Genomic DNA, 442,558 nt, shown 5'->3' with positions numbered 1-442,558 from the left:
TGAAATTAGTTTTAAAAAATTTAAAACTTAAGATTATTTAAAAAGTATAAAGTTTAATTTATAAGTGTAATAATAAAAAAAATCGATAATATTTTTAATATAATAATAATTAAATTATAATAGCCTTAAATCCACCCATAAATTAAGCCTTAAACTAAGTTATAAATTAAACCTTAAATTAAATCGTAAATTAAATCTTAAACTAAGTTAATCACCGATATTAATACTATTAATAATTACATTTATTATTTCATTAAAAATAACCTTAAAAATTATTTTAACACTTAATATTACGTTGAAAATTACCTTAAAAGTTACTTTAACTTTAACCTATATATTAATTTAAATACTTAAAAAGGTTATACCTATTATAATTTTTAAAGAGTTTTTAAAAGCATAATTTAAAATAAAATTAAAAATTAAAATAAAAATAACAACTTTTAAAATATAATATAAAACATAATTAAAAATGAGTTTTGTTATGTGCATTACTTATTTTTATTATTAGGGCTTTAAGTGCATTATTATCAAGTATTATATATTTTATAAGTCTTTTAAAACTTTAAATCCGGAGCTGCCTTAGGCTTTCCAGCTTTTTAATCTTAAATAATTTTTTAACCATATGTTATATCATAATATAATTGGATTTAATTAAAAGGGAATTTAATTCTTAATTAATTAATATAGGTTTTGGATTAAGGTAATATGTGGTTGCGAAGTTATTTAAGTAAATAAGATAGTAAGTTAAGGTTATGTAATTATTTTTAAGGTTATATTAGGAGTTTTTAGGCTATGTTAAGAACCTTTAAGCCATTTAAAGCTAAACCTTATTTAATAATTTTAATTTTAAATAGTTTCATAAAATATATAGCTATAAACATATAATTAGATTTAATTAAAAAAAAATTTAATTATTAATTAATTAATACTAGTTGTAATTTGAGGCGATACGTAATAGAAAAGTTATGTTAATATTTATTTCGAAAATAATCATATAATATTTACTAATGTGGCCTTAAGCAGCTCTAAAGTTCTTTAACAGCTTTAAAGGCTTTTAATGTGGCTTTAAAGGTTTTTAATGTAGCTTTAAAAGCTTTTAATATGGCTTTAAAGGTAATTATATGCTTTTTAAGCCACCACTTATTTACTTAAATAATTTTACAACCACATATCGCCTTAATCTAAGACTTATATTAATTAATTAAAAATTAAATTCTTTTTTAATTAAATTTAATTACATTATGATACGATATATAATTAAAAAATTATATAAATTAAATTAATGTTAGTAATTAAAGGCGTTAAATTAAGGCTAAATTTTAAAATTTAAAACATATATTAATACTTAAGGTAGTACACCTAAGGCCTTAATAGTAAAAATAGGTAATGCATATAACAAACCTTTTAAAAATAATAATATAAATAAAAATTTAATCTTAAATATAATAGTGGTTTAAGTTAACCTTAATCTTAATAAAAATCACAAAAATTAAAAAAAAATCTCTTAAAAAGGTTAAAATTTAAAAGAAAAACTTAATAAAAAAGATAATAAAATTAAATAAATTAAAGAAAATTAAGAAAATAAAGAAAAAAATATTAATTTTAACGATTATAGAAATTTAATTAACGAAGAAAAGGATAAAAAGGAAGAAAATAAAAAAAATTAATTATAATAGTAAATAAAAAATATATATATTATTAAATAAATTTAGTCTTTTTTTTAATTTTTCGTTTAATTTTCTTAATTTTTTTAACCTTTTTAATTAATATAAGCTTAACAATTATTTTAACTATTATTTTAATTTTTAGAATTTCCATAATTAAAATAATCTTTTAAAGAAAAAAAAGCTCCGATATTTTATAATAAATTAAACTTTATAAAAGGAAAAGGAAAGTTTTTTTTTGCGTTAATAAAGCTTAAAGTTTATTACCGTTATAAAAGTTAAATTAAGAAAGATTTGCTAGCTTACACCTTAATAAATATTAAAATTAAATAAATTATAACTTCATTATTAGTTAAATTACTTAAATAAATTAAAAATAATTTAAAGATATAGAAATAATAAAAATTAGCTTTTAATAAATAATTTAATAATTTTATAAAATAAAAAATCTTTAAATTAATTAATTTTCCTTTAAAAAAGAAATTATTATTAATTAAATAAGTTTTAAATTAAAAGTTTAACGAGAAAAATAAATTTATACGTAATCGAGTAAAATTAATTATATATGGTAATTTTAAGATTAATAATTCCTAAGTAATTTAAAACGTTTATATTATAATTATAAACTTAATTATAATTAAAATCTTTTTTACCTTAATAATAACTTTTAACCTTAAATATTTATAATTTAATATTGTTATTGCGTTTTTAAATAATATAATTTTAAAAAAAACCAAAATTTATATTAGATAAATAGCTGGTTATAAAGATGAAATAAATTAAGTGTGGAAACTTAAGTAAACATTTTATAACTTAAAACAAACTTTGATTTAATGTGATGGGACTCAAGAGGTTAAACAATTAGTTAATAGAGAATGTAGAAGAGAAGAAGAGAGCTAAGCTCCCAGCGTTTCAGGCTAGTTATATATATATAGATAAGGTTTAGCTAGCTATGGCAGCAGCAACCATAAGGATGTCCATATAGTAGTAGCTATGGTGGCCATCTATGTCTATGGCTATGTCCTAACATCACCCCCCTTTTAATGGAAAGGATAATGTTTATGTTATCTAAATCTAATAACTTATATACATATATGTGTGTTGATCCCTGATATAAATCTCTAAGCAGACCTGTGTTGCTTCAATAATTAAAATAACTTTAGATAATCCTCCTAGTGGGATATATGTGGTCTTAGTTGTCGGGTGGTGTTGGGTTACCTTGAGGTTTTGTTGATGGCCTGTGCGTTAAGGTTTTTGTGGCTTTGTTGATATATAGGGATAAGGATATAAGGGGATAAGTATTTCCAAGATAATTATGTTAAATAATTATGTTGGAGGGTTTTGTTGGTTAAAGTGATCGAGAATTGAAGGTTAATCTTGTCGGTTGGGGGGATCGAGAGTTAAATATCTTAGCCATGTGTTTCCTGGCCAGGGAGAGATGTTGCGTTTGGTGGGTGTCAGACTGGCGCCGGATATGCTGAAATAGATTGATATATCTATGGGGGTTGGTTGGATTGAAGAGAGGTAGTTGGACAGTAATGGATAAATGATATAAAAGTTGTCCCAAGGGCGTAGGTATCCATATAGCAATGGATAAGAGATATGGTTAATTAATAAGGATGTGGTCAATGAGTAAGAATAGGATATGAATAGGGATATGGTCAATGAATAAGGATGGGCAAATAGGGATATGGTCAATGAATAAGGATGGGGTTATGGTTGGTCTATGATTAAAGATGTGGTCAATGGATAAGGATGGGGTCCATGGTTGATCAATGAATAAGGATGGGGTCCATGGATGGGCAATCAATAACGATATGGGCAATGGATGAGGATGGGATCTATGGTTGATCAATGAATAAGGATGGGGTCCATGGATGAATAACGATATGGGCAATGGATAAGGATGGGGTTGTTGATTAACCCTTCAATAACCAAAAGGTCTGAGGATTTTCTAGATGAGCATATTACTCACCTTTTGGATGAACCGGGATAATATAGGGGTTGGAGGTCTTCCAACCATAACAAGAGGTGTTATTAGATGATGGGACTTAGGAGGTTAAATAATTAGTTAATAGAGAATGTAGAAGAGAAGAAGAGAGTTAAGCTTTTAGTGTCTTAGGTTAGTTATATATATATAGATAAGATTCAGCTAGTTGTGGCAGCAATAACCATGGGGATGCCTACATGGCAATAGCTATGGTGGCCATCTACGTCTATGGCCATGTCCTAATATAATGGTTTAAAAATATATTAAAAATGAGTTTTGCTATATGCATTACTTATTTTTACTATTAAGGCCTTAAATATATTACCATTAAATATTATATATCTTATAAATCTTTTAAAACTTTAAATTTAAAGCCGCTTTAAGTTTTTTAACCTTTTAATCTTAAATAACTTTTTAATTATATGTTATATTATAATGTAATTAGATTTAATTAAAAGGGAATTTAATTCTTAATTAATTAATATAGATTTTAAATTAAGGCAATATGTGGTTATAAAGTTATTTAAATAAATAAAATAGTAAATTAAGGTTATATAATTACCCTTAAAGCTATATTAAAAGCTTTTAAGCTATGTTAAAAGCTTTTAAGCCATTTGAAGTTAAACTTTATTTAATAATTTTAATCTTAAATAGCTTTATAAAATATATGATTATAAGTTTATAACTGGATTTAATTAAAAAAGAATTTAATTATTAATTAATTAATATTAGCTGTAATTTAAGGCGATATATAATAAAAAAGTTATGTTAATATTTATTTTAAAAATAGTTATATGATATTTATTAGTATGGTTTTAGGTGGTTTTAGGGTTTTTTAACGGTTTTAAAGGTTTTTAATATGGCTTTAAAGGTTTTTAATGTGGCCTTAAAAGTTTTTAATGTGGCTTTAAGGGTGATTATATGTTTTTTAAGTTATTACTTATTTACTTAAATAATTTTGCGATTATATATTGTTTTAATCTAAGATTTATATTAATTAATTAGGAATTAAATTCCTTTTTAATTAAATTTAATTATATTATGGTGTGATATATGGTTAAAAAGTTATATAAATTAAATTAATGTTAGTAATTAAGGGTGTTAAATTAAGGCTGGATTTTAAAATTTAGGGTATATATTGGTATTTAAGGTAATGTATTTAAGGCCTTAATAGCAAAAATAGGTAATGCATATAGCAAACCTCTTAAAAATAATAAAAAAAATAAAGTTTAAAAATATATTTATAAAATATTATTTATTTAAGAATGAAGAATTAGGAGTTTTTATATTAATATATATTAATAACTTATTAATTATAAATAACACATTTAAAATTATTAAGAAAATAAAGATTAATTTAAACGATATTTTTAAGTTTAATAAAATGGGTAAAATGGCTAAATTTGTTAGATTTAAAATTAAATAAAATAAGGAATTATGTTAAATATTCCTTAATTAATCTAAATTTATTAGAAAAATTCTTTTAAAGTATAATATTAAAATATTAAAAAGAATAAAGTCGTTATAAAGATTTAATATTATAATCTTATTAATATAAGAGAAGATTATTAAATTTAAATGTGTTAAATATATTAAAGAAATAGGATTTTTAAATTAATTATTTATTAAGATTTGCTTAGATATAATTAAAATGGTATTAGCCTTTATAAAAGTTAATATAAGATTTAATAAGATTTATTTTAAATTAAAAAAACACTTATAAAAATATATTAATATTATATAAGATTTTAGAATAACGCTAGGTAATAAATATAATTTTAGGAATTTAAAGTTAATAATTTAGGTAAATGTTATTTTTATAAACTATTTAAGATTAAGAAAATTAACGGGAGTTTATTTAATAACTTTAATAAAAAACCTTATACATTAAAATTTAAAAAAATAATTATTAGTTATATTAAATAATATAAAAATAAAATTTATTAATTTATCTCTAATAAAACTATTAAAAATATAAATATTAAAACTTTTTTAAGAATTAAGATATCTTTAATTAAAGCCTTTACTATTTTTTTTAGATTTAATTAATATAATTATTATAACTTTTAATTCCTGTTAATTTTAATATAAGTATTATAAGATTAAATTAAAAAAACTTATATTAAAAAAATTAATTAAGATTTAAAGATTTTAATTATTTATTTATATATTTATTACTTTTAATAGAAGGAGCGTTTAAGGGCATATAATAAGTAATTTTATTATTACCCCCGCGTTTTTTTTTTTTTTATTTTTTTTATTTTTTTTTTTTTTTATTTACCCGTAACTAAAAATTATCACGATTTAATTAAAACTATCGATCTAAGTATTTATTTAATTTACTTAACCTTTCTTAGCCTCCCCCACCTTTTTTTAACGATGTGGATTATTTTTTAATTGGTTTATTAGCTATTTAAAAAAACCACGGTAAGGGTATTAATATTATGCGTAAGGGTTAATTTATCGATTAAATTTAATTCCTTAATTAGTTTTAACTTGTTAAGGGTGAGTTGGTAATTCTTATTAAACTCCTCGATAAGTTATATGATATTTTATATTAAAAGTAATTTTAAATATCATTTATTAAATTTTAAATTGTAGTTTTTTTAAGATATTAAATATTTTAATATAAAACGCCTTTTAACGTAGTTAACTTAACGTTTTTTAAGTTTTTTAATTTTATATAAAATTAAATTATTATTATTTTTGTTAATAAAAACTTAACCCGGCTTTAACTAACGCCTTAATTAAGGGTTTGCATTAATAAGTATAAAAATAAAATAAATAATTAAAATAATGCGGTGAATTTATTAATGTTGTGAAAAATTTAGTTTATAAGTTAAATCTTTAATCTTTTTTATAATTGTAAAAAAATTTACGCGTTATTTAAACTATTTTTATTTTAGTTTCTTAAGTAAATAATAGCTTTTATAAAATCTAAGGAAAACCTTTTCTTTAACGTTAAATTATTAGGGATTTCGTTTAATATTATAGCGGATTTTAATATTAATTACGGCATAATTAATAATAATTTAAATTTTTTATTAATATATATTTTTTTAAATTTCAAAGTTTATTATGCCGGTGTTTACTTTTAAAATAAATAGTGGGGTATAAGGCTTAAAGTTTAATACGATTTCGTTCGGCGATTTCTTAAGTATTAAATGGTAAAAGTTATTAAGGTTATGTTAAAAAATGTTTAATATTTTATCCTAGGGAATGTTAAAAAAGGTAACGTATTAAAATTTTATTGCGATTTTAACGTTTTAATTATACCTTTTATTTACGCCGTTTATTTAAATATAATAGCTTATTATTATAACGGTTTTAATATTATTATAACGTTAAAACATTTACTATATTTTATTAGTAAACTTCCGGTCCTTATTTATAATTATTTTTGCTAAAAAACCTTAGTTTATTACGATAAGTATTTTATGAAATACCTTAGCTTAATTTTTAGCGGTGTATATTAAATGTTCAAGAATTAATAAGGTTTTTTTATTAAATTTATTAATAATTATTATAAAAGAATTATAATAATTATAATTTAATATATGCCATATGGTTTTTTTAGCGTCGATTTTAAGTAAGTTGATTATAAAGTTTATATAAATCGTATGGTAAGGGATATTAAGCTTTATAATTAATTTTAGTTTTTTTAAAACCTTTTAATAATTTATTTAATTAAGTTAATAATACGGATAATAAGCGAGGTATTAATATAATTTCTTTATTAAATATTAAACGTTAAAGCCGTTTAAGTTATATGTTATATGATATAATTTAAAATGGTGTTTTTTATTATAAACCGTTTTAAAAAATATTTATATTTAGTTTTTAGGAATGTATAATTTTTAACGGTTATTTTATCTTTTTATTTAAAGAAAGTTATTATTTTTAAATATATATGTAAAATTTTAAGCTAAATGTTACGCTTATTTTTAAACTTTTAATTTAATAATAATTTTAATAAAATAAAAGTCGTTAACGTATTTAACCGTTATAGCTTACTTTTTAACATTATTTATTTAAATGTATATTTTTATTATATAATTAAAATTTAGCGGTAAGGGCGAGGAATATTTGTTATAATTATTATTTTTTATATTAAAATTATAACCATATTATCTAACGTTATTAGGTATTAAGCGGGAAGGTATAAGAGGTTTTAAATTAAAGATAAAAGGTGTGTGGTGTTAAAAAATATAATTAAAATTATCGATAATATTGTTTAAAACGTTTTTAGTTTCTTTAATAATTTCTTTTTTGTTATTAAGGCTGGGTAATATCGGTAAATAAGATAAAGCGTTTAACATTAAATTTAATTAATTAAGGATATATTAAATGTTTAAGGAAAATTAAGATAAATATATTAAAGTTAATATAAGTTATATATTTAATTTAATTAAATCGATAAAACGTATAATTAAATCGATAAAACGTAAAAAACTTTAATTTATTATGTTATAAATAAACTTATAATCCGTTAAAACTATTACGAAATATTTACACGATTAAACTTATATTTGAAAATACCGGTAAATTTATACTAGGTAAAATACTTTTAATTTTATAACTTAATAATTAGTCTCCGCTTTAATAAGTATTTTACTTAAGAATTAAATTAGATATATATTATCCACGTTAAGTGTATTACCGTTTTATTTATCCTTATAATAAAAAACTATAACGTTATAACCTTATTTTAAAAAAACATTTATTTTAAAAAATATAATCACGTTATAATTCTAATACATTAAATAAATTAAATTTATAAATTAAACTTAAAAAAGGTAAAAAACTTCCCTTTTTATTACCGTAAGTTTAAATATAACATTCTTCGCCCATCATTTTTTAATTATCGATATTTTCAAAACGCCTTTAACATTATTTCGGTAATTAATAATTAATTTCGTCTTCCGCTTTTACAACGGTTCGGCTTTTTAATTATATCAAATAATATAACGTTTTAAAAATTTGGTTATTTTAATATACGTTTTTAAATTATAAAAATTTATAAGTTAGGCAATTTTTCGTAAAACGTTTATCTAGCCTTACGTTAAGCTTATGCTAATGTTGTTAATTATAAACTTAAATAATTAAATAATCGGATATTTAATAAAAGATTTTGCCGTAATTAATTATAAATTTAAATTTTAAAAACGGATAAATAACTTATTTAAATATTTTAAATAAATATTTGCAAAAATAAAACTAATCGTAATATCGTTTATATATATATAAACGAAGTCTTAAAACGTTTATAATTTTTAATTTATAAATTTTTACGTAAAAAATATATTATTACGAAAACCTATAAAAATAACTTTTAATATTTTTAACTTCTTTAATAATATAATTATTATTTGGTTTTAATATAAAGGTTAAACCTAAAATTGGTAAAAAAATTTTAATCCGTTAATAATAATAATATATTTTTTACCGCGTATTTTATTTATTATTTCGTTTTAAGAAAATAATAAGTAAAAATTTAATATTATAACTTTATTTAAAACTTTAAAATCCACCATTATATAGCTTTTATATTATCCGTTAATATTTTTCCATAAAATAAAAATAAAATAATTAAACGATATAAAATCCTTTATTTAGTTAATTTTTTTGTTTTAATATATATCGTTAAAAACTTTATCGATTATTTTTTTATCCTTAATATTAAATAAATAAACTTTCGTAATTAAATTAATTTGGTTTTATTAACTTTCGATAAAAAAAACTTTTATTATTTCGTTTTTTTATATATTAACGTAATTAAATTAATCCTAAATATTGTAGCGTTTAATTAACTTTTTAATTTTTTTAATAAACTTAATATTTAAATCTTTTTTGTATATAAAAACCTTTTATTTAATTTTAATAAATAATAAATCGAGTCGTTAGGTTTTAAAAAAAAGGATTATAAAAACCTCCTTAACTTTAAACACGGCTTAAACGTCTTAAAAAATGGTTTATTAAGCAATAAAAATATACGTTAATTTATTAAAAATAATTATATCGACGTTAAATTATAAACCGATATAATAAGCGTTGTATTTGTTTTTCTTAATTAACGTTATAACTATTTAAGTAAAAAAAACTTTTTCTTAAAAAGTTTAAATTATGCCATTATTAATATAATCGTATAAATGTCTTAAAAAAATACGTTTAAATATGAGGTTTGTTATGTGTACTATTTATTTTTATTATTAAGGCTTTAAGTGTATTACTTTAAGTATTAATATATGCCTTAAATTTTAAAATCCGGCCTTAATTTAATGCCTTTAACTGCTAATATTAATTTAATTCATATAACTTTTTAACCATATATTATATTATAATGTAATTAAATTTAATTAAAAGGGAATTTAATTCTTAATTAATTAATATAAGTTTTAAATTAAAACGATATATAGTTACGAAGTTATTTAAATAAATAAATAATAGCCTAAAAGACATATAATCACCCTTAAAACTATATTAAAAACTTTTAAAGCTATATTAAAAACCCTTAAGGCTATATTAAAAATCTTTAAAACTATTAAAAAACCTTAAAGCTGCTTAAAGCCACGCTAATAAATATCATGTAATTATTTTTAAAATAAATATTAATATAACTTTTCTACCACATATCGCCTTAAATTACAGTTAATATTAATTAATTAATAATTAAATTCTTTTTTAATTAAATCTAGTTATAAGCTTATAACCATATATTTCATAAAATTATTTAAAATTAAAATTGTTAAATAAGGTTTGGTTTTAAATGGCTTAAAAGCTTTTAACATAGCTTAAAAACTCTTAATATAGCCTTAAGGGTAGTTATATAACCTTAACTTACCATCTTATTTATTTAAATAACTTTATAACTATATATTACCTTAATTTAAAACTTATATTAATTAATTAAGAATTAAATTCTTTTTTAATTAAATCTAATTACATTATAATATAATATATGGTTAAAAAGTTATTTAAGATTAAAGGGTTAAAAAGCTTAAAACAACTTTAGATTTAAAGTTTTAAAAAACTTATAAGATGTATAATACCTGATAATAATATACCTAAGGCCCTAATAACAAAAATAAGTAATACACATAGTAAAATTCTTAAATATTATTATAATATTATTTATTATATTTAAATAAGAAATAACTTTAATAATATTTATATTAATAAATACGTTAATTGTTTCGTTATATATCCTTATAAAAACATAATCTTAAATAAAATTAAAATTATTTAAAAATAATAATTTAGCATATAACATAAAAATTTATATAAGCGTTTTAAGCGGGACAATTATTTTCGCGGCGTTTAATACCTTTTTACGTATGGAATTTTATTTATAAAATATTATAATAAGTATTATAATATTAACGTAAGAAGCGAAAGTTATAATAAGTTTAAAATAATTTATATTAACTTTATAAAAATATAAAAAAGATATTTTTAAAAGGAAATTTAGTTTTAACGGATTAAAGTTAATTTATATATTAACGATAAAAATCCTTTATTTATTTTTGTTATCGCATAAACCATTAATTATAAAATTAAAAATAGCTTTTTTTATTATTTTAATTATGTTATTAATTTTTTTAACGCTAATTAATAATATTATAATAATTTATACGCTAAGCATATAAATAATAAGTTAATTTTTAAATATTATCACACTTAAATAACCGATATTAACATATATTATCGTTTCTTTAAAATCCTTAAAAATTATAAGAAATTACATATATATATACGGTATTAATTTATTATCGATATTTAAATACCCGTTTAATAATTAAGTTATAATTATATTAAAAAAGTCATTTATTATAAATATATTTTTATTATTAATATAAATTTAAGGATTAACGGCTTACGAAATTAGATAATTTTTATAAATATAACCGATAATATGTATAAAAAAACTAATAACGTTTTAAAATATTTTAAAACAAATATTATATACATAAAAGGCTACGTTTTTAATAAAAAAATTACTTTTATAACTTAAGTAAACGTTAATAATTTCCTTAATTTCGTTATTAAGTTTTATATATACCTTTTCGTAATCTTTTTTTTACTCTTTTTTAAATATAATATATTTAGCTTTTTATAATTTATATTTGGTTACCTTCGTATTTAAATTATTAACTTCGATTTAAACTTTATTTTAAATTTTAATGTATTTATTAATGTATTTAATAAAATAAATTTAACGTTAAAAACGTTAAATTTATAGTTTTTAACCACGATAAAAACTATATTTAAAACGAGAATTAAATTTTTAATCGTAATCGTAAAAACCTTTTTAAATATTAACCAATCGATTGCCGCAATTTTAAGATTTAATTAAATAATTAAAACTTAAAAAATAAATTAAACGATAATAATTATTTTATAAGATAAAATTATTATAATAGCCTCGGCTAATATAACCTTATATAATATAATTATATTTATAATTAATACGTCCGCATTAATTATTTAAAAAATAAAATCTTATGTTTTAATTAGCGTTTTTTTCGTTAAAGGCAGCGTTAATAATGATTAACTTTTAACCGGTTTTAATAACGAAAGTTATAAGGATAATAAGAAAATTAAAAACTTAATAATATAGTTTAATTAATATAACCTTATTTTAATAAAAACGTTACTTTTTTTAAATATATCGTAAATAATTATTTAAAATAACTTTGTTTTTTAATTTATTAATAAATTTATAAAAATCGATTATTAAAGAATTATATATTTAAACGGCTTATTAATCGGCAATAATAAACCTATAATTTTTAATATATCTTATAAATTTTATAACTTAAAATATTATATCTGCATTTTAAATAAGTTTTATTTTATTATATATTATTACTTATATTTTCTTAAAAACGTCGATAAAATTAAACTTATAAGCTTAAATAATCTTAATTAAAATAAACTTAAAATTATTACGGTAAAAAACTTACTTATTTAGCGTAAAACAAGCTTAAAATTAAATAAATACGTCACCTTAAAATAATTAAATAAAATTAATAAAAATAATGTTAGTTTTAATTAAATAAAAAAAATAATTACGATATATATTATAAAATAAATTAACGTTATACCAGTGCATATTAAATCTAATAATCACGTAATTTCTAACGCTAATAAATATAAAAACGTTAAAATAAAAATACTTTACGTGTTATAACTTTTAATCGTAAAGATTTTTACCTTTCTTAAAAATAGCGTTTATAACGGTGTTAATGTTCCTTAAAATCTCTTAGATAATATTATTTTAGAGGATGATTTTAATTATAGCAACTAGCTTTATAACATGCCTTTATTAATTTTTGTTTATTATAAATTTAGAAAGTTTTTATGCGTTAATATAAATAATATTCGTTTTTAATAGAAAAAAATAAGATGGCTCTTTAGGCGATAATAAAGGTAATGGACGTAGGGGTTAATAAGATAATAAAAAAGATTTTATCGATAAAAATAATGTTATTAAAAAAGCTATTAATCGTGGTTGTAATTATAATATAAAAGGGGTTATTAATAATAATAATAATTAAGGTGGTATTAAGGGGGTTGTTATAGGTAATTACGGTAATAATATTATTAATAATATTAATAATAATAATTAAAATAATATAAAAAAAGCTATTAATAATAATTATAATAATAATATTATTAATAACATTATTAATAATAATAATTAAGGTAATATAAAAAAAGCTGTTAATAATGGCTACAATAATAATATTATTAGTAATATTGTTAATAATAATAATAACGATAGTAATAAATAAGATAAAAGTAATAAATAAATATGTAATAATAAAGGTAAGAATAATAATTATGGTTTAAGGGAGTTTAAAAATAATAATTTAATGTTTTATAAAATTCCATAAATAATTATCGTAAAGCCAAACGTAAATAACCTTAAAAACTTATTAAAAAATTTAATAGAAAAAGGAAAAAATAAAATTAAATTAAGAAATTAAGAAAGTAATAAATTTAATAAGCTTTATTATAAATAGCTCGGCTTTTTAGAAAAATAAACATACCTTTTATTCTTTTTCTTAAAATTAAAATTTATATCGAAAAAGTTAAAAATATTAATGTTCGTTTTAATAAAAGTATTATTTAAATTTAATAAATTATTAAAAAAGTTTTGTAAGTTATAATTATTAAAAAAGGAAAGTGTAATTACTTAATTATCTCTTAAATTATATTAAAAAATACGTTAAAATAATCGTAACTTAATAAACCAGAAAATTGCCTTTAATTATAATATAAGGATTTTAATGCTAAAAAACGACGCGTTTTCTAAAATTTATAATGCGATTTTCAAAATTTACAAAATTTGTAAAATTCTTACCGTTATTAAAGATATAAGCTTTATAAATTTATATTTAAAACGCTTAAATCTGGGGGATAAAGGGGTTTTTTAAAAGGATTCTTATCATATTAATGTTAAAAACCTTAAACGGTTAAATCGGGTAACGCTAAAAACTAACTTATTAACGTAAATAATTATTTATTTAATTTTAAACTAATTAACGCGCCATTTATTAGGGAATAATAATGCGTTTATACTTTAATTTTAAATAATATAATATTAAGAAAGTAAAGACGCTTAGAACTTTTATTTAATATAAAGTAGTAAGTTAATAACCTTAAAAAGTATGTAATTTATAATTTCTAAGTTTAATTAATACACTTATAATAAGTCCTTATTTTTAACGATAAAGGTTACGGCTTAACAAAGGTTTTAATAATTTAAGATCGTTATAAAAGAAAATAGTAATAATAAAATAAGTAATAATAATAATAAATTAAGAAACCCCTTTTCGGCATATAACCGGTAAAGCGAAATCTTAGTAAAAGAAAAGTAAGTGGGTAAGAAAAATAATAAAATAGGAAAAGGTTATAAGCTTTTTAAGGAATTTATTAACTTTTTTACGACGATTAAAGTTATCGGCAAGGTAAAAATAAATTTAAAAAAAATAAAATAAAGTTATTAAATATTAGTTTTAATATAAGTATCGTAAGATTAAATTAAAAAAACTTATATTAAAAAAATTAATTAAGATTTAAAAATCTTAATTATTTATTTATATATTTAATTACTTCTAATAAAAGGAACGTTTAAAGGCATATAATAAATGGCTTTATTAATTTCTTAAATATAATAAAAACCCGTTATATCGATACTTAATATAAATAAATTATTAATAAAATTTAACGTGGAAATATTAAAATTTAACACATTAAAACTAAAGAAATAATAATAAATAAATTAACTAAATTATTAATAAAGAAGAAATATAAGGCTTTTATTTAATTAATAAGTTTAAGAAAATGCAAATAAAAAAAATAAACTTACGGATATTACTTCAAAAAATTAAAAAAAAAAACGATTATTATTTTAAAAAAAAATAGAAAATTATACTTTAATTATTTGACTATATAACTTCAAAACCATTTACCGATAGTAAATGTGGCAATAGTTGTATAACTTTATGCTAATAAAAATATGTTACAAATGTTTTAGGCATTTTTAGCCATATGGCCCTTATAGCCATATATTGGCACTCCGCCATCCGTAATTTAAGAATAAAACAAACTTTCTTCCTTTCCTTTTTCTTCTTCTTGGTTGCAATTATACTGCAATAACAAATAACCTTGGAATGATTCCAATTTCACCAGCTTACGTAACAGGTATCTACCCCATACCGATGATGTCTGCACCGCCCGGGCGGTCTACTAAAAGATGACAGTCTGGTAGACGGCCAATAGGGTGACCGAGGATATGAATGCATTACGCAGGCACCCTACCTGGGCCGGCAGCAATCATCTTGCGTGGCTTACTTACCTAACCTAACTAACGTAGGTAGTACACATGAATGGCTTGATGGATTTTACTAGCATGGGCACCTACGTACGAGACGGTGAGTTACATAGGCCGCTGTCACGCAGGACGACGACCAACCTACCAGTGTCCAATATCCCGCAACCGAGCCAGTGTGAGGTCTGTCGAGGCCTTCACGAATCCTTTTGCTTAACCCACGTCGCGACGAGGCTTCTGACGTGGGCCTTGGCCACTCTATGTGCGAAAGGTCTCTCTGCGGCCTAGCTAAGGGGTAGCTAGAGCAAAGAGGGTTACATGTATAGAAAGCTTCCGCAGGCTCCGAGCAGATCTTAGGCAGGTTGGGGACTTGCCGCGCGATAACAATGCTGTTGTGCGTCTTCTAGGCTACGCCTCGTGGGCCTAACATATCGTACAGCCCTGTGTGAGGCCTCTCATGTCGAGAAAACATTATTGGGGAATCAGCCATCTGGCCAAAGACCAAGCGATATAACGTACATGACAGCCAGGGAGCTTGACGATATGACTAACAACGGCTAGGGCGTTAGGCTGGTGATAGGAAAGGGGAAAGCAGCCATATTAAGCGTACCAATTATGCGCAGTAGGAACACGATAGTGCAATTGGTCTTGCTGCCTGCCTAGTGTGCCTAATATCCAGGTACAATCAGCCGCCTCGGGCCGACAGTTTCGGTTTCGGTTCTGGGAAAGCAACCTAATGGCGATGGGAACATCCCGTAGACTTCCAGTCATGAGATATTTTCAATACGTTGTATCTACTCAGTTGGTAACCTTAGATACTGTGGTGTTGGTTGGAGTGTCTTTTAGGGGCACGCAGGCCGCGCCGTCCATCTGTACTGTTAGGTCGAGAGTCCCATGTCCTTACTCAGGGGTTACTTTCATGAAAGAAGTAGACCTACCATATTTCGCTCTGTTTCGGAAGTTAGCGTTGTTAGATTAAAGAGAGGCTGTAAGGAACGATGAAAATGATGAGTTGGTGCAGTGTGAATCATAAGGGGGTCACGTGACCTCACCCAGCTAACATATCAAGTTTCCACCTAAGGTACCTATTATACACACTCACCGAACTCAGGGTTTCCAACCATTTAGATTACCTAGATTTCACGGCCACGGCCACACAAGAGATGATTGGAATATGCAGGGCTAGGGAAGCTGTAAGGCCATAGCCTTATGTAGCGGCTTTTCCCATCCTTCCCCTGAAGCAAGCGCACGACTTGAGCTCGCGCCCCAACACAGGTCTAAAAAGCATGTTGTACGACATTATCGGTGAGTCTCGGCCAGCTCAGATCTTGGATACTTAAAATAGAACCCTGGAAGATACCAACGGTGGGTAAACGCCTTTCCCCAAAATATGCTGCCTGGTACTGGCCATGATCTCACATGAGGGGGGGAATATGAAGAAATGAAGTATCATAGTATTTCCACTCAACGTTGTACATCTATATATGATCTTTAGGAGGATGTACATAACATTTACAAAATATAAACCTTAGATAGTGTAAGGTGCCGTATGCTTATATGGACGTACGCAGCAACTTCGACTTTGTAATATCATGTAAGGAGATCGGTAGGACTTTGCCGGGCTACATATCATGACAAATGGCTTCGCACTAGGTAGTACAGCGTTAGTTATTGTTTGTCAATCTCAATATACACCTAAGGAGGCGCACTAAGAATAATAGAATATCACGGCCCGTGTCTGTCGGCATGAATTTCGCGGGATTAAGAATACCTTAATTTAGATGTTTATATTCTGAGGGCAATATAAATGTAGTAGCCAATCACTGCCTAATTTTCCAACAAGGCTTCATTAAACGCTAAGTTTAGGTCGTGAAAGGGGGTTTGGATGCAGGTAGGTATCCTCAAATCATGGGCATTGCTATCTTCCTGGAAAGGTTCGACATAAGTAACTCTGGTGATCACCCCTATCTAGTTTCAAAAGGAGGCCGTCTATACATATTACCTATCTAATATCTATGTATGACTTCGCGCGATCAAGCTCACCTCGTTTCTGCCTACTAGTAGGTAGGTACCTAGTAGTGACATAGGCATCATACGTCCAAAAATACAGGACTACGCATTTTCAATCAGATGCTTCCTGATAGATTGAAGATGGCAGTAGAAAAATGAAACCTATAGGCACCTAGGTAGTAGGCATGTATTGCAAGACCCCCTTTATAAGGCTATGTAGGAACCTACCATAGCGGGACCCCTTACTCGCAAGAATCATTCTAAACTTCATCCAATGAATCCATCCATCCAAATGATAGTAAATGAGAGAAATTATTCCAACTTGGAGAATTATTGCGAGATCAAAAAATGATTTCACTAGGTACGTAGGACCTAGGTAGACAATATATCCATTTACCTACCAATAGATATGACAGGATGGACCCGTTATACCTACCCTACCCAATTTATAGTACCGACTCGAATTTACCTGGTAGACTCGACCGACCACAGCTTCTCCAACCTGACCTAGGAATATCGTTTACCTAGGTACCTATCTATTTCGTAACCTTGAATGCGCCCTCTTTTTACTCAGAGATCGAGGTCTACCTACCTAGTAAGCTAGTATTGTACCTAGTTAAAAACTCAGAAAACAGTCAGGTTCAAAGTTGACCCCTGAGATCACGATGTCAACCAATGCCAGACTGAGGAGTGATATATTTATTATCTGCAGTTCCAAATGTAATCGGCCCTTCTTGCAGCAGTTGTGTGCGGTGAGAAGGTATTGAAATCTTAGAATGTTCTTGGCTCTATATATACGCACGATGAGCACCCCTTTACTTATGTGTTATGTAACAACCACCCAGGCCGACTGCCGTTTTCCATTCCCCATAGGACCACTACAACTCTCACGATACACGCACGACACCGTCATCCCTCATATCCATCCTGTCATATGGCCACGCAGACTCGCTTGGCATTCGGAGTGTAGGGTTATCGTCCCGGCTAACAGGTACCTAACCTACCTCCAACCCAGTGACAATCCTCATGCGCCCCGGATTCCCCAGACATGCCAGAACCCTCCCACAACAACCTTCCCCATACCCAGTTCTCTACTCCTGGGATTTCCCAGTTGCGGAACCCTTGCCATTTACAGCATCCGCATTTACTCTCAGCCAATCAGGCCGAGCCTCGATATGAAATTCTGGCTTTTACCGGCTATATTACCTTTACCCCAGAAAACCCACCGGAGCCCGCTACCTGCCTGCAGCCCGTCTAATATGTGTGTTTGACTACCTAGTAGCGATCAAGTCTGTTCCGAGAGCTTTTCCGTGCTGCGGGCTACTGAGGACTCTGCGTATCACGTATGTAGAAGTGGGAGGGCTGCTAGTATCGGCCGCCCCTGCCTCTACTCTATCCTGTTCGGCACATTGAGAGGTGTGAAAAGTGCATAGGTCATACCACATGCGATGGTATCTAGGTAGGTATATATATATGCGTGTGTATGCGTTCGCGCAGTGGTACTCTAGCAACATGAGTTTTTGACTTGCCACCTCGAGCCACTTTCAAAAACTCGTTACATTATATCAAGTCTGCAGGCCACCTAGACACGATGAAGTTCTCTTTGCTTGCGACCGCGGCATTTGCCTTGTCGGCCGAGGCCCACTGCATCTTCCAGGTAAGGCTCGCCGAGATACACACCTCATGAGGGCCAATAGCCTCCCCCCCCCTTTTTTTTTAATACCTTTTCTAACACACGGCCTACCTAGGAACTCTCCGTCAACGGGCAAAAGCAAGGCTCGCTAGTCGGTCTCCGGGCCCCGAGCGACAACAACCCCGTCTACGACGTGACCTCGCAGGGTAAGACTCAGCCTCATATTAAAAAGCCTCGATCCTTTTGTTGAAGCTGGCGCGAGTTGGCATATAGGTTAGGTACCTAGTAGCTTGCTAACACCAACCCCACCCACCGCTAGACATAATCTGCCAAAAGCAAGGCACGACCTCCTCCAAAGTGATCGACGTCCCCGCCGGCGCCAAACTCGGCGCCTACTTCGGGCACGTGATCGGCGGCGCGCAATTCGCCAACGACCCGGACAACCCGATCGCGAAGTCGCACAAGGGGCCCGTGACCGCGTGGCTCGCCAAAGTCGACAGCGCCGCCTCCGCGAGCAAGACTGGTCTGAAGTGGTTCAAAGTCTGGGAGGACACGTTCGACGCGGCGAGCAAACAGTGGGGGGTCGACCACATGATCGCGAACCAGGGGTGGGTCAACTTCGAGCTGCCGGCGTGCGTGGCGCCGGGGGAGTACCTGCTGCGCGTCGAGATCCTCGCCCTGCACAGCGCCAAGGCCGCCAACGGCGCGCAGTTCTACATGTCCTGCGCCCAGATCAAGGTCTCCGGCTCCGGAACCTTTACGCCGTCGCAGACGGTTAGCTTTCCCGGCGCGTACCAGAAGAGCGACCCGAGTATCGTGGTCAATATCTACGGCCTTACTGGTCAGCCTGACAACGGCGGCAAGGCGTATAGTGCGCCTGGTAATGTTCCGGTTATCCAGTGCTAGATGAGATAATCAGCATACCTAGATACCTAGATACCTAGACAATAGGCAGAGAAGGAGGTAAGAGAAGCCGGTAAACATTCAGTTGCTAGCTTCGGCGCTTCGATGGGGAGCATATACGGAAATGAAGTTGGTGTTTGCATTTGTATTGTATTCGCCCAACCTTAGCGCTGTATATATGATATATGGTATAGTCTCGCAAGTTTGCAATAAGCTGAACTTGCCCATATCACTGCCTACCTTATGTAACACGACTATAAATATCTCAATGCATAATTGCGGTTACTAGAAAAAAAATCCAGAATTCTTTCTATATTCGGCCGTTTGCAAGCTTAAGCTACGATGCTATTGGTCCCAATCATAATTGTGTTGGTACGCTGTACTACTTCGGTGGCTGAATATGAAGTCGCACAGCATATCCATTGAGGTTCAAGTAGCACTCAACTCGACGATGTGAAGGTGGCTAGTAGCTAACTACCAACAGTCAGCCAACCCGGTAAGATATGTAACTGGGTGGATTTTTTTTGGGAATCCATGCTGCCGCTTAGCCGCATTCCCGAGTTCAGGGATGAGTTACCAACAGCGTTTCATCGACAAATCCCCTTCTGACTTTGACTGTTTCCTTTTTCTTACCTTTTTAAACTACACTAATGCCACTTTGCGGGTAGGATCCTTTCAGGAACAGGAAAAGGAACAGGGACAGGCTTGCGGCGTGGCTGCCTGGCAAAGGAACAATTGTCTGCGAGAGATGATTGATGGGGATGGCAAGACTAAACCTCCTACTAGGTAGGATAGGTAGGCACCTACAATCGGAGACTCCACGAGGGAAGAATGCGCCATCGGGGCATTGATTCTGGATACCTAGGGCATAATATGTGTTGGACTTGTTAGGCGCCTTTCGTTGCCCCCCTGACTGACCCATACGCAAGTGGTACCGTGGGGTAGAATCCTCTGTTTAGGACCGACAGGGGGCCTTGCGCAAAACTGTGGTCCCTCATGCCAATCATCGTCACTATTCCTGTGTGGGCTATCTGACTAGTGGCTTGCGTACAACCGGATTCCATCGCTCGAATTGGACGAGCTGAGAGCTGAGCTGCATTTATGGGTATTCCGTGGTTCCCTAAAGAGCCGCTTGAAGGGCCAGATTTCTTTCCTTAAAGAGCACATAAAGGACGAGGTAGAGTTAAAAGAGAAGTGGAAAAAAAGTAGAGAAAATAGAAACTGGAGACAGAAGAAATATGACGCTTGGCCTTACGCCTTGCTTGAACCCTCACCATTGTATGAGATACACTTGATTAGTATATATACCTATCTATTAGGCATTACATGTGAAAATGGCGCCTCCAGCGCTGCAATCGTCGGCCAGTGTGTTGAGCACAAGCTCCACAGCCGAGAAGGCGGCGGATCTGTCCGAGCAAAGGGAAATCGACGCAATCTGGAAAGAAGTTAACAGCAAAGTCATCGAGCTGGCCGGTGGCGACCCCAGCAAAGTCGAGAAGGGCCTCGACATCAACACCGTGCTCAAGTACATCGACAACATACAAGAGTCCGACAAAAAGAAGTCGGAGAAGCTCGGCACCTTCAAACACATCGTAAGCAGGACATTACAATGCATCAACACCGTAGGCGGAATAGTCGCTGCCGGCGCCTCGGAGGTAAGTGTTCAACTCATCAAACGTTTTACTGTTTGTTATTCACGGCTCACTAAAAAACAAATTTACAGGTTTTCGCTCCGGCAGGTATGTGTTACAATGCGCTGACCTTTGTCATACAAGCCTGGCAGGGCTACGATGGGATGTTTGAGAACCTCTCCGAGCTGCTCGAGAAATGCACCGAGTTCCTCGAGCGCCTCGAGTCCTACGATGGACGGATGGACTCCAGGCTCAAGCGCGTGGCGGTCCAGAATCTCCGGCTATTCGTCGAGATATGTGACCGCACGATTCGACTGCGCAAGAAGCACACCAGGTTCCTCGCCTTCACGAAGCAGCTGTTCCTGAACGACAATGGCATCCAGGACCTTCTCGGCATGATGGAACGGCTCAATGCCAAAGAGTCGCTTCTGGTAAACGCCCAAACGTATAAGCTAGTGAGTGATAGCGCCGGAGATATCAAATTGATACTTGACAGCCAGAGAGAGTCGAAGAAAGAAGACGAAGCGAAGAAGTGGCGCAGGACCATTGCCAAAGCGTTGGGTTTCCCCGGCACGACTCTTGACGGAGACGGGGAGCCCATTCCAACTTGGCAAAAAGCTTTCGATGCTCGCAAGAACACGTTAGTTGATGAGACTGGCAAGTGGATTCTAGAAAACAAAGTCTTCTTAGAATGGACGAAGTCGACCTCCCCGATGAAACCTGTCGTGGTATTGGGAGGCAAAAACGGCTCAGGCAAGACATCTATGCTAGCCAACACCTTAAGACACCTCAGGAAGATGAGTCGAGCTGGCCCAACTTCACGTGCTGTTACGGCCTATTTCTTCATGGAGGGCGAAAAAAGGAAGCCTGACGGCGAAGATGCCAACACCACGCTGGAATTGGTTACGCGGACGCTGCTCTGGCAGATAGCGACCTCGTATGAAGCGATGACCAAGGCGGTCTTCCAAATCGTTGAGCGAACACCGTACTTCGACGGATCTCTTGATCTCTGGCAGCAACTATTCATAAATAACAAGGAGCGCCTGAACCTGGATACTACCTTCTTCCTATTCATTGATGGCCTGGATATGGATATTGTGCAGCTGGTTCAGAAGTTAACTTCAGTTCATGACAACAAGAAAGCTCGCATTCTTTTGAGCGCCCGGCCGCAGATGGTCTCAGATTGGCTCGATCAAGAAGACGGAGTTTTGTACGACACTATTCCGATTTCTGATTACAATGGCGATGACATTGACAAATACATCACGTACCGGATGGATAATATGCCGATTCTCAAAGATCCTCAGCGCACAGGAATTTCCGAATGGAGAAAAAGGATCTTGGAAACGCTGCGGGTCAAGTGTGCCGGCGATTACTTCAAGCTAAACACCAGTCTCAATGCCCTAGCCAAGGTCGATCTCGTGGACGATATCAACGAAGTGCTTGCAGATGCGGATAAGACTCGGACAGACCAGATCGATGCCGAAATTCGGCGGCTCAACAATGTGCGTACTCTCAAGGAAATCCGAGAGATAAATGAGATTATTATCTGGATTGAGACCGGTAGACGCTGGCTCTCTATCGAGATGATGGAGGCCATTTTATCCGTGAAGCATTGGGGCAACCCCGTCGCCCCTGTTCCAACCCAGGATGTCGCACTCCCAAGGCGTAAGACTGGCTCTCCCCGTCTCGGGAGTTCCCCCCCGAAAGAGACACCACCGGCGTCTCTAACTATATCATTGCTGCCCTTTACTCAAAAGCTAGCGGATAAGTACCCTATTTTCACCGTGACAGATTCGGGGGCCGTGGACTGGCGATCCCCGGAAATTATAGATCGAATTCCCTCCAAGGGCTTCGATCAGGAGGCTATGTTCAACGCTGCCCTCTCTGGCCCACAGATTATCCAGGAGTCCGAGATCTCCATCGTTCGTCATTTTCTTAACAATGTGTGCCCGCCTGAGCTATTCCAACGATTCGAATTCGAGCAATTCTTTGACGCGAAGCTTGGCGCCAGACAGAAGGAGTACATTAGCCTTGACCCCGACAACGCAAGCATCAAGATAGTGCGGACCTGTCTGGTCATTCTCACCGAAGTCGAGCTCAGAAACAATGAGAATCTACGCTATTATGCCATGTACTGGCTCCTGGATCACCTGCAGGAAGTCGACCTCTCGGCTGCCGGCAGAGACTTGAAGGCCCAAGTTGGCCCGCTTCTTATCAAGCTATTTACGGAGGAGTGCGGGATCGACTCCATGTTCTGGCCATTCGACATGAACGTTAGCTTAAAAACTTGGGATCAAGGCGAGTACACTTACTTGCACGCAACTAGGATTGATTGGCTCTACTCTACCGCGGGCGTCAAAGAGATATCCAGGTGGTTTCATGACTCCTCAGTTACCAAGTATATAACTAGCGAGCCAGGCGCCTCTATTGTCGCAGCTGCGAAATCATCGTCGGCAAATCTACACGAAGTAGTGTTTTCATTCGCAGCGAGAGTTATGGCCGATCATCTATTCCGCCGTGTAGAATTCACCCCTCGCCACTTTTGGTGCGCATGCTGGTTTATTCGGGGATACTTAGCACGGGTGAGTTTTAGATCTGTTATAGCTGCTTTATGATAGTGAGGTTTTACTGACGAATTCATCTAGCTCGACCCAGAAAAGTCGGCCCAAATGACAAATGACCCAGATCCGTATTACGTCGAAGGGACACCTGAGCAGGAGCAATTTGAAAATAGGAAATTCAAATTGGAGGAGATACGGGAGATCGAGGCGTGGGCAGCAGAGGTGCTTAAAAAGGCCGATGATTCGCCAATCCAGACTTCGAGTTGGGAAATCCATGGAGCGCTTATCACATTTCAGCTGTGTGCTTCTGAGGAGGGCGCGCTTGATATTTATCAAGGACGTGCACGGAAGGCGATTGAGCTTAACCCGAAGAACTGGCATGCTTGCCATTTCATTGCTAAGCAATCGAACACTAGGAACGAGGAGTCTGTCGAGCTTCTCTCCCGAGCTAAGCAGGCCGTCGACGAGCTGCGGCACGGCAATAAAGCGTGGATGAAAGACCACGCGAACACGTCATTGCTTGCACGTATCACGCTGGACTTGGGTGACCGTCTATGGGATCTCGGCCAGGACTATCAACTAGCAGCTCGTACCCACCGGGAGAGTCTGAAATACGACTATGTCCACTTTGTGAATTACACTGATGTCCTTAATCGGTACCAAAAACGCGAGGCCTGGGCCGAGTTTATCGCATTCATCGAGACGTTGAACGACACCAGCGAGACGTGGGTGGCTTATTTCGATGAGCTGGTCAACCAGTTCGTCGTCAATATTATAACTGTCCGCGGTTCCGACATGTTCGCTCAAGCTGCGATTGCGACTAATCGCTGGGACGTGATCGAGGCCTTTTTCACACTTGCTATCAACATCGGGATCCAGAAAGAGACCCACGATCTAATCTTTCTCCTACGAGACAACTTCGCAAAGACTCTGGCGTATAGTAATAGCGAAGAATTTGAGGACAGGGTTATCGCTATCCAGGAGACAGCGCTTGAACATGTTAAACTTCATCGTACTGATAGCCTGTCCCGTCCTATGATAGACGCCATGGCGAACTCTCTTGCCCAGACCTATCTCGACAAAGCATTCCAACCAAATGTATCCCTTGAAAAAGTCGACCAGTACGGAACTCTCATCGCGAATCTACTACCGGATATTGGTGACTTGGATATTAGTATGAACAACGGTGCAATATGTTCCCTTATACGCTATCACCACAAACGTCAGAGTAACTCGGACCTAGCGAAAGAGTGTGTACAGATAATAGTACGAACGGGACTAGAGCTCCTCTCTGATGCAGACGAAGAAAACGATAATTTTGCCTATCTGCTACTCGCTAGGCTATTGACGGTAGTCGGCGATGTGAAGAACACGCGAATTACCTGGACCCTCCGTAACATGGCGCAGTATGTTGCGCAACTAAAATGGCAGAATTGGATGACCGCTGGCCAGATCTCCGCCAATGGAGAGACTAGCGCAAACGGAAACACGAACGGTTCTATCAACGGGGCTGTAGACGATAGCAAAGCGAAGCCCATATCTCGATCCACAACGACTGATACAACCTCCAGTAGCGACGAGCCCGTAAAGCCGGACCCGATGGTCATCTGTGACGGCTGCGACAAGGAATGGACGTTCACAGACGTGCCTCTATACACGTGCTCTGACTGCCTCGGCCAAGTGCAGCTCTGCAAGGAGTGCTATGGGCTCCTAACGCGGGGCGAGCTAAAGAAGACAGGGCTCGCGTGCAAGCAGGCACATGAAAAGGCCTTCATAGAGGTGCCTAGCTGGGACCCAAGCTTGACGGAGGGCATGCCAAGAGCGTACGTGCCCCTGCCGGACAGCAAGGAAAAGACGGGGAGATGGATATCGTTGGATCAGTGGAAGGGGGAATTGAGGAAGCTGTATCTTGATGGGGAAGCTGGAGGAGCAGTAGCCCAAACATCGTGATCTTGGACTCTGGCGAGGAGAACAGGCAAGGTACCTTGCCTACTAGGTAAGCTGGTACTAGGTACCTAGGTACACATTATGGATAGAACTTGAAGTACATAAACTAAGAAACTTCAGATGTCGCCGTGTAGACTATGAAATACATCCCCTATTTTGATCATGCTGCGTTACACCTCGGGAGCTTGCTTCGTGAACATTGAAAACTCTCAAATGATGATATTGCCACTTTGCAATAATTCAATGGTGCCCAATGGTCAAATTGCTTCCGGTAACATTTCAGGAGATGCGACGGTCCATGAGAACAGCATCAAGCAGACTAGATGCACAGCCAAATGGAATGAAGGGCCACCCAAAGGAGGTTTCCCCTTGATCGGCGCGTCCATATTGTAGCGAATACGAGCATAGGCTCTATAGCAGGGCCAGATGTGGTATGAACCCAGGGCGGCGGCGAACAGACGGGTCCTGTTAGTGAAGCCAGGCTCGATCAGAATTCCAAGGCAAACTAAATTCGTCGACAGCAATAAGCCACCATACTGTCGTAAGATGAGCTTTGCTGCCTCGTTGCATCCGGGGAGCTGCTTATCCGGATTGAGGATGAATGAGAAAGCTGCAGCTGTCTCGATGAGGGCATGTATGGCAAACGGTAACTTGATTAAGGTCATTGTGCCCGAAACAATTGTCAAAGTTACTACTACTAGTATGTATGTAGTATTTCCAGAAAGAATTCAAAGTTAGGACCAGGTAGTTACATGTAGTTACGCTAAGGCAAAGAAATCAGACGAAATCCCACCAAAGTTTAATAAGTTAGATTGGAAGAATACACGTACAGAATATGCAGATAAGCACATGTCAAACAGTCAGCCCTTGCATAAACCCATGTAGCGTACCAAGTACTACCAACCTAACCATTTGCGCTAAAACCTTCCTATGATTTCGGATTGAAGCTATGCCGGGTTCTACTACGTAGTAGAGTAGCTGTAGTAATGAATCATGAGTTTACATTGGTGGGATTTAAAACAAAGTTGGTAGACGTAGGGCTGTGCAAAACAGCCCTGGGGGGCTTAACACTTCACTATTAGTAGGTAATATCTACACGATTGACAGAAGTTAAACGTTAGAACTAACTTGAAATCTACGGGCTAAAGCTGTACATACTTAAATAACGATTGAATTAATTGGATGACTTTGAACACTACCTAGTACCTAGTACTAACCTTAGGTAGGTACTACATAAGGTACATGATATGGGTACCTATTATATGACCTTCCGAGGTTCAAAATCTGGAACCTGCACCACAAACCTGCATGTGGCCAAGTAGCTAACCATACATACATCTATCCATTGGATGAATTGCAAGTATTGTATACATGTAGTTATAAGTACTCATTACTATCAACTGTTAGGTATTTTAGTTGTGTCATGATCGTTTCAAACTCTCGGGCGTCATACCTTGATCTCTTAACCAGGAACCCTGATCAACGAGCTGATTACCTCCATTATCATAGGCTTCTTATGTAACACTGGACCCACGAAACACCAACCGCCTTCCTTAACTTGGAGATTGTCGGTGCAAGGTGCCGGGAACGTTTGGCGTCCTCTCTCTTTCTCAACATTTTACCTTTTACTTTTTTTTATGTACAGCGCGGTACGGTGACGTTGTTGATTAATTCTTCTCTTTGCATTTTGCATTTTGCACTTACACAATAATACCAAGTCTTACCAAACAAGGTTATACATCGAAACCTTTAAGCTTCTAATCAAATCCCTTAACCTCCAGTCGACCTACACACCTACTTGAGTAGGTATCAAATACGATGGCATCTCAAGACTCATTTGGGGAGCTAGGCCTCTCTATTGTCGGCTTAGGAGCACAGTATCCTCCAAATTCTCTAAAGCCAGATGAAGTAAATAAGCTGGCCACCAAATATTATCCCGACTCCCCTGCGTAGGTATCCATCTCCTGGAAAGGTATGAGTATCACGTTGCTGATATATCTTGTAGTATGCAAAAGGTGCTTTCAATAAACAAGTTCACTGGTATCGACACTCGTTCATCTATTGGCACTTCAGATCATCCCGTGGTGAATCTGCCAGATGCGCCTTCAATAGCGGATCTTCACAAAGTCTTTATATCTGATGGCGTTCCGCTTGCTGTCGAGGCTTCTAGGAAAGCAATTGCAGAAGCCGGCATTGATCTATCTCAGATCACTCACATAGTTTCCACGACATGCACCGATAGCGCTAACCCCGGATTTGATCATTATGTTGCAAAGGGGTTAGGTATCACGCAGCAAGTAGAAAAGGTTTTGTTGCATGGGGTCGGCTGTGCAGGTGGATTAGCGACGCTACGCACAGCGGCCAATTTAGCACTCGGTCACTCCATGAGGCGGAAACCCGCAAGGGTCTTATGTGTTACCCTCGAAGTGAGCACAACGATGGTCCGCAGCGAGCTAAACAGCATCAATGAGCTACAAGAAACCCGTATCGGGGCTTGCTTGTTTTCAGATTGTGCTTCCGCCTTGGTCCTCAGCAACGGGATTGGAGAGCCAACAGCTGAGCCAGTTTATGAATTGCTTGGGTGGGAGCACAAGATCATTCCCGACACCGAAGGCGATCTTGGCTTCGACGTGGATCCGGTCGGTTGGAAGGTGGTGCTCTCGCCAAGAGTACCGAAGCTAGCAACTGAAATATTGAGGCCAAGTTTTGTTGAGCTGCTCGAAGGTGTTTCGAGAGTGCCGGTTGAATGTCGAGAGGCGCATCACTTTGATTGGGCAATGCACCCCGGTGGCTTGACCATTTTGACGGGCGCCGAAAAAGCGTTGAGCATTTCTTCAGAGCATATGCGTGCTAGTTACGACCGATATATGAATCACGGAAACTCGAGTTCGGCGACGATTTTCAGTGTCATGGATCGCTTACGAAGGAAAGAAATGGACGCAATAGCTCCTGGTGGCCGACCCCGGGAATACGTTGTCGGATGCGCGTTTGGGCCTGGAATCGCTATTGAGATGTGCATTTTGAAACGCAACATGGGACATCGTGGAATTCAAACACCCCCTGAGACCGATAGCGAAGCTAGCAGAAGCGATATTGATGAGGAGGTGGATTGGGCCAGCGTCGAGTCTCGAGAATCGATCCCCGGCACGCCTGGGTCAGCAAATCCCCAAAATGAAGGCAAACTAGCCATCGTCAATGACTTGTTCATTAGCGAAGCGCTTGCTAATGTTGAATTGGACTAAGCGGGAATAAGAAATTTACACCATATCTATATCTTTGAAAAAATATACCCAAGTCGCATTCTGATTGTTGGATAGAGATGAGGTTCTCATTGCTTACCTATTGCTTACCTATTATAAAATAGTGCTTACACTGGTTACACTGGCGACGTAATAATTATTTTCCCGAGACCATTCCAGGTTTTCAATTAATGAAGCTCAATAGGCTCGATCGATAGCGGTCTCGGACACTAAACCCAAACCAACCTCGGAAGAGAAAGCAATTCAATGGGATGACCGTCAACAATCATTGAACAATGAGGTAAATTATGTTTATTGGTACCTCGGTTAATTAAAGCAGATGAAATCCGAATCTACTCATAAGATATTCAAATTTTATTCTGATTCTTGTAGGGCTGTGTCATACATAACACAATTGTATAACAGTAGGTTAGGTACTACTAGTAGTACTGCGTATAACAGAGTCAAGATAAAGAGGTCTCATCAAGGCTTTTAAATTGGTTGCGGGGCAAGAAACTCGGGGGCTTTTTATTTACAGCTGCCCAGGAAAGTTAGCGAGTAGTACTCTTTACCAACAAATGATAACGAATTGGTGAAAGCTTGGCTATTTGCAACATTGATATCAACTTCAGTATACATATTAGTAATTAGTTATCTACCTACCTATTAGGTACTAGGTATGCTAAACGGTATGCTCCAATGTCAATAACCTCCGGTCCTAAGGGGACTGCGTCACTCGCAAAGCCTCGATATCTTCTCCCCTTAGTCTTCTTTGCCATTGTTACTATGGCGTATCTGCGTGGCTTCACATTGACGTATCCCTTGCTCTGGCTGACAACATCAACTATCACAAGATGCGCAGCTGATACCGGTAATTCACCGGGTTTGCCGATGGTCATAAACACATGGGGCGGTCCCTTTACTGCAGCGACAGACGCAGCATACCTAGCTCTGCTAGAGTCCGAGACATCGGCGCTCGATGCTGTTGAGATCGGCTGTTCTACGTGTGAAGCCAATCAATGCGATGGTAGCGTCGGATACGGAGGCTCTCCCGACGAAAACTGTGAGGTGAGACACCAACACCAATATCCCCACCCCCCTTTTCTCCTCCAAGCCCCATTTTATCGCAAGCCACCTACCAAGTACCTACCTAAGTTCTAATAATAAACCAAACAGACAACTCTCGACGCCATGATCATGGACGGGACCACCATGAAATCCGGTGCCGTCGCCGCTCTCCGGCGCATCAAAGACGCCATCTCGGTGGCGCGCGCCGTGCTAGAGCACACGACGCACACCCTACTCGCGGGCGACTTCGCGACGGACTTCGCCATCGCCAACGGCTTCGTCGCGCAAAACCTGACCACCGAAGCCTCAGCCGCGTCGTGCGCGCAGTGGAAGGCCGGCGGGTGTCAGCCGAACTACCGCATCAACGTCACGCCTGACCCTGCTCAGTCTTGCGGCCCTTACGCGCCGACGAGCTTAAACTCGAGCTCGAGCTCCGCAGCAGCAGCTTACCAGTCGCGGGGCAGCCCAGAAGGCCACGACACCATCTCCATGATCGCCCTGCACTCCTCCGGCGTCATGGCAGCCGGCACCTCGACCAACGGCGCCGGGCGCAAGGTTCCCGGGCGCGTGGGCGACGGCCCCATCACGGGCAGCGGATCCTACGTCGACGGCGACGTCGGCGGGTGCGGCGCCACCGGTGATGGAGACATCATGATGCGCTTCCTCCCCTGCTACCAGGCGGTCGAGAACCTGCGGCTTGGCATGAGTCCCCAAAGTGCGGCCGAGGACGCGGTGCGCCGGATGCTGAGGAAGTACCCCGATGTGCAGAGCGGGATTGTGGTGGTGGATAATGAGGGAGCGCATGGTGGCGCGGGGAGTGGCTGGACGTTCACGTATGCGTATCGGGGTGGGGGGATGGGGGAGACGGTTGTGGTGAGTGTGCCGCCGATCGCGGGTTAGATGGCATCTGTTGGTAGGTACTGAAAACGGGCCGCAGCAGTGTTAGAGGTATGTTTGCAACCAGGGGGCCTACGGCTTAATAAACATTGTAATCACATCTGGCAACAATTTTAAGACCATACAAACGTATTCAATCGTTTCTTTTATTCTTGTGCCCGTGGAGGGATATTTTTGGGAGAGATCTGTACGGCTTTCACCCCTATTCGATAGTATTGTGTCCCCCTCCTATTCGCTCATTGCTTGAATTTTCCAACTCGCTATTGTAAACCACAAACCATCACAATCATGCGCTAATGCTCAGTAAAGCCACATCCGATCATCAATCCCAACATGAGAACGGATGATACTAATGAGTCCCATTGGTTCCATTGGTCCCATTAGTCTTCCCTTCCCTCTCCTTCAGAACCCCCCGCACCTTGGGTAGGATATAACGCCCGTAGTCGATGGCATCGTTCAAGTTATCATACCCACGGATCGAGATCAGCTCGGCCCCGAGATCAACGTAGTCCAGCAGCGAATCGACGATGGTCTGGTGGGAGCCGACCAGCGCCGTGGACGCGCCGCGCGCGCCCGTAGCCGTGACAGTGGGGTACCACAGCGCGCGGTCCTGGACCTCGCCGCGCTTGGCGATCTCCAGCAGGCGCTGGGAGCCGACGTTCTGCGGGGGCGGGGCGCCGGCGGGGACGCGGCTCTTGCCCTCGGCGCGGTTCTCCTTCAGCAGGTCGAGGTAGCGGTGGGCCTTGGCCCAGGCGAGGTCGTCGGTCTCGGCGACGATGGGGCGGAAGGTGACCCAGATGCGGGGCCTGTCCTGGCGGCCGGCCTTCTCGGCCTCGGCGTAGATGCGGTCGATCTGCTCCTTGGTCTCCTTCAAGGGCTCGCCCCAGAGCCCGAAGATGTCGGCGAGGCTGCCGCCGACCCGGTACGCCTCGGCGGAGGACCCGCCCACCGACACCGGTATGTGCGTCCCGTTCACGGGCCGCACCAGGTTCCGGAACTGCTTGAACTGGTAGTACTTGCCGTCCCAGTCGAAGGGCTCGGGCGAGGCCCAGGCGCGCTTCAGGATCCGGATGTACTCCTCCAGCCGCGCGTACCGCTCCTCCTTGTTGAGGAAGTCGCCCTCCCGCGCCTGCTCGACGTCGCTGCCGCCCGCGATGAAGTGCACGACGGCGCGCCCGCGGCTGAGCTGGTCCAGCGTCGCGAGCGCCTTGGCGGCCACGGTGGGGTACAGCGTGTTGGGGCGCAGGGCGATGATGATCTTGAGGTTCTGGGTCGCGGCGGCGATGGTGGCGCCGATGGTGAACGGGTCGTAGGACGAGGAGTCGTACGGCACGAGCGTGTAGTTGAAGTCATAATCGTCCAGGTTCCGGGCATACCGCTTCAGGAAGTCCGGGTCGATGGAGGCGTTGGGGATCGGGTCGATCTCCGTGGAGGGGTTGGGAAACGTGAGGCTGATGAATTCTGTAGGCATCTTCTTGGCAGGGGCGGCTTACCTCGAGGTAAAGCACGTTCGAGGACTATTAAGGGGGGGGTGGGTTATGAGATCAGAGGTCTGCTTCTTTCGGGGGACAGTTCATGCGGTGGTGCTTTATACGGGGTGTGGTAGGTAGTATGACGACGCTGATGGCGACAGCTGCCCGCGAATCACGCAATACTCACTGGGCCGGTTCCGGCCGGGACTTCTCCTCACTTCATCCCCGACTTCATAGTAAATTGGTGTAACTATCTTCCCGTTGCCTGGTATTGATTTATAAGCTGATTGCCAGATTGACGTAAATTAACGTAGTTTGGTTAGTGATACATATCTTAAGGGGGGCTTTATAAGGACATCTACCTACGCAATGAGCAAACTAACGAAATACTTAGCCTACAAAACGACAGCGATATCGTCTGAGTATCATTCGATAGGTGCCTACATACCGAGTAACTACTCTATCTATTTTATTCCTTCCAAGGTTAACCATTACTACATGATAAATACCAAGGTAGTTTACCTAATTGTCGTTACTTTAGAAACGTAACGGGCAAGAAATAATAGGAGACACCTAAGGCTAACTCCCATTAGTTTACGTAGTACCAGCAATCCTTTTTTTTCTTTCTTTTTGTTTTATTTTTGAGAATATAGAAAATGAATGTGCATTTGTATGTAGGTACCTGTTTACCTATACGAGAAGCTACCTGGTAAACAAAATCAACAAAATCAACAAAATCAACAAAACATAGATATTTATGAGATTCCTTCTTCCAAGCCAGCATTGCCCAAAAGTACTATCAACCCTTCCTCTCCTCCAAGTTTCCTCTTCTTAGCTGCTCCGATATTTGATCGTGGTTCAAACCGCAGGATATCCGCCCCCCGTCCCGAACATAGGAGTTATGGGAGTCACGGGACTCCAGGCCATTCCTTGATTTCCTTGATAAGGGAACGAGGCTGCATTTTCTGGCTGCGCAGTAAAAGTGTTGAACGTCCCACTCATTGGATGGTTCATGGACGGGCCCATATTGTCTGGCTGCGCAGTAAAAGTACCGAACATTCCAGTCATTGGATAGTTCATGGACGGGCTCATATTCTCTGGCTGCGCAGTAAAAGTGCCGAACATTCCAGTCATTGGATAGTTCATGGACGGGCCTGCATTCTGTGGCTCAGCGGTAGAATGGTTGAATATCCCAGCCCTTTCTTGGTCCGTGGTGTTGGTCTCTTTTTGGGTTGGGATTTTCGCTATAAGCTCTAGCAGTTTTATAGCATTTGTAAAAGTTGCATCCTTTGGGTGCAAGGTCAACCCCCTGAGCTTATTTATAGCGACTCTGATAGTCTCAGCCGCTTGTCCGTCTGAGCGCGAGGCTACATTATGTAGCAGCTCTATGGCGGCGTTAACAGCCCCATATTTCTCCTGGGGACCTGAAAGAAGCTGTTCAACCTTAGCTTCACATGTAAGGGGTTGATAGTCATCCGAAAACGACATCATGCAGAGCCAAAACAGACCAAGGTCTGCAGTGAACTCTTTTTTTTCATACGGAGACATTGGGATGGGCATGATCTCCACGTCCATCGTATTCGCTTTTTCGGACTTTATGAAGTGGCATACGACCAATTGTGCTTCTGTTTGAATGTACCCATACGTAATGTCTACAGCAGCACACACGTGTGCAAGCTGCGCAAGAATATGTACACAGTTTTGTTGCAATTTCCTCCTCTGCGAATTTGGACTTAGAAGTTGATTTGCCTGGAATCTCCTATTCGGCCTCCCAATGCCAGCCACCAGGGCCCGCCGCGAGCCATCGGAGTCAAGCGCAATGATGTGATCCAGTAGGGAATCTTCCACACCTGGGATGTTGAATACGGTCGTATGATAACCATCTTGCCATGTGTTCCAAAGTCTTTTCCCTGCTGAGCCTTTGTGATGGCTTATGACAGTAGTGAGAGCTTGTTCCATCAACGCAGCATTCTGGGCTATAAGAGGCTGATTATAAAAATAGGCTGTGTCAGGACTGTTGTCATCATCGTCTTGTTGATTCGTAATGTGACTTTCTTTCTGATGGGGTATTTCGTAGTCGAGGATGAGGGAGAGGTCGCTATTCTTAAGATAGTCCATGTTGAAAGCGTTCCACAGGCGGACATCATTGATAGTTGGAAAATTCTCATCATATGAATCGTAGCTAGGACGTCTTACATAATTTTCAAAAACCGGCTTCTGTTGGGTGAGTAAGTCTCGTAGTGTCTTGTTTGAATTCATTGTGGCTATGATTGGCGTGAAAAGACCTGAGGGGCCTGGAATGATGATTCAAATTCAAGTAATAATTCTCTTTGGTCTCAAGGCCCTTGGTTTTCTCCTTGTTGAAGAGGGAAAACGTTATCGTATTTATGCTAAATCTACCTAATGTAGGTATCTTATGTATAGGTAGGTATGTACTGGTATGTATGTCCTTCTGGCATCAGTCGTCTTTTCTTCTTCTTAACAGCGTTAATACAGTTTATCTTGACCGTCAGGCCTACGGCCATCTTATAAAAACCAACGTGTTTTGGCATTGAGTTTTGTGTTAACGTCGTTCTTGATCTAAAGCATGCAGCTTCCATCGTTGGGACGTTAAAGTGAATGCTTGAATTATTTTATTCGTCGGGCCCTCAAACACTTTCTGACCCTCATGTCTTCAATTCATGTTACCATCGTAAAGTCCTAGGTTAGGGCGGAGCCTCAGTGCGAACAGGGGCCGGAAGGCGCTTACTAACTGGGTATGTATGGCCCCAACGAGCGGTACTCGATTCCGGTTGAAGTTATTTATTGGCACAGGCCTTTCAACTTTGCGTGGCGGCGCAATTTATTGAAGTTGGGAGTGTACTACATAAGATCGCTGTGACCTTGGAGCAGTATTGTACACCGAAGCCAACTTTAGTGCCAGGCTCTGTTTCGTGATAAGAGGTGTTGCATTGGGTGATAGAAAGTCTACGGCAGCAACTTAGTAGCTACCTCTAGGTGTGTAGGATTTAGGGGTTATGTTGGAAATATGAACTACCTATGTTAATGCCCACTTGCAACATTCGCCGTGGGCTTCGCTACCCAACAGTTAGGCTAAGGTGAAGGCCAGCTCTACCTAGGTACCTAGTAGTTTGTTGGAAAACTACCTGCCAAGTCTAAATGTGTTTAAGAAGGACATAACCATACCTACCTAGGTAACTAATACATGCTTTGTACTCCAGGGCTGTGTGAAAACTCATGTGCTCTTAAGGGCATCACGTGATGCTGTGATTGATATCGCCAACCCTACTACCACCCATCAAACTATGGCCGCCTAATAGCATTACAAAGCAATACCTAGGTAGGTAGGTAGGCTGAATATAATAACTTTGAAAACATTAAACCATAGGTTATTTCCATAGCCTCAAAATATGAACTGCGAACTCATTCTTATATCATCCAAAGCAATCAAGTTGTATAGGATATGTATTTGTATATAATATAACTAGGTAGTATTAATGCTAAGCTACTTATTTAGGTAATTCACCTTCCATATGGGCTCGTATCTGACGATACCCCCTTTTCTCCAATATAAGTATGTATCGTTTTGTCATCCAATTGTTATAGTTATAGAGAAAATCGTCCGGCACGGTCAGTTCATCGACGTCAATGCCACCACAACTAAGATACCACCTAGGTGGTTTGCGCTATATGCGGAACCGTCCTCCTCTCTCCGCCTTCCGTGGATCAACGTATGTGTAAAACGTATTAGGCATTCTGCTCCTTAACTTATATTTGGCGTGACAACCGAGAGCCGTCTGGGCAGGAAATTCACGGACTGTGACTTTGCGTTCGTTTTCACTATTCCAATCGTCTACCACCGTGTCGAAACACCAGTAGTCATAGGTAGATAAACAGAAAATTTGATACAAAATGCTGGCCTGGTGGGTAATATCAAGATATGGGTTCAGCTCTGGATTTGCTGAATACTACTAAGGTTAGGTAGGTAGGTACATGTAGGTAGGTAGCAATTCTTGTTGGACATCTGTTGGATACTGGATATTTTACTATCAAGCCAGCTGCCAGACATCCATCTATGTACCTAGGTTAGATATGTTATCTGATTGGTTTCTGAGGCTTCCATTGCCCCCCAGCACCGTTCAGTACCTACATGTATGTAACCTCCAGCGCTTTTTAGGCCCTCTGTTAGGTCCATAAATAGCTCCATGTAAATACATAAGTACTAGGTACTTTCACCTCACCAACATTACCACTGCGCATTTGTATATATACCTAACCTACATAAGTAGTAGGTATGGATCTAACCGACGTTACCATTCTACACAACTACCCTAACCTAGGTAGATACCTGCCTATGTATTTTCAGGTAGGTGCATTTTTCATCGTGTATATCAATACATGTAGGCAGCCTTGGAGGTATTATTTACATACCTGCATGTGGCTTCTTGAAGTTACGGTGGCTACCTAATGCACACAGGTACCTACATACCGTATATGTACCTAGGTATGCATCTTTCAAGTACTGTACAAAGATTACATAATACATACCTATGGTAGTACTAAGTAGATAGTAGATACTCTTTTTAACCTACCTAACGGTCCTAACCTAGTAAATTGTAATGCTGCCAGCCTACCCGCTTCCTTTATCTATTTTTCTGACAATCAAAATATTTGAAGCTCTCAAAAAAAGGATAGCATTCCATAGGTAGTTCTCGGAGTACAAATGCTGAAATGACACCATGTCATAAAATAGCCCTTATTCAGCTTTATCCTCAGGTCCGTTGCACATTCAAATTCAAATTCAATCCTCCACTACCTAGGTTAGAGTCCGAGGTTGAGTCCCAGGCTGAATCCACGGCAGCATGGCTTTCTTTCTTTCTTTCTTCCTTTTTTCACAGCACATCTCGCCGGGCCGTCGGAAAATTGTTGAGCTTAACTAGGTACCTAGTAGGCTTCGATGTTTTCTATGACGCGGTGCTTCTTAACAGTGTCTAGAGCGTGTGGTGACTTACTACTCTATAGCCTCTCTCAGCCGCTGAGAATTTTGCCAAAGCCGAATCTTTCATCAAAGAAGCTGCCCGCGAGGGATGCCACCTGGCTGTTCTGCCCGAATATCACCTTACCTCATGGGTTCCAGATGAACCAACTTTCAAGGAGTCATGTGCGGAGTCAGCTTCTTACCTGAAAAGGTACCAGGAGCTAGCCAAGGAATTTCGCATTTGCATTGTACCTGGCACGATCGTCGAGGTAGTGGACAATTTCTTGCACAATATCGCATATTTCATATCCTCGGACGGCGAAGTGCTAGGTCGATATCAGAAGAAGAATCTCTGGCACCCAGAGCGGCGGCATCTGGTGTCATCAGCTCAAGAGCCACATAAAGCCTTCGATACGCCGTTAGGGCGGGTGGGGCTGCTGATATGTTGGGACATGGCCTTCCCCGAGGCATTCCGGGAGCTCATCTCCGATGGCGCACAGATAATATGCGTCCCTACTTTCTGGAGCATGAAGGATGTGTCCGACGAAGGCTACGCCCTTAACCCGGACGGCGAGGCGTTGTTCTTGAATAGCACTGTCATCAGTCGCGCATTCGAAAACACATGCGCCATCGTGTTTGTCAACGCGGGCGGCCCGCCGGGAAAGGGAGAGAAGACGAATTTTGCGGGGTTAAGCCAAATTGGTGTGCCACATGTGGGTGCGCTTGGGAAGATGGGACGTTCTGAAGGTATGTCTATTGTGGAATTGGATATGAATGTGCTGAAGATTGCGGAAGACAACTATAAGGTTAGGAAGGATATGAAGAATGAAGGATGGCATTATGCTTATACTCGGATGAGGGATGAAGTACCTAAGCTGTAGTTCCATCAATTGATACTATTGACGTATGCACCTAGGGTATTAGGTAGGTACCTACATAGTACTTGCATCAATGATAGGTACTAGGTAGTCAAGTATGCACATAACCTGGAATTTAAAAAGAAACCCGACTGCTGTCCCGCCGGCCAACGCGGTTCTAAGTGACGTGCTTAATTGATTATGCGGCCTCTAGCCTTATTTAGGGTGTTTCGGGACCCGGTCGCGGCATTTTAGTGGTGCAATCTAGCATATATCTTACGCTAAGCCTATTACATGTTAGTGGTAGATTGCGTGATCGGCTTTCTAGAAGACGAATAACGCATTTTTCCCTTTTCAAACGCGATTTTTGAATCCTTTCACGCCATCCTTTTCCTTCGACACCCGCCTTTTCGCCGTCCGGTTCAACCACCGAGAACCGCCAGTGTAGGCGAAGACGGGGAAAATGGACTCCCGGACAGTATGGAGCGTATTTGGCGTAGAGGTAGGTCTATCATGGTTTTTTAACGCCCTTTTTTTCCTTTTTTTTCTTCCTACTCTCCTTCAAGGGGCAAAATAAAAATAAAAACCGTGCAGCTGGTCTTCTTTCTGTTAGAGTTGCCTCCTTTTCGCGCTGCTCGAGAAGTATATTGATACCTACCTACGACCCGGTATCTCGTATATCTTCTTACTCTTCGTTAAAGAGGCCAGGCTGTGTTGGTCTTCAATCTGTAATCAGTCCTCGGTATTGTCCGTTTCGAAGTCAACCCTCCTATATCAACTTGGAGGTATCTTAGTTATAAGTCGAATTACCATTAAGCCCGATTGAATCTACCACAAATTTTATTCATATTATCTGGAGGGTTTCGTAAATTCTTACTTCCTTTAGTTTAGGCTTCCAGAGAGCCCGACTAAAGAGGCTAGGATGCAATTGAAGCAAGACGAGAGTGGCGGTGGCTCGCTTGCCGATCAAGTAACGATGCCGGAATCTAAGACCTCTCGCGCCGAATTTACCAAGAGGTCGTCGACGCTACCCTTCGGCCAGCCAGTTTCCCTACCTTCGATATCCGGACCTACCTATGTTACCGGTCAACTGCTCGTTCAGCAAATCGCCTATATCTTGTCCGACAAAATATTTTCCTACTCGCCCGAGACATTCGACCTCGACGTCGCCGCGAAGGAATGGGCCAAGGATGGAGAGAAAAACATTCACGGATATGCTACTTCGCTTTTGCCCCTCCAAACTCGGTCTGGTGCCGGCGCGTTTGCCCTCGGATACATCTTCTCGAAAGATTTTGACCTAAGCAAAAGGCATGTTCCTCAGACTTTGCTGGCACCGTCACTTAGCTTGCGCCATCTTCGCTCTGCCTTGGACCAATTAGCTCTCCTATATGGCGTTGCTAGTCCTTTCGTCGCTCACGTAGCCGCTACTGATTACACAGCCGATGCTGGCCTTGTCGCGGAGTATGGTACTGCTTTACAACTGTCCGAAGAACTTGGGTTGGGTCTTGTGTCGAGTGCTTCTCCTTACGAGGCTCAGCACATCTCTCTCTTCGCCACACTTATGGCCAAGGTTTTACCAACCGTTCATATTTATGACGGTGTTCGCACGTCCCGTGAGACCTTGAGAGTCATCGATGTTTTAAGCCAAGTCGGCGTCGCCGACATCTTTAACAAGGTCTCTAAGACAGCAGAAACCTTGAATCAGCGACTCGATAACGCTGGGAAAGTCCTCGAGCTCCTCCAGACTTTCAATGATGAACTTGGGACTGATTATGAACCCTTTGAGTATTTTGGCCACGATACTGCTGAGACTGTTTATGTGGTCTTCGGCAGTGTGGAGGCTCAGCTTGCTAAGCAAGTTGTATCGAAACTGGCGCGCGATGGCGCGAAAGTTGGGGCTGTGAATGTGAGAATATATCGACCTTTCATTGAGGAAGCCTTCATCAAGTCCTTACCTGCCTCTGTTCAAAACGTTGCAGTCATTGGTCAGGTTGCCAATGAGTCTGCGGTGTTGGATGCCTCAGTACAATCTGTCTTATACTCGGACGTTTTGACTGCGGTGTCATTTTCTAGCAAGTGGACCTCAATCCCTGCAGTCACCGACATCAAGTATCCAGTTTCGCAAGCATTCACTCCATCAGCCTTTGCCGCTGTTATTACTCAGGCTACCGGAAAAGCAACAACTTCTCGCATCCAACTTCCTCATCTTGAGTCGGCGCAGCAGTACATACTGTGGGACACTGATGATTCTGTCGCCCTCTTTGCTCCTACTGTTGTTGGTGAAGTGCTATCTCAAGATTCCACTAGCAATGTGTACCTGAATGAGTCTCATGACAACCAGACGCAGGGGGGCGTCATCCGATCTGACTTGAGGACATGCAAAAAGACACTCGATGCCCCTTACATAATCGAGGAAGCCGACGTTGTCCTAGTTGGGGAAGAGAAACTTCTGAAAGAAGTGGCTGCTTCTCAGAGTGTAAAGAATAATGGGAAGTTGGTTTTGAAATTGCCGAATTTTAAGGACGAGGACGTGGAAAAGCGGATACCTGCCGCAATCCGCAGAGACGTGCAAGAGAGGAACATTGCACTCTACATTCTAGACTCAGCTCAGTCTCCGGCATTTGAAACCGACCCCAGTACTGCTCGACTGCTTGTCGAGCTTGCTTTCCTTAAGATTGCTCAGCCAGACATCGAGCATGATATTCTAGAGAGGTTAGCTGTACTAGAAGCCAATATCCCAACCTTAGAAGAATGCATTGACGCATTGGGCAAGTGTCTCAAACAGCTTGAGGTTCCCGAATCTTGGGTTGACGCTGCCGAGGAAATATCTCGAAGTCTTCCCCAGGCACTGAAAACAAACAGCTTTGCGCCGTTCGAGAAGCAAGAAACAGAGCAGGAGCTTCAACTCAGTGATTGGGAATCTGCTGCCAAGGGTCTTGTTTTCAAGGAGGCATATGATACTGGCATTAACCTACGCCCTGATCTGACAGTTGAGACTTACACGATTCGTGTAAAGGAGAACCGAAGACTCACGCCTGCGACCTATGACCGAAACATATTCCACATTGAATTCGATCTCGGCAATTCAGGCTTGACATACAAGATAGGAGAAGCTCTCGGAATTCATGCTGATAACGATGAGTGCTGGGTTCGCGAATTCATTGCATCCTATGGCTTAGATGCGGATGATCTTGTCCAGGTGCCATCCAGGGAGGACCCAAACATTTTAGAAACAAGAACTGTTTACCAATCACTGGTACAGAACATCGACATATTTGGAAAACCTCCGAAGCGGTTCTACGAGTCTTTGGCCGAATTTGCTACCAATGACTTTGAAAAGAAGAAGCTTGCTTCCCTGGGCACCCCGGAAGGAGCTGAGGATTTCAAGCGGCGCGCAGAGGTTGACATGGTCACCTTCGCCGATGTGTTGGAAGAATTCAAGTCTGCTCACCCTAGCTTTCCAGAGCTTATTCGCCTCATTGGACCTCTGAAGCGTCGGGAGTACTCGATTGCCTCGGCTCAAGCCGTGACTCCCAATGCCGTCGCCCTCATGATTGTTGTCGTGGACTGGGTCGACTCTAAGGGACGCACACGCTATGGTCAGGCAACTCGATATCTCAGTCGTCTCCCGGTCGGGGCCACGGTTACTGCCTCCGTTAAACCGTCGGTAATGAAGTTGCCAACGCGTGACGATGCACCCCTCATCATGGCCGGCCTCGGAACTGGACTGGCCCCCTTTAGAGCTTTTATTCAATACCGAGCCATGCAGAAGGCACAGGGCAAGGATATTGGTGCTATTCTTCTGTATCTTGGTTCCCGTCATAAACGTGAGGAGTACCTGTATGGCGAGGAATGGGAGGCATACGTTGATGCGGGCGTTATCACACTTCTTGGCGCTGCTTTCTCCCGAGACCAGCCCCAGAAGATCTATATCCAGGACCGTATGCGGCAGACCATGGGCGATATCGTCAAAGCATACATCGAGCAGGAAGGTTCCTTCTATCTCTGCGGTCCTACTTGGCCCGTGCCTGATGTGACGGACGTTCTCAAGGAAGCCATCACTTTTGAGGCAAAGACGAATGGGAAAAAGGTGGACGCAAAGAAGGAGATCGACCGTCTCAAGGAGAATGGCCGATATGTGTTGGAGGTCTATTAGCGTATCCCCCAGCTAGATTTGCTTTGTTCCAAAGCGATTTAGATTATATCTCATGATTTGAATATTAGATCCCTATCCATATAAATCATGATAAGATCAATTTGCATTTAGTAAAGTCTGTATCGTGTGTCAAAGAGTGAAATAACGTAGCACCTTTGCCATATGTCGATTTAACCATAATACAGGAACTTGAGAAGTGTGTAGGGTCAGTTGGCTTTACGCTTGCCAAGGAAGCGCACATGGGCGAGATTTCTGATAGAACATGGGCAAATAACAGCAGAAGAAAGAAGAGTAACTAAAAAGTAAAATATAAAAGAAATGCACATGCACAAAAAGAAACATCGCTGGCGGTACTGGGAATCGAACCCAGGTTTACACGGTATTAGTATAGTCCATACATCCACAACGTGTTGTACTATCCACTATACTATACCACCATTCTCATTGGTTTAAATTTTTCAGCTGTTAAGTTGGGTGATATGATTCCCTTAGTTGCTAGAGAGGTTTGCTAGTCGAATAGATTCGGGGAGAGGAAAAAAAATGAAAATTTAAAAAAAGAAAAGATGAAAAAAGGAAAGAAACAAATTAGCAATCGGTTATGTAGGTACCTACTCCACCTAGGCCTAAATCATCACGCAAGCCAAAAATAGTAAAAAAGAAACACAAAAAGTTATTGAGCTGATGGCGGTACTGGGAATCGAACCCAGGTCTACACGGTACAAGTAAGTGTGACTAACCACAACGTGTTGTACTATCCACTATACTATACCACCTCTTCTTTTGGATAAGACCGCCAGCTGTTGGTGACATTAGTGCTGCTGATTGTAGTACATATACTATACTGTGATGTGCCCGGATACCCCGCAGCACTGGGGGCCGATGTTTAGCCGGTGTGGTTTGGACTCGGAGCTTGTTGAGCACGTGATGTGATGTATGTAGCTGTATCTCATAAGCAGCTTAGGTCAGCTGCACCGGCTTTCTATTTTTATTCTTTTCATACATATATTTAAGAGTCGATAGGAATTTTTATGTCTTTGATCATCATGCCTTCGGGAGTTTTTCGTGTTTTTTCCCCCTAATCCTGTGGTTTTCACGTGAACCTGACAGGTTAAATGGCTGACTTGAGGTCGACTTTTTGACGCTTCCAGGCTGCACCCTCGAAATGGAGTTGCGGCTAATATGCGGCCTCTGTCACATGTCCAAGTCAACAGCTTCGAAACAGCGAGGTGTCTGCCTGTGTACCTATTAGACGCCTGCTCCGGTCTTATCTGGCTCGGAAGCACCACCCAGCAAGCCAAATCTACCTAGTTGACATCGAGAATGTTCTTCAGTGTCTCTCTAATGACGATGTCTCCGATGCTGGAAGCATTTCGCTGCATGGAAGGGTGTGTGCCATGTAAAATGGTGGTCCGTTTAAGTGGGCCATGCTTCCCCAGGCCATCAGGAACAAGATTGCCAAGAAAAGAAATAATCCTCCAGTATGCGGAGATGCTAGAGGATGCTTTCCAAGAGCGATGGGAGACCCCTTGAGAGTATCCTGCGCTGTTAAGGCTTGCGTTGGTTCCTCTGCGTGTGGACCGTGGAGGAACTCAAACGGGAGCATGCAGTTGAGGGGAGTGGCGGTGATGTATTAATGGCTCCCCAAAAGAGGAAAGGGGTAAAAGGGCCACATGGCTCGGTAGGTACCCGAGACACTTGATGTAGATGGGCAGATCACTACATCTAATGCGTTGGGAGCGGAACGTAGCCAGGTCTCGGAGAGTACCTTGATGATATTTGTCGTTAGGCGGCCAACGTTAGGTATGTATGCTACCAGCGGCAAGGGATCAGTTCTATGATGATGCAACGGGTTTGCCAGGAGGCGGGCCGGTATGGGCGAACGGCGTATGTGCTTTCAACATACAGAGGAAGAGGGCTCAGTTATGCACCATGTAAAGATTGGCTTCCAAATTGTCAGTCATGTTCGGACCCCTCATGCCGCGATTACAAGCATTATCATTTTACATGATCACAGAATAACCTACAGTGTTCATTTCATCGACGATTATATCCGCTAATGGCCTCATCTTTCTCGAGTTGAACAGACTAATGAACATGCATAGCCCGTAAGGCTTGTATCATCGTGTCACAACAGCTCTGAACTGCGGCAGTACCAACAACCTATAGAAGGATAGCACCAGCGACATGTAACTTCCCGAGCCTGGCAGTGTATATGTATCTAACCTAGGGACCTAGGTACCTTTCAGAACATTTCATGGCGTTACTGCAACATCCTTACATTATAGGTATTGGAATCGAGCGCATTCATGTGGGGGTTTTACGATCTGCTTGCCCACATAGGTACATAGGTAGGTACCTAGGCGAGGTACTTTACCTACTAGGTAGTACATATGTAGTTCCCTAGGAACAAATCATCCAACTCTTACTTGCCTGTTGGTTTTTGGTGCCTACCTAGGTAGGTGCCTTTCCTTTTCTGCCCAAATATTTCCTCCGTTACCAAAAACCAACCCTCTCTTTCTTTTCTCAATACATACCAAGAACAGTCAATAATTTAGCAGTAACTTTCGGAAGGGGCAAGGCCCTTCAAACCCCAACACATCATGTCGCAAGAAAACGACAACGATGACCTCGGTGAATTACACTTGGAAGACCCCGGCTCGGTAATTATGTGGTTTGGACGACACCAAGGAATGCGACTTGATGAACTTGATGACAATTATCGATGGACTATCGTCCGAATGGCCCGAGAGAACCCGTCTGACAATGTAAGTACGAATACCCACCCAATAAACAGAGAAGCACCCTTGGTATCGATAATAGTCGCTCACTTTCACTCAGGGGGACATGTTCAAGATACTGCATGATGCCTATTGCAGATGGTTGGACGAGAGACAAGATCCATTCTCCACCAAGGTATGGTTTGGAATTTCCAAAGGCCTAGAGATACGAGTTCTATATACTAGATCGCGGAGATGGACCTGGTTGGTAAACAACACGGTATGGGGTCCCGAACTCAAGGACCTTGAGCGGCGGCATCGAGCCTACCGAAGACGGGCGCTCACTCGCCAGGCTCGTCCGGTAATCATGAATCCAGTGGGGATGAGGCTTGGCTGGCGCGATGACCTACCCGCATTAGACAACGATGAGGACTATGACCCAGATGACGGCTTCGTGATGCAAAGTGACGATGAGATTGAATACGACGACGGTTACGAGGGCCCGGAAGAGCCACTGTCTAGTGAAGAGGAGGAAACGGGCGAGGCAATTAAAGACAACATATCGGCCAACCGTTCTCAAGATCACGATGATCCTGAGGCCAACGACTCAGACAGTTCATTGCCGTCTCTAGACGAGATCATACGATCTGTGAAATCTACACAAAGACGCAACGATAGCCTACTCAGCCCCAAAACGCCGTTGGCTACACCCTCTCGAGCCCCCCGAGCTTCTCGAGCTTTCCTCACGACCCCCGTCAGCAATCCCCGATCCGCCAAGCGTGGGCATGTCACCGACAGCTCAGACGAAGACGAACCAGACTCCCCGTCCATCAAGAGAACTAAATCCACTCCTCGGCGTACTTCCAAGGCTCGTGGCACTAATAGCCGGCAATCGCTGTTTGAAAGATCTTCCAGCGGCAAAGGGGTGGCCCCCATGACTCCAACTCAATTTCAGATCATCACAGTTTCATCTGATTCAGACGATCATCAAGTCAATGAGGCTCGTGCAAAGACCCCCCAGTCCTGTCTTGCCAGAATGCGAATAATCGACCCTGACGACGGACCTCTGGTTCCTAAGATACGAGCCGATATGAGCGCAAAGCGCTCGCTAACCTGAAGGTGTTAGAATACACATTTGGGAGAGAATTGGTGTGTCAAAGCTGCCATCGCGGACCTAGCGATACACGTGCGCACAAACACCACTGGATTCTACAATCTCCAGCGCAACCAACAGGGGGTGAAAGATGCAACTCGGGATGAATAATGGTAGCTCAGCTTACCCATGTGCCAAACCTGACGACTGCGTGTGATGTCTAATTTGACGATGGTTTCGTGTGTGAGCCCCGTGGCCTCAGCCACCTGCTCATCTAATGTCCGCCATTTCAATAATTGAAGAAAAGCTAACGCACGAATGAATGATTTGGGGACGAACAGTTGCCTCGTTGATGTGATGATTGCTTGCCTAGGTAGTTTAATGGGTTTAGTGCAGTGGTCGACGACCACTACAACATAGCCACGACATCGTTCAGTGACCATGGTACTAGGTAGTTTGATTCAATGCAATACAATGACTGTATCCCAACATAGCTACTTGCATAGTAGATATCCTTTCGTGTGACCGAATTATCTTCCTGTATATCTTGATTTTATACCGTAGTAGTATTCTATATCTCCCCACCCTTCTTAGGTATAGTAATTACACCCGTACCTACCGAAACTTATTATATACCGCCCCTTATTCTTATGGGAGCTTCTTACCCCGCGTCGTCCTTCCTGAGAAGGTCCTTCACACCAACAAGTACCTTACCAAGATCACATTAGACATGTAAGGAAGTGCGGCGTCGAAAACTAGCTTCAAGGATAGAACTACAGTCACATGTCAGATATCATGCAGGAAATAGAAGGAGGTTTAAGAGGGGAAGGGGGAGGGGGTTGATACCATTGGCTAGCCCCAGGGTTATCACGTGATCACCCCTGAGTACTCGAGTGGACTCGCAAGAATTCAATGTTACCCCGAGTTCGAAAGATTGCTCGTTTGTTGTTAGTGATTGTTTCTGAATGTTTTGAGACCTATGCATAACCAAATTCTCCAGACGGGAAGGGAAGCAGGAAGAAGACGTCACAAAGACTGATTCGATGTGTACCCAGGTACTTAACAGAGACCCAGACCTGTATCATATGTGGTCATCGAATCAATGGCCGTATTCCTGGATCTCGCTATTTAATATTGGGAGTTTAGTACCTACATAGCACATTCGGACATGGCCTGAGTCGCGAGACCACGCGCACCAGCAATAGATGAAGTTGGCTACTAGATCGATGTCGTTCCACGGCAGCAACGAGACCGCATCTAACCCCAACAGAGCATCTTCCAATGGAAAAGGAAAAATTCAAATGCTCAGTAGGAAACATCACGGTTTGGTCTCTGTACAGGTTGACGTGTCACTTTTCGCCAATAGGTGAGGCGGACGATAGATAGCAACTGGTCAATAAAGGGGTCATCATATATGAATGAAGGCTACGTGCAGGATGCATAGAAAGCCATAACTCAGCTTTTGGAGAAAAGTATCCCTACAAACGTGTCAATGTTTTCTGCCTTTTAATGGAGACAGGGGATTCATTGAAATGCATGCTCTCTCACTCATCACAAAAAAGACAGAAAAAAAAAAAGAAGTATCATCTTGACAATTTCATTCATCAGATCAACTACATATTTTGAAGTCCACACGTCTGAACATATCACAGCATGGGAAGTATGGCATCGTCTCATTTCTAGCGTTTATTTTGGTTGTCATCACTGTCTTTCTAGTCACCCAACTTACCATCTTCTTACCTAGTCCCAAGGCGGAAAATGCCTGGCATTTTCTTCGGACATAAAGGGCTCCCAGGACAGTCATCCTATACGTACCCATCACTCCATCCGGCGGTCGTAAAGGCGGCGCCCAACGAGATCACGGACACATGGTTCAAGCGCAAAGACGACGGCTGCGCCATCGAGACATACGCGACCCACGTCATGGGCGATTTCCAGTGCCGCAACATCGGCTGTCTGAGCCAAGGCTGGTCCAGCAAGATGGTGGCCATCGAGATAAGGTGGTACTCCGGGAACGGGTACAACGCTACCGTGTTTGGCCAGCGCTGCCGGGCGTGCAATGAGTTCGGCGGCTTTGACCTGAACACGGACTCGTACGCCGAGCGAGTTTCCTACCGGCTTAAGAAGTGGAAAGGGATCAAGTGTGAGAAGCCGCCGTACAACGAAAAGCAAGGCAAGCCGCATCTGCGCGAGTTCTGTGAGGGCTGCAGACTCGGCATCTGTCGAGAAGGGGATTAGGGAGATAGACCTAGTCTGTAGGGATATTTGTGTTATTATTTATCGGGATTCGTTTATGTTGTAGCTAATGCGGCAACTAAGAAGAAGAGGAAAGGAAGAAAGCTTGCTTGATTCCTAACTACAGTGGCGGAGTGCCAACATATGGCCATATGGGCCATATGGCTCTAGTGGAGCCTATGGTGCCTGAGGCACCTGCAACAGTTTACTGCTACCTAGGTAGGGACTAGATTAAGGTCCATCTTGACATTGGGGTCCTGGATGCCAACCTATATAGGAGGCAGGCTAGGTACTTGGGCTTTGTATTTCGTATTGGTATCAATGCTTAGGTATCTCTACTATTTCTATAACTATCTATTTGGTATGTTTCTCAGGGAAAATAGCTTGGTGCTCATGAACGTCAAAAGTGTGAGTACTACTATCTTCCTAGGTTAACAAGGTTGTATGCCCACACTTAGCGTGAATAGTGGCTATAATGAATGGTATAGGAGGGACTCCGTCACCAACGACATGCACAATAGGTACAAAGCAAGTTACTTGAAGGATTTATTGAAATGGTGATATCTCAAATACCTAACTAGGGATGAGATTATTAATTGCCATGCTTGTTCTTCGGGGTCCTATATAATACCTAGCCACCTCCAATTGGCAGAAATATTCTAGGCTACTTCGTATCTACCAAGCGAGTGTTTCCTTTTCGAGTATAGGTAGAGACGACTGAGTAAGACCTAAAACACCAGGCCGCGAAAAGAATGTAAGCGGGTGAATAGCCCAATATGGGCTTCATCGAATATAAGAACCATCGAATAAGAAGACGGATAGATCGTGTTTAAATCCCCTTGCTGACGTCGTTACTTGTGGGGAGACCTTGTTGGCCCAATTGAGAACCCGGCAGGCCAAATGTATAATAAGAACCACACCGCTGACCACAGCTGCTGACAGACAAGGGGGAGAAAGCCAACATACATATCATTAATCTCAACATTCTTATCTCCGTCTGTTTCCTCTCGCTTCGTCTAATTTGCGTTTTTATGAACCGCCGCTCTCTTGAAATCGATCCTCACAACTCACCTACTTACTAGTCACTTACTAGTTTAAGGGGCACTGGCCAAAATCCAGAAAATAAAAAGGAAAACATAATGGAATGCCCGATCCTGATGCGCGTGCCAGCCGAGGTGCGGATGCTAATCTACACCTACCTCTTCGACGACAACGGGCACAAGCAGCTGCACATCGAGAGCGCCTGGGCCGGGAAACTGCCCAAGTCTGACTCCAGGATCCGGAGTCGGTACTACGTGATCGAGCGGTCGTTCCACCGGCGCTGCTACGAGACGACGTACTGCCTCGCCATGCCGGACGTCCGCTTCTGGCCCGCCATCATGCGCGTCAACAGGCGGATCTACGAGGAGACGGCGTACCTGGTCTACGGCGGCCACACGTTCGACTTCGGCAGCCACATCGAGGCCGTCGAGCCGTTCCTCTCGGACCTGACGCCGCAGAGCCGGATGCTCGTGCAGGAGCTCTCGCTGTACAAGCGGGGCCCTGTGCCGCCGTACGACCACGACCGCAGCGAGTGGCGCAGCGTGTGTCGCTTCCTGGGGGGCCACGGGTCTGTCAGGAAGCTGCGGCTGGTGGTCGAGGGCGGGATCCCGAGCTCCGCGTGGGAGGGGCCGAAGGAGTTCACGGCTGCGGACCTGAAGCTGCTGTACGATATCAAGCACGAGAGTCTGGACTGGGTTGGGGACTTGGCGCGGATTAAGGGGATCGAGGAGCTCGAGATCATACCGGATGTCCATCATTGCCCGCCGCCGGCGTCGACGAATATGATTGTGTTTGCGGCTATTTCGGCCTCGATTGAGAAGGGGTTGACGCAGTTTCTTAGGATGCAGCTGTGCTTGCCGTAATAGGGGAAAGGGGGCGGAGTTTAATACGGGAATTATCTTCCATCATGTACAACATATTAAGTACTAAGTGCTTAATATTCATTACGTGTTACTTACTAGGTATATTTAGGAAACTATTGTATTAGAGGCTTCACATAGGTCAAATGGATAGTGTAAGAATGTATTAATTGCGTTACGAAGTGGGAAGTTATCCTCCTCTAAAGAAATAATTTACATGAGAATAGCCACAGATGTCCCTCAGCTTCTCCGACTCTATGCCTCCTAGTAAGCTGCTACCTGATCTATTTATCATAACCCCGTTGCTTCTCGATCCCCGCGCTGTCCTATTCTTACCGATAGCCTTCCTACAAAGGCTTCATCTGATTATCCTCGGCCAAGACGTGTTTCGCAGCCTCCGCGATCATTTCCGCAGTACGTGGAATCAGTCGTCTGCCTTTCTGCTTCCAGCGGCCCTCGCTCCAGAACGAGCTCAAGACATACTTAGAGGTAGCGCGGTGCTTGATTTCTTCGGCAATATCACTCTTGGGGTCGCCGTAACGTAGCAAATCGAAAAGCCAGCATGCCAGAGGACCGAGGTCGAAGTCGTCGTACTTCGCGAGGATATGCATGACATCCAGAGCATGGACCGTGGAACCATCCCCCTTGGATAGCTTAATAAGCCATATGTCCTTGTATTCGTCCAGGATGCCGTCAAGGGCCGGTCGGACGGATCTCCAGCAGGCTGGGGGTAGAACACTTGGCTGGGTTGGAAAGTATCGCAGGACCTTTGCGAGAGCATCCGTCGACTTGGGGGTTTTGTGATTCTCATCGACGCTTTCGGGGATTCCTGGCTTAAGACACTCTAGACCTCCCTGAAGCGCAAGAACTTCCGCAACACGGTCTCTGTCCTCTGGGCTCGCAGCACGTAGGGACTCCGCAGTGTTCGATCTGGAAACGTGTATAAGTTCCCACAGTCCTAATCGGGGTTAGTTATGTAGGAATTTACTTTTTAAGGAAATAGGGGAGAGTATCTCAGCTTTCAAAATACGTACCATTCCTGGCAAAGTCCTTTAGCACCGACTGCATTTCAACATAGCCCAGGAACTCCCAAGGTGCAAAGCAAGACCAGAAAGCCTTCCAGTCTCCAGATCGATCAGGCGACTTAGGGTGAGCGTATTCGACGGGAATTAGAATGCTGACAATCTCCGTTACATACAACATCTTACCCAGACGACTCTTCTCAACCTCATAAAAGTCGTGTCGGGACCAAGGATAAGCGGGCATCTCTGCTTGCCAGTTGGTACTCGCGTTATCGTACTTGTCCTCTATATAGGCAAGGAAGCCATCGACGAACTTCAAAACCGTGTTGTGGAAAGACCACAGCTCAGCCGCTGTCTCGAGAGTGAAGTAACTGGTAAGTACGCTTAATTCGGTTCCTTGCTTGCTGAGATGGGCGTCGCAGAAATCCTCAACATTGAATTTGTGAGATGCTGCGTTGCGATCCGCCTTGGTGGACAAGGGCTTTCGCGGCTTCCACTTCGCTTTGGCTGCTTCGTGTCGCGCAACGGCAATTGGCAGATTGTGGCCGATATGCTTGATGAGTATTTTCTGGCAGACAGCTCCTTGATCGGCCTGGAAGACACGAAGAGCGTCGGGAGAGGCCTTAACAAAACTCTTCAGGCTCTCCAAGTCTGGAAGATTCACCATGATCTCCATAATCGCGTTGTTCGGGAGCCCGGGAGCGGGCTTGCGTACTTTTTCATCATCCAGGGGGCTTGGGTTCGGGTCGGAGACCGTGGGCCGAACGTCTGAGCCCGGCAAGGGCTTACGGCTCGGCGAAGGCTTATGGCTTGGCAGAGGCTTACGGGCCGGCATGCCCTTGTGTTTCTCCCAGAAATGCTGCATTGTATCCTGAGGTAGGACTAATAATAGCGTAGTTGGATTGTGTTAAGGTTGTCGTGTTAATGGCTGTCTATGGTAGTAATAGTTGTACCTTTGCGTAAATCGCTTGGTGTAAGACAAGACAGTTGCGCTGAGGCGTAAGAAGAGTGTCCAAAAAAGGGGACTCGTAGCCCTTCTTCATATATTATTTCGAAGATGGGGACATGCTGGCTCTGGTACTTTCTCAATAACGAAGCATGGGTGATTAGATTACGATTATGAAGGGCATTTTCAGCATATTTATCTGACTCACTGATAGTAAACTCACCACTTGCAGAAATCTCTCTAGACATTCCCATTTGAATAGTCTTGTCACTTGATTAGGCTTCTCTGCTGAGATGGGATGAAAATTCGGAATGCATCTACTACCTAGCAGAGACAAAAGCTATGACTACCTAGTAGGGACCTAAAGTATGAGACCAATTAATCGACAATCACTCATAAGATCAACAAGAAATGTTCAAATAATCTCTTAAGTATACTGATTATAGTTGAATTCGTGTATTGTCGCGCAATTAACTTACTCTTGATCTGGGATCTCGAGATGAATCCTCGACTTGGAGCGTAAAAAGGGGCGATCACGTGACCCCCTCAGTTCAGCACAATTTGCCATGATCTCGGGCTAGAAGGGGGTTATGAATATCGCATACAAGATACGAATATTGTCTTACCCCCTTACTACAAATTCTTTTTGTGGCATGAGCAGCTCAGTCTCACCAACGATAAGCCATTCGCTACATACCATTGGATTGCTTTGATGATGCAGGTAGCTTTTTGGCTTCGCTCACCTCATATGATTCCACCGCAAGACATGCATGAGCTGCAATGATACTTGCAGCCGCCACAGCGCTTTCGATCTCGATTACGACGATTTTCAATGCACTCCTATTTAAATAGCCTGCATAAGGATCAAGATGTACCTGGAAATCTTTTTTTCCTTCGGAGAATCGGCCAGTCTGCAGTATTATCACTGCCGCCCCGGCCGCTAATATGGTAGGATTAACTCAAATCCACCTCAGCCCTAATACGACTACAATAAACTACACCTGTGCACTAAACAAGGTTGACCTTTTCCTGCCTGGAAACTGCCTAGAACAACAGAAACGCAGAGATCTTGCCTACTAGGTACATTGTGATTCTCCAAGCAAAGCCAAGGTCGAGTATGCCCAGATTAACCGTGTTTGGTTTAATCTGTTCATTCACTCTGGTTATAATTGATAAGTAGTGGCTGTGTTGCACTTCTGTCTATGAACCAAGCCGACTACGGAGTAGGGATGCCAACAAGCTCCTGGGCGTCTGCGTGAACCTACATCAAAAGCCACTTCATGATCTAGGCACCTACATACTCCCCTCTTCCCAAAACGCCTTCTTCGAAGTTGGCTTGATTTTTATCACACACCACAACTTCGAGCTTCGCAGGCCACTGAATGAATATAGATCTTGGACACATGCTGGGGGTTCATACCTATATTCATTTGTCGCGTGGAGTAACAGATACGCACTGTTCAGTTCCCTGATAACATTCAATCTGCTTCGATATCATTCCAACAACCCCAGACAAGTGTTCGCGGGGTCGGGAGCCAAACCGCAGCCCAACTCTTTTCAGCTCTGGCGTTCGTTATCAAATGGAACGCCCAATAGACGCGCCGGCCTAAGCGCACCTGCATGGAGCTAGCCCTAACCGTGCCCCCCTGACAGCCAGCTGAAGATTCAACCTGCAGCTTGGGTGATGGCATATAGATGGGCGATCAGCAAGGCAGAATGTGTGCCACTCATGATGTATAGGTAGTTACGAATATGGGAAGGGGAATATGTGGCAAGAGTTACAAACGAGAAGGAAAACGGCAATATGTATATTAAGAGGAGGTTTGTCGTTTGTACTACCTATATACCTATCCAATGTATACCGTAAGCATCCGTCAGCTCATGACTTACATACGCGTACTCACTCAACCCCTGAATATTTGATCCATACTTGCAGACGCACAGAAGCCCTTTAATCATAATTACCTACCTACCTACCTACCTAACCTAGGTATCTAGTATCTAGTCATCATTGACGTCTACTCCCGAGTTTGCGCTCGGTTGCTTGCAGTTTTAAAACCAGAAACCATCCCCATAGCTTGGGGGAATCCGCGGATCTCCCCCCTCCCCTCCCCCCCTCCTCCTTATTATAAGATGTAAGTCGTCTGAACGTTCTATTTATCTATAACCATGCCGTGCATTATCTCGATAAAGGCCCTCATCCGCAAACTTCGCAGGGCCACCATCATCGTACGCGTCGAGACGAAAGTGAAACGGGAGCGTGAGGTTATCGACCTGACAACGCCGTACGCATCTCCCACGCCGCAGACCAAGCCCGCCACGGCCCCGGTTCCGGCTAGGGTCAAAAGCGACCGCCGTAGCGAGCGAGAGCTTTCGAGGACTATGAGTGCTTCGTCAAGAGAGGCGACGCCCGGGCCTAATAGTCCGGGATCGCCGGCCACCACGCGGAAAGAGAAGGGCAAGGAGCCGTGCCGGCCACCATATCCGGCCGATATGCCAAAAACCCGGCCCGAAGCTAGCACCGCCAGATCATCCCGGGAAACGATGACGGCGGAAGCAAGTAGTACCAGCAGTAGTGCCCGAAGCGCCAATGCTACCAGACAGCAGCAGGAGCAGCGTTCCGCAGCCCCAGAACGCAGCCTAAGTGCCACCGCCGCTGCAGAACCCGACCCGTCGTCTCGCAAGCGAAGCCTAAGCATCACCGCAACTGCCGAACCCGCGCCATCATCTCGTAAGCGAAGCTCAGACACTCAGCACACCATCGAGATCAAAGACGAGCCGGAGGACGACGACGACGACGACAACTACGACTACCCCAACAACCACAGGCACCTCCACAACTCCCTGCCTCACCCCCCCAAAAAGGAAGAAGACCCTGATTCCGACGATAATGACGACGATGACGACGAACCAGAGATATCCCCCTTCAAGCGCCAGCGAACCTCCACGTACACCGACCTCTCCGCGATTCCGCTCGCCCCCCTATCCTCATCAGCACAAGCACAAACACGAGCACGCTCGCCATCCCTCTCCCCATCCATCAAGCTCTCCCCCTCCCCCTCCCCCTCGCGCTCCCCCTCCCCATCTCCCTCCGCCCCCACAACCCACATCCCCGTGCCCTCCACCTTCCCCTCCCCCTTCGTGCACCCCTCCTTCCCCTCGCGGCCCCCCCTCAGATGCCCGCAGCGCAACCGCTCGCACACGACCATCAGCACCGCGCAGTCCTCCTCCGCGCGGAACCACGACCGGGTGTACTTCCGGTGCGGGGAGTGCGCCGCCGGCTTCGGGAACTTCATCTGCTGGGCCGACGCCCTGCGCGTGCGCGCCGACAACCCGCGCTGCGACTGCGGGCACCCGGCGCGGGAGGACATCACGGGGGACGCCGCGACCGTGAGCGACGTGCTGTTCTACAAGTGCGCCACGAACGCGTGCGCGTTTCGGAGGTTCGAGTGGGATGACCCGCTGAGTGCGGAGGAGGTGAATCGGTTTTGTGGGAGGCGGGTGTATATGCTTTGATGCGTTTGATGGGCATGTGTCGGGCTGTGTGTGCTGCGTTGTTTGTTATGGGGGGGGCGTGGTTGGAGGGAGGGAGGAAAAGGGGGGTGGGTGAACCTGACAGTCGGATGGGCTCATATTCTTCAAGATTTCCTTTCTTTTTACTTCTGAACATCCTATACTCTTAAGATACCTACCCATGTACTCATAAAAATGCTGCTTGTATGTACCTAACTTAGGTAATTATGATTAGTGAATGAAGGATTGAATAGACGGCCTGCCTCGGGAACTTCTTCTATGTGCCATAAATTCTAGAAAATGAGCAATATAAGTCTTCATACAGCACTTTACAAATAAATAAACTCATACTTGAACAAGATCTCTTTCATTCCTTATGTCCGAGTGCCTGACCCTAGGTACCTAAGCTACGTGATGATACCCTGAAATACTATAGAGTGAAAGGGTACAGGAGTCAACCATCAACCATCTATAGGTATAATACAACAACATGGTCCCTGAAATCCGATGACGCCGAGCAATGCATTCATATGTAATCCGCAAAACTTCTTTAAAAGCTCAGACGCTGCCCCTGAGCACTCCATTATTGCAGCAACCCATGGGCGGCTTTCTTTATGATATCAGCGGTTTTGTCGATAAGCTTTTGGGTCAAGGGCCAGTCTTCTGCATCGATGGCATCCCGGATACCTGGAAAATTGGCCTCATTTGAGCTAGACCATAGCTGAGGGCCAAAGACGACATGTTTAAATTGTGTTCGGTTGGGTATCTGTTTTAGCGTATTAGTACAAGATCAAGGCATGCATATGTCGAAGAAAAAGAAAGCCAGACTTACTCCACCACCGAACTCCAGGTCTAATAACCCGGTTTCGAAATTCGCCATGCGATTGTTATAGTCACACCTCTTTTGGCCTAAACCGACAGGTTCCCAACCGCCTGAGGACACGACAGTTTGCTCCCAGCTAATCTCCCATTTTTCAAACTCCAAGATTGACTTCTCGGCTTCATTGATGGCATCCTTGATGGGGTCGAGGTTATACCGATCATTGACACCTTTATCTTGGCCCAGTTGCCATAGGTTTCCTAGATAGCGGCCAAGGGACAGCGCATAGTTGCCCATGTCAAAAGGCAAAACAGGTCGATCAGCTAGCTCTAGAATGAGAAGAGCAAGAACTTGGCCGAGGAGGGTGTGATAAACGAAGCCAGGGTCTCCAACATGATACATCCAATCGAAGTTATCATATGCAGAATGATAAGGATGCGCTGCCCCATCAAAGCGAATATCAATGGAGCTGGTGCCAGCCATGTCTAGGAAGCCGACGTAATCGCTGCCACCACCCAATCCTTCAAGCTCTGCTTTGCGGTCTTCCCATAGCATTCGCAACGAAGTGTTGAAATTGGGGTCGATGACTCTATCAAGTACCTTGTAGAGGACTTTACGGAACATCGGGGATGCGGCAGCGTGGAATTCCTGACCGGACACAGGGACATCAAGATTAATGTATGCAAAAGCATTCTTCTGTAAGACCTCCAGGTTGTTTTCAACGAATTCGGTGCTGCCAATTGCGTTATACTCTTCGGCATCCCAACTCATGAATTCGATGGTGCGGAGTGGTCGCCAGCCCCTGGATACCAGGTCACCAAAAATGCGCGAGACTTCCAACATAATGGCTGTCCCCACACCGGGATCACTTGCGCCAAAAGACCAGGAATCCCGGTGGTTGCCGATGATGATGGATTTTTCACTCTGTTCGATGCCGATAATCTTTCCGTAAACATTCCAGATTTCCTGGCGTTCATTTTCATCTTGTTCATTCTTCAGTCGTACGATGGGCGATGAGGAGTTACCCGACCACCACTCCACGTCAGGCACACCACCGTGCCAATCCGAAGGGCAAGGCTCACCAAACCCTTGAATATGTTGGAGAAGCACTTGGGCATCCCGCCAGGAGACTGGTATACTTGGGATCTTGACCAAGCCTGAGGTTTGTTCTTTCGTCATCCGAGGTTGACCTTCTTTGCTTTCCCAGCCAGGCGTCAGTACGTCACCAACAACCCAGTTCATTAAGCCAACAGATCCTCTTTGTACACCATCTGCGGGCATGAATCGTCCATTCGGTGCCGTATCTCCCCTTAGGAAGCCGTCGTCTGCCGGATCGCTGTATATGATACAACCAGCGAATCCCGCCAACTCTGCCGCCTTCACCTTGAGACCCCTATTGCTTTGTGTGCCATAATAGCGCACAAGTGCGATCGCGCCCTTCGTATCGATTCCCTTGCTGGCGATTCTCTTAAAGTCCTCTCTCGATCCATAATTAACATAAATCAACGGCCCCTTCACGTCACCTGCCTTCGAGAGGCCGTGGAACGCAAAGGTCTGGTGACCTGCTGTTGCTCCACCAATTTCCTTCTCCTCGAGTGCCGCCGTCCACTTGGCTTTTTTCCCATCCTCGGACATGATCTGCACGGCTCTACCGTCTTCTTTCGGATAGTTCAGGTACACAAAGTATTCGTCCACCGTAACGTCCTCCAAGCCATACTTTATGAAATCATTCCGTACATCCATCGCCAGCGCATAGTCGCCTTCTGACCCTGCGAGATGCGCATAGTTCGTAACGTGCCGTAGCGTTTTCCTCATTCTACCTGCATCGACGTGGTCTTGTACGTATTGTCGCACGGCCTCGGGGTCGAACATTTGGCCACCAATGCGCCTCGTCATATTGGTGAAAAGATCGCTCATGAATAGTAGGTATAGGAAACCGAGGATAAGGAAAACTGCGAGTAGTCTGCCAACGAGCAGTATGGCAGCAGCACTGTTGAAATTCGGCAACTTCCATCTCCTCCTGATCTCCCTTGAATCATCAGTATCGGGGCTTGCCGCGTCACTTTGGCGAGGTAGTCGAACAGTGATTCTAGGTAGCCGCAATCGCCACTTCCACTTCCACTGGGGTAACGAGGAGGCAATTCGTTTCCTCCACGATGATGATGATGATCGTGAACTCGATTCGTCTAAGGGGTCTTCCACTTCCAGCTCCTCCATATCACGTCGCACCCGCGCATGTCCTCCATCATTGCTGTCATCATCGTCATCTTCTAGCGTCCATTGCGACCCTTCGTCGTCTGATTCCACGTACGGGGGTCGGTAACCGTCGGGCGCATGCCTGGAAGAGTCCGGCTGTCTAGAGCGTGAGAAAAGGAGTGACTGCGCTTCGGTTTCGTGATCGGGTCTCGTGTCTATGGGTGAATGAGGAGGGGGCCAGTCTTGTCGGGAATTTGAGGAGTTGCCACCGGTGGCTTCATCGTAGGTAGGTATAGGTGGTGGTGGTATATACTGAGACTTTTCGGAGGGCATCTTGGCTGTACAACGGCATTGATATTTAAAAGGGATAGTATAAAAAGTTGGGTCAAGATTGTTAATGAAATTCACTATATGGAGAAAAGGTGAGGTAGGTGCATTTGATTATTAGTGGTTTGGTTAAGTGGGTTTTAAACGAGTGATTACTATTTGAGGCCACGATAAAGGAGTGCAAAGCAGAGGCAGAGATGATTCGAAGAAGGAAGTATTGTTAATTAAGGGAATGAGGTACGCATCAGTCCAACTACCACATGAGTCGTCATGGGAAGGACAAAAGACACGAGTTATGAGTTAGGTAAGTAGTTAAGTAGTTAAGTTAAGAAAATTGAGTGAATATGTAGGGTATCATCAAACGACATGGAGCTTTTGTGAAAAAAGAAAACTAAAGTTAAACAGACATCCAGGTTATGGTTGTGAGGGTAAGTGTGAGGTTTGTTTCAATAATTTCGATGATTTCGATGGTCCAGATTCCCATCTCAAGATGTTGGTACTGCGTAGTTGCGGAGCATGCGGGCCAACTGGGAATTGCCTTTTCTTAGTCATCACGGATTCTTAACACTGCCACAATCAGGGGTGCTACATAAAAGTATATCGCACCTTACGCTAAGGTCAGTAGTACTAGTACTTAGTACAATCAACAAGCAAGGATTGTCAGCCCCCCCTAACCCCTGAATACGCCAAGCTGCCAAGGGGGCATAGGATTCAACTTGTCAAATTGGCAACTGATTGGACGATAACGAATATATGTATTTATATAGTATAGTACTACTAACTATGTAGTAGTATTTACCTACCAACATACGAAGGTTGTGGCCAAAAGTTTAGACCAAGATATACCTCAGCCCTACAGTTCCTTTACTTTTCTATTACTGTAAGAAATATTATCGCTAACATATTTACTTATTTATAAAGCCTTATAAATTTATTTAATAAATATTAAATATGTTATTACGTTATTTAATTAATGTATTTAATAATAGAAATTTCTGTAATTTTTTTTCTTTATTATATTAATGTAAATATTTATATAATAATCTAAGGTTGTTTAGGATTAAAGGCTTTAAGTTTATAGCATATTATAGTGTTTAAGTGTGCTTTAAGGTGCTATACTTTTAAGGGTTGTGGGGGATTTGACGTTAAATGTATATCTATTATTGGTAGAGGCCTAAAAAAGAGTAGCGCACTGTGGGGCGGAGGTATATCTTGGTCTAAACTTTTGGCCACAACCTTTGTACTGTAGTAAGGTTAGGTAACACCTACATGATAGGATCTATTAATGAATACAAGTAACGTAAACCATCTAAAATAATACTAGAGAATTAATGCAAATACTCTCAAAGAAACAGACAAGTCTTCATTCGGAAATTCGACTAGGCAGGTAACTTGAGAATTCGTACAAGGGCCCAATGGCAACTAACTAAAGGTAACTAGTAACTGCAGCTCTTCAAAAGACGCCTAGACTCCTTAGTCGGAAGCCCAACGCATCGTCTTAAACCACCAAGAATATACATATGTACACGATAAATCTCCAACTCACTCAACTCATCAGTCGTTGCGGTGTTCTCGTCCTAAGTAAGGGCATCATTATTTAGCCTTGGTGCAAGCCCTTAATTCCTCCATCTCGTGCGCGTCGTTGAGTAAATGTGTTGGTACTGACTACATGACTTCTCTAACCTACCACATTACTATGCTTTGATATGTGTCCTCATCACTTTTGCGGGTATAGAACAATCCCTTCATATTGCCTCGATGCAATGTTATCCAAAGTGTGTTGGAAGTGTCGCTTGCTACTCTCCACACTTGCCGAGTCTTGCTGGTTCGTTGCGAGGTTTGAGTGAATAAGTTCGATGAGCCCATTGATGTATTTGGTAGTGACCTAGACAAGTAAGCTTTAGTAACGTACATGTCGAAACTAATATTGGGATATTTCTTACCGATTCGTTTTGCTGATCAAAGTAATATACATAGCGATCAAGGATTTCAACAAACAACTCGATTGAGGTTGCCTGTTCCATGCAGGAGTCGGCAACACGCAGGGCTCGCTGCAGGCATTCCAGCACACGCTTTCCATCTCGGTAGAGCTGTGGCAAAGATATTAGCTAACATATAAGTAAGTACAGCAGTTGATATAAAACTTACACCTTCATCTGACTCTTCAATGGCCGCGATTGGCATGGCCCACCATAGATGGCTCGCCAAGTACACTGCTCGGCACTGGTCCGGCTTCCGTAGGAGCTTACTACCATGTAGAGCACACTTCGTAATCAGGGTATCGTAGTTCTCCTTACCGAAATGTCTTGTTTGATGTAGTGCATTGGCAATGATACATACGGCTTGAAATTGAGCTTTTGAGTCAGAAATTGCCTCTTCGTATACGGTGAAAGCTTGCGCAAAAAATTCGTATGCGACCTCTTCAAAGCTCGTCATGTCGGCGCTCTGTCCACAGGCACAAAACAACCGCAGCGAGAGTTCGGCAGCACCAGAGCCATTGACCCTGGTATATATGCCGGATATTGCGGAGTGCATAAACTTATATAGGGCACTCAATTGCGTTTCCCAGTTATCCTCGTAGTGCTCTCTAGCCTTGAACCGGCGTGCGAGCTTCATGCCGGCCGTGATTAGAGGAGGGGTCGTCGTGCGAATCCTCTCATTTCCTTCGGCGAACGCCTTTCGCACCATTTGGAGTAGGCTAAATTGTGTATCGTTATCTACGCCGTCGAGCAAGTGAACGATCCGTGCTAACCAGCCTTGCTCCTCCATCGTTTCGTCGGTTTCCAAGGCTCTTCGTTGTGGGCCACCGGGATAGCCAGCAGGGGGCTGCGAGCCCTCTTTAATTAACACTTTTAGAATTTCAAGAACGTTCTCAAGTTGAATAGTAGTTGATATCTTAGTTTCATTGCGTAAGAGGGTTCTGACAACTTCTCCAGCTACGGCCCGTCTTGTTGGATAGGTTTGGGATTGGAAAAGAGGCACATAGGTGGGAAGGGATAGGGCCGTAAAAATGGAAATGTATCGCTTGAGGGGAGCTTGTAGTAATGCCAGTAAACTCTGCTGTGCTGGAGTGGAGTGAAGATCAGCACTATTGGCATGCTCCTTGACTTTGCGATTCGCATAGTCCAGAATCTGATCGACATAGTCGAGTCGACCGGGATATATATTCAAAGCAAGATTAGTAAGAGAAACTAGCAACGCAATCGTGTCCTGGATGGGGAGGTGTTGCGCGTTGACGAGATTGTTGACTTGGTCAAAGAAGACTTCATAGAGTTTAATATTAGGAGGAATCCCACGCTGTTTCTTGGTCGTTTGAGATGATTCGTCCGAATCGTTTTCATTTGCCGTCGTCTCAGCATCTGTGGCTGGTGTGTCTGGCAAATTCGATTCTGATTCTGCCGAAGTGCTTCCTTCTGCATGCTCGGCAGGTTCGGCATTAGCATGGTCTCCATTAGGCTCAGTGGACGCTTCATCTGGAGTTGGCTTCGCTTCTTGCTGGTCCTTGGTCAAACGGACCTTCTCAAGAAGAGTAGCCAAAGCGTCTTCCTCAAGTTTTGCTCTGTCGTCCGACACTTCCTCTTGGGATTCCCGTTCAGCATAGGCCGACAACCTGTCCATCAAACCAATAACAATAGCCTTGACATTGACGTGAGGGTTGAGCCGTGATACAGCAGCGAGGAACTGGTCCAGGGTATGCAAATGAAACTCGTCCGGGAAAACTTGCGTAATGATCTCCAGGAGATACTCTTGAGCTAGAACATCACGACACTGAACTACTTGCTCGAGTAGCGGGCCCAAGATACCGTTCTTGTACGTTTCGAGATCTACTAACTGGCTCAACCGCACGATGTTGCTGCCGACCAGAAGCTGTAGCTCCTTGCGCTCCTTGGTTCTCTGTTCCCTCTCCCTCGAATGACCTTGGTGTTGTAGTCGCACCCAGAGCTTGTTCATCTCGACAAAATTCGTCAGGATGAAGTTAATGGAGTCCTGGAGATTCCCTTCGGGGCCATCGCCGTCGCCAGTAGGTAGATAGTCTCTGGCTTGGCCAGATAAGTAGTAACGTAGGAACAGACCCCGAATGGGATGCTGGACACCACGGCTCATATCCATCATGTCCTTCATCAGCTCTTTTACGGGTGCTTCGGGTATGGACATGTATGCCGTTCCCACGGTTATCATGAGATATAGACGGGGCACAATGTTACCGGCATACTGGACAAGTTCGTAGAGATCGGCAAGGTGATTGTGGGGGTGGTTCTCTCGTAGATGCATGGAAAGGTAGCGCAAGGCGTCGAATATGGCCATGTATAGCTCATAGTATTGCTTTGGTCCCAGACTACTTGTCCGCAGCTCGGCGACCAGAGTAGAGCTATGTGATATGGGTTAGCTACGAGGGAGGCAGGCAGATAGATAGCTACTAGATAGCAAGTCAACAAGTAATTGAACTTGATGGAAACTTACCAGCACTTAAGAGCATCCATAAGCTTGCCAGGGGTATCAAGACATTTGCGCATAAGCGCGGTCTGCTGGCGCACAGCTACCAAGGCATCTTCCAGCAACCTGGCCTGGTCCTCGGGTGGTACAGGTGTTGTTGACATGATGGGCGTTGCGTAGACGGGTAGGAAGGGAGGGTATTATGGGAGATTAACGCCGTAGGAAAGGTCAATGATACATATGTATGTCGTTCAAGTCATTGGGTCGACGTGGAGGTTCGTGAAATAGGATGACCAGCTGCAGTTACAGGAAGAGCCTGCGGCAAACCAAGAGTGACCAGCTTTTAAGAGAGCTTTAAGAAATCGGAGTTGTCTTGCGCAAGTTGTATGGTTTAGTTTAGCGGGTCAATGAGCCAGAGCAGCAAACATTTGATCCATAAGATTTGAGTTGCATCCCAGATTTCGGCTAAGCCTTGGAAGTTACATAGTACATACGTACCTAGATCCACCCGTCACTGGGCCTGGGTTCTATGCATTAGCCACATTTCCAACCTCCAAGACAAGCCACATCTTTCTCACTGTATATGCTGTGATGTCATAATCTTTTGAACCACTTTTACTGTACATATGTAGCTTCAAATGTTTGAACTTGTATCAGATGTATCATGTCCTAACTTCTGAAGTATGGAATTTATACATCAGCTGTATGCATATATCCAGTAAATCGCCGTGCTGTCCTAGGCCTTTTCTTACATCTCGAAGAAATAGCTATGAAGTTCAGCTATACAACCTATCCCGCTACGCAGTTGAGTGCAGACACAACTAATACGAGCTTCATCACTCTGACTTATCATCGTGGCCCTCCTGAGCAAGGTCCTTTACTCAAGAAACACAACCAGCTATATATATCGCCTGTTTCAGAAGATTCTTACCAAACCATTACTGCCGACACGAGTTACGCAGAACAAAGCACTTATCCCACATAAGATTCAATATTCGTGTAGTTTTTCATCATTCATCATTGGCATATCCCATTTTCTTCTCAGAGGATCATAGTCTCTATCTACTAGTATAGGCACCTAATCCATCCCCTGTCACGTTTCCCTTTTCACCCAACCAAATCCGAGCCGTAAATCTCAGTATTCATCCCAGCTTCATTCCATGATATGGTTCATGTTCATGGCCGCAGTGACCCATAGGCTAGTGGATGCCATGTGCACGTCCCTTGGCTGCGACTGATAGTTCGGGTTTCCGAATCCCTGGACGAAGTCGGCGAGGTCATAATCCGCGAGAACAGTGTTTACTGTGTTCCTATCCCACTCATACGTGCGGGTGCCAGCGAGGCCGTTCGGGTCGCCGTTGGGACATCCGTGCTCGTAGAGAAAGCGGTAGCTGAGCTGTTCCTGGTTCGGGTGCTCGGCGCTGTACACCTCCTTGAGATTAGCCCATCCTCGCGGGCCGCCGCACTCCTCGGCAACGCAGTGGCCGAGGCCGTCGATGCACGCGAACTTTTCTGTCGCCTCTCCGCGTCCCAGGATTGTCATGTGGTGGTCCCACTTATCGTGAAAGTCGTAGGTATAAGTGAATTGCTTGCCTGGTAGATGGTTTCTATAGTTAGTACATACCTTGCTATGAAGGGCATACCTATCCACAGATTGGAGTGTAAGAAAGAAAGGATTTCAGCTATAAAAATATTTACTTACCTCGATACTCAGGATCCTCAAAGACCTCACACAACTCCACCTCATCCGCGCCGCTCTCCAGCGTTCTAGGATGTCCTCTCAGTCCCTCACACAGACGATCCGCGCGTCGATAAAACGCATCACTCGTAGGATCCACCAAGCGCAGCAAAAAGCGCCTCGACGCCCCCTCCTCTCGCTCCGGGAACGGCGGCAGCGGCTCTCCATCCGGCGTATTCTGCGCCGCGTGAATGAGCCACGCGGCCGCGTTCTCGTCCTCTACCGGAGTGTAGTCCACGAACGTAGGGTCCACGACCCCGAAATCGTAAAGGTGGGTTCCGGTCCACTCGAAGGCTACTTGGAGCGCCAGGTGTAGCGAGGCGAAGGTCGCGTGGGCGGGGCACGAGAGCGTGCGGTAGATGCGCGGGAGGGCGATGTGGCCCGGGGCCAGGTCGAACTTGATCATGTAGTTTGGCGGCTTGCTGTCGCGCTCGGGCATGCGGTAGGGGGGTGAGTATGTTAGCTGGCACTCTTTCGGGCCGTGGTGGACGGGCTTGTGGCAGTCGTCGGGCTCTTGGATAATCTTCATCTTGGAAAACTGGTCGCAAAGGAGGTCCATGCTCATTTGTTCTTGCTCGACTAGATCCATGGTTTTGGCCGACTTTGTGGCGTTGATTGACTTCATGGCGGCGACTAACTTCGTCGTGTTAACTAGCTCAGCGGTGTTGACTGGCTCGGCAGTGTCGACTGTCTCGGAGGTGCTGGCTAGCTTCATAGCGTTGGCTTTCTCGACGGTGACGGTTGACTCCATGATGTCGAGTTGTTTCATAGCTTTCAATAAAATATCAGCCGTCTTAAAGGGAGACATCTTGAGAGCGTGTTGAGTAGCTGTGCAAAGTGATGCTGGTGTTTCAAGGCAAGACATGGTTAAAGCAAGTACACCATTTGCAGTGTGTGGGTGAGCAGTAGAGGAGGTAGGTAGAGGAAGGGAAGGAAGGAAAAGAAAAAAAAAGTAGAAGTAAACATATAATTATTCTGTCTAGCTACCTGCAGTCGAAAGTCGATATCTACCTACCTAGGTACCTACATACTTCGAAACGGAGAAGGGAGCACAGTAGGTTGTCTCCATAGGTAGGCATAGGCATATATCTACGAGCTCGAAAGACCGAAACAATCGACTCTCTGCTGTTAGGGATGTCACCTGCCTATGAGCCTAAAGCAGCATATCTACCTACCTAGGTAGATACCTAGTCAAGGCACTACCATGTTCTCCAGTTCCTAGAGTCGTGAACAGTTACAAAGACGTATTGGAACTAGAGGGCTGAGAATAAACACGAAGGTCAAGATATTTGACTATCGTAAGTATTGTGCTTGGGCGTGCTGGGTCGGCTCATTCACGGTGAGGAGAATCATGAAAAGCTCCTTGTTAGATGGCCTAGTCAAAAAGATTCATTATAATGCTTGAATCTGTATTTGTGCATCTGGGAAGTACTAATGGATGCTTGGAATAGCACTGTTGATGGATCTTGTTGAGCATGGTGGCAGAGCCCAAACGGATACCCCTTTTCAATGACATGTGGATTGATCATATACATAGTAGATGATAGTCTCTATGCAATCTCTACCATGTGATTTTGTCACACCCAAGACGAACTGCTTCTAAACATACTAATAATCTAAATGGATTTAATCAACTACATATAACCTATATATTGACCAGCACTACCTGTCACAGAGCAAGCAAGTGAGCAGTATTACGCTGTATTGTTTGCCCAACTTCCCCCTATTTACGTCGTAGCCAATTCGAACACAATCAGGTACCACCACTGCCTTTACTTCTACCTCTACCCCTGCCATCAAGCTTTGTCTTCGGGCCCTAGCATTACTTGATTATCTATGTATAAACAACTCCAACCACACCGTCTTTGTGCAAGTGCTCTCAACCTTCTGTATGCATATACGATAAATGGCGCTTACTGACCAAGCAGCTCCAGGGCGAGCTTGCTCTTCTCATCTTCAGTTAACTCTTGGCCCTTGACCTTGTCAGCTTTGGCAGCATCATAACGCCATAGGCCGCCCGTCTTATCCGCATCGCCATTCGTGTTTAGACCGACATTGGGAGCTAGACTCTGGAGTGTTGCGTCTGTCTCCGATTCCGGGAGAGCAACAAAGTATCTCCTCTCCCACTTGCGGCCTTCATCTTGCTCCTTCTTCCGCATCGTCCGCTGCGCCTGCTCAATCTTGGTCTTCTCCTTGCCGACGTAATCCATGTCACCCTTGGCAATACCCGCCGCGACGTTAGCCCATGCGCGTCGAGACTCAAGTGGGTGCTGCTTCTCGATAGGCGCAACGATTAACTCCGAAATAGGGACGTTGGTAGGATCCCAGTTCTCGATAAGGGTCTTGGTAGAGTTTTGCTTTGCGGGGCCGGTGTGGATCTCAAAGGCCTTGGTCCATTGTCCGGAGCAATTATAAACAACTTCCTTCTCCTTGCCCGTGGGATATAGACTAGCCGTGAACGAATTCTTCTTGCCGCCTATCCATCCCTTCCCGCTATAATCAATCTTGGCTGTGTATCCTGACGACGAAGTGATGTAAGATGCGCCGTCCAGCTCAATAAATGGCGCACCAAAAATCAACCCTTCCACGTGGAGTGATGGTAGCGTGATCAAGAAAGTGTCCTTCTCTCCCGGCTTGGAGGGATCCGGGACTGAGAGTACAGCATGTCCAATCTGCTTGATGTTGATCGTTTTGGAGAAACTGGCCTTCTGAGCATTGTATCCCTGAAGATGAACACCGCTCGATTGGTTGATGATACTGTATGCAGTTGCAGGTGGGTGGTGGCTGGGTCGTTTGTCAGCCATGACTTTTTCAATATCAATAAAATCACTTTCACCTGACTTACTTCACTTGTTCGCTGACCAAATCGGTTATACCCGCCTCGTCTTCCCATTTACCCAGGAATAACTCGCCAAGGAAGGGATTCAGCGGCTTCTTCTCATTGCCATATTGCTCGCTTCGGCTCGCGTACTGCTGCTTTAATGTAGTCAAGAACCACTTTAGAACAAGTAGAGCTCTCTTCGCCGGATCGGGCTCTTTTGCTGGCGCAGCAAAAACGGTAGGATGTTCAGCCCAATACGAGCTAAACTCGGTGAGACTCGTGGAGGAGAGGATAAAGGGCGGGGCTGTTAGGGAGGAAAGATCGCCGTTGAATGAAGCAATAGACTAGTCCCAAGTTCGTCAGCGGGGTATAGAACAGGAGGGGATGACATGTTAACTAACCTTGAGGAAGGCGGTCCAACTAGAACCAGAAGCCTGGGCGTTAGGTGTAGTAGCCTCTGCCATTATTGTAACACTGTACAATGATCGCCTACAGGTTTATACTCCACGAAACTTAGGGGGTGCGTTATATGAATAGCCAAAATCAAGTCCAAAAGCTGGTTTCGAGTCCGTAAAGGAGTAACGGGACCGAGGGAAGGTTACTGGGCAGATTGGCGGGGATCAGGTTCCGTAGAGGACTCGGAGCTAAGGTTACGTGATACGGGATGCGGTATACGGTATGCGGAATACGGGATATTCGATGGACTCGGTCGGATTTAGATCTTATCGCCTGCAGTTTCAGGATAGAAGCTGAAGCAGAAGTCGAAGAAGTTCTTTGTTTTCTTTTTCGGAAAACACGGGGGGAATGGTTGGTGTTAGAACAAAAAGCGGATTGTGATCTTTCTTTATGCGGAGGTTTGGCTTTGTATTTAGTATGAATTGTTTTTAGTGAGTTTTGATGTATCAATACAATACCCTTTTTAAGTTTAATAGAGGGGCGAACACCACATGCAGAGTCCAGAATTTTGACGTCAAAACCTGGGAAAATACAGAAAGTCCCAAGGTCCCAAAGTTTCCCCACACGTCATCGACCCTACTAAGCTTGTCTTGGTGGAGATTAGCGGCAAGCTCAGCGCTTTGAGGTAGGAGCATGGACCGCCTGCCCAAACATTGAATCGCGTGCCCAACTCCCCAAGGACCCCAATTCTAGATAACTTATCAGTAGGTATCTAAACCTTTACTCCTTTTCCTATGTACTTGGCACCTACTATGTAGTAGGTACTGTATGTCGGCGTGCGGCGGCTGGCAATCTTGCAGCGTCACACTGCATTATAACGTGCATTTGATTAGGTTAGAAGTGTTTACTGGATTAGACGGCTACATACGGGATATGGAGGGGGATAAGGATTTGCTCACTCAGCAGCATCATTACCAAATACCGGTATATCCAAAGTTAGGTAGTCTAAAAATGTTCTTGAGTCCAATTAGGATTAATGTATGTTCATCTAGGATTCATTACAGATTATAGCCCACCCGGGTATCATTCCAATTCATACTCCTCTTGTCTCCCTTTCCTCTTGACAATTCTATAACACTATCCACCCGGATAGTACATGCGTGAGGCCCGTAATTTGCTTCATCCCAATCCATATAATATATACATAGAAGAAGCTCAGAAAGAAAAAGAAAAAAAAACGGAAGAAGTTGCTCTATCGTGGTGAATGACACGAGGTTTCTAACTTCTGACCAAGCTGTCCATTCACGCCCGAAAACCTCCCCTCAACGTGATCTCCAACGATCGCCCATCGCGCAAAATGGCATTTTTCACGTCCAAGATCGAAAGTCCAGGCCAGGCAATCGTTTGGATGCTCGTGGCAAATTTTGACGCACGCGTCTACTTCTTTGACTTCATCGACAGTCGTGCTGTATTCGTCGAGTCGCCCAACAAAGTCAATATTACTTCGGATCGGCTCGGCAATAAACGACTTGAAATCAGGTGCACCGTAAATCTTCCCCAATTGCCCCCAGAATACAGGTTCTGTCATATCCTTGAATGTCTCGCCAACATGGAGCATAGTGTCGCCACTTCCTAGGCTGTGGAATGAAAGTAATGGGAGACAGAACCGGTCGATCCACATCCGGGTCATCCATGGGGGCTCACCGTTAAAGAAGCGTCGGTAGCTCTCATCAAGGTAGATACCAACTTTCATGAACGTCGTAGAAAGCAGTTTGTCGCCCCAGATCGCCGTTGGTGACTCCTGATGACCTTCGGCTACAACCTCGGGGTGTTGATCGAATAGTTTGCTGAGAGCGGCGCCGGACATGGCCACGGATGACCCACCATGTGGGAAACGGCCTTTGTAATCTCCGACCGGGTTCCCGATGAAGTGTGGCTTTCCGTAATTTAGATGCCCTAATAAAAGGAGCAGGGAGGATTTGATGATGTAGGTGTCATCATCTGCCATAATATACCACTTCTTCTTTGGTAGGTTCTGCCAGACATACTCGAGGCTGGGAAGAAACTAAGTCCAAGTTAGCTGATTTATGCTTGGTCGAGATGTATATTTTCCAATTCAAACCTTCATTGCATCAATTTCCCAACCCATGTTTTTCCCCAGCCCATCCGCGAGCATCCATTCTTCGCCCTCGATGGCCTCGCAAAGAGTTGAATATTTCATTATCCGTTCATCATGCTCATGGCCCTTCAATGCGCCTCGCTCTAGGTTCCACCTAATAATATCAACAACCGGCACCTTTTTGCCATTTGCCAATGTCAAATTCGTCTGGTCGGGGAGTAGTGGAAAGTCCTGGACGACAACGGTATCGGCAAAGAAGGACTCGTTGCCCAACGCTTGCAACGCCTTTGAAACTCGATTTCTGGTACCAAACCCAGTTTTTATAATTATGGCGACATCGTTAATTGGGTCGACCGGGTAAGGCTGCGGCTTAAAGAGCCAAGAATCGCTCGGGTGGTTATTCTGGTAATAATCTTGGATAACGTTATGTTGGAACCGAAAAAATGATCTTAGCGGACTATCGGATGGAGTCAAACTATAGAATATGAATAGAAAGGCGAAAACAGCGAGTATTGTTTTCTGTGGGCGAGTTGGCCGTGTAATACAGGAGCGAAGGGACCTCCGCTCAGCTATCCCCATTGTCACGGTTGTTTGCCGATTTTTGTTGTGGGTTTGCGGTTGTGCAACAGGACCTAACAACCGAAAGGAAACCGGTAAACGGGACGCGAAACATGCGAATAGTAAAACGAACGTAGAGTAAGAGGGATGGCAAATGTTTGTATTATGGTCTGACAGCGTAAAGCTGTGCTGTTACTTTTCTTAAGGGGGAGAATTAGAAAAGGGGAGGGAGATCCGGTCTCTCGGATAGGAACTCCAAAGTAGGAAAATGAAAACGAAAAAGACGAGAAGTTTTGTGCTTTATTTTTTCAAAATCAAGTTATTTAGAAGTAAAAGCGAGGTAATTGAGCTCACAAGCTTGGAACATGCGGGGGTTAGCAGATTTTACTTGATGGTGAGCTAAATTTGGCTACTGATCTCACCAAGGAAATCCATTCGCGGTATATGATGGGCGCTATCGAGAGTGAAAAGCCGTTTAGAACCAATCAAATAGAAAGTATGGGTCTTATATGCAGCCACGTCCCGCTGTAGTCTTTGCACTGCAACCGGCTCTTATGCACAGATTATGATAGTCAAAGCTTTAGTGAAAGATTACGCGTACCTAAAAAATGTGATACGTATGTACTTAACTACATATGTAGCTATCTTTGCAATTATGTAAACGAAAAAAGGGGGGATTTCAAGTTACATACACACATGTACATGTACCTAGTAGTACTTACCTTCACTCACCTATTGCAACATTGAATGTTGTATGAAAAGACTCATTCAATAGTTACACATAATTAGGGAATTGGTTCAATTTGATAGACAATAATCAGCAAATAAAATGTTCTGAAGATTCTCGACGTCATGAACACCTCAGTAGCATTGATACTGGAGCATTCGCACTAGGCCTAACTACCTATGGATACTAATAAGTAGAAATAACTACCTGCCTCATATGCACATGTGGTAGAGAAATAGCCTCTCAGCCTCAAAATCCATGGGCTCATCTAGATTCACACATGTTAGTTACATAGCTTGACACAAGGGAGAGGATATGAAGGGAGGGCCACAATTTTAAATCAGTGCCATATGTACTCACCTGAAACTTCACTTAAGCAAACGACTTCATAAGTTACGACTCTAGCCTACAGCTGTGAGTTTAAGTATCTTATAGGAAATGTGATCTATTTATATATGCCGATATTTGCCCACTCGTCCTACTTATTAATAGTTGAAATACATACACTACCTAGCATTCTCACCCTTGTCCCTCTTTACTTTCCTCCCCTAAGCCCCTCTCCCTTTTCCAACTCATGGTTACCTAATCCATTAAGAAGGACTAACTGAACCCTACATCCGTAGATTTCGATAATTTCTCTGGGAAAGAACTTCAGACTGTCCATTGTTAGTAACTATGATACCTATTATGTGCAAGTTAGCGAGTTGGGCACATTTCCAACGTCTTTGATTACATGGAAATCGCTGCGCCAAAGTTGTACCGCAAAGAGTATGTAAAGGAGACTCCTATCATCCCATTTTTCTTGTGATATGAGATTAGGTAGCACTAGGCTGTCTCCATGTTTCTCATGGTTCGTTTCTGCCATTTGCTCAAGTTGCTTATTGCGCAAGCTTGACTCTGACACTTTCCAATAACCAGCGACTTGACTTGGGGCAACTTGGCATGGTAAGTGCCTCCGAGCTTTCCAGTGGGGGTTATACATATGCCTGGGGCCTCATGGGGTGCCTTCTGGTCTTCTTTCCTAGGTTAGCAGTGAAACGTAATCACCTTTACAATACAAGGTAATGCCAATGATGATGAGCAAGCAAATACATCTACATCCATAGGTATATTCATGAAGTAATTCCTCAATAGAAACACACATCTTTCCTCGGTAGATATTGGTTGCGCTCCTCATTCCTTAATAAAAATCCCCCTTTTCGCCTCCATTAAATTCCAACAGTGATAAATGACCAAGAACCACACATTACAGAGGAAACGTGACGTGACTGAAATCCAGCAGATCACACCATGACGCCAATTTTCGTTAACTCGGAGGCCGCATCATGAGGTGGGTGGGTAGGTAGGTAGGTAGGTAATTTGCGGATTCGTGTACCTGTTCCACCTTCAAGTCCCGTTGATGCGGTAAGCGAGCAGAGCAGACCTGGCTTTGCTACCTCGACCGTTACACCTCCTCTTTACGATTCTGCCCTTCGCAATGGGACTATATGGCATCGCCTGCTTCGCCATATTTTCCCTCCACTCCTCGATACTTTCGCTGTAACCCTCGAACAAGCCTGTCGTATCCAGTCCCCACCTCGTCATTAACTCGATGACGACAATGACGGCGCACTCTGGGTCGATTTGGAGAAGCTCTGCTCTAGATGCGCGCCAGTCCTCTAAGAATTGAACAAAGAGATCGTCTTGCTGCGTACAGGCGCAAGAAAACTCGTTGTGTTCGATGCGACAATGAGCGGGTAGGCCTATATCATCAAGTTCCATGAAGCATCCCCAAGGAAAGTAGAAAACATTCGGGATAAGTCTGCAGTACATCATCCTTGCAGTATCGTTCTTTATCTAGGTAATCAGTGCACTGCTAGAGATCACTCACTCACCTAGATAGGCTAACAATCATGTTATTCTTCAAAAAATAATTTTTATTGAACTCATGGAAACAAGAGAAGATACAGGGGTAACTGCGCGATTGAGCAGTTAATTAATACCCCGATTTGCACATTGTTCCTAGGAGTCAGTATTGTTCTTACGCTGGGTCTTGTTTCATGGCTATGCAGTTGAAAGGACAATACCATTGATTGTAAGATGCCCTGAAAGAACTGATACGTACATATGTAGGTATGAAAGAGGAACGATGCTATAATTATCCTAGGTTGGGTATGGATAATGGAGGCATAGAAAGAGGTTAAAGGGGAGGGCAAAAAGAAAAAAAGAATAAGGTTATTAATTTGTGGGGGAACCAAAAGTATGGACGGGCAGGGGATCGAACCCTGGACTTCTCGCATGTGAGTTAATCACGCTAGGTGCAAAGCGAGCACTCTACCACTGAGTTACGCGCCCTGTGAAATAGTCCTGTGTCAGAACTGTTCGATGAATTTTGCCGTCGTATGATAGTATATATTCCATTCCCACATTCGTGGTAGTACAACATTGCAGATTGTTCTACAAAAATTAATTATTTTCGTGCATCTCTTCTTACTCCTTTTCATTTTAATATGTCATTCCTATTCACGATCTATCAACCGTAATTTTATTTCTCTCCCTACATTCTTCGTTTTATTAATATGTACTCAAGTCGCATTGTACTACATTTCCAATAAGTACATAGTAGCACTTGCCTTATCGCATCACTTTCGATGTCGTGTATTCTTTGTAGGTGTATTTGGGGAAGCTCCTTCCATCGAATCCAGATAGATCCCTATCATCGGGATGGGGGTCAGGGTTGATGTCTCTAACCTCTAAAATTAGCGCTTAAATCTGGGTACTAGCCTAGCATCCATGGATACATAGGTTACCTTTTCAATGTTATCTCTGGGAAGGAGCCAGTGAGAGGGACTCGGTACCAAATCAGATCTTGTCCGATAGGCTCGATGGGCACTGGGAATCTTTAAGTTCCAGGTTCTATTAGGCTTTCCCTCCATGCCTCACCTCCAGACCTCACACACGTCTACTCTCTCATGAGGCTCTATAGTCTTGTATATTTGCCATAAGCTAGCATTGCATAGTGAAGACTGATCTTCAAGATATATTCTCATTTCTATACGTCACCTTGATCACTATGGCCCCCCACAATATTCAAGACGAGGGCCCGGCAGACCTCGAGAATGAGCCGGCAGGCACTGAGGTCAGGCCGCCCACACCACCGCCTATGTCCGCAAGACCACCTCGAGTTCTCATCATTGGCGCTGGATCTCGCGGCCGTGTCTATGGTCGTTGCACCATCCAGTCCAGCAACGGTATCGTCACCACTGTCTGCGAGCCTGACCCCTATAAGCGTGACGAGTTCGTCCGCACCTTCATCTGGCATGACAAAGCACAGCATGCGCCCGAGGGCTCTAGCTTTGCTGGCTGGCGTGACTTCGTTGAGTGGGAACTCCGACGCCGCGAGCGAGAAGCTGCTGGCGAAAAGGATGTACCTGAGGGTGTCGATGCTGCTTTCGTGTGCGTTCGCGATGAGATGCACCATGGCGTTGTCATGGCTCTCGCCCCGCTCAATCTACATATTATGTGCGAGAAGCCTCTCGCCACTACTCTCGACGACTGCGTCAGCATGTATCGAGCCATGGCACCTTTGCAAAGCACCAAGGTCTTTTCTGTCGGCCATGTCCTACGATACTCTCCGCATAACATAATGCTACGGAAGCTATTGCTCGAGGACCAAGCCATCGGCGAAATTCTCAGTATTGTACACACTGAGCCTGTTGGTTTTTGGCACTTCGCTCACTCCTACGTACGTGGAAACTGGCGCAAGGAGTCCAGCACCGCACCTTCCCTCCTGACTAAAAGCTGTCATGACATGGATATCATCATGTGGCTACTTTGCTCACCGGCCGACCCCGGATCTGATGAACCCCCGCATATCCCTTCTGAAATCGCCTCTACGGGATCATTACAGTTTTTTCGACGGAGCCGGAAGCCTAAAGCTGCCGGTTCTGCTACCAATTGTCTGAGTTGTCCTATTGAGCCCGAGTGCATGTACTCGAGCAAACGTGTGTATGAGAGTGCACGGCACCAAGGCCTTGAAACGGGGAATACGCGGTGGCCGATGAGTGTCGTGTTACCGGACATCGAAAGTTTCGGAGGTGACATTGAGCAAGCGCGGCCGGAATTACTACGACGCTTAGCCGAGGACTACAATGAGTCGACAACACAAGAAGAAATTGATTCGCAAAATTGGTTTGGGCGGTGCGTCTTCGAGTCCGACAACGATGTGTGCGATGAGCAAGTCGTCACGATACGCTGGGACGAAGACCCGCTCCCACCCTCACAACGGCAAAGCGCATATAAAGACGAAGTAGGTAACCGCGGTGCCAAGCAAGCAACTTTCCACATGATTGCGCAGACAAAGCGGCAATGCCATCGCTTTACGTACGTGTACGGGACGTGGGGCGAGATATATGCCGACTCACGGACGATAACCATAGAAGACTTCCGAGACGGCACGCAGCGGTCGTACCGCCCTAAGCTTGAGAGTCTAGGCCATGGTGGCGGCGACCATGGTATTACCCAACAGTTTATACTGGCGGTTGACCGCGTCAAGAACCATGGGTGGCCTGCCCCGCGCGCCCAGCGTGAATTCATCGGATGTAGCCTTGAGGAGATTATTCGAAGCCATGCCATGGTGTTCGCGGCCGAGGAGGCGCGCACGGGTCGGAAGATCGTTGATTGGAAGAGCTGGTGGGAGGAGAAAGTTGGTTCAATATCGAGCTAGTGGACCTATACACTCGCTCACTATATTTTCGGAATTTTTCAAATGTTTTCCATGGCAAGTGGTTCCATTCCAACGACATAATAGTATTGATGAGCGCTGGAGAACGATGGGCGTCTTGGCGCTCGGGGTTGTCGCATCTCAACAGTAGGTCGGGCGGTTAAGGACAGCGACACCCCCTGGCAGATTATGATAACGATTTTGTTCTTAGAAATGAAAGTTAATGACCTGCTTATAGTGTTTGCGCGGATATCCTACATATCGATCTCGAGAATTCGTCTTGACATATTGCGTGTTGTGTGGATTCGTGACTACCCGGGCACCTAATCATACAGCAGTCAGGGGCAATTCGATATATCAGGGGTAGAGGCATGCATGATTCACGGCAAGTCAGGAAAAATTTGAAAGGGCCCGTGAGCTTCCGTTATCTAAAAGGTGGCTTATACACGTAATTAGGAATCATTGCGAATTCGGAGTTCCGGATATGTCTGCTCCGGCACCTTGCTGCAACATGTCAAAATAATCTCGCAACCCCTTCTCTCTCCTACGCCGAACCGCGAGCTCCTGCGCCGTATCCCCCGCCTCTCGATGCCAAGCTTCCAACGTCTGCATGTTCTCAAAGATTTGCGACTCGCGGAACCCGCGTCGGCTTTCCGCGGCGTCGATGGCCATTCTTAAGGCATAGCGCGCGAGCGCGTGTCGCGGATTGTTGTCCTTGACATCCCCGCACCGGCTCCTGTGGAAGTACGCGATCACGCGCCACGAAACCCAGTACGTCCAGTCGTACCGGTTTGATACTTCGTCGACTAGCTGTAGTGAGGCGTAGGCTAGTCGAGCGGAGTGTTCGTCCGTGGGCCCATTCTGCCAAAGATACGCGGCTGGCTCGATTAGCCTCATTATGTCTGGCGCGCGGCCACTTCGGCCACTTCTACTGTCTTGTGAGGATGATAGGGTCGAGGAAGTGGAAGCCACCGCTTTGCGAAGCGATGGGAGATTGGTTCTGGTGGAGCCAAAGAGGATCAAGCCGCCTAGCAGGAAAATGCCAAGGCACGGCGCGATGGTCTTCGAAAACTCATTCGTCTCGAGTAGCATCCCGAGGATGCTCTCCATGCAGCTGAAGACGAAGTCAACCGCCGTTGCTAGCGTGTTGGCACGAAATACTTCGTCCAGCGCCTTGAACAGTCGGTGCAAGGTACTCGACGCCCCAATGGTTGCCTCCGCGTAGCCCGCCAAGTATTTCCACAGTTCCTTGGCGAGGCCATGGTCCGGGGATATCACGCTGGCTATTAACAAGTCGAATAAACCGAGCGCGGATGGCTTTTTTATTAGAAGGTGTAGAGAGGAGAAGGCGCGTTGGCTGAGCAAAGCACCGAGGGGGTTGTGGCCTCGGGAGAAGAACCAGCATGCTCTGCTGAAGTCCCGTGTGGCCTCGCATAGTTCACCATCAAAATAGACGTCAAAATCGGCCTCAAAAGACGTGGATATAGAAGACGCTATCGAATCTCGCCAACTTAGTGTCAGGTCCTTGAAACACGAAACGAGCACTTCCTGCGCGTGGAGGTGCGAGGGCAAAGTCATGTACTGAGGATGAGCCGACGGTGGCGGCGTCAGCACGCGAAGGTAGCCCGGCAGGTTGTTGGTGGCGTCGACTGCAGGCGCGGCAACGAGGTCAAGGCTCGAGACACCCTTGCGCTTCATGTAGGTTTCGATGTCCACGGACCTTCCGTGGCGGTGGAAGGCCGTGGGCTTGCCGACGGCGCCTCGTTGGCGTTGCAGTCGAAGCATCATGGCTACGTCCTTCTTTTTGTTGTTCTTCACGAAGCCCCATTGCGAGAACTTGGCTTTATACATCCGAGGGCTGTTGATAAATTAGCGCGCGGCTTTCCTCGTGTTATACACCAATAGAGGATAGATGGGTGATAACTCACGTCGCCGTGAAACCCTTTTTTTGCATCGCCTCTACCACCTCGTTCAACGACATGTTTCGCTCGATGTAGAGTTCTTGTATCTTCTCCTTGTGATGCTCCCATGCTCCCGGCAGCAAACGGGTTGGGCTTGGGGAATATTGCGCTTGTTCGGAAGACTGGCCGAGATGGGCTGATGAACCTGATACATAGTGATGTTCATCGTGTCTTCTATGTCTCTGCTCACGTTCTGGTGCAGTGAGGTATCTAGGTATACGGCAACGCTGCTGAATCTGGGCTTTGGCTATGAATGAATGAGGCTTGTTGGCTCGTCCCGGTAGTATAACTCTCTGGTGAAGTTGACGGGCCGCCGGTCATGGGGTCGTACTGGCCTAGACTAGTACTAGGACTTAGACTCTCGATCTTCACGCTAGGGCCCAGGCGAGGATCATGGGCAACGATCTTATCATCGCCCACATTTTCGGAAGTCTCGTGGAAGTCATCATGGTCCGTCCTGTGTTCCAAAGTCATCCCCCTTGTTTGGGAATAGGTGTATGTCTCCATGTATAGCACATCAAGGCGAGGTAATTAGTTGATCACAGCACGTCGATAGGGTACCTACATGTCGGGACCTACGTTTCGGAGTTTTTATGAGCACCAGTACTTATACCTATTGTGAGTCGATGCGTACTAGCGAGTTCGTGGGGCGAAATTCGGGTCGGCAGTTCAGGAGATCGATGAATCTAACTGTTGGGCTTAAACGACGATATAAGATAGGTACCTACCTATCTATCTAGGATAGTCTGGTCGGGCAGCGCTTGGCAGATGTATGAATGGAGAGTGTCCTAGCGTTGTCCTCAACGCCGGTAAGATGTCCTACCCATCCATGATCCTTACCTGGCAAATGTCAGCCAAGCAGGTTTTGGTTCTAGCTGGGCTGTCCGAGGCTCTGGGTGGCTGTTTAGTTTGGCTGATTATGAACCTCCCTTGTGGTCTAGTTGGTAACAGACACAGGGCTTAGCGGCTGCTTAGATCTTGTTGATTGATAGAAGTCTAGATCAATGCTGTAGGCCGGCAGGCACTTGGCCTAGCCCAGTACGATGGTGAGCCAATAGTATTTCATAGCAGCCCAACAACCCCCACGAGATTCGTACACAAACGCACATGGAATAATTACATGCCTACCTAGGTAGGTATGTACTTATGCTGTAACTATATGCCGGGTAGGTTTATTATTATTATAGCTGTAAAGCTGAAACTTAACGTCAGGGAGCGGATACCTATCCTTTCTCATTCAGCTTCCCCTGGATGCTACCGTACCCAAGCCTAATGCCACATGGCAAAGGAGTTTCCCCTCAGCCGCATCCGGAAAATGCGTAGATCAATGGCTTTTTCTTTCTAGATCTATGGTTGAAATAACATGCCAAAATAATCCTTATCCTTGATGGGGAAGAGATTCGCAATGTATGGTAAGCAGAGCGTCGCATCCCCGCGGCGTTATGTGTTATGCATGGCAATCTGACTCAGATAAGTTATTTATTGATTTCCTTTTCTTCGAGAATCTTGCCGAAATGGATCATAGCGCTCTTCTGTTGAATTATCAGGATAATCAGACGCGAGTCCTCATTTTTCCTTTTTTTCTTTTTTCTGAATAAGACATCCAACCCCTTTAATTCAAGAGGCAGCCATCCGGACTGCCGGAAATGCAGCTCAGTGGCATGGGCTACACGTGCTTACGTAGGCGTATGGTATAGTAGGCAACTCCGATATTGTCAAAAAAAAAAAAAGAAAAAAGTGCATTAGTAGTGGGTAATCAATCAGGATCAAGCCATTACAGATCCTCGGAGCAAAAGTTAGATTTGAAAATGACCAAGGCTATGGTTCTAGCGGTTCGTTAGACATGGGAATCACTCTCGCGGACAGATCAGGCTTATCGAATTCGCGGTCAAACGGCCACATCGGACGACCGATCCGCTTATGACCAAGTCTCTGCAAGTCCTGGTCAACTCCGCCGGGCGTAAGACCAAGCATCCAGTCTGAGGCCATGTCGTACAGCTCCGGCTCCAGGTAACCAATTTTCACAATCACTATGTCAGCTGACCGGGGCGCAAGATCGAGTTCTGTGAAGTCGCTCTCGCGGTGGTAAGGCTTACGCAGCTTCGTCAAGATGGCGAAGACGCTGCCGACTTGCAGCACCACTTCGATCTCGGCGTATTGATCGCCGTGTTTGATGGAGTGGACCTTGCCCGTCATGGTGATCGGTCCCGCGTGAATATCGTCCACTTCTGCTCCAGCCGTTACAGTGATAGTTGCCCCAATACCTGCATCAACGGCCCTTTGGACCGCTTCAGGTCCAGGAACACTGGCGTAGATGACCTTGGGACCAGATTCCGATTTGAACTCCGGACGCGCAAGTAGCTGCGTGAGACCCCAGGTCACGTCTCCCGACCCTCCCGCCGTAGGATTATCCCCCGAGTCCGAGATGAAGTACGGCCGCTTATCAGACGCCAGCGCCGTATCGAGACATTCTCGAAACGAACCGGTCGGCGCAACGAACTTGAAATCCTTACGCGCGTCCCAGAACAAGCGCGCCAGCTTCTCGGCACCCCGCACAGCAACGTCCTTGTCCCATCCGGTCACCACGACCACGGCGTGGTTCCGAGGCTCGTCGGCCCACGCATATCCGACCCATATCGCTGCATCGAGAACCCCCTCTTCCGCCTCAACCTCGGGAACAGCGGCGTATATATGCGCCGCCGGCTCATCCCGCGTAGACGTCTGCTCGCCGGGAAGCAGAATCGGGATCGGCACCCACGCCTTAAACGGCCTGCCCCCCGCCTCATCATCACCTGCCCGCCGCCGTTGCAGGGCCTCCACCAGATTCCGACACGCGCGCTCCCTCGTCTCGACGACATCCACGTGCGGCGCCGTGCGGTAGCACGTGATCAAATCCAGCTGGTGCGCCAGCGCGCGCGACACATTGCCGTGCAGGTCCATCGATGCCGATACTAGTACCTCTGGCCCCACGACGTCGCGGCACCGCCGCAGCAGCTCGGACTCGGCGTCGTCGAGGCCGGCGACGCACATGGCGCCGTGGATGTCGAACCAGAGGCCGTCGATTTTTTCCTTTCCCGTTGTGGCGAGGCGCGACATGATCTCGGCGGAGAGGGATTCGAAGGCGTCGAGGGTTACGATGCCGCCCGGCAGGGCGTGTCCGATCAGGGCGCCGTGCCAGGAGGCGGCGGAGCCGAGGGGGGTGGAGGGGTGCAGGAAGGGGTGCTTGGCGAGGATTTCGGAGGTGCCCCGCTGTGGGTGGAAGGCGGGGGCGAGGGTGCGGGAGGGGGTGAAGGTGGAGGTCTCGATGGCGAGGCCGGCTATGGCGATTATGGGACGGTTGGGCATGGTGTACTACATTAACTGCTCGGAGGGTTGTTTTGTTGTAGGTATGTCGCGAGCTCCGACAGACTTCCCAGGCGCATTCATCTATGATAAGGAATCGGCAGGCCCACCTATTTATCTCCCCTATCCACGAATGGGAGGGAGTATTGTCCCCGCTTCCCACTCCCCCTCTCCCGGTAATCTAATGTACCCCCTTATATGCCTAATACAAGTTATAATCCTTTCATCTTGAACTTATCATTTTCTTCGTTGCGGTTACATTCAACTTTAGCAGTTATTTGACGTTTGCCAAGGCAGCGAATCTACGTGCGGTTTCCCGAGGGCAAGTAATAATTCTAAATAGATAGTTGGATTCTTAGGAGAGCGTCCCGAGCATGTAATCTAGAAGTCATAGCAAGCCTTAACAAGTAGCCTTAAAAATACACATTATCTAGGTCCCTATCTGCAATGTTCAGAAAATATTGTCTCGCTCTTAATTCCAGAAGTAGGTACCTAGTACTCATAACTTCGCCTGAAGTTGCAGCTGTTCCCGGGCCGCAGCATTCAGTCTCCTCCACATATTCTTCCTCCTTTCATGGCCGCTCATGAACGTCTCATACCACTTTTTATCAAACGGTGGCAACTGCCTGCCCTTACCCTTCTCACCCACCCCCGCAAGCTTGCGCACTGTTTCGAAGTACTCCTCGAACTCGGGGAAGATAAGCGTGAACTTCGGCCCGTCCCCTCGCTCCGTAATCCTTTCCTCCTCCCACTTCCTCTGCTCCGCCACCGGCGGTAGCGTCGCCCTGCCCGCGAGAAGCCGCGCGGCCAACACGGCCTGCCACTCGAAGATCTTGAACGTCAGCCCGGCGCCCACCGCGCCCACAAATAGCAAACTCGGGTCCTCGACCCACGCGACGTGCTGGTACAAGCCCGGCACGCGGTTGTTGCGGACCTTGACGCTGGGCAGGAACGGCAGCGTCCACGTGTACCCCGTGCCGAAGATGATGCCGTCGACGCTGGCCACCGAGCTGCCGTCGACGAAGTGCACGGTTCCCGTTGCGGCGTCGACTCGCGATATGGATGGGCGCTGGGTGATGAGCGGGTGGTTGAAGGCCTCGACGCCGAAGTAGCCGTTCGCGGTGTGCCCGAGCATGACGGCGTCCACGGGGGTTTGAGTGTTTTGCGCGAGGTCGAAGGCGATGTCGGCGGCTGAGACTGAGGCTCCGACGGTTACTACGCGCTAGAAGTAGAGAAGTTAGTAGAGGCCCTGATAGGTAAGGATGTGATGCTAGGTGGTGGTGCTGGATGTGTAGATATATATACCTTGCCCTTAAACGTTTCTCTGCCCCTGTACTGCTTACTATGGATCACGCTTCCCGGCCTCCTCCTCTCGAACTCTTCCAATCCCTCTATCTGCGGTATATACGGTACGTAGTAATGCCCACTCGCCACCACAACAGCGTCGAACCACTCCACCCACCAGTAGTCTGTCTTCTCGCCCTCTCTCCGCAGCACCACCTTCCACTCCTTGCCAACCTTCTCCACCAGCTCCACCGTAGTGTTATACGACACGAGGTCCTGGTAGCCTTGACGGTTGACAAGGCCCTCGACGTACCGTCGCAGTACGTGCCAGTGCCGGAACGGCGTCTCCGGACCGTGGACGGCGATGGACGCCTCGCTGCGCTCGACCGGGATGGGCTCTTGGGAAAATTGCATGGGCAGCGCGTCGACGTTGGTCTCGAGGTACGGGTATACTGACGAGTCCGTATACCGCGGCTGTGATGGCTTGGGAGCGTAGGCAGGGAGGGTGCGCGGGATTGGTACCGGCTGGTCAGCCGACCGCGCTGCGAGGGAGGTGAACTCGGAGAGGTGCGGAGGTGGAGTTTTGTCGCCGATCCTCAGCACGGGGGTCAGTTCTTCTGCTTAAAGCGAGACAGAAAGCCTTTAAAAAAAAGCTTACCAAGTTCCTCCTGGGCCTTCTCGGCGCTCAAACACCCGTGTGACGTCAAATGCCTTCTCTTGCGCCAGAGCATCTATCGTGATGGCGCCAGCGGGGCCAGCGCCGATAACAGCAACGCGCTTCACGGGTGCCATTGTGGATTCCGCAAACAACAAACAATCTGATCCAATTCACCTCGGCGCACTCAAGAATTACCAAGATGACGAGCTTCCTTTTAGACGCCTGACACTTTCTCTCACGAAGCTCTAGACTCTAGGCAGCTGTGTTTTAATCGTTTCGCGAGCCGTCGGTAAGCAGTGCACAAATGCCGAGGACGTTACTTCGGGGTTTGGAGAGAGGATCGCTGGCCCAATTAAAGATAATCATGTACGGTGTAATGGATGGAAAAAAAAAAACATGCCATCCATCGCATCGAGCCGAAAAAAAGAAAACAAAGCACCACCCCACCTCCCAAGAGGGCGGAAGCGAGACTGGGATAGATAAACCTCTCTGGGGTCCCCTACATACTATTCTACCTGCATTTTACCAAGTGAGCCAATGGGTGGTTTTCCGATAGGGAAGGGAGCCTCAGGGGTTCGTCGGTCTAGGGATGCACGATGAAGTGCTTAGCGTGAATGGCATCATTTGACGCCATCGCAGGTTGCAACTGGAACCTCGCTATCTAACCCTACCTAGTAGTAGATAGGTGACAATTGACCGGCCTTGGATGTTACGATGTAGTTAGTATGTTCGAATGGATGGGATTAAGTCGGGCTTGGGATGGAATGACGAATTAATTGGTTTGCCCAGCTATAAGCGTTATGTGTAAGTTATATGGTCATATATGGTTACCTAGATAGATGCATGGTAGATCGGGGGGCTATTAGTAGGGAATCTATATCACGGTGTTAGACCTTGGCGAAGAGTTCGTGACATCTGCATTTCGTCTTAGGTATTTCGTTCCAGCGCGCGCCACAGTATCAGAAACAACAACATCATGAGCGACAGCAAAGAAGACGAGAAGGCCGGGTTTGGAGATGTATCTCCTGACCAGGGGGTGTCAAGTTTCAATTCAGATGCTCCATGGACACGGCAAGAGGAATTACAGGCACGACACAAGTAAGACGGACATGCAATGCGATGGCTTCTTTCTTTTTCTTTAAAAAAAATGTTCAAGAAGAGTGAAGAAGAGAGAAAACCTCTGCTAACATTATATCTTCAAGGGTTGACTCGTCGGTCCTTCCATTACTCTTCCTCGGCTTGCTGGTCTTCCAACTCGACCGTATGAACCTCGCGAGCGCGCTGACGGGTGGCTTTGCAACCGATATCCGGGTCAACCAAGACACCATCAACCTCGGCAACCAGCTCATGTTCCTGGGGATCGTCGTGCTGGAGATTCCGTCGAATATGCTGTTACAGAAGGTGCTTCCATCTTTTATCAATAAAAACTTGTGCTCACGAGCTTGGGCTAACATCGAGTAGATTGGTCCGCGGAAATGGATCTCCGCTCAAGTATTCGTGTTCGGCCTCATCGCGGTCATGCAGGTGTTTATCAAAGATCGAAAGGGGTTTCTGGCCTCTCGCATGTTCCTGGGGCTTGCCGAGGCAGGAGTAGGTCAACTCTCCCCCGTGCTATCTATTCGTTGAGGCTGTTTTCAAGAAAGGAATTTACCTTCACGGCGACCTCATAGAGAGATGCGGTTCACGTTTATGATTGCTGTCGAGGAATACTGATAAGCGAACACCTATATAGTATATTCCGGGTGCAAACTACACCCTTTCAACATGGTACACGAAACGTGAATTATCCAAGAGGGTGGCAATACTGTTCTTCGGCATGTTTGGCGGCAATGCTCTAAGCCCCTTACTCGCATCGGGAATATTGAAGCTGGATGGCAAGCAGGGAATCAAGGGGTGGCAATGGCTCTTTCTACGTGCGTATCCGAATACATAGTCCTTAACACCCGCTTTTCACTTACTGATGCCATTATAGTGGAAGGCCTTTTCACTATGGTAGTCTCCATCATGCTCTTCCTTCTCCTCCCTGGCTCGCCAGACGTACCCAAGCCCCTCGGAAGCAAAGGCTTCATCCGCTTCTCAGAGAGTGAGCAGGAGGTCCTCCAGAAACGGCTCGAGCTCGATGACAAGGAGAGGCGCCCGGGAGCTCAAGGTATGCATATCCCGCTCAGTGTTGTGTGGAAGACCGTTCGCCATTACCGCCGCTGGCCGCACTATGTATCGACGTTTGCGGTCTTCTCCACCTGGAGTCCGCTAACAACCTATACGCCATCCATTATCATGTAGGTCATTTCCCCTTAGATTATCACCGATTATATGATGTGTACGACCAGATAGCGACTTACAATACCCAGGGCCCTAGGATTCGACCGCATTACAGCCAATGCGCTAGCCGCCGTGGGTGCCTCGCTAGCCTGTGTCGTGGTATTCCTCTTCGCGTATTTCAGCGACTGGACGAACAAGCGCGGCCTGTCGGTGATTTCTGCCCACGCATGCTACCTGATCACCCTCATCGTCGCGCGATCCCTTCATCCGCACGTTGGGAAGTGGTCTCGCTGGGGCCTGTGGACGGCTGTTAACAGCTTCGCTGTCGGTTACCACCCAGTGGCCCTCTCTTGGGTGCAGCTGAACTGTCGGGATCCGCGTGAGAAAAGCATCGCTATTGCGTGAGTACCTACCTAACAGTTATGGAATGCCTCCCCGATGAATGTAGAGGACTCCAGTAACCAATCCATACTAACATGCGTCGTGACAGAATGTGGGTAATGTCTGCGATTACCGGCCTCATGGTAGGGACGCAATACTACCGCGGAGATGATACGCCATTGTACGTTCCTTTGTCCCACATTTAGAAGCTGTTAACCTAAACTAACACGATAAAAAGCTATAGTAACGGGCTACGAACGCAGACTATCGCGGTAGGGATTGGAATGGTATTCGCAATCTTGCAGACGACGATTTACATTATACATAACAAGCGGGTTGCACAGGGGAAGCACACTGTTGCTGAAGGCAAAAGGCCAAGGATATATGTACCTTGAGGTGTGGCTTCGCTATTAGAAGATGGAAAGACGGTATAATAATAACATAATAGCCTATTTAATTTATTCAGGGGTTAGTTGAGCGTATGGTGAGGGTGACTTAAAGGGGAATCTCGTGCGTCCCAAGGCTTCACCACTGCAATTATCCCACAAAGCGTGTCTGCCATATTCCTATCTGGCAATATAACAACGTTACCAGGACCATCTTGTGCTATTTGGTTACCCCTATTCGTTTGGGATGATTATGTGGTTCCTCTTATTAGCTTACCTAGTACCTAGTAGGCCGACTATGGCACCCGTGACGTTGTCATAAGGCAAGATACGGCCATGACATGCCTATAAGACTAGCCAAAGCTAATCTACGTTTATGAGAGAAAATAAGAGGTATTACATCATGGATATATCGGTTACGTTTGCTATTTTCACAGCACAACTAAGATTCATTACATTACATTACCAAGTTCTCTTCAACCTCCAGTAGGTAATTGGTAATAGTACCTGACTGCCGAATATCCGGGCTCTTGAGCCTGGACGCGGTAGCGGCCTCTATTTCTACGGACCTGGGAGTTGATATCGCAATATACATGTCAATTCTATGTCAGATTCATGTTCTTTTTAGGCCAAATTAATAAGGGGGGGGATCTACTATACCCGGTTTAAAAAGCTTGACTCAGAACTATCAAATCACCCATCTAATACGCACTTTCTCGGCAAGAGCCAGCTATGCGAGATATCCACTACTACATATGTATGTGTAGATATATGGCATCATAAGCTTGAGATTCTCATCCAGGGCTACATCTAAGGCTATTGGGTAGAGTTTCGGTTATGCTCCCATGTAATAAGATAAGCTTCCGGGAGTATCCTAGACCAAAGTATGGCAGTGTAGTTATAATATACATGATTACAGGAACGCATAGTGAAGTCATATTCACATGCAGACCTACAGAATATATATATGACTCTAGCCGTGCCCTGTCACATTCAATTCCGGATACATTTAACGATACGTGCATCACAACCAATACTTTGTTTACTGAAAACAACTGCAAACGTACATACACCAACAAGTGGCAACCACCATGGATAAATTGAAGAAAGCAAAGAACGCCCTCACCGGCCAGGCGTACGCGTTCCCACCTCCAATACCATCATCCACCCATACATCCAGACCAGCAGACTAACAGCAACAACAACAACAGCTCGGCCAACCAAAACGCCCAACCCGGCAAGAGCAACAGCACCAAGGACACTCTCATCGACTCTGGTATGTCAAAGCCTTCGAATCTTAAGAGACGCACAGCTTGGATAACAAATAACATGGGAGTCGTATAGGAGTTGATCAGGAAGCTCAGAAGAAAGGCATCCCCAGCGGTGCTGACCCGATGATCAACAACGTCGTGAACGACGCAGTCAATAAGTTTTAGGTTGACGATGGAATGGGGTATAATAGGATTATATTTAAGAGATGCTTGTAATCGGATATCCGTCTAGGTAGCACTGAATATATCACCACTCAATGATCCATCTTTCACGGTGCCCCTGAACCCCTGGACCCTACCTTAAGCTCGGACGAACTACGCATTCCATGATAATGGTATAGGTGCTGTAAAAGCACTTTCAAATTTCAAATTATTGCGTATTAACCTTTCGTAAATCGCTGTCAATAATCATACTTTGCTACGTCGTGATTCACTCAACCCTGTTCCCCTACGGGCTAATAATTACCTAGTAGGTTTTGGATAGGGGCATAGCCTCCTACACTTCCACAGGTTCATGATCCCTTTGGAGTTAGATTTAACCTCAGCAACCCCGACTCCTTTATCACCTCCCACCCGTCCTCTTACCCAACCTCCCATACCCCCACGCCGCAAACCCAACCACCTTAACATCCACGAACCGCCACCCCAGATCCGCGACCCAAACCACCATAACCCAGACCACAGCCGCCGCCATAGCCACCCCTACAAGATAGCGAACCTCCGTGTCCGACCCCGTGAGCCCGAGAAATGCCTTCCCCATCCTGAACCCAAAACTGTGCAGCATGGGCAAGTGCACAAGATAGAGCGGGTACGATATGCGCCCGAGGTACTGCGCAAAACGACACGTGAACGCGCGCTGGAGGAACGGGGCGTGGCCGATTGTCCACACGAGCCAGACCGCTGCGATGGCAGGCCAGAAGTGATCGGGCGACCCAGCCGTTCTCCAGCGCTCGGGGATCAGCGCGGCCAGAGCCCGGTACCCAGGCGTGTCCGCCCCGCCCCTGTCTAGCTTTGGCATGCCCAGGACGTAGAGAGCGCCCAAGAAGGAAAGTAAAGAGGCCGCGTGCTGCAACGCACGGCACTCGAGCACACGTCTCCACCACCGAAGCGCTACTGCGACTATGGCCCGTATCCGCCGGGGCCGTTTGCTTCCCGCCCCGTGGCCCTCGGGTAGTACCAACCCCAACCCTAACCCCAACCCCAACCCCCAATCCTCCCCAGTCTCCGCGGTCGCGAACTGCAAATCCGCCACCAGCATTCCCCCGACAAAGAGAAACTCCGCCCAGTGAGCGAAGCATAGACAGTAGATCGCCACGAGCAAGACCAGCGACAAGCGAGCAGCACTGCGGACGCGCGCCAGCGCCAGCAGCAAGCCGAACACGACGAGCGAGCCGCGGAACTCGACCGGCAGCGTCCAGAGGGCGTTGTTGTAGGCCCAGCCTATGGCGCCGCCGGAAAAGGGGTCGCAGAGCCGCGCGGCCGCGGCGGCAAAGTCGAGGGCCTGCTGCCATGGCGTGGCGCAGCGCGGGGGGTTCTGCGTCGGCACCGCGGCGCCGGGCATGCGGGCGCCGTCTCCGTATGCCCCCGCGTACGCCGCGAGGATGCAGGGGAGACACAGCAGCACGGCCGGGAGGAAGAGGCGCGGGTGGCGGCGGAACGTGGACGAGGCGAGGGCGTCGTACGCCTCGGCGCGGCGGTCCTGGCGCAGGAGGCGCAGGGGCTTGTGGCTGAGGGCGTATCCGGATATGACGAAGAACACCATGACGTTGGGCAGGCCTGATATCGCGAGTCGGACGATGGGGAAGCGGATGAGAGGGTCCCGGAAGCTGGTCCACCCGTTGTGGATGGACCAGGGGAACCAGATGAGCGACATGTGGTGCCAGACTACGAAGAAGGCGGCTACGCCCCTGAGGCCATCTATGTGGGGTCTGTTATTGGGAAGGAATCGTTCGGCAAGGGTAATGTGCGTGCTTACCTAGCCAAGCTGTTCGATGGAGGTCTGCAGGTTTCTCGGTAGGGCTGCTGGGGTGAAGAAAGCTGGGCAAAAGCACCACCAGCTTCTTGAGATGTTTCACCCATGAGAGATGCCTATGGGGTATCTCGACCTCGTGAACCTCGACATACTCGTCAAGTTCAGACGAATCTGCTTCGTCGACTTTTTCTGATAAATCGACTTTATTCTTAAGGGGGCGGTATCCGCCATTTCCTAGTCGTTGTTGGACCCAAACTGAAAGTTTCAACATCTCGAAAACAGTGCCAAAGAAGTAGAGCCGAGTTTAGTAGGTGGAGGATGAGTAAGTAGGAAGATATATCTTAGTGACATACAACTATTACCAGGTGCTGACACGATCCACTGCTGGAAACATGAATGGGATATAGGGGAGGGGTGGATTGTCAACTTCAGATACTCACGCCATCTTCCCGTGCGGACTAAAGACGATATACCATAGCCAGACCCGAGACGCATTAGCCCTCCTGAAGATGAAGATATAAGACTCTGGTATCCCATCCAACCTTAGGTACCCATATGGTAGTAACGGTGTACATGCCATGTCGTACTCAGATCGTCATCTCGCCTTACGACACGGGATCTTCACGATCGGTAACATGAACAGGTGCCGGATTGGACACCCGGTACAAGATGTATCTCAACACAGAGCCCGTTTCAAGCCAGGTACACAACGGCAAGATCAGCCGAAATGTCTAGGTTGATAAAGAGGATAGCCCTCGCACCAGGAGGCATTGTGCCCTGTAACCTACCTACGATGTTTGTGTGCTACGTGCCACTTACATGCTGTTGGATCATGTAGAACTTGATAATGGAGTAAATACTCATGATAACTTCAACTCTTTTAGACAGCTGGCATCTTTAAGATGTAGGTAGGTATACTAGGTACTATACTAGGTATACATACTAGGTACTATGTACTATGTATGTCGGCAGGGGAGTTGGTACCTGAGTACCTACAAACATCAACCCAACATTTCCCATTTACATAAGCGTACCTTCCTTCCATACCTAGGTATCCAACCTCTACTTTTTGTTTGGCAGGAGCCTCGCAAACACAACATCTAACACACGCGCCTGCCTGCCTTCCTAAGCACGCCTTATAAGCGGTAATTAACACACAAACCAGCACAAGGAGACACTCTACCTACATTCACCATCATCGTCCAGAGGTTAGGATGCCAGGTTTTCAACAATCAAAGAGATTTGAATCCCCTGGAGACCGGGGTTCGATCCCCCGTGATGGTATCTTTTTTTTTTCTTTGGCTCTTACAGACAGACTGGAAAGTGTCCAAAACTTACCAGACAGTTAATACCAAACTCCCTATCCCTTCATATTTACTTTAACGCTGTTTATAACAGACTCAATCAGCACAATGTACTATTGACCTAGGTAAGTATTTCGTAACTTACCTATTCATCTGTCCTGTTCATAAATCATACCCACAAATAAAGGCTTCTATCATTTCGTTTTACTGCACTGAGGATCACGTGACTCCCCTGAGCTTATACACTCGCCCTCTCATACACCCTACAGACTACCAAATCCAAAACAAAAACGCATCACCTATATCTGCAGTCCGGTACCATAGATAGCAGCCAAAATTGAGCGATCGGACGACGAAAAATAGCATCATCTCATCAACAATAAGGGGTTATCGCATAATGCCATGTCCCCTCCCCTATTACAAATCACTATAATCCATAGCGTAACTTCGTCTCAATCGTAAAGTCTCAATTCATATACCACAATAAATATATACCTAGTGCCTGTATCCGCACATGATCTTCAGTACTTAGCCAAGCACACTTTGCCTCAAATCATATAGGTCAGTCTAATGTTCAACACGAGGCATGTCATCCAGCATGTGTGAAATGCCTGCCTAAACTTTTCCGGTCCGTACAATAAAGTACCTACTTTTCATTCCCCTCCCCCCCATCTCCCATCTCCCATCTTCCCCTCTCCCTTAAATCTCATTACTAGGATACCCCACCTCCTCACTCGCCAAGAACTCCTCCTTGATACTCCTCAGACTAACGAATCTACTAACAATATTGACGCTCCCCGCCTTATCATTTGTCCCGCTGGCCCTCGCGCCGCCAAACGGCTGCTGGCCCACCACGGCGCCGGTGCTCTTGCAGTTGACGTAGAAGTTACCCGCCGCATTACGGAGGGCGTCCTCGGCTTTGCGGATGGCCGTGCGGTCGCTGGCGAAGACGGAGCCCGTGAGCCCGTACTCGCTCGTCTCGTCGACGAGCTTGCACGTGTCGAGGAACGCGCTGTCGCCCGCTGCGTCGTCGTACACGTATACCGTTAGGATCGGGCCGAATAGCTCCGTCGAGAGCAGCTTGTGCGTCGGGGTGAGCGCCTGGTAGACGGTCGGGTGGATGAAGTAGCCCTTGGAGCTGTCGTACTTGCCGCCGGCGAGGAGCTCAAGCTCCGAGTCGTTCTTGGCGCTGTCGATGACGCCCGACAGCTTCTTGAAGCTGGGCTCGTGGATTACGGGGCCGATGAAGGTCTCGGGTTCCCAGGGAGAGCCGACCTTGAGCTTGTTGGTCTCGCTGACGAGACGCTCCTTGAACTCTGGCCAGATGGACTTGGCCACGTACACGCGACTGGTGGCGCTGCACTTCTGGCCCGAGTACTCGAACGCACCGCGGACCGTGTGGACGACGGCGTTTTGAACATCAGCAGATGGGTGCACAATGTGGAAGTTCTTGCCGCCCGTCTCGCCAACAATGCGCGGGTATCCTCGGTATCTACCCTCGGCGATGCCTTGTCCAATCTGTCCAAACAGCTTACGGAACACAGCGGTGCTGCCGGTATAATGCAGCGCGGCGAACTGCTTGTCCGCCAGCACCGTCTTGGTCACCTCTTCGGGGTTACCAGGTACAAACTGAATCACGTTCTCCGGTAGACCCGACTCGAGCAGGATCTTGTGAAGCAGATGGCCTACGGCAACGGCGGAGTCGGATGGCTTCCATACTACGACATTGCCTAGGAGTGCAGGCAATGCCGCTAGGTTACCACCGATGGCAGTGAAGTTAAAGGGGCTGACGGCGTACACGAAACCCTCGAGAGGTCGGTATTCAGTGCGGTTCCATACGCCGGGGGAGTTGTGGGCGGGCTGTTGAGCGTATAGCTCTTCGGCGTACTGAACGCTGAAGCGGAGAAAGTCACACAGCTCGGCGGCGGCGTCAATCTCGGCTTGCCATGCGTTCTTGCCTTGGCCGAGCATGGTTGTAGCCATGATCTCGTATCGATATTTGGTAGAAATCAGATCTGCTGCCTTCAAGAAGACGGCTGCTCTGTCGGCGAAAGGAAGCGCCTCCCATTCTGGCTTCGCTGCCAGCGCAGCGCTGATGGCTTGCTTGACTTCGGAGGGGCCAGCCAGAGAGTAGTTTGCTATCGCAGTAGCATGATCGGCCGGGTTGTACTGCGTGGATTTATGTGCAGTTTTAACCTAACCAATGGGTAAGTGGTTGAGTATTATCGTGAATAATGGAACTATGCATACCTCCTTTCCTCCTATTACTAGCGGGATTTCTACTGTGCCCTTCTGTTGCTGTTTCTTGACTGTAGCAAGGAGGGCTTCTCTTTGCGCCGAGCCCTTTGCATAGTGGTGCTAGATATTTGCCGTTAGTCTCTCGAAATAATATGAAACGCCTGAAATTTTCAGAAAGCACGCAAATAACTAGACAGCTAGACTTACGTTAGGCTCATTGGAGACTTTTGGTATCTTAAAAGAGGCCAACGTTGCCATCCTGGTGTTTGTCGTGCTCAACATCCTCGCATTTCTCGGTGATCGAAGAGCTGGTAGACATCTTGAGCAGACTCTTGAAGATACACTCGAGCCCTGCTGTAACGCCCTCAAGAGGCCGCGGCTATTGTTGGCAGTCGCCATGTTGAATGTAGGTATGTATAGGGATATGAGTTATAAACGTAAGATCCAATCAACAAAGTGATGCCCGAAGAATCTTGGTATGATGAAAAATTGAAATGGTAGGAAGTATGTAAAGTACCTAGACTGGTAGTTAAGGGAATGGGTATCTTGAAGGTTCGAAAAGACGTGACGAGGTATGTTCAACTGAATTGTGACTGGGTAGAAGTACTACAGTGAATTTAGAAAATCTATGCGACTGAAGTTCAAATAAATGAAGCTTCATCGGCGTTCCAAGGCCGATATTTTACTTTGCAATGATGCTATGCCCTCGCTTTGTCGCGGCATAACTCAAATAACCTCTGCGGGGCAAATCGTTCGAGTTCCAATTGAAAGGATACGACCAATGAAACCCTCCGCATTTGCTGTGGAACAGCCGAATTCGGCATCACCTCTTAGGCCGCCCTCCGTCTCCGACTTGCACTTGACTAAGGCCAGTTTATCGGCACGCCGAACGGTTACCATTGTGCCCCTGGGGCCTGGTCCCCTAGGTATGTATCTAATTAACCCATGCACCTGTTCGATTCCTACGTAATAGTCTTGAACTTTGTGGGGGATTTTCAACTAGACACGAAAGCCATCCTAGGTTAGATCATCACATGGGTGGGAAACAAGGGGAAAAAGTAAGCCTTTGCCATTGAAGGGAACACACTGCTCCTGGGTTTATCGCAGCCGAGTATAGTCTAGGTCAGAGTATTACATGTAAAAAGGGGGAATCAACAAATGCAGTGCGTTCATCCTCTTGGGTATTGTTTTTTCTCCTTCCTTTCCATCTAAGCACGCGCAAATCAAATCTCCATATTCTCATCCTCTCGCCAAGGACGACGAAAATTCACGTCCCCACAAGCACGTTCCATCTTTTACATCTTTTATACCACCACCGATTCTAGACACGCGTTCAAGCGCGCTTATTAGGGCATGGTTGACAAACTAGTTGTCGCTAGCGACTAGCCTCCGGTGCTGAGAGTGGTAACGATGGGGCGGTACTTGGGGCAGTACTCATGTTTCCCACAGTGTCTGGTCTACTTCGGTGATGGCGAAGATGATGGGTGTGCGCATTAGTGCTGAACTTCCCGGGTTCATAGTTCAGAGCTGGAATAGTTAGACCGTACGGCTCAGTCTTGCCGTCTTTATCGTGCTGATCGATCTCAACCCGAATACAAACGTCAAGACTGCCGTCATTATTTTGGCCGTGGGTATCAAAATTAGCCGCCCTGTGTTTCGTGCCCGCGCCATATTCACCTTTAGACAGGAATGAGTGGCCGTCCTTGCCATCAAACTGCGTCTCTGCTGGATTAGCATCTGGGTCTGCATGCCCATTAGAAGGGATATAGTTGTTTGGCGAGTTCTCTGTAAGAATGGCATAATTTCGACTCGGCATAGTGACATTGTTCGATGCTCGCGTTTTGCTAGTGTTGCCGGGATCCTTATCGAATAGAGCCATCAGGGTCTCATCCGTATCGGCGTCAAGATGATGTATCTTGTTGCGGCTCGCCAAGAGATTGGCAATTGCCGCTGGTGGTGGTTTGTTGACGATTGCAGAAGAGACCACGTTAACTATGTAACGATGGTCCTCCTCAACGGGAATATGCAGATTCGGGTTGGAGTAGAAGCGCCCTAAAGCTGCCAAATGGACATCGCCTCCAAGAATGGTTAGCCGAACTGAGAATTCCGAGCAGACGGTTTGAAGACGTTGAATTAGAGCATTTCGCTCCTTCTTGTGGGTTCTAGCTGTGTAATGATCGTCCAAATCATCGAGAAGATCTACACTGCCGTCGAAGTGGTTGAAAACACCACCGCCTATCATATCATTAATAAATCATAATATCCACATTTCTCAAATGTATTACTTACCAAATCCGAATCTTCGGTTCAAAAATTTGACGGGTGCAATCAGCGGGCTGCTGAAAACGTTCTCCAACCAGGTGAGACGCTAATACTGTTAATTGACTGTCATAGTCCAAGGAATTGGGGCACTTTACCGGATAGGCAATTGGAATACCCAATAACAAGATCAAGTGTCGGAAGGGTTGGCCAGCAGCAGCCGCAGCTCCTAGCTCATCTTTCACGCGATTAAAGATGAGATCATAGGTCTCTGGGTAGTTGACTTGATGTCTAGTACGCTCAGTACGCGCATCGATGCCCATAAAGGCAATTCGAGCGCCAAGTTTGCTAAACATGTTCATCGAGTGCTGGGTCACGTATGGACCAGGCTTGCTACCGATGATATAAGATGAATCATAGGTTTGTTGTCGAACAAAAGTGTCGACCAGTTGCTTCGGGTCCTCTGTAGTACCAGGCGCCGACGCCTCAGGGGCATCTGACGTATATGTCGAAGCAGGTGGTGCTAGGTGGTGTTGGAATAACATATAATACTTGTGCGCAGTGCCGCCAATGCCTCGGAAAACATCACACTTCATGAAATCGTTGATATATGATCCAAAGCCATCAATAATATCGTGGTCATCCCATATGTTCAGTTGTGGAATTTGCCCATTCGCGGATGCGAAGGGCTCCATCGAGTACCACCGAATGTAGTTGTTCAGGTAGTAGTCGTCACAAGCTGCTCGTAGACTTTCAGGGAAGGGGAAGTCGCGCCGCTTCTTCGGATTCCCAATATCCGTCCATTCACGCAGAGGCCCGCTTACTCGGATGCCATCATTGTAGATTTGATCTCCACCCCCTATCATAACGTGGAATGGTGCTTGAGCATGATTTCTCATAACGTCATTCCATAATGCTAGTCCACTCCACGCCTCTTCGTCTGTACCAACGCTGAAACCATTGCATGAATGGAACATGATTCGCATCGACTCATTGATAGCAGGAGCGAAGAAGTAGTTCATCTTGTGTTGAGTGGGGCTCTTATAACGCACATCGGCAATGGAGTAGGCCCATTTCGTTTCAGTATCGGCGATATCACAGGCTAAGGGGAATTGCCAAAACGTGTTTCTCGGATCCGAATAGAGGCAAATACCCTCAATGTTGGTGCCATGGCCGTTACCCGTACCACTAGTTTCTGCGCGCTCGAGCTTCAACACCGGGTGAAAGTTCTGTGTCTTGCCACCGCCCTTGGTGACTAGCAAAACACTGCCATACCAAGTCCTGCCATCCATGCGTCGATAATTCAGCAGAGGACCACATACAACTTCTTTCCCATCATCAGCTAGTCCGTCGTGTACGCCATCAGTGTTACCAACAACAATTGGCTGGTAGCTTCCTGCCTCATTGGGGTCATGTTCGCCCTCGACACGCGTGGAGTTTAAGTAGTGAGATAGGTCTTGGGTCTCCGAGATTGAACTATGAGGGTCTCGGGCAACGGCAGCGCGCGCATAGGCAGATGATTCTTGATGCCTCCATCTATTGGCCGAAGCGTAAGGGTTTCGTGGGTCGTCGTCAGGGTGGGCGTGGTGGTTTTCGTTGGCAGCCATGATGCTTTACGTTTCTGCAGTGCCTTTCACTTTTAAGTTTGACTTTACTAGGTTAGGTCCAGGGTTTTTTTTTTCAAGTTGTCTATATTCGAAGAAGGAAAAGTAGGCTCGGAAATATAATTCGCAAGTCGGTGTGACTAGTGGTGCTGGTGTTGGTGCTGGCAAAGTGGGTAGGTTGATGTTCAGGACTAGGAATCACGAACCTGATCTGTCGAGCTCGACACACACAGCTCGAGGAATTTGGAGCGTGACGTGACAAATTGCTGTTGTTCAAACTAAAGCCTACTGTAGGATGTTTCACGATAAGAAGATGATTGAAAAAATTCCAATTCCAATTACGGTTACATGCACCATAAAAGCTTGGAATAAAGAGGCGTTGTGTTGTTCAGACGACGCAACAAGTTTCGAGGGATCAGGGTATATCGTTCTAATATGTACTAAACAAGGCTCCGACGTACGCCAAGAAGGGGAACCCTCGACATAAAATCGTACGAACAGAAGTGGGAAAAAAATAAAAGGGACCAATTCAGGAATCAATATATGGTAATTAACAATTACCTATACCCAAATTCCACCCTTTGCGAACCAAAGAAAACTAGGGATTGTAATAAAACGTAACCTGATGAGCCACAAGTTGGCCAAGGACAAAAAAAAAGGGTGAGATTTGGTAGATGGCAGATGATAGATTGTGAGACAAAAACCAATGTGCCGATTCCGAACAAATAAAAGAAAAAATCATGCTAGTTAACTACTGTACATAGAATTTTGTATTGTACATAACCTAGGAATCTTAATCTCACGATCAGCAGTTTCCCGTTATAGCAATGACGATCCTTCCTTGCCGACCTACCCAGGGTAAGCCGGCCAGTCTTCGAATAAGCTACAACAAGCTACAGCTAGCCTGGCCTTTAAGCATGCAGCTGCCCTAGCGCCGCAGTGTTTCATTGGATCATAGTGGGGCGCGGGACTGTTATACATTGATGACGACTGGTCCAAATATGCCCCGATCGACTAAAATGAGTGGTCAATGCTCTCCATCCCGCCAGCTCATCCTAATTTGACGCTAACATTAAATGTGTCGAGTACTATGCAGTACCTACCCTTTTTAGTATGGGCTTGATATGCTTCATTGCTGACCGCCCAGCCGCCCTGGCAGCTGCCTGGTATGCACAGGGAATGTCGATGCAGGGTACTAATGTACGGCGTAGTACTACCTAGGTACTATCTAACAGGGGAACATTCGAACATTGAAGCCTCCAGTCTCTGTTAAACTTCCAGCTCACCAATGAATCGTAGACACTAATTATATATATCGTTATTGTTAGGCCTCTACACTAACAACACACCATCAAGAGCCAACCCAACTTACCCAACTTACCCAACTAGGAAGACCAAAAGAATACACAATGCGCATTCGTGTATTTTAAGATCAAGTTTCCAAGGTTCTCTGTTGGCCTAAAATGGCTTGCATAACATACTGTACGCAAGTTAATTCCCTAATTAGACCTGTTACTCCAAGAAATGACGTAAGTGCCACCGAGTTGGGACAGCTGCTTCGCGAGTCAAGATACTAAGAGGTATAGGTACTTAATGTATAGGTTTCATGTAGGTTATTAGAACATTGGATCTTTCGGTATTAAGTCTTCATTGTATGTATTGGTCTTCATATTTATGTGTGTTTGTCTTTTGTGCCTATTAGGTACACAAGTTTACTCTATACTATCTAGTATACAGGGTGAATGGAGAGTTACCAAGTATCCAACGAGCAAACATCTTCCTTCATAGATACTTCCAGGTTAGCTCAATACCCAGCAGCTGGTTACAGTGCCTTTTCAGCATCCTTGACTTGTATAGTCTTCTCCAGCACTCCCATGGTTTTCAGTTTTTCGGCCCTTACCCTCGCCTTCTCATCCATGTGCCTCTTAACGAGATCCGCCCCGATCACGCCAGCCACCAAGCCTCCCAAATGTGACGGTATGTCGACACTACGCGCCCTCTTCGAGAAAAGTGGGAAGATATGTAGGCCCAACATCAGGCCGATGAACGCTAAGCCTTGCGGTCCCGACAATGGGTCTGGCGGGTATCCGAACAATTTGAACTCGTCGTACTTATGCAACCAGAAGAACGCAGCAGCGACGCCGTAGATTGCGCCCGACGCACCGAGTGTTGTACAATCCAACGCTTTAGTAAAAACCAGATATGACAGACTAGTCATGAAGCCCAGCACTCCCGATGAAAAGTAGATCGCCAGGAAATTTCCTCTGCCAATGTCGTCGTGGAGCCGAGTACCGAAGAACCAAAACCCCACCATGTTCATAATGGCATGGCTAAACTTCTGGTGCGAAAATATGGCTCCAACCAACTGAAAGGGCCGCGGCGTCGCAGCTACCACGATGAAATACCGGTTAAGGAATTTCCAGAGCATTGGGACTTTCCACAAAAAGTAAACGGACAAGTTGAGTCCGATCAGAGTGAGACAAGTCGCGGCAGCTGGAGGTATATCCGGCCATGCTCTCTGGGATAGCCTTGGGGGCGTATACATAACAGCAAAGATGGCGCATCCGGCGAGAACCAAGACGGTCATGGCCACGGAAGGTAGTAGTCGCTCCCAAGGCTTCAATGGGGGCGGTTCTTTGAGATCGGAAGTCGCGTGGGCAGCCCATTTCTGCATGAAAGGGCTTAACTCCCTAGGCTTATTCACTTGCGTCTGTAGGGTTCCAATATTGTTCTTGGCATCTTCCTCCTCGCGCTTCAACCGCTCTTCCTCTGCCTTTTTCTCCTCAGCTTCGCGCCGTGCGGTATTGCGCGCTCGGATTTTGTCAAATAGACTTTCTCCGTACGGGGAGTCAGACTTGGGCTTTTTCGGAAGCTGGCCGATGGGTACATTCACCTTTTCTACCACGGCGGGGGGTTGTGCTGGTGACTGTGGCGCTGGCCGTTCCGGACTACTCTCTTCGACTGGTTGATCGATGGCTTCCTTTTCTCGTTCTTGTTGCTCTTGTTGCTCCTGCTCCTCGAGATACCTGAGCTCATCCTCGGCCCGTAGGCCAGCATTAACGATCTCGTCTACGGGAATATTGGCACGCAGATATTCCAGGGCTTTTGCTCGGTCGGCATCACTGAACGCATCGGTGTTGACTGAAAGATTCGGGTCATCCAGAGTTCCTGCTACCCGACGACCATGTATTATCCTTAGCAGTCTGTTTCCTCGCTCGGCCTCAAGGTGCGGGCCAAATATCACATTGATTTCCCTTTGGTTCAGATCTTCTCTTCGAAAGGGCAGCCCGGTATCATCTTGGTAAGATTCAGGTAGGTTCACGTAATTTGTGATTGCGCGGAACCGAAATAGTGTTCGAACTTGTATCCTAGGTAAGTGGCTTTCGGTGCGATGCTTTGGCTGAATCCTAGAAGGGCTGTAAGCGCCTAGGCCCCCGTTACTATATTGGAGGCATGGTGGTATGGGAGAATGTCTTGTGGAAAAGGAGCGAGCAGCTGAAGATATCAACGAATTTCCGGACTTGCCCGCGATCGCCCGCAAGCCAAGGCGTAAACTTGACGGCGGGGAGAGTGAGGGGAGAATAGGCATGGTACATCAGTCATAACATCATGCCCACTATGTTTTATTTGAATCGTCTAAGATTCAAATAGCATGGAAATGGAAACAGGCTTGTTAAAGAGACAGATGATTATGTAGATATGAAGATATGTAGATAGGTGACATGGGCAAATTATTTATCGCATGTACAACTTCGAACTTTAATCAAAGATAGTTCAAAGTTCAATCTATTTTGTGTAGGTGGTGAGTAGTGGCAATATACCTACCTAAGGTACTAGGTAGGTTAAGTGCATGTCGTGATGCGACGCTACGTGTTAGTAATACAACCTCGTTATTCGTTCCTGTCACTAATACATAGTAATATACCTCGGCTAGGTAGTTCGAAGCGTTGTAGGAATTCTCATGTAAAAAAAAAGTGTATAAAATAACTTTTAGTCGTAAAGTTTCATCCTCAAGTGATAACCTCGAAATCCACCACTACCTAACGAGCCTTATATCAACAGCCAAGGCACTCAGATACCATACTACCTTCTCTAAGGCAAATGGCTGACTACTAGGTATACGGCCCAAGTTTCTCATATAAACTTCCATTCCCATGCTACATCCAAGTCCAATACCGGACCAGACAACCCCTTACAAAAGTATCTTACCATACACAAACTACCTACAACTCTTCAACGCCTTGCTGTTCCTCGACGGTTGCTACAGGCGAAGCATCAAAATTCCGAATCAAATCGTAATAAAACCGCAGGGCTTCCATGTGCGCATACATATCAATCCGTTCATTGACAGTATGGGCATCAAAAGTGTGTCCTTGGCGCGTAGGTGTCCATCGATAGATATGGCTAGTCAAGTCTAAAGGGGTTAAATGTTAGCATAAATTGACGACTTTGACCAACATAATGGCCAACATAATGGCCAAATAGGTAGGCATCACTTACTCAAGTAATGGCGAGTGTCTGTGTTACCCGTCATCAATTCTCCCACCGGGATGACTTTCCCACCGTCGAAGGCAAAACTATGTTGAATGGTCCCGGAAAACACGTCCCAGACCGGTCCGGATGCAGGTGAGATTGGAGCAACCTTGGTAGTTTGGGAAGACGTGAGCACAAGCGAGCCGTTATATTCCACCTCATACATCGCGTCCACGTCACCATCAAGACTTTCATCTAGCTCAATTTCGGGGTTATTGTTTTCTCCTTTGAACGCGCTGACACTCAGCCCGAATTTCTTCACGATGGGCTTGATTTGCTTAAGGATGTTTGCCTTGACAGCCGGTATCGAATCCTGGGGCGCAATACGATGGTTGACGCCAATCTTGATGTACTCGGGCATGGCGTTGATCTTCACACCGCCAAAAAAGTAGTCAACGGCCTGAGAAGTTTGTATCCGATATTGTGTAGGTCGATCGAGCGTTGCTAACTCCTCGGTCAAAGTCTCCAAGTCTCCCTTGTTTATTAACTTGGTGATATTTGGTGCCGCATCGGGTGAGTATCTTGCCTGACAGACGAAGTGATTATAAATTGGCGAGCCCTTGATGAGCTTAGGTTTCCACGGGTTAGACTCTAGCTGGTTAACAAACTCGGCCATTATGCCGATACCTGTGTGGGGGAATGGGGCCGATGAGTGGCCTCCATTGACAGAAAGCTCCAACCAGATATCGACATGACCCTTCTCCATAACCGCAGGGAGGGCGTCTATAACAAACAGTTAGTATGGGAATTCGGGTAGCTATATAGCATATTACGCACATAGTGTATCATTTCCAAGTGACTCCAGCCCCATCCCTCCTTCGTCGAGAAGCAAGGCCATCGAGTCTGGGCCATACAGTTCTTCGAGGTATTTGCCAATTTCACCGGCTCCTCGGCGACCGGAGCATTCCTCGTCAAATCCAAGGGCGAGAATTATTGTTCGTTTCGGTATCCAAGATTCATGCGATAACAATGTCTCCAAGGCGGACATGAGGGCTGACAGACTGTTCTTATCGTCTGATGCACCTCTGCTCCATAGCCATTGTCCATCGAAATGGGCAGAGAATGGAGGGTATTTCCAGGTTGATACATCAGCCACAGGAACGACATCTTGATGAGCAGTGAGCATGAGTGGCTTTAGCTTGGTGTCCGTCCCCTTGATTGTGTATACTAAACCAAACGTATTCACGGTTTCCCGAGTCATTCGAAGGTGTCTATGAAACGAGATCAATTTAAGGGGTCAGTGGATGGAAGTGGATAAATCTTACAGATTTGGGTACAAGGTCGCAAAGGCTTTCTGTAAATCATAAAAGATTTCCCATCGAGGGTCCTCGCCGGGTTCTCCCTCGTCATCATATGATACAGTAGGGATCTTTACAATGGTACCATGTCTCTTCACCTGGAGCAGTAGAGCTTCGTCACCGGAGAAGATATCCTTAGAAGCGGGTAGTCCGTCTTTCGAAGGGTCTAAAGCTGACGGGATATCACAATTGAAGTGTTCCGCTGATACATCTTGGAGTATCGTTTGAGCTCCATTTTGAGAAATAGATCGAGCTTGAGTAGCCGTAGACCAGGCGGCGGCTACGAGAGCCAAGTTGGGTACGATCATGATACCCAAGATCATATAGTTAGGTGAGTATATATGACACAATCGATAGTCAATAACTCTGATCAGGAGTAAAAGCAGAAAGCAATTTGAAAAGGACTTATTTTTCTTATTTACTTCACTTCATTTCACCTCACTTAAAACAAGCTACTTCAAGCTACTTCAAGCTCCGATGGCAACGAATCGCTACGATAAGTGCTTGTACCGGGAGGAGTAATGTATCCGGAAGGAGATAAGGGGGTATTGTACGTAATACAGAATAGGCTCGATGCCGAGCTACAGGGCCCTTATCGCATCATTTTCACGTAGCTTTGGACAAACAGCCGAACCTTGAAAGTTGCAATTGTTCCAATATGGGCAAGGTGATGGGCAAAGTGGAGAGAGGGAAAGATAGGACGTTCGTCAGGATGATCCGTTTTGGGAAACATTGAGCATTAATGCTTTAAGCTTTCAAGGTTCCTCTTCCGAATATCGGTTTAAGCAGGGTTTGCCCCGCGTGCCCCGCATCGAAAGCTTGAATAAGGAACAAAGATATCAAAGTGGCCCAAGCTTCTTTGAAAATCCCCATAAAAGAATAATTCGTAATAGTTAACTATGGATAACTAGTACCTTGACAGTCTTATCGATAAGCATCTTCAACCCCACCAAAGTACCTAGTACAATATTTCCATCCAGGCAACTTTCACCATTACAAATAATACGACAAGCACTGCAGCTGCAGCAAGCAAGCAAGCAAGCAAACAGCATCCAACCCAAATATAACCTCTGACACCAACAACATAAAACTTAGGCGCCCTCATCAACACCCCCTTACAACCCCTTCACACACACACACACACCCACACCCACCCACCATGTCCTCAGAATCGCAGCCCATAAACCCCGCGCGCTTCGCCTCAGCCCTCCGCGACCTGCCCGCCACCACCCTCGCGCTCAAGATCGCCGAGCTGCGCAACTCCATCGCGCACCTCGACTACTCCAACGCCGAGCTAAAGCCGTTCGCGGAGGGCCGAGCCTCCGCCCTTCCTAATCCCAGCGGCACTAGTGGTGCGGTGGAGCCAGACCAGGACTGCATCGACGCGATCGCCGAGAACGAGGCCGTGATCGCGCGCATGCAGCAGCGCATCGAGCTCATCCGCGCCGAGGTCGAGACGAACCGCGGCTTGGTCTGGAGCGAGTTTATGGGGAAGACGGGAGAGGAGGAGGAGGAGGTGGTGGTGGTGGGGGACGAGCAGGATGAGGCGGCGAGGGTGTTGGCGGAGATGGCGCTGCGGGAGCGGGGTACTAATGGCACTAATGGTACTACCGCGGGGAGCTCGGTGAATGGGGTGAATGGCCATAGCAGTGGTAGTGGGCAGCAGCAGCAGCATCCGGCGTGGCAAGACGGGACGTTCCAGACCGGGACGATCAACGGAGCCGGAGGTTTGTCGGACGAGGAGCTGTTGAGGCAGTTGCTGGGCCGGATGCCGCCCGAGAACGATGATACTGATGATCCGGAGGGCGGCATGCATCTATGACCTACCTACCTACCTATCTACCTGGCCTTGACAAGGAGAGGGGAGCACCGATACAAGCTTAATTTATTTGATGCTATAATGATGGCGAGATGTTTAGGGGGGGAGAAGTGCGCGTGAACGAACTTCATTTTGCGCTCAAAAAAAACAAGCAGGCAAGCGGCAACGGCGTTACGGGAAAAGGGACATGTTTACTATCTAGGTATGTAAGGAAAAGCCCACGGGTGGGATTGCAAAATCGGCAGGAGCTGTATTGTATTTTTGCGGAATTATTCTAAATGAACGAATGGCACGGTCATAGAAAGATATCATACTTTAAGAGTTGCTATGCACGACGCAAGCCTTTGGAGACATAATCTAGTGGCTTTGAGAAGACAGCTGGCTGAGGACACGTTTTGTGTGATATTCAAGTACGAGGTTGCGTAATAATCATGATTATTCACAGGTCATATCAATTTTACCTACCTATCTACGGAGGCACCTACTTTATCACTTATGAACAGCGTTCGGAATAGCGACATGAAATACTTCCACATGGTAGACCACACCAAGCCTAGGACTACACTTCAGGTTTACAACAAGACAACAGATGCGAGAACCAACATTATACTGCAAGAAGTTTCGTACATTCAAGTATACCCAGTAGGTACCTATCTGGGCATATAGTTGAAGTCCTAACCTCTGCTACCCTACTTATGTAGCTACCTATATAGTATTCCTACATATAGGTATCGAGCTATGTATGTTGACCTGTACTTCGTATGCACTTTTACCAACGCATCCATAACACCTTAACCGCAACACCTCGCCAAATCATAGAATAACTTCATGAATGAAGAAGGGGGTAAAAATAAATAAAAGTCAATTGTATACACATATAGAGAATCGAATCGCAATCCATGACCTTCAATAATAAGTTGAAAGCCTTAAAAAAATAAAATAAGAGGGACTTTTCCCCCATCTCCTTTCCTTAGCAGATGCAGATGAACCAGATGAGCTTTTTTTGATTGAATTGCAAATGCATCGCCGATAAACGCCAGTACGATACGAAGTCGTGACTCAAATGCTCTCCCTGTCATGCAGCCCACGTGATAGATAGATAGTTTAGCCTAAAGACCTCCTCTGCTTTGTCAACCAGCAGTTACAATTTACAGGTTGAAAGCCTTCTTAGCAGCGGTCCAGTATCCGAGTCTCTTCGGGTTGACATCTTGGATACCGACACAGGCCATGTAAGCGAGGAAGCTCTCGTCGCTGGCGCTCTTGAGGCCCTCCACGACATCAGGTTTGCATTGGGTGGTCAGATACCAGGGGCCGCTGCCGAAGTTGTATTTGTCATCGATGACAAGATGGAGAATCTCGTTCTTCTTGTCGTCGGTCGCAGTGGCCTCGGTAACACCCGCAACGTGACCTTTAAGTTCCTCGATGGACTGCGCGTATTTGAGATTGGAGGGGAACTGTTGCATGTTCGAGGTGCCTTGGCCCGGGTTCTTGGATAGATTGATCTTGTTCTGGTACTCGAGGGATTCGTAGGCTGTAAGGGCGAGTACAGCAGCGATTTGGCCTGCGCTTGAGAGGCCATACTGGTTCATGGCTTGAGCGAGGAGAGGTCCAGCCTGCTCTGCAGTGCGGCATTCATCCGTATTAGCGCAGGATGCAGACAGGGGCGCGATCTCGGCGACGATCTGTGCTGACGTCTTGACATCGTCTCGGGCCTGGAGGGGAGCGGCCAAGGCTTGGCCAGCTAGAAGGAGGCTAGCGCCGGTAGCTGCGTAGAACCTCATATTTACTTGTTGATGATGAAGAGAGAGACTAGCTCTAAGAGTTTTTGTTTCGTTTGGTTGATGGTGCAAAAAGCGATAAATTGTAAATGTGATCAGAAAATAGTAACTGATCAACGAGTCTTTTTCACTCTTTTTCACTTCGTGAAAAATGATTGTTGGGCTTCAGGCAGCTATTTAAATTGAGGCTAAGTCAATTTGTATGTGTTGTTCAGCTGTCGTCGGTTTATTGGCTTCGCCCTGTAAATGGATAATACCTTTGTGCTTATTTGTGAAAATAGAATGCAGAGAAAGAACCGCCAAGGGTTTGATATTTAAAGAAAGTAATTGTTCTGGAGAAAAGGATGGCTAAGTTTCCACAAGGGAATTAGTAGCAAAGAAAGAAAGAGAGTGAATGGTTGTTGTTGCACGTCACGAATCAAAAAAAGGAGGGAAAAGGTCAGGATAAGGGAATGGAATCTATGAATGGCTGGGCGGGGACAAGTCCAAGATATATCACGGAAGAACAAGCATTGGGGAACAAAGGAACATTGAATATTGTAGATCTCATCACGTACTGTGTGCTTACTGGCTCTCTTTTTTCTTCCTTTTTCATACATATGTTCATACATATGTAGGCAGTTCCCTTAATTATGTTGGTACCTTAGGTAGGTAGTGAATACATGACGGTCAAAGAACCTGCCCGTTCAAGCACATCATGTACCCCTGAATTCCGAACAATTCGTTGTGGAGGACCGCTTTGAACCTATCATGCCAATCATGCCGTCTGATGTTGACTGGGTAGTGCATACGGAGAGGCTAGAGCGACAGAGCAGCAGTGATGTGCGGCTGTGACAGGGTACATATGTAGACTCAGGGGCGAAAGAGGGAACCAATTACTAGTTGAGAAGTTCTTACGAACTTGTGGTCTAAAACAAACGGGCTGAATTGGTGCAATGTTTCAAAGCCGACGACTCAAACCGATTGGCTACAAGCAGCTGCTGTACGACCAAATATGGAAGCCTGGTCGGTGACCAAGATTGTTGGAAGTAGGAAGTGACTGTAGAAGTAGTAGAAGTCACAGATATCACAAATGCAACGTTAAAATGTCCTCAAAGTGAGTACCAACAAATATCTGGAATGGCTTCAATGTTGTGATCTATCTAGATACCCAGGCACCTTCGAATAGATAGATCTTTACTGGACTAGTTTGTGACGTATGTAGTAATAGATAGGTACATAGTAGCACTAGTAAGATAGATTTTTAAGGGATCAAAATTAATTAAGGGCTGTGTCAAAAAAGCAAAGTTCAAGGTTTAAGGAAGACCTGTGCCACCCGGAAGTACAACTTGAGCTTCAATGTGCCTGATGTGGAGATGCATTTGGTGGATATTGTACAGTAGGCAACTGCTGCGGCCCTGTGGGACTTGCACATGCGGTTATGAAATAATGCAAATGCCTAAAATTACTCTAACTATCTTGATTTGTTAGATCTCGTATTGAAACTAGATCAGATAAAGTACTAGTTACTACACTACACTAGTAGTAAGAATGTGGGTAAGGGACTCGGACTATAAGTGGAGAATGAGAACTAACTACCTAGCCACAATAACTAATCGATGATTACTTCACTCAGATGTGGCTCAGCATTCTTTTTTCCCAGGCCCACTGCCACAACTGCCACACTGCACCCAGCATCTTCAAGGTCGTATCACGTTAAGCAGTAATTTCTATGGTCCAAAGCTTCAAGCTACGGTACCACCAAGAGAAGAGCTGCCCAACCTTACAGCCGCAACCAAAGCTGAATGCTTCGCTTCCTTCGGCCACAGTTATAATCGGTTGCACATTGAACAACGTCGAACCATCGACATCCTTATTACAAGCTAGCGCAAAGCTTCATATCCAACCGCTTTGCAACCCGTCAAGATGTCGAACCTCGGGAGTTATATCAATAGTGAGTCGCACTATATTCACAACCTTTTCTTATTCTTCCCTCCTTCCTTATTCTCTCTCTCTCTCTCTCTCTCTCTCTCTCTTTATTCGCATTAATCACTAGCCTTTCGCCATGGGCAAAGCTCACAGCGCAATCCATCTGACAGCCTCGTAGAAAAGGTGCTGATAATCACGGCCGACTCGCGAACCTTGGTGGGAAACCTGTTAAGTTGCGACCAGATGACCAACTTGGTAAGACCGAATGAATCCTCAATCACTCTCATCCCACGCTCGAAACATCCCAGCTGACTAATTATCTGTCTATCTAGGTTCTGGCACAGGCAGTCGAACGCGTTATTCGAACAACCGATGACCCGGAGCCCTCGACGGAAGTCCCACTTGGCCTGTACCTTGTGCGAGGCGACAACGTTTGCGTGGTAGGCCTGGTGGACGAGCCGCTCGACGAGAGCATCAACTGGCAAGAGGTGAAGGGTTCGGCAATTGGAGGAATAAAGCACGTATAAACAAACGACTGGGATCCCAATGGACAGCTAGGTCTAGAAAATTAATTGAGGGTTGGTACAAACGGCGTTTGAGGGCGTGGGTGGGATATTATTTGCATTTGCATAAAGGGGAGAAAATATCCCAAAGGCTTTCTTCATATAGGGTATGCTTTTGCCTTGATGATACCACGTTTGCATTCTTGCTGACACCTATATTGTCCTCCTCTTCGCCTCATATCTACCATCTATATATGATACATGTGATCATCTCCTTCTACTTCTTAAACACCCCCTTATCCGAATAAACGCTCCATAAGCAACGGCGCAAACGCCATTTCACCTGGGCTGCTTACTAGTCTATTTATTCTGTTGCCCCTCTTCAAGCTCAACCAGCCATCATGGTCTCCTGGAACCTCAGAAGTAGTGATACCATCGGGCCGGGTTCGACCACGACGATCCGAGACATGCATTCCATGGGTCCATTGTCCCGAAGTCTCGATTCGAATGTCCTCTGGTGCACCCTTGGCTAGCTTCCAGGCCGGATCCGATTGCGAGAGCATGTACCAGATGGTCAATGGGTCGTGGAGGGACAATCCTGGCTCCACCTCGTTACCAATCATCGAGACGATTTGGCGGAAGATGCCACCCATGAAAGTGTTGACCCATGTACCCAGGGGGCTGCCCGCCGAGAGCTGCGGCTCAATCGTCTCTAGGAAGTAGCCCATGTTCAGGAGGTGGGGCGTGGTTATGTCAAGTGGAAATAACCTCAAGTCCAGTTGCTTAGAGAGCTTCTCTGGGTACGGTGGCAGGGTTCCCTTTTCCTTGGGCACGGGAGGCATGGTTGAGGCTGGTGTTGGCGACGTCAAGGCAAACACACGAGCAGTAGCGACCGCATCGGCATAGGTGTTGAATTCGGCAACCGGGGTAACATTACCCTCACATTCTACAGCTCCACCCATTACAGCCACTTCCTTTACTCTAAGGAAGGTTTCGGGGTCCTCCGAAGCGGCTAATGCCAGGTTTGTCAATGGACCAACGGCACAGATCGAGATTGTGTCGGCTGGCTCCTCCCTCAAGATTCGGAGTATCTCTCGGTGGGCCGGTGTTTTCGACGGCTTGAAGTACTGGAGATAAGGGTGTTCCTGTTCTTCGGCCCCGTTTGGAAGCCCTTCCTTGAACAGGGCTTTCCAGGTGTCGGCCGGTGATAAATGAGGGTGCTGCGAGTCCATGTTAGCCAACTCTGATTTTCAGTAGGTGAGGACTTTCCAATTTACCGCTTCGTGAACGCCATGCAAACCATCGGAACCATCTGTTGAAGGATATTTCGTCAGTTACGGTACAACAAATCAATAGTACACGAACAGGCCCGGGATAACGTACGGAAATTATCTGCCATTAGGAATTCTTCCTCTAGAGCATGCTCGGGGCCGACAGCCACGATCGGTTTATACGTTCGCAAAGCCTCGAACCCTAGTGGTTTCCCTTGGGACTTACGCCACTCCATCTCGTGATACAGGACTTTGAACATGCCAACCACGTTTCGAAGGCAGCTATCCAAAGCTACATTACCGTATGTTACCGAGATTAGCACCACCTCTAGCTCTTCGGGCGAGGAAGCTAGAGCCAATAGTATGGCCATGACATCGTCGGCGCCTATGATGTCACGTTATCAGCAGTAAGACTAGAAGCTAAGTCTTATCTTCTCTCTTTACTTACCTGGATCGGTGTCTATAATGATCTTTCTGGGAGCCATGATTGCAAGACTAAAGTACCTATGGGTACTTGGAAAATCGGGTAATAATATAAGAGTAAGGTATATTATAGTATATTGGCCTAGCGTAAGATTGTTGTAGTTGTTGAATTTGGAGGAGGAAGCGCTAGAATAGATAGTAGATATTTATTAGATCGATAAGGTTGCGGCTCTAAAATACCTACAAGGCTCACTATACGTTGTAGTGACTGTACCTACCTAGCCAACGTTGGGTAACAATTCAATTCAATAAGGAAGGCGGCGTGGCAGCGGGTTCGTGCCGCCGGTCACCTGCGAGAACCGATCCCACTGTATCCATGTTAGACTCCGGCTACCGGAATACATAGTACATACTACATAGTGATTTGTGCTTTGTACTAGTCACACCCCGCATCATTGGGGTCACCCCTTTTTTTCATGGAGAACATGACAATGGAATCATTGGATTCGTTGCTCATTGGGAACGATAATATGTACCTATGTTTGTCGCAATTATTTATATGTACCTGTTACCTTACCGATTCACGTTTGTTGAACAGATATCGATTGTCGCTCCATTAATGCCCATATTTACTCTACAAATGTTTAAAAGCATGATGCTTCAAATATCATACTTAGCAGCTGCTTAGTGTAGGTAGTAGGTACATAGGTAGATATTGTCCGTGGATTACTAGGTATTATTATGTATGTAGGCAACTAGATAATGTTCTATCTAAGCCCAGGTGCGTTAGCGAAATCCAAGCTTAATGGTGGCTAATTAATTCAGGGGAATCCAAGCAATCATATAATATGCATCAAAGTTAACAGCATTCGTCTTATGTGTTGACAGTGAACTGTCCGTGATGATACCCAACAAAATGCCTATGAATCTTGGTTGAAGATCTAGGATCTGCACAAGATATGTGAGGGGTAACAACTTTCATAGTAATAACCAAGCTTATAAGTTATAACTGGCGAATTGCTCCAGGCACAACTTCACGGGAGTTTTTAAACCAACCGAAACATCCATTGCTTAGCTGAACATGATATGCTGCCACTGTTAACCCCTTTATAAATCTGGGCGTAAAGTATGTTTGTTTCTTAACATTGAACTAAGGGAGTAAATTTCAGAATTGTCATTAATCTTTTTTTGCAATTCGGTCAAAGAAAAAAGGGGGTTGGTGTTTTTAAAAGGTTACTCACCTTATAATGTATGTACCTAAAAGGTAATATAATAAGACTCTTGTTATGAGGGTGAACTGAACTGCACATTAAAAGGCCCCACCGTACTTACACTGTATTTGAGACTATTGAACAACTTGCACAACCCTTGTACGACCTTGGCAAGTATTCTTAGGGGGATTTCTAGGCCTGGCAGACGGCCGCAGACCAGCATTGACCCCTTTAAGCGGATAACCTTCTACTTCTAGAACGCAAACTCTTAGCGCCGATTGGTTCATTATTGTTAATGACAGCACAACCTTATCCCAATCCAATTCCCTTACACGCGGCGACCACCTTACATATTACATATCTGTCCATGTCCATCCATCCCATTGAACATTAAACATTGAACATTCACTGCCCACTTACACTCCAGTGAACCACACAGAAGGAGTAAAAAAAAAAAAGCCACAGTGGTCAAACTACATATACTCACATTCACTTTGTTCCCTCTTTTTTTTATTTTCCCTCAGTTTCCATACGTTAATAAATCTGAACGTCTTTTTACAATAAAATAAGGATATGTATTGAGACCCGGCCTACCTTTTTATTTTATTCAGGACAAGTTGCCACAACGCCCGGTTCACCTCCGAGTGGCATCGCCATCGCCATCACCTATCGCCAACTCTTTTGGTCTCGGTTATAGTTGTCCACACTCATTCTCATTCGTATTGACACTGTACAATACGGTGAGCATTCAAGGTACCTGTCAGTTTCCAGCATAACCGGTATACGACCTTCCGTCACTGGTTTAGCTTCTCCGAGCTCTTCGTAAGCCTCAATATTACAAAGGCGCCATCTTTTCGAAACATCTTGTGTTGCCATTCCCTCTCTTCATCCTGCCAAATCATTGAACCCCATCGGCAAACCTTCACTACGCGCGACACACCAATTTCAACTTCCGAAACATGGATACCCATTCGACTGTCACCACTATTGGTGGGTGGGCGATCATTCTGGGTATCAGCGGAATTATCTGGTATCGCAGTCAACTAAAGAAGAAGACTACTCCTCCAATCCGTCGCGGCTCTTTTACTAGACAATCCGCGAAACCCGCCGATCTTGGCTCAGGAAATGATAGTAAGAAGAAGCTAGAAAAGGCCGCGAAGCCAAAACCCAAGCCGAAGGCCCCCGCAGCTTCGGATGAAGTTGTGCCACCAAGCGTCAACTACAATCGAGAAGTAGATGAGGCAGCCGACAAGAAGGCCGATCGAGAGTTCGCGCGTCAACTGGCCAATGCCCACGCTGGAACCCAGCTCAGCGCCAAGAAGTCGGATGAAAAGCGACAAAAGTCCATCAAGCAATCCAAGGCGCAAGAGCTACCTGGCGGAACCTCGGTTCCCTCCTCTCACGCTGGCGATGCCGACGATGACTTGTCCTCCCAGGCCTCCCCTGTTGTTGCTGCTGTAAATGGCCACGATGTATCCGACATGCTCGAAGCAACACCCTCCGGCCCGTCTGTTCTCCGCCTTACCGATGTTGACTCTGTTAAGAAGCCCAAGGAGCGAAAGACTAAGGCACCCGAAGTCGTCGAGTCGAAGAAGCAGCGCCAGAACCGAAAGAAGGCGGAGGCTGCCAAGGCTGCCCGTGAGGAGGATGAGAAAGAGCGCAAAGTAAAGATGGAACAACAACGACGGGCTGCCCGTATCGCTGAAGGACGAGCTGCCAAGGACGGCTCTGCCTCCGTAGCCAATGCCTCAAATGCCTGGAATGGCAAGTCTACCAACGGAACCAATGGTACCAATGGTGGCGACATTATCCAACCTTTGGACACCCGTGAGCAGCAACCCAAGGTGGAATCCGCAAAGCCAAAGAATACTGGTGCTACCCAAACCACCAAGGGCAAGTCGGATCCTTGGTTGTCTAGCATGCCGTCAGAGGAAGAGCAGATGGAGATGCTCCGACAAGAGGACTCGTGGAATGAGGTCAAGACGAAGAAGAAGGGCAAGAAGAATCATACTCCTGTCGAGACATCAGCCCCTGCCACCAACGGTGGTAGCACACCGACCGTTAAGCCTTCAGCTGCGGTCAATGGTACCAAGAAACCCATCCTGACCAGCAATAACTCGTCCTTTGCTGCTCTCACCCCAGAAGAGACAGATGACAATGAGGAAGAAGAGCAAGAGTGGGATGTATGATCAGTCGAGATGTTAAGCCCAAGGACGCTTTGAAGTGTTCATTTTGCTTCGTTATACATTTTTTCGTCCGTTAATACTGCTTATCACCAACCTCGAACACCCGCCATCAACTCTCGCAAACTCGTTTCCCTTTCAACGGTCGTTCTCACTGTTGTACAATACTCACACTTTATCGTTTCGATTCACTTGATGGGCATGGACACTAAGCTTCTTTACTTTTATCTTTGACAAAAAAAAAGGGGCTCGGGCTTGGATCGGGCAAAGGAGCGGTGGGGGGGAAGGGCCTCTTTTTTGAAGCTGGACGCCCGGGCTGATGTAGATCGGTCCAAACCCCCCCTGCTCTGAATGTGTGCGTCTTATGTTTTTTCTACAGGCTGGAGTTAGCTGAATCTCCACGCGGACAACAAGATGATATTTCCTCCTTATTACAACGAACGATGAAAAAATAATGCTTTGTGTTTGGGAAATATATTGTTGCTTCGTGTGTTTTGCGTTCGCTGTCCAAGGACGGGGCAATGAGCGCCTCTTTTTTTGTAGTGGTTAGTTTGCTATGAAGTCTGAGTAGCTCGATGAATGCACATATTTTCTTTTTTTTTCTTCACTCCCCGTTATTAGTCCAGTTCTCCTGTTGCCTGTGCTACCTTTTTTCTATTGGTGTAATGAGATACATAAGACGAATTGCTTATCGAAATACGTGAGAGGTATAATGTCGCCGTTAATGATAATTAAGGGATTCGGGTGGCTTTGGGTCATGGATAGTATAGGCAGTAGGTGCTTACCTACTAGGGTAAGCATCTATTACTTGAGATACTACTATAATAATGATCGAACATGAAACCTATTTGCAAGTTTGATGCTGTCGCTGAATATGTGGCTTGGGCCTTGTGTGCATGCCTACTTGCCTACCTGGGTAAGTACTAGAACCTAGTCATGTAGTGAAGACCAACTCACGCACTTATGTAGCAATGGAAAGCCTAGGTAGAAGGCTCGGTTTAAGATCAATGTCTTGCTCACTCAGATAGTTACCTGAGTACTGTTTTATACGAGACGTGGGAAAGACCTCGATCTCCTGCTTAGTGCTACTCACTGTTCCACTCGACAGATCTGATGTCGAATGAAAAGCCATTACTCCTCTCCTTTTCCCTCCCTTGAAGAGAAGTGGTAAAGAGCTCTCTGGTTCCCACGTTCGCCAGGTCACGTAACTAGGCAAGTATACCGATAGCCTAACCTAGTCGACTAAGAAGTTGTCCTATGGTGGCACATATAGGTTACCTTCTTGACTATTCCAAGATCCCGCCTCCCCATAGCAAACATCAGATGCCAATAATACGGCATTTCTGCTTTCGTTTACTTACATGTAGGGCAAGGGCTGGACAAGTGGTGGTTCGCTCGTAAAGAAGAGTTCCCTTCACGTGCTAAGCCGCCTTGTAAGTTGTTCGAGCGATGTTCGGCCATCGGTGAGCGTACCTATATGTAGGGCATCTGATTTACCTGAGATGTTATACATACATATGTGTTAGTTTGATGCGAGCTACAGATCATTTTAAGGGGTAGGTAGATGAGTATTATTTGACGTCGAAACTATCATATACAATCAAAAGGTAGTTTAAGGGTTGTCTGTCACCCAGGATTCACAACTCGAACATGTTAAGACGGTTGATATTAGTGACTAGGTACCTAATCTTAGTCAGATGAATATTCTGGAACCGGGTAATACCATTTTATTTTTATTTTTGGTGATACGTGTCAGTACCTGGGATCATAGCCAAAGTTGGTGACTCGAAATCTGGATTGGTGTGACTTATATATATATCTCTCTGCTCCGCGATCCGATGCACCGGGCCATGTTTGGTAAGTTGCTGTTGATGCAATTGGAGGGGATAGGCTTCGCCTTTGCATCGGAGGCGAAGTTCCTAGATCACGAAAAGTTCTGACGTATAATATCGTAACATGGGTCAATTGTGGAATTATCTACTATGTATCATGGCTGTGTTCTAATATGTGTCTATGTAGGGAAGTTGGGTGCCTACATAGGTATCTGTTGAGCTATCACAGCTAAGCCACTTCGTGAATTTTATACGTGTGAGTTGCGGATAGGTGAGAGTTTGAATCTATCCATACCTACTTACTCATACACTCATACACTCATATCATAATATTTAATATGGGAAAAAAAAAAGAAAAAAAAAAAAAAGGAAACACGAGGCAATTAAAATGAAGAAGTCATGATGAGAGAATTCCAAGTTCTTGATTGTTAATAAACTGCACATGGCATGCATTATGCAGTGCATTCGGATACATCTGGAGATATGCATGCATGCAGTGTCCCTTTGGAGCAGGTACTTGTAGGTTAGCTGGGGATTCGTGCGGGGCCAAAGGGGGATTAAGGTACATAATACTATGTACATATAGCAGATATGCATACATAATCCATTTGAAGCCCAGAGCACAGGGCAATAGGGGGTTCGAGCTAAAGCTAAGCAAGGGTAAAACGTGACATTGCGTAGGAGGTGATTATCCAAATTCCAATTCGAGGGTGCAGGAAGAGAGGGGAGGGGCTCCAGAAGCTCCAAAAAATCTCCAAAAGCCTGGGCCTCATTGAAAGACCCAAACGAATGAGGCGAGCCATTGATAGTTACATCTGGCGTAAATGAACGTGCCACGACAGTGGATCGCTTGTGTATCCGGTACTACACTAGGTACATAATACATTACTTAAATAAGTTAGTGGGGCTACGGAGAACAAATCAGATGATGGTTCCTCTAATCTACGATTACCTAAGGCAACTATGTTGTGTGTGTATGTACATAGTTAGGTACTAGTTAGAGTTCAGGCGTTGTTAAAACGGAAGGGACGGATTCTAGGCGGATTCTAGGTACATTATTAGTACCTAGTAGTCGAAGACTCGAAGTCAGACCCCAAGTCTTAGGTACCCAGGTACTATGAAACAACGAGTGATGTTAAGCAAACCCCCCCATGCTCCGCGGCTAGCCACAATTGGTTCGTCCCCCCAATGTAAGATGCAGGGAATACATGCAATTACCTGCAAATCCATGCGCTGCGTGGGACTGCTACAACCCATCAAACCCAATTCCCCAATTCCTAGACTCCCTAGGTAACGCAAACCACTGCAGCTTTACGCAGTAGATGCAGTATTGGAAGTTTATTTGGTTTGACTTGTCCGATTACTCTCCACTCGCTCATCTCAACTCACTCGTTACAATCTAGTCAACTGTTTTCCCTTTTGTCGACTATTCCCATCTGACTGGTTTAACTGGTTTTGCTGGTTTGCTGGTTTACTGCTGGCTTGCTGGTCGTTGTTTCAAACTTTCAAGTCGTCATCTTTCTTAGGTTGTTGCAAAAAATCAGACCACACTTCTCTTCTCTACGTCTTCTTCTTCTTCCTTCTTCTTCTTACTCTTCTCGAACCTTCAATTCCAACAGGGGCAAATTATTATATTGCATTATTCATGATAACTTCACTTTAAATCCAGCACGGACAACATATCTTCCTTTGCCCTACCAAATCTTACCGTACCATACCTCTCTCTACTCTACTACCTAACTCCTTACCACCTGACCACACATCTCTTTGCTTTCATTATATTTTCTTTTCTACCTTCGTTCCCAGGACAACTTTTCTATAGCACTTGTTAGATACGCAGTCTATAGTATTCCTTTTTCTCTATAGCATAGAATCATATTTCAAATTCCTCGTGGATTGTACCGCGTATTGACGTTCGACGACTCCTTCCTCTCTTTTCTACCGACAACCCCCCTCTCGGCTTGGCTTACCGAAGACGAACTAGGATCTGTGGGAATTAACTTTCTCACGTGTAGAATTCGACTTATTCGTCTTGTATTGTTTGCTTGGCTAAACTCAAACCTACGTCGTACGAACCAAGAATTGCCTCGTCGTGCACGATTCGGTAGTATCCCGCCGAAACCTTTCTCCGTAAGATAACCCGCGACATATATCGACGAAGAGCGTATTGCCAATGCGGTTGTTTGCTAGGATATTATCTTCGTCTTCAACCTAGGCCGTGATAGGCATTGCTAAAGCTTTACGCTTATCATGTCGCTTGGTGTTGCTTTCCAGTCTGCTGTGTTTTACGTTGTATCTTGTGCACCATGTCTTCAGGCAAGGCACCACCAACAATCCAAGGCGAAGGCCAAAAAGGAGCGTGAGGAGAAAGCCCGTATACAAGCCGAGAATCCTGGGACGTACCAGCACCCGGATCCATTCAACACAAATCCATACTGGTCCGAGGAGATTATGATGGGCCCCCGGATGGAGCCTAAAAATAAAAAGCACAAGACCACAAGCCAAAAACGCTTACACAGTTCAGGCAAAGAAAGCACGAGTGCCGGAAGCAGTACCATGGTCAATAGCATGAGTCCAGGCAGCAGCCATAATACGGTTGTGGCGGACATGGGAGACGTGGCAGATGATGGTAAACTGAGCTTTTCGCCCTCGCTATCAGACGATTGGAATCGGAGACGCTATCAAAGAGAAGACGAAGAGCTGTGGGGCAACAACCGTACAGGTCATAAGTTGATGGACGCAATTAAGCAGGCGGGATCATCGGCTGGTCGATTACTCGAAGCAAGTTTGGGGAAGGAACCAAAACAGGTTACTCCAGAAGAAAGGCATGACTTTTATTTCGCACCTCGGAACCCTCCTGTCAACGAATATCACCCTCCGATTGTACGACAGAAGCCCGCCCACAGAGATGCCAACAAATGGATGTTGCAGCCACCACCGGCTGCAAAGATTATGGAAGGAAAGGTGCCAGTTAGTAGGAGTGGAAGTATGGCGAGTCACGTAAGCCGTAGGACAGCAACAAGTGACGGTACCAACTTGGGCCGACTGGTTCACGAGAGGACGGTGGAAGCTAAACTTAGGAATGGCGAGTCGCCGGCTTTCTTTGACTCGACGACGACATTACATAAAACCATCACCAGGAAAAATACCGTCTCAAGCCGAAAACACCGCCTTTCAAGAAGTAGAAGTCTATCGATAGGTTCGGAAGCCTCAGACGCACCCCGAAGGCGTAGAAGCCATCGAGCGAGGCAGCAGGTCCCGGCAGACTTTGACTCATCTGACGACGAAAGCTATTTCTTACAGAGCTCAGATTCGTTTGGGCGGGGCAGGAGAGTGGCGAGACAACCGACGTTGCAACCGATATCAAGCTCGCAAGAAAATGATAGAGACTCAAAGGAGAATGTGCCGGCAAGCGGGGCGCCGCTTGAGCGAACGCCTACACCTACGCAAACGGCCAGTTCTGCCCTTGCGGACATCACTAACAGCTCCAATGCGACTCGAGCCGATCAGACGGCGACGACTATAGGATTTGGCACCGAACCGTACAAGACTTCTTCGATTACTTTAGGGCCCCCATTAAGTGTGTCGTAAGCGGAACGGCAGCATGGGAAGTCACATGCATTTCGTGTAGGCAACTGTAGGGAAAGTCAGGGTTTTACAAAGTACAAAGTGGGCAATACTGCGTTGTCGAAACATCTGTAAATTAACAGTCAACAACATAAGGAGGCTTTTCGTCACGGGTTTTAAAAATGCATGACAGCTTGGGATAGGGGTTTGCATCGACAGGCAGGCATGGCGTAAAAAGGTCTCTTGGTTTGACCTGGTCTTGACAAAAGCTTCTTTATTTGTCTTGCTTCTTTTTTTACATTCTTCTTGGCTTGGCGTTTTACCTTAGCATTGCACGCTCAAGTATTCGCTACCATAAGTTTCGCAAATCGAAATGTTTTGAATGACTGTCCTTTTTTTGGTTCCTCTCCTTTTTATAGAATCGTTAGCTGTGACTGCTACTAGGTAAGAATCAGGTTCGTATCCATGGATGTGTAATATGTAAGACCCCTAGGTTAGATACTACCTATCCTACCCACGATGTAACCCAGCCTGTTGCCCAGGACCCAAATAGTATCTAAGTAAGTAATTAAGCACATGTGCATGAAATCCGACAACTAAATCTATCCACTTTTTAAGTCTATAAGTAGCGCTTGGAGCTGAAGTTTTAGTTTGTGGTTGCCCCTAGTTATGCAAAGCAGAGCAGGAAGGATTCAAGGAGTGGATTCAAACATCGTGACATCGGGGAAACCAACCACCCAACCACCAGACCCCCCTCTAACCTAATATGACCTTATGGGATTGGATCTAAAGCTTTTTTGAGCTATTATATAATGTGTTATGTAGTTACCTAGGTATGTGGTTATTCCTGTCTCCTTCCAGAATAGTAGGTACTATGTATGTATACGATATGCCCTCGCCTTCCCCGCGGACCCCCCTCGCTTGCTGGTTTCAAGCTTTCTGACGATGTCGTAGTATGGTGTAGGTAGTATGGTTTATACACTATACCTAATGGATTCTATGTTTGTTGAAACGAATGGCATCCATGGATAAGTTCCAGATATATTTATACAGATGCCGAGAAGGCTTTAGCGGCTGTTATTCTAACCTAGTATAATGAAGAGACAGGAAAAGTTCGTACGATACCTATGTACCTAGGTACCTAACCTAGTAGACATCAAGGTGGGTAGGTAATTGCTAACCTAGTATACTACATACGTAGTTACTGGCCATGTCTCCCAACGTCCTTCGATGCTAACTATATAGCAATCTACATATAGATATAGCATTGTAACCCAAGTACTCTACTACATACTTACATACCTATAGACAAGGAAAAAAAGAAAGTCTTGATCGTCTTATAGTGTACGGCAAATGGGCTAGGTACTGAGGCACGGCCTTACCTACCTTACCTGCCCAGTGCTTTAAACTTGTTGTATGTCACTAGCTAATATAGCATGAGCGGCACGGCACGAATGAACAGACCATATTCCGGATTTTTGCCCACTATGGACGGACGGACGGACGGAGAATGCGAGGGACACTGGGTTGGGTTGGGTTGGAATGTCCCACCGCTTGTTGGTATTGGTATTGGTAGGGCGGTTGCTGCTGTTGTTGAGGTGTTGTTAACTTCGTGAGGACTTTTTCTTCTTCTACGTAACTAGGTAGGTAGGTAGTCAGACATGTATATATAGATATATTCACAAACTCGCTAGGATATTGCAACGTGGTTTGGCCAAGGTTCTCCTACCGGTATCTCTAAAGTCCCAATACTGAACCCACAACTGGAGATCCCAAGCTCCTAACCCATCGTTCTATTTCAAGCCTGGGTGTAGCGTACCTAGGGTAGTGTAGGGTAGTGTAATATCCATCATACCTATCATACCCGCGAAGGAGCCCTCTCGGTGGAGAGGTCTAGACAGAAAACGGGTTAGCTAATACTAAGAGTTATACATACATATTTAGGAACATGATATGAGAGTTTAGAGTCAGTCTGATAGGTCCAGTGTTTGATCGATTCGATGGTTTAAATAAAAGATCATCGACCCCTTCCATCCCCCATCCCCTATACCCCCTTCTCCCCCTTCGCCTTTCCAAGTACCTACCTACCTACCTACCTCCCTAACCTAAGAACGAGTCATCGACATTTTTAGTTACTGTATAAGAGGACGCTCTTCAAAAGCCATGGCCTTCCTCTCCACCGCGCAGACCCTCCTGCCGTCTCGCGAAGACGCGGCATCCACGCAGATCCTCCACGGCGCCCTGCTCCTGGTCTACGGATGGGTGGTGTACCAGGTATCCCGAGCCGTCTGGCACATCTCGCCGTTCCACCCGCTGAGCCACATCCCGGGCCCGAGGCTGGCGGCCGCGACGTACCTCCCGGAGTTCTGGTACGACTGTGTCAAGTTCGGGCGCTATACCTCCCAGATCGCGAGGTGGCATGATATATACGGTGCGTTTTTTCTCTCCTTTTCCCTTTTCCCTTTCCATCTCGGGGGAATGTCGAAGATTCTTGTTACCCAAGCCAAGGGCGGAGGAAGACGGCGTGTGTACCTAGGCAGTCTGGTAGTTCTAGAAACTAATACACCATACACATACTCCAGGCCCTATCGTCCGCATCAACCCCGACGAAGTCCACTGCAACGACTCGCGCTTCGTCGACGAGATCTACGCGGTGGGCGGCCGAAAGCGTAATAAGCCGGCCCATCAAGTCAGCATGGTGTAAGTTATACCCCTTTTCTCTTTTCCCCTCCCCCCTTTTTGGGTTACAAAACTCCATCAAAAAAAAAAAAAAAAGAAGCCAGCGAGACCCAGGCCCAACTAACCCCCCCTTCGCCTTCTTCTTTCTTTTATTCTTCTTCTTTTTTTTTTATTAACCTTAACACAGCACCCAATTCGCCGGCTTCAACACCGTGGACCACGACCTGCACCGTCAGCGGCGCGGCCCCCTCGCCAAGTTCTTCTCGCGCGCGCAGATCGCGCGGCTCGAGCCCGAGGTCGAGCGGATGGTGCAGACGCTGTGCGACAAGATGCTGAAGCTGGGCACGAGAGCGGGCGCGGGCCCCTTCGACGTGCAGACGGCCTACAGCTGCTGCACGACCGACGCCATCTCGGCGTACTGCTTCGGCGACAGCTTCGGCTTCCTCGCGCAGGAAGGGTGGGAGCCGAATTTCCGGCGCCCGCTGTACTCGATGCTGCGCACGATATTCTTCTTTCGCTTTTTTGCGTGGGTTAAGTATTTGGTTCCTTTGAGTGGGATGTGAGTTAACCCCTACCTACCTACCTAGGTGTACTATTATACTGCAACCCGTCGGGGGTTTGGGTTGAGTTGGGTATTAAGTACCTAGCTTATGAGATGGAGACGAGACTAACGGGAAACGTGATGCATCGCAGGTTCATGAGGTTCATGCCCGAGGACACGGCGATATTCCTTCGTACTCTGGGGGTTCGTATACCCCCCTTTTCTTCCTATCAAACGAGGCACCAAACTAACCTCCCCTAGACCGACATCCCCCTTCTCGTAAACAAAGCCAAGTCCGACCTCTCCTCCGACAACTCCCCCTCCCCCTCCCCTTCCCACCCCCGCCCCACCGTCTTCGCCTCCCTCCTAACCTCCCCCCTCCCCGCCCGCGAGAAGCGCGTCGCGCGCCTGACCGCCGAAGCCGCCGCGTTGATCGGCGGCGGCACCGAGACCGTCAGCTGGGCGCTATCCGTCGCAACCTACCACCTCCTCACCAAACCCGACGTCTTGGCGCGCCTGACCTCCGAGCTAAAGACTGTTGTCGACGATCCGTTGAGGTTGCCCTCGTGGACGGTGTTCGAGAAGCTGCCGTACGCGGGCGCGGTGGTCAGCGAGGCGCTGAGGCTGTCGTACGGGGTGTCGTCGCGGACGGCGCGGGTGCCGGTGGAGGAGGCGATCGTGTGGAGGGGGCGGTGGAGGAGGAGGGGTGGTCCTAACAGAAGCAGCAACAGCAGCAGCAAGAGCAACGAGAAGGAATGTGAGGGAGGAGTAGAGCTCGAGTACGTGATCCCGCGGGGCTACGCGATCGGCATGTCGGCCGCCATCATGCACCACGACGAGAGCATCTTTCCAGACTCGCACGCGTTTCTGCCGGAGCGGTGGCTCGAGGCCGATGGGGTCACGAGGCGCCGGGACCTGGATAAGGGGTTCATGGCGTTTGGCAAGGGGAGTCGGGCGTGTGTGGGGATGAAGTAAGTCTTTCCCTCTTCTTATTCTTCCCCCTTAAAACTATGGCGCAAAGATATGCTAACCACATCGAACCCGCCAACTAGTCTCGGTCAGTGCGAGCTATATCTCATGCTCGCGGCACTCACACTGCGAGTGTTCCCACGCATGCGCTTGCATGACACTACGGAGGAAGATATCAGGTATGACCATGACATGCAAGTACCCATGACTAAAGATGGTAGGGGCGTGAGGGTGGTTATCATATAAATGCCTAGTTTGTAAAATATAGGGTATCGGCGTTGGGTGGCTGAAAGATACGGGTAAAGGCTAGGGAATGTCATAAGTATATGCCATGTCTCTAATTTTTTATAGAAAGATTTGGCAACATCGTCGCTTAAAGTCAAAAATGAACCCCATTTGATTTGTAGATGATATTTGGGGGGTGGCCTAGATCTTCGAAATTTGGCAGATGGATCCGCTTCAAGACACAAGATCAAAATGATAGTCCCTTCTCACCCAATCGAACCTCAACATCGACTTTCTAGGGACAGTATGATGTGGGGGTGGCCTTCACCCCTCCGGAGGAGAGTTGTAGTCAATAACTATATGCTGTGGCCGTTGTCGTAAAATACAAGGACATATTTTCCTCCATAATTTCCTCCAAGTTTGGTAATTTTTATATATCCCCTAATAGTCTTAAAACTCATAGATGCTATACTCTTAGCCGTATCGAGACATAATGGGCTCATCACCGGGTATCTGATACTTCGTCCGAATTCATCATTACTATTTCCACAAGACCGTACAGCCTTAAGACTATGGGTTCGGCGTGTCTGGATTTAAGAGCGTGAAGGAACCGTCTGATGATCCCTGTTGGGACTGCTGTTCGGGATTACCCGCGAAAAAATTGAAAGATGATTGATCTGGTCCCCAGGTTGCTGTCTGAGCGTAATTCTCGAACGCGTCCTATTACACTATGGTTAGCATGATGTGTTTTGAAATTTCAACCCCATCTTGAGTGGTCTGATAACATACCCAGTCAAAGTGATTATCGACTGCCATATTGCCTCCCCCACCAAGAGTCGTAAACATAGAGAATGGCGAGGCGGCGTTATTAATGCCACCACCAAAATCAGGTGTAAATTCGGGTGGAGGTCCTGCTCCCAATCCTAAATTTGTCTCTAGATATGGATTCGGGTAAGCTGTCCCACCAGGAGACTGGACGGCAGGCGTTAAACCTCTCGAGAGCATATCAAGAGTTACAGCTGCAGAATGCTCAGGAAGCATTTCAGCGCCAAAATTTTGGAAAAGGTTCTCGGATGGGGTCGGTGGTATTCCCGCATCAGCCGGGGTCGGTTCTGGGGCCTTGAATCTTTCCAACATAATATTAAGGATGTTTGCGGCCTTGTAGGCCTCAACGGACTCATGAGATAGCGATTTCCAAACCTCCTTAACACCATCCAAAGCATTTATCATCGCCTGTCGTTGCTCAGGTGTCCAAAAAGATGCGGCTTGGGAGTCCTGACGCTTGCCAGATGCAGCAGCAAGACGATCATGGTGGAGGTCGAGGATGATCAACATTGTGGGAAGTAATGTATCCTTTGACGTAGCTGAGACATACCATCTCATAGAACGAAGCCGGCCATTGGGCTGGCATTCACGATATATAGTCATCAGATGTCCTAGGATCTCGAGCGAAGCTTCGATCGCGCTACGCCGAGAATGAGCGTATCGTGGATTCTGCCGAGCACGTATCATGTGCTTCCTATGCAGCATACACATGACCTTCTGGTACAGTATATCTACATTAAATCTTGCCATTATGAGGGTAACAGGGTCGTGTGACCCCTCCAATGAACGCATTTTCAAATGTGGCGGAAATTCGTCCATGATCTCGCGTAGCTTTCGGTCGTGATGTAAGATATCATCGTAGCTTGCTTGCTTACCTACCTTCGTGACCGCTTGGAGGATATTCCCAAACTCTATACAGAGTTTGGTTTTACTGATCATATAAGCCATAGGACTCGGTTCTGTCATAGGTTTCGATGGAGGGAATATCTTGGTATTGGAGCCAAATTCCTCATCATATAGGTTGTGCGGAAGTTTTGTGTCGGTATTGTGGTCATATATCATTGTAGGCAAAGAAACCTTGACATGAGAGTTAATTACTGCGGTAAAACACGTTCTGTCAGCTGACAACTCACCTGATACGAAAATATAATGTCGGCCATGCGTAGTAAAGCCCACGTTCGTCTTCGCATCTCCTGTAAAAGTAGGCAGTAATATTAGTTTTCAAGGTGCCTTACATCGCGAAGCTTCAAATATGCGTAATTCAACTTACTCCTTGAAATGGGGTGATCGACGGAAACCAGTCTGCATCTCGGTGGTAGCCCATTCGGAAGGCCAGCCTCGTGATGATGCCCACGATAATCCAGAGTGAAAGTTCCGCATCCCAGCGTGAAGAATACTCACCGAAAAGGTAAAGCAACAAGGTTTCCACGGTATGCTCGACCGGCTTGGTGTAGTCCGCGACAATTAAACACTGGACTGTTCGCAATCGATATTCCGCAGCCAGCTCCAGAGACCTACCTTTCCACTCAGCGGGTTCATCCCCTACCTTATGGTAACTAAGCATTGCGAGACACAGCATTGCGTAGAGCCGGCCGATCCACATGATACCTGACTTGGACGGATCCTGCCAGTGATTTCGCAGCTCATGCTGAAGTGTAGGTCCGTGGACTATACTTGCTGCTGTATCTAACGAGTTGAAGTATCTCGACACCAACGTCATTATCGCTGTTCTCGAAGGCAACTCGGCTCTTAACTCAACTTCTGATGCTGGTGGGGCAGATAGAAGGAATATAGGCGAGTCACGAGCTGTCGCAGGCTTCGAGGACATAACTTGAGCATAACTATTCTCAAGTTCTTTCTTATGAGAAGAATAAAAGTTCTTGACTTCGGCAATGTCAGTTAGGAGTGTATGCCAATGCTCCTGTCCAATGTACATGGACTTTCCCTTATCAGCATCGACTTTAAGCACACCTAGGGAGGTGGCTAGCCCGTCATCTATGTCGCTGTCGCCGCCATCGCTAGCGTCGCCAGCATTATCTTTCATCGTCTCTTCATCATCTTGTTCGATATTTGCCGATGAGCCGTCTGTCGCGGACGATACTGTAGGCACGGTGTTTGACGAACCGTGAGCTTCTATCGTTGCACCGCCATGCATCAAGCTTAGCACTAAACCTTCCAAGCGGTCAATACGATTCTGCATGTCATCGGGAGTTGCAGAAGCTCCAGCACTACTTTGATTCTTCCTCCGGCTCGATGGAGTAGCATACACGCACGACTGTGTGTCGCCCCGTTTGACGCAATTCTCACAGCTTGGTGCTCCCCTGTTACATTTCAACCTGTTGAGCAGGTCAGCGACGCCGCATCATATTTAACTGCGAATCATTGAATTAGGGAATCAAGTTGACGCTATGGAGGATAAGTTTGACTCACTTTCTCGTTCGGCACGGATAGCAGCTGAGCGGTACCCTGTTTCGGCGACGAACCACCCTAAACTGCTCCTCGGGCGAGTGGCCCGAGGATGATGTCGCGGCAGACGGAGGTGTGGGGGTCATCTTGAAACGATATGAATCAAACAGGTGATGGCAATCCAATTTAGGGTGCCTGCTCTTGTATCGAAGACGTATGCCGGACTTGGGAAGAAGGTGACTTATAAGCGGCTAGCTCTTTCACCCACACCAAGCAATCGCTTTCTAGTATGGCGAATTATAGAGCAGGGATGGGCGCAGACGACAGGTCAGTGAGTCAGCGTCGACAGCCTGCTGGAAAGATTGCTCGTTCACGTCAAGAGCGGTAGCGGTAGCGGAGATAAGAAGTCTCTTGTAGGAAGTCTAGAGGTATAACGGTGCCGCTGTTGCCAAGGCGTAGTCTACCAACCAAGCTAGTAATGCTCAGATCGTAGGCGTAAGGTAGTTACAAGGTGGTCACAGGTGACAGAACTGAACAGTAGAAATGGCGAAAATGTGTGGTTTCTTTTCGTGGAGTGTAAGGCAGAAACTCGAATCAGGTGAAGCAGTCACGATATGCCAGTGTTTCTGTCTCGGGAACAGCGAGATATATTGGAGATGATGCTCTATTTCTTGGTAAGCAGATGCTTTGCTACTCTGACTTGCGCTACGTTGGCGATGTAAGCAATGCAAGTGGCACAGGTACAAATGTTGAAAAAATAGCTAAAAGGAGAAAGGAGAAAGGAGAAGGAGAAGAGTAGAAAGAGAGACAGAAAGGGAAAAAAGAATTGGGCAAGTTACATTTTAATGGTAGGTGAAATCACGAATGAGGGGGATCACGAGCAGGATTGCTTATAGTGCAACGGTTCATACGTACTATGTATATGAAGTGATGAGGTAGTTGCTACATATGTAATGCTAATATTTGATAAATGGCAAGGTTTCTCTTAACATCCCTCGATCGCAATATGAGAGAGTGAAGAAGAACAAGAAGGGAATGTATGAGAAGTTGGTGAGGTTTGTAAGAGAGAAGGTTGTGGTTTGTTAGGTAAGATCGAGAACGTTAAAAAGTTCAAGAGTCGAAAGAATTGCGACGTTAAAGCAAGCGCCTCGGGGGTTTCCTCGATGATAGAGAACATTGAAGACCAAGCACTAAACCAAAAATGGATGGTGGGGGAGTGAATGTTGCACTTGAATCGGCTTAGGGTCGTAAAAGAAGCATGAAATTGACCAGTCGCACATTCTAGCCATACAGGACCCAGTATTCAAGCTTACATATCATGGATAGATATAAGTACTACATATATGTACTACTAGTAGTTACATGTACCTACCTAACCTAGGTATGTATGGGATATAGGCACATGTACCTAGTACTAATCAAGTGTGAGTCACTCGACCGCATATAAATACATAACTACATGGATATCCAGTCGTCATGACAGTACGTACGGTTGCTGCCTACATTGAATGGGTACCTTTGGTACAACTTCAATATTGCAAGTGAGATCATTAAAATATTGAACGGACTTTAGCCGTTATTGCCGGGTTCAAATACTTTTTGCTGTTTATCGGTTGATTTGAATCATGATATTTATTCATGTTGATATTAACACACACATATATATACATAGCAGTGCCTACCTAGGTACTATCTCACTTCCTCTCATACGACGTACCTAGTAGTATATACTATATATAAGTAGGTATGTATCCAATGCACATACATACCTAATGTACGGTTGGTATTACAGCCACTTATTACAAAACTAACCTCATATCTTCGAGACGAGTCACTCGTAACACCCCAATAACTACATGAATAGGTAAAGGGAAGACGTCCGGCTTCCGAGGCGGGCCGTGCCGAACCTTTAATCAAGCAACGGGCGCCGAGAAGGATCGGGGCCGTTCACCGGACAAACAATACATTAAAGCTGCCCATCTTTTGCCTAAGCGGTACTCCGAACGAATGGCGCATGTATGCGTACCTACTACCTACATACATTATGATACATACCTACATGTATGGCAAGCTACATAAGTACTATGTACCTCCTCTAGAACATCTAGTCTGGACCTGCATCCTTCAAGATCTGATCCAATCAGATCGACGGTTACTTCCGAGGGTCAAAGTAGGTAGCTAACCTAGATAAATAGACTAATCTAGGGTAGGCAGGTACCAAGTGCTTGATAGTAGATTGATCGTCGCAAACGGCTTTGCGCCTTGCTGTATACCACCTCGACTATTTCACTTACCTCCATTAACTAGTACTCTTACGAAGTTTTCTTGAGCTATAAGCTTACTTCACTGGAGTCTTGTCTTGTTTCTAGAAATGATCCATTCCAATGCATTCCTATAAAGTATATCTTTAGTAGCGATCGACGCTGACATGAACCCCTAATAATAACTTTCTATAATACTATAAGGTAGTCAGGAAGCGGCAATAACAAAGAATTCATTGTTAGATGTTTTCGGCGTTATGTAACGATGACTAGCTACTTCCCGGTACAGGCCTTATCGCCGACGGAGAATCGTCGCGATGAGGTAGAAACTCGAGGCCCTGGTGTTGGCAATAGCGAAGATGAATGGAGTCATAGTGAGGAAGACGACATAGATGAGCAAGCTGGCTTATTCTCATCGAGGCAACGTAACGTCGGGCAACGCCAACGCCGACCATATTGGCCAATTTGTGTTTTCGCTTTCGCCTGCGTCGGTACGATTTTCTGTCTCGCATGGTTAGCACTATCTGTAGACATTTCCGGGATTTCTAGCCCATCCTCTTCCAAGGAGACACCTAGCGTGCCTCTTCGACGTCCAGATGAAGACTACATACTGGACAAGAACTGGGATTTCGCAGCTCCCAGGCAGTTACGGACGTATAATTGGACTATCATTGATATAGAAGGTGACCCAGATGGCGTCCGCAAAGACATGATGACAATCAATGGCCAGTTCCCGGGCCCCCTGATCGAGGTGAACGAGGGCGATATCATACAAGTCAACGTACATAACAGGGCTTCCAACGCCACTACCATCCACTGGCACGGCATTTTTCAAAACGGCACAAACTGGATGGATGGAGCTGCGGGCGTGACTCAATGCCCCATCGCCTCTGGGGGTTCGTACAGCTACAAGTTCAACGTAACTGGCCAAGCTGGTACATGTAAGTATTGTGCCATCAGTATTCTAAGAAAAATGTAATTTTATATCCCATCACGACCACAATGCTGATTCATATCCTGCAGATTTCTACCACGGCCACCAGGGGGTACAAGCCCTCAGCGGACTCGTAGGGCCACTCGTAATCCACAGCCGAGATGAAGCAGCGCACCAACCCATCCGCTATTCGTCTGACCGCGTAGTCCTGCTCCAGGACTGGTACTACGACTCCAGCGATGGGCTAATGCGCGACGTCCTATCTCCGGGCGTCGAGGACGCGCCGGTGCCCAACACGGCCTTGCTGAACGGCGTGAACCGAGCTGACTGCTCGAGCCATCCCACTCGGCTATGCTCGAATGCGGATAATAAGCCTTTCCCAAGTCTAGACCTAGCCCCTTACCAAGGCCACAGACTGCGGTTCCTGAATGTCGGGGGCTTCGCCTGGTTCCAGGTCGCCGTAGATGAACATGATTCTCTGCCGGTCATTGAGGTGGATGGCACCACCGTCGAGCCCACCAACACGTCTTCACTGGTAATCGCTCCTGGGCAGCGGTATAGCGCAGTATTAACCACCGACCAACAAAGCAAAGAGGCTTTCTGGCTTCGAGCCCGGATGATCAAGTCCTGCTTCGCAACTCAGACTCTACCCGAAGACGGCATCGACGAGGCAAAAGCCATCATACGCTACCACGTCCCTTCGGCAAGACACGGGGACCACGCACCCCCACCCCTACCCACCACAGCTTCTAAACTCGAATACCTCCCAACCTGCAAAGACATGTCCTCCACAACCTCCTTCTCCCCCTCCCCAGCACTCCCAGCACCAGCCCACGCCGACCACTCCTGGCACCTGCGCGTGAACCTCGCGATCGGCGACTGGCGCCTCCAACGCGGCGTCATGAACTCCTCCTCCCTCCGCCCGAACCTGGAATCGCCCACACTCCACCGCATCGTCGACGGCCTCTCCCAAACCAACGACTCCTTCACGCCGCCCGGGATCCTCAGCACCGCCTTCGACCCAACCTCCGAGCTCGTCGTCTCCAACAGCAACAACGGCGCCCCCGAGACCGTCGACATCGTCCTGCAGAACATGGACGAGAACAGCCACCCCTTCCACCTGCACGGCGCGCAGACCTGGGTCCTCGCCTCCGGGCACGGCTACTTCCCAGGTTACGAGGCCCTCGGGTTTCAGCCCGACGGCAAGGGACTGCTCCCCCCAATAACCACCACCATCATCGCCAACCCCCTAAAACGCGACACCGCCACCGCCGAAGGCTTCGGATGGGTGCTCCTCCGCTTCGTCGCCGACAACCCGGGGATCTGGCTCTTCCACTGCCACGTGCTGTGGCACTCGGAGGCGGGGATGGGGATGCTGTTCCTGTCGCGCGTGGAGGAGATGCGGGGGTGGGAGATCCCCGGGGACGCGAGGGCGTTGTGCGAGGTTCCCGGGGAGGAGCTAGGGAAGGGGGCGGTGCCGGGGGATGAGGAGTTTGTTGGTTTTCACGGTGATGATGAGAGTAGGTAGGGATTTGGGGGGTGAGGGAGGAGTGTATAGATATATCTTGGGATGGTTCGTCATATACGTACAAGAAAACATACATACATAGTTAATAGCTTGGTTGTGTTAACTGCCTCAATGTGCCTGTACATAACACGAAATAAAATCTCCCAAAGGGGGATTATTATAACGACTCAGACCTTCGACAAATTGAAACGCGGCCGTCTTAACATAGCCAGACTAAAAGCCATAAGCTCCCCTATGGTAATAAAAGCCATAGTCATACAGTATTTAGAATAGGTACTCTGAAAGACGATAGCAACACATCGACGATACCTAGGATCTAGGCACCTAGATAAGGTACTCAAACACACCACTTCACAGCCCACAACTCCTAGTTCACACTTCAGAGACATGCACAGTACCTAAGCATGGCCATCCACAAACTGACTTGGTTTAATTCATTGGTATTTTAATCCTGCACTGCGACGAGAAACTATATCCGGGGTTTCTTTTATAAAAAAAACGCCGTGATATCCCACCAGCATTACGCCCTTTATGCCCGAACCCCCCATATTTCCTTGCCCTGTGAAGGAGAAGAAACGTCGAGTTACGCAAAATAACCGCGGAATGTAAGTAAGGTCTACCTAGGAATGAAAGGACTCCCCAGGGGAGGGGGTCCCCTAACATATGGAACTCAGCCCACACCAGAGTTTGGGTTGCCCGATTAGATTACCACGGTTCTTCGTAGGCATTGCCGTGAATCACATAAATCGTAGCCATCCATTCGCACATAGAATCAAGTAAGAACAGCGGTGGTATCGTATGCTATCTTAGTCGCGGGGCTCCTTTTTTCTCCTTTTTTCTTCTTTTAATTCTTTTTTTTCATGAATATTCAACATCTGTATTATGCCGCCGCAGTACCTTCCTCCTTAGGGACACTGAATTTCTTGAAGTAATCAGGATCATTCTCCAACTCCTCCTTGACCTATACCAAACCGTCCTTATTAGCATATTTGCGTAAAAGCAAAGTAACTACGGATGTATGGAAGACACTTACAATATCCAGTCCGCCTACAAGTTCACCCGATACCCATAACTGGGGGTATGTGGGCCAATCCGCAAACTTCTTCAGGCCTTGGCGCACATCGTCGTCGGCTAGGATGTTAAAGAATCCGTACTTAACGCTGCGCTCACGCAGGATCGCCACCATTTGGCGAGAGAATCCACACTGCGGGGCACTGGGGGTGCCCTTCATGAACAGCATGACGGGGGCAGCGTTGACGAGTCCCTCAAGTCTCTTATGCATATCCTCTTCCGGTGTGAGTTGGTCTTCCTCGCTCTTCCCGTTTATTTCCGGGCCAGTCTCAGCATTGCTGGCAATCGCGGTGGTGCCGTTGGGCTTGGAGGAAGTGGTGGAGGAGGAGGTATGGGTCTCGATGGCTTTGCGGACCAGGGCGGGGTTGCTACCGCTAACAGTCTCAACGACTTGGTCGTTGCGCTGGAGGACGACGTAAGGCACGGCGACTACATCGTAAGTCTCGGATACGTCGCTTAAATCCTCAGCGTTGATGGACACCCAGCTTGAGTCTGAAGTGTCTTTTTGTTCCTCGGCTAGAGCCTTAATGACAGCTGCCATCTGCGCACAAGGGGCAGCCCATGGCGCGTGGAAATAAATGATGAGAAGTGTGGTCTTAGGTAGAGAGCCGATGTGAGCTTGCCACTCGTCGATGGTGGTAATATCTTTTACCACAGCCATCTCTCTTGTGGGGTTGGTAGGAATAGAAATTGGAATTCTTAAGGCTCTGGAAGAGAATCTTGGGTTTCTTTCGAGTTAGACACTGGAGTAGGCGTAGTTATCGATATCGATAGCGAAAAAAAAAAGGAGGAAATAATAAAGAATATTCCAAGTGACGATATCGACGAGTGAACTGAAGAGATGGAGAGTACCTCCAGTAAATACGCCGGTTGCCGGATGGCTTGTCAAGTTCAAGGCAAGGTGCAGCAGATGTGGGTTTTGGACGGCAACAAATGGAGTCAGTCCAATGGAGGGGCAGTTGATTACCACTTTAAAAAAAAAGATCTTATCAATCAACTTCGTCGAAACTTCGGCAACCTATTGCGTCATTTTTTTAGTGACTAAGATGATGAGAGTTCTGGGGTTGACCCACTTGACAGCTGGTCACTTTCGGAACCACAACATTGATGGTCGAACGTTACCTAGTAATGTTATGTACCCTAGGTAGTATGTACTGTATGCATGTGCCTACTGTACATACATAGTAGTACATAGTAGCTATCTCGAATCACCTCCCCCTTTACTTAACGAACTTTATGCATAACGTGAAGCTCGCCTTTCATTTTAATGTTGATGTCCCATCTCTTAAGTAGTACTACTATATAAGCACATCCTAAGTTAACATTATATGGAAGTCAGCTCATTGTTATTTACAGCCAGTTCGCTTCTAGACATAAGTGATCCTGCATGTTTCCAGTCAAAGCAAATCTGAATCCGGCCAGTTGTCGAAATGCTGAGATACCATCCATTATCGCTAGGTGTCTTTACTTTGATATCACTCATAAAGACCACAAATAGCCTGGAACCTTCCCAACCTAACATTTGATATAACGCACAAAATATCACCCATGACTCCTCAAACGCCTCCTACATCCAGGATCTCGTATAAATCAGCGTTGTGGCATTTCATTATACCATTGCAAGTCTTATCAGATATATTTAATCTGTGAGTTGGCTGACACTAGCCGCCGTAGCCTGCGACCCGTTGACATGGGCCTGGTTATCTTCTGTCGATGCTTGAGCTTCATCCTTCTTGGAAAGTTGAGCCTTGGCTTCAGCTTCGAGAACCAGTTCGCGTCGTTGCCACCAGCCATCTTCGATCTGGATGACTTGGTCTAACAGCGTCTCCTTCTCCAGCCATTCCTGCCGATATGCCTCCTCCATTTCCTTGCACCGTCGCTTTAATGAATCGCGGTCCTTCTTTGTCCACTTGAGTTCTCCAACACAAAGTCTGTATAGTGACTTGATGCTCATATTTAACTCCTGGGGGGAAAAGCCCTGATGTTCTGTCAGTTGCGTGAAGAAATCAGCCATGTCCGAAGCAGTATCACCGTCATCCACAGCGTCGTCCTGGCCGGCAGCGTGAGATTGAGGTGTCTTAATAATAATCTTTAATTTTCCAGACTTCGGGCCGGACTGTGTCTGCATAGACTTGGGTACTGGGTCAGAGGGTCGTAATGCTTCGGTTTCATGGACAGTTCGCATGTGCTTCGCCAGTGCATCGGATCTAGTGAAAGCGCGATCGCATTCTAGAGGTGTGGTTAGATATTACCGTCCAAAGATTTGGGGGGATTGGTAGGCTCACCTGGAAGGTAACAATAAAACGGCTTCTCTCGCGTATGGCTGCGCATGTGCGCCTTCAGGGCATACCCGCTGGCGTGTGGCATGCTCTTCCTGGAACAGCCATTCCACTCGCAAGTGTATTTCTTTTGGCGACTCTCGATGTGATCGTTGTGTATGTGGTCGACCAGCCTGTCCATATTTCCCAGGTCACCTGCTCGGCAACCATCCCAAGCACACACCGTGACTTGCTCCTGAAATTCATCCTCATCGAGCTTAGCATTGATTGGAGAATTTGGGATTTCGCCTGAAGTGTCCGACGAGATGTCACCGTCCAGGTCGCGATCCGACTCTTGCTCTGGCTCAGGTTCAACATGGACGGCAGATGAGGCTCTGGATATGTCGCCTAGCTTCTGTCGCTTTGAGGGGGGTGGTGCTGGCTCGTCGACAATGGTATCGTCGAAATCATTATCAGCTTCAGGCGAGTCAGACGACAAGGAGCTTATCGACGAAGAATCCGATAGTAGAACCATTTTTGGTTCGTACCTTAGGTAGGGATGGTAGGTGGTTGAAAGTCGAAGGTCGCAACCAAGGCACAAAAACGCGAAGAATATCGAACAAGGAGAGACGGTATGACGTTTGGTGGAAAGGGTATTTAATTGTGTCCATCCAATGTTGATCTTGTGTCGCGATGCTTAGATTAAGGTGAAGAATATATTGGGATTTGAAGATGGAAAGAGTATTAAAAGATGAAGATGAAGATGAAGATGGAAGTAGTTAAGTGAGATGTGAAGAAAGGAATTTGGTGGTCATGACAGACTTAGCTGACTTAGACGGCAAACAATTGGTGACTTTAGGTGTTAAACCACCTAATTAACTCAAACGTTAAATTATTTGATGCTTCCTGCCGCGCGCAAGGGCAGCCGCGTTGTGTTGGATGATATGATGCGAATAAAAGGTACAACTATGTAAAAGATACTGTATGTATTGGATTGTTTGGGGATGAATAGGATATTATGTGCCTAAAGGCGTTTACTAGCTCAAGTACAGTATATATACTGTGTATGAGTATGCATGTAACGCGTGAGTATCAGCGCCGTGAATGTAGGTATGAATGCATTTATAGATTATATGTATATAGGTAGGGTAATACATGCAATCAACTAGGTACAGCTCAGTACCAACGTTGAAGCTGACTACTTCGTACTACTGTAGGTACACCTTACTTCCTATGGTTTACTGGCATTTGGATGTAGAGAAAAGGAAAAAGGCGACCCCGAGGACCGGGCTCGAAACGAAACACAGCCCACTTTCTTTCGTAATGGCCAACGATTGCCCAGCATTTGGCTAGCAATTGTTCGCCAGGCACGAATCGAAACTACTGGGCTGCAGTGGGCTACAGTGGGCTCTACAGTGGGCTTTGCTGCTACGTATCGATAAATTGGAACTCTTCAAAGGCTTCAACCTTCTCTCTCTTCCTTCTCTGACATGCTCAATGTTTGTCAATCCCCTACATTCACATTCGCATTCAAGATAAATTTCCATAAACTTCATCTCGGAAATTCATAGTATAGCTGTCTAAGTTTGTACAGGCTTGAAGCTTCTGGGTCTTCATACCTACTTGCTTACCTACCTCTCTATCTGCCTACCTAGTACTTAGTACTAAAGGGACCAAAGGGTGCTATCTATTCTAGGTACCTGGTTGTTGCTGTGACATCACCCCCACCCAGTCCAGCTCTGGTTTTATTCTCAACTTGTTCTTGTCATTTTCATCTTGACACTTTCAACCAGATTTCTTTCTCTTTATTTTTTTTCATTTTATTTATTCTTACACAATTCGACCACGAAAGACGGGTCTCCTTGAACATACACACACATACACTCGAAATGGCTTCGCTGAATCTTTCTATAAATGGTCCCTCGATCAAGAGTAGCTACCAAGGAGTCATCAATGCCCCTGCTCCGCCGTCGGGCAGCTCTTCTACTTACGGTCAATGGGCTCTCTTCTACGTGCAAGCTCCTTTAGCAAATGCCTTCCAAGATAGTGGGAATAAGGAGAGTGTCCTGAAGGTCCAATCTACTGGATCTGGTGAACTAGAAGAACTTATCGAAGATTTTAATGAAGGTCGCATCCAATTCGCCTTCCTGAAGATCAAGGATCCAAATACTGGCCTACCTAAACATGCCTTGATTGCATGGGTTTGTTTTTCCCCCTTTCGAACTTGGGTTATCATAATTTGGCTAACAGTTTGCAGTGCGGCGGTGGCGTTCCTGAGAGAACGAAAGGTTACTTCACCAGTCATTTGAACGCTGTTTCTAAAATCCTCCATGTGCGTAAACTGAACGTTAGCATTGAAGCCTGATACTGACTTGATATAGGGATACCACGTACAAATTACCGCTCGCTCCGACACCGACATTGAACCTGCAAACATTCTCCAGAAAATATCTGATGCTTCTGGTGCCAAATATACAGCTGGTGGGAGTGCGCCTGTGCACACTGGAGGGGCCCCCCCACCGGTAAAATCGAAGCCCGTTTTCTCCACCACGACTTCGTCTAGCTCTTTCAACCCCATAGTCGCTGCGCGAAACGCAAGCTTGAGACAAAAAGATGATGATGGCTGGGGAGATGCACCGCAGGTTTCTCGGTCCGAAATCCAGAAGGTCGAATCGGCATACAAACCGACCAAGGTCAATATGGCCGAGTTGACAAGCCAGAGGCAAGAGCCTTCAAGATTTAATGGCTCAAGTCAACAAGACGATAGGCCTAGGGACGTGATTGGAGGTGGTTACCAGCCGGTTGGGAAAGTTGATATTGCTGCTATTCGAGCTGCGGCTAGAGAAAAGAAAGATGATCGACCAACGCCCGTCAAGGGCTCTTATGAGCCAGTAGGCAAAGTAGACATTGCTGCTATCCGAGCTAAGGCTCAGAAGCCTGCCGACTCCGAGCCTGAACCCGAGGCCGAACAGCCGAAATCTCTGGCAGAGCGAAGCGCAGCATTCCACCAGGCCGAACGCATTACGGAGCTTCCCAAGCCCAAGGTTGCTAAGAAATGGGGAGGCGCGTCGACATTCACAGGCACCAAGGCACCGACTCCTACAGCCGCGGGCCTTGGAAGTCCTTCACCGGCAGCCGGAGCTCCTCCCGTTGGATCTGCTAGCCGAACCTTTGCTGACCAAGGAGGAAAGACCCCGGCTCAGATTTGGGCCGAGAAGAAGGCCCAGCAAGGTGGTGGTTCCGCCGCTGGGAAGCCTGCAACTTCTCCTGTTACAGCACAGAAGAGTGGAGGAGCAGGATGGCAGAGCGGCTACACGGGCAAGAGCTGGGCTCCGGTTAATCCCGCAGGATACAGCCGTGGCCTATCAGGGCAGAAGACTGGCGAGACTGAGACTAGCCAAGAACCTCCAGCGTCCCCGGCAGGAAGTGTCGGTGCTCTACGCGACCGCTTCAAGGAGGCACAGCCTATTGCTGCCCGAGCTCCGTCGGCACCTAAGATTCCTTCACCTGCTGACGAAAACGACCGAGCACCGCCGCCACCTCCTTTGGCTTCTCGACCTTCGGACGGTGCTCCTACGGGAGGATTTGCACTTCCTGGTATGCCTCCTCGCCCACCACCGGTTACGGACGAGGAGGAGGAGCCCGAACGGGACACTTCCCCCATTCGTATGGCGGTGCCCGTTCCTCGCGGACCCGAACCCGAGTTCGAACCAGCACAAGAGCCTCCCCGATCTCTCCCAGTTCGCCAAATTGAGCAGGAACTTCCGAGAGAGGAAGATCTGCCAAGAGAAGAGGAGGCTTACGATCCCCGCGCTGCTGCCACTGCGGTTGCCGAGTCTCAGTTTGGCCATGCACCAGTGGCCGAGGCGGCAGCGGCTTCAAGCGGCGGCAGACGTGCGTTGATCCAATATGACTACGAGAAGGCCGAGGACAACGAGTTGGAGCTGCGAGAAGGCGAATACGTCACCAACATCGAGATGGTAGACGAAGATTGGTGGATGGGTACTAACTCGCAAGGCGAGTCGGGATTATTCCCTAGCAATTACGTTGAACTTGTCGAAGATGAGGCGGAGGAAGCTCCGCCTGCCCCTGCCCCTGCCCCGGCAGCTGGCCACGCCGCTCCTCCGCCTCCCCCGGCGGCTGAGCCGGAGGCGGCAACTGGTCAGACGGCAACAGCCCAATATGACTACGAGGCTGCTGAGGACAACGGTAAGCAACCTTATCCAAAACTAATATACCCCAGATGACGGTAGAACTAACGAGAATCGTAGAACTGAGCTTCCCTGAAGGAGCTACAGTCACCAATGTGGAGTTCCCTGACGAGGACTGGTGGTTCGGTCACTACAAGGGGGATTCCGGTCTTTTCCCCGCCAACTATGTGCAACTGGATCAGTGATCTACCATCTGGCCTCCATCAAACATGCCCACCTCAAAAAGGCGGTAGCAGAGTAAGCAGTTAATTTGGAGTATCTAGACCAGACCAAAATGAGTAGTCTGACTATAACGTGGAGACGTGAAACGAAGAGTTTGTCTTTATTTTTGTACCTAGGTAGTTGAACGAGAAAACAAAAGTGTCTTATGGTAGTGAAGAGAGTCACTTCGGCTTGTCTATATTATAAAGGAAAGGGTCTTCGGGAGCCGAGACTCTTGGCAATTAACTTATCAGCCCTATGATGTGCTTTTGGTGTTTCATGGCATCTGCCGTGTTGCGATTAGAGCACGGTGCTTAGATCTGGACTTACAGATACATATGATGTAACTATCGTGATGAGGTCTGAGTGTACCTAGACACAAGAGTACCTGGAGATTGCCAAGTCTAAGAAAATTGTAATTAATGTTGAAAATTGAACATTGAGCATTGAACAAAAAGCGGGTATATGTCTTGATGCTACATAGTTAACATTGAGAATCGACCAAAATTAAATAGCCGCTGCTACTATATATACAAGGTATATGCTAACTATTGGAGCGTCGTTAACTTCAATAGCTCGAGGCGGGCTAGGCCGCTAACCTTGGCAGCTGCCAGCCTGCGTTGCGGCTGATATTCAATTATCATAACTATCCCTTGTAAGGCAGTTATGTTGGCTGGGCTGTTGCTGCTGGGTTTAGAACTTAGAAGTTAGAACTGACAGGCCACAACATCCCAGTATGGTCGGGTATATCGGCCATTTTAGCGCGAACTATTATTATTACTATTATTATTACAATCATTGAATGATTTCTTTTTTACGGAGTATGGAATCGGCATTGGGAACTTTTAAGATGGCTGAGGCTTGTGGGGACGGTTACACATCGCACAGTCGATAAAATATTTCCCATACGTGGCTGATGGGAGATGGCAGGGAGGCCGCCAATGGGATATGCCGAATCCCATATGGAAATGGTCATCTACATGCGCTGCCGTACGACACCTCAAACATTTTGTTCTCAGAATATAGCGGTCTAGGTAGTAGTTGGATGCTATGCGATGCGCTGTTCAACTACTAACCTTACTACGCTAGTAGATAGCTACATGTATGTATGTATGTATGTATGTATGTATGTTGATGGTGGTCACTTTAGCCAAGATTCAAGTATAACATCTCGAATCAGCGTACGTTCAGAGTGGAAGGAAGAATTATATGTATGTACATGTAGTTATCTCAAGTCGCAAGAAGGGGGATCTTGTGCAACTAGCGCTGGGACGAATTCACGAATGAAGAAGGGCCCCCCCAAACTTGGGGCTTGTGAATAAGGGGGCTGATGAAGTTTCAACGTTGAATCAATGATTGATATTCAGTTCATGCCATGTGACGCGTTCCGAGGCAAAATACATGATGGCAGGCCAACATCTGGTGTATCATTGATGTACATATTTTCAGTATTTCAGTTTATGTACATCCGGCTGAGCCACTTTGCATTGCGTGCCGGATTGCCGCAGCAGCTACATGTGTGTACGGTAAAACGCACTATGTACCTTGCCAGCTATGTAAGGTGAGCATTGGAATTTGGGGAATTTGGGGAGCATTAAAGTACATGTAGGTACCAAAATATCCATTTAAATGTACCCATACTTGACTGTACCCATACAATGGCCGTTATCCGAAACAACAAAAGATGCGCCGGAAATAGTACAACAGCACACTTGCAATAGCTAACCAATTGTAGCTTATGGGGTACATTGCGCCTCCCTGAAACTCAATAGAGAAAGAAGGAGCGCCAGATTAATGTTGTAACCACAGGTACATGCGCTAAAAGTTACATAACAGGCATGTACGAAGTACAATGTACAATTACAATACATAGTATGTACTGTCAGTACCTGCCCATATGCAGGTCTGCCGCATTGAACTCTTTTTACATATGTATTTGACCCACCGCCTTTCTTCCTCGTTCGTGTTCTTGGTTCTTGATCTCAATAATTATTATTAACTTAACTCTTCTCATCGTCACCTTTCAACTTTCGTTAATTTCGACCTTGCAACAACACAAGTTCGTACTATTTTGTCCGCCTACTTCTGAGAAGTGAGCAAAGAAACTACCCATCTCGACAAAAACAAAGCCAAAGTACGTATTTCGCATCGGTAAAATTAATGGGACTCAATTGAGCGGTTCTCGAGCTTGCGCATTTTTGAACAAGCTTCCTTTCCCTACCGCTAGATCTCTTGGCTAACTCTTAGCTAATCGTCGCAGACACTCTCAATCAATACCGTCGATCCTGTCAATCCTTCTCGATGGCCAGCAACGAGTATTACGGCCAGCAGCACCCTCAACAGGGCTATGGCGGCTACCCGCAACAGCCTCAGCCGGTACGTTCAATCGAAATGAACTGCTTCACCATTGCCATATGGGAAGCATCGCAAACACTGCCAAGATCGCATCCTGCATCCTATCATGCCACCCACCCCTTGCCTGTACCTCATGATTTCTAAACTACCGAGCTACCACATAATCCCATATTAGCTAATTATACGTCAACCACCAACCGCGACGCGACGCGCGCATCCATCTATTCACTCTAGTTTTTACCTTTTCTTCTTCTTAAAAGGCTAACTTGATGATGAATAGGCTTACGGTCCTCCTCCCGGCCAGTACTACCCGCCACAAGGCCAGCCGCAAATGCAATACCAGCAGCAACCTCCCCCACAAGAGCGCAAGTCAGGCGGTGGTGGCTGTCTTAAGGGGTGTCTAGCTGCGCTGTGCTGCTGCTTCGTGTGCGAGGAAGGATGCGAATGCTGCGCCGACTGCTGCGAGTGCTGCTTTGAGATGTGTTAAGGTGGATGGATGGACCTCCAGAAACCCATGCGATGATGTGGCCATAAGGAAATAGGATGGCAAATCGGTGGCCTTTTGGGGATTTGGGTTGCGTAAGAGGGAGAGCCGAATAATACTATTCAGGTCGACTCGCACTTCGAAAACGCGCTCCAAAAAACGCAAACAACAAGGATACTCAACAGGAGAGTAATGGGGGGTTTTGAGGATGGCATTGTGACTTTACGATACTACCTGGCGTCTTCCCTACGGACGTACAGGCTTATTTCAGTTCAGGGGATTAAAACTGGTTTTCAAGATTAGTTTCTGACGATACTGTACGATGAGCTTCTTTGGCTTCACGACATAGGGGCGAAGCAGAGGTCTCGTTCGCCTTATACGAAATTTCTTCTGTTGCAAACCGTGTTATTTTTCTGTTGACTGCAGTGACAATGACAACTCTTGACAATTTCGAGGTGCTAGCCCTGGAGGCTTTAATTACCGTAATTAGAGCTAATAGCCTACATAAGTAGTTAGGTATTGTACCTAGCATACTAGGTAGTAGTGTGCTAAGGGTCCGTGGATATCAATCTGGCAAGCCGGTTCAAGTAATTAATGGTGGACGTATTCGAGTTAAGACTCCAGAGGGCAAAGTATATTTGTTCTGTTATAGTTACTTTGCAACGTCCTTTAATAATGCCTTTTCCCGGCGCCATTTTCTTTACAATATGTTTCGTTACCTTGGGGACGCGATGCATGCGATTCATGCGCGATACACCACTGAATGGACGGACCAAAGACCCCATGAACAGTGCAACGTGCTACTAAAAATAGCAGACCATATATATATTTTAAGAGAGCATTGACTGGTTGGTTGGTTGGTTGGTTGGTTGGTTAGTTGGTTGGTGGTCAGTCACATGTGAAATTGTGAATAACTTCAAATTTTCTACGCAGCTTGTGAGTGTAAGCTTCATCGTTCAGAAGTAAGGTTAGCATTAATGGTGAGTTACTAGGTAGTTACATAAGGACTCGAAAGTGTAGGCACTGCCTTGCCAGGTGAGTGACAACTTGAAGGCTCGGCTCGGACGACTACGTCACCTGTCTCTTCTTTTTTTTTCTTTTTTTCTTTTTTTCTTCCCGTCCGTCGCCGTTCGCAATACCCACATTTATGTACAGTACAGTACATAAGCACTTTCCAGCAAGTTACGGACCTTCAACATTAATAATTTTAGTGCATACATAGTTACCTCTAGTAGTACTGCATAAGCATAACTACAACGTACATCCATGGATATCTAGCTAGTGTAGCCCCACAGTGTACGGTAGTATTAGAGGGGTCCCCCCCCCCCCGCCCTCCAAAGAATGCCGCCACCCGACCAATACTACGGAGCCGATTTCGCATGACAGAAATGAAAAAAAAAATCGCCCGCGGAAGAAAGAAAGAAAGAAAGAAAGAACAAACCAAACCTATGTATTGACCTAACTTACCTAAGGGATGTGCTACATGTGATTAATTATAGTATTGTATTGTATTGTATTTCAAAGCAGCATTACCTTGGAACTGCTCAACTTTTTCTCGCGCGCACATAACTCAAACTCGGCCTAGGAACCTACAGTATTAACCAATCCTATTATCAATCTTGGCTTTGGAGACGTTCTTACCTACGTATTCACATACGATACGATTCACAAATTCTGTCTGGACTCCCTACAACCATCGATTAACCACATTCAAAAGAAACACACCATAACCTAGCCGTTTTCTCACTTTCGACGGTTACCGTTTCTACCCATCTAACCTAATCCCTAAAGATCCGAAGTACAAGCAAGGCAAGAAAGTTATTAAAAAGTACCTTCGTTACTACCCTACGCAGGCGCCGAACCTCGATTTCTATCGAACTTTTTTCTACCCTACTGCCTATTTAGGTCTTTATATACGAATTTCTATAGAATATCTATCCTGCGAGTATAACAAGAGAACAACAATCGAGAGCGAGACACGATTTCCAGAGGCCTAGTCGGAGCCCCCGACTTTCCCTCCATTCCTCTCTCGTCGCCTTCCCTACCAACCGCGCGCACGGAACACAATGTCAGCAATTCTCTCAGCCGACGACCTGAACGACTTCATCTCGCCAGGCGTAGCCTGCATCAAGCCTGTCGAGACCCTCCCCGCTGCTCCTCCGCAGAACTACTCCTCAAACGATCTCGAGCACGAAGTTATTCTCGACGGCCAACAAGCATCGCAGGGACAAAATGGCAATGAACCAGCACAGATCTCGTTGACAGACTGCCTCGCATGCTCCGGATGCGTGACCTCCGCCGAGGCCGTGCTCGTCAGCCTACAAAGCCATGCAGAGCTGCTATCCGTTCTCGACGGCGCGCCAGCTTTGCGCGTGGTACCACAACCACAAATCAATGGCCACGTCAACGGCAATGGAGTAGTTGAGAAGGAGAATTTCAAAGTCGAAGGTCTCGAGAACCCGGATGCAAAGCTCTTCGTCGCCAGTGTATCGCCACAGACGCGCGCAAGTCTAGCGGCTGTTGCTGGTGTGAGCGAGCGCGATGCCGGACGTATGATTGAGCAACTGCTTATGGGTACCGAGGGCCTGCGCACGAGTGGAAAGTGGAACAACGGGTTTACGTGGGTGGTTGATACGAACGCGGGGCGAGAAGCGTGTTTAGTGCTCGGTGCGGAGGAAGCGTTAAACTCCAGTAGCACCAGTGTCGCAAAGCCCATCTTAACATCAAGTTGTCCTGGGTGGGTATGCTACGCAGAAAAGACACACCCGTATGTGTTGCCGCACATATCGCGCGTCAAGTCGCCGCAGGCTGTCACAGGCACGCTGCTCAAGACTACGCTGAGCCGAATTCTGGGGATTTCTCCGGACCGTATATGGCATCTCGCCGTCATGCCATGCTTCGACAAGAAACTGGAAGCGAGCCGCGAAGAGCTGACGGATGCGGTATGGAATGGTAGTGGCCAGCCTGGTCGGGGCGTACGAGATGTAGACTGTGTGATCACGAGCAAAGAGATCCTCATGTTGACGGAGTCGCGGAACATTGATTTCTTCAGCCTCCCCAGAATCCCCATCCCCACAGTCCAACAGACTTCCTTCCCCGATCCCATTATCCGCCGGTTCCTGTTTCCTCCACGCTCAAGAAGCGGGTGCCCAGACCCTCTGGCAGGCACTTCAGGCGGTAACCTGTACTACACGCTACAGTATGTGGCGGCGCGACATCCCGGGTCCCGCATTGAGAACATACGGGGCCGCAATGCCGATGTTGTAGAGTACACCGTGAGATCTGCAGCGGGTGATCCCATCTTCAAAGCAGCGCGGTACTACGGGTTCCGGAACATACAGAACCTCGTACGGAAGCTTCGACCGGCAAGACCGTCACGAATGCCAGGAGCTGCGCGCAAGGCAGTGGGAAGTAAAGCGGCCGGGTTGGAGTACGCATATGTTGAGGTCATGGCGTGTCCCGGAGGCTGTACAAACGGCGGGGGTCAGGTCAAGGTAGACGATCCCATTGTGCTGGAGAGGAGAAGGGTTTCGGAGGCAGGAACGAAACCCGGGCCTCAGGAGCAGAAGCTATGGCTTGCGCAGGTGGATGAGGCGTACTTCTCAGCCGAGGACTCAGAATCGGACTTATCAGAGTCCGAGGGGGGCAAGACCTCCGCGAGGCTAGAAAACGGGGCTGTGAATGGAGATAAGAGCCGGAGTGACGAAGTAGGTGGCATTTCCCCTTCGTACATTTTTGATATCCTGGCGCACTGGGCGGCCATAACGGACATAGGGGTAGATAAACTAGCGTACACGAGCTACCGGGAGGTGATGAGCGACGTCGGCAAGGACAAGGCGTCGGGCGGCAACGCCACGGAAAGGGTGGTGCAACTAGCCGGCAAGATCGGCGGCGGGTGGTAGCCCTTGTTACTGGCGAAATCTACCGTAGGTAGCTAAGCTAGTTAGGTCCTCCACGGGCTAGTCCGGTAAAAATTAAGAATTAAACAATTAAGTAACCAATATTCCTCATAGTAGTTGACTTTTCTTTCTTTCTTTGTTTCATTGTGTTAGGCGAGACGAGGCCTTCAGCCACCTCTCGCCCCACGCTTCGCAAACCCAAAACCACCTCTTCCAGATCCGTCAGGGCCACGAGGGGCACGGACGACTTGGTCCTCCTCCCGCGGGGTCGAGCGTCGCGACAGCGGTGCTCCGCCATCGTGGTTGTTATTGTTGTAGCTCCCTCCTCTTCGCTCGAACTGGAGTCCGGGCTTGGACGAGTAGTTCGGGTCGTAGAGTTCCCGCCCACCACCACCGGTGCTAGACTGGCTGCCCGGACGCTGGTTGTTGTTGTTGTTGTCTCGATCTCGATCTCGATCTCCGCGGCTCTCGTTGCGTCTGTGCGGTGCCCCGCCCCCTCTCCCTCCTCTCCCCCCTCTGCCTCGTGGCCCACGGCCATCGGCGGAGCGTAAGGGGGGTGTTACGGCGCCGGGCGTAGAAGTGCCGGAGGATGGGTTCGAGTTGCCCCATCCTGTGCCTAGTCCCGTGCCGGCAGTTGCGTTGTTGGGGGTGGTGGTGGTGCCGAAGATCTTGGCTCGGGCCTCGTCGTACCGACGCTGCTTCTCCTCGCGCTCGCGCTGGCGCTTGGCGAGCATCTCCTCGGGGGAGAGCTGGGGCGCCTTCTTAGACTCGTCGTCTTCGTCGTCGTCGGCACCGCCCGCAGAAGGGTCCGGCGCGGGCTTGCGGCTGAGAACCTTGACGGCGGGCTTGAAGCCGGTTGCGAGGGGCGGGTCGGAGCGGGCGGCGAGGTAGTGGAATGTGTCCAGGGGTGCTTCGCTAGGGAGGGGGGGAGGTGTTAGTTTCTACCCAATTATATTGGGTTGGTGGAGGGGGGAACCAAAAGACATACGCTGACTCCCAGAGCTTACGGTTGGATTCGGCATGCTTTGCAAGACGTTCTGCTTTGCTCATGGGCTGTGGTTGTCGTGCTGGTGGTGGTAATGGTTGTCTTGTTTCTTCAGCTGAGGCGGCCTTGTCAGCTTGCACCTCCCAGTCATCTTCCCATGCATCTGGGACGTTGGGTGTTGTTCGTCGTGCCATTGTGACTTTGTTTTGCTGGTTGGGTATGATAGATTGTAATTTAATAGTCCAAGAAATGTCTAAAAACTCAGATGCTGTGGCTTCTTGGCGGTCAGAAGAGAAAAGTAGTTATGTTTAAGGAAACACCGTCGCGTTGTAAAGTGTAAGTAGGGGCTTATAAAGTTTCCGGGCGTGGAAGAAAGGGAGGGGAGATTTTCGCGAACCGAGACATACCCACTGAAGTACCCAAGTACCTCGAAATAAAAAATCAACGTGGGGTTACAGTGCATTAGTGTGCGGCTTACCTAACGTGGACCGCCTGAGCAATTCTGGTTTGGCCAATGAGGTTGTACGCAGCACAACAGTTGTAGCAAGCATGATACTACTAGGTACTAGTAATAGTACACCACATAAAGCGCCTTCTCCACATTGCAGCTCACCAAGGGATCTATAGTGGGGCACCCCATTTCCCTCAACGCCTTTTACAACACTGAACTTGAAGCTGCCTTCTAAGTTGAACCTAACCTCGATACCTCCTACCAACTACATACGCGCTACTAGCCGGGTATACACTGTCACTCAGATATTAAACTTTAGGTTTGGTTCAACGTACCTATCAATACTGAAAGTACAGTAGGTACATAACCTAGTAGATTCACACAGAATCACCTTTATACTCCTCCAAGTGGGGTGTGATTTGTAAGTCAACTCCATACTCACAAAATACATTGAACACAACATCGCTAACTCCGAGGCAGTAAAATACTCACTACACATTTATCGAATACATAGAGGAGGATATTTCAGCCATGCAAAACAGCAATTCTGGTTCATCTCGTCCACTTACTAGCCTGCCAAGCCAGTTGCACACCCCCACCCAGTCCTTTAGTGACGCCGCCTTCACTCCAGAATCCACCATGGATGTGAAGCTAACTGCCTGGAACGAGCAGAAGGCTAAGGATGATTTAGAATTGGCCAAGGCGAGGCTTGCTGACCAGAGGTTCAATATCAGTAAGTGCCTCTCAATCTAGCTACCTGTGCCGTTCACGGACTTCAGCACAGGACGACTTGTACACTGACTATCATTATAGAGGACTATGAGGATCCTCTTCTTCCACGACAGCATCCACCTTCTTACTACTATCCTAAGGGCGTTACACAAGAGATGGAAGCCCGTTTGGCAAATCTCATTGCCGAGGTGAAGGATTCCACGAATTGAAGATTATCACATGGATGTTCTCAACTAAATAGCGTTGTCTTTACCACCAGTTGATGTATTTTAAATACGTCCATTTCTCTCCTAACATAGCGCTAATATGAGTTACGAAAGTCAATCCTAGCATCTTTGAGATTCGATTCGTCACTTTTTTGTGACTTGCTACCATATATTTTACGGCAATATCTGAATGGATCGTGTAGATACGGTATCATCAGCCTCTGCCTAAGTGTATTGATCAACTCACTGCGCAAATATTTGCTAAGGTAGTCATCTTATGAACAGAGTCGAACAGGAGTAATGAAAACTGTCTGATTAGTCACAATTTCCGTAGCAAATGCTATGATAGAAACCACCCGACATACTACACGGCAAAGAGCGTACCCCTTTTGTGTTTGTCACAAAATCTGACTAGATCACTATTTCTAATTATGTAGTGAGAGTTTGGATATATTCTTGGAATAAAGAGAACATGTTGAAATGTTATCGTATCAGCGTAACATCTTTTAAACTCCAACTGATCTGTAGGTATCTTTGGGAAAGGGGCTAGGTTATCTATCACATGCGCAGTGGAGTGCTATATATAACCCTATGAAATATAAAACGACACTTTGTTCATCCCATGGCATGAGTACCAAGCTATGAGGGGCCCCATATAGGTCAAAAAATATGTGTGTGTTCTCCAAAGGGTCCCAAGATTGTCAGCATACTTCAAATTGAGGAGGTTACGACTCTTCCAAGGTTATCAGATGTACCTTCTCTCATTCTACCACGGAAGATATTAGTAATGAGCATTAAAAAATGGCAGAAGTATTTTATACTTCGGGAAGGAGACACATGCATGTTGGTAATAGGGTTCATCTACTTTCTCACCTTGTGCATTTTTCCATATTCTAGGCCAGGCATCATTGTTTCATCCACATCGTAACCCTGGAACCATTCTTTCTCAAAACTCACACAACTTTCAAGTTTTATTTCGTCACAACAACACCTGGGCATTCTCACAATGTAGAATAATGCCAACGAGATATCTCATCACATACCCAGGAATATACCCAAGATATAGTACTCCGTTCTAGGTACAAATATATCTAAACCACATATACTATGTACTCTTCATCTCACTATTGGACCTAGCAATAGCTTCCTTCACCTTTCTGTCCAACATAACAATGAGAGAATCAAGTAAGTAAATTCTTTAATTTTTATTATCATATATACTATTAAGCAAGTTGCACAAATCTCTCTAAGGGCTTCCATATCCAAAATGAACACCCATCACCAGTCCCTTTAAGAAGCACAGATACACAAGTTCCATTGGAATCAGGAGATTAGTGTACTATGATACTACACTTCACAACTGAAACATCGTCAAATCCCCACTTGCAAGCTAATTCTGCTTTACCTAGGGCATGAGGATACCTCATCGTACTCGCGCCCTACGGGACCTTGTGCTGAGATGGGGACAACTAGCATGCTTCCACATGAGGCCTAGTAAATAGCAGCGGGATTCCCAATCACTGTTATTGGCAGACGTCATGAACCCTTTTCAATGCGGTATTCGATGACCAAACTCTTTAAGTTGGGGAAAAGAAGCACAAAGACTCGATTGATGCTAAAAGGTACATCTCTGAGGTCTACGGTGAGGACTAGCGTCGAGATTTTGCGAGCATGATGTTGTCTGTCTTGCTCATGCTTGGTGAGCATAAGACCTTGAACAATACTTGCAAACGGTCTGGCACTGCTCAGCCTTAGAGAGCACATCATGGACGCAACAACCTTATTTACGAATCTTGAAAAGGACAAATTCGACGAGTTTGTCATTTACCAAATGTTCCTTCCTCACCCCGCGGGGTCCAGAATAGAATGACCTGGTCATGAGACACGTTGCGAGAGTACAGTCCTGTCCCGGAAACGTGAGGGCAGACCATGAGATACGTCGAGCACAAAAGCAAGCCCTGAATAGTCGAAAGGGGATCTAAAGCGATTCCTACGTAGTCCCTGACGCTTACCCTTTACCTCCAAGGGACGAGTTCTCCAAATGACTAACGAAAAACGAGCTGGCCAAAGGAAACCGCTGGTGTCACGGGGCGGAACCTAGAAGATGCATAACAACATCGCTGTTGTGCAGGGATCTCCAACATCTCCTCGGAGACTATGGAGGTTATATATACATGACTGCTCCTCCTCCACCAAACATCATACGGGCGTGACTGTATATGAAGACCCAAAGAAACCTACAGCTAGTACGAAAATCGGAGAAGTATTGACGGAATTCCAAGACATTTTCACGGACACAGGCCTCGCACGAGTACCACAAAAAGAGTGGATGCGAGTCCAGTTGAAAAACGATTAGCAAACCAATATCCCCAAACATTGCAAACGAACCCATTGAACCAAGCTGCATGAGTTGACGGAGAGGCACGGCAGAGCCAATAAGCTCTCCCCCGACGAGTTTAAGTTGGCAAAGGGCTGGGAGGGCCACGGACAAATTGGCAATGACAACACCGCCGCGATATATGGGCAGGACCAGACGGGTTGGAAGGTCATACACCTGAAGGGAGGAAGGGGAGACCAAAGAAGGCCTGAGCCTGTCCCGGAATTGGAAAACGTATCGTGATGTTACTCGCTGACGCATACCCAGTATGCACCCAGGAGGAAATAATGAAGCAGGATACCAAATTCGTCCCGGGACAGCTTTTTGAAAAATTCAGTTTGCATAGGATAAGACTTGATAGAGTAGATGCTGTTACGGAGGTAAATTCAATGGACTTTAACCCCCCGTGACGTTTCAAACCACCTAATTTTGACCATTTAGTCCAGTCTTTCAGAACGCTCTATGATAGTAGTACTCATGTAGGTACATATCTCTTACTTGGAGCTACCTACCTAGGTCCTATACAATCATAGCAACTATGGTATATCATCCATATATGACATTGATGCTTTCATCTGTAGGTAGGCTGGCGAGACGAAGACAGGTTTTAAGTATAGGAGCTACGACATGATTTCCAGTTTTAGCTCAGCGTCGAATCTATCATTCCCCTATCCTCGTCTGAGCAGATGAGTACAAAACCACTGTTGATTCATAAGTCATGGATGGGTTCACAACCACCTGGTCCAACGGAGCAAACAATAGCCTTCCTTCCCTTTCCCGAGTAATACTCTGTCCTCCCGAGAGGGAACCTCATGAGTGAGCACGGCCAGCGCGATGTATATTTCCAGATCCGAAGCTGTTATTGCTGTTTCGGTATAATAACGATTATAATATCAGCCTGCTTCGCCACACAGTCCTACCCTTACATCAGCGCCTTTTTGGTACCAAATGACGTCTCCCACCTGGAAGCTTCTCTTGATATTTTTACTGACACTTTATTGCTCACCGGAGCTGAATATTAGTCATCATGATATGAATGTCAGCATCCTTATACCTAGTGGCTTAGGCAGAGTATTGTCTCATGCCTCACCGTTTCATTGGCGCGCATCGAAAGCTTGATGTTTAGCCTCGCTGTGTCGTACAAAACGGGCACGCCGCCTATCTACTTGCACTAAGAGGCTGTGTTTCGACACGAGACAGGAGGAGGAGAACGCGTGTAGTTAGGTAATCCAATCCGTGGGGTCGCGATTATGCACGGCACGACGGTGGGTGATATATACTACCTACCCACCTTGGCAGGCAGGGGCGTAGGTAGGTACGTTTCGGATCTCTTGTTCTGTCCATTCGACGAGCATAGCCGGGTCGAGGCGGACCACGGGTGGCCTAAGAATAGCTGAAGTATGGGTTAAGTACGTATGAATGTGCTTTACCTGAGTAGTAATTCATCTTAGGATGTAGTATCTATGTAGGTAAGGTACCTACACGACGGCGTAGCAGACGGGGGATTCGGGCACCTCTCACACGAGGGCACTGTATGCTACCTACACGGGAAAGATAGGGCATGGGATGAGATGGATGCTTAAGAGGGAAGGAAAGGACGCGGGAAAACTACAAAAAAGAAGAAAAGAAATATGCATACAAAAACGTGGTAGCTACGTAGGCACGTTCGATTATGATGGCGTGTAGCGATCGTAAATTATATAGACTGATAATTTCTTTTGGACGTATACATACCATTGTTCGTTCGTTGGCCATCCCCGGCTCCTTACGAATCGAGTTCTAGACTTTCCGCTTCGGGGTTTCACTCGATTACTTACCTACTTACGCATCCGCTTCCACGCGTTAGGGACTGGGCGTATATCGTGCATGTAGCAGCAGGGGGGGTAGGGGAGGAATATGTACGTTTATGAGCAGGTAGGTAGGTACGTATATATACCTATGTAGTCGCAGAATCAGGGAAATATATAGTTATTTATCAAGAAGTAAAAAAAAACCCCTACCAGTTTGTGCGTGATGGACAAGCTTTTTGGCGGGGATGGATGGATGAGCGACGCGTCCGATACCCGATCTTCCCGTCCCGGTCTTGCTTGCTTGCTTTGCTTGTTTGCACACCCCCGTTCGCTCCTCTCTTCCTTACCTTTAAAACCCCAACTTGGCCTATATGTGGCAATGTAAGGTAGAAACTAGGAGGACGGGACTGCGCCGTCCGCTGATCTTGGAGAACGGGTTGCTGAAGGTGGGTATGGGTATGGCCCGGCTACCACATGGCGACAAGGGTGTCTGTTTCCCATTCCGTCCATCCATCCTTCCATCCACCTTGGCCCTCCTTGTCTGGGTCTTTTTCTTTTTCTTTTTATGTTATTTTTTTCTCTGTAGCAGTGTAGGCATGTCTGTATTCTGCCTGATAATTTCCGAAAAGGCTTAACCCGAGGATCATGGGTAAGGTACCTTCTACCTACCTACCTGCCTACCCACCTACCTACATCCCTTGAGATCGCCGGTTTGCTTACTACTAGGTGCTTGTCCATCCATAGCCGCGCCCTTGGGGGTATGGATGCCATATTATGTAGGTGAGATTACCAAAAGCAAGAAAGAAAAAAAAAATCTCTTCCTTAAATCAGAAAGGGGGAGGGGGGGAGGGAGGAAAGGATTTTCGTTGCTTTTTAACCCGGGGGGTTATGGAGTTAGATATGTATATGTATATGCGGATGGGGCCGCGCGGGTTGGGGGCCCTTTTCGATCCGTCGGTTCGGGTTGACGCGGTGGGACGGGACCTATGTACGGTAGGTCGTGAGGTTGGCAAGCAGAGAATGTATCCCGGCTCAGAGTTTTTTTTTTCTTTTCTTTTTCTCTTCCTCTCTTTCTCCCCATATGGGGTAGTCCCGTTTTTCTCCTGTGGGTGATGGGATATAAAAGACCTCGATATGTAAGTCATATCGGTACGCTTAGAAGAGGTATATAAAAAGAAAACGAGGAAGAACAATATATTATGTATTCGGATATCCGTGAAGCTTGGTACCTTGGCATCCGCGCTGTTGGTTCTGCGTGCTACCTCATAATAAAAACGACCATTTCTTGCGTTGCCAGACAGGGCAGAGCTTAAGGTCGCACGATCTTAATAGGTATGTATGTTTTCGTTGGCGACACGCACCGCACCCCAAAAAAACCCTACAGCTACGTTTGGGGTTGGGTTACAGTTTTTGTCTCTCTCTTTTTTTTCGTTCGCAATGAAACCCCGGATATACATAGATAGAAGTTGCGGGCTGCAGGATCCGAAAGAAGAAAGTAGGGGGTAATAGGGAGAATGAAGGGTGGAGGGGGAAAGGGGGGGGGGTGAGAAAAAGGAAATCGCATGACTCGCATTTGTTCACCACCACGATCTACGACCTACCTCGCCTTGCCTTTACTTATTATCCCGTCCGCCCATTCCCGGCATCTGGTCCAACGTTTGAGATCGAGTGGCTTGTCTTGTGCAGGAGTGACAGTTCGGCTGCATCCATCGGTATTCCAAAGAGACGAGGACTGTGTGTGGCCTTTTTTTTCCCACAGCCAAACGGGGATATATAAGGTAGGTAAATAGGTAGGTAGGTAGATATGAATGGATGGATCAAAGCCATTCGCTATGGCGAACCTATCATGGGAATTTTTAAGACTGAGACACGCAACAAGGCACCATGCGCATGGTTCTGGTTTGGGGAAATACGGACTCCCTCTTGTCAGACTGTGCAGCGGTACATGCTTCATTGGTAACAGCATGGAGATGCAGCAGGTGCATGTCTAGACATGTAGGTAGCTATGTAGCTATGTAGGTCGGTAGGTAGCTAAGTAGGTACAGGTAGGTATGCCTTTCATTCCCAACGCACCAACTGTTGGCCTTGGTTCATCTCCCGATGACATAGGTAAATGCGTTACTTATCTTAATCATCGTCATCTATATTGTGTGAATATATTTCAATGAGCTCCTCAATTCCTCCGGGGTGAAGATTGGGTCTACCTACCTGGTAAAGAAAGGGTCAGGGAGATCGACGCTGTGCAAAAGTCTTGGACCTTACGTGATTTACCTACCGGCTCGTCATGAAAGCTAGGTACCTAGGACCTAGGTAGGTAAGCAAGGGTAAGGGTAAATGCTCCTTTCCGAACTCCCATGTTAATCTCACAAGCTGAAAAAGTAATCCGTACTACCATGCAGAGTGAACATTGAATTCAAATTGGCTCTCTTTGTTCAAAGGTACCTACCTATCCAAGTACATGGATACTAAAGTAACCTACCTAATAGGTAGTTTAACATACAGTACTAGTGTATGTTGCTGATGAGCCAATGGCAGTAGTCAATGTGTCTCTTGTACGCTAGATTGGAGGTGGTTGTTGTTACTATGTTGTAAAAAGGGCCAACCGGCGAACAGATGCAGGTTGGCAACCTGGGGACTGCCACATGGTGCCAGTCTTGACTCCAGACTGGAGAATGCCTACATGTATGTAGGTATGTATAGGTAGTAATGTATATGTCTTGTTATTTATGGATATAATGGATACGAAGCAACATTTGTTTCGCCCATGGCTATTTTTATTATAGTTGGAAACGACATCTGGGGGAATCGTCAGGTCATCGATAGTTTGGAATAATAAGGGGAGGGGGATAGAGGAGGACCCGACATTAGAGATTGGTGCTAGTGGTAGACGCCGCCGCCAGTTCGAGGAATAACGGGTACCCTATCAGGCTTTCTCCACCTAAATAGGTGAAATCTGTGCCGCTGTGACGACGTTTAACCTAACTTTTGTGACTATCTATCTCTTATGTACTAGGTTAGTATGCAGGAATATATGTATGAAGGCTAGAAGGATTCTGTGTAGGTAATAAGTAGTCAAGACTTGTCAAGCAAGTAGGCAGGTAGACAGGTAAGCTAGTAATTTCGGGCTTATGATAATCAATGAACAAGGAGCAGCCTCGACACCGCAATTCGAGTTTTCTAGAAGGTTGTGTCGTAGCTGGTTCAGCCCGTCCTAAGGATTGTTTTCTTCCAAGGAATATTTAGGGGTCCGTCTTAGGTAATAGCTACTTAGATACTAGGTGGCTAGTATGTAGTGTAGGGATAGTTAAAATGGGGCCCTCTCTGCTCTCTTTGGCTTCATTGGGATGTCGTGTCATCGAATCGTGGTATCTATTAGGTACCCAGGTTATGTAGACTGGACTGGTAGGTAGTGGAGGTATCCTCATAGATTCTACCGCTTGTTGCTTTGGCCTTGCGGCATTGCCGTAGAAACCCATATGAATACTGTACCAGCTAGAGATGTAGGTATGAAACCCCTTAGTTGCTCTAGAGAAACTTGTTTTAACATATGTAATAACTCGTAGGGGTAGAGGGGTTGTTGAAATAAATGTAAGATCAGCAAGTCTCAGATCAGATCACTACATAATACTACCGGTACTTACATAGTTAGTTGGTTAAGAAAAATAAAAAAGGGACGAAAACGAGTTCTGCCCGCTCCGGCGAATATTCGTGGACGAAGACTTGGAATTCTCCACTAGGGGCGACCGATAATCTGGATTTTTCGTCACAATTTGGCCGTTTTACCTCCTATCTAGTATCTCTGTCGTATTAGAAATCATGGACATCTAATACCTGTCAGTGTAATGCCTCTCGTACCTGTAAATTTGGAACCGGATTCATCATAGGTTGGTAATGGTTGATTTCATATTCGATTTCGACCTTGATAGTTCCATCCATCCATCACATCACATCGCACATTGCACATCTTGCACATCGCACTCGCAGGCGCATCGCATCGCGGCTAGTTTCAGACAATTGCGACATAGATCTAGCTGGACCTTGGAACCTACTAAGGTTAGTGGTTAGCACCCTTTTTGCTGGGCTAGCTAGACCTACTATAGATACGATCGCCTTCCCGTTCAGGTATGCCGCCGGACACGGTATTAGATTACACCCGCAACGTTTAGATAGAAAAGATAGAAAGGAAAAGAGAGAACAGTTCCCGGAGATCTTAGAAGGGTAATCTACCTCTACCTATGTAGTATGTAAGAAGAGAAGAGGGGAGGCCTCGACAAACTCAAGTTAATCTTGAGCAATCATCACCCGAAGCTCGCCGGATTCTCTAGGATTTCTTGAGGAGGACACACCGAATCATATCAGGAGCTCCTGATGGTCGGCTGATTTCGGTATCGGCAACTTGAACAAGACAAGCTGAAATAATAATGAGGGTATTCCTTCTCGATCTGTATACATTACCTGTCAATGCCAATGTCAATGTCAATGTCAACCATGTCTGGGTAGATATTATACCTATCATGTAGCAAGCACATGAATGAATGATAGCTTTCTACATAGGCACACCAAGGAGATATGTACATACATATGTACATACATCAAGACACCCAAGCCTTGAGAAGGGCCGGTGTATCTAGCATTGCCACGTAGGTACATATATGTATGTATACGTACATACACATGCACATGCGGTTCACGTTCAATGTTGGTCTAGTATCTTGCCTTCAATGTTCCTACGTACATGTAAGTACCTATTAATATCGTCAGAGCCTACATACATCCTATTCAGTACTAAAAGTAGGTAGTCTTGAAATTCTTGGACCCTGACCACCACGATGAAGAGGAGGAGGACGGCAACGGCGACGGCGATACGGATACTGTACCTCCCTTATATGCATACATGTACATACGTAGTACATATTATACTACCTAGTATGTATATAATATATATAATACTATACTAAGATGTACATCATGATGGATGTTTACTAGGTAGTGTATTGTAGACGGTAGGTACATGTAGTAGGTACCTCTTGTATATTTGTATTGTACATAGTACTGTTTTGTATCAATTGTATCCATCAAAAATAAATGGTGAATTACCTCACCTATTGAAATCGTACACGAGCAGGAAACCCCGCCGTTGAGACCCGTTGGACCCTCTTATAAGCCGGTAAAAATGTATACTGTAAGTATCTCTACCCCTCATCTTCAGCCATTTTCTTGTCACAGTATACATTCGCCGTACACGAGCTATTCAATGGGACCCAGTTCACGCTGTACCGGCGCGGGCGGGGCTTAGCCAAAAACTGTTTAAACCAGCCAGCCACTAGGCGTTCCCGGGCCTTTTTAGTAGACTGTCCCGATTGATTTTTTTTTACCTATTATCTACGCTGCTAGGATGTATTGTACAATACAATACTACTAGTAGTATCAACAGTATTATAGTACTAGGTCCCCTAGGTAGTTACCATTTTTGGGATTTCGCACCAGACCCCTCCACTAACAAGAATGCCCTTCCAAGCTCAAATCAGAACTTGAAGCCCGCCTTTTTCCTAGGTACCTTGTAGCAGTCCCATGTAGCAGTGCTGCAGTGTGCAAGTCTCCAGTTGCTATGTACATAGTCCCCAGCAAGCAAGACATTCAATTGATTTTACCTTACACTTACCTTACACTTACAACCGCAACGTCCCCTTCACCATTCTCAAAGCTGTACCGTACCCATTCTGCCCATCCTGTACCCGTCCTCGTCAACCGCAACATCATTTAACCACAAACCAAACCAGACCAAGACCAAGACCAAACCACTTCTGCCACTTCAAATCCAAACCGCATCAAACCACATTTGACATCAGAAAAATACTTACCTTACCCCCCTCACGCAAATCAATTTCTCCTCCATCTAAGTTTTGTGTTTTTTTTCTCTCTTTTTTTAATTTTTTATTTTCTTCTCTATTTTCTCAAGAAACCCCCACGCTCGACGTCAAACCTCAGATCTCCAACCAAACGAGGTTTGTTCTTTCATCTGGTAATTTTATTTTTTTTTATTTTTTTATTTATTTACTGTAATTTCCCAATCTCACTTCGAACCCCAAGCAACGAACACATCCAACGTCTGCCACACACGAACCATAACCACCACTACAAAACTAACTTACTGGTGGCTGACGATTAAGTTTCAGGAACCCGTTTGGAAAAGAACCTGACATTGGTATGAGAGATCGACTGCCCTTGGTCTATCATCATCATCATGTCAGGTTCGGAGGGAGGATTTGACCTGCTTCGGCGAGCAACGCAGGCAATGATGTCAAAGTAAGTTACTATTTTATTCAAGTTCTATTCTCCGTTCAGCTGTTTTTTTCAGTTCATCACCAAGTTCGGAACATTCCCCAACATCCATCCCATGCCCTTCCCCTCATATGTTCATATCATATAACCCTATCATTGATCGAATTCAATCGCTCCAAAAAACGATAGAACGATGTACTATCACTGTCTATATCTTCCTTCTTTCCTACCTGGTTACCTTGCTCGTTACGAGACTTTGCTTGTGATCTCGCAAGTCGCGATCTCCCTCCAATTTCCCACAAGGTTCTCTTTTCCGTTTAGCCAGTATTTACTTTCGGATTGCGGATTGCGGATTACGAATCACGGATCACTGCCCAAGGATTATTGTAAAGTTCGGACCTTAGGACCCTAGCTTTTAGGTACCGAAGCTCGACCGCATTAGGACCGTTCTTTACAGTCTGGATTTCAGAAAACAGAAGCTGCTTCTTTCGTCACAGCCCCCTCTCCTAGTCAACCATTCAGCAATGATGTGAAGGGGCCACTATTCAATCCATCGGCCCAGCGGCCGTACATTCATTCATCAACCGAGCATTCGACTAGGCTAGTTTGTGACGGTTGAAACATATCGAACATATCATGTCACCAGCCTTAAGACGATACGAAGTACGAGGGAACTTATGAGATGCATTCGCCCAACACATATATTGCTTCTAGTTCATCTGCGTTGTACAGCTCTGGATGGCCACCGATACTCGCAAGGACAAGAACCCCATATTATTTGGTCCAGCTCCGTACCACGGCGAATGAGAAGCGCGGGGTCTGGACGAGGCTTATAATTACTATCATATTGAAGCCTGACTCCTGACTCGCCGGCACAACAATCCGCAGAGGAGCCCAATGTTACTTGTTCACAATTACTGGGCTGGCTGTTCCTCTGTCTCTCTCTCTGCTGCGGCCACCCCACCCTCGCGCCGATCCATCTCCAGCGCACTACACCCCCCTTTGCCCCCCACTTCAACCCTCCCCTCCTCTAGCTTACCACATGGCGAGTGTCATGGGTAGTCACTATGAAGCAGCATGGGGTTCGGCTAGACGAAATAGCTCGTGAAATTCTCGTCTTTTTTTATTGTTTTTTTTTTAATCATTTGCTTTTCCATCTTCCGCCTTCCGCCTCGCTTCGTTTCGCCTGTTTATTTCAATCCATGGATACCAGGATACGTTACGGGACTATTGGACCTCATTTGCATTACGTTTATTGGGCATGCCTTGTGTCGAAATGTGCTCTTACCAAGATTCCCCCTTGAATTTCCTGGCACTTTTCTTATGATATACACATCTTGATAATCATTCCAACATTTTGTCCCCCTCCGCCAACGAGTCACAATTTTATTTACTTCATTTACTTTTTCAGTCTGGAGAATATCTTTGGCTGTACTTCAATAGTCAAAATGATTGTCATTAACCCGCCAAATAGGACATCAACGGAGGAGGATGGAGCGGATCAGATTGGATACGATACTCCTCGATCCGGCATCGCTACACCTCAACCTGATCTGACTGACAAGCGACTACCTGGTATTGCGAGTTACTTTGGCCAGGTTCGTACACCCTCTTTACCTTCTTCCTTAGGTTCTTCCTCTTTTTCCCGAACACCAGAGACTGAGTCGACCCACCCTGCCTCTCCCCAGGAAAAGAAGGAAACGGATAGCGCCCAGCAACAACTACCGAGCCCGGAGTCGGAATTGAGCAGCAAGGATCTGTCGCCGGAAATTTCGCCTCTCCTTCCACATGAGAGGATCGAACCTCTGGTAAATGCGCAATCCTCGCAGCCATCTGACCCCTACCCTACGCCTCCCTCTTCACAAACACCGTCAGAGAAGGGGGTCAAGTTGTCTGACGCGAGTGGCGATTCGGACACGGCTGCCAGCGGTTCATCGACTCGATCCTCTTTGAATAACAAAAGCGCTACGGATCTCACGCAGTTGAAGGTTCGGAGGGCCACCCTTGCATCTCCTCTCACGAGCATTGTCACTACATCTAGCGTTCACACGAGTCACATGTCCATCCCTATCGATCGTACCTCTACAGCCACCCCTACTTCTCCCCCGGACACCCAACCCCCTGCAGGCGATTCTAGCAATTTTCTCTCTCAGTCAGCCTCGATTGATCGACTCAAGAAGCTAACTGAAGGTGGATCCAAAAAGAGCGGTCCATCGACACCTACTAGAACGCTTTCCGCAACCCACGCGTCCCACCCCCCCGCCGCCGCCGTCGAAGAACGATCGCCGTCGAAGCTTGGTGGGGACAGCGCGGAGACAGGCGGCAGGCAAACACCGGCCTCATCCTCGAGTGGCAGCGCTGCCAGCAATACTGGCGCGCAAGCGCCACCCCAGAGGGGCAAGTTGACCATCAAGATTCTGGAAGCTCGGGGATTACGAAAGAGTCGGGATCCCTATGTTGTTGCGGTCTTTCAGAGGAGTGAGCTGATTTCACACGGACCTCGAACATTTGAGGATGAAGAGGAACCAGCCGCTCAACCTGTCCCTATGAGTGGGATGGGTGGCCTTCCCATACAGCGCCAAGGCAGTGACCCTGGCCGCTCGATGGCGATCCCTATGCGCAGCCGTCAGAGCAGCAACACCAGCATCTCTGACTACAATACCTGGCGGAATCGCCCCCGCAAGTCCTTCACAAGCCCTAAGTGGGACGCCGAAGCAGAATTGTGAGTAATACTAGTCAATTGAGCCCTTTAGATGTAGCCGACTAACTTGAATAGTGACGTTGTGGATTCAGACATGCTAGTTGATATCTCGATTTACGATCACGGTACACAAGGAGAAGAGTTCTTGGGACATGTTGACTTCCAAGCTATCATTCCAGGAAAGGACGAGCCTGTGCGAGGCTGGTTCCCATTGAGAGGAAACGTTGATACCACACCCGAGAAGACACCGACCGGCGAGATATTCGTTGAAGCGAGTTTCCAGAGAACTGAGAAGAAGCATTATGGACCAGACGACTTCCAGATTTTACGTTTAATTGGAAAGGGCACCTTCGGTCAAGTTTACCAGGTACGGAAGAAGGATACCGGCCGAATATATGCTATGAAGGTGCTGTCGAAGAAGGTTATTGTTCAGAAGAAAGAGGTGGCGCACACAGTTGGCGAACGAAATATCCTAGTCCGAACTGCGATGTCCGAGTCGCCCTTCATTGTTGGATTGAAGTTCTCATTCCAAACACAGAATGACCTCTTCCTAGTGACTGATTATATGTCGGGTGGCGAACTCTTCTGGCATCTTCAGAAGGAAGGACGATTCGACGAAAAGCGAGCCAAGTTCTATATTGCCGAGCTCATCCTCGCCATCCAGCATCTTCACAATAACGATATCGTCTACCGCGATCTGAAGCCCGAGAACATTCTCCTCGACGCCAATGGCCACATCGCACTTTGCGATTTCGGATTGTCTAAGGCAAACTTGACACAGAATGATACGACCAATACATTCTGCGGAACCACGGAATATCTAGCCCCAGAAGTGCTGCTAGATGAGGCAGGATATACCAAGATGGTTGACTTCTGGTCTCTTGGAGTTCTCGTCTTTGAGATGTGCTGTGGCTGGAGCCCCTTCTACGCGGAAGATACGCAGCAGATGTACAAGAACATTGCGTTCGGCAAAGTCCGATTCCCGCGCGACACGCTCTCCCAAGAGGGCAGAAACTTTGTCAAAGGACTACTTAACAGAAACCCGAAGCATCGGCTTGGCGCTATTGACGATGCCGAAGAGTTGAAGCGTCACCCATTCTTTGGCGACGTTGATTGGGATATTTTGACTAAGAAGCTTATCACGCCACCCTTCAAGCCTAAGTTAAAGTCCGAGACAGACGTCTCGTACTTTGATCCCGAATTTACCAATGCCTTGAATACGAATGGGTCGTTGAATGAACGTGCTCAACAGCTGGCGGCCGGCTTTGCCACATCCACACCACTTTCCCCGACCACACAAGCCAACTTTCAAGGTTTCACGTTTGTCGATGAGAGCTCATTGGACGACCACATGCGGGCAAGATTCGGTGACGAGGATATGGATGATGCAGACCGTCGGGACAATGACTGGGATGATTTGGAGGATATCGACCTCCGGAAAGGCAATAGGATGAGTGGTATTGTGAAGACTGGTCACAATGAGGAGGCATTTGGTCAATCCCATTTCGACATATGACAATACTTTTCTGTTTTTGTTTCTGCTTCCGAAATCTTACGACATAAGAATGAACTTGCACATTCTTTCTCGGCATTCATATTTGGTTTCCTCGTTACTCTGAGTTTCTGTCCACGGCATCATTGCATGGGGTGGCATATTGCATGCGGTGACGGGTTTGGCTGAGGTTGCTCAGCCACAAGCGGAGTGGTAGGGCGTTTGGCTGTTTGGCTGATGCAAATAGTCTGGAATTATGACACATACGTACACGAGGTTACGGGATACTTCCGAAAGTGCTCATTCTACATCACGTCCTATTTAGGTCAGGAAGGACCCTTACAGTTCACACGGTCCTGATTTTTTGTCACTCCAGTTTGGGATTCTTAGGCAAAGACGTTGGATGCTGGCTATAAGGCCACTGAGAAAGCATCTGCCATCGACGAGCTAGCTGCTTGACCCCTATGTGGACGGTTCGTCCGCAATGGTGATCGAGTAGATCGACAGCCTACTACAATGGTGCACGATATGCTAGCGGGCCAGCAGAGAGCTGTCGGCGAAACAACAAGTGGATTAGGCGCAATTCGATTGGCTCCTGTATTCGCCTAAGGATCTGCTTTTGATTCTGATGGCTTGCTACCTACTACCTTTATACAAGCGTTCCCAAACTTGCACGAGGCACGTTGTGGGAGGAAATTGGCATGGGAAAACCGTACATAGGTACATAAAGGTACTGATACAGGCGCCTTCTTAATGAGAATCGAGAGAGAAAGTAAAATAAAATTACACAGGTTGTTTATGAATATCTTATTTGACTTTATTTGCCTTGTGAACCATGATGCAAACTGTCCTTGGTGCTTTGATGTAATGTCTGGCTTATATAACACTTACCCTTTTACCTCCTTAGTAATAGTTGTGGCCAGATTATAATCTGTACGGCCCTGTAGACCGGCTCTTGCCAGAGGTACATAATATTTCAACCAACTTATCTAGCAATTATTCTTCCATCCTACTCTTACGTATACTCGGGAAGTGGAGTTGGCGGGAAGATGCCGAACATAGCAAGCTATATATATTGTGGACTTTTTGAGTACTCGGATAGCTACCCAGGTAGGTAGGTACCCATATATTGTTCAACAAATATACCAGTAGTACCTATGTAGGGTTCATGTAGACCTTTAACAAACCTCATACATCGGGCCGTTGGCTACTCCCATACCTACACTTACTTATTCCTAAGCATATGTCTCCAGTCCTGGAATTGCCCAGATCAGAGCTTCTTGCAACTCAGACCAAACAGCTTGTCGTCAGGTCTCTGCGAGCTATATCCTCGGTCCGATATACATACCTACCTACCTAGGTACTTGCCTGGCCTACAAGAATTGTAGTCGTAAAAGGAATGATTTCCTACGTTCGTTTATTAGAGAATGAATCCATGCATCCCGATGATGGAAATTGGGAGGAATCATTGCAATATCGAGAAGAGCTCCTCAAAGTTGAAGTAATTTCTCCCAATGTCTGTCATTGGGAGGTAGGTATGGATTCATCGGATGAAGTTTAGCATGATTCTCCCAGGTAGGGGGTTCCCGCTACGGTAGGTAGGTAGGTAGGTACCTAGGTATGCGGAGATAGGGGGTGATATAGCTAGGTTGGATGTAGGTGGAGTGGGGAGCTAGGTAAGGTGCCTACTATGTAGATATCTAGGCTACACGTACGTATGTATAGCTTTGGCGGTGGGAAAGGGGAAGGGGGGGTCTAGCCTACAATGCATATATCCAAGTGTGTGTCTACTAAGTACCTACGGACGTATTTAGTGCTGGAGGTAGAAAGGGGGGCTGAGGCGAGGCGAGGAAAGTGATAGAGGTGGGAGAGGGGGTGGGATACATAAGTTTCATATTCCAACATTCGGGCCTTTGAAAAAGGAACGGGGATGCTTTGTATTTTCGTGCGAGTACCTATGGAAGTCTCTTTGTAGAATGATGAACCTAGAGATGCTAGGAACCTCACGTATTCGTATGGATGTATATCTATCTACCTACCTACCTACCTGGGTACCTATGTAGGCATGAGATAAAGTGGTGACGGACCTATACCTATTAGAAGAGATGGTTCCAGCTGATGGCTGGCTCTTTTAAGACGTTCTTGATATAGGTACACAGTGTTACGGTGCGTTGCGCTTTCCATCTGGTATACATATCTGCTCAGCGTTGTAGGTAGGTTACTTTGACGCAGTCATTCTATAAAGAGGCGGCCGGAAAGGAAGGGATGTCAGTGTAGTAGTAGGTAGTAGCAGCAGTAGCTATAATGACGTAGGTACGAGAAAAGGGGGGTTGTTGGGGATATTTATATTTGTACATTTCCTTGCCTGCCCCGTACGAAGAGGTAGCTAAGCTACTGGGTAATGTTCTATAGTGGTGAGCGACAATGATTTCGTTGTCTGGTTATCGAGGCGTAGCTAACGAGGCGTGATGCTGAACGCATGCAGATATCTACCGACTCGGTACCAACCCAGGGGCCACAAAAGGTTCCAATGGACGTAGTAAACACGTGTGCCTAAGTATCTGCTTAGCAGGTATGCAACCTATAAAATCAGTGCCACTGATTATTGGTTCTTCTTCCTAGATATCGGTACGAATAGGGGAAGAGAGCTCATAGCATTGGACGGATTACGTCAATGCGGCGACTATAGCCCCGTTCAGCTCAGCATATAACGCAGCGGAGTGTTCGGACCTCGAATAGGATGATGCAACAAAGAGAAGCTTGATAATAGGTATGCACCTAGGGAGGTAGCTGGCATCTACTGGGTAGATGTAACACCGTGGAAGGGTGTGCGAGTCAGTGTGCTCTTAAGTAGATATGGGAACATACCTAGGTGGCGATAAGAATCATATCACAGAAATGGGACATCATGGCAGGCTACTAGAGGTATGAAGTGAAGGATCTTTTACGATTCGGTGCCGGCGACCCTAGGAATAAATGTACACGTGTGGATTACTCCCCTCCTCAGCCCTCCTTCCTCCCTCAAATGTTTGATGTGACCTACCTAAGTATGGTCCACATCTTCGTACATGCCTCTTCGTTCTCTCTTCGCTCGCAGTGATCTTATAGCTTATTGCCTTTTGTCTTAGTCTTTAGTCATGATACGGATATCTATCTATCTACCTGCCTCGTAGGTATATAGATAGGTATCTAGTGGTGAGCACCAGCCTCCTCTTCCTCTTCCTCGACGAGCCAGTCCTCAATGACAGCAGGCGTCGACGAGGCAGTAGCACCTTCGTTACCCTCGACCTCGACGGCCATGCTCTCGTACTCTTTTAGGCTGCTGGCTAGGTCGGTCTCTTCGGGTGATTTGGGGGCCTTGGGTGCGCTGAAGGTTTGGACTTGGCCAACTGAGTCTGAGTCTTTGATAGGTGTTGGCTTGTAGGCCTTGAGTTCTTTAAGGTATAATTCTTGAACGAAGTCGGCTATAATTTAAGAGAATCATGTTAGTAAACAAGAATCGTCGACGATAATGAGGCGGTGTCGGTCCACCGCTAGAACGTTTCTCCCCCCTCCCCTCTTCTCCCCGATTACCGCCACACTTTATTAATTTTTTCCCCTCCCAAGCTCGGTCGTATTTTATGGCAACTCCTCATTTTATTTGGAGCTCCGAAAATGGATAAAAAATAAAAATTTATGGGTTTCTTACCTCGTCGCGAAACTGTTGGGGCGATGAATCCTCTGACAGCGCTGACCTTGGCTGCGCGGGTAAAAGCCGTAGCGGCCGATCGAGCAGTATGCTGGAAAATTGGAAAAAAATTTGAAGTCAGCAAAAAGTGTTCTCTAGAGCGAGCTTTTTTTACAAACTTGTGTATTATTACAAAAATATTTACTTACCGTGGCTCTGAACATGGTGTCGGATGAGGGGAGAATGCTCAATTGATTGAGGTTGTAGAGGGTAGAGTATAGTTAATTGAGGTGGTGGGTGATGAGGATTGCAAAACGCTTTGCGAATTTGCGAATTTGCGAATTGAGGAATTGAGGTTTTTCCTTCGTCGCTTCGCTCGATTGATTCTTTTGGGGGGTTCAAATGTTCATTATGTCCTTTAGCGCCGAAGCTGGTGCTTGGAAGTGGAGTAATCTACTACCGGGTATATGCATAAGTCACGTGATGCTATCTAAGCGCATAATTGCATTTGCCACTGTAAGTAGTAGTTACCCCGGATATGTAACTGACATCTTTACACTTTACACTGCTACAATCTTCCAACATTGAAGGCAACAACGTTCGACTATCGACTCACAACAGACATCAATTAAACTCAATCTAATTACTTTCCCCTCTCTTCTCTCCTTTTTCTCACCTCCACTATTCACACACACATTCACACACACATTCACACACACATTCACAGTAAAGATACGAAATACAGCCTGAAATATATATATCTTGCACTTACACATATACAGTGTGGAGATCATATATACTTCTTATATACGAACTAGTTCTTCGTCCATCATTCAGTGTTGGATCTAGATATATCTGCTAATCGCTAGCAACCCCCTTGGTCTCCTAGGCAATGCTGAAGTGAATAAGCATGAAACATTCAGGAAGCGATGAGTTTTGATTATCGGTAAAGACCGAGGTATGTATCGTCAAGTAAAACCCAGCTATATCTATCCCGAACACCTAATCCAAAGCCATTGGTTCAGTAATCAACAGTCCAGCTATACTGGAAACTGGACATGAACCATGGACAAGTATATAACGCATCAACGCGTCTGTACCATCCACAATTAACCCTCTTCTTAACCCAAACACCAGAAAGTTTATGTATCCAAGATCTTTGAAACAATATTGTTATCAACTCTATCAATCTTTCTGCACATAAACCCCTGACAGTCGGCGTCGCCGGACCTCGCCGAATACAACGGTGCCGGTGTATATGATAAAACTCACACCAGAAAGCACTGAGTAAACGATTATATAAGTCTGGGAAGCGCATGCCAGCATCAGACCGAGGCCACCGTTTATTATGCCCAAGATCATCAGAGCACGACCATACCAGATGTGGATATGGGATACGATGGTACGAGACTGATGCTTCACAAAGTTTCTGTGGTGAAACCAGCCAAGAACAGGCTGTAAACCCATCAAGCAGACAACCGCAGTGCCTAAGATGGTGTGATTCGAGTTGAAATCCTACCAAGATCACCCACGTTAGTTCTCGATGAAGCGTGCTTACGGGGAATTATCTTGCAGATGTGCAAACTCAATAAGCAGACTTACAAGTTGAATGCGCTGTGTAGCAACAATGCCCAGTCCGAATCCAGCCCACATGAGCAGAAATGCAAGAAATTGCCAAGAGGCGTGCAGAACCCATTTCCCGAGCAACGGCATGAGTGATGAACCCACAGGGTAAAGAATAACCATCACGATAGCCATCACGATTCCATGACCCAAAATCAAGGTCTTAGGATCGGCAAAGCTACCCTTACCTACACCCCTATTGTTGTTGTCAAATTGCGTCGCCGTAAGGAACGGATTCGTGTCATCGGCCACTGTGCCTTGCGTTAAGTCAAATTGCCATTGATCGTGGGCATCGTGGTATCGGATTGCGGCATTCAGGTCATCGCTGTCGATGGCATCACCCTCTTTCCACGCCGCGATCCAGTCCGCCGAGTCGCTAGAGAGACTCATAGTGCCTCCTGGCCATACACCACAATTACCACAACGCACGTTGGCGATCATGGTGGCGCCATCGTTGAAAACTCCACTGCCTTCGAGAAGCTCGAGCTGGACAATGGAATTATACTGCGGCATAGAGTGGCCTGTGCCCTGTCGGGCCGATATCGTCACATTATTTGCCCCGTCTGTGTATAAGATGAAGATATTGGACTCGGCCATCATATCTCCCGTACCGAAGGCCACCCATGAGTACGAGGTCGGCGCGCGGAGCTGTAGGTATATATTGCCTCCGTTGGTGGAGGCAGAAGCCTGTGGCACTGCTACTTGGTAGCATACATTTTCTATTGGACAGTACTGAACCGATTCAGCAGATGCCGGTGAGCTGTACGTGATGGCAGCTGGTGAGGAAATATTAGTGATGTTTTAAGGATAGTAGGTTAGAGAAGAGACTCACACAATGCCGCATAGGTCAAAAGCGACTTCATCATTTTGAGAATAACTTTTACGGCTTCTCTAAAGATATCTGTGAGGTATCCTATCCGTATAATATTCTTATATCAACAAGGTCTGCGTTGATGGCGAGCGAGTTTACCCCGGTTACATTTATGTCTTGTGAGAGAGAAAGATCAAAAAATCCCGGCCGTTTGATATCGAAGTGTGCGCCGATGGACAGTTTTAAGTTATCAGACGAGGACGCTCGGCGAGTTACACGTCTCTCCTCACCCTCAGACAATATGATGTAATCCGCTTTTGCAAGTACTGTGCAGGCTTCGGCGCCGAGCTACTGGTGTTTAGTGTTTTGAGCTTGCTGCTGCGGAAGTCAAATTAGCTTGGCCCTTCGACCTTGGCGCAGGTAGCCCTAGACGCTAGACCTTCGTGATGGCCTTCGAAACGGCAGTAAGAAAAAGGGGAAATCCCGGGGGGATGGTTATAATTATGGACCACAGAAAACGGGATATCGTAGAGCAAGTAGACCAAGGGCTTCGTTCAAGTTGGCGTCTATGAAAACTTTGAACTTATCAAAGTCGTTGGATTACCAGGACAGTCCTTTGCTTTTTACACAGGTAGGCAGGTAGGCAGGTATAATCGGCCGATGCTACACACAGATATAGATCTGTGAACTACCCCCCAAGCTTCATACTGCCCGACTTAAGCTTATTACTGTATCGTGGCCGTGTTACCTTAGGTATCTAGGTATGCTTGGATCCAGCTGATGCAGCACCTTGGCGCCATGCATCTTGTTCACACCGCGCCCAGGCCGATTTGTCATATACCTTTTTTTACCTTTTTGTTAAGAGCTCATGGCTGTTAGAAGTACACGTAGTGAAGGCCAAGAAGCTTCTTACCGGTGCATGTACGGTACTTGGTACATGTTCCGCGTAAAGCTTTCTGGGGAGAGGTAATTCCCAGACTCCCAGAGATGTCTAATGTTTGGTATGCTCTTCAACGGGGCAGAAAGGGCAGGGTTCATGCATGTTCGCAAGGTTTCCCCTTCCATCCTCTCTTCTCTGTTGCTCGACCTCATCTATTATAGCAATCTAAACCCCCCGCCCGCCCGGCATGATAGGGTAATGGGATAGGAAACACATCCTGATGTTGGAATTCACCTGCTTAAGCAGGTACCTAATTACCTACCTGCCTACGTGTGTATGAAGTTTCATGTCTTCGATCGCTGACGACAGCACGCCTTGATTGGCTCGCCCAGGAAGTATCCGTGTGAGGCTGTGTTTTGGAGATATGGGAGGGGGGGGAAGGAGGGGAATGGGGGTAGTGAGATGGGATAGATGTGGTGGGATAGTTAGATAAGATGGTTGGGATTGTGAGAGCCGGAAGCTTTGAATTGTGGTGGTTGTGATTCGTTGGGTTATGGTGCTTGTGCTTTCTAAGCAGGTTGGTTTGGCAGGGCAGGGTTGATAACTACAGTATGTACAATAACTACCTACGTAACGCAAGCGGCACTTGGGAGTTAGTTAGTTCTAGTCGGGACTTGGGCCCGGGATTGATCTTGCTAGGTAAGGGTAGGTAGGTACCGTATCTTGCAACCTTGGCCAGGGGCTGGGGTTCCGTGAAGAGGCTTGGCGTTGCTGGGGAGATGAGGTAGGTACTAACTAGAGTAACGGTGTCTCTGGTGATGATTTAATGTTAGAAGATGCTGAGCCCAGTGCTGTGGCGGGTATAGCTTGGTAATGTATGGGTAACATTATGTGTAAGTATTTAGGTTATGTCACTTGTTTCCGGCTTTGATATCAGGAAATCGAGTTCCCGTGTACAATCAGCCTGACGCCAAATTGCTGTGGCCTGCTTTGATGCTATTCATTCGTACTTACTGAGGTCTCACCTGATTAGACCATCTACCTAGGTAGGCAGTTAGAGGGTAGAAAACAGACAAGTACCATACATACCTAGCTAGCCGTCCACACCAACGCCGCGCCGCGCCGCCGTCCTATTTCGTAATCGGATTGCTGCTAATGGACGAAATGAGAAAGCTAAGATAGAGCTACCTACCTAGGTAGGCTAGCACGTTGTGGCTCATCGCAACGTCTTTCGAACTACCAATAGTCTATACGCAGTAGAGCTCTGCTGATCTAATACGTTTTTGATACAAGTTTATATATTTCTAGATATCTTGGCTTTTCATTCTTGACTTACATACGAAGAAACTTCGCTATTCGTACCGGTATTCTGCCTTACCCAATTGTGTGTGGTTCATGGTACCCGGCGACTGTGTGTGTGTGTGTATGTGTATGCCCGTATATACGGCGGGAATGACCCGTGACCCGGAGCCTAGGGGTGGCCGGCTGACGTGAAATCGAGTCAATAACACGGGGGTTGCTATGTATGCAGATAGTAAGCTGTGTTTAAGTTAAGGCATATCAATATCAATATATTACTTCTAGGGCTATGATATGTGAGTAACTATTATATTTGTTCATAAATACGTAGGAAAGAGAAATACACCTAAGCAATAAGAAGGGCAAGAAGAAGAAGAAGAAGAAGAAGAAGAAGAAGAAGAACGTCTAAGCCACAAACTTGTCCCATTACTCCTCGTTCCGTCGTCTTACTAAACTATAACTTCATCTTAGCTTTGGGCTGGGTTTACCAGCTTGCTTGCTTGCTTGCTATCATACCTATACCGACCTACCTACCAAGGTACAGATTCGCATAGGGAAACTCGCCTTTCGAACATACTCTTATCCATGGATGGTATTGGGCAGTGTCTGAACCGAATGCAACGGGTTCAGCCTCACGCTCATCTACCTAGATGAAGGTTTTTGCCTTGTATTGCTAGGAGGTATAGCTTCACCGATCAACACCCACGTGAATGCCCACATTCCCCTGACCTAGAATCTACCTCCCTCCCTACCTACCTACCTCCCACTAACTACCTACACAGCCTCCCATCCCAAACAACCAACCAACTAGCCTGCTAACTGCCACTACCGCCCGTATCTCCCGATCTTCACCCCAGCTTACTTAACAGCCCCCCCACACAAATAATTCTTATATAACTAGTAGCGGTGGGGTGGAGGAGGGAAGATCTTCAACAGACTTACACTATTAACTAACTTCCTACTAAACCTGCCAGCCCAAGTCCCTGCCCTAAACATGGGCACTAGGTATACCGTATATATACACTAACACTACAGATGCCACGTTCTAGACCGTGTAGATCAACCAGAAAAGAGACGTCGTCATGATCGCCGGTGTCATGATTGGTACATATGTAACATTGGAAAAGAAGAGGAGAAATATGAATCTTCTTAATCAATCTGAAAACAACTACTACCATAACAGCATCGCCTGGCTTGGCCAACTTTACGAGCCCAGGTTTACTGAAAAGAAAAAGTGGACGGGTTCAGCTGGATATGGGGTATACAGACTCGGGAGTTGATACGACATTGATTGGTATCTGCATGATGCACCGTACGCGACTCGAGATGACAGTTGCTTGCGTGTCCTTGTCCCTTCAATGAGTTGCGTGCATATAGTAGTATATAGGTAGGTAGGCCATGAAGTCGTGGCATAGCCACATCTCCCCATAACCAAACAGGCACATTATCACAATCACCATCACAATCCCCCGAGCGATAAGATGGCACGTATGGATACCGCTGCGTGTTTATTACCGATCGTGTATTCCAACCATTCGCTGTGATTAAGCATAATCTAGGTACGATACAACAAGGCTCAAGCTCGCGAGCCCCAGTCGTAGCATTAGACTACACGATACGCAGCTGATAAGAAGTCCTTTATGCTTGTAAAATCAAACCCTCTCGAACGCCATATCTATTGATTTAGGAATCATCAAGAGACCTTCGGACATCTAGAGTCGTCATACCAATCATCCCAAGGGACCTTTCTCAACCAACTTGAACCCCATTACTTTACAATTCATTCCATACCTAGTACTGTCTCTATTCCGAAATTTGCTCTGACGCCTGCGCTTTCACCAGTTATGCGTTCCGTCGCTTCAATACTTATGCCTCGATGTTCATGAACCTGCTATGCTCCAGCAAGCTACTGGAAGCCACGAAGCTGAATCCACCAAAGGGGTCTTCCTTACAGCCCTCCTTTGGTGACATATCGTTCCATGGGTTCTTCGTAACAACCGGACTCAGAGACAGATCGGTGAATTCGGCGGAAAAGTTCTCGGCAAGCTCAGGGTCGGTGATCATGGGCTGAATTGGTGGTTCCATCTCTCTGGCCGCCAGCTTCTTCCAATCGATCTTGCGGAAGAACCTGTGCTTCTTGATAATCTGAAGATCTCGGGGCATGTTCGAGCCGAGACGCTTCGAAGGGTCCTTCTTCAAAAACCGCGTAAGCAGATCCTTGGCATCAGGACCTAGGAAGTACGGAAGTACAACCTTCTGCTTGACAATATTCTGTTGGATCTTGGCATGATTGCCACCTCGGAATGGTGGGTTACCAGTCATGAGGTCGTAACCCAGCGCACCCAACGACCACCAGTCTACCGCCTTGCCATATTTTTGACCCTGAACAACTTCGGGTGCCATGTATTCGACAGTTCCAAGTATCGACTTGCAAGCACCATCTTCTCCATCTATCGCGACCTTTGAAAGACCAAAGTCGGTGAGTAGAAGGTGACCTTGGGAGTCTAGCAGACAATTCTCGGGCTTCAAATCCCTGTAGACTACGCCGAGCGTATCGTGTAGATGGGATAGAGCTAGAACCATCTCTGCCATGTAAAATGCGGCAACTGGCTCCGGAAACATCTTTTCGGTATTGAGATGGGTGAATAATTCGCCGCCTTCTCCATACTCAAGAATGAGGTATAGCTTCTCATGGTCCTGGAATGCGTAAAATAGCTTGACGACAAACGGGTGCCTATTGACAGACTCGAGGATTTGGCGCTCCGTTTTGGTCTGCTCGACGAGCTTCTTGTGCACCACGACAGAAGCCTTCTTGAACTGCTTTTGCGCGTATAGACGACCTGTCGCACGCTGCTTGACCAGTAGAACGGTGCCATAGGTTCCCTTGCCGAGACAACGCAGGGGCTCAAAGTCATCGGCTTCCATCTTACGAGGTACCAACCCGCCTTCAATGGCGCCATACCGGGGCTTCTCCCGCACACTTTCGCTCACAAAGTCATGCTCTAGTTGGACTTCATAACTGGTCGATCCAATCTCAGAGATCTCATCGTCGCTTCGACTCATGCAACGGCGTCGACTGCTGCTTCGGGTTCGCATCATAGTACTAGCGCGAGAGCCATTCAAACTAAGGGGGTCGAGTTGCATGCGCAATTTGGCGATACCACCGATTCCAGGCGAGTTAGTTGCGCGTAGAACAGGACTACAGTTTGCGCTAACGACATCGTCCAGACGAGCAGGACGGCCACGTCGCGCAGACAAGGGTGGGGTATTGCAATGATCCGAGTCATCGTCGCCGGAAACGATTGGAGTGGGCGCAAAACCGCGGACGGTGGTAAGCGCAGGGGCTGCGGGTGGCAACATTGTATACGGTTAAATGTTTTCTTGTCCCGTCTCTGTAATCTTCTATAATGTCTATTGGGTCGACTAGGTCTACTAAGTAAGTAGGTATCTAGTAATTAATGTGTAAGGTGAATTTCTGTCGTCTAAAAGAGACTGCCTCTCTTCTTCTTCTTCTCTCTCAACCCGCCCCGATTCAAGGCAGGCGGGTGCCGCGTCGGCGCTCAGCGTCTGAGCGTGCTTCACGAAGGTGATCTGGATGTGCTGGCTGAAGGGTCGGAGTAAGCATCTGGTTGCGGCCTAGAGATGAAGAGAAATTGTCGTGATTGTTTTGCTGATGCATTGGCAGTCTTCTGGATATTTCGCCAGATGTCGTAAGTCTGTTTTTTGAGGAGTTGAGGGATTGATTTCACCTTGATGGTGGTGGATTAAAGGAAAGGGAAGAGAAAAAAGAGTAGTAAGAAAGCGTGAGACGAGACTAGGGAACTTTTTAAAGTCTTCAGGGTTTGAGCCAAAAAAAAATCATTGCGCCTAGCCAAGGGCCCGGACAGGGCAGACAGGGGGATTCATGGTTGTGAATGTGTGGGGTGTTAGCGAGCGGATCTCAATTTTACCCATTAAAGTCAAAATTTTGGGCACTTTCTATTTTCAGCTTGGTCATTGTATTAAATTTTACAGGTCCAGCCCAGTTTTAGCCTACTACAGTACGAACCACCCTACTGCGTAGTACAATATCAGGCACGCCAAGCACTAACACATAAGGCTCCTTAAGGCTTCAGGCTGTCTACAGACTCTACACTAACTTAGATGCCTGCCTAACCTGCTAACTTGATTAGTCGCAGCTGACCTGATGGATCCTACGCCCTATGATTCTATGGATCAGGTACTAAACCCCGTGTTCGCTGCAATCAATTTAATCCAATACCCGTAATCATGGAATGCAACCTTATACGTATGTAGTGTAGACTGTGTAGTAAAAGTCACCAGAGCTAAACAAGAAATGTTCTCGTGAACTCATTCCAGTCAAATATTCATCTCAAGTTTGTAATCGCGTCAAGACCCTTCGACGCATGACATGATTGCTTGCATGGTTCTCACTAACACAAGGAATTTAAACGTGACAACCCGAATTACTTGCCGAAGTGATTAGTTACATTCAATGTTCAGCATATTTATTTTATTTATGCACATGCCAAGAAGAGACTCCATAACTTGATGCCGATCTACAGAGTCCGGAGTTATTATACCACCGTGACACCGTCTCAGACTCTCAGGCTAATACATACATAAAGACGTATATTTATATACATTCACATGCATTTTCAACCCTCGACATTTCATAATATAGGTAGACACCTATATGTAGGTTAGACATCTAACTACCTAGGGTACATTTGATATGCAGTTTCACAAAGTCATGCTACATGTGCATACCCGTGTAGCTGGCAGAACAACGCAGGCCTGTGTAGGTATGTAGTTGTGTACGACGTTACTTCAAAACGTGGTATTGAATACATACTACCTAAGCAACTATATGTGTGTAAAGAAAAGTTGGAATTTAATCTTTACTTCTTACCTTTGTGTAGTTATAACTCTATTATGCATATCTACCTATGTAGGCATACTAAAGTAGCAATAGGGCTGTAGGAACATTTGACATTTGACATTTGAACATTGAACGCCATCATTGGGTACATAGTTATGTATTAAAATAATTAAAGATTGTCAAAAGTCTAAAGTAACTAGGCACTGGGCAGTTGGAAGCTTTGACCACAAATGATAGGTAAACTGCCCCACTTTCAGCTTTTTATCTTTTAGGCTGAGTTAGCCAGCTAGCGCGTCTTTGAAGCTTCAAAGTTCAATGAAAATGATTTGCTCTTACTTTTCTGCCTATCAAATTCCCTGCCTCAAATCAACCAACTACCAGTTAATCATAACAGACTTATGTAGCAGCAACCTTCTGTGAAATATCGAAACCGTTTTACGTATCAAAAGGTCTATAATATCGCTTACATATACATACATCTCTCACTAGAGACTTCGCTCTCAACCGCCTTCGCCCATCATGATGCACCCGTCGCGGCAGGCTTATGTGGAGGAGGCCGAAGAGGTGAGCTTGCACAACCCCAACTATCTTCATGCCATCTTCCATCTAATAATTATCGTGTACAGGACCGTGGTATGGCCTTGGATGAGGTACCGGTAGATCGAGACTATGATATGCCTTCGGTCACTGCCGGTATTGCACCGGAGAAGGCATCCGCTATACTCTCCCAATTCGAGCGAAAGAGACGAGCGGCAACGATGGCAGTACCTACAGATGACGGTCGAGTACGTGCCAGGTTACGAGAACTCGGCCAACCTATCACTCTTTTCGGCGAAGGCCCCGCAGATCGACGAGACAGGTTAAGAGAGCTCTTGACATTACAAGCCGAACAAGCACCAGCAGATTCCCCCGATGTGACCATGGAGGATGCGGCAGAAGAGGACCAGGAAGATCAAGAGGAAGAATTCTACACCAACGGCAGCGATGAGTTACTACAGGCGAGACAAGACATTGCTCGATTCTCCCTGCCACGGGCGAAGCGGAGGTTAGCCGTTCAGAAAGAAGAGGCGTCAATTCCTCTACGAACACACGTCAAATTTCGCAAACAGGTCAAAGAGCGTTTGCAAGCATTTGAACTTCAAGGTAGTCAGACTGTGGGAGACAGAAACGTTAGCATGACAAGGATATCGCCCAATGGCCAACTTATTGCTGCCGGCAATTGGGGCGGCTCGATCAAGCTGATTGAAATACCGACACTGGAAGAGAAGATGACGTTACGAGGACATACTACCAGAGTTAGCGGTATCTCGTGGTTACCGAACGCAACTTTACCAGAAGGTAACATTTCACCGGATACGGTTAATCTAGCTTCGGGCGGTGCCGAGGGGCAGGTAAACCTTTGGTCCCTGAACAAAGACACGCCGCTCTCAACACTCGAGGGGCACGGCCAGCGAGTATGTCGAGTTGAGTTTCACCCCTCCGGACGCTACCTCGCTTCGGCATCGGAAGATACGACATGGCGCTTATGGGATGTTGAGACGACAACGGAATTACTCCTCCAAGAAGGACATTCTAGAGGAGTCTTCGCTATTAGCTTTAACACGGATGGCTCGCTATTAGCTAGTGCAGGCCTTGACAGCATTGGTAGAATATGGGACTTGAGGTCAGGCAGAACGGTCATGATCTTGGATGGTCACGGAGATGGACACATCAAACCAATTCACGGAATTGATTGGGGTTCTGACGGTTACCGAGTTCTGACCGGTTCGGCCGACGGTTGGATCAAATGCTGGGATGTCAGGAAGGTCCAGAGAACTGGCGGCATTGGAGCTCACACCAGTGCGGTTTCGGATCTACGGTGGTACAAGGGACTGGACGACCCTCTCATAGGCACTCCTCCGGGGCTTGATGAAAAGGGGAACCAGCTGCCCAAGAAATCGAGCACGTTCTTCGTGTCCAGCGGGTTTGATCGCAAAGTCAATGTGTTTTCTGCTGATGACTGGACCCTCATACAAACTCTAGAGGGACACACAGGACCGGTTGCAAGCGTAGACATTAGCAGAGACGCGAAGTGGATAGTCAGTGGAGGACATGATAGGACTGTCAAGCTATGGGGTCGAAACGATGGCGAGTCAGTTTAGTAGGTGTAATTCATGAAGTGAAAGTTAAGGTAGAAGCTGGAGAGGAGACATGAGAAGATGAAGAAAAACGACGATACCCAATTCAGATTCTGTGTACATGTCCCTAACCAGATGTGTTGCGTCTACCCTTTATGCATGATAGTGTTATGTAACTACAGTATACCAATATTTAACACACGGTGATGATGTAATCATCAATATTCTCGCACCCGTCCGGTTTAATCCACATGCAGTCATGAATCCCAGGCCGATAAGGAAAGAACGGTACCGAGGTACATATGTACATAAGCGATTTAAGGTACATATTAAGGTACATACATATGTACTAACCTTAGGTAAGTACATACTTACCTCCAATTTCAAGTTCATTCAGATTATCATCCCTTTATACATACATAATTGGAATTTAAGCTTTAACTACAAGTGCAAATGCAACTGCAACGATAGCAAGCACGTCAACTTCATTCTTTCAACATTTCAACATTTCAACTACCAGGTATTTTGCCTGTAAGAAATTCAGAAAGACAAAGGACCAAAAAAAGTAAAAAAAGTAAAAAAAAGACATGACCCGATTTATCGACGCCACTTAAATGGTTCCAAGCTCAAGTTCTTTTTAGGCGAACCCTTCTTAGGCTTAAAAACGCCACACGAAGCTTAAACAAACGTCTGGGCTCTAACCTTCGACCCCAGGTGCCTTGGTTACGGAAATACCTGGTACTTACAGTTACCGCATCACCATGGCGAGCATCGACAGATACCGGCCACCGTACCGAGAAGCTTACCAACTTCCACCAACACATCCTACCAATAATACCAATAATACCAATAATACCAATACTTCAAACAACTCTTCAAAGTCGCCATCTAGAAGACGCGACATACCTCCCCCCGTACCATCGCCTCCTACAAATTCGTCGCGTACCTCGCCACCCGGACCACAGTCGCGACGACCCGTGCCTTCTCCTACTCGCTCTACACCTCGAACACCTCTCGCAATGGCGAACCAGTGGCACTTTACTCAGGACGAGGTTCTCAGCAGTCCAAGTATCATAGATGGATTGTCACCAGTCGAAGAAAGGTTGAGGCGAGCGAAAGGCGTGAACTTCATTTACCAAGCCGGCATTCTACTCGAACTTCCCCAAACTACCCTTTTTGTTGCCGGAGTATTCTTTCACCGATTTTTCATGCGATGCAGCATGGTCGAGGAGAAGCATGGAATACATCACTACGTAAGTGATTCTAAGTTCATCCAAGTGAAAGGCAGGCGAGGGAGAAAGAACAGACCGACAGTCCATCGCTAACCATGACAATTGTACAGAATATCGCAGCTACCGCTCTGTTTCTTGCCAACAAGACCCAAGAGAATTGCCGTAAAACCAAAGACATCATTATCGCGGTCGCAAAAGTCGCCCAGAAGAATGCCAAACTCGTCGTGGACGAACAATCTAAGGAATATTGGAGATGGCGAGACAGCATTCTCATGTTCGAGGAAGTCATGCTTGAGAATTTGACATTCGATCTCATGATTGATAGCCCGCATTTCAAATTATACGATTTCCTCGGGCATCTACAAGCAATTCACAACAAAAATCTACGACACGCCGCCTGGGCGTTCTGCAACGACGCGTGCCTGACTATTCTACCACTTCTCATGGACGTCCGCGACATTGCCATTGCATCGATCTTCTTCTCGAGCACATTTACTGGAGAGAGATTAGAAGATGTAAATGGCGAGCCTTGGTGGAAAGCGTTGAACGGCAACGAGGACCACTGCGTTAAGGCGATAAAAGTTCTGAAGGAATTCTACGTCGAAAACCCATTGCGCAAGAACGAAAACCCGTATTCGCAATCGCCCGTCTTCATTCTGGATAACACACGAAGGAGAGGCGAAGATATTAGTGTTCGTTCGGCCAATGGCACACCTGGAACAGACAGCGCCACCCAAAGCCCCAGAGGCAGGATAAACGGCATTGACGATAATACCGAACGAGAGGCTGAAACTGCTGCTGCCGAGTCTGCCTCTCAAGCTGCTCCGGGCGATTCGGATGCTGTACTTAAAGAGGCAGCAAATAATCCTGTTGTGCATGCAGGTACTAATGGTATCAAACGAAAGGAACCGGGGTCATCGATTCTTGAGGAACAGGATCAGAAGCGACGACGCCTCAGCTCCGATGACGATGAGGGTGAGGTCCATGAATAGGAGAGTGCATCTTCCACACGTTCTTTCGGACCGTATTATACGAACGCGGGGGACTCGCCTGAGCCCAGAGAAAGAAGCTCAACAGAACCTGAGGTAATAGATGAGGCAATAGAGGACGATTCGGGAGAACTAGCCTGTGACGAAGCGGAAGATTCGGAAGAAATAGGTTCCTCAACAATGGGCGAATCTGATGGGACAGACGATTCCTGGAACTAAAGAACATTGATTCGGGACACGCTTCAATACTTAATTTCCCGTCTATCATTTCGATCCTCACGGGATGTGATTATTCAATATGCAGTCATACGTTGCCTACTGGGCAGTCAGTATGCATGCATACATTCTTAGTCTTACGAAACAGTCTCGGTTGCAAGGACGGCAAATGCGAAGAACAACCATTTCCTCCAGGCGACTAGATACTATACGAGCACACTTAACTACCGACCTAACAATTATATCCAGCAAATAGCTAGCCTCTAGAGAGAGGCTACGAGGGAAAAACGGGCAAACCGATTCCCAATGAGGCAAGAGACAGTATAGTCTCAACCTATGTTTTCACAAACGTAACATTTGACATTTGTTTTCCCGGCGGAGCCCAACAACCCAAGGAGTCCAGTCCTATACTTGTTTATGGCGTTCTCGGCTCAAGGAGGGCCGGTCAATGGGGGAGTTTGTCGGTTCGTTGGCACATTCCCATGCCCATGAACTTCTGGAATATCTCCAGATAAAGGGACAGAGGGAAGCCAGCCCTAAGGGGCCGAATAGGCGGGAGGAATGGGGGCGTCACTCACGACGTGACGTGCTATGCACCATCATAATCGTCAATATCATTGCCATTACCAATTAAACACCATCTTCGTTCTTCTTCTTCTTTCATGTTGTCAGTCATCGTTTTCTTCTAGCTAAAGGCAGCCGCGCAATACGCCACACCTTCATAGCATATGTATGTATATGTACCAAATCGATGTGTTGTTGTGCGTGTTTGTACATTAGGAATGTTGGCTAGGAAGAAGGGGACGCGAGAGGGGGGGAGGGGGGGGAGGAGGTAAATGTGGGGAGCATATATCGCATGGTGATGAGAAGGGGAGAAGAGAGTAACCTAGAGAGGAAGGGGATAAGGGGAAAGAAGTAGTTAGTGTCTCTATGTGATAGATACTGTCCTTTGAGGAACTGATATTCTTAATTGATACCAAACCAATGTGGATCTCTATTTTTACTTATACCCACGGGTTGTGTAGGTAAGATGATGATGGTTATCAGTGTTTTGATGTGTTTTTGGGTTTGTCTGGTTATTTGGCTATTGGTTGCTATCCAACATGAATATCTAGTTGTGGAGGCACATACTAGTCATATACCTACTGGGTATACACACCTTGCCCCTATCTGCCACACAAATCAAACAAACCTCACTACTCCACCCCTCCCATCACTACCCCTCCGAGCCTCATCCATAAAATCCACCACATCAACCCAATTCCCCATCTCCGCCAGCTTTATGCGCTCCTTCTTCGCCAGCAGCGCCGCGCCGCGGTCCGGGCCGAAGCCGGGGCCGCACATCTCGGTTAGGTGGTGGATGCCGAGTTTGAGCGGCAAGGGGGCGCGGGCGACGGCGTTCATGAAGACGTCGACGGCGGACCAGGGACAGGTGTCGTGGCCGGCGAATAGGGCGGGGTTGGCGAGGAGGGCGCGCGCGGACATGAGGCCTGAGAGGTGGGGGAGGTGAAGGTTGCGCTGGGGGGAAGATGCTGTGGTAGTATTGCTGCTGGTGGTACTGGTGGTGTCGGATGTGATAGTGAAAGTGGGCTGTGGGATCAGCAGGTGCGATGTATAGGGCAGCGTGGACAGGGTGAAGACGTCCCCGGACACGAGGATGGGGAGCTTGGGGCCAAAAGTCGAGGTCAAGATCTCGAGGGCCTCGAGGTTGATGGGCGTGCTGCTGGGCGTGTTCCGCGTGCGCGGGTGGATCGTGAGCCAGTCGATGTTGCGGCGGTGCTCGTCGCCGATGACGGTCGTGATGAAGTCCATTGTTTTCCGGAGATCTTTGTGCACGCGGATCTTGACGCTAACGCTGCGCCCGAGACCTTCGCTTTCTATGCCGCTGGGATGGCCGAGGTCTACCGCCCACCCGTCCCGCGCGAGCCGCCCCCGCGTCGCGACGACCATGTCCCGCACCAGCTCCCGGCGCTCCATGAGCGCGGCGCCGAGGACCTCGGCGCAGGCCCAGCTCTGCGGACACCCGCAGTTGAGGTCGACGCCGTTGACAAAGGGGGCGGCGAGGGAGGCGGCGCGCTCGAGTTCCAGGGGCACGTTGGCGCCGAACTGGGCGATGGTCGGGACCTCTTGTTGCTGCTGCGCTGTGGAGGAGGATACGGTTAGGTCGCTGTCCCGCGCGAACTGGTTGCGGTTGAACTCCTTGGCCAGGATCATGGGCGTCCAGCACAGGTCGGTGCCGAAGCGGTGGACGGTCTGGCGGAAGGCGAGCTTGCTGTACCGCACCATGGGGGCGCAGGCGTAGAGGAGCCGGTTTTGGGATTTGGCGATGTCGAAGAGCTTTAGGGGGCTATATTATCACAGGGTTAGAAGGTGTATTCCTTAGGGGGTGATGTAAAGGGGTTGTAGAGGAGTACATACTGGATCTTAGGCTGGAAGAGCTCATATTGGAGCTCTTCCGAATCCATCTTGGTCACCTGCTTGACTGGCAGTGTATGATGGGATACATATTGCGGTTGCTAGGTATAAGACTTCATGTGGGAGTTCAAGGCGTCATTTTTGATACATCTAACAAAACATAGGGAATATCAAGCTCGCCGTTATAGTTCATGTATAGAGTCTAGGGTAAGCATTCTTTCATAAGTCGAAATGTGATCTGGATGAGATGAAGAACGTGACAATAAAAATATCATGGTGGGGTAGGTTGAGTGGTGGGGTGCTGAATTATGAGGTATTAGAATTAGCTATGTATGCAATTAAGCATTACGTCACTTCAAGTTATGCACCTACTAGTAGTATTTCTTTCATAAACCTTGCTTACGATCTGTACCACACGGTGTGTACATGTATATCTCGGGGATTGGTAAACGGACTTAACGGGTTTTGCTAAATCGATGTCTCAGAAAGATACCAATACTTTCTTTTTCCTTGTCTGACAGGCAGTGACAGCATCTTCATAGCTGCCTGGGCATCTACACAGTAGGCAGCGAAGTTGGCAGCGTATGCTTAAGGCAATAAAGCCCATCATGATCATTCCCGAAAAGCAAAACTCGGCTTGAAGCTGGCCATATGAGAACTCCCGCTTAAGACCGGAACTAGACCCCGAGCTTCGACGTTTATTTTGGCATTTTAGCACCAAACCATCCAACCCCTCACGGCTAGTTATCGGTTTTGTGCAACCTGGAGCTACCTGATATCCGATGGAAATAGCTGCCAGATACCCACGGCCTTTCTCTGACGTAGTACTGAATGTTAAACTGGGGTTGTAAACACTGATAGACATGGATACATCATGTTACATACATATCGAGTCTCGGATGGTTTGCTTGGTTGCATACTGGAAATAAAGGGAAGTGGGCTGTAGGATAAATAACACTCTTGCCCCAACTTACCAAGCACCATACAGATCACCAAAAGCTCCATATTAACCACCCTTTCTCTCTTGGTAATTAGCTCACAAACAACAAGTACAAACGATATCTGGAGAATCCCTTCCAAAATAAAACGAAATGCCTACTCTACTCGGAAAGGAGATTGGGTCTACTGGATTTGGACTGATGAGACTAACATGGAGAATCACTCCACTACCGCAAGAGCAGGCGTTCGAGGCCATGAAGACTGCTCTCAATCATGGGATGAATTTCTGGGTCGGTGGCACCTTCTACGGGAAGCCTGAGTACAACAGCCTTGTGCTGTTGGAGCGTTACTTTGCCAAATACCCCGAGGATGCTGACAAGGTTGTAATCAGCATCAAGGGTGGCACGAACGATGTCGGCAAAGAACCCGATGGCTCACCCGAAGCTACGCGCCGAAGTCTTGATAAGGCTATTGCTCAGCTTAATGGCCGCAAGAAGATTGACATTTTCGAATTTGCCCGCCGCGATCCAAATGTGCCCTTGAAGACGACCTTTGAAGTGCTCGAGAAGGAGTGTACGTTATGAGATGCCCCTTTTCCACGCACCGATAACTGTTCCCAAATTTCAATGGTCAGAATGATCTCAGATGCTGACATGTCTTAGATGTCCAAACCGGAAAGATTGGCGGTATCGGCCTCTCAGAAGTGAGGGCCGAGACTATCCACGAGGCAGTAAAGCTTACCAAGATCGTCGCGGTCGAGGCCGAGCTCTCTATGTATGTCACTTTACTTCAAGGAAATAACAAGACACATAGCATATATGGCTAATGCAAACGACGCAGATTTTCTAGAGAAACCCTGGAGCACGGTGTTGCGGATGCCTGTGCGCAGTACGATATCCCACTGGTCGCGTATTCGCCAATGGGGCGCGGCTTCCTGTCGGGCAAGTTCAAGACGCCCGAGGACGTGAAGAAGTTCTCGCCAGAGATAGCGCACTGGCCGTGGTTCGAGCCGGGCAACTGGGAGGCCAACCTGAACCTGGTGCAGCGCATCGAGCAGATGGCTCGGGCCAAGGGTGCCACGCCTGCCCAATTCGCCATCAGCTGGACTAAGCGCGTGCCGTCCTGGCGCAAGGGCGCCCCCAAGACCATCATCCCTATCCCCGGATCCACGGGGCCTGCCCGAGTGGCGGAGAATGCGGTGGATGTTGAGATCACCGATGACGAGATGAAGCAGCTGGACGAGCTCATTGCAAAGACCCCCAGAGCTGGGCCTAGGTACCCTGACGATATACCTTTTGACACTTAGATCGAATATGGAGAAAGAGGGGGAAAGAGGAAGCTGTGGTTATGTATTGTGGTTATGTATGGACCTAAGTATGTTGCGATTAGGCAAGTGCACCTGACGTACAGTACATGCCCTACGTGGTATCTACGAATCCGGGTAGCAACTGCTTGCAATTCATTACCTCCTATCTTCCATCCACGTGGTCACGATTACCTGGTTCGTGCGTCTGCCTACTATAATAGTAGAAATATAAAATAATTTAACGATTTCTATATTAACAAACAGCATGGAAGGCCGCATGTGGCCATGACTTAGTAGTGTACTTGAATCCTGTCTAGCCTCTGTATGAGTATTGTAATAGGTGCGCCGTAGTCTAAAGGTTCGATTCCTTTGGTGGCCATGTTTTTTTTCTTCTTTTCTTTTTGGATTTTATGCTTATCCTTTTCACAAACTGAATATATTCTACGATCGTATGCTTGCTTAATATTATATATGCTATTCATTCAATGTAACCCACCTACATATGTAGTACCCAGTTGCTTCTCTTCTTTTCTTGGCATTGCAGTTTGAAGACATTCCATCATCTTTTGGAAGCTTAGCAAGCGTGTACAGCAAGATGTTTTTGACATTTTCTAGGCGTTTATGGGATAGGCTTCCACTCGATATCATCCATGCCCGGCTACAGTATCGAAGAAATGCATAGTCGTCGTTCAGTAACATATCAACTGTCTCATTGCATACCACTATCAGGCAAGAAAGGTCTCAGCATGTGACGAGCCCGGAGGCTCGTCCTCAGCATTGCAGAATTCTTGAAATAATCATCACTTAGTGGGTTTAGGCAGGACTTAGAATCCCGCCAAGGTGTACCATGTGATACTCTTTTATGATATGACGGATGCTGAACACTCGTTCTCTACAGCGTAATGTTGTAGCTCCATCCGGAGGGCAATATTGATGGACCTCGTTGATGGAATAGGATAGAAGAATGAAGGAAATATTCCGAGCACTGTCGCTTCCGAAGCTATTTTGACAAGATATTGTGTGGTTTCTAAGCAATGGAGAGCCAATCTCGTTTACGAATCTCACGCTGAAACGCAACATAAAAAAGTAGATGATTTTATTAAGAGGATTAACTTTTAGCAGGATGTGAAATTGCAGAGGAAAATTCATCCCATCGAGTTTGATAGCGGGGCTCTGGGACTGTCCAATCATAAAATGCTTACAGGTGCAAACCACATGCTAGTGTCCACTCTTATTGTACCTACCCGAGCAATCAATTATTTTAGAAACGAAGCGAAGCGAGAAAGCTTCATTAACTTTAAGTGGATTATCCAGATTATAGTGAGCGGATCGTTCCAGTGTATTGGATATCCCCATTTACTTAAAAGTTCAGATGCCATGTCGTTACATACCTAGGGCAGGTAAAGTATTCTAACTAGATGGATAGTATTGCAAAAGAATAGAAAAATGAGTCACATTATATGTATGATATTGATAATACCTAGGTTAGTCGATCGATCACCATTACTGTGGTATGTCTGTTGTAGACTTGTAGTTGAGTGAGGGCAAATGGTAGGTGGACTATTATTTCAATTTCTCTAGAAGCCTTTTGAGACATTCCACATGGTGGACACTGCCAGGTGGGTGGTGGATAGTTAGTGGACACTGGACAATGAACAGGCCTTTCATACAATACGACATCCCTGAACCTTCTTTCTTCCGTATTACCGGTTATGGAGCCCTGGGGATGTTGAAGTCCTTTACTTGCAGAATGCAGTAACTAAAATATTAATTAGTAACCGCACAATTGTACTACACTACTTATATGACCTGCATACCTACGTAGTATGTACTAATAGGTAGGTAAACACGTAGTTGGGGTCCTCGACCTGGCTCATCTCTACATAGTGTATGCGGCAACCGCACTGAAACGTGACTAGGGGAGGACTGGTAACCGCAATCCCCTATTCACAACTTGTTATGGTAGGTAGGAAGAAATTCTGCGAAATTTGACCATCCTGGTCAATGCATGAATGTGGAAGCTCATTCCTGGACTGGGCTGATGACCAGAACAACCTGGCAGCCCTGGTACGTATGTACATACTATAACTATGTATAGTATATACATAACTAGGTTACATGGTATGTATTGTACAATACATAGTTAGTGTTGCTTTCTTAATTTTTGTTGCGATGAATTTGTGCTTGTTTAAGTGAAGGGCCCAACATCGATCAGATTTCATTACGCCATCGGAAGAAGCAGTTTTGCTCTACTACGCCGTACTTCAATATTAGATGGTACTTATGTACTTTAGTACGCCTAGTCTCCAAAATATTGGACTCGAAGAGTGCAAGAGCCGGCAAGCGTGATGGTCGGCCTCACTATTAATCATTCACTAAGAAAGGAGGTTTCGTCATTTCAATTGTGGCCCACCTTCCCGAACATCTAGAGTCCCAGAATTATCAGAATTAGCGGGAGCGGGCTTGTAATAAAATATCGATTCATCCAATCAAAGCTGTTGCGCCAACCTCTGGTGAGAAACCTTAGAACCTTGGAAGGATAAGCCAGGTACGATGTTTCTAGGTTGTACCTGTACATAAGCTACTAACGACGTCTAACGTACCTAGCACATGCACTGAACATTTCTAACTTGAAGTTGCACATGAGCCTTACCCACCTTTAATTAATAAGTACATCCTTGAATGTAACTACCTACTGTACCTACATTCACAATAACCCCCCCCCCCAACGGCCCCAACCATCTGACGAGAACACCGAAGCAATTGTGATTTTAGTCTAGGGAATCAAGCGCACCCAAGCGCGGCGTTGGCATTTGTGTTGGTATTGGCATAGAAGGCAAGGCAACTTCGAGTTGAGGAACTAGACCATCTATTATTTCCGAATACCTATCTCAAGAACGCGCAATTGGCCTTCTCTTTCCTTTTTCATCATGATAATCTTTAAAACTTCTCGACCTGGCGCATTTAGTTAGATCTACACAAGATCTATTCCAAGATCGATCTTCCCCGACCTCTTTATGTACATACCTTACAACACACTTCCTCGTCCTAACCTCCCTCCTGCTTTGTCGCGACCACTTCGACTTGAAATAAGGTTTCGCAATCGCTTTTGCGAATGAACTTTACCTCGAATAGCCAGACGAGCATGGTCTACAGACGAACTTACATGTGATCGGATTCGCCCTCAAAGCTATTTCCCAATAGTCGTTTGGCCAATAGCCAATATCGTGGCTCTTTGCTTCGGGCTTCATAACTTGGAGCCTTATACTTGACTCAATTCCCCCAAGCTCTTTTTGGGAACTTTGGATATACGAACTTCCAACTCAACTGTTACTATTGCCTCTTGCCTCTTGCCTCTCGCCTGTTCCGGTTCCCTGCAAGAAACGGTGCGGCTAATTGCAGTGGATGGTGGGAGTTGATTCGTCCGCCTCGTTTTCACTACACTGAACAGATTTTCTCAGACGGACACCCTTTTTAACATTCACACAACTTTACATTGGTGCCCACGAGACTTACGAGGCTCACAAACTAACTACCGTAACTTTTAAAATATACCCAGAGTAGCCATATCCTCCCATGCCGCGAATGCATACGGCCTCTACTCCGCCGCCCCAGGCATCGGGGTCAAAGCCTGGTGCGGGCTCTACGTCCTACCCGCCTCTACCAGCGTCGCCGACTCTGACTAACCCGGATATGATATTACCCGATTACGATGATACTTTCTCTTCGCCGGATAGATCACAATCCCCCTTGACAATGTGGAAGAATTCACATATTGCTCAAATGGGCTTTGACCTGACCCCCCAGGCCTTCACCGGACCCGTCACTCCCACCACTCCCATCACACCTATCATCTATGGGAACGGAACAATGTTGTCAGATATTGGCGAGGTCACCGAAGTCGAGAGCACTTGCCCGGACAAGCCGCGTCGAAGGCTCCCACGTAACGACGGCTCAACACAACAGGCTTCCATGGGGCTCCACGAGACGTTACAGAAGAAGGATTCAAAAATCAATCGCGAAAGGAGATTGTCGATGGAATCAACAAGTACTATCACTATTAGTGACCACCCAGCTCCTTTCGCAGATTTTGATGATGCTGTTAGTGTCGATGACAGCGTTTTTCAAGGCGACGACGAAGAAAGCGTTGCCGACTCGTTTTTTGACGAGGCGTATGCTAAGAAATACGCTGCGCCAGTCAGGACACGTACAAAGTCTCAAGAAGACCGGTACTCGAATGAGCTGAGCCGAAGAGCCGAGGAGATTCTGGCAAATGCCAAGCGGAGGTTGACGGTGAGAATGATATTCCGATTGCCACCTTGCTTAGAGGTCTAGCTAACATACGATAGACCATGGAAGGCAATTTAAGTCGGGCACGCACATCTCTCTACTCCCCAACATCCGATGGGTCAGGCTCGACACCCTCACCACCTATAGCTAGACCCACTACTGCGATCCAACGTGGCCAGCATGAAAGCAATAATCGTCAGAGCACACATGGGCACACCAGAATATCCAGCGAGAGCAATATCCCGACACTCCCACCCGATATTATGAAGCCAGGCATGTTCATTCCGAGATCTTCGAGTGCTTTAGGCGCGGCAGGTGGATATCGACCACCTCTCCACAGCCCCCTCGGTGCCGATGCAGCTCATGAAAGCGCGAAAAATAGTTCGAGAGAAGGCCTATTATATAGCAGCTCGAGTTTCGCCAGGAGTAAAACATCGCTACATGTGAGAGAGCATGCGCTTGAGCCGCTAGACGAAGATAATGTCTCCGAGAGCGTGGGCTCTTCGAGGCCGAGCCTGGAAAATTCTAGGTTTGATACTTTCTTGAGCCCAACGTTCGGGTCTTACTCAGAGAAAGGGCTGAAGAGATCAGCATCAACGGCGCAGATGCGAGATCTGAAAGACCAAATGAATGATCTGAAGGGTCGCTTGTCAACACTAAGAGACCAGGCTCGGGCAGATAGTCTAAAGCGCAGGAGTCTTCAGAGCCTACGTACACCCAGTCCTTTCACGCATGCTCGTGTTGATCAGTGGTATGTAGATGGATCTAAAAATGAGGGCAGTGGCTCGGTCACCAGTGAATCTAAATCGCAGCTGTCAAATGGTATTGCCTTGAGTGTTAACGGGGGCGAGAGCAACTTGGTAGCCAAACAGATGGCAGTTGAGGTTGATGAACGATTGGTGCCCAACGGACACTCATATTCTGAGGACGAGACCTCGGTGAAGTCAAACGATAATGAGAAAATCGTACATTCAATCGAAGGCGATAATTCGTCGATCCCCAATTCGGCGGAAGACGACCTCGACGACATGAGGACCGAGGATGGCTATGAGCAAGATGATAATGAGGTGGAGCTGGAAGATGATGAAGATTTCGAAGCAGAAGAACTCACCGAGTCAGTGATTGGAAGTGAGGAAAGCGAGGAGGATGTAATAGACGATGGTGCGAGCGAGAGTGATGCATCTTCGTACTACGATACCCTTCAAAACCAACTATCTCACGAAGATCGTGAAGATGCCTTCGACTACGAACACTTTTTCCTACACAGTGCAATGGGTAGCATGAGCCGGAAGAAAAGGAGCGATAGCCAGGGCAGCTTTAGCTCCGAAGATTCGGTGGAAACAACTCGAGGACCAGCTGCATCTGCTAACGCGAGACCGGCTCGTTCCCGTAGAGCTAGTGTGGGTTCCGTCTCGTCGGTGGAATCATTTGCAACGGCCACGGAGGGTAGGAGCACAAGAGCAGAAAATGAAGCTGCGGAGGTATATCTCGAACATGGTGTGATAGTGCCCAAGCGCTCTTGGGCCCATACACCGGATATGGCAAGACGGTCCGGCTTTTCGACCGCCGAAACGAGTGATTCCGGTTCCGACAAGAGCCGGTTCCAACCGGCGAACATCCGTCGGCCGCAGAGTAGTGCTGCAGCATTTATGCATCGGCCCTCGGTGTCATCTTTTGATTCCAGCAAAACCCACAGAAGCTTCCCCCTAGTCAACAAACCGAAGATCAACGGAGGCATCCTGACCCCTCGAGATTCACCAGATCGAGACTTGTCACAAATATCGGAGAGTCTGATGGACGAGACCTTCCACAGCGCCCAGAGTGATGATAGTAAGGCAGTTTCTATCGACATGCTGCAGAAGGACGACCGAATACTTGTTGATCGACTAGTCGCGAGTCTTGGTCAATGCGTGCTCGGCCTAGGTGAATCTGGACGTGGTTCACCCGATTACCGAGCGTACCGAAGGAAAATTGAGGCGGCTCGTCGTGCCTTGGAGAGCTTGGACGAGTCCATGTAATTTTTAATGTCTATCTACTTACCCGATTAGGCGTTTGCGGATTATACCATTTGACGGGCGTGCGTGTGCTTATCATTGCGCAAAAGGATTTTGGAGTCTTAAGAGTTTTCCCCCTTTTTATGCAGAAAAGACAATATGTCTTTTTTAGTCTCAGTGTTGTTAGCTACCTGTTAAAGCCTTACAAATAAAGAACGATTATGAGAAATTTACGATTTCTTCTATTGTATTATAAAACATGCTTGTGTTCTTTTACAGCTTGTATATTTGAAGGTGGTAGGTTGGCAGTGGATTGTATATATAATATCTAGGTTAGGTAATTTGTTGATGCATAAGTCCATGCTATCATTATGTATATAGCGTTTCTTATTTATGTTTGAAGCTGAATGTTGTTGAGTTTGCGTGTTGTGTAATTAATGTATTCCATGTGAGACATACACCTAATAGTTAGATAATACCTGTTAAGAACATATCTTAATGTTGGCATATGCAATATACCCGTTATTTCTCCCTAGTAAATCAAATCAAATGCTTATAGCGGGGTAGGCACCGACATCTACATAACACCCTTGTCTCAGTCAATCTCAACTTTCTACAAACCATCCCGTGCTTCATTGTTCTTTTACTCTTATCTAATTTCCCCCCCAAATAACTACTACCTAGGTACCTAGATACCTGGACATTCTTGGGTCTCACGCGAAACACTTTCAAGCCTTGATATGATGAATTCGTCATTATAGAAGCACCTCCATGATCGCCCGCTTGCAGGTCACGACATGAGGAAACAGCATGGACACTTCGTGGCTCAGCAAATACATCCACGCCGGATGTTTAATAATAGGCCCGCTGCGTCTAGAAATTCAACATTCCCTAGAATCTTTACCTAATCTGCCAGATTTCAAATTTCTGACTCGAAGGTCTCTTGACTTTCCCATATCAGAGTCTCTCCCGCCCGCGGTCCAGCAAGCACTTATCCAATCTGCCTCCTTATCATCATTCTCTGGACTTTGGCAAAATGGATGGATTCAGATGTCTTCCGGTTACTCTAGATGTGACGACACATGGCGTGTTCGAGTCTATATCCTTCCCCAAGATGTCGACAGGGGCGTCGACAGGGGCAGCAGCAGTCTCAGAACTGAACTGACGGGCGTAACATCAAATCTTCTATCTCTGCTCGAAAGTTCGCCAGCATGCTGGAATGGGGAAGTTGACTATGAAGCCTGTAATTTACGGACGCGCGCCGGAAACGAAACACCTCTCTTATCCATGTTTAACAACGTTCCTTCTCCGGATCCTCGCCCGGAAAAGGAGAACAACCTAGATATCCGTGACGGGATTCAATGTCTATTAGAGAGCCAAATACAAGGCCTGAATACGAAGCTCTACCCTTACCAAGGCAGATCGGCTGCTTTTATGTTTCAACGGGAGGAGAATCCTGGCAGGATTATTGACCCTCGGTTTATCTCAGCTGTTGACCACGAAGGTAAACCGTGGTATTATGATACTGTATCAGGCCTGGTTATCAAAGAGCCTAGATACTATGATGGAGTATGTGGCGGAATTCTCGCCGAGGAGAGTAAGTATATTCATAGTATTCCCTTATCTATACCTTGGTCCAGAGAGAACATCCTCACACAGTCTTGGCAATAATGACCCCAGAAGCGCCTATCCGACGACCCGCCATCACTGATGAGATGAATCATAGATGAAATCGCTGACACTGTGCTATAGTGGGTACTGGTAAAACACTCATCTGCTTGGCCTTAATTCTCTGTACGAAAGGCGAACCAACTAAAGCCCCCGAACCATTCGTTGCGGAGATACCGCCTAGGTCTGGAATAGCCAGCCTAGTTGACATGGCCGCCGCTGTGGCAAACAAAGGTTCTATACCTTGGAAACCGTGGTTTGACTTTAAGGCCGCTCAACATGGCTACGAATACCGGAACTGTTTACGAGCCCTATCACGGCCACAAAACCGGGCTCTATACAAAGTTGAGAACATATTGGTAGAAACCCGAAGAAGTGACAGGAATGCGCCTCTAACCCCGCTGTCTCGGGAAGTATACCTCAGTTATGTAACGCTCATCATCGTCCCTAATAACCTTGTCAAGCAGTGGCAAAATGAAATCAAGAAGCATACGTCTGGTCTGAATGTGCTTGTTCTCGTAGAGAAACAAGAGATTCCGCCAGTAACCGTACTGTTAGACTACGATTTGATTCTATTTTCCGTAAGTCGTTTCGAGTGGATACAGAAAGAACGTTCCAATGGCGAAGGTTCAGCATTGAATATTTATTGCCCGCTGGAGCACATTAGATTCAAGCGGTGCATCATCGATGAAGGCCACAAACTAGGAAATAGAAGTCAAGCATGGAAGAGTGACATCATGAGAGTTCTCGACCGCCTTGAGATCGCCGCTCGATGGGTTGTCACTGGGACGCCTTCGCAGGGGCTTTACGGTGTTCAGGATAAGTCAAGTGAGACGAATGATAACTCAAATAGCACGAGTCCCACAGTAAGATCGACATCTACCATGAAGCAGGAGCGAGAAGATCTACGGAGAATTGGCAATATGGCATCGAAGTATCTCAAGGTGCGGCCTTGGGCCAATACCAAGGAGGAGTTTGGCGATACTGTAGCCAACTGGAACATATACGTCATGGACAAAGAACAACACAGTAACGGTCATAACCGCAGAGACTGCCTAGAGTCTACTTTGAACTCGCTGATAATTCGTCATCGGCTTTCGGATGTTAGCTCGTTGCTTCCCCCAGTAGATGAGAAGATCGTATTACTGGATGGATCCTTTCAGGATAGATTGTCCCTGAACCTATTCTCGATGATGATAATTTTCAACTCAGTACAATCACAACGGACTGATCAGGATTATTTCTTTCACGAAAGGCAGCGCAAAAGCCTCATCCAGCTCGTCAAGAACCTAAGACAAGCGTGCTTCTTTGGTGGTGTCTTCTACTCCGTGGAAGACATCGCGAAATCACTGGATACTGCAAAAGAATTTCTCGATAAGAAGGAGTTCCCGATCAGCGATGAAGATAGGGTTCTGCTCAAGCAAGCGATATCATTTGGAAATCTGGCAGTGAAGAACCGCTTGAAAAACATAAGCAACAAGTTTCACTCAATGCCGTTATACGTAGAAAATTTCCCCGGTGATAGTGGGAGGAATTGGTCCCTTGACGAGCAAGAGGCCGACGACCAGCCTATCTGTACTGATGCGGGGATGATTCTCGCGCTTCAGAAGTTCTTAAATCCTTGTATCGATGCACCGACGTCTTTGCAGCTAATGATAGAAACCGGCCGGCTCGATCAACAAGGGGCAGCAGAACGCGCACAGGCACTGACAGCAGCAACAGAAGCTTCCGGTGGCGCCACAACGCAGACGGCAAATGCTGTGTCTCTAGCTGGAAACACTCCACTGGGTAATGACCGTCACTCGAAACCGAAGTCTGGCATATTGGACAAAGCGATATTGCCATCTGATGAGGGAACACAGAGCATCAATCCATTCCCAGAAGGCCACGTTAAGATCGCCGAACAATTGGCGAAGACTAGAATTATATCGACCGTCTCTGCTAAATTATCCTACCTCATTGACTCTATAATCAAGTATCAAGATAATGAACAGATTATTATATTCTATGACAACGATAACATTGCATATTATTTAGCCGGCGTGCTAGAAATCGTAAGGATCTCTCGTTTCACCCCCTATAACAATACCTGCTGATCATCATCCCAGCTGCAAATCCAACACTTGATCTATGCCAGAGCCGGTCTCAGTGCAGACAGACGGGCACAATACGTTGCTACCTTCACACATAACTCGAACTTTCGAGTTCTGCTGATGGACATAAGCCAGGCAGCCTTCGGTCTAGATATGCGTAGCGCATCACGAATATACTTCATAAGCCCTGTCCTAAACCCCCAGGTCGAGGCACAGGCCATCGGACGAGCACGACGAATCAGCCAGCAAAAGCCGGTGTCGGTTGAGACGCTGGTGTTGCGCAACAGCATCGAAGAAGTCATCGTCAACCGCCGCAAACAGATGACGCCCGCAGAACACAACAAGGTGAAATCCGTTCTCGAGGACCGCTTGATGTACCAGTGGATCAAGAACGCAAAGATCAACCCCATGTCTGATGAAGAAGACGGCGTTCCGCAGACCGCGATGCTGGAGACCCCGCAATTCGTCTTCGGCAGAGGATTTGGTCGCGAGCTTCATCCTGATGAAGGGCTGGTCAAGGGGAGCCCGGAGGGTAAGAATAATAACACTACGAATGGGGCACTGGCGGTGGCACGCACGCTGTTTAAGGCGCCTAGAGGCGTTAAACGACCTTCGTCGACTACTGTGGACCCATGGAGCGAAAGTGATGATGGCAAGGCGCATGGACCGCTGCCGAAACGGAGAGGTCATGTGGCTTTTGCTGATTAAGGGGGTTGGTTGTATCCTTAATGGTTTTGGGCAATTGAGAGAGGCTACCGGGTTGAGAAACGGCTCTGTATGATACGGGAGAGGCATCATCCTAAGCATCGGAGGGTCAGGGGACTCGATTACTACCTGCCTGGCCAACCTCTTTTTGGGACATACGATGCGTCAACTAATTTGGGACGCAGAAGATAATATGGAGCTCACGAATCACGCAAGATGTTGTGATTGAGTCAGCTATGGATGATTTTGTACTTGTAGGGCTGTCAATTTATAACCTTTACAGTAGATAGCTCCCTATGCACCATATACCCAATGATAATAACGTAGTAATTTCTAATTCTATAGCTCCGCCCTATTGTTGAATGCGATTTACTAAAATACCTACCTACGTACCTAGGTACCTATCTAGGCGCACAAGTAGAATAGAAGCCATTCCGAACAGCCCTTATTTGCTGCCCACTACCTACCTACCTACCTACCTATCTACCTCTTTCAGTCAAACACAAGGGCATTTATAATTTCGATGGGAGATCAAAACACTGAACAGTGTATTCAATCTATTGAGCTATAGGTAAGGTATATGCAATGAATAGGTAAGTAAAATAAGATAAGATAAAAATGCCAACTGTCAAGTGCCTAGAGGTTAGGCATTTAAGTAGATATCCATCGGGTAGTAGGGTGAGTAGTTAGGTATGAAGAAACTACCCGGCTAGCTAGGTAGGTAGCTTTGGTTGAGGCAAGAGGAGAGTCCTCCCATCTAGGTATTTTTCCTCATGAGCCCCGAACCCCCCTTTACGAGATAGGCATGCCACCCGGCAACTGCGCCAACCACCCATCCAACTCCTCGTCGACAGTCCTCGTCTTGGTGCACGTGTTGGCCTGCTCGAGCGACTGCGTCTGCAGCGTGGGGCAGTTGATGCGGTTGGCGAAGAGGTCCGAGTTGCAGTTGGCGTCGAGCGCGCGCTGCAGCGCGTCCCCCTTCCACCCGAACACGTAGTCCCCGTGGATCCCGTACCCCGTCTGGTCCCCGAACGACCACACGAACGGCTGCGATCCGTCGGCGGGCCACTCGGCTTTGTTGTTGAAAGGGCGCGTGTCCCAGTAGGTTTCGTAGAAGACTTGGGGGATCACGACGGGGTGTGTGGATGGGCAGGAGGTCCCCGAGGGGTAGGCGACGTGGCTTTGGTGGTCTGGGCTGTCGACGTTTTTGCCGTCCCAGCAGCTGGTTGGGGGGGGGAGGTGTTAGCTACTTAATCCATGTATTTACCCATGTTGTGGGGTAAAGTAAGGTAAGGGGAAATAAGTCACAAGGCACAAGGCAAAGGATAAGGTGGGCTGGGAAAAACTCACGTCGGGAAGCGGATGCTGACCATGATGCCGGCGGCGCAGGGCTGCTTGGGGAAGTAGGTGGTCTGGCCGCCGCGGGTCATGGACGACTGAAGGCAGGTGAAGTCCATGTACTTGTAGCGCCGGTTGAGCTCCTCGGCGGTGCGGATCTTGGGGTCGCCGACCGTCATGCGGAAGCCGGGCTTGAAGGCCGTCGCCTTGCCCGAGGTCAGGTAGTACACCGTCTGCCCGCCCTTGGCCTGCGTGAAGCCGAGCTCGTTGCCGAAGGTGTTCACGCGGTGGAGGGTGCCGTTCTTGGCTCTAAGTGGGAGGGGGGACCGTTGGTTAGTGAATTTGTCTACTAGAGATGATAGGTATGTATGTAGGCTTTTCAGTGGAGAAAGAGTTGGGTGGTAGTATCATACTTAAAGAAGAGGACGGCGGTCCAGTAGTTGGAGAAATCTTCGGTGGGCGTGCATGATGTGCAGGTTGCCGTCGTGGGGAGGTCATGCACGGCGGGGTCCATCGAGACGTTGAAGGCATTTCCTCCGACGACTTGGTGTAGATGGGGGGATGGGCTTTCTCCGGGGTTGACGAGACTAGAGATAGGGAATTGGTTAGAAAGATTTTCGCCTTATTCTCTCCCTTTTTCTTTTTGATCTTTTTCTTGAGTTTCGAAAGTCGGCTTACGGGTCTAGTCGCTCGACAACGAGCTGCGAGCACGAGAAACGGAGAGTCGCTGCGGCATTGACGCTAGGCGCGATGCCAGCGGCGGCAAGGAGTGCGAAGTTCCTCAACTGCATGTTGATGGCGGGCAGATGGTGGCTTTTCCTCTTTTTATCGTAGATACTGACTGTCACACGTCGCTTCAAGACCCCAAACGGAGACTCAGCCCGTTTTTAAAAGTTGGGAATCGCTGGATGGGTTTTATGTCGCATCCCAACGTTCGGTTGGACTCCGACGGCCACACAACTGCCGACGATCCTACGCACCTTTCAACCCATGTGTCTCTCTCGGCCATCTAGGTTGTTGAGCAGGGGGGAGGGGGGAGTCAGGTCCTCTAGACCGATCGAGGTATAAATATACTGTCGAATCGTCAGGAGTTCTGAGATTAAGTGTGGAACGTGTATGTCATTTAGCCAAATTGAATTCTGCCGGGAAGTACTCCTGATTCTGTAAACAGAACTGTGGGATGCTGCGAAGTGAACACGGCGGCAAATCGATACCCCGGGACTTTAGAGACAACTATAATTGTAATTTGAGAAGAAGAAGAAAAAGGTTGCCTGTTATTTTTAGATTGTCCCGTTGTAGAGATGAAATGATCGAGATCTGAAGATGGTTTGGGAGATGAGAAGGCCTACAGACCAAATAACAAGATCGTGCTTATACGTGATCTTCATATTACATTCATAGATAATACTACTTCCTGGGACATGATATAAGGAATAACCGACTTCGATACGACTTGATTTATTATGCCTACCTAGGTAGGCACATAGGTCAGTAGTCACGCTTGAGATGTGTTGCTACTTTAGATATGGTAGTACTAGCTTGACCAAGACTTGCCCGAATAGGCTTTTTATAGCATGGAGATCTAAGATGATTGGCCGGGAAGATGGAGGTTCGTCTTGAAAGGCAACAATGGACCTTAGCACTAAAGAGGAGCACACTCGCACTCGAGCATCGGCGGTTGTCCATGTGATAGCTAGGTATATTTGGGTTGCCCAACTGGAATTTTCTTTCGGAACATTCAGAGCCAGGGGCGCAGGAAAGCTCAATATAAGTTAAGCGAATAAGAAGAACAGGGTTAGTCGTGAGAAGCTTCTCGATCTTGGTACTCTTGGATCGATAATTCCAAATTCCAGTTGGCTATGACGTCTGATGTGACCATATTTCCAAGGACAAATGGATCATAAACGTACAGATAACTTTCCGAAGAAACACGCGGCGATCCTGCCATGAATGGTAGCAATTTGTAAATATAATCTCCAGGGCTGTTCGGTGTCAAGCATTGACATTCGATACCGCCCTTTATGCTATTCATAAAAATTCGAAGTTACTCTCGTGTCATAGCTAGGTGGAAGGCCCTTTGGCGGGATTGTAACTTGTTGAGTTGACATCTCCCTTGGCAATTGGCCTGAGGGATGAGCCACCTGCCTTTGGATTGTCTCCTCCTGTTGTCGACAGTGCGTTCAAACCAGACTCTTCCGACTTGTCTGAGCTCAATGTCAATCACGGCCTTCAATGAGACGTTGAGGTATGACATACTATTTGCAGCAGCGCGGGTTTGTTTAACACCGGCCATGAACTTCTGATTAGCGCTCTGTGTCCCAGAAGGCATGATGAATTTTGATACTGTTCTGGCTTATAGGTGAGTAGTAGTAGTTAGTTACGACTGCGTTGTATATGCTTATGAGGGCAACATAACTAATGTAAGGATGTAAAAACATGGAAACACTTTAAACTTTGTTAAAATTACATATGTCATATGTAGTTTGAACTACATAATGAAATGATTCAAGTACTATGTACCTGGTCTGAATCGTCATGATGGCATCTCCAATTTCAAGATGACTTCATAATACGTGAACATAGGTTCATGGACATGTCTCTACCGGGGCGCTATCGGGTACTATGCAGTAAACCAGCTGGTTAAACAACGGCAAAAATATGTAGCACTTCTTAGTCAGCAGACATACCTTGGAGTTTGGCCCTTTGAATTTCATAAAAAAAATGAAAAGCTCTCGATGTCTTTTCAACTTCTTTCTGCGACGTCATGTCCGATCCCGCCGCAACGCAGTCGCTTCTCAACATCAATGCGCTGCTCGATAACCCCGTCTTCGCCGGGGGCTTTGGCCTCGCGTCCCTTGGCGCTGTCCTGGCCTTTGCTCGCCGAGGTGTTATCACTGCCGGTGGTATGATTCGGCGCCGCATGCTCGTCAATGTCGAGATTAGCAGACAGGATCCCTCCTATCCTTGGGTTCTTGCATGGCTATCGCAACCCCGAGAGCAGACTTCTTTTTTTGCGAAGAAGCTAACGCGCATCAATAAACTGTCCGTCACTACGTCCACCAGCGTCACGCCGAATGGTCCTACGAAGGCGAGCTTCTTTTTGCAACCGGGATACGGCCGCCATATTGTCAAGTACAAGCATGCGTATATTGCGGTGAATAGGGAAAAGCAGTCTACGGCGAAGACAAATACGGGTGAACCACATGAGACAGTGGAGCTCACGACATTGTATTCGCACCGACACATCTTCGAGGACGTCTTTACCGAGGCTCGCGCTCTTGCGCTCCAGGCCAATGAGGGGAAGACGGTGGTATATTCGGTGAGAAACTTTGATTGGGTCCCGCTGGGCGAGCCACGGAGAAAACGGCCATTGGGTAGTGTGATACTTGACCAAGGAGTCAAGGAGGACATTGTCAACGATGCGAGGGACTTCCTCGCGCGACGGCAATGGTATGTGGATCGTGGGATCCCCTATCGTAGAGGGTATCTTCTTTACGGGCCGCCCGGCAGTGGTAAGAGCTCCTTCATTCAGGCCTTGGCTGGTGAACTGGATTTCAGTGTGGCCATGGTAAACTTAAGCGAAATCGGCGTAACCGATGACAAACTTGCCTTCCTCCTCACGAAGCTTCCCGAACGTACTATTCTCTTGCTGGAAGATGCCGATTCCGCATTTGTCAATAGGAGAAAGCGTGACGGGGATGGATATAACGGTGGAACTGTGACCTTTTCTGGCCTGCTGAACGCCCTAGACGGGCTGTCTGCCGGCGAAGAGCGTATTGCATTCCTTACGACGAACCACGTTGAGCTTCTGGACCCTGCTCTGATCAGGCCAGGCCGAGTGGACATGACGGTCCGTATAGGGGAAGCTACCAGGTACCAAGCTGCTCAGATGTGGGACAGATTCTACGGGGATATAGATGCCGATGGTACGCATCGAGAGAGATTCTTGCACCGCCTGGACGAACTAGGATTCTTCCGCGAGGCGAAGGAAGGAGAGGCGGGGCCCCGCACGAGTACTGCTGCTATCCAGGGCCTTTTCTTGTTCAACAAGAATGATATGGAGGGCGCTATTAACATGGCCGAGCATCTCATTCCGCACAAACTGGAAGCAGAGCAGTAGATGGCTTGTACGTTATGTGTTACTGTACCATATAAGAGATACCCCGTTATTTGACGATCCCGATGAAAAAGTTCACCCTACCTATCTACCTTTGCTTGTGTAACTGCCAGGTGTATAAGCGAGGTGCTAATCTGCCAACAGACGCGAGGCCGTATTTCTATCATCAGATTTTGCAAGATTGGTTCGATTACAAGCATTTAGATATACGAATGCAGGTTACGAAACCTACGAAGCCTTATTATTCTAGACTTCTCTTGTATGATTTGGTTGTACTCGAGAAAGGGCAGCCGATAATTTAAGTCATCCTCGATATGATATGGTTAGCTACCTCTATAGGACGACGTTGATGATATTATAATGACAATTGCTCTGGAATGAGAAGAGATCTTCTCCTTGCCAGCCCAGGTATTTACCTAGTAGTTGGCGAATACCAGATATGAACAAATAGGAATCAATTCTGGGCGTCGGATGGGGCCCTTCCATGGGTTGTGAAAAGAGTCAAGTCCCAATCGGCTACCTGCCAAGGCAAGCCACATTTGTCTGGACAGCAATACGGGAGGCTTAACCCTCTGCCATTTCCAACAGTCAGTTAGGCACCCATGCTACAGAGACGGTGAGGCAAGGTTATATACTCATGACATTTACCGTTTCGACCATCATATTTGTGCGTTTTGACTGCCTACTCACATGATTATCAAACTAATCATTTCCCAGCTACCACTTTCATTCCTTTCGTCTCTTTTCGCCCTGGACGTTGCCTCTTTTCAACAAGCACCACCTTGGGCGCTTCTGACAATATGTAGGCTCCCTTGCTGTATCTTGATATGGTTAACGAAGATGCTGACATCAAATATCAGTTCTGGTATCCTTTGCCATCAGTGTTCCCCTAGCATCGTGCGTTATATGGTGGGAACAGCTCGTGGAATACCGCCAGAGGCAAAGAGAACGCCCCCCGAAGCGAAGAGGATGGCAAACTGAGCCTCAAAATGATGCCGAAGATAGGGAGTACAGCAATGAATCGAATATAGGGCTAGTCAAAGAGAAGATCACCGACATCATGAAGCTCCCCACGAACCTTCAGTTCCGTCAGCCGCGGAGAGGGTCTTATACATTGGAAGTAGGAATCATCACAAGCAACCGGGACCCTGAGGATGATCACATGTATTAGCTATCCAAGTGCCCAGTAACGTATTACGCAAATCACCGTGTCTACAACTGGTATCACTATTTAGCCACCGGCTTGTTCAGTTGCTAGCACGAGCCTGTACCACTCCAAGTGCGTTATTCAGACACTTTGCACCTGAGCCTATAGAAACTATCTTCATATACTGAAGTACGCTTGAATTCGGATGCACGGCCTAGCTAACCAAGGTAGGTAAGAAAGAATTAGGTATATATTAACTATATCGACCCTCCCAATTCGATCATGGGCAGTCACAGTTGTCCTCCATACAGCACCAAAGGCCATACGATGATAGCAGGCAATTTTTGCCCCTGCAGGCATACGGGCAAGACTCGGCTTTCATCTCTGCACAGGCGTTACTGCACATCCGTTAGCACGACGTGGAAGGCTGGAAGGAAGAGCATGAGATAGCATGAATAGAGATTCAAGACATACTATCGTTTAGTGAGTGGAGACTCAGGGGTTGGCGATGCCATGGCAACACAGGCGAGAGCTACGATGTAGGCGGCGATCTTCATGGCTGCGAATGTATGGGAGTGGGAGGAAGAGTGTTTGATGAGGTTGGTTTGGATAGGTGTATGGTAATTGTATGTTTGCTTTCGTTTGTCGGTTGTCGTTTGCCTAGGGAATCAGAGGAAATTCCGAGTTAATCGACGGAAGATTCACCTTATATATACCTACCAAGCCCAGTCAGTAGGTTCCCAGATAACCTAAGCTACCAGAGCAAGTCCCGCATCTACGTCTGTATGCGGCACCTTGAACAGCCCCCTTTTACTCTCTGCTGGCAACACTGTCGCCCCAGACCTAGAAGCGCGCGGTGTTATCTTATGAGATGCCAAGCCTCCATCAAGCACCTTATTAAGGTTAATACTCTGCATTGATTAGCTCAACTATACGAGTCTGCGGCGTTGAACGGGGCTAAAGACTTCGTGGAGCGGTCGGTCTAAGAAGAAGTCTAAGTCAAAAGAACAAAATAGCTAGAAAAGGAAATAAACTAAATAGGGGTGGGGTGTTACGAAGCTATATAGGTATGTACTGAAACTACTACAATGGGTTAAGTTGACTTATGATTAAAAGCTGACCCCCTATAACTATAGGTAGATGATTACTCAACTAGTAAGTAGGTGGATGCTACATAAGTTCCGATTTCCTCAATATGCTACTAAGAATAGTTCACATCCCCACTGCCGTGCCGTTCGCTCATATCCACAGTACTAACTCCTTACCTATAGGATCTTATGGGGAGAGACACGAAAGAACCCCCCAATTCTACCTACATAGGAGGCAGGCTTGTAAGAAGAGAAATATGGAAGGAGAAAGATATGGAGTTCTATTCGGTCCTTACATACATAACACCCGCGCATCCATCGTTCTGATATAAAAGCATGAGGCTAGCATCGCCAAGGCAGCTGAACGGCCCCCAAAAGAAGCCCAACCAGGTCCATATCTGCGATGGTAACAAATAGGTTCTTTTATCCTTTGCTAAACAGGTAAAAGATCATATTACCCACTTCTTAAGCACTGTGCCTTCTTTAATAGACCGTCGATGGGAACTGATCTCACTCGACAGTGTCAGCTATCTACCTAACGTAAGAATTTACACACTTCCAAGGCTTTGATGACGTAGCGAGCAATTATGCACCGCGGTCACTCCATCCGTAGATATCACAATGTTTATAGAAGAGCTATCACTTAACTTTTACAAGACACCGATTTTAACACGGTGTTAATAATGAGACTTTTGCTCTCATCATGTGCTCACACAGTCGATTTTAGAGCAAAGCAAGTAAAGGCACCTTGATGGAGAACAGTCTGTAGAAGAAAAAGTTATTGCTCGGCCACGGGAAGATGATGGGTACCTTGTTGTCGCGAGGGCATATAAGCATTATTTTATATTATATACCTAAACATATTTTATCTTACCACACCTAGGTACTTTCCTTCTCCTCCCCATCGTAAGATCAGAGGCAGACAAGTATCGACCTCAGTAGCAAGCCTCAGAATATTCATCTTTCTTTTATTCAAGCACTCTAGAAGCTCCCTAACTACTGCCATCCTATCCAAGTGGACCAGCAGCCTCTTATATCTGCCCAAACGGATTTCTCTTTCCTATTCATAGCTCATACCAACAACGACAAAATGGCGAACAATTATAACCAAGTCCCCGGCCCATTCACTGGCAATGTACCTTTTATATTTGGCCAGCTTCCTCATCAAATTCCCCAAGGCGGCCAAGCCCCTCCGGGTCGCGGCTGGTATTACTGGGGCGGCTATGCTATGAATGATGGGAATACTCGGTATGAGAATTTACCTACGTACACACAAACCGCTTATCCGTTTTTCCAGCTAACCTGACTACCTATTTAGTTACGAGCCGAACAGCGGGGACGTAAAGGATCAGGGTGCTGACAAGGGAAGCCTATCCATTGAGCCCCCCACCAAGACCAAGGGCAAGGGCGAAGAAGTAAAGTCTCCCCTCACCCCCGAGCCCACCCGTCCAGAGAAGATCGCCACCGCGCCAAACGACGAGGCAACAGAAGAATTCTTCACCGTCCTCCGCACGAAGCTCCGAACCCTCGAGGGCTCCGAACTCCGTGAGGTGATCCTATCAGTATGTCTCAACTCGCGAACGACCTTATACTGCGTGATCAGCTACGTCAAGAAAGAGGAGGCTGCCAAAGCGACTACCGTCCCGCACTCCTCTGACGGCCTCGGAATCCACCTACAATACCTGTCCGCGATGGAGCTGGAGGATTTGGTCATCCATGTCTGCGAGAAGGCGGAGATGGAGAAGACGAGGGACACGGTGAGGCACCTCGTGGAGGCGATGGAGGACAGGAAGCTGGGACATAGGAACTTCTCGTAAATGGGCTAGGGGGTATAAGGGGCGCGGCGCGAGGGGGTCGGGTTGACAGAAATATCGAATGAACGACTGCTTCTTTTTCTTTCAGGTGCAGGGTTCGGTTAGGTGCTAGGTAGTATGGCGCATAGGGGTTCAAGGGATACCATTTGAAAGCACCGGGAGCATTGGAAGTCATTTTGGGCGTTACTAGATACCCTAGGTACAGGCTCAGTTCAATACATATATGTGCCCATTCTTTGCACGCGGAATCTAACATATACATCCATTCTAGCGTCAACTCCCGCTATCTACAAGACTTATCTTCTTTCCCGTGACACCCTATCAAGGTCAAGAGTCCCACTATGCCCACCATCCGCCTACGCGTCCAGAATATTGATCTTAACCAACAACGAGCACTTCGTCTCGTGGCCCTTGAGATCCAGCATCCTAATGAAGCTCCACCCGCGAACCGCGTACAGCAGCCGCAGCGCCGCGACAGCGTAGACGGGGTTCTCCGCGAAGCTGATGTCATCTTTGATCAAGATGCGGAGAAACACCAGCTCGTTGTCGTCGTACTCCCACTCCAGCACCTCGTCCCAGACCGGGTCCGTCGGCGGCGGGTTCTCGCCGCGGTGCAGGAACCCCAGCTTGTGGTGCTTGTACGGCCGCGTCTTGCGCTTCGGGTGGTCCGCCTCGATCTCGTCCGGGTGGATGATCGTGCACGTCACGTACGGCCGGAGGTCCTGCACGTCGCGGTCCTGGCTCGCGGGGAGCGGCAGGTCCGACGCCCCCGCGATGTGTAATAAGAGGCGTTTTCGCCGCCCGGAGCTCAGCCGCATGCTCCCGCCGGCGCGGAGGGCCGCGGGCTTCAGCACGTAGCCGTCGGTGCCGCTGAACAGCGCCTCGTTGATCTGCATGCTCGCGTTGAAGGTCTGCCAGTTCATCGCGCAGATCTGCGCGCCGACGCCCCAGAACGGCACCTGCTTCAGGTTCTTCGACGAGATGCGCGTGCCCTTGGGGAACACGCGCATCAGGTGGCGCGCGTTGTGGCGCGCGATCTTCTCGCTCGCCAACGGCATGTGGGAGGCGAGGCCGGTTTCCGATACGTTGATCAGGTGGTTGCGCGGCGCGTCCTTGAGCACGCTCTCGTACCACGAGTTGTCCTTCGGCTTTACCGACTGCGCGTACACGCCCAGGCAAGCGAGCTCCGGCACGATGGCACCGGAGGCGACGGCCTTTTTCCGAGCGCGGTAGGCGGCCTGCGCTTGCTTCTCCTCTTGGTCTTCTGGGTCCGAGCTGTCGCCGTCGGTGGTTTCGACTTCGTCGGGGAGGTGGTACTCGACGATGACGACGATTTTGGATCCGAGCTCGGCTAGTGTCACCGGATCGGTGCTGTCGTCTTCGCCGGATTGCTCCTGGTGGCCCTTGATTCGGACGGCTTTGTCAAGTAGACGGTCGCCCCAAACTTCCTTCATGATCTCGGCGAGTCGCGCCTGACCGTGGACGCCACAGTGGTTCTCCAAGGAGAGCAGGATGGGCGCCGCGCGATAACCCTGCGCATTTTGGGCTTGCTCGGCTTCCCGGTCGACGACGTCGCGGATCGTCTCGCAGACGGCGCGGAAGGGGATGTGGGAAACTAAGGTATATCCGTGCGTTACCTTGGGTTCATCCTCATTGTCCTCGTCGTCCCAGGCGTCAATCTCCACACAGCGGGACCCGGCATTCAATGCCGTCTCGTATGCCGTGGCGGAAGATTTTCCGTGGAGCTGGTGGCCTAGCAGATAGGTGTTGTGGCTAGAGCTGATGAAATACTCCGGTAGGGGATACGATCGATCAGTCACTTGCGGGGGAACCTCAATATGCGACCTTTCAAGTAGCGCTTGTAGCGCAGGGCTTGGCTCCTCCGAATCAAGGCCAATTTCTTCTTCGGAAAACACGCTTTCTTTGACGAGGAATGACTTTAGTGCATGGCTCACTCGTATTTGAGTCTTGGTAATCTTGGTCTGCCGGGCGCCGTGGCCGCCTCCCGCGATAGTGGAGTCGTCGATTTCCTCGCCGACATCCTCGTCATATACACCTCGCGTCAATTTAGAAAGCGGGTTTAGCTGGGCGAACCGGGTGGTTAGTGATCCAGCCATTTTTTTTTTAGTTGCAGTTCAAGTCACTAGGAAGTTTTGATAAATGTAAATCTAGGTAGGGTAGGTAGATAGGTACTAGGTATGTAAAAGAAAGAGGGAATGGAAATAAAGACGACTACACCACCCCTTGTCGGCACCAGAGCAGGTTTAATACCTAGTAAGCTTACGTAACTTCGATTGAGATCAGCTAAGATCAGCTCCCAGCCCTATGAGAGGAGAGCAAGGAGCTAATTGGCTCATTTGCGTAAAAAGAGATATGAGGGGGCTTTGCTTGGCTGCAAACAATGCAAGATGTCGGGGGGTTATGGGGTTTTTACGAGACAATTGGTAGATCGAAGCGCCACAATCATGTTGTATGACTGTGAGTGACACAGCTGAAAGACATCATTAATACCTATTTAGTTACCTAGTAGTCAATAAATCCCTAGGTTAGCTCGATTGATTTGTAGAATCACTAGAGACTTTGTCAGTTCGTGCCTAGCTAGACATCTAAGGATACCTAAGGTTTTCAAGGCCAGGGTTAAAGGAAAAAATGAAGAGCTTTAACAGCATCAATTTCAGCCATTAGTAAAGGTTTTTCTCGTGCCTACAAATTATTATTCATTCAAATAGTTCGAGCAAACCGCATTCCTAATGTGTATGAGCCGCTACTGTATCACGTGGCCATTTATGAGATCACATGACTTCCTTCCTGCTACCCCTTTTCCCCCTGATTAGTCATCGTGGCCTATTGTTAGAACAAGGTCATGTGATTTTTGGTTGATTACGTGGGCAACTTATCCACGTGATATTTTAATGGGTAATGCGTTTATATTTACATATATTTATTAAAGTTTTTTATTTATTTATAAAATTATTCTTTTTTAATTAATATAATTTTTATTTTAATAATTATATTATTTAATAATTAAAAGTTTTATATATAAATATTTTAAAAATATTATAAAAAACATTAATATTAATTATATTTTATTTAAATAAAATTAAATATAACTTATAAATATATTAAATCGTAAAGATTTAATCTTAATATTTAAAAAAGTAAACTAATAAAATATATAAGATTTTATATTTTAAAAGATAATAATAAAATTATACGTTTAAAATAAAATTAAATTAATTTTAAACGATGTAAAATTTAATAACTTAAAATATATATAGTTAAAAAAATTAATAAAGCTTAAAATTAAAAATGAGTTTTGTTATCCGCACCCCCCTTTTTTGATAAACAGGCCTTATTCGCACCCCGGTACATTGAGATCGCAGCGCAAAAGGTCCGCGCTTCAAGGCTAGCTTCCATCAAAAGATCCAGTACAACTTCCAATCCAGAAATCGGATTGAAGTGCATCCTATGTCGTTCGAATCAGCTTAATTAGACAATCCAAACGATATATGTTTCAGATCAATGCGACCGCTGGCTGTAAAGTTATTCAAGTTTAGAGATTGCAGTCTACCTTGAAAATGGTACAAGTTGAAGTGGTCCGTGCATCACGTGATGCCCCTCGGCTAGCGCCAGGCTAGCGGCAAAGCGTCTATTTCACTCTTTTCTGAATAACTTTGTAACCACCTGTCGGGTCAGTCTGAAACATATATCATTTGGATTGTCAGGTTGAGACGGTTCTAATGGAGCTGGATGCACTTCAATCCGATTCCTGGATTGGAAGTTATTTAGGGTTATGTGTTTGAAGCTAGTTGGAGCGTTCGGACGACCAGCATTTTTTCACTTTTTTTCCATGTACCGGGGTGCGAATAAGGCCCTTTTATTAAAAAAGGGGGGTGCGGATAACAAAACTCTTAAAAATTATATCTTAAAATAAAAATATTATAAATATATTAATATTACTTATTTAATTAAAATATAATTATAATAATTTAATATAAACTTAATATTATTTAAAAAAAAGAAAAAAAAATATAATTAAAAGTAAAAAAATATTATAAAATTTAAAAACTTATATTATAAAATAATAATATTAAGCCATTTTAAGATAACATATAAACTAGATATAAATATATATAAATAATATTTAAAACTTTAAAAATTAATAAGTATAAATAAATAAAAATAATTAATAAAAATATAAATTAAATATAAAAAACGTATAATTATTTTAATTAAACCGTTAAAAAATTAATACGCTTAAATTAATTAATAAAAAAAATATATAATTTAAATTAAAATAAGAAAAATATTAAATATTAAAAAAGCGATAATATAATTTAATAATTTATAAATAATTATTAATAAAAAGTTTTATTATCCGCACCCTTTTTTTTTAATAAAAAAGCCTTATTCGCACCTTAATATATTAAGATCGCAACGTAAAAGGTTTAAGCTTTAAAGTTAACTTTTATTAAAAGATTTAATATAATTTTTAATTTAAAATTCGAATTAAAATATATTTTATATCGTTTAAATTAGCTTAATTAAATAATTTAAACGATATATATTTTAAATTAATGTAATCGTTAATTATAAAATTATTTAAGTTTAAAAATTATATTTTACTTTAAAAATAATATAAATTAAAATGGTTTATACATTATATAATATGCTTCGTTTAACGTTAGGTTAATAATAAATCGTTTATTTCATTATTTTTTAAATAACTTTATAGCTATTAATTATATTAATTTAAAACATATATCGTTTAAATCGTTTAATTAAAATAATTTTAATAAAGTTAAATACACTTTAATTCGATTTTTAAATTAAAAGTTATTTAAAATAATATGTTTAAAGCTAGTTAAAACGCTTAAACGACCGGCATTTTTTTGCTTTTTCCCCATATATCAGAGTGCGAATAAGGCTCTTTTATTAAAAAAGGGGGGTGCGGATAACAAAACTCTTAATAAATATATAAAAAAATAATATTTAATATATTTTTAAATAAATAAAAAAAGTTTTTTAAATAATATAATTTTTTATTAAGATATAATAAAAAAATTAAAAATAAAATTTTAAACTTATAAAATAAATTAAAATTAAAACTAAGTAAAAAAAGGAATATTTACAATAATATATGCAAACGAAAATGAAAAAAAAACCTTAAAAGCCGGAAAAGGTAAAACAACAAATAAGCTAATTAAAAAAAGCAAAAAAACACGAGAATTAATATATAATAAAAGATTAAATAAATAAATAAAATAACTAATATTATCGATATTAAATAATAACTTAATAATTTATAAAATATATTATAAAAATTATATAATTAAAAAGTGTTAATTTATATTTAAGGAATTAAAATTAAATAACATTTTAAAAAAAACATTTAAATAAAAAATATATAAAAAAAACTTTAAAGCTTAATTAAAACTAAAAGTAAAAATAAAAAGATTTAAAAAATAAGTTTAAAAGTTTACTTTTTGCCTTAAATTTAAAAAAAAGCAAAAAAAAAAGGAAAAAAATTAATTAATAATAATAATACAATATATCGACGTAATATTAATAATAATGTAAGCTTTTATTATATTAATTAAGGCTAAAAAAATAACATATAATATTTTACATTATCCTTTTATACATTTAATTATTTTTAATTTAAAAAATATCATTTATATTTTTAACGAAAAGTTTTAATTTTTTAATTATTAAAATACATTAAAAAAAGATATAATAATAATTAATATAACCATAATGTTAATTATTAAGTATAAAAATATAAAAATAAAAATTAAAAACTTAAAAAATTATAAATTTTTACAAATATTAAACGTAATATATTATTAAAATTTTACTTATAACTTAATATTTTTATAATTCCTAAAGTAACAAAAATATTACTAAAATAATAAATATATATAAATATATATTAAATAATAAAATAATTCCATTTTATATAAAATGCTTAATTAACATAATTAATTTATATTAAAAAATATTTTATATAAAATAAATAAAAAAATCTTTTATATATAAATAAAAATTATTAATTTATAAATAAAACATGTTATAAAATAAGGAAATATAAAAATATGGCATTTACGATTAAGCTATTTAAGATTATAAATATTAAAACATTTAATTAATTATTCTTAAAAAATAAAAATCATTAACTTAACTATTATAAAATATAATATATATAATATATTAAAATTTAAACGTCTTATAAGATATAAAAAATAATATATAAATAAAAAACTAAAAATGTGATTTATATTAAACTTTCATCCATTAAAAAAGTTATTTAATAATTATAAAAATTTTATATTAATATTAAACCAATAATTTAAATATATTTAAAATTATTATCTAAAAAATTACATAACCTTTTCTATTATAACCGCTTTAAAACATATAATTAAAATCTTTAAAATTTAACATAAAATCACATCTAAAATAATGGAAATAAATAATAAAATAATAATTATAAAGCTAAAAATACAAAAATATCTTAAAAACATCCATATTTAAATAAAAGTTTTAACCCCACGTATATAAAAACAAAACAATATAATTAAACGCTTAAGGGATATAATTAAAATAAAGGCTAAAGCTATATATAATAATGCAAAACTTTTAACATTCCTATAACCGGAAATATATTAATTAATAATATATTTATATAATTAAACACTTAAGTATATATATAATTAAAAATCGCTATATAAACGGTTTTATACGTTTATAATATAAAGAAATAATAATAAAGTATAAATTTAAAAACCGTAATAAACACATTTACGGGTTTATAATTATAAAACATTCGCCATAACAAAAAAAGCATAAAATAAAAAAAAACAATTATAATAATTTAACTTTAAAACTTAAATTAAATATTTTATAAAATATAACTTAATTAACATTTATTAAATATAAAATCTATAAACTAATTAAATTATTATTACACATAATATAGCTTTTAACAAAATTAATTTATTCTTAAAAAACTTAAATAATTTTTAAAATAACATATTTAAAATAAATATTAAAAAGTATAAAAAATAGCTAAAAAAAGTAAAAAAATTAATTTAAAATATTACCTAAAATAAAATTCTCATTTTAAACAATTATAATACTTATATAAAAAATAAGAAAGTTAATAAAGAAAATTATAACAATTAAAACATTATAAACGTTTAAAATATTAAAAAATCTAATATATTAAAAAATATTAATATAAGAAAAACTTTATTAAAAAATAAAGAAATAAATAATATACATAAATTAAGAATTAAATTTAATTAATTAAGCGAATTTAAAAAACAAATATTAATAACCCTTAATTTTAACGAATTTATAAAAGATATAATTTATTATATATTATAAATAATTTAAAATACACACTTAGTTTTAAATGTTTAACTAACGATTTGGCATTTTATATTTAATATAAAACACTTAAGAATAAAAGTAAAAACGATAAATGAGAAAAGTATTAATAAGGTATAATTCTTATAATTATTTAAGAATTTAAAGAAAATTTATAGGAAAAATTTACCATTTTCATTAAAACATTATAAAAAAATAAAGAATTATTTAATAATTAACTTATTTAAGGAAATAAAATAAGAATATTTAAAAAGTTATATATAAATAAAAATATAAGAAGAAATTCTACATAATAATTTATAATACTAAAAAAAGCAAATTATTAATTTAATATAAGTATATATTTATAAAATAAATAAGTATAAAAAGTTTTAAAAATATAAAGTAAGGATTATTGTTAAAAGTAATTAATAAAAAAAGTTAAAAATAGAAGAAATATACGTTTTCACCTTAATAAAAAAATTATTTTAAACATTAATAGTTATTATAATATAATTTAATTTAAAATTAAAGTAATTTAATATTATTAACGTGTTTATAAATGTAAAAATCTTATATAATATATTTATATAAATACCTTAAAAATATAAAACATTTAAAAAAATTTTTAAATTAAAAAAGACATTATATAAGATGCGAAAATTATTATTGTTATAATAAAAAAAGTTTACATAATCTTTTTAATTAATAGGTTTTAAATTAATTTTTTACAAATTATACGTATATCGTAAAAATAAAATTTTATTATTTTTTTATATTAACGACTTAATATTTATATATCGAAAAAGAGATAAAAAAAAAGCTAAAAAATTAATGAAAAAATTAAAAGAAAAGTATTAATTAACGAGAGGAAACGACCTATAATAGTTTCTCGGCATAATTATAATAAAAAATTAAGTTAAGGGTTTAATTTAATTAAACTAAATTAATTATATTTATAAAATTACTAATTTAACAAATATAAGCATATTTAAGAATTTTTTATACCTTATAATAAAGAAAAAACTACTATTATATAAAAAAAAAATATTATTTAAGTTAATTATAAAATATTAAAAAAAAATAAGTTTAATATTTTATATAATATTTAATATATAATCGGATATTATATTCGTTTATTTTAAATTATTATAATTTCTTATAAACTTTAAATTATAATATTAAGCTATAATTAATCATATGTTTTATTATATAAATTAAACCGATAGTTTAAGACTTTAATTTAAAAAAAAAATAAATTTAAAGTAATAAATAATATTTCTTTTATAAATAACTCCTTAAATTAAAAAAGCTTATAAATATATGTTATAAAATTTTTTAAAGGATTAATTATATAAAAAGTAAATAAGTAAAACATTATAATTACATTAATTATAAAAGCGGAGCTATTAATATTATCATAAATTATTAAAAAATTAATATTTATTATACGATTAATAAAAAAATTAAAAATATCATTAAATAAATCTATTATTATTATTTAATGTGATAATATTTAAATTATAAAAATAATATAAAAAGATATAAAAAAGTTATAAATTAAGTTAAGGTATATAAATATATATAATTATTAATTAAAATAAAAGGTAATATAAAATATTATTAAAATATAATATACTTTAACTAAAAAAATAATTATAAACGGATTAATTAAAGCATTTATTAATATTTTATTTAAAAAATGTATTTAATAAATTAAATTAATGGATATTAAGGATTATCTTTAGATTTAAAAAAATAAAGAAATTATTAATATAATTAAATAATTTTAAAACAACTAAGTTTAAATAAGAGTTTTATTATCCGCACCTTTTTTTTTTAATAAAAAAGCTTTATTCGCACCTCGATACATTAAAATCGCAACGTAAAAGGTCCGAGCTTTAAAGTTAGCTTTCATTAAAAGATTTAATATAACTTTTAATTTAAAATTCGGATTAAAATGTATTTTATGTCGTTTAAATTAACTTAATTAAACAATTTAAACGATATATATTTTAAATTAATATAATTATTAGTTATAAAATTATTCGAATTTAAAAATTACATTTCACTTTAAAAATAATATAAATTAAAATAGTCCGTATATCACGTAATACGCTTCGTTTAACGCTAAGCTAATAGCAAATTGTTTATTTCATTATTTTTTAAATAACTTTATAGCCACCGGTTATATTAATTTAAAACATATATCGTTTAAATCGTTTAATTAAGACGGTTTTAATAAAGTTAAATACACTTTAATCCGATTTTTAAATTAGAAGTTATTTAAAGTGATGTGTTTAAAGTTAATTAAAGCGCTTAAACGACCGGCATTTTTTTGCTTTTTTCTTATATACCGGGATGCAAATAAGGCCCTTTTATCAAAAAAAGGGGATGCGGATAACAAAACTCTTAAACAAATAATACCAAGAATAATAAAATTTAAAAAGGTATGTTAAAATAAGGTCATGTGATTTTTAATTAATTATATAAGTAATTTATTTATGTAATACTTTAATAAGTAATACGTTTGCATTTATATATATTTATTAAAATCCTTTATTTATTTATAAAATTATTCTCTCCTAATCAATATAACTCTCACCTTAATAATCGTATTGTTTGATACCTACCTTGGTACCATGGTACCTATTAATAGGGGTAATTGACATGTGTGCTCAACATAATGTTACCACATAAAGGACCCCTTAAAATAGTAGCTGTCATTAACATTCTCTACTCTTTCATATCTATGAAATACATATCGCCGAAACTTGGTCTTGGTGACTATTCTTTCGTTTACAGCGTCGTAACTGTGGCATTCAGGTAATTATGCTACTCTTATTATTGAATTTGCTAGGTTGGGAGAGTAGTCATCTAATAATTTCCTAGGTATATTTCGCTCTGAACTATCGTGACTTTTAGCAGTTAAGTTGAATTAAGCTTTCGTTTAAAGTCTATGGTATGAGTCTATGGTACGTGTGGCGACATTCCCGATCATGGCGAAATCATGACTTCATAGACCTGCTATGATCACGTCAAGTCATCAATGTCTTAGTATGCGTATGTCTTACTTGAAAGCGATCTACCCTTTCGTTTTTAATGATCAGTGATTTTGATTATTATAACATCTCATCTCCAGCAGTTTCCAGTGTTTGAAGATAAATATCAAATAATTTCTACATTTCAACCGCACACATGTCAGCCCACGGCAGCTCCAACACCGGCTCCAAGACATCCACCGGGATGGCTTCGGCAATCCAGACACCAGCCAACTCCAACCTTGGCAAGGATAAACCCAAGGTGTTTGATGCTAAGGGGGCAATCGGAAAACAATTTACTGGTAAGTACCTACCTACCAACACCATATTTTACCATGTACATCAGGAATAGGGACTAAACGGTACTGCTTAGAGGACGGTGCAATTGGCGGTTCGGCGCAGAAAGTCGGTGGCCCCTTGGATAAGGATGGCATGATTGGGAAACAGTTTACTGCCGACGGTAGTGTAGGCGGGTCAGTGCAATCAGCTCTTGGAGGGACCAAGGGCAGGAGTAATTAGGGGGATAGAGAGAAGTTATGATTTGGTAGCATATGCCTGATTTGAGGATTTGGCTTTCTCTTCTCTCGTCATTAGATCTCCCGTACGGCGCGCCGCCAAATGATCGATGTAGTAGTTCCAATGAGTGTTTCCTTGACTCTCAATATTGTTAGTATCTATAAGGGGCTAAATCATGTAGCTGCTGGACCGCCTTGTCCCCATTTAAAACAATCCTCACCCGTGCAAGCCAAATCAAACCATTCCATCGCCGTAGCCTCCTGGTTCTGAATATTGTGCGAAACACCCGCAGCACTGTATGCCTGAAACCAATCACTATCCCCATACACCGACTTCGTCCACCCTTTTACCGGAGTATCTAGCGTCGTGCTCGTCGGCGTCTCACTAAACCCAAAGACAGCATTCCACTCCTTGACCTCCTCCTCGAAGTTCACGTAATCCAGTACCTCATCATCTGTGCCATGGAAAATCTGCATTTTGGGTCGCCAGCCCTCGTAGCCCGGATACCCGGCCTTGACCATGGCGGCCCACTCGATGCCAGGTTTCTTCACTTTCCCGGTGGCACACGCGTCGCTCCATACCCCATACCCGTTACCGGCGAAGCATCCATACGGTACACCGGCGAAGGCGGAGCCCGCGGCAAATAGGTCGGGGTACGCGCCCACCAACACGCTCGTCATCATCGCGCCGGAAGAGACGCCAGTGACGAATACACGGCCCGGGTCTCCGCCATGCTTGTCGAGCGTCCAACGCACCATACTCGCAATGCCGAGGCTATCGCCGCCAGCATCATGCGTCAGCGTCTCGTTGGAGGATACATCCCAGCACTTGTCCGCCGTGTTCGGGCTGTCGGGGTAGATGGCGATGAAGCCATGCTTGCTCGCCAGCGTCGCGTACTGCGATCCGGAGTAAAACGCTCGAGCGTCGCCGTGGCACCAGTGAGGGCTAACGAGGATCGGGGGCCTGGGGGCGAGCTGGTCCGGCACGTAGATGAAGAAACCAACGTTCCGGGGGTTGGGCCCGAAGTCTGATGTTATTTGCTGGAGAGACGCGCCGTTGGAGAGGTATGGCGCGGCGGCCAGAAGCCAAGGAAGCGCAGATCGCAATGAGTGCATTTTAGGCGGGGATTAAGAGAAGTGAAGACAGCAACTAGGTCGCCAGCAAGAGGGTCGAGATGATTTATGTGCCTTTTTAAATTCTACAAGTATTGTAGCATCGCGAATACTTTTCTTTCGAAGACCTTTCTAGGCTCGTATTGTCGGATGAGTGGTCTGCGGGTTGCGGAGGGTAGCATTCCGAGGCCTTAGTAGGTTAGATTTGGAGTCAATACTTTACTAACAGAGGGATGACAGGCAATACGTACTAGGTATTTAATCGACATCAATAAGAACTCGTATGTCGTCAAAAGACTTTATAGACTTTATTTGGTACTAGAAACTGATGTGGAGCTATGGCTGTGTGGTTGTGTTAGATCTCATTTCTGCGATCAGTTGCACGTAACTAACCATATCGCGAAACCCCGGTAGTAAATTCATGAATACAGCAATCAACAATAGGCGCGACGTACATTTTATGCATGCTGTAGGGGCAGTGTGTAAAAGAGAAAAGGAATAAAAAAGATGTTGTTAGCCAGCTGAGGAATCGAACCCCCGGGGCTAGTGAGCGGTTGTTGGAGAGGCAAGTTGAAACATAATTTTTCTTCGATTACTTCGATTTACAACTAGGCCATGCCAATCCGGCTGAGAATCCTACCGCTTCTTTAATATATAGGTTTTCCTTTTGCGCAGGATGAATTTCGGCTGGGATTGCCCGGTGATAGGGGTTGGTAGGGACGTGAAGTCATTCACAAACTACACACAAACGTCACACGGACCATATCTACTATTGCGGGGATCCCAAGCCTCAACCGCCGTCAAGGACCTCTCCCCTTAGAACTCTTAGAATCTCATACGCTTATAAGACGCTTTCATCAATAGCCCCCTTGCACCCAATGGACGTAGCTCAGTCATGTCAACCATTGAGGTAATGGCGAGATATATCTCCATTGCTTTTGGAAAATTTCAAGCCCAGAACAGCAGGTCATTAGTTCTTAATAAGGGCGGCCTCAGCATTCTAGACACTACATCTGTAGGCAAGTATGTACCTAGCTGTGCTAGTACTTACCCAGGTAAGCACGTGACAGACACAACGCCCCTATTTGGCAAGATGGCTATTAATGGATGTGAAAGCTTTATTTTACATTGTATTATAACTCATTATCCCCCTATCGTTTGCCTAGCTCCTAAATCTGTCAACTACCTAGGACCTAGATACATAGCCATACCATCCATCCCTTGTCCGAAACCACCCCGACATTCTGTTTACTTGACACCCAAACTCACGTAGCATCAACTTTGTGGCACTTTCAACAAGTTAATGTTTCCATTTGGTTCGCAATCAGCCTAGGTACGCATTTGTAATTAGTATGACCTGTTCCTGCTAAGATATTAATTAGCCAGCCTACAGAGATCTTTGATATTGATTAGACCTACTTTCTGGCCTCTAAAAGAAGAACTTGATTCATGATCTACTGGGTTAACCACAGTGTCCCATGTTCATCCTGAAGCGGTCATGACATCCGGCACATATCCATCGTCCCTTGTCATCAGGTGCTCGTTGGATCATGTCGGACAATGTGCCATGTCTCTCTTTGCCTTTGGAGCACTTGCATTGGCAACGAATGTATGTGATCTTGTGCGTTTTTCTGGTAGGCTTAGGCTTGGGAACGACTGTGGCCTCTTGGTTGGTAGCTGGGGACGTGCAAATTTCCTTGGAAGAAGAGTCCTTGTGGTTTTGAGCTGTTTCGGGCATGATGAACTCTGGTGAATAATTTCTTCTAGGTGATCTTTGTTGATGTCACGCAGCTGCTATGTTTTCAGAAGAGATGGGTGGTAAGTTTTGGATGTGAAATTGAAAATCGATACGAAATATGTCAACATGTACCTACTTTCGAGGATAATACCAGAGCAACCACACCTCGTGTGAATCTAGGTGAGGTGTAAAATACTATGTACACAACATGCCAACATATTTGATATGGACCTAATAGAATACTTCCTAGACTGAGTAAAAACTCCATTTTGTATGTGCCTTAGCTAGACAATCATATTGACAACTCATGGATAGTTGCCAATATGCTAATAGGTACTTAGGCACCTGACATTGGACCACCTGGTGTTCACTGTAGCCATTCAGTAGCAGGCGGGCTTTTCTGTTGTTGGTCATGGGGGGCCATAGTTCTCATAGGCTATCGACCGGGAATCTTATGGGAGAACATAATATTAAAGGTAAAGCATTGTGGAAGTACCCTTTCACTCGCATACGACGTGGTGTACCTAAGAACTGCTTAAAGGAGAGTATACAAATTTGATATATCGACAAGACCTTCTGCTTGGTACCTACCTATCCAAACTAATCGATATCCAGTTCGTATATGTGCGTTAGGTGTGCTGTACAACACACAGCTAGTAAATTGCTACAGGCATATGCCCCCAATAGCCCTAGAGTCTTTCGACTTTGTATCCATCGTCGAGTACACTTCTAATATACCTGCTATACACACCTCCTAATATCGACCATAGTTTCGAGATTGCTATTAGTAGAATATCGACTCTAAGATCTGATAGCCTTATCTGATGTACATTAATAGGTAGATATATTTTGTTTACTTATTTATTTTGACATCTGGGTAAACAGTTTCCCTTCTTCTTCCCACAACAAACCAGATTCAAATTGAAGTTGAATCAAATTCCTCACACTGCAACTGCTACACACCTACGTCTCGCCTACCTAGTAGGCAATATCAATCTAGGTCTATACCTGTCTATTCAGTATTACACTACTGCAAACTCTTCATTTGACAAATATTCACCCAATCACCCATATCATTCCGAAATGGATCCCAACAACAACAAGATCCTTCATCCTGCTGTCATAGCACAGCTTTATGGGGAGCAGAAGCCCGTCTTGGAGTGGATAAAAGATTCACACCAGCATGGAATTGGCGACCCTGATGGCATCCCCCAGATCGTTGCTGTTGGAACCCATTCCTCTGGAAAAAGATCCGTACTCGAAGCTATCTTGGGCGTGGAATTGCCAAGATTAGACGATAAATACAGACCTTTTGCGATGGAAATCGTGTTCCGTACAAGTACTCAAGCCAACTCGCAGGTACAAATTCAGTCTTGCAATGCTGAAAAGCCAAACCCCGAATACTCTAGTCCATTCGACGCGTCATTGCTGGACAAGGATACCTTCGTCCGTATCGCTCATTGTGTCAGACAGAGCCTGTCGAAAGCCGAATTTGTCGGGCTGTCTTATGTATTAAGGATCAAGATCACAGGCCCGGACGTACCGAATCTCAAGGTTGTGGACTTTCCTATAGGTGGTTATAATCAACGGAGACGGGAAAATATCAAGGATGGAATGGTTTACCATGTAACCGAAAGCTATATGGCCAACCCAAATAGCATCTTCTTGGCCGTCATCCCGGCCGATAAACTATCTGAGGAGCAGAAAAAGCTCGACCGTCACCTCTTAAGACGTGATGTATTCTTCAGCAAGAGAGTGTATGTGATTACCAAGCCAGATGTTCATATGCTCGACTCATCGGCAAACGAGTCTAACGTTGGGGTCTGGAAAAATCGCCTGAAAGGACAAGGGCGATGGCACATTCTTCATTGCCCAGTACTGGGCATGCTAGCTTGGAACGGCGGCAGCAACCTCAGAGATGCTTCCGAGGATAATTACTTCAAGAATAGCCATTGGGCAGAGGTTCCTACCCCCAACCGAGGCGCAGAGTCGCTTCGCAAGAAGCTCAGTATCCTCATCGTCGCATTTATGAAACGAGATATTGAGAAGCTAGTTGGTGACATCGGCAGAACCAGCCGAGATATTGATGAGCAGTTGAGACGCTTCAAAGAGCCCATCTCGACGCCAGAAGATATGCGAAAGTATCTCGGACGTATTTCCCAGAAGTATAATGCTATATCTCTACATGCACTCGAGGCAAATTACTCCGAGGATAGCTTCTTTGATGGCCTGCCCTTTGACGAGATGATTTTCCGAAAAGATAAGGTTCGAAAGCTTAGAACGATGTTGAACACCCTGGCCGACGTGTTTGCCAACGCATTGATATCGAAAGGTTCGAGCCGAATCATCGTCCCTGAGAGCCAGGGGATCACTTGTCGACAGGAACGGATTGCTGGCGCATCGAGGAAATTGCTGCCTTTCGTGGACCAATTTTACTACCTGTGCCAGATCCGTAACCCTCCAGAAGTTAAGTTAGAAAAGTTTTTGCGTGAAGCCAAACCAGAATGGCTGGCCAACGCACCGGGTGGTATATCCATACCACAACTTTTCCAGGACGATTGCCAGCGCTGGGAAGGCATCGCGAATGATTATATTACGTATGTTTTCCAAAAGACCCGAGAATTCGTCGAATATCTAATAGGCCATATTCTCACCCATGATACAACGACACGATCTGCGATCCTCACCCAGATCATATACCCATTCCTAGACGAGAAGCTTGCGGAATCGCTTCGCGAGACGCGGAAATTAAGTCTTTGTTATAGAAATGGGCGGACACCGCCCCAAGAGATTGGTTTCCCGGCCAATAATATCAGGGGATTAAAGCGAAGGGACCAGCTCATCGCAGAAGCGACAATGGACGAGGCTTCAACGAGTGAACAGAACATGATAGCTTCGTTAGAAAGATATAACACCTATTACGAGGTAAGCTTATCACCATACATTATGACTTGGAATACCACTCACATCTCTCACAGACATCACTCCAAAACTTCGCATGCATAATCGTCGGCCAAGTTGCGCAGTCATGCTGGAGATACCTCCCGGCCGTATTATTCCGTAAGGTCGAAGCGATGACAGATGAGGACATTGAGAGGTTGGTAGCAAAGCCGGCGGAATTGAAACTTATTCACAAGCAACTCCGTGAGGATCGCATCGCCCTAATAGATGGGATCAATGCCTGGAACAGGTTGAAGGAGAGACCCTTCCGTGAGTCAATCACCTCATCCGTATAATTCGCATTGTGTACTAATAACATGCTCTTCAGCCGACCCATTGACTGTTCTCGGGGCCCCAAATCCCTTGATATACGCAACTCCTCGTAGTGTACCAATCGGACCGCCCCATCCTCCATTTACTCACGGCGCAACAGGCGCTCCATTCGCAATGCCACCGGTGTATAACGGACAAGGCCTAGGACCAGTAGCCGTAAACAACCCGCATGCACGATACCCTTACCCAAACATGAGTACCCCCAATGCCGTCCGACCTTATCAGGCCATTCCTGGTCAACCGTCGACTGGAGCCCCTATTACTGGAACTCCTCAGTTGCAGAACCGTATGGCTCCCCAACCACAAGGCGGGCAACAACAGCAGTCGATTAGAGCCCCCGCTGCCAAACCTCCTCAGTTCCCGAACCATATAGCTCCCCAACAACAAGGCAGGCCCCAAGCACAAATGGCTCCTGCTCAGTCTGATATGAGATTTATTCTCCGGGCCGTAAGATCTAGCATTGGCCTAACAGAACACCAGATACGATATATCATGTCTGTTGCTCAGGCAATGCCCCGAACTAGCGAGACGACTGGTAAGCCAAAATCTAACAACTGGGAGCATTCGCATCGCGGATGAAATAGTAGGCCTTCGTACTGACACAGACCACCCGGTTTTCTCGAATATAGGACAGCAATTCATGGCTAGACCCAACCAACCTGTTCCAGCTCAGCAGTGGGCCGGCGGACCTACGAGTGGTATTCCCCAGGCCTCGCCCGTCCAGGCCTCACCCGTCCAGGCCTCACCCGTACAGGCCTCAACCGTACAGGCTGTCCCTGCCCAGCAGCCGATTCGCGCACCTACGCCTGGTACTGCTCGGTACCCACCCTCCCCGGCTGCCCCTGCGCAACAGCCAATTGGCGCACCCATGACTGGTACCCCGCGGTACTCACCCTCCCAGGCAGCGCCCGTCCAACAGTGGAACGGCCCGCCTACGACGAATGCCCCTCAGGGCTTACGCCCTATTGCTTCCCAACCGTATGGAAGCCAACAAGTGTCATCAGGCACCACCCAGTCGACCCAGGTACTGATTGCAGCGGCACCTATTGGAAGACCTTTGCAGCAGCTAAGTCCTACGCTTAACGAGACTACACGCCGCGTACAAGAGCTATCCGTTTCGCGTCAGCAGTCGCCACCAGCTATCCTGGCCGGTAAGTCAAACCCCCACCCAAAAGGGGACAGAGAGAAGTCGCGGCGCGAGACAACTTGGTATACCTTAGTACTGACACACAAACTGCACAGTAAGCAATGGTCCGCCATCGGGCGGAGGTCCTGCTCCTTCGGTCGAGCCTCCATCTCGCAAACGAGAACGGAGCGAGGAGCCGGAGACGGCGCAGGGCCAACCGGCGAAGAAACGCGTGGATATTCGCGACTGATGGCATCTTCTTGCTTCGATGTGGCCTTCTTGCTTAGGCCCGCACTTTAGTGTGGATGGTGGATTACCATCTTGCTATGTAATCAGGGAGTTGATCGATCAATTGGCATGGACCTGGTCTGCAACGAGAAAATGGGGAGGATGAAGACGAAGAGGAATTGGGAAAGAAGAAGCAAGGGGAATGATACGGTGGGAAGTGACCAAGAGGCCCGTTTGCCTGGCCCTACCCCTATCACTGGCCATTATTTCACTCATTGCTTTCTTTTGTCGGTTCCTTTTTTCATGTAACAACACAAGTTCATGCCGGATGCCCATGGCAAGATTACGAAATGCATGTACTACTAGGTTGTCAATAACATTCATCCCCAATACCTTGTCCCTTATAACCACGTAGTTATTTTCCTCAGGAGAATTCCTGGGCCCTGATGGCTCTGGACTCATGCTCTATGGTTTGCATCAAGCCATACGAATTGACTATATCTCTAGGGCGGGAAACGAACATGGCCGCGTCGAAACGCAAGTGATCCCAAAGCGAAGATCATCCTGAATATCGCAGCCCATCGAGGGAAAGAAAATGAGATGCTCTTGGGTAGGTAGGTAGTCAACGAAGTTTGGGCCTCGCAGATAACCAATACCACTCTACGTAGCTACCGATGGACATTCTAGAGTACCTAGTAAAGGGAAATTACTCGGACAGACAGACCCCGTCACCGCCTCTATCACATCCCACCAGGCACGAGGCCACGAGCGCGACTCCCGGTATCACACGCCCGGTGTCATTCGGTGCGCCTCCGAGAGTTTAGCTTCCGGGGCCTACGTTACATCAGGCATGGAATATAGACCTTAAATATGTTATCAAAAAGAAGGGCTTCGCGAAATCTCATAAGGGGGCCATTCTGGTGGAAAAGCCACCTGCTAGGATAAGTACCTAACCTAGGTAGGTAATATATTCGGTAGGTAAGTCAGTTTGAGCTTCATCGGCATCAATTATCGTTCTCAAGCCATCTTATCTCCACGTTGTAACAGCTTATATAGAACGGCCCACTCTCTCGGCGTTTACCACCCCCATCTCACAGCAGCCCCTCGCTTGCATATTCGCTATATTGTACGAGGAACGATGCAAGGGCGGGGGGGGGGGGGGGGGGGGGGGGGGGGCGACTTTCGCCGCTTTGACAAGCTGGTCGTAAATTCTTACCTATAACTAACCACAATCCCCTAGGTTAGGTGTCACGCATTTCTCATCTCACCCGCATAAGTTGAGCCCTTTCTCTTTTATCAGTTCCCGTACAACCACCACAACCCCCCATGTTTGCAAAGCTGAACAACCAATCTACCAATTAGAGCAGCAGCGTTCTTTTTCGTGAATTAAGCCAGCCCAGCCAGTCACGTCCGAGTTTCGGTAGGTAGGGACCGGACGAACCTAGATCGAAAGCTTACCTTGCCGGGTAGGGGAGGAAAAGCTGATGATGGGAAGGAAGTGAGTGATAAGTCTAGATCTCTTTCAATACTACTACCTACACTGCCTCCTACCTAGGTTACCCGACGACTTGGAAGGGCGGGCGATTACCTCCTTCCCACCGTAGACACATGCATACCTACCTGTGCTGCATATGCTAAGTAGGTAGGTAGGCAAGTAGGCCCCCTGGTGTAATATACGACGAAGAAAATAAATGAAAAGAAAAAAGATAACCTCGTATAAGTCTTGGCATGCGTTGAGGGTAGGTATTCAAGGTAGCATTGATTGAAATCTTGGGTTGTGGCTTAGGTACCGTACTTAGGTAGCTATCGCGCAACCTTCAGCATGAATTATTTACTATAAAGCCATGACAATGTCGCTGTCAAGTGGAAAGGAATTACACCAGTCATTGTCACATCTGATCCTATAATTCAACAGCCTCCCTCCGGACTACAGCACACCAAGCGCCAAAATGTACCCCACGCTCGCCCTTACGCTCGCTCTCGCCTCGACGATCGCGACAGCATGCGAACTCCCCAGCTCCCAGCCGCTCTCGAGCAACATCACGGAGCCCTTCTCGCTGCAGGTGCAGAACGCGTCGTTTCCCGAAATCCACAACCACTTCCTGAACCTGTGGAACTGGGGCGGCGGCGACCAGCACCTGTTCGTCAGCCCCGCGGGGAACTCCACGAGCGAGCTCACGCTGGTCGACGGCGTCATCACCTTGCCGTGGGACCCGATCCGTCGGGCCGTTATCAATGGAGAGGTAAGTCCCAGTTCCCCCACCCCTATAAGGCCACCCTCTCCCCCTTTATAGGTATCACTAACGCGATTTTATGATAATAACGTAGTATGAACCCAAAGACAACACGACCAAGATGTTCATGACGGAGCGTGGCGACCCACGCGCCGTCTTCGACGTCGTCTACGGCTGCAACCCGGACACGGACGCCGTGCAGGTCGAGCTGACCATGAAGTCGCGCGGCGATCTCGAGCAAGGGGGCAGCATAGGCGTCCGCCCCTTCGACGGCAACTATGACTTCCGATGGACTCCGGAGGGGAACACTGGTAAGTCTTTCTCCTTCTCCCGCTCTATCGAGCCCGATACGTTGGGTTTATGCTCATCGGTGAAATTGTGGTTTCGTCGTGTGCCTGCTAATGGTGCGGATGCTTTAGCGTACGACCCCGAGCGGCCGTGGACAAAGGTGACGTTGGCAATAGTCCGGTCCGAGTAGCTTCGCGCAGCCTTCGCGCAGCCAAGCTTCCCCTTTAATCAAAGCTGGAGCATCCATCTATCTAGGTCAGGTAGTCAGCAACGAAGTCTCAAGTTTACATGAACATAAGCATTGTGTGTACATTTTTGGAAAACAAAATTTGATTTTCTCTGTATGATATTAAAAATAGTCAATAGTTACCGATTTTCTCTCATTATGTAGGTATGTATATCATATGAATGCGAATGGACCGTCACTACTGTGATGCCATTGAAGAAACATTAAGCAAATATCGTAAATATGCCGTGGAAAGTCGTACAACGAGAGCCGATATTCGAACCTGCCTACCAACCCAGATTATCGATGATATAGAAGATCCTCAAAGTAAATATAAATGTACAATCTAGGCTTATACAGTATAAAAAGCACCTCTCAAAAAGGAGATCACGATACCCAAGGACGTTTCTTAGAGACATGCCTCGGGTTATTCCTGTTCTCTCTTGGAGCATTTACTTGCGCAAGCGATGCGGCGACGAGGGGGTCGATGAGGCCGTAGCCGCTGCGTGATTGTGATTGAAAACTACACTCGTTAGTTACTTTCGTTACTTTCATATTACAGGGCGGGGGAGAGGGGCAGTCGTAGAGAGAGTGCCCGGGTGGTAACGCTTACCTCTGCAAGCTCGCAAAGTCATAGCCCGCCATCGGGTGCTGTAGCGACCTATGATTCTTGCAAAACTGTGTCCCCCTCACGCTCCTCAGCCTGCAGTTGGGCCTGCTGCATTTATGCTCGATGCAATAATCGCTCCCCAGCTCCGCCTGTCCGGTGCAAGACTTGGATGCCTGACAGGAATGGTCCACGCAGTACGATCCGCCGGGAATACGGGAGAACCCGCAGCCCATCTCGCCGCAGGTGTGGTCCTCGCAATAACTGCTTCGCTTCCACCGCGGCTTGAGACAGATTGTCGAGTCCCACGAGCAAGAGTGGCGGCCACATAGGCTTTCTTCCATCACGCTCGCTCTGGTACAGCTTTCCTTGGTGCAAGTGTGTAGGCGGCAGAAGTTCCCGGAACCGAGCGGCGTGCTTATGCACACCTGATTCCAGCTACATGCATGTGAGGAACAAAGGCCGTGATGTCCTTTACATCGATTAATGCATCCTCGTCGCGTACACGTGTGATCTTCACAATAGGTATGGTCCGGGCCACCACGGCCGTTCGGGCATCCTTCCTCCCACATACAAATATGATCGAGGCAGAAACCACTATCACTGCTGCGATCCAAGCAACCAGGTTGAGCACATGTATGTCGCTGGCAAAACTGGCCCCCTTCCACCGGCTCGTCGATACACCCGGCTTTGCGAGCGCAGACATGGCTTGCACAGAACAGGCTACGGGGGATGCATGGGTTGCAGCATAGTTCCCGGCGACACTTGTGCGCTGCACAGCACCCAAGATTCGGTACCCGGGGCCACACGCAGCCTTCGGTAAATGGGCAAAGATGGTCGTCGCAGAAATCCTTATTACGGGCCACCGGGGCATAACACTCGTCTTGGCGACACGTGTGGTCCTTGCAGCACATATGTTTCCTCTCGCCCTTTTCATCGTCCCAGAACCGCGGGAAGGGACAGGTACGTCGTGGACATTCGTGCTCAACACAGTGCGCCAGCTTCGAAACCACCAGAAGACAGCCTGGCTCGGCGCAGGTGTGGCTGAGGCAGTAGTCGCCGGCGACATCCTCAGTCTTGTATAAACCCTCGACGCATTCTCCTTTAGCACAGGTGTGATCGCTGCAGTATCCGTCGCTAACAAGCGCCCGCTCGACGCATTCGTCCGCGTGACAAATATGACGTGAGCACCATGTCGAGTCGTCTATCCGAGCCTGGGGGCATCTACCTTCTCGACATTTGTGTCTCCGACAGAACCCGCTCTCCGGAATAGACGGCCTCTCGCACGATCGGCACTTGTGCGGATCACAGTGGCGGAAGCCCTCGAGGTGCGCATCTGGACACCCTTTCGTGATGCACTTATGTGTGCCGCAGTAGCGACTTTTTTCGAGTCGTCGTAAATGGCAGTCCCCAGTCGCGCACTCATGGCGCGGACATAGACTACTATCTTCTCTTCGCGCTGCCTTGCACCGGCCGACGGCGCACTGGTGGTTGGGGCAGAAGTCGCTCGGTTTCAAGAATCCCCGCATGCAACCGTCGACATGGCATTTGTGTTTAGAGCAGTACTTGGAAGGAAGCTCGTGCTGCTCGGCACAGCGCTCGCTCCGACAGGTATGCGCCTCGCAGTATCGATACTCGTCCTCGGGACTAAGCGAGTGGCAGCCGTCAAGCTGGCAGGTATGGTGTTCGCAGAAGTTCGAGAGGCCGTTCCGAGGATAATCACAGTCCCGCCAGCCACACTCGTGCGCGGTGCAATACCTCCTGCCGCGCCCCTTTTCCCTGCGGCCGACGCACCCTTCCACACCACATTCGTGCTTCCTGCAGTAGCGGCTCGCGCCCGCTATGATCTTGTAACAAAACGTCGATTGGCAACGCGGACCATTTGCCGAAAGCTGTGGAACTAAAGCCATGGCGTTGTCTTCTACAGCGCTTTGCTCATCGTCCTCGTAAGGAACCAGTTGGGTTGAGGTGACCATGTCGTGCTCAGAATAGGCCGGGGGCGGGGTTTCGGGCCTCCGCACTCGACGCCGTATTGGCACCGTTGGGCGCCGAGAGGAAGTCATTCATTCAAAGATGCCTCGTGATAACGGCGATTCCGGAACGAGGCTGGGTAAAAGAAGAACATGAAAATATGAAAAGATAACAATGAATATAGAAACAACAGGATACAAAGACTCGATGCGTTTGGCTGGCCTGTTGGTGACTAGCAAGTAATGGCTATTATCTAGGTAGGTAGCCGGTATAGGGAAGTAGGTAAGTAAGTAGGTAAGCGATGCTTGGTGATCGTGAAGATCCAATCTCAAGTGGTAGTCGGCATGAAAGTTTGTGCTTGTCCGCCAACGCAGCACCCACTCATCCGTTTTCAAAGTGGCACGGCATTCCATTCGTCGCTGCCGAGTGGCCAACACCGGCGAAAGCAAAGTTGGGGTTTGATAGGCTCGCTGCAGGCCCCCTACTGTGGGTTGAAGATATGTTGGATAATGGTTGGTTCGCGATGTTTTGTGGTGAGGCGCGTGCATATTGATCCATTGGAGCCTCTTCGTTCAATGATTGACGATTTCGTTATCAAGAACCACTTAGATCTAGACATTGGAATGAGGTATGCTTCCGGCATAGGGTATCCTTCTCCACGCGGGGCCAGCGTGCCAACTACACTACAGGAAATATCGCCAAGACATACTTACATATGTAGCTATTGACTTACTTAGCTCAACATTATGGCATTATTAGCATCAATGATTATTGCCATAGTAGCTATGCATGTTGTACATGGTGGCCACCTCTGAGCTCAATGCCCAACCACTCCACTAATAATACACTACGCATAACCAATGTTATGAATGGAGACGATTAATGCATTCGGCGTGACATCTTCTGATATAGGTGATGATATTTAAAGAAATGCTGAAGTTATTTTCATTATCATGTCCTGACTGCTTAGAGCGTAGAGTAACTATGTATTAAAGGATGAGATTTAACAGAAACAATGACTGAGCCAAAAGTTCAAAAGTTGGATGCATTAGATTAACCTAACCTAGGTTAGATGCATTAGCGTGCCCGCTTCAGCATCACGTGCGTACTCTTAGTGTCACGTGATCTACTGACCTAAGAGATCACATGACTCTATTCATACATAGGTTAGTACCTACTAATACTAGTAGTATGCCGTGTTTGAAGCTTGAGATTCAAATCTTACCATCTATTTCAAGGTTGAATGTCCATAACAAGGTACGGCGAGGGAAAAAAAGGAGTGTTTAGTTTCAAAGTACTGGAAGAGTCGCTTAGAAGAATTAAGAAACACCAAAGACAATGGATCTCATGCGGCTATCATATATGATTCTATACAAGCTAGGTATACATAACTAGAGTCCATATATAGTTCCTTAATTACACAAGAATTCTTTTTAATCCAAGCCCCCATCACTCCCCATCACTCCCCACCCCTCACTACCTATCCAGCATCGCCATCTCAAACCGGGTGAAAAAGATCCCCAAACGCCTGCGCAACCCTCTCCACCTCCGCCTTATTCCCCTCACCTCCCTTCCTGCAAAACGGCTGCGGCGCCAGGGGCAGCGTGATCGACTTCTCCGGCGCCGTGACGATCGTCAGCACCTTCTTCCCGCCATCATCGCTGCACGTGACCTCCGTCGTCGCGCTGTACTCCCCCCCGCGCTTCTTCCTCTGCCCGTACATCTTGCTCAGGGCGCTGTGCACGCCGTCGCAGCTGAGCGGGTCCCCCGTGAGGCAGACGGCGTTGCCGATGCGGCCGTGCGCGTACTGGCAGCACTCGTCCGCGGCGCTCGTCTTGATCGCGCAGGTGTGCTGGGCGGCGGCGGCCGGGGAGAGTGGGTCCGACCACGAGATGGAGCTCGCGCCGGGTTTGGGCTTGCAGGTTATGGCGCCGAGGGAGGTGCTGGCGAGGGGGAGGAGGAGGGGGAGGAGGGTGTTGGTTGGGAAGCGCATTTTGGATTAGGGGGGGTGGAATTGGGTTGTTGTAGAGGTTGATAATGAGGATTTTGATAATCAGAGTGCTGGGAGAGAAATTTAAGGGGTCGAAGTTCTTTTCTTTATTTTAATTTTCGCTTGATTGCTGAATAGAGCCTCCATGATCGCGACGATGAGCACCCCTTTTATATACCGCTTTCAATAGTCTGATATTCAATTTCTATATAACTTCATGTTACCCAGGTACCCACCTAACCATGCTTCATAGGAGTGTGCGGCGGGTGCGGCGAGGGTGAGCTGACTAGCAGGGTAACCGATGGCTAACGCAGCACTTGAGATCCATACTTGCTATGCAGGTACCCAGTAGCCTACAATGTTCCTAATTATATCTCTATTAATATAACTCCCCAGATGATCTCTGTCAATTAAGCAAAATCAAGCAAAGTTAAGAGATGCCCAGGTTAGTCAAGAGATCAACGAAGGATTCGTGCCTGAGCTTAACTTGACTAGGTTTGTTTAAGCTGGCCTATAGCACCGAAGGACGATAATCATTGTAAGACGAATGGAGTCCGAATAAAATACCTCTACGCCTTGATGCGTGAAATTCCCAAATTACGTAGGAAATTCGTGATAGTTGGTTATCGTTACGACCGATTCTTTGTCATCTCAGCAGTCTTTTACAACGTCAGGATGCTGCGCCTGACCGGGGTTGCATCTGGTATTAGGCAGGTAAGTATTGGACACCTACCTAGGTATGATAGGCTATGTTGGACTTGTGGCTATCTGACCCAGGAATGGTCTTATAACCACATGTAATGATCTAGGACTACGATCCCCGTAGACGACGTTGTGAATTAGCTCCAGCAGGAACGGCGGTGACAGTTTACGGAAGGAGTTCTAAGCATACTGACATAAGTACCTCCCTACTGATTTAAGATGTTATTATGCTTGAAGCTTTTGACCTGGTGATCAAATTCGTTATGTGTCTGCATAGTATAGTATACTCTCCAGTATAGAATCCAAGATAGCCAGATTGTAGTTGGAGATCCGTAAATATCGTCAAGTACAAGAGCTCATCGATAGTTCTGCAAAGCAACCGTTGTTGGGAAGAGACTACGAAAGTACGGACACCTACCTAGTGCAAGAATTATATCCACTTCAATCTGGTGTGCCTTTGCAGGAGTAGAAAGCTGCCCTGTAAGACTAAATACTTTGGGTTATACGTTAGATACGTGCCTGAGTTTCGACTAAAACCTCATGGGCCACATGCAACTATGAACACCGACCGAAGGATCTCACAAGACTGGAGACATTCATCCATGTAGGCGGGCACAGTTGATCCGATGCTGCTCATCATAGGCCGTGTTAGCCGTGCCTATCTTCCAGTTCCGGGCATGCAGTGGATCACATCTATGCCCCTTTAGTTCAGAATTGAAGCTATTCGCACGTCTTTAACGGTGCTTACTTAGCTACCAATGTCGTTCTATAACATCTATTTTTACACAAAACTTCTTTCGTACTTTCCAAAACGCACTCGATAAGGTCTCGATAAGGTCAATAGCAAATAACCTGGGCGCTGAGCAAAATCGCGGATAGCTTCAACGAATTCCCAAATCTAAGCACCCCCCTCTAACACATCTGACTAACTCGACATCGACCCATTGATACTAACTGGATCATTCCTCCGCGCCCTATACCACGCATCGCCCTCATCCGTCCTGACTCTCCTGAACGGCCTCCCTCTAAAGCACCTATCAACAGCCTCACACACACCCTTCACGCAATTATCATCAACCCGCACATCCGTCCCCTCCCCAACCCTCTCCCCCACAAACCCCAACACCCCCTCCAGCTGCCTCACCCACCCGGGCAAATTCTCCGGCGTCGCTATGCTGGGAACCTGCACCACAACCTCGAGCACTCTTAAACCTCCCAACAGCGCTTCCCAAGCCGCCTTATCCAACGCCGGCGCGCGGAAGAACGTGACGCCGGGGACGTAGTAGAAGCGGCTCTGCGTCCACATCACAAGCCTTAGATATCTCACACGACTTAGATTCCGCGCGCCAACCGCGTGGAAGAAGCGGAGGAACGTGTCCTTGCGCTCTAGCTCGACGTGGAACACGTTGCGCGCGTACAGGACGTCGAGGGCCTCTGCGCTGAGGCGCCGACATGAGCGCAGGATACCGGTGTGCGGGCGCAGTCGCGCGTCGTAGTGCGCGCACGCGTAGGCTGTTGTGGTGGTTCTGCCGCCGCAGCAGTCGGGCGCGTTTTCGCGGGCGAGCTGGCGGAGGTGCCGGGCGGCGGTCGTGAACCATCTGCGTGCGCAGGCGATGGGATGGGGCTGCACGAGGAGGTGGGCGTACACCTCGTTGCGGAGCTCCAGCGGAAGGTCGAGGAATCGGAAGTAGGAGGTGACGTCCCCGCTACTACCGTTGTCTTGTTCCCGCTGCAACGCCGAAGCTTGAATTGTATTTTCGGCCATAGTATAGTGTAGGTTAGGCCCCTAGGTTTAAGTAGTACTAGACCCTTAATCTCATGTGCGTGAAGCTTAACAACTATGACCCAAAGTCGAGTATGCTTTGATGTGATAAGGAGAACGCTATGTATCACATCAGTCTTTCTGACTCATAATACCGACATATGTACATAAACGGCGCAGCGCATGAGTTGAACTTGAACTAAGCTTTTTGCGATTTTAGTGTCTTGGTTTAGAAAGTCCGTCTATACCCCCACGTGAGTCGTCAAATTGGCGGTTGATCTTCTCAATGTATGAAATAAGATCTCTAGAAGGCAAATAGTATTGGTGATGATATTTCATATTTCAACTCAAAGTGAGAGTCATTCATAGATTCGTATAGCATTAGCATTAATACCATTGTGTCTTCATCTGCTCAACAGCCTCATTGCCAAACAGCTCTTGGACAGCCCTAACGTGATCTCTAGCCAACGTGGATGGCTTCAAATTTTCAAATGCCATACTCCAAACGCGTTTTGCCTCATCGTTGCTGGTATCTATGGCACTAATCCGACCAGCGTGCTGCGCTAGCATCGGATACGCGCTGATCCTCGCCAAGCCGTGGTCCCGGGCGAATAGTTTTGGCAGCATGTCGGCTCGGCCCGGGGTTCGCCGCTGAGAAGCGGCCATCATGTACCTGGATAGCGGCTTTACGTGTTCGCGATTAAATACCAGAGCCTGGCTACAGCACCCAAAAAACTCCTCACGGACTCCGGGTGGTGAGCCGATGAGGGATGCCTTGCCGGAGGCGAAGAAAAGCCATGCGAATAGTGGCACCGCCAAGCCGCATGCCACGAATAAGGTCCACCCGTCCAGGTGCCGAGCCAAGTGTCTCGGCATCTGCCTCCGCATGAACAGTAAGACTAGTAGAAGTGGAATACCCACCACAAGAGAGATTATGTGAATGTTGTTACTCCTGAAGCCAGTTCCACCATACCACCCAATACTTCGTTCCTGATTGAACAACCGTAAATAGAGCCATGTATTCGGAACGCCTGGACTGATCTGGCCCTTCACAGGATTTCGTCTCCGCGGGTCCTTCATCATGTCCTCGATGGTTTGTAAATTCTTCAGCGTCCTTGCCGCCCATCCATCGGCAAGTAGAATGTCACCCTCGAAAATGGCAACGTATGGCGCTTCGGTCGTTCTCAGGCACCGATCGAGGGCGTACGCGTAGTCAAACACGGACTTTTTCTCGAGCGCGTGCTTGTTTTGTCGATCCTTGGCGTATCCCATAAGTTCGCGAATCTTGCGATCCTTCTCGGTGGCGGGTAAGGTCGAGTTATAAGTGAAGATTTCATCGGCAATACTGGCAGAAGACAGCTTGGCATAGCTCTTATGTTGAGTATTTGGGTCTGGGACATCGGCAAAGAATACTTTCAAATGCGTAGTTTCTCGCTCAACACGCGACATATTCGCCAAGAATGAGCCCACAGCGCTATCGATGTACTGGCGCCCCTCCATACTTCTTCCGACGGTTAGGAAGACAGCACATATCTGCGGATCGGCTACGGCTTTACCAAGATGCTGCTGTAACGCGTCAGGATTCGCTATGGCGGCATCGAAGAACTCGTCTGCCTCGGCTTGGCGGGTGAGGGAGTAGAAGGGATCGAAGCCATGTTTTTCGGAGAAGAAGATGGACAGGGGATCGCGATAGAAGTAAAGGGAGCCGTAAATGGCGTATAATGCGACTGCGGTCAGGAGGAGGAGCAAGGCGCGGATGCCAGGCTGAGCGAGAGCTTTTTGTGGTCGATAGATCATTGAGCGAGTGGCGTTGTTCGTTTGGTCATCATGTTTTTTTTCTTCTTGGGTCTTTGCTACCTTTTTTTCCTCCTTAAGTAGGACATCTGGATGTTAGGTACATATCATTAATTGCAACATTGGATATTCAAATGTTGTTAAAGTCCGGATCTCTGTGGGGTAACGGTCCCTGTAAATTATGGCACTATGTAGTATGTACAATACTAGGCTATGTACTAGCCCATAAGTACTACCTACCATGCGTAGTAATGTATTGGACTTATGTCGGAAACCTTACATGTGTAGCCTTCAAGGTTCGACGTTGTACGATGCAAACGCTCCAGTGAGAACTATGTAATATTCCTTATATTATTCCTTATAAATTGAAAGCCTACTAGGTACTAAGCCTACTAAGCCTACTAAGACTGCCGGTACTACTACAATTACCCCTAATCCTCTTGAGTTTATATATACACCCACCAGTACTTGGTAGCCTTTCCCGGCCATTTTTACTTTCGAGTTTCTACTTTCCCCTTTCCCCATCTGAGTCCAAAAACTGACATAACGTGGTTTAGACATAGCGTGCTCGTCATGTAGTAAAAGTTACCAGCGATCAACATCCACTTTCTTTTAGTATCAGTCTCAGTCCAAGTTGCTTATTCTGTGTGCGTGATACTAGTGCCTCAATGGTAGAATTAAGAGGTTATAGAGATGGTTCAAATGATCATGTACCATACATATTTCGTTTAGACTTCTGGACGAAAATATTGGTTTCTGGCTGGAAACCCGTGGAGGTAGGTATCTTTCAGTCACATTAACTGTGTCTCTTGGTGATATCGCAACGTGGAAGCGATGACTTATAGGTAAGTACAAATTATAAAGAAGGGCGTACCTCCAGAGGTAGCTCTTGCTCGAGTATAGAAATAAGTATATAAATCCGTTCGATAGACTCCCAGTTCAAACCAGAACCCATTCCATCATCTCTTCATCTTCTAAGCATCCAGAGTACTAGAATACCTAGTCTGTCTATCACTACTCATTGATTCAGTATACTCCTCTCTATTAGCATCTTAACTTTGGAGACCACCATCAGCAAACTGCATACTATATAACAAGACATCACCCACATCAATTAGCCCAAGAGTTCATACCCTCTGAACGCTCATCGGCACACCACACCCACCGACCATAATTCCCTTCCGCTGCCCAACTTAGCCACCGCTACGAAATGTTCCACTCTAACGCCTAGTTGCTCTGCGAGGAGGAGGCCGAGATGCGGAGGATGGAGAGTGGGAGGATGAGATAGAGTGCGGGAAGAGCAAGGCGGAGGTTCCTTGGTGAGCTACATAGCTGCCAACTGAAGTTGAAGTCGGCGAGGGCTCTTGGCAACCCAGCGTGGCCAGGACAAGAATAGTTGAGAGTCGCTAGGGATCGTAGTCGTGCACGGGTCTTACCGGATGCCGAAAACAAGCATACGCATCTCTAGGTATTCTCAACCGCCCCCCCGCAGCTTTCTACAACAGGAATTCCCCCGCCACTGCAACCGCAACCGCAACCGAGCACTACTCAATCTGACCTGAGAGGAGAAGACTCGGATCTTCTCTTCTCTCTTAGTAGACAGTTCCTTTAGATTTCCTGCTTGTACCGCTTGGTTGATGTCTTGCATCTGGTATGGATATCTTGGATTCGACCTGTGGATGGCTAATATGGGGTAGAGCTCCTAGTGGGTAAGGAGCTGGATGACCTCGTTATGGATCACGTGGCAACACTTCAGCACTGCGAGCGAGGATGAGACGTTGCCTGAGCAGGCTTGGTTTTGTTCATTATTTTGTATTTGTAGGTAATTTTGGCATTTTTGCCTCAAAGGTTTTAATAACATCGGAGTCTCTCCCTCCCCATTGCGCGTGGTTCCCTTATATGCATCTTTTTTTTTCTATCATACATTCATGTGTCTGTCATGTCCACCAAATGCCTGCCGTTGTAACGCCTTGGGTCGCCTGAATCCATAAGGAGTCTCTCCCCAAAATCGGAGTGGTGTGTAGTAGTAGTGAGACTGCTTTACCACGGTCCCTAATTCCGTGGTATACTTTTTAAAGTCGGTAGTAGTACAATACAAGTAAATAAAATGTGACATATATCCGGGATATCGTGGGGATAGAGCCCTGCAGTTGTAGTAGATTGGGGATTTATCATTGCCTGCTTTTTATATATAGTCTCTTCCGCTCTTCTGCATCTCGAGGAGCCTCCAACCCCTTGTCTCGGGGTTGTTGACGTCTTCGGGGGTTCGAGTGATGCCGATGGCGTAGGTGACAAGTTGGACTTTATCCTCCATTCCGGCGGCAAGCTGGTTTGTCTTGGCGTTGCGGTATACGTGGACCTCCTGTGTTCGGCAGGTGATGATGAAGATTGGGATCTCGCCTGGGTCAAGCATGCGGGCTTTCATGATGTCGACGTGCCGTATATCTAGGATTCGGCCGTCCGACTTCAAGCCGGCTTGGAGATATTGCTTTGTCAAGGCTTCGTATACCGAGTACTGGGCCGCCGAGAGCCATAATTTCAATGTCTCAGTATCGCCTTTGACGTAGGCGTCGAGCACCTCGGGTAAGATATATTCTCTAAGCTCTTGCAAGAACGGTTCGATCTGGAAGTTGGGGTCCATGGAGCGGAATTTCTTGATCACCATGGCGGTTTCGTTTTCAGCAAAAAATCCGGCAACGCGATCGGTGATGCTTCGCGCCGTGCTGATCAGAGGGTTCTCGGATTCCTGGTATACGCTCTTCATGTTGAACAGTCCCTGGACCAATTTGTTCTGATCTTTGAAGTCCCGCCATGCTTCCTTCCAAGCAGCATCTTTGTGAAGGGTGACGTTTGTTCCAGCGCTGAAAGGTATTAGAGTTTTTCAATACATCACGTCCAAATGTCAGGTAGACTTACTTGGGATTCTCGGTCATTTCTTCCACCTTGCCATGGATGGAGCGAGCCTGCTTCTCACGAAGCTCTCTTGCCTTTCTTCGTTCTTCCTTTTCTACCCAACCGCCGTATCTGGAACTACTTCCGTCGTCAATGACATCCTTGACATTTTTGTATGCCTCAGTCTCTCTTATTGGCTTGGTTGCTTTGTCCAGTATATCTCCAGTTAAGTTTGCGCCTTTTCGAACACCTTTCATGACTGGTGTCTCCCAGGTCCACGCCGCACCCTTTCCAACAGCGGTAGCAGAAGTCTTCAAGACCCTCCCTGCCGTTGATGAAACGGCGCCGGTCGTACTCTCGTACGCTTGACGAGCTCGCCGAACGGATTCACTTTCGGTGAATGAGTGAGCGGAGTCTGCCAGCTGCTTCGTCGATTCGTTCCATTCCTTGGAAGCCTGGAACTCAGTCTTCATGGTTTCCATGAATACTTGCCATGGCGTCTTGTCGCCGTGGGGAGGTGGCGGGGGTAGATCTTCCTTTTTCTTTTCCTCTTCCTTCTTTTCCTGGCCATCCTGCTGCTTGGCCTCCTCTTCCGATTCAGATTTTGCTTCGGAGTCTGCGCCGGAGGCGGCCTGTTCGGCTTTCTCTTTAGGTTCCGTAGGATTTGGGTCCGATTTTACATCTGACTTGGGGGAATCTGTTTTGGTATCTGATTTCGTTCCCGACTTGGCGGTTTGCTGGGCTTGCTCTTGGAAGGATCGGTATGTTTGGTGGAAGTTACGTAGTTGTAAGGTAGTTATGGTTTCCGGAACAAATGGAGATCGGATAGAAGTGAAAGGCGATGAGGAAATATGCGAAGATGCGAAGAGCGCTGCATTATAGCCCGCCGGTTTGGGAGTCCCGGCGCTCGACAGTAACCGTCGATACCCTAGAGATTTACCGCAAGAGCGAGAGGCAGCTGAGGGCATGGCTAACAAGGCTGGCGGAGGAACGCCTCTCGTAACTTGGCGGAGAGAAGTCATAGTATGATGGGAAAGATAAAGGGCCTAAAGAGACCCTGAAGTTCTTGAGTAAACCGCACTTATAAGAAAAAAAATAAGAAAGAAAAGAGTAAGGAATTTCTTCACTGATGATGTACCAGGGCCGAAGGCGGGCCAGAGCGGCAATTCCGAAAAAAAAAAAAAATACTCCGAGTTGGAGAATTACAAAGTACTGGGTAGGTACCTACATATCGATACATAACCAGACCATCTAACCCAGATAGGCATCATAGGCGGTAAAGATTGATGAATCAACCAATTGTCATCCTTCTTTGTATCCATTAACCCCGCCATTTTTAGATTTAGCTCAGTGCAAGTTACATAACAATTGTCAATTCTCGATTCTTCAATTCAATTCTCATGCTGCTCAATTAAAATTTCAAAGCTTAAACGACCTCAATATTCAACAATTGAAGTCACCGTCGCCGCCCAACCACACCTTCCCACCTCCAAAATCAAAATCAAAATCCACCAAAAATTGTCAACCCTCATGTCTTTATAATGAGCCGATCATCCAGTCGCCTATTGGCGACCATCCGCACCCAAACCTCAACCACCACCTCCCCCTTCTCCCAACATATCCGACCCTTCTCCCACACATGCATACGAGCAGCCGACAACCGACAACGGCCCGGCTCCCTCCTCGACTGGCAACCCGTTAAGCCGCAAGGGTTCGAGCGAGATCCCGCTCCCCCGCGCTCCCCCGCCGCCAACGACATGGAGCAGCTGCACCGGCTGCTCGCGCAAGACACGCTCGCCCTCGCCCGCAACAAGCCGACGGCGCGCGACCGGCTGCTCCAGGAAGAGGAGTCCAAGGACCGGGAGGACTGGGGCCCGCCGGACGAGCCGTTCCACTTCCACGTGTACGCGCACAAGCACAACGCGCACGTCACCGTGACCAAGCCCAACCGCAACGCCATCATCTCCATGTCCACCGGCAACATCGGCTTCAAGAAGTCCAAGCGCGGCTCTTACGACGCCGCCTACCAGCTCGCCGCCTACGTCATCGACAAGCTGCACCAGGGCGGCTGGCACAGAAACATCAAGGCCATGGAGGTCGTGCTGCAGGGGTTCGGCGCCGGCCGCGAGGCCGTGACGAAAGTGCTGTTGGGCAGCGAGGGGCGTATGCTGAGAGATAAGATCGTGAAGGTGTCGGATTCGACGAAGTTGAAGTTTGGTGGCACGAGGAGTCCCAAGCCGAGGAGGTTGGGTTAAAGGGGGAGGAAATGAAATTAAAACTGGAATTTGGGTGGGCACGAGACATGAACGAACCCGAGATATTTCAGTGTATATCATATCTATCAACAGGCCGTATACATGCATGTACAACATACATATAAAAAAAAAAGTTCAATGAGCATTGAATACGTAATATCAGCCGGCGTAAAAACAAGCAACAAAAGCAAACTTGGATTTGGTATCAATCAAGCAAGTCCCCTCAACGCCAGCCAGTCAGCTAGCCAGCCAGCCTAGTTGCCGTCGCACCTAACTAATCAGAGCCAACGCCTTAAAATGCATACTGGTATCCCTTAACCTCTCATCGTCTCCATCTTCGTCTACATGTGACTACGATGTACTAGCCCTACCCAATGGGGGTGCTCTCTCTGCAGGGGGCAAAGCCCGGCCACTCGTATCTCGTGCTAGGGCTTTCCCCTTATTGCTTTTTCCATGCTGGTGTACCACTTCCTCACTGGTCCAGCCCGAACTATCTTCTCCGTCGACCTCGCTCTCCGAGGTCGCCAACCTTCTCTCGATGCTGTGCCTCAGCATCCGCGTGGTCTCATGATCATTAAGTCCCTCTTCGTCACCCAAGAGCTCACCATCCGCTGTTTCGAAATCTGGGGGTTCGATCCAGTCACGGGGCACAACGCAAGGTAACGCAACACCAATACTGGCGGCACGATTGAGCCAACCCGGACCGGGGCGACCCGTCAGCTTCTCGCAGAGGTAACTGGTGAAATGATTGCAGTTTTTCGTCAATAGGTTATAAGCAGTTCCTAGGAACTCGTCGGAGGCGTGGCGCACGATGGAATCGATCTCGGCTTGTGTCGCAAAAGTGAAACCGTGAAGTAACTCGATTCGGAAGCTACCGCCTGGCGGCTCGGTTTTCGGACGTGTCCAGTATACTCCGGTCATGCCGCGCTGGTCATGTCCACCGTAGGCGTATTCTTTGCCATTTATCACGACGCCGGAATGTAGGAGGGAAGCGCCGACGGTCCAAAGTACGGAGGAGAGGCGGCCGGGCTGTTGTTTGGTGTGTTAGTATCCTGTCTTAGGCAACCATGACTTGGCTTCTTAGGTACTTTCAGCTCATTCACTTACAGGTAATAAGTCGTAGACATTAATAACCACTTCTGTTCTCGATAACGACAAGGTTGATCGATGCGACTGTTTGGATGTTCGCCTCGACGATGATTTCTTAGTAGTAGACATGTTGGAGTTTGTATAGATTTGTCCAGGTGGCGATGAATGTAGGGACTCGGAAGTATGTAAGGATAAGCCGCAGTACGTATGAAATACCTAGTTAGAGCGGCGGGGGAATGGTTTATCGTCAAATGTATTTCCCTTACTAGAATGAACGAGAATACTAGTATATGGTAAAGTTCTGACGAGTCATTGTGAATGAATGGTACCAAGTGGAATAATAATAAAATCAAATGAATTGAAATAGTTGAACATTAATGAGCATTAATAACAACAAATACAATTGGCAAAGAGTTCCAAGTTCAATGTTGTGACTTGGAAAGAAAGGATTCCTTTGTTACTCTGCCCAGGGCCTTGTCTAGGTACCTAGGGTACTGGGTTGTTAGTTAGTAAAACGCACTCAACGTCAGCCACAAGAAAGCTGACGCACCAGCCAATGACGATTGAAACTGGGTCACTCTCATTGGTATTTGCATTGGTATTGTTGAGAACCAGAGAACTATTGGCTGATTCCCCACTGTGGAGAGGCTGGGTAAGGCAGACCCCAGGCAGTGATCTGAACAAAGCTGAATAGAGTGGAGGTCCTTGCTTGCCCTTATCTAATCCGAATTCCAACCTTGTTCGATTTGTACGATTATCAGGGATTATCACTCCTTGTTTTTCTCAAGTGCCAACAATTGATCTGACAGCTGGTACCACTAGTTAAATAGTAGTATACCTAGTAGTTATCGGCGAAATGGAATTACCGCATTCCGGCGCAAATCTTAAAGAAAAAAATTGAAATTTCATTGGGAAGATTCTTTATTAACTCCACCTAAGAAAAGAAACGCAACCTTTCTTATTTTTTTTTCCTCCTCACCCCCAACCTGCCCCTCCGAAAAAGAGGAACAGGAAAAGGACAGGATAGCTGTGCCAAACCCACGCAACAATTTGACGAGGGCAGCCGTCAAAGTGTCGAAACAACCTTGATACAGATGGTTATCGAGTGTTGAAACAGATATTCATATTATTTGATTCATCCCGATATCGAGGCTGGTATTAGCCATAAATCCATCACCGTGTCTTCCCTTTTTTCTCCCCTTCCTTTCGCTTCTTTTTTCCGCACTCTTCGACCCCTCGCAGCTAGCTCTGCCTTTCTCCTGAACTCTGTGCCTAGTTGCACAACAGTCTACATCTCCACTCGTAATATTCAAAGGCGTCGGAAAATGCCTCCCAAGAAGCAAGTTGTCGAGGAGAAAATTCTCCTCGGCCGGCCAGGGAACAACTTGAAGAGTGGTATCGTTGGTCTAGCCAACGTTGGAAAATCGACACTGTTCCAGGCTATCACCAAGTGTAGTCTCGGTAACCCTGCCGTATGTTCTGTACACTCTTTCACCTACGCCTATCCGGCTAACTGGGACGAGTAGAACTTTCCCTACGCTACCATTGATCCGGAAGAATCCCGCGTCATTGTCCCAGACGAACGCTACGACTGGCTGTGCAAAAAGTACAACCCCAAGTCACGAGTGCCTGCCCATCTGACTGTCTATGATATCGCCGGTTTGACGAGGGGTGCGTCAACTGGTGCCGGTCTTGGCAATGCTTTCTTGTCACATATTCGAGCTGTCGATGCCATCTTTCAAGTTGTTCGATGTTTCGATGATGCGGAAATTATTCACGTCGAAGGCGATGTCAACCCCGTCAGAGATCTGGATATTATCGCGGAGGAACTTCGACTGAAAGATATCGAGTTCGTAGAGAAGGCACTTGAGAACTCGAAGAAGAAGACTCGTCTAGGCGGTCAGAGCTTAGAGTTGAAGAGGGCCAAAGAGGACGAGGCAACAATAGAAAAGGTTCTCGCCTGGTTAAAAGACGGGAAGGACGTCCGAAAGGGTACCTGGACACCAAAGGAGGTAAGATCACCTTTTTCCCATCCCACAATCCTCTCTCAATTTCATATGATGAACAAGGGCCATAGCGCCTGATCTAATCCCAGCTCTTCGATATGCCTCAATTATACAACGCAGAGCGCATACTGTGATAAAAGAATACTCTGATTTATACATCCTCACTCACATTTATGACTATATCTTACTATTACCGTAACTAACTCAGTCATTAGGTTGAGGTCATCAACACACTTCTACTCCTCTCGGCAAAGCCTGTGGTTTACCTAGTCAACTTATCCGAGAAGGACTACACGCGCAAGAAGAACAAGCATCTTGCCAAGATTGCCGAGTGGATGAAGGAACATGCGGCTGGTGACCCCATCTTACCCCTCTCCGTGGCGTTTGAGGAGCGTCTTACCCAGTTTGCCACCGAGGAAGAAGCTGCTGAAGAGTGCAAGAACCTTGGCATTGAGTCTGCTCTACCCAAGATCGTCACAACGATGCGAAAGGCAATGAACCTCGGCAGCTTCTTCACAACTGGCACAGACGAGGTACGGCAATGGACTATCCGGTTGGGCATCAAGGCGCCACAGGCTGCCGGTGTCATCCACACAGACTTTGAGAAGACATTCATTCAAGCCGTGGTCTACAATTTCAGCATGCTCAAGGAATTGGGTGATGAGTCTGAGGTCAAGGCCAAGGGCAAGATCATGACCAAAGGAAAGGATTACGTGGTGGAGGACGGCGATATCTTATTGATCAAGGCCGGTGCCGCTAAGGGTTGAAGAATTAATTTAGACCTACATACCACATGAAGCTAGAAGCCATACTGTCATCGAACAGATTCCAATGAAAAAAAACTCATTAATTATGAACAGAGAAGAGATATCTTTTGTTATTATTTCAAGACTTGAGTTCATACAAATATCAAAGCCAGCTACGAATAGAATATAAAAATGCAAACAATGAATTGATTATCCCTTCTCTAAAGCAGCTATGTTTTATTTCTCACCACCTCTCAAGAATAGACGTTGATACTAACCCTCAGTAGGTACATAACATCCATCCATAACTTACATCTTACACCTTACTACCGCGAGATGAAAACCCCCCGCTCCTGAAGCTCCTCGGAGTACTTGACCACATTATGCGCCAAGCTCATGAAATCGCACACGGACATGTTCAAGAGCCGATCCGCCATCGCATCAGCGCGCACCTGCGCCTCCGCGGCCGGCGTCTCCCAGTCGACGTGGGTGTCGTAGCCCCCTGCTGCAGCTCCTCCTCCTTTAGCCTTGCCCTTACCCTTACCCTTACCCTTACCCTTGCCGGGCCCATCCCGCTCCACCGCCGCGCGCACGGCCTCGGCGTCCAAGAAATCGATGGCGTCGCCGTCGCCGCCGTTCGCGAGCACGAGGAAGTTCAGGGTCGCGGCCGTCTTGCGCAGCAGAGTCTCCATGTCGTAGAGGCCCAGGGGGTGGTCCGTGGGCTGGTACCGCAGGCCCGTGGCGGTGGGGTCCGGGTCGTCGTCGGCGTCGGAGAAGTGCGCGATTTGTTGGGCGTCGAAGTCGAGGTCGGGGTTGGCGGAGCGTGGGGAGGGGGAGGAGTCGTAGTAGGAGGAGGGGGAGCGGGAGGATGGGGGAGGAGAGGGGGGGGGAGGGGTGGTGGTGTGCTGGTAGATGGAGGAGGAGGAGGAGGTGGAGTAGATGGAGGAGGAGGGGGAGGAGGGGTAGGAGGCTGCGTCGTGCATTTCTGCGTCCGAGTCGTAATCTTGTGCTTGTGCTTGTGCTAGCGCTTGTACCGGCTCTTCTCCTTCCCCGCCTGACTCATCCTCGGAGGAACCAAAGTACTGCTGGTGCTGGTCCTGCCGGATCCGCTCCCTCTGCTGCTCGGGCGTCATCACGTTCCGCCAGAAGTTGGGGGAGCCCGGCTTGTGGACGTCGTAGCCCTTGGCGCGCAGGCCGGCGTAAAAGATGTCGAGCTGGCGCTCCGACTCGGCCTCGTCCTCGGGTTTCATTTTGGGCCACGAGGAGAGGTCGCGGGGGGAGGAGCTCGGCTGGAAGCGGGGCGCGATGATGAACCCCGGGCTCCGGGGCGACTCGACGTGCTGGTAGGCGGCGGCGTACTTGTAGTCGTTGAAGGGGTTCGTGTTCTCGGCGTCGCTGTCGATGAGGCCGCCGAGGTAGTCGTCGTCGCCGGGTTCGGGCTCTCTTGGCTGGTCTGGTGAGTGGTCTTTTTCTTTTTCTTGAACTTGTGTTTTCGCTGCTTCTGCTTCTGCTTCTGCTTCTGCTTCGTCTTCTTCGTCCTCCTCTTCATCTTCTTGTGCCTCTGCTTCCTGTTGCTCTACGTCTGGTTGCTCTACCTCCACCTCCACCTCCACCTCCGTCTCCTTCTCTGCCTCCTTCTCCGTCTCCTCCTCTACTATCTTGTCTCCTTTCTCCCTTTCTACCTCGACAGCGACGTCAGATGTTGTTGTTGTGTCAGATCCCTGATGTTCTTTCTCGTTGTCGAATACCGGATCACCCTCCTTTGATTTCTCGGCGGTGCTGGCGCTTGGTATATTAGGTTGCTCTTCGTTCTCCTCCTCATCGTTGGCCGTCTCCTCCTTATCTGAGGTCTCCTTTTCTATCTCTATCTCGGCTTCCTTCTCTGTCTCCATCTCCGGCTCCAGCTCCGGAACGTTCTCCTTCTCTATTTCCGTAACAGCCTCCTGCTCTAGCACTTTCTCCGGTTCCTCAACAGAGGGCTCCGCATCATCTGCTACTCGCCGCTTCGGAGATGGCAGGCCCTCGGTTTGTGAGTGCCGGCGCTTATTGGTTCCACTTGGGGTTGCCGGCGGTGACCGGGGTTCACTGGCGCGAGACGACATGGTGTTTTTGAAGGGGCCAGGCCAGTTGCGACGCAATCAATTATTTTTATCTTTTACTTTTTAATTTTTTGGGTGCTTGAAAATTTTCATCGTATGAGTTCACAGTTCCATAGGCTGAAAACTATTACGAGGGGTGAAAGGGGGGAAGGCGGGACATGTGAGTTACCACCCTTTTTCTTTTGCCTTTGAAAGGGCAGCTCTTCTTTGAGAGTGAACAACCGACATGTTGATATATATGTCCCCTGTGCGCTGTGGCCGAAAACGGTGACAGTTTCTTTTGCGTTCGATTGTTGAGGCTTGCAACGTCCGCATAAAGCTCTTTGTAAGAGATGCGCGGGTTAGGATGTAACTACGCTTTCGATAATTCTACGTATTGTTCGCACATGAAGGATTGGAATGTACCTAGATTGTCTTGCATCCCCTGTTCGTTTCTGGAGGACGCTTCATTCCAGTGAACAAACACATTGTGGCCAATGACCTACACACGCAACTGCTTTCGAATTGTTTTACATCGGTCATTACTCATACCCAAATTCCTATTCTATTTAACTATACTTATGAACTTGATCTGCGGATTGCGGGCTGATTCTTGCTAACCTAGGTATCTTCGACGAGTTCATTTTAGACTAATTGTAATTGTAGAAGCAATGACAATATGATACTGTGTTTATGAATACTACAGTACTCTCAAAGTGACTGAAATAATTTATGATATGTTGTGATTTTATGCATGTTGTTGTAGTGATTGTCGTGATTAAAATGTAAAGGAGTTGTGGTGGTGGTTATAAATCTACCCTGGCTGTGCTATTTTTAGGGCTCATGCGGAGTGCTTCATCAAGAGATCACGAGGAATCAGATACACCACAAAACATATAACTTTTAACTTTATCTTTCCATTAAAAAGGGGGTCGGCACCTAGCAGTACCAATGCCAATACTAATACTAATAATAATAATAAAAAATCAACCAGAGACCCAGGATCCATACGCCCGAGTTCCACCAGCCGGCCGATTTTTCATTTCTTCGTCCCCTTTCCCAGTCCCTATTCCCCAAAACCAAAGCGCCGCCAACCTCATCACTCATATCTCATGTCACTCGTCAACCTTTGTTTTCCCCCTCCCCCCTCTTCAACTCCACATGGGAGAGAGCAGTAATAAAGGAACCAGCCCAAACCACTCCTTGTCATGGGATAAAGAAGACTGCTAGACAGAACAAACAATGTCTATGAATTAACAACCATTATACCGAACACCTCTCTTACCCAACTCCTTCCGTCCAATAGCGTCCTCGGGCAAAACCCAACCTCTTGCGCGCTTTGCCTCACGCTTCTCTGAGAGTTGCGGCTGGGGCATCCAGTCGTCTCTGGGGAGTGCCTTTCGTCGGGTTCCTTCAGCCGGGGCACCGATCTCCGCTTTCCAGGAGACGTTGTTGCCGCATAGGCCGTGGGAGTTGACACCGTCATCGCTAGCCATGATGCATAGACCCCAGAGAGCGAGACAGGCGGTGAGGGGTAGCTCATCGTTGTCAGAGGCTGCGTCGGCGGTAGCGGCTAGCTGAACGCTGCTAACTTCCATGTACCCGAAGTGTGGCGTGCCTTCAGCGCCATTGCGGCACACGACGAGCTCGATCTCCGTCAGGATGAAACCGTAGCGAGTGCCATGTTCACGCATCATGTAGTGGAGATGTGCCAGTCCGCGCAGGTACTCGACACGCTTGATGTTTCCTTCTACGCGCATGCCTGTGTTGAATCGGTCGAATGATTTGACTAGTCCGACAACGCGGGCTGTGGGCTTGCCACCAAATATAGCGGCAGCGGTCGAGGACTCGCCAGCGATGTTAGCCACGAAGAGGTGGTCGTTAGGTGAAGTGGCTGTAGCCTTGCTGACAGGCACTGTCAACTGTAATGGGCGCTGGGAAGACAATGTGAGAGCTGAGTTGAGTTTAGGAATGTAGTGAGAGGCATAGATATTGTGAAGGGCTGCCTCGGTCTCCGGGTGGCGCGTGGTAGTGGCCGGTTGTGGGAGAAGCGGCTGCGGGACCGGGCAGTTGAGGAGTCCAGATGCCCCTGGAAGGGAGAGAATTGTGTTCAAGTTAAAGTTGGTCCAGGGTCTAATTTGACGTACGTCCCACCAGAAGTGCTTGGTATGAGGGTCACGCAGAGGGTACGAGATTGTGCGCACCAACGAAGGGGCAGGGTTTGATGTGGTAAGGTAGTTCATCAAAGTAGTAGACGGGGTTGGGTCAGGGGGAGGTGTGGAAGACAAGCTCAACGGGGACGGAGCACGGGGAGCATAGCCGTACATGAACTGTTCACTTGGAAGCTGGGGCATGGCAGAAACATATGATGGCATTTGGCGATAAGTTGGAAAGCCATATCTTTCAAGAGTGTTGCCGTCAAGGTTGACACTGGAGGCACGGCGCGAGTTGTCCATGTTGTCTTGAGCGAATGTGATGGGTGAGCACAACAATGATTGAGACAACGCATTTTGATCTTCTGGTGATGAAAAGAAGGCATTGGAGTAGTGGTTCAAAGTTTCTGGGTTAGTGGCACTTCGAACATGTGTGGGTCGAAATGTTCCCTTGCGGTTGGGCTTGGGGGTAGGAGAAGGTGAGATTTTAACACGTTTGGGAGGCGAGTCGATAGCCTGGTCCTGAGAGCGGATCTTGGGTAGTAAGATAGGACCATGCTGACGGATAGGTGGCGGCGAGCGCGACGGGGTAGTGACGCGCGTGCTGGCCGAGTCGGAGGGCGATGTCTCGGCAGTAGAGTAAATAGAGCCATACGAGCTGGAGCGAGCATGTCCGGGGTTGAAAGAGTATTCAAGAAGGGACGGGTCAAAAGAGAAGCTCGGCGGAGTGGCAGGCTCGCAGGAGGGAAATGTGAAGTCAAAAGAAGACATGTCTGCTACCAGACTACGAATTAAGTCTGTTAGTTACGCTATATCGTTTGTGAGCAGAGATGACTTATAAACTCACGAAGTCATATCGATATCTAAATGGTTGCTCTTGTCTGCTTAGACAAGAACTGAATAATTAGGGATTATAAAAAGGGTGAGTGAGAAGGAGATCCGGCTCCTTAGTAGACAGTGGTGTTTTCAAGGTGGAATAATAAGATATGAACGGCGACGCTGTGAAGCAATGAGGATATGTAGGTCGCGAGAACTGGTGGCGGCCTGGCCTTCTGAAGAAATCTAATGGATATAAAAGAAAATGGAAACTGATCCTATTCGACCAGAGAGTTGATACTGAAGAATTAGAACGGAAGAAGACACAAAATCAGGAGGAGGGCCGGTCTTCTTATCCTCGAGATGGAGGGACGGGTTCTTGGTATACCGGGATACCAATCAGCTGGACGGAACTCGTCCTCCAGATGTCGTACCAAACAATGATGTAGGACCATGATGTATATCGGTATCCATACTATCCATACTATCCACAATAGTTGTACCCAAGGGTAGAGCAGATGCGAGATGGCCAGACCTGAAACATGGAGAAGCAGAGTAGAATTCTGATCTAGAGGTATCACCCATGTTCGTACATTGGTACATACCAGTGTACTAAGTGCAATAAGTGAGAAGCCGAATGATCTGGCTGATGGGGTCTGGTCATGTCGACCCACGGATGTGTGTGTAAGTGCGTGTAAGTGGTGTAAGTGGTGTAAGTGGTGTAAAAGTGTGTAAGTGAACATCAAATTGAATGATCTACCTAAAGCCAAGTTAGTTAAGCGGTACGTACCGAAAATAGAGTCTGCCAATGTGGGTCAACAACCTACCTACCCTGGTAGGGTAGGGCCTGGTCACTGATTTGGCCTTACTGACCCCCCCTTGCACAGCCAAGAAACCTTAGCGTAGTGATTAGTCTGTACTACTAGTAGTAACTACATCGGGCTCTGTACTTTGTGCACCGTAAGCAGCGAACCGAACTTACACCGTCTAGGTGAGTGGACATTAGTGAGATTGGATTGGCAGATTGGGCGGTTATAACAGCGTATCTAGGACAGTACACAGTATGATAGTCGTCGTCTTATAATTACGCCAATAACCTTTCAACCCATTAACCTTCCAAAATAACCTTCAACTTCTTCAACTTCTTCATCAGTACAGCATCCCTGCCTCAATAACCCTTCCAGGGCATTATCACGGCCTTAACCTATCAGGCTTGAAAGCCTAGGGTCTCTTTTTGTCACCCATACATAGATACATAGTTACATTCTTAGCGATTGAATCAATGGATCAAGCAACCCTAGGTCCCGCCGATCCTCTATAGCCGGTACGACATTGGATATCCCCATGTGGAAAAGAAAGAAAAAGGATGATGTGGGCATTCGCTGCACTGTTCCGTGTGCTTGTGGCTCGCATGCTCGAACAGGAACAGGAATAATACAATACATGAATATCGAGTAGAATATACCGCCAGTGTGACTCATATCATAAATAGACACATGTCTCACGGTGCATTAGTTCGGCTTGTCGCTGTCGATTGTGTGGACCGAGATGCATCCCGGGACGGGGTACGCTGCAGGTAGCCTGCGGGACGCCAGAACGCGCCACGATCGTGAATGGACGCGCTACAATGTTTAAAAGCCATCACGATACATGACGACCGCGTCCCTTGTGTTCTCCACAGCGAACAAAATCGTGGCACACCACTGCTTCCTCGCTGTCCTGATACTTCGGAATCAACGAATTCCACGGCAGGTTTCTGTTCTTATTTCCAGAATGTTATAGTGCATTATAGCGAAGCAAAAAAATTGAGGCGGCGCGCAGTGTTGTACTACTACCCAACCTTCTACAACCGCGCACTCCGCCCCAGGGAAGATCGAGTATCCGGGATCCTTTCGATTTTGGCTTGCGACAGCGGCAGCGGCAGCGGAAGCGGAATCTACTATGTATGGAAAATGTAGGTATGGTAGTGTAGGTGGATGGACATCTTCCTGATCGGCCTCGGGATCCAGCTGCAATGCAATCTGCGCTTGCGCTTGATGCAATTGACGAGATACCCGTACATAGTAGAGTAAGAGACCCGTACATTTTCAATTTCAGTTGCCGCCGGCGTAAATTTAATTTGCTGGACGAACAAAAATACATTTCAATAATACTAGGTAGCAAGGGGGGAGCATTGATCATGCCCACTGATCAGCGATAAGATAGGGCAGACATGGAGATGGTAAAGCCACTTTTGTCTGTGTGTACCTGGCAGCACTGAGATGTAACTAAGTACTACTAGTTGCTCGGTGGGCGTAGGGGGGGACAAGTGGGTACAATATCTAGCCGCCACATTTAAATTAGCGCGAGGTCGTATTTTGGCGGCGGCAATAAACGGAACCTGGCGGTTGATCAATCTCCCCCGAGTCTCCCAAGCTTTAATGCTCCTTGGGCGGGCGTCAAGCAGCAGAGAGCATTACAAATTACCTACGTCGTATGTAGGATTACACGATGTACAATACAATACAGTAGGAACACCCTAGTTAGGTGGAACTTCAATGGTTATTCCTTACGGTAAGCTTATATCAATCAGTGCACGGCGAACGTCGATCCCCGAATGGGGTCCAATTCAAATTCTCCGACTTGCCTTGCCGTGCCGTGCCTACGAGAAAACCCCTTGATGAGCTGAGAGCAAGCGCCGAAGACGGTCTTGTCCAAGGTCCTTAGGCACCTTACCTACTAGGTAGGTAATCAGCAGGTTTGATCAGAAGTGGCAGCTTCAGGTCACGTTACACGTGCATCATGGCTTTATGAATTAGACGCCGTGTTCAAGCCGCACGAGGCCTGTAGCCGTTGGGCTTCAAATGCGTAAGAATGCCTAGGCTTTTAAGACCCCATCCCTGACGTATGATCTTCTTTTGATGATGATGATGTTGTTATTGTTGTTATTATCCCTTCGATGTTAGGGGTAAATGTTGATAATTCACCTAGTAACAGCGTAATAATGTTGTTATCGATTTTCAATGTCCGTTATGGAATATCAACTCAAGTTCAATGTTCAATCTTAGAACATTGAATCAATTGAGATGTATACGTAGGTACCTACTCCACAACAGGTGACGCCTGCGAACACCCGCAACTAAAATAATAGCCGCCAGAGGGAAGCGCGCTGGGCGTGATTACAGTACAGCACTATTGCCATGTGTAATATTAGTGATTACGAAATTACATACGATGGAAGCCACAGGCGGGTACTTACTAAGTGTGCATACAGTATACTACCTAGTACTAGTAGTACTAGTAGTACATCATTCAGACACTTTTCAATATTGATAGAAATACTTCGGCACAGCTGAACCGCTTGACTTTTTTTCTGCACAGCCTCCCGAGTTCCAATTCTTCTCCTCAAGCTGGGCGCGTAAAACAACTCCACGATCTTCAACCTTCAAGGTTCAAAACATCTTCGTCGCGCCCCACGCCGCGCCACCCCCGCGACACACGCATCGTTCAACCAATCGGTTCCCAACATAGGTTCGACCCCACCATACACATCCCAACCCGTCCACAACTTTCCTCCAAACGCGACGATTGGTTGTCGTAAGCCCCAGGCGACTAAAACTAAGCACTAATTAGTTACAAGAAGGAAAAGCAAAAAAGAAGCAAAAAAGAAAGAAACAAGGGAAACAAAAATGTTTCGTTTCAAGTTCTTTCCCTTTTCGGCCTTTGCTGTTTCATGTTTACACTGCTGGCTTGACTTCTGGTTCGCTGAAGCCAATCAAATTGAATCAATCGAACATTTCAACCTTGTTTCTCCCCGCTACTGCGCTATCTATCCATCTATCTATCCATCTATCCATCTACCAAGGGTTCGGTGACTCATTCTTCCCGGCTTCTTTGCGCATATGCTATTATGCATCTAACCTTTTAGTCTACACTACCTAGTAGTACACTACACTACACCACTATGTACTACTTAGACTAATAGTTCACATACATACGTAGGTAAGTAAGGTATGTATGCAATGCACGTGGGAGTCATCGCACGCGACACGATGGCGTCGAGAATATTTTGTTCAGCGAACACCTACTATTGGCCTATCTACTACTACTAGTAGTATGCTACGGCATCAACAAAGAACAACGAAAAGGAAGCAGGGTAAAGTTAGTCATACATGCCTGCAGAGAGCCGGCGATGATGATCTGTCCGTCTCTAGTTCATTGAAGACAGCAAGACGCCGAAATATCAAGTGGCTGGGAAGGCCTCGATCTTACGACAAAACCACATCTCATATCGTTTGGCCTGACAAACATAACCATTCTTCCGTACTTGTTCTAAAGATGGCCGACAGTCAGAGACCCCCTTTTCCTCCCCCCTATTCCCCTCATTGGCCGCCCGGAACATCATGCCGAGAACTATGTACTACACAAGTTAGCCTCGCAGTAAGAGACCTTGAGGCTGTATGTATGTATGTATGTATGTATGTACATAACATCATACCTACCAGCTTACATACATTCAAACTCAACATACCTAGTTATGTTGTAAGTCACATTAGGTAACGGCCAACCATCAACACCAACGGCCTAAGTTTAGGTCAGTAGGTAGGTAGGTTTACGTCGTAACCAAACCACCAAAAAAAAAAAAAAAAAAAAAAAAAAAAAGACAGACCTCCAAGCTTCCAAGCTCCGTTTCGTTTCACGCGGTCCTTATTCTGCAACCGGCCCCTCCCCTCTCCACCATCTACATGTATGTATGTATGTATTAATTAAGCTACGGCAAGGCGTAAATAGTCGGTACCCAAAGCCGGCCGGCCTGTTATGCATGTAGGTAGTACATAATCATGTTTCAAACAACGGCACGGCCACACTTGAGCAGCTGAACATACATACATACATACATACATACATACCTACCTACACGCATATAACTATACGTTAGGGTAGACAGACAAATGCAAATGCAAATGCAAATATTCTTTCTTGACGGGTCGCTTCCAGTTTTCTTATGTAATTTGAACCTGTTTGGTTGTCTACCTACCTACCTGTTTAATTTATTTTCTGGTTGGTGTTTCCTTTTTTTTTAGTACCTAGGATACGGACTCCAGGCGATCCGATGTTGTTGTTACTGTAACTACCTCTCTCTCTTCACGGGATTGTTTATAGATTTCCCCAGCCGGAAGTCTTAGGACCCGGATGGCGCACGCGCGCGATGAGTTAGTTAGGTAGGTGGGCATTGCATTGTATTAGGTATGGCGGTTGACTACCTACCTACTTATCACGTTTTGACTTCTTTGAATTTGTTACATCATGGCCACATCAGGCAGGTTAGGTAAGGTAGGTAGGTAGTTAGCTACGTAGGTATCCAACAGAAACAGAAACAACATAACCTTCTACCGAAGTTTGTGTATGTGTGTGTGTTCCCAAGTTTAGATAGATCGTGACCATAAACCGTAACCATAGCCGCAAACCGCAACCGCCGTCAACGTAGGTAAGTCTAGTTAATCTATTCTATCCGTAAAACGCCTCGCCTGCTGTGCTACTAGATTCGCCGCCCGCAGGACCCCCACCCCCACCACTGCCGCCGCCGCCGCCGCCGTCAATACCATTACCAATTACTGCTTCCTGGGGTTCATGTTCATTACTACTATAATCCGTATCCCGGTTCACTTCCTGTAGCTTCCGCTGCGCCCTACGCAGGCCCTGCAGTCGTTCACGTTCCAAGATAAGCATGCCTCGGGCAAAGTCCCGTATGGCCTTGCGACCCATGCGCTCGTGCATATCCTCCCATCCAGCCAGCTCGCTCGCCACCGTCTGCTGCGTGTACCGTAGCTCCTTACTAAGGATGTCTACTTCCATCTGCGCGCGTCTCGCCTTCTCTTCTTTCTCCTCGTTGAGTCGTTGGCGTGTTTCATCGAGAAGTCCCAGTGGCCATCTCGTCGAACGAGAAACTGAGTTATAGTTACGTTCTATGGCTTTGCGAGAGGACAAAATTTGGGTGACAAGTTGAGGTGGCCGAGATAATGACGAGAGCATAGCTTGAATGGTGGACTGGATGGCTAAGAATGAATCGTGCAATATAGATGATGGGTTAGACTGCGGAGGGACAAGTGTGCGGACATAAGCTTCAAACGCTGATATATGAGTCTGTGGGAGAAAAGGGAGGTTGGCCACGCCTCGCGACACTAAACTTGCTGCGTCGCAAAGATCTACGAATATGTTAGTATTAGATGGTAAACAAATAGTTTGAGAATGAAATTCTTACCATTTGCGACCACGCCGATAGAGTAAGCTCGTCGTGCAACACTCTTTGTTGAATAGTTGACATTGCGTACCATATCCCGGGCATGGTCCACAAATTGTTCTACCTCGCGAATATCCTCCAGAGGTTCCAGCTCGTCTCTCACTTTCTCGGCCCTGATTTCGGCCTTAAGATGACTGCGCTGTTCCATCATATCCCCTTGCAAGTCAGGCACCAAAAAGAACTCCCATAACATCTCATGCGTTGCAAAAGTGGGGTGGGCTAAAAGTATTTTGAGAAAGGAGTCAGTTCGTATTTGTATGTCTTTCAGGACAGCCCTGGAAGGCTTCGAGGGGATTTGGAATGGCGATCGTTGACTTGTCACTTTGGGTATCCAAGATGCTGGGTTTTCGATTGACAATAGATTGGCCAGGTGTTCAAAGTCGGTGAACGAACGACGACAGGTAGTCACTGTATAACTGTCTCTGTCCGCCGGAGCACCAGACTTGAGAACCAGCCTAATGGTAGCATCTTCGACAAAAAATGACCTGACAACTCCGGTGATACGACCATCATCGGCAGGGGGCATAGTGAAGAGTTTCAAGTCATCAATCCTATTGCGAACGTCGTCATCCTTCGCCAATTCCACAGCCGTAAGACCACGCAGGTCTTTTGCAGACACATCCACCCGGGGATCTAAGTACATCGCCCTAACCATATCAAAGCGACCGTACTTGCTCGCCACCATCAGTGCCGTAAACTTCTTATCGTTTGTAGCATTGACCTCGACGTCACAGTGTATGAGGATTTTTACTGCCAGTTGGTGATCATTGATGATATGTAACAAAGTGTTTCCTTTCAAGTCCACGTGATCATCCAGGTGAAGTGGCTGGCCGTCCCCTTGTGTAATTGTCGCCGTCTCCAGGCCGGCCTCGACCATATGGTGGTAATTTTGGTGGTCGTAGGATCGACACAGCGCGAATAACGGTGTTTGACCATTCTTATCTTTTTGCCGCCAAGGAAGCAGTCTCCCGATGCGGCCAATTAAGGTCGGCGCGTGGAATAGGTAGTGTGCGACACTGCGGCCTCGATTGTCCTGCAAGGATAAATAATGCCGAAATTGGGGTTCCTGAGCTGAGGCCAAGATGAAATCAAGGATGATATCAATTAGTTCAGTGTGTCCCAGCTGGACAGCTGCACTTAACAACGTGGTGCCTTCGTTATTGCAGTCCTCCAAAACGCCATGAATGGTAAAGTAATCGTGGAGCGAAAGCAGGAACTTGAGGGCTTGTGGTCGTTCATTCTGAACTGCCATCATGAGAATAGACTCCCCAAAAGAATCTTCCGTCTGACATAGTCGTTCAATCGAAGTGTCGCCTTCCAGACCACTTCCCATTGTAGCAAAGCTCCCCGCCCTAGAGTGGTAGGAATATTCAGAGCCGCTTGACATGCTCCTTGTGTCCATAACGACCCTTTTGGCTTTCTTTGCGGGAGGCGCTGGTAAGTTTTCCGACTTTTGACTCTGGAATGGAAAGACGTGGCTCAATCCAGATCCTCGAGAGTAAGGCTCTGATGGCGTAAGCGTCGTTGACGACCTCCTCGAGGAGCCATTAACCATGCTCCAGCTAACCGATGGGGCATGACTCGAGACTGGAGATGCGACAGATTCTTCGTCATCGATAGCATCTGCGTTAGGATCCATCATCCTTTTGAGTTCGTCCATATCACCTTTTGCAGTCGCATCCCATAAAGCCTTATTCCGGCGACTGGCTCTTCTAAGGCTACTCGAATCCGTGGCGAGGTATGAAAGGACTGCCTCAAATGTACTGATAGCGTATCCCAACTCGCCACTGTCCACATCGTCAATAAAAACAAAGTGTTTTATGTAGAGCAATCGGGCTTGGAGATGTTTTACACCGGCTCGGATCACGACGAAAAGAAGTAGTGACACGAGCGTATCAGCGTTCACAGTAAGAACGGGCTTTTCTAGCGCTGAACTTGGTTGACTGTCTGGTCTAGGCTGTTCCGTGAAGTGTGTCGTGGCTTTTATTGTCGACAGTAAAGTCCCCATCATATCCTGTGGGCACATTGCAAAAGTCATCTTGCGAAATTCCTCGACTGCATAGCGGAGCCTGGTGGTAAGCTCGTGCTTTCCTTTAGTGCCTCCTTCAATGAAGATCCCTAATTGTGAAATGTCGATGAATTCCATTTGTCGTATCTTGGCCTCAAGCTCGAGATCTTCTGGCCGTCGCATCGCAGCCAGTCGAGGCCAGATCAGATTATGTACATTCTCAGTCACGTACCGTTCGATGAGTCGTTCTACTACTGGGCCCGTCAGTTCGGTTGTCGCGCCTAGCATGGAAAGCTGCTGATTGTCCACGCCTTGAAATAAATCAATAGCATTAGTAACCGCAGTCTCTAACGAGGCTCTCATAACGTCTTCCTCATCTTCAGCGTAGAAATCCTCTGTCACTCGGTTACTACCTTGAGCATCCAAGCTAGAGCTAGCCTCTCGTGCGGATAAGCTGTTTGATCGGACTCTTTTCATAGCAGTCGCAATAGGGCCGTCTGGGACAGGGTCAGGAATATGTTCTGCCGACGGGGGTGGTGGCAACGGCCTCTGGAAAACCATGGTGAATTCTTTAAATAGCTTCTCCAAGCCAGCCTGCATTTGCCGGGCTATCATTGGAAAGTTGTTTAAAAGATCATGAAAACTGGCAATCTCTTTCTTTCGTGGTAGGCTCGGCTCGCCATTTTCAACTGCTGCAGCCTGCTTTGCTTCCGCGAGCCTCTTTTTTGCCATGCCCTCGGTAAAGATAGCTCGTGGTATCTCCACATCTTCCCAGATACCGACTAGGGGACGCGATATGTAATATATCAGCCATTGCCTTGGTTCGATGCTATCGGCATACCAAATAGAATCATGGAGAAGTTGCGTTTGGGCTAGGGTCTTGAAACCTATGACACAGGGCGTTAGATGGAATCCAGTGCAGTGTGTGTGGATCATTATACTTGCCCTTGTTGGTAAAGATGAAGGCATCTTTTATTATGACACTACGGCCATTTAAGGTTGAATATTGCCTCGCCTTGCCCCTCTGCTCGCGCAGGTTTCCGACAGCATCCTTCCCTCCCGCAGCGGTAGCCGGACTTGGAGCTCGAAGCACATGACTTCCCAAGAATTCCTCAGATCCGACGATATCTGACTGAGATAATCCGCTTTCCGTCTCGCGGGAGGTAAGGAAGAACTCGGTTGTCGGAACAAGGAGGATATGGTGGTGTACGGGGGCACACTGGGTGACGATGGGGCTGCCGGGTTTGAAGAAGGCGGCTAGGAAGGGATTCAAAGGTGGCATTCAAACAGATGTCTGTGAGAATATCTCAACCATGCCTCCTCCCCAGCCTTATGCTATAACGCGCGCAACTCGACTGCCTAAGATTCAATGGTATATGAAGTATGGAATGCTCATAAGCTCTGGTGGAAAGGGAAAAGAAGCTCTAGGCTCCTTTGGATGTTTGTCGCTAGTTGTGAAATGGGCGCCTTTTGGTGATTTTATGGTTGGTGTTGGAAGGATGATGATCGCATAAACTAAGTAGACACGTCTTGAGGATCAGGAATTGAGCTAAACAAGGTCGGAACAAGTGAGACAAGGTTGCGCAGTAGGGGATGACGACAATGCATGAGGTAGCTTCATATGATGGTCCTGGAAACAGCTCGATGCGACTGGATGATCCCGATGTTTAGCCGTGAATGTTGTGTTTAATGCATATCTTATCGAACTTGGGGGCAGTGATATGCATTTAACACGCTTAATAACACGCTTAATAATATGGAGGTGTGTTATAGCTCTTCCAGTGCTCTAACGCTCTTCTATGACCCTCAAGGTGCCCTTGATATTCCTAAAGTCTACTGCATAATAGTATCTACTCTATCTAGTACTACTGGTAGTGGTCCACCAGAGAAGAGGCTCGCTATCAATACGCTCATACCACTCATACCACTCATACTATAGCAACTGATTTCATCCCGTACCAAAGACTAAACCTATCGTTTCTGGTTCGCGGTCGCCAAATCAAGCCATTCCTTGATCCTAAGTGTCGCCATACGCGGCAGGCCCTTGTATTTTTCCTCATCGTATGTATCCTCAATCGCCTTGACGAGCCGTCTCGCCCTCGAGATCGTGAGCCTTTTGGCATTAGTCCAGTGCTCTCTCAGCACGAAGTCGTTCACCTCGTCCACCAGCCCGCGCCGCTTCTTTCTCACCGCCGGGTCGTCGGCCTTTTCCACGACGCAGAGCGCGCACTCGCATTCGAACCCCCACGTAATCATCAGGGCTGACTGTCTGTCGTCGTAGTCGCTTGATTCGTCGTAGCTGTGGAAGATCTCCTCGCCAGCGGTGATAGGTCTGGTGGCGCGGAGAATCATCAAGTCGCCCATGTATTCTTTCTTAACATTGGAGACACAGGAGTGGTTGATGTAGGCAGCCCAGATCCACAGGCCAGTGCTCGCATTATTTAACCTTTCTTCTCCAAACTGGATTCCCGGACCAAAGGCATTGCGAGACACAATGTCATGTATGCGGAAGGTATCGACGATCGTGCCATCGTCGGTTTTGGTCACGTTGTTACCCTCTCCTTGATAGTCTCCGTATAGACTCATCACTCTGCCTATCTGGGAGGGGTTGTTGAGAAGCTTTTGTACAATCGCTCTGCTTAATCCGACGGGCGAGACTCTAATCCTATCATCCCGAACGTCGTATGTCATCGCTGTTAACGCATCGCTCTCGTAACCCCAAACCACACAGAATGCCTTCTCACACATGACTATCTCCCCGGCAGGTATATCCCGGGTTGCAAATAAGCCACGGCCTTTTTCTCCGCTCGATTTAACCGTCGTGTTTCCAATGAAGCTTGCAGCGTCGACACGCGGTCGAGACCTGGATAAGCCGAGGTTGATCCGCTTAAAGTTGTATGCTCCAGTCTCTTGCTCACGAAGGCGTACTTCAATATTCTTCAAATAAGCACTCGCAGTTTTGTTGTCCGGCGTGAGCTCCTGCTGCTGTTCGAAGCAGGCTTTTGCTTCTTGGTATTGGCCAAGGTTATATGCAGCACTGCCAGCTCGGAAATAGGCCTTACTGTCGAGTTCCTTCGACCGTTGGTCTTCCTTGCCTATAAGCGCTGCTTTTGCATCGACTTGTGCTTCGTCTAGTTGGTTCAAAAGGAGATTGACGTAAGCTCGATTGCGAGCCAGGTCCCGAGCCAAGTCTGGATTCGTTTTGAACACATCCTCATATCTCGCAAGACATAGACCTTTAGTAAATTTTGCGAAGGCTAGGGGTAGATTCTGTTGTTCCAGGGCAACATTACCCTCGTCCTTGCACTTCTTCGCAATCTTCTCCGCTTCCTCTGCCGCCTCTGCCAAGTCCTCGAATGGGCCATACGTTTGAGTGGCTGAGCCTTGACTACCTTTGAGATCCCCGTCTAGAATAATCAAATCTGAAGGATGATCAATGCGAATGGTAGGTTCTCCTTGACTGGTGATGGTAAAGTAAGGCTCCTTTATCACAAAATTGCGAGCTGATTCTAATACGTCTTTGCCGTGTCTTGTTTTGTGCAAGCACACTTCTAATCGTTCTGTATCATCATCCCCTTCTTCTTGTACCATAGTCCAAGACCTGGACACAAGCGTCACCACTGGGCTTACTCGTTTGATAGTGAGTTGACAGCCACGATGGTGAGTGTCGGCTTGAAGATCAGCGAGCTTGATGGGCTGTAGGTCTTTAAGGGGGAGGGTGCATGGCGGATATGGCTGCCCTATGGTAAGTGCTGGGATTGCACCCCCTCGGCCATTAGTCTCGGTTGAGTCAGGGTCTGCTCCACCCATGTCTGCCATGAGCGATGCACCAGTTGCCTGTCTGATGGCATCTTTCGAATCTCTTGGTTCCCGAGGCTGGCCCCCAATTTCTGAACATTTTTCTAACCTAGCCTTGACGATATTCTCAATACGTTCCACTTCTTTCTCAGCCAGAAAGACCGTATTTACATCGTTTAGATCAGCCATTGTAAGATACTATGTACCAATGTATCGGTAGTGAATGCTACCAAGTATTCAATAGGTACTACGTATGGACTGCTTCGTGCAGCACCAGAATACCTCTCACGGTATTTCTCACGTTTTCATGTGATGGTATGTATGGTGGTCCTGTTAACTCACTTAATGCCAATACATACGAAGTAGTAATTCCTACATATAGTATGTAGTAACTGCCTATACCTAGATAGTACTTGGGTATACCTACCTTACATATGTAGTAGTCTCACTTCCATTTCAAGTGACTTCCCAGTCAGTATAAGAGATGCGAGTTGTGATAATATTCGAAAATATTCGATAACATTGAATTGTTAGGGTAAAGGTATGTACTTTTCTTTTTTTAGTTGTTTATTAGTTGAATAACTTGAATTGCTGATAGTTTTTCCCTTGTCCCCTCCCCTCACTCGTTTTCTCTGCACTAACCATATTAGGGTAAGCGCAGATGAAACTGGTACCGCCATACAACGATATTTAGGTATTGTAAACAACATTGAATGACTTCAAATGTGGTACATTATACTTTCTTCTAGAAACTAGAGTTACATACATGAATGCATACATAGGCTTCTCATCAAGCTATCAAATATCCCAAAGCAGCCATGCCATACAACGATGCATTAGTATGGATCGACTGTGAGGTAAATATTCTTCCACTAATTATCATATCTACATACCCTAGGTAGTAAGGTAGGACTAACACCGAAGCAGATGACAGGTCTGGATCCCGACCAAGAGGAGATTATTGAGATTTTCTGCATCATTACGACAGGCTCTCTAGATGTGATAGATGAAAATGGGTGGGGGATTGTCATCCACCAATCACAGGAGAGGATGGACAAGATGGATGAATGGTGTATACAAACACACGGGAAGAGTGGTTTGACAGAAGCTGTGGTGTCATCCAATGTGACGCCACAGCAAGCAGCCGATGAGCTTCTAGCATATATCCAAAAGCACGTACCAGAGCGAGGGGCATTGCTAGCGGGCAACAGCGTTCACGCAGACCGTGCATTTCTCCGAAAAGAACCGTATAAGAAGGTAATCGACTACCTACATTATCGGATCCTTGATGTGAGTAGTCTGAAGGAAGCCGCCTATCGATGGTGTCGTAAGGAAGTTACAAAGAATGCGCCGAGGAAGAAGGGGTTACACCAAGCTAAAGATGATATTCTGGAGAGCATCGAGGAAGCGCGATATTTCAAGGACGTGATATTCAGCACCACCGACATCAGGAAAGAAAAATAGAAAAAAGGACTCCTAATCATCAGTCACGGTTCTGATACAAGAACGACCTTTATTTTCAGGCACTATTCACAAAATGGGCTAGGAGACATGGATAAAATTACAACGCGGCTAACATACTAAAATCAATAATTCATTCATTAGGCTGCCCGGCGTACGTAGCATTGGTAGCCGGTAGACACTTCGCGTGGTGGAGTGTTTGGCTGATAATACCTAGGGTACTGGTTACTGAATGGAGGGGTTTGGCGTTTGATATGTGGCGTCGTATGAAAGCTGCAGAGTCTTGAAATTATACATAGTGAACGTTGAAGTTTCTGCGTACCTACCTGATACCTATTATCATATGTACCTACATACATACATGTATGTAGTACTAGGTATATATGTACATGTAAGTAACTATTAACAATGAAGTTTAGCATCTGGCAGGTTAGGCACCTACTACTATGTAAGCACTTTCAGTGGTGGTATGGTGGCCCATTATACAACATTACCCCACATGCCTACCTACCTGGGTAGGTACATGTACATATGAAGAATAATGGATGTTATCGTAGATGAGATCATGTACACTAGGCCACCTCATTTGCTAGAGCCTAGAGGGGGGTAGCTTCCATGTTGTTTTACAGGGCTAGTAGTGATAGCCCAAAACCCCGCCAAACGTCGTCATATGTTTTTTTTATTAATCCCCCCTCCTCCCCTGTCGACAAAACAAACCCCCTATCCTACATAGCTTCCTCCTATTCAGTTATTATATATTGTAACCTTTTCCATACAATATCTAAAACTGACCTTCTTTCGATATCTCAAATCGAAGGAATTATCATTCATCATGGGTGTCAAAACTGTTGAGTTCAAGTCCTTTGCCGACCAAAAACCCGGAACGTATGTAAATAGCTCTTTGAGGTCACCCGATACCACTATTGTCGAAACCAACATCACCACTACCCAGCCCATTTCTCTTATTTCATACTCCAAATTAATATCGAGACCCTTTTAATTACGTGAATCGATTACTTATTAACATTGTACAGCTCGGGTCTTCGAAAGAAGGTCAAGGTCTTCCAACAACCACACTATAGCGAGTCTTTTATCGCTAGCATCCTACTCTCCATTCCCGAAGGAGTTGAGGGTCAGTACTATAAATACCTACAAACGAACTCCCGCAGACACAGCAACTAACAAGTGTGCCTTCACAGGTTCCTTCCTAGTTATTGGCGGCGACGGCCGATTCTGGAACCCCGAAGCTATCCAGTTGATTGCTAAAATCGGTGCTGGATACGGTGTGAAGAAGTTGTTAATTGGTCAAAATGGCATTCTGTCTACACCCGCTGCCAGCCATGTTATTCGGAAACGGAAGGCCACTGGAGGAATTCTTCTGACTGCCAGTCACAACCCCGGTGGTACGTATAAACTTCATGGCTACTAGGTAGTTGCAATGAATTCTAATCGCGGTGTCAATTAGGCCCCACCCAAGACTTCGGCATCAAGTACAACCTATCCAACGGCGGTCCTGCTCCAGAGAGTGTAACAAACAAGATTTACGAAGCCTCCAAGACTCTCACCTCCTACAAGCTTGCCGATATTCCTGACGTGGACATTGCTACCATTGGCACCAAGACGTATGGCAACCTCGAAGTCGAAATCGTCGACAGCACAGCGGACTACATACAAATGCTCAAGGAAATCTTCGATTTTCCTTTAATTAAGAAATTCTTCAAGGACAACTCCGACTTCAAAGTTCTCTTTGACGCTCTACATGGTGTTACGGGTCCGTATGGAAAGGCAATCTTCGAGGAGGAGCTGGGACTTGCCAACTCTACACAAAACTGCATTCCCAGCCCTGATTTCAACGGCGGACACCCAGACCCCAACCTCACATATGCGCATTCGCTAGTGGAGGTTGTTGACAAGAACTCTATCCCCTTCGGCGCTGCATCCGATGGAGATGGAGACCGGAACATGATCTATGGTGCTGGTGCCTTCGTATCGCCCGGTGACAGTTTAGCCATTATCGCTCATCACGCAAAACTCATCCCTTACTTCAAGAAGCAGGGTGTTTATGGCCTTGCCCGTAGTATGCCAACTTCTGGCGCAGTTGACCTTGTAGCTAAGGCTCAGGGGTTGAACTGCTACGAAGTGCCCACAGGCTGGAAATTCTTCTGTGCCCTTTTTGATGCTGACAAGCTAAGCATTTGTGGCGAGGAAAGCTTTGGCACCGGTAGCAACCACGTTCGCGAAAAGGATGGTCTATGGGCTGTTGTAGCATGGCTCAACATCATTGCTGGTATCGGAGAGGCCAACCCCGGGACTAAACCAAGCATCAAGCAAATTCAAGAAGATTTCTGGCAGACCTATGGCCGGGTATTCTTTACCCGATACGACTACGAGAACGTGGACTCTGATGGCGCCAACAAGGTCGTTGGAACCCTAAAAGATTTTGTTGCCGATCCAAAATTCAAGGGCAGCAAGATTGGAGGTAGGCTAATAATGCCCCACGCTTAAAGTTGGTAAACTAACACGGCGAACAGAACGTACAGTGACCGACGCTGGAGACTTCTCCTACACCGATCTAGACGGCTCAGTTGCTTCCCACCAAGGCTTATACGCCCGCTTTGACAGCGGCAGCCGTATCGTTGTCCGGCTGTCTGGTACTGGCTCTTCTGGAGCTACTATTCGTCTGTATATTGAGAAGTACAGCAAGGATCCATCCACATACGGCTTGGATGCTCAGGATTTCCTCAAGGACGAGATCAAATTCGCAACAGATCTACTAAAGTTCAAGGAGTACGTTGGACGGGATGAGCCTGATGTTAAGACGTAAAAAAGGGAAAGGGAAAGGGAAAAATGTCGATAGAAAGGGATCAACTACAGAATCGTAGAATTAGGCTATTTCTTGGAATGACAACCCGATCGAATAGCGCTACCTAGGTAAATAAAAATATATCGTGATGAATCCAGTATAATTTGAGGGCATACATAAAAGATTAAGCGGCCTATTCCGAGCAACCACGTGTTCATCGTCTCAAATACTATGTTCAAAGATTCCTGAGCACTACCCTCGCTATTAAGAAGCTAGGTATGATTTGGAATATTCAATACGTTCGCGTATCATTTTGACTGTCTTTACGATAATCTATGCTTTGTGTATGAGACGGTGGTTCACCAGGCACATATCCCACGATTTATACATATCTAACCTAATAACATGGCCTTGAGAATCTAGAATCAGGATGTGTTACCTCGCTCGCAGATGTAAGCTACCAATTGCATATTAGCGTGAGCTCCGGAAGAAGATCCTCAGTAGTCGGCCTCCTAGCATAATCTAAGCCCGCCCCGGCGGCTATGGGCTGACAGGGGTGGTGGATGGAACCCGCCCGGAAGCTCGAGCTCAACCCCAACCTTCTCAAGCCTTACAACTCCTCACGAACAAAAGCGCAACGACGATGCCCAAGAAAAGGGCGCTCCCCGTCAGCTTGATGGCCATCCTCCGCGTGTAGGCGATGATCTGGATCAGCTCGGCGCGCTCCAGCTCGAGCACGTCGCGCGCGGCGTAGTAGTTCCCCGTCTCGTGCCATGAGGCCGCGAGGGTGGAGGGGATGGAGGAGGGGTGGGTGAAGAGGCGCAGGCAGCTGTGGAGGGATTCTCTGTCGAGGGAGGCTTCGTGGTTGGGGTAGGACATTATTGTGTAGTTGGTGTAGGTAGGTAGGTATGCTTATATAGGAGGGATAGATCCGATGGGTGTAGATGGACCTGTCCTGGAAGAAGCGAGGATTAAACCTAGATGATGAGAGTAGCTGTTTGTGGTGTGATGGCAGATTTCTGAGGTTATCGACAACCAGAGTCGCGACCACAGTCTTGTGAGTTATCTAGGACTACGTGGGAATGATTGCTGTAAGATGCAGGATTGCATGCTAGTTATCTACCCCTGAATAGGACCTGGACTTGAAGATAGGACCGGTATATAAGCGGGGCTACCCGAAAGATCGTGGGGAAAACTAGCCTAGCAGCTGCCTAACGATATTTATATGGGTCTGAATAGCCTCAAAATACCCCACAGGGGCTGAGAGTAGCTAACTGAGAGAATGGCAGTGTTTCCTGCTTCGCCGCTGCAGAGCCTCAAGATCTAACTACAACGTCGATCATCTATGGCAAAAACTGGCACATTAATTATCTTGCCATGCAGCATTGAATCCTAAAAGGATGATCATTGCCGATAAATAGATACCATACTAGGTACCTACCCCTGGTAGAGGGGCAAGAGTTCCCTCGCCTTTCCCCCTCCACCATTCCTTATACAAAAGACAGCTTCAAGTTTTGACCTCTAGATGGCAATTATAACATAATCCTGTATTCAAATCGGGAGATCTCTTTTATTTTTATTTTTTTGAAAAGAACATACCCCTTTATCCTCTTACTCGCAGTATCAGACTATTGCTATCGAGCATATTCACATAAGAGAGCATTGAAGCTAACACCTAACACCATTGGTTGCTTTATTATGGCTTTCATAACTCCATAAATTAGCGAACGATTGTGGTACGAGGTGAATAAATGGTAAAAGAATAAGAATAATATCATTGGCTCGGTTCTCAATAACATTTGAGAATGTTTTTAAACTCTACATAACATCAAGAACTGTAGTCGTTATAATACGTCATTCCGATGTATCTCTACGTCATGATCTCCTCACACGAGAAACTCTACCGGAAACACTTTGAACAATTACAGCTACAAAAGAAGCAATCTCCTCTTTACTTGTGCCACCCTCTTCCTACTTGGTCTCACCACTCTCACCACTAGTCATTACTTCTTCACAAATGTACTAACTACTAGACACAATGGCTGAGCAGGATCGTTACGGAGGTTGGTTCGGCGGAAACAGAGCCGAACAAATCAAAGAGAAAATACAGAATGCAATTCCCAAAACTTCCGGTGCTGAACAAGATCTTTACGATCGCTCATTTGGCGGGGATAAGCTCCCTTCTGCTGACAGAGTGAAAGAGAAATTCTTTCAGACATCAGGTGCTGAGCAAGATCGGTATGGGCGTTGGTTTGGTGGAGACAAGCTCCCTTCTAGGGCTGATATTCAGAAGAGACTTCCACAAACTTCAGGTGCCGAGCAGGATAGATACGAGCACTGGTTTGGTGGACACAAGCTCCCTACTAGAGCCGACATTGAGAGGCATCTTCCCCAGACCTCTGGTGCCGAACAAGACAGATATGAACGCTGGTTTGGTGGAGATAAAGGAGCATCTGCTACACAGCTAAGCGACAATCTGCCGGGAGGCTCAGGCGCCGAACAAGAACGGCTTGGGTCTCATCTGGGATCCGGATCTCCACAAGTCAAGATTAGTACAACTACCACGCTCGGGCTTATCCAACACGCAGTTCTGCCATCGTTTGGACTCCATGGCGGTCTCACCCTGATTGCTTATGGTATTGGACGCTACAATGACAGAGTTGACACCAAAGATTGGCTATGGCCCAGTGCACAAGTTGCTAATGCATGGTGGAGCGCAATTGGAGGGCCCGTAGTGTATGAAGGTGTATCGGTCTCCACAGCCTGGACTGCGCTATCATACAACCAAAAGCTTCTTCTTGCTGGTGTCAGCGCCTGGAGTGTCCGGCTCTTCTATCGCGTTGCATCAGGCAGCATAAAACGCGGTAAAGACGAGCCACGCTACGATACAGCCTCGAGAAAGAAGCCGGAATTTTGGAACAGAATCTTCTTCACGCAATACCTTCGCGAGACTGTCTTCCAGACGTTGATCTCTCTACCATTCACGTTGCCATTCCGTGCTCCGGTCGCCAGTGCTATCGCTTCTCCCTTCCCTGAAGCGTCAGCTGTGATCCAAAGTATCGCCATCTTCCTGTTCTCTGCCGGATTTGCCCTGGAAGTAATAGCCGACTCTCAACTACAGGATCATAACAACCAAAAGAGCACCGAACTCAACATCAACGGCGTGTGGAGTATTGTTCGACAGCCCGAGTAAGTTGGATTGATTCCATAAGGATGTCTGTGAGTAGTTACTAACTATCAATAGCTACCTTGGTGATGCGCTCTGTCACTTTTCCTTCCCACTTTTCCTCTATAGTGCGGGTCAGCTTCACCCCCTTACACTCATTGGCCCAATTGCCAACTACGTCTTCCTCCGCTACGTTGGCAGGCATAAAAAGACGGAAGAGTACCAAGAGAACCGCCACGCTAAAGAAAATCCCGCCAAGTATAAGCAACTACAGCAGTACAAGAAGACGAAGAATTGCTTCTGGCCAAGCCTGGCAGAGGTTAATAACAAGTGGTTGTGGACCGTTGCTGTTGCCGGTGCTGGTGGCGTTGTTCTTGAGCGTTCGCTCAATGTTTTACTCGGAACATGAACTTGTACAATTTGATAGGTCGGGCATTTATAATAATAATGAAATTGAATATTTTTAATGCTAAGATAATCAAAGTCTTCTCTCATGAAGGCAGTCCGAGTGTGCTTTATTAACGATATTGGACTTGTGGGTAGCTCCTCTATGCCCAGTACCGCTGTTGGGTCGTGATATGACTCTACTACTATCTTCACATCACCACTTATTCACTATTATGCCTAAACAGAAATAAACAATGATCTGATCCAATTTTCTTTTCAATTTTTCAATTGATGTTTCTCACACTACCTAGTACTGTAGAGCTACATACACACTTCGGGGGTAAAAGGAACAGTCTTGCTTTGATACTATACGAAGGGTAGGTAGGGTAGAAATATATACATGTGTCCAATATATACGGGCCGTTTTTTTTTTTAAAGCCTGTGCCTTTTTTTCTTTTCATACACCTGGTGGCGGGACCGATGATGACGGTGATGAGAAGGGTAGTGTGGGGGGGGGAGGGGGTTTTAGACCTCGACGGTGGAACCAACGGGGCCGAAGCGGATGTTGGACCAGATGACCTTGCTGTAGGGGGTGTGTTAGTGATGGGTGAAGTAAAGAAGAGGAAGGGGGAGAGGGGGGAAGGGGAGGGGAAGATAGGGGGGGGAATACGTACGCATCGGGGATGGTGGCCTCGACGTCGGAGGGGACACCGGAGTCGGGGGCGCAGTCGCCACGGTCGCCGCCGGGCTGGCCGGCCTTCTCGGGGGGGTAGCTGGAGTCGAGCCAGAGCATGTTGGCGTAGTGCTATATATAGCATAAAAGGTTAGTCACATTAACCATCGTTTTCTCCCTAAAGAAAAAAAAAAGTAAAAGGGAGGTGGAAGTAAAAGAGAGTGTGTGCTTACGTCGTCCCAGATGGACATGACGAGGACCATGGGCAGGCCGAGGGCGGTGTTGAGCTGGTCGAAGCCGCCGACCTCGGAGAAGCGGTCGCGGTCGCCGAGGACGGCGAACTCGTTCTTGCAGTACTCGGGCGTGATGTTGCTCTCGGCCGGGAAGCCGTCGATCTTGGGGCCCGGGATGTCGATGCGCTTGCCGTCTTGCACGAAGAACTGCGTCAGTTTGTTGCTCTCGAATTGGGTTACGACGCTGTTTTTTTTTTTGGTGGTTGTGTTAGTTGTGTTTCGGCTTCTTGAGAAGTAGATGAAGAAAGAGTTGGGGAGAGATAGGGGGAAAAGGGGGGGGGGATAGGACTTACGTGAACTTCTTGCTGGTGTCGACGGTCTTGCCCTTGCCGTAGAAGTCGGTGTTGCCCATGCGGTACGGGTTGTAGTCGCAGCCGTTGGCGTCGCACTTGCCGGCGAATCGGTCCTCGGAGTAGGTGCCGCCGCACTGGTCGGTCTCGCAGACGTGGTACTCGTTGTCAGTGCAAGGGTGGGGGGTGAAGGCGAAGGAGTGGGAGTTGGATTCCCTGTTGAAGAGTTTAGTTTGCTATCCACATTATAGATAGGGGAAGGTTTATTATAAACATACCAGACATCGATCTCGGCACAGCAGGCACCGAAGGGGCCAACACCGGCGTTCGCATCGTTGGTGGACGGCTTCCAGCCCTCGCTGTTGGCCTTGCCGCCGACGAACTTCAGGTCACGGGCGCATTGGGCGTCGCAGTATCCGGTACCGTACTTGGCGCCGGCCTTGTTGTTGGGGTAGCTGGCCATGCCGCCGTCCTCCTCCATGGCGACGAAGTAGAGGGCGGCGTTAAGGCCGCAGTCGACGGTGGAGAGGTCGACGTCGAAGGCGAACTCGTTGCCGAGCAGGCTGAAGGTCTGGTACTTGTCGGCGCCGTTCATGAGGTAGAAGCGGGAGCCGATGTTGGTGCCGTACTCGTGCTTGGTGAGGAACTTGAGGGTGAGGGCGTCGCCGCTGGTGGAGGCGCCGTAGGTCTTGCTGTACTCGGCGCCCTCGACGGCGCACTTGGTGGCGCAGTCGTCGGCGGAGCTGCACTTAGACGTCCACTCGTTGCCGTCGTAGCAGTTTTCCGTGCCCTCGGTGGTGTGCAGCCATCGCCAGTTGGAGTCGATGGTCACCTCGGCGTTGGTCGCCGTGCACGAGCCCTTGCCCGAGCACTTCTTCCAGCTCAGCTTGGGGTGTGTCTCGGCCTGTTCCTTTCCGACCTGCTGGGCGGATGCGAGCCCGAGGAGGGCCGCTGTCACGGCAAGAGACAACATGATGGGCTGCTGTGGTGGGCTTTTAACTTCTCACTTCACCGATTGTAGAAATGTCTTTGAACCTGGGAGGGAGGCGCGATGAAGAGGTGGTAGAGAGAGACAACATTGATGTGACATCTGGGGCTCTGATGGTTATATACTCCATCGAAGGATTTGTTTTTTTTTTTTTTTTGCCTAGCAAGATGAATGTTCTCGACTGCATATTGTCGGCAAAGGGCTCCGTCTGGACGAGGCCAATTTCATAGTGTGGTATAGTCGATCACTAACTAGCCGGGCCCTATGACCATTCTGAATTAGATTAAAATCTCAATTACACCCTCTAAAGCTCCGGCGGATATCCCGAAGACACACCCTTGGGTTAGTTCTAGTGATAAAGAACAAAGTATACACACTAATTATTACCACTTTGGTTATGGAAATGGTGGTGGCAAGGGAGAGAAAGAGGGACTGTCCCTACGTCCAGGAAGTGATAAAGTTGTTGCCCCAAAGAGCCATCATACGGAGGGGTAGCCAATAGGGACGTTTAGCACTTGAAGGTGGTAGCGGATTGGGATATGGGGGCCAAGGCGCTCACTCATTGGCAGTAGGGCTCTGGGGGGGCCACAACTCCCGACGTGATATAAATTGAATATAATCAGTTTCAGGACCATGGCCCGAAGTAACCTGGGGTATTTGCGGGGAATGGGGCGGATACTCTGATTCGGGGGGGTGGGAAATCTCAGGGGTGGCAACACGATATCATGCCTCGACGATGGCTCCGCGGCCCGGTATGCCCACCACCCACGGAGAGCAAAACGCCGTTATGGGGAGATGAGATAATAATGCCGGGGGTCAAGAAATGGAAGATGGATACCGGGACAACGGGGTCACAGGACTAGAGAGGCCCGATGAGGGAAAGTTAAAGTCGCTACGTATTCGTATTATTAGTCTTATTGAAGTTGCGAGCCTACCTGCGATAATAACTCCTTTGATAGTAAGTTTAGGTGAAGCTACGAAGTACCATCTCGAAGAAAAATATATCAGACGCGACTCAAATTTAGACACATGCCCCAAAAAAGAAACCAAGACTTTCTAATTCGGCGTTTTCTGTCCTGTCCCGGATACAGCACATATATCGCACGAGAGGATAACTATGGATCTCTGCAAGATCTGATGTAACGCCAAACGACAAACGACATTGGGCCGGCGACATGTTCGCGGTAAACGATCGGCAAGCAGACCATACCGTTCGAGCCCCATGATGCCGAGAAACCAGGGGTCGTGGAAAAATATCCCATCGCCATATTATCCAGGGGTGTAACGGGACGCCAAGTCTGGAAAGGTCCGCGGATTTGACCCTAACCACGAACGATATATCATAACTCATGTGTAGTACTTTGTGTGTGATAGTATGTAGGTAGGAGTATTTATTTTTGTTTAGCCAATTGGTGATTGGCCATCCCCCCCCCCCCCCCCCAAAAACCCCTTTGGACTAAACCCACGATGCATGCAGGTCCTCGCGTGGTGTGGTTCGTTCAGAGACTGATTTATCGAGTACTACGTCGAGACTCATTTCCTAGTTCTCTCGAGACGAGTGGGGTGGAAGAATGGATACCAGGTTAGAATGCAGCTTGTACTTTTTTTCTACCCGGTAGACAAGGAATCTATGACTTTTAGTATTCTGGAACCATGAATACCTAGGTAGGGGTGTGTCGTTGTTATACTACTATAATATGTTGTAATTTGCTCGAACTCGCTTGCACATACCTAGTTACCCAACCAGCAGGGACTCAAGGAGATATTATCAAAGCAAGCCGCAAGATCAACAGGGCAGCCCCCTATGACCTTTTGACCTATCAACAGACTATGCCTAGACACGTTAGCATGTTGCCATTAATCTACGAAATGGAACCATCCGCAATTCTATCGCGGTGGGATAACTTCTCTACTCTAGTCTACTCTGTGGGGGGGCGTTTTGCTTGTTCGCCTCCTCCTCCTCTAACTGACACTCCAAGAAGTGTGTGATAAACAGACCGGCGGCAATTCCACCTTCACCCAGTTTGCCACGTCTCGACCATATTACTCAATATACTCCGTACCTAGGCGCCATGCAGCTGGGATCTCGAAACACCTAGACAGTTCTCTTGAATCTCTATCTATGCGGACGTTGACTCCATTGGGGCTCATGAGCATCGGTTCCTTCTTTCAAGTAGGAAATTTTAGAGTAGTTCGTCCAATTGAGCAGCGGGCTTGTATTCCCATAGGCACGATATATCAAACGAAGCCGACTTCAGTATCCGAACATAGCCTCATCCACGATTTGCCACGAGTAGGCATATCTTCCCGAGTTAGTAAATTCGGATATGAACGTGCATATAATCCGCTTCTTACGCGACATCACTTGTTGAGATCTCCCCGTCATCTCGGCTATCTCTAAGCCATAGAAAGTCTAACTTGCCACGAGTGAAGCAAGCTTCAAGTCACTCCGGTGGGCGCTTCACGTAACAGCTTCACGGTAAAGCTGTACTGTATGTACGTAGGGTCCATGGCGCTTAGAGCTTCCCTCGTCTAGGTGGACGTCTAGGAACCAAGGCACCTTAATCAGGAACGACCCAACCTGGGAAGACATTCTACCAAGAAGCCATACCCCAAGACCGAAGACGTGACGTATGAAAATACCCATTCTTGTTAATAATACACATAAACTCGCCACCAAAACCTCCCCTCTCCCAAATTAGGGGCAAAAAAGAAAGTGAAAATCACGATTAGGCATACAATTACAATCCTCGCAAGCAAGCAATCACCAGCAGAGCACAAGTAGCACAGGCGCCAAATCCTCATGTAAAAGAAAAAAAAAGAACCTTAATATATAGGTATGTAGTAAACACGATAGGTAGGTGACCTGTCGAGTAGAAGCAGAAGAAAAAGGGGGTGTAAAGTAAAATAAAAATAAAAACGACTAAAAGGGGGTATCCGCAACACATCTTGATCTTTTTGCTTACTTCATTTTCGTTGCACTCTCTCCAAGCCACCAGCCAGCCAGCCAACCAACCAGTCCAGGCAGTCCAACCAGCCACTTCCAAACCCAACCTCATTATATCATTCTCTCAATTACAATTCCTAGGGTTATCATCATCTTTCTTTCTTTCGTTGGTCTCATTCCTTCATATCATAGCAAATCACTGTTGTCCGCCGCGACGCCCTCCCACTTCTTCGCGGGGAGCTTGCGCACCTTTTTCGTCGGGCTGCCGCTGCTCGACACCTTGAGGGACTTCTTATTATTAGTATTCCCCCCGTCGTGGTGGCTGCTGACGCGCAGCTGTTCCATCCTATTTCCCAGACTGCTGAGGCCGTCGCCAAGCCCATCCACGCTGGGGGAGGATCTGATGCTCGGCACATCGCCCCGCTCCGAAAGCGGGTTGCGCTTGCTGGGCGTGCGGCCGGAGAGCTCGCGCTTGAGGATGGCCACTTCGCGTCGAAGACGCTCGTTCTCTTGCTCGAGGTTTTCGATGAGCACGTTTTCCTTATCGTCGTCCTCACCGGCATCACCATCGTTTTCTGACGTGGTGACGGTAACGGCGCCCACGCCGCGCGCTAGTACCTCGACCTTGCGATCCCAGTGCTCTTCGCCGCGTTCTTGCTCGATCGACAACGAGGCTTTCCACCGGTTCATTTCCAAAGCCAGTCGCTGTTCAAAGTCCTCGTAGCAGTCCTCGCGGATATCTTGCTCGAGATCCGCCATGCGGTCCTCCATCGACAGTAGGTGCGCCTCAGCTGCTATACGTGATTCTTGCTCTCGGGCAAGCTCTGCGTTCAGCTGATCAATGATTTCGGCCATTCTCGCAATCTCCATAGCAGCGTTCTCCATAGCCGCGCGCTCGTGATCGGGCGTGGGTGAGAATACCCTCGGATGAGAGCTAGAGGGTGGGTAGTACGGCCGGTGCGGTAGCACTGGTGAGCTCGCGGCACTACGAGAGCCCACGCTAGATTCCGACTGGCCGGATTGCGATGAGTTGGCATTAGCTAAGATGGTAGCTGTGATGGAAGGTACACGAGGCACCGTCACCTCGCGAGCTAGAGCGCTGTATCGTAGGATCTGAGACGTGGCGTTGAAGTCTCCCAGGGGGTCAGCAGTGACAATCATGACTGCCTTTTGCGGTGCGCGTCTGCTGTTCGCAGACTGCGCCATCGAAGCTGAAGGAAATGAGTTGGAGAAAAGCAATTCTGTGAGTTTGCACTGGCGAAAGGGGACCAGATTCGGCTGTCCTTCAATGTTAGTGAGACCTATAAAATTGTTTGCATATTCCACATACCTTTGTCGCGTTACTCGCGTCACTCTGCATCTGCAAACACTGGCCGAGATACATGAGACTTTCGTTGATCTTACCCGCCTCGGCAAGGGTCGCGCCTTGGGTCTTTGCATCTCGCGCACGTTCACTGCCAGCTAAGTCAACAATACTCAGGGTGCTAGCACCCCAACGGGCGTTAGTACGGCCACGTCGCCTCTTTTTGACCTCCACACAGAAGAACCCGTGGCTTCTGGATGACACGCTATTGCTACCCGTCCCAGCCACCCGCCTCTCGTGGAGTCCAGCTTCGAGAACCATCAGGGCCTCCTTAAGGGTCCCACATATGACTTTTCGAAGCCCCGCTACGACTTTGCGATCAGGTGAAAGTTCGGTGGACTTGAACAGGAGCGGTCGTCGTCGAGACTCTTTTGTAACGTTCGATTTGATAGGGGGCGTAAGAAGATCGAAAATTCGGTCGTTGTAAACTTCGTACATGGAAATGAGGACAGCATATTCGGCGGACGGATCGCAGGAAGCTCGAACGGTGCTAATATCGGGCGCCTGGGGAAGAGCGGAGGGTCGCTGTAGATGGCGTTTCGGTGTCGACGATAGGAACTCGGTCTTGGTAGGAGATTTAGTAAAATTCTTGCTTCTTGCGGCTGAAGTGAGAGACATGTAATGCTTCTTAGGTGACGTGGTATTGGCCAACTTTGGCTTGCTAGACGCGACTTGCGTTGAGGTTGGCATGATCAGGATACCCCGCTGACCAGGGGGTGTCGGGAGAAGAGTGATGCTAGACATGTCATCTTCATAGCTAACCAGACGTATACTTTGGGGGCTGTCTGGGAAATAGCCAGGGAGTATTGGATTGGTAGAAGGTCGGGCAAAAACGTTCTGGGTTCGTACATTCAAAGGAGTTCCAGCTCTTGACCGTACGGAACTACTAAAGTCGCCGTATGCATTTTCGAGGAATGCGGGGGCGGAGAATATAGCAGCTTCGGAGGGATCCGAGGACTTTATGGTAGCCTCTAGGTTGGGGGACGAATCACAACTGGCAATGTTTGAGTCTATAGATCGAAATAGAACATCAAGAGCAAGTTGAGTTAAGCCTCGCTGGCTGCGAGATCCGAGTATCGTGTGTGACTGGTAGAATCAAAATTAGCTCTCGTCAATTTCTCAAAACGGTCTAAGTAGCTAATAGTTCATACCTTGCCGGAGCCGGTAACTCCTAGGGTTGCCAATAGGCCATCCGTACCGTCGCCTCCATGAGGGGCTAATACACCTTCGACTAAAGGAAGCACTCGTGTTCCTTGGAACAAGTCAAGCTGTGTAGAATCTTCTTCGAAGACACGCGTGAACGCGAACTTCTCTATTGCTCGTCTTCGATCATTTGGAGGGTTTAAAGTGATGTGTGTTGGAGCGTCGTTTTCTCTAGGCTCCTCGACCAAAAGAAATGGTTCGGCACTGGTACTTCCAGCGTGATGAGGACGTAGTCGTAGGTACACTTGGAAAAGGTTGGTGTGACCTTTTGACTGTGGCTCCATGCTGATGATGGAATTCTATGATGCGGTGAGAAGCGATGAGAAGCGGTCAATAAATGGGTTGAAAAGTGAACTGAATACGTATGCACCAGTATGCACAATTGGCCTCTAGATTCTCAGACTAATTGCTGGTACTCTAAGATGCACGAAATATTCCGTTGCGCATGGGTGCAGTAGTTCGGAAAGAAAAATGGTTGGAGGGTCGGAAGTGTAAGGTGGATTAAAAAGGTACGTAGTGCGAAGAGGATGGATACTTTGGGTCAATATTTACTTTGGTACTGTGTGTTTCGATGGCAACGGGGTAATTGGGATGTCGGGGTGCCGGGGCTAATCTAGCCCAAGCCACAATCAGGTACCGTTACTAGCGTGGGTACATGATACTTGTACATAGTACGAACTGTTTCGTACTATGTATTTGAGGCTGAGATAGCGGCTCTTTCCGCTCCAACTTCCTCAACCTTAGGTTGACAATCAGAATTCTGCCGTCTCACACCGTCCACCCCACCAGAAAATTTAATATAAATATCTGAGCTTCCACTCCAGCTTTTACTTTTTTCTTCTTCTTTTCTTCTTTAGCTCTCTTTGCCTTTTGGCTTAGATCAAGTGTAGTATCTGTTCTTTTCAGTTTAATCTCTGAAAGAGTTCTACTTGAACTCAATCGTGATTATTCTAATTTTTATATCGCGGGAGCGTATCCTCTAGGCTTGCCTATGATCGCTCCCACCGTGTCCCTGGTATTACACTGCCTCCAGGTGACGCGAACCTCATTTTCATTGCCATTGCTAGCTTGCCTAGTGTTGCGAAGAAGATCGTACCTGAGTATCAAGTTCCTGCGCTATATATGGATGCTTGATATGTGTTGTTGTCACTTGCTGGCATACGTGGGTTCTCCTACAATCCATGGTGCCATATGTACATATTCATGTCGGTAACATTTATAATGGCGTTTGAGTCGTATCAGCCATGATATTCTCTTCTCATGAAGCCAATCAATAGCGCCTGAGTCAATCCGAGCATTTCACAGGGCTAACTCTCTTTTGCATGTGCAGGCAGCATCCTACCATTGAAGCATACTACTAGGCTGCTGGGTAAGGTTAAGGGCGAATTACATACATGAAGAAGGTTACAGTACTATCATATGCATCTCTCCTAATGAGCTGTCAGAATCAATATTCCTACCAACGTTGAATGTAGTACAAATTATAAGGTCCTCCAACCACCGAGATTACATACATCATATGTACATTGACACTGTGTAAATTTCATATGATAGGTGTCTACTATGTGTGTAATCATTAATGATATGTAGCTCCGGCATGTAGCTGCATCGATGATGGACCTACCTACCTAGTACATCCACTTACATTGATAGTCTTTGCTGGATCTGATTTAATTATGTACTGAGAGTTTAAAAAGGAAAAGTGATCTCGATTTCATGCAAAATGCACGTCACCATTGATTCAGTCTTTAACGTGGAGAATGGAAGCGCTGGATAATGGGCGAGGCAGTACTGATGCCTGTCCAAGATGATCAGATTTGGTAAGAGCGGAGGAAAAACTAGCATGCCCGTAAGAGAAGATCTCCTGATGCCATGTAGTATGATGATTATGTAACTTTGGAGACCCATCTTCATCGCCGTGGAGTTCGTCCCAACTAATGGTCAGGCAATGGTGGAGATGGATTAGAGAAAAAAAAGTCGAACTACTAGGGTAGCTTCTCCGTCGTCATGATGGCCGAGGGGTTAATGGTGGGCTGGATGGGCCCATTGGGGGGAGGAAGCTGACGAGATGCTGTATTCAAGTATGCTGCATAATAATACTGCATACGTATACATTATCCATATGTATGTAGAAACTGACCCCATCTCGCCTAATTATCTGTTTTCGTGTACACCAAACACACATGCAATAATTACTCGGTACATATGTAACTCCAAACGAAGGTAACACCACACGTGCCGTTCCATAATAGGGGTCATCCTCTACCTGTACATGTATGTACTTGATTTATAAAATTTCTCCGGCCTTCCTTCAAAAAAAAATATCCAAAAGTGATTCATCGGCCCGTGGCCCTCCGCAAGCTCCGGGACGGGCCTTCGAATCACTTTTAGATATTTTTTTTTTCAGGAACCGCTGCGCTGGCCGAAGAAATTTTGCTCGTCCAATTAAAAGACTATCTTAGAAAGTCAAAAGGGGGTTAAAAGTCGGGAATAAGTGACAGGAAGGAAGGCGTGACCATCCGGAGGATACGAATCTATGATGGGACTTAAAAGGTCAATCAGTCAATGAAGATATATAGAAGAGAAGAAGAGAGCTGAGCTCCCAGCGTCTCAGGCTAGCAAGCTGTGGCAGCATGATGGGACTTAAGAGGTCAATCAGTCAATGGAAATATAGAAGAGAAGAAGAGAGCTGAGCTCCCAGTGTCTCAGGCTGGCTATATATACACCGATAAGGTTTAGCAAGCTGTGGCAGCAGCAGCCATGGAGATGCCCACATGGCAGTAGCCATGGATAGCCACGGGAGTGGCTATCCACGTCCTGGCCAGGAGACACGTGGCTGGGACATTCAATTCTCGGTCCCTCCAACCGATGAGACCCTTCAATTCTCGGTCACCTCAGCCGACGAGACCCTCCAACACAACCATTCAACATGGTTGTCTTAGAAACACTATTCCCCTTATATCCTTATCCCTATATATCAGCAGAGCCGCAAGAGCCTCAACGCACAGGCCATCGGCAGAGCCTCAGGGCAACCCAACACCACCCCAACCACCTAAGGCTTAAGCACATGTATCCCGCTAGGAGGACTGTCTGGAGTTACTTCAATTATTGAAGCAGCACGGGTCAGCTTAGAGATTAGTATCAGGGATCAACACACATGTGTGTATGTATTGGATGTGGTAGATAACGTGGACGTTATCCTTTCCATTGAAAGGGGGGTGATGTTAGGACATGGCTCGGTGGGTGTCGGACCGGCGCCGGATATGCTGAAACAGATTGGTATATGGGTCGGTCGGATTGAAGAGAGGTAGAGGAGAGGTATCGATACAGCAATGGATATCAGATATGGTCAACGAATAAGGATGTGGTCAATGAATAAGGATGGGACGGTTGTTGATTAACCCTTCAACAATCAAAAGCGTTGAAAGAAACGCACGGCTATGGTTGACAAAGTTTGGGACAGCTGGCATAAAGGGATGCAGCCAATAAAAAGCGTTTGCTTTAAAGGAATGCAGCTAATGAAAAGCTTTTAAAAAGAACGCACGGCTGTCGGGCAGCTGGCGCTAAGAACGATCTGACCAATCCTGATTTTCCTGCACGGGTTTTTGGGAATTACAGGGGTATTTAATGACGTAATTAATTCAATAATTTTTCAATAATTTCCCATAGTAATTTCCCATAGTAATTTCCCATAGTAATTTTTTGAAAAAGTTCTAGCATAAAAATATCCTTCGGATGGATAAAGTTCTTTTTTTATTTTTAAGGGGTCCTGTCGTTCATAGTCTATGGTCAGCCAGTAGCATAAGCAAACTAGCCAAATCTCAACGCAAAATTAGAGGTAAAAAAGAGTAAGAGAAATATAATCGGTAGATGGAGGGGCAAATATGTGTGTCATCCTCCGTGAGTCTGAACGGCCCCTCTCCGATGCGTCACAAGAGAGCCTCCAGACATCGAACAAGTTTTCAGTGGATATCGTAGATAGTAAGACAGGGGGGTTACAAGATAATTCTTCGCTTCTTTCGCTGTTGGTTATTACTGGAAAATACATAGAGGAAGTGGAGACCAAGTTGGAAACTCGGAAGGTACATACATTTAGAAGCTATGTACTCAGTACATGAGACGGATCTATTAATGTAGGTAAACTGCAAGTAAAATATTGAATCTGAAAGTACGAATACATACAACTGTAAAATCCTAAATTGTATGTACACATGTGTATGTGAGTTCAGTGTTAGAATGCGGCTTCCAATTAGCGCCGGCCAAGCTTTCAACTGCCTACTTCCAGTGGACCATAAGGGACAGTTTAGTGGCTCTAGCGGGGTTTTAGGCGTTAGTGCACTGAGTTGATGCAAGTGAAAAAGGCGGTATGGCTGCTATGAATCTATGATGGACTGCCTACATAGGTACTTTAGTAGGTAGTAGGAGGTACACAGGTAAAGTACCTACTACTGTATTCAAGTACCTTTACAAACAGCCCAAGTCCATTACACCCCGGCAAACAAATCAGGGACCAGTGCAAGAGATTGTGGAGGAGGGATCACCCCACCCAATCGAAAAGCAATAGTAGAAAAAAAAAAAACTTATCTGCAGCTTTTTTTTTTCTCCCCTCCCACCCTTTTCCCTTCGAGGAATTATCACAACTAGACAACGAAGTCGCACTACAACTTGTTTCAAGATATACAATTCACTTAATATTATAACTTCGTCGAGAATCATGCCTTCGGCCTTCGCTGAGCTGTAAATACCCACTACGGGACATGTCTGATTTCTCCGGGCATGTCCCGTAGTCCAGCAGTTCACCGAGTTATTCAATTCGCAACCCGACACTCGACGAAGTTTGTACAGACTTTCACTGTCTAGTGTCCCCTTTTCTGTCTAAAGGGTCCTATCCGGAAGTCTCAATATCCAACAGAATTACTACTTACCTAGCCCTGTCATTGCGGGCACTCTTCTACACGACTTTTAGTTGGTGGCTACAATACAAGGTATCCTCACCTACCTCTTTTCAGTTCCCTTTATACTCCGCTCTATATTACCCCCGCAACACTATACCCTGAGCTACGAACGTCAAGAGGAGATATAGTCAGCTTAAGCATTCGAAAGTTGGAGATCTACGTGTCAATAGATCACGGTTCCGTCAATTATATCTCCGAGTACAAGGGCTTCACCGCCGTTTGCTTCGATTTTCTCAGCCCCGAATCCACCCCCGAGTCCGGGTGGGTACTCTGTTGAACCCCCTGTATTATTCTATACCTTCATATCTAGCATAATTCAAGATGTCTCGAAACGTACGCCAACAGAGGCTCCCGTCTACCCCTGCCAAGATTGCTAAACGTCGCGCCTCGGACGCTTCGTCGTCCCTTGACCTGTCCGACGAGGGTGGCTATTCAGGGGTAGAAGACATCAGCGACTCTGAAGATGACGACGAGGAAAATGTAAACGCGGCCGAGGAGGAGCACATTCTCTCCGATGGACTGCGGCAGAACATACGCAGCTCCGCCTCTCCTCGGCCACAGGTTCTTGAAGACGATGGTGGAGACGAACAGGAAGAAGACGAGGATGATAATGATGAGGAGGAAGAGGAGGCAGACTACGAGGGTGATGACGATGATGTTGATGAAAATGCTAGTTGGGATGGCATTTCGTCTGAAGCGGATGCCGATGAGGATATTGTTGTCGACCAAGGTCTCATTGGCACCGAGCGTCGTGTTCGGTTTGATATCCCCGAAGAATCGTCAGATGACGATTCGACCGAAACCGATGAGGATGTTGATCACGGCTTCTTCCCTGATCTCTTCGTTGATAAGAGCATACTCGACCCTTCTTTTCGTCGAGAGATTGAGCATGACCCAGACCCGTACGATTCGTCCAACTCGGACGCTTTTTGGGACAATTATGGACCTTCTAACGAAGTGGATACCACCAACGATGACCTAGGCTCTGACTTTGAGGCTTGGATTAATGCCATGGATGATGAGGATAGTACGCCAATGGCCACCCCTATGACCAATCACGACATGTCAACTGCTGGCTCCACACCAATGGGCTTCTCTGAGCACGATCAAGCCTCTCTCGATGGGTATCAAAGTGAGTACGGGTGATTTGGTTTCTATGTATGAATTTACTGACCGACCCCATCTAGCTGATGGGGATACTACCGACGAAGAAGAGCCCCCTCAAAATCCAATTCGACGGAAGAGTCGACGGGAGGCTGCTGATGATTCCTCTGATTCGGATGGTGCCACACTTATTCGGCCACGCCGTGGCCAACCACATGTCGGACGATTCAACCTCGATAAGTCTAGCCAAAAACCCATCGCTATTTTGAATCCACGAACCGGCAAGATGATGATCTTTACTCATCAGAGCATGAGCGGGAGGGGCTTTGATTTATCTCCCGAGCAGTTCAACTTTCAATACTTCGAACCACCTCAATCGTCTCCCATTCTTAGCAACCCAGGCAGTATCATGATGAGTGGAATGATCTCCTCTAGTACCTATGGGGACTTCATGAACACACATGCGGTTGGCCCCGCCGAAGCCTGGTATTCCCAGGCGTCTGACGGAAATGTAGTTGAATCATCTGATTCCGATGATCAAGTTGTCGATGAAGCTGAGAAGAGTCTCAAATTGGAGGACTTCATTACCTTGGATCACGATGACTCGTCAGAAGACGAGAAGCTACTTGATCAAGATGAAACGGACGACCAAATATTCTGCACGCCCGGCCGCACACCTGGTCGTCCCAGCACTGCGTCCAGTGACGTTACATCTCTCCTTGACCACTTTACGCACAATTCTAACATTGTCGGCGCGTTTCGCCGGGACCAAGTGAATCATCAGTTAATCAGCCGTAGCAAAGCTACTCGAGAATCGCTTGCGTTTTCTGGTCCCTACTTTGAAGGCACCCTTCGTGGTATCAAAGATGGGCGCATCGCTACTACCAACGTCCCCATTTCACCCATGCGGAAACAAAAGAAGATGCCTGAGCTTGCGAGCAGTCCTCTTTCGACCATGTCGCAAAAAAGAAAAGCTTCCGCAGAGCCCCATATAGGCCATAAACGACAGAGAAGCCTTCTTGAAAATCTTCAAGGAAGTATACATAAACTGAAGTCTCTGACAGACCTCTCAGGAAAATATAAGGCCTGATCCTCTGAAATCAGACCCTCTGTCTAACAAGAGGCTCAAAAACGCTAATGGACGGTGTGACCTACTCCGATAGGTCATTCCCTGGCCATTAAACCACACGAAGTATAATCTTCGACACATATCTCGCACAATCTGTTGTGATTCCCTAAAATTTGAAAAATCTGGCACCCTCAATTGCACCCGTCTCAACAAAGAACTCCAACACCACTTCTAATACATACCCGCTGATCCGGGAATGCGTTGAAATAAAACGCCATCTCTTCAGCAAGATGAAACGAATGTTGGTCAGGATATTATACGAGATACAAGATGTATTTGCCGTCATGCCGAAAGGTATGAGTGCTGGCTGGTACGATGTCTCATATGTAATTCTGAAGTTGGAGATTACTAGGCACTCTATGTAATTTGCGAAGTCAACATCACTAATTTCCTAGTAGTAAGCTTAATATAAAACCCTTTCTCTAATTGTTGCTACATTGATGACTGCGTGATAATGGTACCTTGGTATAACTATTCCGCTGTGATGATAAACTGGGGTTCTTGCCCCTATTATGTGCATATGTATGTAAATCGCGATCACAAAATTTGTACCTGGGTACTTTTGATAATAATAAGACAACTTACCATACATAGAATCAAAAGTGACTACTTCCACATGTACCTATCTCCAGTCATGTCAGTCGTACTACTACAGGCTTCAATGTCTTACCAGTGGGGTCTGAAAATTGAGAAAACCCACATGCATGTCAAGCGGCATCTGTTTTTGTTGTCTACTTCGTACGTAGTTACCTAAATAAACCCAGAGAAGATCGATGAATAAGTAACTACCTAGGTTAGGATCTACGGCAAGGTAAGCACTGACTTTAGAAACCCTAGTTACCTAGTACCACATGTAGATAGATCTGGGATAATAAAGTAGGTCGGTTGGCAAGCACAGACAGGTTAATGAATGTAATTATTGACTTGATTACGACATATCCAAGCGTCAAGTACACACCATGAAAAGAAGAAATTCGTAGCAAAACACATTCTGTAAAAGTACACAATCTCATAAAGTCTCATTACTCGAATCGCATTATCGAGTTAACTGAATCATTGATGCTATCCACTACCGTATCGTTTACACACCCAAACAACGAGGTAGGAAGGGAAAAAGGAGGCTGATCCCCAAAACCCTACAGCTCCGTCCATTACCTGTGCGCAAGAGGAGTCCACGTGGAACCCCTGACTTTCAACTGTTGTTATGATTGCCCGCCCTTTTCAGACCCGAATAATCCGTTGCTACTGCTTGAATCTCACTCGGCCACGGACGCCATGCCAAACATAGTCAGACAGCCTGACCATTTTTCTCCCCCCACTAGAATTACTTTCTCGCCTTTTCTTCTCAACGTATGCAACGTGCATGATGCTGTTTATAGCTCTTCCTTAGCCTCGGCAGCCTTTTTCTTAGCAACTTCTGACCCGGCGGTGAGCTGGCTCAGGACCCATTGGTAAGCGCCCTTGACATTTTCCTCAACCTTAGCGAAGGCAGTGCTGGCGGGGTTCGTAGTGCCGTACTTGAAGTAGGTAGACTGTTTACGGGCCTCGGCCTTCAGCTCATTAAGAGTAGATCCTTGAGGAACAGGCTGTGTAAAAAAAGAAAAGAAGTTAGTAAACTGGTGCAAGTAACTTGTCGTATTTCAACGAGGGTTAAGAAATTACTTACGATGCCATAGCTATCCAGGTAAGCCTTAAGTTCGCTTTCGCTCCATGTGTTGAACGTGCTCTTCTTAGCTACCTCGGTGGCCTGAGCCAAATAGCTCGTAGCGGAGGCGTACGAACCGCCACCAGCGCTAGACGCAGACGAATAAGCTGATTGGGCGGCTTCTAGAAGGTCATCACGCGTAGCAGAACTGCTGTCGCCAACCTTTTGAGCAGCGGCGTTGCCACTTTCAGCGAGATACTTCTTGAGGTTGTCGTAAGAGAGGTCATCCCAAGTCCAGGCGCTGTAAGGATGGGCAGCCTTGTGAGAGTTTCGGCGGACTAAAGCACGAAGCTCGTCGGTCTTAGATCCTTGATGGATGGGAACACCACGTGCATCCAAGTAAGCCTTGAGTCGGCTTTCTGACCATGACTCGGTTGCCTTGTTGAAAGCTTCCTGGGCAGCAAGGCTGACGTCGTCGGTGGCCTTGGCATACTGGTTACCAGCCTTGCTGGTGGCAGCACCGAAAGCGCTAGCAGCTGAGGCGGATACATTATCGCCCATGATATCGGCGCGGTTCTTGCGTACGATAGCACGCAGCTCGTTTAACTTGGTACCTTGAGGAACTAAGAAATGTTAGTTTAGGCCAAAGATATAAGTTTGAACGTAGACTTACCGTTGATGCCATTCTTATCACAGAATTCCTTCAGTTGGGACTCACCCCAGGCATCGATAACCTTGTCAGTAAGCGTGGCATAGGCGGAACTGGCCTTGGCCTTGGCAGCAGCTTGCTGGTCTTGTAGCTTGAGATAGGCAAGGCGCGAGTTGCGGCGAACCAGAGCAATCAGGCGGTTGCGCTAAAAATCATTGTTAGCATGAATAACATGATGGCAACAAATAGGAGAAGCGTCTCACGTCAGTAACTTGAGGAGCAGGGAATCCATGGGTATCAAGCCATTCTTTCAGATCAGATTCGGACCAAGATTCATATAGCCAATCTCCAGGATACTCGGCAGTCTCTCCGGCCTTCTTAGCTATGGTCTCATAGTTGGCTCGGATCTTCTGTAGGAGAGTATCACGGGTTCGAGGTTGCGGGACTGTATATACAAATTAGAAAACAATAAAAACGACTGAAGGATATGGCAAATCTACCTGGGATGCCGTGCTTGTCGGCAAAACCCTTCAGGGAACTATCGGTCCATGTATCCAATATCCATGATTGAACGTTGGTCCAAGCGGTCTGGGCCTTATCCTCTGTCTCGTACCAGGCGCTGGACATCTGGGAGACAAGTGCATCCTTGTTCGACTTCGCAGACTCCTTCGTCTCTACGCCCTTTGACTTCAAGTATGATGAAAGTTGGTCGGCATCCCAATTTTTGTACGGGGACACGGCATAGGAGTCCCAATTCTTTTGAATCAGGTTTTCAAGGTCCTTGCGGTCGGCTGGAGTAGGGTAAGGGATTTCATTATCGGAGAGCCATCGCTCAAGCTCAGTTTCATGCCACTTGTTGTAGGCTACATGAAAATCATCAGAGTTAGCAACGATGTGATGCTGAAAGCTCAAGCCAAGTATACTTCCAGGGCTGTTGATGTATTAACTTACCTGCTTTGCTGAACCAGGTACTCGCTACGACGGCATCGGCCGCTAGGCCAATGGTGAGGACGGTCGATAACCACCTCATGACGAAACGAAGTGTTAACTGTGAGCAAGGTTTGTGGGTGTCTCCTTTACAGGTATAGTGTAGGTGTTGGAATTTTTTGGTTTAAAAAGGGGTAGATGAAATTGATTCAGTGTGTAGGAGTTGCAATGAAGAATATTGAATGGGAGAAGGGCAACGGTGGTTTTGTTCAAGGTAAATGAGAAGGTTAGTGGAGTTGAGGAATGTATGACGATGACGACGGATGATGGATGATGAGATGTATGTATGTCAAGAAAAAAAATGTATCACGTCACAACTTTTCTTTTGTTTACCGTTATGAACTTGCAGCCCTACTTCATGTATGCAACTACACCTACCTAAGGTTAGCCAAGTATGTACTGGATATGTAGGTTAGCTGGTTAGGCAGCTAAGGTAAACATCAATGATCGGTTACTTCAGGTTGTGGCATATGTATCTACATTGACACCAGGTACTATCCTCATATTGAAAGAAAGAAATGAATACATCCAATTAGTAAACCTGAGAAAAGAGGAACCTCTTTTTTTTTGAATATTGAAAGCTTGGACTTGCAAAGTACATACCTGTAGCGCCTACCTCAGACTGGTCCTCAGTGCTATCCATTGATGTAAAGATATGGTCACGTCTTAGTTGTGGCCCTACATTACTTACATGTAAGTGGCCACTGCTTCAGACGAAAATGACGTAGTATCCACCATAGCTTGTGATACTCCAGAATTCGTGTCATCCGTGACTCCACATACGTCTTCGTTGACAAAGGGCCTAGACCATATGGTTTTTCATAAATCATTTCTCAAACGAAAATATGTACACCTATCACGATCAGGGGATTTGTACATGAAGCTAGCTAGGTGCAAAGTACATAGGTAGGATTCTAATTACCAGTAAACCAAACATTTCATCTATTGCAAACAGATCTGAAGTTCCTACCCTATGTAGGTACTAGGTATCCAGAGCTACCCTGGTTTAACCTCCCTGCACTACCTGAAGAGCAGGGAATAAAAACTTCCTAGTGATGTCATGATATTGAACCTCATTTGACAGAATGGGGAAATGTAGCACAACCTTTAACTTAAAACGGTCCATGGCCTTATTTATTATGTGGAGGTGCGGGGACTTATTTGGCTGTCTTGGCCTGGCGCAAAGCTCCGGGAATACATAGTACCTGTCACTAGGTACGGTACAATACAGTTTTTATCATTAGCTTCATACACTGTTCTTCATACACATAACATTCAGTGCTACGTGTATATACCTATTTGATGTTATAAAAAGCGTCAACCCAACCGAGGGTATATAATGCTAAAATTCAACCACGAGTGCCAGCGCCGCCACTACCTACCCAATACGCCTTTCGGGGAATCTTAACGTATACGCAATGTTCTCATAATCTTCGATACCTCTCCTAGTCGTATATCAAGACGTTGAACTTCCAACTGTCAGTCTACGCATCTTGATTGTAGGTAAATGAGGCAAATGGAAATTTCCTGGCATCTTCACTTTATGTGAAGAGTCGTCATCCTCTACCTCGGCAACCTCCCGTAACGATTCCATCTTGATATGAGATCGCGGGAAAAGACCTGCTGCCTTGCCATTCTTCTTGACGCCATACCAGCACCAATCGTCTTTGTTGAGCCCTATTGGATCCAGTTAGTTGAGAAGGATATACAGAAACGAAAGAAAAGAGGCAAAAAAGCCATTCTCGAGAACGCGGGATATTTCCTTACAACTAACAGAAGACAAGGTTTCATCCTTGTCGAAATGTAACCATCCTGTTGCGGCATCTTTTGCATCCCACTTCCAGAGTGTCGTGACAAACATGTTGTCAGGGGCCCCGTTTGGTCCTGGAAGGTGTGCAGGCGGTTCAAGCATGATACATTTAGCAGGAAAAGAGCCTTGAACACCGTCATGCCAACCAGTGCACCATTTGCCCTTCCACTTCTCAGGAAATTCGACACCCACAACCCGGGAGCCCTCCAGGAACTCTATGACCTGTTCCGTGCTCCCATCCGGATCCAGTAAATCGCGTCCATATCGCTTAACATGGCTTTTTACGACTGCCGCCGCTGGTAGCTTGGTCAGAGATTCTGATTCTGGAAGCTGACTCGCAACAGGAGGGTTGGGAAAGTGAAGGTCGTAGTCTTCATAATTCGGGTCTCCTCGGAGTAGTTGGCCATACAAGACCACAATACCAGGCACAGCCGGTAATGGCTGCGGATGTCGTGATAAGTGCTGGAAAAGTTGCTCTTGCGTAGTAAAGACGGTTGCGTCATCCGGATACACCGTGTGACCCTTCTGTGCGCAAAACAGACAGCCAAACTGGGTGGTGAACGCCGAGTTCGTGATGAGGTGTGACTTATACAGAAACCTGATACGATATAGAACGCCGGCCTTGCAAGAGTTTCCACTCGCTAGAGAAGTTTGCGTAAGTCAATGAAAAAAGGATTGGCTCCTAGATTCTACTTACATTCCTGGGCATCATCGAGTTCTACCTCTAACAGGCTTTGCACGAATTCACAGTCGGTACATCTGGCAAGACTCCGCCACGTCCCCTGATAATCCAGAATAAGTATATGTTCTCTACCCTCGAAAGATGCGGTAAGGAGACACTTACGTATTCCATAACCGATTTTACCGCACTCTTACGCCCCTTCATTCGATAATTTTGCGCACCCGGGCAAAACCCCTTTTGCAAGTATAGGGTACTATCCAATCCAATTTGGTACCCAGTAAACGATTTGTTTGGCGAATAAAGTTCTTCGGCAAGCATCAGACCGTCCTCGAAAGCCGCCGTTTCTTGTGACGGCGGCTGGTTGTTGCTATTTAGTTCTAGAGCTGTGGAGGGGTTCAGATTGGGTTTTGCCAGCGATGTTGTTCTCTGATCACTCGTAGGGACCTGGACGGGTGACTTGGGACCGGAAACGAAGCTACCGGTGGCGGTATACCAAGAGAACCTGTTTTGAGAGTTATCTGCCAGACTGTCGCTTGAGGGTGTCTTCACCTCGCAGTGTTGTAGAGTAAGACTGTCGAGATTATTCGCTATGACTGGATGTGCCACAAAACAGTCGTCCTCGGGAATCGAGTTGTTGCGGGACCACGAATTCGCAGCTGTCGTCTGTTCGCTAACCCAAACTGAGGTTCGTGAGGCCGGGGGCGGCAAGCTAGGCCCAGACACGAGGCTGATGAAATCGCGCTCCCCCCCTAAAATGTCTGGACTAGACGGTCGTCGGGCAGGAGTGCTGGTGCCACTGACACCCGGATTCGTTTGCATTCCAAAAGGAACCAAGGCTGCTCCATTTTGACTGCGGCCTTTGTTTTCCAGGACATGAGGTGGTACTGGCGGTATCCACGATGGGACAGATGATAATGATGGAGTGTTCTCCTCGATGTGCAACCGCTTAATAGCTTCCAGGAGGGTTAGAGCAAACGACTTAGACGCAGCTCGCACTTCAGCAAACCTTGTGGTGTCAAACGTATCGACCTCAACAAAATCGTCCAGGTCATAGAGAAGATCCTCTAATTGCCTCTGGCTATTGGCGATCTGCTCTACAAGTTTAGTGTCAGCAATATTTTCATGGTTTTAGCTCGAAAGATTATGTTTAATCTAAAAAAAGAAATCGACGAGTGTAGTGTCAGCAGGCGGGATTTACCGTTGTGTCGCATGGCCTCCGTGAAGGCCTCGCCGTACTTGTCCAGCCGTTCTTTCCATAACGGCAGCAATCTTTGAAGACCTCGTTCACCTTCCCTTACTAGGGACTGTGCTGACTTCAGTATGTTTTGGAGATCCTGAGAGTTGCTCTCCTCGATATCAGCGTCGATGGCTGCCTGGGCATTGGCGACAGCTTCCTTGCCCCGCTCTACCACTTCCCTGAAGGGCTGGATGATGAGCTCCTCGACTTCAATAGCCATCACCATCCTTCCAGACACACAAGCGTCTGTACTTCAACAACATCGGTTAGACAACTGACTTGTCAATAAAAATGTTCAAAAGAAGTTGAAAATCGCACTACGCTTATTAGCCGTGGAGAAGTGCCTAGGCTAAGGGCAGCCTGGGACTTAAACTGGGCCGTGCCTATCCGTCCACATGCATAGATAGACGCAAACAATGCCGGAATACTAATATAAAAAAAGATGCTAAAGTAGTACTGAAACGACGATGCGCTGTCGCGGGTACTGGTATTACTATATTACATATGTATTAGTATATAGTTAGATAACCGGTACTTGGGGCGGTGTGTCGCGCGAAGTTGAGAATTGATTGTTCGTGAGATTCGAACGCAGACGACACACCTTTACAAAGTTAACACCTTCCCTTTTTTTTTTCTTTTTTTGTGGTTAACACTCTTTGTTTCTATTAATTCCTTTCAAGCCGCTGACCCACGCCGAGGCGCAGTCTTTTAGGGATTTTACGGTCATTAGTAGGCGATCCTCAGCCTGCCGTGGACTAGTGTCAAGGATAGGCAAGCCTGGCAAGGAGGGGGGTTACGAGGGGTGGTCCTGAATCCGACATCCTGGTTCGGCCTAGCCTTGGCTGATTATTGGGGAAATGCGACTGTGCTATGGCAGCTGGGTAGGTAGGTATGGTATTGTAACTGGGGCATGTGCTATAGCTTGCGGACCTAGGTGTTATTGCTACTACCTATACTACCTATAATGGTCCTATACTACCTAGTAGGCAATGTAGGTATCAATAGGTTAGGCAGGGTTAGGTAGGTATGTAGCTGGAGACTGGAGTACTTACTGCCAGTTACTGGAGGGTAATGTAGCTATCTAACCCAAGATAGCAGCATACATACAACGCATCAATGCAGACTTGCAGAGAGAGCAGCCGTTTGAGAAAGTTGGGCGAATCACGGGCTGCCCGAGTATCGATCTCTGTTCGGTGAGACGAAATATATCGCGCGTCCAACGCGCATATCCATATCCCATCACCCGCCACTTTGGTACTTGGTAGTTGGCGCCACACGGGGTCGGCTCGGCTCCACGAATTCACGCAAAGTTGGGGAAGTATTGTACAACATATATGTAACATGCCTATAATACATACTATCAACACCTACTAGGTAGTAGACAAAGCTTGGTAAGGTAGTGCTACCAAATCCGCCTCACATAGCCGAAGCGGCGCAGTAGCATAGCATACTCTGGGGAAGGAAAATCAGAGATCTAGATGGTAGATTGGCCCGTTTAGGTTCCTACACAAGATTCCTTCAACGTTCCTTAAGACGGGGTACATGCAAGGAACCTACATAGCTCCGTTACATACATACCTCATAGGTAGGTAGATGTGTACGGGTATACTATGTAGGTATGTAGGTATATGGTCACGAGGGCAAGACTGGAAGCGGCCTGGGTCGCAATGAAAGGAACAGCATTTTTTTTTTAAAAACTCCCGAATCCTTACGGGCTCTCTCTACCTACATCCTAGGTAGGCAATAGGTGAGAGAACCGGGATGGATAGGGCCGTTACCTGTTGCTTGTCTGGAATTAGGACCGGTTACATAAGTCGGAGAAGCCACGTGGGAAATGGAGTAGCGCATGTGTACCTACCTGGTAGGTATGCTAGGTATGTATGATAGTAGACTCGGTATCGTTATACTAAAGTCTTGTGCGACGGGAGGATTTGATGTTTATATCAAGGTCGAAGCTTTGTTTCCTTTCAATTTTCCAGAAAGAGAATTGGCTAGGCAGTGAATATTGTCTACGAGAATAATTGTGATTCAATATGAGCTGAAACCAAGTATCTTGATATCATGGTGTATAGTATTAGCAAAGCCGATACTCGGCGGTATAGGTGTCAGGATGACTAGGTAGGCACTAAGGTAGGGGGGCTTATGTATGAGTCTTGGGAGAATTGGCAATTCAGCCAAGTTCAGGTTTGTGACAGCAAGAATGCGTGGGGTGTGACAGGTCACCCCCTATTTCAGCCTCAAATGCCCCTTTACAGTATAGTTCATATGTATTGCACCTACATGCCTACCCGCAAGGTGTGCACGCGATAGGCTCGGAGTTTATATCAATCAATTTATTTGTAAATCGCTTGGCTGGCGCTATAGTGCTTGTCCTGCAAGGCCACAGCCTTATCCCACGCTTGTTTCGCTGGCAGCCAAGGTCCTTTCGTACGTATGTCTTGGTACGAATGGTGTTAGTTAGTAATTAAAGGAGTCCAATGATTAGGAATACTTGCATAAGATTGTTTTGACTCTAGGGAGAGCACACCCGGTAAACCCAGCTAGATACGCAATACCTACTGAGAAACACTTATTTCATTGAATATATCGTGTGGAAAGAGTGACCTTCCCATATATATGTCGAGAACAGACTACATAAACCCCCTTGAAGCTCGGGTGTGGCGTATTGTGATACTTCTAGATGGTAGTACCCAGGGGTCACCCTACTACCCCTTACTACAATTTTGACTCGGAGTTCGCTGCCGATCGTAGAATAGCCAAAGGTAAACTGAACCTCGCCCATTCCACTCCGTGGTGGGGGGGGATCGTTAGCACCGGCAAGGCAGGAGGCATAACCGAAGGGATCACCTTTTTTTCATCGGCGGATGAGACATCTCTCCGGAAAGGACCCAGAATCAATAAATCTGACACCAACGAGTACTACCCAAGCATATCCGCCTTTTTCGGCAACCGAGCCAGTCAAGTTGGCGACACCCACTACCTAACCTCTCGCGTAGCCATTCAGGGGAAGAAGTTTGCGAGTCACATATATGCAGGGTAAGCTGGAAGGACATCCCGATCACGATGATGGATGGACCTACGGGACCGGGTAGGTGTCCCTTAGATTGAACTACCTAACTCAGGGAATTAACAAGGTAGCCTCGAAGGTTGTTGTATCACCATCAAGAAGGGATTCGGCTCGTACGACCCATATACCTAAAAAAAGGTGAGTATATAAAAATCCCTACTGGCTAGATAGCCTTTCGGGGGGACACAAGGCTCACCGGTACCTACCTACATATCATCTTCGATCGCACCATGGATACCTACCTACCTTACACGGCGTTGCTTCCTCTCGTGATGGCTAAGGGAACATTACTACATTCTCCTACGTAGGTAATATAATCAACAAGCAAAAACCCTGCCTTTGCACTCCGTAACGATGAAGCAAAGAACTGGGATGCGGACTATTACACACGTTTCACAGAAGCCTACCGATGTCCCCGAGGACAGACGCCTGAAGAGGTATTTATATAAGGCTGTGAATTTCCCTTGTCCCCTTCCCCTTCCCCTTCCCCTTCTCCTTCGAGTCTCCTCCTTCAACGCCCAAGCTTGAAAGCGCGGAACGATACACTGTTGCATAAGAACCTACCTACCTACCAAACCCCCCACATACCCTCACTCAAATACATGAAAGAAAAAAAAACACAATTACACGCACCACCACCCACAATGCCCCACGACGCCAACGACAAAGGGCTGTCCCAAGCACGGCAGCAGCACTCCCCCCCCCACCAGAGCAACAGCAACAGCAACAGCAACAGCATCGACGAAGAGGAGCAGCGCAAGGACGAGGCGCGACGAGTTTCTGCAGGGTGCATCATGGCCACCACCACCATCACCATCACCACCACCACCATCGCCACCCAGAACAGCAACGCCAACACTGTCAAGGACGATGCCGGTGACGGTAATGGTGACGGTAAGGTAGGCAGGTACTCGAGGCCGGTTCCGTGGAAGGACACGACGGGCGGTGGATCGAAGATTTCGTGGGGTCGTTGATGTTTGCTGATCGAGGCGCTTGTGGGGCGTATCTACCTACCTACCTAGGTACCTACCCTAATACGAAGTAGGGTGGGGGTGTAGAAATCTGGGATGGGCGATGGAGTTTGGAGTCTGGGACTTGGAGGATAAGGGAATAAATAAGTTGATGAAGTGGGGGGGGGAGGGGTCTATGGCAGAAAACCATTTCGACGATAGGAGCGCAATAAGGGGAGTGGGGGGGTTTTTTTTATCTCTCATTCATGGCGACTATAGCTTATTGTTCTTCCTAGCCGAGAACAAACTAGGTAGGTATCCTCAGGCCATGATATACTGTATAATATATCACTGGCCCTGCTCAAATGCTCACTCAGTATCGTCATACGCCACCTGATGTATGTGTATATAGCTCAAACGTAAACAAACACCTCTCTCATGCCTACCATAGAGCGCCTGAATGGGCCCACACCTATTTGGAAACCTTTCACTTGCGATGGAGCCCGTGAATCTGCCCTATTAAAAAGTTATACGTGACAAGGCCGGTAGCTCACCACGCCAAGCATCACATGTTACAAGTAAGGAAAAGGGGACGATTATTCCAAAGTCTAGAGAAATGCCGCTGAGTATAATGCCTGTTTTCTATTGCGGAGGGTAAAAAACACACCCATGATTCGATGTTGGTATCTATAATGTCATGCCACATAAAATACAATCCAGGTTTTCCTTTCTCTTCATTACCGAAAAACGCAGTATGGACTCCAATAAAAACACAAATCACGCCTAACTTAACATAATTACCTCCTCGCTTTCCTCTTCGAGACGGTGCAAACATCCTAGTAAGGTTCGTTAGTATATGCATCCAGAATAAGGAGGGATTGTTAAGATCTCAAGGAACTTACTGCTCGGCGTTGGGCAAAATCAGTGTAAAACCCATTCCATAAGTCCCGAGCTGAACAGTCCTGCTGGCCGTTCTTGTCGACACACTTTGGTTGCCGTTCCTCGCGTACGGCGTCGGACATTGGAATCCACGGCTTAGGCACAGGCCAATCGGAGAAGTGCAGAAATTTTGCTTCATTAAAGATAGCTACGGGATCCCACTCCTCATGGTCGGTTCCCAGGTAGCCTTGGTGGTTGTCACCGCGGAATTCGCCCGTGAGCAAGTCGTATGGACGGTGCGGGAGGACCATGGCGCTGTCCGCATACAGCTGATTAACAATTTCCATGTCATAATCATCACGATCGGCCACATCCATCTTTTTCAGTATCCTATCGAACTCCACCTGGGTTGGCTGGACCAGCATTAATTGAGAGGACAGAATTTTGTTTTCGGGGAACAGCCAGTAGGCACGAGGCATGGCTACGGGGCACGGCGGCATGATGAATAGTTCGTCCATAATCTGTAGAATGGTACCGTCCGAGTCGACATTGAGTACGCGATCGTATTGAGTCTGGTTGAATGCAAGGAGCTTGGTGAAAGATTCGGCCCAAGTGGCTTGAACTAAGTGTTAGAATATTAAGGCTAACGAGCAGGTATAGAGAGCTTACCCTCAGCACCAGCCCGTCGTTGAACGGACACGGGCACTAACTTGACCTTGTATTGGTCGCGGGCCTTGACAAGTAACCGTGCATCATCAGACGTTGGGTTTGTCTCGGTGGGATTCATCATTTTCTCGGGATACATCATGACGCGATCGGCCTTGCTGCCCAGTCGATGCAAGGTCTCGAAGATCATGACGGAATTACACAAGTATGCAGCATTGGTGACATATTGCGTGTAGGCGTAGCGCGACCAGTTGATGTTGTCTCCCTCGGCGGATGGTATTATTGCGGGAGGGCATACTGAGTTGGAACTAGCAGCTGCAGAACCCCCGTTCCGGAAACTATCAAGGGATGGTATGCGGTCGTAGTTTCGGAAGGCGAGGAAGACGACACCGATGGCAGCGAGGGAAAAAGCAGCGTAGCGCACTCGCTTCGACATAAGAATTTGGCCAATGCTTGGCTTGAGATGGGATGGGTCTGTCGCGGAAGTCGTGGTGGTGCCGGGGTCGCTGTTTTGAATGGGACTATATCCAGAAAGAGAGCGCCAAGTAGAGGACCAAGAAGAGTCCCAAAGCGGAGCCATGATGATTCAATCGCTAATAACTAGGTGGTGGCTCGTATAGAGTAGATAGATATTGGATGGGAAGAAGGGAAAATTGGGTCGGTAAAGACTCGCCGAAAAGGGAATCAAGACCAATTCAATGATGAAATGACAATGGCAATCATCAGAAAGATGGCATCGTAGTATTGAGTCAAGAATTAAGTGAGTGACGTTCAGAGATTGGGTGTGGCGCAAATGGGTTGGGGAAAAGAGATAGAGAAGAGATATGAATTAGACTGGAGAGAGAGAGCACTGAGAGAATGCAGTAAGAGAGTGATGGTAACTACAGGTGGGTCCGAGGTTGTTCCCGACATCTGCAGCTCCATATCGTTCCCGACCCTAGTACTAGCTAATATGTACACGTAATCATCCAACGATGGCTGGTACACCGTATTACTACGCCGTACGTAGCAGCTGGCTAGTGTGGATTGCCGACATGCATGTACCGAGATCTGTTATTTTTCCAAAGATAGCCCTATTAATTTGGGGCTATTTTTGTACCAGATACCATTGTACATGTATGCCAAGTTAGTAGTTACCAATAACTATGTAGAACTAAGCAAGGATATCCATGAACCGTACCCTACATACATGTCTCAGTCATATGTGATATCTAACCTTGTTACCTTAATCTACCCTACCGCCCCTACGGTCCCTACCTACATGTAGGGTAGCAGCACCGTGACTCTTCTTTCCTGTCACCCAGGAAAACATCGAACCCTTTAATGTTGAACATCAATCATTGTACTCAAGTCATTATTCAACATAACTCCATGGAAATCACACATGTGTATAACTACTTAAACCCTTCTACTACTACTACTTCAACTCATAGAACTCATCAAATTCTTTGGTATATGAGAATTGTTTGCTACATAAAAATGACTCCGCCACATCCTTGGCGTCATCTATTCTTGTTGACTGATCCCTTACCTCTATCTATTTGTTACAATCCTTTCCTTTGGGTGACGGCGAGTCGGCGACCATGATCTTTGAGTGCCCACACGAGTGCTTCTTCCGCGCAATTATAGATTGATCCATGACTCCAATCTCATGTATGCAGTGCAGTAGAACACTGCTACACTGCTACCCTTTGAAACTTATCTAGCCATGGCAAGTTGTAACGTCTCACGAGCTATATTCTTTACGCTCCCGCTCCCGCACAATAAATTTGGCATCAGCACCTAATCCATTCACGTCATTGAATGATCAGCCCTCCATAATAAAGCCCGAATTAATAAGTTCAGCTATCTGGAGTTAAGTAGGGAAATCAAGCTTTGAGAGGAACGGCCCTACTTTTGTATATCTTTTAACTGATTCTTATCTAGAAGTATAATGGGAGTATCAGGGTTGAGAATGAAGGACCCCCAAAACTTTGCAACCCCAAATAACAGGGACATAGTTGACCAGCCACCATCTACATTATTTTGCGTCGGGTCAGCGGGAGGCTGATGAAGGTCACAACTAATTCTGGGTTCAAAGGTACACGAAGCATCGACATCCTCTGGAGATGATGTAACAGGAATACTCGTCTACGAAAACTGATCTTGTCCCTGAAGCATCTTACTATGATCTAGGTACATGCCGGCCTAAGTATTCACTTAGGTACCTATGAAGAGCTGCATATCCAGGACTCACCTTATCATGTCCCGTTTGACCACGGCTTCCCGCGGTCACCCAAATATGATATTGACATGCTACCAGCGTTACACGGGCTGGAATGGATGGGTTGTATAAGGCGGATTTCGTCCGTAATTGGGGCCGTTCGTCTGTGAATATTGTGGTGTTCCTACACCTCCCCCGATTATATTACTTCTCTAATGACAACCTTTAATGCTCTGCCTTCTCTCTTCGCCAAGACGTCAAGTAGCATTTCGTGCTATGCCGTCTACCTATACGTCGCTCATACTATACACCTTTTTGTCTTTCCAATGATGATACTCTCTTCCTTTTCCATTACTTCTTTGCTGCTTTCCTATGTAACGATCTTCGAGGTCGCCTGGGCAGCCGAGCCCGTCGCGGCAACATGGTCATCTTTGACATTTGGACCAGATGGCCCTTGGCCGGCAGTTGAAGTAATTCTAGGCAACCGCCAGAAAATATCGATGTATCCAGGGCGAGAATTCCAAAGTTTCCTCCTCACTAGCGAGTACTGTGATAACAACATGTCGCTCCCGTGTTATTCTAGTCAAGCCGGACTCTACGATAAAAAACTGACCGGCTCAACGGGCCAGATTAAGTATCAGGCAGGAGCGAATTATATGATGGGCCTGGATATCCAAGGCTCGTTAACGGCACCATGGGTCGACACGTTGAAATTCGGTGGCGCAACGGTGGAAAATGTTTCCCTAGCCTTATTGACAGGATCGTATACGTCATATCCTAATGGTCGATGGTACCCATTGACTGTTGGATGTCTTGGGATAGGAGCGCCAGGCACAATCAACCAGTCCTTTTCATTAGATAATGGAGAGCCACTGATCAATGCCAGTCTCATACCTGGATATTTATCAGCGCACAACACAATCGAATCCAACTCTTTCAGCATGCATATCGGTTCAGCTAATCCTCCAATGCAAGGGTCGTTCTATTTTGGTGGGTATGACCAAAATCGAATTGTTGGAGATATCCTCACCTATAGCGGCGATTATACAAATTTCATAACCCTAAGAGACATTGGCATCAAAGTGATTGATGGTTCTTCGCCGTGGGTGTTTGACTCGCTAGGCGGTCTCCTTGGATCAGACAACTTGGCAAACTCACCTGGAGGACTTAAAGTCGCTGTCGATGGCTGTTCTCCTTACCTAACGCTTCCCAAGTCAACATGTGATGCGATCGCGAATAATTTACCTGTAACATACAACAATGACCTTGGCTTATATTTCTGGAATACTAACGACCCGAAATACACTCAAGTCGTCAATTCAGCTTCCGTGTTAGAGTTCGTATTCCTCGCGGGATCGAATATGAAAAACGTTTCCATCTCAGTTCCATTTCGGCATTTAAATCTCACATTGACGGCACCATTAGTTGACACGTCAACACAATACTTTCCCTGTTATACTGGGTCTTCGACGCTTACTCTTGGCCGTGCGTTTTTGCAAGATGCCTTTGTTGGTGCAAATTGGGGAACTCAATCGTGGTGGCTTGCACAGGCTCCCGGTCCCAATGTACCGCCACCATCCGTGATCCAGCTTGCAAGCGAAGATTCCATCACGGCGAGTTCGAATGACTGGAAAGAGTCATGGTCCGGGTTCTGGACAGCTCTCAGTCCTGATGAAGCGGGTGGTTCGGCCAGTGCAAACGCTTCTAGCGGAACGGCAAGCGGAGCACCAAATAGCGACCCGACCGGCAGTCTTTCAACAGGAGCCCAAGTCGGTATTGGTATAGGTGCTGGAGTTATAGGCCTAGCAACTATTTGTGTTATTGCTTTTTGCTTACTACATCGTCGTAAAGCAGCTCGCCTTAACGGAATGGTGTCTAAGCCAACGCATGCCGCCCAGGACATATTGGCACAAGAATCCCACGCGCCTGTGAAATTTTCAAATTTACCCAATACAAATACATTCGCAGAGTATTCAGGACCGCCGTCGAATACGCTCTATAGCCAGCAGTATATTCATCAACAGCATTATTCCTATCCTCAACAATACCCGCAGCCGTATCCCGCCGAACTATCATCCGTCATGTCACCAATAGAACTCCCCGGATCGACAATCTACGATCCACAACTCTTGGACGGAACTCAAGTTCACGGTTACATGCCTTCCCAACAAACTGGTACATTATCTCAAACGGAACATCCCCCGGGCCCTAATTCGGGCCAGTCGCAAGGACACGGTCGGCACGGAAATTTCATATAATATTGACCTTGCGAAGAGGGTGTTATAGGGGACGCGGAGCATTCGATCCAGCATCATTATTTTTCTGCCATCATTTTTGTTTCCTTTCATTCCTTGCGTCAGGCCTTCGAAGCCTTAATGCCTACTCTATTGAAAATGCAGGCGATCTGCATTGATGTGCGCGTAAAAGTTTGGAATAGGGGTCGAGGTAAGAGGTCATCAAGACCAAGTCATTTGGTTGAACGCCCTATATAGTAATAATGGGTGTTCATTATTTTGAGATAGATGCTTATTGGATCATCTGCAAATATAGACGAGTACTTACATGGATCTAGTATTTGCCCTCATGAGTGGTTAGGGGACGCTGTATTGCCCCTGAACAAGGAGCTTCTTATTTCCAAAGTTGTGCGACGCTGATGGTAACGAAGAAAATTACAGCATCCATATCAAGTAACAATATGATGTCAGTGGCGTGGGAAATAGGTAACGATACATTTTAACAAAGTGGAAGGATTGAAGGCTAATTCGTGGCGTTTGTGTTAGATTCTTGTGTCGACCGACATCCTCGCTTGTTTCTTACTATGGGGGGGGGGGGGGGGGGGGGGGCGTGCTACTTTAATTGAGTGGATGGCGTTTAAGTGACTTTCCTACCAATACCTATGTAGGCCAGATTAGATGGTTGTCACCTCCGGGGCTGTACTATGTCGTAATACTTACAGTATACCTTACTGCCCACCTTACTGCCCGCACCGAGTATTCTTCTTAAAAGCCAGTGGTGTCTCAGCCCCCCCCTTCCCTATTATGATCTCGCTATGTTGTGTATCCCCTTTGCCGGTGCTGGGATATTTCAGGACTGTGACTGAGAACTAACCTTGGAGCTGAAAGGCATTGACTTAGTCGGGTGTGACTTACTAAGGCGAAAGTGAATTTATTTGTTTGAAGCTGAGTGGAAGCGAAGGAAAACGTCCCATTTTGGGGGATGGAATTTCTGGGCTGAGTGCTGTTAAGTGACGCCCATCTACTGTTGTCTAGCATTGCTTTACAGTCTGAGGTGTTACTTCTTCGCTGGGCTGTGCTATGTACCAACCCTACCTAAGGTAACCTAGGCACCTAAGGTACCGAGTGGGGAAATATCCATGGATGTACATAGCTTAGCCTCATTTTTAAAGTTGTAGCTATCACGAGCCTCGCTGCCTCTCCCCTCGTAACCGACCTTTCTACCGAAGTAAAACTTACAAGTTCTCGTATTTTTTTTACACAATAATTCTACCCAAATTGTTGTCTAACATTTACTCAATTGCATAAGAGTTTAGGCTAGTAATAGAATCACCAGCCGGGATCTTCCCATGAACTGACGCCTCAACCGAGATCGTACAACATAACTTCTTCCGCCGCAGCATCCGCATGTTGCACTACACCCAGGCTTGGCAATATCCCGAATTCTCATTTATATCTAAGTCACCATGAAACGCTAATGACTAGTATACATAGAAGCACTAGTTATTGTCTTGAGGCCAATACAGGCATTTGGCAGGCGAGTGGCCCAGCCAAGATAGTGGTGACGGGTTGACCATGGAGACTAGAAGTTCTAGTCCAGGACTATTCCGACGATTAAGTTCGAGAATACTATCTAGGGAGGCAGATAACTTCGGAAATCCTGTTTATGGCACTCTAGTAGTTGTTCTGGCTGTATAGACTACCCTGGTAGGTTACAAGCACAGAAGCTTCACCACGGCACCTCTATGGTACGAATTTGGATCTAACACTCTGCAGACCGGCACGTTTCTTTCTCATCCAAGACTACCTATACTATGATTTCATTGAAGCGGTAATCAATTTCACTTACCTAGTATCTATGAAGCCATATTGAGGAGTACCTAATAATGATGCTATCGACAATACACTAATGCGAAGCGACTAGTTCGAATGAAGCTTTTTCTTGATATATCCCGTCATGCCATTGTCACCGGGACGCCATCTAGGGGGTCATAGAACCAAGTTTTCACCATCCGAGGTCGGTGTTTGAAGTCGGTTGCAAGCAGTCAAATAGAGCAACACTCTTCCATTGTATCAAGTCTCCAGTTTCAAGTCTCCAGTTCAAAGCATCCAGCCACCGGATCTATCATAAAGTTATAACATTCGCTTTAAATATAAAGAACCCCCCCAAAAATCAAATATGCACGCAAATCTTTGTTTCGCAGCCCTTCTGGCGGTCGCATCATCCGCAGCCCTCGCGGCAAACAACCCCGCAGGCGTCCCCGTCGACTTCATCGTGGAAGCTCGGCAGGAAACCACCACGGTGACCATGTCGGACACTTCCATGGCAAGCTCGAGCATGGACTCGACCATGACCGACTCGACCATGACAGACTCAACTATGACAGACTCTACTATGACAGACTCTACCATGACGGATTCCACCAGGACCGACTCCACCGCGACTGAAACCATGTCATCAAGCGAGACCATGTCGTCGACCGAGATGGGCTCGATGTCCTCGACCGAAACCGGGTCCATGTCGATGTCCTCAACCGAAGGTGGCGGATCCGGATCTATGAGCTCCAGCATGAGCATGTCCGGATCTGGTGGAGCTGGCGGCTCGTCGTCGACTGCCAAGGTCTCCGGAAACCCAGCGGCGAGAGCTACGGCCGCGCCGGTGGCGGGTATGGCGGCTGTTGCTGGTGTGGCTGCGGTTATCATGGTATAAGGCCCAATTGAATGGGATGGGATGGGATGGGATGGGGGTGGGAGTTGATAGGAACATGGTGTAGGTTAGGTAGTTGACTTAATGTGGTTGTCGGGGGGATATGCATATGTACCTATCTATCTGCCTACCTACCTGACGATGTTCCCCTATGTAGGTGTTGGTAATAAGCTTCATGAGAAGGTCGAGTACTCGGTGTAATACTCATATCGACCTGTCTACTGCAGTTGAATATACACACCTAATACCTAGTCCTTATGGTATAACTGTCTTGACGTTGTAGTGCTTGAAACTAACAGTCATTCCTTTCCCCCGCAAGAGCAAATTCCCCTGTGCCCCTTTTACCGCCAAGACCGGATATACCGAGGAAATGAAGTTATGTACCTAGTAAGTCAGGTACCTATTCTGTAGTACATGATATCAGAATTTCACAGACTTCAGGGATGAGATGATTTTAAGGTTCTGTCATGGCGATAGTGTTGTCGCAGCTAGTAGTAGTCTCCACGTTAGGACCTTAGCTGAACCTTATGTGCCTCTCCTTATTGCATCTCCTCATTTGCATCTCCTCATTTGCATCTCCTCATCAAACCAAGGCACGAATCAGATTTACATCATTAGAAATTTCCAAATCTTGGCATTTATCAAACTGCGAACATTCTCCGAATATTCTCTCCTACATCGATATCGAATTCTCGGTTCGATCTCCATCTGGGACATGGTCAAGAATCAAGATATCGGGGTTTTGCAAAGAAAATCGGATGCACTCCATGAATATATATTTTTTATCTTTAACATTCGTCGACCAGTCTACTACTTACCATACTGTTGATGTCATGCAAGTCGCCCAAGTCATATAATAGTAACCATAAGGTGGAATCTATCTAGAAGTCTCTATGACTTCTACTACTCAAATTGTCGCATGTTTCCAGGGCTGAGTTACGCTCGGGGCTGATTTGCTTCTTAAGTAGGTAGGTAGGTATTGCTTAGCAGCTGCTATCATGATACCAGGAGCCAGTGCGGTCGGTCTCCTATTAACTGGCCTCATCATTGTCGCTCTCCGCATACAAATCCGGGTCAAAGCTGTCAAATGGAAAGGCCTCGCGGCTGACGACTATCTAATGCTACCAGTAACCGTAAGTCTCATCATACTTGGTCTTTGACTTGGGATTGGCATTACCATCCCTGATACTAAAGCTTGGATATAGCTCACCTTGTCTGCTCTGGCAGGATGCACATATGTCGGATCAAATAACTGCAGTGGCCACACGAACAGCGACATAACATACGAGCAACGGGTAGTACTCGACAAGGCAAGCGAGGAATACTCTATGAGGTAAGTTATATTCTATGAACTCGGCGAGGACTCGGAATATCGAGCCTAATATTGCATAGAGTTCTTGGATCCAAGCTTCAGATTATCAGCATAATTCTACACACAACAGTCCTATGGCTTATAAAAGCTGCCATACTAGCGTTCTTCCAACGCCTTACCGTATGGACCCCCTGTTTTCCCTTTACATGAATGAAAACTAAAATGGCTGGATTTGCCCTTAGGAACGACTTGGTGTATATACAAGACGTATACGTTTTGGATTTATCCTAATCAGCATCACTTGGTCAGCTGACTTCTTCATCACCGTGTTTTCATGTAGGCCATTCCAAAAGAACTGGCAGGTATATCCTGATCCAGGATGTAGGTTCTTTGGCCAACCAAATCATTTCGCATCTCATGGAGCTGATCTTGATCATCATAGACCTATGTTATCCTGCCGTTTCTCCATTGACTCTATTCACCACCCTGGGTTTACACATCATTACAAGCTTCTACATCTTCTACGTGCCACTCCCAATCCTGTGGATGGCTAGGATTCAATTCAAGAAGAAGCTTGGCCTGGTCTTGCTAGTCACAGCTAATATGCTCATCATCGCAATGGCCATATACCGTGCCTATGAAATCGCAGCACTACAAATGCCCGGGGACCGGCGGATTAGCAGGTGGACTTTTCTTGTACCGTTCATCGCGGTAGTGACAACAAATATTCCGCTCTTCTTCCCGCTAGTGAGCCGATGGACATCAATATTCGTTTCGCTGTTCGTCAAAAGACAGAGCTCGAATATTAGGCGACAATTAAAGACAATCCGGATGTCGGAGGCTTCAAAGTTTCGAAGTAGGAGATGTTCGCATGGGGAAATCCATAAGGTGGTTTCCGTAGTCCAGCGTCCAACGCAGCCTCAGTTCGGGCTGAGTACAATGAAGGCTCTGGATAGTGGTGTTGACATTGGAAGTATAGACCTTTGTACTTTGGATGGCGGATGCTCTGACATGGGATATTGGGAGGATAGGGGGAGTAGTAAGGAGAGTACAGAAGAAGATGAAGATGAGGATATAGAAGACGAAGAAGAAAGGGGAGGGATTCCAAATAGAGGAGATTTGATGGTTTGAATAGACCTTTTCATCGGGTGTTCATTGATTGGCACACCAACATTATAGACCAATATAGGTTAGTTTTAGACTACATAGAAATGATATTCAGCCTCCTGTGTCCAACCGCGGCACTACGTAGGCAGTAGCGTAACATCGTTCAGGTTAATGGGGGCTAAATATCATCTAAACAACCGCCCCCGCGGTTAAGCATAATGAGCTGTGAATTAATGCGCTTGTCTCCAGGCCCTTGACCAATGAACCCCTAGCACTGTCACCTAAACGCCCAAATTTGCCCATTTGGTCAAGGTAGGATAAATGATACGTCGGATACAGGTCGCTTAAAAATGAGCTATCAAAACGAATCATCGCTTAAATTAAGCGTTCTGCGTATCCGGACGTGTAGCGTGGGGTCTGTCAGCTTATAGTCTGCATTCTGTAGTCTGCAGTCAGCAGTCTGCTTTTCCTGATGAGGTATAGGGGAGCTGAAATATGAAACCGCGAGTGGTAGTACTAGGTTGGCAGGCAAACTCGTGTTGGTGGCTTGCAAAATACATCGCGCGGGAGAGAGAGGGACGGCTCGACGAGGACAAGGAAAGGTCTTTGTATGTATAGACCACAGCCCTCCCCTTCATATACATGTAGATCTAATAGTTACTCGTGTGACAACTTCGTTGAAGCTATTTCCGTGCATTCTGGTCCAGTTATGTGACACGTTATACCGCGTGTATTGCTTTGATTGTCCTCCCTTTCAGTCTACAGTATGGCTCGGCCTCAAGAACGAACTGCATGGAATGATTCAGCCTTTGAAGACAACCCTTATATTTCCACAAGACACCAAAAGCCTTACGCCGTCCCTTTTATAACAGAAATTCCGCAGCCGAGAGATCATATCCATGGCCTACCAGATTCAGCCTCCCGGATGGCAAATCCCGTTGGTACAGGTCCACCCGAAGTCACCAACAGCACCTCACAGGGAAATGGCGATTCGAATAGGCCGACGGCTATAGCATGGCAGGATCCTATACTAGCCTTCCTCTTTTTCATCGCAGGTCTGTTTACAGCGGTGGGCCACCACATATACTACGGGGTCCTAGATGGAACTCCCGTAAACAGCGACAGCCAGCAGGTCTGGGCTATTCGCATAGGAACTGGCCTTGCTTTCCTCACCCGGACTTGCCTTACCGCTACACTTGGGATCGTCGTGGTGCAGCAATTCTGGGCAACGTTGAGGAAGAGAGCCATGACGATTGAAGCTATTGACAGCATGTTCGGAATCATGACTAACCCATGGCTGTTCTTGAATAAGGACATGCTGATGCATGCAAAACGGGTTTGCGCCTTTGCTGCTATTTCATGGTTAGTTCATACCTGCCTACATATACTCCGAGGAATACTTTTCGTATAAGTTTACTGGGCGAAGGAGTCCAATGTCAAGAGTGTCCAGCTAATAATTTATCCCGTCTTCGACACAGGCTTCTCCCCGTAATCCCCATCATAACACCAGCGACGCTATCCGTATACTCGCACGCAAGTCAAGCCGAGTTGACCCTCGAAGTCCCCACCTTCAACTTTTCCAACCCTAGCGGGTGGGCAACTTACGGCGGCGCCGGGGTGATCTCAGGGGTCGGCCCCGAAGTGTCTCGCCTCTTCACGAGCGTCTACACCTCCAACACGTTTGCACCACTCACGCCCCCTTTCCCCAACTCTTCCTACGACATGGAGTTCTGGGGCCCGTCTTACAAATGTTCCAGCCTCGAAGAATTCAGCGCCAAAAATAACCCACCTACCTGGAGTACATCGGGCCTCCACAACTACACCACCGTCGAAGACGACTTCTACGCGGAAATCGGCTCCTGGGCCTCGCCGGGCAACAGCACCCTCACGAACCCGGCGTACGTCTTCAAAGGCACCGATTCCAAATCCCTCGTCAACACGATCTACATCGGGACGTCGGGGTTCAACGCGTTCTGGGACAACAGCGCTCGCCGCAACGTGCGGCTCGTCTGCCAGCTGCACAACACCTCGTACGCCGTCACCGTCGGCTTCGACAACGGGATCCAGTCGATCCGGGAGAACGCCATCGCCGACATGGGCTTCCAGAACTGGAGCACCTCCGGCTACGACTCCCCGTTCTACAACGACAACGCCTGCGCCCCCGACCCGTCGGGCGCCAACGTGACGATCTGCCCGACGTACTACGTCTTCCAGCAGCTGTTCTCCGAGTTCCTCACCGGCAGCGTGACCGTCAGCTCCGTCGGCGACCTGCTCTACACGCCGCCCTCCTCCTCCCCGCAAGCGTCGTCGTCCGGCGCCGGCTCCGCGCCCCTCTTCCGCTCGGGCCTCATGGACTGCGCCGACATCGCCAACTCCTCCGTCATCACCTCCGACGCCGACATCGACGGCGGACGCCTCAAGACCTTCGGCCGCTGCCGCAACCGCACCCTCGCCGCCGCCGTCGAGGACCTCGCCCGCAACTTCACCTACAGCCTCCTCGCGTACCAGAGCTGGGCCGACGACGGCGTCGCCGAGCGCGCCCACGTCACCGTCACGAGCCTCGTCAACTTCTTCGCGTACAACCGGGCGCTGCTGCTGGTCGCGTACGCGGCCGCGGCGGCGGCGACGCTCGCGTGCGCGGTGGTGGGCGCGGCGGCGCTGAGGACGAACGGGTTCACGGGGAGCATGGCGTTCTCGGCGGTGCTGCTGACGACGCGGGGCGGGGGGTTGGAGGGGCTGGCGGAGGGGAGGTGGTTGGGGGAGAAGCCGCTGCCGAGGGGGGTGAGGGAGGCGAGGTTGAGGTTTGGGGTTGTCAAGGGGGGGGAGGGGGAAGGGGCGCATGCGGGCTTTGGGCTGGAGGGGGCGGTGGTGCCGTTGGGAGGTATGTCATCTCGATGAGTTTTTTTTTTTTGGATTTGTTGTTTGTTTGTTTGTTTGTTTGCTTGCTTGCTGACCAGATGAGTTACCTATTAGATTTCGACGTCGAAGGTGAAAATATGAGGAAAGGGGGGGATGTATTAAGGCGTAGAGTAAGAGAAAGAAATTATGAATAGGAGAAAAGGGGATAATGATACCCAAAGAGACGATAAACGAAGGCTAGGTAAATAGCTAAATACTTGGAATAAGACATAAACTCTTAATAGAGGACATGATGGCTTGTACAAACCATTCATTAATTGAAGTGCCGACATCAGACGTTTAACTTACTACTCACCACCTAATCAATCACACAGGTTAACGATCATATAATCACTGATTCAGTAGACAGTCAAGAGCATCTAATTGTTGAGTTCAAAAATTATTCCAAAAATATTCTTAATTTTATAAATTCCAAGGCTATTCCGTATATACCAGGCCATGAATATCAAATCAGCGTTATATGCACTAGGTATATATATCAGGTATATATTATACATTACACCTGTCTCCCAAGAGCTACCTCGTAGTCTATCGCGGTGCAAATATGAAATCCCAGCCTTCTAATAAATCCCATGGATCTTATCTACCTAGGTGTGTTGTAGTTATCCATCTTTTTCGTAGTATGTCTACCTCGGGGATGTAAGGCGGGTGGGTATCGAGTGAACGAAAGTCCCCAAGCTAGCTATCTCTCAGCTATCTATTAGGGCTTCTCCCATTTAAGAGTCAACGCCAACGGGGGTCTGGCACAGGACATCCTGGCCCAGGATGGGCAGGACGCAGCAGCGGGCGCGCTGGCCGATGGCGGAGCAGACGGCGCTGAAGTTGGAGGCGTCGGTGGGGACGGAGGGGGGGTTGGCGCAGTCGAGGTCAGCGACGCCGAGGACGTCGGTCGCGCAGCACTGCGATGTGCTGTAGAGGCCGGAGCAAGGGGTGTAGGTCTGGCGCTCCTCGACGATGGCCGGGGCAGCGAGGGCAAGGCCGGCGAAGAGGGCGGTGAGGGCGGTGGTGAAGAACTGCATGTTGAAGTTTGTATGGGTTGGGTTTGGGTTTGTTTGGTTGTAAAGGTGGAAAAGTCTTGAAGAGTTTGTTTGTTGGATGTGATTTGTTTGGTGTGGATGAGAGAGAATAGAGTCAAAATATCTGGAGGGAGATGGGAGACTTTATACTACTTAGTTACCTGCTGTCTAGATATCTACCTACATACTTGCCGACCTGACCATGTATGGACTTACTGGCTTTGACCCAACAACTCGTCAGCGGTTGCTAATCAAGAGAGATGTGATGATGACGATTAGGACTGGGCTCAAGACCAAAGCTCATCCTGCTCTTGTTTCGCGATGCCTTGCCCCCTTACCCCTAGTACATACCTATCTAGCTACCCAGTCAGGTACGGGGGCTAATCATCCAAAAAGAAAGTACCGGGTTCTGGGATCTCCCGCAACGTTGACATGATGAAAAAAAAACTACCCAGCGGGGATCGTAAAATCTTAAGATGGGTCTGCTATAGGGCTCATATTAACGGAGATGGGATATTAACATTAGAGTACCGGCAAGCTGTGACATCAAACAAATGCCTTCACGCCTAGCTAGGCGACGAATCAGAGAGAGCCTCAGTTCCTTGATTCGGAAGTCATGGCCGAAATCTAGCATAACCCAGTCAGCTTGAGTTACTACATGCTAGGTAGACGTACATGTTACACTGCCGTTAAGGGAGTTCATTCGCCACATTGTGGTTGAGTAGGTAGCTACCTCGTTCTCTGAGAAGAGCATAGCCATATGCTACCCAAGGATATTACAGGACTATCCAGGAAAAGTGACCAACGACACCTAGACTAGTACAACGGCTCCCCGGGGAGCTATCCCCATCCTTCAGAGGTATGCGCTGTAAAGTATCGGCCGACGACCATGACGAATGGTATGCCGTTGAACATCCCGGCAGTGGACAAGGTGATCCACAAAGCAGGGGCAGAAATCTTAACGGCAGTGTGTAGCTGCAAGGGGCCGACGCGCTACCTGCCAACCTTAACAACTACCGTGTAATGGCCCCTAGTTAATTACTCGCTGACTCGCGGACTGAGGCCTCAACTATTATGTACCTACATATAGCAGGAACGCCACAGCTGTTGTGTGATAGATGGATGGTTACTATGCTTACATCAAGGTGCGTGATAGCCTCGAGAGCCGCTTGCTCGTTGTGTGAGTAGTAGACGATCTGGGGAGATCTTCACTGCCAGAAACCTCGTGTTAAAAAATAGAAGTAGTCAAGGTAGATACTTTACGTAGGTAGGTATCCTACATACACCAGTCGTACGAAAAGAAGATCTCTGGGTTACGTTGTCTCCGTCAGAGGAGCCGCAACTAAGAGCCTAGCTCAGCTTGGTAGCTGTGCAAATTTCCCCTTTTTACTAAACCGGGTAGGTAGTGTGGTGCAAAAGCTCCGAACCGTGACCATGATTACCCGCAATACATCATCTAAAAAAGAACTCCCCATCTTCTCAAACGAAACTAGACTGCTAGGATATTTCAGGGGCAGAAGGAACAACAACGTTCGAATTGGTAGGCCATCAGGGCGACGTTATTCTAGAAGAAGACTGGGCTGAAAATCAAGGAAACAGAGTAAAGGGAAGATCGTCAGCGGCACTGCCAGATCGGTAAATCAGTCGAATAAAACTGCATCAATGCGTTAAAACTAGCCCTAAAATAAGATCAAGTGGCGACACAACGGTCGTCAGACGTTGCAATCCCACCCGACTTTTCTTTCTAAGATTAGAACAGTCCAAACAAAGTCTTCGATAACTTCTTTCAACCCTATTCCAAGTTTTTGACAGTTGAGGAGTTGTGTTAGTTAGGCGAGGTGGATAGGTATGCAACCTCGCGAAAGCTTTCACATCAAATATGTCCGTTCCAGTGCAGCCGACAGCCGTGCTGCCGTCTTGGCAGCATCACGTCTGGGGGATATGATCTGTTCGATCGATGGACCCCCCTGGTCGCCCCGCCATCACCTTGGCTTCTAAGAGGTCTGTGATTGAGGTTACATTCAGATATCAGGAAACTTCTAAAGAGATAGCGTCGTAACCTTTCCTTTAATTACGCTGTCAAGGAGACCTCCTGAGCAATCTCTCTCCATGCGCTCTAGAACTCTAGAGTCTATGGATTGTTTCAAGGTAACAGTCATCCGAGTTGCTGTTGCTGTCGCTATAACTGATAGACAATGAATAGAATACGGTGATAGGAGGTGCCAAGCTAATTAGCTAGCTAGTTGGCTAGTCATAAGTTTGATGGAGTTGTAGACGTCAGAGGGCTATAGCATACAGCCTGTTAGTTATAAGAGGCGACTCACGAATAATTTCATCACACAGTTGTATGCTAGCAGTTGGCCTCAAAGGTCCAAAGCTTCTAATAAGCCTGTCTTGTCGGTGAAACTACTAAATTGGATAATAGCTCCGTGGTAGAGCCTTTTGAATGACTTCATCTTACGGTAAGCCAATTCGAGTTGTCGTTTTGAGCTTTTTGCAAAGCCGGTGTGATTGATTGATTGAGCTTCGCTTGCCAGCTCAACAAAACAACAACAAACTTGCATTAATTCTTCTCATGCCGGTGAAAATGTAGGCTTCTAAGCGAGCTGAAATGCTATGAACTGGGGGGTTCATAATATTATGGGCATCGTACTGTGCCGCGCCAGCGACAACATCAAGCCTGAAACGTTGTATAGAAACGATAGATAGATAGATCATAGATGATGGTACATAGGTGACTATTGCCTAGTAAGAGAAGAGAGAACAGAGCCTTGAACTATGAGACCAACTACTTGCTAAACAAATACCTTTGGTAGGTATGTACGTAAGTAGTTAAAAAAACATGGCAGCGATGTTGTCATCAATACCAAGTATCACAACAGCAATAGCAACACCGCTTTTCCCCTATACGCAGTTGCTCCCGCATCTCACGAACGTCTACGCTACCGCACACTCCATATTCACCGCGCTGCCTCGCATCGTTGTTATTATCCAAAACAAGCAACCCCGAAAAGCCTTCAGTTTGACAATGTTTTATCTGATTTTCTCTTAGACGTATATAACAATCAGTACCCAAGGCCCAACATAACCTAGTTGGGAGGAAATGCTTGGGCACGTCCCGCAGGACCATTCTATTATTTACCTATTCAGGAGTTGCGGGGACACTCTACTACCATACACAGGCGACTATCCAGGTACCCATTCCCTTCCAATGCCCTATCCTATAATACCACCCTTAGAGCTAGGCGACCTAAAAGAAGCCATCACCCTCTTGAAAGCCTAAAGTCTGTCCGAGTGGGCGTTCCCAGGGGATATACTTGCATGCAGATATCGCGCAGTATTGCTCCCCCGATGAGAGAGGACTGAGCCACGTAGGGCGCGGAGGTATCCCTTTTATGTGACTTGGCTTCATTGCTATATCGCTAACATTTCCTCGGAGCTACCCAGGTAGTTTGAGGAGCGACGAGAGAGCTGTCGATGAGCTTCCTGCGGAAGGAGGACTTCGGGCAAGGTTAATCTTATGAATGGATCTGTCTATCTACTGGGTACCTAAAGTAGAGAGGCAGATATCGATCACTACTACCACCCAGACCTCGGTATGTACAGACATGATATGATTACCCACGATTGCGACTACTACAGCTACCTACAACCATAACCACAACTGTATGTATATACCAGCTCCTCACCCAAGGCCACCAAACCATCTAGAACATTACCACCCCAAGCCTTCGAGGTAAAAAAAAAAGGGGGGCATATCAAAAGGGAGGCCTAAGTAATGCGAGACCACGAGTCTTGTATATGATCCGGTGATTATGGCACCCGTATTACTCCACGGTCCTACATCCATATCCTAGTCCAAGCACCTAGAGATTAGAAAAACCCTCCCGGAAGACGAGTATAATTATTATTCTACTGCGGGCGAGGAACCCCCACGGATCATATGCATACCTAATAAAGCTACAAAGACGAGGATGATATGTGGTTCCGACATACAAATCACCAAGAACCGAAATCACGCGGATTTTGACAAGTATTTTTACACACACCAAGAATATGAAGGCGAACACACAAGTTTGATGGCAAATCGCATCTGGTTGACTGATGTGCCAAAATAACCTATATTACAGGCCTCTTCTGCCCTGTCAAGGCTGCTTCTATTACATGACTGCTTTCTTGCTCGAATTAAGATTGCCTTATGCGTAGAAGTTGACCGTCTGTAAAATATGTTAGCTTGGAATGATTTGAAAATGGGATAACCGGGACTTGAGCTCACCTCCTTCTTCTTGGCTTGCACCTCGGCAATAGCGTCTACGTAATGCTCGTGACTAATCTTGTTCTTGCCCATCCGTAGCGCAATCATGCCAGCTTCGACACAGACTGCCTTCAGCATAGCACCACCAAATTCATCTGTACTTCGAGCTAGCTCGCCCCAGTTTATGCTGGAGTCGACCTTCATCTTCCGTGAATGAATCTTGAGAATCTGGGCACGGGCCTCCTCATTGGGCAGAGGGAATTCAATCTTACGGTCTAGACGTCCGGATCGTAACAGGGCAGGGTCTAGTACATCGACACGATTCGTGGCGGCTAATACCTTGATACGATCGTCCGACGCAAAACCGTCCAGTTGGTTCAACAACTCAAGCATAGTTCGTTGAACCTCTCGGTCACCACTCTTCTCGCTGTCGAAACGCTTGGTACCTACGGCATCCAGTTCGTCGATAAATATAATGGCGGGGGCCTTCTCTTTAGCCAAGGCGAAGCAATCCCGGACCAACTTCGCACCATCTCCTATGAACATTTGCACCAGTTGGGGACCAGCGAGCTTCAAGAACGTTGCGTCGGTTTGAGCGGCGCAAGCTCGGGCTAAAAGAGTCTTGCCAGTTCCCGGAGGACCATACATTAGGGCACCTAATTTGCTTAATAAGTAAAGTAACTCTAAGATTCATAACTCCGAGGATCTCATAGTTGACATACCTTTGGGTGCCTTGATGCCAATCTTCTTGAAACGATCGGCCTCCTTCATAGGCCATACGATGGCCTCAACGAGCTCCTCTATTTGTTTGTCCAGGCCACCCACATCGGTATACTTCTCCGTAGGCTTTTCGTCGACCTCCATGGCCTTGACGCGGCTGTCATATTCGGCAGGTAATGTGTCGAGGATTAGGTAAGAATCTTTGTTAACACCGATGAGATCGCCTGGCTTAAGTGTGTTGGGGTCGACAAGACCGATCAGGGGTAGAAAGATCGTCTGTCTCGTAGAAGTTTTGATTACTGCAGATTTGCCTACTCTCGTAGCGTCAAGATCGATATTGGCGCCTTCTTCGAGGGATTCGGCGGTGGGGTCAAGATCCAGCAACTCGACAACGTTGCCAACAAGATAGGGTAATTGCCTGTAAGGAAGTTAGCTGGATGATTGGCGTTGGTAATGGCATCAAGTGAAACAAACCGATTGTTCGCAATCTTCTCGTTGTTCTCTTTAATTCTCTCGCCCATGGTAGCTTTCTCGTGGGATAGTCGTTGGAATTCGCTCTTCATGATTCTGGCATCGTTCTCTAGTAGGCGTTTCCGCGTCTTTAGATCCTCTGTAGTGAGACCAAGGGTTTCCTCGTCCAGAATTTCGTCATCTTCGGGCTCGGCATCCTTCATGACAGCATCACCATCGCGATTAACGTTGTTGGTGCTGTCCTTTGGTCCATCACCCTTTCCATCCTTCTTATCCTTACCATCGTCGGATCCGCGGCGCTCGAGGCCCTCGATATCTTGGGCGCTCGACATGGTTAATGAATGTGGTGTAGTGGGTGAAATTCGGTAAGATATGGATCTTGAATGTTTTTACCCAACGAGACCTTTTTAATAAAAGTGAAGTAAAGTACTTGGGTGTATTGATGGTACGTAGTATAGCCTGTTTGATTTTATTATGACAGGCTGAGGTTAGAATAAGTAGGTTGGGACGGGATGGATTGAGTTGGAAATTGCTGATGATGTTAAATGTTGAATTCAGTAATTTAGTAATTCAGTGACAAATGAAGCTCCAGAAAGCTAAAAAAGAACTGGTAACAGTACAAAACGGCACCGGGCAAGGCTAGAATGCTGCAGGTGGGTACCCGTTGTAGCTCTCTTTTCCAGGCAGGCGTGTCGCGTAATCAGCCTGATCAATTGATTACATAGTGACCTTGGTAGTAGTTATGTACAATACAAGTACATAATTGATGCATCAAACGAGGCCTTGCTTCACCAATTGTCTTACTGTTTAACCGTTTCACTATGGATTTATTCATCTAACAGCATGATTTCTTCCTTCGAGGCACGCGATTCAATTTCAGCAAATAATAGCCCCTCCATCTTCTACGCTTTCTGCGCAATGCCCGCCACCCGCTAGCTCCGATCACCTGTAGTGACCCAGTACCAAGGTATGGTATGTGCTCTGTGTGCTGCTGTACCTTAAACGAACATTGTCGTTACATTTACCACACTGGAGGGGCAAGTATTACCAGTATTATAAAGAAATGACACTCTTTTCTTCTCCTTCTACTTTTTCCTACTCTTTTTAAAGTCTAATCATCAATCTTCCACGCTGGCAGGAATACTTTGGTCACGAAGATCGGTTCCTGGAACGGATACCGCCGATGCGACGACTCCTTCTCCGAGATCAACATCTCGTGATATCATGACCGAACCTTCCGTTAAGCCCCATTTGTCGCCGCAGTTTTGCTTCACAACCGGAGCACTCAGAGGTTTGTAGTTATTGCTAGCGTTATAGGTAGCATTGGTAATTACATAGTACTAAAGTACTTACTTTCTCGATAGACTTTCTCCGATTATCCCGTAGCGCTATAGACGACTCGATAACACAGAACCTCAATGCCCTTATAACACCGGGTCGGTCGGGCTTTGATCCCACCTCCACTTCTATTCGAGCTCCTCGAACTTCGAGCCGATCTATTGATCCTCACGCTTGCCAAGAATTCAAGGACAAGGTCTTGTTTCCTTCTTGGCAAACAAGGACCGACGTCCTGACGTATTGTGCTTATGTAGCCACTAGTCCCGACCCGGATGACCCTGAAGTCGCTTTGCGGGAAGCCGAGACGAAGAAGAATCACGAGCAGGTGGTTGATGAAAGGCTAGATCCTTACTCGGCGCGATATTTCCCCCGGGAGCCTCGTACGGAGCAATTGGCAGACCTCTTAAGGCAAGAACGGAGTATTGAGCGCATCGTTCGTTCTCGAACTTGGGGTTTGGTTCGGGAGCGATGCGGTGATGACTTCCAAGATGCAGAGGAAGCTCTTAATAAATGGAAAAGGGGTAGAGATGGTCGTCATACATGATACCAAGCAAACAATGCGTTTGCCTACCTTCCTAAGTACGTGTGATACCCAGGTAGTCATCTACCGAGTATCTGTATGGATATTCAGATATGACAGTTAAACTACTACTTTATGTAGGAGGTGGACGGAGATGTGCTTGCTACATCCATCACGGATATCACCTACTATTTATGTACGTACTTACATATGTTGTACATATCTTATCTATATACACACTAGATATATACCCTCGCCACTACAATGTAAAATATTAGAGCCATTGGATGGTAACCTAACCTTAGTACTTACATAGTAGTACGTATAGTAAAAGTGGTGAAGTGTTCCATTATTAGAGGCAGATTGGTGGATTGATTCTGCTCAAAGATCGAAACTTGAAGGTTGAACTTTCAAGTTCCAATAAACATTGAAGTTGAACATTAGAGATTAACGTTATGTACTATGTACCTACATTTACCACACGGATGATTATCGGTGAAATGAGAGCTCTAAATGTACAGATTGATGTCTTGCTTAGATTTTCTGACCCACCAAATATTGCGGCTGTCGTTATCCCAGCACCTCAGAGTTCGCGGCACGGACCAACTGGTGCACATTGCGCCCAAGTACTGGTACTTAGCCCCACTACTTTCTGCCTCAATTATTGGTGGCTCTTCCGCAGTGCCGTGGCAAAATAGCCAATCATTACCTAGAAGCTTATGTAAGGCAGCGTGTCGGCGCTTGTAAGACCGATTACGTAATAGAAAGTTGGAGATTTGGCTAAGTCTCAACATTAGGTAGTTACAGATATGCCCTCACATTTATTCAATTACAACTATTGCAAACCACAATATTTCAATTTCGCATTTAGATCATTCGAAAGAGCTTTCAAAGCGTAATTGATTGAATATAGTTTGACACGATCAAGTGGTGTGTAGCATTCTGAAAATAGAGTTAAAGGTACCGTGTATATACACTAAATATGGCCACTTTCAACGCGTCAAGTAAATATCCATATATACACCGCGTTTTGGATCAAAATACACCTTTCACAACGCAATTAAGATAGTAATCATTTGATCAATTGATTGAGATTTGAAAGGGCTTTTAAATGAGCTAATTACAATTATTTAAAGCCTGATATTGGGCGAGCGAGCTTGAATTGATTGAAATACAAGTGATTATAGCGCTAGGACGCGTTGAAAGAGCCCTGAAAGAGCCCTGGAGACCCTACTAGGTAATACCAGCACATATAATGATTAGAAAGCTTGTCGCCGGGAGATTTCACTTACTACTTGGTTATATTTAATAGATTGATCTTATTTGATCAATTTGATCCAAAAAAACAACGGAAACACTCGAATAGCTTCAATATACAGTGGTGTGTAAGGAAGAAAAACAACAATTACGCGTTGACACGCTCTTATTCAAAAATTGATGACTAAGCATAATCCTAGCCGCGAGGCGCTTAGAGAAGTACGAAGGAGAAGTAGCTCCGGATCCACTAAAAGTGGGGCGAACAGGTGCGTGGATAACGATACCGAATATTGCTACATCCCACTTTGGTTTTGGTGGCTGCAGCCGATTAAACAATTAAAGTATTAACTCGCAAAGCTCCGAGCTTTCAACACTCCATTCACAATTACTACTACAACCTTACAACCTTACAACCTATTCACCAAGATTGTATACATAACTAAATACCCGAGGTATACTTACAAGTCACATATATGCCCACACGGGTTGTACGTTGTAGTAAAATTTTGGGTCGATAAAATAGATCTCGGCCAATACCCTCCAAACAAGTCTCTCGTGAGTTACCCAACACCCTAGGTACCTACCTACCTACACATGGTACACAATAAATCTTTTATCAACTTTGAAATATCCAGTTTTGGAATTATTTAAATGGTAAATCTAGTAGTTGACTCATATGTATAATAGGAGATAATACCTTACTTCCTGAAATATTCTTTGACGCTATTCCCTTAAAAGTCGTCTGTGCCTCCGAATCCAAGGTCTTGACGGCGGAGGAGTACCGCACGCACCACTACCGACCATGCCTCAGCCCCTGAGTTCGAAAGAGAATTCTCTCTTTCGACAAGTTATACGCAATTATGAAGACAAACAGTACAAGAGGGGGTTAAAGGCCGCCGAACAGATTCTCAAGAAGAACCCCAAACATGGAGACACAATGGCCATGAAGGCCTTGATCATCAATCAGCAAGGAAAGACCGAAGAAGCTTTCGCGTTAGGGAAGGAAGCATTAACAGCCGATATGAAATCCCACATATGCTGGCACGTATACGGCTTGTTATACCGACATCAAAAGAACTTCGAGGAAGCTATCAAGGCATACAAGTTCGCTTTGAAGCTCGAGCCCGAATCCTCCCAGATTCAGAGAGATCTTGCCTTCCTCCAGGTTCAGATGCGGGACTACCAAGGCTACATACAAAGTAGAACCGCTATGCTCCAAGCTAGGCCACAATTGAGACAGAACTGGACCGCCCTCGCCGTTGCTCATCACTTAGCCGGTGACCTTGCCCAAGCCGAGAAGGTTCTAATAACGTACGAGGACTCGTTGAAGGTCCCCCCTTCTAAAACCGATTACGAGAACTCCGAAGCTGTCATGTATAAGAACTCGATTATCGCCGAGATGCAGGAATACCAGAGAGCTTTAGATCATCTAGAGTCCATTGCCAAAAATAACCTCGACCGCTTAGCTGTTTTAGAGCTCCGCGCTGAATATCTGTCGAAGCTTGGAAGGAAGGAAGAGGCCATTGAAGCTCATCGTGCTCTACTTGACCGGAACTCGGAACATCCCGTCTACTACACCAATCTCATAGGGATATTAGATATTGATGCCGACAACTTGTTGGCGCGAAAGGCAGTTTACGATGAATATGCTGAAAAGAACCCCCGGTCTGATGCTGCTAAGCGACTACCCTTGGATTTTCTCGTCGGTAAGTCATGTCGAAATAAAGTTGCTATAAGAAATGATCACTCACAAGATTTAGGTGACGATTTTCGGGAAGCGGCCCAAAAGTATTTAGCGTTTATGCTAGACAAGGGGGTTCCTTCAACCTTTGCAAACCTCAAGCATCTCTACACTGATACGTTCAAGAAAGATACACTAGGAGCACTTGCACAGGAGTACCTGGAGTCGAAACGTGCATCTTCTAGCGAGGGTGAAGCCGTGAATGGAGATGCCTTAAAGGGAGAACCAGCGGCATTATACTACCTTGCGCAGCATTACAACTACCACTTGAGCCGCGACCTTTCGAAGGCTATGGAATACGTGGATAAAGGAATCGAGTTACTACCCAGCAACGTCGAGTTTCACATGACCAAGGCTAGAATATGGAAACACTACGGCAACACCCAAAAAGCTTCTTCGACCATGGATCAAGCCCGCCTGCTCGACCTGAAAGACCGATATATCAATACCAAGGCAGCAAAATACCAGCTTCGGAACAATGAGACTGATATTGCCTTGCAAACGATGGGTCTCTTTACTAGAAACGATTCCCCGGGTGGTCCTTTGAATGACCTACTCGACATGCAGAGTGTATGGTACTTGACAGAAGATGGAGAAGCTTGGGTACGCAACGGGAACGTAGGGCTGGCCTTGAAACGCTTTCATTCCGTGTACAACATATTCGACGTGTGGCAGGAAGATCAATTCGATTTCCACAGCTTTTCTCTGCGTAAGGGGCAGATTCGCGCATACGTTGACATGATTCGCTGGGAGGACCACCTTCGCGAGCATCCATTCTATACTCGTGCCGCCCTCGGAGCTATCGCAGTCTATTTAAGCATGCACGACAACAGCCAGATGGTCAATGGAGTAGATGGATCGGGTGCCAACGGGGAGGAAGCCGCGGAAAGGAAGAAGGCAGCGAAGAAGGCTAAAAAGGAAGCACAGAAAGCCGAGCGAGAAGCCGCCGAGCGGGCGGCCAAGCAAGACCCCAACAAATCGAAGGGGGCTGCCGCTGAGCCCGTCAAGAGGGATGATGACCCATATGGGCTGAAACTGGCCGCGACAAGTCAGCCATTAGTTGAAGCTACGAAGTTCCTCGCACCCATTCTTCAATTCAGTCCTAAGTACATTGATGGGCAAATTGCTGGTTTCGAGGTCTTCATGAGGAGAGGTAAATTCTGCGCAGCTAAATCTAATTTCGTTATGCTAACCTTTGCTAGAAAAATACCTCCTTGCCCTTCGGTGCTTAAATGCTGCACTGTCTATAGAGGCAGACAATCCTACTATCCATGAACAAGTCGTTCGATTCCGTCAAATTCTCAACTCGAAGATCGAATCTCTGCCACCCAAGGTCGCGGAAGCACTCAAATCTGAATTCACTGCAGTTGATGCTTCAGCAGATTTGAAGAAATATAATGCTGATTTCTTAGAGAAGCATAGTGATAGCCCATCTCACCTCATTGCAGCCTGCAAGATTGAAAGATCGCTAGGAGAAGATAAAAGCAAAGCCGAAAAAGACATCACAAAGGTACTGGCTCTCAAGGATGTGCAACACGACCATGCAGCCGAGGTCTGGGCTCTTCTGAGGCAGTGGCGTAGCAGTGAGGCAGAGGCTTTCAAGACGGCCGCCCACGAAAAGTGGCCAGAAGTTACGGCATTCTACTAGGTACCCATTTTTAGACTGAGCTTCCTAGACTGCATAGCTAAGGCGATCACTTTACTGGTCTATCTTTCGAGCAATCTTTGGCGAGGAATTATTAGAAGGTCATCATGCATTGTATGTGAGTCTGGAGGAAAATATCTAAGTACGAGTAGATATGGCTTGCATATTACCGCATCGCGTATCAATTTCGAACCCTGCCTAGATAGGATTTGACTACTACCTAGAGCATGAAAACGGGGTCGGTAGGGAAAATAAAGCGAATACATCATGGATGTAGAAATGCTAGGCTTAGAGTAGCTCATTCAGGGAGGTTCTCATGTTGCATGAGAACTTCTCACAATAAAAAGAGAGAAATATGAAAACTTGTAGTCAAACTTGGCTTGTCTGCTTGATTGATTACTCCGGTTAGAGCCTCTGTTGGCGTGTGAGTAGATGAAGATGGCCTCATGTGTAGGCATAAGTGGCTATTAAAATTCTGGTCCTATTTCCCTTGTAGAATTTTATCAAAGCCATTCAAAGCCACGTCTACATAATCATTGTCGGGCTCATCCACGTAAATTTATTTCGCCAGCTCGTTGACCTCGCGATATCATAAAGCGAGATACCCTGAGTAGGTGTGTACAGTTGCTTACCACAATATGTACCCTACATACTGTGCATTACATAACGTACACTGCACACACATATGTAAGCGCCTAAACCACGGCCTGACTTTCTTCAAATGTTGCACTATACTATACTACCTTAGGTATGTATATATATAGCGCAAGTTAGTATCGGCGATAACAATGAAACAGTCCATGTTATCAGTTATCTAAAGCTAAGGCTGCCTGGCGAAATGGTATCGCGTCACTTTCCGGTGGTGAAGATTGCGGGTTCGAGTCCCGTGGTGGTCGCTTTGATAATTTTTTCTTTCCTTTTCTTTTTACGTGCTTATTCTTTTTATTTTTTTTTTAGGAGGACCGAGTATTGCGAATATTGTGGAATTATCATTTTTTTTAATCAAGGGGGATTTATTTGCATGAAGCGTATGTATGTATGTACTATGCATAGGTAGGTATGTACTGCTATGTAGGACATTTCCACGCCCGTTCTCGGCTATGCTATCCTGAGCCCCCCCCCTCACCCCCTCCTCTCCAGGCAGCGTACTCGTGATCTCGAGTTTTAATTTAACAACTCAACCATTATTATCAACATTTGAAGTTGAATTGAAAAGAAAAGGTATTTACTAAGAAGTGCCTAGGTCCTTTCTCGTCGATTCAGGCCTAGATATCTTGGAAAAAAAAATTGTAATCAGAGCACCACCCCCCTTTACCCCGTGTCAATGAACCGGACCGGACCAAACCAGCAAACCAGCCAGCTCAGATTCCATGCAAATGGTATAAGGAATAGTTACAGGATGCTGGACTCCTTCCTAATGTATAAACACCTCCTCAATGTCCGTCTGCCTGTCGGTTTGTCGGGGCTACAGGCCAGTAAATGGGGCCATAATGGCCACCTCGTCAAATACTCACACCCCGAGAGCAGGTCTCTCGATGGATGTGACTGAACATATCGTTACTTTTCTTCTTCCTTCCCCTGCATGCCCGATACTAGCAAACAGCTCTGGCTCTCCTCGAGCACAACACATAGTCTTCTTCTCCCCTTTTCTTGATACTTAATGCATAGGTAGCCATGTACGTGCCTAGCTATGCGTCCCCAGATTTTGAAATGATCATTCCCGAATTGAAGTCTTCCCCTTTTGACTTCACTTTCCGTGTCGTTTTCGGCCTTCATGCGGCCTTGCCATTCTCAATGATCTTCTTGCCTCGGGCATTGTAGGTGCTGACGCTGAAGGCTTCATGGTCGTTCTTATCGCGCATCTCATCCTCTTTCATCTCCAGGCCCGCTAGAGTGCCCTTGCCTACTTGAGGCCAGGCCGCGGGAACGGAGTCGCTGGATCCCTCTCGGGCAGCCCGGTCCTGGCTGTCAGTAGCTGATTTCTGACCCGCCGTCGCCTTGGCGTTTAGGGCGTACGAATCTGGCGTGGACACCTTGCTGGAGTAGTGAGTGGGGCCGACGTTGATGTTCGAGTCCGTCTTGGTTCGGCTGCTATCGTTGGAAGACGTGCGGGCCCCTTGAGCACCGCCGCGTCTGGCTTCGTGAGCAGGGAAGATCGGAAGCTCGGGGTGTAGCTCCATGCTGTACATGATGATATTAACGAGCTGCGCATGAGGGACACCCGATAGATATGATCGTTTCTAGAGAAATTGTCAGAAAAATCCGTATAGTGGATGAGTAGGTATCGAGTGAAATAACTGTAGATAAAACTTACCTGCTCGGCAGTCTTGCCAGACCAGCTGACGCCCTTAAATCCTTCAAGCTTCTTCTTCTTGGCAATATGCTTCTCGCGCTTGGCAACGCAGCGGTTGCAAAACCACGATTGAGACTCGTTGCTGACAAAATCGTCATCGATATACGGCTCGTGGCACATCTGGTGCCAGCCGTTGTTGCAGCCATCGCAGAATACGATCTGGTTGGCGTTTGGACTAAGTCCGCGTTGGCACACCTTGCATAGCGCTTGCTCTTGAGTGCGCTTTCCATTAGTCTTTCGCTTCTGAGCATCGCGCGCCGACTGCAAAGAAGGATTGTACTGTGTCGGCTTCTGCACTTGACGGCCGTACTTCGTCATAGTGTGTACGGCCTGTTCCTTAGCAGAAGCAGCGGCAACGGAAGATTTGGTGGTGTTCGCAGCGGGGGCAGCCTTGCGCTCATTATCCGACAGGTCGCTGAGGCTGGAAGATGTTTCATCACCATCATCTTCCTTTCCACGCTTGCGCTTGGTGCCACGAGACGGCTTGCTCTTAGACTTCTGTGTCGATGCCTTCGGAGTGGCTGGTTTGGCCAATGCCATGGTCTTAGGTATGGTCTTCGCTGATGAGATGGGGGGTGCTGCCGTTGTCTGAGTGGGAGCGGGGGTTCGGAGCTGGAAAGCAGCGTCCATAGGCATGCGTAAAGTAACCATAGAAGATGATTTACGAGGCATTGTGTGATGATGAGGAATTTGAGGGGGCATTCGCATACTCATAGAAGTGTTCATAGTCATGACAAGACGTCTCTTGGCATCCTCAAATGTGGATTTTTCAATGTTAGTTTTGTTCAATTCAGAAGATGCCGATGATAGAGCTGATGACAGACTTCCAGGTTTGGAATTTATCCTCTTAAGAATCATCTGTGTAGCTGCTGAGAATTGTGGCATGTAAGGTGGGCGGCCAGTGGAGCTGGTGGTGCTAGGTGCTGGACTGGACGCCTTAGGGTTGGAGGGTTGCGATGAGGTTGACATTTCGGGAGGTACCGTGGGCACATCGCCCTCCTTCTGCTTAAGCGAATCCATGATTCCAGTCTATTTAAAGATAGGCAACCTGAGAAATATCCTCCAGGTATTTAGAGTAGGAAAATAATAGATTGATGGTAGGTTAGGTAAGGTAGTTGGTCAGGTGTTATTACTACTGGATACTGCCCCTAAAGTGCCGTAAATTGTTAGCTGTCGTAAAGGAGAAGGAAGTTCTAGACGGCAACTAACCACAGAACAGTGCCAAATTGAACGGTTCTACCTTGTATTAGGATGTTTGGTTAGTAAAGATCAACTTAGCTTCCTCAGTTTTTATTAAAAAGGTGGTTAAGCTGATGAAATGAAGATGGAAGTTTGAAATTCAACAAGTGGAGGTTAGGGCACGTGAAACTCACGTGATGATACGATATTTGTGCTGAGATTATCCGGGGGTACGGGGGGGAAGGTCCTGGCCACGAATTAAATAACCCTGGACCCTGGTAAATATGAGCAACTATTCTGTTTTAGGAAGATGTCTACTAATTACTACATATGTAGGTTAGTAGTAACTTAGTACTTCAATTTAGCAAACTTCAATGAATCTTCAATGCTCCTCGTAATAACTATTTCTTCTCATTTATTTGCTCGTCATTTCATGATAGCATACTACCTACAGTGTCAACATGAACAATCATGGGTACCTCCCCAGGTACGTTTCTTGTCATCCAATGCCAAAGGGTCTCAACTTAGAAACATCTCTCCCATAACTACAAGTGAGTAACTCTCTAAGCAAGATATTCCCGTCAGTCCAAGCAGCAAATAACTACTTCTAATCAGATACCTACCCATCTAATCAATTCATCTCAAGTAATTGAATTGGTTGGCCTACAGATTCTTAGAAGATGACAATTGAAATTCTGAAATCTACCTCACGGCCCCTTTCTCCTTCAGCAAAGCCACCTCGCTAGCTTCTAGGCCAAGAATATCTAACAAAACTTCATCGGTATGCTGACCTAAAGTCGGTGGTGCAGTACGAACCGTGGGCTTGGTTTCGCTGTATTTGACCGGGGTGTTAACCAACTTGATCGGCCCGCACTGCTCGTGCTCTACCTCGATAACCATATTCCGCGCCTTCGTGTGCTCGTGATTCAGCGCCCCCTGAACGTCGTTGACCGCGGCGTACGGCATGCCCTTCCCCTCGAAGATTTCCAACCATTCCTGCGTCGTCTTTTGCACCGTAATCTCCTGTATCTCGACAAGAAGCTCTTCCCGGTGAGCTACGCGCTGCGAGTTCACGCTGTACTTCGGATCCGTTATCCACTCCGGCCTACCTAGGCCTTGGCATAGTATGCTGAATAAGCGATCGTTGCCACCGCCAAATAATACATCGCCGTCTTTGGTCTTGAATGATTGGTACGGTACTATTGATGCTATTGGGTCGTCAGTAAACGACTCGTGAAAATATGACTGGTTTACGCTTACGATGAGCTGTACCCCATCGGCCTGTGTCCTTCTTCCCACTAATGAGACAACTACTTGCGATGTTGGCAAGCGTAGCAGTCTGGCAATCACTGAGGGCTACGTCGATGTGCTGGCCACGACCCGTCTTCGCGCGAGACAAAAGGGCAGCCATGATACTATTACTGGTATAAAGCCCCGTAGTCAAATCTGTAACAGCTACGCCGACCTTTACCGGTGGCCCGTCTCGACTGCCGGTGATATGCATCAACCCGAATTCGGCCTCGACCATGACATCGTACCCGGCTCGCTGCGAATATGGTCCCGTCTGGCCATATCCCGTTATCGAGGCGTAGATGAGACCCGGATTAATTTTGTGTAACGTTTCATAGTCCATACCATACTTCTTCAGAGTACCTGGGAGATAATTCTCCACGAGGATGTCGCATTTCGCTGCGAGCTTGTGAAGGACCTCCACACCCTCGGCATGTTGGAATGATAGACCTAAAGACTTCTTGTTTCGGTTGACCTGGCCAAAATTTAGCATTGGCGACGTATCGTACACAGGACTAGAGCCGGGGAATTTACACCTAGAAAGTACGCAGATTCACCCGGACCTTCCAGATTAGACTCGTCTCGATACGCCGCATAAGGCGGGCCCCAAGCCCGGGTATCATCACCACGAGTTGGATGCTCAATCTTGATGACTTCAGCGCTAGTTTGTGATACGACGTCAGTTTATAATATCTCTTGTATCTGGTAATGTGTCCTTCCATACCCAAGGTCGCCAAGGATCTGTGTACAATACGGCTATAATAGTATGAAGATAAGCATTTTTGTGCGTATGTACGCGGCTAGGGTTAGAATGGTCTTTTACATACGCCAGCCAAGACCCTGGTCATATCCAGAACACGATGACCTGCCAGCGGCAAAGACGATAATCCTTCGGTGCTTACGACAGCAGAATATCGCCGTATTAAGTCAAACTGATAACGACTTCTTAAGAATCTCGCGCCATAGGTGGCACAGGTTACCGTACGACGACTCAACATTGAAATTTCTTGGCGAACAATTAAGATTGTCGAATCACGGAATAGTGTACTAGGTTTCGGCTGACACCCGAGATCTGCGGTTGGTGGAACGAGAATAACGATACACGACTTTTCAGGCTTAGAACTTCGCGATACAACATATGTAGGTAGGTTAGATAGGTAGGTACGTTGAGCCTTATCGGAGAATTTAGTTGCGCTTAATTGTGTAAGAAGTTCGTTGTCACTTCCTACGTAACTACGCGTACGAAAAATACCACGATATTCCAACGCCGGAGTCCAATGCGTACGTTGTCTAGTGGAGATGAAGATAGCGAAGAACGGCCGCTATCCCCAATCTACTAGTTAAGGCTTTCTACCCCACATTCCATGATGATCAATGACTATTGACAGTAGCCTTAGCGTCAGGTAAGCCGAAGTGCCAACCCCTGACTAACGCGAAGATCACCTTCCCAACGCCTAGGTATCGTGACGAACTATAATAGGATCCGAGCTACGAAGAGCTCCGGCTTTTGTCGAACTCTAGTGCTCCCTCTCCCTCAATACGAATCCTTTTGCTTTACCTTCAAAATTAAAGCCAGGTGGGCGGTGCACAGCAATATTTGTCGGAAATTTTCAAGCCGATAGTATAGTCTGATTGAAATCAACCAACAAGAAGTTACACGGCATGACTGTTATCATAACCGCAATGTCCACCTAGGTAACATGAGACAGGTCGCGATACACAAAGAGAAAAGAAAACCAACACGGCTACGAATCGCAGGCGCCCCTCGAGGAACACAAGGTACATCCGTGATGGACCCGATATCCCTACATACGTGCCTAGCAGTTTAGGTGGCTCAGCCTCTGATGATTGCGAAGGACTGCGGTCGATGTCACCCAAGGGCTAATCATCATCAACTAGCGGCTGGAAAAACGGCACATGGATTTGGAAGTTGCCTAAGAGAATGGTACAAACAAGTTATTCCACCAAACCTCTTTGACAATAAGGCCAACCTTTTTTTACTTAGTCTTTGAGACATTAATTCCTTACAACGGTTGTAGGTGTACCTAGGTATGTATGTAGGATGCGATTGCTGGAACCGAACTCTCGCATTGCCCCGTCCTCACCAACAGGGATCCCGATAGACCCCATCCGTTCCGGGTGGGTAGCATGCCGTATGCTGCGTGTAACCACAAATAGGGTGTATTTAGCAGTTGATTGGTCCAATAATAGTGTCTTGCCTGCTAATTCGGTGATCCTCGTATTTCTCGGTGGCCACAGCAGCGCTATATGTCGGCAGTAACTAACAAATGCAGGGCGGGGGGCGACGAGAAGTTAAAAGCATATCTTTTCCCACCTTGTTCAACTATGTTTTCCTTGTACGTCTAGTCTTTCTATTTTTTTTTACTCCCCTAGGTACCTATGTGAACCACGATAGATATTTTGAGCTACTTCCCCGTTCTCGCTCTACGGAAATATAGGGATAACCCTACCTAATAACTAAACCATCATGGCGCCAGCATGGTTAATTCAACCTACGATAGACGACGTGTCCGAGTCCCAGGCACAGTCTCGACGACAGGTTGAAGGAATGGACGATGCCTCGGCGGACGCCTCGGTGGACGCCTCGGTGAGACCATTGACCATAGTTGTCATTGTTCTCCTAGTCCTCCTCACAGTAGTACTCTCCGTACTCGTAATATTACACTTCGTAAGAAAACGACAGCGCGCAGCTCAGGGCGAGTACCAGCAGCCAGGTCCGTTCATAAGTCAGCCCAGATTCAAGACCAAGAGCCGGAAGATGAGCGCCTCCGACCGAGTCGCGGCAGAAGAGATGGAACGAGCGATCATGATCCGAAAGTCACTTGCTAGCCGGGCGTCCTCGGGCAGTTCTTCAGTATCAAGGACATCGAGGACATCGATATACCGGTTGGAGGAGCTTGACCGACAGGAGCGCGAGGGCCTGGCGGCGAAGAGAGAGAGTTGGAAGGAAGAGGAGGCGGGAATCCTACCCATGAGACCGACGCCGGGTATCCACGACACACAGCTAGGCGTACACCCGGCGCTTCTGCCGCAACCCCAACTCGCTTTCCCACCGCCGTCTCGAAGTCCGTCGCCCCTAAGGGGCATTAAGCCGCCGCAGCTGTATATCCCCTCGCGATAGGGATGATCTTTCTCTCGATTTATACATGTACAACATATATTTCACGAGTGGAGGCACCACACTGTTCCGCAAGAAGAGATAATTCACCTCTCCTGTGTATTTTTATCCTTACGAGATGATATTATGAACACTTTTTCACACCAGGCGATTAGTTTTATTACCTAGGTAGTAGTCAAAGCGCACTCGAAGCAAAACTTGGGGTAGGCGCTTCAATTGGATGGATTGGTTACGGAAAACCACGGTATTTTCTTGGGATAATGTATACTAGATCGTGTTACGGGCTTGGGAGTTGGAGCTGTGTATTAGGATTGATACCACGGGGATGGTGGATTAAGCATTGTGGGCGTGTAAGGAGTACAGAGGATGTTACGGATCACCTCGGACTGTATCAAATATATTACCTACCTAGACACATAGATGATTGATTTGTTTGGAAGGAAATGAAAAAAGTAATGCTATGACTACGATGATGTATGGTTGGATGATCATTTGTATGACTAGTAGAAATGACGATGCTTCAACGCCAATGGATTCAATGTTGAATTGATACGTGCCTTAGGTACTACATAAATGCACAGTAGAATACATAGGCATGTATGCTGTAGAACGCTTACGTGTTTTTTTTTTACAACTACGGCAGCCATTACAACCTGGTCTGTCATTTCTCAACACGCAACTACCTAACCTTAACCTACTGTAGATAATTCTTTGGCAAGAACAACAAAGTCATCGACCAATTCTTTGTCGCACAAGGCAAACCATCGCATTTTATTCTGCTCAAACTCTATGTTTCCTTCAATTCTTTAGCTACCTAGGTAAAGATAACATCGCTTCCAATAAATTTTCGTTTAACATGGCTGAATCGACATTGACGATATTATAGCCAACAGTGAATTATTGAACTTGCCTACCTGCACCTGGGCTGAAGCTGCATTCGGTTTGGGTGTTCATTGAAGGTCCTTAAGAGGTTACAAGAAAAGTGGATAAGGTACTTCGAAGTCGGTACAGAAGTACCTAGTACCTGCTGACTCAGATTCTCATAGGACCCACTCTGACATAACAATTCGTAAGAATTCCACATATTGTACCTGGAACTTCTTCCTTCGCGTTTCTTCTTTTCGCCTCTTCACCTTTGTGTCAAGTCGTTTTGACCCTCCCCAACGCAACCACATCGACTTGATTTCATCGGCCACCGCCATCCTGTCATAATGGCGACCGTTGTTCCTCGCCCGGACATTGATTTGTCTTCTCAGATGCTGCCTCCTCCACCAGTGTCTGCGCCTTCAGCTGCAGCTGCGCCCACAGCCGACGAAGAGTACAAGCAGAACCTGAACTCGCGACTCACTTGTCCTGATTGTAACGAAAACCCTCCTAACCTTGTCGAGGAGTTTTCTTCCGGTGATATGGTCTGCGCATCTTGCGGATTAGTTCTTGGTGATCGCATAATTGATACCCGATCCGAATGGCGTACCTTTGCCAACGATGACCAGGGCAACGATGATCCTTCTCGTGTTGGAGATGCTATGAACCCTCTTCTTAGCGGCTCTCAATTGGAGACTAATATTGCCTTTGGTGAGGGCATGCGTTCTCGAGAGCTGCACCGTGCTCAAAATCGTTCCGTCAATGACAAAGCCACCAAGACCCTCCTGAGTGCCTATCGTGAGATCTCCAATCTTTGCGAGGCTATCAGCATTCCCAAAACCACCCAAGATACCGCCAAGCATATCTTCAAGTTAGTGGAAGAAGCGAAACTTTTCAAGAGCAAGCCTATCGAAAGTGTGATTGCTAGTTGCATTTTCATCGCTTGTCGACAGTCCAAGGCTCCCCGAACCTTTCGCGAAATCTTCTCCTTGACCAAGGTCTCCAAGAAAGAGATCGGCCGCACCTTTAAGCAATTAGAGAAGTTCCTGCAGAGCAACCGTGAAGCGAACACGAATGGCTCATTCCTCATGGTCGAGAACTATGAAGCTACTGGCACTACAGGTGCATCTGAATTATGTGCTCGGTACTGCAACAACCTGCAGTTCAAGAACCCGCATCTCATGGAGAGAGTTTCCAAGTCTTTGGCGGAGAAGAGTTCCGCTCTCAAGGACCTTGCTGGCCGATCTCCTCTCTCCATCGCTGCAGCGGCTATCTACATGGCCTCCCACCTCATGGGTGATGCTCGAACGTCGAGGGATATTGCGGCAGTGGCTGGTGTTAGTGATGGCACGATTAGAACCGCATACCGCCACATGTACCCGGCTCGTGACGATCTTGTTGAGAAAGAGTGGCTCAGCCAAAAGGGTGGTGGCCGCATCGACAGACTGCCCCAGAGCTAGTTTCGCAAAGGGAAAAAGACTGAAACTGGGAGGCGAAATCCTCGCGCCAGAAGAATACTTCATGATTCTACGAACACAACCTATTGAAATGCCGGATTAGGTCATATTCCCGAGAGGGACACAAAAAAAGAGAGAACTGCTGCACAGAAAACTTATCATCGTCGTAACTTGCCATGGCCTATATCGCCTAGCTTGTCGACATTACACACCCTACAGCTTGTTAGCAAAGCTGAAGTGGTGCGAATGGGAAGGATGAAACAAACGTACTCGCCGTCGGGTGATTTCCATATTGGCCGGTACTAGTTTCTTTTGACTTTGCGTTTTGCATTGTCTTGGCTCTTGAAATATAGAGCTCTTTCAGGTTGCTATTCTTGCAGCACATATTCACATGAGGCTGGCTTGTGAACAGTCGGTCGGGGGATGCGTTACTAAATTGAGTATAGCCCGCGAAGTGTTTTCGTGTTGAGATATCCCATAGGTGGCAAGGAGGGAAGGATAATTTTAACTGATGACCGAGGGCATGGGCAAGTGAACTCGGCGTGGTCTTCACGATTCTCATGGTTTTGGAGATCGTATACGCCGTGGAAAGCAGCTATAGGAGATAGCTGGGTTGTAACTCGTTCCATGCTTCGGTAAACTAGGTAATTGCATTTTTCAGATCGGTATTGCATATGTTGGGTTGCGTAAGGTGAGAGTTTGATTTTTGAGATCATATATTTATACCCCCATTTTCTCTTCTTTTCTCTTCTATCGTCTCCCTTTTCCCCTTTTGAACCATTTACCCAGATTCTACTAAACTTCACTGCTCCCCCCCAGGGTTAGAATGCACCCAAGGCCACCTACGTAATTGTAGCATTACAATACATAGTAGTTTGATGGTTTTGCACTGATTCGTGGCTTGTGTCTCCCTGCATTTGCGTGAAGTGTCTCAGTGTTGTCTTTTAGGTGTGTAGTCGGTGGAATAATCATCGTGCAACTACATAGTATGTCTACATATGCCTACCTAGGTACCTACTCGGCTTGCCCCTATTCCCCCCCTCCACAGTACTAACCTAGATACCTACCACGTACGTATATATCGATATGTTACGTACTAGACTGCTAGGTGAAAGGTAGTACCGGGGTTAGGACCCGAAACCATGGATAGTGTGGGAGCAGGGACAAGCTACTCGGCACGCAATAGCCCGGCATTATGGGGAAAGCGCGCCCGATATAGGCTCTTTCGGGACCCCGCATAGGTACTTGCTCGATTTCGCCCGTTACACTACGCCTACGTAGTATGCATTACACGGCATCTGCATATGTAGCACCGTTTGTTGCATCTTTCTCAGAGTAACTTGTTTCTCCGATCCTTTATTTCTTCATTCCTTGTCTTTTCTGCTTGACAATTCTTCTGTTATCAAGCAGATTCGTCCCAAGATAGTTCAAGCCTCGGTATCAACTTACGTTCTTTGTTGAAACCAGACTACCTACTACTTACCACACACATCATATCACAGCAAAGCTTGCAACAGATCAACGCAGGTTGCACATCACATCATGAAGCTCCTCTACCCCACATCCCTCAAGCTCGACATCCAGAGCCTCGAGGGCTTCGGCACCACCCTGCACCCCTACGACGTGAAAGCCCCCATCCCCGACGAGCTGACCGACGCCGAGATCCTCGTGACCTGGACCAACACCGCCGACAACCTCCGCGACGCCGCCAAGCGCCTCACCAAGCTCCGCTGGATCCAGTCTCTCGCCGCGGGCCCCAACGACGTCCTCAGCGCCGGCTTTCCCAAGTCCGTCCTCGTGACCACGGGCTCCGGCCTCCACGACCGCACCGTCGCCGAGCATGCCCTCGGCCTCTTACTCACCTCCGCGCGCCGCTTCGACGCCATGCGCGAGGCACAGCTGCAGAAGCGCTGGCCCGCGGAGCTCGGCGGCCCGCAGCCAGATAGGCCGAAGGACCGCTTCACGACGCTGCGCGACGCCCGCGTCACCATCTGGGGCTACGGCAACATCGCCAAGACCCTCGCCCCCTACCTGACTGCCCTGGGCGCTACTGTCCGCGGCATAGCTCGCTCCGCCGGCGTCCGCAACGGCGTCGAGGTCTACGCTGACGATCGCCTCGCGGACCTGCTCCCGCACACCGACGCGCTCGTCATGATCCTCCCCGGCGACGCGAGCACGGCCGACGTGCTCAACGCGAAGACGCTCGCGCTGCTGCCGAGGCACGCGTGGGTCGTCAATGTCGGGCGGGGCACCAGCATCGACGAGGATGCGCTCGTGGATGCGTTGGAGAAGGGGCAGCTAGGGGGCGCGGCGTTGGATGTGTTTAAGACGGAGCCGCTGCCCGAGACGTCGAGGCTGTGGGCGGCGCCGAATGTGCTGGTTAGTCCGCATGCGGCGGGCGGCAGGCCGCAGGACGCGGAGGCGTTGGTGGCGTATAACTTGCGGAGGTTTTTGGCGGGGCAGGAGTTGAGGAATTTGGTGTAGCCATTATGGGGCAGGAGTGTGCTGTAGGGTGTAGATTGGGGTAGGGGTTGGGTGGTGATTGTAGGGGGAGGGGAGGGGAGGGAAGGGGGGAGGCAGTAGTACATAGTTAGGTGCCTAGCTGGTACAGATATACATACCTACATATTATCAACTTTTTATCTTCAAAATTCTTTAGATATCGGCGTAGAAGTGATTTTTATGTTCGCTTGTGTTGGTTGGCTAGGTAGTTAATGGAATATCCTGTAGGTATTCCTATGCTTGGCTCGACGAAGAACTACATAAATAAATACCTGGCTAGGCACCTACTGCTTATCATTACTCACACATCCGGCAAGTCGAACAGAGCATGTGAAGGGTATGGTTGTTAATTAGACTCAGTGTTACTTACGAAACTTCGAGCTACTTTCAGTGAAGCGGAGGAGGTGGTTTAAGTTGGTCTTGTAGTTTTGAGTTAGAGGTCTGGATGCTATTCCTTAATCCATTGTATACCTGAACATGTATCCAGTGGCCAAGTATCTGATATCATCAACAACAACACGACATATCGACTCCGTTGTGAACAAACGTCAAAAAACACCAAACATGAGTTGCACCGTCCATAGTATCCATATCATGTACCATTCCCAGCCCAGCAGGTATCTAATATCATCAACAACACGACTTGTCGACTCCATCCTAAACAAAGCCAAAGAATACAAGACATGGGTTGAACCGCCCATGGTATCCGTATTATAAACCACCATTCCCAAATCCTAGCCCAAGACGCATAAGTGCTATCGTCCATCATAGCTGTAGCCGCCGTAGTCCCAAGACACGTGAGGTGGTCAGACATAGATACCTAGTTTGGGTAGGTAGTCCATCGTGGCATAAAAAGGATGGAAGGCCCCTTCAAACCACCACATGGAAGTCCTTGAACGACTCCCGGCCCTCATCGTCTTCCTCCTCTACCTATGTTACGCTCCATCACGGGATAAACAGCGCACCAGGTCTCTTCAAACCACCGCATAGAAGCTAGGAGAGGAATCCAGCCCCACATCGTCCAGCTCTTCTCTTGTCTGCTCCACCAAGGTGAAAGTTGGCGATTCAGCATGGAATGAACTGGAATCCAGACCTTCGAAACCACCGCAAAGAAGCCATTGAGAAGGTCTTCGTACTCCCCTTCTCTCCTTCCTCTTCTTCTCAACCAAGGTAAAGGTAGGTACTAGGTAGGTAGTCCATCGTGGAACGGACAGTGGACCGGGCCTCTTCAAACCACCACATATATCCGGAAAAGTCAGGCGTCGCTCTCTCACGGTAGGTAGGTCGGAGCAACGCGATCTTGGCCTAACACATCTGTCTGTGGTCTTCCGAAACCTGATGATGTGGTCTCGCTATGCCTGAGACAGCCAAGACACGATGGATGGCATCAAGTGCCGGGACCCAGAGTGAAAAGAGTATTGATGGCTACTGAGCTGCCTACGGCAGCGTAAACGCTTGGGACTGCCCAAGTAGCATCAATATCGAATCACCGCACACAAATACCCCGTCTCTGTTGCGAATGAAGGTATCCTTTCTCGTTGAACTTTTGATCAAGGATCCATTGTGTCGGTAGTAGTGTTCTCCTTCAAGGTGAGGTAGGCAGGCAGTTAAGCATGAGCAGACTGCTTTCTAGGCCATTTAAACCGCCGCATGGAAGCCATCGATTCAGTCCATAGTAGTCCTGGGCCTTTCGTCCTCGGTAGGCAAGTCAGAGAGAGCAACGCCATCGTAGCCTAGGCCACCTTTCTTCCCCCAACCCGGGCAGGGCATGTGGGCCATTGACGTTTCCCAGTTCCTTGCAGGCAACCTCGGCAGACAAGCAGTTTCTCTCTAGCTGCTTCCACCCATCCTTTCAAACATGGGAGATTCGCGCCCTTCTTTGGTTCGCGAATGCGCACCTGGTCTGACTGACTGCAGGAAAAGCACAAATACAGGGAAGTTGTGGTGCGATGGTGTGAATGCCACAGGGGTCAGGGCCGACGAAACGGTATTTCCAGTAGTCTCTCTGGCGACGGGCTCTACACCTGGCCTAACTGCGAAGAAAACAGAGAAGTGTTGGACAACGTTGCTGGGAGTCCGATACCGGGACCAAGGAGAGTGTGGCGATGAGTGCTCACACGATTCGGAACAGAGCAATAACTCGTGGATGAAGGCTAAATGATGTGGGGGTTTAGATGATATGGCGGAGAGCAGCCACCCGGAGGCTGGATACTTTTATGACTGGGCGGAGACAGAGAGGCGGCGAACGGCAGTGGAGTGGCCCTTTGCCGACCTCCAATGGGATGTAAGTGATGGATTGAATGTGAAGATGTGTGACTATCATCCCCTTTATGTCGCCTTTTGCCAACAGCCAAGAGTACATGGCATAAGTAACCGTCAGGCTAATGTTAAGGAATGACTCCACGAACAGAACGGCCAGCAATGATACCGTTCCTCCGCAGTAGAATCTTTTCGTCGCAGCCGAATAGGTAAAGCCAAAGAAACATGCACCCCCCAAGCGCATGTTGGATCCGGTCTCAGAACCCACTAGAAGCCGTACTTGACTACAGTTGCTTGAGTACTCTGTTGGTTGTTCTAACCAGTCCCCCCCCCCGCCGGTATTTCGGCGAGGTCCAGGAACCGGTTTTCGTATCTCCTTGAGAAGGACCGCAAGTCCTCTGTGTGAAATGCAAAGAATGGCTTTCGTGTAAGATATCCCAAGCAGATCATCTTAAACTGCTTGATGGCAATCTTCTTGCCATCTTGATGTCCCGCTTCCAGTTCAGGCCAGATGCCCGTGATCCAGAAATAATCAAGGACATTGTAGTCCTCAAGTAATCTAGAACATTGGAGTAGAGCCTCTGCTGATGGCTCCATAGACGCCATACCTCAAGTTTTGTTGCTGCTCAAACAATCCAAGTCGGACCAGATGTCGGTAATCCAAAAGTAATCCAGGACGTTGCAGTCCTGAAGCGACGCGGAACATCGTGGTAGAGATCTATGTTTGATGGCTCCCTAGCCACCAGATATCAATGTGCTGCTCCTCCAGCCATTCAATCACTGACTTGTCCTTGGTGGTCTTGCCACAATTGAATAGGCGAACCCAAAGAGAACGCGCACCTCCATCGGGGCATAGTGTTGAATCGGTGTCACGCCCACTGTAGGCCGGATTTGGCTTCAGCTGCTCGTGTTGTTTCTTTGGCTCCCCACTGTAAACATTAGGTTGGGGTAGGTACGATTTGTTGTAGGTATCTTCGGGGACAAGACACAAGCGCCCCCTCGATGGTAGGCGGTGTCAAGCCAAAAGCAATGACTATACCCTTGCCACGGAACCATGAAGTCTTTCGCTCAAATCATCAAGTGTCGGGCTATTCATAAGGTGCGTTGTCGTAAGCGAATGCACAAACCCAAAGAGAACACGCACCCAATGTGGGTGGGGACTGTGTCTGATGCCAGGCTCATGTCCCGCTGTACTTCTTTTCTGTTGCTGGTAAGGCGCTTGTGACATCCCAGCCCGCTGACGAAAGGTTGAGTAGTTAACAAAAACAAACAAGTAGGGACTTGTTATGCCACCGGAAACAAAAGAAAAGCCCTCCCCCTATGGGGTATGAAGTATTGGTATCTCGCAAGGTAAGAGGGCGGCGAGCGTATTGCTTGATGGCGATTTTCTCGCCACCCTCGTAGCTTTTCCCAGTTTCGACCAGATGCCTGTGATCAAAAAATAGTCTGGACCGCCGACACACATCTGATCCAGAAATAATCTGGAACGTTGTCAAAGCCATGAGGCGAAATAATTACGTCTCTCAGATCAGTAAAACTGCACTTGTCGACGAACTCGTTGTCCTGAACCCATAAACGCCGACCACGATGCTCTCACTCATGTCATCCTTGTCGGACTCCCAGCAAGCCATCGCTGTGCTGTATTTCCTTGAAGAGCCTTGTGGGCTTCTGAGGCGGTTCCCTCCAGAATAGGAGGAGGGTTGGCACACGATTTCTGTACCTCCTTGGAGAAAGGACAAGGACTCTCTACAAGATATAAAGAATTGGTATACCGTAGGGAAATTATACTATGTATGAATTCGGGGTGTGTGTTGAGGACAGCCTCTATAGGTTGAGAGAGAGTGGCAATACCGCTGTAGGCCATAAGTTGAAACCTTGCATTGCGTTAGACTCGTTGAGATAGGCTTGCTGTGAGGTTATCTGGTTAGCCTCTGGAGGTGACCAAGTTCTGGGGCTGGGCATAGACGGCATAGTATGATGTAAACCCCTCGGACCGCTTGCTGGAGAACCATGAAAAGAGTAGTTCTCCATGTCCACTTCGCAAGCGGTCGAGGGGCGCGTTGGACATATACTCTGAGAAGAGGATCCAGCTGAGTGGATTTGTGGATATTGGTATTGTGGCAGAGATGTATTGATGGCACTAGGATATGGCGTGGGTAGAGATACTTTGGTTAGCGAAGGCCTGCTCCCAATCCGTTTGAAAATAGCCGTCGGCAGATAATTCGACTATGTGTCCCAGTTTGGTGCGTCTGGGGAGGAAAAGCTGTTTGCTGGAGCGGTTGAGTATGGAACTCCTTTCACGGAGTTCCTGTCATGGATACTATTCAGCGAGTTGTGGTGATGAGCTAAGAACTGGAAATCTCTCCCAGGGAGTAGGTCGGAGTAATCTACAGGTACACCTAGCATGGTGTTGGGAGGTATGTATGTGTCGGGGATGTGACTGAGACTGCTGACCTGTCTCAGTCGGCGAGTGAAGGAGGAACGACGGCAATGCGTCTACATGCAGTATCGGGAAAGTTAGATGAGGATGTCCAACGCTTCCGGAAAGACGGGAACGTGCTGCGTATCTTCTGACCAACCACGCCACAAATGGTGGTGATGAGAGCCAACCACGTCAATAGCTGCAGCCGCTGCTGCTGCAGTAAGAGACAAAACTCTTTGATGGGACGACTCTTCGATGTGGCAGCCAGAAACCCACGCAGGGGATTGGAATGGATCCAATCACCATCCAATCACCCCAAGACCACGACAACCGTCGGCGACGCGGAGACAATGCTCCCGCGTGGAGGGCCAATGAGGAATGGTGCCCCCCCCCCCCAACCCCCCCCCAAACCCCCGGGCGAGCGTGTGAGGGATGCTCGCGCCCGGTTTGTGAGGGGGAGATCGATTTTAGTGTAGAGGAGAACAATGGGAGAGAAAATAAGAATTGATCGAAAACAGCACACCTTCGAGGGAGTAGTAGTAGAGTCAGCTGCGGTCGGTGGTCTTGCGGTACAGTATACCTGTGCCTTGCTGCTTGACACAGACCACCGACGGACGTCATATAGTCATCCAGCTCCAGGTCCGCGGCGATTACGGATGGCTGTCGTAGTGTCCTGTAAGAACAACCGTGTTCCAGTGCCTTGCACTCTAGGTAGGAATCCCGAAACCGAGTAAGACGGACAAGCAACATCCATGGTTTTCATCATCGTCAGCCACTCCTTTGTTACCAAGGTCGTCCTCGAATCTATTTCCACAAGCCGACAGCCTCGGAAGTTAAAATGCCGTGTGCAAATCAAATCATATCAACGCGAGTTCCTTGCCGCGGTCTTCTCAGAGAAGGGCAAAGAGAAAAAGATTGAGAAGGTCAAAGGCGGCGGGGCAGATGGTATGTAGACGAGATTGAGAAGAGAAGTCAAAGGGAAGCCGTGTGTAATGACAGGACATGATCTTAAGGTCCAGCAGCTTGAATCTCCGCGGTATTGTGCGGCAAAACCTCCCCACCCGCGCTCTGCGCGGTGAGTGTGAGGTCGCCTCCAGTGACAGGTTTGCGAGGAGGATTAACCGAAGCAGCTGAGCTCAGGGTATTGACCCCGTGTTCATCATTCTCGTCATGGATTGCTGGACTGGCTAGACTGTACTCAACCATGGCAGAGAGGCAGGCTATGGGGAAGAGAGCTGGTGCGAAAAGGAACCAGTATGCAGTGACAGGACATGTGCTTAGAGTTCTCGGCTTGCCCGATGTTGGGCAATCGCTTAGGGCGGCGCCGCGGGACCCCCCCGTCGGGCCTTGATAAGAAGGAGAGAGGCGAAGACAAAAGCCATGTAGGGTAAGAAGACATGCAGGCATACCAGCGAACGCTGTAGCTCTCAAGTAGCTTGAAGAGCACCCGAGCCCCGCGTATTGAGCCTGTTCTTCTACTTGCCAGCCGGGCTAGCTGAGCTGTACCCGGTTCAGGGCGGAATAAGGGACTTCCGGAAACGAGAGGAGGCGAATGAGAAGCCCCTAGGCGATGACACGACATGAAGTGTTGTAATGTTTTCGAGCCCCCCACCTGAGCCTTTTCTTGGACCTTTTGTGCCTTGTTTATCTACCTCCCAAGCTGGCTAAATTGGAATGAACCATGGCGGAGAGGCGAGACTCAGATTTCATCTCTTCATCTTGTAACTCTGTAGGAACCGGGCTGGTTCCGTAGAAGCCCCAATGCGGCATGTCGGTAGATTCGCGAGCTGTAAAAATATGCCATAGAACGAACGAACGAACGAACGAACGAACGAACGCAACGAACCCCCGCCGTATGTGCCTCGTCGGTTGCACCCGACCGAGGCCAGTGGGGCTTGCAGCAGTTCTGGTGAAACGCGGCGGCCGAGCCAGTGTTCTGGCCCTGTTGGCCTTTTTGACAAACGCCAGTGTGGTTGGATGTATGAAGCCGCCGTGTGTGCTTCGTCAGACTCCCCAAACTGTCTCCAGTTCGGCTCGCGTCGGTTCTGGGGCCTTCGTAGTAAGGGTAGGCACCGTACGTGGCTGGGCCTTCTGGTAGAGGCCAGTGTAATTTGCAACGGTTATGGTAGAACGAGAGCAGCAACCCCCCCATCGGAGGTTGTGCCATGTGCTCAAGAGAAGCCCGTGGGGCTTGCAAACGGTTCTGATGGAGCAGCAAGCCAACAACCACGTAGTGAACAGGTACAAACGACGGTGTTGTTGGAAGGCTAGTGTGATGCCTCGGCGTCGCTTTCCGTGAATGGCGGGCCACTGCCGCCTGTCCCAGAAGTCGAATTGAATAGGACCGGCGCGAATGTAATGAGCCAATACCCAAACAGGACGGCAGCATGATCGGGGAGGTATCTAATTCCCCCCCGATGTATGCCTGCCAATAGTAGACGCCAACCCCACTGACGGACCGAGGGACACGCTTTTGAATAATTGAACTGTTGTGATTATTCTTGAGCTTATCATGGTTCTCTCCCGCCAATGCGAATTGTGTATTAATGAGCGACACGCCCCAGCAGCAAGAATGTGGTGTGAGACGGCACGCCCCCGCCCCCCGTGTGTGTGCTTGCGGCACAAGCACGGAGGGCAAGGCTCCCCGAGGCCGGTTTTTGATATTTTTGTTGCCACGACACGAACATCTGTTGTTGTGGTTTTTCTCGACCGTGCAGTCGTGCTCTTGCTTATATGGGACAGCTAAGGAGGCCCATTGTAGATGTGGGAAGCTAGCAGGAATGAGGCAATCATACCATGACGTGTTTCGGATGACTGGACCGCACATGTAATGCTTGTGTTTGCGTCCTAGCCATGTCATTGTTGCGGCGGGTTTCGTCGTTGTTAGTGCTAGTAGCATGACACTTCATCCGCCGCAAATAAGATACCAAAGCAAGGCAGTATTGTGGAAATGCTGTTGTCACGACCTATCGCCTTGTCGATTCAACACAATATCACTAATTGCGGACCTTTACTTCTTTGTAGTGTCCGAATACTTCTCATACACTCGCAATGGAGTTTGATCATCATTGTTCCTGTCCTCAATTGTTTCTTGGTGCCGAGAGAGAAGCGAAACCACCGAGAAGGATGAAAGCGGGAGTTTGCATCCTTTGACGACGTGAAGCAAGACCTGTTAGAATCGCTTATGTGGTTTCAAATCGGCTTAGTCTGATCACCGCCCGACTTGCGTTATAGGTATTCGCCGTCGTGAACAAGATGATACTACACAGAAATCCCACCATTCCCATTGACTGAGAATAGACTTTCTCGCCCAATAATCTTTGTTGAGAGGTTGCCCACGCCAAAAGAGTACTATGATGGCATGTTTGCAGTTGAGGAGGCCTGGAATGGCAGAGTATCGGAAACGAGCCAAGAAGGCCGTGTTAAGTCGTTGGACCAACTGGACTTGTGGTGATAGGGCGGGCCAATTGACAGAGCAGGGCAAATGGAGGACGAGGACGAATGAAAATGAGGATTATGGCGAAGAAAGGGAAGACCACGTATTGTGGTAGAGATGTATTGATGTCAAGGACGCCCCAAACCAGAAGAAATCAGCCCCAGGCACGTGTATACTGTACCGCTGCTGGTGTGCTTCTTGACTTGAATATTTTCTGTGTCTTAATTCCTTCTATGTCTGAATCCAATTGGTTAGCTTTTGTTGTCAAATGTGGTGGTGTATTAGTAGGTAGTAACTTACTGAAACTGTCCACGACATATGATATTCCATCAGACTTTGTTTGAACGAGGAACATCATCTCCGAGGAGAACCTCCGACAAATGGCGGGGTGGAACACTCTCCTCGCCATTTGACGTTCTCGATTTGATAATTGACCACTTCGTCTCCCTAATATTTCGCATTAGAATCGTGATATCTCAAAATTATTGTGTGATCTTCTCTTCGATGACCGTTTTTGAGAGAAAAAAAAACCCCCCAAAACAAAACAAAGACACGCAAGATAATTGATACCAGAGTAAAATAATAGATAGGAGTAACTTACCAGTGTAGCGTAGGCGGCGCCTACAGCTCATCAAGCCATGATTAGACTCTGCTTAATATACGCCTTTTGGGCAATCACTTTGCAAGAGCTTCTCCGTGACGGTTTCAGGAGAGGTTTGTATTGATCTTTAAGTGAGGTACATTAATGATCAAGCACGTAATGTTGCGGGATGAATAGCCGCCACGAAGAGAGGGCAAGAGAGGCTGAGAGGAAGGTATGGGGAGGAGCGTGGTAAAGAAGGTAAATTAAGACGAGTGTATTGAGGAGGAGATATTGAGGAGGAAATGCTTGGGAGAGAAGTATTGGGGAAGAAGGTATTGGGGAAGAAGGTGTTGGAGAGGAGGGTATTTAGGAGGAATACCACGGTCCACGGCCAATCTGGTAATGTAAGAAAGGCGTAGAATAATACCTAGAAGCAGTATGAAGGGAAGTAATAATGTGAATTGCCAGTGATGATGATATATATAGAGAGCTCTATATGTATATCTTTGGAGAATGACCAAAGCTGTAGAGGCAGAGGATGAATGGCCAAGTTGTGCTGGGCTGTATGAAAGCAGTATTATTTAATTTTTATTTTCTTTGCCAGAGATCTGGGAAAGAGAGATGAAGGAAGAGGAAGAAGGAAAGATGAAGGGAAGCAGGCTGGCTTTATATAGGTAAACAAACACCCCGGTCAATCAGTAATCAGTGAGTCGACGATCTGATCATAATACGACCTGAGAACCCTCATGGTCGTCGATGTGGTATGTCGTTATATCATGCACTAGGGGGTATCTCCTTGCTCATGTGAGCCCAGTGTAGGGATCCAATTACAAAGTTGGTGCTTGAGCATGTTTCATGAGTCGATTGGCTCAGTCGATAGACTCTGAGGCTTATCACAAGACTCATCGTAGTACCATATTAGGTTTCCAAGGATGGTCGACATAAGGAGTTGGACCCCTGATCACTACCTACCTACCTACTGGCTAGTAGCTGCTTATATAGCATCTAGGCCTGTAGATAGATACCTAGTACCTAGGTAGGTAGACATTTAAATGAGTAGGTACCTAGGTAAGCAAGTAAGGAGGCAGATAGGGGGGTTTGACAAAAGATGAAGGACAATGGTTCCAAAGCTGACTCCTTTCTATTCCCAGCCATATATGTATGCCCTAACCCTACCAATGCAAACCGACCTGGAGATGCCCATCATCGATGTGCTCATAACCCAAACGGCCTTACAACAGGCCCCTAGCTATGTCATTAGACGCATAATCTCTATACCTCTACAAAAATCTAAGCAGTCGCTTATTTATGTTCCCTTTTATACCACCGAATTGTGTCTAGACCTGTCTGTACACGCATGCCGATCCGGGCATCCAGGACAAACGCCTCCCATTTAGCCACCTTCTCGAGCCATGACTGGCATTCATTCACCTTCTCTCGTAACCAACCCTCCTCATCTTCTTCGTTTACGTCTTTTCGGAGCTCAGGATTCAGGACTTCGTTCCAGGCGAGGGCAGCCATTTCGTAGTGAGCACCAGGCAACGGGTAGTCATCTTTGGTTGGGCCCTTAAATGCCAGCCTATTGTTTGTTTATTAGTTGAGTTCTTCATTTTTAGGTACTAACCTAGGTAGTGATGACTTACTTATCCATAGCTAATACAGTATCTAGCAGCTCGCGGGCCTCGTCAAAGTTACCAAGAGACCGTGCGACCGAAGCCCGACAGACATCCCGCACAGCCTGCTCGTCGATCTCACTCCTGATCTTTGTCTGTGCCTCCTTAGGCGCCGTTAGTCGATCCCAGGCTAGAGCCTTTTTCGACATTTCGAGCTCCGAAGCTTGCATCTTCTTCGTTCCGTTCCAAAGATATATCACCTCTTCCGTGGGGCTGACACCGATCGCGTCGACGAGGTCAATGCCTAGTTCCTTGGACCTATCTTCCCATTTTTGCATCTTCCGCGAGACGAATTCCTCAAAGGGTAGAGGCTTAGCTAAGAACCGTTTTCTTCCAGCTACCGTAGGTGCTTTGCGTAGTAGCTCATTAGTCTTCTTTTTGTGAAGCTGGATACGAGTCTCGTCCTTCTTTTCGCTATGGAAGGCATTCCTGTAGATCTCTAGCTCGGCACATCCGGCAATATAGTAGTATAGACTAGGGCTCCAGTCGTTAAGTTCTATACAGCGGATGAAATTGTCGCGCATCTCGGGGTAGTCGTGTACAAACATGGTGTTTAGTGCCATTTCGAAATTGTTCAGTGCCGTCACCTGTCGCATCTTGGACTTCGTATTACTCTTCAGAAGTCTGAGAGAGCCAGGTAGGTCCCTGCTGATACTGAGAACCCGGGCCTCCTCGAATCGCCACAATCCACTCTCCGGGTATCGGGTGCGCATCTGAGCTATGAGAGCACTGCACCTAGCCTTCGGGTACCCAATAACAGCACCATTTCTAATATCCTTCTCAGAGGGAAGAATGTCGGCAAAGCTTAGAAGACCGTTGTAATAAGACAGTAACATGAGGCCTGCTACAGCCCCATTGATATTATCAAATTTTGAACTCTGCCAAAGCATGTTTATGCCGCGCTCACGGTCGCCCGTGAAGCCAATTATAGACAGGAGACGCGAGAAGGTAGGAGGAACCATGGAAAGAAGGAGTAAGAGAGAACCGTAACACATGTTGACGCCGCTATGGGTAAAACTGTCGACAGTATTGCTGAAGATCTCCGAGTCGGGGCCACTCTTAAACCCACCTCGCGTAGGTGGACTTACTGGCCTGTTCGTACCTCCCGGTTTTGATGCGGAATTTGAATTTATAGATAATTTACTCATTCGCTTCTCAGGCGTATCAGTGCTTTTAGAAAGGTGGCCTTCGTATTTCAGAGGCGTTTGTGTTCCAGAGTGTCCCTCATCCGCGTCTACAAACTCAAGGTCGGTGTCATCAGTGTCGTTAGAACTACCGTGTCCACCGGAAATTGAGCTGGAAGACGACTCAATGTTTTCTTTGGAAAAATCAGAATGCAACCCCTTTCTCTTGAGATATGCCGTTTCTGATTGCATAATTCCGTCGAGTGTGATGAAGGCCTTTCGTAGCTTGTAAAAGCCCTTGAGACCTTCGGTCAAGCTCTCGTGTAGTACGGCTATGATGGCCGACATAAGTTGCGCATCGGCGATAACCAATGCGTACTCACTTCCTGGGGGGTAAATTTTGTCTTCCGCCCCATTAGAACTCCCAGCCTCCTTCTGGGCCTTCTTCATTTGATTCCAGGCAATAGTCTCGCACTCGTAGAGACGATTGCTCGCTTCGACCATGTAGGCCTTTTCGAAACCCAGAATACTCCTCATAAACATACAAATACTCAATCCAAGATGATGAAAAGCCGAATCCCCCTTCCGCAGTTTTTCTTCGGCGCCGTCGATATCGTCATTCATGATCAGAGCGGTACTGGCCATCGCATCTTCCATCGAGGCTATTTCGCGAGCACGGAGATCCGTCTGGGAAGCTGCTGGGCTCGAGCCCGCACTAGCTTTAGGGGCCGAGCCCCGAAACCATGCCCTCATGGTGATAGATTTAGGGGCATAAATTTCTAAATTATGAAAAGGGTAGGAACTATTTTGACTACGAGGTTGACAGTAACCACCCTCGAGTCTTTTTTTTTTTAAATTAAAAAGAGTAGCCGAAGAATCCGGCTTTGTTGACAAAGACACAGGGAGTAGGCTCCTTCTGATTTCTTAAAACGCCACAATTTGGCGTAAAAACAAGCAGTTTTTAGGGCATGTGAGTGAAGGGTTCGACACTGTTGTTATAAGTTTGGGACAGCTTATGTAAATGACGACCAGCCAGATATTGCCTCGTGCGTCGGAGCTGAAATTGCTATTTACCGAGTTACCTGTGACCCTTTTTTCAGGGACGGCCGGAATGACGTTCTAAAAGCCGGTAGACTAAACAAAGGCTGCGTAGGTATCCGCTGCCTAGTAAATACTAAGTATATAGTGCTAAGCTAGATCGGACTTTTATGTGTATAGTACGTTATCGCCAGCCAGGTACTTGGGCTTGGGTGTATACTATATAGCACACCAAACGGGTACCATATAGTTGTTAGGTATGTAGGTAGGTAAGTATGAACAAAGTGGGAATGGAAATGGGAACGGGAACGGCAACGGCAACGGGAACGGGACCAGACAGGAAGGGATGGATGTGTATTATGTAGGTAAGTATCGTAGACGTTGGCTGTTGTACGCAATGCTAGTATGGTACTATGTAAGATGAAGAGTTATGTCAGACAGGATTTACAAGGCAGCATGGATGTTAGGTTAGTAGAAGTCGGTATATACCCAGGTAGGCTTGATAGGTACCTAACAAACAACCTAACAGCCTAACTCGACCGAGCATAGGCGAAGAATGCAGCAAGAAGGAGGCTCAGTGATAGATGATATAGGTATACGTAATAGGTAATTGGCGGGAAGATCAACAATTTAAACAACGACACGAAGCCTACGGAGTGCCTGGTATATAGTAGAACCTTGAACTTTACATAGAAGTATAAGTAAGCCCACTCTTTGTAGCATCGACTCTGGAAGTATTTACGTGGTACGGGGTTATATTATCAGTGCTGTTCAGCTCCTCTTCATCCAGTTTTCCCAATTATTCGGAATGTAAAGTAATTGGCTCGGGGATAAGCCCTATTAAGCCCTAGACAACGGTGGAATGTTTGTGGTTTTTTAAGCTCTGCACTTACCAGTAGGTTAATACTTGTAACCGTAGTATCGGCCTTAACCTTATCTTGCTTTATCTCGTGATTCTCGTCTACTTCGTATTGTACAGTACTTAGGTACCTATGCATTAAACGAGCTTACTAATCTTACTAATGACATATATGTACTGTACCGGAGCTGTATTATCTAATCGAGTAGCAACACTTCCGTCACTTGAGGTCTCTTTTTGTTCGAGCATCACTTCAACATTCAGCCTTGCCGAAAACCACAAACAAACCGACCAATAATCGCAAGAGACAAGCCATCCGCATAAATTTCCTCTTCTCATACTAATCTGTAACGAGACGCGGAATTTAATCCTCGACAACAAACAGGAAATTACGGAAGAAAAAACAGGAGCTATGGCCGCACCGACAAACAAGCAATCCGGCGACAAGCCCGCAGCCGAAGCCGCGAAGCCAGAGCAACCCCAACAGCAAAAGTCGGCCGCCGCACTAGAGGAAGATGACGAGTTCGAGGACTTTCCCGTCGAAGGTGCGTTTGCTACGTTTGCTTCTAGCATCTGTTTTTAGACTCGGAGAATATATACTCTATCAAGCAACCAGCTAACGTAATGTGGCACAAAACGTAGACTGGCCAGCAGAGGAGACCGAAGCCGCAGCAACAACGACAACAGGTGGCGACGGCACCACGACGCAGCACCTGTGGGAGGAGAGCTGGGATGATGACGATACTACCGATGACTTCTCCACGCAGTTGAGGTTCGTTGACCTTCCATCCACATGCCTACCTACCTACCTACCTACCCATACACATATATATGCATCTCTAGCATACATAGCAGCCCACCCTACTCCCCCCTTTACCCAAGTCTACAATACAAGGCAAAAGACAAGCCAACTAACACTCCCAACCCAACCAACAGAGAAGAGCTTAAGAAAGTCGAGTCCTCCAAGCGGCGATAAACCCATAACATCCCAGGACTATGTGTAGCAGACCTGTTTATCTAGCTACCCAGCTACCCCGACATTTCCTCGTCTACGAATCGTACTAAGCCGCTCACTCACTCAATCGGGGGGGAAGATCCGCCTGGAAGCAAAGCTACACTTACCTGTCCGTCCATTTTTCACAAGGCCCGAGGGCTGGGTAAAGCACATGAACCACTCTGCAATTATCCAGTCTGCGGACTCGTCCCCATGAATACATTATACACACAAAGAGAGAGGAACGGATGATGGTAGAAATGAAGATATTCAAATGGGACAGCAAGCATACAAGCAGGAGAAAAAAAAGAAATAGCAGAGCTTCATTACCTACCTAATAGACACACACGTAAGACAGGCATACATGTTTCGAACAGCTGGACTCGTGAACCCATACTATCTACCTAGCCAGGCGTACATACAGTCATACACCACGATGACTATCCGACAAATAGTATATACGCAAGTATTTAAGATACTTGCACGTACTTGCACGTATTCTACATTTGACGCAGTGGTACTTTTCTAACACAATCCTTCCTTCATGTGTTGATGCTATTGGCAACTACAAGAATAGGAATTACACTCATCGGCACTCTCATCAGCACTAACAAACATCTTAAAATGACATATACATGTTCGACGTCTAAACTTATATTTTGGTATATTGTATTCATCTATGTGGCATCAACATCGTGTAGGTGCAAAAAAACTCTCATAAAGAATCTCGTTCCGTTTCTTTTTTCCCGTAAACTCTTTAATCTCAGTATCAAAATCGTAATAATAAAAAATGATGAAAAGGATACCGATGCCGCCTGGCTAATCTAGGTAGGTACTGTAGGTACTGTAACCAGCGTCCCGAAACCTGATATGTCACTCTCGCCCAGAAGTACTCATTTAGGTAAGGTAGCCAGGGAGCTACTAGTAGGTAGCCAAGTGATCCGATGCCTCATAACCGCACCGATGGCCCCAATAACCCTCATTTCGTGCTAAGGGCGACCACACCCGGCAACGCCTTGCCCTCGAGCAACTCAAGGGACGCGCCGCCACCTGTCGACACGTGAGAGCACTTGCTCTCGACGCCGTACTTGGCGGCCACGGTCGCGGTATCACCACCACCGATGATACCAATCTTGCCGGCGCCGACAGCGGCAGTGAAGGCATCGAGCGTGGCCTTGGTGCCGTTGGCGAACTTCTCGAACTCAAAGACGCCGGGGGGTCCGTTCCATAGGATGGTCTGGGCGGCGTCGATGGCCTCCTTGTACAGTTTGATGGATTCGGGACCGCAGTCGAGACCCATCCAGCCATCGGGGATGCCCTCCTTGTCGGTGGCAGTACCGGTGGTGGCGTCCTTGTCGAACTTGTCGGCGGTGATGTAGTCGACGGGGAGCACGACCTTGACGTTGTTGGCCTTGGCCTTCTCGATGAGCTTGGCCACGTTCTTGGATCCGGCTTCGTCGAAGAGAGAGTTGCCGATGCTGACACCCTCGAGAGTCTTTTTGAAAGTGAAGGCCATTCCACCGCAGATAATAATGCTGTTCACCTTTTCTAGAAGGTTGTCGATCAGCTGGATCTTGTCGGACACCTTGGCACCACCTAGGATGGCGAGGAAGGGGCGCTTGGGAGACTCAAGAGCCTGTGCGAAGTAGTCCAGTTCCTTCTTCATGAGGAAACCAGCAGCCTTTTGGGGGAGGTCGACACCAACCATGGAAGAGTGTGCTCGGTGGGCAGTCCCGAAGGCATCGTCTAGGGAGGCGGTGGTTAGTCATTGCCTGTTCACCACCACATTGAGATCAGGTGGGGTTGGGATGAGAGGGGATACTCACTGACGTAGACATCACCAAGGGCAGTCAATCCCTTGCGGAATTCGTCAACTTTAGCCTTGTCGGCCTTGACCTTCTTTCCCTCAGCATCCTTGGAAGAACCCTCTTCCTCAGCGTGGAAACGCAGGTTCTCTAGCAAAACAACTTGGCCGTTGGTTGCCTTGTTCACGATAGCCTCGACCTCAGGCCCGACGGAGTCTGGGGCGAACTCGACGCTCACTCCCAGCAACTTCTCGAGCTCGGGGACAACGGGCTTGAGGCTGTATTTGGGGTTGACCTTGCCATCAGGACGGCCAAGGTGGGACATCAATACGACAGCCTTGGCGCCGTTGTCGATGGCATACTTGATAGTGGGGACGGCACCAGCAATTCGTTGGTTGTTTGTAACCTTCTTATCAGCATCGAGAGGGACGTTGAAGTCGACCTTTTAGAAAGATTCTTTATTAGTACTTTCTACATATAAATGCGTGATATACCCAAACCAGTTGTTTGCCGAGTCAAGAAATTCAATCTCTAATGTTTAACTTTAGATTACTTACACGAATGAGCACTCTCTTGCCCTTTAGGTCAACGTCCGTGATGGAGAGCTTGTTTGACAGAGACATTTTGGTGAAAATGGAATATGCAACTCAATTAATTCCTTTTTGTTATCTGAGATTTCTTGAGGAGGTTCGTCTGAAGAAAGATTTAGGAATAATAATTCAAAAAAAAGGTTGCGGTATTTCAATGTTGTTTTTTTAAGGATGTCCGGTAGGAAAAACACGCAGTAGAAGGAAGACCGGACTAATAATCTTGACTTTACAAGTACATACAGCAACCTTGAATCTCAACGATGGAGGGGTTGGAGGGGTAGCAGGTACATCAGCTCCCCTAAAACGTAGTGGGGTGAGGTCAATGAGCTTGACGGGTGACGTCCTTTGCATTCGATTGGCGTCTGGTGTGGTCCTGATCCACAATGCCCGATACGCCAAGCTGGTAGGTACCCACCCAAGTAAAATGAGTGAGTAGGTACTTCCATTCATAAATATGTGCAGCAGTTATAAGATCTACTTATAGGGGGTTTCCGATGCTTGAGACGAGAAGACCCGCGATTCTCCGTTTACTGCAAAACATAATCTCTATAAGTGGTTCGACGATCCTCGGCCCATTCTAAGTCGCCGTGTTCCACCGTATAATATGTGCTGCATGAATCCTATTACGAAACATATCATGATCGCTGTTTCATACATACTAATACACGATTTCTCATCCAGTAAGGAGTAGTTCGTATTAAAGTACATACTTCAAGTCGCCCCTAAAGATATCCATGTATGCGCTTCTGCACAAGGATCAAGACGCTCCCAATACGACGATATAGAGTTTAGAGTTAGAAACGACATGAGTGCTAATGATATGATAATTCTGATTTTTGCTTCTAGGTACACCGTTGGTTATACCAAGCTGTTGAATCCAAACCTTGACCTTGACCCTGAACATCGAACGAATATCCATCGTCCTCCATGGAGCCGATTTTCCGGGTCGACTATCGAGACCGTGTTCTTTGACGCCGCAACGCCCGCCCATAATATTCTCAAGCAAAGTCCCAATACGGCAAAGAAACAGTCTCGCAACTTTAATAATAATAGGAAGCAGGTGGGTTTACTGGAGACGGATGTTAGGAGAGTAGGGGGCGGTTTTCGGCTGCTCGACCTCATCTGACGCATTTGTAAGGGAGAGGTACGCCGTCCAAGCAATACCAATAGTAGAGACAAATGGCTGTAGTAGTAGAATGTTAGTAATCGAAAATGAAACCCATAACCAAGAAGTAAACCTTACAAGTTGAAACTGGACGGGCATCAAACGGAAGTTGATGATCTGAACAGCGGGCCACACCATGAAGTTGGCCTTTAGTGTAGGGATATACATGTCCCTAAGCTTGTGAGCAACAGCCCTGCGGCCACCCCCTTCTGCAACGGTCATGACTGTGAAGAAGCACCCGATACCAAACGGCGCAAAGATCAACTGATCGAAGGCCACACGCTTCATTGCCGGGACGAAAGCGCTTGTCTTGGTCATGGGGAAAGCTCGTGAGAGGAAGCTGAACCACTTGTATTGTAAGGGCGCCATCGCAAAACCATACGCCATAAATCTCGTCAGCCTTTCAAAGTCAAAGGGAGGCGGGAGGTGTATCGAGTCGGGAATTAGGTCATGCTCGTTCCAAGGGTTCTTTCGGTCTAGCTCATGGATTTCGATGGCTACGTTATCATCCTTCGCAATACCGCCCGGCTTTCGCAATGCTCGCTCTCGAACGGATGTAATGCTTTGGGCTACAGTGTCGGCGATACCTCCGAGAACCGCATTCGTTACCATCATGGTAAGGACTAGGGAAGATAGATTATTAGCTTGGCGCATAGCAAAAGATATAGTGAGAGATGTGGGAATAATTACGTGGGCGCTCATCATAGTACGCATTAAAGCGCGATACCAAGCGCGCGATAATAGCCATTTCGATGAAAAAGATAACAGCATGAAGGAGTGGCTAGATAGAAGAATTATATTATTAGTATTATTATAAAATTTCAAAGAGGAAAAAGGTATTGTGGAAATTTGAAAATAGATATCCACGATGACGACGACGATGCATGTGAGGGCCAAGAGTGGATGTGTTCATAGGGCTAGGGCGGAGGAATTTCCGGAGTCCCGGAGATCGGTTGACGTACAAAGCGATCAAATATGAATTTACTATTGACAGCGCGAACGATACGACGCCGGGTGAGTTCCCAAGACATTTTGGAAGGTGTTGGGAAATCAACACGGATTGGATACTGTAGGTAGAAGCTCAAAGGTCGAGTGGAAAAGTTGTTGGTCGAATCCGGGACCTTGAAAAATGGGCTTCACTAAATCTCGAACTGGGACTGGGGGTCTGGGGACTTTGTGATCGATGACGACAATTGACACCGATAAGAAAGAGGGACCCGTCTTAAGCAAATAATTTTGATGTTATCCGTAGCTACCAAGACCAGCTTTATTGAAAAAAGAAAATGTAAGGGGAGATCGATCTAGGTCAGTCAGATCTGACGAAAATCAATCAGTTAAACAGTCAACAACTTCCCAAAACTTTGGAGTCCCAGGTGAATGGCACAAAGCAAAAAGAAAAGTTATTGATGGAGTTAAGTTTCCATCTAAAGTACTACATATGTAAAGTAAAAGTTTAAAAAAGGGAAATGGAAGGTACTTGCACCGCCATGATTATCAATTTCCGCCTTTAGGCGCACGTAGGCAAGCAATCACATGGCATTGATGGCAATTGGAGACTGTATAAATAGTACCGATCGGCACTTCCTCCATCCGCAACTAATTGTGCACCCCTATTTCAACAATATTTGCCAAACACTCCCTAGCTGTTCACCCGCGCTTAGGGAAACGCCAACAATCAACGTACGGAAAATTTGTACCATGTTGAAATACAACTATTGGGCAATTCCTACGATAGAACATATCTTAGGTGTCGAAGAAGGCTATTGGCCTAAATAACCGTTAACATCTCGGCTTCGATATGAGTTATAATCGATTATTTTCAGCAATCATCAACTATTTGATTAGGTAATCATGGGGCTTATTAAGATGTATCTACATGCCTTGTTCCTCAACTCGAAGTACCAATTTGATATTGGATACTTATTACTTACCTTCTGGATGCTTCATGCGGTACTAGGTGGGCAGGTAGAATACCATTTTTCAGCTGTATAACGTTTATGAGGCTCTGATACAGGCCTTAGTACGTCGAAGATATTCGTACATTAGACTAACTAGATACCTAGGTGCCTACCTATTCACCTTCATACTATAGATCAACAGTAGAACATCGTGGTGAAAGCTGTCCAATACCTCTCTCTACTAGAGCATGTAGATAGTGATAAAGAATCCCCTTATGAAGGGATCCCAAAGAAAGACGAAAAGGGGTGGGTGATAATGACACAACAAGTGTTCAGGGGCGTGCCAGCATGTCCTATGGCTTTGCTACTGTAGTGCCCTGATACAATAGGTGTAGTGCACCTATGAACAGGACAAAATCGACTCCGCTGTCGTGTCTCGATATCTTACGAGGGTGTATGGTCGTTTACATACTTGTTGTTAATCCACAAAGACACCTGTGTACCTGCTGGCCACAAACTTGACATTTAACATAATTAAATTCCAAAACAATCAGGTCTTGGATGGTCTTCTTCTCTCAAGCATCATTTGATTTCCGGTTACCCAAATCAGCTTGGGTTTCTCGGGCATCGTTGTGATTCAAATTATCATACACACAATCCCCCACAAACTTGAGTAGGTAGTCAAGAATATCATATCATATACTCTCAAGAATCATTAATCATGGTTGCAAACAAGAAACGTTTGTACCTCGCCATCTACCCCTCGGGGCGAGAGAACGAGAAGTAAGCTCTACTCCTTTCACTCTGTTGCTCCTCGTTAACTCAAGTCTCCTCATCTAGATATGCGTTCGCTCTTCTCGTTGGCCCCAAAGAAGAGGGCAATGAAAAGGCGCCCGGAACGCGATACTTCATCCAGCACCACCATACTGAAGGATGGCGCTACAAGACAATCCCTGACGACGACATCCGCGTCGGCGTGACTCTCCTCGCCCGCATTGTCATTGCCAAGGTCACAGACGAGGTCAATCTCATCGACATCTTCAAGATCACTGCCATTAATTACAGTGAGCAACACACCAGCTCTCGCTCGTGGGTCATCAACGTCTTGCTGTACCTCGCGGAGATGAACAGCAAGGTCGTCGGCACCGCCAAGCTGAGCTGGCCCGCAGTCCAGGCCAAGGCTTTGGAATATGTCCAGCAGAAGCATGCCGAGGGAAGATACGGATCGGGACAGGATATGACCTTGCCGAAGCCTACATTTGACTTGCTCCAGAACAAGGAGCTCATCGCTTGAATGACATTGGGGATGGTTGATGAACTCTAGATTGCAAATGCAGAAGCTTCAGGTGGAATTGAGATGGGATTATAAGTCGTACTACAAGCACATTGCTTACGAACATGTTTTATGCCGGGCACTCATAATATCGGTACACAAGGTGCTCGACGAATTAATACGTGGTGAGATTGATTGATGGTCGGAGTCAGATGTAATATAGGTATCATTACGCTTCCAAATTGTCTCAAAATCAAGATTACTCTTCACTGTCTCTATCGTGCAGTTCCTCAACTCCTTGAATCACGGATCGAGAAAAATTGCTAGGTCGTCTAAGCAGTCTCAAACAATACCACAGCCTAGTGACGCGAATCACGGAGTGAGCTATCCACCTAACTCTTGAGTTGTACTAGTAGTGGATTTTGCACAGATTGTTTCTTGACAGCACTGGAGGTGATAGGTAGAACTGCTACAATTGAGGTTATCCCCAACCTTACAACCTAACCATTTCCTTTCTATAATAATATCTAGCTACATCTGAACAACCCAAGCCCCCGAAGATCAACAAGTGCGAATGAAGCATACCCGGGGCTCGACCATAGGTACCTAGAGATCCACTGGAAGACCTATAATAGGGACTACAGTAACTTTAAGCCAGGGGGGAGTAAGAATGACATCCTAACCTTGGAAGGCACTTAACGAAGACTGGGAATAACCTCAATTATAGAGATTCCACTTCTCACCTGTCAAGAAGCAATCTGTAAAGCAATCTACATATAGCACAGCTCTGGCTCGTTAGACAAATGCTTTCAGGCTACAAGGTAATGGGAGCGCTGATATACACCTCTCAAAACACTAGCGAAAGGTGGCAGAGTAGAAAGCGCAGTATCGGAATGTTCTTTTTCTTTTCTTTTTACCAAAAGGCATCAGCGATTCCCTTCGAAATAATAGGTAGGAAAAGGATGAAAATGAATTGAAAAAAACGAAAATTTTAATTGAAAAAAAAACCAAATGTCAAAAGCTAAGCCTCGGGTTCTCATCCTCAGCAGTTGACCTGAGCAAGTGGTCAGGCTTGCCGCCCTGCGTTGGATTCGAACCCTCGACCTTTCGAAAAGCCTTGGGAGGCTTTTCTATCTCTTCACGTCTACTACCGCTGCGCCAGGGGACCATTTCTGAACCTAGGGCCGTAGATTGGAGGTGCTGGAATAATTCACAACTGGGCTATATAAGTTTTACCTCAGGGTATTGGCAGGTACAAGGTACTTTGGTACTTGAGCAGCGACGACGTAGAGCGTGATGCCTGAGATTTAAGGCACGCATTAAGGGGGTGGGGCCCAGACCACCCGCGGCACTTCGCTTCTGTGGCATCCATGGTATTAAGCCCTGTGTACTGCCCTAGGTTAGGTACCTAGGTAGGTACTCGAAATACCTAAAAGTTTTGATTTCTGCGTCGCGTTACGGAATCAACCTGAAGGCCATGGAGACAGCTTTGATGCTTCACTATGAGCTACAACCCCACTGGTGGGGGCTAGAGTTAGGCCCATAAAGAGTCTCCTACGAACACGGTTGAAGCACTTGAACTACTGATGTCTTCAGAAATTCCATATATCTACGTTGTAACATATACCTAGGTATCTAGGTAGGCACTTACATACCTAGTACGTAACTGATGTATTCATAGTGGACTAAACCATAAAATCGAGCATATAAGCTCTTATATGGAGGGCATGTGGTCAACAGTCCTTGAAACTAAATTTTCTATATTTCTTTTGCGCTTAGGAGAACCTCCTAGCTAACTAACTAGTCTACGAATATAAACAAACTTGATACCCCCTATGGGAATCATTCCTATGAGTTAAGCTGGTTTTTGAAGAATAACCGACGCGATCTTGCAGGTTACCGTATTGCCACTGACACTTGCACTCAGGCCAGAGATCGAGTACGTAGTTGCTCCATTGTAGTTCTCCGGTTTGTTGTTGCACCAGCTCGAATCTGTCCCAGTGCTTGTCTACTCGCAGTTAGCATCGTGTCGTTACCCCTGAGTCTAGATTATATAGAACATTCCGAGATGTATAAATTGCCTTGGAGTTTAAAAGCAAGATAGGAGAAGAGTATCAATACTACTCACAATTACAACGTTTGTAAAGGCGAGTGGGCCGAAATCCCAGCTTACGTCGGTCCTAAACCCCTATATTAGTTTCCTCTGTATTCAACTTCTTACACCAGTAGGATTACGTACAATTCGATGGCAAATAGTACCTGGTTGAACGATTTACTAGCTAAGTGTATACGTCAATATTCTCCGTCAAAAACAGATAGCATTCAGATCATCATCAATCTGAACCAAGTCACGCAATCCAAACTCACCCAAAGCAAAGTTATCCGTCACCTTCTGTCCCGTAGACTGGCGCGTCAAGACCGACGTCCAGCCCGAGCCGTTGCTATCAAGCGTGTTGCTGAACGTGACCTTCTCGTTTGCGTAAGTGTTGAAGCCGCTGCCCCACGGCAGGCTGGGGTTCGAACAGCACCACCCGGACCCGATCCACCAGGTGCCGCTCCGCCCGTCGAGCACGTTCTGGTAGACGCCGCTGTTGTCTGTCGGCTGCAGACCGGGCCATAGGTAGTAGACCCCGGCTTTGGGCAGAGACGGGATGGCCATTTCCCCGGAGAACGACGTGAACTTCTGTCCGGACGCTGGGTAGTACCGCAGGAAGTACCATGTCGCTGCGGAAGACTGTCCGGCGAACGCCAGGAGCGATATGAGGAATGTGGTGATCAGCATCGTGCTGGCGTAATTGCTGTGTAGGCAAGTTCAAGATACCGTTGAATGAAGTTCCAAGACAACACTTCAAATTGGCAGAACCGAGCTTTTTATATGCCCCGGGTAAATCGCCATTTATATCCAGCCCACCGTGGCAGGGAAGGTCAGTCTAGATCTATCTTTGATCAAACGACTTCCCATCCAGGAAATACTGCGTGCGCTAATGTTGTCGGTTCCTTGATCTAATCTACCCACGAGAGTCACGGTCGTATTCGCTACGGCATAGTTTAAACCGAACCGGTTATGGAAGGTGGCTTGACAAAACTTCTTTACTCTTATCACAATGGGGCGCTACTAGGAACAAGATAGGTATTGATGCCATTCCAATGTTGCTTTTTTTCACGGATACAATTTACCTAGATACCTAGTAGGTAGGTAGATATCTAACCTAGTGGATAGGGCCCCGTAATCAGGGTAACCTCTATCACAACAACCTTTTCGAGCCCGTTTATGCAAGTATCACCAAAGGGCTTCATTTTTGAATTATCTATAAGACACAGCCATCTATTTTGGCGGAAATAATGTGTAGTTAAGCTAGATAATATCGCGACAAGAAGATGGAAGAGACCAGGACCTGTCCTTTGAGGCCTTGCGACTCCTAATTGAAGACCTACAGCAGCAATCCCGACCTAAAGTTGGCTATCAACTAATTGACAGTTATTATACAACAGTATCAACACAATTGACGTTTGTCTTCTCCCTGGACTAAGAGAAAGGGGCGCGCTGCGAAAGAGCGGATAGTTGCGGTTCTAATCCTCCAAATTCCCAATGGTTATAATTGGTAGGGGTCTACTAGATAGAACGAAAACACTATCATTCATAGGCATATAGCCTTATGGTCTCCAGCGATGCTGTTCTGCGTCTTCTAGGTTTCGCCTTATGAAAATTATAGATATCTGAAGACCGGCCTTAGAAGACGCATAAGAGTCTGAGATAGCCATGAGTCCATTTGCCCCTTAATCATTAAGGCTGGTGGCACAATAGCAGCATCAGTCAAATTAAGGTGATAGGCGTTTGCTACTACCTATGATTTGTTGACTACCCACGACACAGTCTCCCGTATATCCCCCTTTTCTGTGTATTTATGTTTGTCTGCAACTAAATCGCTTAATAATCGTCACTTCGGTTCACCCCTAGAGTTTTATTTTTTTTGTGCTTGCATCTTGGATGATTTTCTACCTACTACCTGTTAACCTACGCTACCAGAGCTTCTGCATTGCCTTGGCCCCAGCAATAGTCTCAATGGTTGCGGTTGAAATTTCAATGTTAATGTATTAACAGTCAGCATTTAACGAAATACCGTTTGGAGAGATGGTGTTACTTACATGGCTCGTTTTTCTTTGTTTGAGCTATCTAGTTCACAGCTATCAATACTATTAACACCTAGCATCCATTAGCCTTACATAAGAGGAGCCTCCAAAGTCAGCACCAGTAAGTAAACCCTCTACTCAAGCGGGCGGGTAAGCAATTCTCAGAAAACCGGCTTCACCTTTGCCTAGATACTATAAGCGTTGCCTAATATGACAAGACGTTGCACCGTTCCTGAAAACGAATAGACTCCTCACTCCTGTCAGCAATTATTGGATGCAGCCACACCTACACACCGTTTCTCTTCAGCCAAGCTTGTCCTACACCGGGGACGCAACAGGTTGGATAGGTCTGATGTAAGATAGGACTTGGAGCCCCCCACAGAGGAAAACTACTAGGTCTTACGGTTATTGGCAGTTCCCCCCCTTTTTAGCAGATAACTATTATCTGACTGTATCTCGGGACCTGGGTGCGGCTGTCGTAGAGTAGCACTTCCATATCAATAAGGTCCTCGTCCTAAGTAGGAAAACGGTGAAGGCATGGATATCATTATGTCTACCTACTAGGTTAGGTAGGGCTTTGATCCGATATCAGCATCCACTGCATTCAACTCATTATATCATTTTAGACGTATTGGTATACGAATTCGTGGAATCTTCGTACACTTGACTTACAGCTTGAAGGGAAAGCTTTCGTGGCCCAAGCCCCTGAGTACTCTATTCAATAAACTCAAACAATGGTTTGTAGGGTATCATATTTCTGCATTTCGCGCGGCTACTAGGTTAGAAAGAAACTATATACTGCCTAGGTTCCTAGTTGATGATCTCCTCAACCAATGGCCAAAGACCATACCTACTAATGTACATGCAAAGGCTCCAGAACGCCTTCTATAATCTGATGAAGATGTCTAACCTTCTAATGTACCATGTAAAACCCCAAGACACCCCCAAGTCAACCAAACCTTTCCGTAGCTACCTAAGTACACGTAAAAGAACCCAAGAAAAACTCACGCATCACTGAATAGACCTAATCGGCGGCTTCCCACTCCCATTACCAGGCCCATCCGTCATATCGTCGCTCATATCCGGCTGATTGGCGTAGTAATCCGGGCTATTGTTCTCGACGCTCATCTTCGCCGAGTTATACCTCTTGAACGCGCTCTCAACCAACAGCCCGACCTCCTTCCTATTGCGGCCGATGACGCCCACCGCCAGCAGCGCCTCCGTCTCCTCGATCCAGTCCTGCAGCCTGCGGAAGCCGACGCGGTCCTTCTCCACGCGCTGCGGCTGGCCGGAGCCCTTGAGCAGCGCCAGGATGCCCGCTATGACGGTGTTGAGGGCGCCGAGGACGGTGATGAGGGTCTCGTAGCGCGCGGAGTGCGGGCCGATGGCGGTGAGCACGGCGCCGATGACGATCTGCGCGAAGTAGCAGAAGTACAGGAACGCAGTCAGCAGCGCGAGCTGGATCGTCTTGTGCGTCTGCGTCCGCAGCACCGAGCGGTAGATCCCGATCGCCGTCTTGCGCCCCTCCTCGAGCGTCCCGCTGTCCGTCGCCTCCCGGTGGTAGTTGATCCCCAGCGCCCGTCGGAAGATCACCAGGTTCTCGTCGTTGGGGCCGCGCGGGGAGAGGCCCGCCGGCGCCCCCCAGGTTAGGCTCGTGATCGGCTTTAGGCGCGCTAGATCTGGCGGCTGGCTTGCTGGGTCGGGTTTCTGGGGCGCTGCTGCTGCTGCGGGGGCTTTCGATGGGTTTGGCGCGGAAGGCGACCCGGACGAGGGGGCGGAGGTTCTCGTCTCTGGCGAAAGGAGAGGGGACTTTACGTCTGTGACGTCGGACATTTTGCTGGTGTCGCAAAACAATCAGTTGATGAGTTGAAGACTGATTTTCACTGATGAACTAAACGCCGAAGCATGCTTCCTTGTTTTCTTTTAGATGAAAGGTCCAGTATCATTGCGAGAGACAAATTCATACTTATAGTCTGTATATAAATAATATTTCCTTAAAATGCCACCACACTCCGGCCGAGAGGTCATTTTCTGTTACGTCGTGAGCGGATCGAGTCATTCCCTGGCCTTGAGAGGCACACCTGTCTCACATGCCATTCGCGTCACGCTGTCGCCCAAGGCTGACATAATTCTATAGACAACTTGAACGATAGATAGGGAAGGCGATGACGTCGATCACATCGCAGGTTTTCCGTCGTAAAAGGAAACACAGCAAGCACCGTATGCCGAATACGTGCTGATAAGCAAGCTATCGACACAAGGTGGCTGTAGGGCTACTAGACTGGGAGCCGGAAGTAACCAACTACCGCTAAAGCCCTGTCCAAGTTGACGATAAGGGAGGTCATCCGGTGCGCTCGATGTAACGGTAACCCCAACCTATGTCTCTCAAAATATCCTTAGGATCTCTAGAAATAGTTTAGCGTCATTCAGCCATCGCTATTGTTCTATCATTTCAATATCCAGTCACGTCTATCTACACCATTGACGAATCTAGATTTCCTATTTTGCTATGAGTTTAGGTTGTAATATAAGACTCTATGCTTCTTACCTAATGAAAATATTGGCATTGTCATTTTTCCTTTTAAAAAATCGCTCTTGGAAGGATTAGGCTGACATTACCTCGCCGCGGTGTTTGTGCTATCCTATGATCTACTTCTATTGATCCTCATCGTCCTATGTGACGAGTTCGTAGGTAAATGTCAAAACCTCCTTTGTTAGATGCCTAGAATCGTAGATTTTAGGGGTGGTACCTCACTATTATAAATGCGGCGCAATAGAATCGGAGGATCCAACACGAAATCGAGGCGAAATTCTTAAATGCAGGTGATTCATCCTCCCGATTCTGTGCCCCAGCCACAGGAAAGAGTACAGAAAAGGATTAATTGATGAATGATATAAAACATAAGTACACAGGGCAATGCCCCGTGGGAATATAGCCAATATTGTGAGAACTAGTAGAGCCATCTTACCATTCCCGTTGATCATCGAGGTCAAATTCTTAGGGATATGATTATATTTGAGGCTTACGATCGTAACTTAGGAATGGATTCAGAAACGTATTTAAGTATTATGTTATTTTATCATTTGATCATGGCGTATAATGTACAGGTTCTAAAAATATCTACACTGTATGTAGAGTGTGGAATTTGAACATGACTCGAAGAATTCGCCTTTGATGTGCTACATCACTTGAACGGCTCGATACATACTCTGTGTGCGCCTAATTATAAATTAAAGTAATCTGAGAGGAGTATGTCGCGAACATTTATGTTAAAGAGATACATAACATCAAAGGGAATCGGTGAAGTTAGAAGCGATGAGTTGTCTACTAATCAGTCAAAACAGTATACTCTTGACACGGGAACACTCCTCTCTACAGGCATGCTTTAATGCTTTAGGCATTCTTAGGTTCACTCTCCTCAAACCAAACACCTGATTTATTGATGAGTTGGGCACCAGGTAGGTAGGTATGTACATAGGCAACGTTGTATCAAGACTTGTATTAGGTAGATGTATACCCAACTATTAACTATCGAGACAATTATGAAATCAACAACATTAACATAAGTGGACAATCGTAAGCTCGTACACACCTAGGCCATAACATAACTCAGAGAACCGTATTATTACTCTGCTCAAAACCTAGCTAACCAGAAAAGGGGGGATGGCATCAAACAATTGACTACATTAGCATCATCCAGATTATTAATGAACAGCCATAACTTCATGTTACTTCCCATCAAGATCAAGATCAACACTCCCTTTCCATCACGCGAATCCAAAAGTCGTCGATTAGAAAACTCGAGTAGCCCCAGCATTTCCAAGGGGACTCGGGGTTCACGATTTGGAAATCGAAATTCCTGAACAGCTATTTAGAAGAAAGGCGTTAGTACTGACTATGTCCAGCAGGAAGAGGCGTATTCATGTGTTAAGTGTACGTACGTGAGTGCGTGCGTGTGTGTTTGTGTATAGGTATGAAGGGGGGGGGGCAATAAAAGAACACCACATACCTCAACAAAGATCTTATTGAGCTCGATCCACGCGAGCGTCTTGCCAGGGCACATCCAGCGGCCGTGGCCGAACGCCAAATCGACGTTCTTCGCAAGATACGCCCTGTTGACCTCGTCGCACTCGAGGAAGCGCTCGGGGCGGAACACGTCGGCATCCTCGCCGAACGTGTCCCGGTTCCGCAGCATGCTCCAGAAGTTGACGAAGACGTCGGTGCCGGCCGGCACGAACTTCCCGTCGATCGTGTCGCCGCCGGCGGGCACCCGCTTCGGGAAGCCCATGACGACGGGGGACACCATTCGTAGGCCCTCTTGTATCACGGCCTGATCGCGGGTTAGTGCGGGTAGATGCGGCAAAGGGGGGTGGGGGGTTATAGGGATGGGTGGTGTAGGTAGGTAAGTGTATTGAGATAATGATATCAGATCATACCTGTAAGTACGGTAGCCTTCTCGCTTCTTCCTGGGTGATAGGACTCGAAATACGTGCATCTCGGATGCCTACCGTGATTTCCTCTTGCAGCTTTCGGTAAACGCTAGGTGCTGACAGGACATACAGCATGATGCCTCTTAAGGCTGTCGTCGTAGTCTCGGACCCCGCAGGCAGCTGAATGGCGAGCTCCAATTCGCACTCTCGGCGGGTCAGCCCATGCTTAATCCATTCGTCCTATGGTTCATGTAAGTGATGTGTCACTTTTTGGTTTTTTAAAATCCCACTCGAACTAATAAGTAAGTCAGGGGTCCAGAAGTAAATGCGCCACTTACGAGCATATCTCCCTGGCGATTGGTCTGGTCGAGATCACCACTAAACCGCTTCTCGACAGTACGCTTGATAATCCTAAATCAGGCATCTCAGTCAGCCAAAGAGAGCTGTAGATTGGGTGGGATGGATGGTCATAGATAGTTCGTTTTCTCACCCTAAGAATTTCCCCATTCCCTTTTCGTCCGTTTCTTTGGGGCCAGCCAAGCTGAGGAAGAATTGTGACGCGAAGAAGTCCCGGAACAAGGGTATCATCATCATGCAATGCAGGAAGGGGACGATGCTGTCCGCAATGGAGATGAAGTCGAAGTGGTCCTTCTCATGAACTAGGTCGCCCCAAGGCTCGCCGGAACCGACAAGGGTTACCAGATCGACTTGAAAGTATCGGATGAGCTGACTGAAGTCGACGATCCCGGCGCCACCATGCTTAAGGTACTTCGTCTTCAGAATGTTGATTAGGATCGATAGTTGGGAGTCGACCTTTTTCTCGAGGTTCACGTTCCCCTTCCCTGCATATGCAGCCCCTATTTGTGCCTTTCGCTTATCATGCTTCGCGGTATCCCGCTCAGATAGGACACTGTTTCCGTAAGGGTCGAACTTGATACTGGCGTACCAGTCGCCACGGTCGTAGGTTGAACGAACGCCGTTGATTTGCCACAGTATGTCTGGGTCATACACCACGAGTTCGTTGGGACCTATACGCATAACTTTGCCGTGCTTACGTTGCTCCTCCGCAAGTATGTTATTCATACGGGCGGTTTTCATGGCGAAGAATCCCCAGAGATACGAGAAGCTTGCCGCCATAGGCCCAGGAAACTGCCGTAAGCGATGCCATGCTATCACTGCAGAGATGGCGTACCAAACAGCGGAACCAAGTATGATGACCGTGATAAACAGCCCACTCTTCGAAGAGTAAAGCGACGGCTCAAGCCATGAAAGCATTCTTCGCTAGTAGGTCAACACTTAATACTTTAGATGATTCAGTATGAGACTTGGATGATGGGGAGAGCGTGATGGAAGAGTAAGATGAGAAATACGGTGCCAGAGATCATACTTGTCTGACCTCACTGCCTAGTTTATATGACAGACAGAGTCCTACCTTGAGTATAGACTAGTACCAGTTGAGCTTGGTTCTCTAGGACTATAAGCCCACGCCCCATGCTAATGAGCTTATCATTACTGGCTGGTGTGCGTAGAGCGGAGGCAGCTCGTTGACATGACAGCTACGCCATCCTAAACTAGTGGCCGTGACCTACCCACTCACATTGCACCTCGAGGCTCCTAGAAGCAGAGCTATAATCTCGTAATACAACGTCTACCTAGGTAGGGAGCCTAAAAAGCTGCGGTACTGTAATGGTGCCCCAGTCCTTTTCTTTGTATAAGATTGAACAAAGCCAACACAACCCGCCGATCAGATATATGATCAAAGGCTGCTTGGGACCCTGCTCGACCGAGCAACATATGCATGCGGACACATGGCACAGCTATAGCACGTTGACAGATGCGGCAGATGCTGGATCGGGGACTCAAACCGCGATCCACATTCCAATTTTCTGCGTCGACCCAGCCTATATAACCGCACGTTATTGCGGGCCTCCCCGTTCTATTGGGTAAGGTGTGGGTAGCCACAAATGAGCGGTGCCGAGTAATCGGGATTCGATAGTGCTAGGTAAATAGATCGAGGTTAGTGGCGCACTCGATTTGGAAGTTGAAATGCCTCGCGAAGTTCCAGTACCAAGTCATCGGGTTGGCTTCCCCATAGACGGGCCAATCCGTAGTGACACGTTATAAAGCAAAAGTAGAGCCGCATGATAATACCAATGAATAGTTATATCTACCTAGTATGAATACCTAGCTATCTATCCATGATAACAGGGGGGGGAAAAACAAAGAAAGTCATGGATGTGAGACTATTGAAGATCTTTTCATAGCGCCAAGTCAGTGGACGTTTTTGTCTCAAGGCAATGGATCTATGGTTACTATTACCCCATCGTAACAGGATAGGGGTAGATATTTTGTACCGGGGTAGGTAGGTAGGTGTGCCACAAACTCGTTGATCCCACCCACCACCATCTGGCTTTTCAGCATTGCTTCTGGCCCGGCCAAGTGGCGCATCGAATACACCATTCCAACAAAGACGCCAATTCCACCACATCCTTCCCGTCGCGTGGAACTTCACATTTTCCGCCATGCACGTGGATCTTCCGAATGTAGGGATCACAGAGTCCCGCCAATTGAACCGAGGTCGGGAACATGGGATCCTGCTCTCCCCAGACATGGACCGTCGGCATCCTTATCTTCAGCTCGAGCGGGATCGAGTTCAGGTTCAGGCCAAAGCAATCGTCCGAGTTGAACACGGCTCGTCGCGCGTCAGCCGTGTGGCTCGCGGACGGGCCGAGTCCCCGATCACGCTGCAGCTCAGCTTCCGCCACCACGCTCTCCGCTGCGTTCGAGACTGGCACCCCGAGATCTCTCAGAGCTTTCAGCGGAATGCTTCCACTGATAAACACTGCGAATTGGAATGCGGGCGCCAGCTCAGGGTCGTACCATTGCCGGTAGAGTAGGAAGCTGGACGCGAGCGCAACGCCCCCAGAGCACGCTAAAACGCCATCGTAGGGACCGTCGTGGGCCAGTTTTTTCGCTAGCCATTTGTGTGCTTTGCGAATGCCATCGACCTCATCAAGACTGTGCCGAGGTGTCTCGCGATGCGGGCGTTCCTGCGAGTGCCCCTGGACAAAGTCCAGCGATAGATCTATGCCGGTTTCTCGTAGTCTGGAAAATAATGGGACTGTGAGTATATAAGATGAGATGGTCGGTACAATGCATGGTTGCTTAGTGTAGGTACTTACCTAAAGCATCGTAGAATTTATTGCTATTGAGATCGCCACCATGGAGACAAAGAACTTTGACCATAGCGCCAGGGATTAAAACAAAGAAAATGCGAAATATGCTTTCTTTGGGTTATGTAGAAGGCACTTACTATTTTCGCAGGTTTTTTCACAGAGTACCTAATTACCTAGGGTACCTAATAGGTACTAGGTAGGCACCTAGCAAGATAATACGGTGGCCCAATAAGACAACTCTGCCAAAATGAAAATAATGATTGAACTATTCCAATTTAAGTAATGCATTTTATTATTTTAAATTTTAATTAAGTAAACCGGTACTTTTAATTCTTATATAAGATAATTTAATAATGTTTATATATTATTAACGAATAGTATTATTTATTTATTACTAAAATTTTATCGTATAAGAAATTTTCCTTTAATATTTTTATCCTTTTATGACTTTTTTATGTAATAAAACGAAACCTTATTAATTTTAAGCCTTATAAAGGTTAAATTATTATTTGGTTTAATAAAGGCTTTATAACTGATAAGATTTTTGATGAATTTTAAACAAAATATAAATAAAAACTTTTTATAAAAACTTTTAATTATACGTTAAAAGGATAGGAATTATAAAAATAGCATCGTATATAATAGGGTAAAAATGTGTTTAAAGAATTTCTAGAAAAGATTTAAATATTATTCTTTTAAATTAACTTATCCGATAAAAAAATAAGCTAAATCCTTTAACAAAAAAAATTTTAAATTATATAAAAATAAGTTAAAGAATTTCGATTTATTTTAAGTTTTAAGCGTTGTACGAGAATTTTTAAAAAGAAATAAAAGCGTATCGATAAAATAAAAACTACTTTAATGGAAGAATTCTTTAAGTTTAGGTGTTTAAAAGAGTTTAGAAAGTGTTATATTTATGATGTCGTATTAAATAAAAATGGGTTACCTTTCCTACGGTTTATACGAAGAATGTCTCTTTATTTATTATATATTAATAATTATAAAAATTAATTGTTTAAGATATATAAAGAATTCTTTTTTAATGTAATTTGGTGTTATATGTAAAACGCTTATCGTTAAAAGGGAGAATTTATTATATATAAGCTTAATTATATTTAATTTATCGATAAATACGAGAAACTTAAATATTAGGGTATTTAAATATATGGAGGGATTAATGGATATTTTAAATTTATAATATGGTATTATATTAGTTAGTTTAGGAGTATTTTAATAATTATTTTTATTTAGTATATTTATGTTATATATTAATTAAGTTGAGTTTCTTATATTATTTAAGTAAATAGGGGTAAGGAAATCCTTTTATTATTTATTACTTATTAAGCCTTTATATAAAATACTTATATTAATAAGGATAAATCGTTTGTTAAATTTGGAGATTACTTTCTTTACAGGTGTAATATGGATAATACCCGGATTAAATCTTAATGGGGATAATTATAAAAGTTTTGTTTTAATTATTGAAAAGTAAGTTTTATTAATTCGTATAAAATAATTAATAAGATGTTAATAACATATAATACTTATTTTAAAGGATAAAAAATAAAAGATATTAAATCTTAAATCATATAACTTATGAAATAGCTTTTTTTGCAATTTATATGTTAATTATTTTGAAAAAAATTAATATATTTGTTATTAAATAAAATAAACATTATATTAAAGTATAACGTAATAAGGTTAATAACGTATGAGGTAAACCATAGGAAAATTATTTTTTCCTTAATTTAGATTATATTTTATAATAAGGCCTTAAAATAAATATAAAATTATTAAATAAAATTAAAGCCTTATTTTTGGATGAAAATATTAATTAATATCTACCTTTTAAAACATTAGAATGGTATAAAAATTAACTTATTAAAATAAGTTTAAATTATATAAATAAAAATAATTATAACTAGTTATTTGTTTATACTTATAATTAGCTTTGTACGAGAATTAAAATAGAAATAGCTAATAGTAACCCTTAAAGATTAAATCTCGTATTATATCTTTAAAAGAATAGGTTAAAAAAGTTAGAAAAAAAGCTATAAAATCGAGGTTTACCTTCTTTAAAAGAAGTTATTAATGTTGTACAACAAGCTAATATTAAAGATCAAACTCTTAAATTTAATTTTTTAAATGTTGCTACTAAAGTGGATATTAGTAAAAACCTAATAAAGTTAAAAATAAAAGATAAGAACGATAATATTTTAGATATTAAAGATTGGGAAAATTATAAATAAGATAATTCAAATGGTAATACATTCAAAGATTAGAAGATAACGCCTTATATAAGATCTAATAAAATAAATAATAATATATTTCTTATTATTATATATAAAGAAAACCGTACCTTATAAAAAATTTAAATAAAAACCTGCCGCAATAAAAGATATAAAGATTATTTATTAAATAAATCGTATAAAAACCTATTATTAATATATTTCTTATCCTTTTATCTTTTAAGGTTTATATTTAACTGCTAGTATTGCCTTTATTAAATAAGTAAAAATTCGTACGGTAATTACCTCTTTTTTTATATTTATATTATCGTTGGATAAATTAATTTTATTAATAGCCCCACTAACAATATTTATTACTTAATTAAAAATTTAAAGATCCGTATAAAAAGACAGTTTTTTATACGTATTTAATATTATTAATATAAAATTATTTACTTATTTCGTATAAAATAATTTCATAAGAAATAAACTATTAAGTAATAAAAAAAAATTATTTTTGTTTTTTTATTCCTTTTGTTTTATAATTTTGGTTTTATTATTAAATAATATAAAAGGGGTAGTTTTTCGTTTATGGCGTTCCTTAGTGGATTGTACTTCTCGTACGATATTTTCTTTTTTTTACTCTTTTTTTATATATTTTACTAACATTTTTTTCTTTTTTTGCTGTATAAATTTTATTACTTATATCGTATATAAATTATTATTATCGTTATTATTATTAGGTTTTTTTGGAATTTCTTTAATATCTTAATACGTAATAAATATCTAATAATTTTTAATTCCTTTAATTGCTTTAATAAGTAAAAGGTTATTCTATATTATATACATGTTTTAAGCTATTTAAGCTTTAAAATTAAAGTTTATAAAGGTTTTATTATTAAGGATCTTAAAGAATTTAAACTTTTCATACACCTTTTCTAAAATATTCTTTCGTTTAAAAAGTTTACTTATAAATCTTTCTTATTAATCCTTAATATTAATAATTTACCCCTTTATATTTATATCATAATTTAATATTAATTAGAATAAATTATTTATAAAGATATAGTTAGAAACTTTATTATTATAGTTTATAAACTATTTTATAATAATTATCGTAACGTTAAACAAATATAACTTATTTCTTTAATAAGACAGGTTTTTTTTAAAAAACCTATTTTATATGTTATTAAAATATTTTACTACCTATAAAAAAAAGGCTATATTTAATAATAAATTTTTTTCAAACAAAACAAGAATAATAATTCTAATATCCACCGAAAATTTTTTTTTAAATTTAAAAAAAAAAAATACTAGCCACTTAAGAACTAAGGCTAGCCTTTTTACTTTAATAAAATTCTCAAACAACTATTAACGTTATAATAACCTCGTATTAAACTTCTAAAATAATAATTTAATAATAATAAAAGTATTATCGTTATCATCGATAACAAGGATCTTAATAAAAATAACTTTTATATAAGAAAATAAATCTTTACCATAAAATTAATAAAACTTAATATTTTAACTTCTTATAAAGGTATAAAAACCTTTACAAAGTTTAGATTTTAAAGATTTATCGCCTATTTTTAATTAAAATATAAAAATAATAAATTAATAAAAAAAAAAAGAAATAAAATTTTATAAATAATTAATATTAAAAAGTAAAAAAAGATTTTTTAATATTAATTATTTATACGACTATAATTTAAACATATAAACATAATTAGCTATGTAATAAAAAACATTTTTCATATAGAGTTATATTTAAATAATTATTTAATTATTAACATAAATACCTATATAAAGAAAAGGTTATATAAGAGAAAAACCTTTATATTAAATATATTAAAATAATAAAATTATCTTATAAACCTTTTTCTAAAACAACTTTAATAATACGTTATATTTATTTAAATTAAAACTTTTTTTTATCTTTAAGCCCACCATCTCGTATAATACATTTAATAACATAATTCCTAAATTTATAAAAAACACATAAACCTTTAAAATACTTACAAAGCTTTATATAAACAAAAAAAAGACAATTATAACTATTTAAATATAACATAACTTAATTCTAACACACCTTACATAATATCTAAGAAACACTACTACAACTAACAATAAAAAAAACATTAATATAATTATCTCTTATTATATTAACCTAATAAACAATAAATAACCCTCATATAATAATTACTTAACGCCCCGTTAATTATAAAACCATACGTTAAAAAATATTATAACATTAAAAGGCCAATTTTTATCCGTTAATATTAAAAAGGATAAAATTACCTTCTTATTAAACAATTACTACTTTAAAATTTTAGATATTTTTTAACAAAACAAAAAATAATTATATATATTATTAATTATCGTATAAAAGAATAAGTTAAAAATAAAAGGTATATCGCTATCTCGCCGCTTAAATAAAATATTAAAGCTTAGTTAAGATATTACTTCTTATTTTAATTACGATAATATATATATTAACTATATACTTATAATTATAAAGGTAATAAATCGTACGAGGCTATGTTATTAATATTAGATTTTATAAATACTAATAATAATATTGTTATAATATTAAAAAAAAATAAAAAAAAGGTATATAATTATATTGAAAAAAAATAAAAGAGGGGTATGTAAAGAAATTTTATATAAAATTATCTACTAATAATATTAATATTATTTTAAATTATGTCGACGCTTCGTTTAATTATTATTTAACAATATATATACCTTATTTCCTTTATTTATTTTAAAAACTTTTAAAATATTATTTATATATAAAAATACCTAATTTTTCAAAGAAAATTCCTATTATTTAAAAAGCTTCATACAAATATAAAGTAATATTTTATAATATATTCAAATAATATATTTATTAATAAATAAAACATAAATAATAATTTATATTTATATACATTTAAACCAAATTATACCTTCATTAAATTAATATTTAAATAATCTATACAAAAATTTTAAATACCACTTACTTATTCCACATACCTATGGCACTATTTTTAATTTCCAAATTTGGAATAGTGAATTTTAATTTTTCATTTTGGCATAGATGTCTTATTGGGCTACTATAATAGGTACCTACGTTACGGATGTCCGTATTTTCCCCGGAGGTCCGATCATTTTAAACTCTGCGTTAAACGGGACCGCGGACGGCGGCATGGTCCCATGTGAAAATTCCGGCTTAAACGGTGGTTTAGACACCGAGTTATTCATACCTGGTATTCATAGACAGTAAATATACCTCAATATTCAAATAATGCGTGACACTTTCAGGACTTTGCCAGGCGAATATATTTCACTTGCCTATGGGTTATTAGTGTAGGAATGCAGGATGATACAGTATCTCATTTCAGGTTACATGCTGTAGCCTGTAGGTAGTTAGTTGGTTCCAAGGTTCCCTTCAATGTTACCTACTACCTACCTAAGTATACCTTTAGGGCTATATATTAGGTCCTATTGGAGCTCCCGGTGGGGTAATAGAGCGCGTATCTTACATCGACTGCAGCCCTGGAGCCTCGCAGACTCAACTAAGGTTACATGGCGACTGCCTTGCCTATTAGGCACCTGGGTAAGTTTAGTGGGGTAAGGGGTAGGTAAGGCAAGGCGAGCCCCGAGGAGCATCGTAAATACAATTGAACAAAATCAAACGTCTCATCTCAGCCCTTGAAGCACTGCCACGCTAGAAGCCAGGTCTCCAGGTCCCCAGGCCTGCATACAGGGTAAAAATATTAGGCGCCCTATCATTGAGCCGCAACTATTCACAATACCCTCCATGTATCAAGTCCTAGATCTGCCGAGTAGCCTGAGGAGAACGCCTTGGGCAAGGTGAATTCACTACTCTTACCAATCCCAGAATTCTTCGAAGGGAGCACTGACAACATACTTGTGCTCTTTGGCCAGGAGCGAGATGTTCGAGCTCCCACTCCATATACCTAGTAAATACTTTTCCTAAAATACAAAATACAATTAATGTTAACGACATGGCTATAACCGCAGTTGAGCTTCGAGGCCAATGGGCCAACCCGGGTGATATTCTCAGCCTAGGGAAAATAAGTCTTGGGTATTAGGTCGTCTCCTTCAAGACCATGAGATCAGGTCTGGCGTCGATGCACGGTCGAAGGATGAAGGTGGTCAAGATGAGTCTATTCGAATCGACATCTTTAACCTTCTTCCCGTGTCGCACCCTACTCGCGATTTTGTGTGGTGTCTTGGGTGGGTGACTTTACTGGTGCAAGTCGGGATTGCTGTTATACCTTTGGTCGTATATGGCGACTGGGGAATCATGATAGTCATCTTGTGTGGAAATCTACTTGTCGCTGCTACCTGTGCTCTGCCGCAGTGGTTGGAAGAAAAATGGGCTGGTTCGCAATTAAAGCGTCCAAAGGTAACATGCCTGACACGTGGTAACGGGCACCTACATATAATGGTTTTCATCGGTATCCCGGGAGGCCTTGGATATAACGATGAAGCCATACGAGACAACGTACACAAGAAGTTATGGTAGAGAGAATATCATACTAAGTCTGTCAGGAAACAAGCTGAAGAAAAACGGAGGACGGAGGAGGAGGACATACAGGTTCCCGTTGGTAGGAGTGTAGCATGACTTGCTAAATCTAGAAGCTTAATTCACCCGATTCACTCTCAAGGCCACTTCCGTTTACGATTGATCAAGGCTTAGAATATAATTACCCCGAGTATTAGGGTCAGCACCCCTTTTCGAGCAGTTGTTGTACGATCCTTTCGCGTTTTTCTTTTATTGCAGCCGTCAATGGCGTATTTCCACTTAGTACTTGAGTTTGAATATTCAAGTTAGCTCCTTTTTCGAGAAGTTGTTGTACGATTCTTTCGTGCCCTTCTTTTATTGCAATAGCTAATGGCGCACCGACATATTCATCTTGAGAATTAGGGTCGGCTCCTGTTCGGAGAAGTTGTAGGATTCTTTCGTGTCCTCTATATGCTGCAATGTTTAATGGCGTATCACCAAATATATCAAACAGATCAAGATCTAGAGACCTCTCTAGGACACCCCGACATGAACGCCTAGTTGCAGAGCGTAAGAGCATCTCAACAATCTTCTCGTGTCCGGAAAAACATGCCCACGACAAAGCAGATCGACGCCGTGTAAGATCTGTTATATTCAAGTCCAATACCTCCTCTTCTAAAAGCAGGGGAAGGACTTTGGCTAACCCCAAACTCGATATGATCATTAAGGTAGTAAAACGTTCTGGGCTACCGCGGAATAATGATTCATCCTGTCCCACCGGGGCCTTCTTGGATTGTGTTCTCCAGAAGACATCGAGCCACTTCTTATATCTTTGTGAATTGGCATCGCAAAGCTGCTTTGCCTGGTATACTTGTTCCTCTGTAATCATGTTATGAGCCTCACGGAAGTGAGCTGCCCAATTCTTTGCTGCATATGTCTCAAAGACTGAAGAGGGACAGTATCTTGAATTCACAATATCTGGGAAGCGAAGATGATGCATGCATATCTCCGCAAGGATTCTATGTGATTCCATGGGAAGAAGTGAGTTTTGCCACTTTGCGGAATCAGGGGCGACATTAGATGATGTCCAAACCAAGAATTCTTTGGCTGTTTGGTGTAGCAAGTAAACTTTAGAATCCACGATATTAACGAAAAGTCCGCAGAGTTCTCGAACTATGTGTTGAAGCGATTGTTAGGCTCGAGCTCTAGTTCGAGTTCGCTATATGATTCGGAATCGTCTTTGATTGCCAACGCTATTTTCATCTCCTCCAACGACAATGGTTTGTGTGCTGCAACAACGATATGAAGAAGCTTTCTAGCTTTGAATTCATCGTTGCTTCTACACAGAATCTGTTAGTATGCCTCATTGACCGTGCGAAGAAGTTGACGAATAGTTTCTTTTAGGGTTCTTTTTGTAATTCCCACGAGATCATATATCACATCAAAAACAAGATAAACCCATAGATAAGTCCGGTGAGTGATACAAGTAAGCTCGAGACGTGCGCCGATTTCTTTCACCTTGGCTTTGATGACAATATTGATCTCCTCTGAGATTTTTTTAACTTCATCCTCATTGGCACCATCCATGTGAATTTCGGGCCGCTGTCTCTCAAGGACACGGAACTCGCATCGGATGTGATGGTATGGTCGACTGGTCAAGAGAAACTTTAAGGAGTACTCGCTATCTTCTCTTCCGTAGTGGCCGTTTAATGCTTTAGCAAGAAGAGATCGATCGTTTTCTTCGCATTCGTCCAAAGCATCCAGAATACATATGATTTCTCCAGCATTCTTATGGCTGGCAGCAGCAATTAGAATACGCCACAGACTGCTAAAGGACGTAAGAGTCTGATTGTTTCCGGCGAACTGTTCGACGACTTCATCGGTGAGAAGAGTTGACTTCTGGACGAAGAGTTGATGTAATAGACAGCGGATGGCACCTATAAGACTCTTCTAGTCTCCAAAATCGTCGTCCTTGAAGAAAGGTACCCTCAATTCGCTATGGGTTTCGGTTCTTGCGATCCTCGTACGGTACGGTGGGGAGCTCATGAAGGAGGCGGGACCGTTTCTTCATCGTCTCACGTAGGTTAGATGAGACTATAGCGGAGGTGACGTGAGTATAATGAATATGAAGAGTATACCTACTTTAACTTACTTTTCTCAAAGTTACCCAACTCATTTCGACTGATCCCCATCACATGTCGTAGAGCAGCAGCATCTAGTCGCACTAGGTCTTCTACTGTCTTGTGAATCTCATTGATGATAATCGCCCATATTCTTTCTTGCGTGATTCCTTGCGCTTTCTTCTCCAACTTTTCAATGGCTGTTTTATAGCAGCCTTCAAATTTAGCAATGAATGGAAACGCCTCTGGGTAGATTTGCTGAAGCAGCTTGAAAAACAATAGATGTGGACCAACCGGCTTAGACGGATTTAGCTTGAGGACTAGGTCGCAATGTTTGCGGGACGGTATGTATGACATATTGATGTCTTGGTCAAGTGCGACAGGAATAATGCCGTAGTTATTGTCGTGGCCGCGAGAAACCCTCAGTTTAGGAAAGGCAAGTTCAGTGAGCACATGATGAAATCCATTGTTGGGGTAATGGCTTTCCACCACATCTCTTAACTTGTTCAGCTGATACGTGAAGTCTCGCCCATCAACATATGCTTTCTCAAGGGCGCTGATATATGACGAGGTAAAACTACGCTCATAGTATCGTTTAAGCAACCCAGAGTCACACACTACCACCTTCCTGACGCACCAGGCATGGGCGGCTCCTTCATTTTCGTTGTCGTGTGCGTAGACGATGAAAATACTGGGGGAAGTGGAATTACTGAACACGTCTATCTCCGCAAAGATATTCAGTATGCTCGAGAACAATATCTCGGGCCCTCAATGGACCAAATGTTAGCCGATAACAGTTCCCTGTGATACGCTGAACTAATAGACGGTATAATAATGTGTGAATAATGAGGTGGTATCTGAGGAACATACCATCCTTTTCCGGGCACAAATTTCCACGTCGGTGTTGTGATCCGGCCGGACCAGATGCCATTATCAACTTCAACGGGTTGGGGTGCTTCTTAGACTAGGCACCTGTGAGTGTATATGGGGCTGGAGGGGTTGATGGCGAGGCTGCTCTGAAAGAAAGGGTGTGTTATCAAGTTGTACCGCTACACTAAAAGGTGAGGCTATTGGTCTTCATTATTTTTCTTTAGTTTCCGTTAGCTGTACTTTCGAATGCTCGCTGTGCTAATGAAAAGGCAGCGTATAAATAATTTCCGTAGCGACGTGCAAATATAGCTGGGTAGGATTTTGAACAGCTTCTAGTTTTCGGGAAAAGATCGCTTGAACCGTCTGCCTAACGGCATGTCGCCTATACACGCCCTTCAGGTGGTTTTATTAGAAAACCACCTTCTCTCAACTATCACCTCCATATGAAAAGGCTTACTATAGATCATGCAGGCCACAGGGTTACGAGCCAATTTCTTGTTGGTCTAATAATCATGCTACATTGTAAACTGTAGAGGTGTGTTTGCTTCCGCTTGGATGAAGAAAACAGGGCGATGCAACCAGTTCGGTCGACGCTCTCTTCTCGCAAATCTTAGTCCCTAAGTCTCTCATTATTGACGTTGGTTTTTGTACGAAGCATCGTACATGTAATGTAACAGTCACAACGCCCCCAAGCGCCACCCCCTCGCATTTTAAGCCAGATCCACAGGCGGGAAATATAGCGCTGACAAGTCGGCTAGGTTAGATAAGAGGAACGTTTGTGCTAAAGATGTGCGACACAGCTAAATCCAGCACCTTTGACCACAGTAGAAGCAGATCTACTCAAAATTGTTAGGGACTCAGCCTGACCAATGTGAGATGACATAGGCACATCGAGTAGCTAGGAAGGGAGTAGCATTCAAAGCCATTGGGGCCATGCATGTTGTTTGACAGGTAATGACCGTGGGTGATATAGGCAGGTAGGCAGGTAGGCTGGCAGGTATTCAGGCATGGGGCTTTGAACTTGCGCACCTGAGATTTCAAAGAGAACATCACCGAATTAACAACGAGCCAGTAGTAGGTTTCGTTCTTCATATTTGTATGAGGTTGCGCCGAAACCTGTGGTATATTTAGCATCAATTTCTTTCCCCAAGCTGTTTGCTATCTCGTACAAAGTAGATCATGGAAACCGTCCCGAATATATACACGTTCGATTATTCCTTCGCCGCAAAAGGCCTATTCAATATTAGTCTGCGGACATTATCACCCAAGTTCGTCCGCGGGACGTGCCTTTCAGTAAGCTACCCACGTAGGTATAGAATAGGACTATCCGACTGCTACGGCGACGACGACAGTTATCGGTTTTATTTGAAGGGTGATTGTCGAATAACTTGATTTGTGATTTTGAGTTAATACTTCGAGTTTTCTCTCGCACTGGGTATACGATGCATATTCTATTCCTTCCCGGCTATGACAAGCAATCTCCTAAATCACCTGCGTCCAGGCAAACCCGGCACACCGACATATCTCTCCTCACGCTCCGTTAGGAACATGACCTGGACCCAGAACTCCTTCAGATCCGCGTCCCACCAGGTCCAGTACCTATCGCCGGAGCGGTCGATCTCGCGGGCCTGGAGCTTGAACCCGCACGTCTCGTAGGGCTCGGCCGCGACGAGCATGTACTGGAAGTTCTTGTCGGGCGGCTCCTCGACGCGCTGCTCGAACGCGCTCATGAAGCGTATTTTTGGCGTCACTCCCTGGCCGATCTCCGGATACTGCAGCTGGAACAGCAATCCTTGTTGCCTCGTCACCTGGTCGCGCACCTTTGTGATCTTGTACCCGGGCCGTCCGATCTTGACCACGTTCCTCCGTATCATTCCAGCACCAAATCCAGCACCCACCACTCCGACAGGAAGCCCCGTGTTCGGGTCAACCTGTGCTTTGCCTTCCTTTTGCTCGCGAGCGGCGCGGCGCGCTAGATTCGTCTGATGCTTCTTGCCCTGGGTGTGGGCGAGGTAGGATCCATCGTTCTGGTGTACAGTCAAGCATAGGCGACATTCGAAAGATCCAACATGGTTCTTGAAGAAGTACGGATCTTTGTCAAGGTCGATGGTCTCGAGGGCTAACTTGCGCAGTCGCTCGCGTCGGTCCGCGTTCGTCGCGCTGTGAGAGGCGACGCCACCGCCGCCGAACTTAGAGCCCGCGCGGTTCTGGTAATCCATTTTTGTTGTTTTTTTGATGTTATTCGTGTAGTTGGATGAATCGTACTAATGACTAGAGATTGTAGGGCTCAATGATGGATGGTTTCAAGTTGTATAGGAAGTTGAAAAAGATGAAAAATGTTAATTCTTGAAATGTTTAACTACCTAGGTTAGTAGTATGTAGCTATGTAACAGAACATTGAATGTTTAATGTACATACGTAGGTACATATGGAATTAGACGATAAGATAAGCACAACAGTGAATTAAGCATGAGCTTAGGTAATCATCAACCCCCTTTTTATATACATCATTAGATGTACTAGGTATTATCACTGCAGTGCATACATATGTACATGTGCATACATATGTAGTACCTACATAGTACGGTGTACCTATGTAGGCACACAGTAGCCATGGATTCAATGTTGGAATCAGACTTGCGCGACATTAATAAATTGACATTCTGAAACTTCTCATAGTACTGATCGAATGATTATATGGTCTATCTACCTAGGTATTTAACCTGCATTTGTACTATGTATCAGTGCTCGCGCCCCGGGACGACACGTTGACCTATCCCGTGGGTTTAGCTAGAAAGATACAAAAGCTGCCAGGTCCCATGACCTCCACGGCAGAATATAAGCTGTTATTAGACCATTATTTTCAGTCCGAGATCAAACTGAAGATTTCACATGCAAGACTACCTTATCTCGTTGCAACATTACCAGGTAGTCCCCCAGTTACGACCATCCCACACGGCCCAGGGATATGCCAGATAGCTCAGAGCCCAAGTCAGGACCGCACAATATTATAACCACATTACTCGTCTTGGTTTCATATTCTCGGAACCATGATCATCATAAGCCTCTGAACAGGCAAGGGTGAATAGGCAGTGTACACGACTAACGGAAGTTGTTATCGAACCGTTTGAACGTGTATCCGATGAATGGTAGGCTCATTTCAGGAGACTCCTCTACTTGTCTTCCGACTGCGAGGGCTTGGTTTCTCATGACTGTCGCATTATCAGTCTGATCGATCTCATCCGTCGGGAAGTAAGTTGTATCAGTCGCAGACGTCAAACGAGGTTCGAATGGAGCGCGAATACGACGTAGACTGTCGAATTCAACTCCGCGGAAGAATGCGTGGGCTTTTATTTCCTGCGCTCCACTCCGTCCTAATCGTACTTCGGTATTGCAGATGAGACTGTAACTCAATTAGTCAATTATCACTTAGGTCTGGAAATGAGAAAGTACCTTCGAATCAGATGCTCTGCTTCTGTCCCAAGCGTGATGTCATCCGGGAAGTAGAGAGATTGCCGCCAATTAACGATCTTGCGGTATGTGTCATGGCTATCTTCGGCGCAGAACGGTGGCCATCCAACGAGACACTCAAACATGATGGTACCCAGCGACCACCAATCACAGTCGAACGTGTAGCCATGTCCAGTAAAAATCTCCGGGGCGATATAGTCAGGTGTTCCCACGGTGGAGTATGCCATCAGTCTCCGAGACTTTCTCCAGTCGTTGATTTGGGAACGGTTGCTAACCGTCAGATTAATCTGGTCAAGAGCAACCGAGTTCCGATCCTTAGGCCGACTAGATTTCCCTTGTAGAAGCTGCTGATAGTAGTTATTATCGTGAAGCTTATGGAAGCCGGTAGATAGACCGAAATCGGTAAGTTTGACGTGGCCGCCCCGGTCGAGCAGAATGTTGTCAGGCTTGATATCACTTATGCATTGTTAGTATAGGGTATGCTTATTTACGGGAAAATTGGGGTTTGACATACCGGTGGATGAAGCCAAGCTTATGGACAGCTTCGATCGCCAATACAATCTCTGCGATATAGAATCGGGTAATGTCTTCAGAGAAGATCTCATATTTAATAAGCATTGTCATCAAATCTCCACCAGGCAAAAATTCCATAAGCATGTAGAGGAAGTTGGCGTCTTGGAAGGTGGTGAAGAGTTTAACCACCCAAGGACTGTCCGATTCGGCTAGAATGTCTCGCTCGGCTCGTACGTGAGCCAATTGATCCTTCTTGAACATTTCGGTTTTGATCAAGGACTTCATCGCATAGACTTGTTTATCTGCAATCTTCTGGACGAGTTTCACTTCTCCGAAGGCACCCTTTCCAATGATCTTGATCGTAGTGTAATTCTCAGGCTTGTCCTTGGTTCGCAGGAATCGCAAATAGCGAGCCTCTTTCTTGCCGCCGTTCTGCCAGATCTGCTCACGCCTCGCTGCGGGCTGGTTGACATCTTGTAGCTTCTGTTCCATCTCGCTCTGCCTGTCCATAACTTGGTGGTTAGTATCTCTATCGATGCAAAATGCATAGGGGAGGTGACACGCTAAACGGAGAAAACAAATGACATATGGGAGTTATTCACCTTAGGTTACGCTCTCGGGCACGCTTAACGCTATCCTTGAAAAAGTCAGCTGCCAATTGAGAGCACTTTTTCTGATTATTGTTCGCGTTGACACCATATTTCTCTGGGTTTCTTTCAGGTGCAATTTGAAAGTCGGTTGAGCGAGATGTGGGCATCGGGGGGGCGTTCGCATAATTATAGGACGGATGTTGGCCAGAGGAACCTGCGGTTCGAGGTCGTGGTGCTGGTGCTGGACCACGTGGTCCATAGGCATTGACTCGGGCAGAGCCCCCAAGGTTCTGGTGAGAGAACTGGTGCGCCAGACCAACATTGGGATCATTAGTACCCGGGGTGTTGGATCGAGGCTGGTACGCTGAGCCTTGAGAGTTCACAAAGTCGCTTGGACCTTGGTATTGATTGGGCGCAAAGTAGCTATTGGAAGGAGCATAGCCACCAGCATATTGTTGCGGAACTTGAGGCTGCTGAGGGGCAAGATGCGGTTGCGAAGGTGTAGGGAAGACCGGCTGAGGAAAGGTCGAAGGTGTGGTAGGGTATTGTCGGTCGGACGAGGCAAGCCGGTCGTTACCATTGCCGAAATTAAGATAAAGACGGTTGTTGGGATCCATCTTGAAGCCAGGTGTATTATAACTTGTCTAACTAGTATCTATTGACGTGATGTTTTCGCCGTACCAGGTTCCACTGTTATGAATTGCGACAGAAAGCGAAAGCGAAGTCGAAAGGAGTTGAAAAGCGAGGTCACAGCCAAGATCTACGCTTGGATTTGCCAGGTTAGATGAATATTGGGTAGCCAGGAAACACAACCCCCAGCTAGATGCTATGCTGTTGGTTGTCTAGGCCAGAGATAGAGCAGTTCAATGTTCAATGTTTGTAAGCTTGTAAGTTTTCGACGTCTTAGGGAAGGAAGAAAGTCTACTAGGTAGACAGGGGGAAAGAGAATAGAACGTTGACAGTGCCCAATTCACAATGGCGGCCCGTAAACAATTGTTTGCACACGATAAGTGCGCCGCCGTTAATGGAGGGGTTACCACGCCTTATGCTGTTTTCAGTGCTCTATTTCGCATAAAATTGAACAAATTAGTAGGCGAGAGTTTGTTTATGGCAACTTGCTCTCCTGTTCAAATGGAAAACAGACGGGAAACAGGAAGCAGGAGGTAGGTAGAATGACAAGAGGGGGGGAATTTTCAGAATTATATGAAGTTGTCTGATGGATCCTCACCCTCGAATGGAATAAAATGCTACTGGTCGAGGTCATTCCCTAAACAGGACGGTAAGTGGGTGCGACGAAGCCCCTGAAAACACTAGCCAACAAGCCAACAAGTCAACCGCCATGGAGACAGCACTATCAGCGTAAGACTAACTGTTACTAGCTTAGCGTGCCAAGAGTCCGGGCGCTCCCTTGTCGGGGGTCAGAGTGCTTCGTTTATCTCATAAACACTTGCTATATGCATACTCATGTCTAATCACGCATAATTGTGCAGATAACCATGGAAGACCTTGGGGATTGTATGCTTGTTGCTTGCATGCTCAATAACTGACTACGGCATAGTACTAACCATCCAGGTTTCTCTCATCTTATTTCTCAGAACTCAATTCCAACTTACATCACACCATCTTTTCTCACACCTGCATGCGATGAAGAGCTTAAAAAGACTACACATGTCATTCGCGTTAACCTTCAGTATCGCCTCCAGATGTCACTCAAGAACGTAATACTTTTGGCTCCACTTACGAGAAGTCCAATACTGTAGCCGTTGAGACGTGGACCTTCAGGGCTCTCAACATGAGTCTTAGGTAGGGGTTGAATCTGCCCCTGATGAATACTTGTTATGTGCATACATAACTCTGATATTATCATTAACTGAACTCTGCTCGTTCCGCATTGTTCGAGGAAACCACGGCTGGACAAGGTGAAGTCGATGATATATCACAGATACATTATATAGTATTTGTTTCAGGTGTTTCAGGACAAATGAAAGTACTTAAGTACATACCTTTGTAAGTCTGATATCCCCATTGCTCTAAACTTAAATTCAAATATGAATTCCTATCCACACTGGATGTCTGCAGTGCACTTTCTCTGGTACAAGGTTCTCAACTTACCTAAGGCAGGTGTCAATGTTGTTGGCTGAATAATGGGATGTACCTAGGTACTAGGTATTAATGGGGCCATTTAATTGGACACAAATGCCAAATTTGGTAAACCTTTAAACGGAATATATGGGGCTCTCCGATAGGAGGTACATAGATCCGGGGCCGTCGAAATTTTGTTATCGGCTACGGTGATCCCTCACCAAATTTGAATTCATCCCGCAATCAAAGAGCTCCCATCACCAAGATCCCATCTTGGTGGTTTTGGTTCTTTTTTTCCTTTCCTTGTTGAAGCCATTACCATATTGACTAATACTACAGCCTCTCAATAAATTATAAAAACAGGGATTCGTGAAGAATTTCGAACCGTCTGCTACAGACATTTCCTTCACAGCCCTTCACCATGGCTGATCCAAAACCCCCAACCCAAGGAGCCACGCCTCTGCCAGCTGCTTCCGTAAGTTAAGAGCAACATATGTAATTGTTTTAATTGTATTAATAGTACAGGGACCCTTTGCTGACGAAAATAATTACAGGCAGCACCTGCGGCAAGCTCGGGGGCTGCATACAAAGCTCCTGCTCCCAACCCAGCCTTTCGCATGATGGGTATTCCTGTCTTACCTAGAAAACTTCCTTCTCGCAATTGGATGATCTTCCTCACCGTGACCGGTTCTATCTCTGCTGCTATAATATACGACAAGCGCGAGAAGAGGCGCGCGACAGCTCGGTGGTCTAAGGCCGTTTCACATCTTGCGCGCGAGCCGATATCGAACCCACACCAGCTTCCTCGAAAATTAACCATCTTTCTCGAAAGCCCCCCCGGTGACGGCCTGCGCGTAATGCAGGATCACTACACTGAGTATGTGAAGCCAGTTCTGGCTGCATCAGGGCTAGACTGGGAGTTTGTACAGGGAAGGAAAGAGGGCGACATCAGAGCTGCAGTCGCAGAGAGGATACGAAGGGCGCGGCAAGAAGAAACGGGGACACAAACTCAGGACGAAATAGTGCAAGAGTTAAGGAGAAAGAATGGCACGCCCGAATGGCAGGGTATTCGCGGCGACATTGTAATTGGGAGACATGCATGGAAGGAGTATATCCGGGGCTTGCACGAGGGCTGGTTAGGGCCGCTCGCTCCACCTTTATCACCTGAGCCAGAAGTGAAGAAGGTCGAAGAGGCATCTGCTGCAGAAGGGACCGAAGCAGAGAAGCAAGAGCCAAACCCCGAAGAAAAGCCAGAAAAGAAACCCGAAAGACCACCACAACCACCGCCATACAACACCACGAATGACTACCCCAGCTCCCCCATTCCAATGCTGATACCAGCAGAATTCTCGCCTTCGGCCCCTATAAAATTCCCTCACATCCTCGGTTTCTCCAACACGCTAACCCGACTACGCCGATTTTTCAACCGCCGATATCTAGCCGACGACATAGGTCGCGAGGTCGCCGCGGTCTGCCTAGCGGCTGCGCGCGAGTACCGCGAGGACGCTGACATGACGCGATCCGAACAACAGACCGTTCTCGAGGAAGAGGAACGGGATTGGGTCAAGTCCGTATGGAAGGACGACAAGCCTAAGGAAAGCGATGAGGAATCTACCACCCCCGTCACTCCCCCCGAGAAGATCTGGGCCAGCCCCATAGTATTGGACCCGCGAATCTCCATGCGCATGCGCCGTTTCGAGATCCAGCCCGAGGAAGAGGCCCGAGCCAGGGAAATCGTGGTTCCGGAGGAGGAGCTGGAGGGCTGGATCAGGAGCAGCTTCCGCAGCCTCTACCGCTGGGCTGTCTCGAAACCGGAGCCGAACCCTTCTTGGCCTGATGAATGATCCGAAGAATGACGCGGACATACATGGGTACGTTGTCGTCTAACGAGATACGGGATACGGGGTACGGGGTACGGGGTAGATGGAATGTAACCAATATGTTGGGTGTACTATTATATTATACATAGAAGGATACCATCATCATCATGTGCATTCCCGGCCGGCATTACGGAGTCTCTCTCACCTGTACAAACAAAACACACACATCAACGTGCATCAGATCTGTAGATAGAAACATGGTTTACGTTTATACTTGGGGACGACTCGAAGGAAGGAAGGGACGCCGACGTTCGTCGTGGTGTATTACGGGATTCGCGACGCTGATGAGCTTAGTTAGCTAGGTACTTTGCGGTCGCATCTGATCATATCCGCATATAACCCATCACAACTCTACTCCCAAAGCAAAGTACATGCCAGCTGGTCATTGGATTGATGGGTGTTTCTGTCTGTCTGTTTGCCGTAGTTAGATATATGTAACCCCCATCGTCGACTATGGCTTGTTTCTTAGTTCTATAATGCCATAGGCTCAGTCGTGGCAGCCAGAGCAATAACCGCCAATGAATGAGTACCTGCCTAGGTTAGGTAAGTAAGTAGGTAGTGATGATTAGTCCGCAACACATATCCCAAACATGGAAGAGAGCAGTGAGTCGATGATAGGACGCACCTACACGAATAAGACTCTAGGGTCACCCAACAACACCACCCCCACCACCACATCTTGAGAGCAGTTGACTCCCTTTTTTTTAAAAAAAACATTCCGACGGTCATTTTGTATTTTTTGGTAATACATGGTATCAATCATCATCTTCCTCGTCCGAGCCATAGTCCACCAGACCAAGCCTCGGCTTCTCCTGTGCCTGTTTCCCTGACACCGACACCGACACCGACACTGATGCCAACCCATCCCTCTCACCCGCCTGACTTTTCGCACCGAGACCTTTATCGCCGCTCGCTAATTCCTTCTCCTTGCCCGCTTCCACTTTCCCCACATCGCCATCCCTATCCTTCTCACCTACACTAACCCTTCTTTTAACACCTTTAACAACGACCCCCCCCTTCCCCTCCTTCTCAGCCCTCTTCCTCTTCTTCCCGGCACCACTCCACGCAACACCAACCAGCTCGTCATCATCACCAACAGCAGCCGAACCCCTCTGCGCCGCCCGAAACCTCGCGAGCCGCTCCTCCGTCTCCCGCCTCACCCGCTCCTCCTCGGTGCGCCGCTCGTCGCGCACGCCCTCTAGAAAGTCGATCTCGTCGTCGTCGAGCGCGCGGAACTGGTTGCGGATGCGGTTCTGTTCTTCGAACGCTGCTTGCTTCGCCGCTGTTTTTTTTATTCGCACGTTGGCAAAAGCTCTTGGTTTTGATTCCTTGCCCCCCCCCACACACCCTTTCATATACCCCCCTCGCAAAAGAATAAATGTGATAGACGGGGGTGGGAAAAGGGAAAAAAAGGTAGGGGAAGAAGAAGAAAAAAAATTCCACCAGCACCACCCTCCCTACCAAATATAAAAGAGGAAAAAAAAAAGAAAAAAAAAGTAAAAGTAAAAGTAAAAGTAAAGAGAAGAAAGAAAAGCCCCAACGAACCTTTATTCGCCTGCAACACCTCAAACAAGCTCCTATCCCCTCCCCCACTTCCACCTTCCACCAGCGCCCGCCGCGCCTCTTCGCGCCGTCTGCGATCCGCCTCGAGATCTCGCGTCACGGCCTCCCATTCCGAGTTTATCTTCGGCGCCGCCTTGGTCTCCCATTGCGCGGTCGCAGCTTGCTGTTGTTGCTGATCCTCCGGACGTGACGGCGTAGGCGTAGGTGTAGATGTGGCCTTCTCCCCCGCCGGCGGCAGTGACGGTGGCGCTGGCACTGCGGCAGTAGCTGCAGCGGTGGTGGTGGTGGTGGTGGTGGTAGCAGTAATCCGCCCATCACCATTAATCGTGCCGGCCGACACGAAGCGGGAGCTCATGATCTACCCTGGATATCTCGCCCGTCCGTCTTGTTTTGTGTCCAAGGTACCGTAGTTATTTGGCACCACCTAATTCATAGGTATTAAACTTTATAAACTTTATAAAAGGTGAGCTTGATTCAATGTTTGATCTCCACGGTGAACGGAACCACGTGATATCTTCTCACGTAATTAAATTTATGGTTGAAGTAAACCCGAGGTATGTAAGTAAGTGTAAGTTTGGATAGGTTAACCTTGACACATAGGACATGAGACTCGGCTGGCGGATCACGAAGTAAGCACATGGCATGTAGTTATCGATAAGAGCTACCAGCCCCTAAAATAATGTTCCACTCTAAATAGCCTTGAAGTCCACCACGCCAAACATAATACCTAGTATTACGGTTTACCTACTATCCATAGATGTACTACCTACTACTAGTAGTAGTACGTATAATAACTTAATAAGGTTCCAAGGCTGGGAAATAGTATCATCACGTAACATCAGCAAGTCTTGGATTGGAAGTTTGCACAGTTTAATATTTTTAGTCTAGGTTTATCGGTTATATGTAGCGGTAATAATAGCAACAAGCCAAAGAGCATCGCCCTCGTCGCGCTGTCAAGCCGCAACCCTCGTCATCGTCTTCTTGCCGAATAGACCGCGGTCATGCAAACTTCAGACAGCCACCTCTCCCATCGCATAGCTATACGTGCGAAATAACTTCGCAAAAATCCCCTCTGCCCGAGAATAGCCCCTCCCCAAGCCAGCCAATCCGTAGCCGCCCCAACCTGACCCTTGTGCCTGGGTTGTAGAGTCGTGGAGTCGTGAAAAGAAATCGAGAAGGGAAAAAGAAAATACGACCGATCTAGAAGGCCGAGAACAGTAGGAACGACAAACCCATCCCCCGGGGAATTAATACCAACACAGGGCCTCAAATACACACACCTCCTTTTTTCTTCTCCTTCGTAATCAAATAATAAACCGGTCTGATAGAATAGAACCGGAAATGTCTTGTGGAGCGAGCGATAGCCATAGCGGTAGCTAGTCGAGACCAGAATATTTTGGTATCCCTTCTTCAGGGACTCACCAATTAATACGAGCCAAGCTGCCCACACACCGAGTATCGAAACCCTCCGAATATTTTAAATGCAAACGCGATGACCCAATTTTTTCGTCCAATTCCCAAAACTGCTGCCCACAGCTGTCAAAGTGCCCATTTTATTTATTTTAAGCCAAAAAAAATACCAACAGAACTGAACGAACCCCCCAAAAGTACTAAAAGTCTTCAGCTAACCCAGGAACCCTCAATGGGGGACTAGATTATCTCAAGGACTTCTTCTACTCAGCGCACCAAAGTTCTCGTCAAAACTTTCAGAGGCTGAAAAAGGTGGTTGATCGAACCCAACTGCGAATTGGGGACCATGAAGTGAATAACGTAGATGTCGTAAACGAATCGTGGAGGGCAGAAAAAGAGCCATATCCTGATCAGTGTTATGGAAGCGATAGTACCACTTCATAACCTGATAAAGACTAGCGTTCGCCCCCGACGAGTAGCGACACAGCGTTGGTGATAAGGCGACGTCTATTGTTCGCCATAAAATAGACTCCGAAATATAGATGAGCGGCTGGAGGACGAGGCCAATGGTATAGGTCCATCTCTTTTTTTTAATAAAAGAAAACGCCAAATGAAGCCTGGATTTTGCCGCCGTCGCTATAGAAATGCGAACCCAAATGGAATATGCCAGTATCTATTGCAAATGTAAAACACCGAGCCTCCTCGGGAATACCGAATCCAATTAACGCCATTATAATTATCGGGGAAGAAACTCGTAAAAAAGAAATAAAAAACAAAGGAAGCATCAGGTATCGAAGTAGAAGTGACAACCAATCATGAAGATTTGATCGCCTTTTGAATCGAGGCCAGGGGGAATCGTCCGGAAAAGTATGGTGGCTATGGCCAGTTCAATAGAATCAGCTTCAATAATCCCAAATTCGACCAAACAAACCATTTCCTCCACTCAAGTCCCATCTCCACGACGAAATGTCTGATGCCTGTAATTCGGAAACTCCGAGGGGTATCTGTATAACAAATTTATGTGCCTGAACATGCCGGAGAAAAATGCCGGAGTAGACCTTAATGAAAGTAATCTCAAGTCGTAAAAAACTCGTCTGAGCGTAAGGGACAGAAATCCCATCGGAATAAACCCATGGCATATCGATGTATGTCACAAGTGTAACGTGTTACAAACAGTTAACCCATCACAGCTTGGGTATAACCATGTTGCTGAAAGTACGGGCCGGTCTTGTTGTGAATTTGAGATCTGCAACTATTGCAGAGACATTCACCGTTTGCCTCCCAAGGGCCCGTGCCGCCGAAGTTGTGGTGATAAGAGGAGAAATGGGCTCCAGTTCGAGATCCGTAACCAGTATGGCCAGGGGGTTTGAAGTGTCTACCATACCCGCCACTCACGGCCTGGGCAAACCACTCGTCATACGAAGCGTTGACCGAAGCCGCTGAGTTAAGGTATTCAGGTGTACCATAGCCAGAATCGGGCGGTGTCATCGGTGCTTGAGGCTGGGACCAAGGATTCGAGTACTGACCAGCCCAAGAGCCCTCTCTGCCGCGATACGCATTTTGGCCAGCGTGAGGGAATCTTGCGTTCATATTGAAACGCTCGTGATCGACAATTTCCTCTGGAGTCCAACCCTGGTAGGCAAGAGGATGATGTCGTACAGACTCGGAATGCATATTGGTAACAAGTGGCGCCAATCTCTCGCGCATGGCAATATGCGATTGCTGCTGCTGTTGCTGCTGCTGTTGAAGTTGATGGAATTTTTTGTTTTCCTCCCAGTCTTTCCAGCTCTTAAGCCAGGCATTATAATCGTGGCTCTGGTCCAGATTGACATACAATGCCCATCCAATCTGTTTCAACCACTCATTTTCCATAGTGTTGAGCTCCGATACAGCGATACCACTGACATCTGACCATGAACGATTCTGGAAGGTGTTGTCATCGAGAAATTTGCTACCAAGCAGGAGTGCGACGGTAAGCATCTTCCACATCTGACCATCTGTGGGACTGAATGAGCCAGCTTGGTTGAGTGTATTGGCCCTCTTGGCCAAATAATTCATACCGAGGAGAATGGTGGTACTGGGAAGTCGAGTAGATGTGAGGATTTGGTTGACAAACTTGCGGAATGCGCCGGAAACCGAAGACTTCGGAAGGACAAGTCGAACTGTCATATCCGCCACATATTCTGCCATCAATTCGGTCTCGTAATCGAGAACCGCGCAGACGCCGCCCGGCATGATGGCGGTTGGTGGAAGGGTTCCGTCAAAGATCAAGTTTCGACCTTTGGCGGAGAAGTTCTGCTTCGAGCGCGCGGAGAAGCCTCAGTTACGTGGGATACCACGGTAGAAACTAGTCGGGATTCTCGGGCTGAAGAGATGTGAGGAAGGCTTGGGGAAAGGTTATCGAGAACCCTATTGAGACGCTCGAGCCATGAATCGGTTGTCCAAATCCAGTGGAAAGTCGAATTGACGAGTGGCTGAATCAAGTCTATCTCGATGGGATGCTAATATCTTCTGTAAAGGAATAGAGTACTAGAGCAGGTGATGGGCCCAACTTCTTCTATGCCGGATATGTCGATGGACGGACAGGTTGAATAGAAAATTTATGTAGGAAAACGCGAATGCCGACGATATTAGAAAAGGTTCAGTTAAGACCTCTTAAACTGTTCACAGGTTGATGTTAGTCACTTCACCAGGTAATTGATTGCAGTGCAAAACAATGACAATGAATTCAATCCCAAAGGGACTGCTCTTTGCTTGAGTTATTGTTCCAGACTGTTATCGACACAAGGACGGTTGATTTTTTTTTCTCCAATTGTCGATGTTATTGTATACAAGTAACTTCTGTTGAATAACAATAGATGGAAAAGACAATAGCTCAATGTTTCTTTCAGTGGATAAATTCGAAATCCCAGGTTGAATCAAATGATCGGGGTCGCGCAATTTCCAAAGAATAAAAAGAACAGTATCCTCAGGAATAGGGTAGAACTGAATGGCGACAGGGGTAGTGATAAAGAACCTCGTGTTTTTATATCGAAAGATCACTTATGGCGAAGATTGTGTGTGTGTGTATGTGTGTATGAGTATGTGTATGTGTATGCGTATGTGTATGTATGCGTGCTTGCGTGTGATGATGGAAATCGAAATGCCAAAAGACAAATAATAGATGCAACTAATTGGCAAGACGATGACTGTATAAATAGAGAAAACTCCAATGACTTACCTAGTTCGAAGGTGATAGAGGTGAAGAACTTCCAAGGTGGGACCACTGGGTTTTCGCGAAGGAGTTCGTAAGTACGAGTCCAGTTCAGTTTTGTACCTAGTCAATGGTCGTAGTGATCGTGTTGAGCAGCCAAGTTAGGTCGTCGTAGGTCGTGACTTTTTGTTCGTTTCGTTCGTCGAGATCGTAAGAAACGCTCTTGTTCAGATGAATGGCCAGACACAGACCGTGGGGGGATGAGACCGAGCTTTCTGCTTTCCAGCACGAGCACCTTCTTCTGCACAACCAGATGCAACTTCGTTATGCCTCTCCCTTTTTCTTTCGCTTTCAATGCGTTGTAGCAAACCTGAATCCTCAGTGTCGACAGCTCCCCGAGTAATGAAATTCGGTCGAGGTCGAGTAGATTGACGAAGTGGTTGGGATTGCGAGGAATGAGAAACAAGGAAAGAGAAAAGAAAAAGAGGGATGAGCCAGAGTCAGAAGCGGCGAAATGGTTGAGATGGAAGTTGGATTTTGGGGGGGGTGGAAGAGGCTTGAAGGATGTGGAGGGGAGGATGAGAGAAAATGGGAACAAGTGTGATGATGTTGATGGAGCCGGCGTAAGAAAAAAAAAAAAAGGACGAACCCACACACACTCACAACTCACGCAAACTCCAGACACCCGTAGCAACTCAAGTTAGGGAAGAGAGAAAAAAAAACACAAGCAACCAACCAGTTCTCCGTGCGGCGCCAAGTGGGTATTCGATTCTTTGAGGAACTTTGACCGCTAAGCTCTTAGCTTTGTTTGTACCTTGTACCTTACCTTACTTGAACAAGCATGAGCCACTGAGCATGAGCGTCAGTGAACATGGGAGGAAGGTACTACCTACTGTACTATCAATGTACCTGCTAACTTAATGGAAGCATGGAGCGGCGAGCGCGCGCAGGCTTAGAAAAAAAAAAAAAAGGGCGAGTGGCCACTTCAAGTTGAAAGGCAGTGAAGAGAAGAAAAAACCAGGGGGGCGTCTACGTCGCAACTGATTGGGTGCGTGTGGATCAACTTTAACAGAAGGTTAGGGGGAGGGGGGGGGGGGGGGGGGGTGTAGGGGTTACCTACTACTTACATAGTATGTACCAAACGGTGGTCCTACTATTTGATTATTATGTAGTCCAGGTTCCTTATGTGGAACGCATCGCGTAGGCTGGTAGGCATTAGCGCCCTTCAGGTAACTGCAAGAAGAGACTTACATGAATGGATCCCCTTCCAGGGCCAAACATTACTATTAGTAGTACATGTATCCAGTACATACATAACTCCCTAGTGCATACCCTAGGTACGTAGTAATAGATAGATTCAAGCACGAATACTCAGGTACCCAGATACGTGCATACATAGTACTGTACAGTGTACACTAGTCATTCAAGTACAAAATGTAACAAGGAATCAAACACATTAGAGGTTAAATGATGCGTGCAAGGCGCATCTATGATTTTTGCCAATGCGCCATTGATTCCACCAATACGGCCCGAGTGCATATTAGCAGATGGCCATAATACCACAATAACTGTGCCTACTCAAGTGTACTAAGCTCCAAGTGTATCGTGTATCGTGGATCGTGTATCACTGGTATGCTACATACATACATTACCTAGTAACTAAGTAGTAATAAGCAACGCTTAACAGCTTGGAAATTCATGAAATTCATGAAACTTATATAATTACATTACATATTTGCGTGTGTTATTACCGTCTATTCAAGCTAATAATCTTTTAATGTTGGTAAAAAGGGTGGAAGAGAATTAAATACCGATTCCCGAAATCAAGGGTTCTGGTTTATTCTAGTTGTGCTAGGGTCTGACCGAGGTTAATACACTAAAATGGCAGCAAAGCCTTTAGCTAATCTCAGCCTTTCATACTGGAAAAGTCGATATCAACTTTGAGCTTACCAATCTAAGTTAGTTACCCAGGGTAGTTACTGGCTAAGAGTGCATGTTTTTGTTATTTTTGACATTTTCCCATGTTGCCTTGCTTCCAGTTAGGCCTACTTCCAGTAATTCGTAACTTACTTACCGCCAAGGCATCATTGTCCAGACTCTATTCGCATATGAATGAATCAGGAAACTATATTACGCGCCTAGATTTACTAATACATACATAGTGCCCTACTGCGTACTATGTCAAGCATTTACCACAACAGATTCACAAGTCGAGACTCTCGAATTAGAAGACCAAGATTTGATTTAGCTCGACTTGGCTTGACTTGACTTAAACAAATCCTCCGAGTCTAGTTTAGCTCTCAATGGGGTAAACACACACTTTCCAACCTTTCCAACCAGTCTCTTGACTCTCTTCTCTTCAAGTTGAAGTCACCAGTTGACCTTGCAAGCTACAACTATACATATACCTACAGTATTAATCAATTATTTATTAGGGGACCAAGTAGTTAGTGGCTCGGTTGGCGTCTTCTTATTTCGGAACTTTCATCTCCTCCTTTGTTTCGATGCGGTGCATGACCTACCTATCTGGATAAAATTATCTATCAAAACGGGAGTGCCTTTCTCCCACGTGGGATACGGAAGTGTAGGGACGTGGTCTTATTGTCCTAGCATTGGCGGCAATATGAAAACGGTAATTTCAATTTGGAGTAATATGATGGATCTCTCTGAGCCAACCCAGTACGGCGCATAGTACAGAGTACAAGCCTGTCTTACTCTCCATGGTCGTCCACATGATCGGGCTCTTAGTTCTTGAATGAAACCCAACTCAACACGCTGAAGAGGTTGTCACATCCGAGGGATTTGTCAAAGGCAAATAAAGGAAGTCAAGAAGTCAGGAAGCAAGAAGGCAAATGCCCGAAAGGCATGGGCTAACCCGTTCTTTCATATCCAGGCCCTCAACACCCCCCATCAAGTTTGTTTATAGCATCCGTCCATCCCGTCCAAGAAATCAAACCACAGGGGTCTTGAAATCCGGCACGGACAACAAGGGGTCCCCATGGGATCTGAGCCCTTTGTTCGGGACGGTGCAATACATGCCCTGTGCGGCGTTGAATTTAGATGTCACTACCTACATGTGTACTAGCAAAATTCACAACCAGTGTCAGCCACGATGGCAGCTAAGTTTCATGCTTTGAAGGACTAGGTAATCATCGGTACATTATTACATCTGCATATCCGGTACCATGGTAATACATACGTACATACATACTGCGTACATCTGGACAGAGATAACGTAGCATATCTCTGGCAGAGTCTGACTGTCTGACATGGCGGTTTGATTACTCTGTTGTTTGTACCCATCTGGATGGATACTCAGGTATGTAAGTAGTGTACAGTAGGTAACCAAAGAATATTCGAAGCTGTCCTTCGGTAAATAAGATTCAATAGATTCAATAGTGTAGTGTATGTACACTGCTTCAATGTTAGTAGTACACGATAATCACGTTATCTGGATTAATATGTGGCCGGACATCAGGGGAATTTGGAACTTGGAACCTTGAAATGGAACATCGAAGACGGCCTCACGAGGTCGGGCATTGGAAGTACAACATCGATGTATTTAGTTATGTTACTTACATGCGTATTTACATTTTGTTCCATTGGATCCATTCAATGCTGGCAGCCTACCTAGGTACGTCCATATGTACATACCGACGAATCCGCCAATTTCCCGAACAAGTCGATCCACAGGTTTCTCAGCCTACCAGAACTGGAGAACTGGAGAAATCATAAAAGGGGGCATCCCTATCGTTATCTTAAAACCACCCCCTTTTATGCCAACCCCCAACGATCTTTTTTTCGAAGCCCTGTACGAAGTAGTGTAGTGTAGCTTGCCCTGCAGGCTAATTTGGCAATTTCAAAGGAAACTTGAAAACCTCTTTGAGGCATTTTGGAACTGAAGCATCAGTTCTCGGCTTGTAGCCCTCCAGTCGCGACTCGCCAGTGTGAACATTACCCACCCAACATCTGATCGCTACAGCAAGCGTGAACCCACATTGCTAAGTTGCTTGGCTGCCAGGGCTAACTAAGCTTAAGCCCCAGCAGCCCAAGTCACGATTGGTAATCGATTTGCTGTTCACTCTAACTTTTTAGAGATGCTCGTGATGTTTGTGGAGGACACTGCCTCTTGGAGTCTTGGGTACTGTGTATGCACCTATGTAGATACACGCTTAACATATCTACGTGCAAGTTGTGGTTTTACTGTGCTAAGCTCAAAGTGCGGAATATCGGAAGTAATCGATTACGTCTCCTTACATCTTCATACAGACATGCAGATGTAGGTATTTGCTTTCCCATCGTTTTAATACGTCACTACGTCACCGCCATAAGTGTTCTCCTACCTACCTACAGATACCTATTTTCTTTACGTGTGACTGCCTACATGACTCTGTGTTACCAAAAAGGAGTTCTCCATTACTTGAATACTTGCGATGATCACACCAGCTCCGACGGATTATTATCACGAAACGAACAACATCCTTCGCAGCTAAGCCTCTTTCATGAGATAAAATGGGAAACAAAAAAACCCTCAAACTACTTTGCCATCTCGACTTTCTCACTTCTGACAATATGGGATTGCGCATCGGACAAGATGCCAGGAACCGGCCGGTCGATGGATCATGTACCCAGCGCCAGGCAAGACCTCAGTATGGGAATGCTACTATGAATATCCACTTTTGGACCCCTACTCTTTTTCCCAACTTGGGGCTATTTGACTGGCTGGCTAGGCGACCGAATCAGATTATCAGACGGCCTAACTTTGGACACACAACGGTCCGTCCTGGATGTGCATATTTGTACTAGTAGTACGGCGTACTCTGGTATCACAAACCTCCGCACGATCACAGCAGTCGTGTCTCGACGGTTGTCAGCAGCTAGATACGTAAGTCAGCTTTGCCCAAAAAAAATATGGACATCTCCCTTTCCCTTTTCTTTCGTTCTCTTTTTTTTTTCTTTGCCAGCAGCGTACTAGGCAACTGCTAGGAAGGTAGAGCAGCTTGTCAAATCAGCATCACAAGTTTCTTAGGGACGACATCCTGCACGGTTTGTGTTCCAACCCCCCACTCACATGCAGCACTTTGTCGGCCCATCAGTTCTCTAAGGGCGCGCCGAGTCGTATGAAAGGCCAGACGTTCCGTTACAGTACTCCACAGACCACAATAGAATACCTACCTAAATTACCTACATGTATTGTATCAGGAAGCTCATAAAGAAATTTTAGCTACTAGTCAGTTTATATTTTATTTTATTTTTTTCTGTAAACCCCTCTTTTAAGTCAGTCTTCCTGCCGAAGAAATTTTTTTTTTTTCTTTCGCATGAGTCCGGCCTGCAGTAGCGGCTTCGTCCACCATGACGGTGTGCGGGTCAACGTCAACGGACAGATCGTATGGTAGGGCGCATGGAAGGGTTCCGTGGTTTCGGTCGCGTGGAAATGCTTGCCCTCGACCGCGTCCGATTTCCCCAATATACATAGCTACCTACACACAATATGCAACATACATGTAGATACATATGTATCGTAATGTATGTATGTACTTGAATAATGAATATGTAGTTACGTACTATTATGTATTGTACCCCCGTATGAATTATGGCCACAAGAGGTTGTCCGTTGTAATCTTTGAAATTATGACTTGCAAATCGCACATCACAATTGCTCAACAAGAAGCTGCAGAGAAGGTCGTGCAACGAACAGGAGAAGAACATTCTACCAGCCATCGTCTTCAACAGATTTCCCAATGCTAACACATACGTATGTATATGTACCTATGTATGTATGTAGTAGGACTCTACACCAGCATTGTCATTCTATTATGGGGTTTACTTAACTACACTACGTGTAACGTGTTTTGTTCATTACATAAGTTGCATTCAACTTGGCAGCCGTATCCAGTACATACTCGAAGACTCACCAAGGAGTCAGAAATGTATCCATACCTATCCGGGTCTTCTCACGTGCCGTTGCCTCCGGGCATTGGTGATGGAATAGGAAGCTGACACTACTACATGCCTATGTAATAGATGTCATATCACCAGCGTCTACAACATCAGAACAGTCATCAAATATCTTACGTAGGCAAACCTCAACGCTGGGTTTCTTCCTCGATCGATAGTTAATCTCAGCTACCTACCTAGCTAGGTAGGACCATCTGCAACCTTACGTGACTTTCAAATGCCTCATTCGGAGGACCTATTTGGTTCGGCTTAAGTTAAACCTTTCCCAGCAGCCAAACTTGAAAACGGGGCCGCAATGGCAACTTTTTGTTTGACCAAAAAAAGCGACCGAAGCAGGCAAGGACAGGTTTGAGAGTAAGGTATGTGCAGTATGATACCCAAATCAAGACAATTCTTTTTTCGTTCTAGCGGTGTGAGCAGCCAAAAAAAAGCTAAGGCAAAAATTGTAAGTGGGAAAGCCCTTTTTCCTGAATCCTGCCATGTATGTATGTACCAGCAGCAGCACCCCCTTCACGATTTCCCGTCTCCGCAACAATTGGGCACAATGTGGTAGTTCCAGATTGCCTACCCTGACTTTTGCGGAACCTGCAGCAGCAGCATACAAACCGCCCTTTTTAGAGGCGATACTCGCGCGGGCGGGAGGAGAAAAATTAATAATAATAGACGATAGGTACAAGGTAAGGTAGACAGGCACCGGCCTTACTGCTCTGGCTACTGTACTCAAAGCGGAGATTCACTAGTAGTGACTACACTACACTACACTACACTTACAGTGACTACACTACATACATACAACAAGCTGCATCCATGGGTGCATTTGCATGTTCCAGGGGATTTGTATATGTATGTATCTGCACCTTCGAAAGATATGCCAATGTCCATACAAAACCGGTCATCCTGTCACAGGCCACCACGCTCAAAAGCTGATTTCCTCGGCAAAGAAAAAAAAAAGAAGAGGAGAGGGTACGGTAATGTACCTACATAAGTAGCGCTGTAAACGCTCTCTCTCCCTTGTTCCCAATCGTGCGTGTGGGAGGAGCCCATCGCGTTAATTGCCCGAGGCTCCGGCCCTACCATAATGTCTGTCACTGTTGATCAGGCTGATGTGTTCGCCAGCAAAGTTCTGGATCCCCCACTGAACTGACTGACTCACCCATTTTCCCATCGCCACTTATCCCGATTCTGCTTCACTAAGAGAAGAGGGGTCCCCTAATTACTGTACATTTACATGCATACATACCTACATACGAGTTTGAAGTTGAACTGAACCCAGCAACACGGCGGGCTAGAAATGGCTGCGCCGGTCCTGTGTCCGCGCTGATGGGTGCGTATTACCCCCATTGCCAATTCCAAATGGCTGGTACGCATCGCCTTTCAGGTTCGGCGCACTCTAGCGGGTTCTTTTCCAGAACACAAAAATTAAAAATCCATCCATTTAACTAACTAGTGCCTGGCTCCTCTGAATGCCCTAATCGGCTAGAATACCTAGCTAGAGCAACACAGATCTCACTAACATCGAAGGAGAAAAAAGTCAGACCGCCCATAGAATCATACCATGAGTCGGGTCTGTCTGTCGTGTCGACACGAAAGCAAGCATCACTAATAAAATGTACGATTAGCAGCTCCCCAGCCGCCCAATCCGATTCCCGATTTCCAGGGATAAAAAAAGGGGGCTTCGCTCCAAAAGGCTCGAAGAAAATAAAAAAGTTGCCTTTCACGATATATGGCCGGATGTATGTACTCGCTCGTGAAAGAGAAGAAAAAAATATTAGCCCACCTTGTCATGCTCACGGCCAGAAGCGGTTGTTTCCAGAGGGGGGGGGTAGAGGAAGCTACCTGCTAGGTAACTAGGTACTGAGATAGAGTACAGAATCGTAAAGAGCTTGCATTAGCGTCGTTCAGAATCCTCGCCTCACGATCAGCACTTGCAGCAACATACCCCGAAACCAGGCGAGGGCAAGCTCCGCATAACGGGCTGATATTATTCATCCAAAGAGGTATGTATGTATGTATGTATGTATGTATGTATCATATGTATCGTCCAAGAGGAGCTGTATGTATGGATGATTCAAGCAGCAAGACCTTTGCTGCTGGGGCATCCCTTGGGTTAGCTTCGAAGCTACCCTGAGATAATACCGTATGTAGGACTGTTATGTATGAGTATGTAAGTGTACATATGTATGTAACTGCGATCACGGTGACCTCGTAAAAATCATTCTAGACTTTTGGCGTATCCATTCCCCGTACCACGGTTTTAGTTAACCGTATTCAACCTAGGTTAGGCCCTTTACCTAATACATACTGCTCCAGCCGAAATGCCAAAAGTTGTTGCTAACTTTAGAAATCAACACAAAGAGAAAACGTCAAGGGCCCTTTCCGGTTCGACGGCACGCACTGTATGTACACATGTAACTACATGTAGGATCTGAGAAATATTAGGTACAGTACAATACAGAAAATAAAGAGGAAGGGACTCAAGGGAGGCCAAAGTGGAAAAGACAGCTTAGCCAAATAGGATTCATGGGAATTCTACTTTGAGGAATCCCCGTGGCGAGAACTGCACGCAAGTAATAAGTGCCTAGTGTACAAGTACCCTACCTACCTTTGGTACAATACATACATACATGCCTACCCTATTTGATCTCTTTTAGCAATTTCTGATGGATGGACAGGCACCCATATCGCATCATCATCATCGTCACTCGTCACCGATCCCAAGACGTTGGAGCTTTCTCTGCTGACGCGCAGATCGGACGCGGCGGGTTGATGATCACTTTTGTATGTGGGTATTAACTATTTTTTCTTCTTTCTTCTCTTTCTGCGCCTTGCCGGGCGTTGGCTACCTATACTATGCGCTCATAGACGCGCTAACCTTTTCTTTGCCGCCCACGAAATATTGCATACATAGTGTAGTGATTTTCTCGACCTTTCTTTCCCCAAGTAGGGTTTCTCTTTTCCCATTCTGGGTAGATACATACATCATATCATACTGTTTATGTATGTATACATACCTAGCAAGGCAAGGTAGGATGTCAGGATGTTATTAGGTTAGGGATGTAGGCGAGTTTGGGAAAGAAGATCAAGCCCCCAAAACTGAACCCCTTCCCTCCCCCGAGAGGAGAGCTTGCCGAGGAGGCTCTAACCTAAGCTAATAGATGACGTTTTGAGAAACGCAAAAATTACCCCTTTTAGGATTGTTGACGTTGAATTGCTTCTCTTTCGATTACTCTTTTTTGCCATTTCCTACATACATACCTATTCTTACCTATTCTTTTTTTTTCCTTAACGGGATCCGCGTACAAATGCAAACTAAAATGTTTGACGCTTGAAATTGTTACATTAGGATTGGGGGTTGGTTTTCTTCTTTTTTTTTTTTTCTTCTTGGGTCTACCTACGGTAACGGAAGATACCACTTACCTACATACTTGCATACATAAAACCAACCAAGTGAATCCAATGATGCAATGATACCCAAGCCATATCCACAATCCACCGCGTGGGGAGAGGAGAATTTACATGCTACCCTGTAGGTAGGTAGCTAGGCGGGCGACGACAACGGCGGGGTCGGGGCCGTTACCCCCCCTCCCCTCCCCTTTTTTTATTATCGCAATTTCCCAATGGTAGAAATATGTATATGAAAATAAAAATAAAAATAAGAAATACATTTTTGTGGTACATATCTCTTCTTTCCACCAGGTTCCTTTTTGCCCGCATCGACCATGCGTGGTGGGTTGACTGTTTTCCTCGGCTCTCCTCATCGCGAGTTTCCGGATGGAGGCGAAAACCTAACCTTCCCCCCCCCCCTCCTCCTCTTCTTCTGTTCCCCATTCTTACAGAGGGGTAGAAGAAGAAACGAGGTACGAGGATTCTCGTGTTGCAACCCCTCAGGCCCTTCACTCATCTCCTTGGTCTCAGTAGGCTTTCTCTCGGATTTGCGCGGCTTTTCCCATTTCGAGGTCCCCTAGGTACGTTCCGAATTATAGACGAGACATCGGAAGCACAATATTATATAACGATACAATATTATAATATTATGTACGGATACATAGTACAGTAAATACTATGCCGTAGGAGGAAGACGATTTAGCCACCACTGCCACAGGGCTTGGGAAAAAGAAAGAATGCATGTCAGATCTCTAAAGTCCGTAGGTACCTAAATTCCGCGCGCCAATAGCCTGCATCTTACGACCACGATCACCTTCTAGAGGCTGAACCACATGATTCGAACCCATGGAAAAAAATCACTAGTTAGGCTCAGGAGTCAATCGTATTCGTCCCAACACCGGACAGATTGTCAATATTTTCTTCGGTGGCCATAATAAGACACATAATCCACGTGAGAAGTAGAGTCACTCACGATGACCAATTCTTCTCTCAGATTACCAAAACTTCAAAATGGCACGAGGTAGGTAGGTAGGTAGTTCCTTTTTCGAAATGCCATCTGCTATGCGGTGGCGTCTACGCTTATGCTCCCTCAATGTAATTGTAGGTATTCTATCGCCCCCTGCGCCGCAGGAACCTGTTCCCCGAAAGCAACTTATGAATAGGCATTTTACTATTAACTCGGAACGAGATTAGGTTCGATTCCTATTGGCGCCAACAATCTGGTGTTTTTTCCACGATGGATATTCCTTCTCTCTATTCTAGTCGCCAGCTTTTCTTTCGTCCCTTATCGTGCATGCTTCTGAGATGGACCTGACTCCATCCCACAGACTTCAGGCACTGGATAGGATCTCGGATAGATCACTGCTGCTTCCAACGTTACAAGTCTTGTGGTTCCTGGAAATGGATACCTTGCGTTGGCCGATGAGAGAAGATACCGCAACTTCGTATGTAAGGAGATAAAGCAGAGCTACCTAGATAACCTTCTTCTCCTGACATCTGGCCCTCCATCGAAGGCCCTTCGATGGGGAATTTCTGCCCCTCTACCCTCTACACTATACCCGACGTACATATCCCAGGCGCGTCTATGTGTCGCGAGAATCAAATCAAAGTGCAAGGAGATATGCTTTGTTGTTGTTATGCGGTGAACTATTGAACCTATCCGCAGGGGCCACGATTATACATACAAGATACCCACCCTATCTATCCACCTGCCTACATATGCAAAACATCTCACTCCTAAACTAACAGCTATCAACCAGGGTCACATCTAGACCTCTAGCATTCAGCCGCGAGGAGGATACATGCTGGACGAATCATAGGTCAAGCCTTGGACACAAACCTGTGCCAGCCTTGTACCTGATTATAACATCGATCCTCTACTGCCTACCTAGCTTTCTTTATCCGCTTATCTATCTGTGATGGAGATGTATAAGCCCTTTGGCAACGTAGCAAGCGTAGTGTCTAGAAAGATAGCATCGAAAGCTGAATGGTAGCGTTGAAGCAAATGTCTCGCGAGCATAGACTCACACATGCTACCTAGGTTGACAAGCAGTACGCGAATACCTACTAATCTGCCCTTGGATCTAGCTAGGTTAGGGGAGTATCTTGCCATGCTGCCTCCGTGTCTGCCTCTATGGCTTACCCCTATTGCGCTACTCTGATGCCTGGTTTGTGAAAGAGACCTATCGTCGAGCACAGATCACCCCTTAGTTAGACAATTCCCCTTCTCGGGGAATCACCGTAATGGATCAAAGAGCGTGAACTCCTTCTATGCACACACCTGTCTTCACTTACGTAGGTTTTCATGGCCTAGGTTAAGCAAGAGCGCATGTCACATTACGATATAATCACAGTTACAGTAAAGCGAATCTTAATGAGTGTTCCATCATTCTGTTATCAATGGACAAGACTTGGTAATCATCAACCCCGTGGCAAGTGTCAAAGGTCTACCCGGAAACTAGGTAGAACAACGACACCTTATATCCATGGATGTATATGTAGCCTCCATAGCCTTCCATTGAGATGTTAGAGATCCCCGCGCAAAAACGAAGTCGTTTTGTGTCGTCTAGATTCCACCCCGTGCTTGACGGCTCCCATTTGGTATCCATGCCGCCATTCCCGGTCCCCACGGTAGGCGGAATCCGGCGAGTGATGCTTGTGGAGGCGGGTTTGGATATTTGCCCTCTCGTTCTTCACCCAGGAGGCACATCGGTCTGAGAGTGATATCCAGTTGCTATTGCCGACTTCGTTCCCGTAAGTCGCCAACGTTTGCCAAACAACACCTGTAGATCTTCAGTCTCGGTCTGTTATGATCTTGGCGGGGAGGCCCCAATCGACGAACATTAAGATCCGGTGGAAGACGGTGGCCCATTCCTCGGCGCCATATGTGGAATGGTCAGGAATCAAGATGGTCTTTTTGCTAAACTTGTCTGTCACTGTTATCAGAGTCGTAGTATTCGTAGCCAGGCATGTACCACATAGTGTGTTTAGACGCGACCTTCGGCAGTCCGACAATGAAATCGATACAGATCGTATGGAACGGGATGCTGGGTCTGACAATCGGTTTCAGTTCGCCCAGAATCTTCTGACGGTCTGGCTAGTTTATCTGACAGGCCGGATAATGGGTTAAGTAATCGTTCAGTTTCTTAGCCAGATGTTGAATACTGAATCCGTCGAGATCGTGTCTCATTCGGCTGGGGCCGAAATGGTGGCCCTAAGGTCTATGGCCTTATGGCCTTTCCGTTGTCCGTTTATGTTTTTCCAAGAAACGAACACGGGACAGCCGAACTGTGTTGTATCTTTCATCCAGCCGACCTTCCCATCGCGTTGCATATCATCGAATACTTTATCCACCATCTTTCGGTCCTCGATTCCGAGGGAGTACGCCTTGGTGGTCAAGCCGATCTGGTGTTGCCAGCCCTGGCAAGCCATGTCTGAGTTCATCCTTCCTTCGTAGCAGATTCTCAGTTCACATTGCCTTCCCGTGTTTCCGCTATCTTTCTTATCCTCTTCGCCGACGCTGGGTATGAATTGCGGTAGCTTAGTACCATTGCCATTCTCTTTATTGCCATTATGTTGGGCGTGCTCTTTTGTTGTTACTCTTTCGATCCATTTTGGACGAGTACGTGAGTTGTCAGGTTATGTCGCTTCAGCTTTTGGATAGGTGAATGACTGAACAGTGCTTTGAATGATACATGGAAGAATGGCCTTTTATAGGTAGTGATATGATTAGGGTTTAGGTAATACATCGACCCGAATATATGAGGCATCAACTCCCATGTGGGACAATGAGGCCGTTCCAAAACAACAGGAGCGGCCTGAGGAAAAGTCTAATAGGGTAGTAGGTATACAGTACATCACCAACTGCCAGAGAGCGCACCTGCTTTGGTCCAGTGTCAACACCCTGCGTTTCGGCAAGAGACAACATTGAATTTACCCTCCCTAGATTAGGTAGGTTAGGTAGGTACCTTACGTTTCAAGCCATACTGTAACATGCTATTCACCTACCATGCTAGGAACCTACAACCGGGAGGGCATACAAGACCTTTCTCTGTTCTCTGTTCTCTGGCTAGGCCTTACCGACTCTCACGAAGTTTGATACAAAGACCTGTCCTAGGTGACTAAATTACCTGACAAGGCCAGCCGTGGATATTTCTTACGAGATGCCTAAGATATCAGGTTGGCAACTCGTTAGCTGGAGCCAGAACGCGTATCAGAAAGCCAATGGGCCTTAAGGTGAGGTCAAGATGTGCTACATACATCCTCTGTGCATACCTAGAAGGTAACCTAGGCAACCCTAAGGTAATAAGTCAAGATGTCGTCAAATGTGCTTATATCAGCATACCCTCATAGGGGAGAGGCTGACCAATGTAGCATAACTACATGTCATTCATGATCACGTGAGCAAGACCTGTCAGGTACCTAGGTTAAGTATCTATTCACGTGCATCTACTACAGTATGCACATTTTATCTTAGCCTGGCTTTTCTCTCTTCTGTCTTTGCCAATACGCCACCCAGCCTCTCGTTATTTTCAAAATTTATCAAAATTGGTTTGATGTGTGTTCGTTCGCTCCAAATCTATAGTAGTTAATGGGGTTCAAAAAGTACATACATAGGGAGACCTCTTGGTAAGCATCAAGGTGAGCATGCCTTTCCCGGAAGTAGTTATGCCTACAAAAAAGATAGAATATAGAATATCATAGAATTATTAATCTTGATTTTTAACCTTGATTTCCAAGAATTTGATTTCCAAGATCTACTACATCGGTACCTACTTAGGTAGGTAGGTAAGTCCGGACTTAGCGAGACTTACGGGACTGGGTATAACACCTAATAGTATTGGGTATGCTACTATACTACCAGCAACGCTAATCACTGTCTCTGAGACACATACATACATAGTGCATACATCCCTAGATATACACAGTAGGTATTTTTTTGCCCAGGCCCCATAGAAGAGTAAGGAAGCGAGTAGCTACAAGAGTCAATAGCGTCATATGGTCTTCAAGGTATTATTGTACTTATACCAAATAGTACATTGAACATTTCGAACTGCCGATGGCGTGACCCGGCATTTCAATTATTCCCTTATTATCCTATCCCTAACGTAGTATAATTTATATTCTCCCCTCAAATGTCTCGCATACTGCGCAGCTTCTCCGCCAACATTTCTACTACTGCTACTACTACTACTACTACTACTACATCTTCATTATACCATCGCAGTACCAAATTAGCAGCAGCAGCAGCAAAAGGAATCGCCACCATGCCAGTCGTCCAGTCCGCCTATGATCCCAAGGATATGAAATTCCGCCACCTCGGCCCCACGGGGCTGAAGGTGAGCGTGCTATCCCTAGGCGGGTGGCTGACCTACGGCGGCACGGAGAAAGGCGAGATCGTGAAGAAGTGCCTGGAGACGGCGTGGAACCACGGGATCAACACCTTCGACACGGCCGAGACGTACGCGAACGGCGAGTCGGAGGTGGAGATGGGGCAGGCGCTGAAGGAGCTGGCGTGGCCGCGCGACGAGTACGTGCTGACGACCAAGGTCTTCTTCGGGACCGGGCGCAAGGAGCCGAACACGCGGGGCCTGAGCTGGAAGCACATCGTGGAGGGGCTCAAGAGCTCGCTGCAGCGGCTGCAGCAGCCGTACGTGGACGTGGTGTTCGCGCACCGCCCGGACTACGCGACGCCGATGCGCGAGATCGTCGAGGGCTTCACCCAGGCCATCCGCAACCTCAACCTCGCCTACTACTGGGGCACGAGCGAGTGGTCCGCCGCGCAGATCGTCGAGGCCACCCTGATCGCCGAGCGCTACAACCTCATCGCCCCCGTCGTCGAGCAGCCCCAGTACAACGCCTTCCACCGCGAGCGCTTCGAGGTCGAGTACGCGCCCCTGTTCGAGCAGTTCAAGTACGGCACCACCATCTGGTCGCCGCTCGCCTCCGGCCTGCTGACCGGAAAGTACAACGACGGCATCCCCTCGGGCTCGCGCCTCGACAAGCACAAGGACTTCTTCGACAGCAGCATCAAGCAGCTGCAGACCGAGGAAGGCAAGGCCAAGATCGAGAAGGTCAAGAAGCTGACGGTCATCGCGGAGCGGCTGGGCGGGAACACCGCCTCGCTCGCCCTCGCCTGGGCCCTCAGCAACCCCAACGTCAGCACCGTCATCCTCGGCGCCACCAAGGTCGAGCAGATCGAGGACAACGTCAAGGCCCTCAAGCTGCTCGACAAGCTGACCCCCGATGTGCTCGAGGAGATTGAGAAGATCCTCGACAATGCCCCGCCGCAGCCGAACAAGTTTGGTCGCGAGAGGTAAAAAAAAACAAATTCTAATCTAGTTCCATAATTCTCCTGAAGAATGGGAATTTGTATGAAAGGAAAAAAAAAATTTAGAGTTACGGATACATAGGTCCCTAGATTCTAGATCTTTAACTAGATAAGAGGATTCCATTATCTGCCGAAGCGCATTGCCTCAAGTGCAAAGAGCCAATCGTGATACGAACCCCTTTTTTTATATCAACGCCATGGTATATAATGTTTGGCTTCGAAGCAAGATTTGCACTAGAAGGCGGCTATGAAAGCAAGCTGCCTTGCCTATTTTCCGACAATACCACGTAAACGCCAGCTAGGTATACAATAACATGCAGAATCAGGAATGTGTCCGTTGGAGCCCCAAAGACCATGTACAGCTTATGTATGCATCCTGTCCCATCCGTTTTATTTTGGTATCATAGAGGCAAATCTAGATGCTATCAAGTCCCGAAGTTACCTATCTTACATCGCTATAGTGACTCCAAGCCTACCTACCTAGCAATCAAACCCATCTAGCTCGCCGTCGTATTGGGCCTGAAGAACCCACTCGGCCCATACCATGTGCCCTTGACGAAAGCGTTCCAGTAAACGTACGGCTGTGAGAAAAGCCAATTAGTTTAGCCCAATATTCAAGACTTTCAGCTTTTCTTTTGCTGGGGGAGGGGATAAACTTACGAAGAAATCCTTCTTCAAATGATAGAACAGCCGGCTCGGCGCCTCCTGGCCGCCCAGGATATTCGCAAACGTCTCCTTGGGCACACCACCATACTTGAACTCGCAGAGCATGAGCTCGTTGTGGCCGGTCAGCAGGGGGCAGCTCGCGTAGCCGTCGTACGCGCCCTTGATCTCCCTGCCTTTCATGACGGCGAGCAGGTTGTCGACGAGGACGGGGGCCTGGGAGGTGATGGCGGCGGCGGTCTTGCTGTTGGGGAGGCTGGAGGCGTCGCCGAGCGAGAACACGTTCTTGTACTTGGTGTGCTGCGTGGTGGCCTTGTCGACGTCGACCCAGCCTGCTGCATCGGCTATTTGGTGATGGGGTTAGCCATAGGTAGTAGAAAGGGGTATTTTTGCGGTTGTCTGACTTACCTAGCTTGGATTTGGCGACCCAATCCCACGGCTTCTGCGGTGGTACAACGTCTGTCGCAATCTCAAGTTAGTGAGTGTCCTATCTTACAAGCACGATTCCTCGTTCTAGCAGGACGACAAATAGAAAAGGACTTACGCAGGAAACCAAACTCCCTCTCCACAAGAGCCCCCTTAGCACCCTCTGCCAAGTTTTTGAAAGTTGCGACTTTGGTCTTCGGGTCTACTTTCACAAGATTATGTTGGAAGAGGCCCTCAACCTTGCGCTCCTTACGCAGGTCTTCGAGAGCCTGCGAGTACTTCGGGACAGCAAACATGGCTAAGTTGAGATTAGCAAACATCACTCCGTATATCACCGGAAAAAGAAATCCTGTATCGTCTTACAAGCAGCACCAGTTGCAAAGGTAGCGTTAATGTTATCTCTTACACCGTCGCGCTTCCACTGCGAGAGGGCCATCCACATGACCTTCTGCGGGCCGCCCGCACACTTGATGATGCCGGCAGGCTGGGTGAAGATCGCCTGCCCCTTTTTGAAATCCCGTATGTTCTTCCATACCTGCTCCACCGTCTTCTCCGAGTACGTAGACGAGACCTGGCTCGCGGGATCCTGCAGAGCCTGTTCCAGACCTGCGACGCCTGCGAAATTGGTTTCCAGACCGGGCGCCACTACGAGGTAGTCGTACGACACGTCGACGCCTTCCGCAGTCTTGATGGTGTTGTTTTCCGGATCGAAGGTGGAGACTTTCAACGGATAGTGCTTTACCCCTTCCGGTATCACCTCGAACATGTGTCTTTTCATGTCATTGAGGTCTCTGAGACCTGTGCCGACGAGTGTCCATCCAGGCTAATTCAAATTTAGCGGTTAAGAAGAGAAACCCCCTACTAGAGGCACAGGGAGACTCACCTGGTAGTGATGTGTTTGCGCAGGGTCCAAGATGGCAATATCCTTCTTCTCAAACTCGGGATTCCGTTGCAGTTGCGCGGCAATCGTCACACCGGCAGTACCACCTCCAACGACTACCACGCGGTGGTGAGCCTTCGCAGGTATCGCGGTAGCATAGGTCCTGACTATGCGTCTAGCCGGAGCTCTAGCAAGTGGACGTAGCACGGCAATTCCCGCCATAGGTATCGACCTCTTCTCAGTTGATCCTTTTCTTTTGTTACGAGGCGGCGAGGCGGGAAGAAGAAGGGAAAAAAGAAAACTGGTATACAACAAACACCTCTAAAAATAAGAATATGAGTATAAGACTATATATAATTGCTACTAAGCGAAGTTTTATATATGCGACTTGAGCCAGACGGTAGTCGGCAGGGTAAGAAGAAAACTTGGTCACGTGCAAGCACGCAATATTATCCGCTTCGTTTTATTGCCTGTTTAGCACAAGCGTAGCCAATCAGAGGCGTCCTTTTCATCAAGTACATCCCTTTGTACCAGGTAGCTATAAAAGAGATGGCATGACCTCAGCTGTTTATTTTCAGTAGTGAACGGCTCACGGCTCGGAATTATTCTGCTAATTGTTGACTGCCTGCCTATATATTACCTAGGGTAGTTATTAGTTATTAGTCGGCACATAAGAATGTGAGCTTGCTTGGTGGGTGGTATGAAGAAATACTCAAGTCAATAGGTGCTAGGAGTTTGGTTTATAAAATGAGAAGAATATAGCGAAATGGATTCATTAACAAAGTCAAGCAATAGCCTGGGAACTGCATTAGGTAGTAGTTAGGCATATACAGCCTTTAATGTCATCGCCATCACTAAACCTAGGTACTTATCCAGCCTGACCTCTGATATCATCTAGACATGGAACACCATGCTTTCCGTAACCACGACCGATAAACGCCTCAATTACACTATTATTACATTGATCGCATGGCTTTATTCTTGCGTTCCATTCGTCAATGGCAGTCATCTGTTCACACAGATTCTCTTTCATGGTTCAGACTTTTCTTTTCGTTGAGATTGGCCCTTCAGATCGAGTTGCTAAAGACGACATCGAGTAAATTGCTGGTGGGCTTTTAGCCTTTGCAGGGGCTTAGGTACCTAAATAGGTACTCGACGCCTGAATAGTATTCCACGTCAGTACATTTAGTATCTCATCATGTAAGATTGCTTGCCATATGCCCTACATCCTAGGATAGGGGACGATAGCAGCATCAATGATGGGGGGTCTACGGTGCGCCATGACCGACTCCGGACCCCACTTCGATTTCCAGGCATTCTCCTGATCAAGGGCTTTGTCAAATGCCCCTCGGCACTCAGCAGGGAGCTCGTCCAAGATCTCTTTTGGTATGGCCCCGAGTCCCTGGAACTCGGCCAGGAAGCCGGGCACTTCGCGTTGTTCGTATACGGCAGACGAAACACCCGCAGGTGGTGTCTCCATGTACGCGTCGATGACCTTAAAGTTACGAGGGATCTTGGAATCTAATGGAGGGAAGCGAGCACTATCGCTCGCTGAAGAGGAATCCATAACTTGCTCGAATCTTGCATGCGTTGGTTGCATAGTGGCGGGATATTGCATGATGTTGGTGTGCACGTCGTAAACGCCGGATAGATTTTGACGTCGAATTGCACCAATATCGGAGTTAAAGCGACTATACTGAGTGATTAGTCTTGGCAGCACATGTATAGGGATCAGTGAGTATCTAATAGACATACCTCGCTTCACGAGAATGCTCAAGCTGCCAGTTGACATCCGTCACGTTCACCCGCCTCTTCTTAATATCTACCTTGCCGTTCTGCATCGGAACAGAAGGAGCTCCAGAGTGGTAAACAGCACTTGCACCGTGCCAAGCAACGTATTGGTTCTTGTTGTACGTAGCACCTTCAGTGTACCGGTCGTTGGGGTCGGCTAGTTCACCCTCTACGGCACCCTCAGCTCGAGCCTTGGCCACTTCGTAATCGTCCACAATTTTCTTGCCGCCAACAATGATTAACGCGCCAAATTCCCGGAAGACTGACCGTGCCGTTACTATTCCTATCGCACGGCCCTTGTAAGAATGGGGAATGATATTACGTTCAATCATGTCGCGTTTTTCCTCATCATCCACAATGATCTTGTAGAGTCGCTTGTGTTTGGTGAAGAAAAGGTACGAATCTCTGAATCCGACACAACGGGCCGGTTCAGTTGACAACATGTACAGGCGACTTCCACGACCTGCAACGGTAAATGTGCGGCAGCGGTATTCTCGGCCTCCTTGCAAAATACCATTCTTATCCACCTTGGTCTCTCCTTCGGCATCTTCTGGTAGGGCAACCTCGTCGTCGACAATGTCCATCATGTTACCCTCCTTGTCAATGGTTTGCTGGGTGGGTTGAAAGGATGCACCCTTTCGGCCACCTCTGCCTCTCCATCCTCCACGACCACGTCGTCTGGGCGGGTCATTCGGATCGCGCTGAGGTGACTCAATTGGCAAAGTGTCCCAGTCAGGTGGTCTATTCTTAGGAGGACGACCCAGACGTCTTCGTCGTACAACAGGCGCGGGAGGTGGTGTGGGTGATTTGGCAGAAGGAATGTCACTATCTTGGTTGTCCTCCGCATCTACACCGGACTCTTCCTCATTCTCCTGATCCTCAGGTTCGGCCCTCTCTTCTACATCCGATGCATCGACATCGGGCATTGGCTCATCCTCGATTTCTTCGAATGTTTTCGGAGTGCTCTCTAATTGAGCCAAATAAGGATTAATACTATAGTTCAAGGGAATTCTTCAAGTAAGGAATGCGACGATGGGGCGCGCAACATGAGAGTAAGAATACTACATATGTAGCTAAGGCGAGGAGGGTCTTACCGAGCTTTGCAGCAGCACGCTTAGCGGCCGCGCGACCAGGACGTCGAGGCATTTTGAGGGTAAGTTATTGACAGATTACAATACCTCAGAGGCATGAAGGCATAAATACATCAGAGAAGGACAAGAGTTAATGAATTGACATGGCAAGAAGTCGGGTCAGTGCGTCAAGATTGTTGTGGTCGATGAGGAATTGATGGAGTTTGGACTTTCGAGTTTCGAGATTGGAAATTGGAAATTGGAAATTGGAAATGCGCCAAAAGTGTTTGAATGTCATATCGAAATAGAAATGGAAATGGAAGTCGCGCGCCACGCTAGTAGTGTTGCTTAAGTTTACGCTAACATCTGTACCTAGGTACTGCGCTAGTTGCATACAATGCTACATGTATGGCTAGAAATTCTAAATCCCGGGGATATTAGGTAACTACTAGGTACCTAGTAACTAGGTATGTACCGAAGATTAGCCCATAAAACGCTACATAAATTGAATTATGTAAGGCTACTAGTTAGTATGTACTTAATACATAATACTTCAAAATGGAAAATTACCTACATATCTACTAGACCTACATGTAGTATACTTTTAATTACTTGATTACATAGCTTTAAAACCACCCACTAACGACAAATATGGCGATAGCTGCATGGCTTTGTGCCAACGAGGGTTTGTTGCAGGTGTTTTCGGTATCATAGGCTCTATTAGAGCCACATGGCCCATATGGCTATAGGTATGTTAGCACTCTACCACTGTAGTTAGGAATAAACCAAGCTTTCTTCCTTCCTTTTTCTTCCTTTATGGTTGTAGTTATCCTATCATTAAAAACGCCCAGCAAATGGTAAGTATCATATCAGTTACCACAATCTCTGGCCTGCATTGCTTCACGATCTCTTTGACCAGCGCCCAATCCCCATCGTCGGTATCCTCAGCATCTTCATGTACTACACCATCACCCGCCCACACCATTTCTTCTGGGCCTGGTGCCGGCCTCTGCCGCTGACAATTGCACCACGGACTGCCTCTTATAACCAAATGCTTCAGAACCTTCGCCTTGTCCAAAACCGGTGCCAAAGCCGCCGCATTCTCCAGCGCCTGTCGTACGTAGGCCCTCGTTTTGGGGTAGTCGAGCGTTTCGATTTGCAGAATAGATACTCTCGGGGCCTCCTCGAAGATGTGCTCCATCAGGTTGAGCAGCGCCGGACAGCCGTCTCGCTCAAAGTCTGACCATTCGAGATCAACTTTTATGCCTGGGCCTCCGCCGATGGTCTCTTCGACGACCAACGTCAAACACTCCGGGATCAGCACCCTGTCGATCTCAATGGTGACATTGTTGATGGAATGCTTCATCCGCAGTAGTGCTTCTTCTCTAGTTTTCTTGCAGGCCAGCAAAAGGCCAGGGGCGTTGGAGAAGCAGCGTTGTATGAGGTTGACGGAATAACCAGGCCTTGCCGTTGCCTCGTAGGCCTCGTGACATTGTCCGTAGATCATGTCACGAACTTCTAGGGGCAGTCGAAAGAGGATGGATTGGGCCTGGTCGTGAGCCATGATTACAAGTATGGATGGATTTTCAAGGTCTCGTGTGTCGTTTAATATAAGAACTTGTAGAGGGACTCGAGATGACCTGACGATTCTGATTCTTCGTAGGTTAGTGTTCTATATGTTGTAATCTCACGGAGTGAATACTTATGTATTCTCGTAAACAATGAAGACATGTGTATCCTTCACTGGCAATAAGTTCATAAGCAGTTGTTCGAATACGAAAGCTAGTTGTTTGTTCTTTAGAAAGAAAAGTTTCAGCCTTTTATGTATTCGAGGTTGATGTGTTCCGCCGCCATGGAAACCTCAATTTCTATCCTATCGGTTCTTCTATAATGGCTGTGTACCTAAGTAGCTATTTAGACGGTATATTCCACTCTTACTGACTCGCTACTCAGGTACACAGTCGTTATGGACAAACCGCTATCCCATTCCCTACACCCGTTAGTACGAGTCAAAGATATCGGGGTTTATTGTATGCCTGGTTGAGATTGAGGATTTTCCAACACGCGACAGCTATAGCACCTGCCGTGGTATCTAGCTCTTCCACAACGCCATATACGCCTATCTTTTCCCGGTCTTTCAATTCTGCTGGGTGCCATGATAGTATTCCTTGATGCCAATACATCAGATTTCGCGACTAATAAAGAGTGATGCTAGGCGTAGATTGCCTCCTTTCCGTGTATATTGGTTTTTAGAACAGCTGGCAATCGGTCCCCACCTATTTTAGTAGACGGTTTATTGCATCTCATTCCATATTTTAACATAAACGGAAATGAAGCTATATAGTATCTTGCTAGCGACTATATGTTTAATCTCCAGCTCCGTCACTATAGTTACCCGTGACCTTCGAGTCGTAGGAAGGAGCAGTACAGTTCGCTCTGGTATCTGAGCTCCTCATCTCCTAAAACGACGATACAATCCTGTATAGAAGATATCGCTGTGAAGGTGCTAGAATGCTGGATTCGAGGTTAGAATGAGATGCAATGAATACTCTAGTAAAACAAGCGAGGGGGGGGGGCTGTTGCCAGCTGTTCCAAAAACAAATCTACACGGAAGGGAAGTAGTCTACACCTAGCATCACTCCTGATAAAAGGTAGGTTAATATTCTTTCATCTATTACAATGTGGATTCTTCAGCTTGTGTGCACGAGTACCCTTTTACTCCTTAAACTAGTAACTAGGGACCTATGTTACAAAGGTTTGCATAATTCCATTGTATTTCAACTCTATCTATATAAAGGATGCAGTTACATGAATCACAAAGACCAACCTAGCATCTTACATGAACGACGTTTTCGCGTCACCATGTGAGAAGCTTTAATCGCCTACTCGGGGTAGGAAGCCCCTGACTCTGCTTAAAAGCTCCCTTGGCGCTCCTAGTGAGTCTCTTCAGGGGGTGGATACACTCACTGCAGTCACACTTTTGGACAGATATATGTAGCTAGGCTTTAGAGTATAGCGCAAGATCAAGACAATATGCGTGGACGTAAACCCATTGTTACACGAAGGACTCATAACTTCAAAGTTCCAAGTTATATATGGGAGGTGTACCTACTACGTAAATACTAGGGTAGGGTTTCTAGAATACATATCTACCAATATACCTCTTTTTCCTCTACATGGCAGATTTCTGGATTAGGTACCTATCAATAGAGCCTGGGCATGCCCTTGCATCGTACACAGTAGGATTCGTACAACGGCGCGGTAGGCTGTAGTGTCCGGCCCCGGCGCGCGAAACCACATAGCCAACATACATTGTATATACGGGGTGGGGTTGGATTGAGAATGTACGCACCTAGGGTATATAGGTTAGGTAGGTTCCCTTCCAGGAATTCGGTTTTGCGACCCCAACATAAAATATATCATTACGTTTAGGGATCATTGCACCTTTTACTCACACGCACACTTACACAACATTTTCGAACCACCATGCCTAGCTCTAAAACATCTAGTCCCCGCCACCGAGCCCGACATCGAGGCAGCTCGCCATCATTCGCTTTGGGTTAGCCCGTATCGTCCCTATCGACGACGAGGCCCCCTTCGCCGAGATCGCTGCCGCTGCAGGCCTGGGCGAAGTCCACGTGCGGAGGCTGATCCGGCATGCGATTTCACAGCATGTATTCCAGGAACCGCGTCCAGGCGTTGCCACCCACAGCGCTGCGCCACGTCTGATTGCCGAGGATGCCGACCTAGCAGCCTGGGTCCGTTGGCGCGCCGACGACTGTTGGATAGCTGCGTACCACGCCTGCGAAGCTGTGGCGCGCTGGCCCGGGTCGGAAGAGCCGAACGAGACCGGGTTTGCGGTCGCCAACCCGACGAGTCTTACCATGTTTGACTTCCTCGCTACACAGCCAGAACGCGCATCGCGTTTTGCTGCAGGAATGCGACTGTACGCCGCGCACTCAGATCTGGACCTGCAGTATCTCGTCAAGGCCTGGTCTTGGGGCGAGCTCCCAAAAGGGGCTACGGTGGTCGATGTGGGTGGATCCCACGGAGAGGCAGCAATAGCATTGGCGCGTGCATATCCATCGCTGAGCTTCGTCGTGCAAGACATCGACGCGCCAACCATACGGGATGTGGATGCTCCGAAAGCCGGCTGATGTCGGTGGGCGGATACGTTATATGATTCATGATTTCTTCACCGAGCAGCCAGTTCACGGGGCCGATGTGTAAGTACCTAGTTTCTTGAATTTAATTTAATTAACCCTTCATCACTGCTAGTAGCTTATAAAAGTGTACCAGGTACTTATATCGAGCATGCTTCCATGATTGGTCTCATAGATATGCCGTACGCATGTTACAGGCGTTGATTCCGGCGTTGAAAGCAGGTGCACGCGTGATACTCAACGATGTCGTAGTGCCGGGCCCGGAGGAGATGTCACCGGGCTTGGCAGCGGGAGTGCGGACCGGCGATCTTGGTATGATGATACTGTTTAATGCGGGAGATAGCGAGATGGCCGAGTGGGCACGACTTTTTGAAGCCGCAAGCTCGGGATTCCACTTTAAAGGTGGAAAAGGCCACCGGGCTCAGGGTTGTGGGTTTTGGAGGCAGAGTGGAAGGGACATAGTACATAGTTAGTGTCTAGGTGCTGTATAAGATTCGAGTTGGAGTTTGGAGAGGCCAAGAGCTTGAAGAGTCAATGATGTATACTAGGCACCCTACTGTTGGATGTATGTACGCCACTAGTTGAGACATAGAGTAGGAAAACATGTAAAGAAATAGGGATAAAAACACCAAATATCATAAACGGTTAGTTAAATCAAGTTGAAATAACCATGAATTAAGCCAAGATACCAAAGCTAGAGCCAGAGAAGTCGGGTAGGTGGAGGGCTGGACGCTAGTGTTCGTGCTAGAAGCCATGGGTGCAGGAATACGACGAAGGGACCGTGTAAAGACCAGAGGCTTGGACGGGGTTTGGTCACTCTAACCACAAGAATAATTCTTATCCCAGTATACTCTCTTGACTTCTAAAGTGTATAATTTCGAGATCAAGGACCGGAAGATGGTACTGGTGTCTAAGGTCTAACTACGTAGATACCTAGGTACCTGGCCTGGCCATCTCACGATCTACTATGCACAATGCAAGGAGTGGCCATCATCGTGATAAGTCAGCCCAACTAAGGCTAGTAGGTAAATGATTTTGCGGGGAGAAGGGTATAGCTTATCAACAGATGCCAACGCGATAAGGGGGTGCAACATGACTGGACGGGCTTCCCATTACACTCCCCTATCTATCTGTTCGGCGGGGAAAAGATTGCATCACACTTGTGTGGCCATGGCTCGCCTGGTCTATCGCTGAGACTAATAAAAACAGTTAACTTACCTAACCTATTTCTAACGAGATCCAACTGATAGGTCTACGTTTCCCGGCACTTCGCTTCGCTATCTCCTGAGTCGCAAACCTTATCTCCTCTGCCGCCCGCTAGGGATGCAAGCCGAGAACGGAACATACCAGGTAGCTACCAGATAGGTACCTTATGTACGTAGGAAGCAGCTCTAGAGACATTGAAAGCCATTTGAGCTGACTTACTTCGGTCTTGAACCCGAGATATCTCCAATCCTAGGCTGCTTCCTTCCCTCTTCCCCTTCCCTCTTCCCCCTCCCTCTGTCCAATCCTCGCAATCTGATGATCGCTGATTTGCACTCGAGCCAAGTTCAACCACGATACTCACATCATCATAGTATGCGTGTACAGCCGAGAACGGCGCTAGGGATCATTAAGTAGGTACCTAGGTTCTTCTGTGCCACGTATAACTAATGGAAGCCCGGTAGAACTTGACATGATCAGTGTGTCGTGTGTCGTTTGACAGAGAGAGAAACGAGCGTTAGTTTCTGTCTCGAGTCTTCCCATACACACTGATAGATAGAACACACGCTATCCTTTCAGCATGGCAGACTCTGAGACGCTTCTATGGGCACGCTCCCAGGTTGTCAAGCATGTTGGCCAAGCGTACGAGGGCCTCCAGGAATCGGGTCGTGGCTGTGCTTCAGCGGTCAAGACTTACTGGGGTAAATACTCCTTCCAAACCCATCAAAGAGAGTCCATCTATACTGCTGCCGGCGCCGTATTGTTGGTCTCCACGATAATCATGTATCTCGTTCGCAGGCGGAATCTTAGAAAGACCTCCATGCGACCGTCCACACCTACTGCACCGGCACTCGAAAAGGCAGCATTGAGAGACGGCAGCGCCCCAAAGACCCAAGGCCGTGAATGGGGCAAGTGGATCCCGTCCGACTTTTGCACACCCAAGCCGGATCCATATCCGGACTGGTCAGTGGAAAACACCAAACCACTTCCATACCGACCGTTCCGATACGGTCCGAAATATAACGTAACTATGGGGCTCCGATCGATAAAACACACCGACTGGATTGAGCTAGACAACCACTACCCGCGGTACCACGCGGACAAGGCGCAACGGATCCAAGAGCGGGGCTCTAAGTGCTGCAGGACGGCACCAGAAGCCTTTCCCGCAGCAGTCGAGCTACTCGAGGAACTCGCCGATTACCTACCGTCACGATATCCGTCGATGTACAAGCGAACGGACGTCGGCATCGACAATCTCTGGTCAGGCGAAAGTTTCGACATCGTGACACGGCCGCTGCCCGAAGACCCAATGCAAACCTGCGCGCGGCTCGTGCAGGACGACCTCGCGATCATGATCGAGAAGGAAGACAGCCAGTACTACCTGCTAGCGGGCGCAGTGCTTCTCGCGGGATTCTGGCGGCTGGAGGACAAGTACCAGATGCCGCTATCGGAGATCCACACATCGGGCTCGGTGCCGCAGTACAAGGAGAAGCTGGAGAAGGGCATGATGAACTTCTTCCGGCGGCTGAAGCCAGAGGAGATGGTGGCGCGCAACAACTACTTCTTCCAGGTGGACGACGCGCTGCCGTGGTCGTGGAGCATCGGGTCCGAGGATGCGGAGGAGGTGAGCTGGGGCACGGCGGAGAAGGATCGCGCCGTGAGCCACCACTACTTCCGGTCAGAGCGGCAATCGCTGCGGCGGCTACCGAAGTCAGGGGGGGTTGTCTTCACCATCCGCACTTACTTCCACCCGGTTACGGAGATCGCGGAGGAGGACTACGTGCCGGGAAGATTGGCCAGCGCGATCAGAAGCTGGGGAGACGATGTGAGTCGGTATAAGGGAAAGGAGAAGTATGGAGATGTGTTGCTAGAGTATTTGGATAAGAAGCACAAGGAACAGGTTGATAGGGGGTTAGATCTTAGCCGTGAGGAGGAAGTGAGGGCATATCCTTATTGATGTTATTATTTATTATCAATATGTATTTGTAGTAGGTGAGGTAGGTAATTCCATCAATCAGATCAACTAAGAAGAATTGGCCAAAATATTTAAGATCTATAAATACATAAACACTCTAGGTAGGGTACAGTAGACTGTAGTAAGCTTGAGGGCTATCTAGGTGGTAAATGCAAATGCCCACATTATGCATAATATAGTTATCTGTCTTTAATGCAATACCCGATGTCGCCAAATGACAGCATATCGGAATAACACAACCCCTGTTCCCGTTCTATTGAACACCTGCAGCTTTCATCCCGCTACGGTAGCTTCATTTCTCAAGCTTCAATTAGCGAATACATGTACCAACAAAAGCGATGTTAATTAATAACCGTCACTCTTTTTTGACTTTATAACATACATCACAACTATCACCACCACCACCACCCATAGCACACACATAGCACACACATATACCCGCATACCTCTCTATAACCGCACCAAATGGAGGCAGCGCAGAGTCCGCCAGGCCCAGGCGCACTGAGCTGGCGCCTCAGCTCTCACCCGATCACCCTACTTACCTTTCTCGGCTTTCGCATCTGTAAGTTTGTCCTGTTTTGTTCTACACCACGGGCGCATTACCAACCTACATAAGCTAACAACCCACCCACCACACAGCCTCCCTCCTCGTCTACCTCTTCGGCGTCATCTTCACAGACAACATGGTGATGATCTTCATCATCACCATCCTGCTTCTCGCCGCCGACTTCTACTACCTCAAGAACATCGCCGGTCGCCGGCTCGTGGGCCTGCGCTGGTGGAACGAGGTGGACCCTTCGTCGGGCGACAGCAGCTGGGTGTTCGAGAGCAGCGACCCGGCGACGCGCGCCATCAACGCCACCGACAGCCGCTTCTTCTGGCTCGCCATCTACGCCCAGCCCGTCCTCTGGGTCGCCCTCGCCATCCTCGCTCTCATCCGTTTTAAATTTATGTGGCTGCCGCTCGTTGGTGAGTCCTCCCGCCACTTCTGCTTTGCTGTTTACTTTTCTTTTTTGTTGGAGGGTTTGGGGGGGTTTTAGGGGGCGGGTTGGGCCGTATAGTAGGGGTATCTGTCAACGTGTAGAAGAAACTAACAAAGGGAAACAGCCATCGCCCTCGTTCTCACCATCACCAACAGTCTCGCCTTCTCGCGCTGCGATAAGTTCAGCAATGCCTCCAACCTCGCCGGCAGCGCCCTCTACTCGGGCAACATCGCCGGTACTCTCGCTAGTAGCATGGCTAGTCGCCTGTTCACCTTTGGCCGGTCATGATTTTTCGGTATACATGCATGGACGCACCTACTTCGGGAAATGGAATGAAAATTAGGTACCTACGAAAGAAGAGTAAGGGCAGGGAGGGTTTAGGCAATCAATCAAAAATATCCGAGAAGAGATCCCCCTATTCAAGACGAGGGGTGAAAGAGTTCGAGTTCAAGTTCATCGCGGTCTGGCCTTATCTATGATCTTTGCAGGCAGGCCAACCTAGAAAGGGGGATGGACGGGACTGGAGACTAAGGGGCTAAATGACATTTGCGCTGTATTAATTTCTTATTCAAGAAGCGAATCCCGGGGACAGAAGAGAGGGTCAACCCCCCCTTTCCCCGGTTGTAATACTATTGAAATGTTCCAATGAACCCCCCACCCCCAATACGTCTTTAAATCAGATGCCTGTGATGTCGGTTGCGGCTTTACGCCAAATGTTACTCAATCAAGTCCGCCAGAGTTCAAAAATAGGTATGCGCCTAGTTTTTGGTGGCTTAATGCATAGGGGCTACACATAGGTATGATCAGCTTCTTCAAGTCATATAGGTTAGGCACGTACGACAACGATATATACCTATCTAACCTATATATATCCTGGTGGCTACAGGTTAACGAGTAGTGCCTAGCTTCTGGGGTTCATCGCGTACGACAGACAGCATGTTGTGTAACTGGGGCTTTTTCAACTTCATCCTACATATGTACATACAGTACATACTTCTTCCGTACCGACCTAACCTAGGTAAGATATCTGACAACTTGACTTGTTGCTGATAGTAATAGGTAGATCTTCATATGTGGACTACTGCCTACATGTGTAATCAAGCCAGGGCATACATATCTATCTAGGTACATACACTCAAAAGGGGTATCCTTCGAGTTTTTCTCCTACACATATCGTACCTAGACATTGAGAAGTAAGTAGGTTTGGAGTTACTAATTAACAGGATATAGATATAGGTATAGATAGGTATAGATAGGTATAGATGTTATATACTCAAGCCCCCCGGCAATATTCCCCTCCCCTCCAACATCGATAATATATATATATAGTTACCCCTAGGCTAGAAAACGCCGATACATGGGCATGGATCGCCCCAACAACACACACAAAATACACACGAACGCTACTAGCGTGGTTAGATACCTAGGTAAGGAGGTGAGTAGGCCACTTATTTATACCTTCCTAATACGCACCACCGCACCTACTTCCTTACAACCCCCCCAACTCCCCCCCCCCCCCCCCCCCTTATTCCCCTACCCCTATCTATTCCGGCCTCGCCATCCTCCCACTACTCCGCCCCTGCTGCTCAATCGCCTGATCCAGATGCCTCTCCTCCTCCTCGAGCCGCTGTATCTCGTCCTCCGTCATCCCTTCCTCGATCAGATGCGCGTAGTGCGACTGCGAGCGCGTCGACACGTCGCCCTGGCTATCTGACGGGAAAACGGGGACAGACCGGCGCAGTGGCGGTGGCGAGGAGGGAGAGGGCGAGCGGTCGGAGTATGGCGGGTCGTCGTCGATGGAGACGGGGCCCATGCTGCGGGTGCTGTTGCGGTTTTGGGGGTAGGGGTCGCGCGACTGTGTTTGCGCTGCAGCTTCTTCGTCGTTGTTGTGGTAGCCGAGGTTGGGGAAGGACTCGGACATGTTGGTAACGACGGCGGCCTCCTTGTCGGCCATCATGTGGTGCGCGCCGGGATCGGAGGCGAACTGGCCGTCGCGGCTGCGCTCGCCGTTGTTGGCGCGGCGGCGGCTGCGGCGGCGGAGGAGGCAGAACCATACGAAAAGGGCGATCAGGGCCAGGCCGACGACCACGCAGGCGACCGCGATGCCGATTATGGCGCTCCGGGTGAGCGGCGTTGTAGCACCGGCGCGGAACACCTCACCTCCCTCATTTGTCGCGGTGCTAGTTGGGCTGGCCGAAGCCGTGGCGGATACAGTCGCGGCCGAGGATTCGCCGGTGTCCTCCTGATGCGCCGGGCTGTTCCCCAGACCCGTGTCTGCGAGATTCGCAGCGGCCTCGTCGTAGCTGTCTGTGGTGGCGACTGCGATAACCTGCGTGTAGCTTTTCCCGCTAGTCGTGGAGTCCTGCCACTGGAACTCATAGTAAAGCACCTGGTTGATATTGCTGCCGTAATATGACAGATCACCGAGCGGGAGCTCTACAGCGCTTTGGAACACTGTCTCAACTTGTCAATACCCAGTACCTCTTCACGCTCCGAACATAACATCCCCAAAATCCATCGACGGAACCAAACAACGTACCTGTGAACTGGAATGGCGGCAGAGGTACCGGGACTGTCTGTCTCCTTGCGATGACATCCCGAGTGCTAGTGGTGGCATCTGAATTAACTTCATCTGTGATTTCGCCCTTCCCAATAACATAGTCGTCGGTATATCGCTTCAGATAAACAGCGCGGACCTCGAAGTCCGTGATATTATCACCCTTGCTGAACCCAATAGACACGTTATGCGACGACGGCATAAAAATAGCAGGCGTCGGAAACGGGTTTATCTGCAATACCGAATTAGACGAAGCCGTCGCCATTGACGTCCCATCGCCTGCAGTCGTCGTCGGCGTTGTCGTCGTCGTTACTCTGCTTATACCTGCATCGCTCTCTGCCGCCGCCGCCGCCGCCACTACCTCCTCCCCTGCCACCAATCCTGTTAGGCCGGCCAGGAGGGTACCATATATCGACACATCGAGCCGCATTGTTTTGTGTGAACCAACCCCACGGGGTTATTGTCGTCGGTCAAACTCCCAGAAGGCCAGATGCATCTGAACTCTTTTCAAATCATGCCCAACCGTATAGGCCTGGGAGGGGGGAGTATGTCGACCAAAAAAACAGTCTCTCTCTCTCCTCCGGCGGGGCGTGTTTTTTTTTTTTCACTACGCCCTAAAAAAGTTTATGCTGCTAAAAGATAATAAAAACCTCGAAGAAGTGACCAAGCAAACGCGGAAGCGAAGAAAGCAGACAGGAAAAAGTGAGGAGAATCAATGGCCCGGGGGCGTGGAGAGAAAGAAGAGTAGAGCAAACCACGAAGGAGCTGCAGGGGGGTCTAGAGCATCAGCATAGCCAGTCAAACTTCCAGTATTCAGCTACGCCCGGTACAAGGGGGGGGTGAAGCGGTGCGGGTCTGGGTTCGTGTACATAATATGTCAGAAAAGTGAGCTACCAACCAGGCTTCAACATGCAGTAAGCCAACGGAGCCCAAGGCTACGCCTCTCACAAAGCAGGACTAAATAGATGGATGGCACCATCAGCTGCCAACCCATAGATCAACATCGGCCCATAAAAACCTATCCATGTCCCTCCCCCTCCACTTCTAGACGAAGAGTATGTTACAGGAACATAATGACAGCAGCCTATTAGAGTTTCTAAAATGTAGCACTTTTCGGAAAAGTACGGAATAATGTAAAATGCTGTTTAAAATAACACTTTACATTTTACACTTTTCCCCACTTTTCCTAAAACATTACTATTACCGTTACCATCACCATAATTTATTTAATATTAAATTTTAAGCTTTAATTTAAAATACTTAAAGAATATAATAATAAACTTCGCACTTAGTTTATTATTAAGCCGGATAATAAACGCACTTATAAATATTATAATAAAATCACCGTCGCTTATAACGGTACGTAAAAACAACACCTAAAAAAATATAAGACATTTTAACGATAAAATTTAACATAAATAAATACTATTCGAAATTTATTTATTATTAAAGCTTTAAAAGTAAGCGTCGCTCACCCTTAATTAATAAATAATTAAAAGGAAATTATTAATTTATAATTTATAAAAGCTGCTTTTATTACCGGACGTTCGTATATTTATTATTAATATAAAAAAATAATAAAAACTTTTTAACTTTTAAATATTAATTATTTATTATTAAAAAAAGATAATTTTAAAAGCCGCTTATTCGACCAAATTTATAAAAATTATTTTTCTTAAATATACCGAGTTATTAAAGCAATTAAATCAATTATTATAATTTTTAATACCGCCGATAATAATAAAAAAAACCGATTATTAAACATATTTATTTAATTTTTTTATCGGATTTATTATTATTAAAAAACCATTAATATTAATGATAAAAAGCTTTATGTTAAAAGCCATTTAAAGGTTTTAATGTTAATACTTAAAAACTTAATTAAATAAAGCTTAAATAAAATCACCGGTTTTTATATAAATACTTATTTAATAATACATGTTATTTACACGTTATTTAAAAAAAATTTAAAGATTTTTTATTATTAAATTATTTTTTATAATTTTCATAACCTTTAACTTTTTATAAAGGATATTATTAAAAAGGTTTAATTAACTTATAATGTTATATTTTTAAAAAACTTTTAATTAATTATATTTTAAATAAAAACCTTATAAAACCATAATAATTTTAATTATATTTATTATTATTTTTTTTATTAAATTAAAGTTATAACTTACCCGTTTTTAAATTAACTAACGATTTATATATAATAAAAAATAAAAAGCTTTATTATTATTAATTATTACGCGATAAGAATTATAATACCGTTGCTTAAAATTAACAAAAAAATTAAAAAATACTTTTACTTATTTTATTATTTATTTTAATATTTAAGTAAACGTTTATAAAATAAACGTGTAAGGGAAAAATATTAAACTTATTTAATTTTATAAGCTTATTAATAATAATATTTTTTAAAAAAAAGTCGATATATTAATAAATATTTTTTAACTTATTATTAAAGCTATTCGCACGTTTAAAGTTAATGTATTTTACGTTAAATACGTTATTAATCGATGATAAAACATATATAAAAAGTAGCTATTCTTATCTTAAATAACTAAAAAATATAAACACATTAATTAAAAATAATTAAATAAATTATAACGTATACGATAAATAAATTAAATTAAAAATATTAATTAAGTCGTTTAAGCCTTTAATTTTTTAACTTTTAATTCTAAGTTTATTATTATTACAATATTACAAATTATTTTATAACTATTATAATATACCCCTTAAAAATATAAGCATTAAGTGGTATATAACTTTTATTATTATAAAAATTAAAACAATTTTTTTACACTTAAAACTTTACTTTTTAAATAAATAAAAACACCTTTAAAGTTATAAAATCGCGTTATTACTTTAAATATAAAGTTAAGAAAAATAACTTTAAAGTTATTTATGATAATAATTAATTTAATACCTTTTAAACGCTTTTTTTTAATTATAAATTATATTTATAATAAAATTAAAAATAAGCTTAACTTAAATAAAATAAATAAAAATATATTTATATATATAAATTATAAGGTTTTTAAACGAGAAAAAACTCGAACCTAAAATAATATTACAACTAAAAAAAAATAAAAGCTTAAGTTTAATATATTTAATTAAAATATTTAAGGAATTAATTAAATTTAAACCTTAAATATAAGTCTTAAATCTTAAATATATAGGTTTAAAATATTAAATATATAAGTTTAAAATGTTTTCGGCTTAAAAAGTGCTATATCGATTTAAAAAGTGTAAGTTTAAAACTGTTTAAAATTATTTAATACACTTTTACACTTGTATAATCCGAAACCTTACAACCTAGTATGTAGTTACATAGTATGTATTTAGATTAGTGCTTTATTTCATATGGGGATAAGCCCTTGCTTCTTTTTTGGCGTAGGCCTATTAAATAGTTTACACGTATGTAGTCCGTACGAAAAAGGAATCATGCCAATATCCTTAGATAGCTATTTATTCATGCTAATACAACTGTACATACCTAGGCAGGAAAGCTGATAATAAGTGCGAATAGGTTGACAAGTAGTTATGAGGACTGACGCGGCGAATCCTTTGAATAATGTTATAGGACCTTTTTAGGACCATGATGTTTTAACAATGCGAGTATTCGGTCAAATGTGTTTAAGAATGCGCCGCAAAGTAGGGTTTGAGCGTTGAAGGTCATCACATAAAGAGTAACGTTATGTAGCATCTGGGTCAAGTCTTTGGGTGAATCGTAGAAGTAAACCAATGATTGGCGTGGTGTGAATTTCATCGTAACATGGGGTTCGTCTATTGTACATACGACGGACCAGCTGGACAGTATAATTTTGGCAGGGAAATGTCGAAAGGCGTTTGTAGATGGGACTTATAAAATATTGAAAAAGGATCTATAACCTGAACGATACAGACAGCTATGATTGGTCTAGGCCTTGCTAGCACCCGTTGTCCATCTAACGGCGAGGTTACATATGTACATCGTACATAGTTAAGTACCTGTGATTAAGGTCGGGTTTAACATCCTTCTTCTCCTCTTAGGTTTAGAGGTTCTCATGTTTGTTCTGGGCAAACGTTTGCGAGCAACCAGTGATTTGGGATACCATCAAGAATCTCCTGAACCAAAAGACAAAAAATATCGGTGCGCATAGGCAGACGTTTTTACTCGATGGATAATGAAACCATCAATGTCTGAATGGTCCATCAATCGGATGCGATAATCGGCTTCAAATTTTAAATGGAGGTGAGAGAGATAGGTGGTACATAGATAATGCATAGTTACTGTAGTCAGTGTAGTATGTCGTAAAATAGAAGAAGAAAAAGACAGAAAAAGATATGAGAGGAGCGGCAAAAGCCAGACAGAGACCATACAGAGAGAAAAGAAAAAGCGGGACTGTGCCAAGACATTAAAAGAACTGGACTGCGGCTGATCGGACCCCTCTTGGCAAAGACAAGGATATATCAGGTAGCCTTTAACCATCCTAACAATCTTCGGTTAACTTGGCCTGCCTTGCCAGGGAGCCCCCGGAACCTTCAATGAAGCAATTGACATAATAGATAATCCGCGTATCTAATGATTCTAATGCATGTCGTTATGCACATAGTTATGTAGTACTACTCTGCTAGCCTAGTGTAGTGCTACACACATATTACCTAAGCTTTCGGTCTTTAAAAATAGCAACGCCAATTGTTCTTTATGTGTTATCGTGGCACCCTCCCTTTTCTCCCTCTCCTTTATTAATCCTTTTTTTTTTTTTTTTTTTAAAAATGCTTTGTGTTAATAACTTATATCATAATACACATACGTAACTAACCATTGATCTTACTGTGCTGTTACGCCTATTGTCAAAATGGACATGAACTTGCGTAATGGAAGGAATAAGCGGTATGTGTCGACTATGTGCGTGACATTTAACCCCCCCTTTTCGACTCAATACACAGTAATTAGTGTTTATTGATATATATAGAATATTGATTCCTATGTTCAACAGTGATATCTGTCTAATCCTATCGGTTCCGTGGCACTCTGCGTATCTTCCATATCCCTCACTTCAGATAGCCACAGCATCATGATACGCTTAGAATGTGGTCAGATATATGAATGTCAATAAGTGCTCCAACACACTCCTACATTTGTAGGCAGTTATCATATTGTACGGCTTTCGTAAATGATAATGACCTCAAAAGATTTGTATCTACCATTACGGAAGCGTGTCTCACTCACAAAAACCTCAATTCATTTTTAATAACCCCGGCCTCATGTTTTCGGCGAGCGTCAGCATCTTAGACATCACGTCGCCATAAAAAGGTCAGCGTCATTATGAGCGATATCTTCTAGTGATGCCAACAGTAGAATACGTGTACCGCAACATATATATCTCTAAAAGAACAAGACAAGAATTACAGTGGTGGTTGAAGCACAGGCCCTGCCTAGTTTCCTCATTTTCTCAGATTTCTCAAGCGATTGTACAAAGTAATATGTGATATCGCTATGCTATGTATGTATGTGCGATCTAGGGCCGGCAACCCCGTCGAACGAGGGAAAACCCCCCATTGCATCAGCCAAACCCCCCTCCTTACGAACTATCACCCGAGTAGGTACTAGGTAGTCGAGTTATTCCCAGACAGCAAACTTGCCCCGTACCTACCTATGCAATCCCAAAGATCGACACTACCCACAGCTCTCACTCTTGGCTGATCTAGATAACTACCTACGGCAGTCGAGGATGGAAGCAATCCCACAGGAGCTTTACGCTTTTTTCTCCTTTTTTCTTTCTTTCGAAGGTTGATGCCGATTGCACCGAGCATGTCTACCTACCTATTACCATTTAAGCTTAACTAGGTAGACATGTAAAACTACCTATCAACAGTCGTCCATCACAAGAAGGCTGACAAAGACCGAGGCCGAGCCTGTCCGAGAAAAGAAGGCTGTGCTTAAGATTGCGATATGTTCCCATCCATTCCAGGCACCTACATTTTATTTCACACCCCAATCTACCTACCTAATTACTAATTACCCTACTCCCCACAACTCCTAGATTAGGTAGCGTTAACTATATATCAAGAACCATTCCCCCCAAAACCACGGGTACGTCATAATAAAGCATCGTATCCGCTCGGTCGGTGACTTAAAACCAGGGACGATATGCTGGCAGTGGCGGTTCGGCCTCGCTCTCAACGCGAGTGTGTGTCCACAGAGCGAGAGCGGGGAGAGAAAATCCTTCGCTTCGGTAGCGCCGTGTGGAGTTGGTCTGGTCTCTAGGGTAGGTTTAATCCTTCAGCCTCAGCATTGGGATAGTTATCCCTTTTTATAAAAATGAATCTGCCAAGTTTAGGTATGTAGGTTTCTACTTCCAGACGTTTGGTTCGAGACGTGTAAAGGCAGGGTTGCTGTCCGTATTCTTGAGGATACGTCGGTGTAGAAACGTCAACGTCAAATCCTTCTGTCCTGATCTCCGTGACTGGGTAGGCAAGGTACCGTCGCGGGTCTCGGAAGTCATACCTAGTATTGCTATTAAAGTTATGTTGGAAAAGAAGTCGACAAGTCTTAAACATTGACAAGGTGACCTACCACCAGTCAGTATAAACCTGCTTAGCAAAATTTGTGGGCGAGGTCGTGGGATTTAGGACTTGTTTCTATCTCAGTCATATATTAAATGAGAGATATAATACGATCCAAGCATTCTTACAAGGTATTTCCGAGAACGTGGAGACCTCTAACCGCGAGAAACACACGGTGTTTCAACTTTACAGTAAAAAGAGTACCCAGCCTAGTTGCAATACGAGCGGTTCAAACCTCTCTTACCTAACCTAGGTAGTAGTTTAGGACCTTGTAGCAAGAAGTCTTTCAAACGGCCCTTCATATTAGGAGATCGAGCTTACCTATATGTCTGCTTATCACACACCCACCTACCTCATCAACCTCATCAACACCTTACTATTCCCATGCCTGTAGGCTAGGTAGGTACGTTTGTGCTTCCATGCAAGCATATGTATATCAGTATTTATTCACTTCCTACCAACCTGACTAAACCCAGCCGCGCACCAAGAAAAATCTTCATATCCCTTTTCGTTACCTCCGCTAAGAGCCAAGAGGCGAATGCCAAAAGTTCAGTATACACATACCTAGTTAAGTAGTACACTTTTTAACTCTCATATATCCATTTTCATTACCCCTTTCCCCTTTCCCCTTTCTTCACCTCCCCTCTCCTTGTCCTTTAAAAGCCCCCCTTAATCCCCCTCTCTTCCCTCTGCGCATACCCTGACCCCTCAATCACCCCCTACTACCACCTACTCGCGTAGCCCCGATGTCCTGCCATCACTAGCAGCGACGTCGTGGCTGGCGCCGGTAGTGGTTAGTATACCTATTGCTGGGGTACTTCTCACCAATCTCGGTCGAATAAAATATCCCCTTAGAAATATGGATGAAATCGAGAACGTCCAACCTTCCCATAAGTATCTGAAAGAAACGCCGAATCAATGTGTCCCCGGAAAATGCATGCGTAAAAGCATAAATGCAGCTCGCGCTATCAAGAAAAAAAGGCCGAATAAAAGATAAACAGACGGATATATAAATCCGTCGCGACTTGATAGGCATGTATGTTACAACCAACGACCCAACCCCTATCTCCTTCGCAGATGATCATACTACGCAAAAGTCATAGATATCTCTTTTTCTTTCCCAAACTCCTCATCATCATCATCTGCCCATGGATCCTTCATCGCTAAATTAGGCGCTGTCTGAGTGGTCTTAATATCAGGCCTCGTCAATGGAGGGAAGTCCTTGGGTGGTGGAGATGGTGGAGGGAGCGGCTTCTCCGTGAACGACGTGTCAAAGGTCATCTCTATCTCATCTTCAACCGGTGAGGGGTTGTACCCCAAGCCTAACCCTCGGGATGAAGGGTATGCTGTTGTAGGTGTACGTTCTTGTGAATTCCTATAATCGTATGATGAACTTCTGTAAACCCCTACTTCACTCTTTGTCTCGCGTAGGCTACCTCGGGGGTTGGCTGACGACGCTGGTGGCGGGGAGAGATCGAGTTTCATTGGTGGTAGCGTGGACTTTAGCTCCTTCACTTCTAGTTCCTCTTCTTTCTCCCTCGCTAGTTCGGCTCGGATGGCGTCGACATCGAATAGGACGCCGTGGTTGTTACCTTCCTGGTCTTCCGTCTTGTCCGATGCAACTGGCCCCTTTTTCATGTCTTCGTAAACCTCCCATTCCTGGCGCGAGGTCTTCTTTTTCCGACCGAAGATACCCCAACCCCCCTTTTTCGAGGAGCTGTCGTTTTCGAGCTCTTTGCGAGCTTCTTCAATCTCGCTAATGAGTTCCTTTTGCCGCTCTCTGTGTCGATCTGGATCTGGGTCCTCGATCTCGCCGAACTCATCGCTCTCGACAAGCCAGCCGCATTGCCTAAGGAGCTTGGGCATCGCTGCACGATACTCCATATGGCCAGTCACAAACTCTGTGCAGTCGATGTTTTCTAAGCCTGGTATACCCTCTACAGTGGCTAAACCGGCAATCCGGCGAATTCCACCATTGGTCAAGCGGAAGAGGTAACCTAGAATCCAATCCGTTCTGTTGTAGCCATTTACAAACCTACCGGCCACGACGGTGCGAGCCCTAAGAAATTCCTCCTTCTTTATGACGATGGGCGAGCCAAAGATATACACATTTTGAATTAACCCGTATGCACCCTTTCGTGCAAGTTCGAGAAGACAGGCAAAGATGACTCGCGAGCCTAGAGAGTACCCGACCAAGGTGATAGGGCGAGTACCCAAGTTTCTATCAATCAGTGAGTCAGCAAGGATAAGGCCAGCAGCCCACGCACGATCTAGAGATACGGCCCAGGGGTTATCAATCAAGTAGGTAAGTTTCGATAAAACCACAGGTAATTGTAAGGCAGCCATGAGACTAATCAATATGGTGCTGCCGAGAACTTGTTGTAGTCCTTGTGTGAGAGCCTATGCAAGTTAGCTCACACGTCGAGCAAGTCTCATCTCTCCGTTTCCTCTTACCTCTGTTGCTAATATGTTGATGGTGTCACCCATGCTAGTTAACATCTCTGGCTCCCACAAGATGGAGTAGATATCACCCATTATTGGATCAATGGTACTAAAAGGTAGACGAACATCATCAACCTTACTCGTCATCCACCCGGAAATGGTTACAATCAGGTTGACACGTTTGTTGTTGTGCAGTGGCCGATACTCGAATGTTTTTACGGCCCCTGTCCGTCTATTTGCAGCCTTGCCGCCCATGAAACTACCAGAAGCCGCGGCGCCCGAGGTGATGATGGCCGCTCCTCCCGCTCCTGCCAAGAAAGAGCTTGTACCACCTACGCCGATCGTTGTAAAGCCGGCGGCGAGACCGGCGCCGATAAGAGGTGCTAGGAGCCCGGCAGAGAGACCGATGACCAAACCTCCTCCGACAGTGGCTAAGCCCATCATGACATATCTTTTTTTGAGCGCGAGCTTCCTCCTATTTTCGAGGTGTTCTTCCTCGTTCCAGTTCTCTCTTTCTGCTTGCTGTTGCATTTCCAAAGCGTCGGTAACACGCTTCTCAAATCTGCATATATCTATCCAAGGGATTTCCAAGTTTTTGCTGACTCTTTCGAGCAGGACTCGTGATCTAGCATCGTAGATTGAATCTGCGATCAATACTAAAAAGAGATCGCAAAGGACGGTCCACCGCAGATCGATATCAATCTTCTCGGTGCTTGGTAACTGGGAGGGCATCCTAACCTCTGGCATGTCCTCGCCCTCGTTACTTTCATATGGTGGAGGTTCTGTACCTGCCCTAGAAGACACTGGACTTGAAAGAGATGACCGTGGACTTTTTAGGGATAGACTTGTTGTAGAGAATCGATCATCCTCCGCCATTGGGTTCTTGACTCTTGCGTTCTGCATGAGGACCGGGGTGAGATCTTTGGGCATGACGCCGTGTTCGGCTAACTGCTCTATCATGATTTGTTCCGCAGCTGTAATTTCCATATGGGCGTACAGTCGAACCATAATCTTTTGAGACCACATCCTCATTGCTTCAGCAGCAACCTGAACCTCCTTCTTGATTTTCTTCGGCTGCTCAATGGTCTCGGCCTCCTTGATCATTTCAGATAGCTCTAGACGGGTTATTCCAACATATGCAATCCTTTGCCCCTCGGTTAGCAGGTCTTTCGTAGCCTGTAGTTGAGAGAGGGCATCTCGTTGTTCGTCGTCCATTTCTGTCATACTCGTACTCTTGGGATCCTTGAACAGGTATCGTGTATTATCATCCATGCTGGTTTCTGACTGAGCATCCTCGTCGTCTAATACTCTTGTATACCCCTTACCAGCGCCACCAAGCCCCGCATATCCATAATTTTCATCCTCATCAGGGTTGTGCTCTTTGGCTACTAGCCTGTTGTCATCGTCGTATATATCGTAAGGTGCGTATGCTGGCATAGCTTGCCATTCTTCATCGGTGTCGGCTTGTTTCTCCTCGTGATGTGTGGTAAGCTGTTGGTGAGAAAATTCGGAGATTTCATGACTCGAACTCGCTATGCTGGTATCTCGACTATGGTCAATTCGAGGTGGTTTCTTTGCTTCGTTCGCATGTTTGCTGGCTTCAATCTGTGTGATGCTTGGCCCTGATATAGCTTGTACTTTCTTATCTAAGGTGTTTCTGCGCTTAGACTTTTGCGACAGGTCTGCATTCTCGTAAGATTCCGAGCCTTCTTTCGGCTGGTTTTTGGGCTCATCCTTTGTTGGCTCAAATTTTGGGGTGTTTGTTTCCTTTTTGAACTCGATCTGCGTGGGCATAGGTGTCTTGGCTTCGTCGTCTTCTTTGGACTCGACCTGGAGGATAGTTTCTGGTATGGGTGTAGAGGGCGCGCTTTGGAAGTCGTCGTCATCGCTGTTACCAGCAGATGCATTTTGGGATTTCGTACTTCGTTTGGGAGGTTTCAAGCCAGAGTTTGCTGTGTCCTTTCCTTCCTCCTTCACCTTCCCAGAGTCCGTGGTAATCTCTGATTTCTCTGACCTCTCTATTTCCTTCTTCGATGTATTCGAGCTGCTCTCTGTCGCATTGCTTGGTTCACTCTTATCGCCATCTGGTTCAGCCACTGTTGGGCTTACGTATTTCGGAATGGGGAGACCGAAGTCATCAAATTCCTGAGGTCCTCCTACTGTCGCCATGAGACGGGCTTGTTGCGCATATATTTTATAAAATTGGTTATAGGTATGATAGGATTTCTGTGCCCTCACGCTTGGTAGAAGCTCAGTAGCTTCTTCCTTGAGTTACGGACGTGATTTGGGCAGTAAATATGGTAGCAATGAATTTCACATTCCCCACGGTAATAAGGCGGAGCGACATTCGAAGGGATCGTCAAGAGACGCAAGTCCCCTTCGATTTGTATCCCTGTAATTGATTCAGGATCCTAGTAAATTGGATCAGGTGGGCAATGCTTGATTAAGCCAGATGGTTTTGGTACGTAATTATCTTGTACAAGTTGTACGAATGACTGACATTGACTGTAGCAAAAAAAGTAGTACAGTAGCAAAGCGTTCAGTGTGCCCAGATTGCCAATAATGGTTCTTGAGGAAGTTGCTTTTACTTATTTTGCTTGTCTTGCTCGTTTTGCTTGTTTGACTCCTTTCAATTCTTGGAAAAAGTTCAGGTTTGTCTTGGATGGAAAAGTTGAAAATGTGGATTATAGTTGAATTGGTAGAGTTAATCGAGCTAATTGAACTTAATTCAACCGTTTACAAGGTAAGGTTAGTCGATTCACAACTTGGGAAGTTTCTTGTTTCTTGGCAGACTTCTGGAGTTAGCTGAACTTAGCTCCCAATATTTGCACGTGTACCTAACCTTGAACAACAGATGGAAGCCACATGTCCAGGGGGGGTCGATGCAACTACCGTTGAACTCTAGGTAGGTATCTGGTAGGCAAGTACTAGGTACCTACTACTAGTACCTAGTAGGTAGTACCTAAGCTTCAGTGCTGCGTTAGTACTACAGTGGGTGGCATTAAGTTTGAAACTTTTTTCTGTACAGCAAAGTAGCACCAAGCCGCTAGACCGGTTCTGGACAGAGTCTAGCTCAATAGTGGCTAGCGCTTGATTTGAAAAGCAGCCACGCTACATATATCACGTGACTACCCCTGGCATCACCATCTCCTTTAAGTATTTCCTTCTATTTAAACAGATGGAACAAATCTTGTCGCAATATAGTGCAACAAAATTCAAAATTCTTCTGAGACAGATATATATATTATTCCATTCAATTTATGTTTACGCATCTTATATTCGGAAAGTTATTTGATTTGAAACGGATTGATCATTCAATAAGCTGGGCACCATCAGGTGTGGCAGGTGTCGTTGGGTAAGTAGTTGCAAATGTGGCGGACTTGCAGAGCTAGCCCGTATGGGTTAGTTTGTAAATATTGTGGCTCAGCGGCACCTTGCAATACAAAAAAAAGTTTCAAACTTAATGCCACCCACTGTATGTAGGAAATGCTTAGGCGTTCATTGAGGCTGAGTTAACCATAATTTGTCCCTGCAGACTCCAAGACTCCTAAACAAACCCCCACTACCGACACTGATATCAACTTATATCAGACCACACTTTGTTAAATCACCTCGGATCCATGGATTGTTGGTGTCCTGCAAGTTCTAGGCTTGATCCAATCGGTACTCGAAACGAAACCTATGCCCAAAATCTTACTTGGAGACGGAAGACAACACATCGTGGTATCAATTGATCTTTCACTAGTGTACACAGATCGTAAAATGCCCATGATTTACACCTTTGAAAACGCCTGCCAATGCTAGACCCTGTCTGGGCAACACTCTCCACTCGCCCTTAATCATCACCACCCACTGTAGATACTTCAACGGTAGCATTACCAGCCACACCCGCAGCTCCAAAAGCCTCATCACTCGTAGCAGTAGCTTGGGATTTGTGCTTTCGTCTACGTTTTCGCTTTGGCCCTTCTGCCGGTTCCGATTCTCCCATCACAGTTGCATTCTGTGCCTTTGACGTCTTCGGACCCTGCTCATCTGAGCTTGACTTTGACTTCTTCTTCTTGACGGCAAGCGGATTAGGCTCCTTTTGGCCGTGACTTCTTTTCTTCTTCTTTTCCGGCTTCTCAGCCCCTGTCGCTGCTCCACTTGGAGCCGACCCCTCTTTCTCGTCATCATCATCCTCGTCTTCTCTCTTTCTCTTGCTCGCAGGCGTCTTAAGTTCTGCCCTAAACTTGCTTCGCTCGTCCTTTGACCTGGCTTTCGCACTGACTGTTGCCATCGGCTCCATGATCATAACTGACCTCCTAATAAATAGCAAAGGGGTTCCTGTTATTTGTCGTAGATTCGCTCGAAGTTCTTCGTCGTTGATTGCGCAGATGTACCGGTGTTTGTTTACGCCATTGTCTTTAGGATCAACTACTGAGCATACACACTCGAGCGCACTTAGAGGTTCTGGGTATTCGTCGGGATGATGACCACATCTTCGGCGCTCAAAGTGAGCCTTTGCTTGTTCTATAGCTGCTTCGACTCCGGGTTCTGATTTCCGATTGTAGAGATGTCGCATAGAGCATTGAGTAATCACTACAACATTGCGATTAGTGAATTGAACTTATGAAGAGAGATGTGAGTGATTCAAACCTACAAGGCTTGACTTGGCCATGGAGAATGCCCTCTAACCGGGGTATTAGATCCATCTTGCATTTGTTCGCCTCCGCGATGAAATCGGCATCTATTAGGACTTGATATGGTTCGCGAAACCCGAAGGTCATGGAGAATTGCCCCATGAGCTTCCGGTATTGCTTTGCTCGTTTGGCTCGAGGCATCTTGACTTTGCCTTATTGGTATTGATTTGTGATGTTCAAGTCGCGTGAGTTGGACTTTGGAAACTTCCGGGAAATTTTGATACCATACAACTGAACTGATAACGATAAAAATTTAAAGTTAAGCTCTTATCGGTAACATGTAAGTGAAAAGAAAATTGGGCCAACTAGTGGAGATTCTCTTCGTAGTTAAGTAACTAGTACATAACTATATGCAACTCAAATTATGTACTAAGGCGAATATTCAATACCGAAGTTATGACTCTAGTAATAATGAATCAATCGAATTATGTAGTTGTCGCGATCCCGAGCTTTCGTTAGAATGCTCATAGAGGAGACATTCGTGTAGATATGTTCAATATGTATTTCCAACTTCTAAGTTATCTAAATAATTACCTACCTACGTATAGTACCTACTTAGTGGTACGTACATAGTAGATAGGTACATATCCCTCCAACGTCGTGCCATCGTAATATGTATCGTAACCCGTGTATACCTAATATATGTAGTTATTAAGACTTCGTCTATAGATGTATATCTAATCCTTTGAAAGATACCTAAGGGTGCAACGTCGTTCTATTATGATACCGCTTTATTTAACATTACCACCCAGCTGATAGAATTCCCAGGGATGTGTGCCCAGTTCGCCATTGGGACACGATATGTCTTGTCGATAGGTGAAGGTGTCATGCTGTGTTCCGTTGACACAACGCAGCTACGACACTAATGTCGTCAAGTTTCCCTATGCCCTCGTCAGCTTATATATCTGGAACAGGTAGTGAGTGAACCATGCACAACGTACCGCCTTCACTGGCCAATCCTTCTTCGATCGCATGCTCCATAAAGGGGCTCTCTGCGAAGGGGTCCAACGCAATCTGCTTCGCAGCCTTGACAAGCTCCTCGGCGACAAATATCATACCGCCATTTGCGCCGTCTTTGCGGGGGCCATTGGCTTGGCCCCCTTCTCCCGCTTCCCAACGCTCGACACTTTGGGACACGTTCTCAACTATCTCGTGGCTCCAGAGATTGTCAATAACCCCGTCGGACATGGCCAGGACAATATCGCCTTCACGGAGATCTACTGTGTCAATGACTGCGTTCTCGGTTGGAGTATCTGGACTGTTCGTCCCTAATTGTCTCGGGCAATCGAACCAGTGCCACTGTTCTTTTGATTTGTATACCATTTCTCGACTTTTCGGACGTACAACCATGACTTGAGAATCGCCCAAGTTGGTAACATACAAAAGCGGTGACACTGACGACGTTGAGTTGGACGTATCGACTTTGTAGTAGAGTTGCGCGCCTGCTGCAGTCGTAGTCCCTAGACAGTCACTGGGCCCAGAGGTAGCCTCGATGGTACGCTCGTACGCTTGTTGTAAGTACTGTTTGGGGTCTGGACGGTACGGGTGGTCCGACGACCGTGGTTCTGCGATATCCTCTTGCATCGCCGCCACCCAAAAATGTAGGATCAACCTCGACCATAAGCTGTGATCATTGTTAATTAGGGTTGGTTACACCCAAGTCGTAGGACAAGTACCCTGCATGGCCCCTTGGTCGTGCTGACCAAGCGCCAACGCCGTCATTGGCGCATATGAAGTTATCGCTAGCATAGACAGCATCGTCTCCATTAGTCCACCCACGGATAATTTCACCGTGGACAAAGGCTCGTTTGTCGCGACTCTGGTGATGAGTGCTGAGAGGGTCGGAAAAAGATCCGGAAGGAGGGGATAGGAAAGGTGGAGGAAACGGTCTCGGAGTTCGTTTAGCGAATAGCGCGAAGCCGGTCTCGAAACGGAACGGCAGTCTGGGGCCGGAATTTGGAGGAGGTGTTACAATTTCGCCAGTTGGTTCGGTAGTAGAGTGACTATCGTTCGTGGTATGTTGGAAGCGTTGATGCCATGGTGGCAAGCGAATAGAGGAAAGGATTCGTCGGGTTGGACCAGAATTATAGGCCAACAAAAGGGAGGGTGATGACTTTCTCATGCCCACGATGAGAGGTCTACCAGCAGACCTTGAGGGCGCTTAGGTGGCAGCCAGAAGTATCCTAAATGATTGATACTACCTGATAAAATGCGCGCTATGTTGATGAGTTCGTTGGGGCGACCTCGGAAGCTGAGACTTCGGAGAGATAGTAGGTAGATTGCAACATTGAACTGCAATCTGAGATAATCAACATTGACACTGATAAGATTAAAGACATATGTATGTATGATGTGTATGCGCATACTAGGTATGCAAGTAACATTAAAGTTAAACTCACGCTATACCTACTTTGGCTGTAGGCACTAGGTAGTAGTCTATTCCCTGTAGGGCATAATGAATGCTCCGATTGCTCGGAACCTCCAAGGTACTAGGTAATAAATTAACCTAGCACCTACATGCATACAACGTAGGATTATGCTTTTATCGGATACTGACCAAGGTATGGTGACATCATTTTTTACTTGTTGCAACTTGCAGGAATATTAGTTCCCTACATGCATGTAAATAGTACTACATATGTAGTTATTCCTGTTCAAAGTTCTTCAATGTTGTCGTACTTACATATGTTGTACAATCCGAAGGCTTGACAAGAACATTCAATGAAGGATATTAGATTGACACATTCATTCCTCCTTTGTTTCTTTTTTCTTTTCTATTACTTTATTATTATCATTTCTAGGCCAAGACCCGGCTATCCGGCTATGATACGTGTAGCCAACCAGTCTCTTGGCAACAACTAGTGATTCACGTATTGGTGATTATGCTAATGGCCTCATCTCAATCTTTGCCGCGCTGCCGTAAGGAGATGAGGGACTGATTCGACTAATTCGGATTATTAGTTTGATTCATTGGCTTCATAATAATAACAATATACGGGGAAACAATGACAATTGATATGTGGTTCAAATTATGAGATATGTACGGCGTAGTATACATATATGTAGTATTCCAGTTGGATTCTTGGTTGTGAGGTTATACATGTAACTACAAGCTGGCATCTACTTAGATTCTACTATACTAATATTAGCAGATAGTTATGGATTTGTGACGTATCCATGTTTCTTCATTGGTACCTAGGTAGGTATTCTCTTTCTTTGGTACAGTGCGCTACTACTTTCCTTTCTCGATTCTAACCACTTTATTATTCATAATACCTGAGATTTCACCATTCACGACAGACAGACAGGCTGGAGAGGAATACCAACAATAACGCGCGTCTCGGGGGCTTAGCGGTGCCGAAGGGGTGAAATCTTACATGCCGCAATACTATGTATGTAAGTATGTATTACTAACTAGTAGTAGTATTCAGTACATATCACGGATTCCCATCCGTATTTAATCATCCTATGGGAAAAAAGAATGACGCTGTACCCCCAATTTCCTGTCGGCACTATGTTTCTACGCGCAGAAAGCTAGTGGTTGAAATTGTCTAGGCTGACATTAGGAGGTCTCCTGGGGTTACGAGGCGGCTGCAAGTCTCGATCTCGTCAGCTCGACTTGAACAGGGCTTGAAATCCCCTTGAAATCCTTCCTGCGCCGCGGAACAAAACGCCATCAATGTTCCCTACA

General features: G+C 46.1%; 131 protein-coding genes and 5 non-coding genes across 136 annotated transcripts; 60 read left to right on the top strand and 76 right to left on the bottom strand.

Moving 5' to 3' along the window:
• Positions 1 to 19,091: 19,091 nt before the first annotated feature.
• Positions 19,092 to 20,039, top strand: GGS25DRAFT_520384 (glycoside hydrolase family 61 protein; the record flags this gene model as incomplete). The annotated part of the gene is made up of 3 exons (XM_049263876.1): positions 19,092 to 19,157; positions 19,249 to 19,339; positions 19,453 to 20,039. 3 exons carry the CDS (start codon positions 19,092 to 19,094, stop codon positions 20,037 to 20,039), a joined length of 744 nt encoding a protein of 247 aa, XP_049117556.1.
• Positions 20,040 to 21,164: 1,125 nt separating this feature from the next.
• Positions 21,165 to 26,308, top strand: GGS25DRAFT_221120 (uncharacterized protein). Its single transcript, XM_049256963.1, has 3 exons — positions 21,165 to 21,691; positions 21,760 to 24,252; positions 24,316 to 26,308. The coding sequence occupies exons 1-3, from the start codon at positions 21,371 to 21,373 to the stop codon at positions 26,179 to 26,181; spliced, it is 4,680 nt and encodes a 1,559-aa protein (XP_049117555.1). The 5' UTR covers positions 21,165 to 21,370; the 3' UTR covers positions 26,182 to 26,308.
• Positions 26,309 to 26,943, bottom strand: GGS25DRAFT_221098 (uncharacterized protein). The gene has a single exon (XM_049256962.1). The coding sequence runs from the start codon at positions 26,841 to 26,843 to the stop codon at positions 26,436 to 26,438; it is 408 nt and encodes a 135-aa protein (XP_049117554.1). The 5' UTR covers positions 26,844 to 26,943; the 3' UTR covers positions 26,309 to 26,435.
• A 392-nt stretch (positions 26,944 to 27,335) lies between these two features.
• GGS25DRAFT_485309 (thiolase-like protein) lies at positions 27,336 to 29,956 on the top strand. Its single transcript, XM_049260540.1, has 2 exons — positions 27,336 to 28,127; positions 28,184 to 29,956. Exons 1-2 carry the CDS (start codon positions 27,997 to 27,999, stop codon positions 29,418 to 29,420), a joined length of 1,368 nt encoding a protein of 455 aa, XP_049117553.1. The 5' UTR covers positions 27,336 to 27,996; the 3' UTR covers positions 29,421 to 29,956.
• A 247-nt stretch (positions 29,957 to 30,203) lies between these two features.
• Positions 30,204 to 31,385, top strand: GGS25DRAFT_513805 (asparaginase-domain-containing protein; the record flags this gene model as incomplete). The annotated part of the gene is made up of 2 exons (XM_049262919.1): positions 30,204 to 30,485; positions 30,594 to 31,385. 2 exons carry the CDS (start codon positions 30,204 to 30,206, stop codon positions 31,383 to 31,385), a joined length of 1,074 nt encoding a protein of 357 aa, XP_049117552.1.
• A 173-nt stretch (positions 31,386 to 31,558) lies between these two features.
• Positions 31,559 to 32,992, bottom strand: GGS25DRAFT_221047 (bacterial luciferase-like protein). Its single transcript, XM_049256961.1, has one exon. The coding sequence runs from the start codon at positions 32,851 to 32,853 to the stop codon at positions 31,732 to 31,734; it is 1,122 nt and encodes a 373-aa protein (XP_049117551.1). The 5' UTR covers positions 32,854 to 32,992; the 3' UTR covers positions 31,559 to 31,731.
• Positions 32,993 to 33,712: 720 nt separating this feature from the next.
• On the bottom strand, positions 33,713 to 35,113 carry GGS25DRAFT_530680 (uncharacterized protein; the record flags this gene model as incomplete). Its single annotated transcript, XM_049265407.1, has 1 exon — positions 33,713 to 35,113. The coding sequence occupies one exon, from the start codon at positions 35,111 to 35,113 to the stop codon at positions 33,713 to 33,715; it is 1,401 nt and encodes a 466-aa protein (XP_049117550.1).
• Positions 35,114 to 37,446: 2,333 nt separating this feature from the next.
• Positions 37,447 to 38,855, top strand: GGS25DRAFT_485300 (carbon-nitrogen hydrolase). The gene is made up of 2 exons (XM_049260539.1): positions 37,447 to 37,630; positions 37,877 to 38,855. Exons 1-2 carry the CDS (start codon positions 37,586 to 37,588, stop codon positions 38,711 to 38,713), a joined length of 882 nt encoding a protein of 293 aa, XP_049117549.1. The 5' UTR covers positions 37,447 to 37,585; the 3' UTR covers positions 38,714 to 38,855.
• A 204-nt stretch (positions 38,856 to 39,059) lies between these two features.
• Positions 39,060 to 42,966, top strand: GGS25DRAFT_485299 (uncharacterized protein). Its single transcript, XM_049260538.1, has one exon. It carries the CDS (start codon positions 39,612 to 39,614, stop codon positions 42,843 to 42,845), a length of 3,234 nt encoding a protein of 1,077 aa, XP_049117548.1. The 5' UTR covers positions 39,060 to 39,611; the 3' UTR covers positions 42,846 to 42,966.
• A 224-nt stretch (positions 42,967 to 43,190) lies between these two features.
• GGS25DRAFT_t38 lies at positions 43,191 to 43,282 on the bottom strand. The gene has a single exon. It is a non-coding gene; the product is annotated as a tRNA-His (tRNA).
• A 245-nt stretch (positions 43,283 to 43,527) lies between these two features.
• On the bottom strand, positions 43,528 to 43,618 carry GGS25DRAFT_t37. Its single transcript has one exon. It is a non-coding gene; the product is annotated as a tRNA-His (tRNA).
• Positions 43,619 to 45,013: 1,395 nt separating this feature from the next.
• GGS25DRAFT_220915 (uncharacterized protein) lies at positions 45,014 to 46,725 on the top strand. Its single transcript, XM_049256960.1, has 2 exons — positions 45,014 to 45,610; positions 45,684 to 46,725. Exons 1-2 carry the CDS (start codon positions 45,446 to 45,448, stop codon positions 46,677 to 46,679), a joined length of 1,161 nt encoding a protein of 386 aa, XP_049117547.1. The 5' UTR covers positions 45,014 to 45,445; the 3' UTR covers positions 46,680 to 46,725.
• A 1,529-nt stretch (positions 46,726 to 48,254) lies between these two features.
• GGS25DRAFT_530674 (zinc-binding domain-containing protein) lies at positions 48,255 to 48,893 on the top strand (the record flags this gene model as incomplete). The annotated part of the gene is made up of 2 exons (XM_049265406.1): positions 48,255 to 48,315; positions 48,400 to 48,893. The coding sequence occupies exons 1-2, from the start codon at positions 48,309 to 48,311 to the stop codon at positions 48,891 to 48,893; spliced, it is 501 nt and encodes a 166-aa protein (XP_049117546.1). The 5' UTR covers positions 48,255 to 48,308.
• Positions 48,894 to 49,599: 706 nt separating this feature from the next.
• On the top strand, positions 49,600 to 50,992 carry GGS25DRAFT_485291 (uncharacterized protein). The gene has a single exon (XM_049260537.1). It carries the CDS (start codon positions 50,030 to 50,032, stop codon positions 50,792 to 50,794), a length of 765 nt encoding a protein of 254 aa, XP_049117545.1. The 5' UTR covers positions 49,600 to 50,029; the 3' UTR covers positions 50,795 to 50,992.
• Positions 50,993 to 51,116: 124 nt separating this feature from the next.
• GGS25DRAFT_530671 (uncharacterized protein) lies at positions 51,117 to 52,678 on the bottom strand (the record flags this gene model as incomplete). The annotated part of the gene is made up of 2 exons (XM_049265405.1): positions 51,117 to 51,749; positions 51,826 to 52,678. 2 exons carry the CDS (start codon positions 52,676 to 52,678, stop codon positions 51,139 to 51,141), a joined length of 1,464 nt encoding a protein of 487 aa, XP_049117544.1. The 3' UTR covers positions 51,117 to 51,138.
• A 2,011-nt stretch (positions 52,679 to 54,689) lies between these two features.
• GGS25DRAFT_530667 (uncharacterized protein) lies at positions 54,690 to 56,642 on the top strand. Its single transcript, XM_049265404.1, has one exon. The coding sequence runs from the start codon at positions 54,929 to 54,931 to the stop codon at positions 56,273 to 56,275; it is 1,347 nt and encodes a 448-aa protein (XP_049117543.1). The 5' UTR covers positions 54,690 to 54,928; the 3' UTR covers positions 56,276 to 56,642.
• Positions 56,514 to 60,154, bottom strand: GGS25DRAFT_485283 (Zn-dependent exopeptidase). The gene is made up of 2 exons (XM_049260536.1): positions 57,105 to 60,154; positions 56,514 to 57,038 (listed from the first exon to the last, which is right to left on the bottom strand). The coding sequence occupies exons 1-2, from the start codon at positions 59,619 to 59,621 to the stop codon at positions 56,856 to 56,858; spliced, it is 2,700 nt and encodes an 899-aa protein (XP_049117542.1). The 5' UTR covers positions 59,622 to 60,154; the 3' UTR covers positions 56,514 to 56,855.
• An 841-nt stretch (positions 60,155 to 60,995) lies between these two features.
• On the bottom strand, positions 60,996 to 64,513 carry GGS25DRAFT_485281 (vacuolar protein sorting-associated protein 35). The gene is made up of 4 exons (XM_049260535.1): positions 64,077 to 64,513; positions 61,764 to 63,984; positions 61,559 to 61,705; positions 60,996 to 61,500 (listed from the first exon to the last, which is right to left on the bottom strand). Exons 1-4 carry the CDS (start codon positions 64,211 to 64,213, stop codon positions 61,333 to 61,335), a joined length of 2,673 nt encoding a protein of 890 aa, XP_049117541.1. The 5' UTR covers positions 64,214 to 64,513; the 3' UTR covers positions 60,996 to 61,332.
• A 47-nt stretch (positions 64,514 to 64,560) lies between these two features.
• GGS25DRAFT_520369 (uncharacterized protein) lies at positions 64,561 to 66,595 on the bottom strand (the record flags this gene model as incomplete). The annotated part of the gene is made up of 3 exons (XM_049263875.1): positions 64,561 to 64,569; positions 65,242 to 65,642; positions 65,752 to 66,595. The coding sequence occupies 3 exons, from the start codon at positions 66,593 to 66,595 to the stop codon at positions 64,561 to 64,563; spliced, it is 1,254 nt and encodes a 417-aa protein (XP_049117540.1).
• Positions 66,596 to 67,587: 992 nt separating this feature from the next.
• Positions 67,588 to 69,208, bottom strand: GGS25DRAFT_220770 (Oxysterol-binding protein). The gene is made up of 3 exons (XM_049256958.1): positions 69,010 to 69,208; positions 68,633 to 68,952; positions 67,588 to 68,571 (listed from the first exon to the last, which is right to left on the bottom strand). Exons 1-3 carry the CDS (start codon positions 69,070 to 69,072, stop codon positions 67,701 to 67,703), a joined length of 1,254 nt encoding a protein of 417 aa, XP_049117539.1. The 5' UTR covers positions 69,073 to 69,208; the 3' UTR covers positions 67,588 to 67,700.
• Positions 69,209 to 70,003: 795 nt separating this feature from the next.
• Positions 70,004 to 72,235, bottom strand: GGS25DRAFT_485274 (glycosyltransferase family 31 protein). Its single transcript, XM_049260534.1, has 2 exons — positions 71,127 to 72,235; positions 70,004 to 71,069 (listed from the first exon to the last, which is right to left on the bottom strand). Exons 1-2 carry the CDS (start codon positions 71,700 to 71,702, stop codon positions 70,257 to 70,259), a joined length of 1,389 nt encoding a protein of 462 aa, XP_049117538.1. The 5' UTR covers positions 71,703 to 72,235; the 3' UTR covers positions 70,004 to 70,256.
• Positions 72,236 to 74,650: 2,415 nt separating this feature from the next.
• On the bottom strand, positions 74,651 to 74,742 carry GGS25DRAFT_t36. Its single transcript has one exon. It is a non-coding gene; the product is annotated as a tRNA-Ala (tRNA).
• An 808-nt stretch (positions 74,743 to 75,550) lies between these two features.
• On the top strand, positions 75,551 to 77,113 carry GGS25DRAFT_513797 (NAD(P)-binding protein; the record flags this gene model as incomplete). The annotated part of the gene is made up of 1 exon (XM_049262918.1): positions 75,551 to 77,113. The coding sequence occupies one exon, from the start codon at positions 75,551 to 75,553 to the stop codon at positions 77,111 to 77,113; it is 1,563 nt and encodes a 520-aa protein (XP_049117537.1).
• A 228-nt stretch (positions 77,114 to 77,341) lies between these two features.
• On the bottom strand, positions 77,342 to 79,578 carry GGS25DRAFT_530657 (uncharacterized protein; the record flags this gene model as incomplete). Its single annotated transcript, XM_049265403.1, has 3 exons — positions 77,342 to 78,968; positions 79,039 to 79,251; positions 79,292 to 79,578. The coding sequence occupies 3 exons, from the start codon at positions 79,576 to 79,578 to the stop codon at positions 77,570 to 77,572; spliced, it is 1,899 nt and encodes a 632-aa protein (XP_049117536.1). The 3' UTR covers positions 77,342 to 77,569.
• A 631-nt stretch (positions 79,579 to 80,209) lies between these two features.
• On the bottom strand, positions 80,210 to 82,664 carry GGS25DRAFT_220614 (Microcystin LR degradation protein MlrC). Its single transcript, XM_049256957.1, has one exon. It carries the CDS (start codon positions 82,414 to 82,416, stop codon positions 80,890 to 80,892), a length of 1,527 nt encoding a protein of 508 aa, XP_049117535.1. The 5' UTR covers positions 82,417 to 82,664; the 3' UTR covers positions 80,210 to 80,889.
• A 182-nt stretch (positions 82,665 to 82,846) lies between these two features.
• GGS25DRAFT_485265 (FAD/NAD(P)-binding domain-containing protein) lies at positions 82,847 to 85,236 on the bottom strand. The gene is made up of 3 exons (XM_049260533.1): positions 84,356 to 85,236; positions 83,719 to 84,292; positions 82,847 to 83,635 (listed from the first exon to the last, which is right to left on the bottom strand). Exons 1-3 carry the CDS (start codon positions 84,487 to 84,489, stop codon positions 82,913 to 82,915), a joined length of 1,431 nt encoding a protein of 476 aa, XP_049117534.1. The 5' UTR covers positions 84,490 to 85,236; the 3' UTR covers positions 82,847 to 82,912.
• A 276-nt stretch (positions 85,237 to 85,512) lies between these two features.
• GGS25DRAFT_220599 (major facilitator superfamily domain-containing protein) lies at positions 85,513 to 87,499 on the top strand. Its single transcript, XM_049256956.1, has 7 exons — positions 85,513 to 85,756; positions 85,817 to 85,945; positions 86,088 to 86,268; positions 86,328 to 86,634; positions 86,707 to 87,018; positions 87,108 to 87,179; positions 87,237 to 87,499. The coding sequence occupies exons 1-7, from the start codon at positions 85,619 to 85,621 to the stop codon at positions 87,391 to 87,393; spliced, it is 1,296 nt and encodes a 431-aa protein (XP_049117533.1). The 5' UTR covers positions 85,513 to 85,618; the 3' UTR covers positions 87,394 to 87,499.
• Positions 87,500 to 88,475: 976 nt separating this feature from the next.
• On the top strand, positions 88,476 to 88,820 carry GGS25DRAFT_520360 (uncharacterized protein; the record flags this gene model as incomplete). Its single annotated transcript, XM_049263874.1, has 3 exons — positions 88,476 to 88,519; positions 88,596 to 88,660; positions 88,729 to 88,820. 3 exons carry the CDS (start codon positions 88,476 to 88,478, stop codon positions 88,818 to 88,820), a joined length of 201 nt encoding a protein of 66 aa, XP_049117532.1.
• Positions 88,821 to 89,217: 397 nt separating this feature from the next.
• GGS25DRAFT_530655 (acyltransferase family-domain-containing protein) lies at positions 89,218 to 90,898 on the bottom strand (the record flags this gene model as incomplete). Its single annotated transcript, XM_049265402.1, has 2 exons — positions 89,218 to 90,572; positions 90,631 to 90,898. The coding sequence occupies 2 exons, from the start codon at positions 90,896 to 90,898 to the stop codon at positions 89,218 to 89,220; spliced, it is 1,623 nt and encodes a 540-aa protein (XP_049117531.1).
• Positions 90,899 to 91,818: 920 nt separating this feature from the next.
• Positions 91,819 to 91,911, top strand: GGS25DRAFT_t52. Its single transcript has one exon. It is a non-coding gene; the product is annotated as a tRNA-Glu (tRNA).
• Positions 91,912 to 92,361: 450 nt separating this feature from the next.
• GGS25DRAFT_220556 (delta-1-pyrroline-5-carboxylate dehydrogenase 1) lies at positions 92,362 to 94,693 on the bottom strand. Its single transcript, XM_049256954.1, has 3 exons — positions 94,377 to 94,693; positions 94,182 to 94,289; positions 92,362 to 94,127 (listed from the first exon to the last, which is right to left on the bottom strand). The coding sequence occupies exons 1-3, from the start codon at positions 94,566 to 94,568 to the stop codon at positions 92,631 to 92,633; spliced, it is 1,797 nt and encodes a 598-aa protein (XP_049117530.1). The 5' UTR covers positions 94,569 to 94,693; the 3' UTR covers positions 92,362 to 92,630.
• Positions 94,694 to 95,341: 648 nt separating this feature from the next.
• GGS25DRAFT_220591 (uncharacterized protein) lies at positions 95,342 to 98,181 on the bottom strand. Its single transcript, XM_049256955.1, has 3 exons — positions 96,587 to 98,181; positions 96,459 to 96,537; positions 95,342 to 96,404 (listed from the first exon to the last, which is right to left on the bottom strand). Exons 1-3 carry the CDS (start codon positions 98,033 to 98,035, stop codon positions 95,545 to 95,547), a joined length of 2,388 nt encoding a protein of 795 aa, XP_049117529.1. The 5' UTR covers positions 98,036 to 98,181; the 3' UTR covers positions 95,342 to 95,544.
• Positions 98,182 to 99,324: 1,143 nt separating this feature from the next.
• On the bottom strand, positions 99,325 to 101,816 carry GGS25DRAFT_485258 (uncharacterized protein). Its single transcript, XM_049260532.1, has 2 exons — positions 99,634 to 101,816; positions 99,325 to 99,514 (listed from the first exon to the last, which is right to left on the bottom strand). The coding sequence occupies exon 1, from the start codon at positions 101,619 to 101,621 to the stop codon at positions 99,855 to 99,857; it is 1,767 nt and encodes a 588-aa protein (XP_049117528.1). The 5' UTR covers positions 101,622 to 101,816; the 3' UTR covers positions 99,325 to 99,514; positions 99,634 to 99,854.
• Positions 101,817 to 101,967: 151 nt separating this feature from the next.
• On the bottom strand, positions 101,968 to 104,586 carry GGS25DRAFT_485256 (carboxypeptidase S). The gene is made up of 4 exons (XM_049260531.1): positions 103,831 to 104,586; positions 103,343 to 103,776; positions 102,533 to 103,288; positions 101,968 to 102,446 (listed from the first exon to the last, which is right to left on the bottom strand). Exons 1-4 carry the CDS (start codon positions 104,184 to 104,186, stop codon positions 102,256 to 102,258), a joined length of 1,737 nt encoding a protein of 578 aa, XP_049117527.1. The 5' UTR covers positions 104,187 to 104,586; the 3' UTR covers positions 101,968 to 102,255.
• Positions 104,587 to 104,733: 147 nt separating this feature from the next.
• On the top strand, positions 104,734 to 106,258 carry GGS25DRAFT_220424 (uncharacterized protein). Its single transcript, XM_049256952.1, has one exon. The coding sequence runs from the start codon at positions 105,023 to 105,025 to the stop codon at positions 105,683 to 105,685; it is 663 nt and encodes a 220-aa protein (XP_049117526.1). The 5' UTR covers positions 104,734 to 105,022; the 3' UTR covers positions 105,686 to 106,258.
• Positions 106,259 to 106,589: 331 nt separating this feature from the next.
• GGS25DRAFT_220460 (uncharacterized protein) lies at positions 106,590 to 108,177 on the bottom strand. The gene is made up of 3 exons (XM_049256953.1): positions 108,018 to 108,177; positions 107,718 to 107,808; positions 106,590 to 107,633 (listed from the first exon to the last, which is right to left on the bottom strand). The coding sequence occupies exon 3, from the start codon at positions 107,461 to 107,463 to the stop codon at positions 106,831 to 106,833; it is 633 nt and encodes a 210-aa protein (XP_049117525.1). The 5' UTR covers positions 107,464 to 107,633; positions 107,718 to 107,808; positions 108,018 to 108,177; the 3' UTR covers positions 106,590 to 106,830.
• Positions 108,178 to 109,000: 823 nt separating this feature from the next.
• GGS25DRAFT_220338 (Sm-like ribonucleoprotein) lies at positions 109,001 to 110,031 on the top strand. Its single transcript, XM_049256951.1, has 3 exons — positions 109,001 to 109,393; positions 109,547 to 109,623; positions 109,701 to 110,031. Exons 1-3 carry the CDS (start codon positions 109,366 to 109,368, stop codon positions 109,893 to 109,895), a joined length of 300 nt encoding a protein of 99 aa, XP_049117524.1. The 5' UTR covers positions 109,001 to 109,365; the 3' UTR covers positions 109,896 to 110,031.
• On the bottom strand, positions 109,537 to 112,233 carry GGS25DRAFT_220335 (nucleoside hydrolase). Its single transcript, XM_049256950.1, has 6 exons — positions 112,102 to 112,233; positions 111,591 to 111,933; positions 111,255 to 111,527; positions 111,149 to 111,183; positions 109,692 to 111,091; positions 109,537 to 109,619 (listed from the first exon to the last, which is right to left on the bottom strand). The coding sequence occupies exons 2-5, from the start codon at positions 111,625 to 111,627 to the stop codon at positions 110,168 to 110,170; spliced, it is 1,269 nt and encodes a 422-aa protein (XP_049117523.1). The 5' UTR covers positions 111,628 to 111,933; positions 112,102 to 112,233; the 3' UTR covers positions 109,537 to 109,619; positions 109,692 to 110,167.
• Positions 112,234 to 113,456: 1,223 nt separating this feature from the next.
• Positions 113,457 to 115,416, top strand: GGS25DRAFT_220309 (uncharacterized protein). Its single transcript, XM_049256949.1, has one exon. The coding sequence runs from the start codon at positions 113,736 to 113,738 to the stop codon at positions 114,963 to 114,965; it is 1,230 nt and encodes a 409-aa protein (XP_049117522.1). The 5' UTR covers positions 113,457 to 113,735; the 3' UTR covers positions 114,966 to 115,416.
• Positions 115,417 to 118,899: 3,483 nt separating this feature from the next.
• On the top strand, positions 118,900 to 120,747 carry GGS25DRAFT_485236 (uncharacterized protein). Its single transcript, XM_049260530.1, has 2 exons — positions 118,900 to 118,921; positions 118,982 to 120,747. Exon 2 carries the CDS (start codon positions 119,042 to 119,044, stop codon positions 120,380 to 120,382), a length of 1,341 nt encoding a protein of 446 aa, XP_049117521.1. The 5' UTR covers positions 118,900 to 118,921; positions 118,982 to 119,041; the 3' UTR covers positions 120,383 to 120,747.
• Positions 120,748 to 122,521: 1,774 nt separating this feature from the next.
• On the top strand, positions 122,522 to 124,793 carry GGS25DRAFT_520348 (cytochrome P450; the record flags this gene model as incomplete). Its single annotated transcript, XM_049263873.1, has 6 exons — positions 122,522 to 122,789; positions 122,941 to 123,058; positions 123,225 to 123,596; positions 123,731 to 123,782; positions 123,840 to 124,549; positions 124,631 to 124,793. 6 exons carry the CDS (start codon positions 122,522 to 122,524, stop codon positions 124,791 to 124,793), a joined length of 1,683 nt encoding a protein of 560 aa, XP_049117520.1.
• Positions 124,794 to 125,104: 311 nt separating this feature from the next.
• Positions 125,105 to 128,443, bottom strand: GGS25DRAFT_220157 (fungal-specific transcription factor domain-containing protein). Its single transcript, XM_049256948.1, has 5 exons — positions 128,028 to 128,443; positions 126,868 to 127,933; positions 126,731 to 126,790; positions 125,562 to 126,674; positions 125,105 to 125,492 (listed from the first exon to the last, which is right to left on the bottom strand). The coding sequence occupies exons 1-5, from the start codon at positions 128,147 to 128,149 to the stop codon at positions 125,343 to 125,345; spliced, it is 2,511 nt and encodes an 836-aa protein (XP_049117519.1). The 5' UTR covers positions 128,150 to 128,443; the 3' UTR covers positions 125,105 to 125,342.
• Positions 128,444 to 130,221: 1,778 nt separating this feature from the next.
• On the top strand, positions 130,222 to 133,081 carry GGS25DRAFT_485223 (putative multicopper oxidase). Its single transcript, XM_049260529.1, has 2 exons — positions 130,222 to 131,205; positions 131,288 to 133,081. Exons 1-2 carry the CDS (start codon positions 130,530 to 130,532, stop codon positions 132,724 to 132,726), a joined length of 2,115 nt encoding a protein of 704 aa, XP_049117518.1. The 5' UTR covers positions 130,222 to 130,529; the 3' UTR covers positions 132,727 to 133,081.
• A 416-nt stretch (positions 133,082 to 133,497) lies between these two features.
• GGS25DRAFT_220113 (glutaredoxin) lies at positions 133,498 to 134,548 on the bottom strand. The gene is made up of 2 exons (XM_049256947.1): positions 133,760 to 134,548; positions 133,498 to 133,687 (listed from the first exon to the last, which is right to left on the bottom strand). Exons 1-2 carry the CDS (start codon positions 134,456 to 134,458, stop codon positions 133,607 to 133,609), a joined length of 780 nt encoding a protein of 259 aa, XP_049117517.1. The 5' UTR covers positions 134,459 to 134,548; the 3' UTR covers positions 133,498 to 133,606.
• A 491-nt stretch (positions 134,549 to 135,039) lies between these two features.
• On the bottom strand, positions 135,040 to 136,826 carry GGS25DRAFT_485220 (uncharacterized protein). The gene is made up of 2 exons (XM_049260528.1): positions 136,083 to 136,826; positions 135,040 to 136,026 (listed from the first exon to the last, which is right to left on the bottom strand). Exons 1-2 carry the CDS (start codon positions 136,588 to 136,590, stop codon positions 135,437 to 135,439), a joined length of 1,098 nt encoding a protein of 365 aa, XP_049117516.1. The 5' UTR covers positions 136,591 to 136,826; the 3' UTR covers positions 135,040 to 135,436.
• A 416-nt stretch (positions 136,827 to 137,242) lies between these two features.
• GGS25DRAFT_485218 (uncharacterized protein) lies at positions 137,243 to 140,935 on the top strand. Its single transcript, XM_049260527.1, has 5 exons — positions 137,243 to 138,256; positions 138,313 to 138,387; positions 138,437 to 140,264; positions 140,327 to 140,701; positions 140,798 to 140,935. The coding sequence occupies exons 1-4, from the start codon at positions 137,945 to 137,947 to the stop codon at positions 140,449 to 140,451; spliced, it is 2,340 nt and encodes a 779-aa protein (XP_049117515.1). The 5' UTR covers positions 137,243 to 137,944; the 3' UTR covers positions 140,452 to 140,701; positions 140,798 to 140,935.
• A 1,448-nt stretch (positions 140,936 to 142,383) lies between these two features.
• On the top strand, positions 142,384 to 143,932 carry GGS25DRAFT_485213 (uncharacterized protein). Its single transcript, XM_049260526.1, has 3 exons — positions 142,384 to 142,601; positions 142,728 to 142,843; positions 143,103 to 143,932. The coding sequence occupies exons 2-3, from the start codon at positions 142,769 to 142,771 to the stop codon at positions 143,307 to 143,309; spliced, it is 282 nt and encodes a 93-aa protein (XP_049117514.1). The 5' UTR covers positions 142,384 to 142,601; positions 142,728 to 142,768; the 3' UTR covers positions 143,310 to 143,932.
• Positions 143,933 to 145,070: 1,138 nt separating this feature from the next.
• On the top strand, positions 145,071 to 147,290 carry GGS25DRAFT_220006 (cytosolic Fe-S cluster assembly factor nar-1). Its single transcript, XM_049256946.1, has one exon. It carries the CDS (start codon positions 145,373 to 145,375, stop codon positions 147,206 to 147,208), a length of 1,836 nt encoding a protein of 611 aa, XP_049117513.1. The 5' UTR covers positions 145,071 to 145,372; the 3' UTR covers positions 147,209 to 147,290.
• Positions 146,692 to 148,549, bottom strand: GGS25DRAFT_485211 (uncharacterized protein). The gene is made up of 2 exons (XM_049260525.1): positions 148,194 to 148,549; positions 146,692 to 148,120 (listed from the first exon to the last, which is right to left on the bottom strand). The coding sequence occupies exons 1-2, from the start codon at positions 148,382 to 148,384 to the stop codon at positions 147,373 to 147,375; spliced, it is 939 nt and encodes a 312-aa protein (XP_049117512.1). The 5' UTR covers positions 148,385 to 148,549; the 3' UTR covers positions 146,692 to 147,372.
• A 257-nt stretch (positions 148,550 to 148,806) lies between these two features.
• Positions 148,807 to 149,963, top strand: GGS25DRAFT_485209 (uncharacterized protein). Its single transcript, XM_049260524.1, has 3 exons — positions 148,807 to 149,062; positions 149,122 to 149,374; positions 149,455 to 149,963. The coding sequence occupies exons 2-3, from the start codon at positions 149,173 to 149,175 to the stop codon at positions 149,580 to 149,582; spliced, it is 330 nt and encodes a 109-aa protein (XP_049117511.1). The 5' UTR covers positions 148,807 to 149,062; positions 149,122 to 149,172; the 3' UTR covers positions 149,583 to 149,963.
• A 5,319-nt stretch (positions 149,964 to 155,282) lies between these two features.
• Positions 155,283 to 155,629, top strand: GGS25DRAFT_485199 (uncharacterized protein; the record flags this gene model as incomplete). Its single annotated transcript, XM_049260523.1, has 1 exon — positions 155,283 to 155,629. A coding segment is annotated over exon 1 (224 nt), but the record flags the coding sequence as incomplete, so codon positions are not given.
• Positions 155,630 to 161,476: 5,847 nt separating this feature from the next.
• Positions 161,477 to 164,245, top strand: GGS25DRAFT_520337 (kinase-like domain-containing protein; the record flags this gene model as incomplete). Its single annotated transcript, XM_049263872.1, has 2 exons — positions 161,477 to 162,750; positions 162,805 to 164,245. 2 exons carry the CDS (start codon positions 161,477 to 161,479, stop codon positions 164,243 to 164,245), a joined length of 2,715 nt encoding a protein of 904 aa, XP_049117509.1.
• Positions 164,246 to 167,410: 3,165 nt separating this feature from the next.
• GGS25DRAFT_513781 (putative iron reductase domain protein) lies at positions 167,411 to 170,377 on the bottom strand (the record flags this gene model as incomplete). Its single annotated transcript, XM_049262917.1, has 4 exons — positions 167,411 to 167,685; positions 169,124 to 169,403; positions 169,491 to 170,287; positions 170,344 to 170,377. The coding sequence occupies 4 exons, from the start codon at positions 170,375 to 170,377 to the stop codon at positions 167,411 to 167,413; spliced, it is 1,386 nt and encodes a 461-aa protein (XP_049117508.1).
• A 3,315-nt stretch (positions 170,378 to 173,692) lies between these two features.
• GGS25DRAFT_485157 (serine/threonine-protein kinase psk1) lies at positions 173,693 to 176,481 on the bottom strand. Its single transcript, XM_049260522.1, has one exon. The coding sequence runs from the start codon at positions 175,859 to 175,861 to the stop codon at positions 174,368 to 174,370; it is 1,494 nt and encodes a 497-aa protein (XP_049117507.1). The 5' UTR covers positions 175,862 to 176,481; the 3' UTR covers positions 173,693 to 174,367.
• A 1,212-nt stretch (positions 176,482 to 177,693) lies between these two features.
• On the top strand, positions 177,694 to 179,729 carry GGS25DRAFT_485156 (WD40 repeat-like protein). Its single transcript, XM_049260521.1, has 2 exons — positions 177,694 to 177,947; positions 178,010 to 179,729. The coding sequence occupies exons 1-2, from the start codon at positions 177,903 to 177,905 to the stop codon at positions 179,522 to 179,524; spliced, it is 1,560 nt and encodes a 519-aa protein (XP_049117506.1). The 5' UTR covers positions 177,694 to 177,902; the 3' UTR covers positions 179,525 to 179,729.
• Positions 179,730 to 180,148: 419 nt separating this feature from the next.
• On the top strand, positions 180,149 to 181,872 carry GGS25DRAFT_219600 (cyclin-like protein). The gene is made up of 2 exons (XM_049256944.1): positions 180,149 to 180,753; positions 180,843 to 181,872. Exons 1-2 carry the CDS (start codon positions 180,262 to 180,264, stop codon positions 181,722 to 181,724), a joined length of 1,374 nt encoding a protein of 457 aa, XP_049117505.1. The 5' UTR covers positions 180,149 to 180,261; the 3' UTR covers positions 181,725 to 181,872.
• An 886-nt stretch (positions 181,873 to 182,758) lies between these two features.
• GGS25DRAFT_219613 (FMN-linked oxidoreductase) lies at positions 182,759 to 184,582 on the bottom strand. The gene is made up of 2 exons (XM_049256945.1): positions 184,356 to 184,582; positions 182,759 to 184,284 (listed from the first exon to the last, which is right to left on the bottom strand). The coding sequence occupies exons 1-2, from the start codon at positions 184,400 to 184,402 to the stop codon at positions 183,120 to 183,122; spliced, it is 1,212 nt and encodes a 403-aa protein (XP_049117504.1). The 5' UTR covers positions 184,403 to 184,582; the 3' UTR covers positions 182,759 to 183,119.
• Positions 184,583 to 185,443: 861 nt separating this feature from the next.
• GGS25DRAFT_530637 (putative aldo/keto reductase) lies at positions 185,444 to 186,893 on the top strand (the record flags this gene model as incomplete). The annotated part of the gene is made up of 3 exons (XM_049265401.1): positions 185,444 to 185,864; positions 185,954 to 186,065; positions 186,132 to 186,893. The coding sequence occupies 3 exons, from the start codon at positions 185,444 to 185,446 to the stop codon at positions 186,595 to 186,597; spliced, it is 999 nt and encodes a 332-aa protein (XP_049117503.1). The 3' UTR covers positions 186,598 to 186,893.
• A 2,882-nt stretch (positions 186,894 to 189,775) lies between these two features.
• Positions 189,776 to 193,014, top strand: GGS25DRAFT_219569 (uncharacterized protein). Its single transcript, XM_049256943.1, has 2 exons — positions 189,776 to 190,890; positions 190,947 to 193,014. The coding sequence occupies exons 1-2, from the start codon at positions 190,174 to 190,176 to the stop codon at positions 192,903 to 192,905; spliced, it is 2,676 nt and encodes an 891-aa protein (XP_049117502.1). The 5' UTR covers positions 189,776 to 190,173; the 3' UTR covers positions 192,906 to 193,014.
• A 677-nt stretch (positions 193,015 to 193,691) lies between these two features.
• Positions 193,692 to 197,350, top strand: GGS25DRAFT_513774 (P-loop containing nucleoside triphosphate hydrolase protein; the record flags this gene model as incomplete). The annotated part of the gene is made up of 3 exons (XM_049262916.1): positions 193,692 to 194,478; positions 194,634 to 196,603; positions 196,658 to 197,350. 3 exons carry the CDS (start codon positions 193,692 to 193,694, stop codon positions 197,348 to 197,350), a joined length of 3,450 nt encoding a protein of 1,149 aa, XP_049117501.1.
• A 537-nt stretch (positions 197,351 to 197,887) lies between these two features.
• Positions 197,888 to 199,978, bottom strand: GGS25DRAFT_219489 (uncharacterized protein). The gene is made up of 4 exons (XM_049256942.1): positions 199,364 to 199,978; positions 199,099 to 199,272; positions 198,698 to 198,994; positions 197,888 to 198,569 (listed from the first exon to the last, which is right to left on the bottom strand). The coding sequence occupies exons 1-4, from the start codon at positions 199,474 to 199,476 to the stop codon at positions 198,140 to 198,142; spliced, it is 1,014 nt and encodes a 337-aa protein (XP_049117500.1). The 5' UTR covers positions 199,477 to 199,978; the 3' UTR covers positions 197,888 to 198,139.
• Positions 199,979 to 200,746: 768 nt separating this feature from the next.
• Positions 200,747 to 201,014, bottom strand: GGS25DRAFT_520326 (uncharacterized protein; the record flags this gene model as incomplete). Its single annotated transcript, XM_049263871.1, has 2 exons — positions 200,747 to 200,889; positions 200,942 to 201,014. 2 exons carry the CDS (start codon positions 201,012 to 201,014, stop codon positions 200,747 to 200,749), a joined length of 216 nt encoding a protein of 71 aa, XP_049117499.1.
• Positions 201,015 to 201,385: 371 nt separating this feature from the next.
• Positions 201,386 to 203,122, top strand: GGS25DRAFT_219437 (BCS1 N terminal-domain-containing protein). The gene has a single exon (XM_049256940.1). The coding sequence runs from the start codon at positions 201,450 to 201,452 to the stop codon at positions 202,803 to 202,805; it is 1,356 nt and encodes a 451-aa protein (XP_049117498.1). The 5' UTR covers positions 201,386 to 201,449; the 3' UTR covers positions 202,806 to 203,122.
• GGS25DRAFT_219473 (uncharacterized protein) lies at positions 203,123 to 204,050 on the top strand. The gene is made up of 3 exons (XM_049256941.1): positions 203,123 to 203,469; positions 203,520 to 203,604; positions 203,663 to 204,050. The coding sequence occupies exons 1-3, from the start codon at positions 203,440 to 203,442 to the stop codon at positions 203,971 to 203,973; spliced, it is 426 nt and encodes a 141-aa protein (XP_049117497.1). The 5' UTR covers positions 203,123 to 203,439; the 3' UTR covers positions 203,974 to 204,050.
• A 2,077-nt stretch (positions 204,051 to 206,127) lies between these two features.
• Positions 206,128 to 206,999, top strand: GGS25DRAFT_530635 (uncharacterized protein; the record flags this gene model as incomplete). Its single annotated transcript, XM_049265400.1, has 2 exons — positions 206,128 to 206,285; positions 206,356 to 206,999. The coding sequence occupies 2 exons, from the start codon at positions 206,128 to 206,130 to the stop codon at positions 206,852 to 206,854; spliced, it is 657 nt and encodes a 218-aa protein (XP_049117496.1). The 3' UTR covers positions 206,855 to 206,999.
• Positions 207,000 to 207,009: 10 nt separating this feature from the next.
• On the bottom strand, positions 207,010 to 209,554 carry GGS25DRAFT_485134 (PLC-like phosphodiesterase). The gene has a single exon (XM_049260520.1). The coding sequence runs from the start codon at positions 208,966 to 208,968 to the stop codon at positions 207,208 to 207,210; it is 1,761 nt and encodes a 586-aa protein (XP_049117495.1). The 5' UTR covers positions 208,969 to 209,554; the 3' UTR covers positions 207,010 to 207,207.
• Positions 209,555 to 217,275: 7,721 nt separating this feature from the next.
• On the top strand, positions 217,276 to 217,867 carry GGS25DRAFT_219378 (uncharacterized protein). The gene is made up of 2 exons (XM_049256938.1): positions 217,276 to 217,565; positions 217,637 to 217,867. The coding sequence occupies exons 1-2, from the start codon at positions 217,421 to 217,423 to the stop codon at positions 217,780 to 217,782; spliced, it is 291 nt and encodes a 96-aa protein (XP_049117494.1). The 5' UTR covers positions 217,276 to 217,420; the 3' UTR covers positions 217,783 to 217,867.
• Positions 217,639 to 219,193, bottom strand: GGS25DRAFT_219413 (carbohydrate esterase family 1 protein). Its single transcript, XM_049256939.1, has 2 exons — positions 219,143 to 219,193; positions 217,639 to 219,081 (listed from the first exon to the last, which is right to left on the bottom strand). Exon 2 carries the CDS (start codon positions 218,892 to 218,894, stop codon positions 217,953 to 217,955), a length of 942 nt encoding a protein of 313 aa, XP_049117493.1. The 5' UTR covers positions 218,895 to 219,081; positions 219,143 to 219,193; the 3' UTR covers positions 217,639 to 217,952.
• Positions 219,194 to 221,712: 2,519 nt separating this feature from the next.
• Positions 221,713 to 225,278, top strand: GGS25DRAFT_520318 (uncharacterized protein; the record flags this gene model as incomplete). Its single annotated transcript, XM_049263870.1, has 5 exons — positions 221,713 to 223,554; positions 223,608 to 223,839; positions 223,898 to 224,437; positions 224,532 to 225,053; positions 225,145 to 225,278. The coding sequence occupies 5 exons, from the start codon at positions 221,713 to 221,715 to the stop codon at positions 225,276 to 225,278; spliced, it is 3,270 nt and encodes a 1,089-aa protein (XP_049117492.1).
• A 1,927-nt stretch (positions 225,279 to 227,205) lies between these two features.
• On the top strand, positions 227,206 to 227,968 carry GGS25DRAFT_520317 (uncharacterized protein; the record flags this gene model as incomplete). The annotated part of the gene is made up of 2 exons (XM_049263869.1): positions 227,206 to 227,499; positions 227,585 to 227,968. The coding sequence occupies 2 exons, from the start codon at positions 227,206 to 227,208 to the stop codon at positions 227,966 to 227,968; spliced, it is 678 nt and encodes a 225-aa protein (XP_049117491.1).
• Positions 227,969 to 228,391: 423 nt separating this feature from the next.
• On the bottom strand, positions 228,392 to 230,674 carry GGS25DRAFT_513769 (uncharacterized protein; the record flags this gene model as incomplete). Its single annotated transcript, XM_049262915.1, has 10 exons — positions 228,392 to 228,527; positions 228,618 to 228,655; positions 228,698 to 229,375; positions 229,409 to 229,639; positions 229,679 to 229,835; positions 229,869 to 229,956; positions 229,993 to 230,372; positions 230,406 to 230,441; positions 230,472 to 230,503; positions 230,537 to 230,674. 10 exons carry the CDS (start codon positions 230,672 to 230,674, stop codon positions 228,392 to 228,394), a joined length of 1,914 nt encoding a protein of 637 aa, XP_049117490.1.
• A 1,406-nt stretch (positions 230,675 to 232,080) lies between these two features.
• On the bottom strand, positions 232,081 to 232,575 carry GGS25DRAFT_520315 (uncharacterized protein; the record flags this gene model as incomplete). Its single annotated transcript, XM_049263868.1, has 1 exon — positions 232,081 to 232,575. One exon carries the CDS (start codon positions 232,573 to 232,575, stop codon positions 232,081 to 232,083), a length of 495 nt encoding a protein of 164 aa, XP_049117489.1.
• A 1,401-nt stretch (positions 232,576 to 233,976) lies between these two features.
• GGS25DRAFT_219193 (uncharacterized protein) lies at positions 233,977 to 235,231 on the bottom strand. The gene has a single exon (XM_049256937.1). The coding sequence runs from the start codon at positions 235,037 to 235,039 to the stop codon at positions 234,200 to 234,202; it is 840 nt and encodes a 279-aa protein (XP_049117488.1). The 5' UTR covers positions 235,040 to 235,231; the 3' UTR covers positions 233,977 to 234,199.
• On the bottom strand, positions 235,232 to 237,129 carry GGS25DRAFT_219192 (uncharacterized protein). Its single transcript, XM_049256936.1, has one exon. It carries the CDS (start codon positions 236,831 to 236,833, stop codon positions 235,424 to 235,426), a length of 1,410 nt encoding a protein of 469 aa, XP_049117487.1. The 5' UTR covers positions 236,834 to 237,129; the 3' UTR covers positions 235,232 to 235,423.
• Positions 237,130 to 238,914: 1,785 nt separating this feature from the next.
• GGS25DRAFT_219189 (Tim44-domain-containing protein) lies at positions 238,915 to 240,904 on the bottom strand. The gene is made up of 2 exons (XM_049256935.1): positions 239,747 to 240,904; positions 238,915 to 239,691 (listed from the first exon to the last, which is right to left on the bottom strand). The coding sequence occupies exons 1-2, from the start codon at positions 240,742 to 240,744 to the stop codon at positions 239,016 to 239,018; spliced, it is 1,674 nt and encodes a 557-aa protein (XP_049117486.1). The 5' UTR covers positions 240,745 to 240,904; the 3' UTR covers positions 238,915 to 239,015.
• Positions 240,905 to 241,263: 359 nt separating this feature from the next.
• GGS25DRAFT_520311 (translational machinery component) lies at positions 241,264 to 241,977 on the top strand (the record flags this gene model as incomplete). Its single annotated transcript, XM_049263867.1, has 1 exon — positions 241,264 to 241,977. The coding sequence occupies one exon, from the start codon at positions 241,264 to 241,266 to the stop codon at positions 241,975 to 241,977; it is 714 nt and encodes a 237-aa protein (XP_049117485.1).
• Positions 241,978 to 242,211: 234 nt separating this feature from the next.
• On the bottom strand, positions 242,212 to 243,369 carry GGS25DRAFT_219162 (DUF862-domain-containing protein). The gene is made up of 2 exons (XM_049256934.1): positions 243,085 to 243,369; positions 242,212 to 243,006 (listed from the first exon to the last, which is right to left on the bottom strand). The coding sequence occupies exons 1-2, from the start codon at positions 243,193 to 243,195 to the stop codon at positions 242,329 to 242,331; spliced, it is 789 nt and encodes a 262-aa protein (XP_049117484.1). The 5' UTR covers positions 243,196 to 243,369; the 3' UTR covers positions 242,212 to 242,328.
• A 632-nt stretch (positions 243,370 to 244,001) lies between these two features.
• On the top strand, positions 244,002 to 246,044 carry GGS25DRAFT_485102 (putative GTP-binding protein). Its single transcript, XM_049260519.1, has 3 exons — positions 244,002 to 244,538; positions 244,593 to 245,078; positions 245,288 to 246,044. The coding sequence occupies exons 1-3, from the start codon at positions 244,392 to 244,394 to the stop codon at positions 245,837 to 245,839; spliced, it is 1,185 nt and encodes a 394-aa protein (XP_049117483.1). The 5' UTR covers positions 244,002 to 244,391; the 3' UTR covers positions 245,840 to 246,044.
• A 12-nt stretch (positions 246,045 to 246,056) lies between these two features.
• Positions 246,057 to 248,233, bottom strand: GGS25DRAFT_530620 (uncharacterized protein). The gene has a single exon (XM_049265399.1). It carries the CDS (start codon positions 247,918 to 247,920, stop codon positions 246,145 to 246,147), a length of 1,776 nt encoding a protein of 591 aa, XP_049117482.1. The 5' UTR covers positions 247,921 to 248,233; the 3' UTR covers positions 246,057 to 246,144.
• Positions 248,234 to 249,111: 878 nt separating this feature from the next.
• On the bottom strand, positions 249,112 to 250,996 carry GGS25DRAFT_219104 (uncharacterized protein). Its single transcript, XM_049256932.1, has 2 exons — positions 250,897 to 250,996; positions 249,112 to 250,833 (listed from the first exon to the last, which is right to left on the bottom strand). Exons 1-2 carry the CDS (start codon positions 250,902 to 250,904, stop codon positions 249,150 to 249,152), a joined length of 1,692 nt encoding a protein of 563 aa, XP_049117481.1. The 5' UTR covers positions 250,905 to 250,996; the 3' UTR covers positions 249,112 to 249,149.
• GGS25DRAFT_219107 (uncharacterized protein) lies at positions 250,873 to 251,715 on the bottom strand. The gene is made up of 2 exons (XM_049256933.1): positions 251,689 to 251,715; positions 250,873 to 251,621 (listed from the first exon to the last, which is right to left on the bottom strand). The coding sequence occupies exon 2, from the start codon at positions 251,606 to 251,608 to the stop codon at positions 251,174 to 251,176; it is 435 nt and encodes a 144-aa protein (XP_049117480.1). The 5' UTR covers positions 251,609 to 251,621; positions 251,689 to 251,715; the 3' UTR covers positions 250,873 to 251,173.
• A 4,395-nt stretch (positions 251,716 to 256,110) lies between these two features.
• On the bottom strand, positions 256,111 to 260,818 carry GGS25DRAFT_485095 (VPS9 domain-containing protein). The gene is made up of 3 exons (XM_049260518.1): positions 260,099 to 260,818; positions 257,107 to 260,040; positions 256,111 to 257,050 (listed from the first exon to the last, which is right to left on the bottom strand). The coding sequence occupies exons 1-3, from the start codon at positions 260,433 to 260,435 to the stop codon at positions 256,353 to 256,355; spliced, it is 3,969 nt and encodes a 1,322-aa protein (XP_049117479.1). The 5' UTR covers positions 260,436 to 260,818; the 3' UTR covers positions 256,111 to 256,352.
• A 101-nt stretch (positions 260,819 to 260,919) lies between these two features.
• On the bottom strand, positions 260,920 to 263,508 carry GGS25DRAFT_485091 (SET domain-containing protein). The gene has a single exon (XM_049260517.1). The coding sequence runs from the start codon at positions 263,138 to 263,140 to the stop codon at positions 261,125 to 261,127; it is 2,016 nt and encodes a 671-aa protein (XP_049117478.1). The 5' UTR covers positions 263,141 to 263,508; the 3' UTR covers positions 260,920 to 261,124.
• Positions 263,509 to 263,677: 169 nt separating this feature from the next.
• Positions 263,678 to 264,875, top strand: GGS25DRAFT_485088 (ribonuclease H-like protein). Its single transcript, XM_049260516.1, has 2 exons — positions 263,678 to 263,808; positions 263,879 to 264,875. Exons 1-2 carry the CDS (start codon positions 263,770 to 263,772, stop codon positions 264,413 to 264,415), a joined length of 576 nt encoding a protein of 191 aa, XP_049117477.1. The 5' UTR covers positions 263,678 to 263,769; the 3' UTR covers positions 264,416 to 264,875.
• A 246-nt stretch (positions 264,876 to 265,121) lies between these two features.
• GGS25DRAFT_218897 (phosphoglucomutase 2) lies at positions 265,122 to 267,527 on the top strand. Its single transcript, XM_049256931.1, has 5 exons — positions 265,122 to 265,297; positions 265,447 to 265,544; positions 265,612 to 265,815; positions 265,878 to 266,891; positions 266,944 to 267,527. Exons 1-5 carry the CDS (start codon positions 265,245 to 265,247, stop codon positions 267,234 to 267,236), a joined length of 1,662 nt encoding a protein of 553 aa, XP_049117476.1. The 5' UTR covers positions 265,122 to 265,244; the 3' UTR covers positions 267,237 to 267,527.
• Positions 267,528 to 267,712: 185 nt separating this feature from the next.
• GGS25DRAFT_520302 (uncharacterized protein) lies at positions 267,713 to 268,094 on the bottom strand (the record flags this gene model as incomplete). The annotated part of the gene is made up of 2 exons (XM_049263866.1): positions 267,713 to 267,727; positions 267,840 to 268,094. 2 exons carry the CDS (start codon positions 268,092 to 268,094, stop codon positions 267,713 to 267,715), a joined length of 270 nt encoding a protein of 89 aa, XP_049117475.1.
• Positions 268,095 to 269,253: 1,159 nt separating this feature from the next.
• GGS25DRAFT_513759 (DUF1295-domain-containing protein) lies at positions 269,254 to 270,790 on the top strand (the record flags this gene model as incomplete). The annotated part of the gene is made up of 2 exons (XM_049262914.1): positions 269,254 to 270,404; positions 270,460 to 270,790. The coding sequence occupies 2 exons, from the start codon at positions 269,254 to 269,256 to the stop codon at positions 270,788 to 270,790; spliced, it is 1,482 nt and encodes a 493-aa protein (XP_049117474.1).
• A 243-nt stretch (positions 270,791 to 271,033) lies between these two features.
• GGS25DRAFT_218875 (glycoside hydrolase family 7 protein) lies at positions 271,034 to 273,231 on the bottom strand. Its single transcript, XM_049256930.1, has 5 exons — positions 272,303 to 273,231; positions 272,028 to 272,240; positions 271,675 to 271,918; positions 271,443 to 271,573; positions 271,034 to 271,351 (listed from the first exon to the last, which is right to left on the bottom strand). Exons 1-5 carry the CDS (start codon positions 272,995 to 272,997, stop codon positions 271,294 to 271,296), a joined length of 1,341 nt encoding a protein of 446 aa, XP_049117473.1. The 5' UTR covers positions 272,998 to 273,231; the 3' UTR covers positions 271,034 to 271,293.
• Positions 273,232 to 275,642: 2,411 nt separating this feature from the next.
• On the bottom strand, positions 275,643 to 279,060 carry GGS25DRAFT_485075 (P-loop containing nucleoside triphosphate hydrolase protein). Its single transcript, XM_049260515.1, has 4 exons — positions 278,474 to 279,060; positions 278,172 to 278,408; positions 277,290 to 277,886; positions 275,643 to 277,237 (listed from the first exon to the last, which is right to left on the bottom strand). Exons 1-4 carry the CDS (start codon positions 278,807 to 278,809, stop codon positions 276,146 to 276,148), a joined length of 2,262 nt encoding a protein of 753 aa, XP_049117472.1. The 5' UTR covers positions 278,810 to 279,060; the 3' UTR covers positions 275,643 to 276,145.
• A 4,474-nt stretch (positions 279,061 to 283,534) lies between these two features.
• Positions 283,535 to 285,747, top strand: GGS25DRAFT_218807 (uncharacterized protein). The gene is made up of 2 exons (XM_049256929.1): positions 283,535 to 284,612; positions 284,668 to 285,747. Exons 1-2 carry the CDS (start codon positions 283,802 to 283,804, stop codon positions 285,672 to 285,674), a joined length of 1,818 nt encoding a protein of 605 aa, XP_049117471.1. The 5' UTR covers positions 283,535 to 283,801; the 3' UTR covers positions 285,675 to 285,747.
• Positions 285,748 to 287,086: 1,339 nt separating this feature from the next.
• Positions 287,087 to 289,037, bottom strand: GGS25DRAFT_520297 (uncharacterized protein; the record flags this gene model as incomplete). The annotated part of the gene is made up of 6 exons (XM_049263865.1): positions 287,087 to 287,299; positions 287,380 to 287,981; positions 288,032 to 288,212; positions 288,271 to 288,452; positions 288,508 to 288,870; positions 288,959 to 289,037. 6 exons carry the CDS (start codon positions 289,035 to 289,037, stop codon positions 287,087 to 287,089), a joined length of 1,620 nt encoding a protein of 539 aa, XP_049117470.1.
• Positions 289,038 to 290,100: 1,063 nt separating this feature from the next.
• On the bottom strand, positions 290,101 to 293,397 carry GGS25DRAFT_485022 (uncharacterized protein). Its single transcript, XM_049260514.1, has 7 exons — positions 293,325 to 293,397; positions 293,042 to 293,216; positions 292,685 to 292,969; positions 291,649 to 292,580; positions 291,502 to 291,586; positions 290,762 to 291,445; positions 290,101 to 290,671 (listed from the first exon to the last, which is right to left on the bottom strand). Exons 3-7 carry the CDS (start codon positions 292,947 to 292,949, stop codon positions 290,451 to 290,453), a joined length of 2,187 nt encoding a protein of 728 aa, XP_049117469.1. The 5' UTR covers positions 292,950 to 292,969; positions 293,042 to 293,216; positions 293,325 to 293,397; the 3' UTR covers positions 290,101 to 290,450.
• A 3,915-nt stretch (positions 293,398 to 297,312) lies between these two features.
• On the bottom strand, positions 297,313 to 298,960 carry GGS25DRAFT_218567 (glycosyltransferase family 8 protein). Its single transcript, XM_049256928.1, has 2 exons — positions 298,289 to 298,960; positions 297,313 to 298,235 (listed from the first exon to the last, which is right to left on the bottom strand). Exons 1-2 carry the CDS (start codon positions 298,863 to 298,865, stop codon positions 297,622 to 297,624), a joined length of 1,191 nt encoding a protein of 396 aa, XP_049117468.1. The 5' UTR covers positions 298,866 to 298,960; the 3' UTR covers positions 297,313 to 297,621.
• A 1,857-nt stretch (positions 298,961 to 300,817) lies between these two features.
• On the top strand, positions 300,818 to 302,746 carry GGS25DRAFT_513752 (acid protease; the record flags this gene model as incomplete). Its single annotated transcript, XM_049262913.1, has 1 exon — positions 300,818 to 302,746. The coding sequence occupies one exon, from the start codon at positions 300,818 to 300,820 to the stop codon at positions 302,744 to 302,746; it is 1,929 nt and encodes a 642-aa protein (XP_049117467.1).
• Positions 302,747 to 304,273: 1,527 nt separating this feature from the next.
• On the top strand, positions 304,274 to 305,472 carry GGS25DRAFT_218421 (uncharacterized protein). The gene is made up of 2 exons (XM_049256927.1): positions 304,274 to 304,429; positions 304,499 to 305,472. Exon 2 carries the CDS (start codon positions 304,902 to 304,904, stop codon positions 305,430 to 305,432), a length of 531 nt encoding a protein of 176 aa, XP_049117466.1. The 5' UTR covers positions 304,274 to 304,429; positions 304,499 to 304,901; the 3' UTR covers positions 305,433 to 305,472.
• Positions 305,473 to 305,978: 506 nt separating this feature from the next.
• On the top strand, positions 305,979 to 307,971 carry GGS25DRAFT_484996 (uncharacterized protein). Its single transcript, XM_049260513.1, has 5 exons — positions 305,979 to 306,562; positions 306,635 to 306,762; positions 306,822 to 306,921; positions 306,984 to 307,122; positions 307,184 to 307,971. The coding sequence occupies exons 1-5, from the start codon at positions 306,428 to 306,430 to the stop codon at positions 307,870 to 307,872; spliced, it is 1,191 nt and encodes a 396-aa protein (XP_049117465.1). The 5' UTR covers positions 305,979 to 306,427; the 3' UTR covers positions 307,873 to 307,971.
• Positions 307,972 to 308,614: 643 nt separating this feature from the next.
• GGS25DRAFT_520290 (uncharacterized protein) lies at positions 308,615 to 310,746 on the top strand (the record flags this gene model as incomplete). The annotated part of the gene is made up of 2 exons (XM_049263864.1): positions 308,615 to 309,210; positions 309,327 to 310,746. 2 exons carry the CDS (start codon positions 308,615 to 308,617, stop codon positions 310,744 to 310,746), a joined length of 2,016 nt encoding a protein of 671 aa, XP_049117464.1.
• A 737-nt stretch (positions 310,747 to 311,483) lies between these two features.
• Positions 311,484 to 311,786, bottom strand: GGS25DRAFT_520289 (Cerato-ulmin hydrophobin family; the record flags this gene model as incomplete). Its single annotated transcript, XM_049263863.1, has 1 exon — positions 311,484 to 311,786. One exon carries the CDS (start codon positions 311,784 to 311,786, stop codon positions 311,484 to 311,486), a length of 303 nt encoding a protein of 100 aa, XP_049117463.1.
• A 3,836-nt stretch (positions 311,787 to 315,622) lies between these two features.
• GGS25DRAFT_484978 (26S proteasome subunit P45) lies at positions 315,623 to 318,155 on the bottom strand. The gene is made up of 4 exons (XM_049260512.1): positions 317,233 to 318,155; positions 316,761 to 317,176; positions 316,060 to 316,694; positions 315,623 to 316,000 (listed from the first exon to the last, which is right to left on the bottom strand). Exons 1-4 carry the CDS (start codon positions 317,559 to 317,561, stop codon positions 315,980 to 315,982), a joined length of 1,401 nt encoding a protein of 466 aa, XP_049117462.1. The 5' UTR covers positions 317,562 to 318,155; the 3' UTR covers positions 315,623 to 315,979.
• Positions 318,156 to 319,533, top strand: GGS25DRAFT_484976 (putative caffeine-induced death protein Cid2). Its single transcript, XM_049260511.1, has 2 exons — positions 318,156 to 318,520; positions 318,594 to 319,533. The coding sequence occupies exons 1-2, from the start codon at positions 318,454 to 318,456 to the stop codon at positions 319,109 to 319,111; spliced, it is 585 nt and encodes a 194-aa protein (XP_049117461.1). The 5' UTR covers positions 318,156 to 318,453; the 3' UTR covers positions 319,112 to 319,533.
• Positions 319,534 to 320,674: 1,141 nt separating this feature from the next.
• GGS25DRAFT_484974 (N-terminal acetyltransferase A, auxiliary subunit) lies at positions 320,675 to 324,208 on the top strand. Its single transcript, XM_049260510.1, has 4 exons — positions 320,675 to 320,899; positions 321,032 to 322,050; positions 322,105 to 323,238; positions 323,288 to 324,208. Exons 2-4 carry the CDS (start codon positions 321,147 to 321,149, stop codon positions 323,731 to 323,733), a joined length of 2,484 nt encoding a protein of 827 aa, XP_049117460.1. The 5' UTR covers positions 320,675 to 320,899; positions 321,032 to 321,146; the 3' UTR covers positions 323,734 to 324,208.
• A 346-nt stretch (positions 324,209 to 324,554) lies between these two features.
• Positions 324,555 to 324,626, top strand: GGS25DRAFT_t53. The gene has a single exon. It is a non-coding gene; the product is annotated as a tRNA-Arg (tRNA).
• Positions 324,627 to 325,502: 876 nt separating this feature from the next.
• Positions 325,503 to 329,400, bottom strand: GGS25DRAFT_513748 (CoA-transferase family III; the record flags this gene model as incomplete). The annotated part of the gene is made up of 8 exons (XM_049262912.1): positions 325,503 to 325,970; positions 326,045 to 326,695; positions 326,732 to 326,990; positions 327,969 to 328,470; positions 328,523 to 329,027; positions 329,087 to 329,213; positions 329,277 to 329,308; positions 329,380 to 329,400. The coding sequence occupies 8 exons, from the start codon at positions 329,398 to 329,400 to the stop codon at positions 325,503 to 325,505; spliced, it is 2,565 nt and encodes an 854-aa protein (XP_049117459.1).
• Positions 329,401 to 330,936: 1,536 nt separating this feature from the next.
• GGS25DRAFT_218006 (uncharacterized protein) lies at positions 330,937 to 332,254 on the top strand. Its single transcript, XM_049256926.1, has one exon. It carries the CDS (start codon positions 331,041 to 331,043, stop codon positions 331,692 to 331,694), a length of 654 nt encoding a protein of 217 aa, XP_049117458.1. The 5' UTR covers positions 330,937 to 331,040; the 3' UTR covers positions 331,695 to 332,254.
• Positions 332,255 to 332,329: 75 nt separating this feature from the next.
• Positions 332,330 to 334,125, top strand: GGS25DRAFT_217984 (TFIIB-domain-containing protein). The gene is made up of 3 exons (XM_049256925.1): positions 332,330 to 332,509; positions 332,578 to 332,682; positions 332,738 to 334,125. Exon 3 carries the CDS (start codon positions 332,903 to 332,905, stop codon positions 334,013 to 334,015), a length of 1,113 nt encoding a protein of 370 aa, XP_049117457.1. The 5' UTR covers positions 332,330 to 332,509; positions 332,578 to 332,682; positions 332,738 to 332,902; the 3' UTR covers positions 334,016 to 334,125.
• A 1,090-nt stretch (positions 334,126 to 335,215) lies between these two features.
• GGS25DRAFT_484940 (D-isomer specific 2-hydroxyacid dehydrogenase) lies at positions 335,216 to 336,542 on the top strand. Its single transcript, XM_049260509.1, has one exon. It carries the CDS (start codon positions 335,555 to 335,557, stop codon positions 336,494 to 336,496), a length of 942 nt encoding a protein of 313 aa, XP_049117456.1. The 5' UTR covers positions 335,216 to 335,554; the 3' UTR covers positions 336,497 to 336,542.
• A 1,802-nt stretch (positions 336,543 to 338,344) lies between these two features.
• Positions 338,345 to 339,379, bottom strand: GGS25DRAFT_520279 (uncharacterized protein; the record flags this gene model as incomplete). Its single annotated transcript, XM_049263862.1, has 2 exons — positions 338,345 to 338,667; positions 339,094 to 339,379. The coding sequence occupies 2 exons, from the start codon at positions 339,377 to 339,379 to the stop codon at positions 338,345 to 338,347; spliced, it is 609 nt and encodes a 202-aa protein (XP_049117455.1).
• Positions 339,380 to 346,148: 6,769 nt separating this feature from the next.
• Positions 346,149 to 349,210, bottom strand: GGS25DRAFT_217928 (uncharacterized protein). Its single transcript, XM_049256924.1, has 2 exons — positions 346,858 to 349,210; positions 346,149 to 346,793 (listed from the first exon to the last, which is right to left on the bottom strand). Exons 1-2 carry the CDS (start codon positions 348,762 to 348,764, stop codon positions 346,517 to 346,519), a joined length of 2,184 nt encoding a protein of 727 aa, XP_049117454.1. The 5' UTR covers positions 348,765 to 349,210; the 3' UTR covers positions 346,149 to 346,516.
• A 762-nt stretch (positions 349,211 to 349,972) lies between these two features.
• Positions 349,973 to 351,528, top strand: GGS25DRAFT_484930 (DSS1/SEM1 family-domain-containing protein). Its single transcript, XM_049260508.1, has 3 exons — positions 349,973 to 350,453; positions 350,551 to 350,680; positions 350,845 to 351,528. The coding sequence occupies exons 1-3, from the start codon at positions 350,321 to 350,323 to the stop codon at positions 350,882 to 350,884; spliced, it is 303 nt and encodes a 100-aa protein (XP_049117453.1). The 5' UTR covers positions 349,973 to 350,320; the 3' UTR covers positions 350,885 to 351,528.
• A 277-nt stretch (positions 351,529 to 351,805) lies between these two features.
• Positions 351,806 to 353,440, bottom strand: GGS25DRAFT_217858 (putative phosphoglycerate kinase PgkA). The gene is made up of 3 exons (XM_049256923.1): positions 353,265 to 353,440; positions 352,729 to 353,149; positions 351,806 to 352,648 (listed from the first exon to the last, which is right to left on the bottom strand). Exons 1-3 carry the CDS (start codon positions 353,328 to 353,330, stop codon positions 351,882 to 351,884), a joined length of 1,254 nt encoding a protein of 417 aa, XP_049117452.1. The 5' UTR covers positions 353,331 to 353,440; the 3' UTR covers positions 351,806 to 351,881.
• A 389-nt stretch (positions 353,441 to 353,829) lies between these two features.
• On the bottom strand, positions 353,830 to 355,741 carry GGS25DRAFT_484928 (uncharacterized protein). Its single transcript, XM_049260507.1, has 3 exons — positions 355,153 to 355,741; positions 354,541 to 355,085; positions 353,830 to 354,480 (listed from the first exon to the last, which is right to left on the bottom strand). The coding sequence occupies exons 1-3, from the start codon at positions 355,208 to 355,210 to the stop codon at positions 354,364 to 354,366; spliced, it is 720 nt and encodes a 239-aa protein (XP_049117451.1). The 5' UTR covers positions 355,211 to 355,741; the 3' UTR covers positions 353,830 to 354,363.
• Positions 355,742 to 356,709: 968 nt separating this feature from the next.
• On the top strand, positions 356,710 to 357,743 carry GGS25DRAFT_217825 (uncharacterized protein). Its single transcript, XM_049256922.1, has 2 exons — positions 356,710 to 357,143; positions 357,201 to 357,743. The coding sequence occupies exons 1-2, from the start codon at positions 357,082 to 357,084 to the stop codon at positions 357,652 to 357,654; spliced, it is 516 nt and encodes a 171-aa protein (XP_049117450.1). The 5' UTR covers positions 356,710 to 357,081; the 3' UTR covers positions 357,655 to 357,743.
• A 1,648-nt stretch (positions 357,744 to 359,391) lies between these two features.
• On the bottom strand, positions 359,392 to 360,706 carry GGS25DRAFT_484920 (uncharacterized protein). Its single transcript, XM_049260506.1, has 4 exons — positions 360,001 to 360,706; positions 359,873 to 359,912; positions 359,762 to 359,813; positions 359,392 to 359,641 (listed from the first exon to the last, which is right to left on the bottom strand). The coding sequence occupies exons 1-4, from the start codon at positions 360,413 to 360,415 to the stop codon at positions 359,489 to 359,491; spliced, it is 660 nt and encodes a 219-aa protein (XP_049117449.1). The 5' UTR covers positions 360,416 to 360,706; the 3' UTR covers positions 359,392 to 359,488.
• Positions 360,707 to 362,298: 1,592 nt separating this feature from the next.
• On the bottom strand, positions 362,299 to 364,094 carry GGS25DRAFT_484917 (uncharacterized protein). Its single transcript, XM_049260505.1, has 3 exons — positions 363,731 to 364,094; positions 362,437 to 363,676; positions 362,299 to 362,317 (listed from the first exon to the last, which is right to left on the bottom strand). Exon 2 carries the CDS (start codon positions 363,595 to 363,597, stop codon positions 362,776 to 362,778), a length of 822 nt encoding a protein of 273 aa, XP_049117448.1. The 5' UTR covers positions 363,598 to 363,676; positions 363,731 to 364,094; the 3' UTR covers positions 362,299 to 362,317; positions 362,437 to 362,775.
• A 969-nt stretch (positions 364,095 to 365,063) lies between these two features.
• GGS25DRAFT_484913 (cytochrome P450) lies at positions 365,064 to 367,569 on the bottom strand. Its single transcript, XM_049260504.1, has 5 exons — positions 366,686 to 367,569; positions 366,534 to 366,606; positions 366,202 to 366,435; positions 365,775 to 366,095; positions 365,064 to 365,632 (listed from the first exon to the last, which is right to left on the bottom strand). The coding sequence occupies exons 1-5, from the start codon at positions 367,468 to 367,470 to the stop codon at positions 365,516 to 365,518; spliced, it is 1,530 nt and encodes a 509-aa protein (XP_049117447.1). The 5' UTR covers positions 367,471 to 367,569; the 3' UTR covers positions 365,064 to 365,515.
• A 768-nt stretch (positions 367,570 to 368,337) lies between these two features.
• GGS25DRAFT_484910 (uncharacterized protein) lies at positions 368,338 to 369,556 on the bottom strand. The gene is made up of 2 exons (XM_049260503.1): positions 369,378 to 369,556; positions 368,338 to 369,316 (listed from the first exon to the last, which is right to left on the bottom strand). The coding sequence occupies exons 1-2, from the start codon at positions 369,439 to 369,441 to the stop codon at positions 368,610 to 368,612; spliced, it is 771 nt and encodes a 256-aa protein (XP_049117446.1). The 5' UTR covers positions 369,442 to 369,556; the 3' UTR covers positions 368,338 to 368,609.
• Positions 369,557 to 376,187: 6,631 nt separating this feature from the next.
• Positions 376,188 to 377,305, bottom strand: GGS25DRAFT_217540 (ankyrin repeat-containing domain protein). The gene has a single exon (XM_049256921.1). The coding sequence runs from the start codon at positions 377,143 to 377,145 to the stop codon at positions 376,333 to 376,335; it is 813 nt and encodes a 270-aa protein (XP_049117445.1). The 5' UTR covers positions 377,146 to 377,305; the 3' UTR covers positions 376,188 to 376,332.
• A 598-nt stretch (positions 377,306 to 377,903) lies between these two features.
• On the bottom strand, positions 377,904 to 379,625 carry GGS25DRAFT_217524 (uncharacterized protein). Its single transcript, XM_049256920.1, has 3 exons — positions 379,103 to 379,625; positions 378,265 to 378,999; positions 377,904 to 378,206 (listed from the first exon to the last, which is right to left on the bottom strand). The coding sequence occupies exons 1-3, from the start codon at positions 379,161 to 379,163 to the stop codon at positions 378,109 to 378,111; spliced, it is 894 nt and encodes a 297-aa protein (XP_049117444.1). The 5' UTR covers positions 379,164 to 379,625; the 3' UTR covers positions 377,904 to 378,108.
• A 787-nt stretch (positions 379,626 to 380,412) lies between these two features.
• Positions 380,413 to 381,498, bottom strand: GGS25DRAFT_217514 (uncharacterized protein). Its single transcript, XM_049256919.1, has one exon. It carries the CDS (start codon positions 381,319 to 381,321, stop codon positions 380,590 to 380,592), a length of 732 nt encoding a protein of 243 aa, XP_049117443.1. The 5' UTR covers positions 381,322 to 381,498; the 3' UTR covers positions 380,413 to 380,589.
• A 662-nt stretch (positions 381,499 to 382,160) lies between these two features.
• Positions 382,161 to 384,537, bottom strand: GGS25DRAFT_217461 (serine/threonine-protein kinase cot-1). Its single transcript, XM_049256918.1, has 4 exons — positions 383,689 to 384,537; positions 383,088 to 383,588; positions 382,556 to 383,029; positions 382,161 to 382,505 (listed from the first exon to the last, which is right to left on the bottom strand). Exons 1-4 carry the CDS (start codon positions 384,291 to 384,293, stop codon positions 382,205 to 382,207), a joined length of 1,881 nt encoding a protein of 626 aa, XP_049117442.1. The 5' UTR covers positions 384,294 to 384,537; the 3' UTR covers positions 382,161 to 382,204.
• Positions 384,538 to 386,179: 1,642 nt separating this feature from the next.
• On the top strand, positions 386,180 to 387,602 carry GGS25DRAFT_513739 (mitochondrial import inner membrane translocase subunit Tim54; the record flags this gene model as incomplete). Its single annotated transcript, XM_049262911.1, has 2 exons — positions 386,180 to 386,233; positions 386,313 to 387,602. 2 exons carry the CDS (start codon positions 386,180 to 386,182, stop codon positions 387,600 to 387,602), a joined length of 1,344 nt encoding a protein of 447 aa, XP_049117441.1.
• A 350-nt stretch (positions 387,603 to 387,952) lies between these two features.
• On the bottom strand, positions 387,953 to 389,637 carry GGS25DRAFT_217390 (N-terminal domain of NEFA-interacting nuclear protein NIP30-domain-containing protein). Its single transcript, XM_049256917.1, has 3 exons — positions 389,184 to 389,637; positions 388,264 to 388,920; positions 387,953 to 388,172 (listed from the first exon to the last, which is right to left on the bottom strand). Exons 1-2 carry the CDS (start codon positions 389,554 to 389,556, stop codon positions 388,394 to 388,396), a joined length of 900 nt encoding a protein of 299 aa, XP_049117440.1. The 5' UTR covers positions 389,557 to 389,637; the 3' UTR covers positions 387,953 to 388,172; positions 388,264 to 388,393.
• Positions 389,638 to 391,591: 1,954 nt separating this feature from the next.
• Positions 391,592 to 393,274, bottom strand: GGS25DRAFT_217339 (uncharacterized protein). Its single transcript, XM_049256916.1, has one exon. It carries the CDS (start codon positions 392,844 to 392,846, stop codon positions 391,788 to 391,790), a length of 1,059 nt encoding a protein of 352 aa, XP_049117439.1. The 5' UTR covers positions 392,847 to 393,274; the 3' UTR covers positions 391,592 to 391,787.
• Positions 393,275 to 398,028: 4,754 nt separating this feature from the next.
• GGS25DRAFT_484893 (uncharacterized protein) lies at positions 398,029 to 400,383 on the bottom strand. Its single transcript, XM_049260502.1, has one exon. The coding sequence runs from the start codon at positions 399,523 to 399,525 to the stop codon at positions 399,178 to 399,180; it is 348 nt and encodes a 115-aa protein (XP_049117438.1). The 5' UTR covers positions 399,526 to 400,383; the 3' UTR covers positions 398,029 to 399,177.
• A 5,556-nt stretch (positions 400,384 to 405,939) lies between these two features.
• On the bottom strand, positions 405,940 to 406,578 carry GGS25DRAFT_520259 (uncharacterized protein; the record flags this gene model as incomplete). The annotated part of the gene is made up of 3 exons (XM_049263861.1): positions 405,940 to 406,082; positions 406,174 to 406,243; positions 406,462 to 406,578. 3 exons carry the CDS (start codon positions 406,576 to 406,578, stop codon positions 405,940 to 405,942), a joined length of 330 nt encoding a protein of 109 aa, XP_049117437.1.
• Positions 406,579 to 408,413: 1,835 nt separating this feature from the next.
• Positions 408,414 to 409,466, top strand: GGS25DRAFT_520258 (Aldo/keto reductase; the record flags this gene model as incomplete). The annotated part of the gene is made up of 1 exon (XM_049263860.1): positions 408,414 to 409,466. The coding sequence occupies one exon, from the start codon at positions 408,414 to 408,416 to the stop codon at positions 409,464 to 409,466; it is 1,053 nt and encodes a 350-aa protein (XP_049117436.1).
• A 254-nt stretch (positions 409,467 to 409,720) lies between these two features.
• Positions 409,721 to 411,853, bottom strand: GGS25DRAFT_217208 (FAD/NAD(P)-binding domain-containing protein). Its single transcript, XM_049256915.1, has 6 exons — positions 411,450 to 411,853; positions 410,930 to 411,389; positions 410,685 to 410,864; positions 410,549 to 410,599; positions 410,138 to 410,484; positions 409,721 to 410,058 (listed from the first exon to the last, which is right to left on the bottom strand). Exons 1-6 carry the CDS (start codon positions 411,666 to 411,668, stop codon positions 409,975 to 409,977), a joined length of 1,341 nt encoding a protein of 446 aa, XP_049117435.1. The 5' UTR covers positions 411,669 to 411,853; the 3' UTR covers positions 409,721 to 409,974.
• A 237-nt stretch (positions 411,854 to 412,090) lies between these two features.
• On the bottom strand, positions 412,091 to 414,587 carry GGS25DRAFT_484882 (chromatin remodelling complex Rsc7/Swp82 subunit-domain-containing protein). The gene is made up of 3 exons (XM_049260501.1): positions 414,332 to 414,587; positions 413,202 to 414,204; positions 412,091 to 413,137 (listed from the first exon to the last, which is right to left on the bottom strand). Exons 1-3 carry the CDS (start codon positions 414,381 to 414,383, stop codon positions 412,669 to 412,671), a joined length of 1,524 nt encoding a protein of 507 aa, XP_049117434.1. The 5' UTR covers positions 414,384 to 414,587; the 3' UTR covers positions 412,091 to 412,668.
• A 285-nt stretch (positions 414,588 to 414,872) lies between these two features.
• On the bottom strand, positions 414,873 to 416,050 carry GGS25DRAFT_484880 (uncharacterized protein). The gene is made up of 2 exons (XM_049260500.1): positions 415,356 to 416,050; positions 414,873 to 415,056 (listed from the first exon to the last, which is right to left on the bottom strand). The coding sequence occupies exons 1-2, from the start codon at positions 415,869 to 415,871 to the stop codon at positions 415,051 to 415,053; spliced, it is 522 nt and encodes a 173-aa protein (XP_049117433.1). The 5' UTR covers positions 415,872 to 416,050; the 3' UTR covers positions 414,873 to 415,050.
• A 1,599-nt stretch (positions 416,051 to 417,649) lies between these two features.
• On the top strand, positions 417,650 to 419,218 carry GGS25DRAFT_530586 (S-adenosyl-L-methionine-dependent methyltransferase; the record flags this gene model as incomplete). Its single annotated transcript, XM_049265398.1, has 4 exons — positions 417,650 to 417,664; positions 417,817 to 418,407; positions 418,457 to 418,533; positions 418,607 to 419,218. The coding sequence occupies 4 exons, from the start codon at positions 417,650 to 417,652 to the stop codon at positions 418,941 to 418,943; spliced, it is 1,020 nt and encodes a 339-aa protein (XP_049117432.1). The 3' UTR covers positions 418,944 to 419,218.
• A 682-nt stretch (positions 419,219 to 419,900) lies between these two features.
• Positions 419,901 to 421,716, top strand: GGS25DRAFT_484872 (mannosyl transferase). Its single transcript, XM_049260499.1, has one exon. It carries the CDS (start codon positions 420,254 to 420,256, stop codon positions 421,628 to 421,630), a length of 1,377 nt encoding a protein of 458 aa, XP_049117431.1. The 5' UTR covers positions 419,901 to 420,253; the 3' UTR covers positions 421,631 to 421,716.
• Positions 421,717 to 421,854: 138 nt separating this feature from the next.
• GGS25DRAFT_484871 (DUF846-domain-containing protein) lies at positions 421,855 to 423,297 on the top strand. The gene is made up of 3 exons (XM_049260498.1): positions 421,855 to 422,210; positions 422,288 to 422,617; positions 422,756 to 423,297. The coding sequence occupies exons 1-3, from the start codon at positions 422,114 to 422,116 to the stop codon at positions 422,917 to 422,919; spliced, it is 591 nt and encodes a 196-aa protein (XP_049117430.1). The 5' UTR covers positions 421,855 to 422,113; the 3' UTR covers positions 422,920 to 423,297.
• Positions 423,298 to 424,161: 864 nt separating this feature from the next.
• Positions 424,162 to 426,283, bottom strand: GGS25DRAFT_484868 (uncharacterized protein). The gene is made up of 2 exons (XM_049260496.1): positions 425,171 to 426,283; positions 424,162 to 425,085 (listed from the first exon to the last, which is right to left on the bottom strand). The coding sequence occupies exons 1-2, from the start codon at positions 425,616 to 425,618 to the stop codon at positions 424,175 to 424,177; spliced, it is 1,359 nt and encodes a 452-aa protein (XP_049117429.1). The 5' UTR covers positions 425,619 to 426,283; the 3' UTR covers positions 424,162 to 424,174.
• A 6,147-nt stretch (positions 426,284 to 432,430) lies between these two features.
• GGS25DRAFT_484858 (DUF726-domain-containing protein) lies at positions 432,431 to 436,975 on the bottom strand. Its single transcript, XM_049260495.1, has 2 exons — positions 434,201 to 436,975; positions 432,431 to 434,146 (listed from the first exon to the last, which is right to left on the bottom strand). The coding sequence occupies exons 1-2, from the start codon at positions 436,355 to 436,357 to the stop codon at positions 432,833 to 432,835; spliced, it is 3,471 nt and encodes a 1,156-aa protein (XP_049117428.1). The 5' UTR covers positions 436,358 to 436,975; the 3' UTR covers positions 432,431 to 432,832.
• An 824-nt stretch (positions 436,976 to 437,799) lies between these two features.
• GGS25DRAFT_484857 (Fcf1-domain-containing protein) lies at positions 437,800 to 439,164 on the bottom strand. The gene is made up of 2 exons (XM_049260494.1): positions 438,828 to 439,164; positions 437,800 to 438,766 (listed from the first exon to the last, which is right to left on the bottom strand). The coding sequence occupies exons 1-2, from the start codon at positions 439,006 to 439,008 to the stop codon at positions 438,024 to 438,026; spliced, it is 924 nt and encodes a 307-aa protein (XP_049117427.1). The 5' UTR covers positions 439,009 to 439,164; the 3' UTR covers positions 437,800 to 438,023.
• A 135-nt stretch (positions 439,165 to 439,299) lies between these two features.
• On the bottom strand, positions 439,300 to 441,171 carry GGS25DRAFT_484854 (phosphatase 2C-like domain-containing protein). Its single transcript, XM_049260493.1, has 3 exons — positions 440,544 to 441,171; positions 439,809 to 440,491; positions 439,300 to 439,748 (listed from the first exon to the last, which is right to left on the bottom strand). Exons 1-3 carry the CDS (start codon positions 440,987 to 440,989, stop codon positions 439,693 to 439,695), a joined length of 1,185 nt encoding a protein of 394 aa, XP_049117426.1. The 5' UTR covers positions 440,990 to 441,171; the 3' UTR covers positions 439,300 to 439,692.
• Between the last annotated feature and the right edge of the window lie 1,387 nt (positions 441,172 to 442,558).

Source organism: Hypoxylon fragiforme, assembly GCF_022984875.1.
Source record: "Hypoxylon fragiforme strain CBS 206.31 chromosome Unknown GGS25scaffold_4, whole genome shotgun sequence".
In the NCBI taxonomy this organism is placed as follows: domain Eukaryota; kingdom Fungi; phylum Ascomycota; class Sordariomycetes; order Xylariales; family Hypoxylaceae; genus Hypoxylon; species Hypoxylon fragiforme.
Note: the sequence above shows the minus strand (reverse complement) of the source record. Positions and strands in the feature narration are given on the sequence as shown.

Excerpts from the sequence above, each read along its gene's own strand:
- GGS25DRAFT_221120 (XM_049256963.1), top strand. The coding sequence starts at position 21,371 with ATGGCGCCTCCAGCGCTGCAATCGTCGGCCAGTGTGTTGAGCACAAGC. Across the intron at positions 21,692-21,759 it reads TCGCTGCCGGCGCCTCGGAG|GTTTTCGCTCCGGCAGGTAT; the intron begins GTAAGTGTTCAA and ends ACAAATTTACAG. Across the intron at positions 24,253-24,315 it reads TTCGGGGATACTTAGCACGG|CTCGACCCAGAAAAGTCGGC; the intron begins GTGAGTTTTAGA and ends GAATTCATCTAG.
- GGS25DRAFT_221098 (XM_049256962.1), bottom strand. The coding sequence starts at position 26,843 with ATGACCTTAATCAAGTTACCGTTTGCCATACATGCCCTCATCGAGACA.
- GGS25DRAFT_485309 (XM_049260540.1), top strand. The coding sequence starts at position 27,997 with ATGGCATCTCAAGACTCATTTGGGGAGCTAGGCCTCTCTATTGTCGGC. Across the intron at positions 28,128-28,183 it reads TATTATCCCGACTCCCCTGC|TATGCAAAAGGTGCTTTCAA; the intron begins GTAGGTATCCAT and ends TATATCTTGTAG.
- GGS25DRAFT_221047 (XM_049256961.1), bottom strand. The coding sequence starts at position 32,853 with ATGCCTACAGAATTCATCAGCCTCACGTTTCCCAACCCCTCCACGGAG.
- GGS25DRAFT_485300 (XM_049260539.1), top strand. The coding sequence starts at position 37,586 with ATGACACCATGTCATAAAATAGCCCTTATTCAGCTTTATCCTCAG. Across the intron at positions 37,631-37,876 it reads TTATTCAGCTTTATCCTCAG|CCTCTCTCAGCCGCTGAGAA; the intron begins GTCCGTTGCACA and ends ACTACTCTATAG.
- GGS25DRAFT_485299 (XM_049260538.1), top strand. The coding sequence starts at position 39,612 with ATGCAATTGAAGCAAGACGAGAGTGGCGGTGGCTCGCTTGCCGATCAA.
- GGS25DRAFT_220915 (XM_049256960.1), top strand. The coding sequence starts at position 45,446 with ATGTCGCAAGAAAACGACAACGATGACCTCGGTGAATTACACTTGGAA. Across the intron at positions 45,611-45,683 it reads GAGAGAACCCGTCTGACAAT|GGGGACATGTTCAAGATACT; the intron begins GTAAGTACGAAT and ends ACTTTCACTCAG.
- GGS25DRAFT_485291 (XM_049260537.1), top strand. The coding sequence starts at position 50,030 with ATGGAATGCCCGATCCTGATGCGCGTGCCAGCCGAGGTGCGGATGCTA.
- GGS25DRAFT_530667 (XM_049265404.1), top strand. The coding sequence starts at position 54,929 with ATGCCGTGCATTATCTCGATAAAGGCCCTCATCCGCAAACTTCGCAGG.
- GGS25DRAFT_485283 (XM_049260536.1), bottom strand. The coding sequence starts at position 59,621 with ATGCCCTCCGAAAAGTCTCAGTATATACCACCACCACCTATACCTACC. Across the intron at positions 57,039-57,104 it reads ACCTGGAGTTCGGTGGTGGA|ATACCCAACCGAACACAATT; the intron begins GTAAGTCTGGCT and ends ACGCTAAAACAG.
- GGS25DRAFT_485281 (XM_049260535.1), bottom strand. The coding sequence starts at position 64,213 with ATGTCAACAACACCTGTACCACCCGAGGACCAGGCCAGGTTGCTGGAA. Across the intron at positions 63,985-64,076 it reads ATGGATGCTCTTAAGTGCTG|CTCTACTCTGGTCGCCGAGC; the intron begins GTAAGTTTCCAT and ends CATATCACATAG. Across the intron at positions 61,501-61,558 it reads TTGATCAGCAAAACGAATCG|GTCACTACCAAATACATCAA; the intron begins GTAAGAAATATC and ends TTACTTGTCTAG.
- GGS25DRAFT_220770 (XM_049256958.1), bottom strand. The coding sequence starts at position 69,072 with ATGGCAGAGGCTACTACACCTAACGCCCAGGCTTCTGGTTCTAGTTGG. Across the intron at positions 68,953-69,009 it reads GTTGGACCGCCTTCCTCAAG|TCTATTGCTTCATTCAACGG; the intron begins GTTAGTTAACAT and ends ACTTGGGACTAG. Across the intron at positions 68,572-68,632 it reads TTGGTCAGCGAACAAGTGAA|CCACCACCCACCTGCAACTG; the intron begins GTAAGTCAGGTG and ends CAAACGACCCAG.
- GGS25DRAFT_485274 (XM_049260534.1), bottom strand. The coding sequence starts at position 71,702 with ATGGGGATAGCTGAGCGGAGGTCCCTTCGCTCCTGTATTACACGGCCA. Across the intron at positions 71,070-71,126 it reads GGGAAATTGATGCAATGAAG|TTTCTTCCCAGCCTCGAGTA; the intron begins GTTTGAATTGGA and ends ACTTGGACTTAG.
- GGS25DRAFT_220614 (XM_049256957.1), bottom strand. The coding sequence starts at position 82,416 with ATGCCCAACCGTCCCATAATCGCCATAGCCGGCCTCGCCATCGAGACC.
- GGS25DRAFT_485265 (XM_049260533.1), bottom strand. The coding sequence starts at position 84,489 with ATGGCACCCGTGAAGCGCGTTGCTGTTATCGGCGCTGGCCCCGCTGGC. Across the intron at positions 84,293-84,355 it reads GAAGGCCCAGGAGGAACTTG|GATCGGCGACAAAACTCCAC; the intron begins GTAAGCTTTTTT and ends CCCCGTGCTGAG. Across the intron at positions 83,636-83,718 it reads GAGAAACGTTTAAGGGCAAG|CGCGTAGTAACCGTCGGAGC; the intron begins GTATATATATCT and ends CTCTACTTCTAG.
- GGS25DRAFT_220599 (XM_049256956.1), top strand. The coding sequence starts at position 85,619 with ATGAACCTCGCGAGCGCGCTGACGGGTGGCTTTGCAACCGATATCCGG. Across the intron at positions 85,946-86,087 it reads TGGGGCTTGCCGAGGCAGGA|TATATTCCGGGTGCAAACTA; the intron begins GTAGGTCAACTC and ends ACACCTATATAG. Across the intron at positions 87,019-87,107 it reads GAGAAAAGCATCGCTATTGC|AATGTGGGTAATGTCTGCGA; the intron begins GTGAGTACCTAC and ends GCGTCGTGACAG.
- GGS25DRAFT_220556 (XM_049256954.1), bottom strand. The coding sequence starts at position 94,568 with ATGGCGACTGCCAACAATAGCCGCGGCCTCTTGAGGGCGTTACAGCAG. Across the intron at positions 94,290-94,376 it reads AAGTCTCCAATGAGCCTAAC|CACCACTATGCAAAGGGCTC; the intron begins GTAAGTCTAGCT and ends GCAAATATCTAG. Across the intron at positions 94,128-94,181 it reads TAGTAATAGGAGGAAAGGAG|GTTAAAACTGCACATAAATC; the intron begins GTATGCATAGTT and ends CCCATTGGTTAG.
- GGS25DRAFT_220591 (XM_049256955.1), bottom strand. The coding sequence starts at position 98,035 with ATGGCTGCCAACGAAAACCACCACGCCCACCCTGACGACGACCCACGA. Across the intron at positions 96,538-96,586 it reads GTATTCCAATTGCCTATCCG|CGTCTCACCTGGTTGGAGAA; the intron begins GTAAAGTGCCCC and ends TAACAGTATTAG. Across the intron at positions 96,405-96,458 it reads GAACCGAAGATTCGGATTTG|GCGGTGGTGTTTTCAACCAC; the intron begins GTAAGTAATACA and ends ATGATATGATAG.
- GGS25DRAFT_485258 (XM_049260532.1), bottom strand. The coding sequence starts at position 101,621 with ATGCCTATTCTCCCCTCACTCTCCCCGCCGTCAAGTTTACGCCTTGGC.
- GGS25DRAFT_485256 (XM_049260531.1), bottom strand. The coding sequence starts at position 104,186 with ATGATCTTGGGTATCATGATCGTACCCAACTTGGCTCTCGTAGCCGCC. Across the intron at positions 103,777-103,830 it reads GCGACCTTGTACCCAAATCT|ACACCTTCGAATGACTCGGG; the intron begins GTAAGATTTATC and ends CTCGTTTCATAG. Across the intron at positions 103,289-103,342 it reads ACTTGGAAATGATACACTAT|ACGCCCTCCCTGCGGTTATG; the intron begins GTGCGTAATATG and ends TGTTTGTTATAG.
- GGS25DRAFT_220424 (XM_049256952.1), top strand. The coding sequence starts at position 105,023 with ATGTCCTCAGAATCGCAGCCCATAAACCCCGCGCGCTTCGCCTCAGCC.
- GGS25DRAFT_220460 (XM_049256953.1), bottom strand. The coding sequence starts at position 107,463 with ATGAGGTTCTACGCAGCTACCGGCGCTAGCCTCCTTCTAGCTGGCCAA.
- GGS25DRAFT_220338 (XM_049256951.1), top strand. The coding sequence starts at position 109,366 with ATGTCGAACCTCGGGAGTTATATCAATA. Across the intron at positions 109,394-109,546 it reads CCTCGGGAGTTATATCAATA|AAAAGGTGCTGATAATCACG; the intron begins GTGAGTCGCACT and ends ACAGCCTCGTAG. Across the intron at positions 109,624-109,700 it reads GCGACCAGATGACCAACTTG|GTTCTGGCACAGGCAGTCGA; the intron begins GTAAGACCGAAT and ends CTGTCTATCTAG.
- GGS25DRAFT_220335 (XM_049256950.1), bottom strand. The coding sequence starts at position 111,627 with ATGGCTCCCAGAAAGATCATTATAGACACCGATCCAG. Across the intron at positions 111,184-111,254 it reads CCTAATGGCAGATAATTTCC|ATGGTTCCGATGGTTTGCAT; the intron begins GTACGTTATCCC and ends ATCCTTCAACAG. Across the intron at positions 111,092-111,148 it reads TGCATGGCGTTCACGAAGCG|CACCCTCATTTATCACCGGC; the intron begins GTAAATTGGAAA and ends ATGGACTCGCAG.
- GGS25DRAFT_220309 (XM_049256949.1), top strand. The coding sequence starts at position 113,736 with ATGGATACCCATTCGACTGTCACCACTATTGGTGGGTGGGCGATCATT.
- GGS25DRAFT_485236 (XM_049260530.1), top strand. The coding sequence starts at position 119,042 with ATGTCGCTTGGTGTTGCTTTCCAGTCTGCTGTGTTTTACGTTGTATCT.
- GGS25DRAFT_220157 (XM_049256948.1), bottom strand. The coding sequence starts at position 128,149 with ATGACCCCCACACCTCCGTCTGCCGCGACATCATCCTCGGGCCACTCG. Across the intron at positions 127,934-128,027 it reads TATCCGTGCCGAACGAGAAA|GTTGAAATGTAACAGGGGAG; the intron begins GTGAGTCAAACT and ends CCTGCTCAACAG. Across the intron at positions 126,675-126,730 it reads ACATTATATTTTCGTATCAG|GTTTCTTTGCCTACAATGAT; the intron begins GTGAGTTGTCAG and ends TCTCATGTCAAG.
- GGS25DRAFT_485223 (XM_049260529.1), top strand. The coding sequence starts at position 130,530 with ATGACTAGCTACTTCCCGGTACAGGCCTTATCGCCGACGGAGAATCGT. Across the intron at positions 131,206-131,287 it reads AACTGGCCAAGCTGGTACAT|ATTTCTACCACGGCCACCAG; the intron begins GTAAGTATTGTG and ends CATATCCTGCAG.
- GGS25DRAFT_220113 (XM_049256947.1), bottom strand. The coding sequence starts at position 134,458 with ATGGCTGTGGTAAAAGATATTACCACCATCGACGAGTGGCAAGCTCAC. Across the intron at positions 133,688-133,759 it reads TTGTAGGCGGACTGGATATT|GTCAAGGAGGAGTTGGAGAA; the intron begins GTAAGTGTCTTC and ends GGTTTGGTATAG.
- GGS25DRAFT_485220 (XM_049260528.1), bottom strand. The coding sequence starts at position 136,590 with ATGGTTCTACTATCGGATTCTTCGTCGATAAGCTCCTTGTCGTCTGAC. Across the intron at positions 136,027-136,082 it reads GTTTTATTGTTACCTTCCAG|AATGCGATCGCGCTTTCACT; the intron begins GTGAGCCTACCA and ends CCACACCTCTAG.
- GGS25DRAFT_485218 (XM_049260527.1), top strand. The coding sequence starts at position 137,945 with ATGGCTTCGCTGAATCTTTCTATAAATGGTCCCTCGATCAAGAGTAGC. Across the intron at positions 138,257-138,312 it reads AACATGCCTTGATTGCATGG|TGCGGCGGTGGCGTTCCTGA; the intron begins GTTTGTTTTTCC and ends AACAGTTTGCAG. Across the intron at positions 138,388-138,436 it reads CTGTTTCTAAAATCCTCCAT|GGATACCACGTACAAATTAC; the intron begins GTGCGTAAACTG and ends GACTTGATATAG.
- GGS25DRAFT_485213 (XM_049260526.1), top strand. The coding sequence starts at position 142,769 with ATGGCCAGCAACGAGTATTACGGCCAGCAGCACCCTCAACAGGGCTAT. Across the intron at positions 142,844-143,102 it reads ACCCGCAACAGCCTCAGCCG|GCTTACGGTCCTCCTCCCGG; the intron begins GTACGTTCAATC and ends GATGATGAATAG.
- GGS25DRAFT_220006 (XM_049256946.1), top strand. The coding sequence starts at position 145,373 with ATGTCAGCAATTCTCTCAGCCGACGACCTGAACGACTTCATCTCGCCA.
- GGS25DRAFT_485211 (XM_049260525.1), bottom strand. The coding sequence starts at position 148,384 with ATGGCACGACGAACAACACCCAACGTCCCAGATGCATGGGAAGATGAC. Across the intron at positions 148,121-148,193 it reads CGTAAGCTCTGGGAGTCAGC|CGAAGCACCCCTGGACACAT; the intron begins GTATGTCTTTTG and ends CCCCCTCCCTAG.
- GGS25DRAFT_485209 (XM_049260524.1), top strand. The coding sequence starts at position 149,173 with ATGCAAAACAGCAATTCTGGTTCATCTCGTCCACTTACTAGCCTGCCA. Across the intron at positions 149,375-149,454 it reads TGACCAGAGGTTCAATATCA|AGGACTATGAGGATCCTCTT; the intron begins GTAAGTGCCTCT and ends CTATCATTATAG.
- GGS25DRAFT_485157 (XM_049260522.1), bottom strand. The coding sequence starts at position 175,861 with ATGTTGCCACCCGCAGCCCCTGCGCTTACCACCGTCCGCGGTTTTGCG.
- GGS25DRAFT_485156 (XM_049260521.1), top strand. The coding sequence starts at position 177,903 with ATGATGCACCCGTCGCGGCAGGCTTATGTGGAGGAGGCCGAAGAG. Across the intron at positions 177,948-178,009 it reads ATGTGGAGGAGGCCGAAGAG|GACCGTGGTATGGCCTTGGA; the intron begins GTGAGCTTGCAC and ends TATCGTGTACAG.
- GGS25DRAFT_219600 (XM_049256944.1), top strand. The coding sequence starts at position 180,262 with ATGGCGAGCATCGACAGATACCGGCCACCGTACCGAGAAGCTTACCAA. Across the intron at positions 180,754-180,842 it reads AGCATGGAATACATCACTAC|AATATCGCAGCTACCGCTCT; the intron begins GTAAGTGATTCT and ends ACAATTGTACAG.
- GGS25DRAFT_219613 (XM_049256945.1), bottom strand. The coding sequence starts at position 184,402 with ATGGATTCGGAAGAGCTCCAATATGAGCTCTTCCAGCCTAAGATCCA. Across the intron at positions 184,285-184,355 it reads CTCTTCCAGCCTAAGATCCA|CCCCCTAAAGCTCTTCGACA; the intron begins GTATGTACTCCT and ends GTGATAATATAG.
- GGS25DRAFT_219569 (XM_049256943.1), top strand. The coding sequence starts at position 190,174 with ATGCCGCGAATGCATACGGCCTCTACTCCGCCGCCCCAGGCATCGGGG. Across the intron at positions 190,891-190,946 it reads ATGCCAAGCGGAGGTTGACG|ACCATGGAAGGCAATTTAAG; the intron begins GTGAGAATGATA and ends AACATACGATAG.
- GGS25DRAFT_219489 (XM_049256942.1), bottom strand. The coding sequence starts at position 199,476 with ATGCAGTTGAGGAACTTCGCACTCCTTGCCGCCGCTGGCATCGCGCCT. Across the intron at positions 199,273-199,363 it reads GTTGTCGAGCGACTAGACCC|TCTCGTCAACCCCGGAGAAA; the intron begins GTAAGCCGACTT and ends CCCTATCTCTAG. Across the intron at positions 198,995-199,098 it reads ACCGCCGTCCTCTTCTTTAA|AGCCAAGAACGGCACCCTCC; the intron begins GTATGATACTAC and ends CCTCCCACTTAG.
- GGS25DRAFT_219437 (XM_049256940.1), top strand. The coding sequence starts at position 201,450 with ATGTCCGATCCCGCCGCAACGCAGTCGCTTCTCAACATCAATGCGCTG.
- GGS25DRAFT_219473 (XM_049256941.1), top strand. The coding sequence starts at position 203,440 with ATGACATTTACCGTTTCGACCATCATATTT. Across the intron at positions 203,470-203,519 it reads CCGTTTCGACCATCATATTT|CTACCACTTTCATTCCTTTC; the intron begins GTGCGTTTTGAC and ends ATCATTTCCCAG. Across the intron at positions 203,605-203,662 it reads TTGGGCGCTTCTGACAATAT|TTCTGGTATCCTTTGCCATC; the intron begins GTAGGCTCCCTT and ends ATCAAATATCAG.
- GGS25DRAFT_485134 (XM_049260520.1), bottom strand. The coding sequence starts at position 208,968 with ATGGCTGGATCACTAACCACCCGGTTCGCCCAGCTAAACCCGCTTTCT.
- GGS25DRAFT_219378 (XM_049256938.1), top strand. The coding sequence starts at position 217,421 with ATGTCAGCCCACGGCAGCTCCAACACCGGCTCCAAGACATCCACCGGG. Across the intron at positions 217,566-217,636 it reads AATCGGAAAACAATTTACTG|AGGACGGTGCAATTGGCGGT; the intron begins GTAAGTACCTAC and ends GGTACTGCTTAG.
- GGS25DRAFT_219413 (XM_049256939.1), bottom strand. The coding sequence starts at position 218,894 with ATGCACTCATTGCGATCTGCGCTTCCTTGGCTTCTGGCCGCCGCGCCA.
- GGS25DRAFT_219193 (XM_049256937.1), bottom strand. The coding sequence starts at position 235,039 with ATGGCCGAAAATACAATTCAAGCTTCGGCGTTGCAGCGGGAACAAGAC.
- GGS25DRAFT_219192 (XM_049256936.1), bottom strand. The coding sequence starts at position 236,833 with ATGATCTATCGACCACAAAAAGCTCTCGCTCAGCCTGGCATCCGCGCC.
- GGS25DRAFT_219189 (XM_049256935.1), bottom strand. The coding sequence starts at position 240,744 with ATGACTTCTCTCCGCCAAGTTACGAGAGGCGTTCCTCCGCCAGCCTTG. Across the intron at positions 239,692-239,746 it reads GAAATGACCGAGAATCCCAA|CGCTGGAACAAACGTCACCC; the intron begins GTAAGTCTACCT and ends AATACCTTTCAG.
- GGS25DRAFT_219162 (XM_049256934.1), bottom strand. The coding sequence starts at position 243,195 with ATGTCTACTACTAAGAAATCATCGTCGAGGCGAACATCCAAACAGTCG. Across the intron at positions 243,007-243,084 it reads ATGTCTACGACTTATTACCT|CCCGGCCGCCTCTCCTCCGT; the intron begins GTAAGTGAATGA and ends ACCAAACAACAG.
- GGS25DRAFT_485102 (XM_049260519.1), top strand. The coding sequence starts at position 244,392 with ATGCCTCCCAAGAAGCAAGTTGTCGAGGAGAAAATTCTCCTCGGCCGG. Across the intron at positions 244,539-244,592 it reads GTAGTCTCGGTAACCCTGCC|AACTTTCCCTACGCTACCAT; the intron begins GTATGTTCTGTA and ends TGGGACGAGTAG. Across the intron at positions 245,079-245,287 it reads GTACCTGGACACCAAAGGAG|GTTGAGGTCATCAACACACT; the intron begins GTAAGATCACCT and ends CTCAGTCATTAG.
- GGS25DRAFT_530620 (XM_049265399.1), bottom strand. The coding sequence starts at position 247,920 with ATGTCGTCTCGCGCCAGTGAACCCCGGTCACCGCCGGCAACCCCAAGT.
- GGS25DRAFT_219107 (XM_049256933.1), bottom strand. The coding sequence starts at position 251,608 with ATGTTCACTTACACACTTTTACACCACTTACACCACTTACACCACTTA.
- GGS25DRAFT_485095 (XM_049260518.1), bottom strand. The coding sequence starts at position 260,435 with ATGCCACCTTTGAATCCCTTCCTAGCCGCCTTCTTCAAACCCGGCAGC. Across the intron at positions 260,041-260,098 it reads CTTCATCTTTACCAACAAGG|GTTTCAAGACCCTAGCCCAA; the intron begins GCAAGTATAATG and ends CCTGTGTCATAG. Across the intron at positions 257,051-257,106 it reads TATCGGCGTGGTCGCAAATG|ATCTTTGCGACGCAGCAAGT; the intron begins GTAAGAATTTCA and ends ACATATTCGTAG.
- GGS25DRAFT_485091 (XM_049260517.1), bottom strand. The coding sequence starts at position 263,140 with ATGGCTGATCTAAACGATGTAAATACGGTCTTTCTGGCTGAGAAAGAA.
- GGS25DRAFT_485088 (XM_049260516.1), top strand. The coding sequence starts at position 263,770 with ATGCCATACAACGATGCATTAGTATGGATCGACTGTGAG. Across the intron at positions 263,809-263,878 it reads TAGTATGGATCGACTGTGAG|ATGACAGGTCTGGATCCCGA; the intron begins GTAAATATTCTT and ends ACACCGAAGCAG.
- GGS25DRAFT_218897 (XM_049256931.1), top strand. The coding sequence starts at position 265,245 with ATGGGTGTCAAAACTGTTGAGTTCAAGTCCTTTGCCGACCAAAAACCC. Across the intron at positions 265,816-265,877 it reads TGCCAGTCACAACCCCGGTG|GCCCCACCCAAGACTTCGGC; the intron begins GTACGTATAAAC and ends GGTGTCAATTAG. Across the intron at positions 266,892-266,943 it reads CAAGGGCAGCAAGATTGGAG|AACGTACAGTGACCGACGCT; the intron begins GTAGGCTAATAA and ends CACGGCGAACAG.
- GGS25DRAFT_218875 (XM_049256930.1), bottom strand. The coding sequence starts at position 272,997 with ATGTTGTCTCTTGCCGTGACAGCGGCCCTCCTCGGGCTCGCATCCGCC. Across the intron at positions 271,919-272,027 it reads GACACCAGCAAGAAGTTCAC|CGTCGTAACCCAATTCGAGA; the intron begins GTAAGTCCTATC and ends AAAAAAAAACAG. Across the intron at positions 271,574-271,674 it reads TCATGTCCATCTGGGACGAC|CACTACGCCAACATGCTCTG; the intron begins GTAAGCACACAC and ends TGCTATATATAG.
- GGS25DRAFT_485075 (XM_049260515.1), bottom strand. The coding sequence starts at position 278,809 with ATGGAGCCACAGTCAAAAGGTCACACCAACCTTTTCCAAGTGTACCTA. Across the intron at positions 278,409-278,473 it reads GAGTTACCGGCTCCGGCAAG|TCACACACGATACTCGGATC; the intron begins GTATGAACTATT and ends TGATTCTACCAG. Across the intron at positions 277,238-277,289 it reads ACGCGAGTAACGCGACAAAG|CCGAATCTGGTCCCCTTTCG; the intron begins GTATGTGGAATA and ends ATTGAAGGACAG.
- GGS25DRAFT_218807 (XM_049256929.1), top strand. The coding sequence starts at position 283,802 with ATGTCTCGAAACGTACGCCAACAGAGGCTCCCGTCTACCCCTGCCAAG. Across the intron at positions 284,613-284,667 it reads CTCTCTCGATGGGTATCAAA|CTGATGGGGATACTACCGAC; the intron begins GTGAGTACGGGT and ends GACCCCATCTAG.
- GGS25DRAFT_485022 (XM_049260514.1), bottom strand. The coding sequence starts at position 292,949 with ATGGTGATGGCTATTGAAGTCGAGGAGCTCATCATCCAGCCCTTCAGG. Across the intron at positions 291,587-291,648 it reads TAAAATCGGTTATGGAATAC|GGGACGTGGCGGAGTCTTGC; the intron begins GTAAGTGTCTCC and ends CTGGATTATCAG. Across the intron at positions 291,446-291,501 it reads ACTCGATGATGCCCAGGAAT|CGAGTGGAAACTCTTGCAAG; the intron begins GTAAGTAGAATC and ends AAACTTCTCTAG.
- GGS25DRAFT_218567 (XM_049256928.1), bottom strand. The coding sequence starts at position 298,865 with ATGGCTCCGCTTTGGGACTCTTCTTGGTCCTCTACTTGGCGCTCTCTT. Across the intron at positions 298,236-298,288 it reads ACGACGGGCTGGTGCTGAGG|CCACTTGGGCCGAATCTTTC; the intron begins GTAAGCTCTCTA and ends ACTTAGTTCAAG.
- GGS25DRAFT_218421 (XM_049256927.1), top strand. The coding sequence starts at position 304,902 with ATGCACGCAAATCTTTGTTTCGCAGCCCTTCTGGCGGTCGCATCATCC.
- GGS25DRAFT_484996 (XM_049260513.1), top strand. The coding sequence starts at position 306,428 with ATGATACCAGGAGCCAGTGCGGTCGGTCTCCTATTAACTGGCCTCATC. Across the intron at positions 306,922-306,983 it reads CGTTCTTCCAACGCCTTACC|GAACGACTTGGTGTATATAC; the intron begins GTATGGACCCCC and ends ATTTGCCCTTAG. Across the intron at positions 307,123-307,183 it reads GGTATATCCTGATCCAGGAT|ACCTATGTTATCCTGCCGTT; the intron begins GTAGGTTCTTTG and ends TGATCATCATAG.
- GGS25DRAFT_484978 (XM_049260512.1), bottom strand. The coding sequence starts at position 317,561 with ATGTCGAGCGCCCAAGATATCGAGGGCCTCGAGCGCCGCGGATCCGAC. Across the intron at positions 317,177-317,232 it reads GAGAAGATTGCGAACAATCG|GCAATTACCCTATCTTGTTG; the intron begins GTTTGTTTCACT and ends ACTTCCTTACAG. Across the intron at positions 316,695-316,760 it reads TGGCATCAAGGCACCCAAAG|GTGCCCTAATGTATGGTCCT; the intron begins GTATGTCAACTA and ends TAAGCAAATTAG.
- GGS25DRAFT_484976 (XM_049260511.1), top strand. The coding sequence starts at position 318,454 with ATGACCGAACCTTCCGTTAAGCCCCATTTGTCGCCGCAGTTTTGCTTC. Across the intron at positions 318,521-318,593 it reads CACAACCGGAGCACTCAGAG|ACTTTCTCCGATTATCCCGT; the intron begins GTTTGTAGTTAT and ends CTTTCTCGATAG.
- GGS25DRAFT_484974 (XM_049260510.1), top strand. The coding sequence starts at position 321,147 with ATGCCTCAGCCCCTGAGTTCGAAAGAGAATTCTCTCTTTCGACAAGTT. Across the intron at positions 322,051-322,104 it reads ACCCTTGGATTTTCTCGTCG|GTGACGATTTTCGGGAAGCG; the intron begins GTAAGTCATGTC and ends CACAAGATTTAG. Across the intron at positions 323,239-323,287 it reads CGAGGTCTTCATGAGGAGAG|AAAAATACCTCCTTGCCCTT; the intron begins GTAAATTCTGCG and ends AACCTTTGCTAG.
- GGS25DRAFT_218006 (XM_049256926.1), top strand. The coding sequence starts at position 331,041 with ATGGCGCCAGCATGGTTAATTCAACCTACGATAGACGACGTGTCCGAG.
- GGS25DRAFT_217984 (XM_049256925.1), top strand. The coding sequence starts at position 332,903 with ATGGCGACCGTTGTTCCTCGCCCGGACATTGATTTGTCTTCTCAGATG.
- GGS25DRAFT_484940 (XM_049260509.1), top strand. The coding sequence starts at position 335,555 with ATGAAGCTCCTCTACCCCACATCCCTCAAGCTCGACATCCAGAGCCTC.
- GGS25DRAFT_217928 (XM_049256924.1), bottom strand. The coding sequence starts at position 348,764 with ATGAGGGCATGGTTTCGGGGCTCGGCCCCTAAAGCTAGTGCGGGCTCG. Across the intron at positions 346,794-346,857 it reads ACTGTATTAGCTATGGATAA|GCTGGCATTTAAGGGCCCAA; the intron begins GTAAGTCATCAC and ends AACAAACAATAG.
- GGS25DRAFT_484930 (XM_049260508.1), top strand. The coding sequence starts at position 350,321 with ATGGCCGCACCGACAAACAAGCAATCCGGCGACAAGCCCGCAGCCGAA. Across the intron at positions 350,454-350,550 it reads CGAGGACTTTCCCGTCGAAG|ACTGGCCAGCAGAGGAGACC; the intron begins GTGCGTTTGCTA and ends CACAAAACGTAG. Across the intron at positions 350,681-350,844 it reads GACTTCTCCACGCAGTTGAG|AGAAGAGCTTAAGAAAGTCG; the intron begins GTTCGTTGACCT and ends CCCAACCAACAG.
- GGS25DRAFT_217858 (XM_049256923.1), bottom strand. The coding sequence starts at position 353,330 with ATGTCTCTGTCAAACAAGCTCTCCATCACGGACGTTGACCTAAAGGGC. Across the intron at positions 353,150-353,264 it reads GCAAGAGAGTGCTCATTCGT|GTCGACTTCAACGTCCCTCT; the intron begins GTAAGTAATCTA and ends TCTTTCTAAAAG. Across the intron at positions 352,649-352,728 it reads CCTTGGTGATGTCTACGTCA|ACGATGCCTTCGGGACTGCC; the intron begins GTGAGTATCCCC and ends CCGCCTCCCTAG.
- GGS25DRAFT_484928 (XM_049260507.1), bottom strand. The coding sequence starts at position 355,210 with ATGGCTATTATCGCGCGCTTGGTATCGCGCTTTAATGCGTACTATGAT. Across the intron at positions 355,086-355,152 it reads GTACTATGATGAGCGCCCAC|TCCTTACCATGATGGTAACG; the intron begins GTAATTATTCCC and ends TATCTTCCCTAG. Across the intron at positions 354,481-354,540 it reads TGCCCGTCCAGTTTCAACTT|CCATTTGTCTCTACTATTGG; the intron begins GTAAGGTTTACT and ends CTACTACTACAG.
- GGS25DRAFT_217825 (XM_049256922.1), top strand. The coding sequence starts at position 357,082 with ATGGTTGCAAACAAGAAACGTTTGTACCTCGCCATCTACCCCTCGGGG. Across the intron at positions 357,144-357,200 it reads TCGGGGCGAGAGAACGAGAA|ATATGCGTTCGCTCTTCTCG; the intron begins GTAAGCTCTACT and ends CTCCTCATCTAG.
- GGS25DRAFT_484920 (XM_049260506.1), bottom strand. The coding sequence starts at position 360,415 with ATGCTGATCACCACATTCCTCATATCGCTCCTGGCGTTCGCCGGACAG. Across the intron at positions 359,913-360,000 it reads GACGGATAACTTTGCTTTGG|CTAGTAAATCGTTCAACCAG; the intron begins GTGAGTTTGGAT and ends GTATACACTTAG. Across the intron at positions 359,814-359,872 it reads GTACTATTTGCCATCGAATT|GACCGACGTAAGCTGGGATT; the intron begins GTACGTAATCCT and ends ATAGGGGTTTAG.
- GGS25DRAFT_484917 (XM_049260505.1), bottom strand. The coding sequence starts at position 363,597 with ATGTCCGACGTCACAGACGTAAAGTCCCCTCTCCTTTCGCCAGAGACG.
- GGS25DRAFT_484913 (XM_049260504.1), bottom strand. The coding sequence starts at position 367,470 with ATGCTTTCATGGCTTGAGCCGTCGCTTTACTCTTCGAAGAGTGGGCTG. Across the intron at positions 366,436-366,533 it reads ATCGCCAGGGAGATATGCTC|GACGAATGGATTAAGCATGG; the intron begins GTAAGTGGCGCA and ends CATGAACCATAG. Across the intron at positions 366,096-366,201 it reads GAAGGCTACCGTACTTACAG|GCCGTGATACAAGAGGGCCT; the intron begins GTATGATCTGAT and ends ACCCGCGATCAG.
- GGS25DRAFT_484910 (XM_049260503.1), bottom strand. The coding sequence starts at position 369,441 with ATGGTCAAAGTTCTTTGTCTCCATGGTGGCGATCTCAATAGCAATAAA. Across the intron at positions 369,317-369,377 it reads TAAATTCTACGATGCTTTAG|TCCCATTATTTTCCAGACTA; the intron begins GTAAGTACCTAC and ends ATATACTCACAG.
- GGS25DRAFT_217540 (XM_049256921.1), bottom strand. The coding sequence starts at position 377,145 with ATGGAATCACATAGAATCCTTGCGGAGATATGCATGCATCATCTTCGC.
- GGS25DRAFT_217524 (XM_049256920.1), bottom strand. The coding sequence starts at position 379,163 with ATGGCATCTGGTCCGGCCGGATCACAACACCGACGTGGAAATTTGTGC. Across the intron at positions 379,000-379,102 it reads TTTGTGCCCGGAAAAGGATG|GGCCCGAGATATTGTTCTCG; the intron begins GTATGTTCCTCA and ends TGGTCCATTGAG. Across the intron at positions 378,207-378,264 it reads GTTGGGTAACTTTGAGAAAA|TCTCATCTAACCTACGTGAG; the intron begins GTAAGTTAAAGT and ends CCTCCGCTATAG.
- GGS25DRAFT_217514 (XM_049256919.1), bottom strand. The coding sequence starts at position 381,321 with ATGGATTACCAGAACCGCGCGGGCTCTAAGTTCGGCGGCGGTGGCGTC.
- GGS25DRAFT_217461 (XM_049256918.1), bottom strand. The coding sequence starts at position 384,293 with ATGGATCCCAACAACCGTCTTTATCTTAATTTCGGCAATGGTAACGAC. Across the intron at positions 383,030-383,087 it reads AAGCTTGGCTTCATCCACCG|TGATATCAAGCCTGACAACA; the intron begins GTATGTCAAACC and ends ACAATGCATAAG. Across the intron at positions 382,506-382,555 it reads GCAGAGCATCTGATTCGAAG|TCTCATCTGCAATACCGAAG; the intron begins GTACTTTCTCAT and ends ATTGAGTTACAG.
- GGS25DRAFT_217390 (XM_049256917.1), bottom strand. The coding sequence starts at position 389,556 with ATGAGCTCCCGCTTCGTGTCGGCCGGCACGATTAATGGTGATGGGCGG. Across the intron at positions 388,921-389,183 it reads GGTGTTGCAGGCGAATAAAG|CGGCGAAGCAAGCAGCGTTC; the intron begins GTTCGTTGGGGC and ends TAAAAAAAACAG.
- GGS25DRAFT_217339 (XM_049256916.1), bottom strand. The coding sequence starts at position 392,846 with ATGCCGGGCGGCGTCTGCGCGGTTCTCGATTACGAGACCGAATTGATG.
- GGS25DRAFT_484893 (XM_049260502.1), bottom strand. The coding sequence starts at position 399,525 with ATGGCTGGTAGAATGTTCTTCTCCTGTTCGTTGCACGACCTTCTCTGC.
- GGS25DRAFT_217208 (XM_049256915.1), bottom strand. The coding sequence starts at position 411,668 with ATGGCGGGAATTGCCGTGCTACGTCCACTTGCTAGAGCTCCGGCTAGA. Across the intron at positions 411,390-411,449 it reads CGCAAACACATCACTACCAG|CCTGGATGGACACTCGTCGG; the intron begins GTGAGTCTCCCT and ends AATTTGAATTAG. Across the intron at positions 410,865-410,929 it reads CTTTGCAACTGGTGCTGCTT|CCATGTTTGCTGTCCCGAAG; the intron begins GTAAGACGATAC and ends ATCTCAACTTAG.
- GGS25DRAFT_484882 (XM_049260501.1), bottom strand. The coding sequence starts at position 414,383 with ATGCCTCGACGTCCTGGTCGCGCGGCCGCTAAGCGTGCTGCTGCAAAG. Across the intron at positions 414,205-414,331 it reads GCGTGCTGCTGCAAAGCTCG|AGAGCACTCCGAAAACATTC; the intron begins GTAAGACCCTCC and ends TGGCTCAATTAG. Across the intron at positions 413,138-413,201 it reads GAGCATTCTCGTGAAGCGAG|TCGCTTTAACTCCGATATTG; the intron begins GTATGTCTATTA and ends CACTCAGTATAG.
- GGS25DRAFT_484880 (XM_049260500.1), bottom strand. The coding sequence starts at position 415,871 with ATGGCTCACGACCAGGCCCAATCCATCCTCTTTCGACTGCCCCTAGAA.
- GGS25DRAFT_484872 (XM_049260499.1), top strand. The coding sequence starts at position 420,254 with ATGGCAGACTCTGAGACGCTTCTATGGGCACGCTCCCAGGTTGTCAAG.
- GGS25DRAFT_484871 (XM_049260498.1), top strand. The coding sequence starts at position 422,114 with ATGGAGGCAGCGCAGAGTCCGCCAGGCCCAGGCGCACTGAGCTGGCGC. Across the intron at positions 422,211-422,287 it reads CTTTCTCGGCTTTCGCATCT|CCTCCCTCCTCGTCTACCTC; the intron begins GTAAGTTTGTCC and ends CCCACCACACAG. Across the intron at positions 422,618-422,755 it reads TATGTGGCTGCCGCTCGTTG|CCATCGCCCTCGTTCTCACC; the intron begins GTGAGTCCTCCC and ends AAAGGGAAACAG.
- GGS25DRAFT_484868 (XM_049260496.1), bottom strand. The coding sequence starts at position 425,618 with ATGCGGCTCGATGTGTCGATATATGGTACCCTCCTGGCCGGCCTAACA. Across the intron at positions 425,086-425,170 it reads GCCGCCATTCCAGTTCACAG|TGTTCCAAAGCGCTGTAGAG; the intron begins GTACGTTGTTTG and ends AAGTTGAGACAG.
- GGS25DRAFT_484858 (XM_049260495.1), bottom strand. The coding sequence starts at position 436,357 with ATGGCGACAGTAGGAGGACCTCAGGAATTTGATGACTTCGGTCTCCCC. Across the intron at positions 434,147-434,200 it reads TCAACATATTAGCAACAGAG|GCTCTCACACAAGGACTACA; the intron begins GTAAGAGGAAAC and ends TAACTTGCATAG.
- GGS25DRAFT_484857 (XM_049260494.1), bottom strand. The coding sequence starts at position 439,008 with ATGCCTCGAGCCAAACGAGCAAAGCAATACCGGAAGCTCATGGGGCAA. Across the intron at positions 438,767-438,827 it reads CCATGGCCAAGTCAAGCCTT|TGATTACTCAATGCTCTATG; the intron begins GTAGGTTTGAAT and ends GCAATGTTGTAG.
- GGS25DRAFT_484854 (XM_049260493.1), bottom strand. The coding sequence starts at position 440,989 with ATGAGAAAGTCATCACCCTCCCTTTTGTTGGCCTATAATTCTGGTCCA. Across the intron at positions 440,492-440,543 it reads CGACCAAGGGGCCATGCAGG|CTTATGGTCGAGGTTGATCC; the intron begins GTACTTGTCCTA and ends CAATGATCACAG. Across the intron at positions 439,749-439,808 it reads AGGATTGGCCAGTGAAGGCG|GGAAACTTGACGACATTAGT; the intron begins GTACGTTGTGCA and ends ACGAGGGCATAG.